We start from the raw sequence: 576716 nt of genomic DNA, 5'->3' as shown, positions 1-576716 counted from the left end.
GCGGTGGCATCACCATAAACTAAGAAAAATTTCCTATGTATTTTGTGCCCAACAAAAAGAATTCGTAACATATCAGTAAATAACCCCAATCCAAAAAATATTATTTTCCTTAACCAAATAAATCAAATGGCTCTGAGCACTATGGGACTTAACTTCTAAAGTCATCATTCCCCTACAACTTAGAACTACGTAGGCCTAACTAACCTAAGGACATCACACACATCCTTCCCTGAGGCAGGAATCGAACCTGCGACCGTAGCAGTCGCGCGGTTCCAGACTGTAGCGCCTAGAACCGCTCGGCCACCCCGGCTGGCTTTCCTTAACCATTATTCTAAATTCGTGTCTTCTGTGTGTGTGTTTGTGTGTGTGTGTGTGTGTAGTACAACAGGCCTGGCAAAGCAAATAAAACACAACCAAATTTAACAAAATCACAACAATTTTTATCAAATTTTTGATACTTTGTCAGAGCAGAAAAAACTTCCTTATTTTGTGCAGCGTATTATGCACATTGTTTTCAATCAATCTATTCACTTTGGAACACGTATTACTTATCAGTTTGTTTCACAACCACTATCACTTCTCACTGCCTAAAATGTCTCCCAGGGATGCCCCCAGACTAGATGTAGTGTCACAGCCCCCTACTCTGGCGCTATTTCCTGCCCTCCCACTAGCCAGTTCATGGATCACTACTAGGGAACACACAAAATCCCCAATGAAAATCTCATATACACGAAAGTTTTCCCCATTTACCATAGAGTGGTCCAGCCTCGACCCATTCTCATGCAATCCGGAGCTGACACAGCTAAGACAGAATTTCAAGGCAAACCATCACTATGAAATAGGCTAGAGTAACAGCTGGGTAATTGTGCCCAACAATTTGTTCAATACTGGATTAGAAATGCCCACGTCATTGAGGCAGTATTACTTGGCGACAAAGGCTCCCTAATCAAAATGATACTGATAATGTGGCAGGAATCAAACAAACTTTAAATAATATCTGACTGTTGTCATGGCTTGACAGCAGAAACCAAAAAATTCACTTGATTATTACAGACAAGGAATTAAATAATGAAATTCCAGGGTTGGGCAATGTTTCCTAAAAAAAAAAGACTTAATTTACTTTTGAAAATCTCTATTAAAATTCAGCTATACACTTTGTTAAAATATCCTCTATTCGTATCATATAGCCCAGACTCAGATTACAACATGCAAATGAACTAACTTTAAATTTACCCTAATTTTACAATCCCAATACTGTGTTGCTTACCCTAATATTCAGTCCACCAACTTGACCCCCACACACCAAAGGAAGTTTGGTGTGTCTACATACAGAACCCATTGAAAAATATTTTCAAGTTAACAATTACACACCCAAATTTCTCAAACAACATAAAACCTTGTGCTGGACCCCTCATGCAACAAAAACTAAGCAGATTATATATATACATACACGCACACACACACACACACACACACACACACACACACACACATATATATATATATATATATATATATATATATATATATATATATATATATATATATATATATACACTCCTGGAAATTGAAATAAGAACACCGTGAATTCATTGTCCCAGGAAGGGGAAACTTAATTGACACATTCCTGGGGTCAGATACATCACATGATCACACTGACAGAACCACAGGCACATAGACACAGGCAACAGAGCATGCACAATGTCGGCACTAGTACAGTGTATATCCACCTTTCGCAGCAATGCAGGCTGCTATTCTCCCATGGAGACGATCGTAGAGATGCTGGATGTAGTCCTGTGGAACGGCTTGCCATGCTATTTCCACCTGGCGCCTCAGTTGGACCAGCGTTCGTGCTGGACGTGCAGACCGCGTGAGACGACGCTTCATCCAGTCCCAAACATGCTCAATGGGGGACAGATCCGGAGATTTTGCTGGCCAGGGTAGTTGACTTACACCTTCTAGAGCACGTTGGGTGGCACGGGATACATGCGGACGTGCATTGTCCTGTTGGAACAGCAAGTTCCCTTGCCGGTCTAGGAATGGTAGAACGATGGGTTCGATGACGGTTTGGATGTACCGTGCACTATTCAGTGTCCCCTCGACGATCACCAGTGGTGTACGGCCAGTGTAGGAGATCGCTCCCCACACCATGATGCCGGGTGTTGGCCCTGTGTGCCTCGGTCGTATGCAGTCCTGATTGTGGCGCTCACCTGCACGGCGCCATACACGCATACGACCATCATTGGTACCAAGGCAGAAGCGACTCTCATCGCTGAAGACGACACGTCTCCATTCGTCCCTCCATTCACGCCTGTCGCGACACCACTGGAGGCGGGCTGCACGATGTAGGGGCGTGAGCGGAAGATGGCCTAACGGTGTGCGGGACCGTAGCCCAGCTTCATGGAGACGGTTGCGAATGGTCCTCGCCGATACCCCAGGAGCAACAGTGTCCCTAATTTGCTGGGAAGTGGCGGTGCGGTCCCCTACGGCACTGCGTAGGATCCTACGGTCTTGGCGTGCATCCGTGCGTCGCTGCGGTCCGGTCCCAGGTCGACGGGCACGTGCACCTTCCGCCGACCACTGGCGACATCATCGATGTACTGTGGAGACCTCACGCCCCACGTGTTGAGCAATTCGGCGGTACGTCCACCCGGCCTCCCGCATGCCCACTATACGCCCTCGCTCAAAGTCCGTCAACTGCACATACGGTTCACGTCCACGCTGTCGCGGCATGCTACCAGTGTTGAAGACTGCGATGGAGCTCCGTATGCTACGGCAAACTGGCTGACACTGACGGCGGCGGTGCACAAATGCTGCGCAGCTGCGCCATTCGACGGCCAACACCGCGGTTCCTGGTGTGTCCGCTGTGCCGTGCGTGTGATCATTGCTTGTACAGCCCTCTCGCAGTGTCCGGAGCAAGTATGGTGGGTCTGACACACCGGTGTCAATGTGTTCTTTTTTCCATTTCCAGGAGTGTATATATTTACTTCTCCAAAAATTCTTATTGCTAACGTACCTAAGATCTCTTCAAGTATATGTACATATATTTCTATCTTAGGCTGCCAATGCCAATACATTTCTCATACTCGTTTATTATACAACTGCAGCTCTGTTACATTTCTAAGCGCTAGTGGCTTTCTTGATTTTGAGTACTCCAACCGATATGCATTTGGGTGTGAGCACCTTGCTACCAAAAATGGCCCATGTACAATCCAAAGAGTTTCTTTATTCCCCTATCAATGTCACTTGACCATTCCTTCGTCTTTACCAACACAATGTCATTTACCTTGTACCTAACTGGCTTGTACCGACTATCTTGCCCGTGTTTCCTTTGTGTAGCTGCTCTGGCCCTTCTTTCTATAACCTGCCTTTGCCATTGCTGCTCAGCAATGGGTGATTCCGGAGGAAAGTCAACTGTTTCACCTATCAAATTTAGTGCCCTGTTGTTCAACATCACCTCACACGGTGGAATCACAGTAGCACTACTTTTGACACTGTTCATGACATCTTCAAATAATGCAATATGTTCAGCCCATGATGTATGCTTATGACTACAGTACGTCCGGCACAAGTGACCAAGTCCACACATATAGCGTTCAGACAGGTTATCTGCTGCGTGGTAGACGGAGGTCTTTATATGTTTCATACCTACTTGTTTCATGTAGTCCTCCCATACCTTCGAAGTAAATTGTGATCCATTATCAGTCAACACCGCCTTTGGATTCCCCAAGTTCTTAAAGTAGTCTACTTCCAGTTTCCGAATCATTACTTTGCTGGTGGCCTTTTTCATACCGTATAGTTTTTCGTATTTGGGGAACACATCCACAGCAGCATAACATGCTTTTGTCCGCCTCTACTGCTTGGTAATGGGTCAAAAATATTAATTGCCAATAATTCTCCTACTCCTGGGGAAGAATGTTTTGCATTTCCCCTTGGCTGGCTGGCTGGCAATGGTACTGTGTTTGACAAGCTGACACCTGTCACAAGCACTCAACTGTTTCCTGACGCTTCGTTCCATATTATTGAAGATTACGTATACCTGCAGTACCCTAAACACTTTTATGCCCCATAATGGCCATAACTTAGATGTGTATAGTTTATTAAAGACTGAACATGTTCCTCCAGCCAACACAAATGCCACTCCTTCTTCTCCACATCTCTCCTTCTAAACAGTGCCCCTTTATAAATTTTGTAATAATTCTCCAGTTTTTCATGCCCCTTTGTACCAAAGTTTGTTTTCACAAGTTTCGAAATTGGGTCAGTATTCAGCAGCCGCCACATGTCTTTACATATTCCCTGAATCTGCTTTTCTCCTTCCACTCCCTTCATATACATCATCACAAATTTGGCCATGCTCCTCTCTTCCTAAACTTCTTCCTCAACTTGATTTGGCAAACGCGAGAGCATGTCAGCAACTACATCGTCAGTTCCTTAAATGTACTCAACCTTATATTGGAATTGCAGTAGTATGAGTGCCCACCTTGCCAGCCTACGGTTCAACAGCTTGCAATCCTGAAAATAACTTAGGGCCTTATTGTCAGTCATGACTATGGTCTCATGTCCTCCTAAGTACACCCTAAATTTCAGGAAACCCCATACCACTGCTAACAGTTCATTCTCCAAGATCCCATATCCTCACTCATGCTTAGATAGCACTCTGCTAGCAAAAGCTATGCTGCGCTGCTCAGGCCTCCCATCTACTAGTTGTCGTTGGGACAGTTCAACACCTATGCCATAGTCGGAGCTATCTGTCCTAGATAGAATGGAAGTGACAGGTCAGGATGATACAATATCTTGCTGTTACACAAACTGCCTCTTATCTTTTCGAAACCCCTATTACATTTCTCATTCCATACCCATGCGCCATTCTTTTTCAGTAACTGTGACAGGCTTGGTGAATTCAAACTCACATCATTTAAAAACTTCTGGTAGAAACTGGCCATGCCGAGGAATGACTTTAATTGTTTCCGATTCCTGGGTCTGGCACACTCAGCTATTGATCTGATCTTATCTCAATTGGGTATTATTCCCTCTGAAGACAGTACATGGCCCAAAAAATTTATTTTTGCCTTTACAAAGTCACACTTCTTTAGTTTCAGTTTCATCCCCCGTTTTTGCAAAGTTCTTAACACTTCTCTGAATAGCAAATAATGTTCCCTCAATGTATTGGTAGCCACAAGAATGTCATCCACATAGGCGCTTAGCCTCTTCATCAACTCATCCCCAAGTACATGCTCTAACAAAGTGGTCTAACAAAGACAGCAACTGATATGCAGAGGCCGAATGGGACTACACTATATTGGAAAGCTCTACCTTCAAACAGGAAAGCAGTGTATTTCCTGCTTTGTTCTGCCAAAGGAAGTTGCCAGAACCCAACTGTCAGGTCCATACTGGTCATTATCTTTACGTTTTTGTAGCCTTGGACTAGGTCGTCCATATTTTCAGGGTGGTCAGTTTCTGGTATTATTATTTTATTTAATTTCCTAGCGTCTAGAACTAGTCATACTGACTTGTCCCTCTTTTTGACCACCACTACTGGGCTACAGTACTCACTCCTGCATTTTTCAATAACCCTCCAAGCCTCCATGCGTTTTATTTCTGACCTAACAGCATCTTTGTCTGTTATGGCAATAGGATATGGCCTAACCTTAATAGGCTCATGAGGCTTCACCCTATGTTCAAAATTTACCACTCCGCCATGTCCGACCGAGCGAGGTGGCGCAGTGGTTAGACACTGGACTCGCATTCGGGAGGACGACGGTTCAATCCCGCGTCCGGCCATCCTGATTTAGGTTTTCCGTGATTTCCCTAAATCACTTCAGGCAAATGCCGGGATGGTTCCTTTAAAAGGGCACGGCCGGCTTCCTTACCCGTCCTTCCCTAATCCGATGAGACCGATGACCTCGCTGTCTGGTCTCCTTCCTCAAAACCAACCAACCAACCAACCGCCATGTCCCTCTGAGAACGTAAATTACACAGTTCTCCCCTCTCACTGTCATCAATATCCTCTGTCTCATAGACCTTCCTTTTTATCTCCTCCTCAATCCCTACTTCATCCAACATGACTGATACAATATCTTGCTGTTACACCAACTGCCTTTTATCTTTTCGAAATCCCTATTACATTCCTCATTCCATACCCATGCCACATTCTTTTTCAAGCTTGCCACTAAATCATCACCTGTTGCATTTAAAAATTTGGTCTCCTTTATACATCCCCCAACATTTAATTACAATATCTGTCCTCCACAGTTAATATTTGCCCCATATTTATTTGAAAAATCTGTACCCAGAACCATATTTATACTTAAATTTTGAATGGGTGACTAAACAACTCTCTATCAATGTTTACATCTAACACAGGTTCCTTCCTCACTGGCTTTCTGTAATTACCAGTAGCATTTTTTTATTCTAACCCCTGTGACTGGGAATTCTACCATTTTATCATTCCTGATATAATTGTAGAAACCCTCAGCTATCCCACTGGCTGTACTATCTGTGTCCACCAAGGCTTCTTCACTGATTTTACCTATCTGAACTTTAACTATTGGTTGCACCTTCCTAAAATGTTTCTCCTTGAGCTCTACTTCTGCTAAAAGATCCTCCTCCACTTCATTAGCACAGTATTTTTCCATAGTGCACACCTCACTCCCATTGAATGATTCAATTTCATTATCCCCTTCAAATATTACTTCAAAACCATATTTGTGTTCTTTATTTTCTAATCCCAACCATCCTAATTTTCAGGCAAAACTAAACTTCTCCTTCTCCCATACCTTTGGTCCCAACTTCTGTATATACTTAGAAAAATCCACCCAATCTCTTGCATCAAACTCACATTCACTCTTCCCTATCCAACCAGTATTCCATTCAGCCTCTTCCAAACCCCTATATTGCTCATCCTCATACACTACATAATTATTGGCCTTTCAACTTCATCCCCCTTGTCACTCACTAATTTTCCAGAATCTGTAACCCTACAGTTACTCTCCACAACACATCCTACCATTTCATTTATAAAATCTACCCTTAAACCATCAAACCTCTTATCCCCATCAAATATTTTCTTGGGTGCATCATAATATGCCTCATCCTCAACATTTAACTGCTTTAAACTGTTCACATAATTATATTTCCCATGCGTCCGATTTTCTGGAGTATATTTTTGCATCCATTTTGCCCTTGCTGCCTAATCATTTAAGTTTGTTTCAGATTCCTCCTTAGTTCTCCACTGTTCATCATTCTTAGTTTGCTGTTTAACCCCATGCATGCAAACACTAGCACAATTAGTTTCATCATGTTTCATGGATTGATATACAGCTTTCCCAACCAAACTCCATTTGCTTTTTTGGCACTCTGAAGGAGCTGTGTTGTAACATTATACTGTAGCACTGGTTTTGACATAACTAATAGTTTTTTTTTCTAAATTTAATGACTCCAATTGCAGACAACCACTACATAACTTTCTGAAAGACGTTATTTATAATTTATTAGCTAATTCTTGTTGTTTGGGTGTGATCACTGTACTTGTATCATCAGCAAAAAGAAGTAACTTTGTATCATTGTGACTATAGAGTGGCAAGTCGTTAATATGTATTATGGACAGTAAGGTACCCAAAATTGAACGCTGTGGCACGCAGAGCTGTAGTATTGCCCAGCTTCATCCAACAGGGTCGCTCGTTAGCTTCTTGCACTTGTTATGGAAGCAGGAAACTGGGACCAAAATAATTTATGATGGAGGCGACTGATTGTGTATATAAATTCAAACTTACTAATCAGATTATACAGTAGTGACGCAAAGTATAAATAGCATAACTAGTACAACATGATGCCTGCGAGTTAACATAAGAATGACTAACACTGTAAAGCTACTAAAATTGAATTGTAGCAGTCACCTTCAACTTCCATAATTTAGTTTATGATGATCAAAGACATAACACGATGTTATGAAGACAAGCTCTGCAGATGAGAGAAGAGACTGATGACATGTATGATGAGATAAAAGAAATTATTCAGGTAGTGAAGGGAGACGAAAATTTAACAGTCATGGGTGACTGGAATTCGATAGTAGCAAAAGGAAGAGAAGGAAACGTAGTAGGTGAATATGGAATGGGAGTAAGAAATGAAAGAGTAAGCCACCTGGTAGAATTCTGCACAGAGCAAAACTTAATCAGAGCTAACACTTGGTTCAAGAATCATGAATGAAGGTTGCATTCATGGAAGAGGCCGGGAGATACTAGAAAGTATCAGATAGATTATATAGTGGTAAGACAGAGATTTAGGAATTTTAAGACTTTTCCAGGGGCAGATGTGGACTCCGACCACAGTCTATTGGTTATGAACTGTAGATTAAAACCGAAAAAACTGCAAAAAGTGGGAATTTAAGGAGAGAACCAGAGGTTGTAGAGAGTTTCAGGGAGAGCATAAGGGAACGATTGACAGGAATGGGGGAGAGAAATACAGTAGAAGAAGAATGGGTAGCTTTGAGGGATGAAATAGTGAAGGCAGCTGAGGATCAAGTAGGTAAAAAGACGAGGGTTAGTATAAATCGTTGGGTAATTACAGAAGTATTGAATTTAATTGATGAACGGAGAAAATATTAAAATGCAGTGAATGAAGCAAGCAAAAAGGAATAGCAACGTCTCAAAAATGAAATCGACAGGAAGTGCAAAATGGCTAAGCAGGGATGGCTAGAGAACAAATGTAAGTATGTAGAGTCATATCTCACTAGGAGTAAGAAAGATACTGCCTACAGGAAAATTAAAGAGACCTTTGGAGGAAAGAGAACCACTTTTATGAATATCAAGAGCTCAGATGGAAACCCAGTTCTAAGAAAATAAGGGAAAGCAGAAAGGTGGAAGGAGTATATAGATGGTCTATACAAGGGCAATGTACTTGAGGACAATATTATGTAAATGGAAGAGGATGTAGATGAAGATATGATACTGTGTGAAGAGTTTGACAGAGCACTTAAAGACCCAATTCGAAACAAGGCTGCAGGAGTAGACAACATCCCATTAGAACTACTAATAGCCTTGGGAAAGCCAACCCTAACAAAACTCTACCATCTAGTGTGGAAGATGTATGAGACAGGTGAAATACCCTCAGACTTCGAGAAGAATATAATAATTCCAATCCCGAAGAAAGCAGGTGATGCCGGATGTGAAAATTACCGAACTATCAGTTTCATTAACCACGGCTGCAAAATACTAACACGAATTCTTTACAGACGAATGGAAAAACCGGTGGAAGCCCACCTCGGGGAAGATCAGTTTGGATTCCGTAGGAATGTTGGAACACATGAGGCAGTACTGATCTTACGACTTACCTTAGAAGACAGATTAAGGAAAGTCAAACCTACGTTTCTAGCATTTGTAGACTTAGAGAAAGCTTTTCACAATGTTGACTGGAATACTGTCTTTCAAATTCTGAAGGTGGTAGGGGTAAAATACAGAAAGCGAATGGTTATTTACAATTTGTACAGAGACCAGGTGGCAGTTATAAGAGTCGGGGGACATGAAAGGGAAGCAGTGGTTGGGAAGGGAGGGAGACAGGGTTGTAGCCTATCTCCGATGTTATTCAATCTGTATATTGAACAAGTAGTAAAGGAAACAAAAGAAAATTTCGGAGTAGGTATTAAAATACATGGAGAAGAAATAAAAACTTTGAGTTTCGCAGATGACATTGTAATTCTGTCAGAGACAGCAAAGGACTTGGAAGAGCAGTTGAATGGAATGGACAGTGTCTTGAAAGGAGGATATAAGATGAACATCAACAAAAGCAAAACGAGGATAATGGAATGTAGTCGAATTAAGTCTTGTGATGCTGAGGGAATTAGATTAGGAAATGAGACACTTAGAGTAGTAAAGGAGCTTTGCTATTTGGGGAGCATAATAACTGATGATGGTCGAAGTAGAGAGGATATAAAATGTGGACTGGCAATGGGAAGGAAAGCGTTTCTGAAGAAGAGAACTTTGTTAACATCGAGTATTGATTTAAGTGTCAGGAAGTCGTTTCTGAAAGTATTCGTATGGAGTATAGCCGTGTGTGGAAGTGACACATGGACGATAAATAGTTTGGACCAGAAGAGAACAGAAGCTTTCGAAATGTGGTGCTACAGAAGAACGCTGAAGATTAGAGGGGTAGATAACATAACTAATGAGGAGGTACTGAATGGAATTGTGGAGAAGGGAAATTTGTGGCACAACTTGACTAGAATAAGGGATCAGTTGGTAGGACATGTTCTGAGGCATCAAGGGATCACCAATTTAATATTGGGGGGCAGCATGGAGGGTAAAAATTGTAGAGGGAAACCAAGAGATGAATACACTAAGGAGATTCAGAAGGATGTAGGTTCAGTAGGTACTGGGAGATGAAGAAGCTTGCCCAGGATAGGGTAGCAAGGAGAGCTGCATCAATCCAGTCTCTGGACTGAAGACCACAACAACATGAAGACGAGAGTCTTTAAAACAGGAAATCAAAAATCAAAAATTATTAGTTTTATACTAATTATTTTTATACCCTTTATAGAGATCCTGGTTAGAGTCCAGTAGATGAACACCTTGTACAGAAGCATGTACAGAAATACAGATATCTATAATGAACGTAATAATGAAAATAAAATAATGCTTCTCTCCTGGTGCTCCACACCTCAACCAATCACTATCCTGTCCCTGTCCAGTAATTCAGCAGCATATAACGTGTATATGGCGCGTTTTCCCTTTACGGTACACCAGTACCTGGGATTCATCTGTACGGACTGTGGCCTCATATACATTTGACCTGGGCACTGGTTTCATTAGCCTACAACACGCGTATGTTACACACTGGAAAAGACCTACTTTTCATCAACATAACAAATAATATGCAAGTACCGAGGTCAGTAGCGTCAGACTGCTGCAAAAACTATAAGAGAACAACAGTGTGTCAGCCTGACGCCTTGTAAGGATGCCTTTCGTGTCCCTTTTAATATACCATTCACACATTTCAAAGGACTCACCACTAGTAAATTCAGCACCTTGTCTTCGAACCACAAATAGCGCTCGATATTTTACAATGGATAGACCGTGACAACAGTTGCAAGAGGATGCTTCAGCACAGTAAAATCGTACCTTAATTCAAACGTCGGATTAGTACGTGCCTTTATCGCAACAAATGTTGTTATCACGTTTCCCGATTAAGCATTGATACTCATGCAATATCACTTCTTGAGCACTACACCCAGCACACCACTTGTTCCCGGCTACTTCTATTCGCCCACCGGCCACACTTCCGGCTCTCCCCACTCAAGTCACCGTGCCAGAGAACCTCTGGCGCTTCGCAGCCTGAAAGTGGGTCACTGCTCCTTGAAGCGACTATTGGTAGGTGCTGATATTGCACTCGCACTGTCGGCTTCGACTGAGCATTCTTGCACTCTGAATACGTTTTCTTACTTCATCGTTCACCTTCACGACGATGATGGCACCTCCCTCCCTATGCCATTCTTTATGTAACGGCGGTAGACGGTTCAGTGCTCCACACTAGGATGTAATGCTACAGTATTTATGTATATTAGTGTAATGTAATAATAAAAATATGGTTCAAATGGCTCTGAGCACTATGGGACTTAACATCTGAGGTCATCAGTCCCCTAGACTTAGTACTACTTAAACCTAACTAACCTAAGAACAGCACACACGTCTATGCCCGAGGCAGGATTCGAACCTGCGACCGTAGCAGCAGCGCGGTTCGGGACTGAAGCGCCTAGAACCTCTCGGTCACAACGGCCGGCGTCATGTAATATAAACACTGATGTTTGCGTATTTAAATCAATATAAAGGCAACTACGTTTATTACACCAAGAAGAAAAGCACTGTAACGAAATTTTGACCAATAGTTGTACCACTCTTCGGTTAAGATCATACAGCAGCTGATGATCCAGCAATATAAACACGTCTTTAATTAAAATGTAATAGTTTTATCGGTAAAATTTTCGAAGAGCGAGACTGGGAAGTATATTTTTTCAGACGACTGAAACATCATTACATTATATAACGGCTCTTCTTCTTGATGATTTGGTTTGATTTGTACTTGGCCTCGGCTAAAACTCGGCGACAGTCGGTAGAGTGTTGAGATCGTTATCAAGTTACGAAGACGACGTTACACAAAATAACAGTGCTGAACCGAAATGTCGGCGTGCGTGAGAATTTACTTCACCAGGAATCGTAGTTAATCGTTCGTAATCAATGTTTAACTGATGAAATATTAATGATAAAGCCAATACAGTCACATCCACAACAAATTCCCTACAAGCTGGTCGTAATTTCAAGTATCTAAGAAATCGTAACAGTGGGCTTGTCATTTGAGTCAAAGATTCTACACAAGCGCCGAGCGCTACAGTGAAATATTATCGCTGCGCGCAATTATTACTCGGGAGTTTCATGTCAATAATTTGATGGAGTTTTAAATCACAAATGCACGACTTGGCACGAGAGGGTGTTTTATTTCACAATATCAGTCACTTCCTAACCGAGCCTTGATAAGAAAACTTTCCCAGGTGTTGGGGGGATTTAAATTATATGCTTCGGACCTATCACTGAAGTTCCATAAACCACTGGCTATTATGAATTAAAATTGTCGATCAGTGTTCGTTGCCTAAATTACTGTCTAAGTAATGTTTAGTTCAATAATCTAGTTAAAAGTTCACTTTATTCTAGTAGGTAAAAGTCCTCCGTTCGAATTCTAATACCGTGGTATTTGAAGTCAGAAGATCGTATTACTGCGTCATAATAGATCGCAATTATTCAATCTCAAAATCAATCTAAGCGCGCCTACATATACGAACATTCAATTATATGACCTGCTTCGGCTAACTCTCGTAACGTAGTGACAATGCATTGAATTATACTTAGTCATTACTCACGATTCCCAAAGAGTACTCACACGGAGTATTCTTTGGGATCGTTGGTTCTACTTTGCGAATGTTAATTTATGCTGATTTTGCGATTTATTATGATTTTAATTTTACTGAAATTTAATCTTTCTTTCGTAGATTGCTAAATTGTCAAGTCTTAGATTCCTGATTTAATTACTTGTTATTGTCCTAATAATAGTGATAAATGGAACTTTGTTCGCTTATTCACTTTTATATGAATTTGGGACTCGGGGAAAATCTCTGGGGTATTGGGAGCTAATTTTTGATTTTTATTTCTCGTCCGAGGAAGTGGCATTACAATTAGCAACACATTTCTACATAGCAGCTAATTCTGTGATTCAACGTTGTATCGTAAAATATGACTACTGGTTGTCATTGACAGGTAAATTAACCCTCAAAGTGGTAAAAAGAGGATATACCACTCTACGGCCGCAATTGTCTTTGATGTTATAAAACCCGAGGCGACATTCCATCTCCTGTTGTTCAGCAACGAACGACTAATTGTAGGGTAACAAATTAGCGATATAGCTGCTTGATGACAACCTCATTCCTGGCGGCCTTAATACACGACTACTGGAACTGATGGCACACGGAAGAGCGCAGCGTGATGTAGTGCTGGAGCAGCTATTCGGCGTTCTTTATGCCCTCCCTGCGGCCACGTCTGCCCGTAAAAAACACCACAGGGCTCTGCGAAGCGTTTGCAGCCTGGCTCCAGGCGGTTTAAATGCAGATATTGATTGCACTTAAGCTAATGACGAGACAGTTAATAAAGGTTTCATGGCGGAGAAATATCGCCTGGTGTATATTGCGTTAAGAGAACGAACGAAGGGGAAAGCTGCACAGAGACAACGTTAAGTACTACAAAAAAAAGGTTAACTCACAAAATATGTTGCAGTAAAGCTGAAAAAATTCGCAGTTTTTCCAGCATTATACCTGTTATTCTGTTCGCGCAGAGAGTGAAGTGACACGGTACGCCGACCGGGGTGGCCGAGCGGTTCTAGGCGCTACAGTCTGGAACCACACGACCGCTACGATCGCGGGTTCGAATCCTGCCACGGGCATGGATGTGTGTCATGACCTTAGGTTAGTTAGATTTAAGTAGTTCTAAGGTCTAGGGGACTGCTGACCTCAGAAGTCAGTCCCATAATGCTCAGAGCCATTTGACACGGTACCAAATCCAGAAAGCGGTATCTGTAAAACACAAGAAATATTTTTTAAGTTGCGAGAAGGGTATGGCTGGTCAAGTGGTGATCTATTACAGTGAAAAGTGTTACATCACGGCATGATTCAGAGTATACGTAAAGCTTTAGTCTAGTTCTCTGGTGTTCTAGCAGCTTGTGCACAGCTCTGTATTTTAGTCTGCAGGCTTTCTAATAAAATGATATGGTGTTGTGGTGGACCTCAACTACCTACCCTCTTACTCAAAGTATAAATATTAAGAGTTTTGGCTGGTTTCTTTGTCTAGGGGCTGGGATACGTAATTGCCGCATTACAGGCCAAATATTGCTGAGTCTACAGTATACAATATGAATAGACACATGAATCGAATGGTCGAAGGTTCCTATCAGTCGCCAATTGCGAATTTTTAATACAACATAGTAATTTATGAATGAAAGATCACAATTAAGTAAATTCTGAAGTTACTATTTTAACGACATTAAATGATGGATACAATAGCAGAAGTACCTTTAAGAATGCCCTTTATTACTGTAAAACACTTATTGGTGTCGATGGTCCAGCAGTTCAATAAAATATAAGTTGAATAACAGGGAAACACTAGATTCCTACTTCACTTAATTAGTTATGAACAACAACATGGCTCGCGAGATATTCACTTCTAAATGCGTACTATGGCTTCACTGCAGAAGCCACAGAAATCTCACAAGTGCACAAGTCGGCACTACGAAATATTTCTATCTGCCGCGACCACGCGTAAACTGCTCCACTCTCCCAGTACTTCCTGCGAGCGTGCGTCTGTCGCGCCATACTGTCCAGAACTCTCTCGTGTCCAGTAGAGATGGGCAAAACTGTTCTTTTCAGAGATTGGATCAGAACTGTTCACTCCCTGAAATGAATTAGCTCTTTTTCATGACTCACCACTCATTTACAATAGAAAATAAATGGAAGGCACATTGCCCTTTAAACTTGGTTTATTCCAGTACTATACCTGTATTTTGATCTTATTTGATCCTATTTTGAAGTAACTCAGATAATGAGTAAGAATATTGTATTGTTTATTGAAATTTCCACGATATGACCAAGTTTTTGATTATTGATATATTTTGCACTATCGTGGTTTTTTGGGTGATCGGAAAATGTTGTAACTTGATATTTACATTAACAATATATTTGGCTATAATGTACTAAAATTTCATTAACCTCATACAAATACATCGCAAGCCATATATTTTTAAAGTGAACGTTTCCTTTCGAAGACGCCTAAAATCGCAAAATCCGTACCAGAATAAGAAAAAAAATATAAATTTGACTGTAAAACGAAAGTGCTGCATATAGCCTTACGCAGAATAAAACAAGGAAAATATTGGTGTATCACATTTTGCGATACGTTTATCGGTTCGCTCGTAATTAAAGCGTAAATTCGAGTGTCCATAATAAAAATCCTATAGTAAGAGGAGTCATCAGGAACCTAATCTAATCAGTTTAAACAAATAAAAATAAAATAAAAACAATTGATATATACATAACATAATAATGTAATATACATAGCGGTATTACTACGAAGAACAATATCCTGTGGGGATGAACTCCGATGCAGAGGTGCTGAGTCGAGCAGGTCGAGCCGCGAGCTGTATTACTGCGTGAGCTGAGACCGCAGAGACCAGAGTGACACCTGAGTCACTTTGCTCGACGCTCTGGCTAGAGTCGAGACGGTGGGGTGAGCGTTGAGTGGGCGAGTTCCGAGGGTGGGGGGGAGCGCTGAACTCACCCGCTCCGAGACAAATCGTCCGTTCCCTTGCGAGCAGGTTTTTGCAAGTAGTTCCTATGTTATCCGCTAGGTGGCTCTCTGTCCTGTTGCTCGCATCAACTGCCCAGAGGGCAGGACGTGCGACTGAAACAATCGCCGACAGAGTGTGATGCGAAGTTAAGATTCGCCAGACACTGCACAGTGCACACGGCAGACGACGCACAGAGACGGCACGGCATATGTGAAACACAAAATCCAATGGGGCACTGCACAATGCAGGCAGCCAAGGTAGAAGCAGGGCAGAGGCCGGCACTGGCTGTGTTGTGTGGCGTGCACTGTGCTCTGACCAGCAGAGGCGCTGCTGATATGCTCCGTCTCTCTCTCTCTCTCTCTCTCTCTCTCTCTCTCTCTCTCTCTGTCGTGGGAAACGTTTGGAGCTACCGTTCTTTTTTTCTGAATCACTGATTGTTCACTCCTTTGAAAGATTGAACTCTATGAATTAGTTCAAGAGCGGATCCCCCATCTCTAGTGTCCAGTGCCTCCAGTGTCGTGTGCCGTGCAGTCCAGCACTCTCCCTGTGTCCTGTGCGACTCTCCCTCGCGCCACACTGTTCAGAACTGCCTGTCCTCTCTCGAAACGATATACCTCCCCCCTCCTCCATACAGTCTCTCCACGTGTCCTTTTCGGAACAATCGCTGTGACTGGCTAGAGTGCTCCCGCCTTGTCTCCAAGCCAACGCACACTCACAGACATAATGAAAGACACTTAAAATACTGGATTTACACTTAAATGACTTGAAATTAAATAAATATTCCTACGGCTGGACCATAAAGAAGCTCTAACCCAAATTATTAAATACATAAACAAATTAAATAAACATATATCAAAGGAATAGAACAGAAGTAAGCCAGTATCCTAATGTCTCTGTGCTTCCTAAAACACAATAAATAATTGACCAACTTCTTCCTGAACAGTATATGTCACATATAAACAAAGACATAGATGAAAAAATGTATTTATAAGCATGCTGCTACCGTTTTTTCGTGTAACTGTGGAGTACTTATTGCCTGACATGATTAATATTAATCGGCCAGTTTGACCTCCAATAACTCACGTACTATTTAAATTATATGCCTGTAATTTATACAAATTTAGGTTTACATTTATAGCTTTCTAAAGACTTTTCGATCGACAAAATCGGAAGAACCGTTTAGAATTTGGAAAATTCGTTGCTGGGTGTTACTTGTATAATTTGCCATCAGATTGTAACCTCCACCTCACTTATCGACCTTAATGACAGTGAAAAATTAAACTGTGTGTACCCAATGGAAATTTGGGAAAAGCAATCGTCACCGAAGTTAATTTGTCAGTAAAGAGGGAGGAAAGGGTTACATCTAAATGAAAGGAAAAATGCAAATGAAAATGGTGGAAATTAATTTTGAAAAGGGGTAAAGTCAATAAAGAAAGTAAATGTGCGGTCGTTTCGTTAACAATTAACTAGCGGTAATTAGATATTTGAGATTTGGGGGAAATTACGGTCGCCAGACCTAAGGACAATTACTATAGTAACTGAAAAAGGAAGGTTATTACACATATAATTAGCATTAAAAGCGTGGCAACTGACGGTTGACACGTGTTGTGTGAGAACTGAAAGTTTGTCAGAAGTAATAAATTTCGCTACACTCTGACTTAATTTAGCAAAAGAATTAATAAAACCGGAAAATTGAAAGTTAATTTAGTGACTGAAATTATAAGTGAGCTTTGTTTCTGAAGCACTACGAAATTCAGTAAAATAAGGTTAGTCTTGGGCTACCTCAACAATCATTTCAAAACCTACTTGAATCTATGCAATTTAGAAATAAGAGATTTAACTTTGAACTTGAATTAAATGATTTTGAACAATTAACAATAGAAAAAGCTGAGCTGCAGTCACAGGTAAGCTAAAATATGATAGCAAAACTAGCACTCTTAATTTGTGCTTGTGTAATCTAAATATTGTAGCCAGCTATGAATACTTTTAACTGAACTTTGAAATTAAAGCCGTGAAATGGAATGATATTACTTTAATGCTGGCGTCTGAATTTCAACGACACTCGGTTTCATTTCGGAAAAGGAAGGGACCCTGCTTGGTAATGCAATTGGGACAATGAGCGACAAAGGTTCATGCTAAGTTGCTGTAATTTTGTGATGCAACAGTTTTAAAAGCTGAGATCTGCCATACAGTTCTAAAACATTACGTGCTTCCAGTCTTCCTTGTTGGTTGATTGAAGGTTTGAAGTCGTCGGTCGAGGAGGTGGCGACAGTCACTATTTGTCGGCCGTCGCTGTTGCAGAAGCTGGATGTTGGCGCGCCTTCTTCTCGACACGGTCTCCAGCCGAAACGGGCTCTTGATTTGTGCCAACTAACGCTTCCCGTCCGCGACACCATGTCAGAAACTAACATAGCAAGTCGAGCGCAATTACATGCTGCCAAACCCCGAAAGCGTGGTAACTAGCGGGAGCGTCACACCACAAACCTGCTCCACTGCACTCCTCCAGCCAGACCCTCTCTGCCCGCGCTCCACGCGGCCGAGTTCACACTACCAAAGATCCTAAACACTTTGGTTCTCAAACGACCTATCGATGTATTCGTTCGATAGCATAGTTTTCCCTAGGCAAGACCCAGCGTAAAAATACAAATAATATTTACAACACAAACCAATTACACAACGACATATATATATATGAACATATGACATTTCTGTGTCTTTATATATTGTAATTGTTTTACTATATATATACATATATATATGTAAAACAATTTACTATATATGTATAGTAAAACAATTACAATATATAAAGACACAGAAATGTCATATCTTCAGCTAACAAAATAAGGAAAAAATTTATAGTACACTAGATGAAAAAAGGAGGATATGCATTTCCGGCGTTAAAAGATACTAAGCTTTAAAGTAATAAAGATATTGAAAATCTGACTACACCATCAGAATCGTCGTGCAGATAATGGTAAGGTACATGTTTCATTTTGAGGTATGATGATTCATCTGGCTACTGTTAATTTCCATACGAACTGTGAAGTGTCTGCCGTGATGGTTTCACAAAGTCCGCCATCTTTGGCACTCTCGGCCTACAAGTCTCTTTCAGCGACACAGCGTCACTAGGGAATTCCCAGGCACGAGGTCGGCCTGGAACCCTACTGACGTTCTGCACCACGCGGCCGCCGACATGCCGCAGCCCGCCTAGAGGCCGCAGCGTGGCCAACTCCGAGTTTGGAGTACTTTCAGGGCGCCACAACTCGACCGTTACCTCACAAGTCACAAGATTTAGTCGCTCTGCTCACATGTCGAGTAATGTTCATCAATGAAGACACATCCGGATTTTGTGCAATTATCATAACAATTCAGTAATGACAATAGCTAATTAACTGCAGAATCTGAACGCAGTGATTCTTCTTAATGTTGAAAAACTCCGAAGCGACGTAGATGACAGTGAGACAGGTAAACTAATATAAGTCGCAAGAGGCCGCAAACACTGGGAAGAAGATAGTAAATATTAACACGTAGCGTAACCAGATGACGTACCGCAGAGCACGTGCAGCGCTTGAGTATATAGATGTGGTACACCTCATCATGGCTCCAGACTGATATGTGTGTCTTTGCGAGTCGGGCTCAGGGTTCGAGTCTCGTTTCTGACAATCATCAATTTTTGCACTGCATTAGACAATTAAGTGTTTACAGTGAGGTAATCTTTATTATTTTATTTACCCGTGTTGGAGTCTCCACTTGTTTATTGCAAAGTAGAGCAAAACAGAACCTAGAGTGTTACATCACAAGTTAATGAGTATAAGTTCATGAACTGTGTCGCTACCAGTAAATGACCGAATGACCTACTTTCTCTTTACTAAATCAACACCGAAAAACAAAGAAAGATGAGACAGAAGGACTGAAAATCAAAACAAGGACAGCCTTTGCTTGGTTAAGGCACACACAACAATTTTGTAACTTCTACATTTACAATAGATCACATTTAGGAAAGGTATTCACACAAAGAGTAGCCTAGGGGGGGGGGGGGGGAGGTGCAGCACTGCCCCGTACTGACAAGGGTAGGATCGGCAAGCCTAACCGCTACACGTGTGCCGAGGTGCGTCATCTGTTGTCGTTGTATGTTCAACTTTCTTCATCCGCTTTGTCGTACATTAAATTACTTGTCTAATCCTCATCTACGCCGCTTCGGCAGTTATTAAAAGTTAATATGAATTATCTTGTATAGACAAAAAGGGGCGTGGGACAGGAGTGTAGTAAATGACATTTTCTTAACGACTAGTTGGAACACGAGTAAACTAGCTCTGTTAATCGACGAAGAACCCAGCTGAAGTTGCTGCAGTAACTGCTTGCTCTTTGCTGATGTCATAGGATCATACCGGATGATCAACTGCAAAAGTCAATATTTTTGACGAATTGTTCGTGATATAACACATAGAGAAAAGATACCTACTTATTCGCAGCTTCCAAAGCGGAAGGTATCAAACTGCAGTAAATGACAGATTCCTGAGCTTGTGTCTTATTTTAACTATATTGGTAAAGAAGCACACTTAAAACAATATTTGGTCATTCCCTCACATACGAAGGTTGTCCAGAAAGTACGTTCCGACCGGTCGTGAAATGGAAACCACGGTGAAAACCAGAAACGTTTTATTAGCAACCGTTAGGTACCCCTTCCATCTACTTGTCTACAAAGTCACCGCTCCAACTTCGACTGCTGTCGTAGTGATGTATCAACTTTTCAATATCCTCGTCACAGAAAGCAACCGCCTGTGCTTTCGGCAAGTTATCTGCACTGGTCTGCAGCTCGTTTTCTGTGGAAAAACTGTCTTCATAGCCAGCGGTTCTTGTGAGCAGACATGAGACTCAGGGGGACGCAGTTACAGACACTATTGTTGGTGATCAAACACTTCTCATCGGAAGTCTTCATTGCCCCTGCAGTGTGCGGCCGAGAATTGGCATGAAGAAGGAACTGCTCGACAGCTGTGTTATGTGGGCTGCATGACACAGGCGAAATCTAACTGGGCCCTCATACCTACTTGGCAGGAGACGGTATTCCCTACACATCTTTACGTGCTCACTGTTCACTCAGAACTGAAAAGAGCGAAGTTACACGATCGACGGGGGTACTAGCGACACTGCCCGGCACATCTATGCAAAGCTTTACCGGATTTTCCCAGTGGTTTCCATTTCGCGATCGATCGGAACTTACTTTCTGGACAACCCACGTATATGACACAGTACATTGCCGTTTTAGTCGTATAATTTGCAGAAGGAATAGATTTAAATTTTTCATGATAATGAAAGTCTCTGCTTTAATGTACGTAAGTCAAAAGTGGAGTTTGTTTTCCATTCCCTAAGAAAGACTTTAGAGTATAAATGGAGTCATTTGGCGGCGACTGCATGTGTTATTCACGAGTGGGAAGATCTTGAAAAATAGGCAGAACTGGAAATACATTAACAGAATGGAGGACCTGAGATACCCCAAGCAAATCCTACAGGAGCCTCCGGCGAGGAGACAGCAGGATGCAGATTCCCAAGATTTCTCATTTCTCGCCTAAAATATATTCCAAATTACAATGTCGTGCTGTACTTTGACAAATATGTAATTCCATAGACCAAAAGCATCGACTAAAAGTCGAGAAATCCCAAGCACTTGGCTGTATTGCAAATGAGGGTAGAAGAGAGAAAAAAATTATGTTAAGGTTCAACATACATCTGGTTAAAAGTACGCTGGGTGAAACATAGTTCAGTGAATCTGAGGAAGGAATGTCACAAATGACATAAGCTGAAACCGTTAGAAATAACACTAATTATTTTCCTCGTTAAAGCAGCCAGTTGTCACAAAACGCACAAAATGGTGTTCACAAAAAGCCTCTCGTTACCGCGTTAATACTACACGGGTTGTGCGTGGGGGGGGGGGGGGGGGGGAATAGCCTTAAGAGCTGTCAAGAGTTATGGATTATCCCAGTTTTCATTGTTATTTTGTTGTAGCTTTGTTATTTAGCAGTGTGTATCCATCTTATACAGAAATTTCATCTAGTAATTGTAAAAAGGTATTCACGTATGAATTTTCCGACTCTGTGCGCATGTACTGTGAAGGTATTATTTATACGCATTTATTAAGAAGCGACTGAACGTTCTACATAATGTAAGAACCGAGTCTTGATCGAAAAAGTATATAAATTACACATTTGGCAAACATTCACATTTAAATAAAAGTTGGAGGACTGACGCTGGCTACTATTCGAAGATAAATTAAAAGAAGAAGATCGCACCAATAGAGACAAAAGGAAGCACATTGACAAGTGTATTATATAACCAACATTGTAAGCTGTATGTTAATTCGATTTGTTTCAACATTTAATACAGTTGTGAATTTCACAGTGTCCTCCTCAATAGTTCAAAGGAAGACGATAGTTAGACATGTCCTATATCTTGCATGGGGGCTTAATTAAAATAAATATGAATGCAAATATTTTTAGTAGCTATAAGTCCGATTACGCAAGTCTCGTAAACGGCTGGCCCTGACTAGTTTTATTACGCAATCTGACTGCATAGAACAACAACAAAGAATGAAATGAAAATTTTCGTTAACACAATTAATTAATTAAGTCCCCAGCAACTATAAAACCTACGAAACCAAAGCACAAGTATAACTGTTCTGTGTGTGGGAGTGTGACTCAACGTACACATCTGGCACGGTTCTTCTTCAACAAGACAAGAAATTTCAAATACCATTTGTACTGACGTGATAGGAAAAAAATTAGAAATACTATAATTGCTCAAGAAACCCAGAATTACACTCTAATTCAAGAACACAAGCCAGATGCTTTGTTGACTGAACCTGTAATGACGCATTATTTAGGTCACTGAAATAATGAGAGAGAAAAATAAAAGTAGTTTGTTACCTTAATTTATATTGACGAAATGCACTCTGATCATTACAATGTCTCCATTAGAATAACATCTGCTATCTCTCCCATCAAATAGCTGCATAAAACATGGAACAAATACTCACTACTACCCCATCTCACTCCAACTTCAGCTACAAGAAGTGTACACCACAACTTCTCGGCAAGAACTGCCTGTCGCTGCGTCTCAATAATCACTGCCAGTGGAGGCGGCGGAACAATACTCTCTGGCGCGATTTCTGGCGCTGTGCCTCAGTGTAGCCACCTTTCATATGCCCTTCCTCCACGGGCTAGAATTTGATGGTATTTTTGCCAGCTTTGGTGGTGAAAATGCCACCAAATTCGTCAAAAAAAAAAAAAATACAGACAAAAATAAAAGATAATATTAATACGTAAGTATCATATAACTAGATAAAATTTTGTCTTTGCACTGACCTTACAATAGCCTAATATATAAAATACAGTAAGGAATACAAATTCTTTCATACATATGACTTTACATAATAGTTTACAGAAATATCATGTGGTTACACAATTCAATCGATAGCGTCAGCAATGATGAATATGAGCAGGTAAGAGTCTTATAACTTTTCACAAACAGTAATACACAAAAAATCAGTTGATACAAATATTCACATAAAATGTTTTCATAACAAGTGGTTGACAGTTCCAGCAGTAGCACCCAGCAATGTTGAGTAGGTGCAGACACCATCAGGTGACATCATTTCAGTAGAAGCAGTCCATCAGTGGCACCCAGCATTGTGGAACAGGTGCAGACTCCAACAGGTGACATCATTTCAGTAGAAGCAGTCCATCAGTGGCACCCAGCAATGTTGAGTAGGTGCAGACTCCAACAGGTGATATCATTTCAGTAGAAGCAGTTCATCAGTGGCACCCAGCAATGTTGAGTACGTGCAGACAGCAAGAAGTAACATCATTTCAGTAGAAGCAGTTCCATCTGTGGTACCCAGCAATGTTGAAGAGGTACAGACAGCAAGAAGTAACATCATTTCAGTAGAAGCAGTTCCATTTGTGGTACCCAGCAATGTTGCAGAGGTACACACAGCAACAAGTCACATTTCTCAGTAGAAGCAGTTCATCAATGGCACCCAGCAATGTTGAGTAGGTGCAGACAGCAGTCCATAATATTCACTATCACTGATCACACAGTTCATCAGCAGAAATTAAACATGTCCTAGTGGCACCAATCATGTAGAAAAAGTACAAGTAACAGTCCATAATATTTACTATCACTAATCAGACAGTTCAAGCATGAACAATAGTTTGAATGCACATACAAATGCTTTTACAATGCTCTTACACTAAACATACAAATCATAACAAACACACAAATGATATCAGATAATTGTCATATTACTATTACAAATACACAAACATCAGTAAACCTATAATATTTATGGGTGTCAGTGCAAGCCACTACAAACAAATAAAATAATATTTAGGAGATAGGTGGGTAGGATTAGGAAAGGAAAACACACAAAACACACTCACTCATCTTTCATCCACATTAAGTACTACTGTGTAATTGAATAGTGTTAACTGTGTGAATCCACTTCTGTCAAAATTTCATGTTCATCATGTGTATCAAGTAGTAGTGACAGCAATGTATAACAGTCAATAATAGTTAAGTCAACGTCATAGTCATCATGTCAAGACCAATGTTTGCCAAGCCAGATCAAAATGTACGGTTGCTGAACAACTGTCAGTGTGCCAAGATATGCAACTTCCTCTCTCCAAAAAAAAAAAAAAGTACATACTGCTTAGTGATTTAACAAAGTGTGTGTAGACAATCTTCCTTCCATTTTAGTGTTCTAGTCTGCTATCTTCATCCTCCTTGTTCCATATAGACCAACAACAAAAAAAAAAAAAAAAAAAATATGCACCTCACTTATTTTACCTCTTATACACCATAACTCCAATCAACTTCATATAATCTCAATACCTCCATAATACCTCTTCAATACGTCGATACATATAAACCTTATTGCCAGTATCATTTCACTTCCATAACAACTCTTTCCTCTAGTCAGTCTCCTCGATCAAGTACAGATAAAATCCTAATGCAAACCTCCTCATCCCATACAATCCGAAGACACACTGTCAACACACAACCTCTGTGTAATCCATCTGACCAAAATCTTCTACTCATTATGAATTATAAACAAAGAATGCATACATGACCTCTAACAGACTTAGTTCGAATAACTCTCAGTAATTAAGTACGATTACGGAGTGTGAATGATCCTAATATTTCACAGTGTGTACACCACTTCAAGAATTATGGCAAACAGAAGCAAACATGTGGAGTATTTCTTGTGTCAAGTGTCACTTCCTATTTCAATTGCTCACGAAAAATGCAGTGTAATAACTGTGTTGGTATTTCATGTCGTTAGCTTCCTTTCTAATAGCACAAATTTATACAGATTCCATAAAACCTCCAGCTCATGTGACTCCTATGAAGTTTCTTGTACTAATGTCGTTCGTCGAATTATAGCAGTTCATTTTCCTATCTTAAAACTATAAGGCACTGAGCGTAAGCAAAGCAAGCAATAGCGAGTAAATATACCAGTAGTGAACAGAATGTCAACAAGTGGATGCAGCACAATTCTTACAACGAGGCTCTGCCAAGCGAACAATCTGTAACTAATACCATAGTGTAACCTAAACTCTATGTTCATACACAGTATATCAGCATTTATATATACCAAATTAAAGTATAGTTATGACAACAAGCAGAAATGTGTAAATATGCAATCCATACGCATAGCAGTAAACATATATCTTACGTACTAAACAGGTCTTTAGCATAAGCAAATAAATGTTCATATGTAATCTTAATAAGTAAAGATGAAGGCGCAAGCAGATAAATCACAAAGTATAACTTACATACCTAACCACATCAGCACAATTAATCAGGTGACAATTATAATTTAAATAAATAGGCACAGCAGGCACATAATTAAAAATATGACATCAGTGAAAAAGCAGTGCAGCCAAGCGATGCATAATATACACAAGTAACAATCCAGTTCATTAATAATCATTGTCAAAATCAGTTAACGTACGCAAGCACGTCGCTTCACAAGTAATTTCATAGAACATGAAATTTAGCACAAAGTATGAATCACGTAATCGCGAGCAGCAAATTACGTCTAAAGTACGTACCTAAGTGGAAATATGTTACCTGAAAAATAAACTCAATTAATAATTACCTTTTTAGTTTATTACTTTCTTCTTCGAAATGACATTTTTCCTGAAATTTTCTCGATAGCAAGTCGTCTTAACGTCGGACACGCACAGAATTTACCTGAAGTTCTTAAATATTTTATAGAACCGTATCCTGAAAAATACTGAATGTTAATAACAGAATTCATCAAGTCACTATAGCTTTATACTGAATTTAGTAGGAGAAATTAGACTGTGTATTTATTTACGGCTGTCAGTGCATTCGCACTGAGCGCTCGATCAGCTGTAGGCGCGTGACGTAGGAAGTGATTGTTTGCGGTCAACGACTGCCTTGTGCGGCGTGCAGACTTGACTGTTGCTTTGAGTATATGCCGCCGCCAAAACACAGCGTGGTATCCTTGTACTCTCTGTGTGTTTACATACAACTGTTAGTTTCTCAAAAGTATGTCATTCTACAAACATTTTTCAAAAGTATATCATTCCACAAAAATTTTAACGTTAGATATATGATGTATTCCCTTAGAGCGTCGTGATTTAAGAGTTTCTACTTCGACAGTGTTATCATGAATAATTTTGCGAATTCTATATGGACCGTTATAAAGCGGAAAAAATTTCCGACACAAGCCTTTTCCTTTGTGAGACAAACGATGAGCCTTAATTAACACCTTCTGACCAACTGACAAGATTTTTCAACGACCAGGACGCTTAGCTGATGTCTCTCTTCTAGCAGCCGCAGATGCAGTATTTTGTAGAGCCAGGTTGACAACTTCAGAATGCCGCAGTTTCCGTGAAGGCGGAAAAGGAACGATTTCAGAAATGCGATTTGTCGGTGCTTTGTTTTTTAATATCAGTATAGGCGGTAAAGAAGTTGAATCATTAGGGAGTTCATTCAGAATGTTTTGAAAAATATGAAGATACTGATCCCACGTTCTGTGATTCTGATGACAATAAAGACGACACAATTTATTGATTTCCTTCATCCATCTCTCTGAAGCGTTAGATTGAGGGTGAAAAAGTGAAATGAAAATTGGTTTAATTTTACGACGCTGTAGAGTACGAAGCCAAATTTTAGAACGAAACTGTGATCCATTATCTGATATAACCTTATCAACATGACCCACTTCTTTAAGAAAATGTTTGATGAAAGCATTAGATACTGAACGAGCTGTTGCTTTGCGTAACGGTGTAAAACACACATATTTTGATGTCAACTTCACTGCTACGAAAATGTACGCAAAACCATTAGTAGATCGAACCACTGGACCGAACAAATCAACTGCAGCCATGTCCTTTAATTTTGCTGGAATGATAGGAAACAACGGTGCTCTGTGAGAAACTGTCGGCGGCTTAGCCTTTTGACATAATTTGCATTTGGCAAGAACAAATCGAATACGTTTTTCCATATTATTGAAGTAGCAATTTTCTCGTAATTTATGAAAGCATTTTCTGGGACCAAAGTGTGCATAACTGAAATGCGTATACCAAATCAGCTTATTAACCCACTCATCAGGAACACAAACTAACCAAACAGAGCTGTCGACCGATTTTCGTTTAAAAAGAATGTCATTGCGAACTAAATAATGCTGTCTAATCGCTACGCTTTCCTTTCTCTTCCACTTCTCCTTAATGTCCTTCCAGATTGGATCCTTATTTTGCTCCTTAGCGATGTCCTGGAGCGAAGACGAAATAAAGTTCTCAAACGCAACACCTTGAATATACATCAAACAATAATTGTTTTCCTTGCAGGCCTCTTCAGCACTTTGTTTCAAACCCATAGGTGCACGTGATAAAGCATCAGCAACAATATTTGAAGAACCCTGTATATAAACAAGAAATTCCAGAGCTCGATGATCGGTGTAAACCTTAGTATGTCTGCCAAACAAGAATGTCCGAAATTTTGTAAAAGCCCAAACAACAGCCAAAGCTTCAAGTTCCGTAATCGAATAATTATTTTCTGATTTAGAAAGAACACGACTTCCAAATGCAATAGTCCTTTGTACTACAACGCCGTTTTCTTCTATCTCTTGAAATAAATGTGCACCTAGGCCTTTGTATGATGAGTCCGTTGCCAAACAAAAATCTTTAGATAAATCCGGGTGTGAAAGAAGTGGAGCACCAACTAAAGCATCACGAAGTTGTTCAAATTCTGACTGAGCTTCCTCATCCCAACACCAATTAGATTTCTTTCCAGATAGTTCACATAAACGAGGTGTGGCCAAATCGTCCAATCTAACAAAGCGTCTAAGAAAATTACAGACACCAAGAAAACTATGAACATCACGTTTTGTGGTAGGAACAGCATAATTACGAATAGCGTCTAATTTTTCTGGATCAGGAAGAATACCTTCTGTAGAAATAATGTGACCGAGAAATTTCACCTGAGAACGACCAAATTCGGATTTTTCTAAGTTCACTGTAATGCCAACTCTTGCAAAAATACGTAATAATGAATCCAAAATTTTGTTGTGCTCACTCCAAGAATGTTTAGCAATAAGAATGTCGTCAACATATGAAGTAATATTGTCACGAAGATAAACAGGTAAAATTTCATTTAAGCTGCGAATGAATGCTGCCGAAGATACAGTAAGTCGAAACGGTAATTTCCGAAATCACTTTTGGGTAAAATAGTCATATCCGGTTATTTTTTACACGCTCTCTAGATAGATTGATAGTTGAAGAGTTGTTTCGATAGATGCAAAGAATAGTGAAAGAGTAGGCAGCGGTACAGAAAACTAAAAGAGAAATAGCACCACTACAGCTCGGGGCCCTATGCTCGCTATGGCACATATTCACTTAGAGTAGTGAATCCCCTGAGGACTTTAATAGCTGCACATTAATTTCAGTTTGTGACTTAGTGGCAAATTTGGCGGGAGTGCGTACATAAATTGATCTAACCATGAACATGGATGTATGTCATTCTTATAATTGCGGAAGATCTTAAATTTCCGAACAGTGAAAAAGTGTTTATAGTCAAAGTTTTCGCCTCGTGGCGACAAAGACCTACCGCGTCTGTCCCAGTACGAATGTCGATTATTGTCAAGTTCGCGCGCCTGGCGCTCTCTTGTTGCATCTCGTAAGTGAAATAAATTACTTTCTTCAAAACCCGCTGCTATCGGTGATTCCAAATTTCTTCTATCGTCCTTTCCTACGATTTTGCTTTCAGTTTGTTTGACTTGCTTTTCTAATGCCTCCACTTCCCTTTCAACGCGTTCATTAAATTTTCCCTGATGTTCAACATGCTTATTTATGTTCTGGTACTCTTCGGTTTCTGCAAATGGCAATGGTGCTGTATCATCTGAATCTCTGTCCCCATTTAAACTAAGATTTGTCAATTTATCTGAAATCTCCTCCACTCTTTCCGATAAGTCACCAATTTGTTCTTTCTGTTTATTTACGTCTTCCGTAAGTGTCGCGACTCGCGTTTCAGTATTAACGCATTTAGTAGTTAACTGTTCATACTGTTGTGTTAGGTTATTTAATCTGTCATTTGGTACGGATTCCTCGATTCTCTCAAATATTTCTTCCTTATCTTTTGCACGTTGTAAATTTAACTCTGAAAATTTCAGTACTATCACGCGATCTCTTTCTTCCTGTTCTCTATCCTGTTCCCTTTGTCTAATCTCTACTGCAATTAACCTATTATTGTTAGAGTTCAAAATCGGTTGTACTTCTTCTCTGATTTCTTTCTTTAACTCATCTTTCATATTTTTGAAACATGTCCCTATTCGTGAGTCTAACCGTGTTTCCATTGTTCCCATTTGTGATCCCAGTGAGTCTAACCGTTTTTCCATTGTTTCCCTATCTGTTTTTAATTCAGACCGTAACTGTGATCCCAGTGAGTCTAACCGTATTTCCATTGTTTCCCTATCTGTTTTTAATTCAGATCGTAACTGTGATCCCAAATTTAATATTGCACTCATCAACTGCTCCATATCAGCCGGTTCGAAATTCTTTTCGCCCCTATTATTTCCCACAAAACTAACTTCCTTCTGCATAGCTGTAAAGCTATCGGTGTTCGATACTATTCCAGAATCTTCTATCGTCAATCTCGTATTCTGTGAATTTTCTGAATGAGAAAAATTTTGAAATGGTTCCGGACTATTTTCCCGACTTATTAAATTGTTTTCAACTTCATTATTCATCACACTGTTCTCCTGTGTTGGCGAGTTCGCCATATCAACAATTTCGTCATTCTCACTATTCATCATTTTTGCCTTTTTCATTGATCGCGTAATCATTTACAAAATATACAAAACTCGTCACTATATGAAAATTACACACAATGACATTCACACGAAATGTTTCCCTCAAACACGATTGACGAACAATTGAAATAATTGCACTAAATTGTCAAACGCGTATACAAGACAACAAAAAAAATAAATTTTGAAAAATACCATTAGAAGAACGACAATTACCAAATCTACACATGCAATATAGACTACAATTACTAAACTACAATTTACTACAACATTACTACTGTCTACTATTTTTACAATCAGAAGATTCCAAGGGACGATCCGAAGCAGCGGTCGCCACGTGCATGGGGGCTTAATTAAAATAAATATGAATGCAAATATTTTTAGTAGCTGTAAGTCCGATTACGCAAGTCTCGTAAACGGCTGGCCCTGACTAGTTTTATTACGCAATCTGACTGCATAGAACAACAACAAAGAATGAAATGAAAATTTTCGTTAACACAATTAATTAATTAAGTCCCCAGCAACTATAAAACCTACGAAAGCAAAGCACAAGTATAACTGTTCTGTGTGTGGGAGTGTGACTCAACGGACACATCTGGCACGGTTCTTCTTCAACAAGACAAGAAATTTTAAATACCATTTATACTGACGTGATAGGAAAAAAATTAGAAATACTATAATTGCTCAAGAAACCCAGAATTACACTCTAATTCAAGAACACAAGCCAGATGCTTTGTTGACTGAACCTGTAATGACGCATTATTTAGGTCACTGAAATAATGAGAGAGAAAAATAAAAGTAGTTTGTTACCTTAATTTATATTGACGAAATGCACTCTGATCATTACAATGTCTCCATTAGAATAACATCTGCTATCTCTCCCATCAAATAGCTGCATAAAACATGGAACAAACACTCACTACTACCCCATCTCACTCCAACTTCAGCTACAAGCAGTGTCCACCACAACTTCTCGGCAAGAACTGCCTGTCGCTGCGTCTCAATAATCACTGCCAGTGGAGGCGGCGGAACAATACTCTCTGGCGCGATTTCTGGCGCTGTGGCTCAGTGTAGCCACCTTTCAATCTTTGTAAAAAGAGATCTACGGATGAATAAAGCTACTACTACTACCACTACTACTACTACTACAGAAGGACAATGGGCCACTCCTAAAAAATGCTCTAAATTAACTGTGAAAACAGCTATTCAGTGAACCAAAACATCGAATTCACAAGAAATACAATGCTTGTAAAACATAAGTGTTGTACCACGGCTGTCAACTTACAGAGCAAAAATAAATTGTAATTACTGACTAACTCGAGCCAATGGACTTGGCACAGTGGTAATACCGGTACCCGTCAGATCACCGCAGTTAAGCGCTGTCGCTCTGGGCTAGTACTTGGATTGGTGACCATACGATCTGCCGAGCGCTGTTGGCAAGTGGGGTGCACTCAGCCCTTGTGAGGCAAACGGAGGAGCTACGTGATTGAGAAGTAGTGGCTCCGGTCTCGGGAACTGACATAAGGCCAGGAGAAAGGTGAGCTGACCACATGCCCCTCCACATCCGCATCCAGTGACGCCTGTCGGCTGAGGATGACATGGCCGCCAGTCAGTACCCTATGGGTCTCTGTGGCCTGTTCAGGGGAGTTTAGTTAGTTAATAGTCAACTGATTCGACATCGCAATTATTTACAGTGCAAACATGAATTGTCTTGCTATTGGCCATCTTGGTTAAGTTAAGAAAGTTTCATATAATTTGAGATGTATTACATTCTTCCATCTTCATGAACCGTAAGCTTTAGATGAATCTTGTCACTATTCTATCACTGCTGCATGTACCCACACTTTGCAACATAGTTGGATCCTGATGATTTCTTCATCTCAGCACAATTGCTGCTCTCTAAAACCGTCTGAACCTGCCTACTGCATTCGAATCCTGGTCGCGCTCTACAACTTTATGTTTCCCACTTAGTCCCATTAACAAACTGACGATGTATTGATGCCTCAGACTGTGTCCTGTCATCCATCCCATATTTCAGTCATGTGGTGTCATAAACTTCTTCATACCCTAGTTCGATACAGCACCTTCCCATTAGTTACGCGATCTACCCATCTAATTTTCGACATTCTTCTGTAGCAACACACCTCAAAAGTTTCTGTTCTCTTCCTGTGTGAAATGTTTATCGCACACGTTTTGCTTTCCCACAAACCTACACTTTCTATAAATATCTTTACGAAAGGCTTCCTAACATTTAGATTAAATTTGATGTAACTACTTTTTTCAGTAATTCTTTCTTTGCTATTGTCAGTATGCATTTTATATCCTCTTTGCTTTGGCAACAGGAAATTATTTTGCTCTCCAAGTAGCAAAAGTGTCGCATTTCCTAAATCCGTCAATATCACTTGATGAAACTCCCTACATTCCATTGCCCTTGGTTTACTTTTGTTGATGTTCATCTTATAATCGTTTTCGAAACTCCATCAATTCCTTCAGCAACCCTTCAACGTCGTTTGTTTTCTCTGACAGAATTACCGTGTCATTAGCAAACTCCTCCCAGAACTTTAAGTGCGTTTTCATATATCTCTCTGGTTTCCTTTTACAGGTTGCTATGTGTACAGATTGATTAATATTTGGAATCGACTGCAATCGTGCCTGATACCCTTACCAACTACTGCTTTTTATGTCTTGTATTACGTATTACAGTCTGGTTTCTGTACAAGTTGCAGGCAATCTTCCACTTTCTTTATTACAGCTTCATGTACATTCTCTAACATTCGTTAAACATACGCATTATTTTAATTTTTGTTTTCAAGTACATTTTTCTTTTAGAGCTCTTTTATATATTCTTGCCTCTCTTCACCTTCAACTTCCTCGCTTAATACCATACCGGTTTCCTATCTGAGCTGCTGCTCTTTTACTCTAAAGGTCTTAAGTTCTGCTATATGTAGCATCTATCATTCTACTAGTCATACGTGCTTGTTCTGCTATATGTAGCATCTATCATTCTACTAGTCATACGTGCTTGCACCGCTATAAATTTGTCTCTGTGGGACGGCGGATAAATTTTGATGTTTTCGTTCCTTAATTCTGAACGTTGAAATGTTTGGCTCTCTTGTGCAATTTGTAGATACCACAGCCTTTCACAAGGGCCTGAAAACTGTATGTGTGATTAGCCAGAAAACGATGGAAAATATACTGTCCGTAGTCTCCATTCCACAAGTGCGCTTCTCACTTCGCCTAGAGTGAAACAGAATGTTGTAACTTTCTAAAAACAATGCACAGGTCTGAGGAACCACGATGATGAATAAAAGCTTTCAGTCATTTAACGAAACAGTAAATTATGATCAATGGGCACATTTACAAGGATAAGTATGAATATCATTAAGGCTCGTCTATCATACTCAGCACTCTAAATAGTCCAGAGATGTTTTATAATCTTTTTTCCGATTTACGAGAAGTTAACGCTCAGCTTAAAACTGGAGAATAATCTCTAACACTTACCGCGCCGTATTCTATATTATAGCGGGCAGTACACAAAACAGACGACGGAGAACGAAACACGTATTTTCCAGATAAATTCTTAACCTAAGTAAATTCACTTACACACAGTTTCCCCTGTCGTACGTGATACATCACTCAACTGGAACAGAATAATGTCATCCATTATTAATGCCACGCGTAGCGTAAGCGGAGGCGAACAGATTCACGGCAGAGCGGAGCAGATACCCGTAAGACCAACAACGATCGAATAACCTGCCAGGTGCACACACTTCGTTATTTGTAAACGCTTGGCGCGGACGGCGAAGGGAACGCTTGCTTCGAAACTGCTTTTAGGGTTGGCAGCAGCGTCCACCCAGCTGAATTTAGGATTACAAAATTATTGATATTCGTGTTAGTTGAAGACTAACTACGATCTAAATTTTTTCTATAACCATCTCTGTACTTCATATGTGTTCTAGAAAAAGATGGCAGATGGAGGCCTCTGAACTGTCTCTGTTTTTGTCTTTTGTGTCTTGAAGCTTTAAGATGTTATCTGAAACTTGGTACATCTTCAGTATTGCATGTAATGAATGTAGTGCAGTGTCATCTTGGCTCTGTATTTTAATGAAAAAGATTAGTTAATCTAATTCGTTTTACAGAATTTAGGTACAAAAATTGTTTTTTTCTTAATAATTAAAAACGTATACGAGGCATCTTCGTGGAATCTGCTTCCATATGTTTTCATGATGAACTGGACGTAATTCCAGAAGTCGAATTCTGTAAATTTACTACTATAGCTTATAATCTTTCGAGAAAACTATTGTAACTCAAAAAGTAAACTTCTACCAGATTTTTTAAATATGATAAACTGCATCTAACTGCAAAAGTAGAAGTTTCTGTGTTTAATATTGCGCACTTCTTAGAATTTTACAAAAAGTGGATTTTTTACGTAACTAATCGGTAAGTTGTGTAGAGATTCACAATACTTAACATATTCATAGCCCTACATAATCTGACCAAGTTTTGAAATGATATATACAGATTTAAATTTTAAATAAGTATATGGTGCAGTCTCTTTGTGTCTCATGGCTCTGTTGGACTGACCTTGACCAAGTGACTTGAGAATAAATCAATACTTTACTCGCTGTGCTAGTGCAGACTTACTTCCACACATCTTCTAGCCACTCCAGCTTAACCATTTTGTACTTTCTGTCGATATTATTCCTTGGACATTTGTATTCCCCTATGCTTGCAGTATTTTGCTGATTTTTGATATTTTCTCTCGTCGTAAATAAATTCAGTAGCTCGAGCGTTATCCAAGGATTTCTGCTGCGTCTTGTCTTTTTGCCTATTTGATCGTTTGCAGCACTCAGAATTTCGTCTCTAACCTTTTCGCTTGTGTTAGTCAATCGTTGGTTAATGATCCCTTTGAAAACGATATCTCTGGTTATCTCAACTTAATTTCCTACCTTGTTCCAGTTTCTTCAGTACTGACCGTAACCAATTAATTACAGTCACAGACCACATCTACTCCTGCATCTATTTTTCAGTTTTTTATGTGGTTTATAAATCTGTGCCTTGCTACTATATGTTCTTCCTGAAACTGTCTAGTGTGTGCATGTGTCTTCCAATGATACTCGATCGTTTCATGATTCTTAAAAAGACTGTTAACAGTCCGAAAGAGACCCAGATATTTTATATCATATTAAGACAGGATTTTAGCTGTCCATTTTACGAGCGATAGGATACTTATGAATCGGCAGTTTTCATCCTGGGAGTCTCCACAGAATTTTTAATAATAAAAACAATAGTAATGATAATAATAATGCCCTAGAAGCTCTACTGGGAAAAGTAACGTACGGTTTAATGTGGAACCCGAAACACATGTCCTTGTAGGCGAGTCTTCACATCATTGAGAGGTGAAAGTCAGGTTAACAGCATACTAGAATGTTTCTTCTGTGGGCTGACCGGGATTCGACCGTGCGATCTCGCGGTTTCCTGATACGCATTATACCAGAAGATGTAGAAGAAAGGGCAACACTTGTTCACAGTTTCATGATTCTCTGAATGAGTGGGCTCTAGTCGCAGTACGGTAAACAACCCAAAAATATCACAAAGCCACCTCCAGCCTGAAATCACCCTCTTCACATATAGACGTCGATGTACTTGACATCCTGTACCGTTCGAAAAAGGAAGAACCACACCACAGGCCCGTCTAGTTGAAGTGCAGCCTTATGTTCCGTTGTAAGCAATGGCGTTTCGCGAGGAGCCCAACTCCAAATTTCCGCTGCATACAGATCCCTTTGCAGCGTTCGCTTGGAAATTTGATTAGATGGACACGCATTCACTGACAACATCAATTCCTGTCGTGGTAGAAACCGACTACCACTGACAAAAAGTGACACTTGTCATGAGTCCCTGTCGGTTAGCATCATTACGGACATTGTTGTCACATCGTGTTTTCATTTCCTGGCGGTTGCTTTCAGATGTCCACACAGATAGGAATATAATGAACCTAAATCAAGGGAACTTGGTTTCCAACTCATCGGATCTCTATGATCTATCCATCTCCCGGGAAACTGGATATCCCGCGTTCCCAGTGTGGCACTATTTCGAAACCAGCGTGCCGAGTGTGGCACTATTTCGACTTAGTATTCTAGGTTGGCATCACATCCTGTACCTTGTTACGGAGCTATTGTGGGCCTTCGGAAATGAGCAGTCTTGAGGTACCGCAAGCTCTTCCTTATGGAGTTGATACTGCGTCATGTACGTCAGACAGACTGATAGCCCACAGCTGCCTACGGTTTCTGTATGATTTTACATACCTAGAACGAGTGCATGTTGTCAGTGGGTATTTAACTCGTTATGTTTTGTATGTTATGATTAGCACTACCGTTATGCTGGTCGACTGTAGCAGTACAGCACTTATTAGTATCAGAAGGTACTATTGTTTTCTGCGTATAACAATGAGCTGTTTGAGGTATTTCCTGTGTCTTGTATGTCCAGTGAACTGACGTTCGAGTACCATAGTGTATGCAACGGTAGTTTCAGTGGAAAATGTACAGGCTTCATTCGTAATTGTGTTTAATTCCTCAATTTTTAAATTGGGTTTAACTTCGTGCTTATCACATTTTGATTCATTTTGTCTCAGTGAACCTCTAAACGTCCTGGCTCCGGCTTCTTGTCCCACGCTGTATGATATGGAACACGGTGCTAAATTAAAACAAATGTCTTATCATTCCTTTTTTACTGCTTCCTAAGTAATATTTAGCCCATGAAGCACGCTGTTCAATTTAAATCAATTTAATGAATTGCACTTGTTGTTAAAAACAAATCAAATTTATTTACGCGTAACGCTACTTACATAATACGTCATCAACAAATCGATAAATGTTGTACTTTTAAACCGAACTCAGTCAGTCTATTCCACTCCTTTATCCTGTAGGCCACATTTCACTTTCCAGCACGTATGCAAGGACAGCTTGCCCTTAAGTATGGGCGACGCTGTCCTGCTGAAAGAAATTTGGAAAATTCCCGAATTCAGAGGGAAGCGACGGTAAGAGTTCTTAGTTTGACAACTGCAGATAACGTGCTGCTGTTACTTCATATCTCTCTCTCTCTCACTTCAGATGTCAAGACGATCTCAGTGAGTTTGGACTAAGTTAACGCAGACAGTTTTCATGTCAGTTTTCATGTCATACGTAGGGATGAAACATCAGTCATAGCTCTGAAATGAATAAAGCTTTACTCAAATAAGAGGCATCATTTTCTCTTGTAATTCTCTATCTATTTGAAAAGTCGGATGATCCCTTTCCATTTGAAAATTATGAGATAAATCCAAGATGGCGGATTCGAAAATGGCCGCTGAGTTGGTAACATAGATTCATAGGTTTTAAACTTGTGTTTATTTACGCATTATCGTTTTCTATGGGAGGTTTCACACCTGTGGACCACTCTGTAGATCATATACGGTGCCCCAAAGCTACCAGTGTGTTCTTTCAAGGGTTGATTAACATTTTGCGCTTTGGTCTGGTTACCTTTCTATAGGTGGTGCGGCCCTGATTTCAACCTATACTTACATGTTGGGAAAGACATGTATTACTGAGCGTTCTCACGGACGTACGGTATGTAATGCAAGGTGGTATTGGTACAATGGTACGCAATCGCCTATTTTCATTATTTGCTCATGTAAAAAGTAGCTACGTAGATGAGGTCGGCTGAATCGGCTCAAAATACGCGAAAGTCTAAATATAAGATATATTTTCACAAGAACAAATTTTCATTGTAAATACTTAAGAACAGTGTCATTTTTCCCTACAACTTCTAACGTACACTAATGTGGCAAAAGTCGTGGGACCTCCTTTTGACCGCCGTAGTGCAGCAACTCGACGTGGCAATGACTGAACACGTCGTTGGAAGATATATTGAGCCATGCTCCCTCTACAGTCATCCATAATTGCGAAAGAGTTGCCAGTGTAGAATTTTGTGCAGAAAATGACCTCTCAATGATGTCTCCTAAATGTTCGATGGCCGCGCGGGCTATCCGCGCGGTCTACGCGCCTTGTCATGGTCCGCGCGGCTCCCCCCGTCGGAGGTTCGAGTTCTGCCTCGGGCATGGGAGTGTGTGTTATCCTTAGAGTAAGTTAGTTTAGGTTAGATTAAGTAGTGCGTAAGTTTAGGGACTGATGACCTCAGCAGTTTGGTCTCGTAACACCTTACGACAAGTTTCCAATTTCCAAATGTTCGATGGGTGGCCAAATCATTCGCTCGAAAAATCCAGAATGCTCTTCAAACCAACAGCGAACAATTGAGCTAGGTGGCATATCACACTGTCATCCATTCCCGTCGTTGTTTGGGAACATGTAGTCCAAGAAAGGCTGCAAATGTTCTCCATGTAGCCTAACATAGCTATTTCCAGTGAATGATCGGTTTAGTTGGAGCAGAAGACCCAATCCATCTCACGTAAACACAGTGCATACCATTACGGAGCCACCAACAGCACGCAGAGTGCCTTGTTTACAACTTAGTTCCATGGCTTTATGGGGTCTGTACCACACTCGAATCGCGCCATCATTTCTTACCAGCTAAACTAGGACTTATCTGACCAGGCGATGGTTTTCCAGTTGTTTAGGTTTCAGCTGATGTGGTCACGAACCCAGGAGAGGCGCTGTAGGCGAAGTCGTGCAGTTAGCAATTGCACTCGCGTCGGTCGGCTGGCGCCACAGCCCATTAATGCCAAATTTCGCCGCAGTCTCGAAACGGATGCGTTTGTCATAGGTCCCACATTGATGTCTGTGGTTATTTTACGCATTGCTACTTGTGTGTTAGCACAGACTGCGCGAACACCGCTGCTCACGATCTTGAAGACCGTCGACCACTGCTTTGTCCGAGGCTGAGATGTCATGCCTGAAATCCGGTAATTTCAGCATACTTTTGACACTGTGGATCTTGTAATACTGAATTTCCTTAGGATTGCCGAATGTCCCTTGTGTGTAACTCCAACCACCAACCCGCGTGTAAAGTCAGGTAACTCCCGTCGTGAGGCCATAATCACGGCGGAAACCTTGTCGCGTGAGTCACCTGGGTACAAATGACAGCTCCACCAATGCACTGCCCTTTTACACCTTGTACACGCGGTACTATCCACATCTGTTTATGTGCATATCGCTATCCCATGTCTTGTCACCTCAGTATATGACACTAATTAAATGTAGTTCACAGTTTCACAAAATTAGTCTGAAGAATTAGCTGCAAGGCCCTATTCGCCTTCTTCGGGTCGTACATCCGCCGAATAGCGTCAGTACGAAATGTAAACAGCATAATAAAATAGCAACACAATTTCCACAAATAAAACTCTTATTTCCCACTGCTCCAACGCATTTCTCATGGAACTATTTTCTGCCGTTGCCTTGACACTGAATCCAGTCACCAAGTTTCACCGATGTTGGACTGCCGTATTTAATCTTGGGCAGTTTACAAGAGGTGTAATTGTTTTCATTTGTTTCTTCGAAGGATTCTGATGAACCTGACTCGGATGATTCATGCCGTAGGTGTTGTCTGTTCGTAGCCCGCTGTTCCTTTAAACAGTCGTCTGGGAAGTCATTTTTCTTTTCTTTTTCAGTTTTTTTGTTGCCTTTATATTTTCTGGTGATGTAAGAACAAGTACCATCTGTTTCCTGGCGAAAGGTTTTGCTGAAGTTGTTTTTGGAGACGACAACAAATCGCGGGATGAAGCAGCAGACTTTGCCGTCTCATGAACTGGACTAGCGTCAGGAGACGCAGGCTGACATTCAGTTTCCTTTGCTGTGTTTTCTTTGCTCGACGACGTACTAACCAGCAAAAACTCATATTCAGATTCTGCGTCTTCATTCAACGGAAAAACCCCAGTTGAACACAACCCATTTTCTGCAGTCGCTGGTGTTGTCATCTGTTCAGCCTCGAATATGTTTCCAAATGTGCGTTTGCTGGTTTTCCCTGCTCCTTCATAATTCATTGTCGTAATACGAGTTTAGTGGCATAAAAATTGACGTGTCTGACGGCTGCAGGCGGTGAGGCATTTGGTTGTAGCCGTATTATACTTATGTTATTTTCTTCGCAAAACTGGAGCTCTTGTGAAGTTTTGGGAGACGTACGACCAATCACAAGTAATATTAATTCCAGTGCTCAGAAACACAGTGAGATTGAAAATGTTTCAGCCATTTGCGAAATGATTCTTCATTCGTCCTCCCGTCCGCCCCCGGTAGCTGAGTGGTCAGCGTGTTCGGTCAGAGGGTTAGCAGCTCTCTGTAATAAAAAAACTGAGCTAATCGACCAACAACGAACTTAAACGGGTGTCTTACGACGTCCGCCACGAGCAGATGCAACGAACAAAAGCGAACAAAATGAGATTAAAAAAAAAGGTAAAAAAAAGTGGTCAGCGCGATAGAATGTCAACCCGGCTGGGTTGGAGATTTTTCTCCTCTCAGGGACTGGGTGTTGTGTTGTCCTAATGATCATCATTTCATCCCCATCGACGCGCAAGTCGCCGAAGTGGCGTCAAATCAAAAGACTTGCACCCGGCGAACGGTCAACCCGACGGGAGGCACTACTCACACGACATATACATTTATTTTAATCCACCCGGAATCTGTTATTGTTATCAGGGACGCATTTGGAAAACTTGTCGCTTTTAAATATGACCATATAGGGGATAGAGTTTTCTGTGGCACTAGCGAATGCTAACATTGTGACGAGTTCTCCTCTTCCTACAGAAGTCTGTGCATAAACAGCTTTGCTTCATTTTCAGCAAAACTTCTCTTGTGGACTTGGTGTTCATTTGGCAAGCTGATCCACTTACATTATAAATCATCTGATGTTAGTCCAGTAAATAAAGATCCTCCATAGATTTCCTCAACAAGGAAAAGAAGTGAGCCACGCTCTTTATTAAAACACTGCGCCTGGCTAGGAAAACAATTCCACTTTTCTCAAAGATGAATTTAGGTTTAGTTCGCGGAACTCATTTAGCCACTCTTTACCTGGAACTTTGGTGGCGTCTGAAACGGTATGCTTTATTTTGTCGGATTCTGCCAACTCGTAGGCAGCCCTCCTTACGTTATTTGAATCCGCAGGGAAGCCGTAGACACATAACGTCAAGATACTTGAAACGATTTCTTTCTCTTGCCCCTTACTGAATATTAGTTGACCACCTTTTACCTTTTCTGGTGAATCTTTTTCATCTTGCAGTCGCCTCTGTAGGCAGCAATGCGGCACACCAAACAAATCCGCAGGGTGGCGCTGACTTCTACCCTTCCGGTAACCAATAATTTCATTTTGTTTGTCATCCACGGGCCACAAAGAAACAGTGTTTCTTTTATATTCTCTCATGTGTAATACAAAACGAAAACAATACAATAATTCAAATAAAGTGAAACATTATTATTGGCCCACATTGTAATGACGCAATTCACAGGAAAGGCAGAATATTTCCTACGCAAGCAAATTTAAGCGCTGGTAACATCACGACCTCTTCTCCAGTAAGTAGATTTACTGTGCAACGAATAGTTAACAAATTACTAAACGTATTGTCAGAGATATATTAATTTGAATCCAAAGCTGTTTTAGAAATTAGAATATTTTCAGAACTCACGAAAAACACCACAGTCTTCGACAGACATTTTCACTCACCGGGCACTGTTTTCCAATTTCTAACTTATAAACATAGTTCCAACAATCACCGCTCTGTTGCAGCACTTCCAATGCTACCTAGTATGTAAGACTTTGGAGGAAATTTTGTGAAATAGACTCGATTGGTCTAGCACCCATTTCTGCCTATCTTACCCTACTTCTATCTAGTCAGCTAAGAACTTCCATAGTGTCTCTAAGAGGTAAACAGAAATGAAATCTATCGATGCTGTTGGCAGCATCTGAACTAGTCCCCACACATGTCGCACTAGATACGGTTTCAGCACTTGCCATGCGATTCACTTACCATTTCATTATGAATTCAGTCTAGTGGTTTCGGCTCTCAGAGAGATGTATTGTAGATAGCTAATGGGACACCTAAATGGTTCAGGATTATCGTAATTTATTATCTTTACCTTTGTGGGAGAATATGTCCAATAAATTTAAAGGACACTCCTAAGTCAGATTAAGTACTGCAGGCCAATATGCACAGTAGTTGCGGTCGTTGCGCTCGTGATGGTGGGCGTTCTCGTTTCCGAAACTGCGCGTAAGGCTATGCCACTACCAGTATTAACACTGTGACAATGCTAGAGCCTCGTTTTTAACGGAAAATATTCCAATCGAGGCAAAAATAGTAACACTTTACTTCATCTGTGATATGTAGTATTTCTTTTTAACTGCAGGTCACGAAATTTATGTTGTCAATGTTGCCGCAAAATGCAGAAATCTTTTATTTTGAAGCTGAACACAGCCTGTAGTTTTCTGTTTATTTTCCTAAAGAAATTTGGTTCCATAAATTTTGGATCAAACGTAGATATTGACTCGACCGCGTATCTGTGAAACTCTGTTATATACGAAAGTATCGCCGTAACAAGTTAATAGCACCGTGATACCTGTCCCTTAGTAAAGAAGAGCTTCGTAAATATTTTTATTGTGTAGTTTGATATCCTAATGTACAATATCGCAACTGAAAATGGAAGTCAGAATAGTTTCACTTCGTAATGCTGTTTATGTCCTACATATTACCCTACATATTATCTCAAAATACTGGCGAAACTTCGCGGTGTGTTGTCTGCAGGCCACGAAAAAGTCTTTAAGTAACTGTACTAATGAAAGAGTCGAAGAAATTGTAGTTCATGTAACAAGACATCGAAGACATAAAATTTCTAATCTACTACATTAATCTTGAATTGTAATAAGTATGCGTTTACTTATTTAATAGAATATTTCAGTAGGCTATTCGTTTGTTACTCCCTTTTGATGGCAATTCATTCTCGTTGATGTCCTTATACAGGTAATTTCTTTCTGAATCGCGGATAAGGTTTTTGTATAACGTTGTCAAACCGCGCAATCATAAGATAATTTACCACTTCCTTCTGCATATCTGTAATATTCTGTCGCAGTCATCAGAAATAACGAGAAAGGTACTGATTCGAGCAACGTCGATTATGTTGCTTCATTATAAATGGAGAATTACATGATTCTATTCCACTTCGTCTCCATAACAAGAACATAGAACAGTATGGGAAACTTGAAATTTTAAACATTTTTTATTGGCTGAGGTCCAGCAACCGTGCGTTAACTTAATTACAGAGTATATGGGAAACGTGTAGGATATTCAGTGCCTGAAGTAAAATGATATAGCCTAAATAATGGGGTCTTTCACACCATGCAGTATTTGGAAGCTTTACGGAATGATCCAAAGTATGAAAATTTGCAACGTTGACATCCACTGTAAAGCACAGTTTTTATACTGTTTAGTGGAAATGTTCCAGCAACATCATAAAAATCTAGGGTACCTTTCGCCTTCACTCACGGCTGCATCCTAATGACCTCTTTGTTGTATTTCCGAAACAACCAAGACAGAGCAACTTTCAACTCTTTTGAATCCTTCTTAAACTATTATTTCATCTCACAGGAGCACTTGCACCCTACATTGTCTATTTTTTGCTGAATCTAGCTCGACTTCTATCTTCTTCAACAGGTTTTACCCTCTACAGCTCCCTCCAGTACCATGGAAGTTATTCCCTGATGTCTTAGCAGATGATCTAACATTATGTTCCACATTATTGTCAGTGTTTTCCGTATATTCCTTTCCTTGACGATTATGCGGAAAACTTCCTCATTCCTTAGCTTATCAGTCGACCTAATGTTCAACAGTCTGCTGTAGCACCACATCTCAATGGCTATGTTTCTCTTCTGTTCCAGCTTTCCCACAGTCCATATTTCACTCCCATATAGTGTTCAGCTCCAAACGTAAATTACCAGAAATTTCATTCTCAAATTAAGGTATACGTCTGATACTATAGTTCAATTCTTTTATCTTGGCGGCTCGCGCATGCCCGCCCAGACGCGGGAGATTGCTGCATTGCCAGTTGCACATGACGCACGCGCCAATAGAAGCAGCGCCATAGTATAGCATAGTTCGCAAGCTTACATGTAGGGGGAAGCGCGCATTTCATGAAGTAAAGCCATCACGGCCACATTGACCCTTTCGCTGCTACAAAGACGTGCTCCCTGCATTCTGCGCTGTGCGCGATTTTGTCACTGCACTGCGCGCCTGTGCAGACACATCGTGTTCCGATTGCTTTGACACACTTATCAATCGATTCCACGAAAACTATTTGGCCCAAAAATTAGATTTTTACACATCTTCTTGACTGATACCTTCCCCCCATAAATGACTTAATTTTGTTTCGATGTTCAACGGAGTTATTATGCAGCATTAAATATAGTAAACCACTGCACGAAATTTTGAAGAGTTTGCAGAGGTAAAAGTCCATAGAGTATACTTCCGTATGGTCGATTTTAGTTGCCACAATGTTGAGAATGAAATGTGGACAAGATACCTAAATTTCATATAAAATTTACTGTACAACAAAAGCTCATTTAAGTACCACATAGGTGTCGTATGTAGTGTTGAGAAATATTCCGTCTTTCGCGACTGTAACAAAAGTTTTATTTACACTGAGCACGTTTGGCTTTATTTTAAAGCACTTCAATCAATCAAACGGAAGTAGACAAAATACATTAAACAAAACTGTGGACTTACAAAAACATTAGGACTTGAATATACCGTCTATCAGTGAAGTGCTCTGAGCTATGTCAAATATAATTTTTGTGTGTGGCACACACAAACATCATTTATTTGCTAAGACACTGATCTGCCAACACAAACGTTGAATATTGTGTTACCGCAGCACAAAACTACGAAAGGTGACTTGGCAATGGAGGAGACAAAATACTGTCCACTGAAGATGCTTCAAAAGAGAGAAACGCGTCTGGTCTAAATAAGTCCCTTATTACAGTTGCAGAAGAGGAATATATTTCAGTACCATTGGTAAAACTGCGACTGTGGAACAAAAACGAGAAAGAGAACATGAATACCATTGTGTATGTGCCATACCTTTCCTTGATTGAAGTATCTTGTCCACATTTCATTCTCAACATTGTGGCAACTAAGATCGACCATACGGAAAATATACGCTATGGTCTTCTACCTCTGCAAACTCTTCTAAATTTCGTGCAATGGTTTACTACATTTAATGCTGCATAATAACTGCGTTGAACATCGAAACAAAATTAAGTCATTTATGGGGGGAAGGTGTCAGTCAAGAAGACGTGTAAAAATCAAATTTTTGGGCCAAATAGTTTTGTGGAATCGAATGATAAGTGTGTCAAAGCAATGGGAACACCATGTGTCTGCACAGGCGAGCAGTGCAGTGATGACAAAATCGCGCACAGCGTGGAATGCAGGGAGCACGTGTCTGCAGCAGCGAAAGGGTTAATGAAGAGACAAAGCACTAGAAATTTCAAAAAATTGCATTCAAACGAATATAATTCGTGAAGTAAGGCACTTCGATATTGTTTTAAATAAAGAAAATATTATGCACCGCATAAGGTTTGAACTCACACCCTTTCGCGTAGCAGCCCAACACCTTAACCATTACGCTAACGCACGTCGTCTGGCTACAACATGCAATGAGGACTATAAGGAATCATGCAAAATACTGAAACACTGTTGGTATGACTATGAATTACTCACGCTTCGTCGAAATACACTCCTGGAAATTGAAATAAGAACACCGTGAATTCATTGTCCCAGGAAGGGGAAACTTTATTGACACATTCCTGGGGTCAGATACATCACATGATCACACTGACAGAACCACAGGCACATAGACACAGGCAACAGAGCATGCACAATGTCGGCACTAGTACAGTGTATATCCACCTTTCGCAGCAATGCAGGCTGCTATTCTCCCATGGAGACGATCGTAGAGATGCTGGATGTAGTCCTGTGGAACGGATTGCCATGCCATTTCCACCTGGCGCCTCAGTTGGACCAGCGTTCGTGCTGGACGTGCAGACTGCGTGAGACGGCGCTTCATCCAGTTCCAAACATGCTCAATGGGGGACAGATCCGGAGATCTTGGTGGCCAGGGTAGTTGACTTACACCTTCTAGAGCACGTTGGGTGGCACGGGATACATGCGGACGTGCATTGTCCTGTTGGAACAGCAAGTTCCCTTGCCGGTCTAGGAATGGTAGAACGATGGGTTCGATGACGGTTTGGATGTACCGTGCACTATTCAGTGTCCCCTCGACGATCACCAGTGGTGTACGGCCAGTGTAGGAGATCGCTCCCCACACCATGATGCCGGGTGTTGGCCCTGTGTGCCTCGGTCGTATGCAGTCCTGATTGTGGCGCTCACCTGCACGGCGCCAAACACGCATACGACCATCATTGGCACCAAGGTAGAAGCGACTCTCATCGCTGAAGACGACACGTCTCCATTCGTCCCTCCATTCACGCCTGTCGCGACACCACTGGAGGCGGGCTGCACGATGTTGGGGCGTGAGCGGAAGACGGCCTAACGGTGTGCGGGACCGTAGCCCAGCTTCATGGAGACGGTTGCGAATGGTCCTCGCCGATACCCCAGGAGCAACAGTGTCCCTAATTTGCTGGGAAGTGGCGGTGCGGTCCCCTACGGCACTGCGTAGGATCCTACGGTCTTGGCGTGCATCCGTGCGTCGCTGCGGTCCGGTCCCAGGTCGACGGGCACGTGCACCTTCCGCCGACCACTGGCGACAACATCGATGTACTGTGGAGACCTCACGCCCCACGTGTTGAGCAATTCGGCGGTACGTCCACCCGGCCTCCCGCATGCCCACTATACGCCCTCGCTCAAAGTCCGTCAACTGCACATACGGTTTACGTCCACGCTGTCGCGGCATGCTACCAGTGTTAAAGACTGCGATGGAGCTCCGTATGCCACGGCAAACTGGCTGACACTGACGGCGGCGGTGCACAAATGCTGCGCAGCTAGCGCCATTCGACGGCCAACACCGCGGTTCCTGGTGTGTCCGCTGTGCCGTGCGTGTGATCATTGCTTGTACAGCCCTCTCGCAGTGTCCGGAGCAAGTATGGTGGGTCTGACACACCGGTGGCAATGTGTTCTTTTTTCCATTTCCAGGAGTGTACAATAGGAAATAAACAATTACCGCTGTTATTTATTGCGAAAAAGCGGTTCGTGAGAGTGGTACAAACACCTTTCCTTGCTATCGCCTGAATTAGGAGTCTTATTGCTTGTTTGGTTTAATTAATTAATAGAATATGAAGCAATTGGTATAAAGAATGTTTTTTCCAAACTTTATATAAAAGAATGTCTGCTATCAAGACATTGCTTTTGTTCTATTACTTTATTTATGACTGAACGTTTCTAAAACTGAAGACACTCGTTCATGCTCTGCATTGCAGTCGAGATGTGGCAACGTCGTTCTCTATTCATTGGCTGATTGTGTTTCGTGACGTCAGATGCGCATAACGAACCTAAACTCGGCCGCCAACATAAATGACGCGCACTTTAGTAGATTTCTCTTGGCCAGAAACTCCATTTTTTGCAGTACTTGTCTGCTTTTTATGTCCTCCTTCCTCTGTCTGTCCTACCGTGGTAGCAGAATTCCTTAGCTTCATCTATTTCATTATCACCAAATTTGGTGTTAAGTTTATCGCTAATCTCATTTTTGCTACTCCTCATTACTTTTGTCTTCCTTCGACTTACTCTCAATCCATATTCTGTACTCATTTGGCTGTTCATTCTATTCAACAGATCCTGTAAAACTTCTTCGCTTTCATTGAGAATAGCAATGTCATCAGCGAATCTTATCACTGATAACTTTAATTTTAATTCCACCCTTTAACATTTCTTTGATTTCCTCACTACTTCATTACTTCATCGATGTATAGACTTATCAGAAGCGGTGAAACTCTATATCAACACCTTACACCATTTTTCATCCGTTCTTGTTCTCCCACTCTTATTGTTCCCTCGTGGTTCTTGAACAAATTATATATCACCTGTCTCTCCCTGTGGCCTACCCCCATTTTTCTGAGAATTTCGACAGCTTCTACCATTTTACATTGCCGAACGCTTTTTCCAGGTCGACAAATACTACGAACGTGTCTTGATTTTTTTCACTCTTGGTTCCAATATCAGTCGCAACGTCAGAACTGCATCTCTGGTGGCTTTACCTTTCCTAACTCCAAATTAATCGTCGTCTAAAAGTCCCACAGTTTTCTTTTCCATTCGTCTGCATATTTTTCTTGTCGTCACCTTGGATGCATGAGCTCTGAAGCTGTTTGTGCGGTCACTCCCGCACTTTCGGCTCTTGTGATCTTTGGAATCATGAAGATGATTTTCCGGAAGTCTGATGTATATTTCTAGTCTCATACATTCTATACACCAACATGAATAGTCGTTTTGTTGCAACATCCCCAATGATTTTAGAAATTCCAATGGAGTGTTATTGATCTGTGGTGTGCGTACTGTAAGACCTTCAGTACACACACCATCAGATTATTTGATTTGTCGCTCTAACGAAGTAGACGAGTGTCAGTATTATGTCTCGTGGTCTTATGGTGGTGTGTTTATCTTCTGCCGTTAGGTCAGACGATAGAAATGCCAATTGAACGCTTAGAGTAGCAGATTGACGGTGACCAACTTTAAACAGAACCTGATTAATTTTCACACACATTTATTAAAATAATAACAAGCATAAAAATTATTTAACTTGGTTCTGGATGCTATTTACAATTGACAATCTGAAGTTCCTTTGGTATTGGTACGTTAATCTTATTCCCACATATATCTCTGATACTTGACAAAAGTGTCTATACATTAATCTTCATGGCCATGTGCAGGAATATGGTAATATAATTAGGCGCAGACTGAGACTTGACTATAGACTGGTACAGACAAATGTAGAACTCGTACAGACTGGTACAAACTAATGCAGACTGACTGATCGGAGGTCTGTACACTCATTATACTACCTCGCGCGTTCATGTATCACTGCGCGAGCGTGATCCGTGAGGAGAAAAGGTTCTACGTTAGCAGCAATCTCATCGGCTGCGTTACATATTAATACGCGGATCGGCGGAAGCAGAATTTGGTTCATCTCTATGGCAGCGCCATCTCGTAGTGCGGAGACGGACGAGCGCTGGGTCTGCGCTGTTGTGCTTAGCGGGGCGCGCTCTAGTGGGAAAGTTGTGTACGCGCGGACTACGCGGAACTATGTACACAACATGATCCCTTCTGCCTTATTTCATCTTACGTCTTAAAAAGCTCTTTAAAATTCTGCCTCTAATACTAAATTCCTTATTTCTTCCCTGTTGACTCCTGTTTCTTCTTCTGTTACATCGTTATACAGCTTATCTCCCTCACAGAGGCCTTAAGTCTACACTTTCCACCCATCCGTTCTCTCCTCCGCATTTAACAGTATAATTCCCATTGCGCTCTTAATGTTACCGTTCTTTTTTTAAACTTTCACCGGATATTGTTCTGACTTTTCTATACGCTGATTCAGTCCTTTCAGCAACCATTTCTTTCAGGATTTTGTACCTCAATTGGTAAAAACGAAACTCTATTGGATCATTTTGTTGTCCGTTTATTTGGCTGTTCGACTGTTCAAAACCCCTTTTCTCAGGAACTAGTAGACGTATCAAGTTGAACTTTACGTTACATACTAATGTCTGTAGTCCATTAATGGTGTAACGAATGTAAGCATTTAAGTCAATGTCAACAAATGATACAGACAATATGTCACATATTTTTATACTTGCAAAGTCTCTCTCCTAAACCTACAAAGTAATTCTGGTTAACCTCGAATCACGAAATTCGCCAAGAAGGAAAGTTTCACAGTGTAACCAAAAGAAAAAATCCAGAAATTTATAATTTGTAGTTTTGTCACAGGAAAAAACTGTTTTTGTCATTTTTTATCAGACTGTTTGCCTGCCCCTCCGTCTGCTAAGACCCGTTTTTCTCATGAACGGTGGGTGTACAAGTTGAAATTTACGTCACACAGTAAGGTATGTGTTCCATTGGTGGTACAATAGACATTAGCTTCTAAGTCAATGCAGTCAAAAGATACGCCATTTAAGTCACAAATTTGTATATTCGTTAAGTGACTCATCAATTACTAGAGGGAACTTCTCGCTGGTCTAGGATCATCAAATTTGCCGAGACTAAGGATTTCACAATGTAAGTAAAGAAAAGAATCAGATAATTGTTAATGAGGAGTTATACCACACGAAAAAAAAATTCGTTTTTCGTTCGCTATCTGACTTCGACCTTGAAATTAAAACATTCTCAAAAGTCTTGGAATCACTGTGACTGATATCTTTCCAGTATCAATACAGATAAGATGTAAAAATCATCGAAATCCTCGATTCCCAGAGTGGATTAACTGTCTATATATCATAATTAAGTTTAACGCGACCCTCAGTCCGCGAGTCCTACTCGCACCTGGTAATTTTTGTTTTTCGATTTCTTCACATTTTATCTACAGTAATTGTGCCTTAGCTTCCCTGCACTTGTTCATTACTTCATTCCCGAATGACATGTATTGCTGTATTCCTGACTTTCATTTAATGTTTTCGGACTTACTTCTTTCGTCGTTCAATTAAAGTATTTCTTCTGTTACCCATGGATCCTCGCAGTTACCTTCCTTTTACCTACGTTCTTCTTTCCAGCTTATCTGATTGCCCTTCTCAGGGATGTTCATTCCTCTTCGACTGAACTATTTATTATTGCAGTATCCATAGCCTCAAAGAATTTCAAGCATATCTATTCCTTCATTGTATTTCCGCATTGATGAAAGGAGAAAATATAAAAATGCAATAAATGAAACAGGAGAAAGGGAATACAAACGTTTAAAAATGAGATTGACACTAAGTGCAAAATGGCTAAGCAGGAAATGCTGGAGAACAGACAAAAATAATTTAGAAACATATATCACTATGGAAGAGGTAGATGCCACGTATGGGAAAATTAGAGAGACTTTTGGAGTATGGAGAACCACCTATTTGAATATCAAGAGGTCAGATAGAAAACCAGACGTAATAAAAGAAGGGAGAGCTGAAAGGTGCAGGAGTCTATATAAGGGAGACGTACTTGAGGGCAATATTATGGAAATGGAAGAGAATATTGATGAATATGAGAAGGGAGATATGATATTGCGTATAGTATTTAACATAGCACTGAAAGACCTAAGGTGGAACAAGGCCCCTGGAGTAGACCACATTCCGTTAGAGCTACTGATCGCCTTGAGAGAACGTGACAAAATTCTTCTATCTGGTGAGCAAGATGCACAAGACAGGGGAAATATCCTCAGATTTCAAGAAGAAAGCAAATGCTGACAAGTGTGAAAATTACCGAACAGTTAGTTTAATAAGTCACAGCTGCAAAAACTAATACGAATTCTTTACAGACGAATGGAACAACTGGAAGAAGCCGACCCCAGTGAAGATCAGTTTGGATTCTGGAGAAATGTAGAAACACGAGAGGCAATATTGACCCTACGACTTCTCATAGAATATAGGTTAAGGAAAGGCAACCCTATGTTTCTAGAATTGGTAGACTCAGAGAAAGGTTTTGACAATATTCACTATTGTATACTCTTTCAAATTCTAAGGGTGGTAGGGATAAAATACACGGAGCGAAGGCCTATTTACAATTTGTACAGAAACCAGATGGCAGTAATAAGGGTCGAGGGAAATGAAAGGGAAGCAGTGCTTGAGAAGGGAGTGAAACACGGTTGCATCCTATCCACGACGTTATTCAGTCTGTATATCGAGCAAGCAGTGCAGGAAACAATTTGCAGTAGAGAGAAGTCGATGGAGAAAAAATAAAAATTTTGAGGTTTGCTGATGACACTATGATTCGATCAGAGACAGTGAATGACTTGGAAGATCAGTTGAACGGAATGGACACCGTCTTCAAAGGAGAATATAGGCTGATCATCAACAAAAGTAAAACGAGGATAAATGGAATGTAGTCGAATTACATCAGTTGATGCTGAAGGAATTAGATTATTGTATGAGACACTTATAATAGTAGATGAGATCTGTTATTTCAACAGAATAATACTGATGACAGACGAAGTAGAGAGGATATAAAATGTAGACTGGCAATGGCAAGGAAACCGTTTCTGAAAAAGAGAAATTTGTTAACACCGAGGTTAGATATAAGTGTCAGGAAATCTTTTATGAAAGTATTTGCATCGAGTGTAGCTACGTATGGAAGCGAAGCATGGACGATAAACAGTTTAGACAAGAAGAGAACAGAAGCTTTTGAAATGTGGTGTTACAGAAGGAGGCTGAAGATTAGATGGGCGACACCCTTTCGTATGAATCAGTTGCACAACGATTAGGATTCACGGTATCCAGTTTTATGCTGCAATACAATAAGTTCGTTGAACAGAAAAAATCATATTGGGCCTGAAGATGGCAAAATGAATTGCCTAAACTGGTTGCTTTCGAAATAAAATAAAATTATCTAAAGTATACGGCTGTTGGTAAAGATTATTGAATTGAGAAATACGTACCAGCCGATGTCCCCTAGGCGTAATGGACCGACAGAGACTTAATTATAGGTGAAGGTCTGCAATCTGAACAACATAATCACATAATAGAGGTGTAGAAGTGTAAACGCATAAAAACAAACATCCGTCATATACGATCAAAACATTGTAAGAAAGGAAGAACTTACAATACTAATACTATAATGCTGACAAATGTTGTGTAGCAAACACAATGGTTACTCGTCGAAGAATGAAAGTAATCAAGTGAGTACGTCAAGGTATCTTAACTTGCGTCATGCATGACTTGCGAAAAATTAGAAAGCTACAAAAAACGTAAAACATCTGTGCCATATCGTGAGAGTAGTAACCGCACGGTTGTACTGCAGCCTAGAAAAATGACATTAGTAACCAAGTAAGAAGTATGTGTGAAGAAATGCCTATGTCTGTTATGAAGACAAATAAGACAATATCATGTGCAGTTACTTAAAATGGCTCAAATGGCTCGAAGCGCTATGTGGCTTAACATCTGAGGTCGTCAGTCCCCTAGACTTAGAACTACTTAAACCTAACTAACCTAAGGACATCACAAATTTCCACGCCCAAGGCAGGATTCGAACCTACGACCGTAGCAGCCTCGTGGTTCCGGAGTGAAACTCCTAGAACCGCTCGGCCACAGCGACCGGCGTTGTTGCTCGCCTAGTGTACGAAATTCCTAGCGATAAGCACAACAATAACAATCTACAACCATGTACAGCTCGTAAAGTGGTATCCCATATGTGCAGTGCACATGAAACTGTGGCAGTCAGTACTGTGTCACAACCAGGTAACTGTGTTATATATTCTAATATACAGGCAAGCACACGTGTGAAGTGCAATCCCATCGCGATTATCAATGAACTAAATGATCAGAACTGTAAAGCTCAGAATATGTTGCACATTAGTCTGCCAACGATAGGTATTCGACGATTTCCCTCAATCACTGGCACCACCCGTGACGTCCACAAGTAGCTACAGATGATTAGAGCTTTTTCCATCATCAATGCCATGGCGATCATCTTTTCCCGTCCCTGTGCTGTGATCTAGAAGGTATCACGTTATTCTTGTGTATGCTTTGTCAAAACTGAACGAACTAGGTATAAACTTTCAAGTGATCTCTGATTGCAGAATTTTACTAAAACATATAAGAATATATAACTTATTAATTCATAATAATTATCAACACTCAACTGTAAATTAATAATAAATTTAAAATTTTCGAACTTTTGTAAGATCTTGTTTTCTACAATACAGGGTGAGTCACCTAACGATAGCGCTGGATATATTTCGTAAACCACATCAAATACTGACAATCGGTTCCACAGACCGAACGTGAGGAGAGGGGATAGTGTAATTGGTTAATACAAACCATACAAAAATGCACGGAAGTATGTTTTTTAACACAAACCTACGTTTTTTTAAATGGAACCCCGTTAGTTTTGTTAGCACATCTGAACATATAAACAAATATGTAATCAGTGCCGTTTGTTGCATTGTAAAATGTTAATTACATCCGGAGATATTGTAACCTTAAGTTGACGCTTGAGTACCACTCCTCCGCTGTTCGATCGTGTGTATCGGAGAGCACCGAATTACGTAGGGATCCAAAGGGAACGGTGATGGACCTAAGGTACAGAAGAGACTGAAACAGCACATTACGTCCACATGGTAACACCTTTTTATTGGTCTTTTTCACTGACGCACATGTACATTACCATGAGGGGTGAGGTAAACGAACACACGAACACACGTGGTTTCCGTTTTCAATTACGAAGTGGAAACGCGTTGACGTATGTGGTATCAGCATGATGGTGCACCTGCACATTCCGCAATTAACACTAGGCTGACCCTTGACAGGATGTTCGACGGGCGTTTCATAGGACTTGGCGGACGCATAAATTGGCCAGCCCGTTCTCCTGATCTTACACCTCTGGACTTCTTTCTGTGGGGTACGTTAAAGGAGAATGTGTACCATGATGTGCCTACAACCCCAGAGGATATGAAACAACGTATTGTGGCAGCCTGCGGTGACATTACACCAGATGTACTGCGGCGTGTACGAAATTCATTACGCCAGAGATTGCAATTGTGTGCAGCAAATGATGGCCACCACATTGAACATCTATTGGCCTGACATGTCGGGACACACTCTATTCCACTCCGTAATTGAAAACGGCAACCACGTGTGTACGTGTACCTCATCCCTCATGGTAATGTACATGTGCGTCAATGAAAAAGACCAATAAAAAGGTGTTAGCATGTGGACGTATTGTGTTGTTCCAGTCTCTTCTGTACCTAAGGTCCATCACCGTTCCCTTTGGATCCCTACGTAATTCGGTGCTCTCCGATACACACGATCGAACAGTGGTACTCAAACGTCAACTTTAGGTTACAATATCTCCGGATGTAATTAACATTTTACAATGCAACAAACGGCACTGATTACATATTTGTTTATATGTTCAGATGTGCTAACAAAACTAACGTGATTCCATTTTAAAAAAACGTAGGTTTGTGTTAAAAAACATACTTCCATGCATTTTTTATGGTTTGTATTAACCAATTACTCTATCCCCTCTCCTCACGTTCGGTCTGTGGAATCGATTTGTCAGTATTTGATGTGGTTTACGAAATTTATCCAGCGGTAACGTTAGGTGACACAGCCTATATACTGAGAGAAATTCATTCGAGACTACTTCTGCAGGACAGTCACATCTAAATGCATTTTCTAAGCCGGATATTATCTGCAACTCAAGAGGGCTACGTAAATATGTCACTGTGCCTTTCTCAAATCTTCGCTGAAGCCATAGGGTTTCTGTGAATAAACTTCATCTGTATCACCGTGAAAGACAATAGCCACAAAATCTCAGCTACTATCTGCTTTAGCAACGCAGCATGCCAATACGAGCTGAACGGAGAAATTAGATCTGGTAACAATGGGAATGGGAGGGGAGAATGTTGGAGGGATATGTGCCAGATATTAGCCAAAGACTTAAATATATTCCGACGAATCTGCATTTATAAAACTTTGAATCACAGATAATTAGTCCTCCATAAGCATCTGCTTGTGAAATCTCAACAAAAGGCTCTGTGAACAAAAGAATTGAAACAAAGGGCGCTGGACAAAGAAGGCAGAGGATGAGTCACGCGGAATGAATGGTCCAAGAAGCTGGAGAGCCCAGGGGAAAGTTGTGTGGATGCGAGTCAGCGCTGCTACACTCGACATGATCCGTTCGGTACCAGAAGCCGTAATGAATCTTCAGTGAACCATCAGGCTAACAGGAAAAGAAGTGTCACTGAACAAAATTTTTGGGTAAATATTTAGGCAAAATACTAATTTATTATGGAAGTGGATAAAATTAAGGAATACAAAAAAAGGGCAACGACAACTTACTACATATTTAATCAATAAATCACACGTTCTCAGTTCCGGTACCATAATGGCAATAGCCAAACCGCCATAATATATTAAGCGAGCTATGCGATTTGATCCAGGAAATATTCGAAATGATCGCGAACTCATACCGAAAATTAATATCCTTTATTAACTGTTAATAAAAGCCGTTATAAAACAATGACATGTTAAAAAAATAAAGTACCCGGAAAATGGAGGGGGGGGGGGGGGGTGCGGAGGACACGAAATTTCAGGGGTTGACAGAGTGTTCAATGTTATTGCAGTGATTACAAAATATCGTCATTTGTTTCTGTTTTCCGTCGTTCGTGATTTGCTTAAAAGATCATGGAGGTATGTTGCATCTATGCAATTAATTGAAGGCAGTTTGGTTATTGCCTCATGGCAATGAACCCGTGATTACAAAATAGCGTCAAATTTACAGAGAACTTGGCAGTATGAGTCCACTTCTCAGTATGACGATGCATCTTTTTCTAGGCTAAACGAGTGTATCGATTTGGCTCGGAAGGGACTCACAAAGCCCTTGTATCCTCTTCTGAGGTAAAGTTGCTCACAACTGTTGTGACTAGTTCTTGACATCCTGGGTGCTGGCGCTGGAGTTGATGTCCGAGCTGGTACCACATATGTCCTATTGGGGACAGATCTAGGGATCTTGGAAGCTATGGCAGTACCTCAGCATCTCGCAGACAGTTCATACAGGGACCTGTTCCTTCTGAACGAGTATTTTGCTGTTGAAAAATGGCACCACGATGCTGTCTCAGTATGTACGCGATGTACCATTGTCCCATTAACAGTTCTCTTATTCAGTACCACCCGTGACAAGAAATCATGCCTGATGGCTCTCCGCAATATGAAGTCAAGAGTAATACCACTGTGCCTCTTCATAGCACTGGGAGAAGTGAACATCTCCTCGGGGCGCCGCCGTACTCGCAGACGCTAGAATAGGAATATTAGGAATAGTGGGCAGGTCCTGAGGAAGACAGAGACCAACCCTTAGTTCGGAAAATACGACGACTAAATTAAAAAATGGTGATTTATGCATTTCACATACTGATACGTCCTTTCGGTGCAGGAGAAAGCCATTTATCAATGGAGAGTGTTCAATTGTACTCTATGTGAGGGCTACATCAGCTCGTCGTGTGCGGGAAGGAGATAAGCCACGATCTCACTCTATATTTCCCTGACTTCAGTTTATTATCACTCATTTCCTACCACTGAGCCTTCAGACAGGATAAGCCTCCTAGCCGGCCACAGGAGCAGTTTCACTTCCCTGGATTTCCATGTGCCCTGGTACCCTCGAGAGAGCTATTTCCTTCTAATTCTCTAGAAAGGGACATCCTGGACCATCCAGTCTGGTGTTTATGTCTGTTCAAGGGCAAGAGAGGCACATTGGGAATGGAAGCAGATCGGGAACTCATTCCCACGATGTCTTATCCGTTCCTGTATGCTCAGGGTATCAAACCAACATATTACAGAGAAAATTGCTCTGTGAACAGGCAATGAAACATCACCTTCACCCCTTCCCCCGCAAATTCCCAATGCCGGGATTCATTAATGTAAATCAAATAAAGTCAGGGCTTAGATATGGTACCTCATTAACGTAAATCAAATAAAGTCAGGGTTTAGATTTGGTACCTCATAACATGTTGTTGTTGTTGTTGTGGTCTTCAGTCCTGAGACTGGTTTGATGCAGCTCTCCATGCTACTCTATCCTGTGCAAGCTTCTTCATCTCCCAGTATCTACTGCAACCTACATCCTTCTGAATCTGCTTAGTGTATTCATCTCTTGGTCTCCCTCTACGATTTTTACCCTCCACACTGCCCTCCAATGCTAAATTTGTGATCCCTTGATGCCTCAAAACATGTCGTACCAACCGATCCCTTCTTCTAGTCAAGTTATGCCACAAACTTCTCTTCTCCCCAATCCTATTCAATACCCCCTCATTAGTTACGTGATCTACCCACCTTATCTTCAGCATTCTTCTGTAGCACCACATTTCGAAAGCTTCTACTCTCTTCTTGTCCAAACTAGTTATCGTCCATGTTTCACTTCCATACATGGCTACACTCCACACAAATACTTTCAGAAACGACTTCCTGACACTTAAATCTATACTCGATGTTAACAAATTCCTCTTCTTGAGAAACGCTTTCCTTGCCATTGCCAGTCTACATTTTATGTCCTCTCTACTTCGACCATCATCGGTTATTTTACTCCCTAAATAGCAAAACTCCTTTACTACTTTAAGTGTCTCATTTCCTAATCTAATTCCCTCAGCATCACCCGACTTAATTTGACTACATTCCATTATCCTCGTTTTGCTTTTGTTGATGTTCATCTTATATCCTCCTTTCAAGACACTGTCCATTCCGTTCAACTGCTCTTCCAAGTCCTTTGCTGTCTCTGACAGAATTACTATGTCATCGGCGAACCTCAAAGTTTTTACTTCTTCTCCATGAATTTTAATACCTACTCCGAATTTTTCTTTTGTTTCCTTTACTGCTTGCTCAATATACAGATTGAATAACATCGGGGAGAGGCTACAACCCTGTCTTACTCCTTTCCCAACCACTGCTTCCCTTTCATGCCCCTCGACTCTTATAACTGCCATCTGGTTTCTGTACAAACTGTAAATAGCCTTTCGCTCCCTGTATTTTACCCCTGCCACCTTCAGAATTTGAAAGAGAGTATTCCAGTTAACATTGTCAAAAGCTTTCTCTAAGTCTACAAATGCTAGAAATGTAGGTTTGCCTTTTCTTAATCTTTCTTCTAAGATAAGTCGTAAGGTCAGTATTGCCTCACGTATTCCAACATTTCTACGGAATCCAAACTGATCTTCCCCGAGGTCAGCTTCTACCAGTTTTTCCATTCGTCTGTAAAGAATTCGCGTTAGTATTTTGCAGCTGTGACTTATTAAACTGATAGTTCGGTAATTTTCACATCTGTCAACACCTGCTTTCTTTGGGATTGGAATTATTATATTCTTCTTGAAGTCTGAGGGTATTTCGCCTGTCTCATACATCGTGCTCACTAGATGGTAGAGTTTTGTCATGACTGGCTCTCCCGAGGCCATCAGTAGTTCAAATGGAATGTTGTCTACTCCCGGGGCCTTGTTTCGACTCAGTTCTTTCGGTGCTCTGTCAAACTCTTCACGCAGTATCTTATCTCCCATTTCGTCTTCATCTACATCCTCTTCCATTTCCATAATATTGTCCTCAAGTACATCGCCCTTGTATAAACCCTCTATATACTCCTTCCACCTTTCTGCCTTCCCTTCTTTGCTTAGAATTGGGTTGCCATCTGAGCTCTTGATATTCATACAAGTGGTTCTCTTCTCTCCAAAGGTCTCTTTAATTTTCCTGTAGGCAGTATCTATCTTACCCCTAGTGAGACAAGCCTCTACATCCTTACATTTGTCCTCTAGCCATCCCTGCTTAGCCATTTTGCACTTCCTGTCGATATCATTTTTGAGACGTCTGTATTCCTTTTTGCCTGCTTCATTTCCTGCATTTTTGTATTTTCTCCTTTCATCAATTAAATTCAATATTTCTTCTGTTACCCAAGGATTTCTATTAGCCCTCGTCTTTTTACCTACTTGATCCTCTGCTGCCTTCACTACTTCATCCCTCAGAGCTACCCATTCTTCTTCTACTGTATTTCTTTCCCCCATTCCTGTCAATTGTTCCCTTATGCTCTCCCTGAAACTCTCTACAACCTCTGGTTCTTTCAGTTTATCCAGGTCCCATCTCCTTAAATTCCCACCTTTTTGCAGTTTCTTCAGTTTCAATCTGCAGTTCATAACCAATAGATTGTGGTCAGAATCCACATCTGCCCCAGGAAATGTCTTACAATTTAAAACCTGGTTCCTAAATCTCTGTCTTACCATTATATAATCTATCTGATACCTACTAGTATCTCCAGGATTCTTCCAGGTATACAACCTTCTTTTATGATTCTTGAACCAAGTGTTGGCTATGATTAAGTTATGCTCTGTGCAAAATTCTACAAGGCGGCTTCCTCTTTCATTCCTTCCCCCCAATCCATATTCACCTACTATGTTTCCTTCTCTCCCTTTTCCTACTGACGAATTCCAGTCACCCATGACTATTAAATTTTCGTCTCCCTTCACTACCTGAATAATTTCTTTTATCTCGTCATACATTTCATCTATTTCTTCATCATCTGCAGAGGTAGTTGGCATATAAACTTGTACTATTGTAGTCGGCATGGGCTTTGTGTCTATCTTGGCCACAATAATGCGTTCACTATGCTGTTTGTAGTAGCTAACCCGCACTGCTATTTTTTTATTCATTATTAAACCTACTCCTGCATTACCCCTATTTGATTTTGTATTTATAACCCTGTAATCACCTGACCAAAAGTCTTGTTCCTCCTGCCACCGAACTTCACTAATTCCCACTATATCTAACTTTAACCTATCCATTTCCCTTCTTAAATTTTCTAACCTACCTGCCCGATTAAGGGATCTGACATTCCACGCTCCGATCCGTAGAACGCCAGTTTTCTTTCTCCTGATAACGACGTCCTCCTGAGTAGTCCCCGCCCGGAGATCCGAATGGGGGACTATTTTACCTCCGGAATATTTTACCCAAGAGGACGCCATCATCATTTAATCATACAGTAGAGCTGCATGTCCTCGGGAAAAATTACGGCTGTAGTTTCCCCTTGCTTTCAGCCGTTCGCAGTACCAGCACAGCAAGGCCGTTTTGGTTAATGTTACAAGGCCAGATCAGTCAATCATCCAGACTGTTGCCCCTGCAACTACTGAAAAGGCTGCTGCCCCTCTTCAGGAACCACATGTTTGTCTGGCCTCTCAACAGATACCCCTCCGTTGTGGTTGCACCTACGGTACGGCCATCTGTATCGCTGAGGCACGCAAGCCTCCCCACCAGCGGCAAGGTCCATGGTTCATGGGGGGCCTCATAAATTCAATAGAGGTACAGGTCTTCCTGCAACCCATCAATTCTGTAAAAATCTGTGTGCCTTTTGTAATCAAGGGGATTCACTGTAGCAGACTCCACTTTTGGACCTCAGTTCCATCAACGTATAGGGCCTCGAAATTCTCCCTCCCACTCATACCAAATGGTGTTTTGGGCCGAGAATCGTTATGGGCATGTACCAGTATGTTGATTTTGAAATGTTCTCAGGTATTCAGCCAGTTGGTGTCATCCAGATAGTGCAACATTTCGGCAAAGATGCTTTTGATTGATTTGTCTCCTGCTGGGTACCGTATTATACAGGCATTTCATAATTCTTATTGTAGACTTTTAGAAGTTGTGTAGGAGATTTATTAGATAAAGTCTGTAAACTATAAAATAAGTTTCCAGATCGAATAACTTACAAATTGCCAACTTCACGGTACTCACACAGACTGCGCCCCACGTACCATTTTCGTCTGGCTATAACAACGACTGAGAACTACGGCTACGTTCGCAATTTAGAGGGTTCTTTTTGGTTCTCCACAGACGTGTCGCACTCTCGGCTTCGTTTCTTACAAGCCAATCTTACGACGACTGCTCGAAACATCGCCCATGCCATTGTTTTCTATACAGCACACAGATCAGAACTCATTGTCTACGCTATATATATATATATATATATATATATATATATATATATATATATATATATATCTTGGAGATTTGAAAGTGGTCGGATCTTCAAATTTATTTTATATTCAAGCGATCCAAACGTACATTTACTGACATGAACTCTTATCAAAACATTATCGACTATTTCTTCTTTAGATCCACTAGAAGCCTGTAATAGGAATTGTCAAACAACCTGTACATTCCCTGTCTCCCGAAGCGCGACTCCAAGAAGGAGTGAGACGGAAGGGGAGGGGGAGGGGAACCATGGATGACTGTCATGACCACCCCTCCAACCTCACCCCACCAAGGAATATTTTCCTGAAAGCACTTTTATTTTTATATTTACCAATTTGCAAGTTCCGCAGACTATTTTTGGAAAATAAAATAGCACCAAAATAGTGTAAAACGGATTGCTAGGAAGTTACATGTTATCTTTCAGATAGGACACTTGTCAGTTGCTTGCTTGAAAGCTAGCCCACATGTATGAGGTTGCAGAAAGACAGGCTGCAGCGTCCATTCACAGGCAGATCATACCAGCTGGTGACAACAAAACGGACGATTTTACACAGTGTAAATTACTAGTCTCGAAAGTTATGCTAAAGCGATGTGCTGCACATTAATCTAAGAAGGTAATTATTACGGTATTCAAAATTTTATATGTGATATTGTTAAATCCCAGACAACAGTTGTACGTTAAAAGTGGCAGTGGCAGCGCATTATATTTTGGTGAAGGGGATGGGAGCAATGAGTTCAAGGTATGTAAGTGTCACTTGCCCGAGAACGCAACCATGGGCCCGTCTATATGGACAGACCCTGTGTTGTTACGGTGCCGTCATTGAGTTGTAATGTAGGTGTGGCTGTTCTGAATCCCGGTTCCGTAATGAAAGTGTGTTTTAAATCTGCTGTCTGTATGTAGAAACATTCACTAATGATAGAAAGGAAAACTAATAAAGCGCTAAAACTTATTCGTCCTCAGTTGGCTAAACGGTGGAATAACTAAAAAATAATTAGTGATAAAGACGTTTCCATAAATGAAATAATGGCACAGGCTCTCATGGTGAGACCTTACAGAATGTAAATTTTGTGAAGGACTGCATTATTCCACAACTGGCAAATTCTTTTAACGTCCATTTATTTGTTACTAGCGAATCCAGAAATTGCTAAATATGTATTGGAATTCCTGAATGAGATTTTCACTCTGCAGCGGAGTGTGCGCTGATATGAAACTTCCTGGCAGATTAAAACTGTGTGCCGGACCGAGACTCGAACTCGGGACCTTTGCCTTTCGCGGGCAAGTGCTCTACCATACTGGCAGAAGTAAAGCTGTGAGGACGGGGCGTGAGTCGTGCTTGGGTAGCTCAGTTGGTAGAGCACTTGCCCGCGAAAGGCAAAGGTCCCGAGTTCTAGTCTCGGTCCGGCACACAGTTTTAATCTGCCAGGAAGTTTTGTATTGGAATTGGATGTACGTCCTAATCTAGAGTATCCTAGGGAATTGCGTTAGGCCATAAATTCGGCTCTTCGTTGCGACTTAGCCCGCACTAAACGTCCTGGTAAATAATATGAGGAATATGAATGAAAAGACTTCTTTGTTTCCGTTTTGGGATTTTATTGTCTTCTATTTTACAATTACGAAACTTTAGAATATAAAGAATTTTTTTGGGGGGTATTGTGTGGAAAGACCATGGCTGGTTTTCTGAACTACTAGTTCGTGGTTGGGCAATACACAACTTGTCATGGGAAAAAGTCTGTTTGAACCTACTATGCCTTAACAATATATAGTTTAGCTTTCAGATACTGTGCGGTAGAAGTTACTGAAAAGACGCATGCAATTCACCATGGTAAAAGCACTCTGTTCGAAATCAATATGTCTTGGCGTACGTCTTCGCCATGGCACTAGCCGACACTAGGAAACTTTGCAGAGCAGGCGCTAAACTAGACGCGCCTATGACAAGAGAAGACCAAGATGCGCAGCCAGAGAATGCGCCGATAACGCTCCCTGGGCAGCGTGCATATAGGTCGCCGCCGCCGACCGACCTGTATATGTCGCTGATGTCTCTCACTTATATCTCAGTACGTTGCATCAGGACGCAGTTCGCATTGCATTGCACCTTAAGACGTCGCATTGTGATCCAGTCTTCCACAGTGATATTCATCGCCTCGCACCTTAGCCATCTATGAGGGAACGTTAGTCATTGTATATGGTTGTGATATGGACACGCACAAGATTCAAGACTTAGTACACGTTGCTGCATTGCTGTTAACCACAAACTTCAGACCTAATTGAAGTTAAGAACTCAACTGGTTCCTGTAACAAACTGTATTTTAACTACGTGTGCATCTGCGGACCACCTACCATACCACCCTCTCCTCATCCAGCCAGGAACGGGCATTTTCTGTAGTTACATTATTGCTTGTAGTTTTAATCTTCAAACGGGTAGTATTACCATAATCCGTCGGATAGACCGTTCGCCTGGTGCAAGTCTTTCGATTTGACGCCACTTCGACGACATGCGCGTCAATGCAAATGAAACGATGATTAGGACGACGCGACACCCAGTCCCTGAGCGGAAAAAATCTTCGAAGCAACGAGAAATCGAACCCGGGCCTTCAAGATTGTTTCTCGCGATGATCCGCTGCTGCCAATAAAATGATGCTGCAGTTAAAAGCGACTGCGAGAAAGAAAACGAAAGTACATTTTCCCAGCATTGCACAGCACAGAACACGGAACAGCAGTTCCTTTCTTGTAGCCGATTTTAATAGAAAACTTGTACACAGTTGTTTTTAATTTTTTAAAAAGAGCCAAAGAAACTGGAATACCTGCCTACTATAGTGTATGGCCCCGCAGAAGTGCCGCAACACGACGTGGCATGGACACGACTAATGTCTGAAGTAGTACTGGAGGGAACTGACACCATGAATCCTACAGGGTTGTCCATAACTTCGTAAGAGTACAAGGGCGTGGAGATCTGAACAGCACATTGCACGGCATCCCAGATTTGCTCAATAATACTCATGTCTGGAGAGTCTGGTAGCCAGCAGAAGTGTTTAAACTCAGAAGTGTGTTCCTGGAACCACTCTGTAGCAATGTGGGGTGTCTCATTGTCCTGATGGAATTGCCCAAGTCCGTCGGAATGCACAATGGGCATGAATGGATGCAGGTGTTCTGACAACATGCTTACGTACATTTCACCTGTCAGAGTCGTATATAGAGGTATCAGGGATCCCACATCAATCAAACTGCACACGCCCCACACCATTACAGTGTCTCCACCAGCTTGACAGTCCCCTACTGACATACAGGGTTCATGGATACATGAGGTTGTCTTCACATGTCTCCATACCCGTACACGTTCATCCGCTCTATACTCGTCCGATCAAGCAACGTGTTTCCAGTTATCAATAGTCCATTGTAGGTGTCTAGGGCTCAGGTGAGGCGTAAAGCTTTGTGTCGTGCAGTTATCAAGCTTACACGAGTAGGCCGTCGTTTCCGAAAAACCATATCGATGATGTTTCGCGGAATGGATCGTACGCTGACACTTTTTGATGGCCCACCTTTAAAATCTGCAGCAATTTGCGGAAGGGCTGCACTTCTGTCACATTGAACGATTCGCTTCAATAGTCGTTGGTCCCTTTCTTGCAGGATTTTTTCTGGCAGCAGCAATGTCGAAGAGTAGGGGTTGTTTTGAGGGAGGAGACCAGACAGCGATGTCATCGGTCTCATCAGATTAGGGAAGGATGGGGAAGGAAGTCGACGGTTCCTATTGAAAGAAACCATCCCGGCATTTGCCTGGAGCGATTTAGGGAAATTACGGAAAACCTAAATCAGGATGACAGAACGTGGGATTGAACCGTCGTCCTCCTGAAAGCGAGTACAGTGTGCTAACCACTGCGCCACCTCGCTCGGTCATGTCGGAGATTTGATGCCTTACCGGATTCCTGATATTCACGCTACTCTCGCTAAATGGTCGTACGGGAAAATCTCCACATCATAGCTACTTCGGAGATGCTGTGTCCCGCCGCCGCGCCGACTGTGACACGGCGTTCGAACTCACTTAAATCGTGATAACCTACCAGTGTAGCAACAGTAACCGATCTAACAACTGCGTCGGGCACTTGTCTTACATAGGCGTTGCCGACCGCAGCACGTTTTCTGCCTGTTTACACACACACACACACACACACGCACACACACACACACACACACACACACACATACACAGGGTGGTCCATTGATAGTGCCTAGGCCAAATATCTCACGAAATAAGCATCAAACGAGAAAACTAAAAAGAGCGAAACTTGTCTAGCTTGAAGGGGAAACCAGATGGCGCTGTGGTTGGCCCGCTAGATGGCGCTGCCATAGGTCAAACGGATATCGACTGCATTTTTTAAAATAGGAACCCACATTTTTTATTACATATTCGTGTAGTACGTAAATAAATATGACTGTTTTAGTTGGACCACTTCGCTTTGTGATGGATGGCGCTGTAATAGTCACAAACGTATAAATACTTGGTATCACGTATCATTCCTCCAGTGCGGACGGTATTTGCTTCGTGATACATTACCCGTGTTAAAATGGACCGTTTACCAATTGCGGAAAAGGTCGATATCGTGTTGATGTATGGCTATTATGTTCAAAATGCCCAACGGGTGTGTGCTATGTATGCTGCTCAGTTACTGGACGACATCATCCAAGTGTCCGGATCGTTCGCTGAATAGTTACGTTGTTTTAGGAAACAGGAAGTGTACAGCCACATGTGAAACGTCACTCATGACCTGCAAAAAATGATGATGCCCAAGTAGGTGTTTTAGCTACTGTCGCGGCTAATCCGCAGATCAGTAGCAGACAAATTGCGCGAGAATCGGGAATCTCAAAAACGTCGGTGTTGAGAATGCTACAACAACAGCGATTGCACCCGTACCATATTTCTATGCACCAGGAATTGCATAGTGACGACTTTGAACGTCGTGTACAGTTCTGCCACTGGGCACAAGAGAAATTACGGCACGATGACAGATTTTTTGCACACGTTCTATTTAGCGACGAAGCGTCATTCACCAACAGCGGTAACGTAAACCGGCATAGTATGCACTACTGGCCAACGGAAGATCCACGATCGCTGCGACAAATGGAACATCAGCGACCTTGGCGGGTTAATGTATGGTGCGGCCTTATGGGAGGAAGGATAATTGGCCCCCATTTTATCGATGGCAATCTAAATGGTGCAATGTATGCTGATTTCCTACGTAATGTTCTAACGATGGTACTACAAGATGTTTCACTGCATGACAGAATGGCAATGTACTTCCAACATGAGGGATGTCCGGCACATAGCTCGCGTGCGGTTGAAGCGGCATTGAATAGCATATTTTCATGACAGGTGTATTGGTCGTCGAAGCACCATACCATAGCCCGCACGTTCACCGGATCTGACGTCCCCGGATTTCTTTCTGTGGGGAAAGTTGAAGGATATTTGCTATCGTGATCCACCGACAACGCCTGACAACATGCGTCAGCGCATTGTCAATGCATGTGCGAACATTGCGGAAGGCGAACTACTCGCTGTTGAGAGGAATTTCTCACACGTATTGCCAAATGCATTGAGGTTGACGGACCTCATTTTGAGCATTTATTGCATTATTGTGGTATTTACAAGTAATCACGCTGTAACTGCATGCGTTCTCAGAAATGATAAGTTCACAAAGATACATGTATCACATTGGAACAACCGAAATAAAATGTTCAAACGTACCTATGTTCTGTCTTTTAATTTGAAAAACCTACCTGTTACCAACTGTTCGTCTAAAATTGTGAGCCATATGTTATACTATTACAGCGCCATCTATCACAAAGCGAAAAAAGTGGTCCAACTAAAACATTCATATTTCTTGACGTACTACACGAATATTTAATAAAGACGGGGCTCCTATTAAAAAAAAAAACGCAATTGATATCCGTTTGACCTATGGCAGCACCATCTAGCGGCACAACCATAGCGCCATCTGGTTTCCCCCTTCAAGCTAGACAAGTTTCGTTCTTTGTAGTTTTTCCGTTTGACTCTTATTTCTTGAGATATTTGGCTCGGTCACGATCAATGGACCACCCTATATATATATATATATATATATATATATATATATATATATATATATATATATATATATATATAGAAGAGCCAACGAAACTTAGAGAATAGCATAAAATTTAGGAACAAATCGATAACAAACTTTTGGAAATGAGTGAATATAGAACATGAGAAAGATAGTTTGCTCCTTAAGCGATTAACAAACTGATACGCTCTAAAACAGAAGAAAAAACGAGGTACCACAAAGGTATTATTCCAATGGGAGGGAAATTGGTAGATTTGATGTACATATGCAACCAAACAAACGATTATAGTTTCAGAAAAATTTGATCATTTATTCAAAAGAAAGATCTTCAAAAATCCAGGAAGTTAATAACGCGTTGGTCCTCCTCCGCCCCTATGCAAGCAGTTATTCACCTTGGCACTGAGTGACAGAATTGTTGGATGTCCTCGTGAGGGATACGGTGCCAGATCTATCCAGTTGGCACGTTAGATCGTCAAAATCGTGAGGTTGATCTGGGGCCGCGTCCACAAAGCTCCTACTGTTCTCAATTGGGGAGACAGACATCCGACGACCTTGCTGGCCGAAGTAGGGTTGGGCAAGCACGAAGTAGAATCTCTCACTGTGTGGGGGTGGGCATCATCTTACTGAAATGCTAGGCCAGGATGGCTTGCCTTGAAGGGCATCAAAAATGGGCATAGAATATCGTCGACGTACAGCTGTGCTGTAAGGATGCCGCCGATGACAACCAAAAGACCCTTTCTATTAAAAAGAATGGCACCCCTGACCATCACTCCTGGCTGTCGGGCCATATTGCGAACGACGGTCAGATGGGTATCTTACCGGTTTCCAAAGTGTCTCCCACACTTCTTCTGCCTGGAATCTCGTTGGCTGGCGTAGAATTGTCTTCAGTGGTGAATCTCGCATCTACATGGACTCCGATGACCAGGAAAATCAATGTGGGAATATGCAGATACAGCTTTCACACGGACGAAAGTTTCATAATAATTTAACGTAAGTTACATAATATTCTCATTTTCCAATACCTCTTCGGGTCTAAATTAAAGTTACTTTACATTATAATGGACAGAAATGTTTAACGTAAGATCTACGTGCTATATACACTCTTACGCTGCTTCCAACCATTTTATGCAGATTGATATAGGGCGTAGTGTTCTCACCTCCAAATCAGATCTATTTTATGCTCTTCTCGCCCCACTCTCAATTTTTATGTTTTAGGTTATTTTGTAAATAGAATGGTTTTTGGTAACATTAAGTCGACGGGACGTTAAACATTTCTCACCTTCTCTTTCTCCTCCTCATATAGGCTCGCAACACAAAGTATTAGCAGCTTCTTCATAAGAGCAGAGTGACTGCTTTGGGGAGCTGTAGACAGTGCGGAACTCTTATCAGGTGGTCACCTGACAATCAGTCGAAGAAGTAACTCATGGCTCTGCTGTATATGTGCCAGTAGGCTGTCTGCGATCATCGCAGTGAGATGAACCGACACGTAGGCGTGGTAGAATGATAAAAACGAACTATAGCGTTCGGAGGTGCCCATGAGAACAGCGTGAGTGATTTCGCTTGATTTATTGGTATGTCTAAGGATCAAATGGCTCTGAGCACTATGGGACTTAACATTTGAGGTCATCAATCCCCTAGAACTTAGAACTACTTAAACCTAACTAACCTAAGGACAACACACACATCCATGCCCGAGGCAGGATTCCAACCTGCGACCGTAGCAGTCACGCGGTGCCGTCTAAGGATCCAAGCAGTCAAACGTGTCTAGAAACTTCAGTACCACCCGCAGTTATGTGACACGACATAAATACAGTGGTCATAAAAAGGTCCAAACCAAGAGGTGTCAGAGATGAGTGACAAGCCTTCTAAGTGATAACTGCTTCCGATCCTACTGCGACTGCTGCTGTGAGCCCACCTCAACTCCCTTTCGAGCCAATATTGGGAAGGGGGATGGTATTCAGTGATCATTTGGTGTCGAATACCTCGCAAAAGGAGATTTCTCACAGCGGTCCACAAAGGAGTGCGTCTTATATTGTCAAAATACACAGAAAATGGACAACAGCTGACTAGGCGTGTCGTGTGATCCGAAGAGTTGCGGTATTCCCTCTTTTCAAATGGTGCAAGATACTGAATGTGCCGACGGCACAATGAAACGCTTAAATCGCTGTGTATGGAGGGTGTAGTTCAGACTGGAGGCCTTTCTTCCATGTTTTGGTGTTGTTTTAGTTACAGTTATTTACGCTCACTTATTCACGTTGTCGTGAATAAGTGCCTGGATTTTCGTTTCGGTGACCAGTTGTGCCCTTTCTCTTACCTCATCAAGATGAGTATCCTGTAGAAAGTTTCCTATTCCAAGATAACAACAGTTGTTTTTAGAGGGCTACAAGCATAGTAATTTGATAGTAAATATATGAAAATATTCGAAACAGCGGGTGAAACTTAGTTATCAACGTTCATGCAGTTTAGTACATCTGAAAGTGCCAATCATCAACGATTGGCTTCACCTAGATAGAATTGGGACGTGTACAGTAATGTTTGCTATGTCAGGATTTAACAGTTAAAGGAGCGAAAGTGTTCTGCCCACTGCGAGCTTATGTTCCGAAGATGATGTGGCCATGTGAAGCGGGAAGAGAGTACATAAGGGTCATTCAACAAAAATTCGGAATTTTTTAAAGAATCCGTTACGAGAACGGAACACAACACCTATCTATTTCCCAACGTAATACCCCTCAAGTTCTGTGCTGTATGCTGGACAGGCTTCTCAATTCCACGTGCAAAGAATTCTTGAGGCCGTTTGAGTAACCAGTTATGCACCAGGTGCCTCGAAGTCCTCATCATCAGCGAGCCTTGAGCAGTAACAGTTTATTTAATTGGGCTCAAAATGTGATAAGCTGAAGGTGAGGGATCCGGGGAAGACGGGAGTGGAGATGGGTCAAGCAGACGAACTTCAAGTGTCCCTGCATACAACCTTGCACTTTTATTTAATTTCTGATGTGAAATGTTTTGAAACTCACTTCACACACACTTTATTGAACATCAAAACGTCATGAATAATATGGCGAGTTGATCCGACACTACTGTTCATCGCTACTGCAGTACTATTCACCGTAATACGCCTGTTTTCTCTTACTATCTCATCAGCACCCACAGTGTTGTTCTCCGTGATCGCACAGGCAGCAGAGCCTCCTGGGTTTGGCGAATCTTCAAGTCTTGTTACCCCCCCCCCCCCCCGTTTGGTCTTATCTGCCCACTCGTACACATGTGTTCGAAGTAACCTTCAGCATATTACGTTGCCATCCGAGTGCAGGGTGCAGACACATTGGTGACGACATATGGAAATTTTGGGTCTCTCTGTCAGTCATGCTCGGATAGCCTAACGGTAAGGCGACCGCTGGCGATAAGCGGTTCGTCACAACTTTCGTTGTCGTCATTTCTTTATACAGCTGATGGTCATTCATATGCGAAAACATTTCATGAAAAGATGGAACTCCGCTGACGTAAGCGATTTTGGCAATGTACAAATTGTTATGGCCGGCCGCCTGGCAACGAAGATCTGGGAAGTGGCGAAGCTGGTCTATTGTTCGTGCACTACTGTCGTGAGCATGTATGGTAGTGGTTGGAGGACGGTGATACCACTGGTGTTAGGCGCCAGGGCCTCATCACAGAACGTGGACGTCGGAGGTTCACCTGCTCTTTAAAACGGTATAAGTGGCGCTCTGTAGAGAATCTGATGACAGAAAACAACGCGTGTTCAGGCAAAGGCGTTCAGCAGACGTTGGTGAACATGCGTCCTCACAGCAGACGACCGCTGCATACTCCCTTATTCGCTCTGAGCACAATGGGACTTAACATCTGATGTCATCAGTCCCCTAGAACTTAGAACTACTTAAACCTAACCATCCTAAGAACATCACACACATCCATGCCCGAGGCAGGATTCGAACCTGCGACCGTAGCAGTCGTGCGGTTCCCGACTGAAATGCCTAGAACCGCTCGGCCACCACGGCCGGCCTATTCCCATATTGACCCAACGATTTTGGCGATTACTTTTACAGTATACATGGCATCATGGAAATTTAAACAAGTACCAATGGAAACGTATCTCCAGGTTGGACGAATCTCGTTTCTTGTTACACCAGACCGATAGTCGTTTGTGGATACGCCAAAGTCCAGGCAAATGGTTGCTCGAAACATGCGAAACATGCACCGCAACATGGACGCAGGCCGGTGGGGTAGTATTATGATGTGAGGGACATTTACCTGGAGCTATGTGGGGCCGGTGGTAGTAATAGAAAGCATTGCGACAGCTGTGAATTACACGAACATCATGCGCAACCCTTCGTGCTTGACATCTCCCTTGACGGCGATGGTATCTTTCAGTACGATAATTGTCGTCTCAAAACGCTCCAGTGGTTTGCGGATCACCAGAATGAACCCAAGTTTCTGTCTTATCAACAAAATTCGTCAAATTTGAACCTGCTGGAACACATCTGGAACGACATTGGGCACCAGTTCCACGCCCAGAATCTACGGGAATTGCGTGAACTGTGCTTAGACATCTCAGGAAACCTACCAAGGACTTGTTAGATTTATGAAGCGCAGAACCACACATCTTGTCTGGACATGGGCAGAATCTGAGTATAATAAAGATGATGTTGAATACGAGTGAATGTTACAGTGATATACATCTCGATGATAGGAAAGTTGGGGAAATGCAATGAAAGGAAAGGAATAGTATTAATTAGGAAATTCACAAGAAAGAATACGAATAAGAACTTGTTAACTGGTTTTCATTCAAGCCGAAGAGGCTCGGATGTTTAAGGTTAACAATCGCAAGTACATCACAATGGAAAGTAATAGTTATGTAGGAGTTCCATCAAAACTACACCTACCTGTGTACTCTGGAAGTCATTTTGCAGTGTGTGGCGGAGGATACGTTTGTTACCACTTCCATTGTCCCTCTTCTCTGTTCCATTCGCGGATGCTGTGTGTGAAGAATGACTGTCAGTAAACCGAGCTGTAATATCTCTGATCGTTTCGTCGTGATCATTTCGCGAGACGTATGTGGGACGATCTAATATGTTACCCAACTCCGTGATACACAACGTCATTTTGTAGGGACTGCTACTGGAGTTTGTTGAGTATCCCCGGAACGTTCTCTCTCAGATTAAACGATCCAGTGACGAAACGCGCCGCATTCCGTTGGACCTAGACAAGGCTTTCTGGCTGACGAACAAAAGAATTGATCGAAACATTTTTTGTAAGACGCTTCTTTCGTGAATGAACTATATTACGCTGAGATTCTTCCAATGCATCTCATTTTGGCACTACTTTTCCAACAATTTGTTTTATGTGATCATTCCACTTTAAGCCATTCTGTATGGTTACTCCCACGTATGTTGCGGTACTTACTATTTTTCTGCAATAGTGCCATAGAACAGTAACGGATCCCTCTGAAAATTTACACGAAATATGCTACATTTATTTACGTTTAGTGTCAACTGCCAGTTCCGATACCAAACAACGACCATCTGCAAGTCTTCTGCATTTCGCTAAAGGTTTATGGTGTTGAGAACTACTTATAGACAACAACTTTTCTGCATGAAGCATCATATGGTTCAAATCACAGTATTTAAACCATATGCATAGTGCAGTTTATGTAGGTGCAACAAACCTACTTCAGATTATACCCTGATTCAAAAAGAAAGAACAGATTTCAGTTGTTTATTACAGGCAAGCTGTGAACGATAGAAACACAATGCTCATGTCACTTAACAGAGAAAGATTAATCGTTTTTTGTTCGCACAAACACTGTGCCATACTCTCGTCAAGAGCCCATGCGTTGCTCGAGAAACATCGAACCGGCAGTCCATTTCATTCCACACACGAATCAACAGGTCCCTGATTATTGAATCAACAGCGTCAACAATTCGATTTCGCAGATTTGAAACAGCAGCTGCCAGAGGTGGTATTATATACCCCAACAGAAAAAAATCGCTGGGTGTGAGACCGGGTGACCTGGGAGGCGCAAAACAACAAACAAGCTCAAATTCCAATATAAAAATGATTTCTCTTGTGGTGTAGTCGCCAGGTTGCCGCAAACAAACAACACCGCAGTTGTGTAGACACCTCGAACGTTCCTCTAGGCATCGACATGCTCAATGTAGTTCTATATTTTACATTTCTGCTGTAATGAACAAATAAAGTATTCCTTTCTTTTGTGTCGAAAGACAGGAACAGATACGTGGTTGGTAGTAGACACATTGTTACAGCTCTTAGCCTTCCGTTGTTTACCTGTTTGTGAGTTCTTCAGCCCCGACTGAATAATTTCCCATTGCCCTAAAGCAAATATGTGACCGTTAATATTGTCCGTAATATAGTGAGATGCGTGAGAAAGCTTACAGTCTGCAGAAAACTATTTATCGCAGAAAATAAAATTGTCCATCCTCGCATACAATGAAGTCTGCTGTGCAAGAAGGTATTTTTAGAGATTTGCAAATAAACAAGACTCTCTAAGTGCCTCAGTTTTCTTAATGAAATTCCTGTTGGCATTTCTCATCCTCACGAGTTAATGGCAAACCTTTTGTCATACTGTTTGCTTGCCACTGGCTCTCTCTTCAACATCAGATTTGCTGAGTGCTTCAGTTGTGTTTTCGTTCTGCGACAGTGCGCTGCGACGCCAGTATTCCCGTATTCTTTTCAGTTGGAGTATGCAAAGCGCAGGTGTCCGTTGTCGCCGGCGTGATCCTGTTGACAATGCGATACCTGCGCAGGCGGGAATTGTAAAGAGCACACCCCGCCGCCCGCCGGCGCTTTGGTAATTGAGTCTGGAAGGCGGCGCGCCCAGAGTCCGATTAAGGCGGCGGCTGGCGTCTGGCATCTGGCGGCTCCGGGCGCACTGAAAGGGCTCGTCGCAAACTCGCTGCCCAAGTTATAACGAGTCCCGGCTCTTTGCTGTTGTTCGCCCACTCAAAACACGTCCACACAGTCTCTGTGCAAAACATTGCTCCCAATTGTGTCCGCGACGTCATCAAACGACGTAAAAATGGAAATCGGAGTCCACTGGTACCCGCTGACATTTCCCAGCGAGCGAAGTTGCTTTATCTGTCGAGAAAACGATGTAAGACGGCTACGTTTTAGGATCACATATTCAATATACTGTGAAGTCTTTTCAATTTTTATTCATATTAGACGACTGTTTACGATGCAAAATTGGATAATTAATCATTTCTTTCGCTGATACTAGCTACCGCCACGTATTAACAATTTCTGTAGTGCTGGGAATTAACTGCAGCTGAGCGATGAGAAAAAGGGCGACATGGGCAACTAGTTCCTCAGAAGCCGCTATCCCCTAAAGAGGGGCTGGATAGAGAGTTGTCATGTTATACAGGGACGGATATTTACTGCTTTGAGAGTGAGAGCAGAGTGAGGGGGCGGCGATTTAAAATTCTGGAGCCCGCAGAACCCCCGTAGCATAGACATTGTGTATGGGAGATAATGCTATGCTGGGATGAGAAAAAATTTCATAATAGCGTGCCTGGTAGAAGAGTATGAGGGATGGAAAAAGGACAAAAGTCATCCCTTTAGTGCGAAGGAATGCAAGGCGGGGACTAACTACGATCACGAGCTGACCTCTGAGGAATCTTCCCATCAAAAAGCAGAAATGTGTATTTGTCGGAATGTTATGGATGTAGGAGGGGAAATGGAAACATTCTGGGAACCTTCTGAAAGGACTAAGAGTTCCAGGGGTTTTGCTGGCTGATTCACATCCCGTTTAGGGAGAGATCAAACTTTTGTAACGGCCCCCGGGATTCGTCGCCTGAGCGCAATCGTAGTGTCTAGATTTTGAGAAGTGTTGAGTTCAGAGCGCATGAAGTCCTTTCTCTGTGAAGAGAGTTGTTATTTTGTTTACTCGAGTAACAATTCCTTACCTCTCTATAGAGTCTGATGCGCATTGAAGTTCTTGTTTATGGAAGAATACCTGAATCTAGTTTCTGTTCCTGGCTAACGGCCGAACAGAAATCGTGACTCTTGTACTGAGGTAATTTCAGCTCTAATAGTTTGCGGACAGCTTAATGCATCCACAATTTGTTTTATGAAAATCCCTTGATTTAGGTTGTGAATGACATGGTCGTTTTAATCATTTGTATGTCCGAGAATTCCGTTGCATCAAAGTAAAGAACCTTTTCTGTAGCTTTCATTCAGATGATTGTACCTCATTATACACTGATCAGCCAGAACATTATCATTACTGACCTATTGTCAATAGAAACCCATGCAGCGGATAGCAGCGTCACCTGGCGAGGAATGACTGATGGTCAGACATACGCACAGTGCATGTAATACCAGTGAGCATGCTATCTGTGTGTAGACTGGGGAAGGCACGTGATCTCTCTGAGTCTGATAGAGGGGAGATTGTGATTTCCCAGAGTCTCAGACGAACATTTCGAAAACTGCCAAAATATCTGTGTGCCTGAGCAGTGGTGCGGTGCGTGTCTTCGACTCGTGGTAAAACCACACCCAGATGTCGTGGGATAGGGCAGTCACCTCTCATTACAGATGTCGGACCTCACAGGCCGGACAGACTGGTAAAACAGGGCCGGTGGCGAACGTGGTGACATCAGACGTTAATGCTGTGACAAGTGCCTGGTGTGTGTCTGAATACACCATGGACCAAACACTCCTAACGATGGACCTCCACAGCCACGACGCGTGCATGTGCCAATGTTAACAGCATGACATGGACAACTACAATGAAATAGGCATGTGACCATTGGCACTACATGTTGGCGCAGTGATAGAGAGTTGCATGGTCTGGTGAATCCTCATACCTTCTTCATCATACTGATGGGAGGACGCGAATCTGTTGTCTTTTAGGGGAAGAAATCCTTGACACCTACACCACAGGTAGGGGACAAGCTGGTGGAGGTTCCTTTACGCTCTCGATAACTCTCACATGGGCATCCAATGGTCCAGTGCAGTTCGTGGAAGGCACCATGACAGCCAAGGAATATCATACACTGGTTACAGACCACGAATACCCCTTCAAGATGATCACATTTCCCGAAAGTAGCGGCATTTTTCAACAACATAATGCTTCATGTCGCATGGTCAGGAGTTTGATGGAGTCATTTGAGTGAAGGCGAGTTCCATTTGATGTGATGGCCCTCCAATTCGCCAGATCTGAACCCGATCGAACACGTCTGAGGTGCGACTGAATGGGCTGTCAGAGCTCATCGGCCCCCTCCCCGGAATTTAGGGAAATTAGGTGACTTATGTATGCAGATGTGGTGCCAACTCCCTTCAGCGACCTACAAGGCATCATTGCTTTCATGCCATGACACGTTGCCGCTTTTATCAGTCCAGAGGTAAACATACCTGCTGATAGGTAGGTGGTCATTTTCTGGCTGATCAGTGTAATGTACACTTTTAGGTAAGGAAATACATGTTGGGACATCAAAAAATATCGCTAACAGTGAACCGCACAGACTAAAATCACAGGAATCATAGCACCTCAAAGAGAGATTATCCACATACTCCTATACCTAACTGCTGTCTGAGAAAGAGAGGGAAACTCCAGTGAAAAAAGAAAGAAGAGGACCTCTCTTTTCTAACTGTACGTTCATGTTACACAAGAAAAAATTAATAAGCTTTCATTGCAAAATTTTACATATTCCTTAGATAACTGTTTGGGCCCCCTGTGGACTACGGTACTTCTGTTTTTGCTATGGTGTTGCCTGCCACATCTGGTGCTCTTGGTGGAGTTTAAAACTCTACATTTTACGAAAACGCATTGCATTTAAGACCTGCAAGAAGCCCCCTAAGTATATTTAATCCACGATATGTTCGAAGAGACTACTTCGATACACCCGTTAATTCCTCTTGTAAGCTAAGTGTAGAAAAGTCAGTCAACATCAGTAGTTCTGTACTTTAATACGTTAAATCATATTTTCAGGAGTGGTTGCCATTTCCTGGTACATTTACTCTTTCCCACTGTTCTATCTCTCTCTCTCTTTCTCTTTCTCCCCTTTCTACTTTCTCTTTTACCTTCTCGTTTCCTATCCGTCTCTCGCTTTACCTCTGTATAGAAAAAAGTGATCTGTTAGCCATACTTACTGTACCAACTCTTCCAATATAGAATCATTTCAGCTGCTGTGTAGGACGCAACTTTTTGATTATTGTGCTGGGCAATCGTTATTAGAGATTTTTGAATGCAGTCATCTTGAGGAAGACTGTTAACACGTCCCCCAGAAAGTTTATCTTTGCACATCCTGTACCACAAAAAGAAAATAAATATCTTTCTCACCCATCATCCTCCAACAGCTATTAACTGACGCAGGACGCTGTTCTTCAAGCACCCAACGTAGGTTTACAAGAGTCTAGGAACTCAAGCCGCGGCTATTGACCTTGAGAACATTATTTATTTCTTTGATACAGAAAATGAGAACATTATTTATTTCTTTGATACAGAAAATTTCTGGGTTACCATCTAGATACACTGACAGATCAAATGTTCCACTAACAACCGACTAAGAATGGTAGTTACAGTACAAAATCATATTGACTATATTGTTCAGTCACAATTAACATTCGTAGTCATTAAAACTATAGCATGCAGTCATAGTTGATTTGATTTAATTTGATTTTATCAGGTTCTCAAAACCAACATCGGTCAAGCCCGCTGGTGCCCGCTCCGCAACAGGGTTTATTGTGCTGTATCGTTCCCTATGTTGTTGTTGTTGTTGTTGTCTTCAGTCCTGAGACTGGTTTGATGCAGCTCTCCTTGCTACTCTATCCTGTGCAAGCTTCTTCATCTCCCAGTACCTACTGCAGCCTACATCCTTCTGAATCTGCTTAGTGTATTCATCTCTTGGTCTCCCTCTACGATTTTTACCCTCCACGCTGCCCTCCAATACTAAATTGGAGATCTCTCGATGTCTCAGAACATGTCCTACCAACCGATCCCTTCTTCTATTCAAGCTGTGCCACAAGTTCCTCTTCTCCACAATTCTATTCAATACCTCCTCATTAGTTATGTGAGCTACCCATCTAATTTTCAGCGTTATTCTGTAGCACCACATTTCAAAAGCTTCTATTCTCTTCTTGTCGAAACCATTTATCGTCCACGTTTCACTGCCATACATGGCTACGCTCCATACAAATACTTTCAGAAACGACTTCCTGACATTTAAATCTATACTCGATGTTAACAAATTTTTCTTCTTCAGAAACGCTTTCCTTGCCATTGCCAGTCTACATTTTATATCCTCTCTACTTCGACCATCATCAGTTATTTTGCTCCCCAAATAGCAAAACTCCCTTACTGCTTGAAGTGTTTCATTTCCTAATCTTATTCCCTCTGCATCACCCGATTTAATTTGACTACATTCCATTATCCTCGTTTTGCTTTTGTTGATGTTCATATTATACCCTCCTTTCAAGACACTGTCCATTCCGTTCAACTGCTCTTCCAAGTCCTTTGCTGTCTCTGACAGAATTACAATGTCATCAACGAACCACAAAGTTTTTATTTCTTCTCCATGGATTTTAACACCTACTCCGAACTGTTCCTTTGTTTCCTTTATTGATTGCTCAATATACAGATTGAATAACATCTGGGACGGGCTACAACCCTGTCTCACTCCCTTCCCAACCACTGCTTCCCTTTCATACACCTCGACTCTTATGACTGCCATCTGCTTTCTGTACAAATTGTAAATAGACACTCGCTCCCTGTATTTTACCCCTATGCCTCTACTAAATTCAACCATTGCCCTTGAACAGTGCAAGGAGATCCTTTTCCGGTGCTTTGCTAGACAAAATTTCTTCAGGTCTGGTTGATCGCAATATTCTGTGGCTTTTAATCTTCAGTGCCTCTCATTAGAAGATGAAATGTGATGTGGTTTCCTCGCCCACACCACACATCCTACATTTGTGATCTTCTTCTGTTATCCCCACTGTATGTAGGTGTTTTCTGAAATTCCCAAGGCCTGTCAATAGTCCAACCGTAACTTTCATTTCGCTCCCGTTCCATCCCAGGACTGAGAGACTTCTCTTAGAACGTGGCTTCTGCATCAATACTTTGCCATGTTTTTGCTTTCGGACCTTAGCCCAATATTCTACATGCTGTCCCCTTGTCCAGTCTCGTAGTTTTATTTTAATCATCGCCTCGATGATTGTCAGGACAGGTTGCGGTCCAATAAATGGTGTCATCGCTCCTATCCTGACTTGCTCATTACCATTAATCCCTGAGTGACCAGGGACCTACAACAGGTTTACCCTATTGCTTTTCCCTAGCTCCACAAGGACAGTGTGGCATTTTCCCACGACCTTTGATCTTTTTGCAGAGGCTGCCAGTACTTTCACGGCTGCTTGGCTGTCTGAATAAATGAAAACTCTACGACCTCTGTGGCACCTCCGCAAATTCTCCTCCACACACACCCTGATAGCAGATATTTCTGCATGAAACACAGCGATCATCTTCCCTAGAGAGATAGCACTCTCCAGTCTTGGCTCTACCCCGTAGTACCCGGCCCCAACGCATCGGTCTCTTTTCAAACCGTCAGTGAACCAGACTATGTTCCCAGTATGGTGTCGAAATTTGTTCTGTCAGAGCTCTCTACTTCAAATTACTACATTGGACGGCTCGTTGAAGCTGCTGGGAGCTATTCTACAGTTGGTCGGCATTTCTCCAACCATACCTGTGTCTACCTCACTCACTACTTTAGTATCCTGGATGCCCCAGTGAGTTCCAGTTTTTGCTAGTCTTTAACCCGTGTGCTCCAGCTGCTGCCTCCATCTTTAACCACAGATGTAATGGGGGCTTGTCCATCATGGCTTCTATCCCACCAGTGGGTATTCTGCTAATTCCTCCTATAATGGCAAAGCAGGCCAATGTCTGCACCTCAGCAAGCTCCTTAGCAGCCACCTCCTGTTGTAGCTTTTTCATCACACTGTAGCCTAATAAGTGATCATAGGTCTTACTACCGTGGTGTGGGGCTTTAGCTCCAGTTTTTATCACAAGCTCTCCTGGTACTCACTAGAGTACTTTTCGCCTTGGAATTGGTGCTCATTACATGAGGGGTCAACGATAGCTTCTCTTCCAGAGTTACCCCTAGATATTTCACTATCCCTTTCATTGGTAGAGTTTCTGTGAGAAGCTTGAGATTCAAGTATGTGTCTTGGATCTGCTACCTCATAAATGGTACAATCTTCTTAGGACTGATCCTTAAATCCTGTTTCCTGTACCAATTTTGCACAGTGTTCAATGCTCTTTGTGCCATAGCTCTGACTGTACTTGAAAATTTGCCAAGTATTGCTATGACAAGATCGTCTGCATATCCCTGGCAAAAGTACTGTCTAGAGTTTAATTCTACAATGAATTCATCCTCCATATGGTTCCACGGTAGAGTGGACTGGTTACCTCAATATGGACAGCCTGTGGCTGTGTTGATTACCACTTTTTCTTGCATCATGGTGGCTTCCACCTTTCTACCACTAAGCATGGCTCTAATCCACCTGCAACTGGTGGCCTCCAAGCCATGCACCTCTGCTGCCTTAACCATGGATTCGAAGGTATGTTGCTTAAAGTCCCTTCGATGTCCAAGGTCACGCAAAGAGCTATTTTCTGAATGTGTAGTGCTTTCTTCACCTTCCCAACAAGATGGTGGTGTGCAGATTCACACGAAAGGTTGGTATGAATGTTGGTTTATGAACGTTGATCAGTTTTTCTATTGTTTTAAGAAGAAAGGAGGACAGACTTATTGGTCTCATATCCTTGGCCTTGGTATGATCAATTCTCTCTGGCTCTGGAATGAAGGCAACCTTCACTGCCCTCCAGATGTTAAGAATGACCCCTGCTGCTAGGCTAATCCTAAATAAATCCTAAATAACCTGCATAGGAATCTTGCTAAGTTCACTCCTGCTTGTTGCAGGAGCTATAGAAAAAAATCCATCTGGGCCAGGTGACTTTAATTGTTGAAATGTTCTCATCGCCCATTGGATTTTATTATGGTCAACACATTCTCTGGCAGATTCCCAGTTCTCCCTTCAAATACCTGAAAATCAAGATCTCACACGGCTCTCGTCTTGGTCTACGTCGTCTGTAAGAGTATATGGAAAATGAGTCTTGGAGAGTACTACCAGCGTTTCATGTACTGTCCTTCTACGCTCATCCTCTTTCCTTAAAGTTCCTCCTGGATTAATTGGTATCCTACTGTGGATTTTGTAAAGTCTGGCCTGAACAGCCGTACCCTCTATCTCCTCACAGAATACCTTCCAGGACGCCTGCTTTGCTTGCTTAGTTGCAGCCCTCCATGCTTCGCTGCTTTTCTCTTAATTCTTTGGTATCCTCCTTGTACTTTAATGACGTCATCCCACATCTCGTATCTTGTTCCGCCCTTCCCTGTCTTCCCATGAAGAAAATTTTGGATTGAATAACTCATATTATGTCCCATACTTCCACTACTTCACTGTCAGCAACATCCTTCGATCTTTGTTTTTCCCGAATTTCAGTCCAGCTCATCTTATGCATTCTCCTTCATATCCAGGTTTCACAAACTAAGTTCTTCTCTTCTCTTGCTTTCTCAGTGTGCACATTTCTGCTCCATAGAAGGCCACCCACTTCACTAGCTGTATTCTTAATTTTCTGTTCAAATCACTTGTTTCTTTTCTGCCTTTGAAATAGCTCTTTCGCCAGCACCATTACTGTTTTATAGTTTCAGGCCCCAGTTTATACATTACTCTTCTTTTCTTTAAGCGTATATTCATACCTTTCGTTTCCTTATTATTTATTTTCATAATGTATGCTACAAAGGTTTCAATCAAATCATTATCATTTGAATCAATCTCTCTTCATTTTCTGCAAAAAGCACCATGACATCTGCGGTGTTAAATAGGATCGGCGAGAAACATCAGCCCAGTCTGGCCGCTCTCTCGACCTTTCTATCTTTCGAAGTCTCGCTTTCTGCCTTCTGATTCAAGTAAAGATTATCAATTAGTCTTCTCTCTTTCCACTCTACTCCCTTTCTCTTCAAGATATCCATTAGCGTACTACGCGGCACTCGGTGAAAGGCCTTCCCGAGTTCTTTGAAGGCCACAAATAAGTCTTTACCCATTTCTATACATCTTTCACCAATAGTCGTTAGCAGTACATTGGCAACTCGTGTATCTTTTCCCTTCTGAGACCATATTTCTTCTCTTCAAGTGCTTTTTGCAGTGTTACCTATAGCGGTCTACTGAGAACTCTAAGAAGTTTTCCTGCCTACGTCATTTGGCTGATTGTCCTGCGTTCTGCCCTCTTTTCAGAATTCATCGTCTTCCGAGCTGGGACTATTATGCATACAAAATAGTCAGTCCCTTCTGTCATAGGTGTAACCACAAAAAGAGCTCAGTTCCTTTTCGCCTATTTCTCTTCTACTCTTTAAGATATCTGTTGGAATATCGTCTACAGACAAGTTTTGTGGTTTTTCATATCCTCCAACACATTACTGACTACTGATCCTAGGATAAAGGTCCCCTTCCCTTTCATGTACAGCTTCCTCCATCTCAATTTGGGGATCAGAAGGCCTTTGATCATGATACTTCTCCTCTTTCTCCTGTGTCTCAATTTATGAGCAATTTCTCTCGTCCATTTCTTTCTGGCCAGATCAGTTATTTTTCTCAGCTCGTTATTCAGTCTCCTGTATTGTCTTTTTCGTTCTTCAGTTTGCGCATTTTAAATTTTTTTTCTCCTTTCTAACCTCAAGATCATGTAGTGTGTAACCCATGGTTTTTTCTTCTCTTGCATTTCACCAACGCAACAACTTGGTTGTTTGGTTTCAGGATGTCCGTAAACTGCATCCACTATTCATGTATGCTGTCTGTCTTTTCTCTTGTTTTCCACTTGTCCCTGAAACATCCCTCCAATGTTTTATTATTTCTCCTTTTTTTAGCGCATTCAAGTTTCTTTTCTCTCTCACTTTAAGTACATACCATTCAACTTGACCTGCATTTCTGCTAGTCAGGTTGTGGTCGGAATTAATGTCCGTTGAGTTCCTCATGCTTGCCCAGAATGTATATAATAGATTTTGCCTATACTCGATGTCCATGTGTAACATCTTTTTCAATCATTTTCAGAAAGTGTATTTCCAACTACGAGTACAAACGAGTTTTCCTTACAAAATATGGCCATTCTTCCACCTATTCCATTCCTCTTGCCCATCGCAAACTTTCCAAAAAAAATGTCCGTTTTTCCCCTCGCCAACCACAACTTCCCACTCACCAGTTCACTCTGATGCACGTTTTTTTCTCCTCTCTCTCCACCAACGACTCAATACTGCTCTTGCACTTCTGAATTTATCGGCACCGTGGTTGGTATTTAGATCTGTATTAGAGCCACATCTTTCTTGTGACCTTTCTATCTCTGCTACGTCAGTCTGCTTCATTATCATGCCCTTTACTTTCTCCCTTACCAAGGTACCTACTCCTGTCCTTCCGTTTTTCTCCTCACCAGAACAGAAAAATTTGTAGTCGTCACTTTGTAGCTCTCTCTTTCCTCATCTCACGTCACACATTCGTGTTTCTCCAACTCCTTTCTTGCATTTTCAAGTTTGCTAGATTATAACAGATTGCGAACATCCCATGTACCGATCCTCAGCTTTTTTCGGTTTCTTCTTCTTTTGCCTTGTTGCAATCTCTCTCTTGCTTTAATCATAAATATATGTCTGAGTGATGTTAAATTACATAATGAAATTACATAATGAAAAGTATTATCTTCTCAATAACCTTCAAATTTTGAACTACACCCTCAACTTTTTAAAATATGAACTAGTGAATTTACTCATTGCACTTTTGTTGCCTATGCCTATGGTCAGCTTCAAAATTCAAATAATATTAAAATCAATTAATTTAATAGGATTGAACCTTAAATTTTGGTGTACCCATGTTCCAATACAATATAACAAAACAGTGAATAGTTGAAGTAGTATGAATGAGAACAGTGGCGTATTTAAGTTTACAAAATAATGACAAGTTTTATTAATCCTTTTATATCTACAATTACCTAAATCTTAACGAAACGACAAATAAAAATCAGAAAAGAGAGTTGGGTTTGATTGGCAAATCATACATAGGGGTGGAAGCCGTACAAATTCTGCACTGAACTAATCCCTTTTACAGCGCAATCTGACTTTGTTTACATGAATCCACCGTGTGGCTCAACTCCATTCAAATGGAATCAACTGTGACCAAGCATACAACAACTATGATTCACCTTAGAACAGGGAGCTAATAATATCATTTAACCAACCTACGCTAGTGCAGTAACACCTTATCCTTTCACCTTGATTCAGGCGGTAGCATGAAATGGCAAATTGCAGCTGAGGAACGGTGCACTGCGCGTCCGCGAAGATTTTCCAACTACTTGTTATTGCGTTTTGATTATCAAAACTTGGGAAACTTTACTATCAGAGTCCTGAAATCCCGAAAAATTTCAGTGTGAGCAAACAGAAGACTCAGGACGAATAAATGCACCCACGTGGCACACTATATGTCCGAGATGGTATACAGTTCCACTGTCAGTACAGTTGAAAACTCCCACCGGCTCTTAGCCTAGCGCAAGATATAGACCACCAGTCTCACCCACCAGGGAAAGACCTCAAGATCTCCAATAGGAGAGGACCAGAAGAAGAAGGTAAAGAATCACAACCACTTTCTACCAAGCGTTGGCATGGGAACGGAAATAGCAAAAATCAAACAGCCCCCACAAGACACAAACCAATGGAACTATCCTCTGCTCACTGATTCTCCCCTCTTGACTGTCCTGTTGTCGTGGTAGTCAATACAGACGTAGCACCGGGGTTCAGATGCTGGGGGAGCAAGCGTCCACTTTCTGTAGTCTGAGAGGAGCCAATGAGCTACTCCAAATCTCTCTTTTCGCAAAAAAGGAGATTTTAGAATAGGGAAGCGTCGTTCTCACGGTAAGCATGGTCATGCTTTGTTAAAAAACATCTACCTATACGCTACCAAAGTCCCTCATTTATGGAGAGACCAAATCGTTTTGGGCCAACCATTTCCAATGCCTGAAAAAAGGCTATTCAGCTTCCCAGACAATTGTGCCCATAAAGTATATGTTTAGCAGCTCGATAAAAGAAGCTGGTACTTCCTGCCATCATCGTGATCGCAGGCTTGCCTCCACTATACTCGTGTAGCAGCCCCTCTGTCTGTATCATCTCAGATTGTAACGTGAGAAACAAGGCGTTTCCCACCATGGGCACAAAGGCTCAGTTAACAGCGGTCTCTTTTAAATGGCTTCCTCGACTCACTTGCCGCGAACTGGCTGCCTTCGTGATGGACTGACGCCTGGCCCAGGTAAAATGGTTTGTGTACTGATGCCCTCTTGTCTTACACTAAGCAGAAGGAGGAGGATGCTCGGCCAGAAGTCCCTATGTACGTATAGTCCACTAAGAACTGATTCCCAGAATCATTAGCACAGCCAGGTAGCAGCACTCACCAGTATTTTTGGTCTGCAATTCATCCACCTCCCTGTTCTTCATCGTTCTACTATGGTCCCTTAGATGCAAATTCTCTACAGGTCATAACCTAAAATAAGAACGTTGATCTTACTGTCAATGTTTTTAATGTAAGGGAATGGCGGGCCACCTCCCATTACCTCCCTCTTAACCAATAATTTCTACACAGGGACTGTCACGCTTCAATAAAGATGAGAGTGTTACATGGAGAAGAATAATTATGACACTTTAACTGGGTCTTTGAGAATGAAATGCCACCTTGACATCTTTGCCAACCAAAACCCAAAAATACCACACCCTGTCTTCATCTCATACGAGGAGGCTTCATAAACACACTCACAGCTAAGTGTGTGCAAAAGTTTTGTGATTTACAGGGTGTCAGAATTGTTCCTGTAGATCCTCAGCTCTATGACATACACACCTGGCAGTAAATACAGTGACTGAACGGTTAAAGGCCATGCAAAGATTTTACTAACCCCTTCACACGAAAGCTGAGGTAGAGATAATTGGTTTCTCTAACCATGCTAGAGTATCACTCAGCGTTGAGCATTCTGTGCCTCAGAGCTTTTCTTACCCCTGACCAAGCATTCACAGTCATTCAATCATCCATAGAGACAATCACACTACAAATTCTATCCAAGGATCCAGCAAATCTAAGCAAGTCAATCATAGATTTTAGGTGAGAGTGACCTTGTACTCCAGTAAACATCTGAAAATGATGCTGTCCCTCATGGCAAACATAGTAGAAAGGAAAAGTGAAAAATTACATTTAAACCAATAAAATAAATGCAGCAAGGCACGAAAAATAAGGCCTAAAAAAATCATATTTTAAGTGTTCTTCTGCTCCTTTCACAAGGGTCTTTAGGGAGTCCAAAATTTAACTTTAACATTAGGCACACAAATAAACACAACACTTTCATCATGGTGTATGTAACATGTTGGATGTGGCAGGTGTATGGGGTGAGTTGGTGCTCAGAGAAGGGTTAACCCTTTACTTAACAACATTAGTGGTGGCAGCAGTGTCTACAACAGGTCCTGTCTCCAGCCTATGACAGCAATAGGTAGGCATCTGGACTATTGACAGACCTGTGAAGGGGCAGCAGTTGACAAAGACTGTCCCTTCAGCAGCCATTGTCAGAGCTGTGGCAAGGGTCTGGAGACATCAATTGCTTTGTATGCACTCTTTAATCCCTCCTTTATTGTTGGCAACGGCATTACATTTAGGTCCGGTCCCTCAAGACTCTTGCAACAAACAGTGGTGGCCCCAGGTGGTCATGTGATATCAGAGGCTAGCCTCCATTACTTGCTGGCTACAGGTAAGGCACCCCTGGCTGATGCTTTCAACTGTAGCATGTAGAACTCCTCCACTCGTCTAAAGACTTACACTAATCATTTTCTAGTGGTGAAGTTGTATTGCTGTAGTGTATGCCAGTATTTTGTTTATTTTCTAACACCACTCATGTACCCCAATGGGCTAAGCCGGTACAGCCTCCAAATTCATATTTCAAGCGCTCTCACGCCAGACAACACCTAATTATATCCCAACCATTACCAAATCTACCTATCTCTAACCCTGTCTACTTTACGCTAATCAGAACTTTAATACTTCTGCCGATGCCAATTTATTGGCTGGTAACGTTGATGTGGATACCTGGCGTAGAATCTGGGTAGAATACCGCTCACTGCCATCTGCCCATACTGTGCTGTCAGGATAGATTAGACTTCGGACCGAATTCACTTTTCCTTCTGAAACTGACCAATAACTCACAAAAATCGACGTACACCAAATAACAGCTGCTGCAAAGATGTAAAATACCCGTTTTTCTATAATTTATAGCACAGAAGGATTCGTGAGTACCTTCCATTCTCTAGTTTCTACCTACTCATCTAAAAACGTCCTACCATGACTCGCATTCCAGTTCTCACCCCACATAACACAAAACCTCGACGATGACGTGCCTCTGGTAGTGGCGATCCACAAGGTAAACATCATCGCTCTACTGGAAATAATCCATAAGCGATAACCACAAAAGAAAAAGTGCCACCAGCGAAAAACATCCCACCATCGCGATTATTCAAAAGTGTAACCACACTCGAAAACCACCAACGAGAACGCAGCGCTCCACTGGTGGTAACCCTAATCGAACAACAGCGAGAGAAAAAAAGCCGTGCTCGAGAACATCAAGATCCCTCTCCTGTGAACAGCCCATGTCCATGTCGCTACATACCCCTATCGGTATCGGTGGCATGATGAAAATCACGCCAAGATCCTCTATCGGATCGCAAAACAACTTGTGTCAATACTATCGCCTTCTCCCTCCGAATGGTTGAACAGACCGTGTATACGCCCCACAGGCAATGCACACAACATCAAGAGAAGAGACCAAACACTTGCTATACTCCTAGATGAACTGTGAGAAGAGTTGAGTCTCCAATACTTGTGCAGTTATTTCTGAACCAAAACTGGAATTTTCGCGTTGCTCCAACACATACCGTTGCTGTGGCGTGATAAACTACTAATAAGCAATGTTCAAGTGTTGAAACGACCAGTTTTATCATAAACTTAAAGAGGTTCGAGAAATAGCCACATTCTCATCCACGAAATAAATTTTCATCTCTGAAATATCAAAGGATACCAGCAATTCTCGAAATTGAGGTAAATTATCAAAGTGCAAATGCTGTACAGGAAACTATAGACACCAAACTCATTGGTCGGATGTCACAGGAGAACACCTCATCCCCTAATTATAATGATAAATCATCCATAAGATGTAAGTGCAAACAAATAAAGGACAATACACTAACTGACTACATCAGTGAATCAAAAACAAATGAATCTTAACACTAAATTAAGAATATAACGAGGCCACAGTGGCCGACTGTCATTTCCTACGGGGCTTCTGCTGCGGTTTGTGTTTATGGGGTTAGGTGGTCTGGTTTCCTCTGCAGCATTCTGGTGATCATGTTGCGGACTTCGTCTACCAATTCCTCCATTATTCCTCGTTTACCCTGAGTTCCAGGTATCCACAGACAAATTCCAGTATAAATGATAATTGATTGAAACCCTCAGATGCCGACAGGTGTTGTTGATATACCTCGATTGGGACAGCTGAAAATGTGTGCCCCAACTGCGACTCGAACCCGAGATCTCCTGCTTAGATGGCACACGCTCTATCCATCTGAGCCACCGAGAACATAAATGAACACGGCAACTGCAGAGACTTATCCCTTGCACGCTTCCCGTGGGACCCACATTCCCACTACCACTACCAAGGTTCACCTGAGAACAGGGAGCTGTGAACATGAATCAACAACTCTACGCCAGTGCAACAATACCTTACCCTTTCACTTTGATTCAGGTAGCAGTAGGAAACGGCACGCTGTGAGTGAAGAGTGGTACGCTAGCGGCAGCTGTAATGTTCTCATGCATCCACGACAATTTTCAAACTACGTGGTCTGGCGTTCTGATTATCGGAACGCAGGAAACTAACAGAGCTCTGATATGCCAGGAAGTATCAGTGTAAAATAATTACACTGGAGGTAAAACGTCTCCTCAGTTGGGTCTCCAGGAGGGGAGTCCATTAAGTAATGTAAGGAGTCAAGACAATGAGGACCGCCCGGTTAGCCACGTGGTCTAACTTCCTGCTTTTCCGGCAGGAAGGCGTGCTGGTCCTTGGCACGAATCCGCCCTGCGGACTAGTGTTGAAGTGTGAGGTGCACCTGTTCTTGGACTGGTCAAACCAATTTGACTCGCAGGCGCGACGTGCTGCTGGAATTTTCCAGCGTCAGACGAACGATTATAAGTTCACCCTCGTGGCACATGATATGTCCGAGATGATATGCAGTTCCACAAGATATAGACTGTAAGTCTCACCCACTAGGGAAAGGCATGAAGTTTTCCATTAGGGGAGGACCAGAAGAAGAAGAAGCAACGAATCACAACCACTTTCCAGCAAGCAATGGGACGGAAGCCAAATTAGCGAAAACAAAACCGCTCCTACATTGCACAAACCAGTTGAACTATCCTCTAGTCGTTTATTCTCCACTCTTGACTGTTCTGTTGGCCTGGTAGCCAATCCAGACACAGCACCAGGGCTCCCACGCTGAGGAAGCAAGCCTCCACTTTGCGTAGCCGGAGAGGAGCCAATGAGCTACTCCAAATTTCTCTTGTCAAAAAAAGGAGATTTTAGACTAGGGAGGCTTCGTTCTTACGGTAAATATGATCATGTTTTGTCAAAAAACATCTACCAAGATGATACCACATTCCCTCATTTATGGAGAGACCTAATCTTTATGGGTGACCATTTCCAATTTCTGAAAGAAGGCTGTTCAGCTTTCCAGAAAGTTAGCTCATGAAATATATGTCCCATGAAATATATGTTTTACCACACGTGGTAACTTCCTGGCATCAGGGTGATTATAGCCTTGCCTCCACTACACTTGTGCACCAGCCCCTCCCAGTCTGTGTGATCCCAGATTGTAACATGAAAATACACAGAGCTTTATGACCTTCCCACCATTAGCACAAAGGGTCAGTTTACAGCAGGCTTTCTTAAATGGCTTTCTCTACACTTTCCGCCAACTGGCTGCCTTCGTGATGGATTGCCGCCTGGCCTCTTATCTTAAGCAGAAGGAATAGAGTGCTACAGCCAGAAGTCACTCTGCAGGTACAATCCACTAAGCTTTGCTTCCCAGAACTATTGACTCAGTCAGGTAGCTGCACTCAGTATTTGTAGCCTCCAGTTCATCTCTTTCTTTGTTCTCCATCGCCTCCACTATGGTCTCTCTACAGGTTACATGTGCAGTTATAAGAACATTCTGACCACAGTATCCTTGTGTAAAAAGTCATTGACCACTTGCAGAAAATGTAGTATTGGGGAACACCAAGACCGTGACCTAAAATATGAACATTAATCTGACTGACAATGTTGTTAAAGTGAGAGTGTGTTGTGCCACCTCTCATTGTCTTTGCATTGTATTGTATTGTATTGAACTGGGAACCTAGAAACGACGAGACCCTTCGTCCCGGCCGTAGCTCTCAGTGGTTCACAACAGGCTACAGCAGTCCCCTCACGCCACCGCCACCCCTCACCGAACCCAGGGTTATTGTGTCGTTCGGTCCCCAGTGGAGCCCCCCGGGAACGTCTCACACCAGACGAGTCCAACCCAAATGTTTGGGTGGTAGAGTAATTATGGTGGACTCGTACGTGGAGATAGTATTTGCGCAGCAATCGCCGACATAGTGTAACTGAGGACGAATAAGGGGAACCAGCCGCATTCGCCGAGGCAGATGAAAAACCTCCTTAAAAACAATCCACATACTGGCCGGCACACCGGACTTCAACACTAGTCCGCAGGGCGGATTCGTGCCAAGGACCAGCACGCCTTCCTGCCGGAAAAGCAGGAAGTTAGACCACGTGGCTAACCGGGCGGTCCTCATTGTCTTGACTCCTTACATTACTTAATGGACTCCCCTCCTGGAGACCCAACTGAGGAGACGTTTTACCTCCAGTGTAATTATTTTACACATTGAGAGTTATGTTATGTGCACCTTTGGAGTAGTGATGTTCTGGCTAACCATTGTCTTCCACATATGATATAAGCTGCCAAATTTGGATGAGATGCTATTTGCAGTCGCTCGCTCTGAGTCAGACAATCCAGTTGCGTCTTGGTCGGCGGGAAGTATTCAATATCTGACCTGCCACATGTGTCTGGGAGGCATTTCCCGATCCGCAGACAGTACGTCTAATCTATATCGTTAGTACAATTCGATTTTGCAGGTTAGTGTTGGTAGTGAATTTATTTGCGGTTTAGTATCTGAAGCTGATATTCTGTACGCTATTGAGGCCTGTTAACGACAGTCCACCAGGCGATTACTCGTATACTGTACCTAGAGGTAGTTGTGTGTCGATAAAGTCGCTCACTTCCATCGGCGTGCTTTGAGGAGATAGTATGTTGGTTTAGAGATATTGAGTGACTTTTAGTTTCGGACTTAGTCATTAGGTTTCATTAAAGAATCGCAGAGATATATCCAAGGCGAATGTGAGATCATAAATATTATTATGCATGCATTTCAGCTGAGAATCATGGAAGTGGATGTGGTGCACATGGTACTGTTAAGAAGAAGGCAAGAGCAATGGATGCGGGGAAGGTGACTGAAGGAACTATGGTGCAAAGCGATTTTGGCAATATAATCTGCAGGATGAGACAAACCCCTTTGGAATGCTCAAGAGCGACTTCATGGCCACATACTGACTGGGCAGGGAGGCTGCCCGTAATTTGGTGGAGGAACTGAAGCCACGCATGCGAGCCTACAAAGAGCTACAACCGTATCTTTGCATCTTTCTTCAGCAATCCTTGGAATGACTATATCAGCTGAAGAGTTCTTATCAAACATCAAATGCACTGGTTATTTCTTTTAATGCATGCTGAGAGCTCTTCACTTCTGGTTAGATGGGTCTGATCAAAACGAGGTATGGACTAACAGTTCAGCTGCCAGGAACCTATCAGGCGTCTCAAGGTACACACATCCCTCCACATAGAATTAACTAATTTCAGGCATAACCATAACAGTTTCCAAGTGGTAATTTTTGCTTAAATAATTTGTCTACATAAATTGTATATGGTTGCAGACAACAGACAGTGAATGAAAACAAGTCACTATAAAAACATAACACACCAGGAAAATCACACCACGTGGTAAAAATCTACGAATGCATAATTTTATGTGTCCTTCAAAAATCTGCAATTACGATTCAAAAATTAATATTTACATATATACAAACAGTAAGGAACATTCTTCATGTTTAACAATCATAAAATAAAAGCCCACTGATGATGCTGCAACTGCAGTGAAACATGTTTGGGATGAAAAACAAAACAGCATTTTGTTAAAGGCGGACCACATGCAAAAACATACGTATTATTATAGCAAACACGGACAAAGTAGCTTCAACCTAAAGATGGTTACTTAAGAGCTTAACCTGCACAGTATAAGGGAACAGTGCTTCTTTCTTCTGTTGTTTAGGTAGCGTTGCACATGTGAGTGATGGCAAGCATAAGGGTACCTACCTAACCATCGAGTTATGAACTCTGCCTGCCTAACATCGTCACTGGATGATTCCCTTTGACTACCTGATGTTCCCTCGCCGCTCGCACTCACTGTGGGCCTTACATTCTGTTTTGCACAAGCCCCTGGAAAATCCATGACGACATCCTTCCTTATATTCTACTTGCAATCTATCTGAAGTTTTGTTTGCTAGGTCTTGAACTATACGACAATGTTCTCACCTGACAATGTTACACAAAAAAAGTCTACCTAGACCCGTTGTCAAAATATAAGTAGATTTCGAAAATTAACGCGACGGAACTCCTGATGCATCGAAAAACAGACTGAGTAAAATTTGTGATGCTGAAATATTTTTAGAACACTAACCTGTGATATCACAGACTCTCTATCAAAAGCGTCTCTAGAACTTATGTGAGAGTTCACAGGAGCCCCACATAATTCTGCACTCCCGTTACTGCTTCTAATAGTGATTCATTTACATGTTCTCTTCTTACGTTGTACGCGTCCACTGTTGTTGCAGTCACTCTCAGTGTGCTAAAATGGAGAAATAAGCGGTGTTCACGTCGCAAGCTAACACCTTTTACCCACATTTGTGGATGAAATACCCATCATAGTTGACCACACCCTGTAAATAGGAAGCCGGACGAGGACTGTATAAGAGACACACATAGTCATCTCCTGACAATAGAGATGGAAAATCGAAAGGCAAGTTTTAACTCAGACATGGTGCAGTTTGAACATAGAGAAAACACATGATTTCATGTGTATGAACCTTTTTTTTTTACTAAGAAAGTGTGTAATGTTCTTAACGTGTGTCGTTTCGATATGACGTGGTGCTGGCAAACTGTCCAGAAAATGTTCAGAAATGCTGTATCTGATAGGATGAGCTTATTAATCCTGTTGCTTGGAAACTTCAGTTGTTCATTAAGTGCTCTTAGAGTCTTATACCTTCGTCGTGTGAATTTGTTTTATTTTAATTTTTACTCACCCATAAATTTTCCCATATATAAATTGTAATCGCGAAGACATGGACTAAAATTCGAACATGTTCTTACCTTTGTTAAAGTCTTGCCTGCATTCTTTCATATATAGACCAATAGGGCCCTCCGCAAGGAGTGGCGAAGGGTGCAAAAGTACTTCCCATTACTATTTGTCACGTTTTTTCTAGTTGCTCTCCCCCAAGAAAGACTGGAACAAAGCATGACCGTGTGCAGCCGTATGCCACGGGATCTTCTGTTATTTCCGAGGGATATAAGATTGGGGAAATTTTAATTGCTTTTGCAGTCGTTTCGCTGAAAGTGCCCAACAGTGTTTCGCGGGAAGAACTCCCTCTCTAAAGGTTCCCATATTAGATATTTAAGCTCTTCCCATCATCATGATGTAGACTGAACCAGAGGACCATGGCTGTATCACGACCCCCTTACAATACTCCCGTGTCATCCGTTCACCTGAACTATCGAAAATCCAGTGTCGACCGCACAAGAAATCGGATCTGATCTTCAACCTTACACTTTCTTGTAGAGAACTGAGACACAAATAAGAAATCTGAGTGAACAATTTCATCGTCTAAAGCACGTGGCTTAAAATACCCTCCCTTTACTCCACCTCAAGGGAATCTAATACACGAAATTAGTATCCCACGAAGACGTTCATGGATATAACGTTATCGGTGTGCTGACATTACATTCTTATATATCTCAAGCTTTGATGACTTATAGCGTTGTTATCATCTGTAGCAGACTGTAATGATGCAGAACTGCAATTTATAAAATTCCTGCCCCTGTGTTTTTACACAGAGCTACAGTTGCGCCAGTCATCTCTTGATGACGACAATGAAGGAAGTGAACGAAAGCTTGATATACAATTTAAATCATGCGTGGCAAGGAAACCAAGAGATGTTTGCTTAGACAACCATGAGTTTCATTAATTTGTTTTCAATTCTATATTGTCTAAATTTTCTCTCCCTGTTTTCTATAAATGAATAATTTACTATGTTGTTCGACACTCTTTTATATTATTAATTTCTACATAATTTTCCCAGCCCGTATTACAGTCTGTAGTTCAAATGCTGTATATTTGTTTTGAATTTAGTGAAATTCCAGCAACACGGAAACGAAAACTTGATAAGGTGGTTAAGCTTGTGAACAGTGTCGAACGCGGTGCTCAGATTAATGGAACTACAGTATGAGAGTATGTGCTTATATGAGTGTCCTAAGTACAGCTGAAGATACGATTAACAAATTTTCTTACGATTTACATGACTGTTGGTTAGCTGTATTGTTTGAATCAAACTAATTTGGCTGAATAATTCAGTTTCTTGATCTGTGAGAGAATATGAATATATCATGCGATATTGTAATAAAGGGTAGATTTGTGTGTGTTAATTTTGTAGCAGAAATCTTAGCTGTCCTGACTGATTCATCAGTTATAGAGAACACAGTAGCTTCACTACTGCTGAACACAGTGAAAAGCAGGAGAATTTATTCATAAAATTTGAAATAGTCTTCACAAATGCTGATCAGGTGGAACATTAAAACAAAGATACGCTAGAGCTCTGTATTGTCAATTATTTCATCTATTTACATTATCATCAGTTGAACTAACAAGCTAAAAATATCTAAGTGATGTGGTGTTAGTGTATGGTTTTAAAAGAAATAAATTTCCTGTCCTAGCAATAAATTAAGTGAAAATACTCTTTTTCCTCTAGGAGACGTTGTTGATTTTGATAGTATCCTATTTCACCAGTAACTACTCAGTATCTCAAGATGCCGCGCGGAGTGCCCCGCGGTTTGAGGCGTCATGTCACGGATTGCGTGGCCCCTCCCGCCGGAAGTTCGAGTCCTCCCTCGGGCAATGGTGTGTTTGTGTATGTGTTGTTCTTAGCATAAGTTAGTTTAAGTAGTGTGTAAGTCTAGGGGCCGATGACCTCAGCAGATGGTCCCTTAGGAATTCACACACATTTGAACATTTATTTCAAGATGCCAGTCAGCAAGAAAGGGCAAATACTGCGCAAAACAAACATGGAAGTGGAGATTTAATGGAGGTGCTCTTTACGAAGTACTAAGTTTCTTGAAAGCTGAGATGCGTAATGTATTACAGCAATTAACAGTCATTGTCGTAGTTATCTGACCTCTAAGTAATCTTGTCAGTAATCGAAACTGTGCTACTTCTATGGTGTTATGAGCTCCTGTTTTGCGGTCAGATTTCTGGTACTGAGCTTTCAAAGGCGGAAATTAAACTTTCCAGTAATTTATAAGGACAGCAGTAGTTTCGAAATATTCCGATAGCATTTCATTTATTGATGTGTCGCCTACTTAAAATAGAAGCTTTGTGTACCTGTATACTATTAGCTTGAAGTATTCTACTGCAAATTAACTTTTTACCCAGTAATCACACACATCATTGCACACTAGAGTGCAATTTTTATGGTCTCTGATTGGGCGATGTATAATACATTATTTTCTGCATACAGCTGTGTGTGTGTGTGTGCGCGCGCGCGCGCGTGTGTGTGTGTGTGTGTGTGTGTGTGTGTGTGTGTGTGTGTGTGTGTGTGTGCAGAGAGAAAGATAGAGGGAGAGAGACACAGGCAGACTAGAGAGAGAGAGAGAGAGAGAGAGAGAGAGACAGGCAGATACCGAGAGAGAGAGAGAGAGAGAGAGAGAGAGAGAAGACAGACAGAGAGAGAGAGAGAAGACAGAAAGAGAGAGAGTGAGAGAGAGAGAGAGAGAGAGAGAGAGAGAGAGAGACAGAGTAAACGTGGCTGTTCAAATTAAAAACTCAGTTTTATTTGAGATACAAAATAGATAAATTCCTACTTGTTTCATGTTACAATTTAATATTTAATAACTTCGTTATTTTTCTACGTAGCATTGGTACCAACAACAACAAAACAACCTAAATCCCTAAGAACTGGATTAAATGTAATTTCTATCTTTAGACTCAGAACGATGAACCACTAAAAATCATTGAATGCTGTTTTCAAATGCTGGGCTTGAACACATATTGATCCACGTAAATTAACTGATTGCCACGAAACCAGCCATTTAAATAGATAAATAAATAACTTAACCGACGCCGTGGAATTGTTAAACCAGTCATTTTAATAGATTGATAAATAATCTGACAGATGCAGTGGAACGATTATTGTCGTTTTGAATTACTGCAGCCTTGTATCCTCGTAAACAACTTAAATGTGTACGAAACCTTTAATATGGTGGGTATTTTGATGAATCACAGTCAGTTTCCGCACAAGTATTTGATAACCCGCATGTCTTACTAAAATCTGCAACAACTTCTTTGTAATTTGACCTCATTATCTGTCACTAAAACGTTTCAGCAATGCTCTGCACTTATATTTTTCTAAATAGGGTTCAAAGCCATGTATAAAGCTTTGAAGGACAATATTTTCGAATTGCAAAGTCACTTTGGTGAAAGCCAAAATCAAGAGTGCCTATAACAGGGACTGGTAACACCAAAGAAGGCGTTTCTCTAAAAAAGTGAAATTGTTGTTGGCGAAATTTGTTTTTACCCATTATAAATTCAAGTGTTGGTTAGTCAGCTTATATGGAAATGATACTTGTACGATAAGCAGCACAGTCAAGAGTACAAGCTCCTCGAGTGGCGTGTTCCAGAAGATTGCTGTAGATTGAATGTGTAGACCAGTAATACATGAAGTGCATCAAACTGGAGTGAGACGAGAGTTTTATTGCATAACTTGACTAAAAGTATCAATAGATTGATGGGGCACAGCCTGTGACACAAAGGAATGGTCTAATTTCAATCAGCACAACTGCAATTGCGACATTATGTTCACTTTCAAATGAAAGAGTGTCTGCACACATGTAAAAAGTCCAAACATACTTATTCATATATTAGTGCGCATAGATTTATGAAGTTGATGCACAAATGTTAAATTTCAGTAAATAAACCATATTTGTGTTATGAAACGTTCACATATGCCAAAAGATTTTCTAATCTTTTTACATGTGTGTAGACAAGACATTTACAATTAGAAAATGACCATACACTCAAAATTGTTTCCTTTGAAAGACCTAAATGAAACTGATATTGTCAAAGATGGAATCAATCGTAAAAAACTGCGAGAGGATACATTGGAAACCGGAACATTATATTTTTGAAACATTCGTGAATTCAAATTAATTATGTCCTACGTCTACCAACACAGCGATTCGCTGTGAAATTCGTGGTAGAGGATAAATTTCGTAGTAATACTCAACGAGATTGCCGGTCCTTTTATTTACTGTTGGTAAGAGTGAAGAATGCTGCCTATAGGATGTACATGTTCCTCATGTTATATTAAGAGGGCAGAAAAAAGCTGATTACGAGCTGTAAAAATTTTCGGTCTTTCTTACTTAATATTCACGAAGCAAAGGACACATTTCTTCGAGAATTAGAAAATTCAAATTCTGATTCATTTCTGGTACTCTCCCCTCTCATAAAACTCTGTGATATCCTCGCTGTATTCGTTCCGAGACACCAATTAATGTAATGAACTGTTCGCACTAGAAAATTCTTGTACAGAGTAGAATGGAAATACTTATGTTTCCAGCCAACTACTCAATTGCCATTTGCTTAGTTACAGTTGGACGTATGCTGTTGTCTACGCCATATCGCTAAATATAGTTACTTTTAATGAAATATTTATGTGGTTAAAGTAACTCCAAGTGTTACTTATTAGTAATGAGGCTGCTTCATTTTAAGTGCTCTTGAAGAGCGTTTTCCAATCGAGCTGTTGGCGTCATAAGGATATGTGTTCTTCGGCTAGCATAGGTATGAGGTGAGTCGATGTTTTTTGTAACTGCTCTACCGAAGTTACACGGCTACATCTATTACTCAGAGTATCATATGTGTAAAAATTGAACTGGTTTTCTCAAAAATGGCTTTTTCATACTTCCACAGACAAACTCCCATTCTTCAATGAACGTCGTTTCACTTTCTCGGAGGATATGTTTTAGAATTTTCTTCAGAGAGCAATTATTAACATTTTTGTGTAAAACAGAAAAGAATTTCTATAGGGTTGAGACAGGACAAGTTGCTCTCTCACCTATTTTTCATAAAGACTTTGTTAGAACGTTACGCAACTTGTGCGAGGCTCTAGAAAGTTAACAGCCTGAGCAGACGTTGATCTTTTAGAATCAACTTCATTTAATCCAATTTTTGCTGCAGTGGAAACTGTATTGAGGGGGAAGAACAAGAAAAATAGTCAGTCATCGTAAAAATAAAGATGATAACACATTATTAATTCATAGAAGTTTGTAAACTGATATTCTGAATTACACATTCAAACGAATATAAAGCACTAATATCTCACTTGTCAGGAACAGAGTTTAATAAAAATACAGAGAATATTTACAGAACAGGGTTCAAATTCATGAATTTATTTCACACAAACAAATTCAAAACCTACCATTCAGCTTGAGGAGACTTGACTTCTGCATGTCTAGGTGCCACCACTTGTATATGTAATTCTATTTTTAAAACAATCACAAAATCACTGATTATAAAACAAAACTCTTTTTGTATGAACACTTCTTATCAGAGCATGGTCAAGTTTTCTGCTGTATAGTCTAACTTCGTCATGTAGCTTTAATCTACAATTCTAATCAGTACAACTTTTTTTCAGTTGATGTATGTGATTATCAAGAGGAGGGCTGTTTGAAATATGTTTATTCAGCTGAAGGGAAACATCATCCCTTAAGTCCTACAAAGCTCAGGTGACTAATTTATTAATAAGGGTTTTTCACATTAAAAATTTACATTTGTCTAATACTTTCTGCCTCATTTTGCACAGATAAACTTGATCATAGAATATAGCAGATAGACCTACTCTGTTTTTTTCTGTTCAAGATACCGGTACTAGAAATTTTAGAACATGGTGAAATTCTCCAAATATGGCACTGTAGTCTTTTTGTTCAGTTACGTAACCAAATACAAAGTGTAAGAATCTGGATGAGGTACGTAAACATATTAAAGTGACAGAGCAATCAACACTAGTGGATGTACTAACCTGAATGTGCACCAAAAGTTTCTTGGAAGCATCTTTGGACTGCTAGATTGATATTCTGCTCCTCCAAAATTTATCACAGCCCTAAAAACACTTCCATCAGGTCTTGGGTGAGTTTTATGTTAGAACGAAAGTCCCCCGTGGTACAGATCTGCTTCTGGCAGCGTCATACACAACTGAAGATGAATGTACATTGTAATTATACCCATAAAATCTACTGTTGTTAAGTCAACCTGTTAAGTCAACCAGTTAAGTTTCCTCATGAGATTCATTTAACGTACACTGGCACTCTTTTAATGGCCTAAGAATTATATCACTAAGTGGCAAAATTCATAAAACATAAACGCTTGCCGACCGCGGAGGCCGAGCTGTTCTAGGCATTTCGGTCCGGAACTGCGCAACTGCTACGGTCGTAGATTCGAATCCTGCCTTGGGCATGGATGTGTGTGATGTCCTTAGGTAAGTTAGGTTTAATTAGTTCTAAGTTCTAGGGGACTGAAGGCCTCAGATTTTACGTCCCATAGTGCTCAGAGCCATTTGAGTCATAAACGCTTATTTTGCGTAAAAATCCGGCTCATGGTAATAAATGGATTTCATTTCTTATAAAAGTGTAACTAAACATTCCACTATATTGTTGAGGAATCGTCAGGAAAGAAATATTACCAATCAAACTTATATTTTGTGTTCAACTTCTGTGGAAACGGTGTACTAAAAGACTCACAGTGCAAAGCAAACAAGTATTCACTGAAGAACTGTAATTTTATTTCTTGTAAACAGGAGTGTCAGTATGTTTCACTTGGCCACATGTAAAAAACGATAACCATTGCAATGACATTAGGAATTTCAGAGAAACTAGTTTAACTGCTTTACTACATGTCTAACAGCAATAAGGTAAATTATTTTCTTGTTAAGATCAATGCCTGATTTCTGCTATAAATGAGAAAAACCGTAACTGTTAACTCTGCTCCACACCGTGCGTTATAACAGAGCCTCGGCATCCTGCCTCGAGTCACATGACATAACATTGGTTTCAGTGTAATCACGCTGAACGCAGTCCATGTTACGTATGGTATATGGGCTGTAAATTCGCAGTGTTTCAATAAAAGTGAATTCCCGTCCACGATCTTATCTGTAGTCAAGAGTGTCGTCTACTGTGTTACGCCCCTTGAAACTGTTTTTGACTAATTTCAGACAGCTCATGCTACCTATATTTTTTTCTCAAAAACAGTAAGCAGCGTTGATTTCTGTGTACACTGGTAGCAACAAGGGAATTTTAATAGCAATATGGATAAACATTTCGATGCAGATAGAACTGCAAGACGTCTCACAACATTTTCGTCCACCTTCGATAACTTCTTGCTGGTCGCGAACTGAACGTATATAAGTCAACCCAAAATCAGCAGATAAGACGTGATGGCTATGAAATAAACTCTGAAATGCGCTGTGGTTAGCAAATAGAACCGGAATTTCGTCTCTATGAAAATAATTAAATGCAGTATAAAATTAAGCTGCATACTTACTGTATGTTACTGATGAGTCATTAAGAGTATTATTGACCAAAACGTCGAAAGTGGGCTTTCTGGGACCTGGTTGGGAGATTTCTCCTCTTTATCAGTAAAAGCGGTGGAAAATTAATGATAGTTGATATTGCCTTGGACAAAAGGCATTTCTGGTCATTTGTGTCGCAATACATGTCTCTTCGCAGTGATTTGAGCAGATGTAGTTCGCTCAGCTCAAAACAATTTCTCCCGTTTCATAGTTGCTGGTCACCTCTACGTTAGCTCCTGTTACTTCCATTCGTGCACTGAACGTTAAACACACTTTTGGCATATTTCATTTACATTCCACTAAACAAATTCAAAAGAACAATTAATCGATCCACTAAATAAAGAAGTTTACTTTTCACAATTACGAGAAAATGCTAATTAAGTGTAACATTAAAATACAATGTAATTATTTCTTCTCTTCCAGTCAGATTTCAGATTTTCTCGTAAAATCTGAATTACTACCTTTTATTTTTAAACACAAATCAGTATGAGAGTGTTTTGTTGGTAACGTTGGTAAGCTGTAACTAATCTGAATCCCATTGCACTCACGTGGGATCGATTCTAACTTTATTTTCAGAGAAAAGTTCTGCACGGCGTGTGTTCATCGAGTACGTAAACTAAAAAGCCATTGTACAAGAGTGATCACATTGTAACTGTTGGCGTTACGTTTTACCTGTGTGATTGCAACAGCGACACAGTGTACTAGCCGGATGTTTTTTACTAGACCTTTTCACTTTCTCTTTCGTACAAAGGAAGTAGCTTCAGCCTCTCCGCGGTTAACGTAGGAAGTGAAACAACGTATTTTTAAAGTACTGGTACATACATTTTTATCTGCCTCCTAAGAACTGTAGCTTAGAAATTGTAGCTTAGAACTTTAAAAAGATGGCGCAGCAGTATCCTACAGTTTCTTCAAGGACACAACCAACAGATCTGCCTTGCTATCTCAGTTAACTAAAGAAGAGGCTCAGACAGATGTTAAGTGTAGTTAATACTCAACATAGTTTCACAAGAAAGCCAAATGTTTCAAAAAAAGTCGAGAGCAGAAAGAAAGTTTTGTTGTTAGGTAGTAGCCATGGAAGAGATGTAAGCCAGATCATGAAGGAAAAATTAGGTGACAGTTACCCAATCACAAGTTTTTTTTTTCAAGCCCAGTGCATGTGTTAGCCAAGTGATAGAGGATGTAGCATCATTGTCAAGGGTTTTATAAGGCAGGATCATTTTGTGATAGTGGGTGGAGCGGGAAACAGTTTAGATAGGTATTAGGCCTACAATATTGAGAGTGACCTTGTTAAAAGTAGCATCTGCAACGAAACGTACAAATGTTGCCTTGGTTCCTGCTTTCATGCGGTATCATCAGCCCCAAATGAACAGCTCTGTCAGAAGGGTCTGTATGGAGCTAGATCAACTGCCTGGATGGCGAATTTGACAGGCATAGGTTTGGTTCCTGTTGATGCTATGGGTAGGTGGGTTTTCAAAGGCATTGCTTGCAACTCAGTAGGAAAGGGAAGGGTAAATTGAGTGGGATAGTAGCAAAATCTTTAAGGGGAGTGGGGGCACTGAAATTCGTGGGAGTGTCTCATTTTTATACTAAGATCAGCGTCCAATGATTCAACACTGAATTAAATTAAGGTTAATGAGGAGTCAGACAAGCAGGTACTAGAGGTGTTAAAATATCGCAATATCCTCATAAAAGTACAGTGAAAAATGATATTAGCATGTCACAACTCTAATGGAAACACAATGCAAAATAATGTTAGTATATTGCATCAGAATATCAGGGGATTAAAAATCAATGTAGATGAGCCTCTTTTTTGTTTAGGAGATTTAGAAACTGAGGGTGGAATAGATGTGCTATACCTGTCTGGAGATCATACAGTCACAGATATTGAAAAGGTAAATGTGGTTGATATAAACTTTCAGTAGAGACACTATGGAGAGCGGATGAGTTGCCATATATGTTAAAATTTATCATAGTTTGAAAAATTTAGAAATTAAAAAAGTTTGTGTAGCGCAATGTAGAGAAGCACGTTGATGTGAGCTTAAACTAAGTAATGCTTGTAGCTGTGTTTAGATCCCTATTTTAGCTAATTTTGGAAAACTTGGATTGTTTGTTGTGATACCTGTCAGGCAAATGGAAGCAAATTAATGTTTATGGGAATTTCAACATACCTGAAAGAGTCAAATAGAAAACTCGACCTTTAAATATTACTTAGTTCTTTCAATTTGACATTGTTATTGTTTTCCCTACTCAGCTAGCACAGGAAAGCAGCACATCGATAGATAATGTTTTCATACACCAAAATAAATTTAATCAAATAATAACTTTTCCTGTTAAGAATGGTGTCAGATAATGATGCACTGCTGATTACAGCATATGACATAGCTCAACACAGTAATGCAAAACAGTCCTCCAAATTGGGGCATTAAATCAACGATTTAACAAAAGAAAATTTTAGGGAAGGCTTGCAACAGTTCTGGGAACTTGATGGTAATTAAAATTTAACCTATTTCATGATACCTTTGTGAATATATTTGAAAACATTTAGCCTAAGTAAACAGTGAATTATAGTTAAGAAACGATCTAAAAAGCAATGGTTTACTAAAGGGATGAAAATATCTTTTGATCAGAAAAGGGAAATGTATCTTATAGCTAGAAGAATAATGGTCCAGAAACAGTGAAACATTAGAAAAGCTGCCGTTCTGTATTAAAAAATATAAAAAAGTCGAGAAGTATGTGCATTCTGTCTGATATTTGCACCTCTGATAATACAGTTAAGATAATATGGAATATTGTTGGAAGGGAAACAGGGCAACTGAGAGCATAGGAAGACTGATATCTATCAAACACAATGAAAAGTTTGTTAACTTATTTTAATAATCATAATAATCATAATCATAATAATAATAATAATAATGTTGTAGAGAAAATAGGATCCAGCTATTCATTAGAAAATGCGAAATTGTATATCGAAGTGGCAATACCTACAAAATTTGATAAAATTAAAATTCAACCAACATTTCCTGTTGAAATAAGGAAAATAATAAATTCACTCAAAAGTAAAAGCTGACATAGAACTGATGGCATTTCCTACAGAGCACTAAAAGCTTATTCCCTACAGAAAAGTATGATTCTCAGCCACACATGTAGTAGGGCACTGAAATATGTCATTTCTCCAGGTAGACAGAATATGGCAGTGTTAAACCATCGCATAAGAAAGGGGATGAATCTGAAGCTTTCAACTATTGCCCAATCTCATTTATGGCAGCTTCGTCGAAAATTTTTGAATAGTAATGTATTCAAGAGTAGCTTAACAAGTCTGTGACACAATGTCGCCGGCCGAAGTGGCCGAGCGGTTATAGGGGCTACAGTCTGGAACCGCGCGACCACTACGGTCGCAGATTCGAATCCTGCCTCAGGCATGGATGTGTGTGATGTCCTTAGGTTGGTTAGGTTTAAGTAGTTCTAAGTTCTAGGGGACTTATGACCTCAGCAGTTGAGTCCCATAGTGCTCAGAGTCATTTGAACCATTTGAACCAACACAATGTCAGTTAGGTTTAGAAAACGCTTTCCAATAGAAAATGCTATAAATGCGGTCAGTGGTCAAATATTAAATGCTCTGAATAACCGAGAATCACCCATTTGGATATTTCGTGATTGAATGTGTGAATCATGAAATTCTTCTAGATAACTTTAGGTACTGGTACGAGTGGGAAAGTGCACAAATGGTTTAATTCGTATGTAACTGGAAGAATGTAGAAGATTAAAATTAACTGTACAGATAGCCTGCAAAAATCAGCAGAGTCCTCTAACTGGGGATCTATCAAGATATGTATTTCGTGAAGATGCACAGCTAATTCTTTTTGCTGATAATACGAGTATAGAACTAGCTGAGGAAATTGTAAATAATGTCTTTCCGAATGGTTCTCTGCTAATGGACCCTCACTAAATTTTGAGAAAACGCAGTAATACAAGTCTATACAGTAAATGGTATAATACCATTGATAAATATAGAATTCTGCTGCTGAGGCAGAATATTCAAAATTTCTGGGTGTGTGCATTGACAAGAAATTGTATTGGAAGAAACACATTGATGATTTGCTGGAACAGTTAGCTTCAGCTACGTATGCTATTAGGGTTATCGCAAATTTTGGTGATACAGATATCAGTAAATTAGTCTACTATGCCATTTGCATTCACTGCTTTCATATGGCATCATATTTTGGGATAATTCATCATTAAGAGAAAAATTATTCATGGCACAAGAGTGTGTAATCAGAATAATAGGTGAAGCCCACCCAAGATCACCTTGCAGACACTTATTTAAGGAACTCGGGATATTCACAGTACTTTCGCAATACAGATATTCACTTATGAAATTTGGTATTAGTAAGATATTCTAGATCAAATATTAGAGCAAAGTGCATAGCTACAACACCAAAAGAAATGATGATTTTCAATACTCTGTGTTAAATCTGACTTTGGCAAATAAAGGGGTGAATTATGCTGCCACAACGATCTTTGGTTATTTGCTAAAAAACATTAAAAGTCTGACAGGTGGCCAACCAACATTTCAAAAACAATTAAAAGAATTTCTGAATGACAACTTCTTCTACTCAATAGATGAATTCATGGATGTGAATTAGTAACTATACACAAAGTATAAAGAAAACTTACGTTGAACTGACACATTCCATATCATAACGAAATGTCGTATTCACAATCTATGGAACAAGTATTAATGTAATGTAATGTAATATGCAACTGTGGAAAGGAAATATCATACATCCAATGAAATTCAAATCTTACCTTTTCTCATATTATGTTACTACAGCAAATCCTCTTTATTTACTTGGATACCGATATTCTCTCAGTATCCTGGCGATCGAAATTGAATATAGAGAACTGAAAATATTTGGTTCGCATCACGCATGACGTCCCAGGTGCTCGGTCACTCAGTGCACTAGAAAATTGAACTGATTCAGTCCTCGTCATGATCTTTTGCAAGTAACGGGCAGCTACGCCTAAATGTAAACTCTTCCTCGCCTTTGGCTTCAGATATAATAATTTCCTTGGTTAAAGCAACCAAAGTAATTTTGTTAGTACAGAGTGTGGTGACAAACGCTTATTCTCGCTCGGATAAACTGTCACAAGAATTTTGGTATGTATATTTATATTCAAGATAGTACAATATTACTGATACACTATTTTATGTATCTTCCTGCATCAGGGACATGTAATAACTTCGGGGACAGTAAGACCTCTATCCTCTGAACCCAAGTGGCATCTCACTTTTCTTGGCACCTGAAGTGTACCTACGCACGAACCTTCCAGAAAGTTCGAGAAACCAGTTTTGAATTTTCGCGTGATGGTTTCCGCCCTTGACACCGTTGCTGCCCAAGCCCAGTCGTTTCTCCTCGTAACTTCCAGACCAATAACAAATACCACTTCCTTCTTTATTACTGAATTTTTACAACCTTCCAGATATCATATAAATTAAAATGTAGGTCCCATTTTTATACTTATTGCAGCACTGAATTCGAAAATCTGCCTTCTGACTGTGTTCATGCAGTCCGCTACGAATTCCTTTCCTGTGCCAACCTCCTCATCTCAGATTAGTGCTTATACTGAAGTTCCTCAGTTATTTATTGGATCCTTTCCAGGCTCTGTTTCCCCCTGCAATTTTTATCCACGGCAGCTCCCTCTAGTACCATGGAAGTTGTTACCTGATGTATCAACACATGTTTGGTCATAATGACATTTCTTCTTATCAATATAATGTATATGATCCTTTCATTGCCAATACTGCAGAGAACTTCTTCCTTCTCTATCACATCCGTTGACACAATTTTGATCTTCCTATAGCGCCACATGCCAAATGATTAGATTCACTTCTTTTCCGGTTTTCCCTCCATACTTGATTCACTGTCGTATACTGCTATGCTCCAACTATCATATAATGCTACCACAAATTAAGGCCCGTGTCTGGCACTAGTCGATTTCTTTTGGTCAAGGACGCCCTCTTTGACTGTGCCACTCTGCTCTTTATGTCCTCCTTACATCTTCTTTTATACATTGTTTTGCTTCCAAGGCAGCAGGACTCCTCCACTTCATCTACTTCTTCGTACCCAATATGAAGTTACATTTCTCACTAATTTCATTTCTGCACTTCTCACTGCCTTTGTCTTTCTTTGATTTACTCTCAGGTGATGTTTGGTACTCAGCAGATTGATCATTCTAGTCAGTATCACCTATGCCTATCAGGTCTGTCATTAACGACTCTTAGCACTTTTCACCCTGATCTTTAATTCCACTTCTATATCTATTTCTTACTTCTGCCATTGCCTTCTCGTTGTAAAGACTGAACAGTAGGCGAAAAAGACTGCATTCCTATGTTGCACCTTATTTAAATCGAGGACTTCATTCTTGGTATTAAATTCTTATTGCATCTTGTTGTTTCTTATACACTTGTTCTTGTGTCTTCAGTTATTTTAAGTACACCTCCTCCTCTAGAACTTTTCAACCAGGTATCTGCTATTACTCGCTGAAATTTACTGCAGACCTCTACTAGTCTTTCTCCTCTCTCATTCCTACTACCGAACCCATATTACCCCATAATGTTGTTGTCATTTCTTTCTCTTAACACAGTGTATCAAACTCCCATAATCATTACATTATCATCTCCCTTTACATGCAGAGTTATTCATTAAGTGCTCTCATACACTCAATCCCTCTCTTCATTTTCTGCCTGCATCGTCGTCACGTATTGCAAACATTATTGTGTTGGCGTTGTCAGTGAATTTTTTAAAGTACCTCACTCTCTGAGCTACCTTCCTGTACCTAACGAGTCCTACTACCATTAAACTATTTTCTGCTGCAATAAATATTAACCTATATTCACCTGACCAGAAATCCTTATCTTCTTTCCATTTTAGTTCACCCATACCCACTGGATTTCCAGATTTTGTTGTTTCCCAGACTCACTGAATGTTTCCCTTTCGTTGGTTATCCACTCTGTTTCTCATGATTACCTTTCCCTTAACAGACTGTTTTCGTAGTTCTGAATGGGACATTAATTCTTAAACTTTTGCCAATCATCATTTTCTAGCCTAATACACAACACTGTCCTACATCTGGTATGAACAACAATATTCTGAAAAGATAAGACAATCGCAAGTTGCACTGTTTTCGTTTTAAGCCATAATAATTTATGCCAATTAATAATTTGATTTTTATCTGTGCACAATATCACTTGGACGAGCAAACGCCTAACCGACATGGCGCAGATGACTGTTGATGATGCGGAAGCCGAATGATCGAATGAAAGTTCTTACGCTCGTTACAAATACACGGGTATCTGGTACTAGTCCTCCTTGGCACTCGTAGTAATATAACACTATTCATAAAGTTAAGTTTTCTGTTCTCACTTGTACGTGCATGCTTGTAACTGTCGTGGTGTGGCTGATTGTTGATAATACGGAGTGCGATGACCGAATGTACGTTCTCACACTCGCTGTAAGACACAAGCACTTGATTGCACTCATTTGTGGTAACTAATATTTAATGATTCATGTCAGTTCATTCTGGGAGACGGAACATAGTGCAGATGACTGATGTACGGTGCGACACCAAACGGGCGGATACTCACAACGGTTTTGGCGTCACTGCACATATTTAATTACTTCTTTGCGCGCCTTTCACTGAATCCACTTCCATATCTCATTTCTTTACTGTAATAGCACTTGTATCAACTTTAGAACTTCCACAACAATGCCTTTCACATGTAGAGCTACCCACACCACAACATAACAGCTGTGTGTCCCGTGCTCGAATCTGCAAACGGCGCTGCCGGCAAAGATACTCCACAACCAAACCAGCAATATGACAATACGCTTACATTCCCGCACGAAGAAGTTTTCAAATTGTCAAAGAGAATATCGGAATCTAGATAATTCCCACCTGCGGGGGTTTAAAGAGATGGCGGGGTGTATACTGCCCCATTCCAGACGTATAGACCCATTGCCACATTGTGGACCAGACATGAGCTACAATCATAGAAACATAAAGAACAGTAAGCAAACAGTTGTCGAATATGGAAAAAAATACATAATAATATAGACCTAACTACAGTGTAACCTGTATAGCAAAACTCATTTACAATACAGTGGATAAACAAAGAGTTACTATAATAAGATGCAAGAATATTAAGCCCCTGAAATAGAAAGGCTTACAAATACAAATAAAAGAGGTTAGATATGATATACAGATGCCTGAAAGAAAGAGATGATAAAAAATTGTAGAAAAACACACATTTTCACTGCTACTCCAGGTAGACGATAACACTGGTGACACCATTTAAAAAAAAAAAAGAAAAAAAACTAGAGAACCTCCATCAGCACTAGGCCGACAAAATACAGCAAAAAAAATAATTTATGGAGCGTTCTTTGCACTGAAACGGGTGGGGAGTGGCTGTAGCGTCGATGCTGCGCCGACAGGCAGATGGGCAGTATAGTCGTCTGCTCGCCACTCTTGCTTCGCGGTAATCCGTCCATTCGTGTACATGAAACAGTTTCATGAAGCTCTCGGTGTCGTCCTAGCAATGGCTACTCGACCTACTGATAGTCTGTTGCTACTACAGAGGATATTACAATGTTCTATCTGACATAATAAACACACAGAGGCTAATAAAAAGAATATATGGATCTCCTCTAAGTTAAATTTAGTTACTAAGTGAGTAATACAAAAATAATAACAATCAGTAAGCAGGAGTAATAAGAAATTTTTAAATGAAAACTCTTTTTAGCTAGCACGACCTATAGACACTACTAATCACTAAAACCACATCACTGTATGGGCAAGAGGAAACGTAATACATATGGTCTAAATTGAACAGATAAAGAGTGAAACAAAGTATAATACTGCATATGGTGGTAAAATATCCTAGTCAGATCCACTCGATTAGAGCGTCCTCATAAAACCTCATAATAATCAGAAATAAATGTTTGTACTTAAGGACAATAGCAGTTGACATATGCACAGATTCCCACATGTCACATATGACAATCAATCATTAATCTTGCTCACTATGGTATGGTTTAATGTTTTCCACATGATGTTTGCCCTCATGGCATGAGGTTTGCTGTTGATTACACCTTCAAAATGGGTTATATACTGTATCCACTTGCTTTGTTTCAAGTTTCGGAACCTGGTCATCCGAAACATCATGCCCTCAGTTCTGATATCCATAGTCGCCAAGAAGCCCTGTGTGACCACCATGGCCATGGAAACTACCACCATGTCTCCTGCCATTATTATCATTCCAATGTCGTCCACTGTGCCTATTATTATAGTTTGAATGGTTATTTGTGCTGGGTTCGTTGTTCCCTGATACTCTTCTATCATCTTCTCCTCCTCCTATTCCTCATGACTCATACATGTCTAACTGTCCGAAGGCCGACTTCATTGCCTCTTTGTCATCTCTAGGGATTGATAGCAACTTATCCTGAACTCCAGTTCAGGAACACTATTGCTTCTGTCATCACTGGTTCTCCTAAATACAAGTTCCTCTCATAATAATCATGATTTTGAAAAATTTTCTTTAATTTCTGGTCACGTCCTCTCTCAAACATTCTACCCTGGTACAGACTGTTACATACTTCACTTTGCTTCCGTCACGACCAATATTGTTACAAAAATTCCTTTTCAACACCTTCCAATCTTGCTGCAACAAAGCATACCCTTCTCTGCTCGTCCCATAGTTCAGGTAACGCCTTAAATTGTTCTAGGAAATCTCTGGGATGCCATCTTCCATTTCGTTCGAAGTTCTTAAAATTCCCCATGCCAAGGAAGACTTCATCATTTTTTATACCAATTAAGCTACGTCCCACATTTTTTCCATTACGTAATAGTGATTTTATCTGGTTCGCCACCTGCTGACCGACCTGCTCCTTAGTCTTTCCTACCTCACTGTACACCTCTTCTATTCGCCGTGCATAAGCATCCTGGTTTAGCGCAACAGCTGATATTCTGTGTTTACTATGCTTCACTTCCTCATCCAGTTGTTCGAAATACTCGTACTCGTTGCAAATCGTAACCTTTTTAGTAAGTTCTTCCTTCACTTCTTTGACATCCGATTCTACCCTTTCAGAAAGTTTAGCATTGCCTGCAACGTTCTCCCCAAACCAAACGGTACGTTCATCTATCATTCGATGACTTGACTCAGCCAGTTTCCTTAGAGCCTCATTAGTCTCGTCTATCTTTTTACTGAGTCGTTCGTTTATCTGCTCTACGAATCGCTTGATATATTACTTCAATTGTTTGGTATCTTGCAATAATAATTTCTGGTTGTCTACTGATCACCTAATATTTTCCTCTAATTGTTTGTTCTCATGCTCTACCGATAGCGTAATGTCTTTCTGTAATTGTCTGTTATCATGTAATAATGTTTTGCTATCATTCAATAATGTTTTGGGCATGTCAACGATAGACAGGTCAGGACTAAGTTTACACTCAAACTTCTGGGCGTTTCCATGATTGGTGACGACACTGCATTAGGACTTTCCATCTCTGTTTATAGACTACTGCCCTCTATACTACTTGCTTCTGTTTTTATCTCCACCTTATTACTTTCGCCTAAAGAGTCTGCTTGCACCTCCCTGTTTACTGCAGTTGTACGAACCTCATTAGTTGCCATATTGAATCACAGAAGTCACCCAAGGGAGAAATAAACATACACACTAACACTCATATCACAGAATGGATGGCAATAACCACAACCAAACTACAACGCCGTATGCATTCAACGCTCAGAAGCACACATGACCTACAAAATCACGTAAAAGAAGAAAAAAGAATGAAACATAAGCTAAGGTAAATACAGTTCTAAAATTGTATTAACTGTCGTTAAAAATTAGGCTACTAAGTAAACAGGGTCTGGCAGTGACATTTACTTTACTGTATGATCGGCAAAGTATGTAATTTCTCGTAATTTTGTGAAACAAAGGTATTTTAACTGTTACTGTTTGTAATTACGTAATTATAGAAAGAAATCTACACTACCAGTTAATTACTCTTATTGCTTCAGTTGCGTGAGGTAATGTTGTGATGCGCGATTTACTTTGCGTTGTCATCTCGCCCTGTAGTCGCGGCTGTTCCGTAGCGCCGCTTCAGTTGACATCGTGCCGCTATCAGCATTGCACCCTCTCTGCAAAGCGTGGTAATGTTTGAAGCGTTGCTCCTAGGTACCGCACACGTCGCATACGGTTATGGCTGCCAAAAAAAGTTTGCACTTTTGCCCATAGATATCACTAGCGTCGTCTACCGTAATGGCTGCCAAATAAATGTTCACTTTTACACACAGGTACCGCTAGCGTCGTCAGAAGCGGACCACTAGGGAGTATGTTTATGTCGTATCAGGAGTTCTTTGCACTGTCACTAATCGGACGAGTGTATTCGCTATGTCACAAGCTCCTTGGCGTACACATCCTAAAGCTCACGTGACGTTACTCAACAAACCAAATTAACAGTCACTGTTTATACATAAATAGTTCACTTTGCTATTTAATTATACGGCACTTCTTGCAGGTCCTGAATACACGTCGCAATGTAACAGGGCCTGCGGCAGAAATGGTGGGAGACCCTTAAACAGGTTATCGCCTGCCGCTTTTTGACCGTGCGTCCTGCCCATACTACGTACCTGACACTCCCGCGGCGGTCGTGTCGTTCTGCTCCACGCTGCTGCTAGCTTTCCTGAAATTATGAATCTAAATATGCAAGTGGGTTTAGGGGATCCACTCAGCATTAAACACAACACTTTCCTACATCTGGTATGAACAACTATGTTCTGAAACGATAAGAAAATCGCCGGCTGCACTGTTTACATCCTAAGTCATAAGTATTTATGCCAATTAACATTTTTTATGATTATCTGTCTACAATATTACTTGAATTAGCTTACGCGTAACCGACACGGCGCGGGTGGTTGCTGATGATGCAGAACGCAGTGACCGAACGCAAGTTCTCACGCGCGCTAGAAGACACAGGTAGTTGATTGCACTCTTTTGTGGTAATTAATTTTACTGATTCAAAGTAGTTCATTCTGGGAGACCGATCAAGGCGCGGATGACTGATGTACGGTGCGACATGCAAACGGGCGGATACTCAAAATGTTATCGGCGGCACTGCTCATATTTAATTACTTCTTTGCGCGCTTTTCATTGAATCCACTTCTATATCCCACTGCCTCACTGTAATAACACTTGTAGCAACACTAGTACTTCCATAACAATGCCTTTCACCTGTAGAGCTATCCACACCACAACACAACAGCTCCGAGTCCCGTGCTCGACTCTGCAAACGCGCTGCCCGCAAAGATACTCCGCAACCAAGCCACCGATATTACAGTACACTTACACTATCTCACCATTGACACATAATACCTGTCTTTATCCTAGCCTTGTCTTTACGCTCGACTTCACATGATGCAATGATGTGCCAGAAATGACACTCGTTTGATATTAGACGTTAAAATTTTACCCTACTGGTTACTGGGGTACGTTAGGACAATGCAAGTCCCCGAAGTGCCGCGCAGTTAAAGGACTTGCGCCGGGCTGCTGAACATAACTCTTCAGGAATTTCCCCCAACCAGTCATGCCAAGCGACTACTTATTTCCTGCCGATACTAGAGCACTGTACGATTTTTATGGACAGGCAGCTCACAATACAACTTTTACTGACATAACGAGCATTGAACTCGACTCTTCTGACTGTGCAGTTCGGTTGGTCCAACTGATCTGGCTTGGCAGATATGCTCGCCTTTCTTCAACTTTTAGCTTACCTGTAGCAGAGTTATGTTGCTTATGCTACTTGTAAACCCTACAAGTGCAACAGGAAACGTCAATCAGTAGCTACAAAAAAATCTTACAGAAATAGTACATAACTAATTCAGGATGCATTTTTATAAAACGTACTTTAAAAGTTTCCTCCATGATCAGTAACATTCCCACACATGATTCTTTGATGTATTCCTTCTTTAAAATAACTTCAAACTTTTGATCACTCACTCATGCATCTCATTTTTCACGTCGTGGTGTCTCCTGAACTGTGTCTCGTGCAATAATATGATTCTGCAGGTACATTCAGAAGCATTTGTGGATACTGTCTGGAAAATACATTGTGAATAGAGTTAGTAGAAAAAAAGTAAAAACGTAAGGCGTCATGCCTGGTGCTGAGGTTTTACTGCATAAACAGCGAAAATACAACAACCGACAAACTTTTTTCTTTTGATTTTCTATAGAGGGTTTTGGCGAGAAAATGTTTAGAAAAGATTGCAAATTATGTTTAAAGTCTGTTTGCAGTAGCTAAGTGCTCTCATTCTCAAAAACTGACGAATATAATTCGAGTAATTTGCGCGCTGTGATTTACGTTGCTTCAAGACATATACACAGTTTCTAAATATAATACTTGATTAATGTGTTAAGAATTTAACGTAAATTTATACCTCCTAATGAGTAGATTATGACAGCATTTTCAAGTTTTAAATTCGGCCAATAATTGTGTGAAGTACCGAAAATCACAGTTGTGTGGCGCCTGGAAGCCGTTAGTAGACAAATTATAGCGGGCGTATACTGATTTTAGCAGTTGAGTACTATAGATAATTAGTTTCCGCTAGTCACTGTTTTATTGATTTGTTACTACCGACAACTTGTCGATATTATCGTCACATCTATCAATCCATCACTGACATCGTATGTATTATCTTTATTGCTAGCAGTGCATGTAGGACGCAGGTATGTGAAATCGAGTTGTTAACTTTACATGTGCAGATGGTGACTCACTTTTAACTCTTTGCATTCGTGATAGCGATTAAAAAACACGCAATATAATGATACCGGTTTGTTTGTCGAATATAATATTTCGTGCTAGGCAGGAAATATTCCAACCTTCAAAGCAACTAGGAAACATTCACTGTAAGTACATGTGGTAGACTCTTTATGAGTTTGAATGTATTTACTTTTGGGCACATGATTAACTATTCGTTCTATACGTCAGAGCTGGCTCTAGAGAAGGGTATGCGGGGTAGGGGTTAAACTGTGCCACCGCCCAGGGCGGTTGGTTGTTTCCGAAATGCCGTCAGCAACAGCGCAGCAGAGATTAAAAAGAATAAATGCCTGTATTTGCAAGTGTAGTTAATAAATAAACACTGAGGGAAGAGAACTCAACACGGCATCATCTTACCTGTAATGACCCACTTCTATCTAATTAAGGTAAAACAGGTGGTCTGGGTCGCCACGTTGTACTAACGGCACACTTTGCAGCTTCGCGGATTAGTGGAAATTAGGCATCAGAAGTTTCTGCTTATTATGAAAATTTAATTGCAAAGCCAATAACAAATGGCTTATGTGAATATACTGAAATATTAAACGCATTAATCTTGCTCAAATAAATGAAAAAAGTAGTGGCGGGATGTGTACAAATAGGCTCGAAATTAAATCAACATTCGGCGGACAATGCAATAAATTGCGGCCGTTTGCGCACGAATGTTGTGTGTCAGGCTAAATTACGCGAGAGTGGCGCCGCCGCTGCCGCTGGCGGGATTAGTGCAACTTTGGCGTTCCAATTTAGGGTCGCGCGGCGCACAGCAGAGCAGACTAGCAGACCACTGCGAACTGCGGAGTCGCTCGCTGACAAAGCTGCATCCCACGTGTCGAAAGCATTAAAACTAGTACTGAAGGACTACTCTGCGAATCGTCTGACGTGTCTGCGCCAACCCAGCGCCATGAGTCGCAAAAGGCTACACCAGACGGGATCGAAAGTCAGTGAATTCCAGCCACTGTCAACCTGCGTGATACATGTGTTTCTGTTTGTAATGGAAAAGGAATATGATGAAATATATTCTTTTGTTGTCATTTATTTGTTGCACGTATATTTGTCCTGTTGTTCGTAGGTGAAGGGATCTATTAAATCAATGTTAATAGAGATGACTTGCGTGAGCGCCTCTTCACTGTGCTTCAGTCTAATCAATTTACAACGAAGCAAACGAATTTCTTTAATAGATAGCTATAATAAGATTAAAAGCACAACACGTTAATCACAGTGAAGACTGCAAGATAACAGAACAGTATACAATGATGAGCCAAAATATTATTAGCACCAAAACATTATGACCACTACCCACTGTAATGTAATAAAATAATAATAGTTGTGACTCTTTTCCTTTCCTATCAGTGTAATGTAATAAAATGAATATAAGCCGTTAGTTATATAGAAAGGAAACACACGGTAATGCAATGGCTCAGCATAAAAGAGAAATAACTAATGTAGGAATATTATTAACCGGCCGGAGTGGCCGTGCGGTTCTACGCGCTGCAGTCTGGAACCGAGCGACCACTACGGTCACAGGTTCGAATCCTGCCTCGGGCATGGATGTGTATGATGTTCTTAGGTTAGTTAGGTTTCATTAGTTCTAATTTCTAGGCGACTGATGACCTCAGAAGTTCAGTCGCATAGTGATCAGAGCCATTTGAGCCATATTATTAACCATGTAATATGTTGTTTAATTTTGCTCGACGCGTATAAGCACTTAGTAAACTAGTTCAGTTCTCAGGGGTTACGGAATTGTAAATACTCATTTGTTTAACTATTAAAACACCACGGATATTCCTCAATATATGCCTTCTCGACGTCAAGTTAAAAGTCGTGTGCTTATAGCACCAGAGAATATTTCACCAGTCTGTTCACTGTACAACAATAAATTCCGTAACTCAAAATCGTCTTGATTCCCAATATAAGATAACAAGCGTAGCTTTTGCAAACAAAATCTTATACCAGAACTAGAATCCTATGACCAGGCCTTCCTGCCTGGAATGATATCTCGCAACTTTGAGAAAATCTGAAAGTGAATCTTATTAAATTATTTGCAGCGACCACCAGGCTCGTAGAAAATGAAAGAAAGGTTTAGTTTTCTAACCGGCGGCATGTCTCTACGATGAGCTAAAAGAAAGTTGTTAATTATTTTTTTAAGATGGCGCCTAACAATAAAGAATTTCTGTTAAGGCCCATGTCTACTCTAGACAAGCAAGATTTAGGATTACAAATGATTTCAGCACGGACACGATTTTTAAGTCACGAACAACTCTATTTTCAGCTTTGTTAATAGCTTACATTGGCTGATAAAGCAAGATGAACCTTCGTTAAACGCTCCTTACGTTTCGCATCCAGATCATAAGCCAAGAAGAAGAATGGCAATGACGAAAAAGGTCAGAGTTCAAACACAGAATCTCAATTACATGGAATAGGCATACATTGCAGCATAATATATGGTTCCTTGGTAAAACTCGCAAGTTACTCATACAATACTCATCGTAAGAGCATGTAATCTATACATTTCACATTCATGTCCACCCAGGAGAAACAGTACACTACAGTATGTATGATGTCTGGTGGTGCTGAGGACACGCACGTGGTAAGAGAAGTATATGACCGGAGCAGGATGAATCTCGAAAAACGACGAGGCTGTTCGGCTATTCACGTTCTGCTGTCGTAAGCGTCTATGAAAGTAGTTGAAGAATGCTGAAATCACGAGTAGGTATCACTGAGCGCAGGTTTCGGAGGCTTGCCCGCTCTCTAAAGGAGGAAAGACGTCGAACTGCAGCCGATTTGACGACAAAGTAGAGTGGTGGCGTAGGCGCAAGAGTTCTGGAGCATGCCGCTCATTGCAGTGTTGTGAACCGTGAATTTACTTTCAAAACCTTTTCTTAAGAATTTATTTACTAGCGATTCATCAAGAACATTAACACATTTAATCACACTACGTGAGCGTGGAAGTAGTTACCAGTGGGTAACTGATGAAAACAAATTAAATTTCTTTCAACAAATGGAAATTTTATTCCTAAAAGCTCTTTTTTAACAGATTTAAAATTATAATCAGAAAGCACCCTCCAAATATCAAGTTAAAATTTATTCAGAGGCATAAAGAACAAATTTTGACAGAATGAGCGTCTGGGCTGAGAACTTGGCTGCTCCCTTTTGACACGGCCGTAGTCACGACCGCTCACAGCAATCTCTGAAAGACTACACTGGCGCAAACTGCAACACAACAGATTACTTTAAACTAAAAATTTTAACCACTCACACAAACTATGCACCCCGTAGGAGGGATGGAAATGGTACAAAGCACTAACATTAAAAAAATTAACTTCCCACCGAAGGTGCAACTTGATTAAAAAAAAAAACTCTTACGGTGGAAGGGTGGCAACTTTATATACTAAAATGACGATTTAAATAAATACCCATGAAATACAGTCTTACATAAAATATACAAACATGCTCTACATTACACATATACCGACTCTCAAGATGATAGGCAAGATAAAAACATATTTCAGGAATTCGGCCGTTACACTTCAAGCAATAAATTCGTTAACACCGAATCCGAGAAACATGACAGAGGCAGCTATTAACGTATGGCAGTTTAACAGGGAGATTACTGAACAACCCGAACCGCAGGTGGCTCTAACCCGCCCCTACTCCACAAGGGAAAAACGGACCACCAAAGTCATAAATAACCATCTTCCCTCGGGTGGGCAAACGGAGAAGAATGGTGGGACAACCCCAAAGCAAAGCGGCTGGTGACCTCACCAAGAAAACAAGTAGAATTTAACAAGTAAATGAAACAACGTATCTCCAATCACTTAACTTCTAATAAAACTGCGACTTCTGGTGAAGACCTGGCACAGCACCCCCAACGCTCTCCCGAACCGTCCGCTGCCAGCCGCTTCAACGGACGCAGGACGGTGCGCCGATCTCCCGTCTCACGGCGTCGCACGTTGACTCTTGTTGCTCTCGTGTCGACCGCGTAGCCGCTATCCCTCGCTTTACGGCGCTGCCCACTGGACTCATAAGGCGACCTCACATGCGCCGACGCTCCAGGCGGCCAAGTTATCTTTTGTCTCAGTGCGCAACGGACCAACCGATCGATCCAACCGCCAATGAGCGTCCCGAGCAACTCGAGCAGACTGGCGGCCTAACGCGCAGACTCAGATGAAGGAACTCAGCCCCGACGGGCGACCACTAGCTGAGTTCTGTTACTGGCGGAGTGGCAAGACTCTCATTTTCTGGCTTTAAAGTTTGATCCAAACGAGAGACATACTAGCACCCCGGCGACAAACAGACACTAACTGCCTCACAAATGCGAACGAGAGACAGACCAGCAACTGGTGACGCTAGACTGACCCAGACTCACTCCGACTGACCAACCGCCAGACTCGCGGCCTAGTGAGCTCATAGCGCCCCTTAAATGCACGTGAACAGGCTACCTTTCCCCTTTCACACCAGAGGGAGACACCAAAGCTGCGATTGCCACAGCGGCGCCACCCCCAGAAACGGAGCGCGACTGGTTTACACTACGCGCTGCGGCGCGCTCTTCAAAACAGCAAATTTTACCACGGCTCATGTTGAACATGGTATTCCACAGCAGCGGACCTCTAAGTGTTCCCATGTTGACCCAAAAACATCGTCAATTATAACTATAGTGGGCATTGGATAATCGAGATTGATCAATGAATCGCGTCGCCTTGTCGGATGAAATCCATTTATTGCTAAATCTGGTCGGTGGACGTATCCATATACGCCGTTATCCACGGAACGGCTTCCTGAAACATGTAGCGCACCACGGACGCAGCCTGGTGGGAGCAGTATTATGTCATGGGCGACATTCACCTTAGCTTTCATGGACCTGCGGTAGTAATCGACGGTACCATGACAGCTGTGGGGTACGTGAACGTTATGAGGGGTCACCTGTAACCCCTTACGCTTCATGTCTTCCTCAAAGCGATGGCATCTTCCAGAAGGTTATCTGTCCGTGCCACATGGTTATAATCGTGCTGCAATGATTTTTTGAGGAGTATGATAGTTGTGGTGTCACCGCCAGACACCACACTTGCTAGGTGGTAGCTTTAAATCGGCCGCGGTCCATTAGTACAAGTCGGATCCGCGTGTCGCCACTGTCAGTACTTGCAGACCTAGCGCTACCACATGGCAGGTCTAGAAAGACGGACTAGCACTCGCCCCAGTTGTACGACGACTTTGCTAGCGACTACCCTGACGAAGCCTTTCTCTCATTTGCCGAGAGACAGTTAGAATAGCCTTCAGCTAAGTCCATGGCTACGACCTAGCAAGGCGCCATTTGCCTTACAGTGATTGTAATTAACCGTATCTGGAGATAGTCTCACTTGTATCGTCAATAGCGATGTACCACAATGATGGAATAAAGTTAAGTATCCGAGGAGCTGCATACTTTTCTTTAGTGTATTCATAACTATTCCTGTTCCAGACTTCACGCCAGTCGGCGTGTGTGTACGCGTGCCTTTCGGCTACTTTCCGAGTGGCGTGGCTGTCTTGCTACGCCACAACAATAGTGAACTCACGTTAATGTCTTGGCTATCAAATTCGGCTTAACTGAATCCGATGAAACTCAACTGGGTCGGTAACGGGCTCCAGATCTGCGCCCACAAACTAACCGCACGTAAATCAGAGGAAGTGTGTTTTTGATCTGTGTGTAGGCGTCTGCTGCCATGAACCTCTGAAAACCTATCAAGTACTTGTCGAATCCATGGCTCGCAGAATCAGTGCAGAATTGTGTTCCACAAATAAATTACCAAAAGGCTTTTAAGTAGGTGATCATAATATTTTGGCTCATCAGTGTAGTTAATAAATAGAACTACTAAATACGAGAGAGTACTGAAAAGTAATGTCTCCGAATCTTTTACTCTGTTCTCAATATCGGTTGAGTATTACACTGAAGCGCCAAAGTAACTTGTATACGCATGCGCATTCAAATACAGAGATATATAAACAGTCAGAATACGGCGCTCCGGTCGGAAATGCCTATATAAGACAAGTGTCTGGTGCAGTTGTCAGATCGGTTACTGCTGCTACAACGGTAGGTTATCAAAATTTAAGTGAGTTGAACGTGGTGTTACAGTCGGCGCACGAACGATGGGACACAGCATCTCCGAGGTAGCGATGAACTGGGATTTATCCGTACAACCATTTCACTAGTTTACCTGGTAAAACATTAAATCTCCTACATCGGTGCGGCCGGTAAAAAGATCCTGCAAGAACACCACCAAAGAGAACTCAAGAGAATCGTTCAACGTGAAAGAAGTGCTACTCTTCCCCACATTGCTGAAGATTTCAATGCTGGGTCATCAACAAGTGTCAGCGTGTGAGCCATTCAACGAAACATCATCGATATGGATTTCCGGAGCCGAAGGCCCACTCGTGTACCCTTGATTACTACACGACACAAAGTTTTTACGCCTCGCCTGGACCCGTCAACGCCGACGCTGGGTTGCTGATGACTATAAACATGTCGCCTGGTCGGACCAGCGTCGTTTCAGATTATATCGAGCGGATGGACGAGTACGGGTACAGAGATAACCTCATGAATCCACGGACCCTGCATATCAGCAGGGGACTGTTCAAGCTGGTGGAGACTATGTAATGGTGGGGGGCCGTGTGCAGTTGGAGTGATATTTGATTCCTAATACGTCTAGATACAACTCTGGCAGATGACACGTACGTAAGCATCATGTCTGATCACCTGCATCCATTCATGTCCATTGTGCATTCCGACGGACTTGGGCAACACCAGAATGACAATGCGACATCCCAAACGTCCAGAATTGCTACCGAGTGGCTCGAGGAACACTCTTCTGAGTTTAACGGGGATGCAATGGATTTTGGTCCAAAAAATTGATTTTTCAAAAATATTATTTTCTTGATCTACACAGTTTAATCTCTGTTCTCTCTGAATTATATCTTGATAGCAGCTTTAGAAATTGTTCAACTGATTAACTCTGCACCGGCGGCCACTCCCACTTTTTCCAAAATTTGGGAAACTGCTTGCTTCAACGGAATTTTTGTCAATGTGACGGCTATTTTCCTTCGATATCTTTGGCTGACATTTATATCTCTGGCTGACAGCTATATCTTTGCCTGAAAACTTTCTTGCTTGTGGTTTATTTACGTTTTGACAATACTAACGCATATTAGTAGATGGAAGGTTGAATTTGCAAACCTGTACGTGGAAGTCAATATTTATGAATAATGGATTGTTGGAAAAATGTTTTAGGAAATGGAGTTACATGGGAACCGGTTTACCAACAAAAAAGAGAAAGCAGCTGAAAATGAACATAAACTCTCAGCTTCAGCATCGAAACTTGGGACAGGAGTATTGTACAGGTGCGTGAATGATGTTGATATGGATTCCACTGGATTCAGACTTAGTGCTTTAGAGCTTCTCTACCGGGCTCTAAAGTTTTCATGTTCCTCTGTTAGATGTAAAAATAAGGAATGCAAGATTTTTGTTGAAGAAAGAAGAGTGGTAATAGCTTGTGATTTTAAATTAATTTGTAATTCGTGTAGCTATGTATTTTCATTTTCCTCCTCCAAAAATACTGACACTGGTACCTACGAAGGCAATTTTAGGTTAGCATATGCTCTGAGATGCTTTGCACAGGGCAGGAAAGGAGGTAATTTATTTTTGTGGTTTTCTGAACATGCCTCCTCCTTGTGCAAGGTTTGAAAAAATAAATAAAGAAATGTCTGATGCTGTATGTGATACTGCCAAAGTGCAGGGATTTTAGGTCCTGCGGTAGATATTCGGACAGTGAATCTTCTACAAATATTACTGACCTGTGCGTATCTGTAGATGGGACTTGGATGAAAGGGAGTCACACATCGCTGTATGGAGCTGCACCTGATATTGGTATTGACTCAGGTAAGTTTTAGATATAGAAATTATGTCTAAATTCTGCCACAAGCGTGCAACAAGGAAAATGTCCAGCAGTGAAGACAGTGAGAAACGGTGGCAAGAAAAGCATGCAGTAGCATGCTATAAAAATTCTAGTGGCTCAAGTGGGGGCATGGAGGCTGCTGCAGTTATGAGGATGTTATCCAGATCTGAGGACCAGTATGGTCTTAGATACACTAAATACCTTGGCGATGGGCACTTCTCTTCGTTCAAAGCTGTAACAGATAAAAATCCGTACACTACAACAAAAGAAAAGTGGGAATATGTTGGCCACATCCAAATGAGGCTTGGTGGTAGGCTTTGTCGCTTGCTGAAAGAGAAGAAAGGTGAAGCAATTGAGGATGGAAAACCACTTACTCTGAAAGAAATTGATTCTCTTCAGTTATTTTATGGGAAATCTATCAGGAAAAACACACATAATTTACAGCCAATGAGGAGTGCTGTGTGGGATATTTTTTTCCAAAAACTATGAACTGACCAAACACCAATGCATAATCTGGTGTAAGTTCAACTACAGAAATGAAACGTATTCACATAAACACTCATTATCAGAACCTGTTGTGAATGCAATTAAGCCCACATTCAGATTTCTTGCAAACCCTGATTTACTAAGGAAGTGTCTTCATGGAAAGACACAAAATGAAAGCCTCAGTAATTTAATTTGGATTAGGTGATCAAAAACGACATTCTTTGAACACGAAGTACTAAAAATAGGTGTTTATGATGCAGTTTTATGTTACAATAACATAAGTAACGGCAGAATTGAAGTGCCGAAGAGAGACAGTATAGATCCTCGTGTGTTTACAACAAAAGCGTTTTACACCATCAACGAGAACAGGGTCAGGAAAGCTAACAGACCAGTGTCTTGCCTGCAAATACAGGCCAGGCAGACACGAAGAGGAGAGAAGGAATTCTGGAGGATGAGTAGTATCAGTATCGCGGATTTTTACATGTAGAAGTATGAGCAGAAAATCTTTGAACCTCAATTTCTCTGTTTCATATTTTTTGCGTTATTAGAAGCCTTTCCTTAAAACTATATGCGGTAATGCTATGAAATTTTCAGGAACTGTTCGAAACATGTTACTGTCTCCCTAGAACTGAAAAATACGAGATCCTGAAATTACATTCTGATTTTTAGATGGCTGTATCCAGAAGAAAAGTTTATTTTGATGCGCAAAATTAAAAACTCTGCTAATGATACAATTTGTACCATAAATTAATAAATGTAGTTCCCTATTCTTATAACCTTCTCAGGACACTACAATAAAATTTTAACATAAATTGCATGATTAGAATTTGAATTACGGCTATTTATAAAAAAATAAAGAAATTAAAAATTAAAATTTCTGGCAAAATATTAATCCTGCTTATTCTATTATATTCTTCTGTTAAAACACGGCTCCTTTGCTTTACACGTGCAAAATTATAGATTTGCACGTTGATGAATATGGCTGTAATGATTTTTTAAATAAATGTTTCATTTTCCGTTACATCACCCTTAAACACTTCCGCTGGCCACCAAACTCTCCAGGCATGAACATTATTGGGCATATCTGGGATACCTTGCAACGTGCTGTTCGGAAGAGATCTCCACCCGCTCGTACTCTTACGGATTGATTCATTGACAGCCATGCAGGGTTCATGTTGTCAGTTCCTTCCAGCACTTCTTCAGACATTCGTCGAGTCCATGCCACGTCGTGTTGGTGCTCTTCTGCGCGTTCGCGGGGCCTCTACGAGATATTAGGCAGGCCTACCAGGTTCTTTGGCTCTTCAGCGTACATGTCATGCATGTTACTGGGTCGAATTTCCTGCGTCGCCGACACACGTTGCAACCCTCTTCCGCTAGAGTTCTCTGAACTGTGGCGTGTAACATGCCAGTGTAAGAGTCACTACGTCGGGGCAGCTCAGGAAACTGACAGCACGAATTCGAAGAGTTCGTCCACACATGGAGCACCCTCTCCTTCACCATGACAATGCCGTACATGAGCGCTGGCATCTGCAACAGTACGGTGACTTGGATTCACCGTTAGTTAGTTTGTAGTAGTAGATCATTCGAACGGTTCTTTTATCGTATTGATGTGGAACGAGATTAATGGATATGTGTACATGATTATTGTTAACATTAATAAATACATCACTACTATATTCCTCACTCATACAACTCCCCTTAAAAACAAGTGCTTGTTTGCCTTCGATCGTCCTTCATACAGCCTCGACTCGCCCCATCCAATTTTTAACCTGTTTCCAAAACTTAAGGAATACCTTCGACAACGTCACTTTGATACTGAAGATGCGGTACAAGTAGAAGTGAGGTTGTGGTTTCGTCAACAAACGACGATACCAACAAACTGCTCTCTCGTGGGAGAAGTGTGTTCGTCGCCAGCGCGACTATGTTGAGAAACAAATATGTAGGCATGAAGAATAAAAATGTAGAATGTTAATATTGTTTTATTTAAAAAGTTTTAAGAATTTTCACATAAAGAATTCGGAGGCATTAACTTTCAGCATGCTGTCGTATACGGGTAGCTGTTTGGGTTGCTTTAGATATCTTTAGTATGCACACATCTACTATGATATGGGCATCGGCTGCAACCGTCCAGATACTGTCTACATTTTGTACAGCTATTATGAATCAGTTCACCACGTTGCAACTGTTACTGCAATGTGAGTGATCTGCTGTTAGTATATGTTTTAGCACAACTGTCTCTCTTCTATTGGGTTCCTTCAGCTGTCGCCGCATTCCGCATATCTGCCGCCATCGGTTTATATCTTCACATGCTTGCTCGTATTCTTCTGTTTCTCTTTTTGTCATGGCCTCCTTTATCCCACCTAACCAGGCACCTTCAGTCTTCCCCTTCTTCTTATTTGAGGACGATGCATTAATATCTTCTTTGGCATTCTGTTGCATGTCATTCGCGTTGTATGTACAGACCAGGTAAGCTGCCGTCTTTCTAACGCTATTTTGTGTCTGGTGTATTTCTCTAATTGTTGTGTTTCTTACGTGGTCTCGACGAGATTTTCTACACATTCCTCTGAGATAGTTCACTTCTACAACTCTCAGTTTGTTATTATTTTTTTCCAGTAAGCTTCCAGCACTGGCATCTATAGTTGCTTGTGGGGTTTAGGGACAAGGTGAGTCATAAGAAATATATACGGAATTTGGATATTATATTGTTGGTAATCTAATATGCGTATTTACAGACTTAAATTATAAATGATCTACTAGCTATTGTGTGGCTCGAGTGATCACAGTCTTAAGAGTTAATCACCAATAGGTACTTTTACATGAGTAAAATGAAAGTACATCTAGTATCCTACTGAGACACTTTCTACATTTTAATTTTACAAAAGAACTTCTATCAGTAACAGATAATAGCATCTGAATCATTGTTCAGTTATCAAGAGAAGAGATCCCACAAAATTTCACTGTATTACCGAACGTTAGCAAACACGTAACTTCGATACGGTTTTTGTCTTCATTATTACCGCAGATGTATCAAGTGCTCAAAATGTTGTCCCAAGGCAATAGTATATGTAATAAAGCAATTCCATTTTTTGATAACTAGTTCACAGATAGACCAAAATATAAATCGCATTTTAAGAGTCAAAATAATTAGGTGATCGCGTATCTCCCGTGCCTTCATGTAACCCGACGGAGGTTCGAGTCCTCCCTCGGGCATGGGTGTGTGTGTTGTCCATAGCATAAGTTATTTTAAGTTAGATTAAGTAGTTTGTAGGCTTAGGGACCGACGACCTAAGTAGTTTGGTCCCATAAGACCTTACCACAAATTTCCAAAGTTTATGTAACCAGAGCAATTATTTTTAATGCGAGCACAGTTTATATGCGCAGTCATGAATATCTATATAATTATTGTTGTTATTTTGTATCTATACATTCGGTAAGCATGTAAAATACATACTCGACTAATACTGACTGATGTACTGCTGTTATTACGTGCAAAACGAACACTCAAACGAAAAAAAAAAAAATAGACGAAGAGAAGTTCTCGGCTCCCAGTTTCCCTATTAGTCACTTATTTACGTTCCTTTCCTTACCTATGCTACCAACACCACCAATAACCCTACCATTTACAACGTCATTTATGCAGTGTACGAAAATTACTGAACCGTGGTTTTTGCTAGCGAATTCCTTTATTGCCCTCAGGAGGGCCCGTTGTAATACAGTCGAAACATAGGTTTAAAGTTAATAATTAAAGTGTTTTCTACAATGACGCTGTCAACACTCAGAAGAGCTTTAACCATCTAATCTAAGCGTTTTAAAATTTCATTAAATATACCCTTGATCGCAATAAAATATTTATTACCTGTAGTAATCAATTTCGGTAAAAATGTGACATCTTCAGGTGATACTACATTGTCATATTAGTATAGAATGAATTTACAAGGACATTTGGTAACTACAGTAAAATACAAAATACATAAAATATCACCGAAGTTAAATGAAGAAAATTATACCCATGATGGCAGGCGTTAGCGGTGAACAGAAATGTACGAAAATCGACTGACGAAGAGAGGAACGGAGTTGTTGCTTAAGTACACGATTCCCCACCCACTACACACCGCATTACTTCAGTAGCTGTCATTCAGGTATGCAAGGAGTAATATTGTCATTACAATAAGATATACAAAGGGTGGAAGTGCATGTCAGGTACTGAAGATTACTCGTAGGTCGTGGAGCTAGCAGAAATAAAACTTGAGGGACGTTCGACATAATAGTTTTCCGGGTATGGTACCGCGTCATAACGTAAAAAAAAAAAAAAAAAAAAAAAAAAAAAAAAAAAAAAAAAAAAAAAAAAAAAAACTGGGCCCAGAAGAAGGCCGCTGCAACCGTGGGCGAAACGTTGTTTTCTCCAGCAGCAGTAGTTTATTTTTTATATTATGACGCGGTACCATACCCACAAGACTTTTTATGTCGACTGACTGTGGCCGCGGAAGCCTACGCAATTATATTAGCAATCCTGAGGGACGCTGTTCGTACAATGGAAGCGCCGCAGAAGTGTTATGCACGTTTCAACGGAGAATGAATTCAAAGCGGCGACAGCGAATAGCTGTGAAGTAACAGCAGTAAAACTTCACCCGTAAATTTTTAACTCTTCATTATGCCACGTTTGATGTTCATTACATCGTTACCAGGTATTCGCAAAAAGAGCAAAATAATGAAGTAAACAATCAACAATAATGAAGAGGACTATTATCTGATGAACGAACAATAGTTTGAGACACGTAGATACTGCCATTGGGTCATATACTCATAGTATGTTGGCAATATCTACTTTTTCCATTCTATTGTTCATTCATCAGGTAATTGTCCTCATTGCTATTGATAGCTTACTTGATGTGACTCTTGAAATTTTCCCGGCGTATCGAATATTTCACAAGATTTCGGGATTGCAGACGGATCTCATCGACTTCTTTCCACGATATTTCGGCTGACAACCTTACAGCCATCTTCAGACGAGTGTTTGACACTGGAGATTTCTAGTGCAAGCCGCTCTATTTATACGTAAAAGTGCCGCAGGCGCGCATGCGCTAGTTACCGTAGCATGCGCGCTACCTGTCGATTCCAAGGCCCTCTACAATATTACTGCATCTATGGATCGCCAACGAATGCGTGAAAAAAGTAAAACATGCACGCAGACGTGTCCGAAACAATAAAATGCAAAATTTCAATATTAAAATTAAAATTACTTGTCGCTCGGCATATCAGAAGCCATAAAAAGTTTTCTTTTGGTTGAAATAAAAGAAATCAACGGGTCTCCCGCGCAAGGTTCTGGGATAGTTGAGAGCCAGCGACTGCGATCTTCTACTATGGTGGACCAGTTAGTTGGATCGACGTTCCAGGTTTTTAGATTTTCCTTATAATGATCCTTATAGCGTTTAAGAGGGGCAGCTCGCGGCCTTTTACCTGTGCTCACTTCACCGTACAGCATTTGACGTGGACGTCCCTCACCTCTCATCCGCTGGCCATGTCCACCCATCTTAGTTGGTGCCCAATACGTTTTCTGAGACGACCAAGTGCTACGTGGGCAGCACGTATTCTGTTCTCCACGTCTTTCTCAGATGAGCAATTAGATGACGATATGTTTCCTAGATAAAGGAAATGATCCACTTGTTCCAAGGGTGTATCAGAAATGGATATGCTGAAATCGGGAACAGCCAGGATCAACTTTGTCTTCTGAATATTGATGGAAAGACTAAATCGTTTGTATGCCTTGCTGAAACAATTAACAGACTGCTGCATCTCTGCAGATGAATGAGCTGGAGAGGCACTGTCGTCAGCATACTGTAGATCTGTTACACGAGTGGTAGTTGTGAACTTTTTTGAATGGTGTCTGGATTGGTTAAATAATCCTCCATAGAACCGGTACTTTAGTTCTACCTCAGCGTTGTTCACAGATGTATCATAGAGCATAGCTGCCAGGTATAAGGCAAATAGTGTTGGTGCAAGAATTGATGCTTGTTTTTATAATGAGCATAAATTTCTCTTTCTTCCAGCGTATCCTTTCGGTGCTTTGTAGAGAACTTTCAGGTTCTTGGTAACAGATCCTTAAGAATGGTTGTGATGTATCAACTGTTGGGCAGACAATGATTTACAACGAGACTTTCCTAAAGTCCGTTACTTTTAACGGATTGTAAAATTTCGACCTATTTGGCCAATTAACTGTTTATCAAAGTCGTCACAGTATTTTTTGTGATCACCAGAATTCTTTCTGCGTACCTGATTCGCTGCTACTGACGTAATGCGGTATGTACTGGGCAGAGCGTTGTGTACTTAAGTAGCGACACCGTTACTCTCCTTAGCAGTTGACATTCGTGAAACTACGATTCCCGCTCCACTCACCGCCAATGCCTTTTATCATAGCTATAATTTATTTCGTTTGACATTGGTTATATTTTGTACACTTTATATTTTATCATTATTATTAAATTCCTTGTAAATCCAATCCATACTTGTATTTCAGTGTAATATGGTCCGAAGATGATTACGTTTTGACCGAAACCGGTTACCGTTGCCAGTAAATAATTTTCCTCGGTCAAGAGTATTTTTAATTCAATTTTAAATTACCTTATATAGACCGCTGATATTCTCCACGAGGAACGTCCTCAAAAATTACTATATATAAACTGTTCAGGAAATATTCGAGATGAACAAGTTATATGAAAGATCTATGTCGCTCCATTTCAATTTTGAAAGTGCCATCTTATCTATAGTGTACTTTCTGAGTTACACAGACACAAATGCTTAATGTTTCCTTCAAAATTTGGTAAGCAGCAGTAGTTAATGTAAGCTAGTCGCTAGCAGCTGAAATATTACCAGAGAGGCAAAAATTAAAAACACTTTCCAGTACGCAACTTTCTACGAAAATAAAGTCGACTAAGACCCCTGGAAGAATGTAAAACGATTTGCACACACCCGGCATGCATCATCCATTGAACTTTTTGATAAGATAATGTTTTCAGTTAAAGTACTCTTACCGAATATTGTTCTGGACTATTCCTATGGAAAGAATGAAGCAGTACCCGAAACCGAAGACCTTTTAACTTCATTTTTATTTCCGTACTGTGTAAGGTCTTTTGTACCCACAGTACAACACGTCTGGCTCAGCGTCAATACTTCATGCCACAATAGCATCACGGAGCATTTCGAGTATGATTTACCGATATAACATCCAAAATATGCCAACTTATTTTATTTTATTTCAATCTACAAGCAGAAATAAGTCTGCATTATTAACCATAAAAGTCCTTTTCGCTATTTGCAGAATATCTCAGATTTGTAGTGTAAAAATTACAGTGTACAGATCCTCAATATCCTTGCCGACAGCAGGTATCGATAGCGACGCAGAGACGCTGCCTGGAGCTGTAAGAGACGCAGCTGGCTTGTCACGTGGGCCTCGACCATCGCACGTAGATACGGCAGTCGGGCGGCACTGTTCCATAGTACCGAGTTTTATGAAATATTACGTCTATTGTCATACCGCTGCGACTACACGACCCAGTATAAGACTATCTTGATCACGCCTTTGGTATATACTGTGTGTGCAGTTGAAGAATTGCTCTGTTTATGGCTTTTACTTTTGCACTATAAGTGGACAGAAGAGAACTAGGATGTTTAATTTTTGATTCAGATCAATCCTTAGCGATGGCTTAAGCTCATGGTGGGAAGGTATGTTGTATAATCCATTGACAGAAACAATCTCTCGTTTCCAAATTATTTATACACACTGTGTGCACAAGCCGTCCCTAATGGGACTGTAATCGTTACGCTATCAGTGCTCTACACAGTGTATTTGCTAAAGTGTGCGTTTCTTACACGAGATATCATTCTTCTCTGAAAGATGCAACACCATCTACTCAAACTGTACTCTGTAAACAACTGTAGAGTGGAAATGTCAAACGTTGTTGCTACAAAACCTCGTGTTTGCCAGGAGAATCAGAAAACAATGTAGAGGAATTTGGGGTATTATGGGATACCATTTATAAATGTTCTTTGTTGATCCATTGTGGACTGTGGGACAAAGGCTGACATGTATTTCTTGATACAATAATTTACCAACAGCAGTATGTATTGTAGAAATTCATTTTATGAACTTCTTAGATGCAACCAGTTTCAGCATTACATTGATGCTACCTTCAGGCCCCACACGTCATAGTCGTAAAATCGCTACACACGGAAGGAGCGCTATATCTGGATCCGTGAATCAAATCACACAGACTGTGTCGCCTGGCCACCAAGAGCTGTTGCCTAGCGATTTAATTCACAGATCCAGTTATACGGCTCCTTCCGTATATAGCGATTTCACGACTATGTCGTCTGTGGCCTGAAGATGGCATCAATGTAATGCCGAAACTGGTTGCATACAGGAAGTTCATAAACAAATATTTTACAATACATACGGCTGTTGGTAAATTACTGTACCAACAAATTTATATCTGTAGTTGTATTGCTAGATTGAACTCATTCTTAGCTATCAAATACACTTTATCATAAATTTTAACTACACTCCTGGAAATTGAAATAATAACACCGTGAATTCATTGTCCCAGGAAGGGGAAACTTTATTGACACATTCCTGGGGTCAGATACATCACATGATCACACTGACAGAACCACAGGCACATAGACACAGGCAACAGAGCATGCACAATGTCGGCACTAGTACAGTGTATATCCACCTTTCGCAGCAATGCAGGCTGCTATTCTCCCATGGAGACGATCGTAGAGATGCTGGATGTAGTCCTGTGGAACGGCTTGCCATGCCATTTCCACCTGGCGCCTCAGTTGGACCAGCGTTCGTGCTGGACGTGCAGACCGCGTGAGACGACGCTTCATCCAGTCCCAAACATGCTCAATGGGGGACAGATCCGGAGATCTTGCTGGCCAGGGTAGTTGACTTACACCTTCTAGAGCACGTTGGGTGGCACGGGATACATGTGGACGTGCATTGTCCTGTTGGAACAGCAAGTTCTCTTGCCGGTCTAGGAATGGTAGAACGATGGGTTCGATGACGGTTTGGATGTACCGTGCACTATTCAGTGTCCCCTCGACGATCACCAGTGGTGTACGGCCAGTGTAGGAGATCGCTCCCCACACCATGATGCCGGGTGTTGGCCCTGTGTGCCTCGGTCGTATGCAGTCCTGATTGTGGCGCTCACCTGCACGGCGCCAAACACGCATACGACCATCATTGGCACCAAGGCAGAAGCGACTCTCATCGCTGAAGACGACACGTCTCCATTCGTCCCTCCATTCACGCCTGTCGCGACACCACTGGAGGCGGGCTGCACGATGTTGGGGCGTGAGCGGAAGACGGCCTAACGGTGTGCGGGACCGTAGCCCAGCTTCATGGAGACGGTTGCGAATGGTCCTCGCCGATACCCCAGGAGCAACAGTGTCCCTAATTTGCTGGGAAGTGGTGGTGCGGTCCCCTACGGCACTGCGTAGGATCCTACGGTCTTGGCGTGCATCCGTGCGTCGCTGCGGTCCAGTCCCAGGTCGACGGGCACGTGCACCTTCCGCCGACCACTGGCGACAACATCGATGTACTGTGGAGACCTCACGCCCCACGTGTTGAGCAATTCGGCGGTACGTCCACCCGGCCTCCCGCATGCCCACTATACGCCCTCGCTCAAAGTCCGTCAACTGCACATACGGTTCACGTCCACGCTGTCGCGGCATGCTACCAGTGTTAAAGACTGCGATGGAGCTCCGTATGCCACGGCAAACTGGCTGACACTGACGGCGACGGTGCACAAATGCTGCGCAGCTAGCGCCATTCGACTGCCAACACCGCGGTTCCTGGTGTGTCCGCTGTGCCGTGCGTGTGATCATTGCTTGTACAGCCCTCTCGCAGTGTCCGGAGCAAGTATGGTGGGTCAATGTGTTCTTTTTTCCATTTCCAGGAGTGTATTTGGCAACAAGTATTTGTATTTCTCTTGGTAAATTTTGAAAAAGCTAACCACCGAAAGGAAGTTTAAAAAAATTGCACTTGGAGGTTAGTATGAAATCGTTGGAAATATCGAATAGAGAGGTAAAAATGAAATTCATTGTGGGAGTTTGGAAACAAAATATACTTAATGTCCACAAAATAAGATTCTGAGACTTTTGTAAAATCAAAAGCTTCACAGAATTACTGATTCTATTAAAAATCGCTTAGGTCTTTTATTTCAAAATAAGGATCTGAAAAAAAAATTATTTATGCGGTAGAGCGGTAGAGTTGATTCGTTTCACATTCTTCCATTTGCAGAAGTGACAAATCTAATCTTCGTTCTAAGCAGTCGCGGAGTCAGGGAATAGCAAGTATTCCATATTGTCCGACACCCATCTTCGACTTTGAAACCCAACAACAGAACCAACCGTATCCATAGCGTAAAAAATCAAGCAAAACATAACGATCTATTACTCTTTCACTTAATACATTGAGTAGTTTTAATCGTTAATGTACATTTTCAATGATTACTGCATACTTTTGAAAACTTTTCTGTAAACAATTGTTTTCATCGGGCAACCATTACTGTACAACACCACTTTCACAAAATGAAGACAGTGGAACAGTTGTGGAAAGAATAATATTTTATTGTTTACAGTCGGTTTCGGAACAATATACACTATGTGATCAAAAGTATACGGACACCCTCGGAAACATACGTTTTTCATATCAGGTGCATTGTGCAGCCACCTACTGCCAGGTACCCCATATCAGCGACCTCATTTGTCATTAGACATCATGAGAAAGCAGAATGGGGCGCTCCGTGGAATTCAGATACTTGGAACGTGGTCAGGTGATTGGGTGTCACTTGTGTCATACGTCTGTATGCGAGATTTCTACACTCCTCAGGTCCACTGTTTCCGATGGGATAGTGAAGTGGAAACGTGAAAGGACACGTAGAGCACAAAAGCTTACAGGCCGACCTCGTCTGTTGACTGTCATAGACCGCCGACAGTTGAAGAGCTTCGTAATGTGTAATAGGCAGACATCTATCCAGAATGAGATTTTCACTCTGCAACGGAGTGTGCGCTGATGTGAAACTTCCTGGCAGATTATAACTGCGTGCCGGACCGAGACTCGAACTCGGGACCTTTGCCTTTCGCGGGTAAGTGTTCTACCGACTGAGCTACCCAGCACCACTTATGACACGTCCTCACAGCTTCAATTCTGCCAGTACCTCGTCTCTTACCTTCCCATATTCACAGAAGCTCTTCTGCGAACGTTGAGGAACTAGCACTCCTGGAAGAAAGGATATTTTGGAGACATGGCTTAGCCACAGCCTGGGGGATGTTTCCAGTATGTTCTGCAAGGTTCGCAGAAGAGCTTCTGAAAGGTAAGAGACGAGGTACTGTCAGAATTCAAGCTGTGAGGACGGGTCGTGAGTCGTGCTTGGGTGGCTCAGTTGGTAGAGCACTCGACCGCGAAAGGCAAAGGTCCCTAGTTCGAGTCTCGGTCCGACACACAGTTTTAATCTGCCAGGAAGTTTCATCTATCCATACCGTCACACAGGAATTCCAAACTGCATCAGGATCCACTGTAAGTACTATGACAGTGAGGAGGGAGCTGAAAAAACTTGGAATTCATAGTCGAGTGGCTGCTCATAAATGACACATCACGCCGGTAAACGCCAAACGTTTCCTCGCTTGGTATAAGGATCGTAAACGTTGGACAATTGAACAGTGTAAAAACGTTGTGTGGAGTGACGAATTACGGTACACAATGTGGCGATCCGATATCAGGGTGTGGGTATGGCGAATGTCGGGTGAACGTCATCTGCCAGGGTGTGTAGTGCCAACCGTAAAAGTCGGACGTGGTGGTGTTATGGTGTGCTCACACCCCTTGTTGTTTTGCGTGGCACTATCACAGCACAGGCCTACATTGATCTTTTAAGCACCTTCTTGCTTCCCACTGTTGAAGAGCGATTGGGGGATGGTGATTGCATCTTTCAACACGATCGAGCATCTGTTCATAATGCACGGCCTGTGGCAACGTGGTTACACGACAATAACATTCCTGTAAAGGGCTAGCCTGCACAGAGCCCTGGCCTGAATCCTATAGGACACCTCTGGGATGTTTTAGAACGCCGAGTTTGTGCCAGACCTCACCGACCGACAACGATACCTCTCCTCAGTGCAGCATTCCGAGAAGAATGGGCTACCATTCCGCAAGAAACTTTCCAGCACCTGATTGAACGTATGCCTGCAAGATTGGAAGCTGTCATCCAGGCTAATGGTGGGCCAACACCATACTGAATTCCAGCGTTACCAATGGAGGCTGCCACGAACTTGTAAGTCATTTTCAGCGAGGTGTTCGGATACTTTTGATCTCATAGTGTAGTTCCATGTTCTGGCATACACTGTAACAATAGGAACGATATCTTACAATAAGCGTAAATTAAAAAATGAAACTATAACGGGAAACTGACGATCGGACACTACCCATAGAAAGCATAGACGACCTAAGCTTTTCTTCCGCCTCATGTCATCGGTGGGGCATCAAGTTCCTCTTTTCGCTTTACAAAGAGATTGTTGAATAACGGACTGTGATATATCTTATGAGAGAACACCTCTGTAAAACAAGAATGAATGATAATTGCGCACACTTCAGTGGACTTAGAAAATCCTGTTGTCTTCGTTCCTCCTGAAAGTGAAATGTCCTTGATAACTAAGAGTTTCTTTTTAGGAAAAAGGTAATAGGGGAAATGAAATTAAACAAAGGAGTAAGGAGTTGGCTTGGTTCAAATGGCTCTGAGCACTAAGCGACTTAACTTCTGAGGTCATCAGTCGCCTAGAACTTAGAACTAATTAAACCTAACTAACCTAAGGACATCACACACGCCGATGCCCGAGGCAGGATTCGAACCTGCGACCGTAGCGGTCGCTCGGTTCCAGACTGTAGCGCCTAGAACCGCACGGCCACTCAGGCCGGCGAGTAAGGAGTGTTTGAGGAGAGAGAGGTCAGGCGTTGAAATCGATTAAAGACGTACAGAGTGTAATTCCGCATTGACCCGGCAGAGAAAGTGAAAAATTCGGTTGTCCTTTCTCGACAGGAGTATACGGATAAGATGGAACTGTTCGTTGCTAGTAATGAGGCAGTCATAATAAAGTATTCATATAAAAATCGGAAAGCACTTAAAGAAAGGAAAATTTTCCGGAAGAAACGAGGAAGTAACAGTTTCTTGTTATCAGCCCAAAAGCAACTAGACTTCGAGTGACAGTTGAACTCCGTAGGCCTGATCATTCGGTGAAACCCACTGTTGATGAACAGAATGATACAAGTTATAAACATGAAACATTTATTGGAGATTACGTAAAAGAATGTTACTATTGTAGGGAGTCAAGAATGAAAGAAACAGGGAAGACGTAATCACGTATTGTAAGAGCGTTAACATCACAGTGCGTACTCTATGGCGATTTTCGAAATCTGGAATATGTACATCAATTTTCGTACAGATGAAGTCTGTGACATTATTTTTGAAAACCTTAGAACACTTAGCGACAGGCAACCTGGTGAAATTAATGAGGCAGTATTTTAGCTTTGGTTTTGCGTTTCAGTTAATTTCAATTTGGTGATGAAGTTCATAGGCAGCAACACTGTTTGGCTATGTTTCCTTAGTAATCATGCATTTTGGTGAACCATTTTACGTCGTATCTTGAGGTAAAATTTTTTAAGAAGAATACGGGTGAGACTAGGAAGGATAGAAGCTGGAAACGTTATGTAGATGATGTTTTAATACTTTTCGTGGGTGGCGAAGAAGAGTGCAACAGTTTCTATAAAAACTGAGTACATTTATGGGAAAATTATCGTTTCAGATCAACATCAGATGGATGCGATTTACCAGACTTATATCTCCAGATCACGTTAAATGGAAACATGTCAGAAAATGAAAATAGAAAGGCGTCCACTATAGACTTTGTCCCACATGTGGTTTCTGATCACCCATGTACTCTACTGGCCATTAAAATTGCTACACCAAGAAGAAATGCAGATGATAAACGGGTATTCATTGGACAAATATATTATACTACAACTGACATGTGATTACATTTTCACGCAATTTTGGTACATAGATCCTGAGAAATCAGTACCCAGAACAACCACCTCTGGCCGTAATAACGGCCTTGATACGCCTGGGCATTGAGTCAAACAGAGCTTGGATGGCGTGTACAGGTACAGCTGCTCATGCAGCTTCAACACGATACCACGGTTCATCAAGAGTGGTGACTGGCGTATTGTGACGACCCAGTTGCTCGGCCACCACTGACCAGACGTTTGCAATTGGTGAGAGATCTGGAGAAAATGCTGTCCAGGGCAGCAGTCGAACATTTTCTGTATCCAGAAAGGCCCGTACAGGACCTGCAACATGCGATCGTCCATTATCCTGCTGAAACGTATGGTTTCACAGAGATCGAATGAAGGGTAGAGCAACGCGCCGTAACACATCTGAAATGTAACGTCCACTGTTCAAAGTGCCGTCAATGCGAACAAGAGGTTACCGAGACGTGTAACCAATGGCACCCCATACCATCACGCCGGGTGATACGCCAGTATGGTGATGACGAATACACGCTTCCAATGTGCGTTCACCGCGATGTCGCCAAACACGGATGCGACCATCATGATGCTGTAAAGAGAACCTGGATTCATCCGAAAAAATGACGTTTTGCCATTCGTGCACCCAGGTTCGTCGTTGAGTACACCATCGCAGGCGCTCCTGTGTCTGATACAGCGTCAAGGGTAACCTCAGCCATAGTTTCAGAGCTGATAGTCCATGCTGCTGCAAACGTCGTCGAACTGTTCGTGCAGCTGGTTGTTGTCTTGCAAACGCCTGAACACACCGATTCCATATTGTGCTAACAGTCAGTGGATCTCGACCAACGCGAGCAACAATGTCGCGATACGATAAACCGCAATCGCGATAGGCTACAATCCGACCTTCATCAAAAGTCGGAAACGTAATGGTACGCATATCTCCTCCTCAAACGAGGGATCATAACAACGTTTCTCCAGGCAACGCGGGTCAACTGCAGTTTGTGTTTGAGAAATTGGTTGGAAACTTTCCTCACGTCAGCACGTTTTAGGTGTAGCCACCGGCGCCAACCTTGTGTGAATACTCTGAAAAGCTAATCATTTTCATTTCACAGCCTCTCTTTCTGTCGTTCAAATTTCGCGTCTGTAGCACGTCATCTTCGTGGTGTAGCAATTGTAATGGCCAGTAGTGTATGTACAAAACCGTTGTCTTCAGAACCCTTCTTAGCACATTAAATAGCATTCCACTCAAATCTCAGTCGTATGATAGGGAATTGGGAATAATTAGACATCATAGCGAACGGAATGTTTACTCTATGTCCATGGTTGATGAAATGAATTCGAGAACAGGTGTGAAAGTGGCCAAAGTGTGATGTACACACACATGCAAGCGATTAAAGTTTCAGAGAAGTTGGATGGAGAACGAGCTTCAGAAACGGAGAACGTCGATAACGTGTTGGTCCACCTATGGCCGCTATGCGAGTAATTATTCAGCATGGCTTTGATTAACAGAGTTGTTGGGTATCCTCCTGACGTATATTCTGTCCAGTTAGAGCGTTAGATGTCAAAATTCCGAAGTGGCTGGAGGGCACTGCCCATAATGCTCCAAACGTTCTCATTTGGTGGGGATCCAACGAAGTTGCTGGATAAGGTAGGTTTTGGAAAACACGGAGACAAGCAGTAGAAGTTCTCACCCTGTGCGGGCGAGCATTACCTTGTTGAAATATAAGCCCGGGATGGACTGCCACGAAATGCAACAGAACGGGCGTAGAATATCGTCGACATACCATTGTGCTGCAACGGTGCCGCGGATGAAAACAAACGAGGTCCTACAATGGAAAAAATGGCACCCCAGGCTATAACTCCTGGTTGTCGGGCAGTATGGTGGGCAACAGTCATTTTGGCATCCCACTGCTGTCTGGAGCGTCTCCAGACACGTCTCCGGCGGGAATATCATTGACTGGAGTAGAAATGTCTTCAGCGATAAGATCTGCTTCAGACTGAGTCCGGGTGATCAATGGGGACATGTGTGTAAATGTACCTCACATCTACAGACTTCCTTCGTGGTACGTTTTCTTCTTCTGTTTTCTGTTTCTCGAGATCCGAGAAGACAGACGACTGGAAGAAAACTGCTGTTCTGGCATATTTTGTATCGAGTAGTCTGGGCACTAGACTAATAAATCGTGATGCAAATATGAAGAATCCATTTTCTAACTCTAATGTATGTCGTATTGATTATAATGCAGGAAGGTGTCTAACAGTAGATACAGTGGTCAAAAGGAATGGAACTTTCTTACGAGGTTTAAAGAATATAAAGCTGTTACTAATTCCAGGTAATTTGATTGATAATCACCACGAGGTACTACAGGTTAACGATAATTTGGTAATGTAGCACACTGAATCAACTTGAAGAGATAGAAACTCCAAAAAGTCTTCATTCTCATCCTACTGTAACTTTTAACAAACGTACAGATTTGTGCCATACAAATGTTATAGCATCTGCTTATGTTAAGCTTATTGTGTTTTAACCATAATTATGTAAACCAGTCTGATTTTTTTTTCTTTTGAATGGGCTAATGTGGTGGCTATACACCTTTGTGTTTTATATCTAGATGTACAGGTTCTCTTGCTCCTTATTCTTTAGAGCACCCGTACTCTTTTATTCGGTTTTCCCGCTCGCATTACAAACCTTCCATCTGTCATTGCTAGAAGCAACATCTAACAGTGTTTAATTCACGCGTGGTGCGCGCTCTCGCTGGTCTAACCCTTCACAGACAGCAGTTTACGATTTCCCAGTCAGTACGGCTAGGCGAGCAAGGTGGTGATTGCTGTCGCTTTCCTGCGTAAGCGCCTTTCACGTGTTATGTATTACGTTTCCTCTTTCTAATATTTCTTAGAAGGGTCGTGTTTCTGTTGATGGATGTTTTGCAACGGATTTTTTCGTTTGGATAATTTCTTGCGTTCCCTGTTTTATGAAACGGTATACGCGGAACTTTCGTTCCACAGAAAATGTAGTAGGAAGCGGATGACCTGACATCGCCCACATAAAGTGCTCTGTCTCCCATCTGTCGTAATACACCCTGCTGGATGCTGTATAAGCACTTCCAGTTCAGCCGACAGCATCTTTTAAGCGTCGTGTATTCTACTGGCGTCGTGTGTTCTATTGGCGCAGTGTTTGCGCCAGTCATCGGTCGAATTTATGGCTAAGGTATTCCAGCCTTATCGAGTAGTGAAGTACGCGAAGCAGTAGGAGTCATTTCCTAGTCATAATGATTCCGGGTTTTGAGTAGGATCTGCTGAGGCGAGGCCAGCATTTTGAGTCCATCGCCTGACACTCCAGCTCGTCTCCTAGGGTCATTGGTTCGACTTGGGATCTGCGAACCTCCCGCTAGCGTCACAGAAAGCCGGCGGTTCTAGACTGCCACCTGGATTCACCTTGGTTACCAGGTGGGCGAGTCGCACCAGTAAGGTTGCTGACAGGCGCCAGGCGCAGCTGTCACAGGTATCTACTAGCCACGGCCGGCTCCTGGGCCTCCACTGTCGATGCACTGAATGGAAGGCTTCTAGTATTAAAGCTTTAAATACATGCGTTTAAAGTATGGTACAAAGTTGAGAACTGTCCAGAAAACCGAAAAGAAGTAAAAAACAATGTTTAGCAATATTTCTCAATATGGTTCAAATGGTTCTAAGCACTACGGGACTTAACATCTGAGGTCATCAGCCCCTTAAACTTAGAACTACTTAAACCTAACTAGCCTAAGGACATCACACTCATCCATACCCGAGGCAGGATTCGAACCTGCGACCATAGCAGTAGCGCGGTTCCGGACTGAAGTGCCTAGAACCGCTCGGTCACAGCGGCCGGCAATATTTCTTACCCTAAACTGGAAGAAAGTTATCGATAAGTATATAGACTTACAAAAGCTTTGCCTTTCGTGGGCAAGTGCTTCGGGAGATGAGGTACTGGTGAAAGTGAAACTGTGAGAGTGGGTCGTGAGCCGTGCTTGGGAGTTCGGTCGGTTGAGCACTTGTCTAGCGAAAGGCAAAAATCACAGGTTCGATTCCTAGTCGGGCATACAGTTTTAAACTTCCGGAAAGTTTCAGCTGAAGAGTGGAAAAGACAAACGCTCTAAGTTACATTTTTTCATAAAACGCATTTTCAATACCATTGTGCTCTCGGGGGTACTGTGTTGCATGTCTCTAGAACTGCTCCAATTGCCATATCATGGAGAAAGTGTTTAAAACATTCATTACCAGGTGGCACATGGTCTTCGTGCAAAGCAGTGCTGTCGCTTGTCATACGTCAAGGTCTCCTTCATTTAGTTGACGCACAGTTTTTGTGGCAGCAGACTGCGTGTTAGATTATGTTTACGTCAATAAGATATCTTTTTAATGGAAGGACGTAATTTGGGTTTCAAAAATGGTAAAAAAAAAGAGTAGAGGAGAGAAGGAACAAAACTACGTGTGTTTGGTAAATGTTATTAAAATCCATTTCTTCCTCTATAGCACGAGAATTTCTACGGTAGAGTTTGCAACATCTTACCTCAAAAATGGTGCTGTGAAAGAAGCAGACCTCAGTACTGAAAGATTTTTCTTAAATTAAATTTTGTTATTATCTTGTAAGAAATTTAAGAAGTATGAGAAATGATTTCTGTTAATTACGGTTCTGCTTATTCAAATATTGGTGCTGTATTTCTGTAGTCGTATTACCACAAATATAACGTGGACCCTCAGTTCAAATGGTTCAAATGGCTCTGAGCACTATGCGACTTAACTGCTGAGGTCATCAGTCGCCTAGAACTCAGAACTAATTAAACCTAACTAACCTAACGACATCACACACATCCATGCCCGAGGCAGGATTCGAACCTGCGACCGGAGCGGTCGCTCGGCTCCACACTGTAGCGCCCAGAACCGCAAGGCCACTACGGCCGGCTAGGACCCTCAGTCTTAATGCTACTTGAAACAAAGACCTTCCTGGTATGGCATCTAGAACGATCTTAAAAAATAATTTATTTTCTAGTTTGATCTAATTTTTTGAGTGATGAGGTGAGGAGCATGATTTTTTGGTATCAGAATACGCTCAAAATTTTTTGAATACAGTTATGTACAAAAACAAATCTATGTACTTCGGGTATTATTGATGGGCTATATGGAAAACCGTGATTTCTTATCCTTCGTATGATTCTTAGAAGCGCTAAACACATCAACTACGTCAAAACCTTCTCATAATGTTCTGTAGCAAATCCAGTTCTTCTCCAGACATCGTGCGAGTTACAGCGCAGAAAAATTGTTCTCGTACCTTAACGACATTTTGGCAAGTAAATTTTCACAAATAAAGGAACAGCAACAGTTGTTAAATCAGTAATGTTTTATTGTTTACGACCGATATCGAAATAATATTGTCCCATGATCTCGCATACACTGCAACGGTATTTTACAAAAAGCCCTAATCAAAAAATTAAAATGTAATAGGAAACTCACGACCGAATACGACCCGCCTAAAGCGTAAACTAACTAAGATTATCCCCCAACTGTACTGTTAGGCACAAACGCTGTGCTGTGCGGCGATCGGTATGGTTGACAATGAACGTAATTCATAGGCCGCGATTGCTGTGCCGACATATTTACTGCCCCGAGATGATCGAACCGTCTTACGGTGCCATTATTTGACCTAAGGGGATACAAAGGTAATAATCAGGAGGGGGTGAGAGTTGGGTTGGGTTGTTTGGGGGAAGAGACCAAACAGCGAGGTCATCGGTCTCATCGGATTAGGGAAGGACGGGGAAGGAATTCGGCCGTGCCCTTTCAAAGGAACCATCCCAGCATTTGCCTGGAGTGATTTAGGGAAATCACCGAAAACCTAAATCAGGATTGCCTGGTGCGGGGGTGGGAGGGGGGCGGGTGTGAAGGGAAACTACAATTCATATGACGGGTATATGAAACATACAATACTCCTCGTATCTTCCGGAACTTGCTGTAAAATGGCCAAGTTACTAGTACATTACATGAAGTCAAAGCATAAATATCACTATTCACTTTTACCAGTCTTGATAAAAGTCCAGTATATAAAATATACACAGTTCGTAAAATACACACAAATGATGAACACACACACAGTTTAAACCCTGGTATCGACCTTGCAAGCTGGCGGCGAACATGTTTCTCACAAGCTTGCCACACAGTACCACGCTGTCTGCGGAATTTTAACATTGTGGGGCGGCAGACCCGCTATGAATTTATTTATCTCGCCACTGGATAGTGCGTGTAGTACATGCTAAATGATAGCATACGGCGGATATACGCAATGAATAGCGGTGTAAACAAAGAAAGCTGGATATTAAAATGTGCCCGAAATAACAATAGGAGTGCCACCTGAGCACACATATAAAATTACCAAAGACCTATACACCATATAAAATCTGTACTAATAACAAACTGTGTGCTTATTGACAGGGCGAAAGCAACAGTTAGTAATCGAAAACTTAAAAATCTTGAATTTACGAAGCAACATGACGTAAAAAGAAGAGAATCGCACAGGTGCGAGCGCGATTGCTAAACCGGGCAGACGTGTAGGAGTCACGCGAAGTATCGCTATGATAAAAGAGGAAGTGGTGAGGGGGACGCGCACAAAAACTGCACGGTGATGAACTTACTAAACAAGTAATCAAATCCAGAAGCAGAGTCAAACCTTGGGTGAGAGGTGTCTACTAGTCAATCAACCTAAATGATAGAATCCATAAAAAATATTGTAGACTACTACACTAACATTAAAGGTTTTTAAGGTTTGTCATAGTGCGTATGTGACTACGTCATGTAACGCGAAGAAGTTGTCTGTAATCCAAGCCATGTGTGTCAAGAACTACTGTAAATGGGGGCTTTAAGCAAAATAGCGATAACGAAAATCAAGTAGATGGGCTGAGTCCTAGCTCTATAATTAGTATTATGGCTAAGGGATGAGCCGGAATCCGTCATATCTGCAACCCCTATGGGTATATGATAACCAGGCATCAAAATAATGTAGTAGAGATGAAATATTAGATTACAGTCGTATGAGATACCCGAAGTGTTGGGTGCAAAGTGCACTTTCGTTATACAACGTGACGAAGCTTTGTGTTTTATCGACTGGATTTCTATCAAGACATCTATATGTGCGGAGTGGTTTTTGTGCTTTGACTTCATGTAATGTAACATGACAATTTTATAGCAAGTTCCAGAACGTGAATAGAATATTGTATACTTTATATATCCGCCATATGAATTGTTGCCGCCCTCCACACCCCCTCCCCCCCAGCTTATTATCTTTGTTTCCTATTAGATCAGATGATGGCAGCATAAGACTGTTAAAACCAGTCATCTTGGAGCAATAAATCTGTCTGCACTGCGCTCGCGGTTTGTGAAGTGTCTTCTCTGTCTTCCATCTGTCATAATACACCCAGCTGTAGGAACTGTAAATGCACCCAGCTCAGCCGACAGCATCGTTCCCTCGAAGTCACGAATTCTGCTGGCGCACTCTGATAGACTCCCATAACATACTTGGCTGGGGAAACGCAGCGTTTCGCTACGCCATCTTGCAGCACAGCCCAGCACTGACAGTGTAACAGTGTAACAGGGTGCTGCGCAATCACTATACAACTGCTGCAGAATTACGTTGGTCACTGCCCTGCATATCACCCTGTTTATTTGTGAGAGCCTGCTTCAGGCTCAGGCTGCAACATAACCTATGCATGTCTAAAGAACTAAGTGTTGAAACAAGAAGAACTTTAAACACTTCGTTGGATCATCTAATCGTAGGATGATTTAATAAAAATTGATGGGCTCAACGAGAATATACCTACCCTCAAATATCTTGGCCTCACCCTCGACCACCACCTCACCTGGACTCCCCATCTCTTTACCATTCTACACAAAGGTCACAACAGACTCCGCCTCCTGAAACTCCTGTCCAGCCAGACATGGAGTCTGCATCCTTCCACCATCCTTCACTCATACAAATCCTTGATCTGCCCCATCCTCTGTTATGTCAGCATGGCTTGGATTTCCACCCATCCCAGTTCTATAAATCCCTCCAAATTCTCGAACGCCATGCGCTTGACCTCGCCTTTCACATCCACCTTCGGGCCCCCACAAGCATCCTCTATGACCTCATCCCCTTCCCCCACGTTTCCCTTGAACACATCCACACACTATATATTGTAAGCCGCATTGATCCCCCTCACCCCCTGGTGTCTCCCTTCCTCTCCAACCCCAACTCGTTACCACACCTTTACCATTGTGTCCAACCCTCTCTCCATCTCTACACCCTTCGCCTCCTTTCCCAACACAACTTCCACCATCTACCCATCCCGAATGATGAGCTTCGCCCTGACATCTACCCTTCCTATCAACTCTAACCCCACCTTCCTCCTAGCTCCTCCTCAGGGCTCTCTCTCCTCCCCCGCCCTTCTCCTGAGTGGCTTTCCCATCCTACTTCCCCTCCCTCTCTAGCGCTCCCCTTCAGTGTCTCTGCCTTTTCTTGCCTCTTCATCTCCTGCCCCACCAGTCTCCTGCCTCTTGGTGTTCCCGCTGACGTCCCTACTCTTTTCATCCCGCCCACTCCCCTGCTTCATCTTGCTCTCCCCTCCTTTTCCATCCTCTCCAGTCTCTCCCTCGGCAGGTCCCACCAGGCAGTTTTATTCTTCATCATGGGTGCTCCATGTGAGTTTAAAGTGTGTTGTTCTGGAGTGTTTTTAATCCTGTGGCCAACTTTTAAACTGTGCGTGTCTTCTTTGCGTTTTAAGAATCGCCAACTGTGTTTTTTAACCTTATGTCGACTTTAATTGTCCTCCCATTAACGTCTCCATGTCATTGTCTTTTTACCTCCATTTTCTCCCCTTACTCGGTTTTATTTTCCCCTTTTTTATAGCCTGATGTGTAACACTTTACTCTCATATTAGTTGTCATGTCACTCGGCTGAAGAGCGGCGGATTGTGCCGCTGACAGCCCTCCCTTGCCTATATGGAGGCAGGGGAATGAAATCACAATAAAGAAAAAAAAAGGAGGATATACCACATTTTGGCTGCCAGATCTAACGAAAAATAAAAAAAAAATATTACATCTTTGCTATCGGACAAGAGTGAGGAAATTCCAAGAAGTTTCCCGGGTGATTCACACCAAGATACTTCGGTCGCACCAGAGTGAGATTTCCACTGTGCGTGGAGTGGTACACATACTCTGGAGCGCAGAAGAAATTGATATAGGCATGCCTATTGAAATACAAAGTGAATAGGTAGAATACGGCGCTGCAATCGGCAACGCCTATATAAGTCATTACGTGTCTGGTGCTATTGTTAGAACAGTTACTGCTGATACAATGGGAGGTTATCAAAACTTGAGTGAGTTTGGACATGATGCTATAGTGTGCGTACGAGCGATGGGACTAGCACCTCCGAGGTAGCGATGAAGTGGATATTTTCCCGTATGACCATTTCACTAGTGTACTGCGAATATCAGGAATCTGGTAACCCATAAAATCTCAGACATCACACCTGCCGGAAAAAAGATCCTGGAAGAACGAGACCAACGACGACTGAAAAGAATCTATCGACATGAAAGAAATGCAACCCTTCCAAAATTGCTGCAGATTTAAATGCTGGGCCATCAACAAGTATCAGTGTGCGAACCATTCAACGACACTTCATCGATATGGCTTTCGGAGCCGAAGGCCCACTCTTGTACCCTTGATGACTGCACGACACGAAGCCTTATGCCTCGCTTGGGCCCATCAACCCCTACAATAGACTGTTGATGACTGGAAATATGTTGGCTGGTCGGACGAGTCTCTTTTCAAATTGTATCGAGTGGATGGACGTGTATGGGTATGGAGATAACCTCATAAATCCATGAACCTGTACTCAGCAAGGGATTGTTCAAACTGGTGCAGGCTCTCTAATGATGTGAGGCATGTGCAGTTGGAGTGATACATCTAGATACGACTCTGACAGATGACACGTACGTAAGCATCCTGTCTGACACCTGCATCCATTTATGTCCATTGTGCATCCAGACAGACTTGGGCCATTCCAGCATGACAATGAGGCACCCCACACATCCAGAATTTCTGCAGAGTGGCTCCGGGAACACTCTTCCGAGTTGAGTTTAAACACTTCCGCTGGCCACTAAACTTCCCAGACGTGCTGTTCAGAAGAGACCTCCACCACCTCGTACTTTATGGACATCGCCGCACGATTCGTGGTGTGAATTCCCTCCATCACTATTCAGACATTAGTAGAGTCCATGCCACGTCGTGTTGCGGCACTTCTGTGTGCTTGCGGGAGACCTACACTGTATTAGGCAGGTGTACCAGTGCCTTTGGCACTTCAGTGTACGATAGCCAGCGTCTTTGACGCTTGGCAGTGGCGCCATCCTGAGCCGGAAACCGGAACTATAGGCAGACGGTAGCAGTCAGTGCGAGTTGGCAGGAGGAGACCGCTGGATCCTCCTGGGTGGGTTCATTACGGATTGCGGGCAAATTTGTATAGCTACAGGCACTCACTGGACCTTGGGAGAGATCAGCGTTTATCCACCTTTCATGGTCGAGTATGCGTAAAGAGATGTCTTGCAAGTGTGACCTGCGGTGGAGATTGTTTAATTTTGTACGGCAGTAGTATGCTCGGTTTCCACAGACAACAAGTGATTAAGGCTGTATGCCTAAACGTGTGTTCGGCGCCTACATTTCGGCAGTACTAGGCGTGCCTACATTTCTAGTTATGTAGCCTGTTATGGATACTGGTAGTCACAAATCAGTATTGTGTTCACATTTCGCTGCTAACGGTTGTGATTACATCTCACAGTTGATTCTCTTAGGAACCGTAATTCGTATGTTAGATCGAGCCGTTTCTCTCGTCGCCATACAACTTCTGATTATACTCTGCTGGCCACCAGAAATGGAAGACGCATCCACATCAGATGAAATTTGCAACATGCGTTTGCGGATATGAAAGGTGCACACGACTGGCATTCCGGAGCAGATGCATATCACAGGCGCCAGTAGCGATACAGAAAGAGGCAACAGACGGCATTGTGGACGTACTGGGATTGTTCTTTCGTGTGATTGTATTGTGCAAGCTGATTCGGTGTGCCTCGTAGAAAACAGAGAGCGTCTTTCGAGCAAGTTTCGGAGTTCGACCGAGAAAGAATAATTGTCTATAGGGACTTCTGCTTATCTTTCAGAGAAAATGGTGACAGTATCGGACGGAACCAAGGAACTGTGATGTGGATCTGTAGTAGATGGCTGCAGGAGGGAGCTACGGATCGACGAGGCCGATTACACTCTCATCGTGGCTCCACTACAAATAGTTATAATCCCGTTGTGCACATGCCGGTGGTGGATCGCTCTGCCATATCACGAACCACATTACAAAAATTTCGGCCTGTTGCGCAACAAGGAGTGTTCACGCGTACCATTCGACGTCATTTGCAACAGAGTGGACTATCCGCAAGGCGTCCTTTGCTGCGTTTAGCACTGACTGAACGCCACAGGCGTTTGTGCAGGAAATTGTGCGATGAAAGTCGCACAAGGACAATCCAATGAAAGTCATAGGTTTTACCGACGAATCCGGATTGTACCTGCACTAGCACCATGGTCGTATTAGCCTCTGGACACACAGTGGTGAAAGACTGTTGATCTGTTGCCTTATGCGTCACCATACTGGTGACGGCCACATTGCAATAGGATAATACGCGGCTACACTTGGTACGCAATGTTCAAGACATCTTCATCACCCATCTGATTGCATTCCTGCCTTGGCCTCCCTGTCCTCCCGATCTTTCGATGATTGGAGAACGACAGGTCTGGGAAACACCCACCTGATGCTACAACGGATGTGCAAGCAGCATGGACTGCTATACCCAAAAACCTCATCCACAGCCTCTTTGATGCAATGCCGAGATGTGCAGCAGCGGCTATAGCCAACAATGGTGGTAACACTAGACACTGATTTCATCATCTACCTCACTTCACATGGGGCCGTATTTTAAGTCATGGGGTCACCATCTTCTAAAACAGTTTGGCTTTCATATCTCCGGGCCTTCTGGTGTTGCATTTTGGATGTCCAGCGGTGTCTGTAAGTCATATGCCACGCCTGGAGAGACGGATACGGAATGAGGTATTTCTGTGGTATGTAAGCAGAGTGACCTTAAAGGTTCGCACTACAGTGACAAATATTCCATTATAGGTGTATATAGAAAATTGTATTTAAGTATGCTTAAGGGGTATCCTTCTGTTTAAAAAAAGGGGGTGTTGGTTGTTTTACACGAAGTTTAAGTTAATTTTACTTCCAGGAGTTTCTGAGACTTGTGTAAAGTTCTTATGGTATATAATTGACTAAATAATGTGTGACTTCTTTGTTACTGTTAAAAAAAAAAGTTATGTGGAGGAGACTAGTCTCCGAGTACTGTCGCTGTAATTTTCCTGCAACTTGGGAAAATCCTGTGGGTAGCTGCCCTTAGTGATACTGGCTTCCTGGCACTAATTATGACTGTTTTCAGGTTACCTTATGAAATGTGTGATATAATGTAACTTTCGTTTATATGCAGTGAATATTGTCATTAGTACTGTTCCGGCTCCATTTGCTTCTGTATGCTGCGTGACGTTTGTCTACATAGCGGTTCTCAAGCAACTGGGGTGCCTGGGTTCTCAGACAAGCTGCGGACAAAAGAAACTTGCTTATCCTTGTCGAGTGTTGGTAATTTAATGTAACCCTGAGTGTTGTTGACGCTATGTAGTAGTGACAGTACGTGAGATGCTTCCATTGCCCGGTGTGCGAGGGTTGGACGTAAATTGTAAAAAATTCTTTAATTACTATTTCATGGTTAGCAGAAAACTGTGCCTTTTGTAGTGAGTTGTATAAATAATTAGTATGGTTTTACGGTTTTTCTGGTCAAGCAGTATCAAGTAAATTTTAGTAAGGTAAATTTTACGTTTTATAGTTTTATGGTTAAGTAATTCAAAGTAAATTAAAAGTTTAAAAGGAAGTACTTCTATTTATTTACGAGTTTCCTGAATAATAAGTTATTTGCTAAATATCCACTGGGAGATATAATCCAGTGAAGGTGTACACAAAAATCTAAATTGTGATTAATGATTTACGAATTTGTAATCACTGGTGATAGATTTAGTTGTAATAAAAGTTTCTAATGCTGAATCCTCACCCCATATTACCTTCTAGTACACTACAGAGACTAATATTCAGTTTAATTTCTCTGCTTCCTATGTTCCTAGTTAAGAGAATGTCTAGGTGTAATTTTCCAATAGAGAGCTTTTTACTCTTTCATCTCAGTGAAATCTTTAGACAATAATCTAATAGTGTACGTGAGGTAGCTTTAGCTCACTATTGGTTACGTGTAACCATTACTTGTAATGTATAAGAAACTTCCGTGTTTAGAGTACCTACGTGCATTATATGCAATCATTTGAACATAACGCATTCGCCCTACCATATGGGAATGTTACCAGTAACTGTATAAACTTTTCATTTAATCTTAATGCTTAGATTTACAACGGAAAACGCTTACATACCCACTGAAATAAATATTATCAGAGAGTATTTCAAACCTAGATAATTGCTGTTCCTTAAGTGCACAAGACAATATCCAATTTCGGCCCTAATAATTACTTTGACTTACCTGTGCGACGACGGGTAGCTAAGCTTTGCCTTATAATTGCTTGCCATGGCTGCAAGCTGAAATAAAATTATTTAAATAAACCTTGCCGTGTGCAATTCAGGAGTATTACGTGCCAGCTTAATACTCGCAAAGATGAAATGTAGGAAGGGGAAAGAAAGGGAAAGGATGGGTGGGTAATCTTGACGGTTAGCCCCAAGGGGCATTGTGGTAATGCTATGGCGAAAGTTGAAAATTTATGCCGGTCCAAGACTCGAACCAGGATTTATCGCTTTACCGCTGCCCTAACAACTTTAGTCATCTGGTACGGTTCCTGACACTCAAATTTCCAATTTATCGCTCGCTACAATGCTGCATCCTTCGTCCGTTAAACTCTCTATTCGCAAATCCTGATTTACGGAGGGCTTCTGATGATATCTGTGCACTCGCACTGAAACGTACGTCGAGGAGTCGTTACACTCTTTTTCAGAAATATATGTGTCTGAGCTGTGTCCGTTCCGTTGGACATGCCCGACAGAACAGACACCGGTCAGATACATACATAGCTTAATGTCTAGGTGGCAGGCATACAGTGTGAAATGCAGTGCGTGTCCGACTTAGTCCGCTTTAAAGCGTTTGAATAGCAAATGGAAAGTGGAGGTTTAAGACCGAATAATTTGAAAACTGATTGACCTTCATTTTTGTATTCATTAACCAAGTTGGAAAACGTGAACAGATTTATCTCTATCATGTCACACTGTTCGCCTTCCATTAATAGCAGACAAGATCACAAGAGATCATTTCTTCTCTGTACGAAAGTCGTTGCATGTTGTTGATACGAATCGTTTTCCAGAAGGGAACGTGAAGAATGCTCTCTGGAAGTCCAACCTACAACAGACTTCGTGAGGAATGCCTGTGTCAAATTGCCTCGCCCCAGTGGAGGCCATTACTCTATCGGTGAGCAGATGATACATTCTACTGGTCGTTATTCCCTGAAGTAATATCTACCAAACAAACCACGCCCAAGAGGTTTAAAAACTTGTTATTAACAATTTTATAGTCTGGAGATAAACAGTAAGTTCACAAGGTTAGCACTTCGACAGTACTTTCATAAAACTCTGTTATTTAAACAAAATTTACATTTAGAATTAAAAAAAAGGGTCAAAGAGTGATGTACTTGTTTCCTGAGTATATGCATTTTCGAGATGTTAGCAGCACCAAATAGTCAAACAATGCGAGTTACCAAAATTTATACAGCAAAGCTAAAAAGAGTCTCTACATGCAACTTTCCACTTTTTGCAAAGCTAGCACACCAGACAAATTACCTTCTGTAACATGTTCCACGTTACAGCAACTGCATTCCCAAATTAGGCATCCGTGCCAGCACACACATCTACCACAACTACCTCTCTCACGGACTGTCTATTTGGCAACAGCAAAATACTTTGGAATCCAGACAGTCTTCTTCATACATATACTCTGGTAAACTATCATCCGTGGCCAATAGCAGAGACATACTTCTCATACTACACTTAGTTGACGAAAGTCATGGGGTACCTTCTACTATAGTGTCGGAACTCATTTCCCGAGCGTAGTGCAATACCTCGACGTGGTAAGAACTCAACAGGTCGTTGGAAGTCCCCTGCAATACTATTCAGTCGTACTGCTCCTATAGCCGTCCTTAATTGCAAAAGTGTTGCCGGTGCTGGATTTTGTGTACGAGCTGACCTCTCGAATATGTCCCATAAACGTTCAGTGGATTCATGTCGGGTTATCTCAGTGGCCAAATCATTTGATAGAATGGTCCGGAATGTTCTTAAAACCAATCGCGAACAACTGTGGCCCGGTGTCGTGGTACATCGTTATGGGATCATGAAGTCCTCGATTGGTTGCAAATGATCTCCAACATAAGATAACAGTTTCGGGTCAATGATTGATTTAGCTGGACCAAAGGACCCAGCCCACACCATTATGGGCCCACTACCATCTTCCACGGTGGCTTGTTGACGACTTGGGTCCATGGTTTCGTGGGGTCTAGCCCACTCTCGAATTCTGCCATCAGCACTTATCATTTGAAATAAGAACTCACATGACCAGGCCACGGTTTTCCAGACGTCTAAGGTCCAACTAATATGGTCACGCGGCCAGAGAGGCGCTGCAGGCGATGCCGTTCTGCCAGCAAAGGCATTCGCGGCAATTGTCTGCTATCATAGGTCATTAACGCCAGATTTTGCTGCACTGTCCTAACAGATACCTCCCACATTCACTTCTGCAGTTATTTCCTGGAGTGTTGCTTGTTTCTTAATACTGACAACTTTACGCAAACGTCGCTGCTCTCGGTCGTCAAATGAAGGGCATCGGCCATTGCGTTGTGAGAGGTAGTGCCTGAAATTTAGTATTCTCGGCGAATTGTTGATACTGAGGATCTCGGCATATAGAATTCCCTAACTATTTCTGGAACGGAATGCCCTATGTGTCTAGCTCATACTAGATTTCCTCTATCATAATCTGTTAACTCCCGTCGTGCGGCCCTCATGCCGTCGGAAACCTGTTCAAGTGAGTGACCTGTGTGTAACTGACAGCTCCGCCCAAGCACTGCCCTTGTGTACACGATAATGCCGCCATCTGTATATACGCATATCCCTAATCCATTACTTTTGTCACCTGTGTGTATAACAGACTTCCAACAGCACAGATGCAGAAGGCAAACGTTTAGTTTGGAGTCTTACGTCAGCGCGTAGTATTAGTCTTGTAGCTTTACCAGAAACTGGTTTATGTAAATTATGTACATACATTTCGTCCACACGTGTAAATCAGACAGCGTCTTAAACTTAAAAACTTACATACTCGTGCGTGCAAGCTGCCAAGTTATTCAAATCACGTGGTACATTGTGGCAATGTGTTCCGTAAAATGCAACCAGCGGTAATGAAAAACAGTAACATACATTACATTCAATATTTGTCGTAGAGTGCTGTAGTTTAAAAATATTTATCTACGTCATTCGTAACCAAATTTTTGTGTGTTGTCTTGATGGCTGTCAAAAACTACGACAAAAATATTGACTACAATTTGAGTATGGCATTGACTCGGTGTTATCATTTTCTTCTCAGAGCAGGAGTAAAGAAGATTTTCACGAGGAAAATGACTTTCAATCGTGAAATTATGTGAAAGATTCATAGTCGATCTGGCGTCGGATAGTAGTCATCAATTATTCTGCCTCACGTAGATCCACTTACCGACACAGTTAACGATGAGATCAGATTGGGAAACATGGCCACAGAGCAATTAGTGGGAAACTGACCGGGGCTTTGGTAGTACACAGCCCTTTTTTCTGTAAGCTCCGTAAGGAAATTACAGAACGGAGCTAGGGTGTCGTAAAAAATTCGGAGGTTTCCGGTAATTCTGCATTTGCATGATAATGTCTGCCATGGGACCTGATGTGACTTGCAAACGAAGCCAATTCGCTTGGAAATGAGATCCCCCTCTTATCATAGATTAGCAGTACAAGACTGCTGTGGCGGGGCGAAAACATTTGATGAAAAACACTCGCAGCTATGGATTGCCGCCCGCCACGTAGCCTTCAGAGGCGAAGTTAGTGGTCAACGAAAGGCAAAGGATGTCTTGTGTTCGTTCTCCTAGCTGACGACAACAATGAATCCTATGCTAATAAATTTTGGTTTGCTGCACGTCCACTATCTAATCGGTCAAATGCTCTTTATTCGAATTAAGCTTCTATAAATCTGTAAATGACTGGTTTATTCAGTGTACTTCAAAGAAATTACCATTACATTAGACAGTATAACCTTTGGAACAATGTAAATTAACGTGCTGGCAAGTCTAGAGTGAAGATGTGAGCATTCACGGGGCATTCGTCTACACTCAACAGCAAAAAAACTAAGCCATTGTTGACAAACCAGCAGAAAAATCTGATCATTTGGCAATGGCAGCATAAAAACCGCGAGATATCCGACGTTCTCTCTGTATTCAGCTATGCCTTGTGTACTACGGATTGCTTATTTTACGACACTGATTGAGGATCTGACTGAATGTCCGAATCTCAGTCACAGCAACAGGATACCAACAAATAACACTGACATTCCTCTTTTGAAACTTGAAATGATAACTTTGCACGTTTTAGATTGAAAATTAAAGGCACAAAGTTACTTTGCACGAGCGTATGGACTCAAGTGTTCATGAGGACAATTTTTACGTCTTTTTATCGTGGCATAATGGGTAGAAGAATAGATTGGTAATTTAAAGATGTAGAGTTCAGAGTTACTTGATCCCATTTTTTTATCGTTCTATGAATTCTTTTGAAACAAAAATGCGACGCAATTTCGGACAGCGTCTCCCCAAATTGTGAAAACGAGTGTGAGAGTAAAGAAATAGCTAACATTACTGCTAATGACACTTTGTTGTAATTGTTTTTTCAAGCAGCTTAAGTCGTGAATTATATGGTACCTTATGTCAGAGAAAATATACAAGTACACATGTGATTTTTGGCTATTCTCAAAAGATAGCTCCGAATATGAAGTCATTACTGGTTCAGCGTATGGAGTATCACAAATTGGTACAGGTACACCTAATAGTTACTATTCCTAAGTGTTTAGAAGCGGTGATTACATTTTACCAATACATGGACGACTGAATACTTCTATCAACGCCAAACAAGTAATGATGTCACGAGTATTTCTGCTCCTACAAAGTGAAAGGTGGCTACACTGAGCCACAGCGCCAAAGATCGCGCCAGAGAGTATTGTTCCGCCGCCTCCACTGGCAGTGCTTATTGAGACGTAGCGGCAGGCAGTTCTTGCCGAGAAGTTGTGGTGGGCACTGCTTGTCGTGAAGTCAGAGTGAGATGTGGTAGTGGAGAGTGTTGTTCCATGTTTTATGCAGTGGTTTGATGCGAGGGATAGCAGATGTTGTTCTAATGGAGATATTGTAATGGTCAGAGTGCATTTCGTCAATATATATGGAGGTATTTTCTTTTATTCTTTTATTCTTTCAGTGACCTGAACAATGTGTCATTACAAGTTCAGTCAACAAAGCATCTGGCGCGTGTTCTTGTATTAGAGTGTAATTCTGGTTTTCTTGCGCAATTATAGTATTTCTAATTTTCTTTTATCACGTGAGTATAATTGGTATTTAAAAATTTTTGTCTTGTTGAAGAAGAACCGTGCCAGATGTGCGTTGAGTCATACTACCACATACAGAACAGCTACACTTGTGTTTGTTGTTTCGTAGGTTTTATAGTTGCTGGGGACTTAATTAATTAATTGTGCTAACAGAAATTTCCTTATATTCTTTGTTGTCATTCTAAGCAGTCAGATTGCGTACTAAAACTAGTCAGGGCCAGCCGTTTACGAGAGTTGCGTAATCGGACAGACCGCTACAAAAAAAAATTTGCATTCATATTTATTAAAAATAAGCCCCCATGCATGTGGCGACCGCTGCTTCGGATCGTCCCTTGGAATTCTTCTGATTGCAAAAATAGTAGACAGTAGTATTGTGTAGTAATTTGTAGCTTAGTAATTGTAGTCTATTTTGCATGTGTAGATTTGGTAATCGGCATTCTTCTAATGGTATTTTTCAAAATTTAAATTTGTTGTCTTGTATACGCGTTTGACGATTTAGTGCAATTATTTCAATTGTTCGATTAATCGTGTTTGAGGGAAATATTTCGTGTGAAAGGTATTGTTGAAGATGAGGAGTCATTGTGTGTAATTTTCGTACAGTGACGAGTTTTGTATGTTTTGTAAATGATTACGCGATCAATGAAAAAGGCAAAAATGATGAATAGTGAGAAGGACGAAATTGTTAACATGGCGAACTCGCCAACACAGGAGAACAGTGTGATGAATAATGATGTGGAAAACAATGTAATCAGTCGGGAAAATAGTCCGGAAACAGTTCAAAATTTTTCACAATCGAAAAATTCGCAGGTTGCGTGGTTAACGACAGAAGAAATGGAGCAGTTAATGAGTGCAATATTAAATTTGGGATCACGGATAGAAGCAATGACAACACGGTTAAGCTCAAAAATAGGAACAATTGAAACCAAGATGAAAGCAATGACGACACGGTTAGGCTCACAAATAGGAACAAGTAAAACCGAGATGGAAACAGTGGCAACACGTTTAAATTCACGAATAGGGACATGTTTCAAAAACAAGAATGATGAATCAAAGAAAGAAATTAGAGAAGAAGTACAACCGATTTTGAATTCTCACAATAATAGATTTGCAGTAGAGATTAGACAAGAGGAAGAGGATCGAGAACAGGAAGAAAAAGATCGCGTGATAGTACAGAAATTTTCAGAATTAAATTTACAACGTGCACACGATAAGGAAGAAATAATTGAAGGAATCGAAGAATCCGTACCAAATGACAGAATAAATAACTTAACGCAACAGTGTGAGCAGTTATCTACTAAAAGTGACAATACCGAAACCCGAGTCGCGACACTTACGGAAGACGTAAATACAAGTCTTAGTTTAAATGGGGACAGAGATTCGGATGATACAGCTCCATTACTATTTGCAGAAACCGAAGAGTACCAGAACATAAATAAGCATGTTGAAAATCAGGGAAAATTTAATGAACGCGTTAAAAAGGAATTTGAGGCATTAGGAAAGCAAGTCAAACAAATTGAAAGCAAAATCGTAGGAAAAGACAGTAGAAGGAATTTAGAATCACAAATAGCAGAAGGGTTTGAAGAAAGTAATTTATTTCATTTACGAGATGCAACAAGAGAGCGCCAGGCGCGCGAACTTGACAATAATCGACATTCGGACTGGGACAGACGCGGTAGGTCTTTGTCGCCACGAGGCGAAAACTTTGACTATAAACACTTTTTGACTGTTCGGAAATTCAAGATCTTCCGCAATTCTAAGAATGACATACATCCATGTTCATGGTTAGCTCAATTTCTGTACGTACTTCCGCCAAATGTGCCACTAAGTCACAAACTGAAATTAATGTGCAGCTATTAAAGTCCTCAGGGGATTCACTACTCTTAAGTGAATATGTGCCGTAGCGAGCATAGGGCCCCGAGCTGTAGTGGTGCTATTTCTCTTTTAGTTTTCTGCACCGCTGCCTACTCTTTCACTATTCTTTGCATCTATCGAAACAACTCTTCAACTATCAATCTATCTAGAGAGTAGATAAACAATAACCGGATATGACTGTTTTACCCAAAAGTGACTTTGGAATTTACCGTTTGGACTTACTATATTTTCTGCAGCATTCATTTGTAGTTTAAACGAAATTTTACCTGTTCATCTTCGTGACAATATTACTTCATATGTTGACGATATTCTTATTGCTAAAAATTCTTGGAGTGAGCACAACAAAATTTTGGATTCATTGTTACGTATCTTTGCAAGAGTTGGCATTACTGTGAACTTGGAGAAATCTGAATTTGGTCGTTCACAGGTGAAATTTCTCGGTCACATTATTTCTACAGAAGGTATTCTTCCTGATCCAGAAAAACTTGACGCTATTCGTAATAATGCTGTTCCTACCACAAAACGTGATGTTCGTACTTTTCTTGGTGTCTGTAATTTTCTTAGACGCTTTATTAGGTTGGACAATTTGGTCACACCTCGTTTTTGCGATCTATCTGGAAAGTTCTCTTTAAACGAAAATCGGTCGACAACTCTGTTTGGTTAGTTTGTATTCCTGATGAGTGGGTCAATAAATTGATTTGGTATACGCATTTCAGTTATGCACACTTTGGTCCCAGAAAATGCTTCCATAAATTACAGGAAAATTGCTACTTCAGTAATATGGAAAAACGTATTCGATCTGTTCTGGCCAAATGCAAATTATGTCAAAAGGCTAAGCCGCCAACAGTTTCTCACAGAGCACCGTTGTTTCCTATCATTCCAGCGAAATTAAAGGAGATGGCTGCAGTTGATTTGTTCGGTCCAGTGGTTCGATCTACTAATGGTTTTGCGTACATTTTCGTAGCAGTGGAGTTGACATCAAAGTATGTGTGTTTTACACTGTTACGCAAAGCAACAGTTCGTTCAGTATCTAACGCTTTCATCAAACATTTTCTTAAAGAAGTGGGTCATGTTGATAAGGTTATATCAGATAATGGATCACAGTTTCGTTCTAAAATTTGGCTTCGTACTCTACGGCGACGTAAAATCAAACCAATTTTCATTTCAGTTTTTCACCCTCAATCTAACGCTTCAGAGAGATGGATGAAGGAAATCAATAAATTGTGTCGTCTTTATTGTCATCAGAATCACAGAACTTGGGATCAGTATCTTCATATTTTTCAAAACATTCTGAATGAACTTCCTAATGACTCAACTTCTTTACCACCTAAACTGATATTAAAAAACAAAGCACCGACAAATCACATTTCTGAAATCGTTCCTTTTCCGCCTTCGCGGAAACTGCGGCATTCTGAAGTTGTCAACCTGGCTCTACAAAATATTGCATATGCGACTGCTAGGAGAGAGAAATCAGCTAAGCGTCCTGGTCGCTTAAAAATCTTGTCAGTTGGTCAAAAAGTGTTAATTAAGTCTCATCGATTGTCTCACAAAGGAAAAGGCTTGTGTCGCAAATTTTTTCTGCTTTATAACGGTCCATATAGAATTCGCAAAATTATTCATGATAACACTATTGAAGTAGAAACTCTTAAATCTCGACGCTCTAAGGGAATACATCATATATCAAACGTTAAAATTTTTGTGGAATGACATACTTGTGAGAAACTAACAGCTAGATGTAAACTTGCGGAGAGTACAAAGGATACCGCGCTGTGTTTTGGCGGCGGCATATACTCAAAGCAACAGTCAAGTCTGCGCGCTGCACAGGGCAGTCGTTGACCGCAAACAATCACTTCCTACGTCACGCGCCTACAGCTGATCGAGCGCTCAGTGCGAATGCACTGACAGCCGTAAATAAGTACACAGTCTAATTTCTCTGACTAAATTCGGTATAAAGCTATAATGACTTGATGAATTATGTTATTAACATTCAGTATTTTTCAGGATACGGTTCTATAAAATATTTAAGAACTTCAGGTAAATTCTGTGCGTGTCCGACATTAAGACGACTTGCTATCGAGAAATTTTCAGGAAGAATGTAATTTCCAAGAAGAAACTAATAAACTAAAAAAAGGTAACTATTAATTGAGTTTATTTTTCAGGTAACATATTTCCACTTAGGTACGTACTTTAGACGTAATTTGCTGCTCGCGATTACGTGATTCATACTTTGTGCTAAATTTCATGTTCTATGAATTTACTTGTGAAGCGACGTGCTTGCGTACGTTAACTGATTTTGACAATCATTATTAATGAACTGAGTTGTAACTTGTGTATATTATGCATCGCTTGGCTGCACTGCTTTTTCACTGATGTCATATTTTTTAATTATGTGTCTGCTGTGCTTATTTATTTAAATTATAATTGTCACCTGATTAATTGTGCTGATGTGGTTAGGTATGTAAGTTATACTTTGTGATTTATCTGCTTGCGCCTTCATGTTTATTTATTAAGATTACATATGAACATTTATTTGCTTACAGTGATACGATGCTGATGACCTGTTTATTACGTAAGATATATGTTTGCTGCTATGCGTATGGATTGCATATTTATACATCTCTGTTTGTCGTCACAACTACTCTTTAATTTGGTATATGGAAATGCTGATATACTGTGAATGAACATAGATTTTAGGTTACACTATGGTATTAGTTATAGATTGTTCGCTTGGCAGAGCCTCGTTGTAAGATTTGTGCTGCATCCACTTGTTGACATTCTGTTCTCTACTGGTATATTTACTCGCTATTGCTTGTTTTGCTTACGCTCAGTGCTTTCTATTTTTAAGATAAGAAAATGAACTGCTATAATTCGACGAATGACATTAGTACAAGAAACTTCATAGAAGTCACATGAGCTGGAGGTTTTATGAAAGCTGTATAAATGTATGCCAATAGGAAGGAAGCTAACGACATGACATACCAACACAGTTATTACACTGCATTTTTCGTGAGCAATTGAAATAGGAAGTGACACTTGACACGAGAAATACTCCACATGTTTGCTTCCGTTTGCCATAATTCTTGAAGTGGTGTACACACTGTGAAGTATTAGGATCATTCACACTCCGTAATCGTACTTAATTACTGAGAGTTATTCGAACTAAGTCTGTTAGAGGTCATGTATGCATTCTTTGTTTATAATTCATAATGAGTAGAAGATTTTGGTCAGATGGATTACACAGAGGTTGTGTGTTGACAGTGTGTCTTCGGATTGTATGGGATGAGGAGGTTTGCATTAGGATTTTATCTGTACTTATTCGAGGAGACTGACTGGAGGAAAGAGTTGTTATGGAAGTGAAATGATACTGGCAATAAGGTTTATATGCATTTACGTATTGAAGAGGTATTATTGAGGTACTGAGATTATATGAAGTTGATTGGAGTTTTGGTGTATAAGAGGTAAAGTAAGTGAGGTGCATATTTTTTTTTTTTTTTTTTTGGTCTATATGGAACAAGGAGGATGAATATAGCAGACTAGAACACTAAAATGGAAGGAAGATTGTCTACACACACTTTGTTAAATCACTAAGCAGTATGTACTTTTTTTTGGAGAGAGGAAGCATTGCATATCTTGGCACACTGACAGTTGTTCTGCAACCGTACATTTTGATCTGGCTTGGCAAACATTGGTCTTGACATGATGACTATGACGTTGACTTAACTATTATTGACTGTTATACATTGCTGCCACTATTACTTGATACACATGATGAACATGAAATTTTGACAGAAGTGCATGTACACAGTTAACACTATTCAATTACACAGTAGTACTTAATGTGGATGAAAGATGAGTGAGTGTGTTTTGTGTGTTTTCCTTTCCTAATCCTACCCACCTATCTCCTAAATATTATTTTATTTGTTTGTAGTGGCTTGCACTGACACTCATAAATATTATAGGTTTACTGGTATTTGTGTATTTGTAATAGTTAATATGACAATTATCTGACATCATTTGTGTGTTTGTTATGATTTGTATGTTTAGTGTAAAAGCATTTGTATGTGTATTCAAACTATTGTTCATGCTTGAACTGTCTGAGTAGTGATGGTGAAGATTATGAACTGTTACCTGCACTTTTCAACATGATGTGTGACACTTAGAAATGTTTAATTTCTGCTGATGAACTGTGTGATCAGTGATAGCGAATATTATGGACTGTTACTTGTACTTTTTCTACATGATTGGTGCCACTAGGACATGTTTAATTTCTGCTGATGAACTGTGTGATCAGTGATAGTGAATATTATGGACTGCTGTCTGCACCTACTCAACATTGCTGGGTGCCACTGATGGACTGCTTCTACTGAAATGATGTCACCTGTTGGAGTCTGCACCTACTCAACATTGCTGGGTGCTACTGATGGACTGCTTCTACTGAAATAATGTCACCTGATGGAGTCTGCACCTGTTCCACAATGCTGGGTGCCACTGATGAACTGCTTCTACTGAAATGATGTCACCTGATGGTGTCTGCACCTACTCAACATTGCTGGGTGCCACTGATGGACTGCTTCTACTGAAATGATGTCACCTGATGGTGTCTGCACCTACTCAACATTGCTGGGTGCCACTGATGGACTGCTTCTACTGAAATGATGTCACCTGTTGGAGTCTGCACCTGTTCCACAATGCTGGGTGCCACTGATAAACTGCTTCTACTGAAATGATGACACCTGATGGTGTCTGCACCTACTCAACATTGCTGGGTGCCACTGATGGACTGCTTCTACTGAAATGATGTCACCTGATGGAGTCTGCACCTGTTCCACAATGCTGGGTGCCATTGATGGACTGCTTCTACTGAAATGATGTCACCTGATGGTGTCTGCACCTACTCAACATTGCTGGGTGCCATTGATGGACTGCTTCTACCGAAATGATGTCACCTGTTGGAGTCTGAACCTACTCGACATTGCTGGGTGCCACTGATGAACTGCTTCTACTGAAATGATGTCACCTGTTGGAGTCTGCACCTGTTCCACAATGCTGGGTGCTACTGCTGGAACTGTCAACTACTTGTTATGAAAACATTTTATGTGAATATTTGTATAAACTGATTTTTTGTGTATTACTGTTTGTGAAAAGTTATAAGACTCTTACCTGCTCATATTCGTCATTGCTGACGCCATTGATTGAACTGTTTAACCACATAATACTTGTGTAAACTATTATGTAAAGTCATATGTATGAAAGAATTTGTATTCCTTACTGTATTTTATATATTAGGCTATTGAAAGGTCAGTGCAAAGCCAAAATTTTATCTAGTTTTATGATATTTACGTATTAATATTATCTTTTATTTTTGTCTGTATTTTTTTGACGAATTTGGTGGTATTTTCACCACCAATGCTGGCAAAAATACCATCAAATGCTAGCCCGTGGAGGAAGGGCATATGAAAGGTGGCTACACTGAGCCACAGCGCCAAAGATCGCGCCAGAGAGTATTGTTCCGCCGCCTCCACTGGCAGTGCTTATTGAGACGTAGCGGCAGGCAGTTCTTGCCGAGAAGTTGTGGTGGGCACTGCTTGTCGTGAAGTCAGTGTGAGATGTGGTAGTGGAGAGTGTTGTTCCATATTTTATGCAGTGGTTTGATGCGAGAGATAGCAGATGTTGTTCTAATGGAGATATTGTAATGGTCAGAGTGCATTTCGTCAATATATATGGAGGTATTTTCTTTTATTCTTTTATTCTTTCAGTGACCTGAATAATGTGTCATTACAGGTTCAGTCAACAAAGCATCTGGCGCGTGTTCTTGTATTAGAGTGTAATTCTGGTTTTCTTGCGCAATTATAGTATTTCTAATTTTCTTTTATCACGTGAGTATAATTGGCATTTAAAAATTTTTGTCTTGTTGAAGAAGAACCGTGCCAGATGTGCGTTGAGTCATACTACCACATACAGAACAGCTACACTTGTGTTTGTTGTTTCGTAGGTTTTATAGTTGCTGGGGACTTAATTAATTAATTGTGCTAACAGAAATTTCCTTATATTCTTTGTTGTCATTCTAAGCAGTCAGATTGCGTACTAAAACTAGTCAGGGCCAGCCGTTTACGAGAGTTGCGTAATCGGACAGACAGCTACAAAAAAAATATTTGCATTTTATTTAAATTAAGCCCCCATGCAAAAGGGCCATTGAAGCTCTCATGAATGGGCAGTGTTATCAGATTAGTAACATAAACTTACTGGATAACCTAATTGTCGGAAAATATTGATACACTGTTATATTCCCACAAATTTCGTCCATCACTTACATCGCTTTCCATTCCCATGACTAAAGTACTTCGATAGGTCCAGTGCAATGTCGAAACTATGAAACGCAGTTACACACACCCTTCTATAACAGAAACGTCTCCGATTTTTTCATGGGGTATAAATAATCAATAATAACTTGATTCGGGTTTTCGTCATACACAGTTAATGTCATGGATACGAATGATGGAAACTGTTTATCGTATGCATGCTCAAAATGGCTCTGAGCACTATGGGACTTAACTTCTGAGGTCATCAGTCCCCTAGAACTAAGAACTACTTAAACCTAACTAACCTAAGGACATCACATACATCCATGCCCGATGCAGGATTCGAACCTGCGACCGTAGCCAAGTAGGAGGGCCCAGTGAGAGATTTCACCTGATGTCATGCAGCCCACATAACACAGCTGCCATGCATTTCCTTCTTGATGAGAGCTCTCGGCCCAACTCTTTAGGGGCAACGAAGATGACCCTGCAGTGTTTTCGATTGGGAAGTGTTTCATCACCCTTAATAGAGTCCATAATTTCCTCCCCCAGAGTTCAACCTCTGTTCACATGAACCTCTGGCTGTGAAGAAGATATTTTGGCACAGGCAACAAGCTGCAGGCCAGCGTAGATAATTGTTGGAAAGCACAGGAGGTATCTTCTGTGACGAGGGTATTGGAAAGTTGGTACAACGCCACAACAGATGTCTAAGTCGGAGTGGTTACAATGTAGAGAAGTAGCTGGAAGTTGTAGCTAACTGCTGCAAGTAAAGCATTTTTGATATCCACAATGGTTTCCATTTCGAGACCGAGCGGACCTTACTTTCCGAATAGCCCTCGTATAAAGTAAGTGGTGCTATACATCATGTCATATATATATAATATTGAGAAAGATCTACGGGCCAGTTCGGAAAAAGGGGATCTGTAAGAACTATACGAATAGACAAAGACGATTACAAGCAACATCAGGAAAAAAAGGCAAAGTTCCACGGACGCATACATAGGATGAACGAAAATAGATTGACCAAGAGAATTTTTAACATAGTGATAACTAACACGTTGAAGCCCAGCTGGATAAAGGTAACCACGAATGACGTCAAGAAACTGAAGAACTCGAGAGAAGACGTGACAGACGGGGAAAAATACAGAGGTACAATCAGAAAACAGGAGTTCCAGAAAATTCCCAAAGAGAAGAAAACAGGAAAGAAGTGGACAGAAGACGGGAGAAGAAACACAGTAAACACCTAAGAGGTTTTGTGAAAGAAAAAAATGAAGTGACAAAAAAAAAGACGTGAAAGTTGATTTGGTTCTAGCGCTCTCCTTGACTGAGAATTAACGTTAACAGTAATAATACATATGACAATATAAATAAAAATAAATAACTAATATGGACGTTCATTGCACCATAGCTATAATGGTACGCCAATGGCTAAACAGATAACAGGTAGGTAACTTCTACTTTTTCTGCTTACGAACGAATCTACATTATCATGATCCCCATTGGTTTTGTCACGGCCTAAGCAACTTAAGTGCAAGCAAAGGCTTATCCCTCTGCATTACATCATCATTTTCATTCGTGCGCTTTACGTTAAACCACCGAGCGTGAGTGCAGAAGAAGTGTGTTCAGAGTGTAGCCGAACGATCCTTGGCCAGAAGTCATGTGATGAAATACAAAATTTATGATGGGGTTACTCAACATTGTCGGCCTATAACGCCGTAGTAGAATAGATTTTCTTGATAAATCCGTTGCTTCATCCATGTCTGTGGAGGATATCATCAGGGGGAAGGGAGTGTGTAGTGATTTCGAGTCACTGCACACACAGTGCATTGTTACATAATGTGAAGTGACTGTAGCGAAATAGGGTCCTCCCTTAATTAATCCTCCTACCAGTAATGACGCAAAACGTCAAAAAAATTTAATTGATCTATTAAATAAAAGAGTAATCTCTCGAATTACATTGATGGAAGTCGATGAAATCTGATTGCTTACAAAAGAAGTGAGCAAAAACTGTAAGTGCTAGGATAGTTTAACAAATACATAAAATTTGATTGTTTCCAGAATTTACCGAATAATTGTCTCACTTGTAACAGGATAATCATTACTACTCATCAGTTCACACAAATAAGTTCTCTCAGTGGCGCTGGAATATTGCAATATGGTGAGTTATTATATGTAAACAAGCTTTATTCATCAAGAAACTATCCACTTTAAAGATTCTCCGATTGTTAAGTGCCCTACCAACGAAAATTAAATTGCTTTGCTGTTATTGGTCGAACTTATTTAAAGATGGCTACTTTGTGACGCGCATATTTTCCATCGCTTTGAATGAAGTATTGCATAATCCACTGCAAAATCTTTGTTCCATTATAAAGTTTCACGAAATGGATAACAACAATGAGAAACTACGAATGTGTATACAACAAACCAGAGTTAACTCCAATATCATGAAAAGGATAGATTACTGCTCATCTTATAGTGGAGATGTTGAAAGCGGACACACACAACAAAAAGACTGGTAGAAAAAGTAAACCTTCTGCCTAAGGGCCTTCACACACTCGTAACTCACACATTCATGAACAGTGCTTCTTACTGCCGAGGCCAGACTATAGTCTGTGGGCACAACAGTTCTCTAACATTTACTCGAATGCCGCGATTATATGCTACATGAAAAACGCGTCACCGAGGAGCTGTGCACACGCTATAGATGCAGTTGCTGACTCCTATCTCGAAACCTTTTAACATTGCGACTGAATGTCTGGCTGGAAATATTTAGCTGTGAATCATGCTATTTCCAGAGGAGATTCGTGATCCTTGGTAAAAGACAGAACAATCTCCACACTGGCCAATTCAGTCAGTAAACAAAACTACTAAAGAAACCAGACGAGAGATCACTGAATAAGGCAAGGACTATTTTGACACCATTCAGCAAACTGAAGGGATAGCAGATTGGACCATCAACTGGTTTTACCACCTCTCTTGTAACATTCCATACACCCGATACTTCTCTTGGCGCAGCGGTGCACCGACGCCGCAGTGCACCGTGAGGGCAGACACCGGGTCATCTGTCCCGGCCGCGTGGTAATCCCGTCACGTCACACACTCGTGTGGGAGGAACAAATGTCCGACGGCGACGCCACGCGCAGCGGGAGAGGCGTTCGACGGGGCAAACACGGGGCGGGGCTTTTGATTTATGTGTCGCTGTAAATGACCGTTTCGGCTGACAGACCCGGCACATTACGACAGCTATTGTCTCAGTCTACTTCCAAGTGTCACAAATCATAGCAGAGGGAGGGAGAGAGAGTACGGATGCCTGAACATAACCGTCTCTTGTTTATTTCCGTTCCGTCTCATAGAACGATAGAACGGCGGCACACTATGTCATCTCGCTGTCGTAATTCAGGTTTCCTTTATGTTAACAATTAACCTTACACAGAATGTACTATTTTCTGCAATGTGAATTCGGAATGTAGCCTTTTGCGGAGATATTGAAAGCCTCTTCGGTGGAGAAGCTCCTCAGTTTTCCAGTCCATCTACATTTCAACATCTTTCTATAGCACCACATCGCAAACGCTTCGATTCTCCTCTTTTTTCGTTTTTCCACAGTCCATGTTTCACTTGCAACGGTCTAAACCCACATTTTCAGAAAATACTTCCTCAGATTAAGGAATGATTAATACTGGTAGGTTTTCTTTGATCCAAGAATGATCCCTTTGCCAATGCTAGTCTGCTTTTTATGTCCTCCTTGCTTCACTCTTCATGTGTTAGTTTCCTTCCAAACTGCCAAATCTCCTTAACTTCTTCTAGTCTGCTGTGCAAATTTTGATATTTTTCGCTAATATGATTTTCTCTATTGCTCATTAACTTCGTTTTTCTTTGGTTTGTGGTGTACCCGACTCCTTATATCCCCTCCAGGCAGATCCACCACAATTTTCACTTGTTACTTTGTCAAATGGACCTACATCGCTATCATGGACAAGGTGTGATACTTGAAACTACCTGGCAGATTAAAATTGTGTGCCGGATCGATACCTTTCAAGGCTACCTGGCAGATTCAAATTGTGTGCCGGATCGATACCTTTCAAGGCAAAGTGCATTTCTACTTACTAGCCAGAGGCAAAGGGTCCGTATTCGTGTCTCCTGCACATATTTTTAATCTACCAGAAGTTTCATAGCACCGCACACTCCGTTGCAGAGTGCAAATTCACTCTGCGAACAAGAACGAGGCTGTGGGTAAGATATATCTCCACAATATCCTTTCTTCCAGGAGTACTTGTTTCGAAAGTTTCACAAGACAACTTCTGTGAAGTTTGCAACGTAGGAGATGAGGAAATGGCGGAAAAGGAGCAGAGGGGACGGGTTCTGCGTCGTGCTTGGTTAGCTCAGTTTATAGAGCACTTGCCTGCGAAAGGCGAAGGTCCTTATTTCGAGTCTCGGTCCGACACACAGTCTGAGCCTGCCAGCAGGTTTCGTGTCAACGCATATTCTGCTGCAGAGTGAAAATTATTTCTGGAAGATGTGATACTTGTCACAGCTCTCTCACGGGTGGCATTTTTTTTACGACCATTGTTCTTACCCCATTTTACATGGCTTCGAGTGTTAAGCGATTCCTTGTAGGCTGCCGGCTGCTGTGGCCGAGCTGTTCCAGGCGCTTCAGTCTGGAACCGCGGGACCGCTACGTCGCAGGTTCGAATCCTGCCTCGGGCATAGATGTATGTGATGTCATAAGGTTAGTTACGTTTACGTTGTGCTAAGTTGTAGGGGACTGATGAGCTCAGACGTTAAGTCCCATAGTGCGCAGAGCCATCTGAACCTTGTAGGCTCATTGTACTGTCCACGTCGATACACTAACCAGTCAGTAAACTTCATTCGTTTTGTGGTCATCGGGATGTTCATACGATAGCTCGTTTCTGACATGATGTCCTGTCTCCATGTCGACCCATTTTACTGCCCAAATTCCATTGAACAGAACGGCGAAAAACGTCCGGGGACCACTATGTAATTCAGAACTGAACAGCAGATCTCACTAGAGGTGGACCCACCAGTGCTAAAGGAGATGAGGGGTGTAGGCATTAGAGAAGCAGTAACAGGGCCTTGGGTCGATTAGGAGAGATCACAAGTGAACAAGTCATTGGATGTTACCTTAGATACAAATCCATAAGTCACATTTCGCCCCTTCTAAAGCTGCCCATGTGACTGTCAACGTAGCTGTGAAATGGAAACGCGGAAGAGCAACCACAGGCAGACCAAGCTAACATGATTAACTAACACACGGAGAACTTCGAGATTGCGATTGGTGGTTGTAAAATTGGCACGATATTAGCGGAATGAACCTCTCTTGAGTTCCAAAGTGCTACCAGGAGTCCAGCTAGCACAATGACTGCGGGTAGTGAGTTACCAATAATGGAGGTGGAGCAGCTCGTCAAAAGCCACACATTTCTGTAGTCCATACTAAGCAATGCTTGACGTGGCGTAAAGAGCGACATCACTGGACACTGGATGACTGAATCCGAGAGATTTGGAGTGATGGATCTCGCTATACGCTGTGCCAGTCTTATGGAAGGGTTTTGGTTCGGCGATTGCCTGGAGTGTGTTACCTGCCGTAATGTGCAGTGCCAACAGAAAAGTATAGAGGAAGTGGTGTTACAGTATAAGGTTTTTTGTGGTTAGCATGTCCTCTCTTTGTGCGCAAGGATATAAATACATTTTAATTTTTTGTGCCGGCTACAGTAGAGAAACAGTTGGGGAACGATGACTATTCGTATTTACTTGTCAATGCACCATATCTTAAGGTAGCTTGTTTGAGGCAATGGTTTGTGGGCAATAATATTCCTGAAATGAAATGTCCTATGCAGAGTCCCTACCTGAATCCTATGGAACACCCCTGGGGTGAGTTACAACGTCGAATTCACTCCAGATGTGTTTAATCTTCTCCAGTTTTGGTTGTTCACACACCTCACTGTAAGTGTGCCGGCAGAGATCAGTCCATCATAAGGGGCGAAGGGCGAACACATCACATATTAATTTCCACTAATAGGTGTCCGGATACTTTTCAACGGGTAGTGTAACCACCACTTGAACAGTATCACCTACATCAGCAGTCAGGAGGCACGTGACAACTTGCTACCAGTTTGATTCCAACAGCGGTCAAAAACGATAAGTGTGCTATTTTAAGGGGGCTGACTAATTTAGTGTGCGTTTTTCCTACATTACGCTTCATGTAGATAACTGAAGATGGCGTAGGTATTTCAGTGGTTATGTGCATGTTGCGCTATAGCCCTGAGATCTGTCTGCTTCCGAAACCTATTGATGTTTGTTATCGTTTTGTTATCATACCATTATCAAACCTCTTCTTCGTAGGCACCTGCGTTAAAAGAATGACCAGCTCCGTCTTGGACATCGTTACTGTTGCAATCGACATTGAATTCTCCAGAGGAAAAAATATTTCTGTTTCCAGTTTCTCTTCATCGGCTGTAATGTTAAATAGAAACACTCCCATTAACGCCAGTCTGTGTTGTATTTTAACTGAACTTTCATTTCAGACACTATTAAGCTGAGTAACCGAAATTTTTACATGAACACTGTTTAATATTTTTTAAATGGTCTGTTCTAAAATCATGATTTGTTCTTAACTGCAACTGACTGTTTTGGCATTTCAAACAATTTTAGGGTGTATTCAAGTAATGAAGTAGAGACCCGATTAAATGCCTCAAAATTATTATAACTAGTAATTTGTACAGAAGGTGGTATAATGTCATATTTCATATGTACCATGTTCCACAAGAGGTAAGACAATGACGACCACTTAGTGAAGAGTGTGGCATTAGCTTTCTACATTATAACTTTTCTCCGAGAGTACGTAAACGGTACAGTATTGTTGACTAGAGATAAACAGTTTGAGTTTGCGATGTTTCAAACTGACTGCCTTGTCCCCAAGACAGTACTTCGTCGTTGTGTGACCTGTCGGAAAACGGACGCTTTTGGTGACAACATACTGTCGCGCGGAGTGGCCGCACGGTTTGAGGCACCATGTCACGGATTGCGTGGCCCCTCCCGCCGGAGGTTCGAGTCCTCCCTCGGGTATGGGTGTGTGTGAATTCTTAGCATAAGATAGTTTAAGTTAGTTTAAGTAGTGTGTAATTCTAGAGACCGATGACCTCAGCAGTTTGGTCCCTTAGGAATTCACACACATTTGAACATTTTGACAACATACTCTTAACACCAGTTTGTTTAGCATATCCATGGCAATAGCCCTAAAACTATCTATTTCCGAGACAAATAAGATATTAACCTAACGGTTGTTCGATCCTCAGAAAATTTTTATTTTAATGAGATAATTCTGTACCAGCTGAACTGATCGTTGAGAATTTTAAGATCATGCAACCATTCTGCTTCAGTTGTGCATCATTTCTGATCTTCCACGACTCTATCATTATTTTTCTCCTTGAAGTCTCTTTCTGTCTTCAGTCGACTTTGTCCCTGGTCTCTCTAGGATTTCGTCCTTCTGTGTTTCTTGCCCTCGTATATGTTTCTGCTTTCTTATTATGTTGGATAGATTTGAGCTCGTGTGATTCATGATGATATTGACTTGACTCGGTTGTAAATGAGTCAGAAACCTTTGGGTGAGCCTGTCTGTGGTAGGCCGCCGCAGCACATGCAGAATTTTAACCTTCTTTTTTTGACATCCACTGCTATGTGCAACATCTTCTCTGTGACTATCCTGGAGTGTAATATATAGTCCCCTTCCTCAGCTTTGGTACAAGAATTTTTCCCACAGTCTTGCGTTTTTCCTTCAGTATGCATCCCATTTCTTTTTTCGCATAAAGTGTTAATGTATCACTTGCATACAGTATTTAAACTTGATTGATTACTTGCAGTTTCTGATCTTTGTGTGAAAAGACGTCCATGTTTTTTATTTTGTACAGGATGGTCAGAAGCAGTCCGAAGAGTTTGCAATAGCGTTTCAGGGTAGATTGTGCTGTGAAATAACTGTTAAGAAAAAATTATATATTGTGACATTTTCGAGTTAATTAGCATTGAAGTTAGCCAATCGGTCTGTTACGTGCACAAACTTAAGTGGCCTGCCAGATGCAATTAGTGTCAATTGTTCACATAGCGTAGACGATATCACGCGAGACTCCTCAGCCTTTGGCACAAGTTCGATCCTTTCTACCTTCCCATATTCAGTTCTTGTATCGCTCTCTCGTTCGGTTTTAGGAAACCAAAGAAAGAACATATTTAGCGATACAGTCTCTGGCGGGTCACTTGAATTTGGGCGCATATCGGCGCGATTGGCTAAGTTCAATGCTAATTAATTGGAAACATATAGATTTTTTTCTTAACAATTATTTCTCATCGAAACATATTCTGCAATACCCTTACAAGGTTTTCAAACTTTTTCTGACCATCTTGTATACCCTGATGTAACATTCCAGGCTTATTGTAACCACCCCTGAATTATGTATTACTAGATCAATACTCTTATATCTCCAGCTATAATTAAATTCAATTGCTTTTCAGTAATAGGAAAAAAAGGCTTTTAGAAAAATAACAGCAATACCAAACAATAGTAGTTACAATACCCTTTGTACCATAAACAATCAAAATCAGATTCAGGAAATTAATATATGGAAAATGTTTAGGTAAAAGAATAATATATTTCGTTCTCATCATCTGTAAATGGTAAGAACTGAATCTCGAGCCTAATTAATAAAATATAGGTAATTGATCGCTTAGCATTGTTAGAATGCTTATTTCTGCAATTTCAATATTAATGTGGTTTTTGTGTGTTTAGAAAACGTCTTAAACTTGTTATAGCAAAGTAAGGAATATTATAGATTGTTTGATAATGTTGTTAAGCTATTTCATATTATAAATTATGTTTTACAGTATTATAACCAAGAGTACATTGTAGGAAGAGTACAACTACTCGAGTATTGTTAGGACAGATGAATGTTGGACCCACTAGAGGACAGATCTGTGCGTACAGTTGAGATAAATTCTTGGTGCATGATTCAAGTTTGGATTTACAATAGAGCAACTCGTGTGTTGAACATTATCTAAAATAGCATATTATAACAGTGCAGGGACGGATTATTTGGGATTGTTAAACAGTTTGATTTAATATCGCAAAAGGCAGAAGGACTTTATATTCGTACTTTGTTGAGTATTAGTGTTGAACAATGCGGTGGACCTCACACACGCATTTCCACCAAATTATTGCATCTGGACTATTTAATATCACCAGAGTAGTATGTACTACCATCGGTTAGCTGTAGTAGTAACAACGAGGCTTATAAACCGAAGATTGATCACTAGCTCTTAAGAGACAGGTTTTGAAGTGAATAAATCTACGTACATTCTTTACTTCCGTTGTGCCTACATCACTGTAGTGAAATTCGTTATGGTATCCTGTATTTATTGAACAAGGATATTTTAGCTCATGTATGCATTCGTCGAGGGACACTGAAGGCAAATTATTCACAGGTACTTAAACCATTTTAATTACTTACTAACCGATGGGACGTTACACTGCATCTTGACATACTCTCTCTTTATTTTTTGCAGTGGAATCTCACGTGTGGACTAATCTCCTCTTGAAGGTCCTAGGTTTTCATTTTGTTATTTGAAATGTGCTACTCTGTTCATCTTGCTTATTTGCGTCTATTGCATTTTCTGAATCCCACCTTGTGTGTTTAATGTTCCCCTTCCGTGGAATTAAATCTTTTGCTTTTTTTCTGACCTTCTTGTGAAACTGTTTTCTCGTGTTTCCTTGTCTTTCCGTTTCCTGCTTTATTTTGGATTCTATGATCTCTTTCGCGTCAAATTTCTCTGCGTGTATTCCGTCCTGATTTATTTTCTTCAGTGTAAATGATTCTGATTCGGATTCGGCAGTGCTCTGAATCAACGTTCGTACGTCTGTGGATTTGAATGTCATCGCTCTGCTTCTGGTATGAGTAGAACATCGCTACATGGTCTGATTCCCCACCTGTTGTATAAGTGACCTCCATGTGTTCGTGTCTCGTTCTAATTTTCTTTCTTTATTTTTTATTTTTGTAGCGTAGTTCGATGAATCTCATAACTTTTTTTTTTACATGTTCTATGGTGTTTGAAAATTCCCGTTACTAAATTGGAGGACTTATGGAGGGGAGTGAGTACATAATATTTTGGATAGGAATCCATGTCCGGTAACGTCATTTAAGAATGCTACAGTGGGGCAACGTTATGTGCGCCAGCGCCTGTGAATGTACGTATATGCAGGGTGATTGAGTGATGATGTTACAAACTTTCAGGGGTGATGGAGAAGGATAAATGTAGCGATTTGAGGTAATGATTCATATACCAGAAACGAATTAGTCGAAAGTTATAAGCGAAAACCGTCATAATGTCTCTGACATACCTTAAGAGCTTTGTATAAGCACTTGTTCAATAGAGGATGTGTGTTTCACGTGACGCTGTTACATATGGATCTGTGTGCTCGCAATATGTTACCGCGTCATGAATGTATTTAATAGTAATGACAACGACATATAAATGTGTCAGCTCATTTTAAGTTGACATAGGTTAAAGCCACAGAAATCTGCTCTTGATAATGGCCAAAGGCCGAAATTGCAAACGTCAAATAAAGGAAGTGTTACAGTCACTGGCGTAAATATGATGTTTTTTTATAAACATTCTCACATAGTGTTTTCATGGTCACATCACCGCTCGTAGACACTTCCAAAAGTCGGCCGCAAAACGCCAACAAATCCAGCAACTTAACATACCATATGGCCATCGGTACGGTCGAACACAACTGCCCATTTTAGACATTCTCTCACGCCCTTATATTTACCCATGTTTGAGTACAATGTCCGCTTGGAATATGAATGTCTCACAGATCACCACGTTCTCATGCTCACTTACAGGCAGTGCGAGGACGGTTGAGCTCGTGACTCGATTTATGCGCCATCTGTAAAGGCATAACGATTCATCCGCGCGTGCACACTGACGTGACAAATTTTTTGTCCCAAGAGCTTATGATGTAGAAGAAAGGGAAACGTCTGACCATCGATAATAGTGCAATAAAATTCCTGATTCCGTTCAAAGCAACCGGAGTGAATGGGTCCATAGCCGAGTAGAAGAAAAACCCTCAAAACACCACAAAACCAGCTCTGGATGCACACTGCTAGTTAATCGCATCATCGGACTCTCGATACAGTCGACGCCTCGTGTTATTCAAAGAGAGGCTAATTTGTGACTAGTCCCAACACATCACATGCCACCTGCCTGGTAGTGTCGATGTTGTTTGGTCCAGTTACGGCGTAAAGCATTGCGTACTGCTGTGAACAGTGCCTTTTGTGAGGTTGCCGACGCCAAATGTCCATTTCAAGTAAGACTTTCGCAATGTTCGCACGGAAGCTAGTTGGCATTCATTAATATTCGCCAACAGCATTTTTGTCGAGTTTGAAACATTGTCAGTGACAATTCTTAAATATCATCTCGAGTCACTGTCGGTTAGGATCTTTCTGCAGTCACTGGTAGTAGTCCCTGTTATATGTCTGTGAATCGTGCAAATTCCGTATAGGCACGATCGACAAGAAGTGTCGATACATCAACAACTGGGCATCATTATTAACGGCTTGGTCATGAACACATCCAAACAAGACAGCTCATCTCTGCTGCTCTGTAGCGTCACCACTTCAAGAAATCGTACTGTTATGATTCCCTACATCTGACTGCCACATACAAACCACTTCACTGACATGAGTTATGTCTGTGATTGACGGTCACATGACCACCTGGTGACAGGCAAAGCTACCGGTAGGTTCCTTCAATGCGGTGACCAGTACTTGTTCTGGGGCACTTAGTTGTAGTGCTAGCAGTTTTGTGTGTGTATGTAGTGTGTGTGTGTGTGTGTGTGTGTGTGTGTGTGTGTGTGTGTGTAGTGACTGAAGTGTTATGAAACAGTGTGTGTATAGCGTGTGCAGTGACTGATAGTGAGATTTGAGTGAACAATATGGCATTACATTATCTAATAAGTTATTTGTAAAAAAAAAAAAGTATTGTATACCAGGAGTAAATGTAATGATTGTCTCTAACTAGAAGTCTGTAAATATATGTGTATACGAATTAGATTATTTTAAATTGATCTAAATTTGTAAATACCTTGACATGTTCTACATCCTTGTAAAAAGAGGTCTACGGATGAATAAAGCTATTACTACTATTACTACTAGTTTTCCTCATTGGTGGATCACTTTTACGAGGATATTCATAATATTACAGTTTTAGAATAAAACAATATAATTCATATACAGGGTGTTACAAAAAGGTACGGCCAAACTTTCAGGGAACATTCCTCACACGCAAATAAAGAAAAGATGTTATGTGGACATTTGTCCGGAAATGCTTAATTTCCATGTTAAAGCTCATTTTAGCTTCGTCAGTATGTACTGTACTTCCTCGATTCACCGCCAGTTGGCCCAATTGAAGGAAGGTAATGTTGACTTCGGTGCTTGTGTTGACATGCGATTCATTGCTCTACAGTACTAGCATCAAGCACATCAGTACGTAGCATCAACAGGTTAGTGTTCATCACGAATGTGGTTTTGCAGTCAGTGCAATGTTTACAAACGTGGAGTTGGCAGATGCCCATTTGATGTATGGATTAGCACGGGGCAATAGCCCTGGCGCGGTACGTTTGTATCGAGACAAATTTCCAGAACGAAGGTGTCCCGACAGGAAGACGTTCGAAGCAATTGATCGGCGGAACATTCTAGCCTATGACCCGCGACTGGGGAAGACCTAGAACGACGAGGACACCTGCAATGGACGAGGCAATTCTTCGTGCAGTTGACGATAACCCTAATGTCAGCGTCAGAGAAGTTGCTGCTGTACAAGGTAACGTCGACCACATCACTGTATGGAGAGTGCTACGAGAGAACCAATTGTTTCCGTACCATGTACAGCGTGTGCAGGCACTATCAGCAACTGATTGCCCTCCACGGGTACACTTCTGCGAATGGTTCATCCAACAATGTGTCAATTTTCATTTCAGTGCAAATTTTCTCTTTACGTATGAGCCTTCATTCCAACGTGATCAAATTGTAAATTATCACAATCAACATGTGACGAGAATCAGCAGGCAATTGTGCAATCACGTCATCAACACAGATTTTCTGTGAACGTTTGGGCAGGCATTGTTGGTGATGTCTTGATTGGGACCCATGTTCTTCCACCTACGCTCAATGGAGCACGTTATCATGATTTCATACGGGATACTCTACCTGTGCTGCTAGAACATGTGCCTTTACAACATGTGGTTCATGCACGATGGAGCTCCTGCACATTTCAGTCGAAGTGTTCGTACGCTTCTCAACAACAGATTCGGTGACCGATGGATTGGTAGAGGCGGACCAAGTCCATGGCCTCCACGCTCTCCTGACCTCAACCCTCTTGACTTTCATTTATGGGGGCATTTAAAAGCTCTTGTCTACGCAACCCCGGTACCAAATGTAGAGACTCTTCGTGCTCGTGTTGTGGACGGTTGTGATACAATACGCCAATCTCCAGGGCTGCATCAGCGCATCAGGGATTCCATGCGACGGAGGGTGGATGCATGTATCCTCGCTAACGGAGGACATTTTGAACATTTCCTGTAACAAAGTGTTTGAAGTCACGCTGGTACGTTCTGTTGCTCTGTGTTTCCATTCAATGATTAATGTGATTTGAAGAGAAGTAACAAAATGAGCTCTAACATGGAAAGTAAGCGTTTCCGGACGCATGTCCTCATAACATATTTTCTTTCTCTGTGTGTGAGGAATGTTTCCTGAAAGTTTGGCCGTACCTTTTTGTAACACCCTGTATATGGGCGTTTATGTATTTGTAGGTATAGTTGAACAGACGTGCGACACGTAAACTGCCGTAGTTGTGTACTACTTCGAACACAATTGTAAGCAGAGGTGGGTTGCAGAGTGGTGCGGCAATTGTCGTCGTAGAAAAGCGGACGGGAACACACATGATTAGCGAACAAGGTAACAGAACAATGATGTAAGGAGCAATAGATTCCAACTATCATACTGTCAAGCAGCATGAGACTCCTTGTGTTATTCAAAGAAAGCGCGAACCGTGGTGTAGAAGCGAAGTGGCTGCGAGCGTGAGTGAGCTGAGCGGCTGCCGCCGACCGTGCTGTATTGTGGCGGCAGAGGCCGCTCGAAGTACGGAACTGCTGGAGGTCGTATTCAGTAGACGCTCACAGTTGTGTCAACCAAATCCCGCGCGACCGCTTTTGGCGTCACGCGAAAACTTACCATTCCGTTACCAACCTTGATTCACCATGGCGTGATAATCGATACGTGATTCTATAACTGTGATCTTACAGTAGGAACCATTGGGATATTCGCATGAAGTAACTTAGCGGAGCCACGGAAAACCTATATCGAGGTGGGCAAACAGAGGATAGATCCCTTCCTTCGAAATATGTACTACAAGAACAAAAGGCATCGTCAGTGAGTATCAGGTTGTTGTTGTTGTTGTGGTCTTCAGTCCTGAGACTGGTTTGATGCAGCTTTCCATGCTACTCTATCCTGTGCAAGCTTCTTCATCTCCCAGTACCTACTGCAACCTCTATCCTTCTGAATCTGCTTACTGTATACATCTCTTGGTCACCCTCTACGACTTTTACCCTCCACGATGCTCCCCAATTCTTAATTGGTGATCCCTTGATGCCTCAGAACATGTCCTGCCAACCGATCCCTTCTTCTAGTCAAGTTGTGCCACAAATTCCTCTTCTCAACAATTCTATTCAGTATCTCCTCATTAGTTACGTGATCTACTAATCTAATCTTCAGTGGTCTCCTGTATCACCACATTTGGAAAGCTTCTATTCTGTTCTTATCCAAACTACTTATCATCCACGTTTCACTTCCATACATGGCTACACTCCATACAAATACTTTCAGAAACGACTTCCTGACAGTTAAATCGATACTCGATGTTAACAAATTTCTCTTCTTCAGAAACTCTTTCCTTGCCATTGCCAGTCTACATTTTATATTCTCTCTACTTCGACCATCATCAGTTATTTTGCTCCACTAATAGCAAAATCAGTTACTACTTTAAGTGTCTCATTTCCTAATCTAATTCCCTCCGCATCACCCTACTTAATTCGACTACATTCCATTATCCTCGTTTTGCTTTTGTTGATCTTCATTTTATATCCTCCTTTCAAGACACTGTCCATTCTGTTCAACTGCTGTTCCAAGTCTTTTGCTATCTCTGAGAGTATTACAATGTCATCGGCGAACCTCCTAGTTTTTATTTCTTCTCCATGGATTTTAATACCTACTCCGAATTTTTCTTTTGATCCCTTTACTGCTCTGCTCAATATACAGGATTGAATAACGTTGGGGATAGGCTACAACCCTGTCTCACTCCCTTCCCAACCACTGCTTCCCTTTCATGTCCCTCGACTCTTATAACTGCCATCTTGTTTCTGTACAAATTGTACATAGCCTTTCGCTATTTTACCCCTGCTACCTTCAGAATTTGAAAGATAGTATTCCAGTCAACATTGTCAAAAGCTTTCTCTAAGTCTACAAATACCAGTAACGTAGGTTCACCTTTCCTTAATCTATCTTCTAAGGTAAGTCGCAGGATAAGTATTGCCTCATGTGTTCCAATATTTCTACGGAATCCAAACTGATCTCCCCCGAGGTCGGCTTCTACCAGTTTTTCCATTGGCCTGTAAGGATTTCGTGTTAGTACAGGGTGAGGCAGTGAAATGGCACGATTTCGATAGTGGTTGTCGGGCGCGGAGGGGGGTTGCGAGAGTGGGGGAAGTGACCTTGGGCGTCTAGAGTGGTGGAAGTTTCAGTAGCCATGGAGCGTTGGTCGAGTGCGCAACGTGCATATGCCGTAAAGGCATATTCCAAAAATGCGGATAGTGTGGTTGGTGCTCAACGCGCCTTTCGTCGTGAATTCAACCTGCCGCCACGGGCTCCCGTGCCATCAAGGAAAGCCATTCTCCTTTGGGTTAAAACCTTTGAAGCTACTGCTAGCACAACAAAGAAAAGAGGCGGCAGCACAAAAACAATCCGGACACCCGAGAACATTAATCGTGTGCGCGAAGCGTTGGGACGAAGGCCGCGAGAATCCGCGAGACGGCACAGCGCAGAACTTGGTCTCAGCAATCGATCAGTAAGACGAATTTTGAAGAGTGACCTTCACTATCATCCATACAAAATTCAGGTAGTGCAAGCCCTTAAACGTAATGACTACAATAACCGTATACGCTTTTGCCAGTCAATGCTTAACGTTATTGAACGAAATGAAGAAAGAGTGCATAACTTATGGATGAGTGATGAAGCCCACTTTCATCTTAGTGGGTACGTAAATAAGCAAAACTTCAGATATTGGTCCTCAGATAACCCGCACGAACTTCATGAAAAACCTCTCCATTCTGAAAAAGTAACAGTCTGGTGCGCAATGTCATCTCGTGGAATCGTGGGGCCCTATTTTTTTGAAGATGAAGATGGCAACACAGTGACGGTAAACTCTGGACGTTATGCTGACATGTTGACCATTTTTGGTCTGCCTGGAATTGATCGACATGATCCAGATGCTGAAACACTCTTCCAGCAAGATGGTGCAACAAGCCATACTGCTAATGTCTCAATGGAATTGCTCAGACCTGCATTTCCACGACGTCTAATCAGCAGGAATGGCGATTTCCCCAGGCCTGCCCGTTCACCAGATCTGACGGCACCAGACTTTTTTCTTTGGGGCTACCTCAAGTGCAAAGTCTTCCAGGAAAATCCACCAAGAACAAAAGAAGACCTGAAGGAGCGAATTCGACAGGAAATTAACAACATTCCAGTACAGATGCTACGAAACGTCATGGGACAATTTCATCTCAGGCTTAGACAATGTGTGCAAAACCAAGGACGACACCTCACTGACACCATATTTAAAAAATGATTGTTTTTAAGTTAAATCTTTAATTTCCACTCTTGTACTTGAGATCCATGTTCAACTATTATGATTTTACTTGTAAATAAATCTTTGGTGGTTTTACAAAATCGTGCCGTTTCACTGCCTCACCCTGTATTTTGCAGCCGTGGCTTATTAAACTGATAGTTCGGTAATTTTCAGATCTGTCAACACCTTTCTTTGGAACTGAAATTATTATATTCTTCTTGAAATCTCATACATCTTGCTCGCCAGATGGTAGAGTTTTTGCCAGGACTAGCTCTCCCCAGGCTGTCAGTAGTTCTAATGGAATGTTGTCTACTCCTGGGGCCTTGTCAGGTTATTCGGTGAGTAAGCGCCAGCGTGTTCGTGTTGTTTCGTTTCCTCTTTGTATACGAAGCGGCAGCGCTCAAAAGTCGCACACGGTAGCTTCCTCTGCAACGAAATACGAAACCTGCTGCTTTTGTGGCGCAGTTTTATAATGTGCGTCGGGCCGGAGCGGTGCGCAGCGGTCCGGACGGATTTGTGAGCAATTTGCCGCCGGCTCTGGCACTGTCTGCCGCTTTGACAGCGCGAGTCGACTGGCCGGCAGGGGGCAGGCATTGATTTAATGGACGCGCGCCAGGGGCGCTGGCGTCACCGGAAGCGGAAGTAGCAGTCCGGAGCGGCCAGCCACTCGCCGGAGATAAATGCTGGCGCGGCCGGACACCTGCGGGTCGGGCGCGCTGTGTGCGTCGTTTATGCGCTCTGCAGAACTCACACTGCGCGTGGCGCGCGCGTCACTGCGATTGCCGCTTGATGTATCCTCTCTCACTTCCCTGCAGCACAAACCCTTTCTCCGTTCTTGCTAAAGTCTCTTCACAAAGGATATCACTTTCATCTATGAGGAGTGTCCAGTTACTAATGCAATACATTATTTTCTCCACAATTTTCGTCGAAGAAACGCAAAATTTGTTTGGGACATCGTGTAATATTCCTGCTTCAGCCCCTACAGTCTCATGTATTTCCAATGGGTAGCGGTGCCATCCATAGCCTCGAAAATTGCGTCCGTAACGGAGGTGCTTTTAGAGCAAAACCTGTCATTGAGTTTCTTTTGATGGAATACCTGAGCATAGTAGATATTCATAGGCTCTTGCAGAATGGCACCTGACTGTGAACAAAAGCACGGCGAGTCGTTGGGCGAATAGTCTGTCAACATCGCGACAAGGTCGCGCAAAGATGTCCGATCGCGCGCGTCACGGTCGGCTGCACACTACTATGACTTCTGCAGTGTTGGAATGTGCGGACACTCTCATTCAGCGTGTTCGACGCCACGAAAATGCAAAAAGAACTTCCACAAAGCAAGGCCTCACACAAGCCTGCGTACGCTATAGGAGCTCATAAAATTTCTTTGGACTGTTCTTCCTCATCCACGCTATAGCCAGCATTCGCGCCTTCAGACTTCCATTGTTTGGCCCAATGAAGGATGCAGTTTGCGGGAGCAGTATGCAGTTGATGGGGAGGTTATTGATACAGCAAGACGTTGGCTCCAACGCTGACCAGTCGAGTACTACCACGCGGCCATACAGTCCCTCCCAGTTAGATAGTGTAACGCTGCCAAATTGAACGGGTATTATGTTGTTATTGAACGACCCATGTAGCTTTCATTGTTTTCGTAGTCCTGTCACATCATCAAAAGCAGACTTTACACTAATGACCATTAAACCTGCAACAGCACGAAGGATAGCAAATAATGAAATTGCACTTACTGTGCGTAAGTAGAACAATAGGATGACTACTTGATTCAATTTGTCGATGATTTGAGGGTATAAGAAAAGGAGTAGTCTCTACACACAACTCTGGTCATGACAGCAACGATGGTTCCTCCTGGCTGGTCATCAGGTCAAACTGAGGCTGGATGACTGATAAGGATGCAGCGTTTAGTAGTTCGTTTTCAGCCTTTGCACATTTAAAGAAAGCTTCTGCTAATGTTCGCTAAAATACTGCCTTTGAAATTCCGAAGGTAGCAGGAATAAAATTCAGGGAGTGGAATGTTATCTCCAACATGTACAGACTGCATTTATAAGACATAGAGGATATGAAAGGGAGTTCCCTCTTTTATCTCCTCTACACTGCTGATACACCTAAAACATCCCCATAGTCCATCTCCATCACTACGCTGATGACACCGCTTTCCTTACACTCTACACTACACGCCAGAAATCCTCCCGTCTCTCCCTATAGCTTACCCCTACTTTTTTCAGAATCTCGAACTGCTTGCACCATTTTATATTGTCGAACGCTTTTTCCAGGTCGACAAATCCTATGAAAGTGTCTTCATTTTTCTTTAGCCTTGCTTCCATTATTAGCCGTAACGTCAGAATTGCCTCTCTCGTCCCTTTACTTTTCCTAAAGCCAAACTGATCGTCAACTAGCGCATTCTCAATTTTCTTTTCCATTCTTCTGTATATTATTCTTGTAAGCAGCTTCAATGCATGAGCTGTTAAGGTGATTGTGCGATAATTCTCGCACTTGTCAGCTCTTGCCGTCTTCGGAATTGTGTGGATGATGCTTTTCCGAAAGTCAGATGGTATATCGCCAGACTCATATATTCTACACACCAACGTGAATAGTCGTTTTATTGCCACTTCCCCCAATGATTTTAGAAATTCTAATGGAATGTTATCTATCCCTTCTGCCTTATTTGACCGTAAGTCCTCCAAGGCTCTTTCTCTGCCTCGTGATGACTGGGTGTTGTGTGTTGTCCTTAGGTTAGTTAGGTTTAAGTAGTTCTAAGTTCTAGGGGACTGATGACCATAGATGTTAAGTCCCATAGTGCTCAGAGCCATTTTTCCAAAGCTCTTTTAAATTCCGATTCTAATACTGGATCCCCTATTCTTCTAAATCGACTCCTGTTTCTTCTTCTATAACATCAGACAAATCTTCACCCTCATAGAGGCTTTCAATGTATTCTTTCCACCTATCTGCTCTCTCCTCTGCATTTAACAGTTGAATTCCCGTTGCACTCTTAATGTTACCACCGTTGCTTTTAATGTCACTAAAGGTTGTTTTGACTTTCCTGTATGCTGAGTCTGTCCTTCCGACAATCATATCTTTTTCGATGTCTTCACATTTTTCCTGCAGCCATTTCGTCTTAGCTTCCCTGCACTTCCTATCTATTTCATTCCTCAGCGACTTGTATTTCTGTATGTCTGATGTTCCCGGAAGATGTTTGTACTTCCTCCTTTCATCAATCAACTGAAGTATTTCTTTTGTTACCCATGGTTTCTTCGCAGCTACCTTCTTTGTACCTATGTTTTCCTTCCCAACTTCTGTGATGCCCCTTTTTAGAGATGTCCATTCTTCTTTAACTGTACTGCCTACTGCGCTAATCCTTATTGCTGTATCTATAGCGTTAGAGAACTTCAAACGTATCTCGTCATTCCTTAGTACTTCCGTATCCCACTTCTTTGTGTATTTATTCTTCCTGAGTAATGTCTTGAACTTCAGCCTACTCTTCATCACTACTATATTGTGATCTGAGTTTATAACTGCTCCTGGGTACGCCTTACAATCCAGTATCTGATTTCGGAATCTCTGTTTGACTATGATGTAATCTAATTGAAATCTTCCCGTATCTCCCGGCCTTTTCCAAGTATTCCTCCTCCTCCTGTGATTCTTGAACAGGGTATTCGCTATTACCAGCTGAAACTCAATTAGTCTTTCGCCTCTTTCATTCCTTGTCCCAAGCCCATATTCTCCTGTAACCTTTTCTTCTACTCCTTCCCCTACAACAGCATTCCAGTCGCCCATGACTATTAGATTTTTGTCCCCCTTTACATACTGCATTACCCTTTCAATATCCTCATAAACTTTCTCTATCTGTTCATCTTCAGCTTGCGACGTCGGAATGTATACCTGAACTACCGTTGTCGGTGTTGGTCTGCTGTCGATTCTGATTAGAACAACCCGGTCACTGAACTGTTCACAGTAACACACCCTCTGCCCTACCTTCCTATTCATAACGAATCCTACACCTGTTATACCATTTTCTGCTGCTGTTGATATTACCCGATACTCATCTGACCAGAAATCCTTGTCTTCCTTCCACTTCACTTCACTGACCCCTACTATATCTAGATTGAGCCTTTGCATTGCCCTTTTCAGATTTTCTAGTTTCCCTACCACGTTCAAGCTTCTGACATTCCACGCCCCGACTCGTACAACGTTATCCTTTCGTTGATTATTCAATCTTTTTCTCATGGTAACCTCCCACTTGGCAGTCCCCTCCCGGAGATCCGAATGGGGGACTATTCCAGAATCTTTTGCCAATGGAGAGATCATCATGACACTTCTTCAATTACAGGCCACACGTCCTGTGAATACACGTTACATGTCTTTAATGCAGTGGTTTCCATTGCCTTCTGCATCCTCATGTCGTTGATCATTGCTGATTCTTCCGCCTTTAGGGCAATTTCCCACCCCTAGGACAAGAGAGTACCCTGAACCTCCATCCGCTCCTCCGCCCTCTTTGCCAAGGCCGTTGGCAGAATGAGGCTGACTTCTTTTGCCGGAAGTCTTCGGCCGCCAATGCTGATTGTTTATCAATATTTGGGCAGTGGCGGGGATCGAACCCGGGACCGAAGGCGTTTTGATTATGAATCAATGACGCTAGAACTACTTGATATGTATAGCACCTCAGAAACAGGCCGTAAAATGAACATCAACAAAACAAAATAGAGTTTGTTGAAAGTATCTGTTGTTAAATTTGATACTGTTGAGGGATTAGATTAGGAAATGAGACACTGGAAGTACGAGTATTAGACGAGGTTTACTATTTAGACACTAAAATAACAAGGACAGTCGAAGTTTGGAGGATAAAAAAAGCATACCGGCAGTTACAAGCAAAGCCTTTCTGAAAATGAGATTTTTCAAAATGTAATATAAATATAAGTGCTAGGAAGTTTTTTTTGTAGTATTTGTCTGGAGTGTTTTATTGTATAAAAGTGTAACTTGGACAATATTATCGCCAGCAATACCAACACATTTTCCATAACGCAGGGTGCTTCATGGCCAATCTAAAAATTGAAAAAAAATCGCTATTTGTTATTTATGTCAACAACATACTTTTAAAAGTCGTGCTGATGTGTAAGTAGGGTCCAGAAACTGAAAATATTTTTAGACACACTCTTACCAATATCAAGATATTATCACTAACATGTACTACCAATTGGGAGGGGGCAATGAACTTTATGAAAATTTCGTTAGTTGTTGTTGACTTTCACTCACAACAGACGATTTAAAGAGATACTGATGTGAAATCGAGGCCCTGAGCCTGAAAATATTGAGCAGGACATTTATTGGATGTGTGACATCTACTCGTAAGACATAAATTTTGGGTTAACTGTAACTGAAAAATTTTAAAAACTATGGCATTTGGTAGAAGATTCCATTAACATCATTAAATATTGGTTTCAAAATGTAAGGTAACTGATTAGATTACAACATTTTGAAAAGGTAAGCAAAAAGCACCTCTCCTCACTTGCACTTTACTTTAAAAGTATCTAATGTTTAATGTCAGACGAAAGAAGAATAGACACTTGTAATATGTGTAATTGAGTACAAGATAGATGTGAGAGGGCACAACCTGTGGCTCAAGTAATCGTTAATTGATCTTTAATTTGGTGTCGGAAGGAGGTGAAGAGTGGCGGATATTGAGGTAAATATTGAAAATGGAGATCGAAAGTTGACCGCAGTAGTTACGCAAAGACGAAAGCGCACTCAACTATAGACAATGGCGGCGAAGCTGCATGAAACGAGTCTTCAGCCTGAAGACCACAGCAAACACATCCCTCGCTATAGGATAGCTTGCAGCAATATTACGTGCTGTAGTATTGCAGGTTGACCCAGAACTGCGGACTCTGGGCGAGTTGTAACTCTGGACGGAGGGACGTGGTCTGGTCTACGCCGTGTGGTGGGTGCCCACTCAGGCGTGGCGCCGCGCAGCTCCCTCGGTCCAGAGTAGGGCACAGTACGGCGAGCAAGTTGCACGCCACGCCGGCGAGGCCCGGCTGGAATGTAATGGAGTTACCAACTCGGCGCCGCGCCGCGCCACGGCTTCTATAACTGCGTTATCTCAAAATCACTTGCTGCGCTGCGGTGTCGTTGTCATCACAGGCCTCCGGCGCTGCCTGCGCGCTGTGTCCTTCAAAATGTAGTTTGGCAAACAGAAAACTGTTTAATGGAGTTTCGCAGCCTAACAGGGCACCTTTCATAAAAAGGAAGTTGCTTCTAGGACTTTCCCGCTAGCCTGCGAGCTCACGGGGTAGTCGTGTGACATCGATATGGGATCGTCTGCAAGGTGGCGATAGCCATTAATGGAATTCTTATCTGTTCATCGCTTGTTGTTGATACCCTTTAGAGCGCATTTTGCATCTGTGCCTGCACCGGATTTTTGGGAGATGAGACATTTCTGGGTGACGGCGCAATGACTTGGTTAACTATCGATGGCGTCCAGTGACTTTTGGTGAAAAGTGAAGACCGGAAACAGAAACTTCATCTGTCACAGAGTGATTTTTCATTTGACGAAGTTACCGATCGAATATATTATGAAATGATATATATCTTTTGCTGAAGCAACGATGTAACAAATATTTCCGGGTGATCTAGAATCATTAGCTTATCGCACTAAGTTCAGGGTGGTTATAATTACACTTTCGCTACTTGAGTGGGCTCCCATGAAGAAAGGGTGATTGCAGGATAATGGAAGTTAGTGGAAACATTTATAAAGAGATGTGTAAGAGAAGTAGCGAATAAATCACTGAAAGAAACACATTTTTATTTCCACATGAGAAGAAAATATTTGTTAACCGCGTACCAACTTTATGTTGCAGGTCACAATAGTTGTCCAATGTGACGATCACATGCATCCACGACAGCCTGGAACCGTACTTGAATTTTTGTCTACCACTGCCCGAAATAACGGTGGACCATGGAATGTTCAGCTGTCGTGACACAGGTCGTGCACTGCTTGAAGGTCGCACGCACTTTTCTTCCATCATTGTCAGTCAGAGCAACAGTAGCGTCTTCAGCAATTTGTGGCCTCTTCCAGCAGCAATCCCCAGACCGCCAGTTAATTTGAATTTACGAGTCATATTCTTTAGCCACGTCTCCATATTTCTGATATATGTCGATGATTGCGAAGGGCAGCAATACTATTGCTGTTGCGTTAATAAAACAGTATTAAGAGTAAAGCACCGCACACCTACTCAAGTCAGATGGCGACTGTCTTCAACTGTAATTCATACTCAAAATCAAATGGCTCCAAGTACTATGGGACTTAACATCTGAGGTCATCAGTCCCATAGAACTTAGAACTACTTAAACCTAACTAACCTAAGGACGTCACACACATCCATGCCCGAGGCAGGATTCAAACCTGCGACCGTAGCAGCAGCGCCGTTCCGGACTGAAGCGCCTAGCACAGCTCGGCCACAGCGCCCGGCGTAATTCAAACTGATGGTTGTGTTTCAGCCATACGTCAACGTACATCTGTGACTGAAGAACATTCACAGCAATGCGATTTCTCTATACAGTACATGCTTCAGCTGGTTTCTCGGTGTACAGTCCATTTTTCGAACGCACAATTAATTCAATGAAATGCTGCACCCACGAAAAGACAGTTCTTGGAATTTATTAAAAGCCTTGCGGATGTGAAAGCAGCTACACTGGTAAGTCATCAAAAACTGCACTGACGAAAAAAACTCGCAGTGCCAAGAAGAAGTTATGCTACGTAAACGAAAGATAGTAGGCATGTTTCTACGTCTGAAAGATGATGTCTAGTAAGATTTGACGCTAGTCGCATAAGAGTGGCACTAGTAGCATCACTATGAGGACGCAAATCACGTTTGCTTTAAATGCGCACTGTAACGGTCGTGAGCGTCAGTTAACTTTGTGGTTATACGCGTTGAGCCCATGGTAGTCAAGAACGCCTTTATCTGAGGCAACAAAGACGCCATTATCAGCAACTGACTGTGTTTGAACGAGCTCGTGTAATAGCGCTACGAGAAGCTGAACGTTCCTTCTGCGATAATGCGGAAAGACGTGGAAGGAATGTAGCCATTGTACACGATTGCTGGTTGCGGGGGTCACGAGAATGCAGTCACAAGAAGACAGGGAGCGGACGGTCACGTGATACTACCGAGAGGGAAGATCATCGTGTTCAGTGTATGGTTCACATCGTACTCCGTCTGCAGCAGCAATCTGACAAGCAGTTGGCGCCACATTGACGCAACTAACTGTTACAAATAGGGTACTTCAAGTACAGCCCCGAGCCAGACGTCCTGCAGCGTGCACCACACCGATCCTAAACCATCGTCATTTGCGACTTCAGTCGTGTCAAACAAGAACTCATTGGACCGAAGGATTGTGGTCTTTTTTGTTTTCTGATGAAAGTTGGTTCTGCCTCGGTGCCAGTGATGGCTGTGTCTTGGTTACAAGGAGGCTAGTTGAGGACCTGAAACGAATCTGTCTGCGTGCAAGATATAATGAATCTACACCTAGAGTTGTGATACACTGTGCGATTTCGTATGAAAGCAGGAGCACTCATGGTTATTCCATGCACCCTTACTTCAAGCTGGTGTTTCGACCTGTCGTGCTGCCATTCATGAGCAACATTCCAAGGGTAGTTTTCCAACAGGATAACGCTCGCTCAAATACTACCGTTGTAACCCAACATGATCCGTGTCGACGTGTTGCCTTGGTCTGACCGATTACCAGTTCTGTCTCCAATGGGAACATATGGGATATCATTGGACATCAACTCTATCATCCACAAATAGCACTGGATGTTCAAAAAGTCTCTCCGACGTGCCATACGGTTGTTAGCCGCGCATGCCGTATGATTTTTCGCCTACCTGGGTTACTTTCCTTCAAGTGGACTCTCCCAACATTCTACTGTTTCGTTTATCTCAGCCAGCGTCAGTAGTATCGTTGGTGTGTGTCGTTACGTGTTGACGTGAAAGTTATAGTTTAGTTCCTTTGCTCGTTAGTTTCGTTTTTGTCACTATTAAAATGCTAACTATTGAAGAACGTGTGTTTTTAGTCAAACAAGTGTTCAAAGCTTGCGGTAAATACACAGTTTCAGTTCGTCAAACATTTAATTCAGTTTTCCCGGAGACAACAATCCCACATCGCGATACTGTGTGAGATTTGATTAACCAATTTCGAAGTACGGGTTCAGTGACAGATACACCGAGAAGTGGTCCTCCTACCGTTTTCTCTGAGGGAGAACTACTCGATATTTCCGATAAAATGTCCATACCTCCGAACAATTCAGTAAGAAAACTCGCCCAGGAAATCGATGTTAGTGTCGGAACGGCTCACACAGCTGTACGGAAAAAATTAGAACTTTTCCCATACAAAGTGACAGTCGTGCAAGAACTGAAATATACTGATCATGGCAAGAGACTGCATTATTGTCAATGGTTCAAAAATTTCGTTGAACAAAATGGAAGGAATATTCTTAATGAAACGTTTTTCGCTGATGAGGCGTAGTTTCTTTTATTCGGGTACATGAACTCGCAAAATTCTCTTATATGGAGTACGGCAGATCCGTACTGTATTCGTGAGAAACCACTTCATTCTGTGAAAATAGGTGTCTGGATTGCAATTTCTAGACATCGGATTGTAGGTCCCATATTTTTCAACGAAACAATAAACGCACAATGATATTGCAGTGATATTCTGTACCCATTCATAGGAGAACTAGTGTTAAGTGAAATACTGATCGGTTAATTTCAACAAGATGGTGCAACCGCACATACAGCTCGCGTTCCAACGTCATTGCTTGCTGCTGTTTTTGGTGATCGCATAATTTCACAGGGACTTTGGCCTCCACGATCGCCTGACCTGACACCACCTGACTTTTTCTCCTGGGGTGCAGCGAAAGGAACTGTCTATACAAACCGTCCAAAATCCATCCATGAATTGAAAACTGCTATATCAACTTTCACTGCTTCTGTTACAGAAGAAATGTTACAGCTTGTGTTTGGAAACATGGTCAGACGAATTGAATTTTGTATTCAGCAACAGGGAGGGCACTTTCAACAATTAATGAGAAAATTTGTAAGTGGAAACGAACAGTCAATAAATTAATAACTTGTATTTCACTGAGTTTCATTTCGGTATATTCACTGCGGCATACGGCACTGCGGAGAGACTTTTTGAACAACCCGTATTAACCGTCCCTGTATAGAACGAATAAGGGCAACACGTATGTAACTTCACCCTACAAACTGATGTCCAGCACCTGTACAACACAATGCATACACGTTTGCACACATGCAGTCCAACTGTACAATGTTAATCACTTACATATTGTAATTCTGGAGAGGTTTTTATTATTGTAATAATATGGAATGGGTTTCGTTATTTGTAGTTGCAGGCTTTTATACACGGACGTTCCAACAGTTTTTGCCCGTGTAGTTATAAGAGAGATACAATTACAACACTCTTATGAATTCCTAACGCAATATTGTTTGTCTCACCGTAAGGAGGATTTCCCAAACAATGGCTGACGATTCTCTAAGTGAGACTTTGCCGTCTCCTCATAACAGCAATTTTTCAGTCAAGAGCCCGACAGTCTCTTATTTACAGGGAAAATAAGGTCCTTTATATGTGTTGCCGATGGAATGTAGCATTTGCTTTAACCTATAGAGAACATTTAATACTTTTGACAGAAGATAAAAGAGCTTGCTGCGTCAATACTGCAACATTCTCGCCAGTCTGCAGTCTGGTGCTCGTAAAATTTGCTGAAATTCCGGAAAATCTTGTTAGTAGCACTTGCGAAAAAAATCTTCGTGAGTAACGACGTGGTTTTTTTTCTGAATAAGTTGGCCACTGTGACCGTATTTAAACTATTTAGTAATCAAGGAAGTATTGGCTACCAACAATGAAATCGCCGTCTGATATTAATTCTGCCGATACTCAGAGATAGGATGTAAACTTTTACATAGATAAAATCACATAAAATAGTCCCCCATTCCGATCTCCCGACGGGGACTACTCAGGAGGACATCGGTATCAGGAGAAAGAAAACTGGCGTTCTACGGATCGGAGCGTGGAATGTCAGATCCCTTAATCGGGCAGGTAGATTAGAAAATTTAAAAAGGGAAATGGATAGGTTAAAGTAAGATATAGTGGGAATTAGTGAAGTTCGGTGGCAGGTGACAAGACTTTTGGTCAGGTGAATACAGGGTTATAAATACAAAATAAAATAGGGGTATTGCAAGAGTAGGTTTAATAATGAGTAAAAAAAAAGAAGTTCGGGTAAGCTACTACAAACAGCATAGTGAACGCATTATTGTGGCCTAGATAGACACGAATCCCACGCCTACGACAGTAGTACAAGTCTATATGCCAACGAGCTCTGCAGATGACGAAGAAATTGAAGAAATTTATAATGAGATAAAAGAAATTATTCATATAGTGAAAGGAGACGAAAATTTAATAGTCATGGGTGACTGGAATTCGATAGTAGGAAAAGGAAGAGAAGGAATCGTAGTTGGTGAATATCGATTGGGGGAAGAAATAGAAGAGGAAGCCGCCTGGTAGAATTTTGCACAGAGCACAACTTAATCATAGCTAACACTTTGTTCAAGAATCATAAAAGGAGGTTGTATACATGGAAGCCTGGAGATACTGACAGGTTTCAGATAGATTATATAATGGTAAGACAGCGATTTAGCAACCAGGTTTTAAATTGTAAGACATTTCCAGGATCAGATGTGGACTCTGACCACAATCGATTGGTTATGATTAGATTAAAACTGAAGAAACTACAAAAAGGTGGGAATTTAAGGAGATGGGACCAGGATAAACTGAGTAAACCACAGGTTATACAGAGTTTCTGGAAGAGCATAAGGCAACAATTGACAAGAATGGGGGAAAGAAATACAGTAGAAGAAGAATGGGTAGCTTTGAGGGATGAAGTAGTGAAGGCAGCAGAGGATCAAGTAGGTAAAAAGACGAGGACTAGTAGAAATTCTTGGGTAAGAGAAGAAATACTGAATTTAACTGATGAAAGGAGAAAATATAAAAATGCAGTAAATGAAGCAGCAAAAAGGAATACAAACGTCTCAAAAATGAGATCGACAGGAAGTGCAAAATGGCTAAGCAGGGATGGCTAGAGGACACATGTAAGGATGTAGAGGCTTATCTCACTGGGGGTAAGATAGATTCTGCCTACAGGAAAATTAAAGAGACCTTTGGAGAAAAGAGGACCACTTGTATGAATATCAAGAGCTCAGATGGAAACCCAGTTCTAAGCAAAGAAGGGAAAACAGAAAGGTGGAAGGAGCACACACAGGGACTATACAAGGGCGATGTACTTGAGGGCAATCTTATAGAAAGGGAAGAGGATGTAGATGAAGATGAAATGAGAGATATGATACTGAGTGAAGAATTTGATAGAGCACTGAAAGACCTAAGTCGAAACAAGGCCCCGGGAGTAGACAACATTCCATTAGAACTACTGACAGCCTTGGGAGAGCCAGTCCTGACAAAACTCTACCATCTGGTGAGCAAGATGTATGAGACAGCTGAAATACCCTCATACTTCAAATAGAATATAATAATTCCAATCCCAAAGAAAGCATGCGTTGACAGATGTGAAAATTACCGAACTATCAGTTTCATAAGTAACGGCTGCAAAATACTAACGCGAATTCTTTACAGACGAATGGAAAAACTGATAGAAGCCGACATCGGGGATGATCAGTTTGGATTCCATAGAAATATGGGAACACGTGAGGCAATACTGACCCTACGACTTATCTTAGAAGCTAGATTAAGAAAAGGCAAACCTACGTTTCTAGCATTTGTAGACTTAGAGAAAGCTTTTGACAATGTTGACTGGAATACTCTCTTTCAAATTCTGAAGGAGCAGGGGTAAACTACAGGGAGCGAAAGGCTGTATACAATTTGTACAGAAACGAGATGGCAGTTATAAGAGTGGAGGGACATGAAAGGGAAGCAATGGTTGGGAAGGGAGTGAGACAGGGTTGTAGCCTCTCTCCGATGTTATTCAATCTGTATATTGAGCAAGCACTAAAGGAAACAAGAAAAATTCGGTTGGTAAGATATGTTCTGAGGCATCAAGGGATCACCAATTTAGTATTGGAGGGCAGCGAGGAGGGTAAAAATCGTAGAGTGAGAACAAGAGATGAATACACTAAGCAGATTCAGAAGGATGTAGGCTGCAGTACGTATTGGGAGATGAAGAAGCTTGCACAGGCTAGAGTAGCATGGAGAGCTGCATCAAACCAGTCTCAGGACTTTAGACCACAACAACAACATATTTTAACAAACATAAATTATATTTTAAAGATAACAAATACATAATTTCCAGTAGTGCAGGACTTTTATCTCTCTACCAAAATAAGAGCATGCAGCGATAAGACACAAAGTAGAATGTTCTCAAAGAAGAACACAGTCTTTACATTTCAAAAGAAATAATTCTCTCTAAGTAATCTTCTTTTTTGTTGGAGAGAGAGTTGAGACTTGTATATCCAACTGCAAACTCCGATAAAATTCCTTTGATCCTTGTTCCGTTTTATACGTCATTATGACACAATTCACTTATATTTTGCACTAAATTTTTCCAGAAGACGTTACAAAATGTCATCTAGACGAATGTATTCCCAAAATATCTCTGTATTAATTACTTTTGATGTTTTGATTTGTTTTCCCGTCAGTGTATTTCAGAACACTTCACAGTACACTGACGCCGCATCAAGTATCACGATTCCGACAAAACTGTTGCTCCCGAACACAGATTCATGAAGATACGATTATATTCGATGAAATGGAAATCTCATCCCTTACCTTCTCTACCAAGATTCTGTCATCAAAGAAGCCGTTGGATCAGAATGTGTAACAAAAACTTTAGCCCGGAGTGTGGTTATACCCTTAGTGGTGAATGGAAACGGCCACTTTTGTGCTGAAAGACAACGAAGAAATCAGGTGAATCATCCACGCTTCGCTTCCAGTGTTGTTCAGTCACAGATGTCGACATTATTTCCGGTGCCATCCGGAAGTTTCATGATTCCAAGTCTCCATGGCATACTTCGGCCAACCAAAGTGCCTAAGTGCCTAATGAAATATCTCCTGGTGATGAGAACTCTGAAAGTCCTCGGAAGCTCGAGATTGACAAATCTGTCGCTGCAAGAACTCCATGGAGCGTTTATTCAGTAAGTCTTGAAGCGTTTTCGTGTTTCAAAAATTTGTTATTGCCACAGCAAAACAGCATATCCGGTTGGACCTGCACCTTTGTTCGTGTACAGTGCATTTTTCCACAGTGGCTATACTGGTAGTTTGTTAGCATTGCCATTTGCAGTGTTGGCCGAATATAGTAATTCATATTAAGAGTCACGTCACAGGCACTGTTTTGAAAATAAAGTCGAAATAATGTGTTTGAATCCGGATTACTAAATTTTTTTAGAAGATTAATAAAGATATAATCGTGTTAAATGATATCAGGCACTCTTTAAGCCCGAGAACGACGAAATTGTCTGAGGGAGGGTATAAGACAAGCTTATTTAACGTCGAAATAGCAACGAAGTGACCAAGGAGTAGGCCTATTTCAGAACGAGAGTAAAGCTGCCAGAACATCATATGCATGTGAGAAGTATCCTACAAACATAGCGTCCCTAAATAATCTAAAGAACACTTACAACAGAAAAATAACTATTTCCTCACGTGAACAACGGTGTAAGTACGTGATGGATCCTGGGAATATCTAACGTTGCTGGAACTTTTCTGGAACTGATCACAACCAATCATGCCCAGATGAGGTGAACGTGCAGCTTATTGTCATATTTATGACATTGGGTAGAGTTGCCATATCTAACTTAGAACTCATTGAGACCCTCTGAGATGGAGGTGTAGAAATTAAGTAAAAATTTTTATTTAATATAGTTATATTTTGCTTACGACACAGATATATGGAATTTGTTACGGCAGGAGTAGTTGCTACACCACATTTTTCGGAAGATATCATCTTTTGAAACAACCATTGTTTTCCGTTTAGGTATTTATAAAACTCCAAGCAGGTCAGCTTCTAGTTAAACTGGCGCTAATATTGATTCCACAGTCGCTCGCACCAGTCGATTTCTTTCATCTGTCCACCTGGCCGATATGAGAGAAAATATTCTTTTCACAGCGGTGTTGTGTGTGGGGATAGAAAACAAATACTCGAATGTTAGCACTTGGAATTTGCGTTCAGGATATTAATTGAAGTTTCTGTTATAGGGGGAATTGGACTTGCGTGGTCCGTGCAGCTGGTGCAATCGCTACACACGGTCGAACAACAATTGAACTGTGGCTCGCACGCGATTGCTGGAAACTGATCCAGCAGATACCGGCTTTCCACCTACCCCGCCCCTTGTTTCGATGGTGCCCATGGACTCTTTCATTTCGACGTCGTCTTTTTGCCGTCGACCGGGATGAATGCAGCCAATTGAGTAAAGGGAATGGCGGTACATTACATGTTCCGCGATAGCGAAAAGGGTCCTCGATTTGTGGCAATACGTGATGGACGAGTTCATGGTCTTAAAAAACAGAATACAATATCAGACCCCGTTTGTTAACTGTTTAGAGTCGTCGTTCATGGATCCACCGCCATCAGGGGTCTGCCGGTTGTGTGACGTTGAATTACAGAAGTGATATTTCCACGATCCCCTTACGGTAATAGAAATGGAAATGGAAGTGAGCGTTTGGCGTCATTGGCCGGGAGGCCCCTTACGGGGAAGGTCCGGCCACCTTGGTGCAGGTCTTATTACAGACAGTCTCTGAATGTGCAGCGGACCCAGACACTCCGAATGTTGATGGCGATGACCTTTGAAATGACGACTACCTCTTAGAGGCCGCCCGCTTCGATAAGGTGTTCCCAGCCGACAAGATGGCCCTTTTTAGTTCACATGATGTCTTAATTTTTGGCGTATTGCTCCATTGTATGGTTGACTTTTAATTCATATTTTTAAAAAAAGCATTGTGACAGTGCACTTTGTAGGTGGGAGGAGGTAGACTTCCTGCCTCGGGATTCGACCCCTGCCCGCCTTGCCTCCTTGCAAGCTTATTAATGAAAATGTAACTAACATGTTACTCTTTCATCACCAGGGATAACAACGGTTTAAGTAGTCATAATGATACCAATGAATCTGACAAATGCTGATGACGATGTTAAATCAAAGAATTCCGCTCCAATAGTATGAGATGACTGACTTCAATTGTACTCTAACAAGGTTTTCTATTCTAAGAAATCTGTATACCATAATAACATAATTAGCTACTTTGGTAATCACCGTACTTATCCCTGATGTCATTGAGATATGTGGTAGTTACGATTTTGACCAGATGGATAAATTAATGTAACTTAAGAAACTGGATCCAAGTCTTTTCAATTATGTGAGGTACTTTAGAAAATTGATACCAGATTGATGAAGCATATTTATTTGTGTAGGCAGCTGGTTCAAATGACACCAGAACTTTACTGACAAACCTTGTATACAGTTTATATGATGCCCATGGTAAAAGTAATCATTTTTACTGTATGTACCTGGATTCTTAAATGAGGCACATGCACAGGAAATTACAATATCTTTCAAGATAGTTGATTTTAGCACTAAAATGTATGTAACTAGTTATCTAATTACTTTGTAAATTTGTTTCATGTATTTTGGAAATGCCTGAGGGACGATCTTGGTTAATATGCACACACAAAGCTTAGTGGGAAGATTATGCTGGATGACTGCATGCAATTTGCTGTGGCACTAACCTGAGTCTCACACCATGTCTCAGCTTATGAAAGGTGGACCAATGGAAACACTGGTCATTATGGCAATTCCACATCAGTGATTGGAGCTCTTCTAGTTCCGGGCTGTCAGTAGAGGATTGTACATATCCGTATCACAGTGTACTTGTTCACTGGTATTTTGTATACACACATTTGGTCCAACACTTCTGTGATTGTTTCTTTTGGAGAATGTTTTGAATAACTCCTGCTATTGTACCAGCAGAAAATAGTCAGAAACAGTCTTGTTTAACAGGGAAGGCGTGATGAAAGGCGGCTGTCCTTGCTGAAAGGGTGCTGTCCTAATAGTCACAACGATTTTCAGGAGGTTTCGGCCATAAATGTGAATGATAATGCTAATTTGATAAATGTATTCAACCTCTGTGATGTCGATGTAATCAAATTCTTTGTAAGACTGTGTTTGAGATTAAGGAAGTTGGTAAGGGTAATTAGGACGGTAGCGGTAGCAGAGTGTGCGAATTGTCTAACAATATATTTGGTTTAAAGAGGATGGAAGCTAGCATTATTTCAAAATGATTGTGTAACAATATGTTTTGATGGAACATATTCATGAAATGAGATTATTTTAGTGGAAGTATCATAAAAGCGAACTTTTAAGGTAACCCAGTAGCTACTGCTACTCTCTGACCTACTCTGACCAACATCAATATTGTTCAATTATTTCCATAGTTATTAGCTCGTACAGTCATCATTACTGTGTAGATAATACTTCCGTGAGGATTTAATTATAATTGTCTTGGCCAATATATTTTAACTCCAGATTTAAAAGAAAAGTCTTTCTATTTCTGTACTCATCAATGGCTACAAAACAATAACTTCGAAGGTATATTATAAAATAATGGCTCCAGCTGACTTGTTTCAATTAAGGTTATTCATTAACGTATATATAAATAAGCACCTATTCTGCTGTTACGTAAATGCTTCAATTTTCACCACCAATTACGTTCAACGAACGGCTTCAGGTGACCTGTATTACAAACTAACCTTAGCTACTGTACATTTTCCATAACAGTAGCTGAGTTTGACATATAGCTTAAATTATCGGTCACGGTGACAGCAAAATGCAGAACACGAACAACACTATTTCCTATTAGTCTTTCCTCTATTGCAATAATATCTCGACGCTTCAAAAGGAATGTCTTCCTGCTCCTCGAAATACGAACAATTTGCTGTTTTGTACCTCTTACAGACTCCCTGGTAGCGCTTCCAACTCATAAATCGTCTTCTGTGTCATCTGATTTTCATGCCTGTAATTTCAGCAGCCTTTCTGCTTTGATTTTCACTGCTACTTATGTTCATCGAACAACACTAGGTGACCTTTATTACTAAGTAACACGGCCCCACATCAATATATGTAGCTTTCTCCGTAGGATAATATATTTAAGAACCATTCAACCACAAGTGGAAGACGCCATTTTCCATAACAGTAGCTGAGTTTGACATATAGCTTAAATTATCGGTCACGGTGACAGCAAAATGCAGAACACGAACAACACTATTTCCTATTAGTCTTTCCTCTATTGCAATAATATCTCGACGCTTCAAAAGGAATGTCTTCCTGCTCCTCGAAATACGAACAATTTGCTGTTTTGTACCTCTTACAGACTCCCTGGTAGCGCTTCCAACTCATAAATCGTCTTCTGTGTCATCTGATTTTCATGCCTGTAATTTCAGCAGCCTTTCTGTTTTTTTGCGGCCTATCGACGATTTCACCCATAAATCTCTTCAGATTTTATGTAGTAATCACCTGCAACTGCCGTGCAGACGTCTAATTTCGGGCGTCACATCATCAATAATGGAGAAATTACATGCTTTCATGTGCCGTAATCAAACATCAGACACTTTAATGTACGACGTAATTGTCAGTGTTTAGAAGTCTCCCACATTTCAAGAAAAAGCTGAAAATATTTGATGTAAACAGGAGCAGGAATAACGAAATTTGTCGTAAGCGTGGGCTAAGAATTTGGTACAAATTATGTCAGGCAATGACGATCTCGAGGACGATTGATATTATAACTATGAATTAAGTAATGTGGTAAGATATATCACCTTAGACGCTATTTAGAACGAGCTGCAACTTCTTTTTATTTCCGTAATGTGGTTTTGAGGGCTAATGTTCCACCATGAGGTGTACTTAAAGTTAACTAGTAACTCATGCATGACTTTTGGGTAACCTATGGCACTGTTTTCAGTGGTCACTTTCTCCTTTCTCAGTCTTGTTTACATCGTGATAATTATATAGCAAGTGGTTGCAGTAAATTGTAATTTCAGCTGATATTGGTAACAGTCGCGGTAAAACTGACCTTGAAATGTTCACATTTAAAGATAATCAGTGATTCGACAGAATGAGAAATTGTAGGAACTGTGACGACTAGGTACCACATTCACTGAATTGCTGCGATGTTCACCACCTGGAAATTTGTGTAACCGTCGACTAATATGATATATAGAAGCTTTGTTTACCGGGGCATCAGCTACGGCGTCATTCCTGAGGACGGAGTTGCCGGCACGCAGCACGCAGCGCGCGCGTGTCTCTGGGCCATAAATACGGGCTTTAGGCCGGCGGATTAGCGTCCTGTAGCTGCGGCACGCACTAATTTATTGCGTTACCGTTGCTGAGGAACTTCTCACGACATGAGAACTGCCATCGTCGTCCGGTGCGCACTCTGCGTGCGCGGTAATTTAGCGTCTCTGGATTGCTTACATTGTATCGAATTTTAGGGAAATAACGTTCCCAGGATTTCAGAATTTGTTCTTTTGTGTTTAAACTGAATTTGCTGTTGCTGTCATTGAATTTTTTTTTCTGGACTTGTAACCAGAGTAAGAAAATTAAACCACTGTCTCATGGATACTGCTCACTTTGTTTTAATTTATCTTTTATAAATAATTTTTACTGCTTCATTCTCTTTTACAACTATTTATTAGTATGACGCTTTATGGCAGCATGCTGCCATTATCACTTGCTGAAATTTATTTGTTTGCTGTACCACCGAAATTATGTACAGATATTTAACCCTGTACAGAGAGATTCATTTATTTCAGTGTATACCTTAATTCTTTGAGACCTGAATATTTTCTGCATGAAGGAAAATTTTTCTTGGGTGATTTTTTGATAACTTAGATGCAAGAATTATTCAAAAATAAGTACCCTTTTTCAAAACAGACTTTGTACTGTTGGCTTTATTTTATGGACTGAAGTATCGAAATACGAATTATACTTGATTGTTATAAATAGTAAAATGATCATTCACTAGCTACCATGCAGCATAATAATAATAATATTCAATTACACAGTGGAACATTGCGAACCAACCATATCCGTGTAGTCTGGTGGTCAGGAGCTGCTACACACAACTACACTGACTGGCTGATATTTTCATAGTGGTACCCAACAGTTGGCTGCACTTGCGCATGATGAATAGGCTGAACATTCACAAATGTGTACCTCAGGTTTCCATTTGGAAAAATACTTCTGTGACAGCTAATACACAGTAAAAGTTATTATAATGATTGTAGCCAGAAGATCTGAAAGAGTTAAGTGAGTTACATGTCTAGATCGTTTCATTTATGTCTTTACCTACCTTTTCGGTGGAAGTTTATTTATGTGACACAGGCTGTAGTGAACATATCATGACTTAACACTTTCACTTTCGGATGCTTGCATTCAAAACACTCTTAACTACTAACAGAAACTTGTTTCAGTTGCAAAGTGAGTACACACAACAAAACGGCAATCTTTTAATAATAAGCATATTTATGTCATGGCACATATTAATTATTACGATTATTTGGTATTACTTGATAACTGGTAGTCTTAAGACACTTTTTTACAGTTAATTCCTTATATTAACTATTAGCACCAAATTTATTTTTGATTAACAACTATTGTTAATTTTAGGAAAACAGTATCCTAGGACTCAATTTATGGAAATATGAGGACGTTTTGTACATTTAGGGACTAATTGTGAGATTCTGGGCTGTCTTCATTTGAAGACGCAAGTACTTGGCACCTGTTTCATCTTTACATTTCTTAATAAATGGATGACAAGAGGTGAGGATATTGTTGTTCCTTATGAGTTCATAATAGCATTATAAAATTATTATTTATTTTACAGTAATTTACATTTACAGTATTTTTTATGCAAAAATTATCCAGAATCAAAGTTTACGTTACTTCTAGTATGATATTTGGGACAGCATTCCGTAAGGAGCATAAAATTACACTTCTCACAATAGTAGTGGCTCTAGTTGGTTTCTGGCACACCTTGCATTGTTGCCAGATTCATCCAAGATGGCGGATCGAAGATGGCGGCCATAGATGTGGCGATGTTGCACTGATGTCATGGCAGGGAATTCAAATTTTTGTGGGAAATGTGGCCACTGGAGTATTTCTGCTAACCTAACTCGCACCACCCCTCCCCATCCCGCCCTCCCCCCTTATACTACATCACCCCACTGCTTAGCCATCACCCTGTCACTGGAAATGGCGAAAAGTATTCAGTCTCTGTCCAGCTGATGGAGAGGTTAGAGAATTGTACTTTATTAATTTTTCGTGGGAAACTGAAGGCCGCTGCCAATTACACATCTATATGCTTAATGCTACAAAACAAGTGCCTATAATCGCAATGTGGCTCAAAATTGATGATATCACACAACTGGCGTTATCCAGCTGGAAATAATTTCACAATACCTCTCAAAAGTAATAGCAGGCCGATTCTCAGCAAATATTAACATCTCTTCACTTACAAATCGAAGAGAATCTCTCTGCTCCATCTGTGAGCTGGCGGGAAAAGACTCACATGGGGAGGCCGCCAATTGTGAAATTCAGATTCGATTCATACTGCGCATAATAAAAGCTCATGGCCAGAGGTGTAATGTGGCAAAGCACCAAGATGCACTTCTCAGCCGTTGTCGAGAAAATCGCCAGTTCAAAAAAAACGTTGCGGTGAAATACTCTCTACGTTTAACAGTTTTCTACAGCATCGTGGCGCAGCGGTAAGCGCTCCGGTTCGTAATCCGAAGGTCGCCGGATCGAATCTCGCGCCATGCAACTTTTTTTTTATGTATTTGTTTTTTGTAATTCACACATACACACACAAACACACACACACACACACACACACACACACACACACACACACACATATATATATATATATATATATATATATATATATATATATATATATAACTCCCGGCAATCAGTTGCAACAATTATGCATATAATAAGTTGTTGAAAGTCGTTTGTCGTGGAAAAACTGACGGCTTCGAACATCATTATGTTTCCCGCAAACAAAGTTGTATTTCACAAGTTTTATTAATTGTCTTCATAATGTTTACCACGCATAGTTAACGGAAGACATAGAAACGATATTCCGAAACGAATACGTATAGTGTAAGTAAAACGTTCGAATTTGAATAGAGACCCCACGAACACAAATTTGCTGTGGCAGGTATGAAATATAAACTCCGTCACTCGCTCGTTACACTTGAACGACAGATGTTGAATGGGCCGAAACGAGCCGCCGCATAACAGCGTAGTTGCCTGCTAACTTCGAAAGAAGGTAGATGCGGTCCCTAGCGCAACTTATAACATCGTCGAAAATCAGTGCGTACGTGAGAGCTTTGGTACACTCTGTTAAACAAACGGAAAAATGGAGGCGGTACAATTGGAGAGCGATCCGGGCCCTTCGCATGAAATTGATGTGATCGAAGTAGATCCTATACACAGTGAAGTGGCGAAACAACAATTGAAAGATGCGTTGGTGTATTTTGAAAGCCTCCTTCGTAACAGTAATCGCATCGCAGCAGAACGGTAATTATCAATCAACGAAGAAGCCATGGTAATTGGGGAAGAAATGTTCCAGAATACGCTGCAAATGCTCGCTGAAAAAACCCTCGTTCAAGATGAGGAACTGATAGACATTAATGAAATCGACGCTAATAATGCCTACGAAGACGTTGAAATTAGTCCCATTGCCAACGAATCATCAGACGAATACGAGCCGGACGATAAAAAAAAGGGTATGACTATATTTCTCTGGATTACAAAATTAGAGCTGTCAATCTGGCCAAAGAACATCCAGCCTGGAGTCTCAAAACTCTACAAATAAAGGGGTGTTCTCGTTTGACAAATATGGGCTACTTATCCAGGTGGGAAGAGCAAATAAAACGTGGCGGTAGCAAATTTGATAAATATTGTACCATCGATTCAAGGATGCATGATCGCTTCGTAGAAGCTCGACAATACTTCCAGCAAGTTACTTCCAGAAACCTGCAGCTGTGGGCCTTGGGCGCTGCAAGTCAGTTCCTAGATTTCAACTTCAAAGCTTCAAAACGTGCGTCACCGAATTTAAAAAGAAGCATGGGATTCGGCAATGGAAAATCACAAAATTTGTTTGCCGGAAAGAGACGGCTAACCAAGACGAAATTTTGGCCGGAGTGGACACATTTCGGATCCAGACGCAAACATTGATAACTAACTTCGACAAAGATTTCATAATTAATACTGATGAAACAGGTACGTAAAGAGCTGTTCACAAATGTCATATGATATGATGATAGAATATGGTAATCTCATATAAGATAGACAACACAGATTTCTTATATTTCTTATATAAACGATATTTATTTGTCAGGGCGCCAGTACCAGTCCACGTCCAACAGAACCCTCCCCTGAAAAGGGTCAAAGGCTGTCCTGGTAACCCGACACGACATGATCAAGGTGACGCATTCGTATACGGCACAATATTCAATCACGATGTCTGGACGAGTCTTGCCTCTTGTTTTCGTATGCCTCCAAGAGTCCACAGGTATGTTTGGACCCAGAGTACAGAAGACAGTCGACGAGTACGCCAAGAAGTATACCAACGTTGTTATTACATCCTCCAAATCCGGTAAACTAACAACAGGTTTGTTCATGGACTTCTTGCGTAATGCCTTGCCACCATACATATAAAAGAAAGAATTTATCCTTCTGATCGACTCTTAGGGTAGTCAAACGAACCCGGCGTTATACGATGAGATGTTCCAGGACGATAAGAAGTTACCAACGTGCACTATAAAAGTCATTCCTCCAAAGTGCACTCCTCTCGTTCAACCGTGTGACGTGTATTTTTACCGGCAAGTAAAAAATTTGATCAAGCGCCTTCAAAGTTGTGCATTTTTAATCGAGCGAAACCGTGACATCAACTCCAGAGACGATTGTAAAAAAATCCAGTCCATCGTAAACCACCAATTGTCTTCTCCGATTTTTGCCGATATGATACGATACGCGTGGTATGCATCAAACCTGGCGAACGATAGAACAATTTTTCAGAATGTCAATCAGGTGTCTTTCCCAACAGATAATTTAAAAAACAATTGTTCTTGTAAAAACGCATCGTTTATCAGATGTGCTCGATGTCGTGCTGTTTTCTGCTTTCCATGATTCTATGATAACTATCACTCTGGTTCGTGCGATACTCCAGCTACTTCTGGTCACTAATTGTTAATTATGTGCGAGTGTATACCGAACTTTTCAATAAATTGTATCCACTTGAATATTATTTGTGATATTGTTTTGTTTCAAGTATATATATATATATATATCTATATATATATATATATATATATATATATATATATATGTGTGTGTGTGTGTGTGTGTGTGTGTGTGTGTGTGTGTGTACATATGAATTACAAAAAACAAATAATAAAAAAAACTGGCATGGCGCAAGATTCGATCCGGCGACCATCGGAATACGAATCGGAGCGCTTACCGCTGCGCCACGACGCTGTAGAAAACCATTAAGCGTAGAGAGTATTTCACCGCAACGGTTTCTTTTAACTGTCGATTTTCTCGACAACGGCAGAGAAGTGCATCTTGGTGCTTTGCCACATTACACCTCTGGCCATGAGCTTTTATTATGCACAGTATGAATCGAATCTGAATTTCACAATTGGCAGCCTCCCCTTGTCAGTCTAAAACAATAACTGAAACAACCTCTAACCTGTTATACACATATAAATTATGGAGCATTGAGAAACGAGAACTGCAGTGATGTTAAAACTATCAGACTTCACGTAGATGCTTCCCATAATAACACTGTGCTAAAAACTACTGCACAAAGAGTAACATCACTATGTCTGTAAATTATAGCCATATGCTGCAGGATATAAATACAACACAATAAAACTTTGGAAATTACCAGCTTTAGATATTACCAGATGCTATCACACTGAATGGTTAAAAACTACTACACATGGCACTCGTACTCCCATATTTAACGCGCAGTGTGCCGAGGTGTGAGGTCTCTGGCCACTGGTGGAATTTTAGCTGTAGGTCGATCGGCGCTCTGCTGGAGACAATGGCTTGTAGTGGGACTGCCACACGTACTGCTGACCATCACAGTACCTGGTGGCCGCCAGCGGAACTACAGCGAGATACTTGTTGCATCGCAGCAAGCAGCTGTCGGATGAGACTTCATGCGGAGTCTTTTTATGATTTCAGAAGAGTAACGTGGTCCATTCTGCAGCATCCAAACACAAATATGCACTCTGCCTCACGTGTATAGATGGACGAGAGCGAACAGAAGCTGTCGCCGATCTAGAGCAATAGCATACTTTCAGATCACGTGTATGTATGTGTGTGTGTGTGTGTGTGTGTGTGTGTTTGTGTGTGTGTTATGTGGCCAGTAGTCCTCTCTGTTCGTAAATAAAGGACTCGGTCGATTATTTTCACAGACAAAGCCTTCCGGAGATAGAGCTGTCTAATTTCCCTGTAGTCAAAACTACCATCAGCTGCCTCCAATAACACGGTTAATTCCAGAGCATTCTGCTGTTAATGCGTAAAGGTTCCTCAGCACCTGTAGCAGAGAGAGAGAGAGAGAGAGAGAGAGGGAGAGAGAGAAAGAGAGAGAGAGACAAAGAGAGAGGTAATAAGAGCTAAAACTAAACTGTTCTTAGTAGACAAACTTTCTACATGGAATATCTCATGAAAAATTTAAGCGTTGTGGCCATTATGACATTCCTTAATTCTGAAGTAAATGCTTTCTACAGACTGACGTATGCCGGCCTTGTAAACAGTAGCAAATCACCAGTCTGCCGACCACCCCTTCCTAAAAGTATGTCCCGCCTTGCATTCATAGAGACCGAGTAAACACGCGTTTTCAACAGCGATATGTCAAACGTATTTCTTGTGTTGTCTCACCCAGTAAAAAAATCTGTCCGTGTTTGTTACACCCCACAGCGAAAAACGCCTGGTTACCGCTCTAACTTACGAATCATATCTGTGGCTGCTGCCATCCTGTCACTGTACACTGTACACTGTGTAGTAGGAACAGTTGCAATTTTTACAAGGTATACAACTTTGCTTCCGCCGTTTGCCGATAGGTGGCGAGAGCGAAAAGTAGCGATCGAAAAAAAAGGCTCAAATGTCTCTGAGCACTATGGGACTTAACATCTGAGGTCATCAGTCCCCTAGAACTTAGAGCTACTTGAACCTAACTAACGTAAGGACATCACACACATTCATTTCCGAGGCAGGATTCGAACCTGCGACCGTACTGCTCGTGCGATTCCACACTGAAGCGCCTAGAACCGCTCGGTCACACCGGCAGGCATAACGGTCGCAAGAAACAGATCGTAGACGTTAGGCAATTAGCTTGATCTTGGTCACCATAACCTCAGTCAAACATTAGTCGATTTTTGTCTGCATCATAAAGTTTTTCTTGATTGAAAATGTCAGTTTACGAGCCTACTTCTCGTCATTTGCGGGAGGTGTTACAGTTTTGTTGCTGTGTGCAGTCTGTGGCTGGTTTGCATTGTAGTGTTGAGCAGTTTTATGTGAACAGCACGTAGCTGAAACTACCCTTAGAAAAATTTATGAATTACTGTGCTGATAAGCCTCTTACGTTATTTGACTTTCAAATAGCTGAGCAAAACTGTACGTACTCACACATTTCTCTCTTTACTTATTCAGATCAACACTAAACTGACAAACAATATTTTTAGCGCAACGTAATCTGACTTTCAATATTCCCTACAAAAGAATGGGCCTGACTAACAATACCGCGCGACCGCTACGGTCACAGGTTCGAATCCTGCCTCGGGCATGGATGTGTGTGATGTCCTTAGGTTAGTTAGGTTCAAGTAGTTAAGTTCTAGGGGACTGAAGACCTCAGATGTTAAGTCCCTTAGTGCTCAGAACCATTTGAACCATTTGAACTAACAATAACCTACACCTTTCATGAATCACTTACCTCACAAAAATGATCGTTACTCGAAGTACTGCAATACAGCGAGCGCCAATACTGCCAGCTAAATAAAAGATTCTAACTACTGAAGGCACTAAATACTGACAGGCATAGTTAGCAAATGAAAGATTTTGATAGACAACAAACAATTATTTATCTTAAAAATATTCAAAAGTCACCATATATATATATATATATATATATATATATATATATATATATATATCAGTTCATGAAATACAGTATTACAAATTTACTCTTTCTGATGGACACACGTCCAGATCGGCCGCTCTCAAAACTTTGCCATCTCTCTCCCCACATCCACCACTGCTGCCGGCTCACCTCCAACTGCGCAACGCTACGCGCTGTTCACATCCAACTGCCCAACACTACAATAGCAAATATTCTTACAATGTAAACCAGCCACAGACTGCACACAGCACAGTCAGTGATTTTCATACAGAGCGCTACGTGGCGTTAACAACATAAAAACCTAAACAGACTACTTACACAGTTTTGTTTCATTATGACGATAACAGCGGCAGAATCTCATCGAATGCTCTCAAGTAGGTATGGTAAGGACGCTATTAGTGAAAGAACGTGTCGTGAGTGGTTCAAAAAACGGGTCTGAGAACTATGGAACTTAACATCTGAGGTCGTCAGTCCCCTAGAACGTAGAACTACTTAAACCTAACTAACCTAAGGACATCACACACATCCACGCCCGAGGCAGGATTCGAACCTGCGACCGTAGCGGTCGCGCGGTTCCAGACTGAAGCGCTTAGAACCGCTCGGTCACACCGGCCGGCGTCGTGAGTGGTTTCAACGCTTCAAGAACGGTGATTTTACCGCCATAGTCGGCCATGTGGAAGAGAGAATGTTTTGGGAGATCCTGAATTGAAGACACTGCTGAGTGAAGACTCGCGTCAAACTGAAGACGAATTGGCACGATTAGTGTGAGTGACACAGCAAGCCATTTCAAAATGTCTCAAGGCTATGGGCATGAGTCAGAAAGAAGGAACTTGGGTCCCGTGTGAGCTGAAACCAAGAGACGTTGAACGACGTTTGTGTGTTTGTGAACAGTTGCTTCAGAGGCAAAAACGGAAGGGATTTCCGTATCGCATTGTGACCGTGGACGAAACATGGGGTCGTTACGATAACACTAAACGCAAAAAATCATGGGGATGTCCCGGCCATACTTCCACGTCGACGGCCAAACCGAATATTCACGGCTCCACGATCATGCTCTGCATTTGGTGGGACCAGCTCGGCGTCGTATACTATGAGGTGTTAAAACTAAGTGAAACAATCACAGGTGCTCGTTATCGAACGCAATTAATGCGTTTCAGCAGAGCATTAAAAGACAAACGGCCGCAATACAGCGAGAGGCACGATAAACTGGTTTTGCAGAACCACAAAGCTCGACCCACGTTGCAATAGAGGTGGAAACGTACTTGGAAACGTTACAATGGGAAGTCCTACCCCACCCTCCGTAATTGACATTGCTTCGTCTGACCCTCACCTGTTTAGATCAATGGCACATGGCCTGGCTGACCGACACTTCCGATCTCATGACGGAGTCACAAATTTGATCGATTCGTGGATAGATTCAATAGATGAACAATTTTTTCGGCGCGGGATTCGTAGACTGCCCGAAAGATGGGAGAAAGTAGTGGCCAGCGATGGAAAATACTTTGAATGACACATGTGTAACCAATTTGTTTCATTAAAGCCTCAAATGATGGGGGGAAAACGGCGGAAGCTAAGTTGTACACCTTGTATCTAAAGAAACATTTTGTGGGGGGAGAGCTCCATATTCCATGCTCGCAAAGTTCATGATGTCCACCATCATCCCGTCCATGCTAACATCAAAAGAGCAAAATAAGGACAGGAACATTGTCGTCTCAAGTACAGTATCGGGAGGTAACGTTCCGGTAAGTTCGCAACCTGCGGATCGTCCGCAGTCACGGGCCTGCGCGCCGCCGTAGGCAGCAGCCGGGGACAGGCGCACTGCTGCCATAACCACCTCGGCATGCTCCTTGTAGCTGAGAGACTGAATTTGCTACTTTGTTAAGCACGTAAAAAGAAATCACGACGTGTTTATTAGTGGAATGGATTGCAGTAACGAAACCAACATCACAGAACTGTACGCATCCCTGTGCCACAGGCTAAAGTCCTAACTGTACCGTCAAACACTGGAAGGGTAAGAATCTTCTTGACAGGCACCGACTTTTTCTCCCGCACACCCATAGCGGCAGCCGGCAGTCCCACTTCCGAGATTCTACATCGTGCCGGCCAGGTGTCGCGAGTCTCAGCGCCGGTGCGCTTTGCAACGTTTTGTTCACTTCTTTCCCTCGGTAGCAATTTTTGTCAAATAATTCTACGACCAAACAACAGAAGGCCGAAGGACAAGCATGAAAACCAACGATGGAAGAATACAGTTTCTCTTCCGTTTATTACAGAATTAAGAAATCAGATCGGAAAGATTTTACAGGAACATGACATTAGACCGGTTTTAGACCAACAAAGAAAATAAGACAAGCACTCCGATCTGTGAAGGATAAACGCAATCATTTGTCAGCATGTGGCGTGTATAAAATTCCTTGCATGTGTGGTAAAGCTTATATTGGAAGAACCAAGAGCAGCATTAATAGACGTCTAGAGGAATACAAAAGTCTTTGCTGTCTAGGCAAAAAAAAAGAACAATCGGCTGGAGCACAGCACCCCTTTCAGCCAGGTAGTCACCGAAGTGAAGTTTCCCGAAGAAAATTTCTTGTGTGTCGACGGATTACTCACAGCTATGTACAGAAACCACTGGGCTAATTTTAATAGCAAAGAAGAGACCATGAAACAGCGGCATATGGACAATAGCTCTCCAGGATCGCGGAACAGTTTTTTTTATCTTTGAAAGAACGACATCCTGTAGTTATGTTGTACCTTTGACAAGGAGCATCTCTGGTTATTACGTGTAACTCCAGCCATGCTGCCGGCCGTTGTGGCCGTGCGGTTCTAGGCGATTCAGTCTTGAACCGCGCGACCGCTACGGTCGCAGGTTCGAGTCCTGCCTCAGGCATGGATGTGTGTGATGTCCTTAGGTTAGTTAGGTTTAAGTAGTTCTAAGTTCTAGGGAACTGATGACCTCAGCTGTTAACTCTCATAGTGCTCAGAGCCATTTGAACCATTTTTCCAACCATGCTCCTTTATCTGCAGTATGTTTGTCGCTCTCAGGTGTCCGTTCCGTCAATCGCCAAGACACAATGGAGGAGCAACGCCACTGAAGACGTCCAGCGACGAAATTTTAGGAACAGAAAAGTTTCGTGGACCACGACTTCTTCCCTGAAAACTTTACCAGCAACTTGGTTCTATCAAGACGACGTTGTTGGTCTTCACTTAGTTGACCTTATTTCAAGACTTTCCTTCTGATGTGTTCTGGCAAGCAGTCTGACTTCATTGCACCTTTTGAAAGCCAGGTATGCATTTAACACAATCGTATCTACTAAGCTCGTAAAATGGTACCAGTACCACTTTTATGCTTCACTGCATTTGTATGTTTCCCTATTATTCAACAGTGAAGTTTGATATATACGAGTACAATGAAATTCTTGTATGTGTGTTCAATGCGTGTGGTTATGAAAAACTGAGATTTTATTTCTAGGATGAATTTCAAGATTAGCCTTTGACGCCAGGGAAGCCGTTCGTCAGAAGTGAAGTTTGATACATCCAATGAAATTATTGTATGTGTTCAATGCATGTCGTTGTGGAACTCTGAGCTTTTCTATCTGGTAATAATTTCAAAATGGGCCTTTGACAATAGGGAGTACTGTGTCAAAACTATCTGCTAGTACAACACACTTGTTGTCATTCCATTTTGTAATCAAAATTTCCTTCTCTCTGTGGAATCAGAACTGAAAATATCCCCTCCCTTTCTTTTTCATTACTTAACTGGTGACGGTGTGCACTTCCTTATTCTGTGTTGTCTAAGAACTACACTTGCTCAGAATCCTATTTCCTTCATTCTGAAGAGCAGATCATGACTAGTGAAGCAATTGTCAAAAAATGCTTTTAAACTGTTTAGCTCACCAATAGTGGAGAAGAGTAGATCCTCATTGTTATCTTTCTAGTTCTTTACACAGTATAGTAAGAGGTAGTAACAGCAGCCATCAGTAACACATAAGACCCATAGTTTATATCCAGAGCGTACAAGCTTTATAAGGTTATGTCCATGACGTCCCACAATCATTTCATCAAGTACTAGATTTTCATCAGGGATAGCCATTCTTTGATAATTCTGCAGCTGGCCCTCGGCTTATGGCTTTATTTTGAACGATTTGTCATTTTTGTTTTCCTTTCAGTTATCACTGAAATATAATACATATTTCAGCTCAAAATACATTTTATAACTCATTGCATCTTTATTCATTTCAACAACAAGATCATCTTCCTCAGGCCAATAATAATCTTTCATTAAACAGTTTATGATAACCACTAAAGATCAAGAACGCAACAAATATACGAATTGCATCGGGTACAACTGAAAAATGTATTTTATTTTTACAGTCCCTAGTGTATCATCAGTTTCTCCTACTATCATGCTTACAACATCTTCTGAAGGAGTTATTCAAAAGTATTTACGGGAATGAGACCACAATACATTTCTTTTCAATTTATCCAGTGGACAAGAAGCTCTCGGTACCCGGAGATTCAGAGCCTGCTCCATCTCAGCTTTGGTTTCGAAGTGACGTCCCAAGAGTGCGGCTTCCAGTGCCGAGAACAGGTGAAAGTCCATTGGGGCAAGGTCGGGTGACCCTATTTCTCCAATCCGAAGGAAGGAAGGAAGACTTCGACAACGAGATGATTAGAGACCAGGGACAAGCTCCGATCGTTTCAAGATTGGGGATGGAAATTGGCCGTGCCCTTTCAAAGAAACCAGGCTGGCATTTGCCTGGAGTGATTTAAGGGAATCGCGAAAAACCTAAATCTTGATGGCCGGACAAATGTTTGAGCTGTCGACCTCCCGAATGGGAGTCCAGTGTGCTAAGCACTGTTACACATGGCTCGGTCTCTAATCCGGAGCACGGAATCTAATTGTATGTGTGCCTTGCTGTAAGTAGTTTTGCGTTGTCGTTCAAGAGCGCAACACCTTCACTCAAGAGTCCTGGTCTCTTGGGGCGAACGGTTGGTTGGTTTTGGGGAAGGAGACCAGACAGCGTGGTCATCGGTCTCATCGGATTAGGGAAGGATGGGGAAGGAAGTCGGCCGTGCCCTTTCAGAGGAACCATCCCGGCATTTGCCTGGAGTGATTTAGGGAAATCACGGAAAACCTAAATCAGGATGGCCGGACGCGGGATTGAACCGTCGTCCTCCCGTGGGGCGAACGGCGGACCTGAATTTGGTAAGGAGGCTGCACTAGCATGCTGGAGGAAACCAAGCAGAAACACGTCTTTCGTGTCCCGGAACACTGCAGCCATAACATTTCTTGCGGAGGGTGACTGAATATTTTCCTCACAGGTGAACTGGGATGCTTCCACATCATTGAGGTGGCCTTGTATTCTGGGTAAAGTGGTTCAAAGTCTCATCGCCTTGATGATTCTGAACAAGAACTTATTTCCCTCTCCCATCTATCACATTGAGGTTGCTTTCAAACTCTTATGATCCGGGATCATATTAATGGGCACATATCTTGCAGACGCTTTTCGGTAACCCAACACATCGTGGAGCATCCGCATGCAATGAGACTGAGTGCAACTACGCAGTGTCGATGCCATGTAGGACTCTGTTACGCTCCCATCTGCTAACGCCATGTGCTATATTTTAACAGTGTGGTTTCATTCGTGGATGTGGAGGGACGCCAGCTTCAACCTTCATTTTCCCCACTCTACCTTCCCCCGCATCTCGTGGTCGCGCGGTAGCGTTCTCGCTTCCCACGCCCGGGTTCCCGGGTTCGATTCCCGGCGGGGTCAGGGATTTTCTCTGCCTCGTGATGGCTGGGTGTTGTGTGCTGTCCTTAGGTTAGTTAGGTTTAAGTAGTTCTAAGTTCTAGGGGACTGATGACCATAGATGTTAAGTCCCATAGTGCTCAGAGCCATTTGAACCTCTACCTTCCAGCTGTAAACATGCAATACCAGCGACTAACCATTTGAAAGACTTGGCCTCTTCACCATACCCGATCTGTAGGTGTTCGTGGATGACGGATGCACTAGAACCACGTGACCATTCGTTGTAGACTTCGTTGTCACTATACGTCAGTCTGCAATAGTGATCTGTACTCGAATTACCTCTTTATGATGGTCTGCTGCCACTCGCTCCCCTTCAGCGCTCTCCTCATGCGTCATTCCTCCTCTGCTCAAATCCCTTCTGTCGTGGAACCAGCAACAGGTGTGAATTCGTATGTCGATTGATTGTGTCATCTGGCGTACCATCTCTTTCAAAAACAATGACGAAACTTGCTTTCGGATGTCCCCGTTATTTTGATGATGAGAAACATTTACAGCCATTCTTTCTTTACATAATTCGCCATCACTATCAACAGGTACAGCGTCTGCCGATATACGGCAGTGAGTGTCATTTGTATCACTCATGTGGGACCCAAGGACTTCGGAGAGTACCTGAACATTGTACCTCTGCGATCTTCGATTGCCTCTGAAATGTTACGCACCTCTCAAATGTTTTCCTGTAACGAACTGTTGCCATGTGATGTTGACAGCTCTTCACGTGAACCTGATATGATTTTGTTCCCGTCATTTACTCCAGTAGAAGGGTGCTGAGAAAATAGGCGACCATTTGCGGCCCCAGTTTTAAATGTTCCAGCCTGTGCTGTGTCATAGCCAGGTACCACCGTGCTCTGCAGCACGGAATATCAGGAGTCTCAGCGTGGTAAGGAAGAAGCGAGAAAATCTGAAAAGGGAAATGCTGAGGCTCAGTCTATATGTAGTGGGGTCAGTGCATTAAAATGGAAAGAAGATAAGGATTTGTGGTCAGGTGAGTATTGGGTAATGTCAATAGCAGTGGAGGTAGGATTTGTTACGAACCGGAAGGTAGGGCAGAGAGTGAGCTACTGTGAAGAATTAAGTGATAGGGTCGTCCTCATTAGGATAGACAGCAAACCAGCACCAACAATGATAATTGATGTATATGTGCCGGCCACGCAAGCTGAAGATAAAAAGACAGAGAAAGTATATAAGGATACAGAACGGGTAACTCCGTGTGCAAAAGGGAGATGAAAATCTAATACCGTTACAGGGGTAAGAGTAGAAGAAAGGGTTACAGGATAATATGGGCTTAGAACTAGGAATGGTAGACGGGAAAGATTAACTGAGCTTTTTCTGGAGGGGGGGGGGGGTCATAAGTTTCTGCCTGGTTTGATGCGGTTCGCCACGAATTCCTCTCCATTTCCAACATCATCACCGAGTAGCACTTACAACCTACGATCTCACTTATTTGATGGATGTATTCCAATCTCTGTCTTCCTCTAAAGTTTTTGCTCGATACACCTCCCTGTAGCCGGCCGGGGTGGCCGAGCGGTTCTACAGTTTGGAACCGCGCGACCACTACGGTCGCAGGTTCGCCTCCTGCCTCGGGCATGGGTGATGTCCTTAGGTTAGTTAGGTTTAAGTAGTTCTAAGTTCTAGAGGACTGATGACCTCAGAAGTTAAGTCCTATAGAGCTCAGAGCCATTTTTGAACCTCCCTGTAGGACCATGGAACATATTCCCCGATGTCTTAACAGATGTCCTATCATCCTGTCCCTTCTTATTGTCAGTGGTTTCCACATATTCCTTTCCTCTCCAATTCTGTGCAGAACCTCCCCATTCCTTAGCTTATAAGTCCACCTAATTTTCAACATTCGCCTGTAGCACCACTTCTGAAATGCTTCGATTCTCCTCTGTTCAGGTTTTCCTACGTTCCATGTTTCACTACCATACAATGCTGCACTTCAGACATACATTCTCAGAAATTTCTTCCATAAATTAAGGTCTACGTTTGATACTAATTGACTTCTCTTGGCCAGGAACACACTTTGCATCGGTATTAGTCTGCTTTTGATGTCCTCCTTGCTCTATTCGTCATTGGTTATTTGACAGCCTAGGTAGCAGAATTCCTTAACTTCATCTACTTCGTGACCATCAATCCTGATGTTAAGTTTACTGCTGTTCTCATTTCTACTGCTTCTCATTACCTTCGTCTTTCTTCGATTTATTCTCCATCCATACTCATTTCTCATTAGAGTGTTCATTCCGTTCAGCAAATCATGTAATTCTTCTTCACTTTCACTCAGGATAGCAATGTTATCAGCGAATCGTATCATTGATATCCTTTCACAATGAATTTTAATTCCAGTCCTGAACCTTTCTTTTATTTCCATCATTGCTTCCTCGTTGTACAGATTGAACAGTAGCGGCGAAAGGCTACATTCCTGTCTTACACCTTTGTTAATACGAGCACTTCGTTCTTGGTCGTCCCCTCTTATTATTCCCTCTTGTCTGTTGTAGATATTGTATATGACCATTCTCTCTCCATAGCTTACCTGTACTTTTCTCAGAATTTCGAACATCTTTCACCATTTTACACTGTCGACAATTCCTATTAACATGTCTTGACTTTTCTTTAGTCTTGCTTCCATTATTAACATCTGCAGAATTGGCTCTCTCATGGCTTTACCTTTCCGAGAGCAAAACTCATCGTCATCTAATGTATCCGCAATTTTCTTTTCCATTCTTCTGTGTATTACTCTTGTCAGGAACTTGGATGCATGAGCTGTTAAGCTGATTGTGCTATAATTCTCGCACTTGTCAGCTCTTGCAGTCTTCGGAATTGCATGGATGATATTTTTCCGAAAGTCAGTTGGTACGTCGCCGAACTCATACATTACACAAACGTGAATAGTCGTTTTGTTGCCACTTCCCCCAATGATTTCAGATATTATAATTTTATCCATTCCTTCTGCCTTATGTGGCCTTAAGTTCTCCAAAGCTCTCTTAAATTCTTATTCTAACACAGGACACCCTACCTCTTATAAATCGACTCCTGTTTCTTCTTTTATGACATCAGACAAATATCCCCCCCCCCCCCGCCCATAGAGGCCTTCAGTGTACTCTTTCTACCTACAAGCTTCCTGCTCTGCATTTATCACCCTTCCCTCTAATTTCAGCGAGGATTGTATTGACTTTCCTATACAGTGCCTCATTCCTTCCGATAATTATTTCTTTTTCGATTGCTTCACATTCTTCTCATAGCCATTTCATCTTAGCTTCGCTGCACGTCCTATTTATTTCATTCATCAGCGACTTGTATTCCTGAATTTCCCTGAACATTTTTGTACTTTCTTCTTTCTTCGATCACCTGAAGTGTTTCTTCTGTTACGCATGGTTTGTTCGCAGTTACCTCCTTTGTACCTATGTTTTTCCTTCCAACTTCTGTGATTGCCCTATTTAGAGAGCCAACTCCTTTCCTCTCTACTGCCTACTGAGCTACTCCTTATTGCTGTATCTATAGCCTTAGAGAACTTCAAGCGTATTTCGTCTTTCTTTAGTACTTCTGTATCCCACTTCTTTTCATATTGATTCTTCCTAACTATCCTCTTAAACTTCAGCCTACTCTTCATCACTGCTACACTGTGATGTGAGGCTATATCTGCTCCTGGATACGTCTTACAATACGGTGTCTGATTTCGGAATCTCTGTCTGACCACGATGTAATCTAACTGAAATCTTCCCGTATCACCGGATCTTTTCCAAGTATACCGTCTCTCTAATTGAGTAATAGGGAAAACTCTGTTCGCTAATCACAAGAGGAGCAGGTATGTTCTGAAAAGCCGGGGAGATACGGGAAGATTTCAGAAAGATTAAATCATGGGCCGTCAGATATTCTTAAATCAGATATTTGGTTCAAAGGCGTACTCATGCACAGATATAGACACAGATCGTAATTTGGTTGTGATGAATAGTAGGCTAAAGCTTAAGAGACTAGTCAGGATGAATGAATGCGCAAGGAAGTGGGATACGGAGGTACTAAGGCATGAAGAGATGAAGTTCTGTAAGGTTATAGATTCGACGATAAGAAATAGTTCAGTAAGCAGTTCCGAAATGCACGGAGGCTAAGGCGAAATTTCTGCATGAAAATGTGAGGAATTCGAAAAAGAAATACTTGTTGGAGAAACTGACTCAGCACATAGACAAGACAAAACAACCCTCGGTTAAATTAAAATTAAAAATTAAGAGTGCGATAGTAATTCCACTGTTAACTGCAAAGGAGAGAGCGGATAAGTGGAAAGAGCACGTTGAAGTCCTCTAAGAGGGGGAAGACTTCTCTGATGATATGATAGAAGAAGAAAAAGGAGTCGCTGTTGAAGAAATACGAGATCCAGTATCAGAACCAGAATTTAAAAGAGCTTTGGAAGATTCAAGCTCAAGTAAGGCAGAGGGGAAGCATAACATTCCATCAGAATTTTGAAAAATCGTCGGAGACGGTAGTAACAAGAACGACTATTCACGTTGATGTGTAGAACGCATGAGTCTGAAGATATACCCTCTGACTCTCGCAAAAACATTACCACTCAGTTACAAATATTGCAACAGGCGAAAATTGCGAGAACTATCGCATAATCAGCTTAACAGCACATGCATCCAAGTTACTGACAAGAACAATATACAGACGAAGGGAAAAGGAAATTGAGAATCTGTTTTGTGACGATCAGTATGGCTTTAGGAAAGGTGAGGGCGGTTGATAATGGAAGCAAGACTAAAGAAAAATCAAGACATATTTATCGGTTATGTTGAACTGGAATAAGCGTTAGACAATGTCAAATGGTGCAAAATGTTTGAAATTCTGAGAGACATAGGGATAAGCTACAGGGAATGACAGGTAATATGTGTACAAGAGCCAGGAGTGAACAATAAAAGTGGAAGAGCAAGAACGAAGTGCACGGATTAAAAAGGGTGTAAGGACTGGGTGTAGCTTTTCGTCCATATTGTTCAATCCATACGTCAAAGAAGTAATGATGTGAATAAAAGAAAATTTCAGGAGTGAAACTAAAATTCAAGGTAAAAGGATATCGATAATATGACCCGCTGATGACTTGCTATCCTGAGTGAAGTGAGAAGAACTACAGGATCTGCTGAAAGGAATGTACAGTATAATGAGTATAGAATGTTGATCAAGAGTAAATCGAAGAAAGACGAAAGAAATAAGAAATAAGAAGAATCGGAAATGAGAACAGCGAGGAACTTCACATCAGGATTTATGATCATGATGTAGATGCAGTTAAAGAATTATGCTACATAGGCAGCCAAAGAACAATGGTGGACGCAGCAAGGAGGACATAAAAAGCAGACTAGCATAGGCAAAAAGGACATTCCTGTCCAAGAGAAGTCTAGCAATATCAAAATTAGACCTTTCTCAGAATGTACGTTTGGAGCACCGCATTGTATGGTAATGAAACATGGAATGTTGGATAACTGGAACGGCGCGACCGCTACGGTCGCAGGTTCGAATCCTGCCTCGGGCATGGATGTGTGTGATGTCCTTAGGTTAGTTAGGTTTAAGTAGTTCTACGTTCTAGGGGACTGATGACCTCAGATGTTAAGTCCCATAGTGCTCAGAGCCATTTGAACCATTTTTTGATAACTGGAACGGAAGAGAAGCGACGAGTTTGAGATGTGATGCTAGAGAAGAAAGTGCTACAAAGAAACCTATGGAGGATGATAAAGTAATGAATGAAGAGGTTCTCTGTAGAAGTATGTGAAAAGCGCTGACAAGAACAATGGGCAGGATGGTAGGACATCCAGTAAGACATCAGAGAATAACTTCCACGGTACCAGAGGGAGCTGTAGAGGGTAAAAACTGTAGATGAAGACAGAGATGGGATACATACAGCAAGTAACTGAGGACGTAAGTTGCAAGTGCTACTCAGAGATAAAGAGGTTGGCACCAGGAAAGAATTCGTGGAGGGCAGCATCAAATCAGTCAGATGACAGCTGAACGTGGCGTCGACTCAAAAGTCGTTGAAAATCTTCTGCAGAAATATTGAACCACGCTGCCTCTGCAACTTTTCATAGTTGCGAAAGTGTTGTCGGTAGAGGATTTTGTGCACGAACTGACCTCTCGGTTATGTCCCTAAATATGTGGAATTCATGTCGGGTGATATGGGTGGCGAAATCATTCGCTCAGATTGTCCAAAATGTTCTTCAGACCAATCGTGAACAATTGTGCCCGTCGTGAGACGTAATGCCTGTAATGTAGTACTCTCGGCACACTCTTGGCACTACGGACTTCAGAATACTGAATTCCCTAACGAATTCCGAAATGGAATGTTCCACGGGCCTCGCTCCAACTACCATTCCGCGTTAAAGTCTGTTAACAAAATCACTTTGTAAACCTTTCCACATGAATCACCTGAGTGAAAATGATACCTCCACCAATGCATTTCCCTTTTACACCTTACACACAAGTACGTGATACTACTTCCATCTGTGTATGTGAAACGTCCCCTTAGAAAAATTACACACGACTGTGCTTCAACTGACACACAATATTTTTTTAGCGCAACGCAATCTGACTTTCAAAAATCCCTGCAAAAGAATGGCCCTGACTAACATTAATGTATACCTTTCACAAATCACTTACCTCACAAAAATCTCCGTTACTCGAACTACTGCAATACGGCGAGCGCCACTACTGCCAGCTAAATAAAAGATTCAAACTACTGAAGGCACTAACTACTGATAAGCATAGTTAGCAAATGAAAGATTTTAATAGAGAACAAACAATGTATTTACCTTAATAGTCATAATGTATACAGCAGTTCATGACATCCATTTTTACAAATATCAAACCTCCGCCATTTATCTCCCCACATCCACCACTGCTGGCGGCTCACCTCCAACTGCGCAACGCTACGCACTGTTCACATCCAGCTGCCGCTGCCAAACACTACAATGGCAGACAACAATGCAAACTAGCCACAGACTGCACACAGCACAGCCAGTGATTTTCGTACAGAGCGCTACGTAACGTTGCCAATAAGAAAACATAAACAGCCTACTTACATATGTACATGGTGCTGCGCAATGACTTTCGTTACCTCAGTGCATACGCTGCAGTGACGCCCTCAAACGGATATTTTTGACCGAACCTTGTAGTTGTGGATGTAGCTTCAAACAATTTTCCTTATAAAACGTAAAATATGAAACAAAGCCAACTAAAGCATTATGTGATAACCTGCTGAGGACGACCCCAAATTTCGACACATGCGTGTTTAGTAACGTGCTGCTCACAGTATATATATTAAAAACATCGAAAGGAGCAAAATAAGCCAGTAATATTCTCTCGAAACCGGTCATAGTGCTATATTTCACTTCTTTAGCCCCCGAGGATATGGAAAACGGACTATCGTTGGCAATGGCCATAGATGGCTTTGGGGTGATGTGGGATGGGGATGCAAACCGTGCTACCACCTAGGGACAGGTTTTCTGGCGGCGGCAAAGTGTTACTTTTGAGTATGGTCCAAAAGGGTGAATTACACAAGACAATGATGGTTAGGATAAATGAAGAAGTGTGAGAATAAGTTGGATTTACAAATCATTAGTAAAACCTGTTATCCTTCTGGAAATTACTTGCAGTATTGTGAAACGGATGTCGGCACTAGGGTTGGTCACCTTCGATGCGTCTTTTAGAATAGCAGAGCTTGCTAGCGGCATTGTTGTCAACTCAACTTCTTGTCAACTCAACCTCTACCATGCGCTTTGGCAGCACTGAATTGTACATACGTCGGCTTTAAAGCTCTAAGCAAATGAAAAACTTTATAAAGGAGAAATAAACGTAAATTTCATCAAATGATGCTCTAGTAGTTCCTATACACCACCCTTAAAGACCTATAGTACTATCGCAGAGAAAAATATTTTTTAATAAATACGTAAAAAACAGCGGAAATATGCACTGACCGTGACACACCATAGTCGTTTGAATCCAGATATTATGATTAGGTGGGGTTTAACATGGAAAGATACATGTCTTTCTTCCACCCTCCCCTCCACCCCTTCCCCCAACCATACCCTCACCTTCTGATCTGCCATATTAAAACCATATTTTATATGGCTCTTCTTTCTGCCACATTCTTATCAATTATATTTTTCTGCTTAGTCTGTGACTCCTTTTAAGTTTTTTCTCATTCCATTTCCGTTCTCGGTGCTGAAACCGTAATTAATTGAATTTAAAATTAAAATAATACCCAAAAACGGCTATAAAACATTATTTGACAGCTGAGGCAACTAAATTGCACCTGCACCAACAGTTTATCCGGTTTCGTCGTTTGCTCCATTGCTTGCGTTCCAATAACTTCATTCAGGACAAATGACTGTGCTTTCAAAACTGTTTTGGGGCATAAATTGAAGTCGTGGGATGTCAAAAATATTGCCTTTTCGATACTCGACCACAAATGCTTTTTCTTCATGTACTACGGACATACTAAATAGGTACTGGTGAAACCTACGCCTTTTTTTCTAGAAATAAAACTGTAGCATATAAGTAACTCACTGTCGTATTACCTTCCACTTTGTGAAGCAGAAGCGCCACCGATACCGCCGACCAGTACTCGAATGCGCTGGCTGCTACAGGTCCCGTGCTGCACGCACCCTTCTGCTAAGGGAACGACAAAAACTGAACAGACTTTACTCATATACTCTGCGAGTGACAAAACTTAATTTTGCATGAAATAATTAATTTTGGAGTATCAGGCTGCAATCGTTTCACTTCTGTTTCACTGGCTGACGTTCCATACCCGGCTCTGGTCTTTAATGTTGTTTGTTGTGGTCTTCAGTCCTGAGACTGGTTTGATGCAGCTCTCCATGCTACTCTATCCTGTGAAAGCTTCTTCATCTCCCAGTATCTACTGCAACCTACATCCTTCTGAATCTGCTTAGTGTAGTCATCTCTTGGTCTCCCTCTACGATTTTTACCCTCCACACTGCCCTCCAATGCTAAATTTGTGATCCCTTGATGCCTCAAAACATGTCCTACCAACCGATCCCGTCTTCTAGTCAAGTTGTGCCACAAACTTCTCTTCTCCCCAATCCTATTCAATACCTCCTCATTAGTTACGTGATCTACCCACCTTATCTTCAGCATTCTTCTGTAGCACCACATTTCGAAAGCTTCTATTCTCTTCTTGTCCAAACTAGTTATCGTCCATGTTTCACTTCCATACATGGCTACACTCCATACAAATACTTTCAGAAACGGCTTCCTGACACTTAAGTCTATACTCGATGTTAACAAATTCCTCTTCTGGTCTTTAAGACGCACGTAAAAAAAGTATATGAGAAGTATTTGTAAATGTGTACGCGTGATGTCTGAAAAGAAGACGTCATGGATGAAGGTCGTGGTAAAGGCTGTGTCTGAAAATGAAGGGAGTGGGTGGAGGCACAAAAGATTCGCACTGGGTAGCAAAATACATGGAACCGTCGGTGCAATGACAAACAAACGTTCGAAAATGTTTGAGGCAAGAAACAATAAAGTGTGCAAGAAATTAAATCTAGTTAGTGACAAGTATTTATAACATAACTTGTATGAGGGTGAGCTGAAAAGTAATGCCTCGAAATTTCTTAAGTGAAACCTCTTAAAGCTTTTCAAATAAAACAAACGTTATTAAAATCCTACATCTTTATTCTTTACGCCTACATATTTATTCCTCAACATGGTCACATTGGCGACGAGCACATTTCTCCCAACGAGACACCAGTTCGTTGATATCGTGACTATAATGTTCTGATCTTGTTGATCTTGTTGTCTGAAGCCACAATCTCACCTCTGCTTTCGCCGCTTCATCATTGTCAAAGTTAATCCCTCGAAAATGTTCTTTAAGTGTTGGAAACAAATGCATACCGGATGGGGCCAAGACTGGACAGTATGGAGGATGATCGATGACAATGGGCCCAAGGCGCTGGACTATTGCAGATACAGCAGCTCTCGTGTGTGTGATCTAGCACTGTCATAGTGAAGGAGAGGGTGCTCCGTGTGTGGACGGAGTCTTCGTATTAGAAGCTCTATTACAACACGCTGTTTATCACGAACCGACGTACTCTGATGGAAAAAAATATTACCATTATGTCGCTCAGATTCGTGGAGGGCCGCATCAAATCAGTCAGATGACAGCTGAACGACATATCAGATTACCAAGAAAGATCTGAGCGACATAAACGAAAGTTGGTAAACGTTTAGCTACATCTGAAAGAAAGTTTCTCTCCAAATTTTGCGCCAGTGGCATAAGAATGGTGCTAGTACCGACACTATTAGAATGAAGTACAGGTTTGACTTAAATAAACGCTGCATTGATGTTGAGAATTAGTTACCTTTAAAATTGGACTTGGTGAGTTTATGTTATCAAGAATGCCTTTAGTGCGACAAAGACGGCATTATCAACAACTCACTGATTTTGAACGAAGTAGTGTATAGAGCTACGAGAAGATGGATGTTCCTTCTAAGTACATGGCAGGAATGTAGCAATTGAACATGATTGCTGGTTTCGATGGTGACGAGAACGTACAGATACAAGATACCGGGCGCAGGACTAGCACGTGTCAGTACCGAGAGGGAAGATCGTCGTGTTCTGTCTATGGCTGTGACGCACCGTACTATACCTGCAGAAGCAATCTGAGCAGCAATTGGCTCCACAATTACTTCAAGGACATCTCCCAGCCAAACGCTCCACTGACCCAAAAACACCGGCATTTGCTACTTCACTGACGTTCATTGGAGGGGAAGGTGGAAGTCTATTGTGTTTTCCGATGAAACCTGGTTCTGCCTCGGTGCCCATGACGGCCTTGTATTGGTTAGAAGGGGGCCAGTTAATGGCCTGCAACCAAAGTGTCTGTGTGCTAGACGCACTGAACCAACACTTGGAACTATGGTCTGGGTGCGATTTCATGTGACAACGGAGAGCTGTCGTGGTTATCCCAAGCTCCCAGACTGCAAATTTGTACGTCAGCATGGTGATTCGACCTGTTGAGGTGCCATTCATGGACAGGATTCCAGAGGGTGTTTTCTAATAGGATAATGCTGGCCTACACGCCGCTGTTATTACTCATCATGCTCTACAGAGTGCTGACAATTTGCCTTGGCCTGCTCGATCATCAGATCTGTCTCCAGTCGAGCGCATATGGGACATCAACGGTCAACAACTCCACCGTCATTCAAAAACAGCGTTAACCGTCAAAAAGTGCTACAGCCATGGAACTCCGTCTCACTGAAACGTCCCCTTCGAAAAATTAAGCATGACTGTGCTGGAAAACCTCTTAAGTTATTTAATTTTCTAACAGTTGAGCAAAACTGGACGTACTCAGACAGTTCTCTCTTTACTTATAATGATCATCATTAAACTGACACACAATATTTTTTAGCGCAACGCAATCTGACTTTCAATAATCCCTACAAAAGAATGGTGCTGACTTACAATAACCTATACCTTTCATGAATCACTTACCTCACAAAAATCTTCGTTACTCTAAATACTGCAATACAACGAGCGCCAATACTGCCAGCTAAATAAAAGTTTCTAACTACTGAAGGCACTAACTACGGATAGGCATAGTTAGCAAATGAAAGATTTTAATAGTGAACAAACGATATATTTACCATAATAGTCTTCAAAATCCAGTCTTACAAATTCCCTCTTTCTGACAGACACACGTCCATATCGCGCTCTTTCAAAACTCTGGCATCTCTGTCCCCACATCCACCACTGCTCGCGGCTCACCTCCAACTGCGCAACGCTACGCTCTGTTGCCATTGAAACACCCCCGATTACGTCCTTTTATTGGGTTTTGTGTGTGATTTGCCGAAGCCGCTTAACAGTTGATTATTATGATTATATGATCGTGTGCTTAATGGACAAAGGCTATTGGTTTTTCTGCTGTTGTTTCGGGGGTATTTCAACCGACTGCGGCTGTTCTGAGACGGAATAGTTAATGATTGAAAGTTTGTCTATTATTAAAGACCATAAGGGTTTGCGATGTATAAAATGATACGTATTTTCTATGAACACACAAATTCTGAGGCAGTTGCTACCTTCCCCTTACACATTTAATTACGGTTATATCTTTTTATTGATTGCTGATTTCAGGTACTTCGTCACACGCAATGATTGGTTAACATTCACAACAATCTTCACTGCAATCCATGGTTGTTGCTGGCCGACGCGGTTGCCGCGAAACACGTAATTCCGCACTTGTCACTTTTAGTTTCATATCACTCACGAATCGGTATCGATGAGGGTCCACCCCACGACGATCCGGTGGACGCGCTCATTTGTCATACTCTGATGAATTTACCGTTTACTACTCACTCGACCATCATTCTTGCCCGTCTCTCCAGTACTATTTCTCGCTCGACACTTCTCTCACTGCCTCCTGCAGCGCTCGACAATCGACTCCTGTCTGCTATCGACCTGGGTGTCGGATACTAATATCTATGTTCGTGGGATCACGGATCCCTTATACCATCCAACTGCCCAACACTACAATAACGAATATTCCAACAGTGCCAATCATCCACAGACTGCACACAGAACAGTGTAGTTTCATATACAGCGCTGCGTGGCGTTACCAACATAAGAACCTAAACAGCCTACTCACATCACAAACTGACACGCGGCACCTGTTCGACGCAATGCACGTGTGCATGCTTGCATTCGACTTCCTGGCGGTTACTCCTTTTATTAATGTACTAGCGTTTCACATTTGCACTGGCTTATCTACCGCTTACATTAATCACTGATTTTGTAATGTTAATCACATAAATATGTTACCTAGACAAATTTATTCCTGAAATTTCATTAATCTCTATTACTTATTTTTTGGTGTTGCCACTTTTTTTCTGTCAATGGAATTATGTTACCCACAGACACGTTACACGCTGCATTTCGAAGCCCTCTAGTGTCAGGGGTTGTAAATACACTACTGACCATTAAAACTGCTACACAAAGAAGAAATGCAGATGATAAACGGTTATTGATCGGACAAATATATTATATTAGAACTGACATGTGATTACATTTTCACGCAATTTGGGTGCATAGATCCTGAGAAATCAGTACCCAGAACAACCACCTCTGGCCGTAATAACGGCCTTGATACGCCTGGGCATTGTGTCAAACAGTGCTTGGATGGCGTGTACAGGTACAGCTGCCCATGCAGCTTCAAAACGATATCACAGTTCATCAAGAGTAGTGACTGGCGTATTGTGACGAGCCAGTTACTCGCCTACCATTGACCAGACATTTTCAATTGGTGAGAGATGTGGAGAATGTGCTGGCCAGGGCAGCAGTCGAACATTTTCTGTGTCCAGAAAGGCCCGTACAGGACCTGCAACATGCTGTCGTGCATTATCCTGCTGAAATGTCGGGTTTCGCAGGGATCGAATGAAAGGTAGAGCCACGGGTCGTTACACATCTGAAATCTAACGTCCACTGTTCAAAGTTCCGTCTATGCGACCAAGAGATGACCGAGACGTGTAACGAATGGGCCCCATACCATCACGTCGGGTGATACGGCAGTATGGCGATGACGAATACACGCTTCCAATGTGAGTTCACCGCGATGTCGCCAAACACGGATGTGACCATCATGATGCTGTAAACAGAATCTCGATTCATCCGAAAAAATGACATTTTGCCATTCGTGCACCCAGGTTCGTCGTTGAGTACACCATCGTAGGAGCTTCTGCCTGTGATGCAGCGACAAGGGTAACCACAGCCATGGTCTCCGAGCTGATAGTCGATGCTGCTGCAAGCGTCGTCGAACTGTTCGTGCAGATGGTTGTTGTCTTGCAAACGTCCCCATCTGTTGACTGAGGGTTTGAGACGTGGCTGCACGATCCGTTACAGCCATGAGGATAAGATGCCTATCATCTCGACTGCTAGTGATACGAGGCCGTTGGGATCCAGCACGGCGTTCCGTATTACGCTCCGGAACCCACCAATTCCATATTCTGCTAACAGTGATTGGATCTAGACCAACGCTAGCAGCAATGTCACGATACGATGAACCGCAATCGCGATAGGCTACAATCCGACCTTTATCAAAGTCGGAAACGTGATGGTATGCATTTCTCCTCCTTGCACGAGGCATCACAACAACGTTTCACCAGGCAACGCCGGTCAACTGCTGTTTCTGTATGAGAAATCGGTTGTAAACTTCCCTCGTGTCAGCACGTTGTAGGTGTCGCTACCGGCGTCAACCTTGTGTGAATGCTCTGAAAAGCTAATCATTTGCATATCACAGCATCTTCTTCCTGTCGGTTAAATTTCGCGTCTGTAGCACGTCATCTTCGTGATGTAGGAATTTTAATGGCTAGTAGTGTAAGTTGACACAAAGAATGAAGACGTAGAACGGTAATAATAACTGTGTTATATGAAAATGTTTAAGAGCCTTGAGATAAATAGTTTCGGAGGCGTTACATTTCAGCACGCGCTCGTAATACAAGCGTGGAGCCGTCATAAAGCCGCCTCCTTCACAAAGAGAAAAATAAGTAATAACAGAAAAAAATAACCATAATCAAATTCAATAAGAAAAATAATAATCAACATAAAGAAAGAACAATATAGACAAAACAGTATTAAAATAATTGCGTTTGTGTAATGAAGATGTGATACCTGCGGTAGTGCTACAGGTGAAAATTGCTTCTCATGCTCTGAACGTCGCGTGAGGTAGTGGAGCAATCTGGCGGGCGGCAATCAGGCCGTGCAGGTGGCAGACAGGGGCGGCTGCCCTGGGCAGTGCTGCCAGGGTGACGGCTATTGACAGGCTGCCGATACGGGCAGCGGGCAGCGGGCAGCGGGCAGCGGGCACCAGGTGCGTCCCGGCGCCGCCAGAATTGCCTGCGGCCGGCGCCGGGCGGGGCTGACCACTGCCAACCCGCGCTGCGTCACGGGTGTCGCAAATTGCTGAACGCTTCAGCGCGCTCCGCCCCCTCCCCCCGTGGTATAGTATTAGCTCCACGCCTATCAGTTCGCACTCTCATATCATTTTTGTTTTGGAGTCATCGTGAAACACCCACGTTTAATTCCTTTTCTGGATTTTGTCTAATTTATCGTAGCCGCCAAACAGTTAATTATTATGATTATATGACCGTGTGCTTAATGGATGAAAGGCTATCGGATTTTCTAAAGCCAAACTGATCATACTCTAACAGATTCACAATTTCCTTTTCTAATATTCTGTGTATTATTCTTGTCACCAACATGGATGCATGAGCTGTTAAGCTGGTTGTGAGATAGTTCTCGCACTTGCTGGCTCTTGCAATCTTCAGCCAGAAACTCTGATGGTATATCGCCAGTCTAATTAATTCTACATAAATTTTAAAAGTTGTTTTTTAACGCTTCCCCTAGTGATTTCAGAATTTCCGATGGAGTATCATCTATCCCTTCTGACTTATTTGATCTGAAATCTTCCAAAGCTCTTTTAAATTCTGATTCTAATACCTATCAACTCTTCTTTCTTCTCCTATCACGTCATCAGACAAGTCCTCCAACTCATAGACGCCTTCAACATATTCTTTCCTCCTATCCACTCTGTCCTTTGCAATTAACACAGGAGTTCACATTGCACTCTTAATTTCACAGAAGTTTGTTTTCCTTTTCTATATGCTGAGTGAGTTTTTCCGACAGTTAATTAGTTTTAGATTTCTTCATATTTTTTATGCAGCTGTTTCGCCTTAGTTTCCCTGCACTTCCGATTTATTTCATTTTTAAGTGACTTGTATATCTGTATCCCTGAACTACCCTGAACATTTTTGTACTTCCTACTTTCGTCGATCAAATGAAGTATTTTTTTGTGTTACTCAAGATTTCTTTGCAGTTATATCTAGTTTTTTCTTTCCAACTTCCGTGAATGCCCCCTTTTTTTTTAAACTATTCATTACGACCGTATCTAGTGCCTCGGAAAACTTTAAGGCATATCTCTTCATTTGTTAGTATTCCCGCAACCACATCTTTGTGCATTGATTCTTGCTGACTAGTCTCTGAAACATCAGCCTACTCTTCATCATTACTCAGTTGTAATCTGGGAATATATCTGCTCTCGGGTACGCCTTACAATCCAATATATGATTTCAAAATTTCTACGTAACCTTGATGTAATATCACTGAAATCTCCCCGTATCTCCCAGTCTATTCAAAGTATACTTCCTACTCTTGTGATTCTTGAACAGAGTATTCGATATTACTAGCTGAAATGTACTGCAGAACTTCCCATATTCTCCCGTAACTCTTCCTTCTACTCTTTTCCCTACAACCACATTCCTAACCCCTTGACTATTAGATTTTCTTCTCTATGTACTGAATTATCCGTTCAATATTGTCATATACTTTCTCTGTCTCTTCACCTTCTGCTTACGACGTCGGTGTGTATACCTGAGCAGTTGCTGCAAGTGTTCGTTTGCAATCGATTCTGTTGAGAACAACCCTATCACTGAACTGTTTGCAGTACCTCACTATCTGTTCTACCTTCCTATTCGTAATGAATGCTACTTCTGTTATACAATTTTCTATTGCTGGTGATATTTCCCTTTACTCATCTAATCAGAAATTCTTGTCTTCTTTCCATTTCAATTCACTGGTACCCATATATCAAGACTGAGTATTAACATTTCCATTTTGAGATTTTCTAGCTTTCCCAGCAAGTTCGAAATTCGGACTTTCCAGGCCTCGACCAGTAGAACGGAATCCTTTCGTTGGTCGTTCAATCTTTTTCTCCTGGACACCATTTTGCAGTCCACTCTCGGAGATCCGAATGGGGGAATAGTCCTTTGTAAATGAAGTGACTATAATCACTCTTTTTCAATTACAGGCAGCTTGTCCTCTGAATAAACATTGTTTGAAATTAATACAGTGGCTTCCGTTGCCTCCTGCGTCTTTATGCCTTTGATCATTGCTGATCCTTCTCCTTTTTAGAGGCAGTTTCCCACCAAAGGGCAAAAGTGTGAGCTGAACCCCTGTCCGCTCCACAGTGGAATTACCACTGCTCTCTTAATGTTACCACCCTTCCTTTTAATTTCAACGATGGCTGTTTTGATTATTCTGTACACTGAGCCTTCTGACGATCATTTCTTTTTCGATTTCTCCTCTTTTTCATGCAGTCATATTTATTCTGTTACCCATGGTTTCTTCGCAATTACTTTCCTTGTACCTAAGTCTTTCTTTCCATCTTCTGTGATTGCCCTTTAAAATTTCCATGCTTCTTCAACTGAACTGTCTTATGACCTATTCATTATCGCAATATCTGTACCCCCAGAGAACTTCAAGCGTATCTCTTCATTTGTTAATATTTTTGTATCTCACTTCTTTGCGTGCTGATTAGTCCTAACTAGTCTCTTAAACTTCAATCTACTTTTCATCATTACTCAGTCGTTATCTTGGTCTGTATCTGTTCCTGGTTACGCCTTACATTCCAATACCTTATTTTCGGAATCTCTGCCTGACCCTGATTTATTCTAACTGATACGTTCCATATCCTCTGGATTTTCCCAAGTACATGGCCTCTTGTTGTGATTCTTCACCCTATTTGACGAGGCCGTTGGCAGATTGACGGCGGATTTTCTGCCGGATATTTTCTCTCGCCATTGCTAACAAATTTTATTCAAATTTTAATCCGTGGTGGGGTTGGAACAGGGTAGCGAAACGTTTTGGTTACGAGTCAACTATGCTACCCCTTTTTTGTTTTTCCATTTTTCTTCATCATTGTTCCCGTTATGTGGTCTGGCCGGACGTCACAGGACACCACTTCAAGTTGATCATCGAATATTTCACTCAGGTTTTTTATTACTATGTTTTTTTTTACTACATAAGGGTACCAGTGCTCTGATTGAGCATGCTGAGCTACCGTGCCGGTTTAACTAGTAGACGGGTGAAGTATCCGCAAAAAGTGTTGACTACGTTTCTCTTTTTTCCCAATCTAAAAGCATCATACATATGACAATGAACGAACACTGCAGAGCCACAGTCTTTCCCCAATATCCTAAAGTGATTTATTGTCAACATCATCATCAGCATCACCATCATCATCGTCATAATCTTCACTTTAGAGATTAGGCGTCATGTCTGTCCCATTTTCATGTGTCTGATTCATGTCAACTAGTAAAGGATGGCATACGGAGTCTTACTTGCTATCGTTGACAGTTTCGCAACAGGTCAAACAAAATTTATCTGTTTTTGGCTGTGGTGTTATGATGCATATCTATTGATTTATTTTAGTCTTCACGATGTCAAAGTGCTTAACTGTAATTGTTATGTATCTTGACTATGATATTCACTGGATTAATAGCATCTGAATATGCCAGCTTGGTGTCGAAACAGCTAATGTGAATATTACATATTTCTAAGCGATTTTGACTTATAAAACTGCTATGCAAGGTAATTGTATAGGTGACCGACAGCAATGCACTATAGAGATGCAAATGTTCCTGCACTAGTAGTTCGTTATGAGCCGCGCTGGCGTGCAATCGAGGAAACATTTTATTCTAATGATGTGATTAATATATGAACAGATCAGGAGAGAATCAAATTACAAAATTAAGTTGCGTGTCATCTCCAATCCCAGCAGAAATAAATGTAGTGGTACCTTGTAGCGATGATTCTACTGCGTTTTTTGTGAAGCTTGGTTGGGCGCTGGACGGTGAACGAGTGAAAAGCGTTAGAGGTCCTAAATGTCACTGCTCAGCTGTTGGAACCTTCACTCTCCCATTCCCTATGGAGCAGCCAGTAATGTAATGAGGGACAGTACGGGTAACAATACTAAATACTACTACGCTGTCAGAAGAAACGCAATTTCTTCTCGTTTCTTCCATCAGTTCTTTATCGACATGTTGCATGTTTCATAGCTTGCACTGGTGATTGCCACTCTGACATTGTTCCCTATATCTCCCACCTCATCTGTCATATTCTATATTGGTTCAAACTTTAACTATTTCCTAATCTCTTCAGTTTGTTTGACTAATTTTGGACGTGCTTTTGCGGTTCTTATGGATTTCATCTTAAACTCTTGAGCCTCATTTCTCCATCTTTTGCTTTCACTTGCGTAGAAAGGTACAGAAGCTAACATAGTTTTATGAATTCTAATTCTAGTTTCTTTTCTGACCTAAATTTTGTAGATTTCTGTTTACAGCGCCACACGTTGTTTTGCAAATTTACAACTTTGTTATCTATATTTTGCTCTTCTAGATAACTTATTTTATTTCAAAGACAGTTACCACTTTTCAGTTGATCTGTTGTATTGTCATACTTAACAGTTTTGATCTTTTGATTTAGATTCCTCTAAATGTTTTCACTTTCACCTAAATAGTACAAAAATGGTTCAAATGGTTCTGAGCACTATGGGACTTAACTTCTGAGGTCATCAGTCCCCTAAAACTTAGAACTACTTCAACCTAACTAATCTAAAGACATCACACACATCCATGACCGAGGCACGATTCGAACCTGCGACCGTAGCGGTCGCGCGGTTCCAGACTGTAGCGCCTAGAACCTCTCGGTCACTCAGGCCGGCTATTAGCAAATTCATATTACATTCTTGGAACATGACGCACATTTTTATTCTGGTAGGTCATTTTCATTTATCTTGATCTATAATTCAATGACCGTCAGTAAATACAGAGTATTCATTTGTGTTTTGCCTAGTATTTTTACATGGATGTGATCTTAGTGCGCTGAATACTTTGCTCGTCAAACAATCTCACTCCAGGAAACTTTCCAGCGTTTATGGCTACAACAGATACGTAATGCAGGTCCTTTCTGTAGTCTAAATGCTCAACAACAACCATCCGAAGCGATATACAAACATCAATGTCACTCGCTGACACTTCTAGTTCGCAGTTGAAGTCGAAATTAGTTTTCCGTACGCCAGGTTCCAGAAACAAGCGTTCTTCGGAGTTTTGTGCTGACAGAAAAGGAAACCTCTTGCAGTTATTTTCAACGGTTCGTTTTTGGGTGGGATTCCACAAACTTTTTCATTAGGCTCAGCTTAGTGTGCCGATAAAATATTTTTCTGACAGACGAGATTTATACTCAACAACCGAAAAGCCAAAGAGTTTTTCATTGTAGGTACGATGTGTGAGGGTGTTCTGAAACGTTATGCCTCCAAATATTTTATTCTGTTCGCAGTATGGGCTGAAGTATTAAATATCATACGTGTTACTTGGTCGACTTCCTCACTTCGCTGACGAAGTTGCAACCCTCTTCCGCAACAGGGCTCGTAGTTGCAGTGTGTAAAATGGCGGTGTGCAAATATAACTATGTCGCGCATGAGAAGCAGCGTGCCGTAATCGCATTTTTAACCGTCCAGCCATGGAGCACGATCTCATTCAGTATTACAGTGCCAGACCACACACGTGTGCTGCGACATGTCCAACAATCAGACGCATTGGTTTCCCTGTCCTCGATCATCCTCCATACAGTCACGACTTGGCCGATTCCGATTCTCATCGTCTTCCACAACTTAAAAAACACCTCCGATGTTTTTATTTTGATAGTGATGAAGTACTGGAAGCAGAGATAAGGTTCTGGTTCCGTCAACAAAGCCAAAACTACTACAGTCGTCACTTGTCTTTAATATGCTAAAAAGAACTTTTCGTCACCAGGGTGATTATGCTGAGAAATAAATATGTAGACATGAAGAATAAAGAAGTGCAATATTAATAATTTTTTTATTTAAAAGGCCTTAAAAAGATTTTCACATTAAAAATTCGTAGGCATTACTTTTTAGCAAGCCTCGTCCAACCACTGCAACCCAATTTCCAACATTTTATAGTTATTAATTGAAAGGAATTCCTTTGTTATCAAACTAGGTTTCAGCCCACTAAGGCCAAAATAATAATCTACTGTCACTAAAACAGTTCATTTCGCGTTGGCCTGTGCGATTAATGTGGTTAAATTACATGGTCTAGGGAGACGGCACGGTAACACAGTGCGTTCGGTCAGAGAGCTGGTTGGCCTCTGTAATAAAAAAACTGAGTGAAAGGATCAACAAGCGAACTTAAACGGATGTCATGTGACGTCCGCAACGACCAAACACAAAAAATCACCAACGAACAAAATGCAAAAATAAAGGGTAGCGTCTCTGATTCATAATCAGAACGTCTTCAGTCGCGGATTCGAATCCCGCCACTACCTAAATTTTGTTTAATAATCAGCAGTGGTAGCCGAAGACTTCCGCTATAAGAAGTCACCCTCATTCTGCCAACGACCGTGTCAAAGATGCAGCAGGAGCGGACAGAGGTCCAGGCCACTCTCTTCTCCTAGGGATGGGTTCAAATGGTCCAAATGGCTCTGAGCACTGTGGGACTTAACATCTGAGGTCATCAGTCCCCTGGAACTTAGAACTACTTAAACCTAACTAACCTAAGGACATCACACACATCCATGCCCGAGGCAGGCTTCGAACCTGCGATCGTAGCGGTCGCGCGATTCCGGACTGAAGCCCCTAGAACCTCTCGGCCACAACGCCCGGCTCTAGGGATGGCAAACTGCCCCCAAAGGCGGAATAATCAGCAATGATCAACGGCATGAGGATTCAGAAGGCAATGGAAACCACTGCATTAAAGACTCGTAAAGTGTATCCGTAGGAGATTTGGCCTGTAATTGGAGAAGTGTCATGATGATCTCTGAATTGGCAAAAGATTCCGGAATAGTCCCCATTGGGACCTCTGGGAGAGGACTACCGAGGTGGAGGTTACCATGAGAAAAATATAGAATAATCAGGGAAAGGATAACGTTCTAAGAGTCGGGGCGTGGAATGTCAGAAGCTTGAACGTGGTAGGGAAACTAGAAAACCTGAAACGGGAAACGCAAAGACTCAATCAAGATACAGTAGGGGTCAGTGAAGTGAAGCGGAAAGAAGACAAGAATTTCTGGTCAGAATAGGAAGGTAGGGCAGAGAGTGTGTTACCGTGATCAGTTCAGTGATAGGCTTATTTTTATCAGAATCGAAAGCAAACCAACACCGACAACCATAGTTCAGCTATACATGCCGACGTCGCTAGCTGAAGATGAAGAGATAGAGAAACTGTATGAGGATATTGAAAGAGTAATACAATATGTAAAAGGGGATGAAAATGTAATAGTCATGTGGGACTGGAATGCAGTTGTATGAGAAGGAGTAGAAGAAAAGGTTACAGGAGAAAATGGGCTTGGGACACTGAATGAGAGAAAGACTACCTGAGGTCTTTAAAAAGTTTCAGCTAGTAATGGCGAATACTCGGTTTAAGAATCATAAGAGGAGGAGGAATACTTGGGAAAGGCCGAGTGATACGGGAAGATTTCAGTTAGATTACATCATGGTCAACAGAGATGGTCAAGTACTAACAAGGGAACCTCCCCATCGCACCCCCCTCAGATTTAGTTATAAGTTGGCACAGTGGATAGACATTGAAAAACTGAACACAGATCAATCGAGAAAACAGGAAGAAGTTGTGTGGAACTACGAAAAAAAGTAGTAAAATATACAAACTGAGTAGTCCATGCAATGATAGGCAACATCTAGAATACTGGCAGTCAAAGAGCGCCGTGGTCCCGTGGCTAGCGAGAGCAGCTATGAAACGAGAGGTCGTAGGTTCAAGTCTTTCCTTCAGTGAAAAGTTTAATTTTTTATTTTCAGTTTATGTGACAAACTCTTATCTTTTCATCACTTTTTTGGGAGTGATTATCACATCCCCAAGAAAACCTAAATCGGGCAAGGTAGAAGAATCTTTTTACCCATTCGCTAAGTGTGCAAGTTAGGTGGGTCGACAACATATTCCTGTCATGTGACGCACATGCCGTCACCAGTGTCGTATAGAATATATCAGACGTGTTTTCCCGTGGAGGAATCGGTTGACCTATGACCTTGCGATCAAATGTTTTCGGTTCCAATCGGAGAGGCACGTCCTTTCGTCTACTAATCACACGGTTTTGCGGTGCGGTCGCAAAACACAGACACTAAACTTATTGCAGTGAACAGAGACGTCAATGAACGAACGGACAGATCATAACTTTGCGAAAATAAAGAAAGTAAAATCTTCGGTTGAGGGAAGACTTGAACCAAGGACCTCTCGTTCTGCAGCTACTCACGCTAACCACGGAACCACGGCGCTCTTGATCTCGCATTCTCCTTTATGTTGCTTATCTTGCACATGGACTACTCAGTTTGTATATTTTACTTATTTTTTTTACTGTTGCACATAACTTCCTCCTGTTTTCTCGATTGATCTGTGTTCAGTTTTTCAAGGCTTATCCACTGTGCCAACTTATAACTAAATCTGAGGGGGGTGCGATGGGGAGGTTCCCTTGTAAGGAATGACGAGATACGGTTGAAGTTATCTAAGGTTATAGATACTGCAATATGGAATAGCTCAGTAGGAAGTACAGTTGAAGAGGAGTGGATATCTCTAAAAAGGCCATCACAGAAGTTGGAAAAGGAAAACGTAGGTATAAAGAAGGTAGCTGCGAAGGAACTATGGGTAACAGAAGAAATACTTCAACTGATCGATTAAAGAGGATGTATAAAAATGTTCCGGGAAACTCAGGAATACAAAAATACAAGTCGCTGAGGAATGAAATAAATAGGAAGTGCAGGGAAGCTAAGACGAAATGGCTGTAGGAAAAATGTGAAGATATCGAGAAAGAAATGATTGTCGGAAGAACAGACTCAGCATACAGGAAAGTGAAAACAACCTTCGGTTACATTAGAAACAAAGCTGATAACGTTAAGAGTGGGAAGGGAAATTCCACTATTACATGCAGTGGAGGGAGCGGGTAGGTGGAAAGAATACATTGAAAGCCTCTATATGGGGCAAGATTTGTCTGATGTGATAGAAACAGGAATCGATTTAGAAGAGATAGGAGATACAGTATTAGAATCAGAATTTAAAAGAGCTTTAGAACACTTAAGATCAAATATGGCATTACGGATAGATAACATTCCATCAGAATTTCTAAAATCATTGGCGGAAGTGGCAACAAAACGTTAGTGTGTGGAATGTATGGGTCTGGCGACATATGATCTGACTGTCGGGAAAGCATCACCCACACATTACCGAAGACGGCAAGAGCTGACATAGGCGAGAATTATCGCACAATCAGGTTAACACCTCAGCATCCAAGTTGCTTAAAAGAATAATATACAGAAGAATGGAAAGGAAAATAAGGATGCGCTAGATGTGGATCAGTTTGGCTTTAGGATAGGTAAGGCAAGAGAGAGGCAATTCTGACGTTGCGGTTAATAATGGAAGCAACACTAAAGAGAGATGAAAACACATTCATAGGATTTGTAGACCTGGTAAAAGCGTTCGACACTGTAATATGGTGCAAGATGTTCGAAATTCTGAGGAAAGTACAGCTAAGCTATACGGAGAGAAGGATCATATACAATATGTACAACAGCCAAGAGGGAATAATAAGAGAGGACGACCAAGAACGAAGTGCTCGTAGTAAAAAGGATGTAAGACAAGGATGTAGCCTTTCGCACGTACTGTTCAAACTGTACACCGAGGAAGCAATGATGTACATAAGGGAAGGTTCAGGACTGGAATTAAAATTCAATGTGAAAGGATATCAATAATACGATTCGCTGATGACATTGATATCCTGAGTGAAAGTGAAGAAGAATTATATGATCTGCTGAACGGAATGTACACTTTAATGAGTACAAAATATGGATGGACAGTACATCGAAGAAAGACGAAAGCACTGAGAAGTAGTAGAAATGAGAACAGCGAGGAACTTAACATCAGGATTAATGGTCACGAAGTCAATGAAGTTAAGGAATTCTGCTACCTAGGCAGTAAAATAACCAATGACGGAGGGAGCAAGGACACCAAAAGCAGACTAGCAATGGAAAAAAGGGCATTCCTGGCCAAGAGAAGTCCACTAATATCAAATATCAGTCATAAATTGAGGAATAAATTTCTGACCGTGTACGTCTGGAGTACAGCATTGTATAGTAGTAAAACATGGACTGTGGGAAAACCGGAACAGAAGAGAATCGAAGCATTTGACATGTGGTGCTAAGGATGAATTTTGAAAATTAGGTGGACTGATAAGGTAAGGAATGAGGTGGTTCTGCGCAAAATCGGAGAGGAGAGGAACATGTGGAAAACACTGATAAGGAGAACGGACAGGACGATAGGACATCTGTTAAGATATGAGGGAATGACTTCCATGGTACTAGAGCGAGCTGTAGAGGGCAAAAACTGTAGAGGAAGACAGAGATTGGAATACATCCAGCAAATAGTTGAGGACGTAGGTTGCAAGTGCTACTCTGAGATGAAGAGGTTAGCACACGATAGGAATACTGATGACAAAAAAATCCATGAATTTAGTATTTGCGTGTCTATAGTAATTATTTCTTTCTATCACAAAACTCGCAAAATATCTTTTTCCTCTCTGAGAACTAGTGACAGTTCATTATATGGTAGGTTTACTAGTTTACCACAGTTTTTTACTTTTCGTCATGATGGTCGCCAGTTTTCTCGAAGACCATAATTTTTTATGCCTACATACATTGTTTACTGTAGTGATACAGCAAGTGTGGCGTGGGTACCTTTAAGTTTTATTCAGTAAGGTATGTTCGGAAAACGTCATGGCCAGCTACAATTTAACTAAATTATCAACATATCAGAGTTTTATATTTAAATACCCTTACCACTGAAAGAAAATATCAACGCTTGCAACGCTTGTAAAGCGTACGAGAAAGCTCTCCATCGCACTATCAGTAACTGGGGCACAAGATGGCGCAATAAGTTACGTAACGTTAGTAGGATCCGCCCATGTCGAGAATCCATGATGTTGCTACGACACGGCAGCCTGGTTGTAAGTACATGTTTCCCGTAATATTCATCTACAAAGATGGGTGTGTTTTTAAGGCTACTGTTATCGTACTACGTTTTATCCTTTTCCTCTGTGTATAAGAGCAGGACATCATGCAACTACTTTCCAACAGATAGATACAGAGAGATGAATGAAAGCGGCATTACTTTTACAGTCTTTAGTCAACTACTGTGACATTTATGCTTTGCTTCATAGAAATGACCGTAATTCAAACCGTGAATAGTTACGTGCCAAATGGAATGAGTCTGTCTGCTGTGAATGTTCATCGGAGACAGAGTTATTGTCCCATCGAAACGGCAGTGCATCAGACCAGTAAATTACATTCCTGTTATCTGCCTGACTGACGGAAAAGACTTCCATGAATTCTTTTTTCTGTGTGGACGTATTTGTCACCGACTGCCCATTTATTGTCAAATAATCTTTGCTTCACGCTCGATTTAACTCTTTCTGGCAGTTCCTGACCTTCTTTCACAAACACTTTTATGGGAAAGAACTGGAGGAAAAGTTTTATTTGATTTCTCAGACAATCGTTACAAACAGCCTTTTTATGGGAATATTTGTTTCTTCGCTTATTTTATTCATGGTCTCGAGTTAAATTACTAATGGAAACGATACCAATAGCAGGAGAAAAGACTGTAACGATGAATTACCGTGGTAGATAAGCTGCTACGATTGAAGGCAGTGCACCATAGTGGACAGAAAGTCTTAATGCGTTATAGTTAGCTGAAGTCTAGTAATAAGATAAGAAATAATAGGTTTACATTCGTTACATTTTTAACAGACATTGTGATCAGGAACAGATCGTCTCTAAGATCATATGGTAAAAACTCAAATGGACACGCTTCTCACCAGTGTTTCATCAATAACTAGTGCAGAACCCTGCTTTGGCTTAAAACGTGTATACTGAAGGGACAAAATTCACGGGCTAGCGATGTGCACATACACAGATGGCGACAGCATCGAGTACACAAGGTATAAGAGGGCAGTGCATTGGTGGAGCTGTCTGTTGTACTGAAGTGCGTCATGTGGGAAGTTTCCGAAGTGATTATGGCCGCACGACAGGAATTAACGGACTTTAAATGCGGAATGGTAGTAGGAGCTAGACGCAAGTGACATTCCATTCCGGATATCGTCAGGAGTTCAATACTCCTAAATGCACATTGTTAAGAGTGTGCCGAGAATACTAATTTCAGGCATTGCCTCTTACCATGGACAGCGCAGTGGCTGATGACATTCCCTGAGCGGCGGCGTTTGCGTAGAGTGGTCAGTGCTAACAGGCAAGCAACACTGCGTGAAATAACTGCAGAAATCAATAAGGGACGTACGACAAATGTATCCTTTAGGACAGCGTGGTGAAATCTAGCGTTAATAGGCTAAGGCAAGATGCGACAGATGCGAGTGCCTTTGCTAGCAGCACGACATCGCCTGCAACGCCTCTCCAGGACTCGTGACCATATCGGTTGGACTGTGGACGACTAGAAAACAGTGGCCTGGTCAGGTGAGTCCGTATAACATTTGATAAGAGCTATTGATAAGGATAGAGTGTGGAGCAGACCACACGAAGGCATGGACTCAAGTTGTCAACAAGCCACAGTACGAGCTGATGGTGGCTCCGGTATGGTGCGGGATGTGTTTACATGGATCATTAACTGGATATCATTTGCTGACATTCATGGACCTCATGTTTCCAAACAACGATGGATTTCGTATGAATGACCATACTCTATAACATGAGGCCAAAATTGTTCTTGATTGGTTTGAAGAATATTGGACAATTCGAAGGAATGATTTGGCAAGCCAGATCCCCCAATATGTATCAAATCTTACATATATGGCACATAATCCAGAGGTTAGTTCCAGCACAAATTCGGCACCAGAAACATTTCACATTTGTAGAGGCTATAGAGGCATCATGGCTCAATATTTCTGTAGTGGACCTCCAGCGACCTGCTGAGTCTACGCCACGCCTGGGAGTTGCTACCCTACTCCGGCAAACAGGAGGTTCGACAAGATATTAGGAGGTATTCCATGACTTTTGTCCCTCGGTGTATTTCTGAAATGTTTCTATTGAAAAATCTAAAATATTTTTATACTCACTTCCTTTTCTTATCCTCTTTCCCATTTCTACACTAGTGGCAATTAAAATTGCTACACCAAGAAGAAATGCAGATGATAAACTGGTATTCATTGGACAAATATATTATACTACAACTGACATGTGATTACATTTGCATGCAATTTGGGTGCATAGATCCTGAGAAATCAGTACCTAAAACAACCACCTCTGGCCGTAATAACGGCCTTGATACGCCTGGGCATTGAGTCAAACAGAGCTTGGATGGCGTGTACAGGTACAGCTGCCCATGCAGCTTCAACACGATACCACAGTTCATCAAGAGTACTGACTGGCGTATTGTGGCGACCCAGTTGCTCGGCCACCATCGACGAGACGTTTTCAATTGGTGAGAGATCTGGAGAATGTGCTGGCCAGGGCAGCAGTCGAACAGTTTCTGTATCCAGAAAAGCCCGTGCACGACCTGCAACATGCGGTCGTGCATTATCCTGCTGAAATGTAGGGTTTCATAGGGATCGAATGAAGGGTAAAGCCACGGGTCCAACCACTTCTGAAATCTAACGTCCACTGTTCAAAGTGCCGTCAATGCGAACAAGAGGTGACCTAGACGTGTAACCAATGGCACCCCATACCATCACGCCGGGTCATACGCTAGTATGGCGATGACGGATACATGCTTCCAATGTGCGTTCACCGCGATGTCGCCAAACATGGATGCAACCATCATGATGCCGTAAACAGAACCTGGACTCATCCGAAAAATGACGTTTTGCCATTCGTGCACCCAGGTTCGTCGTTGAGTACACCATCGCAGGAGCTCTTGTCTGTGATGCAGCGTCAAGGGTAACGGCAGCCATGGTCTCCGAGCTGATAGTCCATGCTGCTGGAAACGTCGTCGAACTGTTCCTGTAGATGGTTGTTGTCTTGGAAACTTCCTCATCTGTTGACTCATGGATCGAAATGTGGCTGCACGATCCGTTGCAGCCATGTGGATAAGATGCCTGTCATCTCGACTGCTAGTGATACGAGGCCGTTGGGATCCAGCACGGCGTTCCGTATTACCCTCCTGAACCCACCAATTCCATATTCTGCTTACAGTCATTGGATCTCGACCAAGGTGAGCAGCAATGTCGCAATACGATGAACCGCAATCGCGATAGGCTACAATCCGACCTCTATCAAAGTCGGAAACGTGATGGTACGCATTTCTCCTCCTTACACGAGGCATCACAACAACGTTTCACCAGGCAACGCCGGTGAAGTGCTGTTTGTGTACGAGAAATCGGTTGGAAACTTTCCTCATGTCAGCACCGAGCGAGGTGGCGCAGTTGTTAGCACACTGGACTCGAATTCGGGAGGACTACGGTTCAATCCCGCGTCCGGCCATCCTCATTTAGGTTTTCCGTTATTTCCCTAAATCGCTCCACGCAAATGGTTCATTTGAAAGGGCACAGTCGACTTCCTTCCCCATGCTCCCCTAATCCAATGAGACCGACGACCTCGCAGTTTGGCCTCTTCCCCAAAACAACCCATCCCAACCTCTCATGTCAGCACGTTGTAGGTGTCGCCACCGGCGCCAACCTTGTGTGAATGCTCTGAAAAGCTAATCATTTGAATATCACAGCATCTTCTTCCTGTCGGTTAAATTTCGCGTCTGTAGCACGTCATCTTCGTGGTGTAGCAATTTTAATGGCCAGTAGTGCATTTATTTACGACACGAACCATCAGCAGACGTTTCGCTACTTCACTGCAACATGTTCCTCTTGACTTAGTTGAAAATTAACATTTTCTCACACTGTAACGACACGTCGTTGCTCCCTTGTCGTTTCTTTATATTATCGTTCCTCCATTAATCGAATCACTTGTTCAAACCAAATTAATCATTCTTAATCCACCTCATCTATGCTCCAGCTGTATCTGCCGCCATGTGACTGCGTCCGCATCCTGTTGCTGTCTGTTCCAGTCTGCCCTTTTTGGCGTGACTTCTCGGTGTGTGTATATACGTTTCGTGGGACGCCACTAGCGGAGTCCCGACACTTCTCTCACCACTTGCCGCGCATTTCACAACGTGTGTCCGTCTGATACAACAATACCTTCAACGTTTATTGCTAGCAACTTTCTTTGTGGATTTCTGTATTGTTTTACAGCAGCTTCTACGTCATGTGGGATCTCAGACCAGTTGTTCGTATCCTGCTTTGCATACGCTAAATTCCGTTTAGACGTACAAACCAAACATTGTAATGCAACAAGATATCAGTTTCTCGAAGGTAATGTCCTATTACATGTTTTCCTCCTTACAAAATAAATGAATCAGTTCCTCCGCTTCTTTTCAACATCGTATTTCAGAGAACATGGAGTTTTAACAAACTTTTACTTTGAAGAACAAAATTTTTTTGAAACCGTGATCATTAATTTTACTTCTCTAACTTATTGTATCTGTTCATAGTTCTAAGGATCATACTTTAGTTGCCTCAATAATTGGTGTCCTAAGCAACAATATGTTCCATCAACAGAATTATAAAAACAATAACAATTTTTAATTTGGATAGCTTTACATACAAAACCATAGTTTTTGCCTTTTAATAAAAAGTTTATTTTTCAGGAAGCCGCCTTCCAGCTGTCGATGAGTACTGTGTTGCAAGTACTTACATTTTCCCAGCTGATGATAATGACTTTCTCATTGGCAGGACTTATTTGTTTATTCCTCCTTCTGTGCAATATTGGTTTTGATGTCTTGCTCACGCATTAGGTCATAATTTCCTTCCATAGTTTATATACGCTGATCGTAAGAAAATTTAAATTTGGCTTCCTCTCACCTTACACATTTTTATGCATCATATGAAAATTAATTTTTTGCCTTGCTGTCACCACTCTCAAACTCAGGATAGCTGTCTATTCAGCTCTCTGCCCTTGTCTTTCTTACTCATTTATCCTCCCGCTGTCATTCCCCATTATTTGCAGAAAGGAATTACTTCGGAGCTACTGTATTTCTCTCGGCTTCTTCTTGTTTCTAACGTTTCTTCTTCCACCACATTAGCAAACGGAACTATTCTTGATTTTAATGGACCCCTCAACTTCCTGAAAAATATTTTGCACTTGTCTTTCACCTCACTACACAGATATTGACTATTAACTAAAATATTCTGTCCCACAAGAAATTCTCAGTCTTACGTTCACCTCATTTTCTTCGAGCCTCTGCTATTTTTCCTACATTTTTGGTCTCAGTATCTATGATCTCCCGTTTTTCTGTTCTGCATGACTATCATAATTACAGTAAGAAAAATATCAAATGCACACACTTATTAATACAATGTTGGTCAAAAGCTAAAATTTTCTCACAGTCCATAAAGACAGTCCTGATCATACATCACAGTGAAACTGCCGTTTCTTTTCTCAAAAGGGCTGGCCGGTGTGACCGTGCGGTTAAAGGCGCTTCAGTCTGGAACCGCGTGACCGCTACGGTCGCAGGTTCGAATCCTGCCTCGGGCATGGATGTGTGTGATGTCCTTAGCTTAGTTAGGTTTAATTAGTTCTAAGTTCTAGGCGACTGATGACCACAGAAGTTAAGTCGCATAGTGCTCAGAGCCATTTGAACCATTTTTCTCAAAGTCTGAGCAGTAAAAGACAATGCACACGGAAGTAGTGGATTTCCATGCAGTCTAGAAGAAGTAGTGTTGTCCTTCCAACTGAAAGACAGTGCTGACTTTTGACATGCTGACAGGTAATGGGCCACAACAGAGCAAACCCACAGCAGAGTCAGTCCAAGTTCAAGAATATTGGTAGGTAGGTCATCACAGAGCAGACCCACTGTAGTCCTGGTAGAGATTACGGTATTGGTGGGTCACCAGAGATGCAGACCCACTGTAGTCCTTGTAGAGATAATGGTATTGGTGGGTCATCAAAAATGCAGACCCACTGTAGTCCTTGTAGAGATGGCCAGCAGCCATCTGTTGTGACTATTCAGGTGCACAATCACCATCGAAGAGTCTTGCAGAGAAGATAGCAAGTCCATAAACCACCACTTGTGCACTCACAAAGTTTTTTGGAATTGTCCTTAGAACCAGCAATGCTGTTATCCAGTCCCTTGCTGAATTATTAACACACGTGCAAACACTATCACTCCCTACTTCTCACATATTGTCCATATACTATGACCAACAGAAATGTGTGCATTGAAATTAATGCTTACAAGTTACTTAATGTGATAAACTGGTGTCAATTACAATTTTATAACATGAGAATACAATTACAGAAATACAGAAAACATCATTAAAGAACATAACAATACAGATAACATTTACAGTACAAGCTTTACAAAAGAATCGAAATAACATATACACTCCTGGAAATGGAAAAAAGAACACATTGACACCGGTGTGTCAGACCCACCATACTTGCTCCGGACACTGCGAGAGGGCTGTACAAGCAATTATTACACGCACGGCACAGCGGACACACCAGGAACCGCGGTGTTGGCCGTCGAGTGGCGCTAGCTGCGCAGCATTTGTGCACCGCCGCCGTCAGTGTCAGCCAGTTTGCCGTGGCATACGGAGCTCCATCGCAGTCTTTAACACTGGTAGCATGCCGCGACAGCGTGGACGTGAACCGTATGTGCAGTTGACGGACTTTGAGCGAGGGCGTATAGTGGGCATGCGGGAGGCCGGGTGGACGTACCGCCGAATTGCTGGGATTAGGTCTCCACAGTACATCGATGTTGTCGCCAGTGGTCGGCGGAAGGTGCACGTGCCCATCGACCTGGGACCGGACCACAGCGACGCACGATGCACGCCAAGACCGTAGGATCCTACGCAGTGCCGTAGGGGACCGCACCGCCACTTCCCAGCAAATTAGGGACACTGTTGCTCCTGGGGTATCGGCGAGGACCATTAGCAACCGTCTCCATGAAGCTGGGCTACGGTCCCGCACACCGTTAGGCCGTCTTCCGCTCACGCCCCAACATCGTGCAGCCCGCCTCCAGTGGTGTCGCGACAGGCGTGAATGGAGGGACGAATGGAGACGTGTCGTCTTCAGCGATGAGAGTCGCTTCTGCCTTGGTGCCAATGATGGTCGTATGCGTGTTTGGCGCCGTGCAAGTGAGCGCCACAATCAGGATTGCATACGACCGAGGCACACAGGGCCAACACCCGGCATCATGGTGTGGGGAGCGATCTCCTACACTGGCTGTACACCACTGATGATCGTCGAGGGGACACTGAATAGTGCACGGTACATCCAAACCGTCATCGAACCCATCGTTCTATCATTCCTAGACCGGCAAGGGAACTTGCTTTTCCAACAGGACAATGCACGTCCGCATGTATCCCGTGCCACCCAACGTGCTCTAGAAGGTGTAAGTCAACTACCCTGGCCAACAAGATCTCCGGATCTGTCCCCCATTGAGCATGTTTGGGACTGGATGAAGCGTCGTCTCACGCGGTCTGCACGTCCAGCACGAACGCTGGTCCAACTGAGGCGCCAGGTGGAAATGGCATGGCAAGCCGTTCCACAGGACTACATCCAGCATCTCTACGATCGTCTCCATGGGAGAATAGCAGCCTGCATTGCTGTCTATGTGCCTGTGGTTCTGTCAGTGTGATCATGTGATGTATCTGACCCCAGGAATGTGTAAATAAAGTTTCCCCTTCCTGGGACAATGAATTCATGGTGTTCTTATTTCAATTTCCAAGAGTGTACATCAGTGTTACAGGAATTATGACATGAGTACATACATAAAAGATCAGAATAATTTTTGAAACGTCAACTTTACACATGAGCATTAAAATAAAACAGAATAAATAATGTCTAAGCATATTTACACGGTAAATAACATATTATTAATGCCAATTATATTTGAGGATAGCAGTATTCCTCATCATAGTGAATATAGCTTAGTATTAGAAGAAGAAAAAATTCTATGAAGCTACACAGAGACAGGAAGAAAACAAATACAGAAGGGTACACAAACACATAGTGGGATAACACAAAAGGAAAGGACAGGGTTCGTTTTCAGTGTAACATTTGGTACTGCAGTCCAACCCAAAACTTCATTCCATAGATCTTTCGTCTTATTTCAACATTTGTTTCCACCAAAAAAATCCTATCCAAGCATGCTTTCTGTATTTTTCTCGTATAACCTCTCAGTGCATTTCTTCAAATTCATCGCAACTCATTCTCTTATAGGCTACCCCCTCTTAAGTTAACTTAAATCTACTGAGCTCAGATGCTAAACTAAGGGACGAGGCAATGCAGCAGCACAAAATAATTAACACAAACATCAATGACAAAAAATTCAAATTGGCAAAGTAAGCAACAATATTACAACTAATATGCAATGAGCAGCAAACAAGAAAAATAAATCAGTAATAAACTGGCTTAGCAGAGTAACACAAAGTCAAATTCAGTAACACTATGCCTGGCAAACAGCAGTAACTTATACCTAAACATGACATAGCTCAAGCAGAAAAAATAGTACACTAAAGACAACAATGCAGATAAGGGAAATGTCTATTCCCATCTTAATGTCTAAGTAATTAAAGTGGTGCACCACAAATTATTCTACAAAAGAAATTACCAAGTACTTGAAAAGAAGATTCTGTATGCAATTCCTGTGAAGGGAAATGTCTTTTTATGCTCCTTCGTTTTTTTGAATAGATCATAAAATTATTTACTGGATCTGTAGACATAAAATATCTATATTAGTACATTCATAAAATTTTATTTTAACCAATGCTGCAGTGCAGCTAGAAACTAGATATTAAAGAAAATGAGCAAATATGTACAAAGGACTGCATGAAACATCATTCATTAGCCATATGGCATTTCATAAGGCAGTAAAAATTCTCTCAATTCTCGTAGAAAGAAACTTGTCATAATCAGGTGTGCAGATGTAAGAATGTTTCCAAGTAATGAGCGTGTCGTATTTGCAGTGCTTTCTATAAAGGAATGTAAATAGCGAAGTTAATGGCCTACCCTTTCTTTTTTTCTACCTGTGCCTCTGAAAAGGAGACTCACTAATGACTTGTTCTCCCGGCGTCTGACACAGCTGGGTGCCCACGACGCATTATGTGCAGGTGGTCACTTAACTTTCTTACTGAAATATTTACGACAGCAGTTTCCGCTACAGTGACAGTCTCATATAAAAATATTTCACAGGTCAAGAATTTGCGTTACAAATCTGTAGAAACAAAATCCTATTGATATAACAGTGTCCAAAAAATTTTCGTCGGCATTGTGATACATTCATGCATTTACATACATTTCATAACTCTTAAAGTACGATTCTTGGTATCCAACAACCTTATTCGCAAACCAGAGTCCCTAACCACTACTCATTATTCCTTACCTTATTACACATATACATATTCATATTCATCAACACATCTTCAATATTTCATCATAATAACTACATAGCATAATCAGATTATTCATATAACATCAGCTTATTGATCATAAACATACCTCAACAGCATAATACACATCGTCGTCATAATAATAACATCATAACAGATCAATCACATCTCAAAATCGTCGTAGCTTTCTGAATATTTTAAAACCTACAAAAATTCTCTGCTCGTTTCAAAAGTGTCATCTACCTCAAACGTACTTTAAAAATCATGATCCCATACCAAATACTCCATTCAAAGCTCTCATAGTATCACAATGGTTCTGAAAACATATATGAACAGTTCACAAAGTACAGACAAAATACAATTTCGTAAGTGTGAAGTTATCCAACGGTGTAATTACGTAAACACCTGTCACTGATGTAGAAAAAAAATGTTTGTCTCTCAGTTGAATGATCAGATAGCTATGTAATTTATGTGTTAGAGGAATATGGTACCGATGTGTAAAGTTGTATAAGCAAATACCATATTAGCTAGGGCTCCTTGTGCTTGCCAAACACATGATACACAAAGTAAGCATGTACCCCCCTGAGGATTAATGTAATTATACCCTCAGGTGTTACAGATTACAACAATGGAATGAAATGTAGTACGGAAAACCGTTGTATCATTGTACTTCAAATATCTTTAAAAATAAATGATTTAAGTACAAAATTAATCACTCAAATACGTGTCCTGTAGCGCTAAATGTGCATCTTGCTGTAAGATAATCTCTGTGGAAGTGTCGTAGTTATTGTCCTCCGAAAGCTAAGTTCTGCAGAAGCCAATGTACTTACCTCATGATAAACAAAAGTGAAATGCTTTGCGTATAGATATTTTAGTTATTACGCTTATTGTTGTGATGAAGAAATTACTGTGCTGTAACGTATTGTTGAGCTATGGAAAAGGCTGTCTCATTGTAGCTATACCACAAAAGTTACTATTAAAACATGTTTTATTTTCCAGAATAATTCAGAAAAACTGTGCAGATATAAAACAGATGCACCGCAAAAGCAACATTGTAAATTGTCACTCATTAGTAGCGTCGTGATAAAATCGTGTAGCTGTCACATAAACTAACCACTGTCTCATCTGCTATCTCACAGAAAGTACTTTAAATCCAGAATGTATTTTCAAGTAAACCAAAATGTTGCATTAAAATCTCATTGGCAGTATATGTTCTAAGTATGTAAGCCTGATAGTCGTTACGTAATCGTGCAACTAACAAGCAAGAATGTACACACACAATAACACTGTGTCGTCTGTTCGCAATTTCGTAATTTCTGTTTAAATAAGTTCTCTTGGTTCTTGACTGGATATTTAACTTCAAACATTGTTGCATGTTAACAGTTTCTTAAGTCTGACAAAGCATACTAGCAATGTAAAGTGAAAAGTTATATGGCAAAGACAAAGTTAGAAGGCAGATTATCTTTCAATAAACGGTTTTACATGTGAAATGTGGTGTAAACCTTTACTCTTCCTAGTACGCAGAGTTTCAACTTTAACGCAATTATCATGTGGTATACGTCGGTAAAGAATACTGGAATTTTGCTCAAGGTTAGCGTCTATGTCATTTTTCCCTGAGCCAGCAGGCGCAAGTGGCTGCCTGCGGTGTGAGTCATTGTCTGTTTCTTTGTTGGCGCGCGTTGTTATTGGGATTAGGAGACCTAATTTCCACAAATTCACGTTGTCGAGAGTGCCCTGCTCTGTTTGAATCCCGCCAGTTCTGATGCAATTCAGGTCTGTCGTTATGATTACCTCGTCTGTCGTCATGTCGGTAGATTTCATAATTTCTTTCTTGTCGGTCATGTGGTGGAAAATTTCTTTTTGAATTATCACTGCACGGTAGACCATTGCATCTGAAGTTATTCTGTCTCCTGTGATAATAATAGTTCTGGTTGCCAAATTGTCTGTCATATTCATTACTACGGAAATGCGATCTTTCTCTGTAACTATTACTCTGCCAGTGGTTGTTGTATGGGTGGTGTCTGTTTTGTTCACGATTTGTATTGTGAGAATAGCCATGTTGTGTCCAGTTATTATTTCTTTCATCGCGGAATTGCGACGGATATGACCTGTAGTGATTGTTTTCCTGTTTTCGCATCCCGCGGCTGTCTGTGTCAATTTCTATTTCTTGTAAGAGTCCCTGAAAAGCTTCAATGTCGTCTTTGCAACGCACTGCCAAAATAATATTTCTTAAATGGTCTGGCAATTTCATTAAGCAAATGCGGATGAGTTCTGAAGGGCTGTATGGGTTTGAAAGATATTGATTCTTATGCAACATGTCTTCAAAATATTTGACAAGACTGGAAAATTCAGATTGTTCGAAATGTTTCATCATTATGATGCTATGTTCTACTCGGTCTTGTGTAGCTTGAGACCAATATGCTGGGAGGAACGCATGGTAAAATTCTCCTTCACTGTGACAATCGTGAATGACCGATCGCATTGTTACAGCTGGTTCATTCTCCAAGTAGCCACACATAAATTCTAACCTGTGCTCCAGTGACCAGTTGGGAGGAAAACAATGAAAAAATTGATGAAGTCATGCTTGTGGATGAATGTCGTTGCCATAATTCTTAAATTTTTGAATTTATGTGTAGTAATGAACAGCTTATAGTCGAAATCATCGTGTCGGCGAGTCGCACATCGCGCATTGTTACTTCGTTTCGGCGGATCCACCTCAAAATCCAATGCGCCTTGCCATTTTCTTTCCTAATTTCCGAAGTGTCCTGTGTTATTATTTTGTGGTTCAAAATGGCTCTGAGCACTATGGGACTCAACTGCTGAGGTCATTAGTCCCCTAGAACTTAGAACTAGTTAAACCTAACTAACCTAAGGACATCACAAACATCCATGCCCGAGGCAGGATTCGAACCTGCGACCGTAGCGGCCTTGCGGTTCCAGACTGCAGCGCCTTTAACCGCACGGCCACTTTCGCCGGCTATTATTTTGTGGTTGTTCCGTATTTCTATGTCCCTCTTCCCGTATTGGAGCGCGAGTGGCCTCTGAAATACGTAATTCTTGTATTACCTGTGTCAGCTGATCTTGTACTTCCCGGATTTCTCTTTGGTGTTGTGTATTAATTTGATTCTGATTTTGTTTGAATTTCCTAATTTGTTCGCACTCTTCTGTGTCAGTGATGGCTACAGGTCTTGTGTCATTCAGATCATCATCTACCTTTGCAGATAAGTTAGTGAACTGATCCGAAAGTTCGGCTACTTTCTCCGATACTGAACACATTTCCTCAGTGTGTTTTTCTGAACCAAGTTTCAGAGTGTCCATTTGTGTTGAAATCGAATCTACTGTGTCCTTTAAGTTTTCCTGAATTTTTGCAAGTTGCGTAACCGAATCGGTAGATGCAACTGAGTCAATTTTAGCCCACAAGGTCTCATAATTTTCATGAACAATGGTTTCCAGTTCTTTTATGGCTGCTTCGTGATTCTGTAATGCATTTTCATGCCGCGAAAAAATAGGTTGAAAATGCTCACAAATTTGTGTTTTTACGTCATTACAGACTTTTTGACATTTCGATTCAATGTTATGTAACTCAGTAGTTAAATCTTCACGTGTTTGTTCAAGTGTGGTGTCTAACTTCCGAAGATTTTGTTCCATTGTGTCTAACTTTTGAAGATTTTGTTCCATTGTGTCTAACTTTTGAAGCTTTTGCTGTGTTTGTCTCTGATTTTGTTCCATTGTGTCTAACTTTTGAAGATTCTGTTCCATTCTGTCTAACTTTTGAAGCTTTTGTCCCATTTGTTGCATTAATTGTAATAACAATGCATTAGTGTCTGGAATCTGTCCTCTACGCTTTTGGGCAGTGCATTTGCACCAGCAACATTCACATTTTGACAAGCAGAAAATGTATCTTGACTTATTTGAGAAAACGGTGAGGACGCAAAACCTGAATCCACAGTATTTGCAAAATTGTGTCCTATCATTTTGGATTCCTGAGGCGAGCTGTTGCCGAGCGATCGATCGATAATGCTTCCCTGTTCACTAATTGTTTCACTGCCTACGCCATTGTTTGCCGCCCGCTCCCTTTCCCTATGCACAGTTACCAAATTACTATGTTGAACATTAGTTAATTCATTACATGGTGGCGCTAACACATTACTTTCGTCTTCACTGTCAATTCTCAGTTTACTTTGGAGCCTAATATTACGTTTTTCACACGCCATTATTGTCACAATATTTCACACAACAACACAGAAAAACACAATTTAAAGAGCAAAAATAGGGGAATACATTAACATAGCACTGAAAATAATATCTAGTTAATTGCAAGCGCAGCTGCGAAATACTTGGTGCAAATATACATGCATGCCACAACTGTTTTACTGTACAACAATGAAAGACTGCAACTACAAAGGAGATTCTCAATACAATTACGCACTAGCAATAAACAAAATCTACACTAATTACACAAACTACAAGAAAAAATCAGAAGATTCCAGTGAGGTATCCTCGGCTAAGGGTCGACATATGAGACGTCCCCTTAGAACAATTATACACGACTGTGTTTAAACTGACACAATATTTTTAGCGCAACGCAATCTGACTTTCAAAAATCCCTACAAAAGAATGGCCCTGAGTAACATTAACCTATACCTTTCACAAATCACTTACCTCACAAAAATCTTCATTACTCGAACTACTGCAATACAGCGAGCGCCACTACTGCCAGCTAAATAAAAGATTCAAACTACGGAAGTCACTAACTACTGATAGGGATAGTTAGCAAATGAAAGATTTTAATAGAGAACAAACACTGTATTTACCTTAATAATCATAATATATATAGCAGTTCAGTTTCAAAACTCCGCCATCTCTCTCCCCACATCCACCGCTGCTGGCGGCTCACCTCCAACTGCGCAACGCTACGCGCTGTTCACATCCAGCTGCCGCTGCCCAACACTACAATGGCAGACAACAATGCAAACTAGCCACAGACTGCACATAGCACAGCCAGTGATTTTCATTCAGAGAGCGCTACGTGGCGGCGGCGTTACCAATATAAGAACCTAAACAGCCTACTTACATAAAGAAAACATAAACAGCTTACTTTCACCTGCCCCTTTTAATAGCAAATATGGTAGATTCAGAAGGTATTTTGAGAATTACCTCCATAAAACACGTTATTGGACGAATCTTATTTGTCATGTGGATGTACTAAAAATTTAAAAAAGTCGTTTCACACATTCGCGAATAGTTAATTACTACACCTGAGCACGATACAGAATATTTTCTATCAATTTTAGATTCAATTGTCCTACTATATGACGAGAAAGTAGTAACAAATAGGGTGTCAGACAGCTAAATACCGCAACAACTTGAATGGTCAATACAAAAAACCAGACACGAACACACAGCAAAGCTGGTACGTGCAACCGCAAGGATACATTAACCGCGGTAATAGATATTGGAATGGAAATGGTAGGAACAAGAGACTTAAACAAAACTTTCCGTATAACAGAAACGATTACCATCCACAAGCTAAGGTCAATCCCTCCTCTCAAAATTATGCATCGCGTGTAAATGAAACCAGTGAGCCGCATCGGTGGCCGGTGCGCGGCAACAACAATAACATACAACACTCCGTACTGCAGCCAACCTTTGCGCAGCAAAATCACAACACGGGAACATTTCACTACAGCCATATGAACACACGAGAAAGCATGTTGCGAACTGGAAATGATACACACTGGAGAAACAATCACACAGTACAACTGACAGAAGTTGTTCCGTGTACCGAAGTAGATCAGACTACACCACAGGAAAACCCTAATCGGTCGTTATTGAGCCACATACTATAGACCTTATAAGCGATGGGGGCAAACCAGACTTGCAAAAATATTTCGTACGATTCGATGTACAAGGAGACATAAAGGACGATCTAAGCAAACATGAACTAAAATCGGCGAAAAATACACTGGAAGAACAAGTGCAAGCAGTAATCAGAGTGAAAATGTTTGGTATAGACACACACTTAATATTTGATACAGGGTCCACGACTAATTTAATGTCTGAAGCATTTTTCACTGAATTATAAAGACGGAATAAATTTCCTGTTCTGCCAGTGCAAAACTGCAAAATACAAACAGCTACCTGCGGCAAAACCAAATTCGTAAAAGATCAACCTCTTATCACCGTGAACATTGAACAGTTGTCTGTGCAGTGTAGTTTTTTAATAGTAAGCAAACGTATAGTCAACTGCTCGATAGGTATGGACACATTTAGAACCAACAAAACTCAAATAGACTAGGTAATGGTAAGTGCCATTTCTTTGTGAAGGACCAAAGGTTTTCTATCCGCCTGATTAGCACACCGGAGAGGTAAGACAAAGCAAACCCAGAACCCCATTTCACTGTACAGTACTCATATCCCACCTGTTTTTTTTTTTTTTTTTGAACAAATGTGATAACGAACACGAGACCAACGCTGAAATTAACCAGGAAATAGTAGAACAAAAATTGAACGAATAAAATATTCTAGATGCTACACAACGACAAGAGATTTCTGACTTACGTTTTAAATATGCAAAGGTTTTTAATAAGAATCCAGCAGTAATGTCTATCCTCTAAAAATATCTTCTGTTATGTTTTACCCTATACCGTGGACAAAGCATGAAGCAGTTAAGCAGGAAATCAATAGAATGTGCGAATGGGGAATCATACAGCCATCATTTTCTCCATATTGCAGCCCAATATAACCTGTTAGCAAACCTGATGGATCACTACAACTTGTTTTAGACGCTAGACGCGTAAACTAAATCCTAGTACCAGTAACAACAAAACCAGTTAATTTAGATGAGCAATTGCTAAAATTTCATAACACCAAATATAACCAAGGACGTGAGAAGTAAGTTCACGTTAAACGGACTCAAAGGAAAGAAACTATAAAAATGCAAAAGTTGGGCATTAATTGAAAATAATTGATTTCTATTAATCTCTTTATTAATGTACCTTTCATTATTATTGCTATTTATATGTATATACATATAAATTTGCACATCTACTCAGGTCCCACCCTTGTAGATATTAGTTATTCGACATAGGTATAGCCTGTGTGTAATTTTCTGGTTGACTCGGATCCATAAAATTTTGTTGCGGCTGCGAATGACTTGGCTCTTGTTGTCGCCAATGTTCATTGTCACCACGCATGTTTTTTGGTTTATCCTTGTAGTGACAGTCCGATTTATTTTCATTTCATCCTTTACGATTAGAATTATTATTATTGTTGGCATTTTCATTACTATATTGCCTTTGATTACAATTTCGATGCTGGTAGTCACTGGTTTCCTGGTAATTATTACTATTATATAAGTAATCAGATTTTTGTTTGCAAAGATTTATATCGTTGCCAGACTTTCCATTACCAAGGGTTTTGTTTCTGTTTTTCTCGAGACTGCCTTAGCCCCTATTTCCATTACTTCCTTTCCAGGAACCTTTCCCGTTAGAACAGATGGTACCATTTGTTGCGTCAGAATTCTTTCTGTCGTCTTCTTGGACTAAGTCTAACAAAACTATCATAGATAAACATTCCTTAAGATCAGTACCTGTGACGTTTAATAGTTTTTTCCTAATATCTGTTGGCAATATAGCATTGAATACTCGTAACAAGTCCCGTGTGGTTATTGGTTCATCCCAGTACCTTGTCATATTAATGTATTTTTCAAAGTATTTTCTCAAAGAGCCTGTCTTCGGGTTATATATTTCTGTGGTTTTACAATCTTCCTTACTCGTTCTTGAGTCGACGCTGCCCAGAACTGGCCGAGAAACGCCTTCTCAAATTAGTTAAGTGTTTTGCATGTTTCCTCGTTCAACGCCCAGAGCGATGCGTCACCGGAAATGTGTGAAACCACAAACTGGATTTTGCGTTCCTCCATCCAAGACTTTGGAAGAACACATCTAAAGTTCCTAATAAAAACTAGAGGATGAATATTCTTCTTACTCTCCTCGTCTTATACTTGGAATTGAAAATATTAGACTCGCAGCTAGAATACTGAAGGACTATAACTTACTGCTGCTTCCAGTGTAACTGGACTACAGCAATTTGTTAATGATGTATATGTTACGAAGATAATGATCGTAACTTATACATGGATATCTGCTGCTACCCTTTGTGAGCCATTGATAGACAACATAGTTTAACTGCTCGTAGATGTTTCTCACAAAATATGAGATGACTTACACATACACATACAGAATCAGGGATTGCGTACACTATTATAATAACATACGTTGAGCATTAAATACCTGAATAAGAGCAGCAGATTGATTTATTCGAGATCGTTCGGAAGAAACATTTCCGTGCATTTTTATAGTCATACCCGGAAAAACAGCAAGGGACCAGAAGATTTATAGATTTTAAAAGAAATGCAACACTATTCAATTAGAAAAAGAGTTGATTCAGAAATAATAGGAAAACGATAATGTTCCTTCTGCCTCATGCTGCGTTCGGCCCATCAGCGTGATCGTAATTTCTGGTGATGAACTAACAAATAATAATTATCATTCAAGAAAATAAGGAGACGGAAATCAGCAAGGATAATTTACTAAAATAAGGAGACTTATCTTTAACACACTTTTTTTTAATGCTACGTATCTTTGCATATTAAATTACAATAGATGACCATTGTGGTTAAATACTTTATACATAACAGTCAAAATCTCGTTTTATTGCTGTCTGTTCAATTACAGGAAACTACATGTTTTCTGATTGTAAAAATAACAATTAGCATATTCAATCAATATTTTCACATAAAATATAAAATACCATTGCAGAACGCAGCAAGTGCGCGTCTGCCTTTCATGGAATACAAACAGTAGAGGTGAGGCGCCCAATACCTCATTTGTGTTGAAACAACACAATTCTTATTTATATAATTAATCGATGCTTGTACATAGTGATTTACAGGCACCGCACAAGAACGGCAAATATAAAGAATAATAGATTCTGTCGCAGCTATGCCATGGTTCGTTTCTTTTACTTTACAATTGTGCGATAACTTTAGGCCATCAGGCTTTTACTATTGAGCGTATATTAATGATTATGAGGCGAAAATTACTAATATCACATAGGGTAATACGGAACACCGTACTGGGTCCCAACGGCCTAGTATCCCTAGCAGTCGAGATGACGCATCTTATCCGCCTGGCTGTAACGGATCGTGCAGCCACGTCTCTATCCCTGAGTCAACAGATGGGGACGTCTGCAAGAAAACAACCATCTGCACGAACAGTTCGACGACGTTTGCAGCAGCATGGACTATCAGCTCGGAGATCATGGCTGTGGTTACCCTTGACGCTGCATCACAGACAGGAGCACCTGCTATGATATACTCAACGACGATCCTGGGTGCACGAATGGCATAACGTCTTTTTCTCGAATGAATCCATGTTCTGTTTACAGCATCATGATGCTCACATCCGTGTTTGGCGACATCGCGGTGAACTCACATTGGAAGCGTGTATTCGTCATCGCCATACTGGCGTATCACCCGGCGTGATGGTATGGGGTGCCATTGGTTACACGTCCCGGTCACCTCTTGTACGCATTGACGGCACTTTGTACAGTGGACGTTACATTTTAGATGTGTTACGACCCGTGGCTCTACCCTTCATTGGAACCTTGCGAAACCCTACATTTCAACAGGATAATGCACGACCGCATGTTGCAGGTCCTGTACGGGCCTTTCTGGATACAGAAAATGTTCGACTGCTGCCCTGGCCAGCACATTCTCCACATCTCTCACCAATTAAAAACGTCTGGTCAATGGAGGCCGAGCAACTGGTTCGTCACAATACGCCAGTCACTAATCTTGATGAACTGTGGTATCTTGTTGAAGCTGCATGGGCAGCTGTACCTGCACACACCATTCGAGCTGTGTTTGACTCAATGCCCAGGTCTATCAAGGCCGTTATTACGACCGTAAGTGGTTGTTCTGGGTACTGATTTCTAAGGATCTGTGCACCCAAACTGCGTGTAAATGTAATCACATTTCTAGTATAATGCATTTGTCCAATGAATACCCGTTTATGATCTGCATTTCTTCTTGGTGTAGCAATCTTAATGGCCAGTAGTGTTCAAGCTGTGGGCAGGACTACAACAAGACCAATTACTTATTATTGGCGTAACATGAGGTTCCGTTTAATCGCTGCCTTTCCAGGCTAAAGATAGTTATCCTGTTAAAGAAATCTCCACCTGGGAATGTGTACCAATGTTGACTGTCAGGCAGTGTAAATGGCAATAAATTTTTTCACAAGAGTAATCACATACAATTTAGCGAACTATTATTCAGGGTGGCAACATTTCTCCTTAAACAAAATGAACTATTTTGCACACAATACCACATGCTCACAACACTAATTTATTCTTTCTTGTCAAAAATATTTCCTAAAAGTTCTTACGAAATAATCAGGCTTTATACATCAGCAGAGAACAATTTCACCGTGTAAGATGCTGTTTGCAACATATTTAAACATTATTCATAATCTAAGTGGAATTTATGAATCCTGAATGAGTTCTGGGCTACCAATACACTATTACAATCGTGAAAATTGACCACCAAGATTCATGTGTCCTTTGTAGCTTGATTCAAAATTGTCGCTGCAATATTTCACTAAGCTGGCGGCTAACATAAGAGGCTAACATAAGGCAATAACTTAATGAATCTGGTATACGCGTTGTTTTACTCTCAACAAATAATGGGTATTATATCTTTTCTGCACCTTAAGTATATGCATTAACATTTAAAAGTATTTCTCCATGTTAATCACTCATTTTTCAGTATTTTACCAATAATCCACGCTGTAGATCAACAGCGCTAATGCCTGCTTTCCATTTAGCTGAACAGAAAACTTAACATTTATATAGATATTAAAATAAAATTTATATGATATTAAAATAAAATTCAAGCGTACATATTGATTTCAATGACATTTTCCAAATATTAATTAATAACATAATACAGTTTTTTACCGACCTCAGTGCTACAAGACATCAATCATATCCGATCATTACAACAGTTCGAAGAAGAAGAAGGATTGCTCTAGAAGAGTCATAGATAACAAAAGAAGATTATTGTTCGAGATATAATTTCCACAGAAAGTTAAATTATATCTCTGACAATAATTATTTATTATTATTTTAGTATCGATGAAGTCCTTTTTTTTAATACCACGAGAATATTCACTCAAATTCCACACACAGTGCTGTTGTGAATATTGTTCTGAATAAAACACAGTCGTGTATATTGCATTACCCCGTTGGGTTGAGAAAAAAAAATTGGTTTATGTATTGTATCTTTTTTTTTATCACACCACCATATTCACGTTGCTTACTGTTCACTTTCACTTGACTAACACATTGTTCTCATAATGCAAATGTTCAGATACACCATTGAGTAATGCATGACTCTGTTAGTGTTGAAGTGATTGCGTAAATGTAACTGTACCATCTTGGAAAATATGGCGGAGACTTCCCGGATTAACTTTTCTCCCCCCCCCCCCCCCTCTCCCATCTGGGTTTACTGAATTCCGAAAACCGGGAACAAATCCGTCTAAGGGGATTCATGAAAATAACTATTCTTCTTTGTCAGGCTTGACATGAATATAACAAATAATATCTTCAAGATGTGAATTTATATTTCTGTTTAGTCGCATCCGAGCTCAAGAGAGTCTTTTATGGAGGTTTAACATGAAAATTAAATGTTCATGTAACTCCATTAACAAACTTCATATAAAGATTCCCCGACGACGCCGCGTAGCCCCTCCCGCGTCAAGCTGCTGGATCGCAGGCAGGTAGAGACCGCTGCTGGAACGTCCCCGACCGCATGGATGAAGCGTCGGCTTCATCAGCCGCACCTTTGCCTGGATCTGTTGCAATCTCAAGTATTACTGCAGCAGGTTCTGCTTCTCTCTTTGCATGTCCCTCTCGTACAAGACGGTTACATGTAATGTCGAAAAACCGAGCGCGGTGGCGCAGTGGCTAGCACACTGGACTCGCATTCGGGAGAACGACGGTTCAATCCCGCGTCCGGCCATCCTGATTTAGGTTTTCCGTGATTTCCCTAAATCGCTCCAGGCAAATGCCGGGATGATTCCTTCGAAAGGGAACGGCCGAATTCCTCCCCGTCCTTTCCTAAGCCGATGAGACCGATGGCTCGCTGTCTGGTCCCCTCCCCCCAAAACACGCCAACCCAAATGTTGAAAAAAGGATAACAGTAATAAGATAATTATTATATTTATACTGTGGAAGAAGTTTTAGTCTCAAATTAACTTTCATTCACACGAATTAATACAGCTTGTTTTTGGACGATGTCGTGAATCTTGACACTGGTCATTTGAATGTATGATTCATAATCAACTTTAATTAACTATGCGCATGGACCACACTGCACCGTTTTTCTTTCTGGTGTCCACCGTGTGCTTTGTTTATCTCCTGCAGGAAGCAAACGTTTCCGCGAGGTGCTGTGTAGCCAGGGTTGCATTAGATACTTGCCGCGCGGCTGGTTGTACAGTCTGTCTCATAACATTTGGCAGGCAAAGATGACTCGTAATGTTTATTTAAGGTCTACAGTTTTACATCGATTTTAATACTGTTAACAGGTTTTCAGCGTCCATGTCGTTGTTGCTAAATTAACATTCTATTAGCGTTCATGTGTTCTATAATCACAGTGATAATCACTGTTCGTCACTTTCTTTAAAAGAAGAAACTGTTTTTCACGCGTCCACTAGACTTTCGTAGTTCTTGCGAGACACGCTTCACCTTCTTGGTTGCTGCTAGTGTTTCATAAACCACACAACAGGCAATCTTCTGTAAAAATGGCACTTTACAAAATAATGATTTTTTTTGTCCATGTGCACATTGTTCCGTATTGTAATAACATGATAACAAAGATCATACGCTGTCAAAAAAAAAATTAGACAAGATGACTGCTAAAATCTTCTACATTGTTCTGGCTATAACATCATCATGTAGATACCAGTACATTTCCTTATTTGTTCATTTATACTCATTCATTAATATTTTGTTGGGATTATTACCAGATTATGAGACAGATGTCTATGTTCGGTTCATGTAAGAAGACAGAAGCTTAAAAGAGCAAATGGCAAATATAACTGTGTAAATAAAAATGTACCCAAAACGATACAAAACGGAAAACGTTCCATGAATAATGAATGCTGATACAGACAGACACACAACTTACACACAATTAACGCTCATTGTGTGTGTGCGTATACATAGGTGAGGTTCATAGAAACACTCATGACTCGTTTACCGTCATACTTGAATAAACATATTATCTATCCATATGCATATTTATGTTGGGAATTTCTATAACCTACATAGAAAAGATAAAAAATTTACGTTTACTGAAATAGGATTTGAAATAACTTGTATCGAGTAAATAGACCATTTCACAATAATTAAAATTCTTAACATAAAAAGTTCTCCCCTTTTGGGATGTATACTTCATGAATACTATAGTGTAACTACTGGTATGTAAGCTTACAGGCTAATACATATAAATTCATGAAATTAATTATGATAAAATTTTCACTATAACAATTATTTACACAGTTACAATTGTGCTATTCTGCATTAGCACTAGACATATTATTTTCATTATATAGGAATAAAAATGGTTTCCTACTGCAGATATTTCTCAATGTCTCAATGAGAATACAGTCCTTTTATGTTCCCTGTACTGACATTTTCTAGTACACAACATCCATCAAATGGGATTGAGTTTATTTTAAATGGTCCTTCGTACAATAATTGCCATTTTCTATTCTTCCCTCTGATTATGGATGACTTGGCATGCGTTCTTAGCAATACCAATTAATCGATACAGTACTGCTGTTAGTTAGTTTTTTTTATCAAGTTTTGCCTTGCAGAGCTCTGCTTGGCGACTTATATTCCGCCACGCGGGGGTTAGCCGAGCGGTCTAGGTCGATGCAGTCGTGGACTGTGCGACTGGTCCCGGCGGAGGTTCGAGTCCTCCCTCGGGCAATGGCTGTGTGTGTGTTTGTCCTTATGATAACTTAGGTTAAGTAGTGTGTAAGCTTAGGGACTGATGACCTTAGCAGTTAAGTCCCACAGGATTTCACACACATTTTAACATTTTGAACTTATATTCCGTAATGCTTTAGGCAGTTTCTCCTGATGTGTTATTTTTCTTCTTGGATATTTGGTACGGGACTAGAACATCATTTACTTCGTACTTCTGTTCGTTCATGTGTTCATATGGTGTAAAACCGGTTGATATGTGTGGCAAATTATTGTAGGTTTCCATAAAACTATTTAGATATTCTACCCACTTACTGTCATTATTGTGGGCGTAAGTTCGGATGAACCGGTTTAGCTCTCTAAAAGTTCTCTTGACCGGATTACCGCTGGGAGAAAACCGTGAAATCATGACATATTTAATGTTATGTTCTTCCATAAGGTCCTTCCACCTTTCTCCAGTAGAATATGTAGCATTATCAGTTATTACAGTAGACGGGCATGTGACAAACTTGATATAATCGTTCGTTAACCTCTTCCCAATACTGTTGGCAGCTGACTATCGAATTGGTTCCTTTTTTATATATGGATACATTTTTATATATTTAGTAAACAAATCATACACTGCTAGGATTTTTTCAACCCCCCCCCCCCACCTCTAGCAGTTGGCAGTGGTCCTGCAATGTCGATAGCTGCGATCTGTCGCAGACATCGTGCAACAATGGTATGTAATTCAGTGTCCCTGCACACATTCCTCGGTTTCACTTTCTGGCATATCTTAAATGTTCTTGTTTTTATTTATTTATTTATTTTTAAATTCGGATAGTAAAAATAGTGATTAATCTTCATTGTGCATTTGATAATACCGAAATGCCCCCATGCTCGATGTGTTAACCAAATTAGGTCTTCAAGCTGGTCTGACGGAATACACACTCGCCAATTACTGTTAGGATTGTGTGATTTGTAAAACAGAATACCCTTGCTTAATTGACAATACTGGTGTAAAGCACTCTCATTTTGCTGACGCAATATGTCTTTCATGTTTTTCGATATCGTATCATTTTCTTGGCATTGCTTCAATTTTTTTCAGAACTGTAGATATTTTTTTCTATTACCTTTGTCTTTTAGAAGAAAGATCTTATATTCTGTGAAGTTTTCAACTAAGACTGCAGACTCTGGTAAACCTTGCAAGAGCGTGTATAATGCGTCGGCAACTACATTATCAGGTCATTGAACATGCCTGATTTCAATGGCATATTCTTGTACAGCTAGAGTCCACCGAGCTAAACGTCCATGCAGTAACTTGCAGGTTAACATAAATCTCAAAGCCTGATGATCACACATGACGTTAACATGCTTTCCATATAAATAGTACATGAATTTTTTAAAAGAAAATACTACAGCGAGTGCCTCAAGTTTGGTCACTGTGTAGGAGCGTTCACATTTGGTTAGTATTCTACTGGCAAATCCAGTCATTTTGACTTACAGTTTATCATTTATCTATTCAGTTTGAAACAGGCATCACCCGATTCCATAACTTGAGGCATCAGATGCAATAAAGAAATTCTTTGACGTATCCGACTGATGGAGAATCGGTGCATTAATGAGAGCCTCCTTCATATTGTCAAAGTCTTCCCTACACTGCGATGTCCAGCACCACTGCGCTTTTTTCTTTAACAGGCTCAGTAACGCTTCGCTCTTAAGCTGTTGAGTCGACAGAAATCTTCGAAAAAAGGATGCTAACCAAATGAAACTTACGAGTTGAGTTTTCGTCCGTGGTTACGGATCTGGTCTTATCCATTGAGGCGATATTACGTGACCTAAGAATTTAAATTCTTGTCGACTAAAGTTAGATTTTTTAAAATCTAGAAACTTGTCTAGCACATTCGGTAGCAAAAGATCATCCATATATGCTTTGACCTGGTCTAATAACTGGGGTCCCAGTACGCTATCTAAGACTGCTATGAACACACCAGCACTAACATTCAAGCCACAGGGAAGAACACAGAATTGATAGTTTCGGCCCACAAACACCGAAGCAGTATATTGTCTTGATTCCTTAGATAATAGGATCTGCCAGAATGAAGAACGCAAATCAAGTGAGGTTAGATATTTTTTACCAAAAACTTTCTGGATTTGCTCGTCGAGGTTTTCCGGTCTCGTTCACACTGGCACAATAATCTTGTTGATGTCTCGTGCATCGAGAACTAAACGTATACTTTTATTTGTTTTGGTTGTGGCCAGCAAAGGGCTACTATATGTTGAATTTGATGTTTTTATAAATCCCCAGTCCAGCATTTTTCGGATTCCCTTCATTACTTCATTAATTCATTTTTCTTTGTCCAAGGGACGAAGTACGAAGATCTACACTACGTCTAGTCGCCATCTTAGTGAAATATTGCAGCGGAAGTTTTAAATCAGACTACTAAGGACACATGAAACTTGATGGTCAATTTTCACGATAATGACTGTGTATTGCTGGCCCAGAACCCATTCAGAAATCATAAATTGCACTTAGATTATGAATAATCGGTAAACATGGTGCAAACAGCATCTTACATGGTGAAATTGTTCTTTGCTGATGTATGATCCCTGATTATTTCGCAAGAACTTTTAGGTAATATTTTTTGACAGGAAACAATAAATTAGTGTTGTGTGCGTGTGGTATTGTGTGTGAAAATAGTTCATTTGGCTTAGGGAAGAATGTTACCACCTTGAATAATAGTTCGCTGAACTGTGTGAGATCACTCCTGTGAAAATATTTAGTGCCATTTACACTGCTTGACAGACAATATTGGTACACGTTCGCAAGTGGAGATTTCTTAAACAATATAACTGTCTTTAATCGGGAGAAGCAACGATTAAACGAAACCTCATGTTATGCTAATTGGTTTTGTTGTAGTCCTGCCACGATTTGTAAAGTATCGTTCACCACAATACACGTAAGATCATTTCTAATATTATTAGCATTAATATTAAGTGAAGCCGAAGCAGTAGCGATAAAGGCTGTTGCAGGGAATTTGTTTGCCATAGTCAAAGAGGATGATTACAATAAGAAAGTTACCAGTTGTGCAGAGAATGACATTGTGAATCACGTAGGGACGAGAGTAAAGCATTCCATGTCATCCTAAAGAAGATCGAGAACACGCAATTTCTGTAAGTTATGAATGTGAAAATGTCAGTTTGCACGAATCGCAAGTTCCCACCGGTTACACCCTTAATAAAACTGCACAAGTGGAGCAAAAGTATGCACATAATTATTAAAGAGGACGAGACTTTAATAGTTGGACTTAGTAAATGGCTCTGAGCACAATGGGACTTAACTGCTGTGGTCATCAGTTCCCTAGAACTTAGAACTACTTAAACCTAACTAACTTAAGGACATCACACACATCCATGCCCGAGGCAGGATTCGAATCTGCGACCGTAGTGGTCGCGCGGTTCCAGACTGCAGCGCCTAGAACCGCTCGGCCACTCCGGCCGGCTGGACTTAGTAAACTGGGTACAGATACTAATGAACGCGTTGAATTTCCTCGCCAACTACAGTGCGCCCAAGAGTGTAGTTTCTGCTAGGAAAACTAATGATTAGTCGATCACTGATGAAATGTTATTAGCCTCTTTCCACACGGTAAATCCACATAGAAAAGTGCCGACAAATGCAACTTTAAAAATAATAAGCGGAAACTTAGTATGTAATGGCACTATGGAAAAAGGTGATCTCGTTTTATTTTATAGTTCAGCTTGAGTTTTAGTTACTGTGAATTTGGTGGGAAAATACGAGGGAAAGTCAATTATTATCAGCAAAGTAGTTATAAAATTTTATTGTAATCGAATAGGAAAGCTACAAGAACATCATTTTTCGTCATAGTCTCCTTGCGTTTCAGCGCACTTGGTCCATCGTTGTACAAGCTTCCTGATGCCCTCATAAAAGAAGGATCTCGCTGGAGCTGCAAGCCAGGTATGTACCGTTTCTTTCATTGCTTCGGACGAGGCAAATCGACGGCCCCTTAATTACTGTTTGAATGAACCAAACAAGTAATAATGAGAAGGGACAAGATCGGGACTATATAGAGGTTGATGCAGTACTTCAAATGTGAGATTCTGGAGCGTTTCAGCAGTGTGGGCAGCAGCATGCGGACAGGCATTGTCGTGCAACAACACAACACCTTTTGACAGCAATCCTTGGCGTTTGCTTAGAATTGAAGGCTTTAGCCAAGCAGTAAACACCTCACTGTAACGTGCACTGTTTAATGTTGTGCCCCTTTCCCCATAATGTTCCAGTACTGGACCTTGTGCGCCCCAAAAAACCGTAGGCATCAGTTTTCCTGCGAATGGTTGGGTCTTGAACTTTTTCTTGCACGGCGAATTCGGATGTTTCCATTCCATACTTTGCCGTTTACTCTCCGACTTGTAATGATGGATCCATGTTTCATGACCAGTAATGATCCTGTCTAAGAAGTTGTCCCCATCGTTACCACAGCGATCCGAATGTTTTTTTTTGCCGATGTCCAAGCGCGTTTGTTTATGGAATTGTTTGAGTTGTTTTGGGACCTATCTTGCACAAATTTTATGAAACCCAAGTCTGTTGTGGATGATTTCGTAGGCAGAATCGTGCCTAATTTTCAGACGACGTGCCACATCGTCAATAGTTAATCGTCTGTCTAATAGAACCATTTCACGTGAACGCACAATAGTTTCTTCATTTGTGGCGGTAAACGGTCGTCCGGCTCCTTCATCGTGAGTAACACTTGTGCGACCATTTCGGAATTTTTCAATCCATTCGTAGACACTCCGTTGTGGCAAAACACTGTTCCCGTACTGCACCGAAAGTCTTCTATGAATTTCCTCCCCTGATAGCCTTCCGACCACAAAAAACGGATCACTGAATGTTGCTCTTTTTTGGTGCCAATAGACAGCGGAGCAGCCATGCTTAACAGCACGGCAGCGATAACGAAACTAACCTATCAGCTTGAAAATTGCAAAGATATAACAACAAATAAGCAAAGCATGCGTCATCAACGTAAAAGGACAGTACTACCAAAATAAACAAAAATATAACTAAATTCCAGATAATAATCGGCTTGCCCTCGCATATCAACATACACATCGTTTTGCTTCTCTGGTCTGTTAGCAGGAATATTCATAAATGGTTTAGAGTCACCAGTATCTTGAAACTCAGTATTTAGAAACGAACGTTTTTTGCTTTGAATATTGTTCAATTTGTTTGGTTACGAGTATTGTGATTTCGGCTTAGAATGCCATTATTATAGAATTTCTGTATTCATTTACAAATGATAACGTATCGTGTTACACGCATAGAATAATTAACGTAATTGACATGAGGGCACAGTCCTCTCAAAAGTAATGTTACATCCGCACACTTCAGAATGACACTGTAACCGCGATCGTGGTGACAAAATATATTTAATAGCTAATATCCACTTGCAGCACAGAAGATAGTTACGTACAAACTCTACTCTGATGACACATCTGTTGTAATAAATGAGTGAAGAGCATCCTCGCACCACGGATTTAGCATTCGACCAGCAGCAACAAAGAATTCATTTCATTTTAGAAAAAGAGACAGGAATTCAACTATCTTAGACTTAACAACAACAAGGACAGAAAGTAAACGAAGGAACTATAGAAAAATTAGCGCACACTTTCTTTAAGCATTACAATGAATCATTTCAAACTGGAGATCAACTGAGTTTTAGTCTGGGACAGTGTAAAAAAAGTGAAAGAAGTGTATAGAATATATAAAAAATCTGGTGCGTATAGATTACAACGTGCATCATGTGATCGTTTTTGTGAAGGTTAGTCTGTTCGTACTTTTAGCACTAGATTTAAGGAGCACATTAGCCCTAAAAATATGACCGCATTTTGCCAGTAAACGTGTAGCCGAAAGTCTCGAAAATACTGTTATAATTCTACGTGCAGCGCCTAAGGGGGTGAAAATAAATGTACTAGGGGAATGGGAATATTCAAACTGAACAAAGGAGCCAAACAAATTAACTTATTTAGCAGTTGCAGAGTCGGGTGCACGACAGCAGTACAGGAGTTTCTGTTCTGCGCACTAAATAGTGTAATATTTCTTCTCGACTACCACTGTAACGAAGTAATTAATATCTGTGTGTTTAACTGTGTTGACTCGTTTTAGTTAACTTTTCTAGTAGTTTGTGAACTTTTCGAGCACTATTTTCGCATAAGCTGTCTTTGTGGCGCTCTAAAAAACAGCAGTATTTAGATTGCACACATCGACTGATTAGGTTAGTGTTATATTCCTTGCTTGATAGGCGTACATGAATATGGATACAATGACAGTCTGAGACAATTATATTACTGACAATAATAGTTGAAATTATAGCATGCAATTTTAGTGAATCACCACTGTTTTCCATCATAAAAATAGTCCACTGATTGGAATTTACTTAAAAATCGATCTCTCCTTACCTTGTGGATGGCTGCAGCATTTTTCATGTTTAACTCTGTGGTTTATGGTGTTGATTTTCGTTTAGATACTTGTAAAAAACCACTATTACTTCACAAACAGAATATTCACAAATATTAAACTTCATTATCAGGACTTCCTGATAATTACAATTTCGAACAGTCTCAGTAAAAGAAGTCTAACTTCTTCTACCTAGGATAACCAACCTCCATTAACTCACACACCACAATGGCGCATGTGCAAGATTGTTTTACTCCAATGGTACATATCTGGTTATAAATATCAAAACAAATATTCTTGGTATTTTTCGATATTGGCGACAAAATTTTGTTTTCCTTCAATAATGGTTCATTAGCTTATTTTTACCTTACAAGATATATCCGTTTATACGTTTGTAATTAACCTGATAGCAATAAATAAAACCAGAAGAACAAGGAATAAAAGCCATCTTGTGGAAAACAGAGGGAGTAAAAATTGCTCTTAATCTAACACCAATTCTGCAAAACTCGGACCTTGGAATTATAACAAAAACCTTCGTGACAGATAACTGGCAACATAAAGATTTCTACAATTTTTACCCAATATCAAAGAAGGGAGAAATACGACGACCCATGGGAGGAATATCTATCCTACTGAAACCTGGATGACCCTCACCAAAAAAAATCATAAGGACAAACACACACACCCGTGCCCAAGAGAGGACTCGAACCTCCGCAGGGACTAGCCACACAGTACATGGCAAAAAGCTAACAGAAGAAAGGAAAAACGAATACATAGAAAGAGAGGCAACAGAGAAGCGGATGAAGCAGCGAAAGACCCATACATAGCAGTAAGACCAAGATCTCAGACTCATACAAATGGTTCAAATGGCTCTGAGCACTATGGGACTCAACTGCTGTGGTCATGTCCCCTAGAACTTAGAACTACTTAAACCTAACTAACCTAAGGACATCACACACATCCATGCCCGAGGCAGGATTCGAACCTGCGACTGTAGCGGTCGTGCGGTTCCAGACTGTAGCGCCTTTAACCGCTCGGCCACTCCGGCCGGCAGACTCATTCAGAAAATATAGACATGAAGGAATGGGAAGACCACTTCAGTAAGATACCCCCAAAGCAACAGAAACAACTTCAAACAAAGGAAAAAGGCAATGTATGGAAACCTCTAAATGAAGATGTAAAAGAAGTAATAAAAACACTGAAGAACAAGAAAGCATAAAGACCTAATAATACATATATAATGAACATATACAAGAAGCGAAAGAGACTCTATGACAAATACGGATCAAACTTTTCAACAATACGTAAAAGGTCTTTACAAAGGTAGAGGAGACCCAAGGGGTACAAACATGTACAGAGGCATATCCCTAGAAATTATTTAATTCAAGTTATTTTCAAAGATAATCAAACGAAAAATCAAAGCCTGCGCGGACAGTCACCTCCCAGAACCACAAATGGGCTTCAGAACTGGAAGATTAACACTTACAGGAGTCAGGCTTCCTCTAAACAACTTCGAAGAAGCGAAACAAAAGAATCAAATGTTCTACACAGTGTTCATAGACTTTACCAAAGCCTTTGACCTACTGGAAAGAGATTTCATAGTCCGAAAACTGGAAAACACAATGGGAGAAGATAGCGTATGGGCTAGAATAATGAAGACAGCCCCCGAATACTGCGTAATCACAATATTAGACATTCTCTCTTTTTAGAAACTCATTTTGCAATCGAACAGAGTCTTACAGGATGACCCAATGACCTCTTTGCTGTACATTCTTGCCATTGATGAAGTACTGTGAATTGGAGAAAATGAGTAGGATGTATACATATATGCATAGGCTGACGACATAGCCATTGGGTCAACAGATGTACAGAAGCTGCAGAAAGTCATTGATAAAATGGATAAATGGTGCAGTGAACACAAACTACACAGAAACATAACAAAGACGGAAATGGTGATTTTCAGAAAAGGAGGCAAAACACGCAAGCATGCGGAAATCAACATCAGACAACAAAAATTAAAAATCTCATCAGACTTTAAATACCTAGGGGAGATATTGCAACTAACACCAAATGCTTCACAAAACATACAACAGAAAGTGCAGTCCAACCAATAATAGCTGAGACACCAAGCTTAACCCGCAGGACAGGACAGGTCGTTTAAATTGTGGAAAGGGAACAACATAAGGGGCTGTCAGGTACACTCGAACATACAACTTCATTATTTGATCAAACATTACAAGAGCCCCAAAAAACTTTTTTTCAAACACACAGCTTTAACCTTTGGGATATAATCACCGGCTGAAAGCCACGTTAATTTAAAATCGGATGAACGCCAATAACTTGAAACGCAAGCATAATCAGAAATTTAAAAGGCAACGTCTTATCTTAAAACAGTTCTTTAGTTAGGCTGATGGCCCACAGAATCAAACACTCCAAGAGCATATAAGTTAAATTCAAATCGGCTGAAGGCCCAATACTTAAAATTCAACAACATTAAAATCTTTAAAATGCCAAAGGTCCTTAAATTAGGCTGGAGGCCTAAAGAATCTTACTCCTTAAGGGCAAACTACCTTAATTTTTAAACAATCGACTAGAAGCCATACAAGTACAAACAACAAGAAGAAATAAAATAAAAAAGGCAGTACACACAAGGGCGCTGAGATGTTCGAGGGTCGGCCTGGAATTCAAACACTAACGATCGCTTAGGTGAGACAGGCAGTGGAGCCAACCATTCACGATCCGACGAAACCCAACCGATCAACAGGCAATGGACCCACCGACAAGATAACTTTCAATGGTTTTTATTCCAGTCTTTGACCACAATATCAATTATTTGACGATGACCGGTTTCAGTCAGTAATGACCAACCTCAGATCTACAACATAAAAAGTACATACACCTAGAGAACAGTGTGTCTGTCAACAAAATACAGCATTCTTCTTCTTCTCTTCTTCAGTAGCTCTACAGCCCTTGGTGAGCCTTGGCTTCTTCAACAATCTTTCTCCACACTTCTGGGTTATTTGCTGCTCTTTTCCACCCCCGGACTCTCATATTGCTGATATCCATTATTACCTCATCGATCCCTCTTCTTCTAGGTCTCCATTTTCGCCTAACTGAATGGATCATAACTTTCATCATTTTCTTTGGAATTCTATCCTCTGCCATTCTCTCCAAGTGTCCTAGCCATCGTATTCGCTGTGATTTAACAAATTTACTATGTCCCTACCTTGTATTAACTCTTGTAATTCAGCATTGTAGCGTATTCTCCAGCCTTCTTCCTCCCTTATTGGCCCATAGATTTTGCGTAGTATTTTCCGCTCAATGCTTCTTAGAGCATTTTTATCGTGTTCTGTCAACGTCCATACCTCTGAGCCGTATGTGATAACTGGGCGGACTAGGGAATTATATATTAGCAATTTAGTTTTTCTTGTAACAAGGCTACTTTTGAAAAGCTGCAAATTTGCAAAGTAAGCTCTGTTTCCTGCTTGTATTCTTTCCCTTATAGCCTTTCCAATACTGTTATCATTTGTTATTAGGGGTCCCAAGTAGTTAAAAGAGGACACTCCATTGAAGCATTTCCCATTGATGTTTAGGTTTTTAGGGGTTCTTCTGGCCTCAGATTGTGACATTACCATATATTTTGTTTTGTTTACATTTACTATGAGGCCAATTTTTAAGGTTTCTGTTTCCATTGCCCGGTATGTTTCTAGGAGTGTATTGGTATTTCTTCCTACTATAGCAATGTCATCAGCGTATCTGGCTAGTTTTCATAAATATGGTGCCTCTAAATTAATAAGACTAATCAGAATGACAATGACAGAGACAAGAGCAAAAGTAAAGGTCCTTAGCAGAACAAGTGAAAGCTTTGACTTTAATAAAGGTGTGAAGTAAGGGGACAGTCTCTCCACTGTCCTATTCAACATTGCCCTGCATAGTGCAATAAATAAAAAATACAGCATTACGTATCACAATATACTATCATACAGCCAGGGAAATGTACAGATACAATACAGTAAAACGTACCTTGTCTACACCATGTCCTAAAGTGATAAGACCGTAATGGCTTCGTCAAAACATATAAATATACTCAGCACAACATCGTCACATACGTCTAAAATAAGGTGTAGAATAGTCCGCATCGTCCACAGAGTCATTTTTGCGACTGGCTACTGAAGTACAGTAGCTACCAGAAATATGTTTGCCTACATCCTACATAGATGTTGCTACTGTGGGCTTAGACGTAGTCATCATTTACGTAAGAAACATAATCTGATAAAAACACATTAGGTCCACTACATGTAGCAGACTTTTAAATATTGATAACTATTACAGAAACCAACTTTGTGTGATACAGTAAGAGACGAATAGAGGTAACCATATAAAATTATTAAAAGGAAATATATAAAAATAATAGGTCTGACACTTTTATAGTGAATTTACGGTCAAAAATTAATATACTTAATACAGTGCCTGTAGCAACCTATAAATTACCTATGAAAGATACGATACGATCGGTGCGCGCCTACGTAACGTCCTAGCGACCGATCCAACAGAGTGTGATGATCGTTGATGTGTCTTTTTCTTCAACTGTCATATAAACATTTTATCTTTCATAGGTTATTTTAAATATGGATCTAATTTCACGTATAGTATGTCAGTACATGTTTTATTGTCAGACGGTCGTTTCGCTATGTGAAGTACTTTTAATTAATGACTATGCATACCGTATTTTAACCATCGTATTTGCAAAAGTGGTTTATCGTGTACCCGAGCTATAGTGCCCTCCTGTGCTGGCTTCAGTTCCTTTGTTTAAATACCTGACGCATTCTGATCATCACCAGCACTTGCTAGTACCTACAATTTTAGCACGACGTTGATACTACATCAGAATATTTTAATGGTATTTATGGCTGGTATACATGGCTGTTAATATTTTAATGATATTTATGGCTGGTATACATGGCTGTTAATAATGTAAACAGTTTTTAGCTTTCTTATGTAGCACCAGGCCTTTCGTAGATTTAGCGACAGCAAACTGAACTTAGTTACATGCTGTTTTTTATTGTAACAGATCTGAAAATGGCAGTAGCCGAAACAGGAAATAGTGAAGTGTACAACTTTGTGTGGTCATGACTCACCTGCAAAATAAAGTTCCAAACTATGATCACGGACTCTTTTTCAGACTTTATGTCCTCAATTGATAAGCTGAGCATGTGCCACGGCAGAACGTTGTGCCGAGCCCAAAGATCCGCGCCGATGATCGCCTCTACGACGGTGTAGTTCCAACTGAATGGCGACGTAGTCCTAGATTCAATTCCAAACTCTCCGTCCCGTACGCAGCTACGACCGAGTTGTTGGCTGCTATTAAGCAGAGAGTGGTATTCGGCCTGCAGAAATGCCTCGGAACTCTTGGAAGAAAGCTCATTTCAGATCCCGTATCAACGATAAATTTCAAACCAGAGCGGCGATAATCAGTTAGCTGAACGGTGCGGTTCTTTCCCTTGCGTGTTCTCCAACCACCACATCAGCTGTTCTCGACGAAAAGACTTGGTGCTGCTGGTAGACCAACTGCTAGAACGTCTCTGATACTACCAGCTGTCGTCCTCTGTACTGTCCTGTGTCAGTAACAAGCTGACCTTCTTGTATACAATCAGCGAGTTGCGCTTCTGTACCCAATGGCATTTCTTTCAGAGTTGCAAATATTGTCGTCACTTGGGGCGGTAACCTGCTGCTACACAACGTGTGCAGTAGATTGTAGTAACCGGTGTTGGTACACCTTACTGTGGAGATGCAATAAATACTGTGAAAGTTTTCGATCTTCTATGTCTCCTTGGGCGAGTACCTGGAGTATCTGGTCCTCTTGGAAAGCTGCAACTCGCCGTGTGAGATCAGACTTCAGCTTAGCATAGGATGCTTCCTACGGTGATAACGTCCTGCACTTCACCTTCATAGCGATGGTGTAATTAACTGACCATGAGCGTGAGTTTCGCCGCATCTGCAGTAATTCCGGCGTAGCTGAAACTTGCCTCTACCTGCGCGAACCATAGTATCGGGTTACGAGGTCATAACGGATATAGGTGGAGGGCCAGGCGACAAACGTTTGTTTCTTCTGACATCTCGCTTGTTATGTGCTTGTTTTCAAACCCATATCACGCCTGGATCGCCTCTTTTTAGGTTCGACTTCGCCGGCCGACTTTTGCCTTCACGTGTTTTATTAACATAAACAATGTTATTGGGAACAATTTTATTGGAGGGAACAATTTTATTGGGTATAGGAATTATTCACTGCCTTGAAACTCATGACACAACAGATGCAATTGTCACAGCAATTCTGTATAGAAATCTTGAAAAAGCTTTGACATGTGAGTAAGCGCGAATGGCTCATAAGGAATCAATACCTTCATTGTCTATACTGTATTAAAACAAAAAGGGAAGAATGTCACAGCTGCATTGACACACAACACAGCGCTCCTAGCGGTTGAATACCACCAATTAACTTCCACGCTGCACTTTCAAAGCACACGACGCGTAACGTAATTTTGCCTGTGCGTACCGCGAATCCTCAGGCCGTGGTGACAGCAGACGTCACCGAAGTAATCACTAAAAGTTAAAGGACAACAGCCTGTTCTAGATTCGTAAAGATAATACATAGAAAAGTGAATACAACTTCTCCTGTTAAAAAATGTGAACGTAAAACAGAGAAACTAATCTACTCATAAGTGCACGTTTCACAAAACCAGTATGTCACTGAGACGGACTTTATAATCAAATCGTGAGATTATGATTATGTATTTTAATGTGTAATTATACTCTGGAATGAAAGAAAAATCGTGTATACAACTTCTTACGGCATACCGCTCAAACAAGTATATCTTTGATAAATACAAAAAGTACAGACGATTATAGTTTTTAGCCTAATTGTTGTGTTTTCCTGGGTCAGGGATTTTCCCCTGCCTCTTGATGACTGGGTGTTTGTGTTTTCCTCATCATTTCATCATCATTCATGAAAGTGCCGAAACTGGGCTGAGCAATGGTTCGCACTTTGTATGGGCGCTGATAACTGGTAAGCTGAGCGCCCCACATAACCATCATCATCATCATCTTGTAGTGTTTTTCTGTCTGTAGATGCATTTCATTCTGCTTGGAGGACAAGTAAAGCACTAGGTATTTCAAAAAGAATGTCCGCATTTCTGACGCATATACACTCCTGAAAAATTGAAATAAGAACACCGTGAATTCATTGTCCCAGGAAGGGGAAACTTTATTGACACATTCCTGGGGTCAGATACATCACATGATCACACTGACAGAACCACAGGCACATAGACACAGGCAACAGAGCATGCACAATGTCGGCACTAGTACAGTGTATATCCACCTTTCGCAGCAATGCAGGCTGCTATTCTCCCATGGAGACGATCGTAGAGATGCTGGATGTAGTCCTGTGGAACGGCTTGCCATGCTATTTCCACCTGGCGCCTCAGTTGGACCAGCGTTCGTGCTGGACGTGCAGACCGCGTGAGACGACGCTTCATCCAGTCCCAAACATGCTCAATGGGGGACAGATCCGGAGATCTTGCTGGCCAGGGTAGTTGACTTACACCTTCTAGAGCACGTTGGGTGGCACGGGATACATGCGGACGTGCATTGTCCTGTTGGAACAGCAAGTTCCCTTGCCGGTCTAGGAATGGTAGAACGATGGGTTCGATGACGGTTTGGATGTACCGTGCACTATTCAGTGTCCCCTCGACGATCACCAGTGGTGTACGGCCAGTGTAGGAGATCGCTCCCCACACCATGATGCCGGGTGTTGGCCCTGTGTGCCTCGGTCGTATGCAGTCCTGCTTGTGGCGCTCACCTGCACGGCGCCAAACACGCATACGACCATCATTGGCACCAAGGCAGAAGCGACTCTCATCGCTGAAGACGACACGTCTCCATTTGTCCCTCCATTCACGCCTGTCGCGACACCACTGGAGGCGGGCTGCACGATGTTGGGGCGTGAGCGGAAGACGGCCTAACGGTGTGCGGGACCGTAGCCCAGCTTCATGGAGACGGTTGCGAATGGTCCTCGCCGATACCCCAGGAGCAACAGTGTCCCTAATTTGCTGGGAAGTGGCGGTGCGGTCCCCTACGGCACTGCGTAGGATCCTACGGTCTTGGCGTGCATCCGTGCGTCGCTGCGGTTCGGTCCCAGGTCGACGGGCACGTGCACCTTCCGCCGACCACTGGCGACAACATCGATGTACTGTGGAGACCTCACGCCCCACGTGCTGAGCAATTCGGCGGTACGTCCACCCGGCCTCCCGCATGCCCACTATACGCCCTCGCTCAAAGTCCGTCAACTGCACATACAGTTCACGTCCACGCTGTCGCGGCATGCTACCAGTGTTAAAGACTGCGATGGAGCTCCGTATGCCACGGCAAACTGGCTGACACTGACGGCGGCGGTGCACAAATGCTGCGCAGCTAGCGCCATTCGACGGCCAACACCGCGGTTCCTGGTGTGTCCGCTGTGCCGTGCGTGTGATCATTGCTTGTACAGCCCTCTCGCAGTGTCCGGAGCAAGTATGGTGGGTCTGACACACCGGTGCCAATGTGTTTTTTTTCCATTTCCAGGAGTGTATTTATTAAACTGTTAGACATAAGACTATGAAACTTAGGACACATATTTACGAATCTCTCACGCTTAGATTACAGATGTTTAATATGTGCTCCCCCAGCGACACGGATAATATCACATCGATACTCGAATTTCTCCCCTACTCAGATGAGCATATTCATCGTCACCAATATTATGGCAGTAGAGATCTGGTTCTTCAGCTCTTCTGTGTTCTGTGGTAGTGTTCGTGCATAATCGTTGTCGTTACTGAAACCTTATGGGAAGACTGGGGCGTCGAATCCTGACCGTTGACGCTAGCTGAGAAGTGCTTAGTCGCCAGCCATTTGACGATCAATTCCGTTGCTCGGCAGAGTATCATTCAAATACTCAAGTACTTGGTGACTCCAGTGATGGGGTGTACCGTCTGGTTACAGAATGAAGTTGTCCTCGTTCAGCCTTGGAATCAACCAGTATTATCACATAGCAAGGTACGGCTGACCGTTAACAGAGTTTCCATTGACTTTGGATGAGTCTTGTACATGTTTGATCAGTGCAGGTGAGTTTTGTTGATCCGAACACGCGTTTGATTGCTTTCCTACTAAAAAAAAGTCACTTCAACACTGAATATGACGCATTGTGTGAGGGTGTTATCATTGCCAATATCATTCTGAAGCTCGTCAGAAAATATTCCAAGTTTGTCATCATGACATAGAGCCTGCAGCAGCTGCAACTCGTACGATTTCATTACCAACTGACGTCTGAAAACAAGCCAAATCGTTGTCGTAGGCAGTTGCATCTCTCGACTTGCACGACGAGTTAATTTTGTAGGACTACGTTGGAAAACAATTAGAATTCGTGCGTCATTTTCGTTGGGAAAACGAGAGCGGGCAAGAACCTTCCTTTACATACACATCGTGTGTCTATAAACTATCAATACCATTTGAGAATGATCATACAGCGTAAGCTTTCACAGGTGGTACTGCCATCACGCCAAATGTCAGGGCTAATAAGCCGTGGTCGATGTATAAAACTTTCTCCTAATTCTCCTAACGTTTCCTCTCCGACTGCGAGAAACATCTTCGGAGGTGAATCGGTGAACTGCAACCAGAACTCGAGGGATAGTGGAATATATGGGCTGTTAAGAAGGCACCACAAATGGTTCAAATTCAAATGGCTCTGAGCACTATGAGACTTAACATCTGAGGCCATCAGACCCATAGAACTTAGAACAACTTAAACCTAACTCACCTAAGGAGATCACACACATCCATGCACGAGGCAGGATGCGAACCTGCTACCGTAGCGGCCGCGCGGTTCCAGACTGAAGCGCCTAGAACCGCTCGGCCACCTCGGCCGGCTTTCCATTCTCAAATGCTTCACATTTCTTCTCTTTCAGCAAGCGATGAAGCCTACCACCAAGCCTCTTTTGGATATGGCCAACACATTCTCACTTTTCTTTGCCGACCAGAAGGCACCACAGTCCATCATATGACGTCGACTACGAGATTATCTCTGGTAGTGCCAACATTAGTGCCTGAAATTATCGATAGTCATTCTTACGTTGCAATGTTGACATCCAAATTTTGTCTAATATAATATCTTCCTCTTCTCTGTTAAAATTATCACGATGTTTGTAAATCTCAATAGCCTCTCTATACGTACGGGCATGATAACACGATGTTTTCGATACTACAATCAGTGATTATTACTTCATGATCACCCTCTTGGTAAAGACGTAACGCTACGGTCGATTTATCCGTATTTCCTAGACGGAAATACCTCTTGTGTTTAACCAGACGAGTGTTAACACTTCTTTTTGTGGAACCTATACAAACCAGACCACAACTACAAGTAATTTTATATACACCAGATATAGCCAAAGGAGGTTGATACGTGGCGTCTTTGGTGCCAGGCGCTTCTCTCTATTCATTTAAGATCTCTGCGATCGACTCTGTATCGCGCGGCCGCGGGTTTCTTCTTTGGTCGCTTTTCGGCTATTTAAGCACACGATGCTGTGGGCAGAGGGCTGGTTTTTAGGCCGGTTGATTGGCGCTCCGGTGTGCAGTCTGGTTGTCGGCTGTCGCTCTTTGCGCATGCTCTGCCTCTTTCTGTCACGTAGGCAGTGGGGCTGCGGGCAGAGACCCGCGTGCGGTCGCCTAGTGTGTACTGCGTCTAGTCTCCTGTGCCCTGCTCTCCTCTGTGCTTCTAAACGACGTGAACTTCTGAAAGTGACTTTGGAGTGTATCAGCCTGCAACCGGATACACTACAGAATCAAACGGTGATAATTATGCAGCTTCTTAAAGTCCTGCTGTATCAATGTATATTGAAATTCATGCTGTTTGCAGTTAACGGTTCTCCCAGAGTTTGGACGTACATGTTATCTGTTTTGTATTGACCACTGGTGCACAACGTATTGAACAGTGATTACCTGTGTGGATGAGGTTTGCCTGGTTTGGATGCACTTCAGATACGGGCAAGGAGTATATCGAAGTGCGTATATGTGCACTCCGAAATAACCATAGGTTCGATTTTCTGGCTGTGTGCTGGTATTTAGGTAATGTGTTGTGAGGTAAACAAGCAAGTGCTTAATGATGAAAAATTTATCATGTGCTACAGTCCTCTCGTATGGTAATTATTCAGCGTGTGTTTATGGAATATATGTAATATATTTTATCGGCTCTGGGCTTATCTTATAAGTTACCAGGGCGTTCATTTAGCACTATGACCAGCTGCTTCTGTATTTGAGTATACAGGGTGGTCCATTGATAATGACCGGGACAAATATCTCACGAAATAAGCACCAAACGAAAAAACTATAAAGCACGAAACTCGTCTAGCTTGAAGGGGGAAACCAGAGGGCGCTATGGTTGCCCCTGTAGATGACGCTCTCATAGGTCAAACGGATATCAATTGCGTTTTTTAAACATATGAACCCCCCGTTGTATTACATATTCGTGTATTACGTAAAGAAATATGAATGTTTTAGTTGGACCACTTCTTTCGCTTTGTGATAGATGGCGCTGTAATAATCACAAACGTATAAGTACGTGGTATCACGCAACATTCCGCCACTGCGGACGGTTTTTGCTTCGTGATACATCACCTGTGTTAAAATGCAACTTTTACCAATTGCGGAAAAGGTCGATATCGTTTTAATGTATGGCTTTGTGATCAAAATGCTCAACGGGCGTGTGCTATGTATGCTGCTTGGTATCCTGGACGACATCATCCAAGTGTCCGGACTGTTCGCCGGATAGTTACGATATTTAAGGAAACAGGAAGTGTTCAGCCACACGTGAAAATGCAGTCACGACAGTTTTTTTGCACGCGTTCTGTTTGACGACGACGCTTCATTCACCAACAGCTGTAACGTAAACCGGCATAATATGCACTATTGGGCAGCGGAAAATCCACGATGGCTGCGACAAGTGGAACATCAGCGACCTTGGCGGGTTAATGTATGGTGCGGCATTATGGGAGGAAGGATAATTAGCCCCCATTTTATGATGGCAATCTAAATGGTGCAATGTATGCTGATTTCCTACGTAATGTTCTACCGACGTTACTACAAGATGTTTCACTGCATGACAGAATGGCGATGTACTTCCAACGTGATGGATGTCCGCCACATAGCTCGCGTACGGTAGAAGCGGTGTTGAATACCATATTTATGACAGGTGGATTAGTCGTCGAAGCACCATACCATGTCCCTCACTTTCACCGGATCTGACGGCCCCGGATTTCTTTCTGTGGGGAAAGTTGAAGGATATTTGCTATCGTGATCCACCGACAACACTGGACAGCTTGCGTCAGCGCATTGTCAATACATGTGTGAACATTAAGGAATGCGAACTACTCGCTGTTGCGAGGAATTTCGTTACACTTATTGCCAAATGCATTGATGTTGACGGACATAACTTTGAGCATTTATTGCATTAATGTGGTATTTACAGGTAATCACGCTGTAACAGCATGCGTTCTCAGAAATGATAAGTTCACAAAGGTGCATGTATCACATTGGAACAACCGAAATAAAATGTTCAAACGTACCTACGTTCTGTATTTTAATTTAAAAAACCACCTGTTACCAACTGTTCGTCTAAAATTTTGAGCCATATGTTTGTGACTATTACAGCGCCATCCATCACAAAGCGAAAAACGTGGTCCAACTGAAACATTAATGTTTCTTTACGTACTACACGAATATGTAATAAAAATGTGGCTTCCTATTTAAAAAGAAAACGCAGTTGATGTCCATTTGACCTATGGAAGCGCCATCTAGCGGGCCCACCATAGCGCCCTCTGGTTTCCCCTTCAAGCGAGACAATTTTCTTTCCTTGTAGTTCTTTCGTTTGACGCTTATTTCGTGAGATATTTGGCCCGGTCACGATCAATGGACCACCCTGTATTATCACTTGTAACCGATAGTGCCGTCGCTGTCTTTGTCAGTGGACTCCAGTTCTTCGGCGATTTTGATTATTTTCTTATTTGTTCCTCATGACGCCGAGGCGTCCGTCTTTCGTTCTTCACCGTTCCCTTCAGCTTTCATTCAGGCTCGATCTGAGTGGTAGTTTCCGCGCACCTCTGATGCACCAGTACGTGTAATACCTGAAAGATGCCTTTTATTGTACTGGGCCTTTAATATCTTATTTAGTAAGAGAATCTGTGAGTTGTTGCTGCTGTTATAGCTTAAGAGGTGTCCTGTTTCAAATGACTCTGAACATTATGGGACTCAACATCTGAAGTCATCAGTCCCCTAGAACTCAGAACTACTTAAACCTAACTATCCTAAGGACATCACACACATCCATGCCCGTAGCGGTCGCGTGGTTCCAGACTGAAGCGCCTAGAACCGCTCGGCCACACTGGCCGGCTAAAGGTGTCCTGCTTCGGTGGGAGTTTTCCTCAGTGAACCATTTATTGTTTGTATGGCTCTTAAGATTTATGTAAAGAGGGTTTTAAAATTATATATCGTTTGGGGTGGGCTTTGACGCCCGTAGGCATTATGTCTGTTAGTAATGTTTCAAATTCTAGGGCATTTATGTGTATTATTCGAGGGGTAACAGCAGTTTTCGGGTTTCATGCAATTGTTAAATAAAATCTGTTAGAAATTACAAGCCAGAGTTTATATTTTATTGGTAATTATTTCCTTGTCTTTATTGAGTTGTGTCCCACGTCTGTGAGATCGTATATCTTTTGCCAATCTTAAACATTATTTTATCTTCCTGGTGGGTCTGAAGGTCGTTTCAACACCATACGTGCTCAACACTTTCCCTGTGGGATGAGAAATAATACTAAAGAACGGGAGGAAAACTTCCCTTTGGCCGGTCTTCGTGCCTCGTAGATCCTAATTCTCTCCCTAGGGTGAAGTGTTCGATCTATCTCACTGCTCGAATAACCATTTTTCTTGAATGTCGACCGTAGATGTTCAAGCTCATCTTTTTAAATGAGCCAATTCACAAATTTTGTGCACCCTGACCACCAGTACTTTAACCACACCTATTTTTTGTTTGGTGGTGTTGGTTAGATTTTCTGTGCAGGCAACACTCAGTATGCGTGGCTTTCCTATACACCTTTATGCCTCAATGTCCCGTCCCCTCACTTGTTAACAGACACATCAAAGAAATTCAGTTGACCATTATTCAGTTGGCAAGTTGCATTTTTGGGCTGATACCATTGAGGTGTATGAGGAAGGTATTCAATTCCTCTGCACCCTGTCTCCGAACTACGAAAGTATCATCGACATAACGACACCACTTGACTGGTCTTTTCTGACAACTCCCGCTGGTGGCTGGTGGCGTGTAGGGGAGGTCTGGACATCGTGCAAAGTCTGGCGTCCGACATATATGACAACGATGGCTTGGTGACGTAAGACACAGTTGAATTCATCCTCAAGCAGACAATATTTGTAACAGCCAAGAAAGATGGGAGTGGTTTCCTCAAAATAAAATCGAACTCTGTCCCTTCTGTTGCTAGAACGATACAGGGCGTACACATTTACAATGCAGGTCCCATCATGGTAACTGCTATGCCCCTCGTGGACGGCAAGTACATGAAATTATTAGGAGTGTGTCAGAACTCTCCATTTCGTTGATTAAATATTACATTGAATTTAGGAAACAATATAGCCAATTTAAGGCAATGCATTGTGTAAGATTGGAAATAAATAAGCACTCAGATATCGATGGTAACAATCTGAGGGCGAAACATGGGAGTGCGATTCTAACCAATGTTGTGGGACGAGGTCTGCGAGAGTGGAAATTCAGTAGTGTTGGTCGAGAGCTCGGAGACAGAAGAAGTGTCGTTCTGCCCTCACGTCGGTGATGGCAGATCTTACCACATTCAAGGCCTTATTCCATTTTTAGGGCCAGGAGAGATTTAGATGGCTTAACTACGCTTGACGATAGATTTCAAATTAAAATTCGCAAGCATAACGTAAAGCACAGTTGCAGGGTTAGGCTTGTGATGGTTATTCCGAGTTTGCAATAAACCCATGTTTTGCTTGTCACTTAAAGAAGCATCCTTATCCTCCAAATAATAACAATTATTCTCCGCATCTAATTCGTAAATATGCTGTAATTATTAAATTTTAATGTAACTTTGAACCGCGCGACCGCTACGGCTGCAGGTTCGAATCCTGCCTCGGGCATGGATGTGTGTGATGTCCTTAGGTTAGTTAGGTTTAAGTAGTTCTAAGTTCTAGGGGACTGATGACCTCAGCAGTTAAGTCCCATAGTGCTCAGAGCCATTTAAACCATTTATAACTATGAAATTGAAATAATTTGTTAAACTGGCGCTCAGGCATTATTGATACTTAAAAGTTCATTGTCAGGCATTTCGCCATTATTAATACTTGACAAACTATTATTGGTCATGATGCTTTCTGAAGTTTTTAAATAGAAATGTATGTTTTTGGATACGGTTCGCCTTTAGCAAAACATATTTTTTGTTTTTTAACCCAAACATGTTTCACTGCAGTTGCAACATCTTTTGTGGGCTTTTATTTTCCATCTGTTAAAGACAAAGAGTGTTCTTTGCTGTTTGTATACATGTAGCTATTAGTTTAAAATTGTGATTACAGATATTTGAGAAAACATAAATTACGAATTCATACCTTTTTACCACATGGTGTGGTTTTTCTGATGTGTTGTGTTTCTACAGTGACCGTTTTTTTGCACAGTTTGTCATCTGCAACCACTTATACTAATAGCAACATGTATACAAACGGCAAAGAATACTCTTTATCTTTAACAGATGGAAAATAAAAGGCCACTGAAGATGCTGCAACTGCAGTGAAAAATGTTTGGGTTAAAAAAAATAAAAAATCTGTTTTGCTAAAGGCGAACCCTATCCAAAAACATACATATTGTAAATGCAAACACGGAAGAAAAGAGCTTCAACACCAAGATGATTATTTTTAAATAGACTAGTTTTTATGAAATCCCTTCTTACAAGTTATTTAGTAGTTAACAGGACCCCAAGCAAATTCGTCTAAATTAAATTCATTCTTAGTAACAAAAGGCTTTAGCCGCTGCTGCTGCTGCATGCTGCTGTGAATTGCTGTAAACTACATGGAAAAGGACAGTCATCTAAAGCGGTGAGTGCAAAACGTAAGGCCAAAACAGAGACACTGACACACCACAAAATGTCATGTACTCTAATCCAATAAATTCCATTGCACAAGCCAGATTCTTTATCACTTGTAAATTCTTATACAAATATGCAGTCAGATAGCATATGCAAATGTTAAGTATTTCATGTAACGATCTGCTGAGCGCTTAAATGACACTGAAACTGACATTAGTACAGCACGCACACAGTGTTATGCAGGTTAAATCAAATGGCTCTGAGCACTATGGGACTCAACTGCTGAGGTCATCAGTCCCCTAGAAAGAACTACTTAAACCTAACTAACCTAAGGACATCACACACATCCATGCCCTAGGCAGGATTCGAATCTGCGACCGTAGCATTCGCGCGGTTCCAGACTGTAGCGCCTAGAAGCGCTCGGCCACTCCGGCCGGCTATGCAGGCTACATTCTGTTTGCTAATAGCTCAGGTTTCTTATCGAGTCCATTTTCACAGACGAACATAGATTTTCTTTGTTGTAGGTATGTTTCATATTGGTTGTAGGTACGTTACAACTCCTTCAACGGATAAGCCTTCACGAACATATGCAACTAGTCCGCGTCCAAGGCCGGCACCAGGTGAGGCGTGAGAGGCATAACTGGCTACATCTGATATGACGGCCAAGTACACACCACGAAGCAGTGAGAAATCAAACTACATCTACATGGGTACTCTGAAAATCACATTTAAGTGTCTGCCAGCGGGTAGTGTCGAAAACTCATATTGGAGGTGTTGCTATATTTGAAAGTGAATGTTACGTACTTGTGAGCAAAATGAAAACTTTTTTTTTATTTGCTATGTTCTACAGTTTCAATATTTTACAAGTAAAACGCGCTGAATTTTGATTGTAGTATTGCCTGTAATTTGTTATTACAATTAATGTTCAAGGTACGATGGCTACTATAATCGAATTTTTAACCTGACGTTGCTTATATGTTTATGAGGTCACTGCCGCTGCATCTCAGTCGATAAGAGAGCAAATACGAGGGCAGTTCAATAAGTAATGCAACACATTTTTTTTCTGAAACAGGTGTTGTTTTATTCAGCATTGAAATACACCAGGTTATTCCCCAATCTTTTAGCTACACAACACTATTTTTCAACGTAATCTCCATTCAATGCTACGGCCTTACGCCACCTTGAAATGAGGGCCTGTATGCCTGCACGGTACCATTCCACTGGTCGATGTCGGAGCCAACGTCGTACTGCATCAATAACTTCTTCATCATCCGCGTAGTGCCTCCCACGGATTGCGTCCTTCATTGGGCCAAACATATGGAAATCCGACGGTGCGAGATCGGGGCTGTAGGGTGCATGAGGAAGAACAGTCCACTGAAGTTTTGTGAGCTTCTCTCGGGTGCGAAGACTTGTGTGAGGTCTTGCGTTGTCATGAAGAAGGAGAAGTTCGTTCAGATTTTTGTGCCTACGAACACGCTGAAGTCGTTTCTTCAATTTCTGAAGAGTAGCACAATACACTTCAGAGTTGATCGTTTGACCATGGGGAAGGACATCGAACAGAATAACCCCTTCAGCGTCCCAGAAGACTGTAATCATGACTTTACCGGCTGAGGGTATGGCTTTAAACTTTTTCTTGGTAGGGGAGTGGGTGTGGCGCCACTCCATTGAATGCCGTTTTGTTTCAGGTTCGAAGTGATGAACCAATGTTTCATCGCCTGTAACAATCTTTGACAAGAAATTGTCACCCTCAGCCACATGACGAGCACAGATGGTTCTCCTTTGCTCTTTATGGTGTTCGGTTAGACAACGAGGGACCCAGCGGGAACAAACCTTTGAATATCCCAACTGGTGAACAATTGTGACAGCACTACCAACAGAGATGTCAAGTTGAGCACTGAGTTGTTTGATGGTGATCCGTCGATCATCTCGAACGAGTGTGTTCGCACGCTCCGCCATTGCATGAGTCACAGCTGTGCACGGCCGGCCTGCACGCGGGAGATCAGACAGTCTTGCTTGACCTTGCGGCGATGATGACACACGCTTTGCCCAACGACTCGCCGTGCTTTTGTCCACTGCCAGATCACCGTAGACATTCTGCAAGCGCCTATGAATATCTGAGATGCCCTGGTTTTCCGCCAAAAGAAACTCGATCACTGATCGTTGTTTGCAACGCACATCCGTTACAGACGCCATTTTAACAGCTCCGTACAGCGCTGCCACCTGTCGGAAGTCAATGAAACTATACGAGACGAAGCGGGAATGTTTGAAAATATTCCACAAGAAATTTCCGGTTTTTTCAACCAAAATTGGCCGAGAAAAAAAATGTGTTGCATTACTTATTGAACTGCCCTCGTACAACCGCTGTGAGGTGGGTTCAACAGTGAGTTTTACGTTTGCATGTTTTTGAGCGCGTGCCAGCGCGGCCGACATTAAGGTGAAGTGAACAGCTATGTTCGATAGTGAACATACGGTAGAAGGACGTTATCGTATGATAAATAACCGTAAGGTAAGGAATGGTAAGGTAAGTTAAGGAATAAGGAGGTGCTGCGCAGAATCACAGAGGAAAGGAACATATGAAAACACAGATTAGGAGAAGGTACAGGGTGATAGGACATCTGTTAAGATATGAGGGAATGACTTTCATGGTACTAGAGGGAGCTGTAGACGACAATCAAACCAGTCAGAAGACTGATTAAAAAAAAAAAAAAGGTAGGCCATCATTTTTGTAAGTAATACCTCTTGTCAGCCTGGAAGAAATTTTGAAATAGAAGTAAAGCTGTGAGGACGGGACGTGAGTCGTGCTTGGGTAGCTCAGTTGGTAGAGCACTTGCCCACGAAAGGCAAAGGTCCCGAGTTCGAGTCTCGGTCCGGCACACAGTTTTAATCTGCTAGGGAGTTTCAAATTTTGAAATGTGATTACTCTAAGAGTTTTCATTATCCGTTTGATGTTATGTGTGGGCAGTTTGTAGTGAATCAAAAGATTTGCTTCATCCAGTTTTATTTTGTTTGCAGTTGTATTAAAGAATACCAGTTCTCCTTGCCAAAGAAATGGGTAAAGATGTTTGTGGGATCTAAAAGTTACGTATTCATTTGTGTTTACTGTTATGTTCTTTTTCGTTTTGTATATTGCGTTGGATTTAATTTGGGTGTTTTGCCATATAGTACAATGGTACACTCATAAAGTTCATGATCCTAGAGTATTTGATATGTGTATTTTCGGTTGGTTTCTAAGTGTTAATGCTGTTGATTTCTTTTGTGGATATATTGTTTCTGTTTGTCTGTGAATATATGTCTGAAATACTTGAGGTTGTTTTTTGTGGGTTTACGGAATTGTGGCATTGGAAACCATCATTCAAGATGATAGCCGACAAGCGAACTGAATGCTAAAGTTGCGTGTCGGAAGAATACTGAACAGCAATTCATGAGTAGGGAATGTCGTCCAAGATTGAAGCATTCAAGAAGCTTAAGCTTCTATTCGAAACTGGTGGCATGATTTTGTCGTTAAAATTCAGTAATAGCCTCCGACGAAGGATACAGTCCAGGGGTTTTTAATGAAGTTCGCCCGTCCTGTTATAAAGTAACACTAATGGGTACTCAATCCATAGCCGGCAAAGAGAGGAGTAATTATCAACAAGGTGAGCAAGCCACAGAGCTCACAATTTTCTTAGAAATGGGGCACTAGATCAACCAGCAGTTTAGAGAGCAGGCATTTTAAGTTAACTGCAGAACGATTCTCCTGTGGCCAACGTACTTTTCGCCCCCTCGTACGGAGGCATATAGACACTCATTTTGCACTCGATCTGTTTGCAAGTGGGACAGGAAAGGAAATTACTAGTGGTGGTACAAGGTACCCTCCATCATGCACCATTCAATGACTTGTATAATATGTACGTAGATGATAATGCATCACGATGTTGTTTTCTGGCCAATATAGCTTTCTATTCTACTTTCATTAGTTTCAGTCACAGGCCTAGATAAGATTATGTTCCACTGTTTGTACAAAAATCTGTAACGTTTTCCAGGAAAGATGAAACATTTTTGTTGTATCGGTATTGCAGATTTTCCATTATTCTCTTCCTCTTGTATAAGAAACAGACTTTTTGGAGCGCAAATTTCCTAACGTAAAATCGCTATTTGATTCTTCTGATAGATGTCATGTACTATTTTGGTATCCGAATCGATTGTGAGCGAGCAGCATGTTGTATAGCTGTATCGCAGAAGTTAGGTTATTATCATTGTGTGCGCGAGCGCGCAGTGAGCAGATAAGGTTGTGTTGGAGCGAGGAAGAAATAGTAATGTTATGTTTCAAATTTAGAGTCTCAATTTATCAATGTGTTTCATGAACATGGTTATATCAAGTTTGTAACGGAAACTGGTTTGTGAAGGAGGAAATTTAATAGAAGTAAATGTATACAAGAAGTAGAATGTCAGAGGTAACTATGATACTGATGTTAATTTTTTTCATTATTGCTGCGTTATTGTACTGAGAGTTTTGAGATTTGAAGGGTAGGAAAGTGTATTATTTGTTTGTTAAGACGTTCATTAAATTTAAACTCGGCTTTGAGTTTTTCACAGTATGCAAAAAAATGCCTGTTGTAATTTATGCTCATATTTCTTTTTTGACTTACCTTTCCCTTACAATTTTTAATTAATATGGTGTTTCCAAAAGTATATTTCGATTTGCAACTAACAGAGAACTCATTGCACCTCATGGGTGTCTCTATGTAGATATAGTAATCTGCAGCTCTTTTTATGTCAAAATTATCTTCTAATGTCAGGAATTTTCTGTTGTAGCTGTTCAATCGAGCGTGATTTTCGTATTCTGTTCCACGTTAGACGGTTCATGGCTACGATTTTTTAGGTATTCAGCAAAACGAGAATGGCTATATTTCATACTTCCAATTTCTTAAGTGTTCTCTGTATACAGTTTCTAAGTTTCTACCTCTTTCTCTGGGGTACACTGATTTGCAATGTTGACACTATAGCTTGCATAGACTGCCTCTGTCTCGTTGCTCTGTCGATATGCAAAAAATATGAATGGAGTGTGTTCCTTGTTCTGTATGCTTGTGTACATCTCGTTTCTTCAGTATGTTTGAAATCCTGCGAGTTGATGCGTGTGTCTTAGTCATGGTATTAGTGTTTCTATGCAATGTGTTTGTTTATGCTTTTGTGTTTGAATTGGCTGTAGAGATTTGGTGTTTGGGTCCTCTGCTGCTATTTTTTCTTTAGCTTTGTTATATGATTTCAGGATTGAGCCTCTGTGTTACTAGGGTGTTATATCCATCGTTTCTGGCTATGAGGTGTATTGTTAAAAATTCTTTTTCATAGTTTGCTCTACTGAATAGGATTTTTTCACTCTACGTATCTTGTGTTGGAGAGCTAATACTTCGTGGTTCTGTGGATTTGATGTGGCGTATATCATTGCTTCTATTGTCCTTAAACTCATATATATTATGTTAATGGGTGGTGCCAGTTCTTTCGAACATGTCTGACACCATGGAGAATCAGCAGCTGTGATACACGTTATGTAAACCAAAAGTTGGAGGGGGTGGGGGGGATGGAAAGGAAAGGGAAGGAATTACTCATATCAGCTGCGTCTGGATGTCATGCGGAATAAGCGTCGGCGAGTAAAAATGTGGTTCTGCATAAAGCCCTGATACAGCTAACCAATAGTTTCTTCTCTTTCCTTTCTCCCTCCTCCACCTTCAGTTTACATCGTACGTATCACAGCTGCGGATTCCACGTTGTGTCTGTTCTTTTAGATATGTTCGAAGCACCAGACAGCGCGCATTCATATAACTGATTCACTTCAATGCGCCATGAATTCACCACCTTAATTCGGATGCACTATTATGTTCGACTTCCACTGGGAATCTCAATGTACGGAGGATAGAGGAGAGGATAGAGGACGGGGACGGCGACTGCAGCGCTCGGTGGGAATGTGGGTCGGCTGGGGGGCGTACCGAGATTGTCCTTGCAAGTGCGATTACCACTGTATGTGGATGGCGAGCTCCTTAACACGACTGTCTAGTAAGCAGAGGATTCTAGATTCGATTCCTGGTCCCGCACACATTTTCACTCGTCGCCGCTCATTCTGCTTGAAGTCCTGATGCAGCTGACGTCAATAATTCCTTCCCTTTTCTTTACTTTCTCCGCGTTTCAACTTCAACGTACATAATTATACACATATGTCAAACTTGTGCTTACTGCTGTCTCTGTTTATTATTAAACGCAGGAAGGGTATTTGATTTTGCGCTCCTTTTCTGTCATAGATTAAATATTTGTGTCTGTGCTGTTTACGTCAGCATGAAGTCTAATTATTTGTTCTGCATGCTCTACCTTACATACAGTACCGCCCACAAAACTGTACCAGCAAGTAATTTTACATCCTCTCTTTGTGATTGTTATATCGAAGATTAACATTTTATGCATGGTTGATGAATACTTCTCTGAATGTTTCTGATAGTAGGTAGGCCATCATCTTTGTAAGTAATACCTCTTGTCATCCTGGAAGGAATTTTGAAATGTGGCTACTCTCAGAGTTTAAATTATCCCTTCGATGTTATGTGTGGGTAATCTGTAGTGTATAAAAAGATTTTCTTCATCTAGTTTTATTTTGTTAGCAGTTGTATTAAGGAGTACAAGCTCCCCTTGTCAAAGAAATGAGTAAAGGTGTTTGTGGGATCCATAAGTTACATGTTCATTTGTGTTTAATGTTATACTCTTTTTCGTTTTGTGTATTGTGTCTGATTTAGTTTGGGTATTTTGCCATACAGTATAATGGTACGGTCATAAAGCTTATGATCGTAGAATATTTGATTTGTGTATTTTCGGTAGGTTTCTGAGTGTTAATGCTGTTGGGTTCTTTTGTGGGATGTATTGTTCCTGTTTGTCTGTGAATATATGTCTGAAATACTTCAGGTTGCTATTTTAGAGGTTTATGGAATTGTCACATTTGAAACCATCATTCAAGTGACATAATGATAACACATTACGTTTTACACTAGTAAAACTGTGATTGCGATTGTTTTCTGGCAAATATTCGTGATAAGATAGAGAATAAGGAGTTGACAGTGGAAGTTGTCCGAAACAACTCGTTTACCCAAAAGAACAGAATTATTTTGTTTGACGTGAGGGCAATGCCACTCATCAAAAAAGATTAAATCTATAGAAGCTTATCCCTGTCAAGGTTGTCACAAGTACATAAGAATTAATCACCTGCTTGACAAGCGCTAAAAGAACCTAACACACCTAATTTACAGTAAGCAGCTGGCCTCAGTCAAGAAGATATGATATGCACCCTGCCTGGTAAGATGATGCAGTTTTGTAGTTCTTCAAGAGTGTTGACCGTCAGATCACCGAAGCTAAGCGCTGTCGGCTGGGTTAGCTCTTGCACTGGTGACAATTCGGTGTGCCGAGCGCTGTTGGCAAGCGCGGTCCGCTCAGTCACCGTGAGGCAAACTGAGGAGCTACTTGACTGAGAAGTAGCGGCTCCGGCCCCGTAAACTGACACACGGCCGGGAGAGCGGCGTGCTGACCACAGGCCCGTCTATATCCACCTCTAATGACGCCTGTGGGTTGAGGGTGACACGGCGGTCGGTTGGTACCATTAGACCTTTATGGATTGTTCGAGCGGAGTTTAGTTTAGTTTTAGTGTAGTTCAAGAGTGTGAAACTCTCTGTAAACGGTAAGTACGATATTTGAATAGCTCTAATAAATAATGGAAACAAATGAAACACACACAATAAAAATATATGAAAAAGATAATAAGAAGAATTTACAGAATTCTAAATACAACTTTATAGATACATAAGCTGCTAATGTTAAATAAAACAACCATTAACGTTGTACAGAAGTAACTTTTTAAACCCAATGACATAACTGATAGTATAACCCGACATTATAATAATTTTGTGTATGTAATCCCCGAAGCTAATCAAATTCTATGAATTTTCCTTTAAATCCTGGCAAGCGAGTATCGTGTCGGCTGTTGCGGGAGTTACTATCGACACAAACAAGGAAGCAGGGAAGTTGGGTTGTCCGGTGGCAGCTATCGAAACTGATTTGTATACACCCTTTATATTAATAGAACAATTTGTTTCTAAAGAGGAAAGAAACATAACTTCACGCTATGAGGTGACTCGGTGTGCTCGTGTGCTCCCTACATGTATTATACTACATTTACTCTCTATCACTACTCGCAGAACGCACGCTAAGTGTCGTCTTCCTGCTACTCATTATGGATGCTATAAATGTCTGCGACTGGACTAAGACCGACCAGCGATAGGCGGTTGGTTAAGTCAGCTTTGGCAGTGGGCGCTAAACTCTGTCTTCCTGGATGTGGGACGCTGCCCACTCTTTCCACTGGCGCGGGTCTGCCTCTTCTTCACACCGATTCGCGGCGATGCGCTGGTCGGTGTGCAGACGATGCTTTAAGTCTACACAGGGAGCTATAACATCTACAACTGAAAACATAGCCAGAGCACAGCCACGGGACTGAAAGAGCTCTAATGTTTGGCATCGAAAGTATTCAGCTGAGGTCAGTCTCGCAAAGACCATTCATCAAAGCTCACATCACTCCATCACGGTGGACAGGAAAGCTAAAGGCGTTTTTCCTTTATTTTTTAAAGTGTTTGTGACCGGATTTTATTTTCTTCACTTCTCACTTCTGAACGAAGAAGATAGCTCCTAGCTGCCGTCGGTTAGCCACCTAGCCCGAACCTTCAGACTGCAGCTGCAGGCTGAGGTGTAGTCAGCTGTGTTATACGAAGTGCGTCTACTCAAAACGTGCTTCAGAATGAGAGAAAGATGATATCAGTCGTCACGTCCAACACAAAGAAAACGCAATTATGTCTCCGTCGCAGCACATGAATGACGGCAAGCAGTTAGACTCCAAGTCACTAAACTAGAAATGTACACAGAGAGCTAGCTTGCACATGAAGCGATCTTAAATATGGCAGCGTGGCGTGCCGCACAATCTAGTTTGATGCGATAGCACTTGTAGCTGGGTTTCACTTGCGAAGATACCACAGAGCGAAGACTGTTTCGATAGTAGATACATGAGCCGATAAACCGATTGGTATTCCACGATGCTGATTTCGTCTTCGAGACATAAAAAGTGGAAACATTACACTGTGAACAGTTTTTAGAGGCTTTTATTCGTTTTTCTCTACATTTTTCTGTTTTCTGTATAGCTGCTGTGAACGATGTGCGCCTAAACATATATATGTTGACGTTGTGTTAGTCGACAACGTATGGTAGCATGATGGTTTGCAGTTACAGTCATTTCGACAGCGGGATTAATAACGTATTTTTTGTTGGAGCGAAGTTTTAAACGAAATGTTTACTTACCACCTGATAGAGATTCGCAGTATTAATTCGCATTTTTCCAAGTAAAACCCACCAAGCTTTGATGCTATTTTGGAAGGTATTTTTGTTTTCACGATGATGTGCCTATAGTAAATTACAGTCAGTTCGATACATATGTGTCGGACTGCCCGAGCAAGCAGTTGTATTGATGGGTGTGTAATGTTGTAAGTACACAATGTTGTAAGCAGTTTCCTGAAGGTTGGGTAAACCTCTGCAATGAAGGGTGGCTAGCCGTTACTCGGCACTGGCACTCACCCGCAGCAGAAGCCACGGCGCATTACGAAAAACCGTCGCATTACGATCATGTAACTTAGTAACCACTTCCAGCAGGTATCCATTGCAATGGACCATTCACTTAGGGAAGAAATGGTTGCTCAGTGACAGTGGTATGTTAACCAACGAAAATATCCACTCACAAGCTGCTCGTAATACAACATTTTCATTTTAGGATTTGCGCTGTGACGTTTTTCGAGGCACATGCAAGATTACTGATACTATCCACAAAATTTATCATTTCGCAAAAAGTCTGACTAAATTCTTATTTCTGTTGTACTAACGGAAGGATTGAGACAGGATGCACGTATTATTTCCAATTACACTACTGGCGATTAAAATTACTACACAAGAAGAAATGCAGATGATAAACGGGTATTCATTGGACAAACATATTATCCTAGAACTGACGTGTGATTACATTTCACGCAATTTGGGTGCATAGATCCTGAGAAATCAGTACCCAAAACAACCACCTCTGGCCGTAATAACGGCCTTGATACGCCTGGGCATTGTGTCAAACACAGCTTGGATGGCATGTACAGGTACAGCTGCCCATGCAGCTTCAACACGATACCACAGTTCATCAAGAGTAGTGACTGGCGTATTGTGACGAGTCAGTTACTCGGCTACCATTGACCAGACTTTTCAGTTGGTGAGAGATCTGGAGAATATGCTGGCCAGGGCAGCAGTCGAACATTTTCCGTGTCCAGAAAGGCCCGTACAGGATCTGCAATATGCGGTCGTGCATTATCCTGCCGAAATGTAGGGTTTCGCAAGGATCGAATGAAGGGTAAAGCCACAGGTCCTACCACATCTGAAATCTAACGTCCACTGTTCAAAGGGCTGTCAATACGAACAAGAGGTGACCTAGACGTGTAACCAATGGCACCCCATACCATCACGCCGCGTGATACGCTAGTATGGCAATGACGAATACGGGCTTCCAATGTGCTTTTACCGCGATGTCGCCAGACACGGATGTGACCATCATGATGCTGTAAACAGAACCTGGATTGATCCGGACAGATGACGTGTTGCCATTCGTACGCCCATGTAAGTCGTTGAGTACACCATCGCAGGCGCTCCTGTCTGTGATGCAGCGTCAAGGGTAAACGCAGCCATGGTCTCTGAGCTGATAGTCCATGCTGCTGCAAACGTCGTCTGTTCGTGCAGATGGTTGTTGTCTTGGAAACGTCCCCATCTGTTGACTCAGGGATCGAGACGTGGCTGCACGATCCGTTAGAGCCATGCGGATAAGATGCCTGTCATCTCGACTGCTAGTGATATGAAGCCGTTGGGATCTAGCACGGCGTTCCGTATTACTCTCCTGAACCCACCGATTTCATATACTGCTAACAGTCATTGGATCTCGCCCAACGCGAGCAGCAATGTCGCGATACTATAAACCGCAATCGCGATAGGCTCCGATCCGACCTTTATCAAAGTCGGAAACGTGATGGTACGCATTTCTCCTCCTTACACGCGGCATCACAACAACGTTTCACCAGGCAACACCGGCCAACTGCTCTTGGTGTATGAGAAATCAGTTGGAAACTTTCCTGATGTAAGCACGTTGTAGGTGTTACCACCGGCGCCAACCTTGTGTGAATGTTCTGAAAAGCTAATCATTTGCATATCACACCATCGTCTTCCTAAATGTCGCGTCTGTAGCACGTCATCTTCGTGGTGTAGCAATTTTAATGGCCAGTAGTGTTAAAGTTCTTAACTTTATCTGTTCTTCGGAATGTGTTATACATATACAACATTTACATTAAATTAAAAACAATAGATGACATTCTCTCATGACATGTAATAACAATGCCATACAGTTCTTAGTTGTACTCCTTCTCTCTGCAGCAGGTGCAGCTCTCGCGGCCAACCGAAGTAATCTGCGATGAGGGGGGGGGGGGCTGCTGTTTCTCTTTGGCCCATGTAATGTAGATTATGACTAGCTACTACGCTGCTACAGGTTTATATATGACATAGCCAAACTTTGGCACGCAGTAGTTTAGTGTCCTTCGCTTCTGAAGAAGGCCAAATTATTTTGGCTGAAACCTGGGTAAAGCTTGGTTTGTATTTGCAACTTAGGCTGGCTTGTTAAATGTTTAGATATTTCATACTTTGGTTAGGGCTTCCACAAACACTACGAGAGGGCACAAAACGCGATGATCAAAGGCGCAGCGGTGCGGACAAACCGTGAACCGCATTATCAACTGTGGAATGTTGCAACTTAGTAGCAGTTGTTCACCACCGGAGCCGGTCTGCCGTGGCAAGGAGCTTCGTGTCTGCAACACTGTTAGCGTTCTGCGACAGCGAGGACGTGAACCGTTTGTGCAATTGACGGAGTTTGAGTTGGTGCGAGGGCGTGTGGTGGATCCGGTACGTGCCGAGAAAGAGTTATCCACAGAGCATCGGTGTTGTCGCCAGCTGTCAGCGGAATCTGCACATTCCTGTCAGTTTGTGTCTGGACAGTGGCGACACAAAGATGCACGCCAAGACGATCGCATCTTACGAAGTGCGGTATCGAATTCCCCCGCGACTTCACAACAAATTAGGGACATTGTTGCTCCGAGAATACAACGAAGACAGTTCCGAACCGTATTCGTGAAGTAGGGTTGGTATCGTGCGTGCCATTAGGGCGTCTTCCGTTCACACCGCAAAATCGTACAGCGCATCTCTAATAGTGTTGCGATTATGGAACGACGAATGGAGAAGTTTTTGTCTTCAGTGATGAGAGTCGCTTGCCTTGGTGCCAGTGATGGTCGTATGCGTGTGTAGGTGAGCGCCAACGTCGAGAGAGTATATGACAGAGGCAAACAGGGACAACACTCGACATCTCGCTGTGCGGAGCCGTATCTTTCAGTAGCCGTTCTCCTCTGGTCACAGCAGAGGGAACATTGAGCAGTGCGCGCTACCTCCAAAACGCCATTCAAATCGTCGTGCTACCGTTCGTGCACCAACAAGGTGATGTGCTTTTCCAACATGACAGTGTACGTCCATATGTGTACCGTGCCATCCAGTGTGCTCTCCTAGGAGTATGTCAACTCTCCCAACTCTCCTGACCAGCACGAGCTCCAGCTCTCACCCCACTCCCCCCACCCCACCCACCTATTGAGCTTGTATGGGACTGGATGAAACGTCATCTTGCGCGCTCTGCAAGACCGGCAGGAGATCTGGCCCAGATGATAGACACTGCGTGGCAGAATATTCCGCGAGACTACATTCGTCACCTCTACGCCCGTCTCCACGGGAGAACTGCAGCCTGTATTGCTACAGAGGAGGGTATACAGCATACTAGCGCTGACATTCTGCACGTAGTGTCAAGTGAACTGAGATGCGTAGGGCTCTGAATGTGTGATCGTTTGTTGCATAAGTCCTCAAGAGTGTAAAATTTCCCTCACCTGGGTCCACAAATTCTTGACTTTTTTTTTCATGTTCCAGTTCTGTACAGTGTACTCGCTTATTGCGAAAATATGCTTCTCTCTAAGCTTCAACAATTTATTTTGCGACTTAATGCAATATAGTCGTTTCTCGTTTCGTAGCTCCAAAGATGTCCCATCTTTCCAATCTTTCCCTGCAAATTATTCTGTGTTATAGCCCTTCTAACTCCTTCGTTACCGTCATCCTCCTCTTCTTCTGTTAGTTGGAATCCATTACTCGGGCATGGGTGTGTGTGTTGTTCTTAGGATAATTTACCAGAATGAGATTTTCACTCTGAAGCGGAGTGTGCGCTGATATGAAACTTCCTGGCAGATTAAAACTGTGTGCCGGGCCGAGACTCGAACTCGGGGCCTTTTTTTCGTGGGCAATTACTCTACCAACTAAGCTATCCAAGCACGACTCACGCCCACTCCTCACAGCTTTACTTCTGCCAGTACCTCGTCTCCTATCTTTCAACTTCATAGAAGCTCTCCTACGAACATTGCAGAACTAGCGCTCCAAAAAGAAAGGATATTGCGGACACATGGCTTAGCCACAGCCTGGGGGATGTTTCCAGAATGTTCCATCTCTGGAAACATCCCCCAGGCTGTCCACCTTTGTACAATTCAATGGGCAAACCATTTGGACCTGAAGCTCGTCCATTCTTCGTAATTAAGCACTTTTCTGATTTCTACAGACATCATTATTTCGTCGTCTTCGTGAAATACACCGGGCATAAATGACTCATCGCAGCGATTTGAGAGTTCCTAATGCTTCACTGCTTCACGTACCTCCAGTATATTGATCAAAGTGTCTGCTGTCATTCCATACTTCATTCGTTGCATTACTGATTGCTTTCTTTACCCCTGTTCCATATCTTGTAAAGTAATTTTTATTTTCTTTTTTCTGTGACATTTCCCAATCATTGTATGCTCTCTTCTCCTGTACCAAGTCCTCAGGGTTCTCACTCCACTATTTGCTTCTCATTTGAAATCATGAGTTGCCTTGCAATACTCCTATAGCTTTCTTAGCTACTTACCGTACACATATAATATTATTTTGTTGTGTATTGTTTCTAGGTCGGCATGTACCATTATTCAGTTTCAAATTCAGTGTAGACCTATACAGGAATACTGTCAATTCATCCTTCAAACATTTAAGATTGTCATTAACACACTTCTTCATTATCGCTATCGCCGGCCGGAGTAGCCGAGCGGTTCTAGGCGCTACAGTCTGGAACCGCGTGACAACTACGGTCGCAGGTTCGAATCCTGCTTCGGGCATGGATGTGTGTGATGTCCTTAGGTTAGTTAGGTTTAAGTAGTTCTAAGTTCTAAGGGACTGATGACCTCAGACGTTAAGTCCCATAGTGCTCAGAGCCATTTGACCCATTTGAACCATCATCGCTATCTGTCTCATTTTACTACTACGGAAAATATTTTGTTTTTTACAAGGCAATGATCAGTTATAGCGACTGCACCTCTATACGCTCTCTCATCTTAAAACTTTTCAAAGCATTTCTGTCTACTAGAAATGCAGTTAGTTATTGATTATGTGTGAAGCATAACCTGTGCATTTGTAAACTTGTGTGTATTTTATGCTTAAAATAACAATTTGGTATTCTTAGTGAATGTTGCTGATGTATGTCTTTAAAGCGTTCACCATTGTCATTCAGGGCCTTTACCCCACATGGTTCCACAATTGTATCCATTAGTCTGGACCCAAAATGACCATAGAAATCGCCTAGAGATTCTTCTTGCTGACATTGTCGAATACTTTTCCCAAACTCTCATCATGCTCATCCTTGGTATTAACTCTAACGTCTATTTATTGACCATACACTCCCATTACAGCCACTTCATACCATTTTGCTTCAAGCCTTACATTTACAACACGTTCACTTATTCCATCCCAATCCATAACGCTAATAGCAAAATTGTTCTTGGTAAGTATAGAAACCACAGCATCTGCTCACTTGCCTTTGTCGACACCAGTGTATAAATAGACAACGACCGTCCAGTCGCTGGGTCTTTCCCCCCTTCCGTTTAGTCTCAGTAAGGGCCTCTAACTCCATCTGAAATTATCTTACGTCATCCATAATCCCATATATTTTTATTTTCAGGCTTTTTATATACCAAGTTCCAAAACTTATAAAGTGGTTTTGTTTGCAGTGTCTTGTCTCAAATAAATCTGACTTTTACTTACTAATACTTTCCATGATTCAGTGTTTTTCCGCTGAATGGGGCAACAGCCCATTACTAGATTTAGAAGATTTATATTGCAGTTAAATATGGAGCAATATCAACCCCTTGCTATAATATTCAGATTACATAGGAATCAGGGGTAGCTAGTAAGTCCAATTTGCTGCACAAGGAGTATGTACGACAATTCTGAATCGTCTCATATGCTTCAACTGTAAGCGAAATAGTTTATTTTATTTAACATTAGATGAAAAGGACCCTCTTGGCTTGATATTATTCTCCATCTATTTACTGATTTGGAAAAGTGTGTAATATACATCCCATTTGCATAGCATCTTGTTCCTAGTATATTGTCATTAACAGATTAAGAGCGTTTTGCGTTTTTCTTTAGGGTGAAAAGACGGATAAATTTTGTAGCTGTAGAAGAAGCGACCATACTCTATCCTACGTGTGAGAAACACGTTTCTTGTCGATTCAATCTGCAACAATGGAATGTTTACTCATGTGCTTTATTGTTAGTCATAATGTGCACTGATATTCCCGGTAATTGAAACCTTTTAAAACTAAATGGTAAGTTAGCTGAAATTCGTAGTACCACTATTGACTAGAATTGTCATTTATGATTAATATTTCCAGTTCTATAACATTGTTTAAAAGCTTTTTTAGCGAAGGTACACCAGGAACACTGAGCGATTTTAGAAATTCCATTGAGAGCCTTCCGCTTTCATCATGGTTCATCATTGGGTCAATTGATTTAAATATTTGTTTTTTCTTGCCGTGGTATCAAATTGTCTCTCCTCTGATTTGTTTGTTGAACTGTTTCATGTTTTCAGAATGAGATTTTCACTCTGCAGCGGAGTGTGCGATGATATGAAACTTCCTGGCAGATTAAAACTGTGTGCCCGACCGAGATTCGAATTCGGGACCTTTACCTTTCGCGGGCAAGTGCTCAACCATCTGAGCTACCGAAGCACGACTCAGGCCCGGTAATCACAGCTTCACTTCTGCCAGTATCCTGTCTCCTACCTTCCAAACTTTACAAAAGCTCTTCTGCGAACCATGCAGAACTAGCACTCCTGAAAGAAAGGATATTGCGGAGCCATGTCATACAAACATGTTGTGAGATCTTAATGGTTAAAATACTGATTTCCAGTTTTCTGCCTTACAAAAAGACCAAAACATCTTCGAAAATTGTGTGTGTTACGAATATTACAAGGCTAAAAGCTAAATAAATGCTTTCCCCGTACGTGTAACGCGTTGTCCGTTGTGGAAACACTTGAAACAAAGAGCTTGTTGCGATTAAGGCTTTACAGGTGTTCTCTGGTAACTATCTAGTGCCGTAATATATCTTCCCCATATCGGTCTCAAAGGAGGAGTTATTTCATCAGAAGCTTTTGTTGGGATTAGAATATATTGTAGCTGGCGAGGCACACAATGAGCTTAAGCGTGTTGCGGCGAGGATAAAGGCAATGTAAAATTTCCGTACCAGTCCCAGCGCGGAGGAGGTGGACCGCGGCCGCTTTGTCCCCAGTTAGGCCTCCCGCGGGACGGCCGAGAGAAGCGGAGATGGCCATGAGTCAGGGGCAGCCCCCCCCCCCCCCCCACATCGCTCGCACAAGCAGACCACACCGTACCACGCCACTAAGCACAGCTGGAAGCTGTGCAGCATTGCCCACGTGATACGACCCTTGTGCCCTGTATGGTGCATTCCCTTCGCTGTCGTCGTCAGTCATATAAACACGCAGATTTTCGCAATCTGTCCTGGTCATTTAACTGTTGAGATCGTAATGTGTTCTTGTAAAAGCTTGCGTTTTACGAACGACTGAAATGTGCTTGACAAGAGGAACGCGTAATTTATACTGAATATTTCAAACTATTCTGGCAGGAGATATAATTTTAGTGACAGGAGACATCGCAAAGGAAATATCACACAGTTCACTATTGGGTCCACAACTGTTCCTTATAGATAATGTAAAAATGCAAAATTTTTAGAGTTTGAAACATTCTCTTATTAACTTACCATTATTAACTAGTGGAGTATAGCCTAACAGTTTAGAATAGTTTGACAGTGTGCAACTGATAAAGGCTGATCGGTTAATATCTGCACGGGAGTTGTTTCGTACCAAATGCAACAAAGCTCAAAAACTGGTTCAAATGGCTCTAAGCACTATGGAACTTAACATCTGAGGTCATCGGTCCCCTAGACTTAGAACTACTTAAATATAAGTAACCTAAGGACATGCCCGAGGTAGGGTTCGAACCTGCGACCGTAGCAGCAGCGCGGTTCCGGACTGAAACGCCTAGAACCGCTGGGCCACAGCGGTCGGCCAACAAAGCTAATTAGGATGTCAGGTAGCAATGATCGGTACATACTCTGTTGTTAAGGTTCTGTATGTATTGTCTAAACAGCACGAATGAGGCTGTTACCCCCTTCGTCTGACAAAATAATAACGGTTAACTCATCACAGGTCGCCTCTTAACATCGTCACACGCCAATACTCTTCATGTAGCAATGAACGCACAATCCTCACTGCAATCCAAATCGTTGGTGACCGGCGCTGTTATCGAGTAATCACGGTGCACAAAGGAAAACTTAAAACACATCAACAAATCACTCAATTAATGCCATTTCCGTATTTGCTGGAGGCCAGGCCCACGACGCTGGGTGACACACTAGTAAATGCGGTCGGCCGTCCTGCCGAAATCTGCCCTGCTCGCTTAGCAGCCATCAACTTTCTTGCTCGGAGTCTCAGCACAGACTACTTGGGGCACCTGACGCATGACTCTCGATAGTACCTACTGTGACCTACGTGAGGAAAAGATACTCGTATGTCATACTCAATACCTAAGGGGCGGATGACCCCTTACAAGTGTTTAAAGGAGATGAAAAGAAACAGTATTTTTTATGACAAAATATCTCAGGTGCATCGTTTCTCTGCTAGACCTCGATGGGGTTTTAAGACTAGAAATGTCCAGAGGCAGTGATCAGATTTCTGTCTGATAAATATTCTTTCACAGATGTTGCTGTAAATGTCGTCCATTTGCATTAACACACACCTGGCATCTGTGTGCTGATGATTGTTCCAACACTCGAAGCTCTCAAGAGTTTCACTCGTAATAACTGCAGCTTCACCCAAATGGTCAACCAGCTGTGCTGGAGTGTCTCGTACGCCAAACACTGAAGAACCGCGCGACCGCTACGGTCGTAGGTTCGAATCCTGCCTCGGGCATGGATGTGTGTGACGTCCTTCGGTTGGTTAGGTTTAAGTAGTTCTAAGTTCTATGGGACTGATGACCTCAGAAGTTAAGTCCCATAGTGCTCAGAGCCATTTGAAAACCCAACGCTGCTTCTCCCTCCACAAAACTAAATCCACAGGAAGGAGCAACATCTCTAAAACAATATTCATCAACAACACTTTGAACACCATCTCGGAATATCGCAAGTGATAAAACCTTCACGAACACCTAGTGGGGAAACGGTGCGCCTGTGACATTTTTGTTACATAAAATTTTCTTCTTATAATCTAGTTCGGTCATCAGATGAAGCACGACAGTTAAGACGGCAGAAGTTATCCGTGACAGCTGCTTTGTGAGTATAAAAAGCTTTATAGAGTCTAAGACAAAATAAAACGATACACCACGAAGAATTATCCGAATGGGACGAAAATCGGTAGCTCGGATGTACATGTACAGACAAACATATATTGGAAGACTTTTTCAAGAGAAAGAGCTTAACAAATTGAGCAAGTCGATAACGCCTTGGTCCACCTCTGATCCTTATGCCAACAGTTATCTGGCTTGACATTGACTGACAAAGTCGTTTGATGTCCTCTTAAGAGATATCGTGCCAACTTATGTCCGATTGGCGCGTTAGATCATCAAAATCCTGAACCCGGTTGTAGTGCACTTTCCATAAAGCTCAAATATTCTCAACTTGGGAGAGATGCGGTGACCTTGCTGGCCAATATAGGCTTTGACAAGAACGAATACGAGTAGTACAATCTCTCGCTGTGTGCGGGCGGGCATTATTTTGCTAAAATGTAAGCCCATGACGGCTTGCCATGAAGGGCGTAGAATATCACTGACGTACTGCTGTGCCGTAGGAGTGCCGAAGATGACAACCACAGGAGTCCTGCTATGAAATGAAACCAAATACTCCAATACTCCATAGCACCATTCTTTGGTGTTGGGCCGCGTGGCGTGTATCCCACTGCAGTCTGGGTCATCTCAAGACACGTCTTCGGCCTGGAACATCATTGACTGAAGTGAAGATGTCTTCAGTGATGAGTCCTACTTCGAACGGAGTGAACAAGTGATCGTTGCACAGATTATAATGCTTCCACATAAATCGCCACTTATGCAGCGGTAATAAATTGTTGCTTATCCTCTGGTATCGTTGGGATTTCGTGGTACGTACACTTTCACTGTGCTCCAGAAAAAGAAATCCAACAATGTCTCTTAGGGGGACACGGCTAGCCAGGTCACACGATCTCCTATCCATCTATCTAAAAACTCTGTATCCACAACTTCCCTGGAAACACGTTAGTGTGAGGTGCATCCATCCTGCTGTAACCACATTGGAAGACGTGTTACCAGTCCTACGTCCTCCATGTGAAGGGCTAGAATTTCTTACTGCCGTCAGAGTAGTGTTCCCTGATAAAAGTATAGACCTAAAATACAGGTAGGTCCTTCCAATGATTCCGCACCAAACACTGACACCCCACTGTTGTTGATGAGCAGCCGTGCGAAACCAGTGGGTATTTTGTACGGACTGGTAGCGCATGTTCCGTACATTCGCATTGCTATTATTTGTGAACGAAACTTCATCCGTTAACAGAGTATTACATAGGAAGTCAGGATGACCCTATAATCGCTCAAGTGTGAGACGATGGAACTCAATACGGGATTTAAAGTAATTCCCGTACAGTTTTTGGTGATACAGATGAAACATACGCCTGTGCAAATTTCTCCGCACACTACTACGGCTTATTGCAGTACCACCTGCCGTCTCACGTACACTCAACTCAGGACTGTCTGGTATAGCAGCCGGAACAGCAGTTTCTTTGTCATTGACAGTTGCTGCCCTCCCCGATAGCTGAGTGGTCAGCGTGACGGATTGCCTTCCTAGTGGACCGGGTTCGTTCCCCGGCTGGGTCAGGGATTTTCTCCACTCACGGGCTAGGTGTTGTGCTGTCTTCATCACCATTTCATCCCCATCCCGCGTGGAGGTCGCCCAGTGTGAGGTCGAATGTAATAAGACCTGAACCAAGGCGGCCGGACCTGCCCCGTAAAGGGCCTCCCGGCCAATGACGCCACGCGCTCATTTCCATTTTCCATTGACAGTTGCTGTATTTCTAGGTTGACGCTTTCTGGGTGCTCAGCTGTCTGTTTCCGTTAGACCTGTACATATGTTGAAAGCGGTACACACTAGAACGCCGTAGACTTGGATAGAGGTCAGCGTGCACTCCTACAGCAGTGGTTACATTTCCGTGACATTCGCTGTAAATTAACGTTTTTAGTTTTTCTTCATTATTTAAGACTGGAATATCGACGAGACTACCGCAAATGCCTCAAGCCATGCCAAAACAGGAAAAACCCTGTCCCAACTGTCGTGAAAAGCGTCACATGTATTTTTCTGTTTGGCAACGACAGCGGTAGAGCAGGCCCGAGCAGAAGACACTGGTAGTTTGAAGAGTGTAGATAGAACATGCGTGCTTATAGCGGTCTGTTTACAGCAGCCTGTAGGACAGTGCAGGCAACCCTTACCTTGCGCATTGTGTCAGAGACCGCGGCGATATTGCCACATACTACAGAGCCAAATGTTTCAGAGTATTAAAACCGACTCTACCATCTCCAATTTTACCTCTACTTTTCATTTCTGTAGAAAAACGTACATGTGCTATTTAAAAATGTAACTGTGTTGAAAGTGGTGTTCATTGAACTTTACGGATTATGCATTCCTCATCACTGTGAGCACGCGACATAGGTGCTTCCCTGGCAGATTGCATTTTAGAAATTTTGTTTATTTTCCGAAATATATGATGTGGTAGAATTGGGTGGAACATCATCTCGTATATCGGGTGTTTGTAGTTTAAGTGCAGCTACTCAAAGAGGTCCAGTGTGGGATATATTATCGTATGGCAGTAAAACTTGGTAGATAATCCATTGCGTTAATGCGGTGCCGATTGACGCTGGAAGACGTTCCAATTTTGGCCACCAGATGCAAATCTGACATTGTGAATGGAAGAAAGACATCTAGAAAAGATTGCATTTGTAGTGGGTTAGGAACGGGACGAGGGCAGAATAGGTCAAACAAATTATAAAGGCATAATGTTAATTTTACTATAAGCCGCCGTTTACACAATTTCTTTAATATGAGAGATGAATACCTTGACGAGATGCTGCATCCGTAAAATGACGTGATTAACAGTTGCTTGCAGCAGTTCCAGCGGAATCAAGGCAATGCTTTTTTTTCCCTATATATTGGGTTTCAGAGCAGGTAGAGACCAAACGTGTCCCTGGTAAATGAGTTTGTTTAGATATGTCCAGAACCAAAATACACGTGGATTCAGATGATCTACCAGGCCATGAATCTGGAGAAGATTGCATTAAGCAGCTGTTTCACTAGGCGAGCGACATGAGGTGTTGTGCTGTCTTGCACGAAAACAGTGCTTTCTACACAGTTGCGATCTTCCAAAGCAAGAATCACATGCTGTACAAGGAGATCCCGATAACATGTGGACGTCACGATACACCCGACAGGTCCTTTCAATTTATTCTCTTCAATGAAGAATGGACCGAGGATAAAGGTGCTTAGGAATCTACACCACACAGTCACACACGGCGAGTGTAACGACTCATCGTGCACAACAAGAGATTTAATGTTACCCAAAACTCGGCAGTTTCGCGTATGCACTGCAGCCTGTAGTGTAAAATGTGCCTCGTCACTTCCTAAATATTGCCCGCCCACATGTTAGCAGCTTCAATCCGTTCCAAAAACCGCAGACAAATTTCAGAACGTTGCTGCGGGTCACGAGGTTTCTGTTGCCCAACCGTCTGGATCTTGCACGTGTGCCTGTGTAAAACAAAGCGAAAAACTTTCCGAACTGTTGACCATGGTGTTGTGGCACCGCAGGGCACCACACTTGCTAGGTAGTAGGCTTCAAATCGGCCGCAGTCCGTCAGTACACATCGGAACCGCGAGTCGCCACTGTCGACGCTAGCAGACCGAGCGCCGCCACTCGGCTGGTCTTACGAGACGAGCTAGCGCACTGCCCAGTTCTACAGCCGACTTTAATAGGAATGGATCACTTGTTATAGCTTCAGAGATCTCAGTTGCAGAGATGCTAGTTAGCATAGCCTTCAGCTAAGTCAGTAGCTACGACCTAGCCAGGGGCCACATACAGTTTATGCATTGATAATTGATCTATATGTGTGAAGCAATCAGAATTGTAAAGAAGTATTCGCAGTTCAGTCTATAACTGCACTTGTAAATATGATTGTACAAAGACGAGATCGCCGTTCACCGCTAATGTTGAATTAAAACTAAGTATTTCATTGTATTCATGTCTATTAACTTTCTAATCACCTAAGATGTTCCAGATACATCCCGTGAAGTATAGTTCATTGATCCTCATTTCAGCCTACGTGATTAACGCGTGCAATTAATGGCCACACCTCTTGATCAGACCAAAAGTCAAATTGCATGACTCAGCCGGGTCACCCTTTTTCCATGAGGCCCGTAGTTCCGCCTCATACACAACACATGGGATGGACAATTCTCGTGACGCTGCGAGCACTAGCTCTGCTCGAGGAAAGTGCTGCATGGTGAGTTACAGCAGCAGCAACCTCGTCAGTAGCTTCCACCGGGATAGAACGCCTTCCTCTTCCAGGTACCACACTAAGCTCACCCGTACTTTCAAATTTCATTGTCATTTTCCTTAAATCATTCAGCGGTATCGGGCCTCTCCTCGGAGCTTTCACTCGCCGATACCATCTCATGCGACACTACAATTGCTGCCGTTCGCATAAAGCAGTTTCATTAACAGAGCACATCTCTCTTCTCGACAGAGAAGTTCGCTAACATTATGGTTTGTCAGATGACGGTTTGGATGTCTACCATCATACAGCGTACTGCACATTATTTGGCCTGGTGGCGAAGGGTGGAACTATTTTTTTCTCACCTAAATCGGGTCCGCATTAACACATTAACATATCTACCAACTTTCGCCGACGTACGATAGTTAAAGCCCACACTGGGCCTCCGTGGATACCTACACTTTAATTATAACCACCCATTATACATATGCTGAGGTGACAAATGTCATGGGATAGCGATGTGCACAAATATAGATGGCGGTAGTATCGCGTACGCAAGGTATAGAAGGACATTACATCGGCGGCGCAGTCATTTGTACATAGGTGGTTCATGTGAAAAGGTATCCAATGTGATTACGGCCGCACAATGGGATTTGACAGACTTAGAATGCGAAATGGTAAATGGAGCTAGATGGACGGGCCATTCCACTTCGGAAATCGTTAGTGAATTCAGTGTACCGAGATTAGCAGTGTCAAGAGTATGCCTAGAAAACAAAATCTGAGGCAATATCTCTCACCGAGGGCAACGCAGTGGCCTATGGCCTTTACTTAAGGACCGAGAGCTGAGGCGTTTGCGTTGAGTTATCTGTGTTAGTGCTAACAGACAAGCAACACTGCGTGACGTAACCACAGAAATCAATGAGGGACGCACGACGAATGTAACCGTTTGAACAGTGCGGCGAAATTTGGCGTTCATGGGCTATGGCAGCAGACAGAGAGCCTTTGCTAAAACACTTCACATGCTTCATCTCTCCTGGGCTCGTGACCATATCGGCTGGACCCTATACGATTGGAAAACTGTGGCCTGGTCAGATGAGTCCCAATTTCAGTGATAAGAGCTGATGGTGGAGTTCGTGTGTGGCGCAGATCCCACGAAGCCATTGACGTAAGTTGTCAGCAAGGCACTGTGAAGGGTAATGGTGGCTCCCTTATGGCGTGGGCTGTATTTACGTCGAATGGACTGGGTCCTCTCGTCCAACTGAATTGGTCATTGACTGCTGGAAATGGTTACGTTCGGCTACTTGGAGACATTTTCAGCGTTCCCAAACAACGATGTAGATCTTATGGATGACAATGCGTCATGTCACCAGGCCGCAATTGCTCGCGATTGGTTGAAAGAACTTTCTGGACAACTTCCTGACAGATTAACCGAACCGAGACTCGAACTCGGGACCTTTGCCTTTCGCGGGCAAGTGCTCTACCAACTGAGCTACCCAAGCACGACTCACGCCCCGTCCTCACAGCTTTACTTCTGCCAGTACCTCGTCTCCTACCTTCCAAACTTTACAGAAACTCTCCTGCGAACCATGCAGAACTAGCACTCTCGAAAGAAAGGATGTTGCGGAGACATGGCTTAGCCACAGACTGGGGGATGTTTCCAGAATGAGATTTTCACTCTGCAGCGGAGTGTGCGCTGATATGAAACTTCCTGGCAGATTAAAACCGTGTGCCGGACCGAGAGCTTCTGTAAAGTTTGGAAGATAGGAGACGAGGTACTGGCGGAAGTAAAGCTGTGAGGACGGGGCGGGAGTCGGGCTTGGGTAGCTCAGTTGGTAGAACACTTGCTCGCGAAAGGCAAAGGTCCAAAATTCGAGTCTCGGTCCGGCACACAGTTTTAATCTGCCAGGAAGTTTCATATCAGCGCACACTCCGCTGCAGAGTGAAAATCTCATTCTGGAACTTTCTGGACAATTCGAGCGAATGATTTGGCCACCCAGATCGGCCAACATGAATCCTATCGATCATGTGTGGGATACAGTCAAGAAGGTAGTTTGTGCACAAAATCATTCGCAGTAAACGCTTTCGCAATTACGGACGGCGGTATGGGAGGTATGGCTCTATATTTCTGCAGTGGACTTCCAACTATTTTTTGATTCCATGATACATCGAGTTACTGCACGACGTTGGGAAAATGATGGTTCGACACAAAATTAAGAGATATTCCATGACTTTTGTCACCTCAGAATAAAATTTATCATAAATAATCCAACATAATTTTAGGAAATCAGTGTTGCTAATGACCATAACACAGGAGAAAAAATGATTGTAGCTGCAGCTATGTCACCGACAGCTTTTTTTTTTTTAACTACAGTATGTAAATGTTCTCTACACCACTGAAAAGAGCCTTCGAAGAAGAGTTCAGCGGCATACCGGGTACGTCGTTTGATCAAATAGTAAAAGAACAGCCGCGTTAATTACTTTTCCATAACGTCTGTTCTTCTGTGCCACACTGAACAATGCCACGTAGCTCAAGTAAGGCTAGCGTGTTTAACTGTGCGCTTAGTGCCAACTAGGCTGTGCACTGCTGTTTTTGCAATCACAAAACTTGCTCGTCAAGCTATTGCCAGTTTCAAAATGAATATGACAGTCGAAACTAGTATGGCTTTTATTTACAGTGGATGCCGCCGTTAGGATAATGATGCAGTTGTATCCTGAAAGGCATCCTGATCGTGTCTAGCTCTCACCATCCGTCTTTACTCAATCAATTTAAGCTCTCGTTACTGTATTCAGTTACCTTCAATTACTGATTTCAGTCTTCCAGTTCGTCTCTTACGCAACCATAGTAAATTCAAGAGCGTCAAGATTGGTCAGCAGGACAGGATCAATTTATTGTCGAACTCCAATCCTGACACGGTGTCGTGCAGTGTGTGGAGACAGCTTTGTTCTCATTTTCCTTATCCATAGTTCGCAAGTTTTTACCACGAGCTACTGAAAGTCAAAAGGGCTATATTGCGGGACCACATCTGTACATCAGCTATGTACATGTGTGCATACAGATTTCCCCTCTGGGGTCAAATAAGCGACATAGTCGTTGTTCAAGGCTTTTGAATAACTACCTTTGTGTTGGTTGAAGAAAAAATTTAATTTAATTTCCATTACTTGGTTCGCAGATGACTTAGCTGATCTGGAATGCTTGCCAGGATATCATGAGTTACCTCATAACGCACTGGTATGTACAGTTTCCAGTAGCTGCTAAATGTTGACTTCTTAAAAAGAAATATAATTTGTCCTTTATTTTGATACAAATGGCACGCAGAATGAAATTCAATTTGCAGCGGAGTGTGCGCTGACCTGAAGATTCTTAGCAGATTGCATCTGTGTGTTGGACTGGGGCTAAAAACCCAGAATCTTTGACTTTCGTGAGAAAATTGTCTGCTGACTGAGCTTTTCAGTATTCAGATATTTACTTCCGCCAGTACCTGTCTCCTGTTTTCTCCTACGCGAGAGTTATTTCTCCATAACAACATATTTTCCTGGAATGCTAGTTCGAAAAAGTTTTTGCAGGAGATTTTATGTGGATTTTGTAAAACAGAGAGGTAATCACAGAACTAAAGCTGTGAGGACGTGACGTGAATTGTACCATGGTAGCTCAATCGGCAAGCTTTTTTGCACGTAAGGTACAGATTCCGGATTCGGGTCCCGATCACCACACAGTTTTAATCTGCCAGGGAGTTTCAACCGAAACATGTAAATTACGTGAAACATAAAAACATGGCCAGAACGTAACAGATAATTTGGGGATTCTTTTGCCTAAAGACCTAATGTATTGCACTCATTGACTGTGTTTCATTCGGTGATGCATAGTGAATTCTCAGCAGTTGCGTTTGGTTTGGACTGGGCAGCACCCACTGCAGCAGACAGGGTTGCGTCGAGGAGCACCTAGACTTCCACTAGATGAATTAATGAGGGACCGTAAACGCAAACGCGGCGGGTAGCTTTCGGTATTGTCTAGCGCTGTGGGCATTATCTTTGAAATCTGATGATTCGCATGCACTCGCAGGGTTTCGGTTGGCCTGATAACGGCGGTCTGCAGTTAGCGTAGTTTTCAGTGTCCATAAACTTCTAAATTAATCAAGACCGAGTGCCCGTGTAGTTTCTACACTACGTCACTTCAGTGCTCTTACGGCACGGACCTACTGGAGACTAATTGTGGCGATGTTTTACAAGTAAAAATCAATTCGTTGCGATCACTACCCAGCGAAATAAGAACGCCAAGTGTACTATCTGTAAAAAGGCAGCTGAAATAGTTTGTGAATGAGTTCCCGCCATCTTCAGTAGACACTTTTGATACCATGGTTCTCTCTCACACTTACATTCTCGGTAAAACCGGGTCTACATCCCTTTGCGATTGGCATAGACTTTGTCCACTTGCCTAGACGGGGATTGCACACCTGCCTTATTAACCCCCCTAGGAAAGTCTACTACTTCAACCTGAGGAGCTTAAACAAATCATGAATATTTACAGTTATATCTACGTAAACAGATGAAATGTCGTGCAAATTGTCAAATAAATGTAGGTGACTGGGTGTGAATCAATTTTTATTTATGCTGTAAGGTCTTAGGCTTCCATGGCCAGTGCCACTTTGAATAAAGCCTTTTAGGATGTTGGGCCTCGTTAAAATAAAGCATTACAACAATTGTACCACTGACGTTTTGGCTGTGTTTTCAGCGGTCTTAAGGACGGCTAACTGCAAAGACGATCGAGACGTCAATGGTATAGATGTTTTAGCCTTTAATAACGCCACATCCCAGCACTCAAAATATGTTTTGTACACACCCCCTCCTCGCCCCGCCCCACACACACACACAAAATAAACCGATTGTTGGGCTTAGAAATAACATTTAATATCACAGCTACGTTGGATCGGTGAACATCAAAATTTAATGTGATTAAAACACAAAGTTATTTAAATGACAAACTTTTTAATATAACACGTTTTTAAACCGGGATAAGCAGTATAAAATAATTTTTCCTAGTCCCGTACAGAGTCCTGATTCCATACAGATGGTCCTGATAATTTGTCTTGATAAATTTTTAATAGCTATGAAACTACTCGTAGAATTTAAAACGAAGGGAGCAGAGTGCTTGCAATAGATAACAGTAAGAAGGTGAACTATCTATGGAACAGTCATGTGCTGCACGTGCCTCCCGTTTATCGTTTTAAATTCTACAACTATTTACATATCTATTAAAGTTTCACAAGAACAAATTTTCAACGCTATCTGTATGGGGATAGGAATCTGTATGGGCAAGGAAAAATTGTTTTATGCTTTTTAAACATTTTAAAGAAGTTTTGTATCAAAACGTTTGTACTTAAAAAGTTATTTAATACTTTAGTCTTCTGTGTGTAAAATTTTTCAATCGATTTCAAACATTGTGATGAGATTACGACAGCGGTAAGTGGTAAATTTCATGATTATTTCAGTTTCTATTCACCTGAATTCACCAGTACATTGTTTTGTCCTACGTTTATCTCACGGAAAGACCTCGAAGGCAAAAGTTAGAGAGAATCGAGCTCACACCGAGACTTATCAGATAACGTTCGCCGGCCGGAGTGGCCGAGCCATTCTAGGCGCTACAGTCTGGAACCGCGCGACCACTACGGTCACAGGTTCGAATCCTGCATGGGGCATGGATGTGTGTGACGTCCTTAGGTTACTTAGGTTTAAATAGTTCTAAGTTCTAGGGGACTGATGAGCTCAGAAGTTAAGTCCCATAGTGCTCAGAGCCATTTGAGCCATTTGAGATAACGTTCTCACCACGAAACATTCCTATGTCGAACGGAAAAGGGGGAATTAGTAGGGGTATACAGAGTACCCTCCGCCACACATTAGGCACAAAACCGGATTAATATTTATTTGTCATCCAGTTATGAGCTATTTTGAAAGATATGTTTCTACGCTAGTGCCGCAGCTCCCGATCGTTAAGTGAAGGCCGTCGACCTCTGCGTGGCCCGTGATGAGAAATTTGGTATTGTCAGCAGACGCTTGGGGCTGTGGATCTCGGAATATTGACTTCCCTAACGATTTACGAAATGGAATGTGCCATACATCTAGCTCCAAATACTATTCTGCGTTCAGAGTCTGTTAGTTCTCGAGATGTGGCCTCCATCCCGTCGGAAACCTTTTGACATGAATCAGCTGAGTACAAATGACAGCTCCGCCACTGCACTGCTCTTTTACACCATGTATGCGCGATACTGCCTCCATTTGTTTATGTTCATATCGCTATCTTGTGACTTTTGTCACGTCAGTGTATAACTAACTATGATTTCAGAGGTTCAAATTTATTGATCAGTACGTTCTCTTTCCGAAGTTTTCACTACATTGCGGAATCAAACCGTCGGAAAAAGGTGACGAATTAATGCGAGAGGACTTTTATTTCTGATTACATAACAGGGAGTCGAAGGGATTCATTGTGGTCGTGCAAGCCGGCAGCCAGCTGAAGGACACCATGCCGGGGATAACGAGCAGCTGGCGGGCGGCCGAGGTGGAAGCTCGCTCCTCGGCGCCCGGGTCACGTCGCCGCTGGCTCAGCAGCCGTCGCCGCGTCGGTTTATTTAATTCCGGTAAGAGCCGGCGCTGCCGCCCACGACGACGCCGCCTCCCAGCTTGTTTGGCTTTGTGCAGAAAGCCCGGCCGCGCGCCGGCGCCGGCTGCCAGCCTTTCCAAAGCTCTCTTTCCCTCGCTGGCATAAACTAACACCTCTGAGGAGGGCGCAGCCAGCCACCTGGTTGGCCTCGCAGCTTTGTGACGTCTCGTGTCGGCACGACTTCACTTAACAATCTTAGGAGTCCCAGCGGCTTTTGGGAGTGCGCTACTCTGCCGAGGTTTTCAGCCGTTGAGAAACACTGGCGAGACAACGTTTAAAAGCGCGCATTTTACTGACTACATCTGCTGCCAGGTGGTTTCTTTTCAGGCCTTTCGCACACTGTCTCGCGGAACTCGTGACGGAGCGAATGAAGTCTGCGAGAGGTAGCCAAGGAGCCTCGAAAAAATATTATGTGGGTTTTATTAATTTATTTTTTTAATTTTTGTCTTTTGAAGTACATATTTTAGTTATCGTACGCAATGGAATTTGCGCTCGACGATCTGCAGTTCTCTTGAACATTGAAATTTGCGCTCTAAAATAGTATAGAACCCCAAAAGAAAATGGCGGAAACCATTGATAACGATGAGTATCATGTGGTAATCGTATTTCTGAATTTTGTGGTAAGTTGGCCGGCCGGAGTGCCCGAGCGGTTAAAGGCGCTACAGTCTGGAACCGCACGACCGCTACGGTCGCAGGTTCAAATCCTGCCTCGGGCATGGATGTGTGTGATGTCCTTAGGTTAGTTAGGTTTAAGTAGTTCTATCAAGGGAACCTCCCCATCGCACCCACCTCAGATTTAGTTATAAGCTGGCACAGTGGATAGGCCTTGAAAAACTGAACACAGATCAATCGAGAAAACACGAAGAAGTTGTGTGGAACTATGAAAAAAATTAGCAAAATATACTAACTGAATAGTCCATGCGCAACATACGCAACATCTACGGTATCGACAGCTCAGGAGCGCAGCCGGCACGGTAGCTCAGCGTGTTCGGTCAGAGTGTTAGCTGCCCTCTGTAATAAAAATAACTGAATGAATGGATTAATAAAGAACTTCAACGAGCGTCAGGTGACGTCCGCCACGAACAATTGAAACAAACAATTACGAACAAAATGAGATTAAAAAAAAAGGGAGCGCCGTGGTCCTGTGGTTAGCGTGAGCAGCTGCGGAACGAGAGGTCCTTGGTTCAGGTCTTTCCTCCCGTGAAAAGTTTACTGTCTTTATTTCCGCAAAGTTATGACCTATCCGTTCGTTCATTGATGTCTCTCTTCACTGTAATAAGTTTAGTGTCTGTGTTTTGCGACCGCACCGCAAAACCGAGCGATTAGTAGACGAAAGGACGTGCCTCTCCAATGGGAACCGAAAACATTTGATCGCAAGGTCATAGGTCAACCGATTCCTCCACAGGAAAACACGTCTGACATATTCCATACGACACTGGTGACGGCATGTGCGTCACATGACAGGAATATGTTGTCGACCCACCTAACTTGTACACTTGGCGAATGGATAAAAATATTCTTCTGCTTTGCCCGACTTAGGTTTTCTAATGGATGTGATAATCACTCCCAAAAAAGTGATGAAAACATAAACGTTTGTCACATAAACTGCAACAAATGAATGCAACAGTTTCACAGTCGCACAGTTTTCCCTGTGCTCTGTCAAATCATATGTTTTTAACGTTTTCATACAACGTCCCCATACTACGGCGCAGTTACCTCGCATCGGGCGGACGGACGGATGGACGGACAGACAGATAATAATTGTCGGAAAATAAAAAATTTAACTTTTCACTCGAGGGAAGACTTGAACCAAGGACCTCTCGTTTCGCAGCTGCTCACGCTAACCACGGGACCATGGCGCTCCTGAGCTCACATTATCCTAGATGTTGCATATGCTGCACATGGAGTACTCAGTTTGTATATTTTGCTTATTTTTCATAGTTCCACACAACTTCTTCCTGTTTTCTCGATTGATTTGTGTTCAGTTTTTCAAGGCCTATTCACTGTGCCAACTTATAACTAAATCTGAGGGGAGTGCGATGGGGAGGTTCCCTTGTAAGGGACTTATGACCACAGCAGTTGAGTCCCATAGTGCTCAGAGCCATTTGAACCTTTTTTTTTTGTGGTAAGTTGTTTCCCGTAGCGTGAATATACACTATTGCCCATTAAAATTGCCAAAGATGACATGCTACAGACGCGAAATTTAACCGACAGGAAGAAGATGCTGTGATATGCAAGTGATTCGCTTTTCAGAGCATTCACACAAGGTTGGCGCCGGTGGCGACACCTACAACGTGCTGACATGAGGAAAGTTTCCAATCGATTTCTCACACACAAACAGCAGTTGATCGGCGTTGCCTGGTGAAACGTTGTTGTGATGCCTCGTATAAGGAGGAGAAATGCGTAACATCATGTTTTCGACTTTGATAAAGGTCGGATTGTAGTCTATCGCGATTGCGGTTTATCGTATCGCGACAAAGCTGCTCGCGTTGGTCGAGATCCAATGACTGATGGCAGAATATAGAATCGGTGGGTTCAGGAGGGTAATACGGAACGCCGTGCTGGATCCCAACGGCCTCGTATTACTAGCAGTCGAGATGACAGGAATCTTATCCGCATGGCTCTAACGGATCGTGCAGCCACGTCTCGATCCCTGAGTCAACAGATGGGGACGTTTGGAAGACAACAACCATCTGAACGAACAGTTCGACGACGTTTGCAGCAGCATGGACTATCAGCTCGGAAAGCATGGCTGCGGTTACCCTTGACGCTTCATCACAGACAGGAGCGCCTGCGATGGTGTACTCAACGACGAACCTGGGTGCACGAATGGCAAAACGTCATTTTTTCCGGATGAATCCAGGTTCTGTTTACAGCATCATGATGGTCGCATGCGTGTTTGACGACATCGCGGTAATGCACATTGGAAGCGTGTATTCGTCATCGTCGTACTGGCGTATCACCCGGCGTGATGGTATGGGGTGCCGTTGGTTACACGTTTCGGTCACCTCTTGTTCGCATTCACGCCACTTTGAACAGTAGACGTTACATTTCAGATTTGTTACGACCCGTGGCTCTACCCTTCATTCGATCCCTGCGAAACCCTACATTTCACCAGGATAATGCACGACCGCATGTTGCAGGTCCTGTACGGGCCTTTCTGGATACAGAAAATGTTCGACTGCTGCCCTGGCCAACACAATCTCCAGATCTCTCACCAATTGAAAACGCCTGGTCAATGGTGGCCGAGCAACTGGCTCGTCACAATACACCAGTCACTACTCTTGATGAACTGTGGTATCGTGTTGAAGCTGCATGGGCTGCTGTACCTCTACACGCCAACCAAGCTCTGTTTGACCCTTTGCCCAGGCGTATCAAGGCCGTTATTTCGACCAGAGGTGGTTGTTCTGGGTACTGATTTCTCAGGATCTATGCACCGAAATTGCGTGAAAATGTAATCACATATCATTTCTAGTATAATATATTTGTCCAATGATACCCGTTTATCATCAGCATTTCTTCATTTCTTCTTGGTGTAGCAATTTTAATGGCCAGTAGTGATTTCCGACTGATGGAATTTCAAAAAATATTCGGTCGGACACTTCTTTGTATTTATTAGTTTCCGGGTTCGTCTTCCTCAGTAGAAAAGATGGTCGCTAACATATTCAGACTTCTTATTAGAAATATGCGTGAAGTTTGTTGTCATGCCGTTGTTGATTGCCACCATCTTAATGCGCTGAGTCTCCGTATTTTGCGCAATCAGTCTAAATGATATTAAATTATTTCAACGTTAATGTACAGTGTGTTTTCAGTCAAGGGCAGCTAATCAATTTTCATTCGCTTTCTAATGAAATTTGTACTCTACTTTAAAAACATTACTTCCTCATTTAAAACCAATTCTGTCAATCTATTTCAGGGATCAAAGATATTAACTGTTTTGCTTTTCGTACTGTTCACTATATAAACACTCTTTTCAGTTATTGTACTGTTAACCAACTTTCATGAAGACAATTTAAGATAAACATTTTTCACTACTTACTTCATGAGCTGAATAGCATTTTGTGTGTTATTTGTCACTTTCACAGCAACTTTGAGTTCGTGTATTCACTAGAATGGAGTATATTACACTGTCACAAATGCATAAGCTTTAACTAACGACATTCATAGTGAGTGTATAGCAGCCATAACATAACCGGAAATGCTATGCGCAGGAATTGCCGTGGTCATAAGCGGACCACCACACCCCAAGAGGATCGTTACAAAGCCCTAGTGGCGAAACGGAACCGACATTTCACTCCTAGACTAACCACTGAGAACGTTGGAACCGCTGCCGGTGCACATGTCTCTGTCAGAAATATTTCGCAGTGATTGAATGAGCCTGGTTTTTATGTTCGAAACCTTATTAAAAGCAACCCACTTCAACCACTCTGTCGTGGGGAAGAGGTTCACTGGTGTAGGAAGCGTGTTGATTGCGGTCAGCAACTGCGGCCCACAGTGACGTTCTCCGAAGAATTCCACTTCACCATGGCACGTCCACTACCTAGTATGAAGCGAGAAGGGAATAAGTTACACCGATGAACGTCAACGGTATAGCCGAAGGTTTGGGCAGGCATTTTGCACAATGGCTGAGCACCGCTGCATATGTTTGCAGGAGGTTCCATTACAGCACAGGTGTACTGCAAGGAGATTATTCTGGATCATGTCTTTCTGCTCATAGGTTTGTAGGTCCCGACTTCCTGTTAATGGACGACACTTCACACCAACGCAGTACCGATGACCTGTCGGACACACGTTGTTACGATACAGGGAACTTGAAACTAACTAACTATATTATGGTGTATCACAAATTATATACTCTGAAAACCTGAAAATGAAATTCAATAATAAGGTGAAGCAGCTGAACAAAGTAGACGTACATTCCAATTGTGATATGTTTGGTTGTTCCTGAAAAACTGACAGAGTTACCGGCGAGAAATATTCCAAGATAACAAGCAAATAGGTTAGTGTTGGAAATGTAGGCCAATATGTTATATACGTTGGGCTACCATTACCAAAAATGATTAACACGCATGTTAAAGCACATTACCCGTATTACGGGGTCTAAGCGTTTGATATCATTTCCTTAATCGGATTAATAGTATAGCACAGTGCTGGAACATGTTTAAAAATTATATCGTTTAACCAGCCTGTAAACTGCTATAATTGGTCACATACTGAATGAAGTATCATAGGTAAGATCTTAAAAGTCAAAAGATGTGTAAACAAAAGTGAAACTAATGTACTGACATCCAATAAAACACACTATTTTGCATAGAGGTACGCCTCTACGCAGTGCTGTTTCTTTGACATTTCACTTGTAGCACTTCCGATGTGCGCAGGACACAATAGCATGCCTTACTTATTTCCTCACTGCATACGTTTATGCGCTAGTAAAGAACTAGTACGTAAGTTCTTTGCAAAGAGAACATTAAAAATGTTGTGCACACGAATTTAAAGCTGAAAACCTAACGAACAAAAAACAGTACCAGTAAACAAACAATCACTGGTTTCCGAATTCCTGCTTCTTTTGCTATCGATACAAATACAGTAAAATAGAAATTAAATGGGTTACGAAAGCATGCTTTTCATATCACTTCCTTCCTCTTCTTGGTTTTCCGAAATATATCAACAAAAAGAGGTTACAATAACGAGGACAAATGTGTAGTACTACAGAGAAAATATGCTTTCAAGAACGGAAAAACAGTTCGAAATTACCTTCCTGACACTATGTAATTCATTCAAGCATGTAGATTTAAATATTTGAAACAGTTGTTGCCTGCAAACGGCAGATATAACGAACAGCAAACAGTCGGAAACAATAGTTTGCTAATGTTTCGGACTATTTAAACTCGTGGCAGACTCCGCCTACTTTTGACTTCAAAATAACGTACAGCGTAAGTTCATAGCGCCATCTCTCTTCCTTTTTTACCTTCATGGTGAAATGTTTTATTCGTAATATCACTGGAACAGTGAGTCCAACCGTCACAATTCTAACGTATACGTAAATAAAAGTCATACAAACCACAATGTACATTGTGCATCGAAGTGGAATTAATTAGCATCAAAGACTGTGTAATTATATTAGCAGGGATATATACAAACTCAATTAGATAATGAAATACAATTGGAATCAATGTGTGAACCAATGTTCAAATTTCAAAACTGTATCTAATAGTACCTGTATCTTCCGTTTTGTTTTATAAATAAATTTGGCTGTTATAGTTTCTGGCGCATCGTACTTCATGTGAAGCAGTAGTTGGCACCACAGTGACACAATGAACTGTTGCTTCAAGTACAGCTCCGAGACACACGCCTTGTAGCGTGCATTTCACAGACCCCAAACCATCGCCATTTCCGACTTCAGTGGTGTCAAGCGAGAGCTCCTTAGAGTTCTTATATCAAACCGTACATTCTCCCCTTAGACAAAGTCCTGGCTATGTCTGGACAATGGGAATACCGCTGTTTAACGCAGAGGAGACATATGGTAGGTGAAAATAGTACACTGGACGCACTCCGGGTCCTGAAGCCAGGACGCAAGATCCAAAACCAACTGCTGAGTGATGTCCCAGAGGCAACACAGCCCTCCTACTCTGAAGAAAGACGGAAACACTGAAGAGCAGCAGAAATGACATTGGCGATAAGCTTAACATAAAGATTCTTAACAAAGAAGTAGTCGAAGTTAAAGGGAAACAGAATAGCACATGAAGAACAAATGAAGGATGGCATACTAAACAGAATAGAACAGGCGAAGAAGGCTTTCCTGGAAAAGATAAGTGTACCTGTGAAACTTTTACGCCTGAACTTGATAACTGGAATCTGTGTGTGTCAAAACAACTCTCTAGAAATGTGAAAACAAGTACTTTCAAACTCTGATTACATTTCCGCCTCTGTATTCTGATGTAGGATAGTCTTAGCTACCCTACTTTTGAATACGAACATTAACTATGTATATTACTTTGAATATCTGTGATACCAATTAAGATACAATGGCTAACTGTTGAGTATTAAAACTGTGCCCTGTTAGAAATATGCATCTAGTAAATTTATATGAAAATTTTGCAAATGAAGACTGTTCCTAATTTCATCACAGAAAGTTCGATTAGGCCCTAGAGTTGTTTCTTACCTGTACAACGGATAGCTTAGGTCCGCTCTGTAATACGAAACGATGAACTGCAGAATCCAGAAATACATCACTGCGTCGGTAATGAAAAATTCTAGGCAGCTTTTGCCAATGTGAATTTTGCTGTTTTTCCAAAAATGCAGCTAGCGATCCTTGTAATACCGCAAGGCGTGACTGTGCAGTTAAGTTATACTTTTCATTCAGTCAACATAGATAAATGTCAGTGAAATCTTTGTAAATGAATAAAAGGGTGTGTTGAAATTTTATAACTCTTTTTTTTTTGTAACGGCGACGTTATTCATACTAACATGATCTATGATTTATTTTTTGTTATCATTGTCATACACCATAAAAATTAACTCTTATACACTCATCAGCAAGGACGTTATGACCACCTACCTAGTAGCAAGTATTTGCCATGGATAACAGCGGCGACGCTTCATGGCATGGAAGCAGTGAAGCCTTCGTAGCTCGCTGGAGGGAGTTGGCTTCACATCTGCATACATAAGTAACCTAATTCTCTAAAGTCCGGGGGTGGGGGGGGGGGTTAAGCTCTGATGGCACATTCAATCACAGGGCTTTTACATGGCTCATTATCTTAATGAAAAATGCCATTGCCAGCCGGAGTGGCCGTGCGGTTCTAGGCGCTATAGTCTGGAGCCGAGCGACCGCTACGGTCGCAGGTTCGAATCCTGCCTCGGGCATGGATGTGTGTGATGTCCTTAGGTTAGTTAGGTTTAATTAGTTCTAAGTTCTAGGCGACTGATGACCTCAGAAGTTAAGTCGCATAGTGCTCAGAGCCATTTGAACCATTTGAACCAAAAATGCCATTGCATCGGTAAACATGGTCATCATAAAGCAGTATACGGTAGTCCGTGGCCGTTGTACACCGTCTGAAGCCAGTATACGTTACTCCGAGGCCGTCATGGTGCCTTGCACGAGCTACACTGGACAGATGGATGGCCGTGTGAATGTTCTCCAGAGCATAATCGAGCCGCTGCCAACTTGTCTCCGAACCGCTGTACAGGTGTTTAGGACCTGTTTCTCTCGAGGTCGACGGTTTCGAGCCCTCCCAACGGCAGGATGGAGAAGATATCGGGATTCATCAGAACATGCAACGCTCTGCCGCTGCGCCAACGTTCAATGTTGATGGTTCGCGTATCCATTTCAGTCGCAGATGCGATGTTGTGGTCTTAACATTGGCACATGCATGGGTCGTCGGCTACTGAGGCCCATCGTTAGGAATGTTCGGTGCACTGTATGGTCAGACGTGCGTGTAATCCGTCCTACATTACAGTACGCATTTGCTTTTCGTTCTGTCTTGTATGTGACAGGGAAGATGTGCAGTTGTGTAGATCTGCAGCTTTCATTAGTTTTGTATATGTTTACGTGATATCGTAATCTCTAGAATTATGTATAAGCCTTAATGACGCAATGTCACCACACACGTAGAGCCTGTTATGACGCGAGCCTCTTCTGGTAGCGACGCGGCCTGTAGTGTAAGAACTGAGCCGGAGTTGCAGTAGTACCTAGCTTGCGCTTGTATGTGATGGCGACACTTTAACTTTTATAATGTCATCTCTCTTGGACGCTACTTACAACTTTGTAAGGCCTGCGTGTTACAGACAACTATTAGTATCACCATTGTTTGCCTTGATGTTGTAACCTGTATATCTCCAAAGGTATGTAACTAAACTTATATGTGTACATGTTATATAAGTGGAATCCAAGCCCACTTTTGTAGTGTTTTCTGTCCTCCATTGATCCGATGATGGCGACTTTAGTTTCGCCGAAACCGGTAATCATGGAAGAAAAAGAATTCCTGCGGTCTTGGCTATCAGTTTATTGTTTTAGAAACTCAGATAGATTGCTCGCCTTCCCCGTTCTACACACGGACAGCACGCTCACTGATACTACGTGCACTGCGCCTGTGTCGGACTAGCAGTCATTCCCCGCCAGGTTACGCTGCTATCGCCTAGACAAGTTTACATCTATAGTAGGTCTGTGGTCATAATGTTATTGCTGATCAGTGTGAATAGTCTTTAAATTACATAAAATTTACCGTTTGCTTACCTAATAAAATACTTTTAACTGAAAGTAGAGGATGAGGAATAGTAAAGATTCTGAGCACATGACTGACAATTCGCCTTAGATACGAAAATCATAGATGTTCCTAAACACAGCGCTTCCAGCCACGAAGGTAAAACTGAACGCATATTACCCTTTTCCACAAAAGTCGTCTCTCTATAAAATCATCTACAAATAGTCCTCTGTCCTCTATTCTACCTCAGGGGGCGTTAGAAATAAAATCCTTTTTCTGTACGTCACGTCAGTCATTAATGCTCCTCACTCAACGACGACTCACCACTGACTCTCTGCAACCGATTCACTGCCTCTTTCGTGCCATACAAGTAATACGACCTGTGGTAGCCAAGGAATATGTATAGCTCACGTGTTCTGGCATGCAAGGCCGCTCATACTGGCAAGCATTTCAAACAAACTGTCATTTCTGTGATGTAAACACCTTTCATCTGTAGCAAACATAGGCCTCTATTTCTACCTCTGCATCTACACGACTACTCTGCAAACCACAATTAAGTGCATGACAGAAAGTCAACGAATCAGTTTCTAGTTGTTTCTGAACCACTCCACTCCCAAACAGTGCATGGGAAAAATGAACTCTTAAATCCTTCCATACCGGCTCTGGTTTCTCTTCGTTTATTACGAAGTCATAGGGACTACGACTAACACTGTTGATAAGGTAACACGCTGTATAAAACCAGAAACTGACAGTGTCAGCCACCCCATCAGTACGCAAGAAATCACAAATGGTATGCGAGCACTGAAGGATGGCAAATATGTTGGGGTAGAAAAGTACTCGTAGAATTGCTAAGACACTTTCACAAAACACTGGCTCTGCGAAATGTTCAACAACTGCCCGGAAAAGTTCAACATTCACGTTGTCGCTCTGACCAAGTTGGAAGAATAACCAGAAAACTCCAAAAAGTTTAAATCAGTGTGTTTACTCTGCCGTCTGTTCGAGCAGTTTGAACAAATTCTTCTAGCCTCGCCCATTCCACTCACAGAAGATAAGCTCATTAGTGAACAAGTCGGTTTCCGACCTGGGCAGTCTTGCACAAGGCGGGTACTAAATATTACTCAGAACTGAATTTTTTCATTATGAGAGAATTCAAGGGCGATCTCTTTTAATTGTTATAAGCCATTCAAAAGCCAAAGTCGCACTTTTTTTTTTCGTGGCAACCGGTTTCAACAGCCTTAGCTGTCATCTTCATGTCTTAAACATTTTTTGTGTAATAAAACATGTTCGTTTTACGCTGAACCTCATGCACAATATGTCAAGTGAATATCGAGGATGGCTTTGAGAAAAGTCTTGTCAACTGGGTTTCCTTTTTTGAGTTAAGTCGGCCTATGACATGGTAAAAATTAGGAAACGTCTCCCTACAAAGTGCAACACAAGCGAAGATTAAACATTTACGAAGATCACTGAAAAGCTGCTCAGCAACTGAAAATGCTATTTTAGTTTTCAAAACACCAAAATTCAATATTACAGAACGAAAAATAGTCTACCCCAAGTATATGTTTTTGCTTCCACACTGGAAAGAAGGAGAACAAAAATTCCGAGAATGTAAGTTTCGGATACTGCATTGTGTGGTAGTGAAACACACACTGTTGGAAAGTCAGAGAAGAAGAGACTCAGAGTGTTTGATATGTGTAAAAGTTTATAGATTGATAAGAAATGGGGAGGTTCTCTACACAATCGATAAACAAGGAACAAATGGAAAACACTGACTAGAAGAAAGGAAGGAAGGGAGATTAGGAAATGTGTTACGATATCAGGGGACAACTTCCATGATACTCGAGGGAAGAATGACGGCAAAAACTGGGATATATACAACAGATAATTTAAGATGGAGGTTGCAAGTGCTACTTGGAGATGAAGAGAGAAATTCATGGTGGGCTGTATCATACCAGTCAGTAGTCTGATGACCCAATAAAAGATAAAAATCAGAGAAAAAACTGTGAGTTCTCCTAAAGACAGAAATAAACATTTGTGAAATAAATGCAGACGTCTGTGAGCGAGCGGTCGAAGTTAGGGCTATGTCATGAATCCACAGGTATAAAAAGTGACGAAAGGCCTATCACATGTAGAAACTGGGAGGATAAGTAGAAACTATTTCTGATACTCGATTTCTTCTGGTAATATGGGTAATAACAAAATATAATTGTTTTTATGAGGGCAGTGTTGACAATGGCCAATGGAGGAAGAATTTTGCGCCATTGTAGGTTTAGACAAATGGCAGTGCTCCTCCTCTTCACATAACACTTTAAAGTATTAGGAGAATTTCGTAAAATTATACTTGTCTTTCGGAATCCATGAGAAAAGTTTCTTTCCGTAGACATGACAGCTAACGCGCAAGAAAACGATAAAAATCTTAAACTGTGCAGCGCTGTATGTGTACCCTGAGAACTGACCTGCCCGTACCAGAAATTAAGCAGAGCAGATAAAACGCTTGTCTTGCAGCGGGTGGCATTGTGCTTCCTTTATGTTTACCTTCTGGCAAATAACTGAACCCCTGTGTTTGGTTGAACAGTGGTTTACGAGTATGTTCTCGACCCACACAAATCAAGCAGCTGGAAACGAAGTAGCACGAAGCATTCACAGAATTAATTAGTATGGATAATTAAATTAGGAATTCGAGCAGAGCATTGCCATAGAAATTGTACACTTCATTATAGCCACAGAAGGACTGGAATGTGGTGTAATTAATATCACACATTCTCGTGATTAAATGAGAATCTTTTCGGCAGGAGCAATGTATTTAGCTTCGCGTATTAATTAAACTTGGAAATTTGTAAGGCCTTTCCACTTCAAACGGATTCTCTGCTCTGACTGTGTGAAGGTAAGCTATGAAAACGGCTCACCGATTTGTATAAGAGTAACTAAAGACGTGTGTAAACCTCAATACTTTCACTTCCTACCATTAAGAGAATAATAAACGAGATTGAAATACGACGTTATTTTGGAAAGGTAAATGGAACTCGAAATACGATTTTCGTTGTGCATGTTACTAGTGGAATTCAGTAAATTTGTTTCAGCATTTCATGTTTAGCAGTAATTCTATTACAATTGTATTTATCTCAGACGCATTTCTCTCTTAATTGTTTAAGTGATTTATCAGTTATGCGATATCTATGTAGGCCCTCAGAGGAGGTTCGCTTGAATTAAATATTTAATTTTTTACCTCAATTGTGAATTACGGTGCTAAGAACTGGGACTAATATTTATAGGGAAGCGTTGTGATACCCAGTCTGATTATTTGACTCCTCCTGACGCTTCTCAATCAAATCGGTAGTTAAGTTCCCCAGTTTTCCAATGTCCCCTTGGGGTAAGTTTGACTTACAGAGAAATAATATTGTAATGGAAGTACATAACGGAGGAATGTATAAAGTAAGCTCTGGTCTCCAGTCAAGATACTATGGATATGGGAAAACGAGAAAATTAAGACATTAAATCATGAGCAACCCAATTTTAGATTGTTATGTTCATTAAATCTGCGAGTCGTAATCTTTTAGAATGAAACGTCCCCCTAGAACAATTTATACATATGAAACGTCCACTTAGAACAATTGTACAAGACTGTGCTTAACCTGGCACACAATAATTTTAGCGCAACGCGATCTGACTATCAAAAACCCCTGCAAAAGAATGGCCCTGACAAACATTAAACTATACCTTTCACAAATCACTTACCTCACAAAAATCTTCGTTGCTCGAACTACTGCAATACAGCGAGTGCCACTACTGCCAGCTAAATAAAAGATACAAACTACTGAAGGCACTAACTATTGATAGGGATAGTTAGCAAATGAAAGATATTAATAGAGAACAAACAATGTATTTACCTTAATATTCATAATTGACATTCAGTCTTACAGATTATCAAAACTCCGCCATCTCTCTCCCCACGTCCACCACTGCTGGCGGCTCACCTCCAACTGACCAACGCAATCTGCTGTTCACATCCAGCTATAGCAGTTCATGACAACAATGGCAGGCAACAATGCAAACTAGCCACATACTGCACACAGCACAGCCACAGAGAGCGCTACATAACGTTGCCAATAAGAAAACATAAACATCAAACTTACATAAAGAAAACATAAACAGCCTACTTACATAGAGAAAACATAAACAGCCTACTTACATAGAACATCAAACTTACATAAAGAAAACATAAACAGCCTACTTACATAGAGAAAACATAAACAGCCTACTTACATAGCCCCCATGCTCCCCACAAAAAATTTTACAAATGTTTTTGGCCAGTGGCCAATAATGATTTGATAAAATTTTTCATAATTACACTAACAAAGATATCCAATGCACACACTTATTGATACAATGTTGGTCAAAAGCTAAAATTTTCTCACAGTCCATAAAGACAGTCCTGATCATTCATCATAATAGTAATTACAGTTTTTTTCACAAAGTCTCATTAGTAAAAGAAATTGCACACAGAAGTAGTGGATTTCCATGCAGTCTTGAAGAAGTAGTGTTGTCCTTCCAACTGAAAGACAGTGCTGACTCTTGACATGCTGACAGGTAATGGGCCACAACAGAGCAAACCCACAGCAGAGTCATTTGACGTTTTGAAGAAGATTGGTAGATAGGTCATCACAGAGTAGACCTACTGTAGTCCGGGTAGAGATTGTGGTATTGGTGGGCCACCAGAGGTGCAGACCCACTGCAGTCCCTGTAGAAATAATGGTACTGGTGAGTCAGCAAAGGTGTAGATCCACTGTAGTCCTTGTAGAAATAATGGTATTGGTGGGCCATCAAAGATGCAGACCCACTGTAGTCCTTGTAGAGATGGCCAGCAGCCATCTGCTGCGACTGTGCAGGTGCACAATCACCATTGAAGAGTCTTGCGGATAATATAGCAAGTCCATAACCACCACTTGTGCACTCACAAAATTTGTGGAATTGTCCTTAGAACCAGCAATGCTGTTATCCAGTCCCTTGCTGAATTATGAACACACGTGCAAACACTACCAGTCCCTACTTCTCACATATTGTCCATTGTTTATGTTTTCTTTATGTAAGTTTGATGTTTATGTTTTCTTATTGGCAACGTTATGTAGCGCTCTCTGTGGCTGTGCTGTGTGCAGTATGTGGCTAGTTTGCATTGTTGCCTGCCATTGTTGTCATGAACTGCTATAGCTGGATGTGAACAGCAGATTGCGTTGGTCAGTTGGAGGTGAGCCGCCAGCAGTGGTGGACGTGGGGAGAGAGATGGCGGAGTTTTGATAATCTGTAAGACTGAATGTCAATTATGAATATTAAGGTAAATACATTGTTTGTTCTCTATTAATATCTTTCATTTGCTAACTATCCCTATCAATAGTTAGTGCCTTCAGTAGTTTGTATCTTTTATTTAGCTGGCAGTAGTGGCACTCGCTGTATTGCAGTAGTTCGAGCAACGAAGATTTTTGTGAGGTAAGTGATTTGTGAAAGGTATAGTTTAATGTTTGTCAGGGCCATTCTTTTGCAGGGATTTTTGATAGTCAGATCGCGTTGCGCTAAAATTATTGTGTGCCAGGTTAAGCACAGTCTTGTACAATTGTTCTAAGTGGACGTTTCATATGTATAAATTGTTCTAGGGGGACGTTTCAAGAATAGTAACCTTTTTTGGCTTTACCAAAGTAGAGATATGGTGAATTAACCACAGACAATCATTTTATTCTCCTGTCTTTCTTGATTTCTCGTGGTTCATTAAGTCATTCTTTCATTTGTCTTCTCTCTCCTACGTCCAACAGTCGTATTACCGGGCACCTTCTTCTGGAACTTGAGAATATATCTTCTGCTATATCTTTTATTCCTTGACTTTCTTAATTCCTTGTATATACTTCTTCTTGCTGTATTCACTCTTCGGAACATGACTGAAAAGACCATTGGTGGTTATGTATTTTCTCATCTTTCCTGCTTGGAAAATATTTTGTTGTAGTATCACAAGTTTTCTTCCTTCTAAATACTTGAGGTCTTTATTTCTTCTGCATCTAAGTTAGCCTTTGTCTGACCTTATACCTTTCAATTGAAACATCACTATCTTTCGTTTACACCTTCTTTGTCTGAGAACGTAAACTTTCGTATACAAATACATGTTTATTTGACTGTAGCATCTTAGCTTTCTTTTTGCTGTTGATTGGCAGTATTTTAATTCTATCCACCATCAGTCAGTTCGGATCTGTTATTAATTTTACATTGATTGTTGCCCATTCACAGAATAAATTTCGGGAAAAAATTAATACTCGTGTGACGGCAGCGTTCTCTTCCATAAGCAAATAAAATGAATGTGAATGTTCGTTGTATATGTGAGACCAACCTAACAGCTCACAAAAAAGGGAAAGAAACAATATATTATTTACTTGTAACATACAGATGAATTCAACTGGAAAAATTTGATATTACACGGAACGGGGAGCTTGGGAGAGCCGTTTTCAAGGTACTGACTTCGTATTTGCCAGTTTTTATATCTACATCGAAATATGCAGATCTAGTTTTCCAAGCTTTCCCTAAATGAATTAGGGTTAATGCCGGGATGGTGACTTGAAACGGAACGAGGCGAATATTCTTGCCAAATGAAATTTACAAGGTACTCGAATCCATAAGTCCACTGGATGCAGTTTCCTTCGCATTGTTCACTCGTAAACTAGATGACATAGATCTGCAATCGTTGAGAACAGGAAAATTGAAAACTTTTGTCATTGACACGCCGAGTGACTAATATTTTGAATAAGAGTTGTGATAGTAACACCACTATGAGGAGTGGAATCAGATTTGCTTTAAATACACGTTGTGACAGTTGTGAGCGTCAGTTACTGTTGAGATTGGCGAAAGAGGAGGTGGAGATTAATGTTTAATGTCGCGTCGACAACGAGGCCATTAGAGGTGGGGCACAAGCTCTGACTAGGGATGGACGGAGAAGGAAATCGGCCGTCCCCTTCCAAAGGAACTGTCCAACATTTGCGTTAAGCTATTAAGGAGAATCACGGTAGACCTAAATTTGCAAGACTGGACGCGGGTTAGAACGGCCGTGCTGTCAAATGCGAGTACTACCTAGCTCCGTTTGAAATTGGACGTGGTGAGTTGATGTTAGCCAAGAATGCCTTGAAGGCGACAGAGACGTCAACACCTCACTGAGTTTCAACTAAGTCTTGTAATAGGGCTACAAGAAGCTGGAAGTACCTGTAGCATGCAATTCCACTGACCTAAACCACCACAATTTGCGACTTCGCTGGTGTCAATCGAGAGCTCATTGGAGAACAGTATGGAAGTCTGCCGTGTTTTCTGATGAAACGTGCTCCTCTCTCGGTGCCGTTGATGGATGCGTGTTGGTTAGAATGAGGCCAGATGAGGACCTGCATCCGACCTCTCTGTGTCTAGACGCACTGGACCTCAACCTGAAGTTATGGTCTATGGTGCAATTTCGTATGATAGAAACAACAATCTCTTGGTTATCCTACGCACTCTGACTGCAAAACTGTACGTCACTCTGGTGATTCTACCTAGTATGCTGCCATTCATGAACGCTCATCCACATACCGCGGCTGCAACCCAACATGCTATACATGTTGTCGAGATATTGCCTTGGCCTCCATCACCATATGTTTCAGTCGAGCACATATGGGACGTCTTCGGGCGACAATTCCAGCATCATCGGTAAACAGCATTAACCGTCCCTCTTTTGACCGACTAAGTGCAACAAGCATGGAAATTCATTTCAGGAACTGACGTCTGGTACCTGTACAACACAATGCATGAATGAAATGTCCTGGCAGATTAAAATAGTGTGCCGGACCGAGACTCGTGTCTCGCTCCAGTACTCAGTTTTAATCCGTCAGGAAGTTTCATATCAGCGCACACTCTGCTGCAGAGTGTAAATATCATTCTGGACAATGCATGCACGTTTGCGTGTTTCCATTCAACATTCTGCCGGTTACAGCCGTTATTAACGTACCAGCATTTGACACTTGCAATGGCTTATCTATTGTTTACATTAACCTGTGATCTTATGATGTTTGGTTCAAAATGGTTCAAATGGCTCTGAGCACTATGGGACTTAACTGCTGAGGTCATCAGTTCCCTAGAACGTAGATCTACTTAAACCTAACCAGCCTAAGGACATCACACACATCCATGCCCGAGGCAGGATTAGAACCTGCGACCGTTCCGGTCGCGCGGTTCTAGACTGTAGCGCCTAGAACCGCTCTGCCACTCCAGCCGGCGATGTTTGGTTCAAATGGCTCTGAGCACTATGGGGCTTAACTTCTGAGGTCATTAGTCCTCTAGAACTTAGAACTACTTAAACCTAACTAACGTATGACATCACACACATCCATGCCCGAGGCGGGATTCGAATCTGCGACCTTAGCGGTCGCGCGATTCCAGACTGTAGCGCCTAGAACCGCTCGGCCACCTCGGCCGGCTAAATATTTTACCTAGACAAATTCATTCCCGAAGTTTCATTAGTCTTCCTTAATTGTGTGTTGGTGTTGCGACTTTTTTCCATGAGTGTAGACTTCGTAACCCCAAAATGTTTATTTACTTTAGAAGTAATTGGCAATTACTTACAGCTCGTTTGCTACTCCGATTTCCGCAGCATCGTCTAACATAAATAGACGGAATTTGTTATAAAATAGACTTGATTTGTGTTCATATTCGTCCATTCAAACCAGTGTACATTAAGGTCAACTGATCTTACATTTTCCATTTCAATCTGTAAAAAATCGTTCCATAATAGTAAAAGCGGATAATCATCACGTTATATTCTATGGGAATAGTTGTGCCTCACATCGGTGGTGTAATCCAGGACCGAAAGAAGGTCAGCACCATTCGTAAAAATTGTTTCAGACGTAGATTTCAGCTGATAGCGCAGCTGTCATCAGTATATCATACTGCAGGTAGTCTTGTAGATTCAGCATATTTATAACGACACTCAATAAACCCTTGGCATGTATCTTGCTGAATGCTGGGCAAAAAACCTCTTCATCGGGGCTCAGTTCCACTCCAGTCAATGTGATTCCAGACCGCATGTGCCCTACACTACTACAAACGGACTTGTTAGTGTACAGACGTCAATGGTAGTCAGCCCAAGGGGGCGCCATGAGCTCAGCCCCATTTCTGTGAACCTCCTATTAATGTGCCTTCTGGGCACTGATGCGCCAGTTGCACGGCGGATAGGTGAAAATGATGAATCTTTGGTTCTCAACCCCTTTCTGATGTCTGTTGAGTTCTCACGTTCTGTTGTTTATCTAGGTCGACCGCTTCAATCTTCACGCTGCGTTCGGCCATGGTTCACCCATTCCTGCCAGTATCGTCGAACAGTGGCATCGCTCCTCTTCAAATGTCAAGCGACTCGCCAACTACTCTAACCGGCGTCTTTGTGCCAAACTACACGTCATGCTAACATCTGCCTATATTTTGCACGTACCTGTGTACGAGGCACAGCTACTGTCCAACTGAGTACACGGAATGAAATTCGCAAAGGGTTTATGCCCTGGTATCGACATGTTCCCTGTTTAATATCCTATCCAGCTTCACAGTGAAACTACGCTACAGGATCGCTCATTCATCCACCAGCCACCAAAGTTTACGGTCCTGCATTCTCCACAGATTCCTGTCTGAATATCAATTTGTGCCCAATATGAGTAACTCCTTCGAGGAGTATCATTTTTTTTCCTTTTTTTTGTCTTAGAATGCATTGCATACAGCTCATATGATAAGGAGATAATTGTTTCGCAGATGATTAGTTTTGGGTAAAAATACTGACGTTTGTGGTGCAGCACATAGCATTGCTCTGTTTTAAGGATCAAAGCCCTTACGACACAAAATGTTGCTATCAGTCAAGAAGAATCGGGTACATTCAAATTTAATCAAGAAGGATAGCCTCGCCATTGCATCGCAACGTTCACTGTGCACAGAGATAGCGAATGAATGCCCGTAACAAGGCATTTACGTGGTCTTAAGGCATTTTCCCTCAGACCGATGACTGCCAGGGTGGAAAATGAAAAGCACGTAGCATTAAGTCGTTGAGCGCGTAAGAGGTAACTGTTTCCTGATTAAAGCAGTTGAGCGCTCACAGATAATTACGGCTCATTTCCGTGATTTTTAATTAAGTTATAGGTCGGCGCGAGTGCTGGCGCCTGCCAAAAGCCACACGGGCGGGAGAACGCCGGGGCTGGGCTCGGCTCGGTCCAGCAATTACCCGGGGTAACTTCTCGCTCCGGCGGACAGCGACCGGCGAGGCGAAGCGGCGTGGGGCTGGCAGCTCGCCGAATTACTCGCGGCTCTCAAAGAACAGCTAAAAATAATTACTTTGTGAGCACCATGTCAATTTCCTCAGTTAACTGACAACCGTAATTATCGCGAGCCTTTATCTTTGAAGTCAATCTTCTCTGACGATTACTATACCCCAACAGACCAAACGTTAAAACGGAGGATTGTACTTCAAGTTGAGGTTGTTTCGTGCTACACCTTGTACAAGCTCACCTTCTAAGTATTACAGACAATGCAAATCCAACATTTGACCCATGATGACATGGGAGTCGTTTTACCGCAGAAATCTACTACGAGGAGCGTTCAATACGTAATGCAACACTTTTTTTTCTCAGCCATTTGTGGTCGAAAAACTCCGAAATTTGTTGTGAGGCACTGTGGGATATTCCCGCTTCATCCCCTATAGTTTCATGGAAATCCGATAGGTGGCGGAGCTATACGTACCCTTCAAAATGGTATCCGTAACGGAGCAGGGAGCCGTCACTGAATTTCTTTTGATGTAAAACCAGAATATCAGCGATATTCACAGGCGCTTGCAGACTTCCTAAGGAGACCTGGCAGTGAAAAAAAGGACTGCAAGTAGGTGGGCGAGGTGTCTGTCACCATCGCAACAAAGCTGTGCAAACCTGTCCGATCCAACAGGTGTGATTGTTGCTATGTTGGATCGTGCAGACTCTCTCACTCGCTGTGATCGACGATCACAAACGGATTGATCGCTGAACAACTGGACCTCCCTGTTGGTAGAGCTGACACACTCGTCCACCAGTTGGGGCACTCGAAGTAGTGAGTCCCCTGGGTTCCTCGCCACCTAACTGGAGACCATAAAGAGCAATGTGCGGAATTCCTTGCGCCTTATGAGGCTGATAATAATGTTTTTAAAGAACATCATCATGTACTATGAGACATTGGAATAGTCAGACAAGGAGGGCATGAGCACTTTTGTTAGTGCAGGTTGACTACATCAGAGGCCAGTATGCACTAAGGGGCAAACCTATTATTATCTTTCGATTGACAGGTTATGACCCCCTGGGAATAATCTTTCCTTTTGATTGACAGGTCCTTAACCTCTTATTCCCCCACCCCTTCTCCTCCCAATCCCTCAGGAAACCTCCAAACCACCACCAATCCCCCGGCGCCTTCGCTTATACAGTTAAACTTTCAGGTCTGAGTTATTCGAATAGTCCCCTTCCACTGTTATCAATTTGATTGACTACTTAATTAAACTGATCAAACCCCCTCCCCATCTCCTCGCCTACGTGGAAATTGGCGGCTCTGTGTTGGAAAGTAAGGATCTCACAATAGGAAGTTCAAGGTTATATCGTTTATTCATAAAAAATCCAGTTTGCAGGTGTCGGATTTCATTCTCTGCTGGTTGCGAAGATGCAAGGTCTTGTAAGAAATAATTACATGGATTACTTTTTTTTCATTCTGATCACGCATCACATGTAATTACACAATTAAAAATCTTCGCAAAGCACACACCATCCGCTGTCCCCTGTCCACTGGCCTGCACAGAAGGCCATTCGCAGTCTCTGCACACCGCTGGAAGAGAGGCAACAAACCAGGCCCCCTCCCCCTAGTCTCTGCGCCCACTCACACCATGGCCAGGGAGCGTGACAGCTTATGGCATATCGTTACACGACAGCCGCTAAACTCTTCCTGTCATGTTGGAAATACCCACAGCCCCTCCCTTTCCATCTGACTAAATGTACCACTGCACGAAAAGATAGATAGATAGATAGATAGATAGATAGAGAGCGAGAGAGAGAGAGAGAGAGAGAGAGAGAGAGAGAGAGCTTTGGAGATGACGTGAAAATATTTAAATAATTACATGTTTTGTTCCGAGGAATACCGCCACACTCGAAGATGGACTCTAAAAGAGAAATATAGTGACACAGTTTTGAAACCGTCCCACTGACACCTCACGCACTTTTGTGGGGTGTACACCTGTCTTCGAGCCCAAACTGTTGCAGGAGTTAGTTAATCCAATGGAACACGTCTGTAATAGCACTTTCAATAAGAGCAATGCACAATAGTTTGTCTCAATTTTGCGATGTATACCGCCACACTCGAATATGGACTCTAAAATTAGACCGCAACAAACTTGTGAAACCGTCCCTAAGGTCTGAGGCGCCTTGTCACAGTCCGCACGGCTGCCCCCGTCGGAGGTTCTAGTCCTCCCTTGGGCATCGGTGTGTGTGTCTGTTGTCCTTAGCGTAAGTTACTTTAAGTTAGATTAAGTAGTGTGTAAGCTTAGGGATAGATGATCTCTGCAGTTCGGTCCCATAGTACCTTACCACAAATTAATTAATTACCACCCTCCCTAAGAAGCTTCTCTAGCCTTTGTGGGAAATACTCTTGTCTTTGAGCACGAGCTGCTTCAAGAGTTACTAAATCCAACTGAATACGGCTCTAAACACACTTTCAAAAAAAGTCAATGCCCAGTAGATGTGGTTGGAGGTGACTAGATGCATTTGAGTACAGTGGTATTCGATACCTCCCCAACAGGAAAATAGTGTATTTACGCTAGCTATTGGCAGCTGTTTCACGAGCAATTTTAAAATACTGAATGAGATGTGATGTCAGAGTATCATAGTTAGAAGTGACATAAAATCAATAAATTACAAAAAATGACGTAAAATACGTAAACATTGAGGTAAAAGCCGTCGAAATGCAGAGAAATTCAGGGAATACTTGCATGTCTTCTGCTCGGTGCAGAACTATTTAGTACATGGGAACGAGTTGCGACAGCAAGAGGAATACGAGAAAACATTGACATGGAAGCACCTGGAAACAGGGAAACAGTCACATTCTTCGTCGGCGCAACATTCTTGTGTATCTCTACTGAGGTAATACTGATACACGCGAGTTTAGTGGTGTCTGATGCTTTTCTGAAAACAAAGTACCATCTGCTTCTATAATTACTTGTATCTCCGTTATAAGATGGTATAAAGTGGATGGAATGATAGGTTGAGGTGGAGTTGTAATGAGATACGATTTAGTGGTAGACTGATGATGCATTCTAGAGAGAGAGGTAGTTGTTGCTGTAGGTCATTTAACCATTTTTTTCCGTTTTTCTGTTGGGGTGCATCAGTTGCATGGCGTAGCCTCCGTTCGAGTCATAGACAGCTATGTGTGACTTAGAGCAATATCTACTTGTGATCATTAACAGCAAACCTCTCAATTATCACAGGACTTCCATCTCATCTGTGATGAAACATGTCCATCCTGTTTCGATAATGTACTCCATTCCTCTGTCACATCTTGGGTATAAAATCGAGTCCTCAGTTTCATAACTATAGTAATTATAAGCTACCGACAGGTGTTTGTGAGGCACTGCAATCCCCATGCATACATCTGCTGGGCAGATGCCAGCATAGTATAATTTCTGAAGCGTGATTGGACGTGAACAATGGAGGAAGTAGTTTCTTCATTGTACAGTTTGTCACCATAGTTGATCATAAAGAAACCTGCAAGGAGAATGTATGTCATGCACTGGAGATATACTTATTACACTTGGATAGTAACATCATTGCATTCCCCAAGACTAATAGATCAGAAACCGCACCACTCTAACGTTATAGTGTTTTAAGTGCAAAACTGTGTCGTCTTAAGGATGCATGTGTTTTTGTTCTCTCTTACCAATACCGTCTTGGTACTAACCCCAAACACTAGAACAATACTTTATAATTGATAGCACAGTTGATTTACGTAAAATGCCTCAAACTCCGTCCATTTGGAACCCCATTGTGCAGAAAAATAATGCGTCTCTTCTTCTTAACCATCTGTTACATCATCACAAGAGTTTAATATCTATGAGCTATACTCCAATAAGGGGAGTCAACATCACGCATCTGGAGAAATATTGTGTTCTTGGATGGGTGCAGGACTCTGTTATGGACTCGGCTCGCACTGTTCCTTCACAAAATAAGAATGTAGCGGTCTGCGTCTGGTCAGCTGCAGATTACATTGGTGCCAGTGCTGCAGGGAGCGTTGTTTAACGACAATGCTAGGAGATCTTTTGGTCTCTAATTTTATAAGACTGCCAGAATGTCATGTGATTCCCATCCAGATATAGAAAGATTGTAAAGTATACACTACGCTCAAAGTGCTACAAATATGTAGATCGCTGTCTGGTATACTTTGATGTACATGTTCGAGAATTAACAACGAATTGACGTGTTGTACAGTCACCTATCTACATTCACAATGGTACTCGCAAAGTAGTGGATGGGCAGAAAGTGGGAAGAATGGTGCCGCATCATTGGCCAGTGTTGAAATTACGCTAAAATTGTTAAAATTCATCGTAATATCGGATGTGATGTTTATTATTACAGATCATCGATGGTGTGTTTTCCATTCCACCTGTTCACTAGGACACTGTTTATTACCACATCACTTTTATGAAATGGAGAAAGAGTCTTGATTCGGGGGGGGGGGGGTTAGTACCTACAGGGGATGGGTGGCACCGAAACAGTGATCATGTACATGACTGGAATATGAGGAATCAATTGAAACAAGACACAGAGCCATCAACTATTCCGTCATTGTGAAAGATGAGTTTAAATGTAGAGGTCGTCATTCACCTTCGAACACCAGTTTGGGAACACTCCATAGTGCCAAAAAACTAATCCAGTTTCCGTATGTTGTGACTGTCATTTCTTTAAGATCTTCCACTGTGTGTGTTGTAGTAGCAGCAGCATCATGATTTACATCATGTAACGCCTAGTTTTCTGTGAGAGGCAATGGATCAAAACCGCTGTGGGCGAATAGCTGTGCGACAGTCGCCTGGAAAAAAGCCATTAGTGTGTGCCTTTCATAGGCACAGGTGCAGGAAAAAGAGGCTATTAACTTCGCTATTGACATTTCTTTGTAGAAACCATTTCAAATACGACACAATGATAATTGACTTGGTAACTTGTTTGGTAGAGTATGTTATTGTGATGCATCACTCTAGTGCTAAGTTCTGACATAGGTGTTAGACATTTCCTATCTTTACTGTAATATTTTTCTGCTTGAGCTTTATCATGTTTAGGTATAAGTTACTGCATTTGCCAGGCATAGTGCCACTGAATTTTACTTTGTATTAATCTGCTAAGCCAGTTTTACTACTACTTTATTTTTCTTGTTGTTGCACATTGGCTCATATTAGTTGTAACGTAATTTTGAGATAAAGCTTATTACTGTAATAATTGTTCTGGCAGTAATGACTAAAAGAGCTCAGATTCCTTTTTCTTCTTGACTTCATGTAGCCATGGCTACTCCTGCTTCTATTTCTGTGTTAGTTCATTCCTCAATTCTTTTTTCTTAATTCATTTTAGTCCTGTACTAGAAACTTATTATTGTGGTCGAGTCCTAGTATTAACTGATTGTATATCTATATTTATAACTGGATACGGGACAAATTTTGACTTTGATTAGGAAATGAATATTGCTTTTTCTACTTTAAGGCAACTTGGTTAAATAATAAGAAATTTGGCAATAGGCTACCCAAAGCTCACTTTTTTCATTTTTTGGCGCATGGATTATTTAATGGGCTATTATTTATAGGTTAAGTTCAATAATTCATGACTTAAAGGATTCTCAGGATATTCATTTCATTGGTTCTGTTATGAATTTTATGCCTGTAAATGCTCTTTGTTTTAATGATTCCAGTTTGTCTTCGTGTGGTATACATTTTTGGCTGGAATTTATTCAAAGGATTTAGTTTTTGAGATGGTTTGTTCAAGATGAAATAAGTTTTTTAATTTTTTTCCTTTATTTTTTTCCAACTGGTTTAACAACTTCTTATTCTCTAAGTTTATTTATTATTCAATATCTGATGACAATAATTCTTAATCAAGACTTTTTGACAATAAGTGTTATTATATATCCTTTAAGATAATTGGTTTATTGTTCATTGCTGCTTTTGGTGGTATACTTTTAACTTGATTGATTTATCCAATTCCTCACATGATTCCTTTATTTTATGATTTGAAGTTTTTAACACTTTCTCTCATTGTCTTAGGCTTTTATATGGGTTATCTTATTTCTAAGTTTGATTTTTCACATAATTCATTCCTATTGAATATGTTATTCTACATTACATATGCTACTTCGGTATTATTTATACCTTTTTTGTCAACTAAATTTGTTAGATATTACCTTTCAAAGTCTCTCAATTATTGCTGAAAGGAGTTACTACACAGTCAGGGTTTATACAGATTATTTATTTATTTAAATGGTTACATCTATTTTAAAGATTTATTTTTAACTTTTATATTTTGGATATTTATTCTACTAGTATTGTTATTTTATAGTAAATACCTTAAAATTACAGTGTAACACTAAAGATGTTAGGGAAAATTTTTTATTTTTTCTTAATATTTATAAACTTAGATATGTTATTTTTAAAGTTAAAATATAATGAATTATTTCAACTATATAAATATTAGAAATGTTAACGAAATTTAACTGCTAATGTAAAAGTTTGCAGTTTTCACATTGGCTTTAGAATTCCTTAATTCTAACTAATAATTGAATTATATTATTAACAGTAATACATCTCTTTTCAGCTTCAGTTAATACAGAATAAAGGTAAAATATCTACATGCCTTCCATGTCGAGGCTGACTGCAATAATTCGTTTGTTATTCAATGTAAGGTTGATTGAGTATATCAATACATTTGAATGCAGTCCAAATGTTGTAGTTAACTACAATCCTTTATTCTGCTCATTGAAGATATACTTGATTTCATTCATCAAATAATCCAACTAAAAGGAGTAGGATGGAGTTTATTGTTGTTACTTTTTAGATTATAATGTTTCATGTTTTTATAATAATTTGGTAGAATTAATGTAATTTCTAGACCAAAGATTTAAAAAAATTGTAGTTGTTAGGAATAATTGAAGGGAAGATGGCTTTAGTGCTGATCTATTTGGGTCAAATCCACATTCAAATGGTGATCATATTTTTTCATTATTAATTAATTTTTTTGATAGGCTGTTGAAAGGGCTATAACAATTATTAGAATAATAAATATGATAAAAATTCTTATAGAAAAAAATTGAAATTCTGGCAGTACTATGAAGAATCGTCCTTTTAATGCTTGGCTGTGGTTAGTTTCTATAAGTCTGTGGTGTGCTAATATTATTGTTACTCCTGATGCAAAAAGAACTGCTGTATCAAGAAGCAGAAATTTTATAGGGTTAAAAGATTGGATTCCTATTGATACTCATAGTATTCCAAATTCAGTTGTTGATGCTAGTCCTCTAGTGAATAAGTCGCAGAAGATATACAGTATATGAAAAATTGGACTTTTGATGCAATAAATAAAGTTATTCCCCATCACAATCCAACTAAGGCAAATCATGTATGTAGTCCTTGTCATGTTCCTTCTCAGATTATATCTCACCAGCATTGGATTGTTGTGAATAGTATAATACCAAATCCAATGATGAATATGTTAATATTGTGTAAGTGAAATCATTTTGCTCATCCTGATACTAGAACTATTGCCCCAATTGCTCCTGTTAATGGTCAAGGTCTGTAATTTACTTGGTGAATGGGTCATTTCAGTGAGTTGTTAACAAAAGTTTGATATACTCATCTAGAAAATATGATTCTCAAGATGGAAAAATATAAGCTCGAATTGTAACAATGCTGGTTCTGGGACCAGTAAAACTATTTGTCCAGTTATTAATAAAGAGATTAAATTTATTGTTATTGAAGGTCCTGTGTTTCCTAATAATATTAGCAATAGGTGTCCATTTATTATATTTGTGGCTAACTGTACTGCTAATGTTCCTGGTTGAATAACATTTCTAATGGTCTCAGTTAAAACCATAAATGAGGTTAGTGCAGGTGGAGTACCTTGAGACACAAGGTATGTAAACATGTATACTGTGATTAATTCAACAAAGAGCATAAATCTTAATCATATAGGGAAATCTTCTGCAAATGTTAATACTAGATGCCTTCTTCAGGTGAAATTATATGGAAATAACCCTATAAAATTATAGAATAATATTATTAAAACTGAGAAGGAGATGAATGTTGTGACCTAAATGATATTGACCCTAATACGGTTTTGAATTCGTTGTGTAAAGCTAGATTTAGTTTATTTCAGATAATATTAGTCTGTGAAGCGTAAGCCAAAATAGCAGTGGGATTAATAGTACTCCTAAGGATGCTCTAGGTCAATTTAATGATAAATTGGAGATATTAGTAAATGGGTAAAATGTTGAGTACTCTTTTCCAGACAACATTTCTTACCTCAATCGCTTCTTTTTCTGCTCTTTTAATAAGGTTAACTTTAAAAGAGAAAACGTTTATTTGGTTAAATAATATTAACGTGGCTGATACTCTAATAAATAGGGAGAATCGGATAAGTGGCGAAATTTGAGAGACTTATATTTATAGCTCCCCATCAGATGTAGGCATTAATTTACTATTACTACCTAATTTTTCAGGCTGTACTAATTACTTAGTTAATTTAGACTGACATGTTGATCTTATATTTTAACTGACTCCTTAAATTATCTTAGATAATCATTTGATGATTAAGCTCACTGAAGTTCTTACAACTGCAATTGGTATAAATCTATGGTCTGCACCACAAAGTTCTGAGCATTGACCAACGAATAATCCAGATCGATTTATTGTAAATGTTCCTTGATTTAGTTCTCTGATTTGACATTCTGCCAAAGTAATAATGTGTTCATTAACAATTTTGAACATGGCCAATAATGCAACAACTGTAGGCGAAATTCATAATATTACTTGCAAATACAGCTCTTCGGTTGCACAGGTAAAAATTTTTCAACTTTACCTACGTTTCAACTGCTCTAAGGCAGCCTTCATCAGAAGTAAAGGATTTTAACATTACCTATAACAGAGTTTTGGAATTATATAAAAATTATTAAATTAAACATATGTAATAAAATTACGTCATAGCTAACTGCTACGGTACAGTAGACAAAGAAAGCATACTTACATAGAGTAAATAGTTATGAAATGGTTTAGAGCTACAGTGCTCACGTTAAGGATAAAAATATATTTGTTCATTATAAAATTTTCCTAGGAATGCACAACTTGATTAAGACGCGCCGCTAAGGGTCGCGTGTGCGGCCGGCACTGTAAGCAGCATCAGACTGACAGGCGCGCGCGCCGTCGATGTTAGCAAGTCGGCACCTTGTATCGCGCCATCTAGCATTGAATGCTTGTAATTTACAGTGACAACAGCTGTCAGAAGCATTGGAACAGGAGTCCACGTAATGTGCTGATTACATTATTCAGATAGTTATGTAACAGATCGAAAGTTGAACAAAATATTATACTCTAAAACAGGGAGAGAGAGAACAATATTTAAGGCTACAGAACGGGAAGCATAATAGCAATATTCCGCGTTAAGTGATTTTAAGCAAGGGCTTTACACCATCAAAGACATTTTTATCACGTAATTGTAATTGGTCGTTACGGGAAAAATGTTTGAAAATTTCCAACTGTTCAAGAATATCAAGTCTGAAGCCTTTCCTTTCCGTTTGTAAGATACTAATATCATGAAAATCTTTAGGTTTGTGTCCTGTGATAAGAAGGTGGTCAGCGAATGAAGAATTATGTACGTTCGCACCTTTTTTCGCTAATAGATGCTCTTTATATCTAATCGAAAAAGCTCGTCCAGTCTGTCCTATATAATACGCTGAGCAAGTGTCACAATTGATTTTATAAACGCCTGAGTTTTGCAGAGGCGACCGTCTAGGTTTTAAATTATAGATAAGATTATTTTTGAGAGAGTTGTTGGTAGAGAAAACTATGTTGCAGCCATATTTATTTTTAAGGAGACGTTGCAATCTGTAGGTTATTGGCCCTACATACGGTAAAGAGAAGTATTTCTTCAAATCGCTAGGCTCGTCAATAGTGGTCCCAAGCGTGGTAATTCTGCTATTGGTTTTCTGTCTGAAGACATCATCTACTATATTTGGTTCGCAACCATTATTAACTGCAATGGTTTTAATTAGATTCAATTCGGTTTTTAAATTTTCAGAGGACAAAGGGGTAGAGATTGCTCTATGAACAGCAGAGTGAAAAAATGCTTTTTTGTGAGACCGTGGGTGTGTGGAACAGACTGGCACAATTTGGTCAGAAAAAGAATCCTTACGAAAAATATTGAAAGGGATTTTGTCATTCACTATTGTCAAAGTTAGGTCTAAATAATTTAACTGATGGGAGCTGTTTTCCAGTTCACATGTGAAGGTGATTTTTTCATGTAGTTTGTTAAAGATCTCGAACAGGTGGTAAATGCCATCTTTTGTTCCGTTATAGACGATTAAAATGTCATCGACTTACCTAGAATATGAAACAATTCCTAAGGTGGCAGTGAAAAAATTTTTGAAAAATGTCACTTCTAGAGAGTTGATAAAAATGTCTGCTAGGATACCAGCTAATGGATTGCCCATAGCAAGACCAACTGGTTGTCGGTACAGCTGTCCACTGAATTCGAAATAATTGTACTTTGTTACGATCTGCATTAGGTTAATGAAATCAGTGATCTGTTCCTCAGAGAGTTCTTTTTTGAACAAACGTAAGTTATTCTCTATGATATCTAAAGTACAGGCACATTGGTATAAAGGTTTTGAATATCAAATGAGAACATCTTTGTGTTTTCGTCGCAGTGTATGTCTTTTATTTTGTTGATAAGGCTCTGACTGTTAGCTATAGAGTATTTTTTTCGAAAAACATAAGACCTTTTTAATTTATCATGAAGGAATTTTGCTAGATCGTGGTAAGCGCTGTTCATACTATTAGAAATAGGCCGAATAGGATGATTTATTTTGTGGACCTTAAACTGGGACCGAAGCTTAGGCGGCTGGGGGTTCATGTTGATCAGCTGTTTTTTCTGGAATGGCTTAGGTAAGGAATTTGAATCATTGACCGTAGATCTAATTTCTTTTTGTAAAATTGGGGTAGGATCTATCTGTAGCTCAGAAATATTGTTTTCCTCAAAAAGTTCTAGAGTTTTTGCTACATATTCATCTTTTGTAGCAATAATAAGAGAATTACCTTTATCTGATTTTGTTATGAGAGCATCATTATCACTAAGTTTAACATTAATAGAGCTGATTAATTTTTTGTCATAATTGTCATTTTCAGGGCGAACTACATTTCTACTAAGCAAATTACATACATCATGAGCAATTCAGGTCTGTTGCGATCTTTCGATTTTTACACTATCTAGACCAATTTTAAGTTCAACAATGATATTTTCTATTACATGCTGATCAGATAAGTTTGGTTTGACATTGTATTTTAAACCTTTTCTTAACGAAGAGATTTCATCTTTAGTAAAAATTAAGTCAGTTTTATTTAAAATCCTATTAAAAAACTTATGTTCACTTTTTTCAAGATTATCAGTGCACCGTGCCTTGTTTACAGATAAAAGGCGAAGAAGTTTATCCAATTTTTTTCTGATGTCTTTTATAAATGACTTGCCTATGCACTTCGATGCTCTCGTTAATAGTACACCGAAAGTCATCAATTTGAAAGTTATAATGGTTGCGACACATTTTAGTAAGTTCTGAGTACCCGTGGTCTAGGGGTAGCGTCTTTGATTCATAATCAAAGCATCTTTGGTCCCTGGTTCGATCCCCGCCACTGCCTAAATTTTGATAAATAATCAGCATTGGCGGCCGAAGACTTGCGGCATAGGAAGTCAGCCTCATTCTGCCAACGGCCTTGTAAAAGAGGGCGGAGGAGCGGATAGAGGTTCAGGGCACTCTCTTGTCCTAGGGGTGGGAAATTGGCCCTAAAGGCGGAAGAATCAGCAATGATCAACGACATGAGGATGCAGAAGGCAATGGAAACCACTGCATTAAAGACACGTAACGTGTATCCACAGGACATGTGGCCTGTATTTGAAGAAGTGTCATGATGATCTCTCCATTGGCAAAAGATTCCGGAATAGTCCCCCATTCGGATCTCCGGGAGGGGATTGCCAAGGAGGAGGTTCCCATGAGAAAAAGATTGAATAATCTACGAAAGGGTAACGTTCTACGAGTCGGGGACTGGAATGTCAGAAGCTTGAATGTGGTAGGGAAACTAGAAAATCTGAAAAGGGAAATGCAAAGGCTCAATCTAGATATAGTAGGGGTCAGTGAAGTGAAGTGGAAGGAAGACAAGGATTTCTGGTCAGATGAGTATCGGGTAATATCAACAGCAGCAGAAAATGGTATAACAGGTGTAGGATTCGTTATGAATAGGAAGGTAGGGCAGAGGGTGTGTTACTGTGAACAGTTCAGTGACCGGGTTGTTCTAATCAGAATCGACAGCAGACCAACACCGACAACGATAGTTCAGGTATACATGCCGACGTCGCAAGCTGAAGATGAACAGATAGAGAAAGTTTATGAGGATATTGAAAGGGTAATGCAGTATGTAAAGGGGGACGAAAATCTAATAGTCATGGGCGACTGGAATGCGGTTGTAGGGGAAGGAGTAGAAGAAAAGGTTACAGGAGAATATGGGCTTGGGACAAGGAATGAAAGAGGAGAAAGACTAATTGAGTTCTGTAACAAGTTTCAGCTAGTAATAGCGAATACCCTGTTCAAGAATCGCAAGAGGAGGAGGTATACTTGGAAAAGGCCGGGAGATACGGGAAGATTTCAATTAGATTACATCATGGTCAGACAGAGATTCCGAAACCAGATACTGGATTGTAAGGCGTACCCAGGAGCAGATATAGACTCAGATCACAATATTGTAGTGATGAAGAGTAGGCTGAAGTTCAAGACATTAGTCAGGAAGAATCAATACGCAAAGAAGTGGGATACGGAAGTATTAAGGAATGACGAGATACGTTTGAAATTCTCTAACGCTGTAGATACAGCAATAAGGAATAGCGCAGTAGGCAGTACAGTTGAAGAGGAATGGACATCTCTAAAAGGGCCATCACAGAAGTTGGGAAAGAAAACATTGATACAAAGAATGTAGCTGCGAAGAAACCATGGGTAACAGAAGAAATACTTCAGTTAATTGATGAAAGGAGGAAGTACAAACATATTCCGGGAAAATCAGGAATACAGAAATACAAGTTGCTGAGGAATGAAATAAATAGGAAGTGCAGGGAAGCTAAGACGAAATGGCTCCAGGAAAAATGTGAAGACATCGAAAAAGATATGATTGTCGGAAGGACAGACTCAGCATACAGGAAAGTCAAAACAACCTTTGGTGACATTAAAAGAAACGGTGGTAACATTAAGAGTGCAACGGGAATTCCACTGTTAAATGCAGAGGAGAGAGCAGATAGGTGGAAAGAATACATTGAAAGCCTCTACGAGGGTGAAGATTTGTCTGATGTTATAGAAGAAGAAACAGGAGTCGATTTAGAAGAGATAGGGGATCCAGTATTAGAATCGGAATTTAAAAGAGCTTTGGAGGACTTACGGTCAAATAAGGCAGGAGGGATAGATAACATTCCATCAGAATTTCTAAAATCATGGAGGGAAGTGGCAACAAAACGACTATTCATGTTGGTGTGTAGAATATATGAGTCTGGCGATATACCATCTGACTTTCGGAAAAGCATCATCCACACAATTCCGAAGACGGCAAGAGCTGACAAGTGCGAGAATTATCGCACAATCGGCTTAACAGCTCATGCATCGAAGCTGCTTACAATAATAATATACAGAAGAATGGAAAATAAAATTGAGAATGCGCTAGGTGACGATCAGTTTGGCTTTAGAAAAAGTAAAGGAACGAGAGAGGCAATTCTGACGTTACGGCTAATAATGGAAGCAAGGCTAAAGAAAAATCAAGACACTTTCATAGGATTTGTCGACCTGGAAAAAGCGTTCGACGATATAAAATGGTGCAAGCTGTTCGAGATTCTGCAAAAAGTAGGGGAAAGCTATAGGGAGAGACGGGTCATATACAATATGTACAACAACCAAGATGGAATAATAAGAGTGGACGATCAAGAACGAAGTGCTCGTATTAAGAAGGGTGTAAGACAAGGCTGTAGCCTTTCGCCCCTACTCTTCAATCTGTACATCGAGGAAGCAATGATGGAAATAAAAGAAAGGTTCAGGATTGGAATTAAAATACAAGGTGAAAGGATATCAATGATACGATTCGCTGATGACATTGCTGTCCTGAGTGAAAGTGAAGAAGAATTAAATGATCTGCTGAACGGAATGAACAGTCTAATGAGTACACTTTATGGTTTGAGAGTAAATCGGAGAAAGTCGAAGGTAATGAGAAGTAGTAGAAATGAGAACAGCGAGAAACTTAACATCAGGATTGATGGTCACGAAGTCAAGGAATTCTGCTATCTAGGCAGTAAAATAACCAATGACGGACGGAGCAAGGAGGACATCAAAAGCAGACTCGCTATGGCAAAAAAGGCATTTCTGGCCAAGAGAAGTCTACCAATATCAAATACCGGCCTTAATTTGAGGAAGAAATTTCTGAGGATGTGCGTCTGGAGTACAGCATTGTATGGTAGTGAAACATGGACTGTGGGAAAACCGGAACAGAAGAGAATCGAAGCATTTCAGATGTGGTGCTATAGACGAATGATGAAAATTAGGTGGACTGATAAGGTAAGGAATGAGGAGGTTCTACGCAGAATCGGAGAGGAAAGGAATATGTGGAAAACACTGATAAGGAGAAGGGACAGGATGATAGGACTTCTGCTAAGACATGAGGGACTTACTCCCATGGTACTAGAGGGAGCTGTAGAGGGCAAAAACTGCAGAGGAAGACAGAGATTGGAATATGTCAAGCAAATAATTGAGGACGTTGGTTGCAAGTGCTACTCTGAGATGAAGAGGTTAGCACAGGAATGGAATTCGTGGCGGGCCGCATCAAACCAGTCAGTAGACTGATGACCAAAAAAAAAAAAAAAGTACAAATAGTACGCTTCTTCATTTAAAGCGTCTTTTTTGGTATAAAGAGAGCTGATGTGATTAGCTATAATATTTTTCACTAGCACACTAAAAATTTTCTTACCTTTTTTGCACTGATTAATGTTCAGATAAGGTTTCACATAACTAGGCACGTGCCCCATTTTTTCACATTCTTTACTAAAATTAATTGCCATACCTGTACTGACGATTCTCTTTCTAAGGTCCTTATATTTGGAAACGGCCTTTGACGCCTGAGCAGGCAGAAATCTCACAATTTTGAACTTGGCCGATAATACAGCAACCGTAGACGAAATTTATAACATTACTTGAAAATACAGCTCTTCGGTTGCACAGGTAAAAAATTTTCAACTTTACCTAGGTTTCAACTGCTCTAAGGCAGCATAGAGTAAATAGTTATGAAATGGTTTAGAGCAACAGTGCTCACGTTAAAGATAAAAATATATTTCTACATTATACAATTTTCCTAGGAATGCACAACTTGAATAAGACGCGCTGCTAAGGGTCGCATGTGCGGCCGGCACTGTAAGCAGCATCAGACTGACCCTCATTAACGTTAACACTAATCATGTATACACATCCTGCAAACTGACTCATTCCATATCCTTAAAAGAATCATTCAAATGATCTATGGAACATGTAACTAAGGTAGTAATCATCTAACTTTGAGAAAGAAATAACTATAAAGCTATGTCACAACTTTTCTAATATCCATTGTTAATGTTTAATACACCTTAAGTTCCCTTGCCTTTCCCTCAGCAAGATGTTGATTACTGCATATTTATTTTCTATTAGGAAGAATTTCCTATACATGCCATCATTGTGTACAGAATGTCTGATGTTTAGAGACTTTGTTGAGAGGAGACAACTTCTTCAGCTTGATATTTATTTGTGTCTGTACCAATGCATATATTCAAGATGTATTACTAATATTCAGATGTAATCTGGAGATTGTAGTAACCCTTGAAGATCGCAGAACTACCAGTAAGCTTATTAAGTCCTCCCCCCTCCCCCACTCTAAAAAGAAAACCTAAGAAAAGTATACTAATGAAGTAGACGCAGAAGGAAATTAACCCTGTTGCACATTATCCAACATTATTACTTTGACTGTCACAATTGTAGCTCACTCACCATACTCGGTTAGAAACAGGCAAAGTAGTAAGTGATTTGTAGTAACAACAGCCACAGACAAGCGCACATTTTATCCCTTACAAAGCAAAATACGACACAGTCGTCGCAACATTGCATGGCGAACCAACCTGGCAAGATGTTGAAATGGTTGACATTGGAGTACCTAAGCAGAAGGGGGCAGAAGCCTTTGGACACTGGCAGCTGCCGAAAAGCTTGGAAACGTATAAATATCTATCCATTATAATCTAAAGTCACTTCTGTTAGTATTGCAGCTCTATCACCATGGATCTGTGATGATTGGGCACTATCCACAGTTCGATTCTGCCCCAGGACATTCTGACATGAAACCATGCGACTCAGAGCACTCTCAACATCGGGCCAGCACCATTCTTGGGAAACAGCTCGCTGGCAATCGACGTGGGGTAGTGGGTCACTGTCGTTACGTCACCTGTCTGGCACCTGTTTGACAGTGTAGGGTGCGCAAGGCGCCCCGCAACACACACAGCTACAGCTTGCCAATACCGTCCGGACCCACAGCCATTGTTGACGGAGACAGTTTCGCCTGCGAAACTGCGCGGCGTCCCGAGAAAACCATTCTAGGTCACATAATTGTCCTCGTTTTTAATCGATAAATAAAATGATTGTAATAATATTTCTCATTTAATTAAATATCTGTGAAAAAGCAAGTTTCCCAGAAGTAAAATGTAATAAAAACATATATATGTTCGGAAAAGCCTCTATAGCGCTGCCGCATCTGGTTTAACTCGGTCGTATGCCTAAAGAAAGAATACGAGATATATTGAAAATAAAAGCAGCTATTACTTATCCTCGCCTCAGTTAAAGCGTTTTTCCTAATTTGACTGCAGCCATATGGAAGCTAGTTTTGTGAAGAATGTGAGCGTAGCGGCGTGTGTCAGCGATGCTTATTGAATATTTTTTGGCAAGAATGGACGGTGCCCTAATAGTCTTCGTCCAAGGCGCTGCAGTCATGGACTGTGCGGCTAGTCCCGGCGGAGGGTCGAGTCCTCCCTCGGGCATGGGTGTCTGTGTTTGTCCTTTGGATCATTTAGGTTAAGTAGTGTGTAAGCTTCGGGACTGATGTCCTTAGCAGTTAAGTCCCATAAGATTCCACACACATATGTACATTTGAATAGTCTTCATCCAAACGAAATCTTACATTTTATTTGGAAACGTATAATTTATATCTGATGACAGATTACATTTGGGATTAAAAAATTGTACCTAACTACGTAGCAAATCACTAAGCATATCAGAAAAAACATCCAGGCTATTACAGCAAAGAATTACTCATTTCTATAGAAAACAATTTTATATATGTGTAATTTGCCTACATGTTCCGTTTCAATTCACGAAACGAAGACATATTCTTCCTATGGTTACTTCAGCTGCTGCATCGTCATAGGCCTTTCTTCGATTTAAAAAAAATCATGATAAATAACAAGAGAGATAAACGTAAATTCTGTAGCAAACAATTTTATATATGTGTAATTTGCCTACTTGTTCCGTTTCAATTCACGAAGCGAAGACACATTTCTCCTATGGTTTCTTCAGCTGCTGCATCGTCATAGCCCTCTTTTCGATTTCAAAATATTATGGTAAATAACAACAGAGATAAGAGTCAATTTTGTGATGAAGTTAGGTGCATGGTATAAACACAAGTGCACCGCTTTTTCTCTTTAAAATCTGGTCACTTTATCTCACTCTCCGCACGCGATCTTCTAAGTTGCCTGAAATACCTGGACGCAATACTGATCGCCGCTCAGCTGTCAGCGAACTTATGGGATTTACCGGCTTGCTGGCCAGCGCAGAGCTTTGACGGCGCTGGCGGCAGGTGGCTGTGGCTAACCGCGGCTGTGCCTGCAGCTGCCGCCGCCGGGCTGACCGTTTCTTGTCGGGGCCGACAATGGCGGCCGGCCGGAGCCGCCTCATTACGGTGACAATGGCGGCAAGTTGGGCGCTCACAATAGGTCGCGGGGCCGCCTGCCAGCCCACAGATAACGCGCCGCCGGCTGCGGAAGGCCAGCGCACTAAACAGGCCGCATAATCCCCGCCCCGCTTCAGCCGCGCCATCGAATGGCCTGTACCGTCAGGTGCCGCGCTGGTGGCCGATTCCCCGGACTTTGTCTCCGAGCAACAAGTCGGAGTTCAGAGTCCGAAAGGCCTTACGATCCACTCCTCATAAATCTTGAAGTCAAAGTTCTGAGGACACGTAGAAAATTTCATCAGACCAACATGTGATGAAGATATATTATGTAAAGGTATTTTTTAAAAAAATAAATGTGAAGTAACTGTGTGAAAAAACAAGCTCTAGCAATTCTATTAATTCAACTACTTCATGGCAAAATATACAAACAAGATGTAGGGATGGCAATGGGAAGTCCTCTATGTGGAATCATTGCAGAAATTTTCATTAACCATCTTGAAAATAAACTTCTCAACGACAAAGATATAATAATCCAGAAAATAGTACACCACTGCAGATATGTTGATGACACATTCATTGTATACAATCGAACTGATGGAGAAATAGAAACCCTATTAAACAGATTCAATAATTTACACAACATCCAGTTCACCATAGAATATGAGAAAGATAAGAAAATTAATTTTCTAGACATGACAATAAGTAATATATATCAATCCCTTAATATCACTGTATACAGAAAACCAACATACACAAACACAGTCATTAAAAAATCTTCCACACATCCCAACTCACATAAAGAAGCTGCATCCAGATCCTTCTTAAACAGAGCACAGAAATTGCCACTTAATGCTGCCGATTATGATACAGAAATGAACACTATCAATTACATTGCACATAATAATGGCTATCACGAACATGAAATAGACACACTATCACAAAGCACATCTAAAAATAACAAGAAACAATGTGACACAGCTTCCTCACACAACATCCAAAAACCCAAGTACATAACGTTGGCATATTTAGGTGTCATTCAGACAAAATAGCCAAGCTGTTAAAAAAAAAGACATACGGATCACCTTTGCCACCAACAACAACTTAAAAAAGAAACTAATACATATGTTACATCCTACAGAGAAACTTAACAAAGCTGGAATTTATAAAATTACAAGCAGTCATTCCAACAAATATTACATTGGGCAGACGGGAAGAAATTTTAAAGCCCACTTTAAAGAACACATTAACTATTTCAGACTTGGCAAACCAGATCAATCAGCTATAGCGAGACATATAAATGAAGCAGGACACAGTGGTACAATAGTCAACGATCTCAAAGTACTACATAATTTAGCAAAGAGCTGGATAATGGACATCTTGGAAGAAACGGAAATATTCATCCATGGCCACATGGGGAATAACGATATCCTGAATGAAATGACAGACTTCAAAAATTCACATTTCTTTTCCAATTTCACTACAGTACTCTTAGAATAAAAGATACGTAACGTGACAGTCGTTTGACTCTAGTCCCAGCAATAGCTTAGAAATATGGTGTGTTCAATAATACTGTAACAGGTGCTCAATTTGTAATGTATTTCGTCAACCTACATCTGTAATACGATAACTAGACGTGCAGAAGACATGCAAACATCTGACACCACATAGGTCGACAAATCGATAGTCAAATCGGAACCAGCTGTATTTCGACCGCCATCTTGTCCACTGCACTACAGAATTGCAGGTGATCGTGTTTCTAAGTTACTGATACGTTACTGACAATTTGTGAACAATGACCAAGAAAGCCAAGAGACCACGGAACTGGAAACACCTCAGCGCATCACAACGAGACTGTCACGCCAGGAGAACAAAGTGCTTGACCATTACAAAACATTTTCGTGGAAACGTCAGTCCAGCTTCCAAAGTGACATCGCCTCTTACTAAGTTTTTTCTTCTTCCACATTATAACCACAGTATTTACGAAAAGACATTGTAACATCAATTTGATCTTATAGTAAAGTTGTTTTTGTAATGCCATTTAGCCTGAAGATGAGGTATGCCCTCAAAACATGTCGCTAAGTAAATAAATAATACAATAGTTGACAAAGTTTTTGACTCGTTATGGCAATTTAAAAAAAAATCTTTTCTTGTTTCTTGAGACAGTCACGGTCGAAAAATAGTCAAAATTACTTCAACTTCGAAGATATATTGCTTTCCCCCCCTTATAGGAGAAATTCTTTGATACCTGATGTTCTTAAAATTATTTAATGCCGTGACGAGAAGTACATTCGCCGTGAATAAAGGATAGATCAACAGGCCAACATAATCTTAAGACGCTAAGACTGCACAGATTATCAATCCACTGGGAACGCAATACGATGAGGTGACAGAAGTCATGGGATAACTGCAAATATCGTGTAGGACTTACTGTTGCTCGACGTAGTGTACCAACTCTATGTGGCTTGGACTCATCAAGTCCTGCAGGAACATTGAGTCAAGCTGTCTGTACCGCCGTCCATAATCGCGGAAATGCTGACGGCGCAGGATTTTGTGCATGAACTGACCTCTAGATTATATCCAACAAATGTTCGACGGGATTCATGTCTGACGATCTGGTTGGCCAAACCATCCGCTCAAGTTGTCCAGAACGTACTTCAAACCAATCGCGAACAATTGTGGACCGGTAACATGGCGCATTGTCGCTCATAAAAATTCCATCGTTATTTCGAAACAAGAAATGCATGAATGGCTGCAAATGGTCTCCAAGTAGCCAGACATTATCACTTCCAGTCAATGGTCAGTTCAGTTGGATCAGAGGACCCAGTCCGTTCCATGTGAACATAGCCCAGACCATTGTGGAGTCACCACCTACGTGCACAGTGTCTTGTTGACAACTTGGTCCGTGGCTTCGTGTGGTCTGCGCCACACTCAAACCCTACCATCAGCTCTTACCAACTGCAATTTGGACTCATTTGACCACGCCACGGTTTTCGAGTCGTCTAGGGTCCAACCGATTTGGTCACAAGCCCAGGCGAAGCACTGGAACAGCCAAAGCTAATGCAGATAGACCAGACCCTTGCGAACAGAGTCAACCAGACGTACCAAGCAGCTTCATACTCTGCCTTTTCCAGCCCACGCGCGCCCTCTCGCTGACCCATTCCATGTGGCAGAGTCTTTGGCTCACAGACGTGCTACAATTTATCGGTATGTCATGGAACAGCTCATTGTATTTTAATAACGTTGTTTTCAGCTCTATATTCAAGTATAAATATTAGACGACAGTATATTCATCGTAAATTATCTTCCGCTCCATTAGACAGTCTTGTACACCAACTGTATATAGAATATTTCAATCCAAATGAGTCTTGGTTGCAGTAGCACTCAAAATTGAATTTAACTCGAAACTATGTCTGCAAAGTATTTATATTATCTTCAGTTCCTCTTGATGCATTGATTGTTTCCTCTTGGTTCTGAACCTTGCAGGACAATTTGCAAGTGTTCGTGTGTGAACCAAATATAGTTTGCACGACATGCCCCACTACTCTTCATCTGATTAATTTTTTGTATGCCCCCATGGAATCTGTTTCAATTGTGGATTTTCTTTCCGTCAACACTCACTGACACTTCATATTTGATGGCCAGTTATTCGGTAACCAACCCCATTTTACTGCGGTTTTTACATTCAGAATTACTAAATTCCCCACGAACATGATACTGCGTGAAAATCTTCAGTTGGCTGCAACACTTTCTCCGTTGGCCACATCTTGATATGTGATGTTTAACCCTAATAAAAGCAAAAACAATAAAAAGCCATCGAATAGTTTTCCAAGGCGCACAGAGAGTCTAAAATTCTGTGATGTTATGAATGCGTGCGTCTATTCTTTCGGACGTGACCTAAACAACAGACACCACACAATCATATAACTGATTCGCCTAGATGCGCAATGGATCCTCTTTCTTTAGAGCGCATGTACGAGTAGAGCGGTAGCGAGCAAAGAGGAAATTTCATTATAATGGCGGTTGGTGGAAATGTGGGTCGGCCATGAGACGTACCGAGATAGTCCGCGCAGATGCAATTAACGCTCTGTCCCAGGTGGTTGACTCAACTGACACATAAGTCTCAAGGTTTCGAATCCCGATCTGGGGCACTTTTCCACTCGTTGCCGCTGATACCGCACCAAGTCCTGATGCAGCTGTTATCACTAATCCCTTCGGTTTCCGTTAATTTCTCCTCCTTTCTTCTACAGTTACATCACATCTTCCGAGATTTTGTTGCAAAAGCGTGTCTCTAGGCAATAAAGTCTCTTAACTGGCTTAAACATAAAATCGCTCGATTCTCTGTGAGCTCTTTCTAGACACAAAATCGATCGACTGTGTGCTAGTGTGTACAAGACCTTAGCGTATAAGAGCAGCAGGAGATTAATCGCTCCTCCTGCTTGCCGCATCCAAAGTAGTTTCCCAATTACAAGCGATAGGTGGTGCACAAGGACGCATAGCGATAATTATGAAAAAGACGCAGAAATAGTTACCTACATAATGATGATTATTACAAAATTATTGAGACTAATACACTAAGGAACATAAAAATAAAAATTTCATTATAAATAAAAGGTTCTCAAAAACCATATAAAGACTACACAAGAACAGAAATTAATTATTGGTTGTTAACTGTTTCAATACCAATTTGAAATTACATTTAACTGCAATCAGCACTATTAACATTTATAATGATTCCTATTTGTACACTTTTCCCATACAATTAAGTGTAATCTCTCCATTAAGTGTATAAACTGCTCAAAATACATTTAACATCCCCTGCCCATATGCAAATGCGTGGAATGTAGATTCAAAGGGAACCTCGATTAAAAAATAGCTATGAACAAACATAAGAATAATTTAATTGTTAAACAAATAAACTGAAGGTGGAAGAAAGGAAAGGTATTACTGATGTCAGCTGCATCAGGAAAATACTCAGAATCAGTGGCGACGAGTGAAAATGTGTACGGGACTCGAACCCAGGATCTCCTGCCTATTAGGAAGGTGCGTTAACCACTGCTCTACCTGGGACAAAGTGCCAGTGCAACTGCACTGACTATTTCGGTACGCCTCACGCCCGACTCACATTCCCACAGAGCTCCACCTGTACGCAGTCCCTGTCCATTTCGCTCGCGCAGTATGTCGGACGTAGTTGTGCATCTGCATTGAAGAAGGTGAATCCACTGCGCATCTAGGTGAATCACTTACGTGAATGTACGGTGTCTGTTCTTTCCCGTACGTCCGAAATAACAGACACAACGTATTCACATAATTGTTAAATAATGGCAGCTCGTTCATAAGTGCGTATCGCCAGCTGGGAACCTTTCAACATTCCATCGATTGTAATATGTTTGGGTCCCCATTGGAATGCTGCCCAAAAGGAATTCTTTGTCCAAACAGCCCTTCTCAAGTCAGTCAGTGCATAAGTGCGATTCGTGCAAAGTCGCTCTGAAAGTTTCAACTCATCCCAAGCCAGCTTCGTTGGGTTCATGCCAGCAAAAAATACAAGCCCCTGAATTCAATTAACTCCAATCTGTTTCAGGTAGGCGTTGCGTTCTCGTGCTTTGTCGTCTTGAATGAGAAACCTGTTGTTGAAATGTTTACTTTAGGGCAGGACAAAGGGTTGTAGCACCCTTTCCAAATACTGCACTGCCCTAATAATACCTTCCCAATGATATGCTTCTCATTGCAGTATTTTACCAATTTCTTCCTGTTGACGTCTTGGGACGGCATGCACGATAAGCTTCAGTAACTGGCTTGTTCCACATTCTTCTGCGACGTTACATAAAATCCTCCATTCGTTGGAGAATAGAATTCGATACCAGTGATCGGATATCCATTCTAGGTGTTGCCTTGCCTTTCAGTGGCGGCTGGTTTTCATGTGGTGATTTGCTGCAACATACTGTAAATATTGCACTGAAATTATGCCATTTCTCTTCGAATGCGAGCAAAAAATCACTCTAAGATTAATCCATTTCTCATAGAGTGTTTTCTGGAGACAAATGGACGAAAACATTTTTTGTGGCGCTCTCACTGCAATAACTAGAAACCACTGTCGAGTACTGAAATAATGGTCAGCCGCGTTATGCCCAACTCAGAGATTGGACACAGCTGTCTATTTTCCACTGCACGTGCTGTGTCTGATGTGCCGTCATGCTTTGTAGCACTGAGTGATGTGCAGCTCATACCATCGGGTCAGTATTTTTCTTTCAAAGTGTGCGAACGTATTGCGCAAACGTAGAGTATGAGCGATTTTTGAGGACCAAACTGATGTACTGGTGCCATACATGAGTGGGCGCAGTTCGGCTCGGCCATGAGGCACCGACGTATGCTTGTGTCTCGCCTGTCGTGCAATGCAGGAGCGCAGTTTCTTTTTTTACTTATAGCCGTGGTTTCGTGTATTGCGTCCCTCATATGAGTGGGCCACGATACATACTTACCGCCGGTCAACGATAGGGCACGCATTCCAAGCAGAGTATGCACGTCCACGACCTTTTGAAGTAGAGAACCTTATACGAAATGATTTTCACCTGGATCCACAGGACATATTATCATGAGTTTTTCCATCACTCTAAGTCAAGGCACGCACCGAAGAACTGCCCACTGAAACCGCGAGCCGCCATGCGCTAGACCTCAAATTTAAGCACCCCGACGGACACTTCGGTGCCGTCGTGATTGACCATGCCAGTCTCGGCCTGCTGATGATCTGGGTCTTCGAGCTGCCATTCGAAGTCCAGCCGGACGTCGTCATATCGGCATTCAAGCCACAGCAATGTACTCAGTCAGCAGGTGGAAACTGAAAAAAAAAAAAAAAAGATTCAAATGGCTCTGAGCACTATGGGACTTAACCTCTTAGGTCATCAGTCCCCTAGAACCTAGAACTACTTAAACCTAACTAACCTAAGGACGTCACACACATCCATGCCCGAGGCAGGATTCGAACCTGCGACCGTAGCGGAAACTGGAAAACTTTCGACACCTACCCAGTTCTCAACGACGTATGTCAACCGAAAATTGAACTGTTGAAGCACGTGTCGTTGTACCCGGTTATAGGTGGTTGCAGGTCAATCATCATGTGTGATGGGCAGCCCCAGATTTGTGCTGGCTGAGGCCAAGAAGGACATGTCCGCCACAACTGTCTCTGATGCCAGCTTGTACAGACACCACAAAACGACGCAGCTCCAACTGCGCCATCCATAGTCTTTTCAGTCACCTATGCCATTGTCACCGCACCAACTGCCGATCTTGCGAATGACCGACACGGACCGTCACACGTTGATTGACGTGGCGGAGATTCACCTGGCATTTGCCACATCGCTGCAACCAGATGTGTTGTCAGGAGGAGAGACTCACCTAGCTGGCACTAATGACCACAACACAGATATGGAAATGGCGCCTGGCGCCATACCGACTTCTGCCTTCCTTTCACCTGGCAAGGAGGAGACAGGCAACCGTTACCATTCAGACTAGACAGCACTTACACAAACAAAAATCCTTAGGAAAGCGCTGCATACAGCACCTTCAAAAATGGAAGCGCAATGTCCGATGACACCAAGTTCTCTGACACTCAGTTGTCAGATGGTAATGTTCCACCACTTTACCCCACAACCGCTTTGCATCACGGTGATACAGCAGCACTGCTCCCTCCTGTGTGCGTGCCAGGTGGCAGCCATCCTGTGGTGTCGACTTCACCTGCATGCACAACGGACGATCCATAGAAGGAGACCACATCTGCACTGATGGGCTCCACGGCGTATGAGGTAGAGAATGATACATAACTACCGCCTGGAGGCGTTGGGCACAGCAACGACACAGTGTCTGATAATGCAACAGATGGTGCTGTGGTCCACCCCGGATGGATACCACTAGAGCAGAAGTCACTTTCCCAGTGGATGCGGAGACCCCTACAATATCGACTAGCTACTCTCAACGTCAATAACATCCTTACATGCAATAAACAGATGATGTTGCAACGCGCGCTTAATGTGTTGGGTGTTTAGCCCACCTCCAGGAAACCTATGTCGCGGATTTCGTCGGCCCTTTCGGATACGCCGCTCACGTGTCCCATGCGTCTGCCACTGGCAATGGCATGGCAATACTTCTCTGTGATGGTTTAACTGCTGAAGATGTCACTTTCCTTTCTGATGCAAGATGCATGGCGCTTACTGTCCATAATGTCAGAATCAAAATCATCTACGTGCCCTCTGGTTTCGGCCATCGCCGTGAACGGCCCGTTTTATTAGTGGATACTGCCGCTACCCTCATTTTAACTCCACCCAGGCCATGTGCGGAGCTCTCTACCATCACAACTAACCTATGACTCTTGGAGAGAAGTATGTATATGCACCATACCAGCCACTCCTCGAGTTGCACAGGCCACGTCTATCGCTATCCATTGCTTAGCACGCACAGGCCGCCGATATGTAGCCCGCTGGCTTTTCCGACCATGAGGCCTAAACACTGATCAGCCAGAACATCAACCCCACCTATCTAATAGCCGTTATGTCCAACTGCATAAGAGATAACAGTGGCCACGCATAATGGAATAAAAGCAATGAGGCCGTGATAGGTCGCTGGAGGGAGTTGGCACCACATCTATACACACAAGTCACCTAATTCCCGTAAATTACGCGGTGGAAGGTGATGGGCTCTAAAGCCACATTCAGGAACATCTGAGATGTATTCGCCTAGGTTCAGATCTGGAGAGCTGGGGTGGGGGGGTGGGGGGGGGCGGGGAAGTACATCCATTGCAAAGCGCTATTGTGTTTCGTGAACCAGTCCACCACACTCCTGGCCTTACGGCATGGCGCATTATCTTGTTGAAAAATGCCACTGATGTCGGGAACCAAGATCGTCACGAAGAGGTCTGCAACTATGAGATCTGCCATCATGGTGTCTTGCAGGAGGCCCACTGGACCCATGGATGTCCACACAAATGTTCCCCAGAGCATAATGCAGGCGTCACCAACTCGTCTTCATCCCATAGTACAAGTCTCAAGGATCTGTTCCCCTGGAAGACGACGGATACGCACCCTCCCATCAGCATGATGGAGGAGGCATAGGCATTCATCAGACCATGCAACGCTTTGCCACTGCGCCAATATCTAGTACCGATAGTCACATACCGATTTTAGTCGCATTGCAGATGTCATGGGGTTAACATTGACACAAGCATGGGTCATCAGCTGCGGAAGTCCTAGGAGACACGATTCTACATTGCCCAGCAATGAAGTCTGATGTTAGTTCCACCTTAGTTCGTCGCCAAACCTGTTTTACCAGTCTGCTCAGCCTATGACGTCCAGCATCTGCAATGAAGGGTGGCGGCCCAATCCTACAACGCCTCACCTTGGTTTCGCGACGTGTTGAAGACCCTCACCACAGTACGTCTCGAACAATCGAGAAGTCGTCCAGCTTCCAAAACACTCGTGCAGAGCCTCTGGGCCACCACAGTCTGCCCTTGGTCAAACTCAGACAGTTCGTGCGCCTTCCAAATTCTTCAAACGCTCTCTGACACTGCATGCAATGTGGGTGTGTCTCACTAGCATTCATTGCTCATCAGATGACGCTGCTATCACCTGTACTGGTTTCAGTCGTCATGGAGTTCTTGCTGATCAGTGTATATGCACTGTCATTTTGCGCCTCCAGATAGTACGGCAAGGGCGAGGCTTCTGGAAGTTGGCGTGTCACTCCGGCGTGGACATCCTGAAATTACCTGACTGTTCACTCTTGGTGGCTGCTATATGGCAATCTGCCGCTTTGGAAGGCGCTGAGTGGTCACAGCCTGGAGGCGGCACTTACCAGATTTTTATACTGCTTACTGTGTGGTTGTTGTGCAATGCCGCCCTCGCCTGCTCATCTGCAAGCAACGAACCATGCACTATGGACAGAATCGACGTTGAAAGGTCGTCTAAGTATTACATCACCACTGAACGCTGGAGTTGGCAACGAGCACTGGCCCATGCTGTAACATGGTCGCCCCTTGTCGTTCCTGAACTCTGACACGAACATCTTTACCCAGCTTTTAGCAGCATGCCTCAGAATGGGGTCGCCTGCTTCATGGCCTCCCACGATCAGGTCCCTTTACGAGCCGATCACAACATCCAGTCTGCCTTATGTCGATACCGTGAAACGATCGCGCTTACGTAGACAAGGCACGTGACCGGGATATTGGCCTCCCTTGATTTCAGCCGGGCTTTTGATAGGTTTGATCATTCCTGTGTGGCAGCAATGATGCAGAATATGGTAGGTAATGATGCATCTGCTATGGGGCGCGACATCTATGATCTTGTACAATGGTCAGTTTACGCCGCCGATCTTGATACAACGATTGGCGTGATGTCTTCTTTCCACGACCCTTCATGTTCTCGCTATCGGACTGTTACTTCGTGGCTGTTGACAACGCCTCACCGGGATGACTCTTGGCGGCCACACCGTTCGTTGCACGGCCTACACTGGCGATCTGGTTCTCCTGCGAAACGCCAACGATATTCAAGCAGTATGGGAGTGGGTGGAATCCTACGCTACTTCAAGCAGCGTCATTAGCGTTCGAAAATCTTGCGTGCTGCCTCTAGGACGTGGGCTGCCCGATGAATTTGTCGCTCCCCTGCGGATCTACGACGTGATAAAGTGTCTGGGCATTGATTTTACGGCTGACTTGCGGCGATCTGTGGCCCTTAACAGTCGGTATCTATTACGTCAGATCCGGACGGAGCTCCTTGATCACCGACTCTAAATCCTGGACATGCCGCAGCGGACCTGGCATGCCAATGTTTATGTCACGTCGCGAATCCCGCACGTAGTCCAGACCTTCCCTACTCCACCAATGACCAGACCCATGTTGCCTTCACTGAGTTCCTTTGTGAGTAAAGTTATGTTATTTAAAGTTAGCTATGAGTCCCTCACCCTCCTGAAGGGCTAAGGTTGCCTCAGTCTTTGTCACGACGATCGTCGAGTTACAATACTCTTTGTAAGCACGCTTGTCAAGATGGGTAGCCGTACTCCGACTTGTGTTCTAAGCCCATTGCTGAGGGCCACTAATCCGAGCTCGCTCATTGCCCCTGTTTACCGGCGGCCAAGGTAATATATGCCTCACTGTGACAGCGGCTTCCGCATAATGAGATTGAAGAAAAACATCCCCTCGTCCAGTGGGCACTGCACGCCCCTACTCTTACGTCAGATATACAATACGCCTGGTATGTGGCATTTAATGCGAAGCAGGTATGCCACTCGCGTCTCCATCGGATACATCTGGCGGCATCGCCATTACGTACCACGTGTGGGCATGCAAGACGACAGTGATCATCTACTTGTCTGCGGCGAAGCGAGCGATGTTTGGCGTTTGATCCGCGAGATGTTTGCTTTTATTACACGCATTATGCCTGACAGCATCACCACACAAATGCTTTTTTTCCCGGATGCGGAGTCTCTCCTGCAGGCGAAGACCCACTCAGTGACTTGGATTAGCGTGCACACTGTCCGCTGTTTGGTAGTGGTGGTAAATTAGTTATATATTTCTGGCAATATCTTACGCACCGATAAAGGGCAGTTGTCAATAACTCTAAATACCAAATTATTTCTCTAACTTTATCAGGAATGCTTTCCGCAACCCCCTCGCAGCTGGATCATCGACGACAGGAGCAGCTGACTTATGATCCTCATTCAGTTTTACAGATTCGATCCCCTCAAAGATTAATCAGCACACTTGTAAGAAGACTTGCATGGATGATCTCGTAATGACCGCGTGGTACCCAACAAGCAATCTCAAGACATTCACTGTTCTTATCTAAGACAGTGATTGTGTAGCCCAAGGTAAAACAAAAAAAAAATTTTTTTCAATCTTTTGAACTCTAATTATTCTTTTAAAAATCTGTTGTGATTTGTGTGTTATTATTTACTGTTCAGCATCGAAGTAAGCACAGAATAAAACAAGTTTATCTCATTTCTTAAAAATATTATTAACCTTCAAAATGAACAAGGTAATTAACGTGTTTCATCAATGTAGCAGAATTCTCAAAGTGTTCCGTCAGAAGAAAAGTTTTGGAACTCCTGGTATAGTCACTGTACTTTGTATCAATATCTCTGTACATTTTTTACATCCTAGTATTTGTACATCGCATACACCGACCGACACTCCTGAATATAACGAGGGAATCTGAAATACCCTTAAAATTAATCAGCTTAGTTTGGATAAGCATAGAAATAAGTCATGTCGTATAAAGAGGAACTGAAAATTTTAGGGTGTAAACATTACTGAGACAAGAAGACGCCGTTTCACGTGTTATCTATAAACTCATCTATGAGAAAATCGATGGAGAGTTTAATCAAACTATTCCACAAGGGATCCAACTGCAGAGGGTAAAAATTACTAGAGTGATTAGGATATAATGCAGCTCCGATAAGTAGTTCATACACAGAATGTAATCAGAATAATGCAAAGTTGTTACAAAAGCGCTGAGAAAACACAACTACGTGTGAATTAATAACAGACAGAATATCTTGTTATGAGTTAGAAAAACGGAAGGGATGCACCTTTGGCTGTAGATCGACATGCTTTCAAGGCAGCTGACCAGTTCAAATATTCAGGGAGTCTTTTTAGTAACAACAATGTAACGAATATGAGAGAGATAGATGTGTATATATCTCGCAGTTACAGCAAACAAAACACTTTTCGGTTTTAACAAAACCTTCAGGAAAAGATCAGTTAGGATTAACTTGAAAATTTCCTTGCATCAGTTGACAATTATACCAGTAACATCATACAGATGTTCAGCTTGACAGATAGATAAAGAAAATATTTATACAAGAGGGAAGGTCCAAGGAAAATTCTGGGGGTTACCTCTTACGTCTGCCGTTCCTGAGAAAGAGGGTTTTTAACAGTCGGATAGACAGACAACAAAGAGATCCTGTAAGGGATCGCCGGCCGGTGTGGCCGTGCGGTTCTAGGCGCTGCAGTCTGGAGCCGAGCGACCGCTACGGTCGCAGGTTCGAATCCTGCCTCGGCCATGGATGTGTGTGATGTCCTTAGGTTAGTTCGGTTTAATTAGTTCATAGTTATAGACGGCATAAGTTAAGTCGCCTAGTGCTCAGAGCCATTTGAACCTGTAAGGTTTCGGTTTTTGACGACAGAAAAAACACTCGGAAAAAAATTGGTGTTCATTTGCACAAAAAACCTGTTGTGATAACAACGCAAGGTGACAGCCAATGCAAACAGCGTATTACTAACGATCCCCTAAATGAAGAACAAAATTCATTTTCTATACCCATTACTCTTTTCTGACAGTACCTAACGGAAACGGAGTTCACAACAGAAAATGCTTCACGAAAACACCAAGGTCCCACAATGACTTCTTTTGCAAATTTTTATGGCTTTTGAATACGCTGCTGTATACATCCGAATGCTAAGAAGACGAAATTATCTGTATTGTGTCCCACACTCGAACATCCACCATCATAAAGCGTCCTATCTTGTCCCCAACCAACAAACATTGAGTTACAGCCCTTCCATACTGTTAGTACGAGTCGGGAAATGGAATTTCAGAAGCTTGAACGTGGTAGGGATGCTAGAAAATCTGAAAAGGAAAATGAAAAGCCTCTACACAAATACAGTATTGGTAAATGAAGTGAAACAGAAAGAAGGCAAAGACTTCTGGTCAGATGACTATATGGTAATATCAACAGCAGCGGGAAATGGTACAACGGGAGTAGGGTTCGATAGAATAGGAAGGTAGGACAGAGTGTGTGTTACCGTGAACAGTTCAGTGATAGGGTTGTTCTTATCAGACTCGACAGCAAACCAACACCGACATGAAGGCATCGCAGGCTGAAGATGAAGAGAGAGAGGAAGAATATGAGGATAATGAAACGGTACTAAAGTACGTAAATCACGATGAAAATACACTCCTGGAAACTGAAATAAGAACACCGTGAATTCATTGTCCCAGGAAGGGGAAACTTTATTGACACATTCCTGGGGTCAGATACATCACATGATCACACTGACAGAACCACAGGCACATAGACACAGGCAACAGAGCATGCACAATGTCGGCACTAGTACAGTGTATATCCACCTTTCGCAGCAATGCAGGCTGCTATTCTCCCATGGAGACGATCGTAGAGATGCTGGATGTAGTCCTGTGGAACGGCTTGCCATGCCATTTCCACCTGGCGCCTCAGTTGAACCAGCGTTCGTGCTGGACGTGCAGACCGCGTGAGACGACGCTTCATCCAGTCCCAAACATGCTCAATGGGGGACAGATCCGGAGATCTTGCTGGCCAGGGTAGTTGACTTACACCTTCTAGAGCACGTTGGGTGGCACGGGATACATGCGGACGTGCATTGTCCTGTTGGAACAGCAAGTTACCTTGCCGGTCTAGGAATGGCAGAACGATGGGTTCGATGACTGTTTGGATGTACCGTGCACTATTCGGTGTCCCCTCGACGATCACCAGTGGTGTACGGCCAGTGTAGGAGATCGCTCCCCACTCCATGATGCCGGGTGTTGGCCCTGTGTGCCTCGGTCGTATGCAGTCCTGATTGTGGCGCTCACCTGCACGGCGCCAAACACGTATACGACCATCATTGGCACCAAGGCAGAAGCGACTCTCATCGCTGAAGACGACACGTCTCCATTCGTCCCTCCATTCACGCCTGTCGCGACACCACTGGAGGCGGGCTGCACGATGTTGGGGCGTGAGCGGAAGACGGCCTAACGGTGTGCGGGACCGTAGCCCAGCTTCATGGAGACGGTTGCGAATGGTCCTCGCCGATACCCTAGGAGCAACAGTGTCCCTAATTTGCTGGGAAGTGGCGGTGCGGTCCCCTACGGCACTGCGTAGGATCCTACGGTCTTGGCGTGCATCCGTGCGTCGCTGCGGTCCGGTCCCAGGTCGACGGGCACGTGCACCTTCCGCCGACCACTGGCGACAACATCGATGTACTGTGGAAACCTCACGCCCCACGTGTTGAGCAATTCGGCGGTACGTCCATCCGGCCTCCCGCATGCCCATTATACGCCCTCGCTCAAAGTCCGTCAACTGCACATACGGTTCACGTCCACGCTGTCGCGGCATGCTACCAGTGTTAAAGACTGCGATGGAGCTCCGTATGCCACGGCAAACTGGCTGACACTGACGGCGGCGGTGCACAAATGCTGCGCAGCTAGCGCCATTCGACGGCCAACACCGCGGTTCCTGGTGTGTCCGCTGTGCCGTGCGTGTGATCATTGCTTGTACAGCCCTCTCGCAGTGTCCGGAGCAAGTATGGTGGGTCTGACACACCGGTGTCAATGTGTTCTTTTTTCCATTTCCAGGAGTGTATAATAGTCATGGAGAACTGGAATGCAGTTTTAGAGAAAGGAGTAGAAGAAAAGGTTACAAGAGTATAAGGGTTCTGGACAAAGAATGGGAGAGGAGAACAAAGGCTAATTAAGTTTGTAATAAATATGAGCTAGTAATAGGGGAATACTCTGTTCAAAAACCACAAGAAGAGGAGGTGTACTTAGCAAAGTTCGGGTGATACTGGAAGATTTCGGTTACATTGTATCATGATCGGACAGACATTCCGAAATCAGATATTGTATTGTAAGGAGTACCCAGTGGCAGGTATAGACTCAGATCACAATGTAGTAGCGATGAAGAGTGGGCTGAAGTTTAAGAGATTAGTCAGGAAGTATCAATACGCAAAGCAGTGGGATACGAATGTACTAAGGCTCTCAAATGGCTCTGAGTACTATGGGACGTAACTTCTGAGGTCATCAGTTCCCTAGAACTTAGAACTACTTAAATCTAACTAACCTAAGGACATCACACACATCCATGTCCGAGGCAGGATTCGAACCTGCGACCGTAGCGGTCGCGCGGTTCCAGACTGTAGCGCCTAGAACCGCTCGGCCACTCCGGCCGGCCAGAAGTACTAAGGAATGACGAGATACGCTTGAAGTTGCCTAAGGCTATAGATACAGCAATAAGAAATAGTTCAGTAGACAGTACAGTTGAAGACGAATGGACATCACTATAAAGTGTAATCACAAAAGTTGGAAATAAAAACATACGTACAAACACGGTAAGAAGCCATGAGTAACAGAAGAAATACTTCCGTTCATCGATGAAAGAAGAAAGTCCGATAATGTTCAGGGAAATTCAGTCGCTGAGGCAACAAAAGACGAAATAAACAAAAAAAAAGGACGTGCAGGCAAGCTAAGTCATGGTGGCATGAAAAATGTGAATGATTCGAAAAAGAAATGATTGTCACAAGGACTGACTCAACATACAGGCGAGTCAAATTAACCTTCGGTGAAACTAAAAGCAAGGGTGGTAACATTAAGAGTGCAACGGGAATTCCATTGTTAAATGCAGAGAAAAGAGTAGATAAGTGGAAAGAGTACATTGAAGGCCTCTGTGAGGGGAAGATTTGTCTGATATGATAGAACAGGAAATAGGAGTCGATTTAGGAGACATAAGGGACGTAGTATTATAATCAGAATTTAGGGAGCTTTGAACGACTGCTGCGCGGCGTAGCCGTGCGGTCTCCGGCGCTTTGTCACGGTTCGCGTGGCTCCCCCCGTCGGAGGTTCCAATCCTCCCTCGGGCATGGGTGTGTATGTTTTCCTTAGCGTAAGTTAGTTTAAGTTAGGTTAAGCAGCACGTAAGCCTAGGAACCGATGACCTCAGCAGTTTGGTCCATAGTCCTTACCAAAATTTCCAAAATTTGGACGACTTAAGATGAAATTAGGCAGAAGGGATCGAAAACATTGCATCAGAGTTTGTAAAATACTTAGGGGAAGTGGCAACAAAGCGACTACTGACGTTGGTGTGTAGCATATATGAATCTGGCAATATGCCGTCTGACTTTCGAAAAAATATCATCCACACAGTTCCGAAGACTGCAAGAGCTGACACGTACGAGCGTTATCGCACAATTAGCTTAATAGCTCATGGATACAAGTTTCTGACAAGAATAATACACAGAAGAATGGAAAAGAAAATTGTGGATGAGTTAGATGACGATCAGTTTGGCTTTAGGAAAGGTAAAGGCACGAGAGAGGCAAGTCTGACGTAGTGGTTAACAATGGAAGCATAAGAAAAGAAGGATTTGTCGGCCTAGAAAAATCGTTCGACAGTGTAAAATGGAGCAAAATGTGGGAAATTCTGAGAAAAATAGGGGTACGCTATAGGGAGTGATGGGTAGTATACAATATAAAGGAAAACCAAGAAGGAATAGTAAGAGTGGACGACCAAGAACGAAGTGCTTGGATTAAAACGGGTGTAAGAGAGGATGTAGTCTTTCGCCCCTACTGTTCAATCCGTACATCGGAGAAGCAGTGATGGAAATAAAAGGAAGGTTCAGGAACAGAATTAAAATTCAAGGTGAAAGGGTGTCAGTGATACGATTCGTTGATGACATTGCTATACTGCCTGAAAGTGAAGAAGAACTACATGTTCAACTGATGGGAATGAACAGTCTGATGAGTGCAGAGTATGGATTGAGAAGAAATCGAAGATATACAATAGTAATGAGAAGTAGCAGAAATGAGGACAGCGAGAAACTTAACGTCAGGATTGATGGTCACGAAGTAGATAAAGTTAAGGAATACTGCTACCAAGGCAGCAAAACAACCAATGACGGAAGGAGAAAGGAAGACATCAGTAGCAGTCTAGCACTGGAAAAGGATTCCTAGCCAAGAGAAGTGTACAAGTCTCAAACATAGACCTTGATTTGAGGAAGAAATTTCTGAGAACGGACGTTTGCAGCACAGCATTGTATGGTAGTGGAACATGGACTGTGGGAAGTACGGAAGAGAAGAGAATCGAAGCATTTGAGATGTGGTGTTACAGAAAAATGTTGAAAATTGGGTAGGCTGATAAGATAAGGAATGAGGAGGTTCAGCGCAGAATCGGCGAGGAAAGTAATATGTGGAAAACACTGACAAGGATGGCAAATTACTTAAGAAAGTGGGTGACAGATTTTGGAAGATACTGTCGCATTACTCTCTGTTGATCTGCTAACTTCCTATAAGTTGATTAAATTGCTGGCGCAGTTATGGTTGCAGAAATGAATAAATGTCGTTAACACCTATTGGGCAATGTTCAGCAATAAATTTTTCATTAAATGTTTCCTTAATATTGCGAGTATAGCAGCAAACTCTGGATCAAAAATACACTCACCTCTCCCACCTTACTGCTGCTCAAAGCTGAAGTTCAAAATATTGACTGTGTATAACTTTTCAAAGTCCATGAACCTGAAGTGAAACTTCATAACTTTAAACACGACACCGAAATCCTGACTTAAAATATCTAACCAACAGAGATTTTTTTCGAGTCTGACGCCGGTGAGGTATTCAGTGGTAAATCCCACCAACGTTGCTGCCAAAAACTTCTCCAAGTTCAAGAAGCCCTGCAGAAATTTAGCAAGACGTGTCACCCAAAAGATTTTTAATGTCTTACACACTACTTACAAAATGTACATCAGCGCACCATTCTCATATCACTCAAAGCGAATTTCCCAGGCTGACACGATCGCTGCCCTTATCGCTAAATAAGGGCAGGCTGTGCCGTTGCAAAACCCACAAATTACACGAACTATCCATATTACTATAAAATCTACTCATCTAAGCACTTAACATGAAACACGTTTGTGCACTGATTCATTTGAACTGTTAAAATGCACTAACGGTTTTGGAATATTCTTCTCTTATTCAAATAAAAGGACAAAAGTACCCATTTTTTTAGAATTATGAGAATCAAACGTCTACGGACAGTTATTGTAGCCCATTATCTGAAACTGCAACTGCACTTTTTATTATGGAATTTATTTTGCATTAAATTGCGTGTTTTAATCATCAGTGTCAACATTTCGGTAAATAACTCAAGTTTAGATGCTACAGTGGAAACTCTGCAGGTGTTCTCTCATAGCGCCCTTAAAGCGCTCCCAGTTGATACTTGCTTTGTGAAGATGGCTTCCGTCATTTAGAAGTTCCAGCAACAGCTGCCCACCTGATAGCCGATTTACTTCCTGACCTGAATATTCTGCCAATAGCAGACGTTGAAATGCTGTCTGCTGGTGAAACAGACAGCTCCACACATGATATCCTCGCGAGGTATGCACATCTGTGTCAGGACTCATGTAGCACAGCGTCACCTGTCAAACCATCGCTCGTCTAGCTATGCCTGTCTGTCAGCTCGTAACAAGGCCCTTGCTACTCCAAGAACGTAGAGCGGTGGGACGCAAGTACCACCAATAATATCAAGTTTCGGTTGTTCAGACATCACGAGTCACCTTTTCTAATCAATGAGGAAAAACACACACAAAAGTTTAGTTGTTGACGTTCTTTCTATGAGGCAGAATGTTTCGGAACCTACGAATTACACTATATCATATACACATAACACTGTGTCCTGCTGTACGAAAGAAAAGTCTGAACACACAACTAAATAAACACAGAATAACAAACATAAACATGATATGTTAATTAATCTTAGACCTTTATATCTCTGTACCACATTTTGTAATTAATAAAAAAAATTTCCCTTACAAGTGATCTCTGTACCAAGAGAGTATGAATTCAATGGTGACTTAATAAAATACGACCTTGAATTCCCTACCTCATCACCCGATCCCTCCCCTGTTCCCTTCTCATCCTCCTTCCCTACCCCCTCTGATCCCCTAAATCCACCTGCCCTCCTCGATCCCTCCGCCGCTCTCCCCAATCTTTCTCACCCATTCCGCCACTCGACCTTGTACCTTCACCCTTTACTTCCCTCCCACTAAACCCCCTCTGCTCCCCATTCCAGAGCGGACTCCCTTGTTTATGCAGACAGGCAGAGATCTTCTTGTTAGCCAGTTGTGTTACACACATATTTAGCTCCCCCCAATCACAAATCAACATTTTACACTGCATCAACTCATCCAGCCACATTTCTCAACCTCTTCATAAGTCACAGTAATTTCTTGAAAATAGGCCAGTCAGAGAGCTTATAACCTGTCATGCATATTTACGTCTCCCAATAATTTCTTAGTATTTTACTGCCATAAAAATGAAGCATACAATCACACATCTTCATACAACATTATTGAGCTAGGGACATGACAGGATTTTCATCCATTAGTCATGGTAACTGTGTGTTAGTGTGAAACGTCCCCTTTGAAAAATTGTACATGCCTGTGCTTAAACTGACACACAATATTTTTAGCGCAACGCAATCTGACTTTCAGAAATCCCTACAAAGGGATGGCCCTGACTAACATTAACCTATACCTTTCACAAATCACTTACCTCACCAAAAATCTTCGTTACTCGAACTACTGCAATACAGCGAGCGCCACTACTGCCAGCTAAATAAAAGATTCAAACTACTGAAGGCACTAACTACTGATAGGCATAGTTAGCAAATGAAAGATTTTAATAGAGAACAAACAATGTATTTACCTTAATAATCATAATATATATAGCAGTTCATGCCATCCAGTCTTACAAATTTCAAATCTCCGCCATTTCTCTCCCCACATCCACCACTGCTGGCGGCTCACCTCCAACTGCGCAACGCTACGCGCTGTTCACATCCAGCTGCCGCTGCCCAACACTACAATGGCAGACAACAATGCAAACTAGCCACAGACTGCACACAGCACAGCCAGTGATTTTCATACAGAGCGCTACGTAACGTTGCCAATAAGAAAACATAAACAGCCTACTTACATAGCCCCCATGCTCCCCACAAAAAATTTTACAAATTGTTTTGGGCAGTGGCCAATAATGATTTGATAACATTTTTCATAATTAGAATAACAAAGATATCAAATGCACATACTTATTGATACAATTTTGGTCAAAAGCTAAAATTTTCTCACAGTCCATAAGGACAGTCCTAATCGTTCATCACAGTAAAATTGCAGTGTTTTTCTCAAAGTCTGAGCAGTAAATGAAAATGCACACGGAAGTAGTGGATTTCCATACAGTCAGATGAAGTAGTGTTGTCCTTCCAACAGAAAGACAATGCTGACTCTTGACTTGCAGACAGGTAATGGGTCACAACAGAGCAAACCCACAGCAGAGTCAGTCGAAGTTTTGAAGAATATTTGTAGGTAGGTCATCACAGAGCAGACCCACTGTAGTCCTGGTAGAGAGTATGGTATTGGTGGGTCACCAAAGGTGCAGACCCACTGCAGTCCTTGTAGAAATAATGGTATTGGTGGGTCATCAATGGTGCAGACCCACTGCAGTCCTTGTAGAAATAATGATATTGGTGGATCATCAAAGTTGTAGATCCACTGTAGTCCTTGTAGAGATGGCCAGCAGCCATCTGTTGCGACTGTGCAGGTGCACAATCACCATCGAAGAGTCTTGCGGAGAATATAGCAAGTCCATAAACCACCACTTGTCCACTCACAAAAAATTTGTTTGAAATGTCCTTAGAACCAGCAATGCTGTTATCCAGTCCCTTGCTGAATTATTAACACACGTGCAAACACTAACAGTCCCTTCTTCTTACATATTGTTCATATACTATGACCAACAGCAACGTGTGCAGTGAAATCGAACTTACAAGTTAATAATATGATGAACTGGTGTCAATTACAATTTTATAACATAAGAATACTATTACAAAGGTACAAAATACATCATAAAAGAACATAACAATACAGATAACATTTGTAGTACAGGCTTTGCAAAAGAATCGAAATAACATATGCATCAGTGTTACAGGAATTATGACATGAGTACATACATAAAAGAACAGAATATCTTTTGAAACATCAACTTTACACATGAGCATTAAAACAGAACAGAATGAATAATGTCTAACATCTTTATAAAGTAAATAACATATAATTAATGCAAATTATATTTGGGGATAACAGTATTCCTCATCATAGTCATGTAGCTAAGTATCAGAAAAATTCTACAACATAAGTCTTATCAGATAAACATATAAAGACAGGAAGAACATAAATACACAAGGGTACACAAACACATAGTGGGATAACACAAGGAAAGGACAGGGTTTGTTTTATTGCAGTATTTTGCAAACAAAACTTTCTTTACTTCTCGGAGATCTCCCTTCATTCTTCGTTATTTCCAAAAAGTCCTATCTGTACCTGCTTTCTGTATTCTGGTCACATTTTCAAAAATAGTTTTTCTGTACTGTACACTACTTTTTTGGGCAAACCATTTTCTTATAGCTTCTCAATGCATTTCTTCAAATTCATTATAGTTAGTTTCTTATATAGTCTACCCCCTCTTAAGCTAACTTAAATCTACTGAGCTCAGATGCCAAACTACGGGACGAGGCAATGCAACATCACAAAGCAATTAACACAAACATCAATGACAAAAAATTCAAATTGACAAAGCAATTGCAATATTACAACTAATATAAGGCACTGTGCAGCAAACAAGGAAAATAAATCCGTAGTAAACCTGGCTTAACAGAGGAATACAAAGCGAAATTTAGTAGCACTATGCCTGGCAAACAGGAGCAGCAAATGCAATAACTTATACCTAAACTTGACAAACCCACAAGCAAAAAAAAAAATAGTACACTAGAGACAACAATGCAGATAAGAGAAATGTCTATTCACATCTTAATGTCTATGTAATTAAAGTGGTGCACCACAAAAACTAATTCTACAAAAAATTACCAAGTACTTGAAAAGAAAATTATATATGCAGTTACTGTTATTAGTCCCTTCTTATTGTTCTTTCCATTCCAAGAGCTCCTTTTTCGAAGGATGTGGATCATAAAATAATTATTTATTAGATCTGTTGGCAGAAAGTGTTCACATTAGCAAATGCATTTAAGTTTATTTTATAAAACCAATGCTGCAACACAGCTGGAAAACAGATATCAAATGAAATGAGCAATTACGCAAACCAAAGCATAAAAACACCATTCAATAGCTATGTGGCATTTCGTAAGTCAGTAGCTCTCAACTCTCGTAGAAAGACGCTTGTCATAATCAGGTTTGCAGATGTAAGAATATTTCCCATCAATTCATAAGCATTTCAGTAAGTAGCACAAAGTACGATATGTTTCCAAGTAATGAGCATGTCGTATTTGCGATGCTTTCTACAATGGAGTGTCAATAGCGAGGTTAATGGTCTCTTTTTTTCCACCTAATGGCTTTCTCTCCAGGCGATTCGCAAAGCTGGTCGCCAATAACGCATTACGTCAAGGTCACTTAGCTTTCTTACCGAAATATTTACGACACCAGTTTGCACTACAGTGACAGTCTCATATAAAAAATTTCACAGGTCGAGAATTTGCGTTACAAATGTGTAGAAACAAAATCCTATAAATATAACAGTGTCCAAAAAATTTTCGTAGGCGTTGTGATACATTTACACATATACATACATTTCATAACTCTTACAGTATGATTCTCGGTTTCCAACATCCCTTTTCACAAATCAGAGTCCCTAACCACTACTCATTATGCCTTACCTTATTACACATATACATATTCGTCGACATTCTTCAATATTTCATCATTATAAATATGCAGCATAACCAAATTCCTCATATAGCATCAGCTTATTGATCATAAACATACCTCAACAGCATAATACACATCGTCGTCGTAAAAATAACATCATAACACCTCAGTCAAATCTCAAAAACGTCGTAACTTTCTGCAATAATTTCAAAACCTAAAAAAAAATTCTCTGCTCATTTCAGTTGTGTCATCTACGTCAAACGTACTTTAAAATCATGATCCCATACCAAATACATCATTCAAAGCTCTCATAGTATCATAATGGTTCCGAAAAAATATGAACAGTTCACAAAGTACAGACAAAATACAATTTCGTAAGTGTGAAGTTATCCAACGGTGTAATTGCATAAACATGTGTCACTGACGTAGTAAAAAAAACTGTTTGTCTCTCTCAGTTAAATGATCAGATATCTGTGTAATTCTGTGTTAGAGAAATATGGTACCGACGTTTAAAGTTGTTTAAGCAAATACCATATTAGCTAGGGCTCCTTGTGCTTGCCAGCCACATGGTACACAAAGTAAGCGTGTACCCCCCTGAGGATTAATGTAATTATACCCTCAGGTGTTACAGATTACAGCAATGGAATGAAATGTATCACGGAAAACTTTCTTTGTAATTCAAAAATCTTGAAAAATAAATGGTTTAAGTACAAAATTAAGCACTCAAATGCGTGTCCTGTAGCGCTAAATGTGCGTCTTGCTGTAAGATAATTCTGTGGAAGTGTCGTAGTTATCGTCCTCTGTACACTACGTTCTGCTGAAGTCAATGTACTTACCTCATCATAAACGAAAGTGAAATGCTTTGCGAATAGATATCGTAGTTATTACGTACCTTACCGTGATCAAGAAAGTACTATAATGTAACGTATTGTTGTCCTACGGAAATGGCTGTCTCCTTGTAGCTATAGCACAAAAGTTACTACTAAAATATATTTTACTTTACAGAAGAATTCAGAAAAACTGTGCAGATATAAAACAGATACACCATAAAAGCAACATTGTAAATTGTCACTCATTAGTAGCGTCGTGATAAAATCATGTTGCTGTCACATAAACTAACCACTGTGTCATCTGGTATTTCACAGAAAGTACTTTAAATCCAGAATGTATTTTCAAGTAAACCAAAATGTTGCATTAAAATCTCATTATCAGTACTGGTAAATGTTCTAAGTATGTAAGCCTTGTAGTCGTTACGTAATTGTGCAACTAACAAGCAAGAATGTACAAATAACAACATTGTGTCATCTGTTCACTATAACAATGCATTCATAATTTCTGTTGAAATAAGTTCTCTTGGTTCTTGACTGGATATTTAACTTCAAACATTGTTGCATATTAACAGATTCTAAGTCTGACAAAGCCTACTAGCAATGTAAAGTGAAAAGTTATATGGCAAAGACAAAGTTAAAAAGCAGATTATATTTCAATAAACGGTTTTACATGTGAAATGTGGTGCAATCCTCTACCCTTTCTAGTGCGCAGAGTTTCAACTTCAACGCAATTATCATGAGGTATACGTCGGTAAAGAATACTGGAATTTTTCTCAAGGTTAGCGTCTATGTTATTTTTCCCTGAGCCAGCGGGCGCACGCAGCTGCCCGCGGTGCGAGTCACTGTCTGTTTCCCCGCTGGCGCGCGTCGCTACTGGGTTAGGAGACCCAACTTTCACAAATTCGCTTTGCCGAGAGGGCCCTGCCTTGTTAGAATCCCGCCAGTTCTGATGGAATTCAGGTCCGTCGTTTTGTCGGTAGTTTACGTAGTTTCTTGTTTGTCGGTCATGTGGTGGAGAATTTCTCCTGGAATCGCAACTGTGGGCCAAACTATTGGGTCTGAAGCTACTCTGTCTCCCTTGAGAATAATAGTTTCTGTTCCCATGTTGTTCGTTTCCATGGCAATCCCTGTCACATTCATCACTACGGAAATGCGATCCTTCCCTGTAACCATCATCACTCTGGCAGTGGTTATCATATGGGTGGTGTCCGCCTTGGTCACGATTCGCGTTGCAAGAACAGACCTGTCGTGTCCAGCTACTGCCTCTGTCATCACGAAACTGTGACGGATGCGACCTGCAGTGATTGCCCTCCCGCTCTCGCATCCCACGACTGTCCGTGTCATCATCTACTTCTTGCAAGAGTCCCCGAAAAGCTTCAATGTCGTCTTTACAACGCCCTGCCAAAATAATATTTCTTAAATGTTCAGGCAATTTCATTAAGCAAATGCGTATGAGTTCTGATGGGCTGTATGGGTTTGACAGGTACTGATTCTTGTGCAACATGTCTTCAAAATATTTGACAAGACTGGAAAATTCAGATTGTTCGAAATGTTTCATCATTATGATGCTATGTTTTACTCGGTCTAGTGTAGCTTGAGACCAATATGCTGAGAGGAAGGCATGATAAAAATCTCCTTCACTGTGACAATCGTGAATGACCGATCGCATTCTTACAGCTGGTTCATTCTCCAAGTAGCCACACATAAATTCTAACCTGTGCTCCAATGACCAGTTGGGAGGAAAACAATGAGAGAATTGATGGAGCCACGCTTGTGGATGAATGTCGTTGGCAGAATTCTTAAACGTTTTGAATTTACGTGTAGTAATGAACAGCTTATAGTCAAACTCATCGTGTCGGCGAGTAGCATATCGGTCATTGTTACGTCGTGTCGGCGGTTCCATCTCAAAATTCGGTGTACCTTGCCAATTTCTTTCATAATTTCCGAAGTGCCCTGAGTTATTATTTTGTGGCTTTTCCGTATTTCTAAGTTCCTCTTACCGTTTTGGAGCGCGAGTGTCCTCTGAAATATGAAATTTTTGTATTACTTGTGTCAACTGATCTTGTGCTTCCCGGATTTCTCTTTTGTATTGCGTATTAATTTGATTCTGATTTTGTTTGAATTTATTAATTTGTTCATACTCTTCTGTGTCAGTGATGGCTACATGTCTTGTGTCATTCAGATCATCATCTACCTTTGCAGATAAGTTAGTGAACTGATCCGAAAGTTCGGCTACTTTCTCCGATAGTGTACTTATTTCCTCAGTGTGTTTTTCTGAACCAAGTTTCAGAGTGTCCATTTGTGTTGAAATCGTATCTACTGTGTCCTTTAAGTTTTCTTGAGTTTTTGCAAGTTTCGTAACCGAATCGGTAGATGCAACCGAGTCAATTTTAGCTTGCAAGGTGTCGTGATTTTCATGTACAATGGTTTGCAGTTCTTTTATGGCTGCTTCGTGATTCTGTAATTCTTTTTCATGACGCGAAAAAATAGTTTGGAAATGCTCACAAATTTGTGTTTTTACGTCATTACAGACTTTTTGACATTTCGATTCGATGTTATGTAACTCAGTAGTTAAATCTTCACGTGTTTGTTCAAGCGTGTTGTCTAACTTTTGAAGATTTTGTTCCATTGTGTCTAACTTTTTAAGATTTTGTTCCACTCTGTCCAACTTTTTAAGATTTTGTTCCACTGAACTTTTTAAGATTTTGTTCCAATGTGCCTAGCTTTTGAAGATTTTGTTCCATTGCGTCTAACTGTCGCTGTGTTTGTCTCTGGTGTTGTTCCATTGTGTCTAACTTTTGAAGCCTTTGTCCCATTTGTTGCATTAACTGTAATAACAGTGCACTGGTGTCTGAAACATGTTCCTCAGTGCTTTTCGGCAGTGAATTTGCACCGGCAACATTCACATTTTGACAAGCGGAAAATGTGCCTTGACTCATTTGAGAAAACGGTGAGAACCCAAAACCTGAGTCTACAGTATTAGCAATATTGTGTTCTGTCATTCCTGATTCCTGAGGCGAGCTGTTGCCGACCGATCGATCGCTAATGCTTCCCTGTTCACTACCTGTTTCACTGTCTACTCCACTATTTGACGCCCGATCCATTTCCCTATGCATAGTTACCAAATTACTACTTTGAATGTCTGTTAATTCATTACACAGTGGTGTTGGTAAGCCACGCTCGTCGTCACTATTATTTCTCAGTTTACTTTGGAGCCTAGTGTTACGTTTTTCACACGCCATAATTGTCACAATATTTCACACGATAACACAGAAAAACACAATTTGATGAGCAAAAATAAGAGAACACATTAACATAGCACTGAAAATAATATGTACTTGATTGCAAGCGCAGCTGCGAAATACTTGGTGCAAATCTGCATGCATGCCACAACAACAATGAAAGACTGCAACTACAAAGGAGATTCTCTCTACAATTACGCGCTAGCAATAAACAATAGCTACACCAATTACACAAACCACAAGGAAAAAAATCAGAAGATTCCAGTGAGGTATCCTCGGCTAAGGGTCGACATATGAAACGTCCCCTTTGAAAAATTGTACATGACTGTGCTTAAACTGACACACAATATTTTTAGCGCAACGCAATCTGACTTTCAGAAATACCTACAAAAGAATGGCCCTGACTAATATTAACCTATACCTTTCACAAATCACTTACCTCACCAAAAATCTTCGTTACTCGAACTACTGCAATACAGCGAGCGCCACTACTGCCAGCTAAATAAAAGATTCAAACTACTGAAGGCACTAACTACTGATAGGCATAGTTAGCAAATGAAAGATTTTAATAGAGAACAAACAATGTATTTACCTTAATAATCATAATATATATAGCAGTTCATGCCATCCAGTCTTACAAATTTCAAATCTCCGCCATTTCTCTCCCCACATCCACCACTGCTGGCGGCTCACCTCCAACTGCGCAACGCTACGCGCTGTTCACATCCAGCTGCCGCTGCCCAGCACTACAATGGCAGACAACAATGCAAACTAGCCACAGACTGCACACAGCACAGCCAGTGATTTTCATACAGAGCGCTACGTAACGTTGCCAATAAGAAAACAGCCTACTTACAAGTGTGCCTTACATTTTGTAATACAGATATGCTTCACTTGTCTGCCAGGTAGGTTCAGATAGGCATGATAGGTACAAATAAGAAGAAAACCATTGGCAACGCAACATCAACCACTTCACCTATTTCAAGGAGAAAAAAAGGTCACTTACAAGATATCAGCCCCAGAAATCGATCTCGTGCAAAACCGAAGGCCATTGTTTTAATAGTACTCAGTTATTACTTCCCAAAAGTACAGTTTTTAAACTTCCGTGGGCACAGGACGTTTCGCTCTCGTTCTGCCCCATTGCAACTGGCTGATGCCTGAACGCGAAGTACTGTCCAATGCATTAGGAACTTTTTGAAATAATGTGTTGACGTGGGTAACATGCCTTGGTCATTGTCTCATACTACGTGGCTTATAATCAGCATCTGCAGATGGAGACTTTTAACATTTTTATGTTGTGATCCAAAAATGCAGTGTAAATAAAGGAGAGGAATTAGTGGCTCATTAAAGAAGAAGTGTAGTGCTATTTGATTACTAAGATCTCTCTTATGCGTTACTATAATTCAGTTTTTAATTTGGCACTGTTAAAGGACTCACATCTGCAGAAGATGCGCTGTTCTTCATCGTGATTGGCATGACTAAATTTGTAAATCGAAAATCATTAACTTCATTTTGTAATAATTCTTCAGTTACTTACGTTTATTAATTTTATTTTGAGGAGTAGATATAGCTGCAGAATATCAATGCGAGAATATTGTTAAAATAATATATGTTTTCATGAGTCTGACATATTATGTATTGTTATCTAACATGATTGAACAAATGTGTCCACCTCCTGCCTCCTCTTTTCTCGCCTTCAACATCCCGCGAATAGAAGGGCTCTGATTGTCGTTCCTCAGAAGAGACCATGAAACTTAGTGATATTTGGACAGTAGCACTACAGAATTGCTAGACAGTTTTATCCGTGACGAGATCACGATCGATAGTTAAGTTTTATCTCTGACAAAGATTGTCTCTGCATATCACGTGTAACTCTGGCCACGCCCACTTTCTACGATATATAAGTCGCTCTCAGACGTCCGACCCGTCAGTCGGCAAGACTCACCGGAGGAGAAACACCCCTCTTAAGATGTCCAGCGCAGTTCTGGACGAAACGTTAGGAGCTGAAGAGTTTCATGGACCACGACCTTACATCCCGGAAGGTTTACCAGAAGATACCTCAGTACAATACCTCGCGCTCCGACGTTTGGCGGATGCAGTGGGATGGAGCGAGTGACAAACAACTTGTGCACGAGAAAGTTTGAAAACTGTACTTTAAGAAGGTCGTAACTGCTTACTATCAGTATTAGGGCCCAAATTTTCGCGTGGCATCGATTGCTGGGGATGATACCTTGCGAGTGTGTTTTTTCTCCATAAAATATGAGGTGAAGTTGATCATTTTTTCTTATGACACACATAGGTCGTAACATGTTATCGAAGTGTTTCCTTACATAATACGTCAATATTATTAAATGTGACATTTATTTGTCGCCTGATACTTCAGCTCACCCCAATAATAACATTTTTAAGGTCCTATGCATTAAGATAAAGTAACTGGTTTTTAATGAAACATGAAGTATCAGTGGAAATTCTTACAGAATACACAGGATTGTGAGTAAAAATGTACACACTTGAACTGAAACGCAGGGTCTAATGTACAGAGCAAAAAATATTCTTGATTACTTCTGGAAATATGCATTAACTGATGTTGATAAATTGATTGTTCAGTACATAATTCGGTCTAAGCTACATACAGTTTCCACTAAAGGGAAATGTAAATTGCAATTATCAGCAGAAGATGATGTTTCATACTCGACGATAAAGTGAGCACTAAAGCATAGAGTCGTTTTCAAGAAGACAGGGCTAATAAGCTACTGCGTGAAGGGCGAGGAATGATTTAAATTTCATTTAGTACTAAAATACTTTTTATGTATATTTTAAGGATTAAAAATACTCGAAGTCAAGATTACAGACAAATTTTATTGTGATTGCTAGTATCAGACACACAAGAGCTATCTTCATACATAAAATATAAAATTACATATTGTAATATATTTTGTATGGTTATTTTACAAAATTTATCAATGTTTACGAATTGTACGTTCTTATGTTGAAAAGACAAGGCTTAGTAGAAATCCTTGGCTAACCTAGGAGAGTTGAATTTAATTGATGCAAGGAGAAAATATAAAAATGTAACAAACGAAGCAGGCAAAAGAGCATACAAATATCTAAAAAATGATATTGTCAGAAAATGCTGAATGGTCGAACTGGAGTTCCTTGAGGACAATATAAGTATTTTTAAGGATATTTCACTGGGGAAAAGACAGATACCGCCTACATGAAAACTGGCCTTTCGCTTCCGAGAAAAAAAGCAGCTGTATGAATATCAAGAGCTCAGAGGGAAAACCAGTCCTAAGCAAAGAAGGGAAAACTGAAAATTGGAACAAGGAAAGAAGTATGTAGAGGGTCTATTCATGGGAGATGAACTTGGAAGCAATATTACAGAAATGGAAGAGGACGTACATGAAAATGATATGGGGGATATGGTACTGCGTGAACAATTGGACAGATCTCTGAAATGAATATGTTCTGTCAGAGTTACTGATAGCCTTGGAAGAGCCAGCCATAACAAAGTCTTCCACCTGGTGAGCAAGGTAGATCAGACAGACGATGTACCCTCAGACTTCAAGAAGAATATAATAATTCCAATTCCAAAGAAAGCAGGTGTTGACAGGCGTGAAAATTACCGAGCTTAAAAAGTCATGATTGCAAAATACTAACACCAGTCTTTACAGAAGAATGGAGAAACTGATAGGAGCCGGCCTCGGGGAAGATCAGTTTGGATTTGGGAGAAATGTAGGAACACGCGAGGAAATGCTGACCCTATGACGTATTTTATAACATAGGTTAAGGAAAGGCAAACGTATGCTCATGGCATTTGTAGACTTAGAGAAAACTCTCTTTGAAATTTTGAACGTAGAAGGGGTAGGTTAGCCACCTAGCCCGAACCTTCAGACTGCAGCTGCAGGCTGAGGTGTAGTTAGCTGTGTTATACGAAGTGCGTTTACTCAAACAGTGCTTCAGAATACGAGAAAGAAGATATCAGTCGTCACGTCCAACACAAAGAAAACGCAATTATGTCTCCGTCGCAGCACATGAATGACGGCAAGCAGTTAGACTCCAAGTCACTAAACTAGAAATGTACACAGAGAGCTAGCTTGCACATGAAGCGATCTTAAATATGGCAGCGTGGCGTGCCGCACAATCTAGTTTGATGCGATAGCACTCGTAGCTGGGTTTCACTTGCGAAGATACCACAGAGCGAAGACTGTTTCGATAGTAGATAATGAGCCGATAAACCGATTGGTATTCCACGATGCTGATTTCCACTTCGAGACATAAAAAGTGGAAACATTACACTGTGAACAGTTTATAGAGGCTTTTATTCGTTTTTCTCTAGATTTTTCTGTTTTCTGTATAGCTGCTGTGAACGATGTGCGCCTAAACATATACACTCCTGGAAATGGAAAAAAGAACACATTGACACCGGTGTGTCAGACCCACCATACTTGCTACGGACACTGCGAGAGGGCTGTACAAGCAATGATCACACGCACGGCACAGCGGACACACCAGGAACCGCGGTGTTGGCCGTCGAATGGCGCTAGCTGCGCAGCATTTGTGCACCGCCGCCGTCAGTGTCAGCCAGTTTGCCGTGGCATACGGAGCTCCATCGCAGTCTTTAACACTGGTAGCATGCCGCGACAGCGTGGACGTGAACCGTATGTGCAGTTGACGGACTTTGAGCGAGGGCGTATAGTGGGCATGCGGGAGGCCGGGTGGACGTACCGCCGAATTGCTCAACACGTGGGGCGTGAGGTCTCCACAGTACATCGATGTTGTCGCCAGTGGTCGGCGGAAGGTGCACGTGCCCGTCGACCTGGGACCGGACCGCAGCGACGCACGGATGCACGCCAAGACCGTAGGATCCTACGCAGTGCCGTAGGGGACCGCACCGCCACTTCCCAGCAAATTAGGGACACTGTTGCTCCTGGGGTATCGGCGAGGACCATTCGCAACCATGAAGCTGGGCTACGGTCCCGCACACCGTTAGGCCGTCTTCCGCTCACGCCCCAACATCGTGCTGCCCGCCTCCAGTGGTGTCGCGACAGGCGTGAATGGAGGGACGAATGGAGACGTCTTCAGCGATGAGAGTCGCTTCTGCCTTGGTGCCAATGATGGTCGTATGCGTGTTTGGCGCCGTGCAGGTGAGCGCCACAATCAGGACTGCATACGACCGAGGCACACAGGGCCAACACCCGGCATCATGGTGTGGGGAGCGATCTCCTACACTGGCCGTACACCACTGGTGATCATCGAGGGGACACTGAATAGTGCACGGTACATCCAAACCGTCATCGAACCCATCGTTCTACCATTCCTAGACCGGCAAGGGAACTTGCTGTTCCAACAGGACAGTGCACGTCCGCATGTATCCCGTGCCACCCAACGTGCTCTAGAAGGTGTAAGTCAACTACCCTGGCCAGCAAGATCTCCGGATCTGTCCCCCATTGAGCATGTTTGTGACTGGATGAAGCGTCGTCTCACGCGGTCTGCACGTCCAGCACGAACGCTGGTCCAACTGAGGCGCCAGGTGGAAATGGCATGGCAAGCCGTTCCACAGGACTACATCCAGCATCTCTACGATCGTCTCCATGGGAGAATAGCAGCCTGCATTGCTGCGAAAGGTGGATATACACTGTACTAGTGCCGACATTGTGCATGCTCTGTTGCCTGTGTCTATGTGCCTGTGGTTCTGTCAGTGTGATCATGTGATGTATCTGACCCCAGGAATGTGTCAATAAAGTTTCCCCTTCCTGGGACAATGAATTCACGGTGTTCTTATTTCCATTTCCAGGAGTGTATAATACACAGCCTCATTCAATCGCTCTGTGACAAAAAACTTGACAGAACAGCTCATACCGTTGCCGAATCAAACCACGCTAAGCTTTGCTGCATTTGTCAATGAAAGTCTCTCTTTTTGCGTCGAAAACTCCTTCGTGCCTTATGACCGAGCGAGTGAGGGCAGTTGTTAGCACACTGGACTCGCATTCTGGACGATGGTTCAAGCCCGCTTCCGGCCGTCCTGATTTAGGTTTTCCATGATTTCCCTAAATCGCTTCAGACCAATGCTGGGATGTTCCTTTGAAAGTGTACGGCTGACGTCTTTCCCCATCCTTCCCTAATCCTATGGGATCGATGACCTGGCTACTGGCCACCTCTCCCAAATCAACCAAGCAGCCATACCTTATGACTCAATCTGTTGTTTTTCTGCGTCCAGGGCATATCGAGTCTTGTTTTGGGTCACTGGTCTATGTCATCTTTGAGCTTGTGTTATCTGCCGCTTATAAACGAACAAATTGGAGTTTCTGGCTTTGTATTCCACAAGAGAAGTAGGAAGCCTTTATCCGTCCTTTGGTTTGCAATGACCACAAATCGTGTCTGATTCCGTGGGTAGTTTCTGTGAATTTGTTTACTTCTCTGAAAAACTTCTATGTTGACTTTTTAATGAAATTTTGCCCTAGTAATGAGATCTCAATATTCTTCTAAGAATTTGGCTCTCTTTTTTTTCCAGCTCTCCAAGTAAACTAGGTCGTCACTTACGAAGAGAATTTCGGCTGCGTACAACTCTGCTAGTTTTGAACTGTTGTATAATATGGAACCCACTGTTCTGGGAAAAGCCCTATTGTTGCTGATTGTTTGCAATGTTTATTAAGCTAGTGCATTTTCATTTCCTGCATTTTCGTTCCTTGATAAACAGAGAAGTTCGTTCTTGGTCTTTTATTCTCACTGTTACCTCCTTGCTTTTGTACGTGTTGTACATTCCTCTCTCTACATCTTATTCCTGTTTTCTAATAATTTAAAATATCTTGAGCCTGGGTCATTTTACGTTGTCGAACTTTCTTTTAAAATTAGATAACGCCTGTCGAAATAAAAGTTTTCTGGGTGTGGTACCGCGTCATAATGTATTAAACTACAGCTGATTGAGAAAAATCAACGTTTCGGCTACGGTTGCAGCGGCCTTCTTCTGGGTCTACTGGTGCGTTCTAACTATGCAGTGTCCCTTACATTTTGTTGTTACTGTTCGCTGCACATGCCATTAAATCATAATTTGAGCTGAGTTGTGCCTGAATTCAATGTACTTCAAATGGCAAGGAAAATACTACGAGCAGACAGACCGCGCAGCAATGGGGTCTCCCCTACCTCCGCTGGCAGCCGACATTTTCATCTACATCTCTACATCTACATCCATACTCCACAAGCCACCTGACGGTGTGTGGCGGAGGGTACCCTGAGTACCTCTATCGGTTCTCCCTTCTATTCCAGTCTCGTACTGTTCTTGGAAAGAAGCCTTTGAAGCAATGGCCTTTGGTTCAGCTCCTTTACGCCCACGTTGCTGGTTCAGATAGGTGGACGACACGTTCTCTATATTGCCTCATGGTGAAACGGAGCTACACACGTTTCACGAAAATTTGAACAACATGCATGGGAAGATACAGTTCACGCTCCAAGTAGAGAAGAATAGTGCAATTCCTTTTCTAGACGTCGAAGTATACAGGACCATGGAGGGCACACTGGGGCACAGAGTTTATCGCAAGCCTACACATACAGACAGGTATCTGCACGCCCAAGCCTACCACCACCCAGCGCAGAAGAACTCAGTCATCCGTTCTTTGGCAATCCGTGCCAGCGCCTAGGTGATGCTCAAAACATAGCATCTGAGATTAAAAGGCTACGCACAACGTTTCTAGCTAATGGCTACAGCCGTAAGTCGATCCACACAGCTTTGCCGACGAACACAAGTAAGAAATATAAGCAAGAAATTGACAAACTGCAGCCAACAGTGCGCTTAACTTTTGTGAAAAATGTTACCTACCGAATAGGCAAACACATCCGCCGAGTTCGGGTGCAGCCTGTCTTCTATAGGGGTCGTAGTATCTACGAGGTGCATTCAAGTTCTAAGGCCTCCGATTTTTTTTCTAATTAACTACTCACCCGAAATCGATGAAACTGGCGTTACTTCTCGACGTAATCGCCCTGCAGACGGACACATTTTTCAAAACGTTGACGCCATGATTCCATGACAGCGGCGAAGGCTTCTTTAGTTTTGACGACTGGAAAATCGCTGAGGCAATAGCAGCACGGCTGGTGAATGTGCGGCCACAGAGAGTGTCTTTCATTGTTGGAAAAAGCCAAAAGTCACTAGGAGCCAGGTCAGGTGAGTAGGGAGCATGAGGAATCACTTCAAAGTTGTTATCACGAAGAAACTGTTGCGTAACGTTAGCTCGATGTGCGGGTGCGTTGTCTTGGTGAAACAGCACACGCGCAGCCCTTCCCGGACGTTTTTGTTGCAGTGCAGGAAGGAATTTGTTCTTCAAAACATTTTCGTAGGATGCACCTATTACCGTAGTGCCCTTTGGAACGCAATGGGTAGGGATTACGCCATCGCTGTCCCAGAACATGGACACCATCATTTTTTCAGCACTGGCGGTTACCCGAAATTTTTTTGGTGGCGGTGAATCTGTGTGCTTCCATTGAGCTGACTGGCGCTTGGTTTCTGGATTGAAAAATGGCATCCACGTCTCATCCATTGTCACAACCGACGAAAAGAAAGTCCCTTTCATGCTGTCGTTGCGTGTCGACATTGCTTGGCAACATGCCACACGGGCAGCCATGGTCAGCATTCGTGGCACCCTCCTGGATGACACTTTTCGCATTTTCAGGTCGTCATGCTGGATTGTGTGTACAGAACCCACAGAAATGCCAACTCTGGAGGCGATCTGTTCAACAGTCATTCGGCGATCCGCCAAAACAATTCTCTCCACTTTCTCGATCATGTCGTCAGACTGGCTTGTGCGAGCCCGAGGTTGTTTCGGTTTGTTGTCACACGATGTTCTGCCTTCATTAAACTGTTGCACCCACGAACACACTTTCGACACATCCATAACTCCATCACCACATGTCTCCTTCAACTGTCAATGAATTTCAATTGGTTTCACACCGCGCAAATTCAGAAAACGAATGATTGCACGCTGTTCAAGTAAGGAAAACGTCGCCATTTTAAGTATTTAAAACAGTTCTCATTCTCGCCGCTGGCGATAAAATTCCATCTGCCATACGGTGCTGCCATCTCTGGGACGTATTGACAATGAACGCAGCCTCATTTTAAAACAATGCGCATGTTTCTATCTCTTTCCAATCCGGAGAAAAAAAAATCGGAGGCCTTAGAACTTGAATGCACCTTGTAGGACGTGCTAGGCTCCACTAAGTCAAGATGGATGCCTTACACACTGCAGGCGTGTACAAGGTGGAATGCGAACGTGAAGAGGCGTACATTTGCGAGACTGGCAGGCCAATAGCAACGCGCATTCGGGAACACGAGCGCTATATTCGTCTGGGGCAGGGCTTAACAACTGGCCGGTTTTGAGCGCGAGTACTCGCATCTGCTCAGGCACGTGCTCGCGAGCAGGTGCAAGGTCGTGGAGTAGGGAGGGAGGGGAAATACGCGCGCACGTTTGAATGTGATCTCGCGTTCGTAGCCATCTGAATGCTTTGAACAGTTTACTACAAGGTAAAGATCTGCTAATTACTCATTTCATAGATCGAATACGAGCTTTTAAAATGAAATTGACACTTTGGGTGAGTCAGCTGGAAACACGAAACCTAGCTCATTTTCCTAAATTATCATCCATGCAAGATGTTCACAAAGACCGTGAACGTTATACACATAGTATAGTTGATCAGCGCTTTCAAGATATGACAGCACTAGACAGTGATTTTGATTTGTTCTCTCCATATTCAGCGAATATTTAAGAGATTCGTCCTGAGCTGCAGCAAGAAATTATTGACCTGCAGTGTGACAGATTATACAGAACAAGAAAAACATTTTGGAATTCTACAGACACTTCCCTCAGGATAGATTTCCTCGCTTGCACAAACTGGCGGCTACAATAATATCAATGTTTGGTTCCACGTATGTTTGTGAACAACTGTTCTCTGCAATGAAATGTAACAAGACGCGCCTGAGAAACGCATTGTCTGATCGAAATTTAAACGCACGCTGCGCCTAAAATGCACAAGAACAAGTACTCCGAACATAGACGCAATTTTAAAGGGCTAAAAGTACAAGATAACCGAGAATCCCACACTTCAGTGACACCTTTTATTGTGTAACAGTTCACAAATTAATGCGAATGTAGAGGCATACACTAAGCTAATAAAATTATGTGGCATGTGTACATTCTCCTTTATTTGTTTCATTTGTCGCAGTAATAATTCGTGAGTGATATCCCTGCAGGTTGCCGCGGATTTACATTGACTGGCGGCAGCTGTTGTGTGCCCCACGTGACTTTCCCCACTCTCCACTCTGGTCCGGTAGTGAGGGTAGCGTGCTCGCGCTGCTCCGTGCTCGCGCCTTGCTGCTCACAGCTTGCTCCGCGAGCACGTATGTTGTGAAGCCCTGGTCTAGGGCAACACAACAAATCTGCAGCGGCAGAACATCAGCAAGACTGCGGAAAAGAAATAAAATTCGGCGAAGCCTGTGTGTTGGCCAAGCAGCCGGTTTTGACGAAACGCAAATTCAGAGAGGCCATCGAAATACTTAAACACCCTAATAACATGAATAGGAAGGATGGACTTGGGCTTGCCCCGTCTTGGCCGCCAGCAATCAGAGCCCAACAGACCGCACTGTCAACACGAGGCACGAGCACTACCGGCGAGTAAATAACTGCCGCTGTGCGGCCGACGTACAGCAGCTGGTAAACAGCAGCTAACTTCTCATTCGACGCTGACCACCAATCATGGCACATAACGCAGGAGCCAATAGACAACAGAGGACACGTTCTCCCTCCTCTGCAACAACCTATTAAAATAAAGTTCCCGCTCGTTCTTCCTTAAGTGTCCAATGAAATGAACTATCCTTTTAAAATTATGACGCAATGGCATGCGCAGTGAACAGTAACAACAAAATGTAAGGCACACTGCGTAGTTACAATGCACCAGTACACTCAGAAGAAGGCCGCTGCAACCGTGGCCGAAGCGTTAGTTTTCTCCAGCAGCAGCAGTTTTATACATTATGACGCGGTACCACACCCAGAAAACTTTTCTGTCGACTGGCTCTGGCCGCGGAAGCCTACGCAATTATATTAGATAAAGCGAATCAAGGATATATCCTCTAGGTACTTAATTTTTCTTTTGGTCAGTGTCTCCGAATAACAGAGACAGAAAGAGAGAGAGAGAGAGAGAGAGAGAGGCAGCCACGTCTGCGTATACCAGCACTCTGTTCGTTTCCTTGTATTATGTGTCTGTGATTCATTCACTCTTAATGGCTCCTGTATGCTCTTTATATGTAATATAAAAGTTTTATGCAATCTTTCCAAGAATTCATAGTTTCAGTTGCTGCATTTTAATTCATATATCCCTGAACTGTTTTTATTATATTTTCTTATGTTGTTTACTTACTTCATTAGTATTCTATTATTTGTTTTAAAGACAATTTTAATTCACAGTTTTCTTTTTCTTTCACGGATTTTGTGTGAGAGCTTGAAAGTTGACCGACTGTTTGACACTATTAGAGACAACTTATTAATGACTTCGTGAACAGCTTCTCCTGAGCAACGTACGACTTTCAGCATGACTCGCCGAAAAAATAGAGGTTGCTGGGCTACACTGCTTATAATTCACATCTGAAGAACTAAGTAATCGCGAAGCCGTTTTACTAGCAACGACAGTAGCGACTCGAAACAAGAGACAATCAAAAAGTAAATCAGTAAAACGAAAGGTAAATACATACGATAATGAAGTTACATTCGACAGTGATGTTGCCTACAACGTAGTCTTTTCACCATAAATTTATTCATCATAATTACACAAATATATGTGCAAGTCAAACTGATAAACTAAATGAACTACAATTTAAAACAGCAAAGCAAGAACTAGTTAGGTAGTACAAACAGCGTACTCACAGACGGCAGCGAATACGGAACAAGCCACATATTAACTCTTGAAGAACAAGTAGCAGAATCTTAAAACTTCATCACACAATTAAATCTCAATATCATTATTATGTGGCAAAATAGTCAAGATTCACAGCTGCTTACAAACAGCTAAAACACAATAAAGATCGCACAAATGCAATGAATCTGACAGTGATATCGATTTGAAATTTCTAAGTTCCAACTTGATTCAAAGTCCCGGAATATTTTTAAGTGTTCAACACACGATCATCAAAGTATCGCAAGTCGGACTAACTCTGTCTACAGCTTTAGCGGCGCTATGGCAGCCCAACCAGACACAAGGCTGAAGACAACTTGCAAAAATAGAGACAAAACACCATTTATACTGCTCCTAATGCTTATTTATTGCCTTGGTTCATTACTATTTCGTTATTCAATATGCTGTCTTACAACATGACCACCATTCGATAGATTTGCACTTAAGCTTTACATACATACAGTTTACAACACACGATAAATATTCTCGGCTAGTTTACGATCTCGAAAGAAAAAATTGAATAAAAATCTTGTAATAATAACTAACATTACAGATTTTTTCGCCATACCCAGCAGTGCTACTCAAAACCCAAGTTTCGTACACGCTGTTCTGTGGCTTAATGCTAGTTTAAACGTCAACATTAAATACAATAAAACGACCAGTTGTAGTTAAATAAACATAGGAATTCTCACTGTAGCTTTAATTATGTGTGTTCATATGGCATATTTCTGCATATTATTCATTACATCATTTATAACTACTAATTTACATAATGATAAATATGAATTACATAGTGATAATACACAATGATAATAATACTTTACACAATGATAATAATGAATAATGAATATCTTCATAGCTGTTGTCAGGAGCTTTTAAGCGATGTATTATATTTACACTTTGCGTGTATGTTACACTTCTCATGAATTTTACATAAAATAATAATTTTAAAGTGTAGTTACATTATAGCTAATACGTTTATAAGAACGGTTAGATTTACAATGAGGTCATCGCACTACTGCGATATCATAAGCTATGTTTAGTTTCTCACAGCAGGTCAGAAAACCATTTTAGTTATTTTCAGTGAATAATACAATTGTAAACATATATTGTGATTCACTGGGGCCTATTTAACTCGCTCAGAGGGCACGCCACCTGAGTTCCCTTGTTATCGCGCTGACCCACTAGCCATTTCGCTGCTGCCTGCCGCCAACACCTGGACTTCGCTTACAGCCCGCCGCGACAGCTCAGCCACTCTGGCCAGGACAAAACCTGACATCACGGAAAATTTCCCAGACGCAAACAACCCTACCAAATTAGTGATGGGGAGCTCGTGAATGAGTCGTTCAAATGAACGCTTCACTGCAGTGAAGTGTGAACTAACCACTCAGTTTCAATGAACCTCTCCAGAAAAACAGGGTTTATAGTTCCATAAAAACTGCATGATTTATTCAAGAGAGAGAGCTTCACAAACTGAGAGTCAATAATGCGTTGGTCCACCTCTGGCCCTTCAGCAACAAGTTACTCGGCCTTGTATTGATTGGTAGAGCTATTGGGTGTCGTCCTGACGGATATCGCGCCATATTCTGTCCAGTTCGCGCTTTGGATCGTCAGAAACCCGGGCTGGCTATAGGACCCTGCCCATAATGCTCCAAACGTTCTGAGATGGGAAGAAATCTGGCGACACTGCTTGGTTTGGTAAGCAGGAAGACAAGCAGTAGAAACATTCACTGAGTGCGGGTGGGCGCTGTCTTCCTGAAATGAGAAGCCAGAATTGATTATGAGCAGAGACCACAAATCAAGGTGTAGAATATGGTCGTCGTACCACTGCGCTGTTAAGGTGCCACTTATGACATCAAAAGGAGAATTTAACGTTCCAGTTGCACAGAATTTGGCCCTATGTCCCTCAGGAGGATCCGATGATGGCATATGCCAACTGGGTGACAGGCGTACTGATAACGGCTTCAGCGTCATCCGCCAGCAGATAGCGAGGTGACATAGCGACAAGCTGTGACATAGCTGTCTCCACCATTTAGTAAGAAATGCTCACAGCCGTAAGGCTCAGAGGCTCAGTGCAGTGCAGACGTTTGAAGCAAGTAGCCAACCACGCCATCAAGACGCACCCGTGCTTCCTACAGCCAATTGAGCCTGCTTGAAAGGGGTCAAATTGTGGCCATCCGAGCGACGGGATGGTCCTTTCGGAGAACTGCCACACAAGCTGGATGTGCTGCGTCAGTTGTGCAACGATGCTAATATCAGTGGTCAAGTAAACATTCTCACATCTGTACACGATGTTCCGTACATCCACACAGCACACACCTTCTCCAGGATCGTCGTATTGAAATGACAGCATGGCAGATCGTGCAGCTACCACAGCACAGAGAAGAGGACTTGTGGGTCCAGATATGTCAAGACCAACTGTTGTGAACCGGTTATTAGCAGTTTACCTATAGGCATACACAGCTCTAGCGCGTCTTGCTCTCACACTGCAACATCGACGTGATCGCTCCATTGGTCCCATCAGAGGATCACTTGGAAAATATAATGGCGCGCCGTGGTCTTCGGCGATGAAAGATGATTCTTCCTGCGTTTGACGTGTATGACGTGGACTTGGTGAGCAATGTCTCGTAGAGTGCATTCGTCGATGACACACTGACACCACCTGAGTCCTTCATGGTCTGGGATGCGATAAGCTACGACTCTCCTTCAGTTTTAGTGGTTTCTGGAGGAGATACTAACCAGCGCTCGTATGTGCAGAATGTTGTTTGATCCGTTCTTTCGCCGTTCTTACAACAGGAAGATGATCTGTTGTTTCCACTGATACATCACAACAAGGATTGCGACTATTAAAAGGAAACACACATTAAAGATGGATCCACATATTTCGTAATTTGTCACTTAATGGAGTACGCTTAATTCCTTAACAACAGTTTGAAACCTGATAGTCAAGGGACGGCAGGATTCGGTTACGATTGTGGACGGGGCCGTAATCAGTTACAATTGGTTGCCTTTTACAGTTACACACAATTTATTTTAAACCAATAAGTAAATAAGGTTTGATGGTTTACTGCTAAAATACAATACCAAATTATAATTTTGATGCAAATGACCACAATCACGTCTGAAAGCCTTGCACGCCACGAACGGCAATAATATAAAAAATTTAGAAACCTGCTGTAAGACAGCAAATAAAATAGCAAAGGTTAATTAAAAAAACAAGCAACTGATCACCAAACGGGTGAAATAAGATGATGGTAAACTTTGTAACACAATCCTTAGCATTCACTGAACACTACACTGCTAGATATTTTCCAAAAGGCGACAAGAACTATTCTAGACATATATAACCTTTAATTTAGGCATTACAAGGTATTGTAACAAATAATACTATAATAAATGAGAAAGACCAGTACATACATACCTTAAAGGGTACTGAGGCAGATTGTACCCGCAGAAGGCGTGGGCTGAAGGAGCGTTACACTGAACTACTGGCCATCAGACCTCCTTTTAGAACACACATGTCTTACAAGAACCAAGAGGCCACATATGGTGCGCCAGGAATCGACCTCTGAGAAGGTATTTCAACAAACACGTTCACGAGCGATGAGACAGGCAACTAAGAGTTGCATTCACTTCACAAGATGGTAACTCAGACTAGTGGTAGTCTCACGAATAACTAATGATAATCTTGCTGAAGCTACCTGACGTCCGATAAACCAAATGCAACGATGGAACAATACGCTAAAGCCGGAACTGGCAGTCTGCACTACGTCCCCAGAATACTGTGCTTAGAGCGCGCAGAACGAGAAAGGAACCACAACCACCAGAGTAGTAGAATCACCAACCGGTCTACAGTCATGAAAGCTGTAGAAACTACACGCCTTACTGGACATCAGCGGCAAGGCGAGGAAACGTATACTGCCGTTACATACGTTAACCACCAGGGCAGGTAACTGGGGCGTTAGCGGCCACCAGGCAAGAAAAATTACTGCTGGTTGAACTTAACAAATTGTAACAGGTTGAACTCAGTAAATAGTAATAAGAAGTCGAGGAAAGGTAATCAGGTCCGCCTCCCCCAAGCACCCCACTCGCTGCTCTTCGCCTTGGCGACACTACGAGCAGCAACACGAAGCGAAGTCACTTGAGAATCTCTCGATATCACAATGGTGGAGGTTTCTCTACTTCGGTTGAAATGCACTCATCTTAAAGTTTGCTGGATCTGGTTTACGATGACTCGTGCACCCTCGTGACCACAGGCCTTCCATCCGGCAGTCCGTGCGTGCCGCCAGCGGTCCCGGACCTGCGCGGACCTGGCTCCTACTGAGTCCCCAACTCAACTGGCCCACTCACACGACCCGGAAAACACAACGTTGCCCCAAAGATAGGGCAACAGTTACTGCATATCGATGACCACTGCTGCTGCCACTAGCGGACAGACAACGCCTGCGAAACCGAGTAGCGCCAGTCAACACCAGAAGAAGACAAACACCCGCAACCAAGCCAACTAAACGATACCATCTGGACTCCAACAGAGGGCGGAAACCTACAAACAGCACCAACGCGAGCAGCGGCACGGCTCACAGTTATTACGATTACAAATTAAAAACGTTTTCAGAAATGAATAACAACGTTCACAACAATTTAAAGAACTTGAGTAGGATCAATTCCCTAATAAAAAACTTTAACAATATATACCATTGAGAAGAGGGCTTAAAACCAGGCATATACACAAGTATCCAAATAAAAGTAAGAAGTAACACCAACTAGACGTGACTGCAAGGTGGCTCAAACAAACTGAGTTTACCAATAAGATAAGTTACAGGTGACAGCCACTAAGGGCACTAACAATTCCCAATCATGGGTAAAACATTAGACATAGACAACGGCCACCAAAATACAGTAAGGCTAAATATCACCCCACTGACTGTGCCTGCTAGATAGCCCCTCACAATATCTAAAACTAATAAAATCTCTTACGCAAAAAAATACACAGTCCCCCAAAAAAACAAGAAAACTGGGAATACATACAATTTAAATGTGACTCACAGCTGGTACACATCAGCAGAAACACTGACAATTACCCTTAAATAGATATACAGTTCCCAAAATACAAGAGAAGCTGGCAAATTGTAGCTATTATAGCCAGCAGGCAAGTTTCACAATGAACGGAGTTAACTAAGACTATGGATAAAAAAAGGAAAACTCAACAGTTCATACTCAATGTAAAGAACTTTTAAACGTAACACACTTCAGAACTCGCAATACGGATGCAAGGTTTAAACAGTAGTTAAAGAGCAAATACAGTGTCAAGCAGCTTCGGACTTGCGCTGCATGCTTTCAAGTTTACGTGCTTGGTGAATTCACAATAGTGAATAAATTAAGAGCTCCAGAATTAATTGGCAGCTCTCCGTGATGACACGTATCAAATGTAAATTTTACGTAACTTGAGCCAACACGAGGCGGCTGGTAGACGCGCCTGATAGCAGGCCAACGTAGACGTCGTGAGACGACAGAAGGGGCATCAGAGCAAGAAGAACACAAGTTTCTGCTCCTGGCCCAGGGAAAAGGAACGCGTCCTCCACTGCCAGAACCCCTGCAAACACACATCAGAAGGATACAGTAATCTGCCCAGATACGGCTACAGATGACAACGTCTAGGAGGTGTGCAGTACTAACTTATTCCGGAAGTGACTACGCACACAAGTTACGAACTTAACAGTCTTTCAAGTTACTTGAGATTGGTCAAGGTGAAATATCAGCGCCTGCCAATCCAATTACTAGGGCTCACCCACCCGCGAAAGGTAACTTGCCTTCAACACAGACTATGTTGCAATTTCAGTTTCACCAATTCGATTTACAACAGAGAAACCGACTCTTGCACGGAATGTGGCATGGAACAACAAATTATTACCAGTTACACTGATCGATGACCATCCACACATTTATTCGGGGGCGCGTTAATATGACAGGTCTAATTACACATTTGCACAGTCGTGGCATTACGATAGAAGGTGCGAATAAAACATAACACTTAACTCCACTCAGCTCTGAGGGAGGCATGACTTCCGGGATTCCAGGCAGGGATATTTTTGCCTCCAGTGTGTACAGGTGAGATGCCGTAAAATTTAAGCTTATAGATCTGGCCTGGAACTTGTTGAACAGGTTGCACGTGGCATGCGCTGCTATTCACGGAACTCGTCTCCATCAGTTCTTAGTTCAGCCAGCAAAGCTTGCCTCCGACCGATTTAATCACTCGTGGCTTCTCGAAGTTTGTACCGGACAGCTGGAGTCCCTCAAAATCAAGAACTTTCCAGCCACTCTCCCTCCAGGTAACTGTCAGTACCACGGCCCTCCAAACCAACAACACTCTCCTCCAGCAAAGGCACTAGCCCCCGACTTACGGTCATGATCGATATCGGCATCCCAAATAGTTGGCGGCGCCAGCGGAATGCTGTCGTTGTGGTCTTCAGTTCAGAGACTGGTTTGATGCAGCTCTCCATGCTACTCTATCCTGTGCAAGCGTCTTCGTCTCCCAGTACCTTCTGAAACCTACATCCTTCTGAATCTGTTTAGTGTACTCATCCCTTGGACACTCTCTACGATTTTTATCCTCCACGCAGCCCTCCAATACTACACTGGTGATCCCTTGATGCCTCAGAATATGCCCTACCAATCGATCCCTTCTTCTAGTCAAGTTGTGCTACAAATTTCTCTTCTCTCCAATTCTATTCAATACCACCTCATTAGTTACGTGATCTACCCATCTAATCTTCAGCATAGCGGAATGCTTTGCTCGCCAAAATTAAAGCCGCCAGGGTTCACCAACAGGATGATGCTCGACCGCACTGTCTGTGAAACTCAAAGTGTTCTGCGAGACACCGGCCGCTGTGGCCGTTCGGTTCTAGGCGCTTCAGTCCGGAAGCGCACTGCTGCTACGGTCGCAGCTTCTAATCCTGCCTCGGGAATGGATGTGTGTGATGTCGGAGAGGAGGAGGAGATTAGTGTTTAACGTCCCGTCGACAACGAGGTCATTAGAGACGGAGCGCAAGCTCGGGTGAGGGAAGGATGGGGAAGGAAATCGGCCGTGCCCTTTCAAAGGAACCATCCCGGCATTTTCCTGAAGCGATGTAGGGAAATCACGGAAAACCTAAATCAGGATGGCCAGAGACGGGATTGAACCGTCGTCCTTCCGAATGCGAGTCCAGTGTGCTAACCACAGCGCCACCTCGCTCGGTGTGTAATGTCCTTAGGTTAGTTAGGTTTAAGTAGTTCTAAGTTCTAGGGGACTGATGACCTCAGATGGTAAGTCCCATAGTGCTCAGAGCCATTTGAAGCCATCTGCGAGATGTGCAGCAACACCCCTGGCCAGCATGGTCTCCGGACTTGTGTCCATTCGAGCACGTGTGGGATGTGGGATATGATGGGACGAGAAGTGATTCGTGTGACTTGGCATCCAACAACTCTTACAGAACTACGGGAAGAGCTCGAGAAGGTGTGGGATGACGTACCATGTCCAGTATTCCCCACCTGTACGATTGATTGGGTGCCAAAGTCAGCGCCTGCATTACCACCCATCAAGATTACACCACGTACCAATATGGGAGTTTCAGCAAGGGTCGATATCTGGTAATTCAAAACCACCGGTGCTGTTCGTTTGTAAAAGTAATTATTTCATGCACTCCATACGCAATGTTGCAACAATAAATCTTGAGTGCGTTAAAACCACTAAAAGGATGCATAAATTTTTCTTCCAGCAGTGTATGTTGTAACTAGCTTTTGTGGCGCGGTAGCCATTAATTATTGGTATTTAGGCTTTCAGAAAGTGTTTATTTGCACAGACAACTAGTTACGAACTAAAATACAAAGAATACTCGTCTGATGTGAATAAGGTGTTTAGCGTGCTTTGAAAGAAAAGTCTCGATCTAACGTTGCTAGTGACCATTACATATTACGCAACTAATAAGTATGTGAAGTCGGTGGCAAAACAGGGAGGACCAGTAGCCAATCAGCCAAAGTCCCTCGAAAAACAACAATGAGGGAGGACAGTGTAATTGCTTGGCATTCAGCTCCTTTTCCAAGAAAATCGGCTAGACAAATTAGGGATGATTTCCATCCATCCTCATCCAAGATCATCCTGCAGACACTTATTTAAAGAGCTATGGATCTTCACTGTAGCCTCACAATATATATATATATATATAAACACTTATGAAATTTGTTATTATCAATCCGAACGAATTCAAAAGTAATAGCAGTGTACATGGCCACCACACTAGGAGAAAGGACGATCTTCCCTACTCAAGGTTAAATCTGACTTTGGCTCAGAAGGGGGTAAATTATGCTGCCAAAAAAGTCTTTGGTCACTTACCTAATAGCATCAAAAGTCTGACAGATAGCTGTATAGCATTTAAAAGGAAATTCAAAGAATTTCTAAATGGCAGCTCCTTCTACTTATTAGATAAATTTTTGGATATAGTAAGTGGGTAATTTCCCCACCCCCCTAAAAAAAAGTCATGTAACATTTTGTGTAATGTAATATCTTGTATAGACACCTTTTATTAACCTGACACGTTCCACATCATTAAGAAGTGTTGTATTTATGATATATGGAACAAGTACTAATCTAATCTAATCTAATCTGGAACAGTATCATGCACTGAGCCTACATGTCTATAATGTAAAACATAGCCTAGTAGCAGATGACTTAAATGGTAGACGACCATCGTGTAAACCTCTTATAAGTTTAAAAAATAGGACGGTCAGGATAGCGATTGCAAGGAAATATCAAACCTCGAAGTTTCAGATATGCCTAAGATTTTATGGAATGATGGAAAAAATTTAAACTAATTTCTTCTGATGGAGTGCAGTATATAGATCGACAAAAAACAAAGGGACAGCAATAAGTACCAGATTCCGACCATTAAACACGATGCTAGCAGCGTCATGGTGCGGACATGTTTCGTCTAGGAGTGGGCCTGGTCTTCTAGTCCAATAGAAGGCAAAATAGATTGTTTCCTGTACTGCCAGAATTTAGAAAAGAATATGATTCAATATAGACGAAATAATGTGCCACGGAAATGGATATTTCAGCAAGACAATAATTCAAGACGCTCCTTCGGCCTCTCAGATTGCTTGGATCGACGTGTTGATCGTATAAGCTACTCAAACAAGAATTAATTTGCTGCTTTCTTATTGGACGACTGGTCTAAGCTCTCCCTTACCCTATTTCAAAAGCTCGTGGATTCTGTGCCAAACAGGTGTGCAGGTGTGATCAAAGCCCTTCGGCATGCAATGAAATACAGAGTTCTTCTTCAAATTCCAAAATACATACATATGTTTTTCCTTACATAATTAGATCTAGAGACTACTTTTGAGCCAGAAGTATTTTTATTTCTGTTCTGATGTCAGATACATTCGTTTAAACATAATGTCGTTGTGTACTAAATTTATTATAATTACGTACTTTTCAACTAATCACTGGCAATTTTGCCTGTCACACACTTATCTTTATGTAATTGTAACTAATGTTTTCTACAAAGCAATTTTTAGCAGTTCTGTAACATAGAATCTACAGTGCTTTTGCTTGCAGCGCTATGCAGTTTGTAACATGTAATACTGAAGCAAATAGACTAAAATACTAGAAAATACTTACTAAGAGAGAAATAAAACGCGGGAAGCAGAAAAGAAGCGGATGATTGTTGAATAAGTTTTCAGGACGACGTGTTTTTATATTAGCCGTAAAACTTTCAGGAGGGCATGTAAACAGTTACGTATTCTCACTGCCACAGAAAAAGATATCTCAATCATTAAATTTCCCTCGAAATTGGAAGAAAGTTATCTCCCTATAGACAGGGTGTAAAAATACAATTTCGAAGTACGCTGATCTTCTAACAACGTTACCGAAACTTTGTTCTCTCAAGGGATGGTGACCCAGGGGGTTTGATATAGTTTGTTACCTTTTGGTTTTCCATTTGTGTTCTTGATATACAACGGATTATTAAATAAACGGATGTTTCTTTCTCTTGGTCCTACTGCCTGTTTAGTAGGGCCACTTGTTGCTTGCAGCGGTTAGTTTACTTATGCTGCTTACCGAAGATGTACAGTATATTCAGTAATTATTGGACATCTCGTTTTTACAGTAAAGTTGACAGGCGTATTTCTGAAAGCCAAAAACACAGCGTGGTTCATGTATTTATTGACATCTATCACTGACGCAGATTCTATCTGATTCGAAGAGTATGCGTGCATACCGTGAAAAAAGAAAATCTTTAAATTAGGTGAAAGAACATTTGGTAACACAGCAGTATAACTCGATATGTTTTGCCTCTGGAGTAAATGTCAGGTAAATGTAGCTTTTATTGATGGCGCTCTTGCAAATGTTGATGTTACCGGGGAAGTCTGGTTTGCACTTGGCTGAGAAATGAACGTTGTTTGCGTATGCATGAGAAAACTTGCGTTGTCCCGACTCCTCCTGTTCGCATGGCCTCCCCCGCCCCCCTCGTGAGTGTATTTGCGCGGCAGAGCTCGATGGATGCGTGCCCAGAGAGCCTACGTCATCGAATTGTGTGTGTGTGTGTGTGTGTGTGTGTGTGTGTACCCGTGCGCGCCAGAAGTTGTGTGGCGCGAGAAATAAGGCCGAGCGGAGCTAAACCAGGGGGGGGGGGGGGGGGGCAACACAATGAGATGCGGAGCCGGCGTACGTTCGTTCGAACTAGAAAATTTGTTTTCGCAACGCCAAAGCGATTTGGAATCCGGACCGCCTCGGCGAAGGCGACGTGAAGTCATCCACATAATCCGGAATACAACAGTGCCTGTGCGACAATGAATTCATCATTTATTACGGGGTTTAATTTAAAACCTGTTGTGCTACCAACAGCGGGATGAAAATAAATAGCGGACTGATTATAATACGATGTTGGGCCACGATCGGAATCACAAGGCGCAGACAAGGCTCTAACAACTACAACTATCTCTACACGTATTGATGAACATATTATATGCAAAGTAGTGGTGCGGCTAAATGAGACTGCATTGTAAATTCATAAAACATGCTCATAACCAATATTAAGTAAACGGGTCTAAATAACGAAAACTAAGGTTCTTTCTACTATTACGTTCAAACAGAGCAAATATACGTGTTGATTAACAATCGTAAAAGTTTTAGTTGTCAAGACATTGAAGAAGCTACTGTCACTTTTGGTTTACATGTTTATTTAACGGTACTCCAAAGGTCTTGAACACTGCATCTCTACATTCACAGTAGATCAAGTTGGGATCCACATATTAGACACACTGTAAATAGATCTCGAGGGAATGATCTGTCTGTAACGGGAGGTGACTGTCATTAAAGGAGGCGCGAATCAAAATACTTCCCTGAGCATATCGGCATTGGTGTGCGGGTTCTTAGTTTATGCGTAGCTCTGTTTTGAGTCGGCGGCAGTCAGCCTATAAGCAAAACTAAATAAGTGCCAACATAAAGCCATTAGAATATGCATTGGAGTCATTACATATTTCTAAATAAGTTGCTTATGGCCAATAATGGAGGTAATTCAATAGAATTCGGCATCAAGTGACAGTTGGAGAAAGATCACATGACGTAAATTATTTTTTATTTAACTATCGTGATAGCAAAGTTTTTGGACAGAAATACCAACTTCGGCTACAAAATAGCAATCACGATATAGCTCTTATCGCATATATATATATATATGCGATAAGAGCTATATCGTGATTGCTATTTCGTAGCCGAAGTTGGTATTTCTGTCCAAAAACTTTGCTATCACGATAGTTAAATAAAAAATAATTTACGTCATGTGATCTTTCTCCAACTGTCACTTGATGCCGAATTCTATATATTATATATATATATATATATATATATATATATATATATATATATATATATATATATATACCCTAGAAGTCGCTGATGTACGTATGATGTACAATTAGTAATAACAAGTATTTACAAAAAAAATTTCATTGAAAAGTGCAGTATTTCGAGATATTGTCAGATGTATTGAAAGAAGCTTTTTTTTTTCAGTTTAACCGTCTGAAAAATCTATTTGTCTTCTGAGAGTTTGAAACTGGCCAGAATTTAGCAAAACATTCAAAAACAAAAATCGATTATAGGAATCATTCCAAAGTAATAAATTGTAGTGGCTCTAGAATTAGTATTACAAAGGAAGAAGATGAAATAAACTTCGAGGACATGAATAACTGGTCTGTCTCTCATACTACTATGTATATTGTGATCACAACAATAATTAATAAAAATGAATTTATACTGGGAACAAAGGTGAAAAGTAACACCTAAGTATAGAAGAAGCAGTTTACAACAACGTTTAATTAAAATATATGAGAGATAGCGTAATTTGCAGTGAGAGGGTAGTGAAGTGCAGCAGTCGTCACTAGATGGCGGAGGCTACTTTTAGTTCAACGTTAGTTTATTCCAAGTTTCCAACGTCACTATCTTTTCTGGCTTCGTCGCTTGACGGAGAATGAACTGTCATTACTCGAGACATTAACACATTACTGAAAGTTCCCCAACAGTTTCAAGGCCGTCATAAAAGCGAAGTATCAGCACATCCCATTGATGTTCGATCAGGTGGCGCATTTCAGTCCTGCTCTCCTCAATTCCTGGCTCGACAACAATATGTTTGGCTTCCTGGAACTTCTAACACACAAACAAAAAGTCATAGAATACTGAGAGATTTTCGCTGACTCTCTGATAGACAATCGAGTTTTAAACGGTATTCGCCTATATGCGGATTTATAATCTGTTTTGCATTCGTTGTGCTGAAAGCACTGTTTCTTGGGAAACGTTCTGGTATACCAACGAAGTACATTTATCTTCTTTGATTATGTTTCAAGAACTGGGTCGATCATTTCTTTGAGCCAAACATCCTACTGATGTTCCTTGACTGAATGAAATGATGCAGCCTCTTCCTTATACACTTACTTGAATAGGCAGATTATTTTGCGTAATTTTCTGGCTTCAATCGTTTTAGCTTGGTGACCACCGTTGCCACATCTACATCAGATCCATTCGTAACAGCATAAATGTGACTACTCTAAAATGAGTCATATTTATTTGTTACCAACATGAAAAGTTTATATTCAGCGAGTTACTTTCGCAGGTAATTTAAGGAGAAATTTCTTACTAATCTTTGGTAAGAAGTTTTGCCTAGTTCACCAACAATGAACTTGTTGTTTTCATAATTAATTATAGGGTTATCTGAATCTTCTCCTATTATTACGGTAAGACAACGGAGTATATGTTCTATTGAACTGAAGTTTCTTCTGAATTTATCACTTTTTTCCGCAGAGAGGTGTGGTGGCTGATAGGAAGATAATTCCGATATGCTACCCTGGCCAGCTCTTCTTCAACAAACTATTTCACTTGGTGACGCAGTTTCTTCTTCAGTTGATTTAATATTCCATTGCCTTGAACACATCAGAAGCATGGAGTGGCGCACATCTGATGTGAACAGGTTTCCTTAGTAATTCACATTATTAAAATTTCTTGTATTCCATTAATTCAAAGATTTTTCGATTGGGATTCAAACTTTGCTACTTATCTTCTAACTTGTTTGCTGTCAGTCACTAATATAATCATGTTATCACTTACTGGGACTATTTTTTGGAGTCTTATACGAATATTTTGCAGTTCACTGTATAGTTTATACCATCTGGATCTAAATCCAGGCCATAAATAATCATTTTCAGCGGTTACTACCTCTTGTATGTAACAGAATCCTCAGCTGACTTACAGAAGGAATTCTTAATTTTCAGTTAAATGGGAGAAGTTTAATTCTTAACCTATGTTGTCAACCTATGTTAGTTCTATTAGCAACATTAAAACGAGAGCGTCTTTAAAACAACGTGAAAATTGATGATATTTTAAGCTGCTCTGCTAGTCACTTCAAGGAACCTTAATGGCCATGGGATTCAGACAACAGGCATAGTTCCCTTAAATGTGGGATATACTCAACAAGTAGTTGCAATAGTTGCAAGCTGTGCACAAATTGCTGCTGGTATGCTCTCTTCAATATGTTGAATGAGTAGCCTCAAAATAAGTGAGTAGAGGATCAGCGGGAGAGCTGGCTGAAATCGCTGATTCAGCATCATTTTTTGACCATTGTCATATTGAAAGCCCTTCACGACATGGCAAGGTCACTCAACGGAGGGGAGGGGAGGAGGGGAGGAGAGAGGCAGGCCAGAAGAGGAAGGTTATTGACTGTGTATTGAACTGCTCCCCCCCTCCCCCAACTGTTCCTGCTCTCATTCAGTAGGGATCACATCATTTATATCTCTATGTGGTGGTGAAAGCATCGTCATGACCCACTATCAGCAGAGATCAATCAAAATTCAGAAGGTTCAATGTTAAGTATTATCTATCAATTAGCAGTAATATTATTACTCATCATTTGCAAATATATTCGTTTATACTTACATTTCGGTTTTTTTTAATGTCAGCATCTCATCAAGCCCCAGCAGAAGTGCCAGGAGAGGATACTCAAGTGTTCATTATACTATCGACCGTACCACCACGGCAGCAGCTGTCTCTGAGCAGTTAATTGAGGGTACAGTTACATTCCTCTTCGTCTAACTTCTTCCGTTACAACGGCTTGTATTAATACACTACTGGCCATTAAAATTGCTGTACCAAGAAGAAATGGACAAATATATTATAGTCGAACTGACATGTGATTACATTTTCACGCAATTTTGGTGCATAGATCCTGAGAAATTAGTACCTGGAACAACCAACTTTGCCTGTAATAACGGCCTTGATACGCCTGAGAATTGAGTCAAACGCAGCTTGGATGGCGTGCTCAGGTACAGCTGCCCATACAGCTTCAACACGATACCACAGTTCATCAAGAGTAGTGACTGGCGTATTGTGACGAGCCAGTTGCTCGGCCACCATTGACCAGACGTTTACAATTGGTGAGAGATCTGGAGAATGTGCTGGCCAGGGCAGTAGTCGAACATGTTCTGTATCCAGAAAGGCCCGTACAGGACCTGCAACGTGCGGTCGTGCATTATCCTGCTGAAATGTAGGGTTTCGCTGGGATCGAATGAAGGGTAGAGCCACGGGTTATAATACATCTGAAATGTAACGTCCACTGTTCAAAGTGCCGTCAATGCGAACAAAAGGTGACCGAGACGTGTAACCAATGGCAACCCATACAATCACGCCGGGTGATACGTCAGTATTGCGATGACGAATGCACGCTTCCAATGTGCGTTCACCGTGATGTCGCCAAACACGGATGCGACCATCATGATGCTGTAAACAAATCTGGGTTCATCCGAAAAATTTACCTTCTGCCATTCGTGCACCCAGGTTCGTCGTTGAGTACACCATCGCAGGCGATCCTGTCTGTGATGCAGCGTCCAGGGTAACCGCAGCCATGGTCTCGGAGCTGACAGTCCATGCTGCTGCAAACGTCGTCGAACTGTTCGTGCAGATGGTTGTTGTCTTGCAAACGTCCCCATCTGTTGACTCAGGGATCGATACGCGGCTGCACGATCCGTTACAGCCATGAGGATAAGATGCCTGTCATCTCGAGTGCTAGTGATACGAGGCCGTTGGGATCCAGGACGGCGTTCCGTATTACCCTCCTGAACCCACCGATTCCAAATTCTGCTAACAGTCATCGGATCTCGACCAACGCGGGCAGCAATGTCGCGATACGATAAACCGCAATCGCGGTAGGCTACAATGCGACCTTTATCAAAGTCGGAAACGTGATGGTACGCATTTCTCCTCCTTACACGAGGCATCACAACAACGTTTCACCAGGCAACGTCGGTCAACTGCTGTTTGTGTATGAGAAATCGGTTGGAAACTTTCCTCATGTCAGCACGTTGTAGGTGTCACCACCGGCGCCAACCTTGTGTGAATGTTCTGAAAAGCTAATCACTTGCATATCAGAGCATCTTCTTTCTGTCGGTTAAATTTGGCGCCTGTAGCACCTCATCTTCGTCATCTTAATGGCCAGTAGTGTATTCAGATTCTCCAGAAAGCTAAGAATTAATTATCCGCATGTCCGTTTCTGGCTTTCAATAAAAGTTATCTAAAACACACATGTTCTAGAGATAATTACGAAACAAATAACGCCTGCAGAAATTGTGATTTTTAAGGCATCTCCTTACCCACAGGTACCCCACACCTACCAAAATTCGAGAGGGAAAATCCTAATTATTCAGTTCACAATTATGGTCTGGATGTAGATAAGATAAGCAAGCCTGGAGATGTAAAGCATAAAGTAATCAGACCTCTCTACTTTCATAAATTAGCCAGCCAGCGTCCCAAACACGTGGATTTATTGTTATTTTCTGCGGACTGTAAGCATCAGTATGCTTAGAACAAAAGAATGTCTCACCTAATTTCTGTCAAAATAATGCAACATCAAGGGGCAACCATATTTTTGCGACAGATGGCTCAACTTTTTTATTAAAAGTGTGTATTTAGAGAGTGACTGACTGCTTGAGCTAGGAATCAGTATGTGTGATAATGCCTCTACACGACAGAAAAAAGTTTTTGATGTTTCAGAACTCCCACCTCCAGTAATGTTGTCCCATCATTGTATGCTCTGACTCTGAGTGTTTACTAGTTCCTGTGGCGTGTTATGACAGTCATCCCAGAGCCCCTCTCGACACTTTTACAGAATAGCATGTACCATATGTGGCCGCTTATCAAGTTGTATGGTCATATGGTTCCAGTCACAAGAAATTTGAATCGTACATTGGGGATAATCCAATGACATGGTTGCTCTCTGAGCTCGAACAACCGACACACAATGTTGATGATCTTTACAGCAGGTCCTCAGAGTGGAAAGTTGGCGTGCTACCACAGAGATGCGGGCCGCCTTGGATACATCGCGATCTCCGCCAGGCAAAGCATTCGCGGTCATCCGTTGTCCAGGGCATCAGGCAATAGGGGAATCCCATGGCAAATCGGAGAGCGTGGCGCCAAGTTTCCGTAGCTTAAAAATTATGCGTTTTCGACCTACACAACATTAGTAATTTTGGTTCCTACTTGCATCAGCTATCCAGGATTAAAATTACGTGAAACTATTTTTCTCCACCCTGCATAACACAACGGAACATGAGAGGTCCTAGGGACACAATTCATTCGTGCTAAAAAATCCTTCAGTTATAACCTACCTAGCGCATTTGGCTGCATATTAACGATGACAATCTAGAGAAGAGGTGGCCAAGATTCCAGCTCATGGATCACACCTGGGTGCAAGTGCCAAAATACTCGGCCGAGCTGCACATTTTTCCCTTCACCACGCCACGATGTCTGAGCGCGAGAATGGGGAAGAAGGAAAAACTGCGAGTGAACCGCATTTAAACTGCAGGACAGTCACTGCAAACCGTTATATACTTCACATTTCTCAACAACATACACTCATGCTTATAAATTGAGGATAATTGCAGAATGTGGTGCCACACAACGTGGCACTACACAAAACTGGCGCTAATAGCATAGGCACATAGGGAACATACACGACACAGATCTGTAAGTGCACGGTATTTGTGATAAGTTGAGAAAACCTCCTCGAAACACATGTGCTACAAAACGCCACTGTTTCCTGCGCATGTACCCCGACATCAATACGGGATATGATCACCATCCACACGTACACAGGCCGCACAACGTCTTGGCATACTCTGGATCAGGTGGTCGAGCAGCTGCTGGGGTATACCCTCCCATTCTTGCACCAGTGCCTGTCAGACCTCCTGAAGTGTCGTAGGGGTTTGAAGACATGCAGCGATACGTCGACCAGAGCATCCCAGACGTGCTCGATGGTGTTTAGGTCTGGAGAACAGGCAAGCAACTCCATTCGTCTGATATCTTTTGTTTCAAGGTACTCCTCCACGATGGCAGCTCTGTGGGGCCGTGCGTTATAATCCATCAGGAGGAAGGTGGGACCCACTGCACCCCTGAAAAGGCTGACAGACTGGTGCAAAATGATGTCCCGATACACCTGACCTGTTACAGTTCCTCTGTCAAAGACATTCAGGGTTTTACGTGCACCAATCATAATCCCACTCCAAACCATCAAACCACGACTTCCATATAGGCCCCTTTCAATGACATTAAGAGGTTGGTATCTGGTTCCTGGTTCACGCTAGATGAAATCCCGGCGAGAATCACTGTTCAGACTATACCTGGACTCGTCCGTGACCATAGCCTGGGATCACTGTTCCAGTGACCATGTGCTGTGTTCTTGACACCAGGCTTTACGGGCTTTCCTGTGACCAGGGATCAGTGGAATGCACCTTGTAGGTCTCCAGGCGAACAAATCATGGCTGTTCAGTCGTCTGTAGACTGTGTGTCTGGAGACAACTATTTCAGTGGCTGCGGTAAGGTCCCGAGCAAGGCTACTTGCAGTATTCCGTGGCCGTTTGCGGGCACTGATGGTTAGATATCGGTATTTTTGTGGTGTTGTACGCTGTGGACGTCCAGTACTGTAGTGTCTGGACCCGTTTCCTGTCTGCTGGAATCGTTGCCATACTCTTGAGATCACACTTTGTGGCACACAGAGGGCCTGTGCTACGACCTGCTATGTTTGACCAGCCTCCAGTCGCCCTAGTATTCTACCCTTCATAATGTCATCAATATGTGTTCTTTGAGCCATTTTAAACACACAGTCACCATTAGCACGCCTAAAAACGCCTGCACACTTACTCGCTGCACCGTACTCTGACATGCACCAACATACCTCTTCGTTTGTAGACTGCTGCCTGCGCCAATGTGCGACGGCCGCAGGTCAAATGCACTGAATAGTCATACCCTGAGGTGATTTAAACCCGCAAACCGCCAACTAGAGAGTTGTTTCACCATGTATAAGCATTATCCTTAATTTAATAGCATGAGTGTAGATTACAAACAAACACATTTTTGGTATTTATTTGATTATTTTTGATGTGCTAAAGGTATAGTACGACTATATTTTTATTTCCTATAAATTGTTGGTATATGTACAGACGCAGACAATTCACAGAACCTTGGACTCAAGTTCCAATGTAATCATTACTTATTTAGTTTCATAATCGAAAAAAGTTCTTTCACAGAAACATATCGAGCAAAATATTATAACACTTTTGCATCCTCAATATGAAGACTCAGGAACGCTACCTTAGGAATGCAATGTAGACGTCCTGGACAGTTTTAAATTATAAACATTTGTCATTGAAAGGGAAATTACCTACCATGTCTATCAATTACATCGGAACTTCAACTTTCAACTCAAATAGCAAACGGTTTCTAGAAAGCTCGAAAACAAATGGAACACTACAGTTCTTCAAATCCTTTATAAAACTATCCTTGTAAATATTCCAAGGCCACAAGGAATTCTTTGAGCCTTGTATTACATTTAAAGCCAGTGAGGTTAGGGAACTGGACTGCCTTTGTCAGAATTTGTCCCTTCTACAAAGCGATTTTCTTTTTAAATGAATCCCCATTAAATCATAGAGAAGTTACCTTGCGATATCATACTGTGAGCAGCGTGCAGTTAAGTCCACTTGAAATGAAAAGTCTGCAATCCTTTCCCGATATCCTAATTTTCGTTCCTGTATTCTATTTTCTTGATGAATTCAAGAATAGCGAGTTTCAAGTCGAAAAATCGTCCCAGATGGTCACCTTTACTTAACCAAGGTATTTCGTCGTAATATATGAAGTCTCCATACTCTTTGCTCAGTTCCATTGAAAACTTTGCAACTGACAGTGGAATAGTCCGTGTGATGTCAGAAATTTTGCTATTCATAACAACAATTAGTTCAAGTGTTGTACATCTGCAAATGTAGCACAAAGTCTTTCTTGATGTGAGGAACAATGAAGCCCGTCTGTCGATCACTCTAATTTTTTGCTCTTTCATTGTCAAGTAAATCTTTAAATTCTGTCTCCACGATATTGCAGTGTTAAGTCATGACAGATAAGCAGTAGTCGTCGCTTATGTGAATTGAGAATTCTCCCTCTCCTCTTTCATTCCCACTGATTTTAAAGGATTGTAATGATAGATCGCTAGACTGGCTCTTGTTGTGCAACTGTCAGCGTCTTTCATACCTCGAGCAAACAACTAAGGTAAACTGCCCTGACACCACAATTCTGCCGAACTCAAGGAGTTGTGGAAACCATAAAATGCCGTACCTCAATGCTAAATGAAATGTCACGCTGTTCTGGGTATTTCGAAAAAGGACCGGGCAAATCTGATTGACAGGCTAGGCCTTGACGCACGTGGTCTGCACATGCTGCATGCGTGAAGTCTTGCCTCATTCTGGCTGGCTCTGATGTAGAGGGAGGGAGGGAGAGGAAGAGAGAGAGAGAGAGAAAGAGAGAGAGAAAGATCTCTCCCTACTCTATCTAACCGACGTCACAGAAATTAAATATTGCTAGGATTTAATAATTTGTGCCTAGAATAGCGTATAATGTAGTAAATCTGAGAAATACTAAGTTTGAGAAAAACTGAATACACACTTTCCACATAAATCTGAAATTTGGAAAAAATGTGTATGTAGATATAAAGATAGGGTATAAAGCATTTAGAGAATTTTAAATAAATGTAAATTTTTTCCTAAGAAACCGACACAGTATCACAGTACTGTGCGGGTCAACAAGTGATTACGTGGGCTCATCGACACCAGCTCCCCACTCCTTCGCCCCCCCCCCCTACCCATATGGCGCTATTACGACGGACAATAACCATCGCTTTCGGCGCTGCCACAGTTGCTGCTGCCGCTTACATTACATAGCACGATGCTGCATCATATTTTCTGGTCCCCTGTCCAACATCGTTCGTCAAAGGGTACTTATATAGTTTGTTAGGTGCCTCTAATCAGCTATCAACGATTAAGCTACGACTATGTTGAAGTACAGAATGCATTCAAATGACGTGTTAGCAGAAGTAAAGTCTAATGAAGAGGAGGAAGTTTAATGAAAGAAAGAATCTGTGTCAGACGATGATGTAATAAAAGTTGATATTAAAAAAGGAGAGGTAGAACAAATTTTGGATGGCAGTGTACATCCAGTGGCTTATTCAATGAGGCATTTTAACAAGTCAGAACACAACTATTCAATAACAGATAAAGAAAATGTAACCATTACTTATGGTCGTACATACCTTCACTGCTGTTTATAATTATTGTTTGTATGGACAGATCTTTAAGGTAGTAATTACTGATCATGCTTCCCTTAATTGGCTATTGGAATTGAAAACCCTTTCAGTAGATTAAATGGTTGGCATTGAAGCTAAGTGAGTTCAGTTATCAAGTGGGGCATAGACATGGAAAAGTGCACACCGATGCAGACATGCTAAACAGGAAACTTGAAGCTCAATAGTCACTAGGCAAAAGCTTCTCAGAGTGGTAAAAGGCACAAGCAGCTGATATAGACGGTCAGGCTTTACTGCTGCAGCCACAATTTGTGACACAATGGCTTGGTTGCAGAAATAAGAAGTGTGCACCGCACATGGTCATTCTCACAATGTTCAGGTATGAAGTATTGCAGCAACCACATGGTCACCTGATTGGCAAGTCAAGGGAGACAGAGAAAGATAGGGTGGAGAAAACACAAGCAAGATGTTGAACAATAAAGACTGTGCGCTATGTGTGCAATGAGCAGATTGCAGTCATCAATGCACACCATTGCAAAGTTCTCCATAAGTGACAAAATCTTTGAAATGCTTGGTTTGGAAGTTGCTGGACCGTTTCATAGAACATCAGCTGGAACCAAGTATATTCTGATAATAACAGACCACTTCTCCCAGTTCGTAGCAATCACAATGATTGCAGACTTCCGAGTGAGTGCGGTCACAAACGTGATGGTTCATAACTAGATACTAACATCTGGCGATTCTGATACTATAATTACAGATCAGGGTACAAATTTTATATTGTATCATATTCTTATATCCAGAAACTTGACTCTATTCCTTTTCACCCACAAGCAAATGGACATATTGAACGCATTCATTGCACAATTTCGAAAATATTAAGTCATTATATTAATAGTCAGCATAACAACAGGGACACATATCTTCAATGATTGTCTCAGTGTATAATTCCAAAATACACACTACTACAGGTGCTATGGTAGTATACAACAGAAAGATGCAATCATCTGTCAAGGCTCTGACACCTAAATTAGGTGCTACTGAGTAGTCACTATGAAGGTTCATGAAACAATTAAGAGGTTATATGAATGAATACAATGCCACATGAATGTCATGAAAAGATGAGGCAGCTTACAGTGAAACTGTCGCAATATCAAATGGATCGAAGGGAGATTGGTAACAAACACATACATATACACAAAAAATTATTGATGTAAGCAGAGTCAAACACCTCAGTGCAGTGCTTTGCCAGATATCCCAAAATCACAGGCGACGCAGAGTGTCGGCCGCTGTGGGCGACCGGTTCTAGGCGCTTCAGTCCCAAACCGCGCTGCTGCTACGGTCGCTGGTTCGAATCCTGCCTCGGGCATGGCTGTCTGTGATGTCCTTAGGCTAGCTAAGTGTAAGTAGTTCCAAGTCTAAGAGGCTGATGACCTCAGATGTTAAGTCCCATAGTGCTCAGAGCCATTTGAACCATTTGACGAGGAGTAAAAGCTCTAAGAAAGCAAAGAAGCCAGTAGTTAAAAATGATCAGAAATCACTTAAAAGGAAAATTCACAATGCAGGACAAAGATAACTAAAAGACTATGGAATCCTAATAAATGGTACGGTTTGTGACATAGCTGGGACAACATTTAACCTGCCAAAAACAATCCCACAATCAGGACAATGATCGAGTTAGAACACACTTTGGTATTTTTGGCCATAGAAGCCATTATAGATACAAACATTTTTAAATGATACCTTAAACCCAGATAAGGTTTACTCACTGGACCAAGTAATAGAATCACAGATGGGCTGGATTTCCGCAGAAAAGATGTAGCAACACATGCAAGAGTAATGCGAGAAGCAGCGTAACTAGGTTACGAATATAATGATTTCAGATACCAGTACTGTAGCGATTATAGTCGCCATTTGTGTGATTTGCTTTTATTGCAAGCAAGGAACCGTAAAACACACAGAATTACCTGTTCATCAGGCACCTGTTACCTGGTTTAGTAACACACAGGGAGTGTTATGGAGTAATCAAGCAGAATCGCAGATCTAAGCACTGCGAAGTAAGAGTAAACAATTTAGTCGGAATTAGTGTAATAGTTTAAAGTAATTAAGATTTGTGAAATGAGCTTCAGTTGAAAAACTAAGATATTCCATGAATTGAGAAACAATAGAATATGTATACTTGTTAATACAGAGCAAAATTATAAAAGCTGGAGGAACGTTGTGCAGTGGAATAACAATCGAGTGCAAGAGAGAACGTCAGGAACACCTGATTCAGCAATTAGACTACAGTGCAGAGCTGACAAAAAGCTCTTCTATAAGGGGGTTACAAGTAGTAACTACATCTACGGATAAGTGGAAAGCGTCTTTGAGGTGCCAAACTTTGCATACAGGAACGTTCTGAAGCTCTGAACTTAAATGTTAGGCTTGTTGACAGTGCTGACAGACTCAGAAAACAGGAGCACATTCGGTCAATAGTATATTGGACATTGCTATAAAACCTCTGCCTTCCTTTCGCTTACTCTCAAGAGTCTCGCCACTCCATTTTAAGTACTGGTACCGATGCCAGATGACCTCTAAAATTTTGACGAAGTGTCAGCAGCTACCACCAGCTTGGGATCCACAGCTACAATTCTGCAACCATCCAGCTGTGGAGGAAACTTCAACTCTGGAAACTGCATTCCTGTTGGACACATCTGCATCTGCTCAAAGATGAGCGCCAGGTGAGTCTTTCATCAATGAAGAATCGATCTGTTCAATTACGAACGCTTCAACGTGGTAGCAGGGCGCCTGTACCGCCATTCCTGAGAACACAAGTACTGCTGTACCAGCTGTGTGCTGGGACCACCTTTCTCGTTGTCCTCCCTATTACTGTTGGGTACTCTGCTCTGAAGCTATCTCGACAACCAACCACAGGGTCTTGCATATCTCTGAGACCGACCCTAAGCGCAACATCACTCAACGAGAGCGCTTTGTCAACATCACTCAACGAGAGCGCTTTGTCAGACTTCCACAGTCACGCCAGGCTGTAGTGACGCGCTGGCCACTGTACACTTCTTAGACAGGGCCATGACACAGACCACAGAAAACGGTAGGGCCTGCACCACGGGATACCTGACTGCGCACTGAGACGCTATGCTACACCTTCGTGCAACAAAGACTCAACATGGGCGATGCTAGGCAGCCTAGGAAAGAAGACAGAATGATTGTACAACTCTCGGAAATAAATGACTGTTAACTGAGTGATGTCTCACTAGCTACCGGGCAAATCACAGTACCGTAACTCCCACCTCCGCTTGACTATCCTACACCCACATTGGAGACCACGCCTGGCAGGCTCCTACAGTAGTTAAGGTGTGACTTTCTTGAAAAACACACTCTGTTTAAGAGGTGCGGCAAATATATAATTTTAAGATATAACAATGAAATTTTGTAGCATCCTTTACATGAAATTAATGCATTTACTGTTAAGTTTCCTGAATACATACTTTAACTTTTACATGGTATTTAAAAATTTTATTAAAAAAAAAAACATGTGTGCCTTTTTCTCATAAACAGTTCGAGAGATGTCTACAAAACTTTCTGTGTTTAATCTCTTAGTATACATTTTTTGAATGCGTCGAATAAGAGAATTTTGACAGTTTTTTAAATTGTAATTATGTAGGTGTGATATAAAATTCATGCAAAGTTCGAAAAACTTTGCCACTCTCTCGGCTTTCACTTACGATTTAAAATTTACACTTGAGAGAACATTTATTGGGTTTATAGAAATAAGTGTGCAAAATTTAATAATTCTAGTCTTCATAGATTCTGATAAAAAAGTACATAAACTTTGAAAAACAATTTTCAGGAAATGCAGTTTAAAATCCACCCTAACGTCTTTTCTTATGTCACCTCTTCAGAAGGCCCAAGATTTGTATTTAGGGTCACCTTTCTTTTCAAGGCTTCTCTTCTGGTTTCTTGTTTTCTGCCTTCTTACCTTTACCAGGTCTTCACTAACTTTTTTCAGAGAGGCTCTGTAAATCCATTTTCCTCAAGATGTACTGAGCGAAATTTCCTGTATTAGAGTGCATTCCCTTAAATACCTTCATCCCCACTACTTTCCTATATTAAATTGAAGAACTGTGTCATAAGTTGCAATTCTGACAAATGTAGGAGATGAAACTATGGTCTTTGGGGCATCGTTTCCATATGAATGAATTTAGAAACACATTTAGATTCTGGGTTGTGCTATGAACACTCTTTTTTCGAAGTTCAGAACTGGTCAGAAAGCAATAAGTGGACTTTAAAAGGACCTGAAAGACCAGGATACAATTTGAAAGCCTCTCTATGTGAATGTACAAGTTATCCCTTCGAGACGATAGATATTTCCAGCAGTTCATGTCTTGCATTCACTAACTTGGGCAAACGCAGTTTATCCAGTTCTCTATAGACTCCTTGTGACGATGACATAATTGAATGAGGAAAGAATCGAACACTTGCGTAAGTCTCCGTCTGTAGCACAAAGCAAAACAAGAATGGCTTCTTCATAAACAACGCAGTTTGTTTGTTATTGTTTCTAAGACACTGGACACAATCACAGATGATCTGTATAACCAAATACTATACATCACAACCTTCTAGATTTATCCCGCACAAGTTTGATTGAAAGTAACCCACGGAATCGTTGTTCACCGCACTACTATTGAAGTGTTCCTTCAAAAAATGGGGGTGTCAGGAGAGTCGCGTCACACATTTAATCATTTTTCAGGTACTTCTGAAGCTGTTTCATCATTGAAACTATGAGAACTCATTGTCCCCGAGTTATGCTAAGAAACAGAAAATAAATTGAAAATTGATGTTTTCGGCAAATTTCATGAACGTCCCCCCTTAAGAGCTATGAACACTTGTTAAGCAGAAGAGATATATTTCACAGGGCTTCAAGTGTGGACAGGCATACCATAGAAGAAGCTTAACAGGAAGTTTTGATATCCAGCTTAGGCTATAAGTTCTCTTCATACTCCTGCTCTAGATTTAAGAAAAGACAACAAGTTTTTCAGCCCCTGCCTTCTGTTCAGTTTGGAGAGAGATGCTCATTACGCATTAGAGCCCGAGTCGACTACTTCCTTTCACATTTTGCGTTAAGTTTGTGAAGAAAAAATTTAAATATTTCTCAAAAGCATGCCTAAAATTTCAGTCTGTGTTATCAGGAATCCAGTATGAAATTATTTTCTCTGGTGGATAACAGAATTACAATGAGTAGTCTCTCGTCTCATGAAGAAATATTTATTTCTCTGATCAGTAAAAGATAAGACTTAACAACTGTACTGTCAAAAAAGGTTTAATCATGTTGCTAGCAAACATAGATTTCATAATCTTCAGTCTGTCTAGCTTACAAAGTGGCCATAAGGACTTCCCTCCACAATATATTCGTATTGACGGGCTGTTTATGGGACAGCTAGGACTATACAAACAGGAAGAAGCAACTCTCAATCCTTTTAGAGGATTTTCTGCGGTAAATACTGCTAAGATAAGAAAGCACTTCCCTACTGTAGTTGTTACGTGCAGCGTTGTAAACAAAGTGACATCTGACATTCGGATGCTTAGGTAGTTGAAATAGAGGAGTCTACATTAGTGAGAGCTGCCCAATATGTTACTTATGGCTAGTGTTTTACTAAAAACCGTGTTACAAGTCAGCCATTTTGAATTTTCTCCAATTCGGAAGAGTGTGTAATGACTGTTCCTGCTGCATAATTAGTACAAGCAACTGGAATAAAATTTTCACTCTGATATGGAACTTCCTGGCAGATTAAAACCGTGTGCCGGACCGAGACTCAAGCTCGGGACCTTTGCCTTTCACGGTCAAGTGCTCTACCATCTGAGTTACCTAATCCCTGTCTCCGCAATATCGTTTCTTCCAGGAGTGCTAGTTCTGCATGTTTTGCAGAAGGGCTTCTGTGAAGTTTCGAAGGTAGGAGATGAGGTACTGACGGAAGTAAATGGAAGAGAAGTGAGTCGTGCTTGGGTAGCTCAGATGATAGAGCACTTGCCCACGAAAGGCAAAGGTCCCTAGGTTGAGTCTCGGTCTGGCACACAGTTTTAATCTGCCAGGAAGTTTCAGTTCAAGGAACTGTTTGCCAATAAACTTTTAGGCCACATAAGTCTTATTTGCTTTTTTCATTCCTGTAATCAGAGTGCTACCCAATTGTTTAGTACCGCTGCCTATCAACATATTCGTTGACTGGCCAGATATTTTTATTTATTTATTTATGTTCGGCTCTTAAATTAATAAACTGAAATATGTGCTACCCTTCGTAAAGCAGTGTACTGTTACTACTTGTCTAATGTTGGTTCTTAGTGTGTTGAGGTTCACGTTGGAGGGGATCTTCTCCGTCCACCAACACACCCGTTGGTGGCGAGTTCACACCACCCACGCTGTCCGTCGGGTTATCCCAACTGCCGCGGAGCTGAATTTCATCTGTAAAACTTCTAGTTTTCCTGAACGTATGGCACAAACGGACGTGATGCATTGGTTATGCTACTACTGTAGTTAATAAATCTACATCTACATCAATACTCCGCAAGCCACCTGACGGTGTGTGGCGGAGGGTACATTGAGTACGTCCATCGGTTCTCCCTTCTGTTCTAGTCTCGTATTATTCGTTGAAAGAAAGATTGTCGGTATGCCTGTGCGTGGGCTCTAATCTCTCTGATTTTATCCTCAGGGTCTCTTCGTGAGATATACGTAGGAGGAAGCAATATACTGGTTGATTCCTCGATGAAGGTATGTTCTAGAAACTTCAACAAAAGTCCGTACCGAGCTATTGAGCGTCTCTCCTGCAAAGTCTTCCACTGGGGTTTATCTATCATCTCCGTAACGCTTTCGCGATTACTAAATGATCCTGTAACGAAGCGCGCTGCTCTCCATTGGACCTTCTCTATCTCTTCTATCAATCCTATCTGGTAAGGATCCCACGCTGCTGTGCAATATTCAAGTAGTGGGCGAACAAGTGTACTGTAACCTAATTCCTTTGTTTTCGGATTCCATTTCCTTAGGATTCTTCCGATAAATCTCAGTTTGGCATCTGCTTTACCGACGATCAACTTTAAGATCATTTCATTTTAAATCACTCCTAATGCCTACTCCCAGATAATTTATGGAATTAACTGCTTCCAGTTGCTGACCTGCTATGTTGTAGTTAAATGATAAAGGATCTTTCTTTCTGTGTATTCGCAGCACATTACACTTGTCTACATTGAGATTCAATTGCCATTCCCTGCACCATGCGTCAATTCGTTGCAGACCCTCCTGCATTTCAGTAGAATTTTCCATTGTTACAACCTCTCTGTATACTACAGCATCATCCGCAAAAAGCTCCAGTGATCTTCCGATATTATCCACAAGGTCATTTATGTACATTGTGAATAGCAACTGTCCTACGACACTCCCCTGCGGCACATCTGAAATCACTCTTCCTTCGGAAGACTTCTCTCCATTGAGAATGACATGCTGCGTTCTGTTATCTAGGAACTCTTCAATCCAATCACACAATTGGTCTGATAGTCCATATGCTCTTACTTTGTTCATTAAACGACTGTTTGGAACTGAATCCGAACGCCTTACGGAAGTCAAGAAACACGGCATCTACCTGGGAACACGTGTCTATGGCCCTCTGAGTCTCGTGGACGAATAGCGTGATCGTCTTTTTCGAAACCCATGCTGATTCCTACAGAGTAAATTTCTAGGCTCCAGGAAAGTCATTATACTCGAACATAATACGTGTTCCAAAATTCTACAACTGATCGACGTTAGAGATATAGGTCTATAGTTCTGCACATCTGTTCGACGCCCCTTCTTGAAAACGGGGATGACCTGTGCTCTTCTCCAATCCTTTGGAACGCTACGTTCTTCTAGAGACTTACGGTACACCGCTGCAAGATGGGAGGCAAGTTCCTTCGCGTTCTCTGAGTAAAATCGAACTGGTATCCCATCAGATCCAGCAGCCTTTCCTCTTTTGAGCGATTTTAATTGTTTCTCTATCCCTCTGTCGTCTATTTCGATATCTACCATTTTTCCATCTGTGCGACAATAGAGAGGGAACTACAGTGCAGTCTTCCTCTGTGAAACAGCTTTGGAAAAAGACATTTAGTATTTCGGCAATCATTTAAGACATTATATTTAGAAATTAACTGAAAAACTTTGTAAATGTTAAGGTTTTGATTGTCAATACGCACCTTGGCTGACTTCAGATACCTGTTAATATTTTGAGAAATTGCTTCGTTTCTTAAGTGTTTAAATGCTCTTTTCCAGACGTCAGTTGCTGATTTCATTTGATAGTTAATATTCGACAAGTTGTTTTATGTGTTACTTGTTCTTAAAAGCTGTTTTACTGATTGATTTTTATTTCAGTAAAAGATTATGTATGTGTTGAATTGCGAACGCTGCTTTATTGCCCCCTGGACCAGCCCTACCGCTCAACAGCTTATTAAGCTGCGTTAGAGTACCTATCCCGAGTCCGCTTGTTGGGGAAAAGTCTGTTTTTAACTCTTCTGACTGGGTGTCGTGGTGATAGCTACAACGCTGAAAAGTTGTGAAGAGCCAACACGAGGCCAGGTGCACAGTGGCGCCTTAGACTCTGCGAGATGGGCATCAATAAAGGAGCGAATGAAACACGCGGCCACTACAACGACTCATAAAACGCGATACGTATCTTAAGGAGTGCAAGAAAGGGGCTCTCGCAATGGGAGCTTTATGTGTCCGGCGGCAGTAAATGAACCGCGCCACGTGCCGCCCGCTGATTCCTATCTGGGCGAGAACAGCCCTCCCTATAGCGCACTAATGACCAAACCTTTGTTGTAAGAACTGAACTCCACTGCTGGAGACACTATATACGTGTGAAACAAGGCGGCGTAAATGCAGGCAGACTGGCAGGCACATTGGCGTCGGGTGTCCGGAGATCGCATCGGCGAGCAACCCTCAAAAAGCAAACTAGAGAATAATAACACGTCTCTGGGCATTCTCGTCCGTCGCCGTGTTATCTAGAAATCTTCTTAGTTGTTAGGCGGCGTTCTGAGTGTCTCTAAAGCGACGCTTCGATCGATGTTCTTGAGAAGCGCCTATCTCGCCCCAGTATTCAGTCAGACACGAGACACCCCACGAAAGAAACATACAGTGCAAGAGTATCACAGACGAAGCAATTCTACTAACAAAGGCACCGTACGAATTTCCCATCACGGATTTGATTCGTATTGATAGGGTGTATAGCTTAAGACTACAGCTTAATATATGTAAACAGAGAGACGCAACTCCCAACAGCTTCCAAGAAATTCGCGTTTGAACATTTTAGACGTGCCTGTATACTTTTTATGTTAGTCGCTAGTAGCCAAGGAGTCCACAGCCGAGTGAGTAAGACCCTAGCTCCATAATCGCCAGGTCTCTGGACCGAATCTCGCTTCCGGAGTACCTTTTTTTCTGTTTTTCTTCCCCGTAATTCTAACAACTGATATGTGTCGTGCGTGAAGAAATTGTGCGATGAAGCACAACCGTTTATGGACATAAACGAAGTTTTTTTTGCAATAAATTTATTGAAAATCCACGCACACCCAAAAATTAGGGTTTAATTATATGTACTGTATGCACTGTTGTTTTCCAAGCTCCTGTGAAAAGTATTATCCAGAATCGTGCAGTGCCCAGTAGGTTACACGTTATGCTTTTCACAACTGTAGATGCAATAATATTAATAACATTGCTATGCTAATTTGAGCGAAAGTTCTTGTATATAGAATTTTTATATTCAATCCCCGCTCGAAAAAAAATATTATTTCCTATTTTCAAGACAAAGATTATAAAAATTATGAATAAATCATTTAACACTGCCTGGTTACACACTCATAATAAAGCTGTTACTAGAATGACGTGGGAATGAAGAAAAATATACTGGCAGTGAGATTGGATCCATATTTTCTGCACTTAGAAGCGTAAGCACTTATTCATAAGCACTTATTCATTCCGCTGCTGACTTCTTGATTAATACATAGTATATAAACAATCTTAAAATTTTCAGGGCTGGTCAACTAACATCTCCACAAAATGTTTTACAAATACTTAAATGAAATGATTGCAGTGAAAAGCCACTGTGTTTAAATTAGATTAATTCCAATAAAATGTCTTGAAATTTTTAACTAAAATGATTGCAGTGAAAGGCACTCTTATTAAGTTAGACTTCACTGTATTCAAAAGAAAGAGCATTGCACAATTCAGCCCCCAACATGGTCCACAGTAAGTCACTCGAAATATGATCAACTTAAACAGGCAGTTCTGATTAATGTACCTCTAATATTTCTGTAACACAGACCACGCCACTTCCACACATTTCACAAACAATTGTGACTAACGTCAGTAATGAAACAGAGTTGTTTCCATTATTAGGCCGGCCGCTGTGGCCGAGCGATTCTAGGCGTTTCAGTCCGGAACCGCGCAGCTGCTACTGTCGTAGGTTCGAATCCTGCCTCGGGCATGGATGTGTGTGATGTCCTTAGTTTAGTTAGGTTTAAGTAGTTCTAATCTGTGCTCTACTGACCAGTCGGGAGGAAAACAATGAGAGAATTGATGAAGCCACGCTTGTGGACGAATGTCGTTGCCAGAATTATTAAATGTTTTGAATTTACGTTTAGTAATGAACAGCTTATAGTCAAAGTCATCATGTCGGCGAGTCGCATATCGGTCATTGTTACGTCGTGTCGGTGGCTCCACCGCAGAATTCGGCGCACCTTGCCAATTTCTTTCATAATTTCCGAAATGACCTATGTTATTATTTTGTGGCTTTTCCGTATTTCTAAATCCCTCTTCCCATGCTGGAGCGCTAGTCTCCTCTGAAATATGTAATTCTTGTATTACTTGTGACAACTGGTCTTGTACTCGCCGGCCGGTGTGGCCAAGCGGTTCTAGGCGCTTCAGTCTGGAACCGCGCGACCGCTACGGTCGCAGGTTCGAATCCTGCCTTGGGCATGGATGTGTGTGATGTCCTTAGGTTAGTTAGGTGTAAGTAGTTCTAAGTTCTAGGGGACTGATGACCTCAGATGTTAAGTCCCATAGCACTCAGAGCCATAGTGCTCGGAGCCATTTGAAAGATTTTTTTGATCTCGTACTTCCCCGATTTCTCTTTTGTGTTGCGTATTAATTTGATTCTGATTTTGTTTGAATTTCCTAATTTGTTCGTTCTCTTCTGTGTCATTAAAGACTACCGGTTCTGTGTCATTCAGATTATCATCTACCTTCGTAGATAAATTATTTAGCTGATCCGAAAGTTCGACTACTTTCTCTGAAAATGAACTAATTTCCTCCATGTGTCTTTCTGAACCAATTTTCAGAGTATCTACTGTGTCCTTTAAGTTTTCCTGAGTTTTTGCAACTTGCGTAACCGCATCGGTAGTGCAACTGAGTCAGTTTTAGCCAGCAGGGTTTCGCGATTTTCATGAACAATAGTTTGCAATTCTTTTATGGCTGCTTCGTGATTCTGTAATGCATTTTCATGCCTCGAAAAAATAGGTTGAAAATGCTCGCAAATTTGTGTTTTCATGTCATTACAGACTTTATGATATCTCGATTCGATGTTATGTAACTCAGTAGTTAAATATTCACGTGTTTGTTGAAGTGTTTCTTTAATTTGTTTCTGATTTTGTTCCATTTGTTGCTGTGACTGTTTTTGATTTTGTTCCATTGCGTCTAACATTTGAAGCTCTTGCTGTCTTTGTTTCTCATTTTGTTTGATTTGTTGCATTAATTGCAATAATAATGTGTTGGTGTCTGGAATCTGTTCCTCTATGCTTTTCGGCAGTGCATTTGTACAGGCGACATTCGTATTTTGAAAAGCAGAAGATTTGTCTTAACTTAATTGAGAAAAAGGTGAGGACGGAAAACCTGAATCTACGGAATTTGCAAAATTTTGTCCTTTCATTTCGGAATCCTGGGGCGAGCTGTTGCCGACGGATCGATCGACAATGCTTACCTGTTCACTAATTGTTCCACTGTCTACACTATTATTTGTCGCCTGGTCCATTTCCCTATGCACAATTACGAAATTACTATGTTGAACATTAATTAATTCACTACACGGTTGTGGTAACACACTACTCTCGTCTTCACTGTCCTTTCTCAGTTTACTTTGGAGCATAGTATTACATTTTTCAGGCGCCATAATTGTCACAACATTTCACACGATAACACAGAAAAGCATAATTTGAAGAGTACAATAAGAAAACACATTAAAATAGCACTGAAAATAATATCTAATTAATTGCAAGCACAGCTGAGAAATATTTGGTGCTAATGAACTTGCATGCCACAAATGTTTTACTGTACAACAATGAAAAACTACAACTACAAAGAATATTCTCTCTACAATTACGCGTGAGCAATAAACAATAGCTATACTAATTACACAAACTACAAGAAAAAATCAGAAGATTCCAGTGAGGTATCCTCGGCTAAGGGTCGACATATGAAACATCCCATTAGAAAAATTAAGAATGACAGTGCTGGTAAACCTCTTACGTTATTTGATTTTCAAACAGCTGAGCAAAACTGAACGTAATCAGACATTTCTCTCTTTACATATTCTGATCAACAGTGAACTGACACATAGTATTTTTTTTAGGGCAACGCAATCTGACTTTCAATAATCCCTACAAAAGAATGGCCATGACTAACAATAACCAATACCTTTTACGAATCACTTATGTTACAAAAACGTTCGTTACTCAAACTACTGCAATACAGCATGCGCTAATACTGCCAGCTAAACAAAATATTCTAACTATTGAAGGCACTAACTACTGATAGGCACAGTTAGCAAATGAAATATTTTGGTAGAGAACAAACAATGTAGTTACCTTAATAGTGTTCAAAGGTCGTAATTTATATATATCAGTTCATGACATCCAGCCTTACAAATTTCGTTTTACTGAAGGACACACGTCCAGATCGTCCGCTCTCAAAACTCTGCCATCTCTCTCCCCACATCCACCACTACTGGCGGCTCACCTCTAACTGCACAACGCTACGCGCTGTTCACACCCTACTGCCCAACACTACAATAGCGAATATTGCAACAGTGCCAGCCAGCCACAGGCTGCACACAGCACAGTCAGTGATTGTCATACAGAGCGCTACGTGGCGTTACCAACATAAAAACCTAAACAGCCTACTACAGACTCTGTATTGCTATGAAGACACAGCGGGATTTTTTCATGTTTTACTATCTTTTTTGTTATATTCCGTAACGATGGAATGAAAACAAATATGCGGTTTGTCGCACAGCATCATTACGTAATGAGTACTCTAGAGATCTGAAGTCCTATCGAAACTAGTAATCCAGGCTACGTACACGTGATCAAGGTAACAAAAAACTTCCTATCGGAAGCTTTCTTTACATTGAACTAATTGAGCACCCTCCAGACGATAATGTTGGGAACTTATTAAATATTTGTATTACATTTTGTCTTTTTCATTTGTTGCTTATATTTTCCTTTTTTTCTATGAAATTCAGTATTCCATTTTTTACCCAAGAACATCTTTCCACGTTGCGTGTTTGCTTCTTTGATTCGCTGGTATATCATCTCTCAAAACTACCCATTCGTCTTCTGTTCCTTTCCCTTGTTTTAGTCAGTTGGCTAACGTTCTCTTTGGCACTCTAAACCTCGTCTTATTCCTTCTGTTTGTCACATCTCTTTGATTTCCTATGAATTCTTATCTTTGTGCAGTTTCTTCTACTTTAATCTGCAATTCATAACCAGTAACTTATGGTCAGATTCTGATCTGCCTCTACAAAAGTCTTGCTGTTCAAAATATCGCAAATAATGCCTTAGCATGACATCATCTATCTGAAACGTTCTGGTGTCTCCAAATTTTTAAATCGTAATCCAGCCAAAGTTGTCAGCTATATAGCGCAGTAGTATGCCTCGTCCAACACAGAGATTGCCCCGCACACCCGTTTACTCTGAAAATTTCTTCTTGAGCTGGGCTTTCAAGAGGTGCATGACGCCCCGTTAGCGCAAGCAATGCTTTGCACTACCACATCACTGTTACAGTGAGTGATTCAATAATCCTGTTTCCAAATAACTGTCAACAATGTCATAAAAGTGCAGACGAGGGCTAGGAGGATGCTACACTCATCAAAGAAAGTTTTGCGTCACTCCAGTTCCCAGAAATCCTGAAGATAGTCGTTGACTGTAGATATTGTATCACAGACAAAGTCCCTTCGACTGTTCAGAGATGACAATCAGCCCATAGATGTAAACATGCATGAGCAGCGCCTATTAGACGCAGGGGGTCCGACAGCCGATCAGTTCCAGTCATTCCACCAGGAAGGAGGTACACGGCTCGTGTTGCCTGTAGTTCAAGCATGCCTAGACGGTCAATACCGCGGTTCGATCGCGTCCGTATTGTTACTTTGTGCCAGGAAGGGTCTCAACAAGCGAAGTGTCCAGACGTCTCGGAGTGAACCTAAGCGATGATGTTCAGACATGGAGGAGATACAGAGAGACAGGAGCTATCGATGATATACCTCGCTCAGGCCGCCCGAGGGCTACTACTGCAGTCGATGACCGCTACCTACGGATTATTGTTCGGAAGTACCGTAACAGCAATGCTACCATGTTGAATAATGATTTTCGTGCAGCCACAAGACGTCGTGCTACGACTCAAACAGTGCGCAATAGGTCGGATGATGCGCAACTTCACTCCCGACGTCCATGGCGAGGTCCAACTTTGCAAGCACGGGACCATGCAGTGTGGCGCAGATGGACCCAACAACATTCCGAATGGACAACAAAGTATTGGCATGACGTTTTAAATCATCGATGAGTGTCGCATATGCCTTCAACCAGACAATCGTCAGAGAGGTGTTGGGAGGCAACCCGGACAGGCTGAACGCCTTAGACGCACTGTCCAGCGTGTGCAGGAAAGTGGAGGTTCCCTGCTGTTTTGGGGTGGCATTATGTGGGGCCGACGTACGCCGCTGGTTGTCATGAGAGGCGTTTAATCGCTGTACAATACGTGAATGCCATCCTTCGACCGATAGTGTAACCATATCGACAGCATATTGGCGAGGCATTCGTCTTCACGGACGACAATTCACGTCCCCACCGTGCACATCTTGTGAATGCCTTCCTTCAGGATAACGACATCGTTCAGCTAGTGTGGCCAGCATGTTTTCCAGACACGGACCCTATAGAAAATGCCTGGGATAGTTTGAAAAGGGTTGTTTATGGATGACGTGCCCCACCAACCACTCTGAGGAATCTACACCGAAACACCGTTGAGGAGTGGGACAATGTGGACCCATAGTACCTTGATGAAGTTGTGGATAGTATGCCACAACGAATACAATCGTGAATCCAATGCAAGAAGACGTGCTACTGGGTGTTAGAGGTACTGGTGTGTACAGCAGTCTGGACCACGACCTCCGAAGGTCTCGCTGTATGGTGGTACAATATGCAAGGTGTGGTTTTCATGAGCAATAAAAAGGGCGGATATGATGTTTATGTTGACTTCTATTCAAATTTTCTGTACAGGTTTCGGAAATCTCGGAACCGAGGTGATGCAAAACTTTTTTTGATGTGCGTATTTAAATAAATAACTGGTTCGAGCACACAATATTGTTCTTGGGGAGGTAATACAAAGTAATTCACGTTTTCCTAGAGTCCAAAGACCCTTACGTATATGAGAAATGCATAAAGTAATAATTCTGTTCGCTGGCGGAACCGCCTTATTTGCAGACAAAGCATCAGATGGACGAAATTTTCCTCATGATCCTTTAATGCAATGGGCTGCCTCCGGAAGACAGTTCTGTATGAAACTACAACTGTAAATTCTTCTTCCTTAAATGATTTGTAACTTTAGATCTTCAATACACCTCAAAATGTTATCATCACATGAAATTTACCGGAATTACAGCACAGACCTAACACACTTTCAGTTTCGCAAATGTGCCCCAATGACGACGAGCCAGTCGCTAATTGAAAACGTTTTGCTAGATAAATAAATATCAGGAAAATATGAGCAACGGTAGTTTCTTCAGTCATAACCTTAAATTTATGTGGGTAGGGTTTAACCAAAATTGTCTGCATAAATCTGGTAACGAGGATGTCTACAGAGATGAGGGAAAGTGAACGCAATTACTTGCAATGTACTTCCGAGTTAATACACTGTTGGCCATTAAAACTGCAACACGATAGAGGTGGCATCCAACAAACGCCAAATTTGCGTAAACTATTCTACATACTTGAATACGAAAATGAACAGCATTTCAGAGCTTTCGCACAAAGTATCAGTGATGCTATCTACTTTCTGTACATAACGAAATAACATGCAGTGAGTTTGCCATTAACAGATCTCCTTTCAGTGTTGTTTGTTCGCTAGAAAAATTGCTTTATGTCATGTTTAAGAAGGGGAAACGCCTACCAGCACATATCGGAATCCGACAGGAATGTTAATATGGACTACTGAGAACGTCGTTTATCGTTCCTCGGTATTTCTGCTCGTGTTGGATGGAAGCCAAATGTGGGACCATTTTATTTCGTCAGGAGCGCCACACTCAGCCCCGTACAGCGCGACCCTACGCGACTAACGGCCAAGACGACAGTTATAATTTTCGTTTGGCCTTGCGAGTTGATAGACACACATCAAGAACTACGATTGAGAAATGGGCTTGCTTCAGTAAGAACAGTATCCATACAGATTGTGTGAGGAAACCTTTAGCACCATGGGCCGTGTGCACAACAACCATTGAACCGGTATCTCTTGATGCCTCCTCAGCAGTGTCTGATTTTTGACGATACCCAATGATACGCCATACTGGTACCTCCGACGAAAAAAAAAAAAAAAAAGATCAGAACTGTAGATTTTGAGATGTGATACGATGGAACTTTTGCTGCGGTTGAAGACATGTAAAATAAATGCTGTGTTCATACTTTTAAAATAGTCAGAGAAGCGTTAAAATAACGTTTTAAGAAGTCTAAATTGAAATGAAGCACTGTTTGATACTATTCGCCCAACGATAACACTGAGTCCACGTCCTCTTTTCAGTCGAGTAGCAGCTCTGCAAACAGCACCACGTTGGAATTACCAGAGACTGCACTGACGCTCCAAGGAGAACAAACTTGACAAGGTCGCATTCGTCATCGTCATATGGACGCACTACTAAGTGAGACGGGAGCGTATTTCATCTTCCAGAAAACACGATCACCTCTGTTTCAAATAGCTGGTAACTTCAACTGCAACTGTAACATTTCTGATTTGTTAAAACCGTTGTGTGTGTTCTATGTTCGAAGTCTGTCTGACATTGAAGGTCTATACGTAGTACCTGTTGCACTGTGCTGCCTCGATACACAGGGTTCTCGCTTCTTCCTTTGGCCAGCACGTTCTCCAGATCTCACCTCCACTGAAAACATTTGGTGTTGGGTTGAAGAAGGACTAGCACGCCACCATTCGCCAGTCCCTCTGGTTGATGAACTCTGGCGAAGGACGAAGCTACATGGAATGTATGCTGAGCTCAGTTCTGCTCGATGCCCGTCCGGGTTAGGGAAATTGTTGCTGTCAGAGGTAGAAGTGAGGAACCGTTTTTTCTGTTTGAAGTGATATCCTTTCCTGGTGAACGGTATGATCCCTAGGCAGCGAGCGTGTCGACTTTCTATCTGAGGGGAAAGTGACGCTGAGTCCTGTCAGTCACTGTCTTAGTCCCCATCACCACGTTGCTTTAGCATGACATGAAACTGGAATAGATCTAATGCAACGTCCCACAACGGAATACGGTACTCGCAGGTCCAACTTTTACCGATTTTCACTAGTATCAGAGATCTCGTTCGCAGTTTTAACTTCGCTTTGTGTTATACAGCCCTTTGAAATCGTTCATGAGAAGATTTTCGGAAGTATAATGAGAATTATGAATCAGACAAAATTGCAAAACATTTCACGGTGTTGTGTTGATAAGGGTTTGTCGACGAAGTAGAAACCAGAGTTCTTACACGGTGATAAAGTTGGGTCCTCGAAACATATCATTACTAAAAGAATAAATATTAACGATTGTTCACGAGTTATTTTACGGTTTGAAACTCCTAAGAAGTTATGTTAGCTAACAACAGTGAGTTCGTCTTGGAGAAGAGGGAAAGTAGGAAGTTTTACGTGTCGTCTAAGACGAGATAACTAGACAAGAAGCTCAGACTGGGAGAGAACGGGAATGGTGCAGCAAATCAGTCTTTTTCCCAGAAACCATTTCAGTAATCACCTTAATCGATGTAGTAAACACTAGAAAAACGTATAAAAGTGAATGCTGGACGGGGTTTGAGTCTCAGTCACAAGGAATGCGAGTCCAGTGCCACGACCAAGACCCTCCACAGCTTGGTGTTTCCTGCGGACTACGGAAGTACACGGCCTCCGCAAGCAACATTTCTACTCTCTAAAGTAATACCTTTCCATTTTCGTGCACGACCATATTCCAGACCCGCCAAGAACTGCCGATAAACTGTAACTTTATTAGCTACTGTTTTCGGTTATCTGATCACTATCAGGTGTCATAAAATTCTATATAGTAGCACGTAGCGGCAAATAAGATAAATGTCATGAGTACACTCAACACAGGGAGACGAAAAACGATTATTACACTGTTCGGAGATCAACCAATGCATTTCACTATGATCTGTATGTTGCATTTTACTATTTACAGCAGTGGTGCAGGATGGATTTTGCTTTATTCCACAGCACGGTAAAGACGTCGCCAAAAAGGAATGATTATCAGATGAACGAAAGAGGACTTAACAAAAATACGTTTTATGTGCATCTCACGGCGTTTCTGAACTTTGCCTTTTTGCAAAAACAACTTTAATTTTTCTTTAAACGATCTCTCATTGCAAAATTTGTACTTGTTTTTGGTATTATCATCCAACAAAATTATGAATAACTCTTTATTTTATACCTGAAACTTTCAGAAGATGCAATTACAAAGAATTTTGAAACAGTCATAAACTCCGTTTAACAGCAATATTTCATGGAAGAATGTTGGAATATATTTGTCAAGAGGTAATTCCTACATAAATTTGATAGTAGGAAACCAAGAAACTGGAATATTAGCGGAAGTTTACTATTGAGATGATTTTAAATTTATTTCAAATACGTTTGCGAATATCCAACACAATACTTATAAAATTGCCCTCCTGTATACACTTGAGGAAAAAAAGGCGCGCTGGGAATGGGTGGTCGGCATGTAACGGAAATCGGAAGATTTGATGTACATAAATAAACAAACGACAACAGTTTCAGAAAAATTGCATCATTTAATCAACAGAAAGAGCTTCAAAAATCAACAATGTGTTGGTCTACAGCTTGCCTTTATGTAAGCAGTTACTCAACTTGGCATTGACTGCTATAGCTGTTTGATGTCCTCTTTAGTAGTATCGTGCCAAATTCTGTACAAAAGCAGGGTTAGATCGTCAAAAATTCAAAGATATTTTGATGGCCTTGCCCGTAATGCTTCAAAGGTTGGGGAGAGATCCGGCGACCCTGCTGGCCAAGGTAGTTTTTGGCAAGCAATAGAAACTTGCGCATGTGCGGGCAGTCATTATCTTGCTGAAATGTAATCCCACGATGGCTTGCCATGAAGGACAACAAAACAGGGCGTAGAATATCGTAAACGTGTCTCCGTATGGTAACATTGTCGTGGATGACAACCAAAGGGGTCATATTATGAAAGGAGATGGCCCCCAGAATATCACTCCTGGTTGTCGGGCTGTATGGGAACAACAGTTAGGCTGGTATCCCACCGCTGTCAGGGACGGCTCCAGGCACGTCTTTGACCGGGAACTTCACTGACAGGAGTAGAATTGTATTCCGTGATTCCCAATTCGAACTGAGCTCCAAAGACCAGCAAACCCGACTGGAGACGCTGTGGACAGTGGTGGGATACCTACCTGACTGTCTCCCGCCATACTGTCCGACATCCAGAAGTGTTGGTCTCGAGTGCCATTTCATTTGATAGCGGGACCCCTTTGCTTGTCATCCTCGGCACCCTTACACCACAACAATACAGGGTGTCCGAAAAGACTTTCCCTGATTACATAAATTGATAACTCATGCTAGAAGTAAGATACAAATATGAAACTTGTGTCGAATTGTTTACAACTGTCAAAGTTTTTTTCTGTTTTAGGTTCGCATTACGTAAGTAGTGGATGAGGTGCAGTGCTCAAGAAGCCATGTTAACCAATCAGGAGAAGGCACAGTGTGTCCTGTGGTACCATGAGACACCATCACCAACCACAGTGCAGAGACACTTCCAGACAACATTTGGAAGGAATTCACCTGATGTCAAGTCTGGTATTAGAAGGTCAATAACACAGCATCGGTTGCTGACCTTCCAAGGTCTGGTAGACAAAAACCTCAGCAGACAGGATGGAAGCTGTAAGGCAGTCTTTTCTGCGAAGTCCGAAGAAATCGATGCGCAGGCCTCACGTGAATTACAGATGCCAAAAAGCTCTCTCCATGACATTTCACACAAATGTTTCTTGTTTCGTGCATACAAAGTGCAAATCGTTCAGCCCTTGTTTCCCAATGACAGTACATGTCGATATGACTTTGCGGTCGAAATGCTTGAAACGTCCCCTTTGGAACAAATTATACAGGACTGTGCTTAACCTGACACACAATATTATTTAGCGCAACGCAATCTGACTATCAAAAATCCCTGCAAAAGAATGGCCCTGAGTAACATTAAACTATACCTTTCAGAAATCACTTACCTCACAAAAATCTTCATTACTCGAACTACTGCAATACAGCGAGCGCCACTACTGCCACCTAAATAAAAGATTCAAACTACTGAAGGCACTAACTACTGATAGGGATAGTTAGCAAATGAAAGATATTAATAGAGAACAAACAATGTATTTACCTTAATATTCATAATTGACATCCAGTATTACAAATTATCAAAACTCCGCCATCTCTCTCCCCACATCCACCACTGCTGGCGGCTCACCTCCAACTGCACAACGCTACGCGCTGTTAACATCCAGCTGCCCCTCTACAATGGCAGACAACAATGCAAACTAGCCACAGACTGCACACAGCACAGCCAGTGATTTAATTTTCATACAGAGACCGCTACGTGGCGGCGGCGTTACCAATATAAAAATCTAAACAGCCTACTTACATAAAGAAAACATAAACAGCCTACTTACATGCTATCACTTATTTAGGACGATGATGGTTATCTCAGACGAATTGCCTTTTCCGACGAAGCGACCTTTATTGTCAGTGGAGTAGTGAATCGCCATAATGTGCGCATTTGGGGTTCACAACCCCCTGGCGAGGTCATGGAGTGGACCAGAGGCAGTCCAAAGGTGAATGTTTGGTGCGCGCTATTGCACGATCGAATTATCCGACCATTCTTGTTCGCTGAGGCTACCATCACATCTGCAGTGTGTCTGGACATGTTGCAACTGTATGCTGTTCCTCAGCTGCTCCAGTATCCCCCCGATGTCTTGTTTCAGCAAGACGGTGCACCCCTCATTGGGGTTTGGACGTCCGTGCCTATCTCGATATGACCTTTCCTGGGCGATGGATTGCTCGTGATGGGCCAACGGTTTGGCCACCATGTTCATCTGACGTAACCCCATTCACTTCTTTTTATGGGGTTATGTCAAGGAAGAGGTCTACCGAACACGTGTACCAGATCTTGAAACCCTGCGGCAACGGATAACCAGTCGTTGAATCGATCCCTCCAGTGATGTTGGCTATTGTGTGGACGGAAATTGAATATCGCCTAGATGTGCTGTGTACTACCAAGGGTGCTCGTGTGGAAGTTTACTGATGTGTGAAAAAAACTTTGATAGTTTGCAAACAATTAGACACCAGTTTCATATTTGTATCTTACTTCTAGCCTGAGTTATCAATTTATGTAATCAGAGAAAGACTTTTCGGACACCCTGTACTACACGGCAAGCTATCGAGGGCCTACATTTCAGAAAGGTAATATTCTCCCGCACATGGCGAGACTTCATGCGGCTTGTCTTCGTGCTTGCAAAGCCCTAACTTGGTCAGCAAGGTCGCCGGATCTCTGTCCAACTGAGAACGTTTGAAACATTGTGGGCAGGACCCCCCAACCATCTCGGGATTTTCACGATGTAACGGGCCTATTGAACAGAATTGGGCAAGACATCCCACAGGAGGACATCCAACAATTGGATGAATCAATACCAGGCCAAATAACAGCTTCAATATGGGCCAGATTTGTGACGCTCTTTCTCTTGAATAAGCGATCCAATTTTTCTGGAACTGTAATCATTTGTTCATGTGTACGTGTAAATCACATGTATTGATTTCCCTCCCATTCCGGTAATTCCTCCCTGGTGCGATATTTTCTATGTGACAGTGTTTATTAATCTCCGAAATCTGTTAAAAGAGCTGTGTCAGATACCAGTTCTAAGCTAATGGTCTTTACTAAGAGTCTACATTTTAATAATAAGTTCTCAGTATCTATGTTTAAGCTGAAAATATTTTCTGGACCCTTGATTGGCGAAATCGACTCGCTAAGAACCACAAAATACTTCCATGTATTCTTTAACTAACTCTACCTGGAACTTATGACTCTACGGAAGTGTAAGTGAACGGGTTCTTACTATTACTATAAGGAATAAGTAAAATTACAACGTAATATTTTTCGTTGATTCAGAGATATAATTGCTACCCTAGGTGCACCTTTTGTAATTTTTGTAGTGCTTAGTATGTTATCAGGATAAGCTAAATGGTACGTAATTTGCAATGTTCGTTGCTCCACCCGTTAACTTCTGATGGATGTGTTTTGACAAAAACTGCTATCTTGGGTCATTTACGGGTGTACTAATCATTCTGATAGTAGACTTAAGTGTAAAGAAATCACATTTCGCTACTAAGTAGATTAGTTGAAGCGCTATTTTCTTTTATATTCTGTTTGCGCTGTTTATTATTACTCTGGTAATTTCATTTCTGTCATTTGACTTTAGATTTCCTATCAATACAGCTCGAAAAGCTGTCTGCGTGAACACTGTGAGAAGGAATTATTGGAAACCAACGAAGTATTCATAATATGTATAACAATATTTGTTTATGGTTCACTTAAATTTTTATAATTATTTTGCTTTAAAATTTTCGCATATTCGTACTATATTTTTTATATATGTAAAGTAAAGTGTACTATACTGGAGATTGAATTTCTTTGCGTTGTATGTGAATAACGGATTTAAAATACTATGTAAATTGTTTAGTATGTTAAATAATCTTCTGATGGCCTTTCGTATTTAAAAATATATGTGTGTACAAATTCTTCATGTTGATGTAAATGTAAAAGCCAGTGTGCTTTTATTTAAAATGAAAGTGGTTCTGGGGAGTGGAAAAGGTGGCAATGGCGAATTTGCGCGCTACCTAGAGCAAGCGCAGGAAGTAAGTCACACAGCCTGTAGGCAGCAGTGATCGAGGTAACACCTTTGTGGAGCAGGAGAAGCTTTGCCTGCGAATTAGCACAAAATGCCTCGGATGGAGACTGCAAACGGCTTACGGCATAGCTGCGAGTTGTTAGGCTACTGTATATAGCTTTGAAAGAAGCCAAGAAGAGAAACTGAGCCCATACAGCAAGATACCATATTAGTCGGAGGCGACTCCAACCTACCTAGTATAGATTGGGATGTCCATGGATCCATTACAGGTGGTACAGACAAGCCGTCGTGTGAATTACTTTTGAACACATTATTCTAAAACTGTCTTGAGCAGCTAAATCGACAGCGAACGCGTAATGAAAATATTTTAGATCTGGTAGCCACTAACAGACCAGACTTCATCGACGGTGTCAGTGTTGAGACAGGGATTAGTGATCACGATGTTGCCATTACGACTATGGTTACGAAAGTTAAAAAGTCGCTCACGAAGGCTAGGAGAGTATTCTTACTAGAAAGAGCAGATACGCAGTTGTTAGCAACTCACTTAGTAAATGAATCGACTTCATTTACTTCCGGTACGATGGACGTTGAAGAATTATGGGCAAATTTTAAACACATTGTAACTCACGCATTGGAGAAGTATGTGCCGAAAAATGGGTTACGGACGGAAAAGACCCACCCTGGTTTAACAGCGCAATCCGGAGAATGCTCAGGAAGCAAAGACAGTAGCACTCGCGGTACAAGAAAGATCGGGAGAATGAGGGCAGGCAAAAGTTAGTAGTGATTCGTGCTGCTGTAAAAAGAGCGATGCGCGAAGCATACAACCACTACCACCGTCATACCTTACCAAAAGATCTTGCTGAAAACCCAAGGAAATTCTGGTCTTACGTAAAATCGGTAAGCGGGTCGAAGGCTTCCATCCAGTCACTCACTGATCAGTCTGGCCTGGCAACGGAAGACAGCAAATCGAAAGCTGAAATTTTAAATTTAGCATTTGATAAATCCTTCACGCAGGAGGATCGTACAATCATACCGCCGTTTGAGTCTCGTACAGATTCCCGTATGTAGGACATAGTCATAGACATCCCTGGGGTTGTGAAGCAGCTGAATGGGTTGAAAATAAACAAATCGCCAGGTCCTGATGGGATTCCAGTTCGGTTTTACAGAGAGTACTCTACTGCATTGTCTCCTTACTTAGCTTGCATGTATCGCGAAGCTCTTGCCCAATGTAAAGCTCCGAACGACTGGAAAGAAAGCGCAGGTGACGCCTGTATATAAGAAGGGTAGAAGGACGGATCCTCAAAATTATAGACCAATATCCTTAACATCGGTTTGTTGCAGGATTCTCGAACATTTTCTCAGTTCGAATATAACGAATTTCCTTGAGAGAGAGAAGTTGTTGTACATGCATCACCACGGCTTTAGAAAGCATCGCTCCTGCGAAACGCAATTCGCCCTTTTTACACATGATATCTTGCGAACCATGGATGAACGGTATCAGACGGATGCCTTATGCCTTGACTTCCGAAGAGCGTTTGACTCGGTGCCCCACTGCAGACTCCTAACTAAGGTACGAGCATATGGGATTGGTTCCCAAATATGTGAGTGGCTCGAAGACTTCTTAAGTAATAGAACCCAGTACGTTGTCCTCGATGGCGAGCGTACATCGGAGGTGAGGGTATCATCTGGAATGCCCCAGGAAAGTGTGGTAGGTCCGTTGATGTTTTCTATCTACATAAATGATCTTTCGGACAGGGTGGATAGCAATGTGCGGCTGTTTACTGATGATGCTGTGGGGTAGGGGGAAGGTGTCGTCGTTGAGTGACTATAGGAGGATACAAGATGACTTGGAGAGGATTTGTGATTGGTGCAAAGAATGGCAGCTAACTCTAAATATAGATAAATGTAAATTAATGAAGATGAATAGGAAAAAGAATCCCGTAATGTTTGAATACTCCATTAGTCGCGCTTGACACAGTCACGTCGATTAAATATTTGGGCGTAACATTGCGGAGCGATATGAAGTGGGACAAGCATGTAATGGCAGTTGTGGGGAAGGCGGATAGTAGTCTTCGGTTCATTGGTAGAATTTTGGGAAGATGTGGTTCATCTGTATAGGAGACCTGTTTATAAAACACTAATACGACCTATTCTTGACTACTGCTAGAGCGTTTGGGATCCCTATCAGGTCGGATTGACGGAGGGCATAGAAGCAATTCAGTGGCGGGCTGTTGTATTTGTTACTGGTAGGTTCGATCATCACACGAGTGTTACGGAAATGCTTCAGGAACTCGGGTGGGAGTCTCTAGAGGAAAGGAGGCGTTCTTTTCGTGAATCGCTACTGAGGAAATTTAGAGAATCAGCATTTGAGTCTGACTGCAGTACAATTTTACTGACGCCAACTTATATTTCGCGGAAAGACCACAAAGATAAGATAAGACAGTTTAGGGCTCGTACAGAGGCAAATAGGCTGTCATTTTTCCCTCGTTCTGTTTTGGAATGGAACAGAGAGAGAAGATGCTAGTTGTGGTACGAGGTACCCTCCGCCACGGACTGTATGGTGGATTGCGGAGTATGTATGTAAATGTAGGTGTAGATACTTGCAGGCAGTACTGTGGGTAGTGTAGCCGCCACAATTGTTCGCCACACCGAAGCCTACAGCCACGAGATAAGATTTTTTTGTGTTTTTACTTATGTACAACGTGAACCACCAATTTAAAATGAGTTTTTAATAACCATTCTTGAACTTTATAGAAAGTAGTTCACCCCCCTTATTTCATCGTAATCATGCAGCTATATAGGGTTCCTTCCTGATGTTTCATTAATCCGAGTATCCTATTTTGCAAACTTATGAAGTGCCAAGTTAATACAAAGAGGCACCATTTAAATTTTTTTGTGTTTTCTTAAAGTTGCAAAATGTTACAGCAAAATTCAATCAGAGTGTAGCCAAGTTACTAGAATCTGGTAAACGATTGTACAGAGTTAGTTCAAAGAATAATAGCTTTTCAAAGTACACTCCAATAAGAAAGAGGTTTTCCTGAAGTGAAATGATCAGTATAAAACATGTGTGCTTTAGCATCTAAGTATTTTAGTATTTAAGTTGTTTATTAGAGAAAATGTTTTTCTATAGATCCCCCTGGCCAAATTTTTTTAGATTCCTTATCTACTGGGCTTTTTTCTTTTAAAAACGTAACGTATAATGGTGTAGCAGTCAAAATTAAATTCCACTGTCTGCACCAATATTGTTTACGTGGACTAATATTTAATTTGAAGAACCAAATTAAACAGTAGGATTAAAGTAGGCAAAAACTTATATTTCTGCTTTTCCAATACTTCACTGTTTCATTATATGAATAGGTTGGCGTCCATTAGTACATGTTTTAAACCAGTAAATAAACTTCGACCTGAGTTATCCTGGCTTCAATATAATATTATTCATACTGCGTTTCTGTTTAACCACTGGGTAAAATCTTAGGCAAAGAATTGAATAGTCTGATTAACTTAACCTTTAGACAACATGAGGTCAGTTCCTCTAAAAAGGGTAACTCTACTGGTTAGCTTTTAGTATTAACAGGAGTATCCTCCTATAGTGTAGTTTAGTTGGAAACTAAACTACATTTTAGTAAGAGGGTTATACATGGGTTTTCCATAACAGGACTATTTGTTCTGTTGGGGTATAGTATACATGACAACATAGAGACAGGGTTTTCTGTTATTTAGGTAAAATCATACTAAATTACATAGTAGAGGTAGGATTATATATGTGATTTCCATTTTCGAGTAGAGAACAGAGACATAACACCAGTTTCATCAGTTTGTATCAAGGAAAATGCTGGATTGCGAAAGCAACATTTCCTTATCACACACTTCTCCCCTTGGTTATTCGAAACGTCATCAAAATGAAAGTTATACCAACAACGCAAAATGTGTCTTGTAGTGGATCAAATATGCATTTAGGACCATAAAAATACTTCTGAAAATGCCTTCCTATCGTTGGCGGTCTTCAGTCGGAAAACTGGTTTGATATACACTCCTGGAAATTGAAATAAGAACACCGTGAATTCATTGTCCCAGGAAGGGGAAACTTTATTGACACATTCCTGGAGTCAGATACATCACATGATCACACTGACAGGACCACAGGCACATAGACACAGGCAACAGAGCATGCACAATGTCGGCACTAGTACAGTGTATATCCACCTTTCGCAGCAATGCAGGCTGCTATTCTCCCATGGAGACGATCGTAGAGATGCTGGATGTAGTCCTGTGGAACGGCTTGCCATGCCATTTCCACCTGGCGCCTCAGTTGGACCAGCGTTCGTGCTGGACGTGCAGACCGCGTGAGACGACGCTTCATCCAGTCCCAAACATGCTCAATGGGGGACAGATCCGGAGATCTTGCTGGCCAGGGTAGTTGACTTACACCTTCTAGAGCACGTTGGGTGGCACGGGATACATGCGGACGTGCATTGTCCTGTTGGAACAGCAAGTTCCCTTGCCGGTCTAGGAATGGTAGAACGATGGGTTCGATGACGGTTTGGATGTACCGTGCACTATTCAGTGTCCCCTCGACGATCACCAGTGGTGTACGGCCAGTGTAGGAGATCGCTCCCCACACCATGATGCCGGGTGTTGGCCCTGTGTGCCTCGGTCGTATGCAGTCCTGATTGTGGCGCTCACCTGCACGGCGCCAAACACGCATACGACCATCATTGGCACCAAGGCAGAAGCGACTCTCATCGCTGAAGACGACACGTCTCCATTCGTCCCTCCATTCACGCCTGTCGCGACACCACTGGAGGCGGGCTGCACGATGTTGGGGCGTGAGCGGAAGACGGCCTAACGGTGTGCGGGACCGTAGCCCAGCTTCATGGAAACGGTTGCGAATGGTCCTCGCCGATACCCCAGGAGCAACAGTGTCCCTAATTCGCTGGGAAGTGGCGGTGTGGTCCCCTACGGCACTGCGTAGGATCCTACGGTCTTGGCGTGCATCCGTGCGTCGCTGCGGTCCGGTCCCAGGTCGACGGGCACGTGCACCTTCCGCCGACCACTGGCGACAACATCGATGTACTGTGGAGACCTCACGCCCCACGTGTTGAGCAATTCGGCGGTACGTCCACCCGGCCTCCCGCATGCCCACTATACGCCCTCGCTCAAAGTCCGTCAACTGCACATACGGTTCACGTCCACGCTGTCGCGGCATGCTACCAGTGTTAAAGACTGCGATGGAGCTCTGTATGCCACGGCAAACTGGCTGACACTGACGGCGGCGGTGCACAAATGCTGCGCAGCTAGCGCCATTCGACGGCCAACACCGCGGTTCCTGGTGTGTCCGCTGTGCCGTGCGTGTGATCATTGCTTGTACAGCCCTCTCGCAGTGTCCGGAGCAAGTATGGTGGGTCTGACACACCGGTGTCAATGTGTTTCTTTTTTCCATTTCCAGGAGTGTAGTTTCCCATGTTCTCCATCTCTGAATAAATACTACAGTTCACATCCCTTTAAATCTGCTTACTTTATTCATCACTTAGTCTCTTCCCTAAATTGGTAATTCCTTGTTGTCTCAGAACGTGTCCTATCAAACGATCCCTTCTTTTAATGAAGTTGTGCCACAAATTTCTTTTCTACTCACGTGAAACAAGTACAGCGTGACAATTATTGAACTATATGAAATGCAACCGTCATAACGTCTGATCTGTTTGTGTCAGGACGTTCAAACTGCACGTTTGGCCGGGAGGGCATTATGGGAATTGGCATGTGCTTGTGTAGTTTGGTGTAGCGACGAAGCCCACTTTCATTTGGATGGGTTCGTCAATAAGTAAAATTGGCGCTTATGGGGGACAGGGAACTCATCGAGAAGTCTCTTCACCCTCAAAGGGTGACTGTGTGGTGTGTAACGTACAGCCACGTCCCTTCAGACTTCAGAGGATCACTCAGAATTTCGCTATTCGTCTGCGCTACATCATCGTCAATGACGGCAGACTTATCGAACATGTCATTACCTAAATTCGAATATCCATAGTGACGTTTACATGTTGAATGAAGGGTGTAAACGCCGTAGTTTGTAACTGATTTATGTTTTTTTTCATATAGTTTGATAATTGTCATCCTGTATCTCCTTATTAGTTACATGATCTACTCATATAATCTCCAGAATTTTTCTGTACCACCACATTTCAAATGCTTATATTGTCTTCTGTTTGAACGATTAATGTCCACGTTTCGTTTCCATACAAGGCTACACTCCAGAAAATATCTTCGTCAAAGACTTCCTGAAACTCACATCTACATTTGACGTTAGTAAATTTCTCTTTTTCAAAAATGGTTTCCTGGCATTGCCAGTCTACATTTTATATCCTCTCAACTTCAAGCACATTCAGTTATTTTACGTCAAAATAGGCGATCTACTACTATTACTTTTAAGTGTGACATATCCTAGTTTGATTCCCTCAGTATCATCTGATTTAATTCTCCTACATTCCATTAGCCTTGTTTTGCTTTTGTTGAAATTTATATCCTTTCAAGACACTATCCTCTCCGTTGAACTACTCTTCCAAGCCCTTTGCTGTCTCTGACAGAATTACAGTGTCATTGGCAAATCTCAACGTCTTCATTTCTTCTCCCTGAACTTAAATAGCTTCTTCAAATTTTTCTTTAATCTCCTTCACTGGTTGCTCATTCTACAGAATTAATTAACACTGGGGACAGACTGCAACCCTGTCTTACTCCCTTTCCTACGACTGTTTCCCTTTTGTGCTCCTTGACTCATAACTGATGTGTGGTTTCTATACAAGTTGTAAATACCCTTTTTGTCCCTGTATTTTATCTTTGTTACCTTCAGAAGAGTCAGTATTGGCAAAGCTTTCTCTAAGTCCAAAAATTCTGTAACGTAGATTTGCCATTCCGTAGCTACCATCTAAGATTAGTTTGTTCATTCGGAAGAAAGGGACCAAACATCTAGGTCATCGGTCCCATCGTATTAGGGAAGGGTGGGGAAGGAAGTCGGCCGTGCCCTTTATAGCAACCATCGCAGCACTTGCCTGGAGCGATTTAGGGAACTCACGGAAAACCTGAATCTGAATGGCCGGACGCGGGATTGAACCGCCGTCCTCCAGAATGCGAATCCAGTGTGCTAACCACTGAGCCACCTCGCTCGGTCGTCTAAGATCAGCATTGCCTCGCGTATTCCAACATTTTTCTGGACTCAACCGATCTTCCCCGAGCTCGTCTTCTAAAAAATTCTTCTGTAATTACTTAGTGCCAATATTTTGCAGCCATGACTTACTAAACAGATAGTAAGCTAAAAGCCCCTCCCCCAGACAACGACTACATTCTTTAGAGTTTAAAGTTTGAGGGCGTTTCGCCTCTCTCAAATAACTTGCGCAGCAGCTGGAATACTTTTGTCGTGTCTGGCTCTCTCAAGCATATCAGCAGTTCTGACGGAATGTTGTCCACTCCAGGGACCTTGTTTCGACTTAGGCCCTTCAACGCTCTGTCGAATTCTTCTCAGTGTATCATATCTCCCATTTCACCTTCATCAAAGTCCCCTTCATTTTCTGTAATATTGCCTTTATCTTCCTTGTATAGGCTCTCTATTAACTTGTTCCAACTTTCACTTTCTTTTCTTTGCTAGGTTCTGGTTTTCCGTCTGGGCCCTTGATATTCATGCAGCTGCGTCTCTCTTTTCAGAATGCCTCGTTCCTTTTAGTATAGGTGGTATCTATGTTTCCTCTAGTTCTAAATGCTTCTGTATAAATACATTCGTCCTCTAGCCATTCCTGCCTAACCATTTGGCACTTCCCATCAGTTTCACTTATAGTCGTATGTATTCACTTTCACCTTCTTAATTTTCTGCATTTTTTAGGTTTCCTTCCTTCATAAATTAAATTCAGTATCTCCTACGATGTTAAGGGATAGCTACTGCCCATTGTCTTTTTATCTATTTGATAGTCTGGTGCCTACACGGTTTCATCTCTGAAAGCTATCCATTCGTTTCTACCGTATTTAGTTCTCCTGTTTCAGTCAAACATGGCCCTAATAATCCATCTGTAATACTCAACAACCTCTGGTTCTTTCGATTTATTCGGGTCCCATCTCCCTAATTTCTTATATTTTTGTTATTTCTTCAGTTATAATACACAGTTCGCAACAAGTCAGTTGTACAAGGTGACCGATTTATTATCTATGGCTAGAAAACACCTGTGACTACAATATGACGTCATTGGTCAAAAATCGTTCAAATGGCTCTAGGCACAATGGGACATAACATCTGAGCTCATCAGTACCCTATACTACTAAAACTTAACTAACCTAAGGACATCACACACATCCATGCACGAGGCAGTATTCGAACCTCCGACCGCAGCAGCAGCACGGTTCCGGACTGAGGCGCCTAGAACTGCTCGGCCACAGTGGCCGGCACGTCATTGCTCAAAGCCGACGAGTTGTATCCCGTTCTTCAGTTGACCCGACTTTATTTATTCCGTATGTGCAGTAACTACTGTGGCAGCTTAACAAACAGCTGTAAATAATAGATGTGTATTCGACCAGTCGGTTGTGGGCAGGCAGTGTTCAGCTGTGAACATGCGGGCGTAATGTGTCAACATTGTTGTGTCAAAATTCGTTGTGGCGCAACGAACTGAACGTCTGTAAAGCAAGCGTTCACCTATCGCGACTTGATTGAAATGCAAAATCCGAAAGATTCTTTTCTGGAAAGAATCATCACGTTTGACGAGACTTGGTGTTAAAATAAATATTTATGGATACAATGCAATATACAATGTAACGATACAACAAAACCCACCTCCATATCTAATTAGTGGGTCTATATTTGATACAACATGAACACAAAGCAGCATTGTTACAAAAAACTTTAAGTACTGGCATAACTGTGAACAAGGTTAATCTAATTTATTAATCTACTCTAATTCTAATCTACGACAAAATAACAAAATTCAGAATTGGTCTCTGAGGGCCCGCCAAGACGGACGAAGGAACGAATATCACACGCGAGCTGAGCAGCATCCCAGTTCCACATGGTTGTGTGGACGTTATGTTCATTGTACGCAAGGGGTGGGGAGGACTATTTAGAACACCCGAAGCATTGAAATCACCGTCTTAATATTTTTTCGGTTTATTGAAATTAATCCGGTCTCTAATCGCTTTTTAACTGATGGGGTATGACATCATATTTTGAGAGCAAACAGCAGAAATCTAGTGCAAATCACTGTGTCTCATCGTTGTCGCTGTTATTTATTTATTCGTTTATCCTTCAATGTTAGGGCCCTCTCTTACAACTAAGTAGGTACTGTACGTATTTTACATTATTCATTACTAGAAGCATATTATAAAGGGATACTACCTCAAATGTGAAATCCAACATTTGGAGTCAACTAGAACATAAATAAAGGAAACAGCAGCAATTATATCAGTAAAGAACGCAGAATATTCGTTCTTGGAAAGCGGAACATCAAAGAAAGGTTACAGGCAGATAGATTTAAGCTGTGAGCCCTGGAACAAATGTCCATGAGAGATGGCGTCGATAATGGACACTGAGAGGAACGTCATAGAACGGAGAGGGAGAGGGAATGGTGTGAGAGGTTGCGCAATCCAACGATTTTTCAGTGACAATACTTTCATGTTTTCTGTCCATTTCATTTCAGTCATGTGGTTTGAAAATTGTCTTTACGACAACCGTTTAGTGGAAGGTGGTTTTTCTTAGCACTTGAAACTAATCGTGGAAGAAATGAAACACAATCATAACTTGTTTTACTTTGTCTTTTACTATAGAGGTCAACACCGGTTTCAGAATAGTAACGTATCTGGCTATTTATGTATTTATTATTTTACTTACGAGAGACATCGTTAAACAAAGTCTTTTGGATAGTACAGTTGTTGTGCTGTCTGGAATACTTTGAAAAATGGAAAGTGCATACAAATATTTATGTTGTCTTACCACTAAAGCAGCAACTGAGAAACGCGACATACTCTGGTCTCTCACGAAAAAGTATAAAATATGCTAGCTACATGCTCAGCAGTGTGCAATGCTGACAATAATACTTTGAAATGCATATTAAATTCTTTTGGCTGATAAATGAAAACATTTAAGAAAACTCCAAATTCTTCGAAAAACATATGACCTGGACAGAGGGGCGGTACTGATTGTGGTGAATTAACTGAGCTTTTTTTGTGAAATTATATTGCAAGCTAAATTTGTCTTCTCAATAACATCTACAACTGAAGTTACATTGGTTAGAATAATATATCATATTTACTAACTGATCCACAAACAACGAGATTCATACAGCAAGTATTATCTAACCTCACCAAACCAGCATAAATGCAGATCATCAAAATACTTAGCTCTGTTAAGAAATCATAGAAACATTACATCTAACCAGCATTTTTATCAAATCAGTTTATGTACAATCTGGAGTTACTCATCTAGAGTAACATGCTGGCAAAATGAAAATCATAATTATTTAACATATTTATCTTGCTTGTGAGAAGACTTCTGCTTCCTATATTAATCTAACACTTGGTGGCTTCACAGAACACACCACAAAATCTGCCTACATCATACTCTCTCACCCACAGACAGCTACCTACTACTGAACGCCAAGCACTCTCTTACTCCAACACTATAATCTCAGACCAGAAGCAGTATCTTTGACTCTGCCGTCGGACACAGTCAGCGACCCGCATTATAAAGCCTACCAGAGACACACATAATTTATAATATATTAGTTTCATTTTAATTCACATTAACATTATTGTCATATTCGCTGCCGCATTCAAGCGTGCCCCAGTAGACTCCTTTCAACATAAAATTTAATCTTTCTTCTAAGCAATACCAAATGCAAGTCTATGAAATATACAAAATAATAGTTTCTCCTCGAGGGACCACAAATTGTTGGGAACATATCACTGTGAAGTCGACAGACCAAGAATAAACTGGAAATCAGATTAACATTCATCTTACAACGTGACCGGTGGGTAGTGAATGTGGTAACTGATGGGGTGGGGAGTATATAGGTAACTTTTTTACCATTTTCTTGAACATGTCGAGAACTGCGGCTTCTGGTAGGAATATTTACAAGACCAAAATTGCATTAAATTTCATACAAAACAAGATCCTTCCCATTTTTTCTCCAGGACTAAAAGTTTCCGCGTTGCTGGGGATACGAAAATGGCAGAATATTAAACTTCATGTTTTAATGGTATAAAATTTATGTTTATTGTTTAATGAAGTGGGCTGAGAACCAATATTAAGTGTGTGTACCACACCTAAGTGCAAGTTGTGTGATGGTTTGTAATGGAGTGGAGGGTGTAAGGCAAGTTGCCAGATTGTGGTGGTGCACACCCCTCCTACATAAGCCTGCAACTAAATAGCGAACAGGCGTCTAGCCATTCTTTGTACCCCACTAAATCATTAAAAAAAAAACACAAGATATTGCACAAAGTTACACCGACCGTTCAGCATCTCACCTTAAGAGAAAGTGCGTTAATGCTACACGGAATATAGGTAGGAATTAGTAACAATACTAACGCAAGAAAGACCTAAGTACAGAATCTACGTAAAACTCCACACATTGTTTGTACTACTAGAGGAGAAACAGACTCAGTAATTTTGTGTTCGAAGCTCTTTCCTTATCCGCGTTTGCTTCCTAATATGTAGAGGGTCGGGCTAATGGAAAATAAAAATGGCGCGGGGGAGTGGATACGATTGGATGTGAGTGTAACTATTTAACTACACGCCGTGACGCGCACACTATGTGTACGCGCGCCCCGTTCACAGGGTAGTGCGGGTTTTGACAGTGTGGGTGCAGCAGTGCAAAGGAGACGATGGTACTCAAAGTGGAGAAGCGGGTGCTCTTTGTGGTAAGCTACGTGACAACAAACTCGTGGAAACGGCTTGGTCAGTTGTTTGCTGAGAAGTTTAATGATGTCAGAGTGCCAGCAAAGAGTCCCATACAACGCTTGGTCTGAAACCGAAAATGGCGTCAGACACGACCTGTTTTGAACAAGTCAAACAAAAAACAAAAAGAAAAAGAAAAGAAAAAATTCTGAAACATGCCATCCCACCAGAAAACGTGGCTGCAGTTCATCGGAATATGCTTCAGAGTGCTACCAAAACAAAACTTGCCTGTCAAAAGAGACCGGCATATCACGTCGATCATATGGACGAGTAATCCACTTGAACCTGCACGTGCGTCCCTACCAAAGTTCGTGCACTAAAACCACCAGATGCGCCTCCAGTTTTGTGAGTGGCTGTTCGCTGAGATAACAACGAATAGCTCGGACGTGAATCTGAAGAAGCCTGGTTTCACCTGAGTGGCTATGTCAGCTGACAGAATCATAGGTTCTGGGCAGCGGAGAATCTGCATAACTTCCACGAAACTCCACTGCATCATCAGAGAAGGTTGGGGTTTGGTGTGCAGTGTCTGCACGCCGAATTATTGGTCCCATCTTCTTTCATCAGACGGCTCATTCCGGTGCGCTACATCCCCAACATTTTGAAACCATTTGCGGCAGCGTTACTGGAGGAAGAAAATATCTACAGTTACTTACAACGGGATGGAGTAACTGCCCTTACAGCCGACCAAACCTTGGAGCACACTTACACAATCTTCACGAATGACAGTGTTGTTAGCAGAGGTCAGTCTGGTCTTGACCGTAGCTGGCCACCCAGTTCACCTGATCTGTCAGTGTACGATTACTTTGTGTGGGGAGCCATCAGGTATAAGGTGTATCGCAACGACCCTCATAGTCTTCAAGAACTGCAACAGAAAATTTCGGATGAGCTAGCCGCAATTCGAATAGTCCAAATTCGATCCTCCTTCAGTAATTTGCTGATCAGGAGGCAAAAGCGATCACTTTCAACATCTGCTACAGCCAAGTTAGTATAGTATTTCCTTTCCTCTGCTGTGTTGTCTGTGCCACCTTCATTTGTTTCACCCTGTATTAAGGAAAATTGGTTCTACCCTGAGAAAATATATTTTTATTTTTTTACTATCCATATCTGTTTCTGAGAAGTTTATCTATGTTAAATGGGTTTATTTACTATTTTATTATTACATACTGGACATCACAAGCCTGTCTGGTACTTGTAGAACACATACCAAACAGTATATCAGTATATCATGTTTTTTAGATCTCGAGATTAAGTGTTTGAGAGAAACTTTCTAACACACACTGTTTCACTGGGGATAGAGAAACTTGTATTGGTAACAAAATAAGAAAAACTGGGTTTGCTCAAGGGACAACCACATTTCCTTAATACATAATAGACTCTTAGTTTTCCTGTACGATAGCTGTAGCGTTTTGCGGGAAAGAGAAATCCCTCCACCACGAGCGGCTCGCATTTCGGTTTACAAATAGGCTGTACTTCCCCAGCGTTTCCTGTCCACTTCTCTCATCCTGTTCTGTCTCCATTATCGATGGTTAGAATAGTTTTTCGCAGCAGGAAGGGTATCAAACGCACCACCCCATCCTCAGCTCTTCCAGTATCTGAAGAGACCCAGAAGCTTAAACAGGCTCGCTGTGTAACAGATGTAGGTCACCTAGGTGTTACGGAATTTCAGATAATTCAACGTAAGTCAAGCACCCCATTAGAGCAGATCATTTTTCTAGATCTGAACATGATCAGTCCAATTCCATCAGACATTTTAACACTCACCTTGCACGATTCACTGTGGATGTGTGGTATGTGTCACCACTCAGTGCAGCACACTCTACAAGTGCCAGCAATTTCTGAATTTATGTAGTCTACCAGTAACATAATTAATTATGATAGAAGTGCAGTAACTTTCCGGTCAATCATAAATTCACCACCAAGTGACTACACCACTGTTAAGCGTTTGCAATGTGCTGCCAACGATAGACAGCAGCAAGATGCCACATCTATAAACGAGTTCCCTTTCCCACTAACACTGTACAGGTCAATGACAACTTCACACTTACAAATGAAGCACTTCTCAGCAATTGTTCATTATTTGTAGAAAGTGTGTTATATATAAGCTCGCTCAGCAATTGCTAATACGTACTAACTTAATAAACTGAAAATAACTCCACTACATGAACACATGATCAGTTTATTTATTTTTTTTACTTTTATAAGAACTGGACAAAAAACGCTAGGAACGTACGGTCTGTCTGTAAGCTGAGAAGCGAGCAGCGCTCTTGGTAATGTTTGGTTTGAGCGGCGCTCAACTGCGCGGTCATCAGCGCCCGTAGAAAGTCCCAGTTTTTACACAGTCCAATTTTTATACGGTCCAATCCAGGCACTGTCACGAATGATGATGATGATTATTAAATTATGATGACAACATAAACGACGAATTCCCGGGCAGAGCAAAGACCAAGCCGGCCGGGGATCGAACCCGGGACTCCGTGATGCAGAGGCAGCACGCTAGCCACTAGACCACGAGATGCGGACAGCGCTCGTGGTTAGGGGGCTGCCTTTCCCTGGAGAACGCTAAAGCTGCTGTATTGAAGTAATAAGGAAATAAGGAGGCATCGCAGTATTTTTGTCTTCCTTAATTGTAGCTTCGAAATATTCCCGCACGTTACTCGGAAGACTCACTGTTTTATGCGTGCGTGTTAAGATATGCGGCAGACAGAGAAGCATATCAACACACAGTCTTTGTGTCAGTATGTCCAGTTGCATTCGTTGTCAAGTGCGGATCAAGGAGAAAGAAACATAGCATAAGAATATTTTAGTCAAGGTGAAAAATCGCCAGTACATCTTCCGCGGAAACTTGGCCCATTAATCTGTTACACTTGGGTTGCGGAGTGGAAATTACCTGGTTTTGCTTGGATCAGGAGTGTGAGAGGGAAAATGCTGACACTGCTGCCAGGAACCTACGACTGCGCGTGCCTCGTACGAGGCAGCGGCTGTCGAATAAGTTTCACGCCCGTGTACGGTGTTACGTGAATTCTTGAGGGCGAATTATAAAGGCCTCCAGCTTGAAATGCGTTACTTGTTTGTAGAAAAGAAAATGAAACTGAATTCAGGGTGTTGTAATACAACGCAACAGGCATAAGATGAATAGCGACCACTGTTAAATCACTGAGGCTGGTCGCGATCTGATAGACAATACTTTCGACGTGAATCGATTATTTGAGGTTTAAATTAGTCCTCGCGATCACACGGCGTTGTTAACTTGTGTCTGTCCGTGTTGCCCAGTTTCATGAAGTAATCCGCTTGTTTTATTTAACAATACCACCGACTGTGAAAAAGCGAAGTTGTAAATTCAGGCAAAAATATTTCTCTTTTTCAGAGAAGTGTTCAACACATTATGAATTACGGTGCAACATATGCAAAGGAATGTTTTCCGTTGCTCACGGCGACAAACAAGATATACAATTGAAACGTTTATTTTTATGTGTAAATAAATTTAAGCTCCCAAACTAAAATAATTTAAGCAAACCTACATAAGAAACCCTATGTTTTTTAATAGTTGCATTGTCTTATAATGTAAAATTGTAATTAATTCCGATGTGTGAGAGAGCACACAGATGTTAAATTAGCGAAAGAACGCAAACATATTTTTCAATTGGCAAATAATGTGCATCAGAAGCAGCGCTAGTGGCGTCGACAATCAAATTTTATGCGATCAGCCATGTCGGAGAGTAGCGCAGCGAAGTCTCTCGAACATTTTTCCACGCAGGAGGCTTTCAGAACAGAAAGAGACTGGCGAAAAATGACAGTAAAGTTGCCGTTAGTAGTCTACTTCTATATAAACACCAGCGGCTTTTGGGTCGCTCGCTCTCGATATTTCCCTCTCTCCTGAGGCCTGTTCTCCATGAAGTCTCCACTCTTGTCGATTGCTTTCCCTTAATTATCGCTCTCTTGAATGATTTTGTAGCAGGCAGCTACAGTTGAAAGGTGTGTAAACTATTTATCTGTGTAAAAGCATCGTCAATACATGAATAATTGTTATTGTTTACCAATGATTCATATCAACAATATTAATCTTGCCTGCCAACTTTTCTATATTTTCAGCTAGGAGAACTGTATGATTGCCGACATACAGTTGGCCGCTGCCAAATTTCACTGTTCACATTTGTAGCAGACACTCTGGCGTCCCTCAGATCTGTTACGTCGATCTGTAAATGCAGTTTCCGGGCAGCTTTACCGACTCTGTTTGTTCCTTTTATAGTCCATATTCTGTCTATGTCAACAAATATATGAATACAAAATCCATAAGATAACATAGATAGCAATAATAGGGAAAATAATACAAAAGCTTGCATTCCCTTGTTTATATAGATAAATATGAATTCTGTTCATCATTGTACGTTTTTTTTGAGATCATTTCGATGGTATAAGCATTTGATCTTCTGAGATTCTGGGTAGGCAAGCGAATAACTGCATTCATGAGGAATGCGTACAATTTCGTATGGGACGGTGTACAAAGTTTGCCACGTCTTGTTCTGCGTTAGAAGTAAAGAAGATTTAGGATGCGGGCTCAGGAGATACGATCCCAAACTTTATACTCTCGCACTTAGCCAAGCTTCCTATCATAAGCAAGTTTCCTGGTCTGTGCAGCAGCATTAGTAGCAGTAAGCGCTCGTCTGATTCATTCCTCTCTGGATAATTCATCATCAGAATATGTCGGCAGAGGATTGACCCATTCATTTCTCATTTTACTGTTGAACATAATAGACACTGGCGGAAGATGAGTCGTTGTGTGGGGAAGATTGTTTACCAAAAGCTCGAATGGTTAAACAAATTCCACCCATTTGGTTCGTTTGTTCGGTATATATGCTCGAATGAACCTATTGAACTCCCGGAAAATCCTTTCCGACGGATTTGATTCAGAATGGAAATTGCTTACTAATTCCTGGCGGATACCATTTACCTTTCATAAGTTTCTCCTCGTCTTGCCAGTGAGATTTGGTGCATATTCGGATAGAATAGCATCCAGCTTCCCGAACCTGGGAAAGAAATCTTCTCGGATTCTTTTAATGATGGGCGCTACTGTTGCTGACTTTGTGTCATACGAACGTACGTACGTATTACGACAAGAGGTCATACAAGGCGACGATATTACTTGACACTTACCCTTGTAACAATAATGTACCTATAATAATTTTTTTCTTTATGCATTTAGATAAATGTTTCTGTCTGAATTTATGTAAAATAATGTAAATATTATTTTGGATTTTTTTCCTTTTCGTGTCATGTTAAAGAAACTGTACACAACTTTTGAAATGAATGTTATTATTTATGTTAGATTTCAAGCAATTTGATAACCAAAGGAAAGTGTATTTAATGTTAAAACTATTGTATAATGTGAAAATTGTAATTTAAACACTTGGTCCATACGTAGGTAATGCATTAGAATATGTGTAGTAGAAAACCTGTGGTGAATACCCTACCTGTAGGGGCGCGGGAAAAGGTGGATGCAGGCGAGTGCGGGAAAACGCACACTGGCGCGGATCGGCACAACGGGCTCAGTAATACAGTCGGAGTTGGGCATCGGTCAGAGGAACATGTACTGTACTGAGGAGGCTATCTAGGAAAAGTGGATTCCATTGAGCCTCGGATGGGCCGATTCCGACGACTACTGGGCATTGCTATATCCTTAGGCACAAAAGTGGAAAGATTACGACGCTAAGAAGAATGAAAGTGCCGATACTGTGAGAGCCTTAGCCGTGCTTGTATGTGTGCTGTGCTGCCCGCTATCTCGCTGCCCGCCATCCGCCGCACCGACGTGCACAGGTCAAACATTTATTTCTTCTTTAGAAGTGTATTTGTGTGGACCAGTGTCGAAACTGTTTTGACTGTTCAATAATAACGTCACTTTTACCAGAATTGCCTTAGCCGTTACTTATCCTTATCACTGACCTAAATAGGGTCCTTACCACATATTGTGCAACCCGAGTATCCTGAATTGAAAGTTTACAGTTAGTACTGAATTATCTGCAGACCAATTTAAGCTATAAAGCAGTTTGAAAGTTAGGAGTGCAAATGTAAATGTTAGTAAAGAACAACAGTGTGATTAAATCGAAAGATAAAATTTGAATTGAGCTAGCAATGTTATTTAATTAATTTGAGACTGAAATAATGATAACTAAGTAATTCAAAATAAGACAAAAGATTAGTTCTTCACAGATTGATAACTTTGAGTGTTAAAGTACCTTCAGGACTTACTAGTTGCAGTATAACGACCATAACAGTTTCAGGCCCCCCCCCTTTTCTTGCCCATTCTTACACATTTTGAAGTGTACTGATCAGAATTGAACAGTAAAATTAATTTCTATATTAAACCTAAGTGTATTAGTGTTTTTTCCAAATTTAATAGTGACATTGTATGTGTGTTTTCAAAATTGCTGATTCTAGGGTAATCTATGCCCGATTTCAGTCTGATCAATATACAAAGTGCAACTCGTAGTAATCATTGCTGTGTGGTGTTGTGTAAATTTAGCTCATCCAAATTAGTACAAAAGAAGAAAGCTTTAGTTCAGTGGATTTTTCCTATGCCAAACCTTGCCATATAACGCAACAGTAGTACGTGTTGTTATGCTTGTACATGTACACACTTGTACAGGGAAAAACTCACTCAATGCCTAATTAGGCTGGCGACCGTATTATTAATCATTGGTAGTATCTACTGTGTGTACTTCTTGTCCATGCGAACGCGTAATTGTACTTTACATTTGCTTGACGCATCACTGTAGTTACTAACTGAATGTAGGTTCGATCTTGCTTCCATTAGGTACACGCGGTCATCTTATGTACTAAATCCTTGTTTACAAGGTGAAGCCCGTGAACTTATTACAGTACAGGCTTTATTGAGCTAACGCACGTCCGACAGGGCGGATGTGTTACAAGTGGCTTCCCGGTGACAGCACATTCAGTTTTGTCTGTTACAAATTAACGTAAAGACCGAACAGTGAATGTCCAGTGGCACGAATAGCAATAAAGTTCAGTAAAATAAATTGCAGTGTGCATCAAGTATAGTAGTGAGGTGTAGTTGGAATTCAATATGGACAGGAACATGGACAGGGTAGATGTGCCGAGCGAAATGGAGAATGCGGCTAGTAGTAGCAGGAGTTTACGCGGCCAGATAACAGATGGCGTTAGCGGAAGACAATTGGCGTACATACAATACCATGAACACGTAAACGAACAGATTGAAATGTCGCGATCGCCTCGAACACAGCAAGGGACAAAACAGGAAGAAGAGGGTGACTTTGTAGATGATAGTGGGTACGTGAACGAATCCGCTGACATATTTGATTCACCACAAATAAAGAAAGAACCGAAAGAAATTTCTGAAGTAGAATCGGAAAACACAGATTCCGTAGAACAAAACAGTGTAAAAATTTTAAGCATGAACGATTTATTTGAACAATTAACCAAACAAATTGCAGGACAGACTGAGCAGCTGAAAATACAGGGCCATCAGCTCAAAACACAGAATGAGCAACTTCAAAAACAAGTCGGCAATCAGGTTAATCAGCTCAAAACACACGTTGACGAGCAACTTAAAACACAGAGCAATCAACTCAAAACACAGAATGAGCAACTTCAAAAACAAGTCGGTAATCAGGTTAATCAGCTTAAAAAACACGTTGACGAGCAGCTCAAAACCCAAAGTGATCAGATTAAAGCGCAGGTCGAAGGACAGGGAATTAAAATTAGTAAACAACTAGAACAAGTAGAACAAAAAGTGGGTAATTTAAGTTCTGTGGTAAATAATATGAAATTTGAAATTGACTCCATTAACAAAAATATGGATACTATGCAGGAGGAAATTGGTAACATTAACAGTAGATTCGATGTTGAAATTCTCAACATCCAAGAGAAAGTAGAACCTCTGGTTGAAACTAAGGTAGACGAAAAAGTTTTCGGTCTTAAAACTGAGATCGTAAACGAATGTCAATACGGAATATCTCAGTTGAAAAAGGTAGTTGTAGACACTGAAAAAGAATTAGGTGAAAAAGTAACCAGATGTGTTCAAAATTGTACGAAAATTCAAGGCCAAATTTTCGATCTGGAGAGCAAAATTAAAGATAGGCCTGGTGTTGTCTGTAATGGCACACCGATTACGAAGCTATTAGAAGGCGAGGAACGCTTTGATCCCGCCAAGAAACATAACGGGTGGCATCCGTTAGACTTTATCAAAAATTGCGAGAGAGTATTTCCTGAGCACTTGTCTGATCAGGAAAAGATAAATGTAGTAATTAGCGCCTTAGCAGGTGACGCTAAGCGCTGGGGAATCAATTTAAATACTGAACGAATGACGTTCGAAGAATTCAGGCAAAGATTTACGGAAGAATATTGGTCTGAACAAAAGCAGGACCATTTATGGCGCGAGTTTATCATGGCCAAACAGCATGATAACAGGGGCAGGAATTCTTTGAAAGATTTCTGTGAATATTGGTACCGGAAATTGACACATTTAAGAGGCTGGAGATCGGATTCAGAAATTATCTGGGAACTGTATAAAAAGCTCCCAGAAGATTCAAAGAGGTATGTAGGAAGCAACCATCGTAGCTTCCAAGCATTTCTAGAAAGGGTCGAAGACGAAGAGCATTGGCGCGAAAGTCGTGCCAATTATCAAAATTTTGGCAACCGTAATACCCGACACAATGACGAAAGAAATGACGGCGATGGATTTCGCGTCAATGTAATACAGAGAGGAAGAGGCAGAGGAAGAGGCAGAGGAAGAGGCAGAGGAAGTTATCCAGGTCGCGGTAGAGGGTATGCCGCGCAAAATAATAACGACGCGGGAAACTAATTTCCGCGAACGTTGCGGGCCAAACGGAAGCGGACAATACATACCGGCCCCGATTTAAGAAAAGATACCGGACCGACCGCAATGTAATGAGACAGGTTAGAGACAGGCGTGAAGCGACGCAATGTGTTGTCGAGAGACAAGCGTCAGGTGCGAGCCAGCATGAGTCATATCGGCCGCACAGAAAACTCCAGGTTAACGGGCGAGTGGAGCATCAGAGGGCAACGGCCCAGCCTAGCGGAACATCTGTTCAGAGAGAAGCCGCTAGCAATACGGCAGCAGTAGGTACGAACGTAGCCGTAAGAGATAATGAAAATTTTTCGAGTGATAATTCCGTGGCAAGGGAAACAATAGATGAGACTGTGAGTACACAGAGAAGTGCGGTTAGCAGTGTTTGCAATGAGGTAAAGGGCGATAATGAGTTAGCAGAAGTAACTGATTGGCGTGTGCAGATCGACGATCTGTACAAGGGCCTAAAGCAATGTGAGTGGGAGGATTTTAAGAAGGAGTATGAGGCGAGGAAATTAGTTAATAGAAAGGGAAATGATAGGGGCGTCAATAAAGTGACGTGGCCCAAATTTGAAGAGGGGAGAATAAATAGCGCCGCGCAAAATTACGCGTGCTGACGATAAGAGGAAGGTTAATAACAGGAAGGATTTGGAGGATGAAATCCTCAGCATTGATGAAGAAATAACTTCTGCTAACAATCCGCCAATAGTGCAAGCTGCTACCGAGAGGCACCGTGGAGAAGGGGCAGATGATTACATGAAAGTAATTAAAGTCCACGAGGATTACACCGAATATGAAGTCACAGTAGATGTAAATAAAGCTGATGATGAGGCCGTTTCGCCAAAAGAGGAGATTGAATTAAAATCTAAGCCTGACGACAACACCGAGGAGGAACTTAGTGCCTGTCTCAGAAAAGCCTTTATGTTAGAACCTGATAGCGATCCGGAATGGTCGGATTCCGACGATAGTTCAGATGATGAAAGATACGCTAATACAGACAAAATTGAATATACTAACTTTCCCTATTGTGCAAAAGTAGCGTACTTAAGCGAATCTGATGTGGAGGAAGAGAGTAGTGATGACTCTAGTGAAGATGTATTTTTCGGGGTAAAAGAAAGTGAATATACTTTTACTGAAAGAGGGTATGAGAAAATCAGTGAAAATAAAGGGGATGTAGTTAAGTACGATATTGTACCTAACGATGACGAAGTGTCAAAACAAAATCCAGACGTTGAAACAGAACAAAGAAAGAAAGAACCTCCAGACGATTCAGAGTTTATTTCGCAAAGAGTTCAGGTAATTAATGACTTTGAACTCCCGGAACCAAAGAAACCGCCTGATGTATGTGAAGTGAATGTTAAAAGCATATCTTGGGACGATGTTATCGTCGACCCGGATTTGCTCAAGGAAGACCACGATAATGAAAAACATTCGACGGTGAAACAAACAATAATACCAGTTGAAATTTATAACATGAAATTGCAGGTACTTCTTGATACTGGGTCTCAGATAAGTGCAATTTCCCAATCGTTTTTCGAACACATTTGTGATAAGCCTGGGCTAGTAATTATGTCAGTAACAGGTGTAAAAATTGTTGGGGCTACTGGCAAGGCTAGCAAGCCGGTAAAGAACCAGATTTTGGTTGAATTTAGTATAAAAGAACAAAACTTGGAACACGATTTTTTGGTTGTGCCAGACCTGAGTACTGAAATGATTTTGGGGATAGATTGGTTGGATAAAGAAAAGGTTATTATTGATTGTAGCCAGGGAGTGATCAAAATTAATAGTACATTTAGGAATTTGGAATTGAATTTTGAGGGAATTGGGGAAGTGTTTGATTCAGGAATTGATTCGTTGTTGTTGGAGATCGACCAAGGGAATGATGGGTTGACAAACAAGTATGAGGTGTACCATGTCCAGAAATTATTAAATGAAAGTGACAAGCAGGGGCATGAATTTAAGGGAATGGTGGAAAATTTAGAGGGAATATCTCCCAAACAGAAAGCAGAGTTGCTTGAAATTTTAGATAATAACAGCCCCGTATTTTCGGACAAACCTGGCCTAGTTAAGAATTTTGAATACCAGATTGAGACAATAGAGCATAAACCTTTCTTCGTAAGACCGTTTTCGATACCCATATCAAAGAGGCAGGCTGTTCAAGTGGAAATAGATAAGATGATAGAGTGGGGGATAATCGAACGAAGTAGCAGCGAGTATAATAGTCCCCTTATCATAGTGAACAAAAGGGATGGGGGAGTGAGAGTAGTTATCGACGCTAGGACTTTGAACAAAATTGTAAAAAAGGAAATAGATAGACCTGAGAATCTGGACGAAATGCTCCAAAAATTTTATAACGTAAAATATTTAACCAGTCTGGATATGACCGCCGGATACTGGCAAATCCCGTTGAGTAAAGAATCCCGTAAATATACCGCTTTTCTATTCGCCGGGAAATGCTATCAGTATAAAGTAGTGCCATTTGGGCTTAGCACATCTGTGGCAGTATTTATTAGGGCACTGGACTTTGTGTTAGGTAGAGAACTGAGTTCCCGGTTAACCATTTATGTAGACGATTTACTGATTGCTACAGAAACATGGCAGGAGCATTGCGAGTTATTACAGAAAGTTTTTGTTGCTCTACAAGCAGGGGGCATGACACTTAAATGGAAGAAGTGTGAATTTGTGAAATCGGAAATAAAGTTTCTGGGGCACATTATTACTACCCACGGTATTGGCAAGGATCCGGAAAAGTTAAGTGCAATATCGGGATGTCCAGCTCCTAGAAATAGAAAACAGTTGAAAGCCTTTCTAGGTTTGTGTGGGTTCTATAGAAAGTTCGTCAAGGGCCAAGTTTTTAATAGTCCTCATTTGAATAATTTGCTTAAGAAAAATAGTGCTTTTGTGTGGACTGAAGCATGCATGAGCGATTTTGAAAACTTAAAAAGGGAACTTTTGAATGACAATATTTTGCATCACCCCATACTGTCAAAACCTTTCCATATGAGTACTGACAGCAGTGCTTATGGAATTGGCATAGAAGTGTTCCAAGAAATCTGTGAGGGCAAAGAAATCGAACACCGGACTATCGCATTTGCCAGTAGAACCCTAACAAGATACGAGAGAAACTACACTATTTCGGAAAAGGAAGCTTTAGCCATTATATGGGGGCTAAAGAAATTTAGAAATTATCTGTGGGGCCATAAGCTCATTATACATACCGACCACAAAGCTTTGACTTTTCTTAAAGATTGCCGTTTACTTAATGGTAGGCTAACTCGTTGGGCTTTGTACCTGCAGCAATTTGATTACGATATTTGCTATGTTAAAGGTACTGAGAATTACGTGGCAGATGCCTTATTTTGATTGCCTAATGGTATGAGTGAAGTGCCCAATGAAAATGGGGAAGAGGGTACTTTTCAGATAAGGTATATGAAAGAGATTTCAGGAAATAGGAAAATTGAGCAGATATGTAAAAATATGAGGTACCATCAGAATGAGGATTCAACCTGGAAATCAGTGAAAGTAAATTTTGACAGTGTGCAGTACCCTCAAATTAAGAAATATTACAATATTTATAAAGGCATTTTATATAGGAGGAAAGATTTAGTTACTGAGGAATGGAGGGTATGTTGGCCAAACCAGTTTGATACCGATGTCATAGATTATTTTCATTTGGCATTGGGGCATAGTGGGCCGAAAAAATGTTTGGATAAACTGAATAATGTCGTAGTGATTACCGGTAGTGTAAGTAAGAAGGTAAAGGAACGGATTAAGTCATGTGATGTCTGTCAAAAGACCAAAGTACCGAACAAAACTAGTAGGGGACCAATGCAAAGTACATTGCCTGAAGACACCCTAGACTTATTATCGGTAGATTTATATGGTCCCCTCCCAAAGACTTCGGGAAATTGTGCATATGTTTTGGTGATTTTGGAAGTATTTTCTAAATTTGTGAAACTATACCCCTTGAAAAAAGCCACAGCAAAAGCTGTATTTAGTAGGATGGTCGAATACTTCAGGACCATCGGGAAACCCAAGGCAGTACTATCGGACAATGGACCCCAGTTCATATCCAAAATTTGGAAAGAGGGAATGGAGAAAAATGGTGTGGAGGTTAAATATATTGCAGCCTACCATCCTGCAAGCAATCCGGTTGAAAGGTACATGCGCGAAGTCGGGAGATTGTGTAGAACATACTGCAGTCACAATCATAGAGCCAGGAGTAGATTCATATCGGATTTTGAGAATGTCATGAACACATTACATCATGAAACTACAGGGTTCCCACCGGAAGAAATTTTGTTAGGTATAGGTAGTAAAAGTTTAATTGAAGAAAAACTAGAGTTTCCACCTTGTACAAGTTTGGGATTGAATCAAAAGAAAGAATTGGTAATAAAAAGAGCAAAGCAAAAAGCCGAATCTAGATCTAGAAGACACGATAAAAATCTAAAGGTTTCAAAATTTAAAATTGGAGATTATGTTCTTTTAAAAACCCACGAAAAATCTAGTGAACTAAACCATGAAATTTCAAAATTTAAATATATTTATAACGGACCATATATAATACAGAACGTTCCACACGAAAATGCTTACTACCTAATCTACCCAAAATCCAAAAGACCTTTAGGTGTAAGAAATATTGTGGACCTGAAACTGTATGTTCCCAGGAACGAGTAATTGTGCTGTATCTTAAGCTGAAACCAAGTTATTTCAAATGTAACTAATCTTTGTAAATGTCTGTATACCATTGAAAGTTTACTAATGTAGTTATGTGAGTTTCAGATTATCAATTGTACTGTAACTGTAAAAATGTATGGAGGAAAGGACTGAAAGGAAAGGATAAATGCTATCTGCCAGATAAAAGATGAAACTGTCAAAAATGAAAATGGGCAGTGTATGAACCATAATATGAAGGACTGCCAAATACCAATGAGGGCAGATAAATAGTCGATGGAAAATAGTAAATGTAATCCAGAGGATGTGACAATATGAAGTGAAAGGGACTGCCCAAATCCACAGAATAGGCAGCAAATATGTGTAGTTAATTTTCTGAAAATTTTGTGTGTGTGTTTTGTTTAGTAAGTTAAGAAATGGACTGCTATTCAAAGTAAGCAGCGATAAATTATCCTATAGTGTATACGAAATATGCATTTGTTTTTGTAGTTAAATGTGTATATTCCAGAATTTTAAATTATTTCTTTGAGAAATTTAGGAAAAATTGATTAAATTGCTATTTTAGTAATGTTAGTATGGGAAGTTGAACTGTGCAAAAGGCACTTAAGTAAATAACGAGAAATTGGTCTTGATATGTTAAAATAGTGTGAACCTATATACAGTGAGTGGAAGGAAATATGTAGTGTAAATATTCTTGAACATTTACGTAAAGATTCACAACCAGTGTATCATTGTTAAATTTAGTGTTCCCATAAAATTTAGACTTAAGAAAATTTTCTGGAAACAGGGGCATGTGTAACAATAATGTACCTATAATAATTTTTTTCTTTATGCATTTAGATAAATGTTTCTGTCTGAATTTATGTAAAATAATGTAAACATTATTTTGGATTTTTTTTCCTTTTCGTGTCATGTTAAAGAAACTGTACACAACTTTTGAAATGAATGTTATTATTTATGTTAGATTTCAAGCAATTTGATAACCAAAGGAAAGTGTATTTAATGTTAAAACTATTGTATAATGTGAAAATTGTAATTTAAACACTTGGTCCATACGTAGGTAATGCATTAGAATATGTGTAGTAGAAAACCTGTGGTGAATACCCTACCTGTAGGGGCGCGGGAAAAGGTGGATGCAGGCGAGTGCGGGAAAACGCACACTGGCGCGGATCGGCACAACGGGCTCAGTAATACAGTCGGAGTTGGGCATCGGTCAGAGGAACATGTACTGTACTGAGGAGGCTATCTAGGAAAAGTGGATTCCATTGAGCCTCGGATGGGCCGATTCCGACGACTACTGGGCATTGCTATATCCTTAGGCACAAAAGTGGAAAGATTACGACGCTAAGAAGAATGAAAGTGCCGATACTGTGAGAGCCTTAGCCGTGCTTGTATGTGTGCTGTGCTGCCCGCTATCTCGCTGCCCGCCATCCGCCGCACCGACGTGCACAGGTCAAACATTTATTTCTTCTTTAGAAGTGTATTTGTGTGGACCAGTGTCGAAACTGTTTTGACTGTTCAATAATAACGTCACTTTTACCAGAATTACCTTAGCCGTTACTTATCCTTATCACTGACCTAAATAGGGTCCTTACCACATATTGTGCAACCCGAGTATCCTGAATTGAAAGTTTACAGTTAGTACTGAATTATCTGCAGACCAATTTAAGCTATAAAGCAGTTTGAAAGTTAGGAGTGCAAATGTAAATGTTAGCAAAGAACAACAGTGTGATTAAATCGGAAGATAAAATTTGAATTGAGCTAGCAATGTTATTTAATTAATTTGAGACTGAAATAATGATAACTAAGTAATTCAAAATAAGACAAAAGATTAGTTCTTCACAGATTGATAACTTTGAGTGTTAAAGTACCTTCAGGACTTACTAGTTGCAGTATAACGACCATAACAGTTTCAGGCCCCCCCCCCCTTTTCTTGCCCATTCTTACACATTTTGAAGTGTACTGATCAGAATTGAACAGTAAAATTAATTTCTATATTAAACCTAAGTGTATTAGTGTTTTTTCCAAATTTAATAGTGACATTGTATGTGTGTTTTCAAAATTGCTGATTCTAGGGTAATCTATGCCCGATTTCAGTCTGATCAATATACAAAGTGCAACTCGTAGTAATCATTGCTGTGTGGTGTTGTGTAAATTTAGCTCATCCAAATTAGTACAAAAGAAGAAAGCTTTAGTTCAGTGGATTTTTCCTATGCCAAACCTTGCCATATAACGCAACAGTAGTACGTGTTGTTATGCTTGTACATGTACACACTTGTACAGGGAAAAACTCACTCAATGCCTAATTAGGCTGGCGACCGTATTATTAATCATTGGTAGTATCTACTGTGTGTACTTCTTGTCCATGCGAACGCGTAATTGTACTTTACATTTGCTTGACGCATCACTGTAGTTACTAACTGAATGTAGGTTCGATCTTGCTTCCATTAGGTACACGCGGTCAACTTATGTACTAAATCCTTGTTTACAAGGTGAAGCCCGTGAACTTATTACAGTACAGGCTTTATTGAGCTAACGCACGTCCGACAGGGCGGATGTGTTACACCCTCACCTGCGGGTGGGGGGCCGGCCGCTGTGACCGAGCGGTTCTAGGCGCTTCAGTCCGGAACCGTGCTGCTGCTACGGTCGCAGTTTCGAATCCTGCCTCGGGCATGGATGTGTGTGATGTCCTTAGGTTAGTTAGGTTTAAGTAGTTCTGAGTCTAGGGGACTGATGACCTCAGATGTTAAGTCGCATAGCGCTCAGAGCCATTTGAACCATTTGAACTTTACACGTTATCTTGTCTTCTGTGTTGTCCTCATGAAAGAGACACGTTGCTAAACCGGAGCAGGAAGTATTAGTTGCTAAGCAGAAATCTTTGGTCATGTCGGGTTCATGCAGAATGTTCGCCGATATCAAACTCTGATAATAACGAACGCCTGCTGGCATTTGCTCGGCCAATGCCAAACCACATTCTTTTTCATTAAATTTAAAAAATCTGGATGGTTCATCAACTGATCGAGTATGAAACGGCGTAAAAGTGATACAAGTATAAGGAAAGATTCAAGTTGCTTTTAAGTGGCAGGTGCTGGGAAATTGCGAATTGCGTCGTTTTTTTCTGGATCAGGTAATATGCCTGTGGGAGAGTCCAAGAAATTTTAATTTATCTCTATCAAACTTCGATTTCCCTAAGTTGGCTGTTACAACGAACTCAGAGAACGTCTTGAGCACCCTACCTAGCACATCCAGGTGTTCTTCCCACGTGGGCGTTGCGATTAGCAAATCGTCCAAGTACAGTGTTACTCGATCCAGCAATTTCGGCCCCAGGACCGTGTCCACGACGGAGATAAACATTAAGGGCGTAGGGCAAAACCCTAAATTCGTAAGCCCCGCCGGCAAAGACGAAGGCAATATAGTTTCTAGATTCTTCTGCTAACTGCACTTGCCAGTACGAGCAGCGCATGTCGAGTGATGACAAGTACTGTACCCCATAAAACTTCTGCAAATGTTCCTCAAAACTCCCGGGTTGAGTCCTCACTGGAACAATAATTGTGTTGATTGACTTAGCGTCCAGAACAATGCGCACCCTTTTACCTACTTTGTCACCGCTAAGAAAGGGTTGCTATAGGGGGAGAACGATGATTCGATGATGCGTCACTTTATTTATTTAGCGTAGTGCTAATACAGACATATCAAGAAATTAAATTACATATACGTATGTACATATTGACACACTAGAAACTTAAGTTTGTCTTTACAACTGAATATCCAGTCCTTCAATCCAGTGCACTGCATCTGGAGTTGCTAGCAGGAAGTCTTCTTCTGCGCCGTGATAGGCTCGAATCCTGCATTCACTGACATTGTGGTGAACAGTCTGGTATGGAGCCCCGCAGTCACAGGCTGGATCAGGCAGCTTCTTCCACTTAAAGAGAGCATCCCTGCATCGGCCATGGCCGGTGCAGATTCTGCTGAGAGTAGTCCAGGTCTTGCGTGGTAGGTGGAATCCACTTGGAAGTTTATCACCTGAGAAGATGTTATGCAGGTGCATATCTGTCGCTGCTTCCCACCGACCTTTCCATTCATCAAGACGTTTGAAATCCTTAGCAACCATGTCAGCAGCATCGCACAGAGTTGGATGGCGTGATATCAGTCTCGTACGATTTAAAAGTGGCAGGTCGCTATGCACGGTTGGGTTAGAATTCCTGGAGATCTTGTGGAATTCTCTCGTAAAGGCAGTACATCTGCGGAGATCAGGAGGCATTATACCGGTTAACAGTGGAAGCCAATAAATTGGAGTAGATCTGATTGCGCCGGATATTATGCGCATTGTCGTATTCAGCTAGGTATCAATAAGCCTTGTATGATGACTGTTCGTCCAAACAGGTGCACAATACTCAGCACTTGAGTGCACCAAGCCCAGAGCTGAAGATTGCAGGGTGGTTGCTGAAGATCCCCAGGTATTTCCGCATAGTTGGATGTTGTTTCAAGTCCTCAAGTTTTGAGCTAAGTTTAGAAGGTGTTGTTTGAAACGACGCGTCACTGAATGAGCTTGTTAAGCTCCCGTTTGACGGCCTCCCGCTTAGACCAGGACATGGAGAAGGTTGCATGTGCCAAGGTCTTATGAAGGGTATACGTCCATTCAGTATTTGTATCCTTTTATGACGTCAAACCTTTTGGAAAGGACCTGAACGTATCTGTCCAAAATTAAACGTAAATCTTGTCTTTGTTTGTCCGACAAAGACGTTGCTTCCTAGACATTATTCTGAATGGCGGTAGAGTTTACATCATACTGCTGGCTATCCTGTTCATCTGGTGCGACTCCTACTGTACCTAGGCTGGTCTTGCACGCATAGCATGCTTCTATTTATGATATTCAATTGAATACCATCACACGGCCTGGTATACCGACGTTTTGTTGTAACAAGTTTCAGAATTTTTAACTCTCCTCCAATCCTCAAACGATATTGACCTTGGGGAAGGGCCTCCGCTATCGTATTTAATATCTACTTGTGCCTGTAACATAGCTCATTGGCCTCCGGAAATTATTTATTTTTATTTATTTATTTGTTGCCAAATTATAGACTTGTTACCCGTTGTTTAAAACAGGTCGTACATCTTACAAATTTCGGAACCAATAGCACCAGATATCACAAAATTTTAGGTTCGATGCTGTGTGATCATACGGAAAAAATTTGCTTCAACAACATTCGCACTCGCGCCTGTGTAAAAAATGGTTCAAATGGCTTTAAGCGCTATAGGACTTGACATCTGAGGTCATCAGTCCCCTAGACTCAGATCTACTTAAACCTAACTAACCTAAGGACATCATACACATCCATGCCCGAGGCAGGATTCGAACCTGCGTTCGTAGCAGCAGCGCGGTTCCGGACTGAAGCGCCTAGAATCGCTCGGCCACACTGACCGGCGTAAAAAATGAGCTTTGTAGGAATACCTCCTACTAAGGCTTGCACAGCAGCCTGTACAAATTCACAATTCTGTTCGGAAATTGTTCCATTATCTGTAAACGTATCCTGGCTCATGTCCTGGTCGTTATTGTACCTGAGCATATGCACGTGCTCTAGCAAAATTCTGTCCTATTCCGCCCCGCGGCTGCCACAAGAGAGCACGACTCAACCGCACTTAGTTTGTCGATGGCGTCGTAGTTAATGTTGGCACCTCTGCCACCTGAACTATGTTCACTTCTTGCCTTTCAGCTCGGTCATTATTTAGATTCTTGGAATGCGCGTTAGATTTATTCCCTTGCCTGTGGTAATAACGGCTCCTGTTGTTGTTATTGTTTCTATAACCGTTGCGGTTATTCTTGTTATCGTATCCAGGGAGGTATCTGTTTTCATCCTTGCGCGGTTTTTGCGCATATGATTATTTTTGTTGACCATTTCCGTTACCGTCACAGTCTGCTGATGTGCTGGAATGCGATGCGTTACGCCTATCATTCCGTGTCTCTTGGTGCTGGTTGCTACTTCACACATCCTCTTGTATCAAATCGATACTGTCCAACACCGAAAGAAAATGTTGAAAGTCCTCGTCCGGAACAGTAATTGATATTTCTCGGATACTGGGTGGCCTTTAACAGCCGGAGCACGTCTTTCTGTGCCACCGGCTCGTCCCAATATCGAATGAATTGGACCAGGTCGTATACAAAGGAAACATATGTAGAATATCACAGAATTGCTAACGTCCTGAACACACCGCAGTTTAGAAGCCTCAGGGGTCCACCAGTGCACTCGTCGCTCCTTGCATCATTTAAAAAAAGGCAAAATCACGGCTCGTCTGACTGCATTAGGCGCCTGCAGCGAGGTATTGATCGAATTTCTTGTTGTTTAACCCATTGAAGACGCGTAACTATGATGTGCCGACGTGAGGAAAATTTGGAAATTTGTTGTAAGTTCCGATGGGACCAGACTGCTGAGGTCATCGGTCCCTAGGCTTACACTCTACTTAATCTAAATTAAACTAAGGACAACACACACACCCATGCCCGAGGGAGGACTCGAACCCCCGACAGGGGAAGCCGCGTGAACCGTAGCAAGCAGCCACAGACCGCGCGGCTACCCATCGCAGCCGACTTGAGGACTGGCCCCTTTGCAAGGTATGCAAGTGCAAGGTGTTCCCATCACACCATTCTCAGGTGAACCGGTCCAGATAAGCCTTTATTAACAGGCTATTCCTGTTGATGTTGAATCCTATTGTCATTGATAAGGCCTGGCACTGGTCTTCAATCGCTTTCGGACCTATTTTCAATCACTGTACTTACGCCGTGTTACATAGCTGCCAATTGTACATCATTCATTGTAGACACATGGGAAAATCCGCGTTGATACGTGAAGAAATCGGGCACCTTCTTTCACCACTTGGTCATGGGCATGTCCAAACAGGGTAGCTTCTGTTTGTCATTCTGTTCCGTATTCATTTCGACTTACTTTCCTGCGTTGATTCTGCACAACCAGCTGACACATATGCCTCGGGTCACTGCTATGACTCCCGTTAGCGGTGGACGACCAGACGTTCATGTGACCTCCTAATAGCGAAGAGTGTTGTATCCTGGAACTCTATTGAGACTTCCTCGTCTAGCCATCTTTGTGATAGAGACTTACTATAATTTCTCATTGTGTCATGAAGTGATATCACTCGCATAATGTCTTCTGCAGTTGTTTTTTGAAGTTACAAAAGTTACTCTAGTTAAACAAGGTTTTTCCAGATGTGAAAAAATGTTGCATGGGGTCAGCATGGTCTTGTACCTAGGAACAAATAATCTGTTGATATCGAGAAAATCTCGTCAATACTGTATTTATTAGATTATTACTTTACATGCTGAGCGAGTAGTCCCCGTAACCCTGAAACCGCCGTTTCGTATCAAACGCTATTATGACGGTTGGTAGCTAAGTTAGCTTCTTATCAGTTGTTGGAATCAATTGTAGGAATTCATGTTTACATGTTTTTGCAGTCTCAGCCGCAGTCGAATTTTAATTTTTTAATTTGTAGCCATGGCAAATGTGAGCAGACATAATTTCACTAATGAGGAGCGCCTACTGAAAAGTGTGTGGGTGCACAAGCGACAACACACAGGGCAGACATTGAGACAGACTGTGGGAGCTTTCCGGAAAGATTTAATAACGTTCTACTGCCAAAGGCAACACTTCTGGATTAAAAAAGACGTGCTTTTGCTGTTAGCAGTGTTAAAGACAGGCCGCGGACTGGAAGAAAGAAGCATGAGAAGAAACATGTGCAGTCTCTGCTTCGATCGAATACTCGTAATGTCCTATGAAGTCCACATGCCTGCAAAGTCGATTAGCATGTCGTTCTTTCTTAACTCAGTTTCCAGATGTCGTGAACAGTGCCTAGGTTATGTTGTCATTGCACAGTCGAGTCAGAGAGGAATCCGCCTCATGTAATGATATGGGCAGCATTGTCATCACAACAGCTCCTTGGACCTTACTTGTTTTTAAGAGACTGTAAATGTCACATAATATATACACACACTGCAGTCATTGTTAATACCTCAGCTTGCGGAATAGGGGCCCTACGGAGCGCATATGGTCGCAGCAAAACAGAGCGCGTCCTCTGTACACTCTTGCAGCGCTCGAGTTCCTCAATTAATGCTTTCCAGGTCGGTTGTCAGCATCACCAGCTCCCTTGAAATTGTGACCAATTCTTCCTGACCTCACCACGCCTGAAAAATCGTTGAAGCGCATGTATCTGCACATCATTATGCTACAAACGAAGAACCGCGCAATGCTGTTGAGGATGCATTTAACACTATAACACGGACATGTTCAAAAATATGTCAAGAAGAACATGGAGCCTTATATCAATGTGTTTACAGCATGATGGGGCCCAATATATTAGACACTTAATACGTGAGCAAGTGTTTGTGCTAAAACAAATCAAATAAATTGGCATCGAATACCACGGAGTACGGCGACTTCTCGCCCACTCCGTACTGCAGACCAGCTACCAGTAAATGAAATTAGATGAAATACTATCAAAAACCAGTTACAAGTTAAAAACTTTTGAAGCAGATGTTATAGGCAGGTAACAGAAATTTCCATTTTCAAGAGAGGTAAGATGGAGCACGACTGTCAATGTATGACTTAACCGTTCACAAGTTACATAACTAGTTTTAAAAATACACAGAATTGTAATACAATATTCTCGGGTTTCAAGCCATGTCAAGTGGTTAACTGCAGACGAGCTTTCGGCAGAGATCTTCTCTGCTACTGTCAAGTGGTTGATTGCCGTCTGAATGCCGTTGCCGTAATTATATAGCTGCACCGTCTTCAGTGACGTCACTGGCCTAGTCCCGCGCCATATGTGGCAACGTTTCGGTTGCGCGACCGCCGCGCCCTCTTCAACTCCCCGATCACGGGATTCCAGGCCGTACTCAGGTGCAATCCACCGTTTTCAATGAGGGTGTTGCCCGATATTTTTATCTCTATTGCTTCATGTGTTACGCTAACCCGGAAGTCGTTGGTCCGTTTAATAACGGAAGTATCGTCGAATGCAGTTCGGTGTCCATCCTTCAGTGCAGTGCGGAATAGCGTAGGTGGAAAGATCTTCTGAGTTCTGTGCGACGCTGTTAAATAGTACAGACAGTCTGACCGACATAAAACAGCCCACACCCACACAGTATTTTGTATATCCCGGTGTTCAGAGGCCTACATGGTCTTTCACAGGGTTCATTAGTAGCCGGATCATTGCTGAGGGCCCGAAGATTGTACCGATTTTATGTTTCTTTAGGAGCCGGCTAATCTTCCATGTTATTGAGCCACAAAATGGTAAAAACGCGTTCTTCGTGTCTTCTTCGGAGGTTTTCTGCTTTTGCGACTTAGCACAAACTGCTTGTGCAATTTATCTGTTGCTGTAATCGTTTTCATTGAAAAGTTTTCGTAAGTGGCTCAGTTCCGTCGGCAGGTTTTCGGCGTCTGAGACGGTTTCAGCTCGATGTACCAAGGTCTTCAAAACAGACCGTTCCTGCGCTGGGTCGTGGTAGCTGGTAGCGTGCAGATACCGATCCGTGTGGGCCGGCTTGTAGTAAACGCTTTGACCGTGTGGGTGTGGGTTCTTCTATGTCGGTGACTGCTCAAATGAACCAAGGGGCTTCAACTGTGTCTCCTCAATGACCTTTCAGAGCATTTTGCTGAGTACGGGTCTTCGCATCAAGTGCCTGATTCATGTATCCATGCTGACTGCTGTTAATCGACGACGAAGACTGAATTAAATTATCGCGCCAATAACACAACTGGACGTCAGCTGAATGGCAACACGTGGCCTCTTCAGAAGAACCACAATATATGCTACGTCGGACACGTGACCGTTGGCGTTTATGGCTCTTGAACAATAGTCATAAGCAGTCCTGTCTGTGTCCATGCTCTGCGCTCGTTGGTTGCTCACCGCGTCTTGTACACGTCCACCGCGGCGCTCGGTGTCACAGCACCAAGTTACGACACCTGTAGATGGGCATATAAGAGCCCGAAACCGGTCGTGTGTTAAATAAAAGAACCTTACAACTGTAGCAGTATTTTCAACCTCTGGAATGGTCATAAGTGTTCAGCCCGGAGGAGGGAGCGTTATGGTCTGGAAAATATTTTCGTGGCATTCTAAGGGTGATCACATCATTCCGTCCTTCTGGAAGGCACAATGGCTCGAGAAAAGTATGCATCTATCCTTGGGGACGTGTTCCATTTCCAGATACAGTTTGTTTTTCCTCTCACAATCTCAACTACCAGCAGGAAACTGCAGCGTTTCACACAGCCCATAGAGTACGAGCGTGTTTCGAAGAGCACCAGGGTTAGTCTACCATATTACGCGTCACCAAACTTCCCGGATTTAAATCCAACCGAGAATCAGAGGGACGACTTCCATTGGGCTGTTCGCGCCATGGATCCTCAACCGAGAAACATCGTGCAGCTGGGTACAGCACTGGAACCAGCATGGCTCCACATCCCTCTCACTACGTTCCAGAACCTCAGTGACTCTCTTACTGCACGTTTGCGCTGAAAAAGGTGGTTACTGAGACCTGTGACTGGTGGTCACATTAATGTGAGTGGACCATGTGTTATAGAGCACTTAAGTCGGTGGATCTTAAAATACTAGCAAATACTGTGCTAAACACAACCTCACGTCGGTCCTACCGCATTCCTTCGTGTGATTCTAAAATCTTTCAATAGATTTAAATACCGACTAAGAAATATCATATTTTCCTAGGTGTACAAACCTCTATGTAAAGCGCTCTTCACTGCCTCACCGTCGCCAGCGCTGCACAGCGATCAGCATGCACCTTAGGCTGGGTGGCAAATGCGGGGTGTTCAAAAAGTCTCTCCGCAGAGCCGTATGATTGTTAGCCGCGTGTGCCGTATGATTGTTCGCCGGCCTGGGTTACTTCCCTTCAAGTGGACTCTCCCAACATTCCACTGTTTCGTTTATCTCAAACAGCGTCAGTAGTATCGTCGGTGTGTGTCGTTACGTGTTGACGTGAACGTTTAAGTTTAGTTTCTTTGCTCGTTTGTTTCATTTTTGTCGCTGCTAAATACTAACCATTGAAGAAGGTGTGTTTTTAGTCGAACACGTGTTCAAAGGTGGAGGTAAATACACAGATTCAGTTCGGCAAACATTTAATTCAGTTTTCCCGGAGACAACACTCCCACATCGCGATACTGTGCGAGATTTGATTAACAAATTTCGAAGTACAGGTTCTGTGACAGATGCACCGAGGAGTGGTCGTCCTAGCGTTCTGTCTGAGGATAAACTACTCGATATTTCCGATAAAATGTCCATGAGTCCGAACAAGTCAATAAAAAGGCTCGCCCAGGAAAGCGATGTCAGTGTCGGATCGGCCCACACAGCTGTAAGGAAAAAAATTGAAATTTTCTCATACAAAGTGACAGTCGTGCAAGAACTGAAAAATACTGATCATGACAAGAGACTGCATTATTGTGAATGGTTCAAAAATTTCGTTCAACAAAATGGAAGGAATATTCTTCATGAACTCGCAAAATTCTCGTATATGGAGTACTGCAATTTCATTGTGTATACATGAGGAACCACCTCATTCTGTGAAAATAGGAGTTTGGACTGCAATTTCTAGACGTCGGATTGTGAGTCCCATATTTTTCAACGAAACAATAAACGCACAACGATACTGCAGTGATATTCTGTACCCATTCATATAACTTGTGTTAAGTGAAACACTGAAGGGTTATTTTCAACAAGATGGTGCAACCGCGCATACAGCTTGCGTTTCAATGTCACTGCTTGCTGTGTTTTTGGTTATCGCATAATTTCACAGGAACTTTAGCCTCCACGATCGCCTACCTAACACCACCTGACTTTTTCTTTGGGGTTCAGCGAAAGCAACTGTCTATAAAAACCGTCCAAAATCCATCGATGAACTGAAAACCAATATCCACTTTCACTGCTTCTGTTACAGAAGAAATGTTACATATTGTGTTTGGAAACATGATTAGACGAATCAAATTGTGTATTCAACAACAGGGGGGACACTTATAATATTAAATGTCAAAATTTGTAAGTAAAAATGAATATTCAATAAATTAATAACTTGTATTTCACTGAGTTTCATTTCGGTATATTCACTGCGGCATACAGGACGCGCGTCTAACAATAATACGTCACTGCGGAGAGACTTTTTGAACACCCGGTATTTTTACCGTGTGATTCTTTATTATCTAGCTGTCACATCTATGTCCACATGTCGTTATAAGTACCGTGCAGTTTTCGTGAGGCCATGCTGTCACATATAACAATTACAGCAGTAATTAATTGTAAAAAATCCTCTCTCTACAGTAACGAATTACATAGAACTAATTCACGAAGAAAGGCAAATCGCACTGTCCCTTCCACTTTACGCTACTTCCAACTTTCACCACCCACTGTAGACAACGCCGGACAAGTCATTCAAAGACGAGAGTACAGTGTGGGGTAGCAGATGCTATGTGACATTTTCCTCAAATCCTGTAATAAACTGATTCTCTCTGCAGCCGAAAGTAGGCCACACAAGCTTTCCCAAACAGCAAACGTGAAAGGGTAATGCGAGCTTCAGTCGTAATTCCGTTACAGACTAACACATTTCAAAACCCCTGCTGACAGGACACAGATCACAGAAAGCACAGGGTAATAACATTGTATTTATTGGGAGTGCAAGCTGTTAATCTTTGTAACACCTGCGTTGCGGTTAACATCGTCAACGCTTCTAATCCGCGCTGGAACACGGCGGTCTACAGTAGTTAACTCACTGAAGCTAACGAACTATCTAGCTCCAGCTTTAATTGAGCACTGCGATATTGGAAATTCGTCACGAATAACGTGAAAAGAAAAGTTTCAAGTGGATTTCCCAGATCTGTAACAAGTGTCTCTATCTATAATCCTCCCCCCTTCTGCCTATTTGTTTATCTAGCTACCTACTGTCTCTATTTTTGTCTCTCACTAGGTTGGTAGCTGTCCGTTGAAATTTTGACACATTTGTGAGTGTGTGTAATCTGAAATTATGTAGTGCGAGCAACTCGATATTTGACCTGTTATGTATTTAGTGTGTCACCATAAAATCTACATAAATAAAAATGAAAATGTTCGTTTGTCAAAACGTTACACCTCCAAAAGATCTTCACTGATTTCTTTGACATCGTTCGTCTATCCTGGACACGTGTTTCAATCATGAGACAAAACAATATATTGCTTATAAAATTTCTATACCAAACTTCAATCATACGCAATGTTCTAACCGTAAGAAACAATACAATTACAAATATAAATAACCTGGATAACCTTACACTTTGGCTTACACAATTCCTTCATTTATATAATCACACTTACTCAGTATTTTTCATCAAAAACTTATTACTGAAAAATCCTTTCTAAATACTGCTGCCTCCATTGCACGGCAGGCCACATTCCATCTTTTTCAGACCAATTACATTGCCAGACTATCTAACAAACACAGACTGCTACTCTTTTCAAAAGAAGTAACATGCCTGACCAACGTCTCTGGTCCCAGTAACAGACTTACAAAGAATATGGTTATATCGATACTAAAGAGGTTGAGTACATTTATCAAATTCACAACTTCATTCATAAATATGGCCAAAAGTATCTGAAAATCGTCATGGTAAATAGTGCAGTCTAATTTCACTACCAACTTTTGTTATGTCTTACAACTCATCCTTGATGTTGTGAGTTTTTTTTTTCCGTCCGTGTGCAATGACCAAGAGATATTACTAAATAGAATACAGTATCTTTCATTATGCTTACGTGAACTAAATAACAACGATGGCGAACGTAGGTAAAACAATTGAAGATATTAAGTTAAAGTTTATTGTATTGTTATCCGTAATTTGCCATCGAAGTCATTGCCCATTTCAAAGTGACTAGTGAATATTTCAGAAGCAACTTATATTTATAATTGATAGAACTTTTTGAGTAGGAGCTGAACACGAGTATAGATAACCTTCTATTAAACAGAGATCTTACCAGCCACCATACTTCATTAAACGAAAAACTGTCTCCATCCTCCCCCTCTCCCCCACTTCTTCCTCTGTTTGCTTTCCTACCATCACTCCCCGCCCTCTCTCTCTCTCTCTCTCTCTGTCTGTGTGTGTGTGTGTGTGTGTGTGTGTGTGTGTATGTGCGTGCGTGCGTGTGGTGTTTTATGTTTTCTAATCTTTCCCTGTTCTTACCGTTTCACCTTTATTGCTCCTACCAAGAGCTGTATGTTTTATTTATGTACATGAGTACACCACAGGGAAACTGCTGAGCCATGTCGTTCACTATTCCACTCTTGAGCCTCGTGCTGGAAGATACGAAGTAATTACGAACAGTCAGGATTCTAGTGCGATTCCATCAGCACAATCGAGCGATCGAGCGAGTCTGCCGTTCCCTTCGATTTCCCCAGAGGCTGAAGGCCTAGCTTTTGTTTCTTCTCTATTGCTCCGCCGGCTGAATAGCCCTTAAACCTCCATACGACTGCCAACGTGAAACATCAAAATAGCATTTCTTTTCTGACCCTAAGACTATCAGCCAAGAAGAAAAAGAAAAAAATCAATTCTGGTAAAGTACTGCTTAACATACAGGATCAACTTATATGTTCAGATACTGCAAGTGAGTGGAGCCCTCAGTCTGCCGCGTGGTTTTATACTTAACTTCCTTGATTTGCATCCTGTGCCACTCTCCGCCCATTCATAATGAAATGTTCTGTGTCACACTTTCCAATCACAGTGGACTTTCAGCTCTCTTCCTCGTGAATATTTTCTAAAAAAATATTTCTTTATTCTGATTCTAATTTCCTATAATTCTGGTTACAATAAACAAAGATCTTACGCATAGAGTGATTTGGAGCAGTTGAATAGTCTTGTTTCGGGCATCGATGTGAGGTTTATCACGGTATAAGTGTAAATGTGTGTTTGTGTGTGGCCTTTATCACGGGATAATTATATATTTTTATTTTTATAATTATATTTTATGATTTTTGGTTGGGATGGCTTTAAATATTGTTGGTTAGCATGAGACTTTTAATTAACTTATACCGCGGGTACTCGCACGGACATCGGCTGCCCCGAAGTACGTACGATATAATATTTTTCAAACACAACGCGCGACTCACCGCCTTCTAATAAATAGTTTGCTTGAGCGCTGCTATTTAGGTAAGAAAATATGCGTATTCTTACGCAAACTGTAATTATTAATATGGGTTTCAGGGGCTACTTGTTATTTATGTACCAAAAAACATAAAGATTAACTGAGATATTGCCGAATGTAATGATTTTCAATATTTCTTGTTCATTATTTGCAAGGCAAAACTGGAGAGAATCTCGTCTGCCGTTAGGCAGCCGAAATGAAACATACTGAACTCATTAAGTGCTGTGAATTTTGGTAACAAATTAATTTTAACTTCGAAATTAATGAAAAATCAAAATTGAGAAGTCTCTCACATTTACATGAATCATCAGCGTAATGGCCTACTAAATCCTGCTAGGGGAGATGAGCTCCTTGCACTACGAAGTTCTGTAAAAACTTTGTTAATTATAATTAATGGTTGCGATTATGAGAGGTGACAACCAAGTCAATAATACACACTTTCCAATAACAATAACTATTATATTTTTCAAAAATACGTATAAAACTTACGTTAATCATCAGACAGCACTACAATGGCGGCCTACCGCTAGACGAAACAAAAACAGGAGAGATAGTTCAATCAAAGCATTGTCTCTGATCTTCATGGCCTATGTTACACAGAGATTATACCAAAAAACTGTGTTTTGTTAATTACATCGAGATTTGTATTTTGATAATAATAACTTACGTTCTTTATTATTTGTTATACATCGTGCACGCGTACACAGTCTTGAAATAATATATAATTCACACGTCTCACAACAAAAACTTCCTTTCCCTTTCTCCAAATGTTCATTTATGTGACGTAACGTCACAGGTTGCAGCTTGTAAGCTTGTCCACCTAAATCAATATTTTACTTTTTTTGTTGCAGTTTCATGTTTGGTTGAATACCAAATTAGGATACAGCTCAGAAGATACGTTTGTAATGAAGATGTACGGCGGTTAACTGATAACTCTAAAGATCGACTTATATCTGGCACTTTCACACATAGAAAACTATAAATATTTATTCAATTATTTACAAATATATCTCTTTACGATGTTCAGATATTATTTATTGCCCAAATCATTTCTAAAACTCGGATAACAACAGGTCTCTGTTCTGTTACTGTGCCTAAGGACTTCAGAAGAGAGAACGTGGGGAATCAGAAATGAAAAGTGGAAAAACACTCTTGCAAAAAAAAAAAAAAAATGTAGTTGACAGAGAGATTTTGGATTGTCTACATTGAATGAAAGTACTATTAACATTAATTCCTCAGTAAAAGTATCGTTAATAACTTATATTAACTTATATTATTTGCCATTGGTTCTGATGATAGTCATCATCGACTGATGATGCAATCTAAGAGCTAAGAAATAGCTCAAATATTGTTCTTCCACTGCCGTCTTCCACAATGATGATGTCATTATTTATTTGCTGATCAAGTTTTTAAAATAATTTTAAACCAAAATCACAGATATTACTGACAGTCATGGTTATCCGCTAACTGATGTCACAACTTTTTCTTTTCAATATTTGTTCTTCATCAGGCCTACTACTGCACGGTTTGCGTGTGCTTAGTTAAATAAATCCAGTTACAGCCACAACACGAAAGTCAGCAGGTGCCTGTCAGTCAATCTCTCTGATATACTGACTAGTCATTAATGTCAAGAATTTTAATCACCCACAATTACCATACTGTAACTAAATGATAAACATTTACTCGCTCTAAAGAATGTAAAATATTAAAAACTGGACGATAATAGTAAATCAAACGGAAAAACGTTGGCGTGGAGCTTGCCGTGAAGTATTTAATACAATGTAAGTAATTAGAGCCATGACTTTGATAACGAATAACGCAGATGATTAAAACGTTATTTTTGATATGTGATCGGCTACGTCTTACACGGATTTCCAAACAAATATAGTGGGTCTCAGAACTTTTGTACCAACCACGTTTTTCAAGTGAAGCGCACGTTCGTCTGACCGTAATTTTTTTCCGGTGAACTATAGGTGAATCCACAATTGCTTGGAATTTACTGGAAATTTGTAAAGGTTGTCACCTTTAGTTTTCAAACGGGAATACGACAATTACCTAATTTCATTAATAAGAATTCTTGTCTATATTTTCAATTATTTCGCAAGTTTCCGTAGGTATGTATGCTGTTTCGAAATTGTCCCTTTAATCTACGAAAATAGTTTTCTTCACTTTTCGGTGACTGACGAAAATTTTAGTGAAATTTTTATTCTGGTACAGAGTGGTTAGCACATATAACTTACTTATTTTTACATACCTTCCGTTAGTCAGCTCTTCACAGTTACAGGCAGTAGAATAAAGTTTTCAAGAAACCTACAAACAAGGTTTCCCATTTACAAACTAAGTAGCTCTGTGGACTATCTCTGTGGGACTAGCTCAGGTGTGATGCACTTACTTGTAACCACCACTCTTAATGGCAGCACTGTTCAAGAACACACTGCCACAGAGCTATCTATTGTGTGCTAACCCTGTTTATAATATTTAAGAATAAAAAGCATGAGTGAGCTGTTGTCACAAAGCAATATCTTAGCCACAAAGTTGCCCAATTTAACGGTGTGTTTGCAGTGATTCGATGCTATCATCCAGAAACCTTCCTGATGCTGGCGAGCCAAACAGTGCTGTAAGAATAATGCAGAAATTGTGTTGGATGACAGTTATGTTTAAATATATTGTTTTATTTTCCCTGCGAGGTAGAAAACTTTCTTTCCTGTACATATGTTAAAAAATGTATATTTTGTCTTACTAGCAACACAACATCCATTATGTTAAGAAATGTTTTGGCTGAATTTATCACGAGAAACACAATTATTTACTTGCGATTGCAGTCTTTCTCAGCGTATTCCACTGATGGATTCTTTTCGCGTTATCAGCCACCACTCGGCTGATAGCCCGAGAAGAATTATCACAATTACATATTTTATGTACATGTAAAATATAAATACAATTTTTCTCTTGAGTGCTAACCTTCATGAAAAATACACACTCCTTAAAAGATGCACCAAATCCACAAGTTTGAAGAAACGACAATAAAATTTTGTAGCGTGCTTGTCATGAAATTAACACATTTACTGTCAAGTTCCTTGGATGATATATATTTAAATTTTGTAGTGAAGTTTAAAAGTTTTATTTTCTAGAAACAATATATGTACCTTTTTCTGACAAACTACTTAGGAGATTTCTACAAAATTTTCGCTGTTTAATCTCTTTGCATACAGCAAGCTTCTCTCATGAGGTGTTTTGAATATAGGAGAATTGGAATAATATTTTAACTATAATTCTTAAAGTATAATACAAAGTTCACGCAAAATACCAAGCACTTCGCCCCACATCTCAGCTTAAGCTAGAATTTCAATATTATCTCTTGAGATCACATTTATTGGATTTATAGGAATAAGTGTAAAAAATTTCATAGTTCTAGTTTTCATTGACTCTGAGAAAAAGTTGCATAAGCTGTAAAAAACATAGTTTTATGAAATGCAGTTCAAATCTTATGTTTTTTTTATAATGTCACCTCTTCAGATGGCCATAGATTAGTACTCAGGTTCGTAGAGGGGCGTTGTGAATCTATTTTTCTCCAGATGTCTTTAATAAAATTTCTTGTCTTACTGCCCATTCTCTCGAGTACCTTCACCCTCCCAGCGTTCCCATCATTAAATACAACAAATGCACCATAAGTCGCAGTTCTGGATAAAATCCGTCAGTAGCACAAGGCCAAACAAGAGTTGCTTCTTGATAAACAAAACAACTGGTTTGTTGTCGTTTTTAAGACTGAACAGCGTTACAAATGATCTGTGAAACCTAAGAATATATATTACAGTCTTATAGATGTATGCTACTCATATCCGCTAGAAAGTAATCCACGGAGTCGTTGTTCATAAGATAGTACTGAAGTGTTGCTTCAAGAAGTGGTCGTGGCAGATAGGTCGCGTCACACATTTAATTACTTCTTAGGTACTTTGGGTGCGATTTCATCATTGAAACTCTGGAAACTTGTTCATGAGTCCTATGGATAACCAAAATATAAATTTAGAATTGACATTTTCGGTCAATTTCATGAACGTTCCCCCTCCACCATAATCGGGCTCATCCTTCAAGAGGTATCTCACACGCTTACAGCGACAGACGTATTTCGTGAATTACACATTCAATTTCATTTCTCGTTGTATACAATATCTTTAAAGTGAAATCCCACAGTTCAACTCCCACTCCAAAAAAAAAAAAAAAAAACAGAGGTCCAAAACTGTGAGCGATATACGGGTTATTCAACCTCAGCCCATGAACGAACAAAAAGTTTCCTTTAATCTCAACTGGCCACTAAGCTAACACGAGTCTGGAATCCATGGATTTGCTACCGCGCAAAATGGTAAGGATTTGTCATTTTGTTCCAGATGTATTAACTGTCAAACAGTGCCTACTTTTTTCCGGACTCCACTGTAGTTACCTGAAAAAAATTCGGAATTGTATGACGTCATGTACCCTAATACGTTCACACAAAAAATGCACTTTCTAAGTGTTATTACGATCTGTTGACTCGCTAACAATATGAGCCCCTGAGTAGCGAACGGTTCAGTCTGTGAAAACCACATGTTAACAGCACTTTCCATTTTCGCAATATCTGTGGTGCAAATTTTAAGTGTTTATCCCTGTGTATATGGATACATTGCTTTTACTGTATTTTAACTTTAAAATGTGTTATCCCTTGATGCTGACATATCTTTTTAACATAACGAACTTGTACATTATTATTTTCGCTGAACATTTTTCGTTCAGTTTGATCAAAACAACACTGCATGGTCCATAATGTGGCAATAACTTTCTAAGCTTTTTGTTGACGTAAAATGGTTGTTCACTTTATCTATTGTTTAACATTTTCCCCACGTTAAGTGTTATTATATACGAGACTGCTACTACCTGGTGATGGTCTGTAGTGTTATGTCGTTCTTTTGGCAACTTTGCCGCAGTATGGAGCCGGTGATCAACATATACACATCCGACGGCAGTGTATGTGCTCTATCTAATGTATTTGACACCTCTGTGCCTTGCTTATGAAGTTATGGCTTTTATTTTAGTGTACTTAATGTTGCAGGGGAATATCTATTCTGTGAGGTAAACATTATTTTGGACTATGACTGTAGAGTCACCGTAAGCATTTTAGACGCTTTCTTTTACGTAGTATACTTAATTTGACACTTTGCCTCCATGTTTTCAATAGCCAGTTGGCTAGTGCCAACGGGCTTTATAATTCACGTATCCGATGGTACGTAAAACTGAGTTAACTATTTTTTTCAAGATTACGTATGGTAATTATGAAAATATGTAACATAATTATAACAAAGATCTGACGATGGCACTACAACTTTCCTGAAACTAGTAATGATGACATGGTCATCAATAAAACTGGGCAATGAATCTTCTATTTTGCAAGCTTTTTCACATTTAAATTATTCATTTGGTTTCCTTCCATTAAGTACGTGGGTGCGCTCAACGACTTTGATATGACTTTCAAATGATAGAATACAGCAATCAGTCGTCCTTTTCTTGCAGGTTTTATTCAGCAGATCTAGATTTCACCCAGTGCCTAGCCACTGTCAATGCACCATTTCATCGTATTAGTGCATGTTCAAGCCCATTAGTCCCCTGTTGTTCGGACGTCTGTCACAGTACCTTCAAGACTACTTTCAAGTCTTCAAAGAACTGTGACAGAAGCCCGAACAACAGGGGACCGACGGACTACAACATGCAATGATACGATGAAAAGGTGCGTTGATAATGGCTAGGCACTAGCCGAAATCTAGGTCTGCCGAATAAAACCTGCAAGAAAAGGACAACTGATTCTGTGCTCTAACATTTGGAAACTTCAGTTATTACCTCTAAAAACTACATCTGCAGCCATGATTTGCTGCTCTCCTTTCCCAATCTTTAAGTGCGTCGCGTTCATACCTTCAATGAATGATTTGGGAGAGACATAGATTCCAGAATCCTGCATTATGACTGCTCGGGAAGCGTACCAACACGAAAAGCAACTCGTCGTCATTCTGGAACTGCCTGACACGCAACGGTTTCTTTATCTGAGGAAAGAGGAAGGTGTCACAGCTGCCATCACAGACTAAGGGGATGAGGCATCATTTCATAGCCCGAAGAGGCAGCATGTCCTGTGTCGAATGACTTCGGGCATAGAGAGGGACAAACCACCCTCTTGGACAGCTTCACGCGACGCTTCGACATCCACCCCCAACCTCTCTTGAGATTTCGGTATTACACTGCTGAGTAAGTTGACCCATCACGAGCATAGACTGTTAGCTGCACACCATAGCAGTCACAAAACCACTCACCCCCACCTTGCCCTATGATGGGTGGATCTTCTCCCTCCTCGACGATACTGATATTCCCAGCAGCCGCCCACGGTGACTACGTGACTGAAGAAGACCTCTACGATTGGATTCGTCTCTTTCTGAGTTCGGTGGGGTTTTTGAGTTGGTGTGAGCAGTCACGGAAGACTAAGGCAACAATCTTTAGTACGTTCAGAATGTTCAGTAATTCCACAGTGCATCTATTTTGAAACCGCCGTCTTCGAGTACCAAGGTCTCCAGATCTCTTCTTCGGAGACACATGGTCTGCATCTTCAGTCTTCGTCTTTAAGCCTTGTCTGTCAGCGCTGAAAGTACCTGCGCCAACTACTCGCTGTGTCATACGATGCCCACTGCCGTTGTAAGCATCCATGGATTGTTGTGTCGCTGTTAGAACACAGAAAACAAGTTACCCCTCTTCATCCACATTATCGACTGGTTACGCCACTTTGTTTTGCTTCCTCTGGCGGCGTGCTACGGTACTTTGGCGCAAGTATTTCAGTTTGTGCCAGGAATGAAAGCGGTGGCTCACGCAAAATTTTATCAGTGTGATGTAATGTGTTGGCTTGTAGCGTTATGACATTCAAGCTTGGTAATAGTAGTTAAACAGAATATATTAATTGTGCGTATTTAAACTGGATTGTTGAAATACCCATTTGTCTACACTAATGGCCATTAAAATTTCAGTACCAAGAAGAAAAGCAGATGATAAATGGGTATTCATTGGACAAATACTAGAAATAACATTTGATCACACGAAATTTGGGTGCATAGATCCTGAGGAATCAGTACCCAGAACAACCACCTCAGGCCGAAATAACGGCATTGATACGCCTAGGCATTGAGTGAAACAGAGCTTGGATGGCGTGTACAGGTACAGCTGCCCGTGCAGCTTCAACACGATACCACAGTTCATCAAGAGTAGTGACTGGCATATTGTGACGAGTCAGTTGCTCGGCCACCATTGACCAGACGTTTTCAGTTGGTGAGAGATCTGGAGAATGTGCTGGCCAGGGCAGCAGTCGAACATTACATTTTCTGTAACCAGAAAGGCCCGTACTTGACTTGCAACATACGGTCGAGCATTATCCGGCTGAAATGTAGGGTTTCGCTGGGATCGAATGAAGGGTAGAGTCACGGGTCGTAACACAGCTGAAATGTAACGTCCACTGTTCAAAGTGCCGTCAATGCGAACAAGAGGTGACCGAGACGTGTAACCAATGGCACCCCATACCATCACGCCAGGTGACACGCTAGTATGGCGATGACGAATACACGCTTCCAATGCGCGTTCACCGCGACGTCGCCAAACACGGATGCGACCGTCATGACGCTGTAAACAGAACCTGGATTGATCCGGACAAATGACGTGTTGCCATTCGTACGACCATGTTCGTCGTTGAGTACACCATCACAGGCGCTCCTGTCTGTGATGCAGCGTCAAGGGTAACCGCAGCCATGGTCTCCGAGCTGACAGTCCATACTGCTGCAAACGTCGTCGAACTGTTCGTGCAGATAGTTGTTGTCGTGCAAACGTCCCCATCTGTTGACTCAGGCATCAAGACATGGCTGCACGATCCGTTACAGCCATGCGGATATGATGTTTGTCATCTCGACTGCTAGTGATACGAGGCCGTTGGGATCCAGCACGGCGTTCGATATTACTCTCCTGAACCCACCGATTCCGTATTCAGCTAACATTCATTGGATCTCAACCAACGTGAGCAGCAATGTCGCGATACGGTAAATCGCAATCGCGATAGAATACAATCCGACCTTTATCAAAGTCGGAAATGTGATGATATGCATTTCTCCTTCTTACACGAGGCATCACAATAACGTTTCACCAGGCAACGCCTGTCAACTGCTGTTTGTGTATGAGAAATCGGTTGGAAACGTTCCTCACGTCAGCACGTTGTAGGTGTCACCATCGGTGCCAACCTTACGTGAATGCTCTGAAAAGCTAATCATTTGCATATCACAGCATCTTATTCCTGTCGGTTAAATTTCGCGTCTGTAGCACGTCATCTTCGTGGTGTAGCAATTTTAATGGCCAGTAGTATAAATCTTATAATCAAACGTTAAACACAGCAAGAGATGAAATAAAATGAAAATATTACAGGAACTGGATCCAAATCAACAACTCTCCATCAATGCTCTTTTCCACAGGGTAATATAATGTGGCAATAAATCGAAAATATTCTACAACGTTCACCTAAATATGATACACATATGAGAGATATGCATCCACTGGCTCCAAAACTCCAAGATCCACAAATTTCTATACATCGATTAATTTCTTTTTTTATTCTCTGTAAGAGACTGGATAAGATGTAAATAGAAGGCTACAGACCACTTTCTCCAGACAGTTCTTTCTTAGGTGCATTAGCAATCGTTAGTTTGCACATCTGAGGCGAAATATGTGTTCTGTTCAGTAGGTGTAGCATTAATTGCTGACTAGAGTCACAAACTCGTTTACTGCGTTCCCTTCCACAGGGAAAAATTGCTGGACTGCGTCGGTGTTTCCTGTGCGGCTGTCGGCTGCAGGGGCGGTGCGCTTTATTAATGGCCCACTGGACGATACCCCATTAAGAAGAGAGCCCAACTTATTATCCGGCTATTACTCCGGTATCACCTCTCGGATGATATACTGAACTTCCGATTGCAACTTTGCCAAATGGAGAGTATAAATCGGAAAGACATTTAAGACATCTGTGGCTTAATTTACTCGCCCGTATATTCACCGCAAAGGAATTGTTATGTCTAGAGATATATAAAATTTCCACTTCTTTCCTTCTTTAGTCTCAGAAGCGTGCATTCCTGGAACATCATACATTTTAGCTAAGAAAATATGCCATGTTAAGAATTCATTATATTAATGGCAGGTGGAGAACTCTTTGTGTATCTGAAAGTCATGGATCAACGTAATCAGCTGGAGGCAACATTTACTGTCTGCAGTCATCTCACTACGACACGGGACGTCATGGGAGTAATAATTTGGTGTTCATGTTAAAGATATTAACAATAACAACAATATATGTAATATTATTTACACGCTGTAAAATAAAGGTTGAAGAGCCGGTTTAAAATACATAGCGAAAGGTTATCAGTGATAAGGTTTGCTGATGGTGTTGCTACCCTCTGTGAAAGAGGAGCACAAATACTGGATGATCAAAAAGTCAGTATAAATTTGAAAACTGAATAAATCACGGAATAATGTAGATAGAGAGGTACAAATTGACACACACGCTTGGAATGACATGGGATTTTATTAGAACCAAAAAAATACAAAAGTTCAAAAAATGTCCGACAGATGGCGCTTCATCTGATCAGAATAACAATAATTAGCATTACAAAGTAAGACAAAGCAAAGATGATGTTCTTTACAGGAAATGCTCAATATGTCCACCATCATCCCTCAACAATAGCTGTAGTCGAGGAATAATGTTGTGAACATTAAGGTGAGGCATTGGCGTCGGATGTTGTCTTTCAGCAACCCTAGGGATGTCGGTCGATCACGGTACACTTGCGACTTCAGGTAACCCCAAAGCCAATAATCGCACGGACTGAGGTCTGGGACCTGGGAGGCCAAGCATGACGAAAGTGGCGGCTGAGCATACGATCATCACCAAAAGGTGCGCGCAAGAGATCTTTCACGCGTATAGCAATATGGGGTGGAGCGCCATCCTGCATAAACATCGTACTTTCCAGCAGGTGTTTATCAGCCAGGCTGGGGATGATACGATTCTGTAACGTATCGGTGTACCTCTCACCCGTCACGGTAGCAAGTACAAAACCAGAATGACGCATTTCCTCGAAGAAAAAAGGCCCGATAACGGTAGATATGGTAAATCCAACCCATACCGTGACTTTCTCGTCGTGCAATCTCGAGTTTCCACTACCGTTCTAGGATTTTCGGTAACCCAATTTCTGCAGTTGTGGGCGTTGACAGACCCTCGGAGCGTAAAATGAGCTTCGTCGGTCCACAACACATTACTCAACCAATCGTCATCTTCCCCCACCTTTTGAAACGCCCACACCGCAAATGCCCTCCGCTTCACTAAATCGCCAGGTAACAGTTCATGATGCCAATGGATTTTGTACGCAAAGCATCGGAGGGTACGCCTAAGTGCCAACCAAACAGTAGTGTATGGGATGCCGGTGCGACGTGCTACTGCAAGAGCGCTGACTTCCCCGTGCATAGACGAATCCGCTACAGTCTCCATTTCTTCCTGAACAGTCTCAGCAGCATTACGCCTTGTGCTCGGTCGGCCACTACGGCGTCTATCGCCTAAACAACCCGTGGCTTCGAACTTCGAAATCATTCTCGCCACAGCTGCAATTTTCAACGGACCTTTACTCGTTGTAATACCCTTCCTATGGCGATAGGATCGTAACGCTTAACTAGCACATTCCCCATTCTGATAATACAGCTTCACTAAAAGCGCCTTTTCAGGTAACGTCAACATGCTGCGACTGCTAGCGCATCTGATTCTCTCTCTCATTAAGCTCCTTTTATACACGATTGTCATGCGGAGTCACCGACGTTTTTCTGCCCAGCGCCATCTGTCTGACATTTTGTGAACTTTGGTTTTGTTCTAATAGAACCCCATGAAATTTCAAGCATGTGTGTCAATTTTTATCACTCTATCTACATTATTCCGTGGATTATTAAGTTTTCAAATTTATACTGACTTTTTGATCACCCGGTACATGGACTGAATGGACTGAATATTCCAATGTATAGAATATGGACTGAGAATAAACCGGAAAAAGGCAAAAGTAATTAGTAGCAGCAGAAATGAGAATAGCGAGAAGCTTAACATCAAAAATTGTTTATCACGAACCAGACGAAGTTAACGATTTCTGCTACCTTGGAAGCAAAATAACCCATGATAGACGAAGCAAGGAGTACATAAAAAGCTGATTAGTTCAGTTGAAGAGGACAGTTCTAGCCAAGAGAAGTCTACTGCTGTCAACATAGGTCTTAATTTGAAAAATAAATTTGCGGGAAAGTACTTTAGGGGCACAGCATTGTCTGGCAGTGAACTATGGAGAGTGGGAAAACCGAAACGCAAGAGAACTGAAGCGTTTGAGATGTGGTGCCACAGAAGAACGTTCAAAATTACGTGGACTGCTAAGGTACGGAATGAGGAGGTTCTACGCAGAATCGTCGAGGAAAGGAATATATGGAAAACATTTACAAGTAAAAGCAACAGAATGACAGGATATCCATTAAGACATCAGGAAATAATTGAGGATGCAGATTGCAAGCGCTACTATGAGACGAAAAGGTTGACACAGGAGAGATATTCTCGTGTCAGGCAGCGTCAAGGAAGTCAGAACAGCGTCAAGCCAGTCAAAAGACTGATGCCTCACTCTCGTTTAGTGTGGGCACATTAACGCATTTTATAGTTAAAAGGTCCACCAAGATAGAGACATGACAGTGAGGTGTTTACATGTTAGACGAGATTTAGATTTTAACATGTGATACAGCACACGTACACCAGTTGTTAATCGCCGTACGGCCGAAATTCCAACAGTGCAAATACATAACATTCTGAGTCGAAGATGAGTATGAGGTAATTCCTGAAACAGTATTTTTTTAAAAAAAGGTCAGCAACTTAAATGTAGCTGAGAGGTTAAAATATCTGCATAAGTAAGTGAGTAACCTTAACTTAATACTTGAGAATAACACGTTAAATAAAATAAAAGATGCACAACGTGCTCAATGTCAGTGGATGTGAAGGTAGAGAGTTTTCCGCATAGGGTTTTGATTACTCTCCTGCTAGCAGAGTCATCTGCAGCTAGCAAAAACCTTTCGACGAAATTTTTTACAATTTAAATATGTGTAGATGCCCACAGCGCAGCAAATCGCTTACTTGTTCAACACCATACGTGGCGGAAATGACCGTCAGCAACTGTACTGTTGCTCACCGTCAGTCATGGGACAAGAAGGTTAGCATGGGTGCATGAAAATCGTCATTGACCACTCGAAGCATTGGTAATGGTCATCTTGAATGTTTATCACGATAAAAGTACACGTGGTGATGAGGCGACAAGTACTTGGGAAACCATCTGTGGTGATGCACCCCACCTTCCACGAGGCTTCCGTTTTCTAAAATGGCATTGAAATTGCGAAGGGGGGGGGGGAGGTTAGTTGGGGGGGTAGGGCGGTGCGAGGGGATATTCGCTTACTCGGTATGTATACATGGAATAAAGTGGAGAAAGTGGAATCCGTGACGTACCTGTCATCATACCGCAGCACTGAATCTACTGTCGAGATAGTTGGATCGGTTTATCTACATCACCCTGCACGTGACAGCGGTATTTAGTAAGACGTTCTTTTGTCATTGTTTCATAGTTGTATCAGAATGGTTTCAATAAGTTGCCGCGAATGTGTTTGTTTGGTGCCAAATCAGCACTCTTTGGTCCTGCTGAACACGAATGAGGCACCATTTAGCAATGAGTGTGCCCCTTGGACCCAGCTCCAAGGTATTTCCACGAGTTGTGGACAAGAGTCGAGTGGTCATGGCTCAGGACAGGTTCCAAAGCTATGTGTTTCTCTTCTAGCGGATACATTCAAGCAGTGAGGCAGATTTCTCTATTACAGTCGCCCATCACGGATTGCCTATGCTACATGATTAAGAGGGTAAAATGGAGATAATAAAAGGGAGAATTGAGTGACCACGGAAATGTGCTACAGCCAAGAGATAGTTTTGGGTGACTGAGATGCTGTTGTAACACATGGAGAAGAAAGTTGAAGTATTTGACACTATAGCGTCAGAGAAGTGAGATAATACAAGCTGTCCCAAAATCCTGCAACATAATGGAACTAGTAATAGCAAATACTGACACAAATGGAAAGTTTCATACCATGAACCTCCAGTACGGTATTTACCAAACTATTGTGGAGACCTTGTTCATACGACAAGTATTAAATAATTAAACCCAAAGTCCTCCAACAGAATGTCACAAGTAATAGCAAATACTGACGGAATTGGGAAGTGTTATGCCATGAACCTCCAATACAAAATTTACCAAACTCTTTTGGAGAGCTTCTTCGTACAACGAGTATTAAATAATTAAACTGTTATTCTAATCTGTAATGATGTCGATCATCATCTTAAATATGAGGTGTGACCTCAAGGACACAAAATCAATCTTGTATTTATTGTGGCATGGAAGCACACAACCTTCGATTGTTATACTGAGGATTCCTTGCCGAGCCACAAAGACAGTTTCTAGAGGCCGGTATGAAAGTATACGTCTTGCATTTGTATCTTATACATGTTCAGTGAGTGACAAATCAAGGGACCAGGCTGATCAGTCAAGGATCCACATATTCTTCAAGACGGTTATGATATGAATACCAGTAAGGAGTCCTCCATTATCCTGCTGGAATTTGCCTTTTAGTACTCTAGTCATGTAGGTATGACAACCTGGTTTTCCATTCTTGCCACGTACTGACGAGCTCTCAGACACTCATCAACAATTATCAAATCAGTCCCATTGTCATATCCTGTACTTCCCATACAGCAAGATTCCTGAATTTAGGGTCGATGTAACTGCACTCAGTGTTTTCTATAGTCTGTGATGTTACCTTGTCAACGTACTGTTACGCGCTAATTCTAGGCAATCGTGAATGTTCAAATGCCTTTCTGCTACAGTTTAATGTTCAGAATTACTTTTTTGGCTGCGCTACTTCTAAAAGATATGGAGCCAGAAACCAGTGAATGCGTTCGAAATACATATTGTTTTACGAAGAAGAAAAGAAACATCGGAATATTCCTGAACTCGAAACTGCTACCGGCACGCAGAGCTATCGGGACGAGCCGGTTGCGCAGACGTATCCGCAGAAGTACAGTGGCACTTTTACAATTTATGGAACATAGTGAATGGTACACTGGAACCCACTGAGCAAATGAACGCAATTAAGGACCCCAAGGCAAGTTTAAAGTTGATATTACTGATTCATCCGGTGCATTGTGTACATATAGCGAAAGTTGTGACCCAGAAGATGTGCAGATGGAGATCTTACAAGAAGAGTAAGGTTACTCAGTGAACTTCGAACATCTCGACTGGGTAAGTGTTACAGCGTGGGCGAGTACGTCATCATGATGATAGCCCCATAAAAACAACTAACGAACACTGAACTGAAAACTGCCGATGAATGGTTTGGCACATTATTGCTAGCAGAAGTGCCTGAAAAACATACATTCATAATTATGGGGTCAGAAACCCTAGGCCAGGGGCGGGCAGGAATCCTGCACGTGTGCGGTGCACTTGCACGCGTGCAGTTAACAGGTGTCCTGCGTGCACACAGGGGCAAGCTGGCCACCCACTTACCTCCCCTCCCCACCATACCTTCTGTCCACTCCTTCCTCTGTAATGCGTTTTGTTTTTCTAGCTTGGTTTATTGAATGATGGAATAAGGTTACCAGGAGTGCTTGAAATAAATCATGGTTTGAAAGAGTACCTATTAACTACAATACGTTTTATTTAATTATCACAGGTGGAGTTTACAATACGTTTAATATCTGGAACAAAATTTCTGCATACAGACAAACGCAAACTATTACGTAAATTTTCATCACTTATGTTTGCTCTTAACCGAGGTTTATTAATTCAGCAAATGGTTTTCAGCTCTCTCTATATTAAGCGCAATTTTATAGCTTGCACGTACCGCTGGGCTATTATTGTTGTCGTCCTGAAGCGCTGTGCGCTCACGAGCCGCGTGCAATGTTTGCCCACCCCTGCCCTAGGCATACTGAATACGGGAGACGGCGTAAAAGTGGACATCCTACAGGATGTGAAAAGTACTTCAGAATGCCATACTCCGGAGAAGGAGACAGCTTCAGCACTTCCTTCTAAAGAAGATTTGTCACGTCGCTTCACAGTGCCACAAGAGGAAACGGTCGAATTACACCCTCAAAGGTATCTCGATAAACAGCGTCCAACAACAGTGGCATTTCAACGAGTCTGAAAAAATATTATTGTAAGAGCACTGGAATACTAAGCATGGGGTAAGGAGCAAGTCTGCAATGAGCCGAGCGAACCAAATAGATGTAGCAACTGTTGCCCCTGACCTACATGTTAGAAACAGAAAAACTTCGAGCACCTATCGAACCTCTGTCCAGCATTTTGCTCCCACACAAATTCCATCCGAATCATGTGCTACTTCACCAGGAGGTAGATGTTTTGTGTGTGGGTACAGGGCGCGACGTAGCCACAAAGACTGCCTTATGCAGGACCAGAACCAAAAAGAGAGAGACTGATAGAAAATTTGTTTGGATAATCCCATTAGTGACTCAGATTGCTGGTGAGATAACGAGTCGATTGGTGTCCAATATGGGCCTGTCAGTCTATTAATTGAAAAATTCGTTAATTAAAACATGGGTGTAGAACATGAAGACAAATTTTCTGAGAACTTTAAATCACGTCGAGGTTATGGCTTAAAGTCGGACTATCGGGTGGAGAAGGCAAAATAATGTTCCCATTCCCCAGTTAATTATTATTATAACTAGTAAAGTTGATGGGTTTCCTTGATTTTGTTGCCGTTAGGTTCAAATATGTCCAGCAGGGAAGCGGTCGCGCAGAGACAGCAATACGGTGTTTACTGGTCAAGTTGGCGGCCATATTGGCCCGGTAACCTAACCTCCAGACGACCTGGTCACGCCTCCGGCCGAGCCACTGAACCGTTAACTTTTCCACCTCCGGTTAAGTTGGTATGGGGCACCTCCTCACGTATCGCAGAAGTGCAATTTGTGGAGATACTCGTGTTAACAAAACTCCGAGGAGGCCAGCTTTCAGCCCAGTCGTCCTCATTTCTTCGGAGATGCAAGATGTGCCGCTTCGTAATCAACAGTATCGCGAAAGTGGCCCCAATTTTAGCCCACTTTGTCCCTTCAACATGTCGAAGCAGTCTCACGTATCGTTCAGTACTCACCGTGTACGATTAATGCCATTCGGCATTTGGTAGCGACAACTGGAGTCGCTTACGCGCCATTACGTGAATTTCCGCGTTAGCATCCAGGTTCGCGGGTGCGACGGCAGTAACGTAGCCAGCTTCATCGTGCCATCACTGCTCCTTCTTGGCCTCAGCTCTCGTGGTTGACAGTGAATAGGCTCGTGTTAAAGCCACCGCTATCATTCTCACTCCGTCTCTGGTATCCAACAGTCAACTGTATTGTTTCTTTGAATTTCATTTCTTTGTTGTTTACGTCTCCTTGTGAAACGTCCCCTTAGAACAATTTATACATGACTATGCTTAACCTGACACACAATATTATTTAGCGCAATGCAATCTGACTTTCAAAGATCCCTGCAAAGGAATGGCCCTGAGTAACATTAAACTATACCTTTCACAAATAACTTACCTCACAAAAATCTTCATTACTCGAACTACTGCAATACAGCGAGCGCCACTACTGCCAGCTAAATAAAAGATTCAAACTACGGAAGGCACTAACTACTGATAGGGATAGTTAGCAAATGAAAGATATTAATAGAGAACAAACAATGTATTTACCTTAATAGTCATAATATATATATATCAGTTCATGACAAATTACAAAACTCCGCCATCTCTCTCCCCACATCCACCACTGCTGGCGGCTCACATCCAACTGCGCAACGCTACGCGCTGTTCACATCCAGCTGCTGCTGCCCAACACTACAATGGCAGACAACAATGCAAACTAGCCACAGGCTGCACACAGCACAGCCAGTGATTTTCATACAGAGCGCTACGTAACGTTGCCAATAAGAAAATATAAACAGCCTACTTACATAAAGAAAACATAAACAGCCTACTTACATAGCCCCCATGCTCCCCACAAAAAATTTTACAAAATTTTTTTGGGCAGTGGCCAATACAGATTTGAAAAATTTTTTCATAATTACAGTAAGAAAGATATCAAATGCACACACTTATTTATACAGTGTTGGTCAAAAGCTAAAATTTTCTCACAGTCCATAAAGACAGTCCAGATTGTTCATCTCAGTAAAATTTCAGTGGTTTTTTTTTCTAAGTCTGAGCAGTAAAAGACAATGCACACGGAAGTAGTGGATTTCCATGCAGTCTTGAAGAAGTAGTGTTGTCCTTCCAACTGAAACACAGTGCTGACCCTTGACATGCTGACAGGTAATGGGCCACAGCAGAGCAAACCCACAGCAGAGACAGTCGAAGTTATGAAGAATATTGGTAGGTAGGTCATCACAGAGCAGACCCACTGCAGTCCTGGTAGAGAGTATTGGTGGGCCACCGGAGGTGCAGACCCACTGCAGTCCTTGTAGAAATTGTGGACAGGCCCACTGTAGTCCTGGTAGAGAGTATGGTATTGGTGGGCCATCAAAGATGCAGACCCACTGTAGTCCATGTAGAGATGGTGGTCAGTAGCCATCTGCTGCTACTGTGCAGGTGCACAATCACCATCGAAGAGTCTTGCAGATAATATAGCAAGTCCATAAACCACCACTTGTGCACTCACAAAGTTTTTGGAATTGTCCTTAGTACCAGCAATGCTGTTAACCAGTCCCTTGCTGAATTATTAACACACGTGCAAACACTATCAGTCCCTACTTCTCCATATACTATGACCAACAGAAACGTGTGCAGTGAAATGGAACTTACAAGTTACTTAATCTGATGAACTGGTGTCAATTACAATTTTATAACATAAAAATACAATAACAAAGGTACAAAATACATCATTAAAGAACATAACAATACAGATAACATTTGTAGTAATACAGGCTTTACAAAAGAATCGAAATAGACATATACACTCCTGGAAATTGAAATAAGAACACCGTGAATTCATTGTCCCAGGAAGGGACTAGTAAAGTGTATATCAACCTTTCGCAGCAATGCAGGCTGCTATTCTCCCATGGAGACAATCGTAGAGATGCTGGATGTAGTCCTGTGGAACGGCTTGCCATGCCATTTCCACCTGGCGCCTCAGTTGGATCAGCGTTCGTGCTGGACGTGCAGACCGCGTGAGACGACGCTTCATCCAGTCCAAAACATGCTCAATGGGGGACAGATCCAGAGATCTTGCTGGCCAGGGTAGTTGACTTACACCTTCTAGAGCACGTTGGGTGGCACGGGATACATGCGGACGTGCATTGTCCTGTTGGAACAGCAAGTTCCCTTGCCGGTCTAGGAATGGTAGAACGATGGGTTCGATGACGGTTTGGATGTACCGTGCACTATTCAGTGCCCCCTTGACGATCACCAGTGGTGTACGGCCAGTGTAGGAGATCGCTCCCCACACCATGATGCCGGGTGTCGGCCCTGTGTGCCTCGGTCGTATGCAGTCCTGATTATGGCGCTCACCTGCACGGCGCCAAACACGCATACGACCATCATTGGCACCAAGGCAGAAGCGACTCTCATCGCTGAAGACGACACGTCTCCATTCGTCCCTCCATTCACGCCTGTCGCGACACCACTGGAGGCGGGCTGCACGATGTTGGGGCGTGAGCGGAAGACGGCCTAACGGTGTGCGGGACCGTAGCCCAGCTTCATGGAGACGGTTGCGAATGGTCCTCGCCGATACCCCAGGAGCAACAGTGTCCCTAATTTGCTGGGAAGTGGCGGTGCGGTCCCCTACGGCACTGCGTAGGATCCTACGGTCTTGGCGTGCATCCGTGCGTCGCTGCGGTCCGGTCCCAGGTCGACGGGCACGTGCACCTTCCGCTGACCACTGGCGACAACATCGATGTACTGTGGAAACCTCACGCCCCACGTGTTGAGCAATTCGGCGGTACGTCCACCCGGCCTCCCGCATGCCCACTATATGCCCTCGCTCAAAGTCCGTCAACTGCACATACGGTTCACGTCCACGCTGTCGCGGCATGCTACCAGTGTTAAAGACTGCGATGGAGCTCCGTATGCCACGGCAAACTGGCTGACACTGACGGCGGCGGTGCACAAATGCTGCGCAGCTAGCGCCATTCGACGGCCAACACCGCGGTTCCTGGTGTGTCCGCTGTGCCGTGCGTGTGATCATTGCTTGTACAGCCCTCTCGCAGTGTCCGGAGCAAGTATGGTGGGCCTGACACACCGGTGTCAATGTGTTCTTTTTTTCCATTTCCAGGAGTGTACATCAGTGTTACAGGAATTATGACATAAGTAAATACATAAAAGATCAGAATAATTATGGAAACATCAACTTCACACATGAGCATTAAAACAAAACAGAATAAATAATGTCTAAACATCTTCACAAGGTAAATATAATATTATTAATGCCAATTATGTTTGAGGATAACAGTATTCCTCATCATAGTGAACGTAGCTTAGTATTAGAAGAAAAAAAATTCTATGAAACTACACAGAGACAGGAAGAAAACAAATACACAAGGGTACACAAACACATAGTGGTATAACACAAAAGGAAAGGACAGGGTTTGTTTCATTGCAGTATTTTGCAAACAAAACTTTCTATGCTTCTTGGAGATCTCCCTTCATTCATCATTATTCCCAAAAAGTCCTATCTATACCTCCTTCCTGTATTCTATTCATATTGTTTTCAAAATAAGTATTTGTGATTGTACAATACTCATTTTGGCCCAAATCTTTTTCATATAACTTCTCAATGCATTCTTTCCCTACTGTCCATAGTCAGTTTCTTATATAGTCTACCCTTCTTAAGCTAACTTAAATCTACTGAGCTCAGATGGTAAGCTAAGGGACGAGGCAATGCAGCAGCACATAACAAATTAACACAAACAGCAATGCAAAAAAAATGGAAAATTGCAAAACCGCCCAATGCGGAATCCTGGCAGGGTCGCCATATGAAACGTCCCCTTAGAACAATTTATACATGACTATGCTTAACCTGACACACAATATTATTTAGCGCAATGCAATCTGACTTTCAAAGATCCCTGCAAAGGAATGGCCCTGAGTAACATTAAACTATACCTTTCACAAATAACTTACCTCACAAAAATCTTCATTACTCGAACTACTGCAATACAGCAAGCGCCACTACTGCCAGCTAAATAAAAGATTCAAACTACGGAAGGCACTAACTACTGATAGGGATAGTTAGCAAATGAAAGATATTAATAGAGAACAAACAATGTATTTACCTTAATAGTCATAATATATATATCAGTTCATGACAAATTACAAAACTCCGCCATCTCTCTCCCCACATCCACCACTGCTGGCGGCTCACCTCCAACTGCGCAACGCTACGCGCTGTTCACATCCAGCTGCTGCTGCCCAACACTACAATGGCAGACAACAATGCAAACTAGCCACAGGCTGCACACAGCACAGCCAGTGATTTTCATACAGAGCGCTACGTAACGTTGCCAATAAGAAAATATAAACAGCCTACTTACATAAAGAAAACATAAACAGCCTACTTACACTTGTATGCAGAAGTATGGATGCTCCCCATTAACATTGACATCCATGTTAATACTGTTTGTTGCCTCTTTTTCTAAAAAGGTCTCTTACTTTTTGTAGCTTTTCCCTGCCCACTCTGACCTAAAATTCTTTCAGCAACTAGACAATCACAGCCCCTGCAAGCAGGTGAAAAATCCAACCTACGCGGTCAGCGGGCACCATATCAGCAGGTGACAGAAAAATTCTCTTGCTGTTACGGAAAGAGTGTGAAGTCCTTCACCAAATTTCATCCCAGTCCCTGCAGACGCATCGATTGTAATGATCACTGTAACACTTCTTGACATTCAAGTAATAGGTACAAACTCCAGTCGCCATTAGTTATTTTTAAAAAAAGTTATTTCTGTCGATGAATCTACCTGTACAAATTACGGAGCGAGAAATATAAGAAATATGTATCATTTGGTCGTAGATATTTCGCACTGTCTAGTGACTGCTGAGCCGCGCAGGATTAGCCGAGCGGTCTCAGGCGCTGCAGTCATGGACTGTGCGGCTAGTCCCGGCGGAGGTTCGAGTCCTCCCATCGGGCATGGGTGTGTGTGTTTGTACTCAGGATAATTTAGGTCAAGTAGTGTGTAAGCTTAGGGACTGATGACCTTAGCAGTTAAGTCCCATAAGATTTCACACACGCATTTTTCTAGTGACTGCTGAACATCAGCAGCAGTAAAGTGTGAACATGTACTGCAGTATTGATCGAGACTGGATGATTTTTCCCTCATTTGCGGAAGAAATCTTAACAGGTAAAAGATACTATTTCTCATTCACATACTACCGAGTCTCCTAGAGAGAGTGCCATTTGTAATAAGTAGATGTGTGTGATACCAGCACGTAGAATACCCAACTGACTACTAGCTTCGGGCTAGAAGACCCTTCAGAAGTCAATGGACAGGATGTGACGTTGTCACCATTTGGGTTTCACGCTCGTCTGATTTAACACCACTGGGCATTTCTCTCAGGGATAAAATAAAAAGTGAAATCCACGCAAAATTTGCAACGACCCAAGAGGATTTAAAACATCGCATTTTTGTAGCATATGCAATGTTATAGAAGGAATATGTTCAGTCAGTCCAGAAATAGTCGCACAAGCGACTGCAAACGTATATTGCAGTTTCGAACACGTAATGACTTAAACTGAAGTTTAAGGGAGTATCTTTATCGACATTCTTTTGTGGTTTCTGTTTTACTACTTACGTTCATGGAGTTTTGCAGTGAAAGTGTGTATCTTGAGATTAAACTAATCACACCAAATTATTTAAAAACGTCGCATCTCAAATTAGTGTCTCACAAATCCAATCAGTTTTTGACATTCACTTTTCTTTCAAGGCTGTGGAAAGAAAAGGGCGGAACTGTTATAGTAGTTAGCTAGTGAATTATCCCTAGGCGCCACGTCCTTTGGCTTTCTTGTAGTATGTCGGACCAATCACTTGTAGGAAGGTCTGATTGGTGTCAGCTATAAACAAAACTATTCTCCATTATTCTACTTTTGTTAGCAGTATCTCTTAGCTGCATCAGGCTGTGTTATTCCGTCATCGCGACGTGACAGGTATAACAAAACAAACTTCAGCTTAAGACAGCAATCAGCCTCATGGATGCTAATTTTTCGTGTGTAATACCTTCAAAACTGGATTATGAAGGGTGCAACGCCATTGAATTCGTCCCTTTTTCAACAAGGATATGAGCAGGAGAATTTTCTCTGGTTTCGTTTGAAAAAGCGAAGTTAATACCATCTGTATAATTAATATAGCAACGAAAACAGGCAACAAGTTGCTAATTTCTTCATGTCCGAGTCCACAATCTCAAGGTATGAGTATCGTCTATATGATGGAACCATTTTAATCACCGTAGTCTTTTGGTTTTATTCCTTTAATGTCCAACGCATAAAAATTACATAACTGGCCAGCTTAGATCTTACGCCATTTTCAGATATCTTCAAAATTATGTCAAAAGTACAGTAACAGGTCAGACACATTTCTGAGCAACATTTTCCGTGCGGATTACAATTGTTGCTTTTAATTAACTACATGATAGTGGTAATTAGTATTTGTCGCATTTAAAAAACTTGTTTCGTTTTGTGCGGGGACAGACACTTGTTCATGCAAGAACTTCTGGACAGACTGACCACATTCGCTCCGTATCATTCCACACATTACAAAAATGGACGTCTTAAATCCTCTTGGGTCGTCACAGTTTGTGCATTGAGTACACCCTTGAGTTATCCCTGGGAACGTCAAACGTTACAGATACGGTCCTGGACAAACCAGTCAGCTTACAAGCATAGCTTGCGCAAGCAGGCAAAAGCCTTACTGACAGCTGTCTTAGTAATCCTTGTATATTCGTTTAATAGCATTCTATGTACTTTTACGTACTCGTATACAAACATAACTGTCACAAATCGCAGGAAATATGCATCTTCGAAAGAATATGCTAAGGCTTGTTATTTTGCAGTCAAAGTTATCGCCAGACGGAGCTGTAGTCATGTCAACAGCGTCTTGCGTACATGTCAACAATTCGTATTATAATTCTTAGCTAACTGACTTTTCCGTTACTTACAACCATTACAGCCTTAGTCACACATTTCATATTGCTGCAATGATGATACGAGGTCTTATTAAATCTTTTTTTGAATTGTTTTCTGTTTTATGTGCCGTTGTTGGAAACAGCTTCTATTACACAGAAACCATAAAGTGCCACGACATTACCCTCTCTGACCGGTCTAGTATAACAGTTCCTATACTTGATTAAAATTTGCCGGCCGCGGTGGTCTCGCGGTTCTAGGCGCTCAGTCCGGAACCGCGCGACTGCTACGGTCGCCGGTTCGAATCCTGCCTCGGGCATGGATGTGTGTGATGTCCTTAGGTTAGTTAGGTTTAATTAGTTCTAAGTTCTAGGCGCCTGATGACCTCAGAAGTTAAGTCGCATAGTGCTCAGAGCCATTTGAACCATTTTTTTTTTTTGTCTGCAGCTCGTGGTCTAGTGATTAGCGTTGCTATCCCGGATTCGATTCCTGGCCGGGTGAGGGATTTTCTCCGTCCAGGAACTGGGTGTTTCTGTTGTCGTCATCATCTCATCAACATTCGGGTAGTGGCGAGACTGCAAATGGAAAGATTGGGACTTGTACGGGCGCTGATGACCACGATGTTGAGCGTTCCACAAAACCAACATCATCATCCTCTGAAATATTTTCGCTAAAATGAGATTATGAAACTGATGATTTATGTGACTGTTAAAATTATTCATTTCATAGTGAAGCATGGCATTGTTCACTATGTAAGGTTGTCATGTATTTTCGGCCATTGTCAATAATTCACCTTTACTGCAGTGGAGAAAGGATGAGCGCCCTGCACCAGTAGTGAAAAAGACCCTTGACTCTGTGTTTTAAGTTTATTTGTGCTTCGATTGCTCACCTGTCAGTTGTGCAGCGCTGGGGGATTCTCATTTGAAGCATAGTTGAGAGTAATGGAGGTTTTAGACAAGAAATTTGATATTTGTAAATCTCAGAGATGAAAGCTTCTTTGTGAAAATATGTTAGTGAGTCTAAAGATGGAGAAGATTTTTCTGAGGAATTGTTCAAGGTAATCAGTGCATGCGCAAGAATGAAGTTTTCGTTTGTCAGAACTATCAATGGAAGGAAATCTTTGATCCTCATACAGCTAATAACATGATTAGTGTTAATGAGATCTCTGTTTTCATTATGTCACATTATTCATCGGAATGTCCGTAATTTTTGTATTGGGTGAATTTCGTAATTGTTAGGGACTTCTTATGTTGTACAGTCTTTTCTGACAATAATAAGAGTTTAATTATTCAAGAACGACTTTCTTTAAAGTAAAACTTCCCTCCATCAGTCTTAAGGAAGTTTTGAAAATTTTTGTCATGAATGCTTTGCACCTTACGACACACGAAGCCAGAGATTATTTCTGAGAAAAAGAAAGAGAGAGAATTATGAATAGTTTATTTCGAAGCACTTAGGTGAGCATGAGGTAAATTACTTTTATTTCAGGACAGACTTGATTTTGTATTCCTATGAGGAAACATTTCTTAGTCAGATGTATCAGGCGGCGTTGTGCTAGGCAAGCTGATTAATTCACAGTGAATAGTGCAGGTAATGTCAAGCAATTATTTTCTTCTGAGTAGACGATAATTTGCTTTTATAGACATTTCAAGTCAGGAATTGCATTTCATGCCACACAGATATTCATAATGTAGTTCAGTATTGAGTTTAATAGTTTTTACTGACTACCCTATTAGCTACTTTTTGAATTTAATAACATAAGCTTTCATTATTTCAAATTCAGTATTTCTCTAAGTTTTGTTTTACGACATTATTCACAGGTGCAACGCTGGACTAATGAACAGGTAGTACTGCTCAGCAGTTAAATACATCTAAAGCAAACCTTATGGGAAAAGAAAGTTTTTTTTTTAAAAAAAATATTCATTATTTTCAGATATAAAATTTCATAGACTGCTAACAACTAATATGCCTTACCTATTACAGTACTTTTGATATTATACTGCAGATATCTCAAAATGGCCTAAGGTCTAAATTGTCCGGTGCGTATTTTATAAGCATGGTACATAAAGTAATAAAGCCTATGGTGAATAATATGTTTCTACCATTCAAGCTGTAAGTCATTTAGTGAGAAATTCACACAATTCGGATCTCAAGCGGTTCAGGATATTTTTGAGGCAAACTGCGTACCTGAATGACACTGTATAATAGAAGGAGAGAAAACTCGTATCAAGCCGAGTGCGAGCAAAAGCTTCCACCTGTTTAAAGGTTGAGTGTCTCGGGAGAGAGCCAGCCGTTCGGACAGAAGCTTCGTTTCATGCATGAGCCGGCGCGCGCTCATCCCGAGTGGCACGGAGCAGAGGCGCGGAGTGTATCTCGAGAAGGCCTGCTGGCGGCCTGCGCGAGTTCAGGCTGCGCAATTACCCGGAGCTAACGAGCAACGCGCCGGCGCTACACCCGCGGCAGGCGTCGCCTTACACGGCAGCAGGGAGCCGCCCCAGCTGTGGGCCAGAGCGCGACTCTGCGGCGGGGGCGGCGAGGGCGGCAGGGGCGGCGGGGCCGGCAGTGGCCGAGGCGGTCTGGGGCGGCAGCGCGGTTAACCACCTGCGGCCCGCCTCAGCCGCAGGACTGCGCCTGCCCTGGCCGGCGTCGAGGCCACAGGGCACCCAGTTGGCGGCCCTTTGGACGGGGTACGAGCGCACACGGCACCTACCCTAGCAGTGATGATGTGAGTTCAAACTGACTTTTCACAAGGGGCAGTATTATGAAAACGAGACAGATGGGGGAAAAATGGCCAAGTGCGAGTGGAGCTCGCGCACTGAGCGTCCCGTACAAGCTTAAAAATGTATAACTTGTATAATATATTTCATCCATCCTGGGAATCGAGAATCTCAACGGCTTTGCCTGTTACCGATATCGATATTGACAAGATATTGGATCCGGGAATTCCATGCCAGTCTCAAAATCGTTGCAGTAGTTTCTCAGATTACCCCATACACACAAAAAGAAGCGACTAGTGGACTTTAGATTATATATGTGGAGAGAGAAGAATTAATAAAACATATCTTTTATTTACACAGTAAAAAATACCTAATGGACCTGCATGCTAAAAGAGAGCTCCGAAAATCTCAGCTCAAGCCTGTCTACACGTATACTTACAACTCTGCTGGTCAACTGCACTGTGCTCCATGCAACAGGATATTCAAAGCGAAATTCGGATTCGCGAGCCACATCCGAGCCTACCACAACGAGGACAGAGAAGACTGATGGAGTCGCTGTCGCCAGACACGGCGAAGAGGACATCATCATCAAAAAATATAAATGTCGTGTGGCTACGGCCTCCCGTCGGGTAGACCGTTCGCCGGGTGCAGGTCTTTCCAGTTGACGCCACTATGACGACCTGCGTGTCGATGGGGATGAAATTAACGACCCAGTCGGGAATCGAAACCGGGCCCTTAGGATTGACATTCTGTCGTGCTGACCAATTTTTTTTTCTCAGTATCGTTCGTTGCATTTGGTCTGGGCGGACATCACAGGACATCCATACAAGTTGATCATAGTTTCCTTTATTCAGTTATTTTTATTTTTTTTTATTTTTTTATTACAGAGGGCTGGCGCCTCTCTGACCGAACACGCTAAGCTACCGTGATGGCGCCACTCAGCTTCCGGGGGCGGACATTTACACAGTAGAACATGACTGCAGCTTATATTTTATGTTCGTCTACTGTACTTTTGACAGATGGTGATTGCATTGTATGTTCCAATGGCAAAATGATATTTATATATGATATATTTACAATTTACCACGTTTCAGGTTTTTTGCTTTACTTTTTACTGTTAAACTTACTTCCTGTCGAATTTCATGATTCTATGTCAACGAGAAATACACAATACGTTTCGATGAATGAGTTTGCCAGTTTCAAAATACGTGATATAAATGGCCGAATCTTCTCATCACATTGACGTAGAAGCTTAAATTCTTTACACCGCCATGTGACTATAGACTTTAGTATGTGACATAAATTTCAACTTGACACGCCATCCATTTCCAGAGACTAAGGGGTATTAACAAACGAACAGAAAGAAAGTGGATAAAAATGACAAAACAATATTTTTCTGTGATATAACTGAAAATTACAAATTTAAATACTTGCTTCTTGCCAAGTTTCATGATTCTAGGTCAACGGGAAGCACCCTATAGATTTCGGTGAGTAAGCTTTCAAGTATCAAAATATGTACCATAAATGGCCATATATGTTGATTGCATTGACTTAGAAGGTTAAAATTCTTACACTGTCAAGTGACCATGTATCTTAGTATATGACTTAAATATGAACTTGATACACCAAGAGAAAAAGGGTCTTAACAAACAGGCAGACAAACAGACAGAAAAAACACAACAAAAATACTTCTCGTGTTATATAATTACAAATTAACAATTTTCGGATTTCTTCCCTTTAATTGAGCTGTAAAACCTTTTCTACAGCCAAATTTCATGATTCTAGGTCAACAAGAAGTATCCTATAGCTTTCGATGAGAAAGTTTTCGAGTATCAAAATCTGTGATTTAAATGCCCTTGTCTTCCGACTGAATTGAGTTAGAAGCCTAACACTTTTGCACCATAGGTTCTAATAGACTAATATGCGACGTGGAGGTGAGCTTGACACTCGTACCCATTCCTGAGAAGAATGGGTCGTAACAGTCAGACAGACAGACAGACCGACGGAAAACAAAGCGATCTTAGAAGGGTTCCGTTTTTATACATTGAGGTACAGAACCCTGAAAAGTAAGTAAACTCTTAATTATTTCAAAAGTAATCGGCATATACATACATCCCACAGTCAGACAAGCCAGTCAATGCCTTGATGCAAGAAATATTTGCGGTCGCCCACAGGACCATGATGGCAGCCAGGTGTCTATCCTTTCGTCCGAAGCAAATCGATAGCAGCGATTATCTTTCTTCACGACTCTATTAACACAGAAATTGAAACTTCCTGCCAGATTAAAACCTTGTGTCTGACCGAGACTCGTCTCTGAACCTTTGCCATACGCGAGCAAGTGGGCAAGTGCTCTACCGACTTTTTTTTTTTTTTTTTACTGTTTCAACACAGATTATGTCCTACAATACAATGAAGAATAAATTTCAATATACTTAGTACCGTTCCGAATCTTATAAAACATAACAAAAATTTTAAACTGACAATAGCATCTTCAGTCCAGACAGAGGCATAGAACTAAAACGCAAACATATTAAAGAGAATTACAATATATATATATATATATATATATATATATATATATATATATATAATTGACTGTCTTAACTACAACTGCAGTTCTGTCAATTGATTCACATCCATCCAAACTCTTCACAGAAAGTGGAGCATACAAACTAATAACGACATGCACAGGCAACATAAATTAAGGAAAACGTCATAACGAAGTTAAAATCCGTTGAGAAGTTGGGAGAAGACCTGGGAACAGGTGTATCCGCTTATTTGTTGTGTATTTTGTCCGCTATATCGTCGTGCTTGTGATTTGTGCCCTTACCGGCGTCGATAATTACCCTACGCCTTGTTTTTCAAAAATTATGTCTAACATGTGACCGAACATGGTCTTGCCATTTGAGTAACATTTCATTCTCCAACCTGCCGTTCTCATATAAGCCTCGAAACTAATGAGATTATCTACACTATTGTGGATGATGGTATACGTCACATACTGCACTAACAGCCACATCACGGTGTTGCTCTTGGTAGCGGGAAAATGTTTCGTGTCCGGCCAGAGCAGGATGTCGGTGCAGTGGCTGGCTGGGGTGCTGCGGGTAATCAGGCCCAGCCTCTACTGCACCCATTTCCAGTTAATGAGATGACCGCCACAAGTGAAGCGATGGCGTAAGGTGTCGACCAGACCACAGCGGACCGAGTGAGCCACCCAAGCCCGACTGACGAGCACTCCTCACTGTTCTACTTCCAGCAGTACCTCGTCTCCTAACTTCCAAACTTCACCGAAACTACTGAAGTAGGGCTGTGATGGGGAGCCGTGAGTCGTGCTTCGGTAGCTAAGTCGGTAGCGCACTTGGGCGCGAAAGCCAAAGGTCTCGATTTGAAGTCTTAGTCCGGCACTCAGTTTTAATCGGCCAGGAAGTTTCATATCACCCCACACTCCACTTCAGAGTGAAAATTTCATTCTGAAATATGGAAATGACATGATGAGAAATCGGAACTATATGGATGGTGTGCAAGGGTTTCCCAGCGAAACACCTACAGCGTAGTTAAACAGTCTTGGCAACATGTGGGAGGGCTTTATCCGGCTAGATAATGATGCCGTCTGTCAATGTTCCTCGGCGTTTAGACTCGACGGAGCTATTCAGTTTCTGAAAAATGTCTGCGTAGTAACGTGTGCTAATTGTTGCTCTAGAAAGTCAATAAGCAGCGTCCCCTTGCAGTAGAAGAAAGAAAAGTCGCCATGACTTTCCCCGAGCTGCCGTATCTGTTGCTTGGGCCACACTACAGAAATTTCCCTGAGAAGCCCTTACACATCTTCCAAGGATTCCTGATCTTTACCCAAGCGATTTCCATACTATTGACGTTTGGAGCCGTCGGTTTGCTTCGGACGGAGAAGTGCTCGTCTACGTACTATTACGGTTCCGCAGGCAACCGCAAACATTTTTTTCCATGAAGACATTACCATCTTGCCCCACATTGGGATACATGTACTAACAGTAACTTTTGAGGTTGAAACCTGGAAATTAAGGAAGGCAGGATTGGGTTACGATTGTGGACGGGGCCCGAATCAGTTACTATTGGTTTGCTTTACAATTTCACTCATTTATTTTAATAAATAATTTTTGAAAACAAGCCATTGAGGTCGCAGTCAGACTTTTAAAGTAAGTAACCACAATCACGGCTAAAGGCATTTAACGCCAAAAAGTGGCAGTCACAAAAATTTATCACATATACTGTCAAATGACAAATGGAATAGCAAACGTTAATTTAAAGAAAACAAACAACAGATCACCAAACAGGTGACAGAATGATGGTAACTTAGTAATACAATAATAAAATAAAACACAAGGACCAGTGACAGACGGTGCTCCAGGAATAGACCTCTGAGTAGTTTACATTAAAACACTTTCGTGAGCGAAGAGAAAGGCAGCCAAGAATCGCATTCAGATCACAAGATGGTAACTCGGACTAGTGGCAGTCTAACGAGCTACTACCGATAATCTTGGTGAGGCTACCTGACATCCAACAAACAAATACAAGACGTATAATTACGCCAAAGCTGGATCCGGCCGTCTGGACTCTGCCCGCCGAAATCTGTGCTTAGAGCGCCAGGAACTAGAAGGAATGATTACCACTAAGCTAGAAGAACGCCAACCAACCTACAATAAAGAATCTGTCAAACTTACACGTATCACCCAACAGCGGCGGCAAGCCGAGGAAATGTACAGTACCATTACATACACTAACCCCCAGGGCAGGTAACTGGGGCGTTAGCGGCCACAAGACAGGAAAACACCGCTGGTTGAACTTAACAATGTAAGAAGCTGAAAATAGTAAATAGTAATTAGAAGCTCAGGAAAGCTAATCAGACCCGTCTTCCCCAGGTACTCCACTTGCTGCTTTTCGCCTCAGCGACACTATAAGCAGCAACACGAACCCAAGTCACTGGAAAATCGCGAGATTGCACAAAGGTGGAGGTTTCGCTACGCGGATTGCAATGCACTCAACTTAAGCATGCATGATCCGGTCTCGACGAGGTCGTGCACCTTCGTGGCACCGCCCTTCGATCCGGCAGTCCATACACGCCGCTAGCGGTCCCAGCGTGTTGTCGCTCTGAGCGGACCTCGCTGCGCCTGCGTCCCCAACCGAAATGCCACACTCACACCACACGGAAGAAGCACGAGGTCGCCCCACGGCAGCAGAACTACATATCGATAAGCGCCGCTGCTGCCACTAGCGGACAGGCAACGCTTACGAAACCGAGTGGCGCCAGTGAACACGAGAAGACAAACAACGAAACCATGCCAACCAATCGATATGGTCTGACAGAAACATACACACGGCACCAACGCGAGCCGCAGCACGGCTCAGAGGTAATAAACAGTTTACTTACTTTTTCCCATCTGTCTCGTTTTCATTTGATTGCCTCTCATAATATTACCTTTGCTTTAGTCATCGCTATACTCCACATCGTTTTGAATTTTTCTACTTTTCTTTTAATACAATTATTTAGGATATGTGACTGCATTGTCAGCGTGTAAAATTCTCCAATTTTTCGGCCACTGTTACAAATATTCTTTTACATAATGCCAATGTGATCACATATCCCGGTGAATTTTATTGGCAGTGACAACAGTGGCAGAAGCAATTACATTTTCTACTCAGCGTTTGAAAATTTGTATCAAGCCAAAGAAAGTTAAGTTTCTGCGTCTACATCTACATCTATAATCCACACGCAAAGTCATGGCATGTGGCGGAGGGCGCTTTGTTTACTTCCTAAACTAATCCGCAACGAAACACGATGCCGTTATACAGATATTCTTTATTTTCTCTCGCCCGGAAGAAGGCTAGAGGCCAAAGAGGAGGAGACGAGTTGGGGGAATGACCAGTGTGCTCTGCTATAGTGCATGAAAGAAAGGAGGCGCTTATCTAGGCGCATACTCCTCTATAGGTGACGACTTAGAAAGTAGCTCGGAGAGTCTCAGATGCCAGCATGGGTGGAAGGGTAGGGTGGGAGTGTCGTCCGCGTGTGGCACCATCTAGCTGAGCCGTGGTGACGTAATGATCGCGTGTGGGTAATTGGCGAGGAAGGCGCGGTAGCGCGGTCGGTGCCCGATTTCACTGTGGGTGGTTTGCCAGAAGTCGAGGGGTGATTTGTCGCCATCATTATAGATGTACTTGATCGTCCATCCCTTGGCTCACACAATCGCATGGTTTTTGGTGGCGGGGAAATAAGTATCCTCAGGATGGATGAAAGTCCATGGGTCAGTCGAATCAGGCGGAACGCGGAGGTAACACGCAACGAAGTGTCGGCCATGTTTCCAGAAGTCACTGGTGGCAACACAAGTTAGTTGGTGGACGTCGTCATAGAAAGAGGTGGCAAATTGAACAAGCGTCCGATGGCGTGAAGACGTTGATTTGTGGTGCATTTTCCACATGCAACGTGGTACCATGTTGCCCGGATGTTGGAGGGCAGGAAAAGCTGGTGGATATGACGCCAAACCGTGGGCCACCGCCTCGATGGATGTCTGACTTCGATGTTGTTGCTGGATATGTAACGAAACAGTGGGGTATAAAAATCTTTAGGTCGAGGACAGCGCGTCTTCGGTAAGTGTGTGTGAGCATAACTAAAGTCGACGAAGACATCAGAAATGTGCGTCAGATGGTGCTTGATGTGTCAGACTGGTACTGGTGGCGTTATGGTCCCGGGCATAAGAATTTCCAGCAACCTGCGCGTAAGAAAGGGGCCCCAGTTCCACTGCTTGTGCATGGTGGACATGTACAAGGACCCCTCTCGGAGACACACATTGACAAGGCCGAGGCCTTCGGCTCCCGGAGGGAGGGTGAGCGTTTCGTAACTGTCCTTAAAGAGCGTACCGGCCGTAAGAAAGTATTCTAAAGCAGCGTGGAGGTTGCGCCCAATAGCTGATGGCAGCGGGAGGACCTGTGCGATGTGGACCATTCTGGACGCCACATGTTGATTGAGGTATTGGATACGTTGTAAAGAATCGAGTCGGCCGAAGAGATTTTTTCGCACCGCCGTGCGGATAATTTGGAGCGCACGCCGAATATTGTTGGTAGCGGGGCCGCGCACGGTGGAGGTGAAAATCATACCGACGTATCGTAGTTTCTGTAGACATGGGAGAGGCCCTAAGTCGTTTTGTGAGAGGCCGCGTCCAATGGACTTCGCCGTGAATTTAACCACATTCATTTACTGCCCACTGCAGTTCCGTACGTTGATATCAAATCAAGCGCCGTTTGTGTTTCATTCCGTGAGCGGACCAAGAGGAGGAGGTCGTCCGCATACGCACGATACCGAAAACTGTGCTGTCGCAAAGACGATCCTGCAGTACCAACCGAACGAGGTAGCTGTCTGTGTTGTACGGAATGCCGAGTCATCATTTAGACCGACTCAAGCTCTTGTCCAGCAGACTGATGACCTTGAAGTTGCCGCTAATGTGGTGATGGAAAAAGTGAAGAGCCATGGCATCTCACGTGCCACTTCAGAATATTAACTGGGGTTGCAGGCTGTGGCGTTCAGGAATTTTCCTTTTCCTACTTGTCTGCTATGATGACACCTCCAACTGTCAGGCATAGACAACAGCCCTTCCGTCTAGCCGTCTAGCCATATCATCAATAAAATCCAGGTGCAACATAAGCAGTCCTTTCTCTGTCACGTGCTTACTGCAGCAGCTGTCAACATTGCCTCCCTGCAAGAAGTCCATGTAGCTAGCTTTCCGACTTCTTTCGATATATGGCTGTCCTCTATAGACAGACAGCAGGGCTTCCATTCTTCTCCGTAAGGGCCTGACGGTCACGGACATGCGATTCCTCTCAAATGCGTGGAGAATGGCCGTTAAGGCAGCTTCTTAACATCTATGCTCCTTCTGGCTCAGGACGCTGGAGAGAACGCTCGCATATAGGGCCACTGTACCAGGCTTGACTGGATGACATGGTGATAGGTGGCGACTTTAGGTGTATGCAGACGCCTACCAACCAGCTGCTCCGCCATTTACCTTGTCCAGAAGACGAGAGCTTTACGCAGGAGCTTGATGTGGTTGACACATGGCGATATGCATATGATGAAACCCCCTAGTTAATCCACCTTACAAGTATATCATCTAGTAAGACACATCTCTTAACAGGGGTCGACTTCATTTGTACACAAGTGTCTACCAAGCAGCTGCCATGCCACTCACCTTGTCCAAAATTGGAGACCCTTATACGGGACCTTCGACTGGTTTACAAATTGTGATGTATAGTCGTGCTGAAAAGTACCCGAACGACCTGAATTGCATTTCGCCTGATTCGCCGGATAACGCATATATATCTGCTCCTATATTAATTTTTTCTGGCACAGCCCAGTGAAATGCTGGCCGATCGATTTCTCATGTATAAATATAACAACTGAATTTTTCTTTACAATAATCGGGATGACCATGGACTGGAGAAATTAGTAAATTCTTTAAATTGAAATGAATGATTGTCAAAAGTTACTTTTTATGAGAAAGATTATTATTAAGATATTTTTTTAAAAACATTTACATGGGACTTGATATAACAATACTACATATGCGCGAGGCTGCTTTTACCTTATATTATATCGTTCAGGCTTCGCCATTGCTCCCCACGACCAGCCCAGCCAACTTCATACACACGACTGCTCGCTACTACTACACAGTTCCTACCGCATACACTGCTCTTTGGTCTGAGATTCTCTTATAGCTTACATATCGCAGGCAGCGCGTGAGCAATCCATCGAAATTACATCTGCTCGAGTGCGCTAGCAACAAATTCCTTAATCATGGACCTCTTACAAGCCCCTCCACTGGGGGGGGGGGGGCAAAAATTTGGCAGCGATGGTGAGTCAATTGGACTTGCCATGAGCAAACAAATTTTTCTATAACCTATTTAGTTACTAAGTCTACAGTCACAGAGTATATACATGATTGATAAGTGCAGAACATATTAAGAAATGAAATAGAGTGCATACGCACTGAGTACAGAACATATCAAGAAATGACAAAATGTAAACGCAATGAGTACAGAACATTAAGAAATGAAATAGTGTATACGCAATGAGTACAAAATATATTAACAAATGACATAAAGTGCACACGCACTGTATAAGTCTTTAGCATTTTTTACAAGAACTGAATACATTAACAAATGAAATAAAGTGCACACGCACTGTAAAAAGTCTTTAGCATTTTAAAAACAATTAAATGTATCAAGGACTGAAATAAAGTGCACACGCACTGTAGAAGTTTTTAGCATATTTAGGACAATTGATCTTATTAACAAATGAAATGAAGTGCACACGCACTGTAACTGTCTATCATTTTGCAAGAATTTAAACGCACTGTATAAGTCTTTACCATTTTATAAGAACTAGGAAAGGAATGGGAAGGATTGCATCATGGTTGTAGCACAGTAGGTTGCACGTAGCTGCACTGAAAGTCCGTATCTTTCTACAGAAGCACAACACCAAGTGAGACACTCTGAAGTTCTCTTCCCTGAAGTATTTATCAGTGTAGCCAAGACACTGAAATGTTGTATTAATATTCAGTGTTATCATTTTGGTAGTACATTAGGTACACCAAACAGTAGGACCATAATAACATCTCCATCGTTAAAGGTGGTGGACAGCTTGATATGTCAACACCACATTCTTGTAGAATCCATACTCTTACGGCAACGTAGAATTAGTGCAAAAACCAAATGTAGTGCTCCATGATCATGAGGATGGACAGGACAAACGGATATTGCAGTAATTGCTGGTAATTAGGTCAGAAGGTGAAAGACACATTAAGTCTTATGCTAATCATCATAGAATTACACTAGTGTATCAACCGATCTAGATAATTATTGGCATTCATTGGCTATTTACACAGCATTTAAGTAGTATGTATGGAGTATTACAGAACATTATTCATAAGTCATCTCAATACAGTAATTATAGGCACTCATTGGCCAGTTACGAAGCATTTTTTATGCATTATTCAGAAGTCATCATTCAAAATGAGTTAATTATTGGCATAGCATTTATGCATAAGTCATCTAATTATAGTAATCATTGGCATCATAAGTTATCTCATTACAGTTTACAATAATCATTGCCATTGCATTTATGCATAAGTCATCTCATTACAGTAAACATTGGCATCATAAGACATCTCATTACAGTAATTGTTACAGAACATTATTCATTAAGTCATCTAATTACAGTAGTTAATGGCATAGCATATTAATGTCTCATCTCATTACAGTAATTATTGGCATCATTACAGTTTACAGCAATCATTGGCATTGCATTTATGCATAAGTCATCTCGTTACAGAAATCATTGGCATCATAAGACATCTCATTACAGTAATTATTGGCATTCATTGGCCAGTGACAAGGCATTTATTATGCATTATTCAGAAGTCATCATTCAAAACAGGAGTTATTGCGTGTAGTATCCAATTGTAGTGTTTATATATGATATCATGCAAGTGACATAATACATATTTAAAATGTAAGACATTGGAACTAGTATTCAAGGTGTTTAGTCCTATAATACATAGACATAATGGACATCAGAAAAATTTGCATTATATTTAGGACTAGAAATATATCTTAAACTGGTAGCATTATTTAGTTGTATACTGATAATAGTTGGGACTGGTAATAAATTTTTTGTGCTAGCAATGCATTGCATTGCGATCGATAGTCAACTGCTGGTGCATAAAAATATTTACTTTTGACTTATTGCTGGAAATAAGGATTAATAATGTCATTTGTCATGAGTCAGCTGTACCAAGGTTATGAGACAAGAAGAGTATATGTGATCACATTCATCAATGATACACCTGCATAAAAAAATTCAAGTATTAGAACAGGCTTAATAACTAAGTGCTTGTAGCACATTAATATCATGAAAAGCATCTCCTGGAAAAAATACAAAGTGGATTATTGAGCTGAAAGAACAAATGTATATTATGCTGAAAAGTAGTAAACTTCGAATTAACAGGTAATGAAACGTGTACTTAATATGTATCTACTCTAGCTGTCTTCCCCAAAACATTCAATCATTATACTATGCGACATATAGCATACTGTCAAAAAGAACTGCCACAAATACCTAAATAACTGCATGGTATTCCTTAACTAATAGAAAATATATAAACTTCATCATTAGCATCATCTGCAAAGAAAAACTTCATTATTCATATTACCATATTCTTCATACAACTATTCATCATCATTTATTATATCTTCAAAAAATAGACACATCATTATTCATATTCACATTACCATTTTTCTCATACAACTATTGATTATCATTCATTATTTCATATATTATAGAGTTTCTTACTTCTAGCATATTTCATCACTAAAATTAACATGTGTAGTTCTGTCTGGCAGCCTGCAATAATCGCCTCGTATTCCTAAAGAAAAATAATTAGTCAAGACCGCTATCATACGATGTGTATAGTATATCTCATTAATGCTTGTTAATTCTGATCCATTTACTGGTCATGAGAATGTATTGTGTTTTCTTTCTTTCATTCCGATGGGGAAATTTCTATTTCATAGTAAGCCATTGTGGTTTGTTTAATTTATTTCTTTTACACGTTATTGCTTTCTGAAAATGATGAATAAGGATTAATATCTTGCATTTCAATCATATACCCATTATATAAAAACTTGTTTCTAGTGATATACCTAGGCATACAGCATAGCATGACAGAAAATGTATTATGTCTAAAATATGGACAATTTTCAAGTGCAAAAATGTACTCACAGTATCATAATGTAGTAGCAAAATATGTAGAATAGTCAAGATATTGAGATGTCATAAGGCTAAATGTCAAAGTCAACTGGTGTTTGTTATATCTTAAAGATTACATAGTGCATACCGACAGAAATGCTACTTTCGATAGGAAGACAATCATACATAAACAAAAAATGGAAAATGTGCACAGTCTGATGTCAAACGACAAGAAAAGCGACCTAACCTTACCTTGCCGGGCACTTGACAAGAAAAAATATAATCATCATCGGTAAATGGTCATATAAATATCTGGAAATGGCATTACAGTGCGATAAATCATAAAGTATGTTCATTCAATAAAGGGTTTAATATTGGAGACATGGTGATTGCCCTTGCTTTTCCTGGTTCTCAAAGTTTCGACATGCACTACATTGGGGTGAGGAATGCTTCGTATTCTATATGGACCTGCGTATAGAAGCTCAAATTTACTGCATCTACTCTTTCATCTGTTGGATAAATAATGCGTGCGTACTAATATCTTCTGTCCAATGTGAAAGTCACGACGTGTACAAACCTGTTTCTGCTGTCGTCTCCGGCGCTCTGCGGCACGTTTGATGATGTTGAGCGCAATGTCAATTATTTAATGGTGACGTAGTCGACGAGATGTAGGAAGAGATACTAATTCTTTAATTTTGTTAGGTGGTTCAACATTTTTCAATATAACAGTCCAAGATAGCATAGTAGATTCAATTGGTATGGAGTTAATTACATCCTGGAATGACAGTAAGTGTGTGTCCCAATCAATGTGTTTTTTATGGCAGTATATTCTACATAGTTTACCAATTTCTTTTATCAGTCGTTCACAAGGGTTCGAAGAAGCGTGATACTTCGATATATAGATCGGAGAAATATTTCTAGCTCGTAACATACGGGTCCATATCGCAGATCGAAATTGTGGTCCATTGTCGGAAATGACTTTCAATACATGCCCTACATGAAATAGAAAATGTTTTACAAATGCATTCGAAACAGATTTAGCAGCAGCTTTGCGTAACGGAGTGAAGGTAACAAATTTCGAAGTGAGTTCAACAGCGACAAAGATGTAACTAAAACCTCTATTAGATCTGGGAATCAGACCAAAAATGTCTACAGCGTCCATGTGTCAACGGGTACACTGGGATGTAACGGAGGAATATGTTAAGTCGTGTCTGATTTAGCTTTCTGGCAGATTTTACATGACGCTAAAACTCGTCGAATACGTTTCTCCACGTTCGCAAAATAACAGTTCTGTCTCAGTATAACAAACCATTTTCTGGCTCCATAATGTGCGTAGCTTAAATGAGTATACTAAATTAATTTGTTAACAAGCTCGTCAGGAATACATAATAACCAGTTGTTGCTGTCAGGGTGAGAGCGGCGAAACAGAATATTATTGCGTACAGTATAATGGTTTCTAATGGTAACGTTATTCTTATCTTGCCAAAGGCGTTTAATTTCTTTCCACACGTTGTCTTTGCTCTGCTGTTGTGCTATGTCTCGTAATGACGATGAAATGAAATTTTCAAATGCGACTTGTTGAATAAACATGACGCTAGAATTTGCTTGGCAGAAGTTGGTTGAGATGTCTTGCTGATTGTTGCTGAGAGAACGGGATAGTGCGTCTGCTACAATGTTTTGTGTACCGGGAACGTGACCAATTGTAAAATTAAATTCCTGTAAATAAAGTTTCCATCTGCTTAACCTGTCGTGTGTAAATTTTGCGGAAAGTAAAAACTATAGCTCTATGATCTGTGTAAACGGTAGTGTGTCTTCCATAAAGAAAATGCCTAAATATCGTAAATGCCCATACAACACATAATGTTTCAAGTTCTGTAACAGAATAATTGCGTTCAGCAGGTGACAGAATGCGACTTGCAAAGGCGATGTTTTTAATTACTGTATTACCGCCCTCTTCAATTTCCTGAAAAATGTGTACGCCTAAAGCTGTGTTAGAACTGTCGGTGGCAATGGAAAAATTTCTGGTAAGATCTGGGTGTGATAAAAGTGGTGCGTTCAACAAAGCTTGTTTTAGATTGACAAATTCAGACTGTGCTTGGCTATCTCACGACCAAATAGCGTTTTTACCCGTCAATTGGCATAATATAGGGATGTCTAAAGCAGAGTAATGAATAAATTTACGGAAAAAGTCAATTAATCCCAGAAAGCTGCGTAATTGTTTCTTTGGCGTTGGAACAGTAATGTCACGTGAAGCTTGAAGTTTTTCCGGGTCAGGCGCAATGCCTTCTGCTGAAATTACATGTCCAAGAAATTTTATGGAAGTTTTGCCAAAGTGCGATTTGTTAAGATTAACTGTGAGTCCTTGTGCACGAAAAGTTTGCAACAGTTGTTCCAGAATCAGATTATGTTCAGACTAGTTAGTTTCTGCAATAAGAATGTCGTCTACATACGTTGTGATTCGGTCTTTAAGTTCTGTCGGAAGTATACTATTCAAACCGCGAATAAATGCTGCTGAAGAAATAGTCCTTAGTAAGAGTCGCTTGCTGCGCTAGCCGCTGCCTCGCTTTGCTCCTACAGTGACGTCACTGCGCCAGCCAATCACAGCCGATTTAGCTTCTGGCCCAATCTCCCTTTTAAATAACCTTGTTGTGTACGTACGTATCTGTGAACAGTGTGGAATGATAGTCTATGTTACGCGATGTCGAAATGACCTCTGTTCGATTAATTGCTTGTTCATCTGCAGATAAAGCGTGCTGAAATTCTAATGCCAGTTGTACAATCTCATCCTTTAACATTAAATAGGAATTTTGAAAGTCAATAATTGCGTCATGTTGTACCAGAAAATTCGTACGTAAAATAAGGTCTGTTGTCAATAAGGGAACAATCCAAAAATTTGAGTGGAACGTATGACCTGCAATACAAAATGATAAGTGTGTCTGTAATTTTACATCTACTCTTTTACTAGATACTGCTCCTTTTACTTTAGTTTTGCCTTATGGTAACGTGGGATAAATATTCTCTTTGTTACATTCGTTGAAGGTTTCTTCATTTATAACTGACATAGGTGATTCGATTACTGCTGAAAATGTGGATGACCCAATCTTTGCTTCAATAAGAGGGTGGGAAATGGTTTTTTTGTATAACTGGTTTTTCATGCAAAAGTGTGTCTCGGATGTCGTCAAAAGTAATGATATTTTCGTGAAGAAGATTCTGTCTGTCATAAGTACTGCTGACTTTGCTGGAACATTCAGTCTGTACTCTATCTAGTCAAATTCTTTCTGACGTGCTGTTATTTGCGGGAGGACGCTGTGGCATCTCGTCTGTTTGTACTGTTCTGTTATTTCTTCCTGACGTATTAAGTTCGGGATGATACCGACTGTCTGGTTCATTCATAATAATCTGTTGTGGATGATTCTGCTGCTGGTAAGACCGACTATTACGCTGAAAACTGTGCTCATTACTTTTACGCCTGTCATAACAATCATTGCTATACGGCGCGTTGCGATACGAGTTGAAATGATGTGTCTTCTGTACGTAGTGATTTCCATGTTGCTGTGCATTACTATTTGGTGGGGCCGACGCTATACGTGTGGGCGGCGAAACGCTAAAGCTTGGTTGACCTTGTACATTATATTGTTGGTTAGGTATGCTAACCGGCTGGTTTTGTTGCTGTTGTGGTGAAAAACATCTATTGTTGCCAAAGTGTGTCTGCGATTGCTGAAAATTTTGTACATACTGATGATAAAAATTTAGTCTGTTGTTAAAATTATGCTGTTAGTTCTTGTCATTTCGGGAGTGTCGAATGATAATTGTCACTTTCAGGTAAAACCTGTCATATCAAGTTTTCGTTAGTCATTCCTAATCCTAGATACACCGATAGTTGAAGAGCTGTTTTGATAGATATAAAGGATAGTAAACGAGGAGGCAGCAGTGCAGAAAACTAAAGATGAAATAGAACTCCTACGGCTCGGGGCCCTGTGCACGCTACGGCACATATTCATCGCAGTGTAATGAATCCCCTGAGGTCACTTACGCGCTGCAAATAAATTTTAGTTTCTGCGTTACAGGCAATGGCGGTGAAAATGCAAAAGTAAATCGTTGTACCCAATCCAAAGAGTGTATCTGTGTTCTGTCATTCTTAAATACTTTAAATTTCCTAATGGATAAAAAGTGCTTGTAATCAAAATTTTCGTCTCTGAATGAACAGGTTCACGATTGTATGACAATCTGTTGGTCTGTGACTGTTCGGAATCTTAGTCACGTACTCTCTGTAAATTACGTAAATTATACTGGCTGTATGAGTGTGAGAGATGTTCGGAGAGTGGCGTATGGTGTGTCGTGATAGAGGCTGAGACATTTTTCATATCTGTTGAAAGGTCTCTGTTGGATTTCTTTCATGTTTAATTTCTTAAATCTGTTGCCATTTATGGAATAAATTCCTCTTCTAAATGTGCTGTGGCGTTTCTGACTATCTGGGAGGAGACTGAGCAGTGGAACGTGTTACTTTTACACATAAACAAGAACGATCTGTAACACTACTACACTTTAAAGCACAGTTTATATGTAATTCTTATATGTAATTCATGTCACACAGCCTCATACGGAACCTACATCCGCTTTCTTTTATATACTGTATATGATAAGATACTGTCATCCCCCTTCCCTTTTGTGTGAGAGGATGAATGAGTATAAGTATTTCTAGTTGCATGCTTGAGGGTAGCAGACAAGGCTGTCTGCTAGAGAACAGTAGGACCAACGTCGGAACAGGTAGCTACGCTTCCTAAAAGCAAAGAGGTTTCTATCCTTAGTATGGTCCTGTCCGTCCGTTGTCATGTTGGTATAGGAAGCTGCCCCTCTGGCCACTTCCGTTGGTCTTTGAGAGCCACCCCTCAGGAAGCATGCTCGGCAGTAAGGCAGTTGCTGTGTGGCCGTGGCGAGCGTCTGAAGTGGTAAGATCTCCGGCTAAGCGCGTGTCTGTTAAGTACGTAGGACAATGGATTTCTTAAGTTCAGCCTAACTGAAAATTTAATCACCTTGATTTCAGGTTTAGCTCTAAAATATCTAATGCTATCTTAAAGTGCAGCGGAGTGTAATTCTCGTGTTAAATTCAGATTATTTTGCGGTAGTTGCTTTGTTACTACTTTGTGAGTAAAGTGGAACCACGTGTTGATCAGTAACTCTAACTAAGTTCATCAATCTTAAATGCGAATGTTTGTGTGATTATAACGTCTCGTCTTGACTATATTTTCAATATAGCAACTTTTCTTTATGTTCAGCTCACGTGGGGTGTACTTTGCGAGACCACTACCACGTGCTTATATAACTGTTTGACCCATCAGGTTAATAGTAAGACGTTAGTAACCAGTTCAAGGTTTTTCTTTTGTCAATTGCTTTTCGATCTAATGTATTTTAATTATCAAAATTATTGTGGAGTTGTACGCTTTGTGTAAACCAAGTTGACCACGTGGAGCATGTGGTGTAATCATCAAAGTAGCCCTCAGCTATTCTTTTTGCGAAGACTTCACAAAGAGTTAATATGAATTTAGTATACCAGTGTGTGGTAATTACATGACGGACAGGATTGTGGTATGAACGTAATTTCTTTGGGTAAAAACTGAATCTGTTGGTTGTGGTTAATTTCTTCTTGCTTATGTTTCAATGTTCTTCGTGTGTTATTTTATGAATGGAGTGTTGTATGCAGTTTTCCAAATCTTGGCTCCATATTTTATGTGTTCCGTAAGATTACAATCTCACATTTTTTTTAATCGTAAATAAGGCACCAGCTCAGTTATAACTCACGTATAATACGCTGAAATTTCAATGAACAATCTTAAAATAAATTTCCAAATATAAACTGATTTCTTTCTTTTTATTTAAATTCTCCTTTTTATATACATATTTTACCGGTTTTGTATGACTATTAAAAGATTATCATTAATGTTAGTCTGCTTAGTAAACCTAGACTAAATATCTGATGAAACAGTTGCCCAGTAATCCACGGTTAACGTCCCCAGACAGATCACGGCTTTTAACCCACTTTCATTGTCAATTAGCACCGATTTCACCATACCAAATTAAAGTTACAATATTACATATCAGCATACCAAAATAAAAGGAACAATATTACACTGTCACTTCTTGCTGTAAAGATGACAATTTTCTACGTAATATATTACTGGACGAACCTATCTCACTGATTGTCTGCTGTATGATTTGGAATTCGGGTGTTTGATTAAACGAAACTGGTGACGTATCGTCTGATTTGACGTCATTGTTATTTTCGATAACCTCAATACGACTGGCCAATTCATCAAAATTTTCAGTTAATGCTTTAACCTGATCATTTTTGGTGTCACAAGCATTAATTTGTTTTTGGATTTTACGTGTGGTTTTGCTTAACTCTTAACGTCTGCTTTAATGGCATCGGGACCCTGCTGGTCACTGTCTTAAAATCTACTATGTGTGTGTCTGTTTTTGTTTTAAGATCAGAGATTTCATCATGCAATTCGGTGTTCAACTGTTTCATAGTATTGATTTCGTCTAATACTGCAGCAATGTTGCTGTCTACGTATGTTTTTGCTTTCGTAAACAGTTTACGCTCATCTTCCTGTCTCTGTGCAGTAATTGTTTCCATGACTTGTTTCTTTACTTTGTTCTGTTCGTGTATAAATTTACGGTAACGCGTTTCACTGTTTTGTTGGTGGTGATTAAAACATTCGTCAATTTGGCCGTTTTGTTGTTCAAATTTCGTATCTACTTTCGCATCCAGTGTGCGTGAAAGTTCTGATGACATTAATTTAAACTCGTCGCGTAGCTGTGTTGCGTTTTCAGAACATTGTTTAGCGACTGCACTAATTTCATCTCTAAGTAATTTCGTTGTGGCTGCATGTGTATGACTTAATTCTTGTGCAACTGATCTAATTTCTTCACTACTGTTCCTAGCACACGCCTTAATTTCCTCACGTAATTATTCTTTAGTATCGTGACATTGCACGGCAACTGCTGTAATACGTTCACTAAGTTGTTTGTTCTGTTCATTAAGGTTGTCGTGTTTTTCATTCAACTGTTTAAGATTTTCGTTACGTTGTTTGAAGTTGTTGTTTTGTTTATCCTTCAACTGTTTGAAGTTTTCATTAAGGTTGTCTTGTTTTTCAATAAATTCTTCGTTCTGATTGTCGTATTTTTCATTGAGTTGTAGTAATAATGCCATAACTTGATCCAACCCAAAATTAGCGACTCTATTTTCTGTGCTTTGTGATGGTGTACCTGCATGTGTCACATTTTGTGTAACCATTTCATCATTGTCTGATTCATGAAAAGGTTTGCTAATCGGATGTGCACTGTTGGTCACTACATCGAAATAAAATAAATTTGACGTGTTTTGCGTATATTGTTCACCTTCGTTAGAAACATTTATCTGTTCACTGTGTAAATTTTGCAAATCAGATGTGTCAATCTGGGCAGCGTTCATTGTAACGGAACGTGCCGCGTCATCAGTTGTTAAATTTACTGTGGACATAATTGAATTTGTTTGCCCATCATTAGGATTTAAATCAACACTAGTGATCGGCAGGCACTGATTATCTGTAATTAGAGGATTATCACTATTACACTGAGTGTGGCTAGTACACTCCTGGAAATTGAAATAAGAACACCGTGAATTCATTGTCCCAGGAAGGGGAAACTTTATTGACACATTCCTGGGGTCAGATACATCACATGATCACACTGACAGAACCACAGGCACATAGACACAGGCAACAGAGCATGCACAATGTCGGCACTAGTACAGTGTATATCCACCTTTCGCAGCAATGCAGGCTGCTATTCTCCCATGGAGACGATCGTAGAGATGCTGGATGTAGTCCTGTGGAACGGCATGCCATGCCATTTCCACCTGGCGCCTCAGTTGGACCAGCGTTCGTGCTGGACGTGCAGACCGCGTGAGACGACGCTTCATCCAGTCCCAAACATGCTCAATGGGGGACAGATCCGGAGATCTTGCTGGCCAGGGTAGTTGACTTACACCTTCTAGAGCACGTTGGGTGGCACGGGATACATGCGGACGTGCATTGTCCTGTTGGAACAGCAAGTTCCCTTGCCGGTCTAGGAATGGTAGAACGATGGCTTCGATGACGGTTTGGATGTACCGTGCACTATTCAGTGTCCCCTCGACGATCACCAGTGGTGTACGGCCAGTGTAGGAGATCGCTCCCCACACCATGATGCCGGGTGTTGGCCCTGTGTGCCTCGGTCGTATGCAGTCCTGATTGTGGCGCTCACCTGCACGGCGCCAAACACGCATACGACCATCATTGGCACCAAGGCAGAAGCGACTCTCATCGCTGAAGACGACACGTCTCCATTCGTCCCTCCATTCACGCCTGTCGCGACACCACTGGAGGCGGGCTGCACGATGTTGGGGCGTGAGCGGAAGACGGCCTAACGGTGTGCGGGACCGTAGCCCAGCTTCATGGAGACGGTTGCGAATGGTCCTCGCCGATACCCCAGGAGCAACAGTGTCCCTAATTTGCTGGGAAGTGGCGGTGCGGTCCCCTACGGCACTGCGTAAGATCCTACGGTCTTGGCGTGCATCCGTGCGTCGCTGCGGTCCGGTCCCAGGTCGACGGGCACGTGCACCTTCCGCCGACCACTGGCGACAACATCGATGTACTGTGGAGACCTCACGCCCCACGTGTTGAGCAATTCGGCGGTACGTCCACCCGGCCTCCCGCATGCCCACTATACGCCCTCGCTCAAAGTCCGTCAACTGCACATACGGTTCACGTCCACGCTGTCGCGGCATGCTACCAGTGTTAAAGACTGCGATGGAGCTCCGTATGCCACGGCAAACTGGCTGACACTGACGGCGGCGGTGCACAAATGCTGCGCAGCTAGCGCCATTCGACGGCCAACACCGCGGTTCCTGGTGTGTCCGCCGTGCCGTGCGTGTGATCATTGCTTGTACAGCCCTCTCGCAGTGTCCGGAGCAAGTATGGTGGGTCTGACACACCGGTGTCAATGTGTTCTTTTTTCCATTTCCAGGAGTGTATTATCGGTCAAATTATTCGAGTGGGCTTTCTCACTCATTGCACATCGCGATGTACTGTTAGCAGTTTTTCTCGGCATTTTCACGAATCAAAGTTAAGCACAAAATCGAAGAAAGACAAAGCAAAAATCGAACTAATACAATATCAACAAAGAGCAATAAATTGCCGATGATCTGTGAAAGAAGGAGTGGCAAATTAGTAAATGCGTTGCGCCAGATGCAACCTACATTTAGCATTAGGTAAATAAGAGCAGATATATAACTGACTACTACTCAGAAATTCACAAAGAAATACGATCCTGGACGATTGTCGCCAAGTGTAACCTCCCCACAAAAAAAAAATAATATGAATAATATTCACATTAAGTGTAACTTCCCAACAGAAAAGTTCCGGAACCTCCCAACAGTAAGAAATATTATGTATATAATTCACATTCAGCATATCTACCCACAGCTAAATTCCGAAACCTTGGAACAATAAAATGTGACTAATCTCTTAATAAAAAAATGTGACTCATAGATAACCTTTCAATAATTGACTGTGTGAATTGAAACTGGTAAATTTTAGACGTCAGCAGTGCTGCGTCATGGCCCCGAAAGATCATTCTGAATAAATTGAAAAATCTTACCTCAAGGAAGTCGCCGGTTAACGCGTATATATCTGCTCCTACATTAAATTTTTCTGGCACAGCCCAGTGCAATGCTGGCCGATCGATTTCTTACGTATAAAAATAACAACTGAATTTTTCTTTACAATAATCGGGATGACCATGGACTGGAGAAATTAGTAAATTCTTTAAATTGAAATGAATGATTGTCAAAAGTTACTTTTTATGAGAAAGATTATTATTAAGAGATTTTTTAAAACATTTACATGGGACTTGATATAACAATAGTACATATGCGCGAGGCTGCTTTTACCTTTTATTATATCATTCAGGCTCTGCCATCGCTCCCCGCGACCAGCCCAGCCAACTTCATGCACACGACTGCTCGCTACTACTACACAGTTCCTACCGCATACAACACTGCTCTTTGGTCTGAGATTCTCTTATAGCTCATATATCGCAGACAGCGCGTGAGCAATCCATCGAAATTACATCTGCTCGAGTGCGCTAGCAGCAAATTCCTTAATCATGGACCTCTTACAAAGTCACCACTAGAAAAAACTGCTCTGCATCGCAATAACTCAAGATGTAATGTAATACCACGATATTACAAATACGAGGGAGCACCTTTTCAGAGATAAGACTATCCTTAGGGCCTGTAAGCTCACATTTATTACAATAAATGACATACCTGAAATGTTATCTCACTCATTACTACGTCAGATAGGTAATGCACGTAGTAAGTTCGTCGTATTCATGATTTCCTCGTCAAAGTAACATTCCGTACTTATTATTTAACACAAAATGGCATTAAAAACTTAGGTTATTCACGAGAAGCTAAGTGAGAATATGTATGAACTTCGAATGACACGACGAACCGCCTCGTTCTGCATATGGATTCAAACTCAGGTCATGCAGACTAAGCAAAAATTTCGTGACTCACAGAAACTAACAGTCATTCCTGACTAGGTATACGGAGAGTGATATACCTCGATTTTAGACGGTATCAGTTACCAAATATCACCTTTAAATTACATAACGCAAACATTTTTAACGGGCACGAATTCCTACCAGTTAACGAACTATGAGAGATGTTAAATATTGCTTCTTCACAAGTAACTTACTTGAAATGCCGTGAGGTAAGGCTTTGTGTTGGACAGGGATTAGAGCCCAGAACCTAATCAGATTGTTATCGAAGCACAATCAACTGTGACATATCGGATTTTCTCGGCAATAGCTAGATGTTTTAACTGAAATGACAAGGCGCAACATTAATTTTTTCCCTTTCCAGATCTTCTACCCGGCACCTATAGCTGTTATATTCTAGAGGAAACGAACGTTAAATATGGGTTTGTTTCGCCAGCAGCGACATGTGAGCATGTTTGAAGTAGAAATAACATGACGAAGAGTTCAGTGCTGACTGGGAATCGAACCCCACACATATCGTTGTTGACTACACACTAAGAGAGGTCAACTTCTGAATTTTTCTCCATCGGCAGCTCGGAATAACATCCTTGAAATTACCGTGATCTCGCAAATAGTTTTGTGTTTCACTGAGAGTCAATAACGTCAGATGTTGTTAGTGTTGACAACGAATGAAAATACATTAAAGATCAAAATTATTATCCACTAGCAGAGAGGTGTTCTCAAGCTATAGCTGGATAACACATAATGAAAACTTTAGTGCCGGGTCAGGATTCGAACCCATTCAAGCGCAATATGTGGAGATGTTGAGGAATCTGCAGTTTCGGACAAACAACAAATTGTAATCTAGCTGTACTGTCACGAAGGGGTCAGATTCCGCGTTAAGTGAGGTCTGAGTTGCATTCCCAATTCAGAACCAATTTTATCGACATACAGATGCTCAAATAAAAGGTGGAGTAAGCAGCCTGTGACCCTACATAGCGTCACTAGAAATAAATAACTAGTGTAAGAAAGGTCACTGGTGATAGAGTTTCTGCCTGTCGCCACTCCTGACATTGTGGTTCAACCCAATGCCTACTTGGTAGAGAAGAAATATCATGTCTAATGTGAATTTCAGACCACAATGCCACTATACCTTCTTCAGGCGGCGTAGCCAGAAGGGAATAGAATCTGTCTCTCCCTATCAAAAATCATCGGCAGAAGTTGGAATCGAACCGAGACCCTATGTATACGAACTTATTGTTAAGACAACAGGCCATTACACCCTCTTCACTGCGAGTCATTTTTCTATCGTTATGCTGGTGAGCCACACTGGATGAGAATTGTGACTCACAGGCTCCCTGTAGTCGTTTGCAGCAAGTTCAGTACATTCATTTTCTTGGTTGACCAAATTGCCATGAACTACCTGCCTCGGCTACCCAGTGCATTCAATAGACTCTATTTTGTAATCAACGGAATAAAATCACGTAACTACCACCTACATGGAACTGCCAACTGTGTAGGATGGGGTAATTTATATAGGATGTGTTCCTTTCCATTTGAGCTACTCTATTGCCATATCTGTTTGTTGAAAACGTCGTGCAGTGCAAAAGAAAATCTGTAACTGTCTGTCTCTCAGAAGACTGGATCCGGCTGTATGCATTATCTCACAGCACTGTGGAATGCGGAAGTTATGCAGGAATTGTTGTTGACTTCTGGAAGTGCTGCTGTCACATGTGAGTTTCTACTGTACCAGTAAGCATCGTGCACTGGAGATAAGATGTTGCATGTCCGAGTACATTCACTGCTACATTTTTTAAAACGCAATTGTGCTGTCTGTTGAATTTGTTAATCTAATGGAACTTTGAACATAATTCCCTTCACTTCTCAACCCAAAATAGTCGCATGTGGAAAAAGGGCTAACTTCTGCGACATTTTGTTCTTCTCAGGTTTAATAGACGGCCAGTCAGCAGATGCACCTCAAAACTTTCCTAACATGTATGGGGAGAGTGCATCGAGCCAAAATATGTCAGAAAAGTATTTTCTACATTAGCTGTTGTGTGGTAGTGACATTTTATTCTTCTTCAAACATTGTTTGAGAGCTTTAACTCAGAACAAGTTTTCTACATCCATGTAATTAATAAACTGCATATGCATTGTCAGACTTTTATAGATCACATCAGAGAATTCGCATATATCGTTGATGATTAATTTCTCTCTCATGTTTAGTATTGTTATAACAACACTAGAAGAAACCTTACGAAAACTGTGCACCGTATTATAAGAAATGAAATAAAACTACCCACAATAACATTACGACGAAAGTCTGATTTAATAAAACTGAGTATCTGTACACAAGTGTGCCTCTATCGGCACGAATTAGTAAAATACTACTCAAGCGATAATAACTTAGATTATGCAATGAAAATGACAGGAAAAAGCGAGTGAACTTTGATGCCTAATTCTGTGCACACCAGGAAGTAACTTGTCCATCACAGAGTTGCCAAACATACCTTGCCCTGTTGCCAAATCTCAGTTACCAGCAGGAAGAAGCAGGAAGAAGACGAACCTGGGAAGTGACCATTGCTGGCGTCTTAAAAACGCAGCTACTACTGCCTGGAATACGTAATGCGTCTGATTGGCATTTCTGTAACTAGGTTTAGGGGCTGGAGCGTAGTTACTAATAATGCTCAGAACTGACTGCAAACTAAGCGTCATAAGTCAGTAGCATTCATAGCTGTTTTTAAATTTTTTTTGTACGTCGTAAGTGCACTCAATACTAAGAAACTCATTCATGGACGTTTTTGTGCCTCGCCGATAGTCGAGCACAACAAGCAAATAAAAATAAAAAGGTATGTGTGTGTGTGTGTGTGTGTGTGAGAGAGAGAGAGAGAGAGAGAGAGACAGAGACAGAGAGAGAGAGAGAGAGAGAGAAAGAGGGAGGGAGGGAGAGAGAGAGGGGGGGGGGAGAGGAAGAAATTAAAAAGAATGAGAGAGAGTGTAAAAAATTGTTGTATAGAATCTGAATCATGGTATGTAAAGAAATCTTTCATTAAAATTACACGTTCCACATCATTATGAAATGTCGTATTCATGATCTATGGAACAAGTATTAATCTAATCTAATCTAACATAATCTAATCATACCATATTGCTGACTAGCCATGAACAGTCATGAATTACCGAAATTTTCGCCTATATCAGTAATCAAATCTAAACTTGAAAATAAAAGACAAAAGTTTTTGTAATAAACTGGGTTTCCTACCAAGACCCTTTCGTCCCTGTTAACTAACCACGAAAGCCATCCGATATACCTCCATTCAGAAGTAACAAAATGTATATGCATTTAAAGATGACGTGCACGATGTGAAGTTTTGTGACTGACATATGAACCCAACACGTACTCGGATTTTTAACTAAGTAAAATGAAATGTTACATATCGGTTTTTCCTACCAGGTGTTAAGTGTTCGAATCTAAAGTAAGGATACAAATTTTTGTGCCTGAGCGACAATCGAACCGCACACCTACCGTCCATCTTTATCATCCACGAATATAGCTCAAGTATTCAATTGCTTACTCACCAACAGTAAGATGTGTGCGTGTTTGAGCAGAACAACAAACACTGCGATTGTTGGCAACACATGAACAGACATTTAAAATTCACGTTAATTTTCACTAGCAGGCAGGTGCACACGTGATAGGGCTTCAAATGACATTATGAATATTTTTGTAATGGATCAAGATTTGGAGACACATACTTACCTTTGTAGGAGACCTAGAGAAGATTGCAGTCTTGGGAAAAGGAACGAAACGATTGAACTATACTGTTCCGAGAGATTCAGATTCTCGAAAGAGGAGATACGAATTCGAATCACAGCCCAGCACCAAATTTTTCAATGTCTCTAGTTCAATCAAGTTCTAGTAAAATAAGAGCCTGGTTCCTTGAAATGGATATCGGTTCCTTAAATAAAATAAAATTTTCTGGTGTATGTAAGTCTACTGGCAACAGTATTTCTGTTTACCATGAGTTCCACATATGTCATTTCCGAATGTTAACCGTCTCTGCCCAGTTGGTAATGAGGGAACGTGATGTTTAATGCGGATTCTGGATTATTACGTCTTTCTCTTGAGGTAACCAGAGGTAAAGTAAATGTGTTTGTGCCTCTTAAAGTTAAATGCCTGAACTCACGCATTGCACCTGTGATAGATCGTTCCACCAGACCATTGTTGCCACATTTCCCAGGCCAAGAAGTGTGCTGTAACGGACGATGTGCTTAGCTTACAGAACTAGTCACTAGTCTATTAAACGGATAAGTAGAAGCAAGCTTCTGACGCTGCGATTATGCTATTCCCATGTCAGCAGAATGTAAAGACTCTTTTAGGCATGATAGCCTAGATGTGAAGTCATTTTGAAATTTTCACTAATTCAGCAAATTCCTTAGTTCGAGAAAATCCACTGTGAAGTGTGAAGTTACCGGATAATTCGATTATTACCGTCATTATTAATATCATTTTCTTCATACCGCTGCAGAGACACTTGTGCTTGAAGATCATTTAATGCCTTTTGGTCATTACAGAAATAGTTGCCCAAGAACAGGTTCTTTCCCTGTCTACAGAATCCTTTTCATATTAATATTAAACATCAGCAATTACTCGTAGATTACATTAAAACTAAAGTAATTGATGAAGACGTTACTTGATAACAAAAATGCGCTTCCTTTCTTCATTTACTTGCGCATAGAAATGGCTGTCGAATACTGCCCAACCCAAATCCAAGGGATCTTACTGGCTTCCCATATACGTCACTGTCAGTTCTTCCTTATGATTTGGTCGACGTAACCTGTTCAATTTGTGTATGACAGAGAATGTTTTAGAAACTCAATTGTTTTCCTTTGCAATAAACAGAAAAATTTTCATTCTAGGCCATCCAAGTTCAAAATTTTCGCAATATTAGTTCAAATTAAAATTCGCTTCCATAATGTAGGTAATTATTTCACATTTGCAAAACCCGCATCCGACTCATTGACCTTGCACTTAGTCGCTGACCATAAATTCTAGCTCAGAGTGACACCATTTTAAGTAACCTAATGTAGCGAAGACTGTTTGCCAGTGCTCTTTCTCACCGGAAAATGCGCAGTTCACTCATTAGGCTCCATAAGTACTCTGTAACAGTAATTTCTGTGTGTATGCAATGCATACGGATTGTAGAATTTAGTGGTGCTCTCTTTTCCACTTCTGTATACAATATGCCTGACCTAAATGAGCCCTTTATCATTACAGGCCCTGGGCAGTGCAACATCATACTGACAACAGTAATGTGCTTATACTGACAACCTCACAGTGCGTTTTACCTGATTTTGTAATCATTTAAATAAAACAACATGACCTTCTAGTCGGAGAGATCCTTTTCCTTCTGTGAAATTTGTCAGTAAGCTTTTTGCCTTCCAACTAGTGAAATGCGGCAGAGTACGGACGGTAAACGCTTCACAAACCACAATTTAGTGCCGTTAAGACGATTTCTTTTAACATTATCGTAGGTGAAGGAATTTAGTTTCTTCTTAAATCGTCTTATGCAGCAACATTCACAGATATCTCCAAAAGGAAAAGTTCATTATCCAGGTACGAAGGTTGTAAACCAAACTTCCCACAGTTTTTGTCAGGTTGATCTTTTCGTCTGATAGCACTGCGGAAGTATTTTGTCTAAGAGATATCACAAGTAGTGTTCCTGTAGCAGTGGGAATCATTGGTTGAGAACGAGTTTAACACCAATGGGTACAGTACTGATAAATATTCAAAATGATTATCAGCCTGAGTTTATCCACAAACTGAGGCGTATTTATAATATTGAAGCTAGACTGTGTATCCTTGTCTTCCTTGAGTAGGCATTGGAAGGCGTTTACACACATGTATACAATACTGCGAATGCTTCGAAACGCTATAGTTAACGTTGCTCTCATAAACTAATTTTGTTTTTTTTTAATTATTCTGGGTCTTCAGCGTGCAATGTGTGTTGTAGATATAGTCTTAGACAAAAAAATTGACCGCCGAGTCGTTCACGTAAGGTGGACAATACAGTTGCACTCCCCTCAGAATTCTATGTTGGGCAATATGCTCGATCTGGCAACATTGTAGACTGCGGCACTTTCCGGAGGAAGTCTTGACTGCAGTCTGAGTACATCACTCTTGGCTACGACCGTGGTCTTGAGGTAAAACACGAGACTAGCTAATACGACGTCAGGCAACCGAAAGGACACGTCGACAAAACTTTTATCGACCCTTTCCTCTCAGTGCTGAAGCTATGAGTGTAATTCAAGCGAATCTACAATATATTTCGCTTTCTGTCACATTGGTAATAACAGCTTGAGTCAACAATATTTTAGGGAGAGAATTCTTAGCCAACCATCTGCCTCTGAACACCGCATGCATCTCAGTTCTCTGGGACCCGTTTGCTGCCTACCAGCGGGGGCTGAGGTACTGCGCTGCCTCGCCTTCTGCCGACAACATCTGCTCCACTCCTCACTCTAGACGGTGAAAAATGCTGTAATGTTGATGAGTGGTGACCCATAAAATCTGTCTACAATTTGTGTTTCACATCGACAGCAACGGAGGCATGAAACCATTTCTATTTGATGAGTATTTTATTACACTAGTATGCAATATATCAATGTGGCACAGAATTAATTTCATTGTTTCTGATTCAGTGTGCTATAATTGATGTGTCAAATCGTGTTCTTTTTCCTTTAAGTGGAGATTCTTCAAATAATTTATTTTTGTCATGCATTCATATGTGTTAGTCAAGGCACAGAGAATAAATGCAATGTAATGTGTTTGGTTTCTTTCTTTGATTCCCTGTGGTAAATGGATGCGAAGCATTGTGTCAATACATTTCAGAACCTGCTCTATAGCTACTCAGGCAAGTTGCTTGTTTTGAGGTCCATACATGAATTAATAGAGAAGTGAGCACTGTTCAAAAGTGATATTTAAAACATTCAATTGGATTTAAGGCGACAAAATTGTCCATATTTGAAGCTACCCAGAGAAAAAGTAAGTTTCTGGAACCACTGTTAGCAAATGTCTGCAGAGAGTTCCTAATTGCTACCGTGGAAATTTAGCTTAGAGGCGCTATAGTAATCAAGAGGTTATTTTCCTTCATACTTATCAAGCTGGCATGTGAGTCTTAAGTGAAGAACAATACTGAAATTCGTATCGTTGACAGTCGATTCGAATTTCTTCAGAGACACTTGTATTGTGAAGCAGCTTGGCAGCCAGAAAGCCGAGATCTATGACCATTAACAGAAGTTACTGAGTCGCCGTACTAATAGTACTTGATGTGTAAAGATTTTCTTCCGATCTCGTTACAGAATTTTTTCTGGAAATTCACAGCTCCACAAAATAAATCAGAAAAAAAGCTCACACACGTTGGCCCCTACCACGGTTAGAACTGACGATTCATTGAACCATTGCGACATGAGACACAGACAGTGCCACAGGGCTACGGACACACTGCTGCCAGCATGCCTCTCTCATCATGGTACAGGTCGCTCAGCCTCATAAAGCACCCTGAAAGATAAAAGTTGTCACATAAGTGAAGAATATCATTACTGTAGCCAAAAAATTTAATTTTCTGTCTCAGTGTCTTAGTTTACATGAGGATTATTTAGCATGAGTCATTCACATGGAAAGGGAATATCAAGTGAATTTAGTGAGTCAGTTTGGTATCATAAACGGAAGTGATTGCACTATCACGGTGTTGCCAAATGTTTGTGACGATGTTGCACATTCTCAGCTGTGCTAGGAACAGCTCTGTAGCGGTACGCGAGGAGAATCCTGTGCTCGTGTCATAGGAGGATACGGCGAGGAGGCGTGGGGTTTCGTTAATTTGCAGTGTTTTGTCCTACCAGTTGTGTCAGACATTCAGTTGTATAATCTTCCATCACGATTACAATTTCATACAAAATACACTCCTGGAAATTGAAATAAGAACACCGTGAATTCATTGTCCCAGGAAGGGGAAACTTTATTGACACATTCCTGGGGTCAGATACATCACATGATCACACTGACAGAACCACAGGCACATAGTCACAGGCAACAGAGCATGCACAATGTCGGCACTAGTACAGTGTATATCCACCTTTCGCAGCAATGCAGGCTGCTATTCTCCCATGGAGACGATCGTAGAGATGCTGGATGTAGTCCTGTGGAACGGCTTGCCATGCCATTTCCACCTGGCGCCTCAGTTGGACCAGCGTTCGTGCTGGACGTGCAGACCGCGTGAGACGACGCTTCATCCAGTCCCAAACATGCTCAATGGGGGACAGATCCGGAGATCTTGCTGGCCAGAGTAGTTGACTTACACCTTCTAGAGCACATTGGGTGGCACGGGATACATGCGGACGTGCATTGTCCTGTTGGAACAGCAAGTTCCCTTGCCGGTCTAGGAATGGTAGAACGATGGGTTCGATGACGGTTTGGATGTACCGTGCACTATTCAGTGTCCCCTCGACGATCACCAGTGGTGTACGGCCAGTGTAGGAGATCGCTCCCCACACCATGATGCCGGGTGTTGGCCCTGTGTGCCTCGGTCGTATGCAGTCCTGATTGTGGCGCTCACCTGCACGGCGCCAAACACGCATACGACCATCATTGGCACCAAGGCAGAAGCGACTCTCATCGCTGAAGACGACACGTCTCCATTCGTCCCTCCATTCACGCCTGTCGCGACACCACTGGTGGCGGGCTGCACGATGTTGGGGCGTGAGCGGAAGACGGCCTAACGGTGTGCGGGACCGTAGCCCAGCTTCATGGAGACGGTTGCGAATGGTCCTCGCCGATACCCCAGGAGCAACAGTGTCCCTAATTTGCTGGGAAGTGGCGGTGCGGTCCCCTACGGCACTGCGTAGGATCCTACGGTCTTGGCGTGCATCCGTGCGTCGCTGCGGTCCGGTCCCAGGTCGACGGGCACGTGCACCTTCCGCCGACCACTGGCGACAACATCGATGTACTGTGGAGACCTCACGCCCCACGTGTTGAGCAATTCGGCGGTACGTCCACCCGGCCTCCCGCATGCCCACTATACGCCCTCGCTCAAAGTCCGTCAACTGCACATACGGTTCACGTCCACGCTGTCGCGGCATGCTACCAGTGTTAAAGACTGCGATGGAGCTCCGTATGCCACGGCAAACTGGCTGACACTGACGGCGGCGGTGCACAAATGCTGCGCAGCTAGCGCCATTCGACGGCCAACACCGCGGTTCCTGGTGTGTCCGCTGTGCCGTGCGTGTGATCGTTGCTTGTACAGCCCTCTCGCAGTGTCCGGAGCAAGTATGGTGGGTCTGACACACCGGTGTCAATGTGTTCTGTTTTCCATTTCCAGGAGTGTATATACGAATAAAACATTTACCTTGTTACTTTGTGACAAAAGATTATTTCAGTGCAATAAAAAGTCTTTGGAAATCAACTTTGCCCACCTGTCACGAAAAGTAAGATAACAAACACTTTGCACCCCGAAATCAGTTGCATCTATGTGCAGTTTTGTGATCATACAAGAAGAATTTCATGAATTGCACGAGAATGTAGAAAAATGTTGGTGCAAATGGAAGCTATAAGAAACACGGTTAACTAATGTGCCACGTAATAATCAATTCAATTGAAAATTCAGAAGAGAAGAAACTAAAAATTATGCCCATTAAGACAGAAACTAAAATGCAGACAATTGTTAACGATTAACAAAATAATCAAGAAAGGCTGATGGTTTAATTGGCGCACTGTACAGGTGTTCTTACCACATTTTTACTGAATTCTGTTCTGGTTGTTTCCAGAGAGCAAAGAAAGAACCCTGTAGCCAATTATATCGCTAGTACAACGAGGTATTACCTATCAACTATCCTTGCTTTACATCACGAGACGAACATGGCGTCACCGAGCTGATATTTGAAATACATTACTGTTTTCTCTCTCTATCAACAATCCTGGCCTTACATCACAAGACGAACATGGCGTCACCGACCTGATATTTGAAATATATTTCTGTTTTCTCTCTCTGGCTCTCTCTCTCTTTTTATTTTTATTTTTTGAGGAAAGCATCGAGAAGCGCGAGTAATAAGCAAGTAGGCATAGAATCTATTTAGAGTTATTTTCATCGGGATACATAATGAAAAAAATAAACCTTTTAAGTGTATTTTATTGTATGTTAACCGGGGCTAGAAACGACAGAGAGGCTCCGTCCCCGCCACAGCCGCAGTGGTCCACAACCCCATGACGACTACCGCAGTCCACTTCCCCCCCCCCACCCCCCCCCCCCCCCACCCACCGCCCCACACCGAACCCAGGGTTATTGTGCAGTTCGGTCCCCGGTGGACCCCCCGAGGGAACGTCTCACATCAGACGAGTCTAGCCCCTATGTTTGCGTGGCAGAGTCATGGTGGTGTACGCATACATGGAGAACTTGTTTGTGCAGCAATCGCCGACATAGTGTAACTGAGGCGGAATACGGGGAACCAGCCCGCATTCGCCAAGGCAGATGGAAAACCGCCTAAAAACCATCCACAGACTGGTCGGCTCACCGGACCTCGACACAAATCCGCCAGGCGGATTCGTGCCAGGGACCAGGCACTCCTTCACGCCCGGAAAGCCGTGCGTTAGACCGCACGGCTTAAGTGCACTATTGCGTAATTCCAATTATTGGCAGTCTATTCGTGAGCTTGCTCGCATTCAGTGGGGTGAAACCTATCACAGAAGCAAGCAAAACACAAATATTTCTTACACCATGGGCAACACACAAACGAAATATCTCTGCACTGACATGTTTTCCGATATATTGCTCGGAAAACATATCTCATTCTTGTTGCTAAATATAGCTCTATCAGATATCAATTTGAATGCGTACCAAGTGTATAAAAGTATATCTTGAAATACACGGAAAGGCACATAGAGGTATTCGACTGCAACATAGCCATGACCAACATTGTAACTGGAGTCGACAGCATCGTCGTCTACCACCTTGACAACTCGAACGATGACAGTGCTCGGCCTGCTACTTACGTTTACTGGTACCAAAGGTACAGCATGAAAACACAAAAGTGTTTATCCTCGTAGTCTTGTTATTTACCACTTTGCCACAACGTAAAAGTTGAAACCCATAAACCTTTTATTTGTATACGCTCTTTCGGTGTACAGCATTGAAAATACGATTGTCTGTCCTCAACTTTGGCCTCGATTTTTCCAAAGCTAAGGACTGCCTAGCAGAAAGCTAGTACGTCCATGCATTATTTGATCAAAATCGGTAGCGCACATGTCAGACCCTCTCCTTATGAGACTTATTTACAAATCGGAAGTTTGTGGAGACTGCTTCCCCCTGCTCCCCACAAAGAGCGTTCTACGTGACATACAGCAATGTATGCAATACTTGAAACACACTGAACACCACAGTTTAATTTAGTCTTCTAAAATATGTACGTTCCTTCGAAGTAATAGATACGACTAAAACATATTTCTGTTTAACATGAATTTTGTTAAATATATATAAATTTTCTCTAACACAGCTCCTTAAAAATAGTTCTATCATGGTTCGAGCTCTTGTTTTTTGAGACATATGTGGTAAAATCAACAGCTGCGTATTTCAGACTAGTGATTTTGGCAGATATACCCATAAATTGAACCCACCTATCTGTTATAACTGGATCGTCAGCACCAGCATTGATTTAATGATATTGCTCTAAAAGTTCCAGTGAAATCGTGAATATGTGTGCCACAATATTTAAAGCTTGAAATCGGGTATGAATTTGACTTCGGTGCTCGTGCGAGTGGCTCTAATGGTTCAAATGGCTCTTAGCACTATGGGATTAACATCTGAGATCATCAGTCCCCTAGAACTTACAACTACTTAAACCTAACTAACCTAAGGATATCACACACATCCATGCCCGAGGCATGATTCGAACCTGCGACCGTTTCGGTCGATCGGTTCCAGACTGAAGCGCATAGAACCGCTCGGCCACACCGGTCGGTGCTCGTGCGAGGGCTCTACGTCCTCTGTGGCACTTCGTTTCCTGTTGCCTTGTGAGTCGGTTCTTACTTCTGTCAAGGCGACATGTCACAGCTCGGTGAGTTTGATAAAAGTCGTATCCTTGGGTTTTATGAAGACAGCTACTGTATCAGTGCCATTTCCTGTGTTCTGGGATACAGCAAATCCACTATTGATCTCTGGGTGAAGTGGATGGTCGATAAACACCACGCAAACCGTCGTCGTCGCTCTGGACTCCCACTGACTACCACAGAGGATGAAGACCAGACTATACTCAACAGCAGTGTTGAGGACCCTTTCAGGAGCAGCAGAGAAATTAAAAACATCCTGCAGCTAATAGTGAGCAGGTCGACCATACGTCGTCGGCTCAACTAGGAAAGAAGGTATGGGCAGAAATCGGCTGTTACGGAAATACTGAAAGAGCAACATAGGGCTGCGAGGCTAAATTTCGCACTGGCATACAGAAGGAAGCCGCTTTCGTACTGGGACCGAGTTAAATTACCGACCAGAAGGTATCCTCAAATGCTACAAAAAGCTCTGACCATGTGTATCAACCAAGTGAAACGAGATACGACCGTGAATATGTCCAGCAGAGGCCGGACGTCTGTCACAGTTGGGATTGGAAATCAGCAAATGGTTGTGGCGTGCTGTGGACACTTGAGCGTCCGATTTGTAGTGCTTATTACTGCGAAATACTGGAATAAATCATGCTTCCCTCTGTTCGTCAGCGATTTCCTGGAGGTAGAATCATCTTACAACATGACCGTTCCCCAATCCATGAAGCCAATCGTGTAAGACACTGGTTTCAGATAAATGGAGACATTGAGCTGATATACTGGCCTCCGAAAGCAGAGCCGATTTACATTGGAAAGTGACATAGGCGGAAGTCATTGTAAACAGAAATAATGTCGTCAGTAAACTTACTTACATTAGAAAAAATTATTTTAGTTGATGAACCGATAGCCAGTTCAAGAAACAGAGCTCTTATTTTACTAGAACTAGACTGAACTAGAGATGTTGAAAAATTTGGTGGTGGACTGTGATTCGAATTCGTATCTCCTCTTTCGAGAATCTGAATCTCTCGGAACAGTATAGTTCAATCGTTTCGTTCCTTTTCCCAAGACTGCAATCTTCTCTAGGTCTCCTCCAAAGGTAAGTATGTGCCTCCAAATCTTGATCCATTACAAAAATATTCATAACGTCATTTGAAGCCCTATCACGTGTGCACCTGCCTGCTAGTGGAAATTAACGTGAATTTTAAATGTCTGTTCATGTGTTGCCAACAATCGCAGTGTTTGTTGTTCTGCTCAAACATGCACACATCTTACTGTTGGTGAGCAAGCAATTGAATTCTTAAGCTATATTCGTGGATGATAAAGATGGACGGTAGGTGTGCAGTTCGATTGTCGCTCAGGTACAAAAATTTGTATCCTCATTTTAGATTCTAACACTTAACAGCTGGTAGGAAAAAACGATATGTAACATTTCATTTTACTTAGTTAACAATCCGAGAACGTGTTGGGTTCGTATCTCCATCACAGAACTTCAGATCATGCGCTTCATCTTTAAATGCAGGCACACTTTGTCACTTCTGAATGGAGGTATATCAGATATTTTTCGTGGTTAGTTAACAGGGACGAAAGGGTCTTGACAGGAGTCCCGGTTTATTACAAAAACTGTCGTCTTTTATTTTCAAGTTTAAATTTGGTTACTGATACAGGCGAAAAATTTCGGTAATTCACTACTCTTCATGGCTAGTCAGCAATATGATATGATTAGATTAGATTAGATTAGATTAGATTAATACTTTTTCCATAGATCATGAATACAATATTTCTTAATGATGAGGTACGTGTAATTTTAATGAAACATTTCATTACACACCATGATTCAGTTCTTTACAACTATTTTTTAGACACTCATTCTTTTTATTTTTGTCTCTCTCTCTCTCTCTGTCTTTCTCTCTCTCTCTGTCTCTCTCTCTCTCTCTCTCTCTCTCCCTCACACACACACATACACACAGCACACACACACACACACACACACACACACACACACACACATACATTTATATCTGTTTGTTGTGCTCGACTATCGGTGAGGCACGAAAACGTCCATGAATGAGTTTCTTAGTTTTTAGTATACTTACAACTTACGAAAGAAATATAGAAACAGCTATGAAAGCTACTGGTTTATAATGCTTAGTTTGCATTCAGTTCTGAGCATTATTAGTAACTACGTTCCAGTTCCTAAATCTAGTTACACAAATGCGAATCAGACGCATTACGTATTCCAGGCAGTAGTAGCTGCGTCTTTAAAACGCCAGCTATGGTCACTTCCCAGGTTCGTCATCCCTCCTGCTGGTACTGTAACTGAGATTTGGCAACAAGGCAAGGTATGTTAGGCAACTCTGTGATGGACAAGTTACTTCCTGGTGTGCAGGGAATTAGGCATCAAAGTTCACTCGCTTTTTCCTGTCATTTTCATTGCATAATCTAAGTTATTATCGCTTGAGTAGTATTTTACTAATTCGAGCCGATAGAGGCACACTTGTGTACAGATACTCAGTTTTATTAAAGCCTACTTTCGTCCTGATGTTATCGTGGGTAGATTCATTTCATTTCTTATACTACAGTGTTGAGTTTTCGTAAGGTTTCTTTTAGTGTTGTTAAAACAATACTAAACTTGAGAGAAAAATTAATCATCAACGATATATGCGAGTTATCTGATGTGATATATAAGTCTGACAATGCACATGCAATTTATTGATTACATGCATGTAGAAAAATTGTTCTGAGTTAAAGCTCTCAAACAATGTTTGAAGAAGAATAAATTGCCACTACCACACAACAGCTAATGTAGAAAATACTTTTCTGACTTATTTTAGCACGATGCGCTCTCCCAATACATATTAGGAAAGTTTTGAGGTGCATCTGCTGACTGGCCATCTATTAAACCTGAAAAGAACAAAATGTCGCAGAAGTTAGCCCTTTTTCCATGTGCGACTATTTTGGGGCGAGAAGTGAAGGGAATTATGTTCAAAGTTCCATTAGATTGATAACTTTAGCAGACAGCACAATTGCATTTTAAAAAATGTAGCAGTGAATGTACTCAAACACGTGACATCTTATCTCCAGTGCAGGACACTTACCATTACAGTAGTAGCTCACATGTAACTGCGGCACTTCCAGAAGTCAACAACAATTCCTCCAGAACTTCCGCATTCCACAGTGCTGTGAGATAATGCATATGGCCGGATCTAGACTTCTGAGAGACAGACACTTACAGATTTTCTTTTGCACTGTACTACTTTTAGTAAAGTACGAGGTGCATTCAAGTTCTAAGGCCTCCGATTTTTTTTCTCCGGACTGGAAAGAGATAGAAACATGTGCATTGTTTTAAAATGAGGCCGCGTTCATTGTCAATACGTCCCAGAGATGGCAGCACCGTACGGTAGATGGAATTTTACCGCCAGTGGCGAGAATGAGAACTGTTTTAAATACTTAAAATGGCGACGATTTCCTTACTGGAACAGCGTGCAATCATTCATTTTCTGAATTTTCGTTGTATGAAATCAATTGAAATTCATCGACAGTTGAAGGAGACATGTGTTGATGGAGTTATGGATGTGTCGAAAGTGCGTTTGTGGGTGTGACAGTATAATGAAGGCAGAACATCGTGTGACAACAAATCGAAACAACCTCGGGCTCGCACAAGCCGGTCTGACGACACGATCGAGAAAGTGGAGAGAATTGTTTTGGGGGATCGCCGAATGACTGTTGAACAGATCGCCTCCAGAGTTGGCATTTCTGTGGGTTCTGTGCACACAATTCTGCATGACGACCTGAACGTGCGAAAAGTGTCATCCAGGTGGGTGCCACGATTGCTGACGGACGACCATACGGCTGCCCGTGTGGCACGTTGCCGAGGAATGTTGACGCGCAATGGCAGCACGAATGGGACTTTCTTTTCGTCGGTTGTGACAGTGGATGAGACGTGGATGCCATTTTTCAATCCAGAAACAAAGCGCCAGTCAGCTCAACGGAAGCACACAGATTCACCGCCACCAAAAAAATGTCGGGTAACCGCCAGTGCTGAAAAAATGATGGTGTCCACGTTCTGGGACAGCGAGGGCGTAATCCTTACCCATTGCGTTCCAAAGGGCACTACGGTAACAGTTGCATCCTACGAAAATGTTTTGAAGAACAAATTCCTTCCTGCACTGCAACAAAAACGTCCAGGAAGGGCTGCGCGTGTGCTGTTTCAGCAAGACAACGCACCTGCACATCGAGCTAACGTTACGTAACAGTTTATTCGTGATAACAACTTTGAAGTGATTCCTCATGCTCCCTATTCACCTGACCTGGCTCCTAGTGACTTTTGGCTTTTTCCAACAACGAAAGACACTCTCCGTGGCCGCACATTCACCAGCAGTGCTGCTATTGTCTCAGCGATTTTCCAGTGGTCAAAACAGGCTCCTAAAGAAGCCTTCGCCGCTGCCATGGAATCGTGGCGTCAGCGTTGTGAAAAATGTGTACGTCTGCAGGGCGATTACGTCGATAAGTAACGCCAGTTTCATCGATTTCGGGTGACTAGTTAATTAGAAAAAAAATCGGAGGCCTTAGAACTTGAATGCACCTCGTAGAGCATGCCACAGCCTCGTGGCTTCCATTCTGGAAACATCCCCCAAGCTGCGGCTAAGACACGTCTCCGCAATATCCTTTCTTCCAGGAGTGCTAGTTTTGCGTGTTTCGCAGGAGAGCTTCTGTGAAGTATGGAAGGTAGGAGACGGGATACTGGCAGAACTGATGCTATGAAGAGGGAGGGGGGGGGGGCGTGAGTCATGCGTTGGTAGCTCAGAGGGTAGAGCACTTACCCGCGAAAGGCAAAGGTCTTGAGTTTGAGTCTCGCTCCGGCCCGCAGTTTTAATCTGCCAGGAAGTTTCAAGAGTAGCGAAGTTTTACAGAAGCTTTAAATTTACAACGGACTTCAGTGCTAGAAGTTTTTAATAGTTTCCGCGACGAAATTCTATCGAAAACTGGCAGAAAGTCCAGAGTGATTCTGATCGAATCTAAAGTAAACCGGCGGCAAGGCTCAATCAGTACTTTCACTGTACAATATCCACGGTAATGTTACCGATGATAGTGCCACGAAAGTGGAGTTACTTAATATGGTTTTACGAAAATCCTTCAGCAAAGAAGACAAAGTAAATATTTCAGATTCAAATGAAAAACTGCTGCCAACATATGTAACTTAAAAGTCGAGCTACAGCTATTTCTCCACTCCGCAAACTGTCTTGTGGTACGTGGTGTAGTTTGCTTTGAGTACCAAAGTTGTTTCTTCCTTTCCTGTCTCAGTTGTCATGGCTTGCGGGAAAAACCCTTATTGGTAAACCTACATGAGGGTTCGAACTCTCGTCTTATCTTCATAGTCTTTTTGCAAGATATTTTGAAGGAGGAAGCAAGATATCGACCTGGCTCTTCTAAGAACGTACGATCTCGGAACTTTAACACTAAACCTCGCTATGCCGAATGCCTCTCCTACAGCATCTGCCACTGGAGTTGTCCGAGCATCTCTATAATGCTTTCATGCTTACTAAATGCACCTGAAACAAAATGCGCTGCCTTTCATTGTATGCTCTCTGCTTCTTCTATCAGTCCTACCTCGTTTGGATCGCAAACTAACTAACAGTATTCGAGTATTGGTCGAACGTTGGTATTGTAAGTTACCAAAGAACCTCAGTCTGCCATCTGTCTTAACCGAGCTGAGTTTTTGTGGTCCTTCCCCTTTAAATCTCTCCGTACGCACATCCCTAGGTATTTCTCGTTACGTGACTGCTCTCAGTGATTGTTCTGCAGTCATGTAGTCGTACAATACTGGGTCTTACGGACTATTTATGTGCAACACTTTACATTAAGTTTTGTTGAGGATCAACTGCCAATCACTGCACCAACCGCCCATCTTCTGCAGGTCTTTCTGCATTTCACCACAATTTTCTATCGTCGCCTTCTCCTTCCTCCGTAAAAAGGCTCATGGAACTTCTGAAATTATCCCCTAGGTCATTTTTATATATTGCGAAAAGTAATGATTCCCTAACAATCGCTTGGGTTACTTTTACGTCTGAAGATTTCTCCCCGTTTGAAATGACACGCTGTGCCCTGTTTACTAGAAATTCTTTAATCTAATACGCAGCTCGTCTGACGTTGCGTACTATCGTGGTTTTACTTGCAGGACTGCTTTGATATCACGTGTCTACAGGTAGATATCCTCGCTGTAGCGAATCAAATGGAATTACATAATAAAGGTAAGTTTTCCGGTCCAGACTGTATACGAATTAGACCTCTTTCACAGTATGCTGATATAATAGCTCTGTACTATTTTATCTTGACGACAGTTAGTTACGCTCTCTGGCCCTAGACGGCCAAATCGGGCCCTATCGACCATCGTGTGGTCCTCTGCTAATGGCATCATCGGATGTGGGTACGGAGGGACATGTGGTCAGCACATCGATATCGAGGTCGTTGTCGAGTTTCGTGACCTTCCTCGGTAAAAAGATCCGTACGTAAAGACTGGAAAGTTGCAAAAGTCCTATCAGTACTCAAGAAATAAAGTAGAAGTAATCCGCTTAATTACAGACCCTACACTGACATTGATTTACAGTAGGATTTTTGAACATATACTGTGTTCGAAAATTGTGAATTACCTAGAAGGAAACTACATATTGATCCATAGTAAGCAAGGGTCCAGAAAATATAATTACTTTGTAACATAACTAGATCTTTATTCTGATTAAGTAATCAGTGGTATTGACAGGGGATCCCAAATTTAGTCCTTATTTCTAGATTTCCAGAGGCTTTTTGATAACTATTCCTCACAAGTGGCTTGTAATAAAATTGTGTGCCTAGGGAATATACTCTCAGTTGTGCACCTGGATTCGTGATTTCCTGTCAGGAACGTCGCAGTTCGATGTAACTGACAAAAATTAATTGGGTAAAAGACAAGTGATATCTGGCGAGGTAGTGATGGGCCCTCTGCTGTTCCCAAACTATAAAGTTTCAAGAGACTATCCAAACAGCCTTTCTAGATTGTTTTCAGATGATGTTGTGATTCTCTGTCTAGTAAAGCTATCACAAGATCAAGGACAATTGGAATATGATTTAGGCAAGATATCTGTATGGCAATTGTTCATAAATGATGAAAAGTGTGAATAGTGAAACGAATTCGTTAAATGTCGGTCTTCAGTTCAACTACATACCTAGGGATAATACCTACGAACAACTTAAATTGTAATAATCACATAGATAATGTTGTGGGGATGATGAACTATCGACTTCGTTTTATTGACAGAATGCTAAGAAGATTCAGGAAATCCATTAAAGAGACAGGCTACACTACGCTTGTCCGTCCTCTACTAGAGTATTGCTGTGTGATCCTTATCACATAGGATTCACAGAAGACATCGGAAAATTTCGAAGAAGGACGGCACAGATTGCATTATTGCACTATAGGGGAGAGAGTGTCACGGACGTGATACGCAAGTTGCGGTGGCAATCATGAATACAAAGGCATTTTATTTACACTGAGATCTCTTTATAAAATTTCAGTCTCCAGTTCGTTCTCTAAATACGGAAATAATTTGTTGACACCCACCTGCATAATGAGAAATGACAGCGTAATAAAAAATATCAGAACTCACGCAGAAAGATTTAAGGGTTTATTTCTCCCACACGCTGTCCCAGAGTGGAACGGTTGAGAAATGGTGTGAAAATGATTCAATGAATCCTCTGCCAAGCATTTTCGGGTGAATTACAGAGTCATATTTAGATATAGACGTAGATGTACAGGATGACAATCATTTAACTGTATGAAAGAAACGTAAATTAGTTCAAAACCACAGCATGCACACACTTTATTTAACATGTAGGCGTCAGAGATATTCGGATTTAGGTTATGACATGTTCGATGTGCCTTCTGTCATTGGCAGTGATATGGTCCGGACGAATAGTGAAATGTTGCTTGACTCGCTGAAGTGTTGGAAGATCGATGCTGTCGATGATCTGAATGGCTGTTTCCAACTCAGTAGTAGTTTCGCCTCACAAAAACGAGTCACATATGTTCAGATCCAGAGAATACGGAGGCCAATCGAGGCCCTTGCCAGTGGCCTCTGGATACTCCAGAGCCAGAATCTGTCCCCAAAGTCCTGCTCCAGGACATCAAAACAGACTCCTGCTTGGATGGGATCGAGCTCCGTTTTGCATGAATCACATCTCGGCGAAATCAAGGTCACTTTGGATAATGGCGATGAAATCATATTCCAAAACCTTCACGTAGCTTTCTGTAGTCACCGTGCCATCAAGGAATATCGCACCGATTATTCTGTGACTGGATATTGCACAATGCACAGCCACCCATTGAGAGTGAAGAGACTTCAGTATCGCGGAATGCAGGTTCTCAGTCCCCCAAATGCGCCAATTTAGCTTATTGACGAACCCATCCGAAGGATAGAGGATTCGTCGCTAAACCAAACCAAACAGAGCATACTAATTCACATAACGCCCAGTGGCAACCGTACAGTTTGAACGACCTAACGCAATCCGTTCAGGATTACGACGATTTTGTTTCATATAGTTCAATAAGTGTCACCCTGTATATAAGGGGCACGAGCAGCGTCAGATTGATAGTAATGGGCTGCTGATGAAAGGCACTACATTGTGGTCAGAGATGAGTAACTATTCTTCACCAGCCTGGATGGCCATCGTCGGCGAGTATGTCCGATACATGGGGAGAGTCCCGTCCATCTGTGTTGATTTGGAGGGCAGAGCGGTGTCGCGAGTCGTCGTGTTAGGAGCCGTTGGGTGTGACATCAGATTACGGCGGGTAATGATTGAGGCTACTCTGACGGTACAACGGCGCTCTCATGTGATATTACTCGCACGACAGTATTGTGGTGCCATCTTTCAATAAGGGGATGTTCTGCAGTCTGTCTGAGTGATGTCGTGGCACTCACGTGGCCCCAGATTTGGCCCCGACGAAGCATGTGTGTGTGACTACGTCGGATGTCAACTGCATCAAAAAGTCGGTATCCAGGGTATCAATGATCAGTTAACAAATGTTGTGGGCCAGTTTGCCTCTGGAGAGGATAAAACGGCTTATAACAACTTTCCCAACCGAGTCAGTGCATGCATCCAGACTAGAGATGGTGAAACCTGATACTGAAAAGTGGGATGACATTGTTAGATTGCTTGTAAATGACTCGACTTTGTAATCATGCAGAAATAACGCATATCCTCTCGGTCTGTGAAGTTCAATTTCCTCCTCCCTCCTGGGCGCTTCTCTTTATCATCTCCAGAACCGTATGTTGATCTGGAAGTCCAAATTAAAATCTTACTTACTCAAACAGTTGTTTGTTCGTGAACTCATCTCCGGTCGGGAAGTAATACCTCTAACCTCCGGAAACAGAAGCTGGAAAATTTGCAAAATTTTTGTTTTCTTTTTTCGTTAGTTAAATCAAGAGAGCATCGACAGTTAGATTCCGGGTAAATTTGCGTTTTTATTTTTAATAGAGCTAAATGAGAGCTTTAATGCCACAATACGTCGAATTCCTTTTGCTAAAGCAAATGCATCTTTTTCTTAATTCCGAGTGATAGACGAACGTAGGCGCCTTGGAGAGATGAAAAGTTCCAACACAGCCTAATTAATATCTCTGGATCTCAGCGTGTGTAATCGTTACAACACGGAAGCGCTATAATCATTACAACGCGGAGGGGCTGACACCAAACTGTAGGAAAAGGCCACAAGTAGAATCGCTATTTGGGTGGGTAGGGGGGTGATGAGTCTTTGTGCTCGGTTTCTACTCGAGCTAGTTTATGCTTTAAACCGGACCAGCGGCCATTTGTATACCCACTCGAACATCTGTCGCACTGCAGCTATTTTACACTATATTAAGAAAGGCTTGAACGATGACCTGGAGCTGGCGACCAGGTAAACTGTGCGAATCGATTAATTTCTTTTGTAAAAGATTTTAATAGGGGTGAAATGAACGTTCGCCTAATGACACAATTCTATGTGCACCGTTTGGGGTTTGCATGCAAACAACAGTCACCCACGTTATGATTTACGTGAAAAATTAGATTGATGGTTCAAATTTGGTCTATCAACGTATCGGATGTTGCGCTAGGATCAGGTTTTACCGTTTGAAAAAAATTTTACCTTATTTGGATTTTACATACTAAAAGTATGTATTTCTGGGAGGTTTTTGAAGAGCACCCCTTCTTTACATTAAAACCCTACGAATCGGTTCAAACTTTGCACGAAAGTAAATATAAGGAAAAACTAAAAACGCATTATTTTTATCCAACAATCTTTATCAGTTGTTGAGTTACGACTGTTTAAAGTCGAGCTAAATGTAGGACACCGCAGATACGGTCTACAGTGAACCAGATAAATAAAACTTGCGTTCTCGTGATAAAATAGAAAACCGTCTTTCAAAAATATAGGTCCATTCTGATTTTAGGTGCTAAAAACACTTTTATTGGGATTTTTTACGCTCGCCATTTATGTGTTTCAGAATAGTGTGAATCGGTTCAAATTTTGCAGGAAGACAGACAAATATATACAATTAATAGTCCTCCTGTTGTCTTATGAAATCTTTATCCCTTGCCGGTATACAAGCAACATAATTCGAAATATAATTAAAAAACCTATACCGGGTCAGTAATTTTCTACATCGGTTGCCCAGCTATAGCTAACTGTCAGAATTACAGTAAAGTTGGGAACCAAATGGAAAATGCTACTATCGTAGCACATAAAAGGCGGATATAGCCTGGACTCAGTTAGAGACGTAAAAGAAGGAAACTAGCTTTTCGGCATACCTGACACCTTCAAATACATTTAAATCAAAACACCTTCATACATTTGCGCTTTTTTGCGAATTTAAGCCTACTTTGTCAGTGCAGTGAGCTCTGCAAGATGCAAGGTATTGGGACACCTGCAAGTTGCAATTTATAGGCTGAAGTCCCTGATCCTGTGCCCGAAATCCAGAAGATTCGCGTCCAGAATTAAGCAATATACACACACCAAAAAAAGTTTTGCATCGTCTCAGTTCCAAGAGTTTCGGAACCTGTACAGAACATTGGAGTAGAGATCAACAATAACATAATTTGCACCCTCTTTATTGCTCATGAAAACGGCACTTTGCATTTTGAACCACCACACAGCGAGACCTTCAGAGGTGATGGTCCATATTGCTGTACACACCGGCACCTCTAATACCCAGTAGACCGTCTTCTTGCATTGATGCATGCTTGTATTCGTCATGGCATACTATCCACAAGTTCATCAAGGCACTGTTGGTCCAGACTGTCCCACTCCTTGTAGGGAAGCAGCCTACTCACGCTGTAGTAAATTCACATCAGTTTCCATTGTGTGCCAGCCAGTCTGCTGTAACTAGCTCTGACGTCATAAATGTTGCGCAATACCTTAAAAATTCAAGCAAATGATCTGAAACTTTTCCAGCATGTAAGGAATAATACTAAATTAATGTGTTTTAAATATCAGTTCGATAACTTCAGCCATTTTTGTAATTTGGACGTTTTTCTAAAAAAATAATTGGCGCAACAGAAAGGAGATAGAGACTTCAAAATTTATATTTAGACTCATCTTTCATAATGATTTAATAAAAACAGTACTTTGGATTTCACAGGTTAAGACTTTAGTGGAAATTCATGATTTTCTGGTTTTCATCTCAAAACTGAAGGAAGCAAGATAGATTAAGTAGGCTAATGAATAAGACTAGGATGTTTAGATTTAAATAGGTTGGAGGTCCGCTATGACTATGAAGATGTGAAAAGTTTCTTTTGAATACCTATAAAATTATAGCGATAGCGGATCTCAAAAGGACCAGTTCAGAGCTCATCTGCTGCGTGCAGCGTAACTTAATTATTTCTCTCGCCCAAGATATTTAACTTAGCCACGTCATAATTTTATTATAAATACTTACCTGCGTGCTAAATGCACGATTAAATTAACAGCTTCATAAGCCATCAGCAAAAGAAGCTATAAATTATTATGTAACTTGAAGTGGTGCTTTACTAGCCCAGTGGCCAGTCGTGAGAGCCAAGTTAGAGCCGGCGTTCTCTTAGCCGTCCGCACCGAGGCTATATATATAAGAGCACTGCGCGAGTAAGAAAGGCCCCAGTTCTCTCCAGACGCTGAATAGCACGTCAGCTGTGTCGGGAGTCGCTTCACTACGGTAGCGCTGCTACAAACAGCCTCGGGTGCCGTATTGAGTTACGATGTATACGCGTAACTGTGAAAACATTTCAAATGAAGGATTATTTTTGGAATGATTTTCATTATCTAGCTTCAGTTTGCGTGTTGTTGTATTTTCACGTGCCGTCGCGGGACAGACATTCTACCAATCAATTTTAGCGTGGCGTTTGATGAGATTTTCTCATCAAATTTTGGCGAGCATTCTTTTGACATTCAATTCGGACATTTATAGTTGCATCAGCGAATTAGACTCTGAACTGCTCTGTTTGTTAGGCTGTTGGGATAATTGTGATGTTATCAGTGAATTTCAGAATATACTCAACTATTTTGGAAAATTGTTTTTGATTAGAAATCCCGAACAATCTCCTACTTCTTCAGAGCTATAAGCTGCAGCTATAATAATATTCTCAGGTTAAGTGGGCACTAGGAACTCTCATTACAGGCTCCACGTTTCGTTAAATCACTTTCTGGGTGCCAAAAAAGCAAAGAGAGAGCCAGTGTTGAGAACGGCGAAAGACAGCATTGTACAACATTCCAAAAGCCGGGAAGTGCAGTGTTTTTCCCACATTTAAATAACAAACTTTATTTCACAAGCTATTTGCAGTACTCACTCGCCGCCCCACATATGGTGCATCGGCCGGGAATTCAACTAAGTGAAAGTGATTTTTAACTATTCGGATTCGCGAGTGAAATGCGACACGCAACTGAGTATAGAACAGTGAAAGTGTTACATAGGCAGGTGGACAACGCAGTTGAATCAACAACGCATCTAGATTGACGGAGCTGGCACTGAGTCTAGCGGTGCTGCCGGCATCGCGAGAAGCCAGTTTCGCCGTACCGCAGTCGTCTGCCGCAGCAGCCGGGGGCCGCGCCTGCAGTTACGGGCCACGTAAACACACCACAGCCGTCGGAGTGCCGTCTGCAGTTCAACGTGCCACGTCGCATCAGGATTCCTGGTACGCCACGCCGGCAACAACAACGTCGTGCAGAAGGAAATAAGTTAAGTGAAAAACTGTTTAAAATTTTACTAACCTGCACTAAAAGACTGTCGGCGATGGAATCGCCAAAAGAAACTAAGGTTAAACTTATATCAGAACCAATGTCTGTTGAAGGAACTGTAAATCCAGACAACGGTTCAAGTGTAAATATGCCTAAAAGTGGTAATGTTAAAGTAAAATATGAAGTATTATCTCCTGACAGTAGTGTGGGAAGGGGTAATGATTCAATAATAGAGACCCCTGTAGTAAAGCAGAAAGTAGAAATTGTAAATTTATTGGATGACAGTTTCTCTGGTGAATTAAAAATGAAACAGTCATCAGAAATGGTAGAGTTTAAACAGGAGAAGTTAGGTATGACTGATCAATCAGGAGTTTCATTTAGTTTTGATGATTCTGGTGTTGGAGCTAGTTTTTCGTCACCTGAGTGTGATAAAAAGCCAGCTAGTGAGCAACCCAAAGATGCTGGGGCTGTTGATTTAAATGTGATATTACAAGCAATAGCTGCCAGTCAAACAAATTTTAATAAACGGTTTGAGGCAATGGACAATACTTTCAAGGCTGGTTGCAATAAGTTGAAAGAGGATCTAGACAGTTTGAATTATAAAATTGACTACAACCATGAGGATATTAAGAAAAAGGTTGCTCAACAATTTTCTGAAATGTATAAAACAGTTAAATCCGAAGTTGCTGAGATTCGCAAAGACTTCCAAATGGAAGATGCGAAGCTGGAGCACAAGTTAACAGAAAAGATCGAGGCGGAATCTGAACTGTGCTCAGATAGATTTAAAGATGTTAATATAAAAGTAAACATATGTCAGGCAGACGTAGATGCAATCAGAAGTGATACTACTCATATTGTACAAAGAGTAGATAATGTCGAATTGAGAGTAGAAAATATCAGTACTAACATTGCTAACATTGAGAGTAAAGTAGCTTCAGTAACTTCTGGTAATGGTTGTGTACAACAAGTTGTAGCTGCAAACGCCGCTTTTATCGGGTGTCGGCAGTTCTTACGGTTTGATCCAGATAAAAATATCCACCCGCTAGATTTCTGGAACGATTTTGAAGATGTGATTCCATCAACTTGGTCTGAACGAGAGAAAATTTCATTTATTAGAAGTCATTTAGCAGGTGACGCCATGCGTTGGTCAGCTGATGTTATGTTAAAGTGTAAAACATTAGCGGAGTTTAAAACAGCTTTCATTAATGAATATTGGTCTAGCAATAAGCAAAATGAAGTGTTAAGAGAATTTTGGAGTGGAAAACGCTTCAGTGCAGGCAAGGAATCGATTAAAGAGTTTGCTAGGTCATGGATCTCACGTTTGTCACATTTGTCGGAAAAACTAAAGCCAGAAATGATTATATTAGGTCTTGAAGCCAAACTGCCATGGTATTGGCAAACCAGAATTATATCGGCCCCTAGAGACAATCTTGATCGTTTCATTGAATATTTGGAACGTGTAGAACGTGTTGCTGCCAATGAGGAGCAGGCACGTAATAACAGAAATGCCACTAACAATAATAGTAATTTTAGGAATGAGCAAAATGGTAATGTAAACATCAGAACAGTAGGTATTCGCCATCCTAAGAGAGGTAGGAATTGGGGAAATAATTATCAGAACCAACAATGGCGTCCAAGAGATAATAATTTTCTTCCGAACAGGAATATGCATGTAAACAACAGTACGGGAAGCAATGCTGTGCCAGTCAATTATAATGAAACTAAAGAAAACAGCAATAGGCCGAGGCAGGAAAACTAGTTCCCGTCTATGAGGACACTGGCGCTCACCAGGCGGTTACTTTTCCTAAGCCAGTAGTTAAGGGAATTGGTAAGACAGATCAGAATACTGAAACTGAACATGTGGATGAAGAGTCGGTAGCATCTAAAGATACAACAGAAATATTAGATCACTCACAGTATTTGATAGATACCGTGTTAGAAACGCTTTCTAAGTGGGAAGAGAAAGAGAAGGCGCAGCAGTGTAACAATAGGGAAGAGCTACAAAATATTGAATTGACAGGTGAAGAAGCAGAAGAAATTCATGCTTATATTTACGATGAGGATGATGTGCTCTTATCTAAAGTGCCTGTGCAGGATGTTGATAATGTACTAATAGACTTAGGACAGGAGATAAGTGAGAATGTAGAGGGTAGGCTGTTGAGGGTCGATGAACCCAGTAGCTGTGACCAGTTGTCACTTGAGAAGGAAACTGACGATAATGGTAAAAGTGGTTTAGCTGTAACTAGTGTTATGCCCGGTCTGGAGACGCAGAATCGCTCAGACTACAGTAATTTGGGTTATGTTCAGCAAACTAAATGTAATGAAGTTGTGCAGTGTTTCGATTTAAAATTAATAGACCGACTGGAAAAGGCAGCTGAAAATGTAATTCAGGAAACCCCTACACACTGTGACCTAAATGTAATGAAGACAGATGTCAATCACTTTAGTTGGAGGCAAATCCAAAAGGAACTACTAGATGAATTTGAGGAACCACCTGTACAACCTAGAATAAGCCACCCTATAATAATAGTGAATATGTTGGGTATCAATGTACGTTGTCTCTTAGACAGTGGAAGTGAGGTAAGTGCAATATCTCAGTCCTTCTTTGATGCATTACCTGGTAAAGACAAGCTTACGGTAATGAGGGTATCAGGACTAAGAATAATTGGTGCTACTGGCAAGGTATCAAAAACGGTAAAGCAAGAAGCTTTACTACCCTTTAACATTAATGGTAATTTAATTGATCATCCATGTTTAATTGTAAACAATCTCAGTATTGAGGTTTTAATTGGCATAGATTTCTTGTCAAAATATCAGAGTGTTGTGGACTTTGAGAACAGCCAATTAAAAATGGTCTTACCAATAACCGGAGTAATTATAGTACCTTTTAGTGATAAGCATGTAGTAACTGATCATGAAACTTGGGAGTTGCCTATACGAGTTCTGAAAAATAGGAGGTATTGGGACGAAGGTGTTAAACTTAGTAACAGTAAGTTGAACACAGAAGAAGAAGAAGCAATTATTTTAGACAAAATAGAAGCTAAATTGCAGGAAATCGATAAAATTTCCGCCAATCAAAAGGAAGAACTGAGACAGGTTCTAAAGAGGCATCATAAAGTATTTTCAGATCGACGTGGCAGATTCATAGGCAGCCAATGAAGGCTGTAGGGAGGAGGTTGTTCTGTAACCTCTACACAGTGTGGCAGCTGTGCAGTCCCAGCTGTGTGAGATCTTCTTTCCCTTTCAGGTCTCACTCATTCTTCATCTTTCCTATCCACCAAAATTTAGATCTCTCCTTTCAGACATGAAATTTTTCTGTCATGACTATCAGGTCATGAGTTATGTTACCATTCTATCTACCGATCAGTGAAGAAAGATACCTAATGTGATAAACTGAATAGTGACAAACAATAGAGAAGTATGACGTAATTAAGATACAAATGTATTTGAGTAACAATTATGTGTAGTACCCTGGTAATATAGTAAGTACAAAGTGTTGTTTGGTTGGAAATGGTCCATCAACAGTAATTTAAAAAGATGTATGAATTCGTGTACAAGCAGAATCTGAAGTGGTAATTAAACCTAGTGGATACATTAGAGCTAACTAATAAATAATAAGAAAGAGATTGCTAAGTGTTATGAAAAATATGCAGATAAGTTGTAAGTTTAAACTCACTTGATGTAGCAAGGAAAGGCAGTGTTATAGAAGTGAGCAGTGTTTGTGGTTGAGTCGTGAAGGACACGTCCCTGAAGTATTTATAAGGTTGGAGCTGGCCATTATTTTAGTGTAGTGTGTGACAGGATACACCTACACGTATTGAGGTTATGAGTTGGAGGCGTGAATGCGACCATAGGTACCCTTATGTTAGATGAGACAGAGCAGCTCATGGTGTCCTATAGGTTTAAGGAATTTAGCATTACGCTCGTCCATAATTATTTGATGCACTTTAGTGGTAGGTCCGAGAGAGACTACCTGAGGTTTCAGCATCCGATCGAGTGGAAATGGATTGCCACGTGAGCAAACTAATCAGCCGCAATACACTATGAATATGAAATAAATGTGCTATCCTATGCTTTAAATATTAATAGAGTGAGTGGTAAATAAGTACATACACTAGCAATATAAATAAGAACATAATAGCAGACGTGAAACAGTAATTTTAGCTCAGCATAAATACACTTCAAAGTAAGTAAGACCCTAATTGCAGATGTGGAACTGACAACAGCAGAGGACCAATAAGTGGATTTTGTAGGCAACTAAACGTAGTGTGTTTTGAACGCTCAGAACGGTACTATTACCAAAAGTTACTCACATGTACAAAGAAGCTGAGAAAACAACCACTAAATATACTCATACTATCTCTAAGAATAAGGTAATCATAGATGAGTCAGTTAAGTGCTTAAAATATAAATGTGTCAGGAATGTACCGAGCATTGGTTCAGTGTTCCGGTCCAGAAATAATAAATTGACGTTAAATAGGATTCATGATTGTATGCCATGAGCATAGATTTTCTCTAGTACGTGACTAACGGCGTTTTGAGCCATTTATTTACCGATTTTATGACATTTAAGTAACCGCAAGAGTAATGTTGAAAAAAAAAAAAGTTCTGTTAACTTTGTTCCAGTAATATATAGGAAGTTAAAATGTATATATCCCCATTTCATTGTGACCCACCCTTAGATATTAAGTGAACAGAGTCTGAGGCACTCTTTTGTTTGTTCTACAGGACAAACCAGATAATGGCAGCCTGGTAGCTGCGTGAAAGCGTGGAGTGACTTGGACACAACTCACAGTGACCCTCCCCTTTCCCCCATGTAAGTTAGAGAGAACGTGAAGGACGCACACCATAGCAACTTCCCCTCCTCTACCCTTGTGAATGGAAGTGTAGGACGCCAGCCAAAGCGGCTACAACCACGTGTGTAAAAAATTATTTGTGAACTTTCTTTCAGGTTTAGAAAAGACTGCTAAGAGATAATCATCTGTTTATGTATCATGTTATTTTCTTTGAATTTGTGTATGTAAAAGTGTATTTAATGTATTTAATGGGTCTAAGATTTTCATAAATTTTCAATTATTATGTGTTTGTTGGTCTAAGGCAATATGTATGCCGAAATATTTCAGTGACTTCGCTTAAAATTTTGAGTACTGACATTGTTTAAAAGGCAGTGAACATGGCCACAATTTAAATAATTAATGTAGATAATCAGTTTTTTTTAATGTTTCTACGTGTTTATATTTCAATTTTGATTTTTATAGGGAGTTAAATTGTACTCTTGCTTCCCTTTTTGTAATTAAATTTTTTTTCTCATTCATTAAAATTCATAAACAAACAATTTAAGTAGAGGGTGATGTAGGGAAGCAGCCTACTCACGCTGTAGTAAATTCACATCAGTTTCCATTGTGTGCCAGCCAGTCTGCTGTAACTAGCTCTGACGTCATAAATGTTGCGCAATACCTTAAAAATTCAAGCAAATGATCTGAAACTTTTCCAGCATGTAAGGAATAATACTAAATTAATGTGTTTTAAATATCAGTTCGATAACTTCAGCCATTTTTGTAATTTGGACGTTTTTCTAAAAAAATAATTGGCGCAACAGAAAGGAGATAGAGACTTCAAAATTTATATTTAGACTCATCTTTCATAATGATTTAATAAAAACAGTACTTTGGATTTCACAGGTTAAGACTTTAGTGGAAATTCATGATTTTCTGGTTTTCATCTCAAAACTGAAGGAAGCAAGATAGATTAAGTAGGCTAATGAATAAGACTAGGATGTTTAGATTTAAATAGGTTGGAGGTCCGCTATGACTATGAAGATGTGAAAAGTTTCTTTTGAATACCTATAAAATTATAGCGATAGCGGATCTCAAAAGGACCAGTTCAGAGCTCATCTGCTGCGTGCAGCGTAACTTAATTATTTCTCTCGCCCAAGATATTTAACTTAGCCACGTCATAATTTTATTATAAATACTTACCTGCGTGCTAAATGCACGATTAAATTAACAGCTTCATAAGCCATCAGCAAAAGAAGCTATAAATTATTATGTAACTTGAAGTGGTGCTTTACTAGCCCAGTGGCCAGTCGTGAGAGCCAAGTTAGAGCCGGCGTTCTCTTAGCCGTCCGCACCGAGGCTATATATATAAGAGCACTGCGCGAGTAAGAAAGGCCCCAGTTCTCTCCAGACGCTGAATAGCACGTCAGCTGTGTCGGGAGTCGCTTCACTACGGTAGCGCTGCTACAAACAGCCTCGGGTGCCGTATTGAGTTACGATGTATACGCGTAACTGTGAAAACATTTCAAATGAAGGATTATTTTTGGAATGATTTTCATTATCTAGCTTCAGTTTGCGTGTTGTTGTATTTTCACGTGCCGTCGCGGGACAGACATTCTACCAATCAATTTTAGCGTGGCGTTTGATGAGATTTTCTCATCAAATTTTGGCGAGCATTCTTTTGACATTCAATTCGGACATTTATAGTTGCATCAGCGAATTAGACTCTGAACTGCTCTGTTTGTTAGGCTGTTGGGATAATTGTGATGTTATCAGTGAATTTCAGAATATACTCAACTATTTTGGAAAATTGTTTTTGATTAGAAATCCCGAACAATCTCCTACTTCTTCAGAGCTATAAGCTGCAGCTATAATAATATTCTCAGGTTAAGTGGGCACTAGGAACTCTCATTACAGGCTCCACGTTTCGTTAAATCACTTTCTGGGTGCCAAAAAAGCAAAGAGAGAGCCAGTGTTGAGAACGGCGAAAGACAGCATTGTACAACATTCCAAAAGCCGGGAAGTGCAGTGTTTTTCCCACATTTAAATAACAAACTTTATTTCACAAGCTATTTGCAGTACTCACTCGCCGCCCCACATCCTCAACGGTGATTCGGCGTAGATTCCTCAGAGAGGTTGGTGGGTCACGTCGTCCATAAATAGCCCCTTTCAGTCTATCCCAGGCATGTTCGATAGGGTTCATATACAGAGGACATGCTGGCCACTCTAGTCAAGCGATGTCGTTATCCTGATGGAAGTCATTCACAAGATGTGCACGATGGGGTCGCGAATTGTCGTCCATGAAGACGAATGCCTCGCCAATGTGCTGCCGATATGGTTGCACTATCAGTCAGAGGATGACATTCACGTATCGTTCAGCCGTTACGGAGCCGTCCTTCTGGGAACCGGGATGAGGCAAAACTTTCTTTGATGTGTGAATAATATTATAAGGTTGAAGAACGTACATGTGACAGTTAAAAACGTTTCTCTTGAGAGATAAAATTTCTGGGGAGATATTTTCCTGGGGGACGCTAAAACATTATTTTTATTTCTGCGTTGTTGGGGGGGGGGGGGGGAGGAAGAGAATTGATATTCTTCCGAGGGGACCATTTGTCTTCCAAATCACCCCCTGTTACATGTACGACGAGGGGTGTAAGAGCAAAAGACATAAATTTATGTGCTTCAAGAGAGTTAGATGCGTCTGTAATAATAATATCCCAGAGAGGAGGCGCATGTATAATATGAATTATCCCTGATTCGGGATGCGTGCTTCCTAAACTTTAATGACACCTTGTGTCATATTGCACGACATGAGAAATGCCATGTTGGATGACATGTTGCCAGGTATCATGTTCCACAAGATGATATCATGTATAATCTTTCTCTACTTGACATGATGCATTGTATTACCTGACACGAGTACTAATACTAACAAGTAAACAAAGTTCGAATATGCAAAGTTCTTTTGATTGAAATGTCTTTCATGCTGCCAGATAAGTCGAAAAGCTAGTTCCCTTCTTTTACATCCGTAACTCTGCCCACGAAATGCTAATCTTTTTTATGCTATCGGAGGAATATTTTTCGTTCTGGTAAGAACATTATATGCAAGAGCGCCATCGTACATGAAAATTGTATTTGAAACAAACCAAACATAAAAGATGAAATATGGCAACTTTTATGTCAGGCAATATATTTAGACTTTCGTAATTTTTGCACTTACACAAGAAGCTACTTCTCAGAAAATAAAAATAACGTATTTCTTTGTGGACACAAAGTGAGATGTAGCCGCCTTCAGAAAACTGACACGTATTATGAAAGACGAAGGTTCATGTTCCTGCCCAGCCTTTGTGATTTAGGTTTTGAGGGATTTCATTAATTCGCCAAAGATATATGCAGTGAAGGCTCTGTTAAAAAGGAAACACCTGATTTCCTTCCCCCGTCCGAGCTCGTATACCGTCTGTAATTAGTACCGATATTACTGACTGATGACAGCCTGGAGTAGTACGTCCGATAGGTGCAGATATATTGTCTGCAAGGGACACAGCAACCATTAGCAAATTATGACCGTCACAGCTACATGAAGACGCAAATTATCGTGATTGGTTTCAGCCGTTACAGACCATCTTCAGATCTTCATTAGATACAGTATTCGACGGCACATTCGTACCATGAACGGCTACTTCGATATTAAGTCACTGTTTTCTCGCAGCTGTGCTTCAAAGAAATACCGTTTACAGACTTGACTAAGATGATAATCTCCATATATTAGATCAGCGTCGAAACACCAATTATTTTATTCTGTGTACTAGGGAAAGGAAAAATATAGTAAAATTCCAATACATACTTAATATACGAAGACAGTAACTTGTTCTCGAAAGAACAGTTACTGTTGATGACCGTGCAGCTTTTCCCTGGAATAAATGATGACTAACTGACAACGTCAGCTTCCGACAGGTGGTGTTGTTATACCCCGATGTGGACAGCTGAAAACGTGTGCCCCGACCGGGACTCGAACCCAGGATCTCCTGCTTACACGGCAGACGCTCTAACCATCTGAGCCACCGAGGACACAGATGAACAGCGCGACTGCAGGGACTTATTCCTTGCACGCTTTCCGTGAGACTCACATTCCCGCTATTCATCTGTGTCCTCGTTTGCTCAGATGGATAGAGCGTCTGCCATGTAAGCAGGAGATCCCGGGTTCGAGTCCCGGTCGGGGCACACATTTTCAGCTGTCCACATCGAGGTATAACAACAACACCTGTCGGCAGCTGAGGTTGTCAGTTAGTCATCACATACTTACTAGTTCTGGAGATTGGTGAAGCTTTCGAAAACATGAATTTTCGAAATTATAGGAAATCGTAGAAGAAGCACACAGATTCGGGAGTAATTCTTAATATCCTGGTATCAATTGGGCGAAATGCAATTAGAAAATCTTAGAAGACAAGTTAGTGTTACCAGGAGTGTGAACCAAACAATCAGGAATGTGGAAAACACTGAGAACAGAAATAAAAAGAGAAAGGTAATAAGAAATTCTCATGGTAGCAGGAAATGCTGATTATGAAGTATCAGTTCATTACTCAACTGCATATCTCCAGTTCATTAACAAATCGTTTCTCGCGGTCAGCTTGAGTATATTGGAAACATTTACACAAACACACAGGCTGAAAGTAGACCTCAATTTGACGTAAAATGACAATTCGGAGTGGCCGAGCGTTTCTAGGCGCTACAGCTCGGACCCGCGTTGCTGCTGCGGTCGCAGGTTCAAATTCTTCCTCGGACGTGGATGTGTGTGATGTCCTTTGGTTAGTTAGGTTTAAGTAGTTCTACGTCTAGGCTTCTACGTCTAGGGGGGATATTAAGTCCCATAGTGCTTAGAGCCATTTGAACCATTTTTACAATTCGGAGAACTATCACATGGTGCTATAATTTTTTATTTAACTGAGTATGATCTCAAAGGTTTTTGAACAGAATCACGGTTTCGGCTATCCAGTGGTCTTATTCAGAATCTACAGTAGATGTAAAAGAAAAAAGCGTTACTCCCTACTACATTAAGAGATTAAGAAACATGTATCCAAAGGAAGAAATTATAATATAAGCTCCTAATACCTCATATTGAGCACCACTCCAGTACGTAGATAATTATGTAAGATAAAATTGCCATGCCTGCCCCAATCAGTTATACATAGAGTGCAAGTCTGTGTTAGAGATCGTTGACGCGTACATAACTTACACATACATACAAAGTAATCGAAAGAATTGCCATTGATACCTTTTCCTTCTACTCTTATTGTCGATCCTCAGCCTAATTTGAGTTCTGTCTACTTTTTCATCACGAAAATTAAGACATTATTTTTGCTTTTGTATATCAATTCATGACGATTTACGATGATTACTACTTGTATTATACCTGTTTACGATGTAAAAATACACAAGAAGTTCGTGTGTGAACGACTTCGAGTTCAGAAATGATATCCATTATAATTTTGGGTATTTGATCTCTTGCATTACTTGAATATTGTTATTTCCCTCATTCACCAGTATAGATTCAAAAATTTAAGGAACCCTGTTTTAAATCCAAACACACGTACGTTTTATCAATTATTCACATCTTCACTTTCTATTGCCTTTCAGTCCTTTATATGTATGCTCTACTTCTTAGCATTGAATATGATGTGAATTTGACTCCAAGGTTTCTTCACTTTGTACATCCATTTCATCGGTCCACATTTTTTTTTTGTAGTAGTAATGAAGCAAGTCTTTGTTTACTACTCTCATATCTGCTGCCTCCTTACCCATGTTATTCAGGTGTCTTACCACTCGATAAGGAAGTTTTTGTCTCACTTGGATATCATTTTAAATCCTGACCACTAAGTTATGCCACCCCCCTTGATGCAACTTCCTGCTTACCTATTTCACTTCTGCTGTTTGCTTCTTGTATATTTCCTTGTTCTCCTAATTTGCTCGTTGCAGTGATTTGATGTATAGCTTTCTCTTTATTTCCACTGCCTCCTCCATTTGTTTTGTCCAAAACAAGTTTCGTTTTCTCTTTTTTTCATTGGTTTTGTTCCAACTTATGCCTCACTGATTGCAGTACGTGTTATGTCCCTAATTTTTTACCATCCAATTTCAATACATTTTGTCTCTAGTAGTCTACTCATTATTTGGTTTAGGCGTCTTTACTATAGATTATTGACAAACTCATATTCCAGCAAGGATATTCTACGTGTCCCTCTTGGTGGCTCTGTGGAGTTTGTGTGTATTTTACTTGAAGTAGGATGTGATCTGTACTTATGTCGTACCTTCCATACACAAGCACATCCTATAACGGAATAACCGTCTTTTGATGTACTAGAAACTACTCAGTTATAGTTCTAAGTCCTCCACGAAGGTCCCCGTTGCCCACACTATGTCGTCTTTGCTTTCCCCATCAAGCTTTATTTCATTACCACGGTAGAAGTGTTCTTTAAGATCGTTTACTTTGCGGGTCCTAACATTCATTTTAAGTTACTCGCTAGTCTCATTTCTGCTACTCCTTATTAGTTTTGTATTTCTTCGGTTTACCCTCATTTTATACTTCATTTAATATGTCCTGTAACCTTCCCCCACCTTCACTGAAGACAGCAATATCACAGCGAATCGTGTCATTGCTATGCTTCCACTTTGAATTTTAATCCCACTTTCGTCTCCGTCATTGCTTCTTCGAGATATAGATAGACCAGTTGGGGCTAAACAACTGTATCCCTGCCCTCTTTTTTCATTTTGAATCATCAGTCGTCTGATTAGTTTGATGTGTGTCCCCCCCCCCCCCCCGCCTCCCCCATGAATTCTTTTCCTACAGAGAGAACTTCGTCATTCCCTATCTTATCGGTTCACGTAATTTTTCCACAATCGTCTGTAGCACCACATCTCACTACCAGAAAGTAATCTGCTCCAAACGTATATTCTCAAAAATTTCTTCCTCTAATTAAGGCCTATATTTGATCCCAACAGACTTCTGTTACCAGGAATTCTCTCTTTGCCAGAAATGCTCTCTTGGCAGGGATGTTCTCTTTGCAGGAATGCTCTCTTTGCTTGTACCTGTCCGCTTTTTAAGCCCTCTGCTAGTCCGCTTTTTATGTCCTCCTTGCTTTATCAGTCATCGGTCATTTTCCTTACAAGCTAGCAGGATTCCTTAACTTAGGTTTCTTCGTGATCACCAATTGTGATGTTAAATTTCTCGCTAGTGTCAGATCTGCTGCTTCTCATTACTTTTGAATTTTTCCGGTTTACTCTAAATCCATATTCTGTACTTATTACGCTGTTTATTCCATTAAGTAGGTCCTGTAACACTCCTTCACTTTCACTAACGATGACGATGTCTTTAGCAGATCTTACGATTGATACGCTTTCACTACGAGATTTAATTCCATTAATGAACTTTTCGTTTATTTCTATCATACTTCTTCTATATATAGATAGATTTTATTCCTGTATTACGCCCTTCGTAGCTACCTAAAGACCGCCTGTCCGCTTTCGCGTCTCAATCCGAACTGTTCACTTTTCACTTTGGTGTCTCCAGCCGAACTGTCCGCTTTCGCGTCTGCACCTGCACCAGCTCTCCCTCTTTGCCCGTCCCCAGCCGCGTTTCCTGCACGCCGAATATCCTCTCTCAACTGATTAGGGCAGTTCCCTTTCCTCAAGCTGTCCATCTGATTGACAACTATATCTTTTGAACAAACAGAGTTGATATTTACAACATGTGCCATTTAATGATGTCGATCGTTAAGGTCGACTAAAGCGTTCAGATTTTAGCATTCAGGTCTTTGTTAGAGAGCTTGTGAATTTCACTTTGACAGAAAATCCTAAACTATTATAGACATGATCAATAGCAATCTTTTTTTTTTTTTTTGGGATCACCATGAAAATTGGTGAAGGATGGTAGATTAATATTAATTACTGTGGCTTCATTCCCTGCATTACTACCGAACTAAACAGTTTCCATAAATGTTTCCCTTTATGGCTCACCTTAGTTCCGCCATACTTAACACTGCTACGTCTCCCTGGCCACAAACGGCTTCTACCTGGTTTCCCAATGACGTAGGTTCTCGTCTGTCTCACTCGCACACTACAGCGCTTTGGCCTCAATAGACAATAAACTCCTCTGAGTTTCCCCATCTCGTGGTGAATATGAGCTCTTTGCGGCACGCGGTTCTGGGCGACAGGGTTCGTTTCACAATTCCTGAAGGCTTACTCTTTCCACTACATACTTAAATGAGAGCGAAATGCTCATTAACTCACACATCTCCACTTCCTCCACTTCATATAATGTTGGTGTGCCATATACGAGGTGCATTCAAGTTCTAAGGCCTCCGATTTTTTTTCTAACTACTCACCCGAAATCGATGAAACTCGCGTTACTTCTTGACGTAATCGCCCTCACAACGCTGACGCCATGATTCCATGGCAGCGGCGAAGGCTTCTTTAGGAGTCTGTTTTGACCACTGGAAAATCGCTGAGGCAATAGCAGCACGGCTGGTGAATGTGCGGCCACGGAGAATGTCTTTCATTGTTGGAAAAAGCCAAAAGTCACTACGAGCCAGGTCAGGTGAGTAGGGAGCGTGAGGAATCACTTTAAAGTTGTTATCACGAAGGAACTGTTGCGTAACGTTAGCTCGATGTGCGGGTGCGTTGTCTTGGTGAAACAGCACACGCACAGCCCTTCCCGGACGTTTTTGTTGGAGTGCAAGAAGGAATTTGCTCTTCAAAACATTTTCGTAGGATGCACCTGTTACCGTAGTGCCCTTTGGAACGCAATGGGTAAGGATTACGCCCTCGCTGTCCCAGAACATGGACACCATCATTTTTTCAGCACTGGCGGTTACCCGAAATTTTTTTGGTGGCGGTGAATCTGTGTGCTTCCATTGAGCTGACTGGCGCTTTGTTTCTGGATTGAAAAATGACATCCACGTCTCATCCATTGTCACAACCGACGAAAACAAAGTCCCATTCATGCTGTCGTTGCGCGTCAACATTGCTTGGCAACATGCCACACGGGCAGCCATGTGGTCGTCCATCAGCATTCGTGGCACCCACCTGGATGACACTTTTCGCATTTTCAGGTCGTCATGCAGGATTGTGTGCACAGAACCCAAAGAAATGAGAACTCTGGAGGCGATCTGTTCAACAGTCATTCGGCGATCCCCCAAAACAATTCTCTCCACTTTCTCGATCATATCGTCAGACCGGCTTGTGCAAGCCCGAGGTTGTTTCGGTTTGTTGTCACACGATGTTCTGCCTTCATTAAACTGTCACACCCACGAACGCACTTTCGACACATCCATAACTCCATCAACACATGTCTCCTTCAACTGTCGATGAATTTCAATTGGTTTCACACCACGCAAATTCAGAAAACGAATGATTGCACGCTGTTCAAGTAAGGAAAACGTCGCCATTTTAAGTATTTAAAACAGTTCTCATTCTCGACGCTGGCGGTAAAATTCCATCTGCCGTACGGTGCTGCCATCTCTGGGACGTATTGACAATGAACGCGGCCTCATTTTAAAACAATGCGCATGTTTCCATCTCTTTCCAGTCCGGAGAAAAAAAATCGGGGGCCTTAGAACTTGAATGCACCTCGTATGTTATGAAGTAGCACCCAAATTTATAAGACACAAGTTCATAATACAATAACACAAATATTCTAAGCGTCAGATCAACAGTGTAATTATTTGTAGCAGCGTTGATGCAGCATACTTTAAATTTAAAGAAACTTATATCTAACATTAATTATTAATTGCGGCATATTAATTAAATACTAAACAAAGCATCAAAATCGACTGTGTACTGAAATGCCACAGAAATATCAGCGTCACTGCGCTCACTTTCGCAGAACCTTTTCGTCACAACGAAGTCTCCAGCGGCGCTCCAGAGATTCGGAGTCGAGTACCCGTCGAAATTCTGTATGGCTCTGCATTCCAATGCCAACATTTTTGGGGACAAATCTATCGAAATTCGAATCGGGTGTAGTTAAGAGGAAATAAACAGTTTCCAGAACCACCCAGGATCTGCACTGAACGTTCCCCCCCAGTGTAAACGATACAAACAGAACTAAACTACACAGTAAACAATTTATTTACAGCGTTTGCAAGATGATTGTAAATTCTTCAATGATTTTGACGCGTTATTGAAGTCCCACTAGGGACATGCATCTCGTGAAAGATTCCCAATCGACTTCATCGGCAAATAAATGTTATGTTTTAACTTACATAACTCCCTTATACTCAAAACTGACAACAAATATGAACAAATCTCCCCTTCGTTTAATTCCATGCTGGGATGTTGCGTACACAAATCGTTACTCCATACAACAATAAATTATTCCCCCAAAATGTTCTCAGATAAGTAGACAGACATACAGCTGTCTTCCTAGGTAAGCATTATTAATTTTCATTTTCCAAATTTCTCCGACCTCCAAGCACCCAAATTGGCGTGACAGTAACTTATAACTTGGAAAGTACAACTAATAAAAACCCATCCAAAAACTTAAGTCTAACACATACATACATTTAAATAAATCCCTCATATACTCCCAAACACCTAATTTATATGCTTACTGGGCACTGATTTTTGATTTGGTATCGTTCACCAAATAATTGAATTTTCCGACCTACTCGAACCCAAATGTGCGTCTAAGCTATCTCTTTATAATTGCACAGACGTTGTGCCCAAAATGTCCTTATGTGACGAAACAACAAAAAAGCCACAGTAAATCCTGAAATAAAATATTGCAAATCACCCGTCCAAATAATCTTATAATCTAAACACAGATTCACTTATTTCTTAACTTACTTTTTCCTTCTAGACCTCTCACTATCTTAAACTTCTCTAGAGTCCACAAATGAGGGAATAACGATAGTAATGCTCTACCGTAACATCGCCAATCAGTTACAGTAGAATCACATTCCTCCGTCAGACACCATTCTGTCCAAATATCGCTTTCTATATTAGAATCAAATTCACTGTATTCTCACTTAAAATCATCGACATTAGTAGCTACTACGTCATTATCATGAAATAAAGCATTACTTTTTACTTCTACGTCATTACAAACACCTTCACTTTGAACAGCCGTTAATACATCATACAACTCGGTACATAAAACTTTATTTACCTCCGTTAAAAAATCATCATTATATGAACCGTTTGTAGTTTCACCATCCTCTACCGTTACGTCACATAAATATTGTAGCTACAACGTCGTGCAATTTCAGAATCAACAGAACCACTAAATTCCGCAGCGTTTTGGTTTGAACCTGAGCATAATACCTTTTCCTCTCCTATACGCTCCTGCGCCACAATAATTGCAGATCGCACATCAAATTCTGATCCACATTCATTCTCAAATAAACATTCAAGATCCACAGATCCATCCAGACTTTAGGGTTCACCTCCATTAGTAGTAACAAAGGCACAAATTCCTTCCTCTGAAGTATCAATACCAGCAACTTCAACTTTCGCAGCTTCAGAGCATAAGACATCATTACTACGTTCCTTCAAAAATAATTCACCAATATCCGCCGATACACACACAAATTCATCAACATCAGACGAAACTAATGCTACGCCGCCCTTATTAACCTCCTTGACAACTTTCGCCGTCACAATATCATCTGAAACGTCATCACCTTCATTACTATAATTGTTACCGCTGGTTAGTACCTCTTTAGAATTTTCTATGCGATCTAACCCCACCAAATTCAGCTCCCCCTCAGCCTCCTTTTGGCACATAGAATCTTTCATTGTATTAACATTCAGACACTACTTTCGTCTCACATTCATAAAACAAATCATTTAGTCCTAAACCGTCGTCATCGCCTTTTTTGTTATCTTTCATTATCTTAGGATTACGCCTTTTACGTACGATCTGATTTGAGAATTTATCTATTTGATTCTCATCTCTTACTAATTTCATGTCAATGTTCTGACACCTTTCTGCCGATTTATTAACACCTATCACATTTCCGTTTACTCGGGTCCTATTCATAGCCGTTTTATTTTGCCGGCTCCGGACCTGAGATGAGGAGAAACTTGATCTCCAACTACGCTGGTTCATTTCGCCAGGTGCCGGTCTACGTTCTTGGTGCCGGTCCCTGTTACGAAAATATCCGTTCCCATTACCCCTTTGAAATTTATCATTGGATTTGTTCCTGTTACCGTTTCCCTTATCAAAACTGCTGTTTGCCTTCCGTTGATAACTTCCCGAATGTCTTTCATATTAATCAGTCGGACTGTAGTTATGATTTCCACTCTGAAAAATATTTTTCTGCTTACTTTGTGATTTAAATTTCAACAACCGTTCCAATTTTTCTACAAAGTCCAAAATTTCGGCTATTGAGTTGCTAGGACTATGCACTAGATCCAACTGCAAATTTTCCGGTAACCGCTTTTCAACCTCGTAATTTGTGTAAGCACTCCTAACGCACGTTTCATTTGCATTACTCTCACAAGTTCACGTTTATAAAATTCTCGCATCGACCCGTATTTAAATGTTAGCCCATTCAGAAACTCATTCGCTTCACTCCATAACTTGTTCAGGACACTGCCTTCAAATATTTCGTAGGTACTGAACGTATCACTGTGTATACTTGCCCACTACTGCGGATCACCTTCCAAAGGTCTGTTCACGAATTTTATCTTCGCCTTGTCGGACATTCCCTTATAAAACCATCCCAACATGTTGCTAGAAAATTTACTGTGTGATATATCCCGTCGTCTCCGAAACATTTGACCGATCCCAACTTCATTCACGGAACGCTGATCGCTATAGTGGTTTGATGTGCAGCTAAAGAATTCAGTTCGCTTTTTATTTCATTGATTTGATTTTTAACTTCACCATTTTCAATTTTAATGTCAATTTCTACTTGTTCCTTTATTTTATCTACTTCTTTCTCCCCTTGATCTATTCGAACGGATAAGCTTCAAATAGCCTCTGTCGTCTGGGCCATTAAAGCATTTTACACAGAGTACGTGAAGGAATTTGACCCTATTCTTGCAGCAGTGTACCGTAGGTCTCTAGAAGAGCGTAGCGTTCCAAACAGGGAACTGTTCGCTGTTTATATCTACGAAGTGCTCCAATTTAAAGGGGAGTAACACAGGGACCTCCAGTAACGGAAGTCATACTGGGGATGTCCGTTTATTTGAGTACATCTTTCATTAGAGACTACCATATCAACTAGGTACGGTGTTTTACCATTTTAACTGCTAACTGTATCATTTTCCAGTCGGACCCATGCCTATAGACGGCTATCTGTGGAGTATATGTTTTATACATAAATGACCTTGTGGATAACATCGGAAGTTCACTGAGACTTTTTGCGGATAATGCTGTAGTGTATCGAAAGGTTGTAACAATGGAAAATTGTAATAAAATGCAGGAGGATCTGCAAGGAATTGACGCGTGGTGCAGGGAATGGCAATTGAATCTCAATGTTTACAAGTGTAATGTGCTGCGAATACACAGAAACAAAGGTCCTTTATCATTTAGCTACAATATAGCAGGTCAGCAACTGGAAGCAGTTAATTCCATAAATTATCTGGGAGTAGCCATTAGGAGTGATTTAAAATGAAATGATCATATAAAATTAATCGTCGGTAAAGCAGATGCCAGACTGAGGATCATTGGAAGAACCCTAAGGAAATGCAGTCCGAAAACAAAGGAAGTAGGTTACAGTACACTTGTTGGCCCACTGTTTGAATACTGCTCACCGGTGTGGGATCCGTGCCAGATAGGGTTGATAGAAGAGATAGAGAAGATCCAACGGAGAGCAGCGCGCTTCATTACAGGGTCATTTTGTAATCGCGAAAGCCTTACGGAGGTGATAGATAAACTCCAGTGGACGACTCTGCAAGAGAGAAGCTCAGTAGCTCGGTGCCGGCTGTTGAAGTTTCGAGAACATACGTTCACCGAGGAGTCAAGCAGTATATTGCTTTCTCCTACGTATATCTTGCGAAGAGACCAGAGGGTAAAATCAGAGAGATTAGGGCCCGAACAGAGGCATACAAACAATCTCTCTTTCCACGAACAATACGAGACTATAATAGAAGGGAGAACCGATAGAGGTTCTCAAGGTACCCTCCGTCACACACCGCCAGGTGGCTTGCGGAGTATGGATGTAGATGTAGACGTAGATCTTGCTTACTCATTCATTTCTTACTTTGCCTCCAAGATCTGCCTGCAATTTCTCCACCTTACCACTGAAATTTTTCTCCACTTGATCTACCTTAGAGTCAAGTATCCCAACTTCATCAGAAACTTTGCACATTTAATCCCGAATGCTTTTTAATTTTCTACCTATCATATCCTCGATTCCACTACCATTTTAACTACTTCGTCTTTCAAAACCGAAGCTATTTCGGATTGAACCGAATCAGTTTTTAAATTTACTTCACCCATATCGGTTTCAACATAATCAATTTTGGATCCCAATCCTCTTTTCATTTGCATTAATTGCGATATCATGTTTACCCCAAATTTATCTCCTTAGCCTTATTCCGGACTATTTTCCCTACTAAATTGACTGCCTATCACGCTCTACCGCTCCGACGTCGGGTTAAGCGGCTCGCTAATATTTTCGGACCCTCACAACTATCTGACTGCTTAATATTAGCGACGTATATTATTGGCGATTGAACTACAGAATCATACGTCATACAGGTACTTATCTTTGTCGTGTTCGATCATTCTGACATTGTGTAGCTGCCGATGTTGCAGTTGAAGCCGGCTGAAGATCTCGTAGCCCCTGCTGTGGTGCGGCAACCACCGCTGCGGGATGAATCGCCGTTCAAGATGCCGGTGCTGGCTGGAACCACGTGCTTTTGATGTTGCCTCTTCTTCCGCGTAACTTTTTTATCACTCCTAACCACTGCTAAAACTCGATGCACACAAATTTTGCAAAATTCGAAGTTCAGAGCCCCCACGCAAAGGGCCTAAACTGTCACAGCATTGTGACTAGGTCACAGAATGTCGTTAACTGTGAGAATTACAATTGTAATTTCACAACTATTAAAGAAACTTAATATTCAGTCCTAAAACGATCTTTTGCATGAGGTCCTGAATATCGAAGATCAGATAATACTTTTCGAAACACTTTACAGAGTTCAAATCCAATTCTAAACTTTCCAGAGTTCATATTCAGCAAATAACAACTTCCAAAATCCAATCCCGTTTCAACACTTAGCAAGATTATTATCCCTGAACTAACACTTTCCAAGTGCCAATCCCGGACGAGCTTCAAATTGCGAGCTGACATCCCAAACATGTTCGGGTTCACATGCGATTCCTCTTCGTCGAAATGTCTTGGCTCAGAATCGCCTAGGGGTTGAACCGCACATGTCGCATTACACGCCCTAAATTAGACATCTGTGACCCATTGGTTAAATTGTCTGGCTGATAGGAAGTTTGCGAAATACAAACTTAATATAATGTAAAATAGCAGTAATAATGATATCGAGCACTAAATTAACGACCCATAAATGATGTAGGCCACCCAGTTGCGACTTAGAGCGCGTATCCATTTGACAGAATTCTATCATTCACAATCTCATCGCGAATTACAAGTACAATGCTCCACCTCGTTAACTACTCGAAAAGTTAAGAGTTCACTCCAGGCGCGCTTCTGCGACATCACACAACACAAAATTTTCTAAGTCGTTTCACTTCCTAGCTACCTAAAGCTTTCACGTCTCCACCAGCTGTGTACCTTTGGGGTCTAGACCAGAACTGTCCGCTTTCGCTTCTGCACCAGCACTGTCCCACTGCCCGTCCCCGGCCGCGTTTCCCGCGCGCCGAATATCCTGCCTCAACTGACTAGGGTTGTTCCCTTTCCTGAAGCCGTCCATCTGATTGGCTACAGCTATTTATACATTATTTTACATTTCAACATATTCAAACAATCAAAGCTTGACCACTTTCACATTCTAAATAAAGTAACAAAAGTATCCATTACACGCCGGCCGCGGTGGTCTCGCGGCTCTAGGCGCTCAGTCCGGAACCGCGCGACTGCTACGGTCGCAGGTTCGAATCCTGCCTCGGGCATGGATGTGTGTGATGTCCTTAGATTAGTTCGGTTTAAGTAGTTCTAAGTTCTAGGGGACTGATGACCACAGATGTTAAGTCCCATAGTGCTCAGAGCCATTTGAACCATTTGAACCATCCATTACATAATAAACGTTAAATTCTTTTACATAAAACCAATATAATTTCCTTCTTGGCTTTGAATGCCACGGCCAGTAGCCTTGCACCAATGTGCTGTCTAACAAATAAATAAAGGACAAAAGTAACTATTATGCACTAAACTTTACAACAAATATTCTATTACTTAATGATTCAATAAGGTGTCATGCTGTCATCGTTCAATGTGTTTTATGTGGAGGAAATGATGATCTGATGCTTAACTGAAAATACTGATAATCTAAATTTACTATATCTTTTAAACAAATAAAGTTACAGAATTAATATTTGCAAAATTTGTCATTTTAATCATTTTGATCGTTAAGATCGACTAAAGCGTTCAGATTTTAGCAGTCAGGTCTTTGTTACATAACTTCCGAATTTCACTTTGACAGTAAACCCTGATCTACTATAGATATGATCAGTATTCAAGTTTTATTGAGATCACCAACAAAATTTATGAAAGATTGTAGATTAAAATTACTGTGGCTTCATTCCCTGAATTACTACAGAATTAAATAGATTTCTTAAACGTTTCCCTTTATGGCCGATCTTAGGTCCACCTTATTTAACACTGCTACGTCTCCTTGGTGCAAAACGCCTTCTATGGGGTTTCTGTATGACGTAGGTTCTCGTCTGTCTCAATCGCACACTATAGCGCCTAGGCATCATTCAGCAAAATAGAAGCCTGTGAATTTCCCCATCACTTGGTGAATCTGCTCTCTTTGTGGAAAGCGGTTCTGGACGATAGGGTTCGTTTCACAATTCCTGAAGGCTGACTCTTTTGGGCATATACTTAAATGAGAGCTAAATACTAGTTATCTCACACACTCGATTGATTTTAGTTTCGTCTTGGGTTATTTAGACTTTTCTGTATGCTGACTCAATCCTCTCGGCGATCATATCTTTTACGATTTCTTCACATCTCACCTCCAGCCATTTCACCTTGGCTGTTCTTCGTCTTCTACTTATTTCGTTGCTAAATGGTTTACGTTGCTGTACGCCTGTCTTTCCCTGAACGTTTTTCTATTTCCAAGTTTCGTCGGTCGACTGAGGTACTACGAAGTGCCGCGAATGCCGTAGTATGCAGTGATCTAACGGTTAATTAGTGATCTTAATTTGTTATTCTGGTTAAGAACAGAAAAAAGTGGGACTTATGTGTATTAAGTACAAATCGCTATTGCTTTTTTTTATAAAACCCATTGATGCTGATGTCCTGCTCCAATGACGGCTCTGTGATTAATTGAAGCAGGAGGAATTTCTGCCCTGAAAACATGTAAAACAATTTAACCCTGATGCAACTGAACCAAGCTCCGCATTATGGCCTTATGGGGACGAAACTAAGTTGAGTAGTACCTAATTCTTAATCTATCGTCTGATGCGCTTGAAAATGGCCTAGGAGGCTTGAAGTAAGAGATTTAATTTAAAACATGAGATTTATTATAGTCATCTGTACTTGAATGGAGTTTAACTGCATAATATATGATGTTCTTACATGCCACTGTCCCTTTCGAAATGCAGACTTGACACAGTGAGCAACATGGGGGTGGGGTTCCTCATTGGGAGTAAGGGAAAGGATTTTGTAAGGTTATGTGTGATACAAGATGTTGCAACAGCGTTGCTGAGGGCAAAGAACAAGAGAGAAAGTTGTTGCTAGTCATTCATAGAAATTCGCGATGCTGATAAACTTAAAACTTCGTTAGCCGATATGCATGGGGCAAGAGCAGGGCGAGACAAAAATTTATACTTATTAAAGTCATTGAAACAAGAGAAAGAGCACACTCTTCAGTCTAAAACAGGGTGGTGTAAAGCATTTAGCTTACGATACATGTGACAAAGACTTCAGCCTTTTGGAAAGAGTTTGATACAAACATTTGTTACCACTAACAGACTCTGATTAGTTATCGGTACGACAGTAAGCAGTTGCACTATCTCACCAATAACGCCTCGTGGTACAGCTCCACAGCACGCTCCCCTACGCCTGTCAGAGGACCCACTTTTTGGCGCCCCTTCGGCCCAATCACAGCTCTAACTTCCAGACACAGGACGTTGGCCCAATCGGCTCGCGTCCAGGGCGAGCCTGGGGATCCTTTGTCCAGCGGTTTTAATGGACAGACCCGCTCAAAAGATATCGAAACTTCTACCGTGAACTTCTAGCAACCAATGGAAACGCACGCTCATGAAATCTGTGGGAAAGATCGTTCCCACCTAAGTGCCCAAAGTCACGAACGTCAAGGTACGGAGGGCTGGTGTCCTCTGCCACCACCTCTCTCCCTGTACTTTAACTCCACTCCCTGCATTCCAACGACTCAGCCCTCGGTTTCTAAGCATGAAGAGAGCAGAAAATTCGGCTTAGCCCACAGCAAGACTAACACAGTGGATTTCTTGCAAGACAGGGAGTTTTCATGCTGATCATATGTGGAAAGACAGGATTAAATATCTGCATCTACATCTACATCCATACTCCGCAAGTCACCTGACGGTGTGTGGCGGAGGGTACTTTGAGTACCTCTGTCGGTTCTCACTTCTAGTCCAGTCTCGTAATGTTTGTGGAAAGAAAGATTGTCGGTATGCCTCTCTGTGGGCTCTAATCTCTCTCATTTCATCCTCATGGTCTCTTCGCGAGATATACGTAGAAGGGAGAAATATACTGCTTGACTCCTCGGTGAAGGTATGTTACTTCAACAAAAGCCCGTACCGAGCTACTGAGCGTCTCTCCTGCAGAGTCTTCCACTGGAGATTATCAGTCATCTGCGTAACGCTTTCAGGATTACTAAATTATCCTGTAACGAAACGCGCTGCTCTCCGTTGGATCTTCTCTAGCTCCTCTATCAACCCTATCTGCTACGGATCCCACACTTGCAGAGCAATATTCAAGCCGTGGGCGAACAAGTGTACTGTAACCTACTTCGTTTTCGGATTGCATTTACTT

At 41.6% G+C, this 576716-nt stretch overlaps 1 non-coding gene across 1 annotated transcript; it reads right to left on the bottom strand.

Annotated features, from left to right (window-relative positions):
• Positions 1-561565: 561565 nt before the first annotated feature.
• Positions 561566-561639, bottom strand: Trnat-ugu (transfer RNA threonine (anticodon UGU)). The gene has a single exon. It is a non-coding gene; the product is annotated as a tRNA-Thr (tRNA).
• Positions 561640-576716: the final 15077 nt, after the last annotated feature.

This window comes from Schistocerca cancellata, chromosome 1, assembly GCF_023864275.1.
Source record: "Schistocerca cancellata isolate TAMUIC-IGC-003103 chromosome 1, iqSchCanc2.1, whole genome shotgun sequence".
NCBI classification, from domain to species: Eukaryota; Metazoa; Arthropoda; class Insecta; order Orthoptera; family Acrididae; genus Schistocerca; species Schistocerca cancellata.
Note: the sequence above shows the minus strand (reverse complement) of the source record. Positions and strands in the feature narration are given on the sequence as shown.